The sequence below is a fragment of the Mauremys mutica genome, chromosome 5 (genome assembly GCF_020497125.1).
Source record: "Mauremys mutica isolate MM-2020 ecotype Southern chromosome 5, ASM2049712v1, whole genome shotgun sequence".
Lineage (NCBI taxonomy): Eukaryota > Metazoa > Chordata > Testudines > Geoemydidae > Mauremys > Mauremys mutica.
In genome coordinates, this window is record NC_059076.1 from 18,863,051 (window position 1) to 19,374,759 (window position 511,709).

At 43.5% G+C, this 511,709-nt stretch overlaps 3 protein-coding genes across 4 annotated transcripts; all 3 read left to right on the top strand.

Annotated features, from left to right (window-relative positions):
* The first annotated feature begins 16,854 nt into the window (after positions 1–16,854).
* On the top strand, positions 16,855–54,640 carry MRPL1 (mitochondrial ribosomal protein L1). Of its 2 annotated transcripts, XM_045018834.1 has the most exons (9): positions 16,855–16,964; positions 17,560–17,668; positions 21,484–21,739; positions 22,783–22,866; positions 25,674–25,745; positions 27,419–27,530; positions 29,543–29,643; positions 49,586–49,667; positions 54,367–54,640. In XM_045018834.1, the coding sequence occupies exons 1-9, from the start codon at positions 16,931–16,933 to the stop codon at positions 54,495–54,497; spliced, it is 981 nt and encodes a 326-aa protein (XP_044874769.1). In that variant the 5' UTR covers positions 16,855–16,930; the 3' UTR covers positions 54,498–54,640. The 2 variants fall into 2 exon arrangements, with proteins under 2 accessions (XP_044874769.1, XP_044874770.1); XM_045018835.1 differs by lacking the exon at positions 49,586–49,667.
* Positions 54,641–78,689: 24,049 nt separating this feature from the next.
* On the top strand, positions 78,690–391,077 carry FRAS1 (Fraser extracellular matrix complex subunit 1). The gene is made up of 73 exons (XM_045017440.1): positions 78,690–79,560; positions 93,413–93,444; positions 211,967–212,074; positions 216,271–216,363; positions 219,677–219,836; positions 223,229–223,362; positions 225,328–225,411; positions 226,061–226,162; positions 226,415–226,606; positions 231,938–232,027; positions 234,436–234,583; positions 238,658–238,801; positions 239,262–239,396; positions 251,508–251,651; positions 254,581–254,721; positions 255,108–255,248; positions 256,233–256,406; positions 260,017–260,157; positions 263,130–263,273; positions 272,582–272,734; positions 274,744–274,890; positions 278,629–278,775; positions 280,272–280,412; positions 280,704–280,844; positions 281,756–281,896; positions 282,591–282,861; positions 283,984–284,068; positions 287,898–288,224; positions 294,737–294,890; positions 301,151–301,329; positions 304,222–304,338; positions 313,203–313,317; positions 313,874–314,011; positions 317,110–317,142; positions 317,954–318,085; positions 319,306–319,431; positions 320,362–320,609; positions 325,331–325,482; positions 327,397–327,559; positions 328,787–328,919; positions 330,977–331,167; positions 332,058–332,211; positions 335,036–335,299; positions 336,645–336,833; positions 338,473–338,592; positions 339,319–339,498; positions 341,845–341,969; positions 342,539–342,679; positions 343,770–343,997; positions 346,223–346,336; positions 347,981–348,131; positions 351,014–351,173; positions 352,154–352,316; positions 354,450–354,696; positions 358,151–358,495; positions 358,853–359,013; positions 360,273–360,420; positions 361,470–361,675; positions 362,189–362,345; positions 362,900–363,100; positions 364,829–365,016; positions 366,182–366,457; positions 367,430–367,662; positions 368,131–368,291; positions 369,077–369,291; positions 372,820–372,970; positions 374,582–374,689; positions 375,584–375,743; positions 377,419–377,535; positions 381,449–381,615; positions 381,966–382,171; positions 385,057–385,203; positions 386,979–391,077. Exons 1-73 carry the CDS (start codon positions 79,482–79,484, stop codon positions 387,573–387,575), a joined length of 12,000 nt encoding a protein of 3,999 aa, XP_044873375.1. The 5' UTR covers positions 78,690–79,481; the 3' UTR covers positions 387,576–391,077.
* Positions 391,078–405,181: 14,104 nt separating this feature from the next.
* On the top strand, positions 405,182–441,572 carry ANXA3 (annexin A3). The gene is made up of 13 exons (XM_045019732.1): positions 405,182–405,338; positions 407,609–407,644; positions 424,125–424,212; positions 425,666–425,760; positions 426,507–426,620; positions 427,651–427,741; positions 431,843–431,922; positions 432,792–432,848; positions 434,261–434,354; positions 435,444–435,539; positions 437,260–437,318; positions 437,560–437,682; positions 441,367–441,572. The coding sequence occupies exons 2-13, from the start codon at positions 407,630–407,632 to the stop codon at positions 441,424–441,426; spliced, it is 972 nt and encodes a 323-aa protein (XP_044875667.1). The 5' UTR covers positions 405,182–405,338; positions 407,609–407,629; the 3' UTR covers positions 441,427–441,572.
* Positions 441,573–511,709: the final 70,137 nt, after the last annotated feature.

Genomic DNA, 511,709 nt, shown 5'->3' on the forward strand with positions numbered 1-511,709 from the left:
TGTTTATGCTGGGGACGGGGTACTGAACCCTGTGTTTGTGATGAGGAGAGGAGGTAGCAGCCTGTGTGTGCATGCTGGGGGGAAGGGGTATCCCACCCGTTTTGTGGGTATACACATGTGCTGGGGGGAGTGGGTGTCACACCCTGTGTGTGTGTGCATGCGGAGAGCCTGTATCCTACTATGTCTATGCATGTACTGGGGGGGAGCTCCTGGGTTCTGTTCCTATCCCTCCCACAGACTCTCCCTGGGAGCAGTGCATCCTTGCTCTTGCAATTAGTGTGGTCAGTTACCTCTGTGCATAGCCCTTACTGAGAAAAACAAAACACACTGCAAGTCAGCATGGCAGTATTTTACACTCAGCTTACACCAGTGACAATGGCAACACACGGCTCATAGCAGTGGTGAATCAGGCCTTGTGTGACAGCAATCTTAAACAAGTCACTGATGATTCTGGGCCTCCATTTTCCATCTGTAAAATGGGGATAATGAGAGACAACAGTGGACTTGAAATTACATATATATTTTATAAAATGTCGGAATCTGCCCCTGCCTTGGAGTTGCAGGGTCAGTTGTGGACTTTGCAATCATGTTTTCCTTTTTTCTGAAGTGCTTTTTTTTCTCCTCTGGCACTATCTGAAAGGCCTGCACAAACAACTGTGATAGTACAGGCCAAAGCATGAAACTGAGGGAAGTATTGTCCAAATGTACAAACTCAACAGAAATAGGGGAAATTGCTATCCTTTATAATGATCAAGGGTATGTCTACCCTATGAAATTGGTCGATTTAATAGAAGTCAATTTTTTTAGAAATCTATTTGATAGTCAATTGTGTGTGTCCCCACTAAGCACATTAAGTCGGCGGTGTGCATCCACAATACTGAGGCTAGCATCGACTTTTGGAACATTGCACTGTTCTGCCGCCCATTGGAATTCTGGGTTGAGCTCCCTGTGCCTGATGGGGCAAAAACATTGTCGTGGGTGGTTCTGGGTACATGTCGTCAGGCCTCCCTCCGTGAAAGCAACAGGTTACTCATGCAGACAACAAACCACGGCAAGCATGGAGCTCAGCTCACTGTTACCGTATATCTGCTAGCAGACGCGGTACTGCAGTGCTACACAGCAGCATCCCCTTGCCTTGCCTTGCAGATGGCAGACGGTACAATACGACTGCTAGCTGCTGTCATCATCCCGTGGGTGCTCCTGGCTGACCTCGGTTAGGTTGGTCAGGGGTGACTGGCCAGCCTCAGTGACGTTGGTTGCGGGTGCCTGGACAAAAATGGGAATGACTCTTTAAGTTTCGTTTAATGGAGTTTCAGTCCTGCCTGGAATATCATGCCAGCTGGAGGCTTCTGCCTCAGGCTGCTCTCCCAGTCGGTAGCACCACACGGTCGCACCTACCCCAGCCTACCCCTTGCTCCCATGGCTCATGAAGCCTGGACAGTAGTAAGGAGCAATTAAACTATAGGCTGAGCAAGTGCATAATGGTGGTAGAATGTGCCTTTGGAAGTTTAAAAGCTCGCTGGCGCTGTTTACTGACTTGGTTAGACCTCAGCAAAACCAATATTCCCATCATTATTACTGCTTGCTGTGTGCTCCACAGTATCTGTGAGAGTAAGGGGGAAACATTTATGGCAGGGTGGGAGGTTGAGGCAAATCGCCTGGCCGCTGCTTACACACAGCCAGACACTAGGGTGGTTAGAAGAGCACAGCAGGGCGCACTGTGCATCAGAGAATCCTTGAAAACCAGTTTCATGACTGGCCAGGCTACAGTGTGAAAGTTCTGTTTGTTTCTCCTTGATGAAAACCCGCCCCCTTGGTTCACTATACTTCCCTGTAAGCCAACCGCCCTCCCCTCCCCCCTTCGATCTCTGCTTGCGGAGGCAATAAAGTCATTGTTGTTTCAAATTCATGCATTCTTTATTAATTCATCACACAAATGGGTGGATGACTGCCAAAGTAGCCCAGGAGGGGTGGAGTAGTTGTTGGGGCACCCCCTAGAATGGCATGCAGCTCATCATAGAAGCAGCATGTCTGGGGCTCTGACCCGGAGCAGCCGTTTGCCTCTCTGGTTCTTTGGTAGGTTTCATGCGGCACTGCTGTGGGTCTCTGTTATAACCTTTGTCTTTCATGCCCTTTGAGATTTTTTCAAATATTCCAGCATTTTGTCTTTTGGAACAGAGTTCGAATAGGACAGATGTGTCTCCCCATACAGCAATCAGATGCAGCACCTCCTATTCAGTCCATGCTGGAGCTCTTTTGCGATTCTGGGACTCCATGGTCACCTGTGCTGATCAAAAGTTTGCATGGCTTTTCTTGTCTACCTGGCCAGTGCATCTGAGTTGAGAGTGCTGTCCAGAGCGGTTACAATGGAGCACTCTGGGATAGCTCCCGGAGGCCAATACTGTTGAAATGTGTCCGCACTACCCCAAATTCAACCCAGCAGGGTTATTTCAGCGCTAATCCCCTCATCAGGGAGGAGTACAGAAATCGATTTTAAGAGCCCTTTAAGTCGACAAAAATGGCTTCATCGTGTGGACGAGTGCAGGGTTAAATCAATCTAAGGCTTCTAAATTCAACCTAAACTCGTAGTGTAGACCAGGGCTTAGCTGTTTTTTGTAACTATAGCATGTCAACATTTTCAGACATATTTAAATTGTGCCCTTTTAATGCTGTAATGCGCTTTGAATAATCACAGCCCCTAGAAGTAGAACTGTTATTAAGAAGATTTAAGGCGAGTTATTGATGGTGAGGAGAGTGTTTGGTTTTTCCCCCCACTTGTGGTATATACAGTTCATTGTTATAATGGGACCAAGAGGAGACCAAATAATGTTATAAAAACACAATTTTGATATTCTCCGCCCCACCCCTTGTTAGGACAGACCACAAGTCTGTTGACCTTCAAAGCACAACTTTTTTTTTCCAGGCTTTTGACCTAAGGGAGGGCAAAAAGCATCTGGATGTAAAGAGACACCTATTTAATCCTGCTGTTTTGAAAATCTGTACACACAAGGCCAATTTGTTTAGTTGGAACATGGCCAACCTGTTCTTCATGTGCTGACAGGTTCCCAAGTTTCCAAAAACTGGTGAGGTGTAGACAGCAGCACAAGGAAAGCAGGAGAAAGTCTGTTGCAGAAAGGTTATTGGGGAATGGAGGTGATTGAGGGAGATTTTAAAAGTGTCTAGGAAGGAAGGGAGGAGGGAGGTAGTGTGTTGAAAGACAATGAAGGGGCAGAAGTGTTGGCAGAGAGCTCTGGTATATGGAATTATTACTCATCAGCATCCACTGAGATTATTTAGATTTGTTGGGGGACAAGACCGAATGAATAGAGTCAAATAGCAGATGGGTATTTAAGGGAGTGGGGAGGACAGTTTTAGGGGGGAATGGAAGGAGACAAACCACCTTATTTAAAGAGAATATTAACTAGAATGTATTTCGTTGCATGCTGGATAACACCCCTTTTCTCCCCCAGTACACATCTTCGAATGGTGGTGAAATCCCATCTACATTTTTACTTGCTGGCTTCGTTGTCAGGGATTCATTTAATATACACAGTTGTTGTTTTTCTCTCTATAAAAAAAGGCCAAAAGTTCTGTTAAGTGCTCAAATCTACAGACCCAAGTATTCATGTGCTAATTTGGGGATTTAGAAGTGTGACTATGCTAAGAAAATAAAGACTGCAAAAATAATGAGATTACATCAGAATTTTAAAAGTACTACATTTTATTAACTAGTATGTGAAAATTACAAATCCTAAGGTTATGAAGTATTCTGAAAAGTGTGATCTACTGACCTACATTAAACATTTTCAAGCAAATTGCTTATTCAAAGCAATTTTGAGGGTAATCATTAGAGTATGTCAAAATAAGGTTTGCCATGGAGCTCTCAGTGCATACTTAACTATGTAGTCACTAGCATGGTTTTGCTATTACAGGCAGGATGCAAAGGAATATTATACGTTAATGTTGCCCAACACTTTCTATTACAAGCAGCTGAAAATGGGTTATAGCTATGGCAAACTAACTGTTCCAGCTGAAATTTTCCTTGCTTGATCTCTTCCTCAAGTTAATTAAAAAAAACAAAATCTGAGCCAAAACAGTTCAGCCTCATCTCAGATTGAGGTTAGTGAAAAATACATAGTTTTGACAATATTAAAATTGTTTCCAGCCATTTGTTTTTGAAGAACTCTAGCCCATCAGGGATTTGGAGTAGGGGGATTGTCTTGGGGTAAGATAGGTGTCATTTACTGTCTCCATGAACAGCTGTGCAGATTTGGCAGTATTAATGTCCTTTAAAAAAAATCACAATTTGCATACATTCAATAGAACTTTTTTTACCCTTGTTCTTCAATTGTCTGAATATTCCATCTGCACTGAGCATGCTCCTAAATCCTACTGAGCTTCCTCATCACAGTACCCTTTAGCCTAAGGGAAGTGTGCTAAACTGGAAGCCAGGAGATTGTGCTGTAATCTCTTTCTTCCACTGATTTGTGTTCAAGGCTTAAATTTTCATTTAAGTATTTCCTAGAACCCGCCCTTACACCTCCCCCCAACATGCTATAAAAACTCCACAGGGGTTGAAAATATTTACTGGAGCTCTGCTCTGGACAGCTCTGGCTGAATTTAAGCCCTGCTTGTGTTAATAATTCTGTACATTTCTCAGGCCTTATTAGAGACCCTGGCCTCATGACAACCTCATAAGGTAGAGGGAAGTGATATTTAACCCACTTCTTAAAGAAAAGTTTAATGAGAATCAGAGTTCAGAGCAGTTGCACAAAGACACTTCTGGCAGAGTTGTCTCCAGGAGATCCCAAGTCTTTTATAAGGCAGTTTGTAGTCTTATTTGCTTAGCCACACTGCCTAGTAGAATACAGGTAGCAAATCTATGTTCTTGGCTATGCTGTGTACCAGAAGAGGTTACTCCTGCCTATCCTCCTTCAAAAAGCTGTTTGACATACAGATGAGTGAGCATGTAAATTAGCAAATGAGCCACTAGAAAATACTCCCTTCCCAGAGCCAGGAATAGAATCCAGGATTCCTGATTGCCAGCATTTCATTGTGGTCTGGAAAACAGTTACATAGGCATAGATCCAAAGGTATCTGGGTGCCTTTACTTCCATTGAAATCACTGGAAGTTAAGATCCTAAATACCATTGAGGATCTGGATTGTAACCCACTTACACAGTGTGGGTCGTGTTCCCTTCTAGTGACTGGTCCATAAAGGTTAACAGACTACTACTGTTACTACAAGTTACTACTTTAGCTCAAATAGTGAAGGTCTGTACTACAGATATGAAGATTTCAGGGTCAAACTCAGTTGATACCCCATGCAAGGAGGATATTACAGTTGCGTGTGCTGGCATTTTTTTTTTAAATGTTGCCACCCCCATACTGGAAATTCTATTTTAAAAATTTTTTTTAATAATTAAGATTACAAAGTTTAGTACTAGAAAGACAAAAAATGCCAGCATTAAAGTTACCATTGCAATCTAAATGGGATATGTCTTATGGTACAGTCTTTCATTACATAAGCAGATATCTGTAATTTAAATTAAAATAGGTTATCTATACCAAAAAAATTCATACTTTTAGGGTCCAGTATCTCAGGACTAGAAACAGATTGCTGTATCCTGGCTGAAAGCAGGGATTCTCACCCTTTTCAGTGATAAAAGTTTCTGTTTCTAGCCCTGTCAAGATCATTGTTATTACACCATGCACCAATCACTGGTCCGGGACTGAATGTTACCTGGCCTGAGCCTCAGACCAGTGTAATTCTTGGGGGAGGAAAGGGTTTGTTTGTGGCTTCTTTTTTTAAGGCGTTGTTTGAGACTGGTTTTAGATTTGGAAGGTTAGCAGTAGTTCCAGGGGAGATGGCTTAACGGGCACAGAGGGCAGGTCAAAATTTTATTACTTGGTTCTGCAGTTTATCACACTCTCTCTCACCACCACCTACTGTGATGTGTGTGACTGGAGTAGACACTAGTGTTTAAAAAAAAAATCATATGCTCTGTAGCTGTATTTTACATCTGTGAATTTTTTCCTTGTCATCAATTCCTGAGTTTTCTTCATGAGCAAGCTATTATTTTCCCACACATCTTATTCCTTGTTTAGGATAAGGAACAAATAATTGGATTGGATGGATACATTCCAATTTTCTTACTGCCTCTTTACATACATGAATCAATGTGTTAAATTAGTCTCATTTAAGATGAAGTTTAGTTCCAGTTCAGAGGTTTGTTATTATAGCTCCTCTTCTTTAATTCCAAAGTACAGGAGCAAGCAATAGACAAGAAAATAAACAAACCTTTAGGACAAACAAGCTCCACCATCTATCATATCATATCTTCACAGGTCACATAGTTCCTGTAATGGCAGGATTCCAACTTACCCTTTGGCTCTTGCGTCATATCACAGAACATAGATGGCACTCATCAGGACTTAAAATGTTTTGGTCTCTGCTGGAGGTCACAGAATGCAAAGCCACTGAAGAAACAAAGGGATTGCTGGCCCTGTGAGACCAGGAAGCATCAAGTGTGGTGGGAAAAAAAAATTTAAATTGGTGACAATATCATCAGCAAGAAATGCAGACGCCACCATTAATTTACCTTCATAATCTTGCTGCTCACATGAAAACCTGTGAGATGTTACTTGCTCTAATCCTGCAATTTATAGCAAATGCATGGACTGTTGCACCAGCATGGAGCCCTTGTTCTCAACAGAAATCCATTCAGGTGCAGAAGCCTGCCTGTGCTCTATCAGTTGCAGGGTTCGATTCCTAAAATGAGGAACCCAGTGGTAAACACACCCAGCTCCACTTGAAATAAATCTGGGTGCAGCTGCCACAGGATGCTTCCACCCAACCCCTAAAGAGTGCACAGTTAGGATTAGTAACTTGCTCTTGTAAGCAGGGAGGACCCCAGAGTGAAACCGGTTAATAATGAAGGGCCTGCGGCGAGCCATCGGAAGGCTACCTGTAATAGATATAAGCTCTTTGGGGGAGGGACTGTCATCATGTTCTGTGTTTGTACAGCACCTAGCACAATGGGGTCATAAATAATAAATAATATCACACTAATAGAAAGCCCCCCCCCACACACACATATACACCTCTACCTCGATATAACATGACCCAATATAACATAAATTCAGATATAACGCGGTAAAGCAGTGCTCTGAGGGGGTGGGGCTGCACACTCCGGTGGACCAAAGCAAGTTCGATATAACGTGGTTTCACCTATAATGCGGTCAGATTTTTTGGCTCCCAAGGACAGCATTATATCGAGGTAGAGGTGTATTAGTATTTGTGACAAGAACATGGCAAGGGCAAGTATCCAAGATGATCAAAGACATTTCAAAGAGACGGGACGGGATCCCTTTTCTTCAGTGTCAACTAGAGCCACTAAGAAGTGTTTAAAAATAGTTTGAAAAATCCTTTGCGGTGGAGGAAGATTATTTCCCCGCCACTCTATCCAGAAGTGTGGTGGGAAATCAGAGCATTTTAACAGAAGGCTACAGAGAGACTGGGTAACCCTCCGCTTCAGAAACAGAAAGGACCCAGAGTCTCCAACAGAATATTCTCAATCCAGAGAATATTCCGCACCCCACTTTCCCAGAATGAATCCTCAAAAGACAGCAATAACATCCTGCAGACAAAAGCAGATGATGATGGATGTTCATGGCACATCCTGTCAACAATAGTGGATTTATCAATAGACTCCTGAAGGCTTACTCAAGAGGACCGTCAGGCACTCCAATTAAATGATAGAGTGGGTCCTTAAATCCTGCAATGATTAATTTCTAGACACCACTGACCCTCTGTCAAATATGTTTGAAATGGAATGAGACTCACTTGAGCCAGGAGACACCGATCTTCTGTAGCTCCAGGAATGGTTTGAAAGGACTATTCGGTTGCTTAAATTGGTTAAACCAATAAGGTCTTGGTTTTAAAGAGAAAAAAATAGCATAACAAAAACTGTCTTAAAATCGGGGATATTGGTTGTAATAGATCGTACAATGAAGTACTGAGAGCTTCTAAATGAAGACACCAAGGGCCAGAGGTTGTTGATATAACAATACATGGAACTTTTGTCATCTTTTAGGATTAGGTTCTAGTAGTCTGACTAGGTGAAAGATACCATCTTGAGGTAATCAAGTTCCAGACTGAGGGAGTTTGCATTTAAATGCAGCTGAAGTATGAAGCAGTTAGACTGTATTTGATGCTTGCTGATTTGAGTTAATGAAACATAAGGACGGTCATACTGGGTCAGACCAATGGTCCATTTAGCCCAGTATCCTGTCTTCCAACAGTGGCCAATGCCAGATATTCCAGAGGGAATGAACAGAACAGGTAATCGAGTTATCCATCCCCTGTTGCTCATTCCCAGCTTTTGGCAATCAGAGGTTTAGGGATGCCCAGAGCATGGGGTTGTCTCCCTGACCGGGTTGGCTCATACCCATTGATGGACTTATTGTCCATGAACTTATCTAGTTCTTTTTTGAACCCAGCTATACTTTCACAGCATCCCTTGGCAATGAGTTCCACAGGCTGACTGAGCATTATGTGAAGAAGTATTTCCTTATGTTCATTTTGAACCTGCTGCTTATTAATTTAATTGGGTGACCCCGGGTTCTTGTGTTATGTAAAGGGGTAAATAACACATCTCTGTTCATTTTCTCTACAACATTCATGGTTGTATAGACCTCTATCCTATCCCTCCATAGTCATTTCTTTTCTAAGACGAACAGTCCCAGTCTTGTTAATCTCTCTTCATATGGAAGTTGTTCCATACCCCTGATCATTTTTGTTGCCCTTCTCCACCCCTTTCCCAATTCTAGTATACCTTTTTTGAGGTGAGGCTATTAGAGCTGCATTAAATGAAGTGTTCACAGAATCAGACCCCTGGGTATTAGAGACTGAAGTGTTAGTTACCTAAGGGAGTTACAGTTATGGGAGAGCTGACAAGCGATAGGACCTCTACTCCCCCTATTCTATGTTTTTGGTAGGGGGAAAATAAATCCCCACTCTTCTTATTGCCAAGATAACCTTTCAAATGCAAAAAGATCACCATGCTGGAGTTTTCCCTTTGAAAATAAAAACACCACAAGCTATAAATGATTATTTTGAGGGGGCAGGGAGAAGGAGTCAGGGCCTTACCACCACCATCGTAGTTGCTAGACACTAAGAACTCCTACACTGAGTTCTTCATAGTCAGAGCCAACATCAACAGCTGCTCAACCAGGGGATGGCTAGGCTAGGGAACAGCAAAATCGTCATTCCATTCTCATCATTTTTGCTGGGCTCTCTCCTTCAGCAACAAGGCCACCCAGAGGAGGGGGGGGCAAGTGAGGCAATATGCCCCAGGCCCCGGGCCCCGCGAGCCCTGGCACGGCGGCGGTGTGGGTCTTCAGCAGCATTTCGGCGGCTAGGGGCCCTTCAGTGCTGCCAAAGACGTGGAGCGACTGAAGCCCCCCCGCCCCCGCTGCTGAAAAGCTGCCGAAGACCTGGACTGCCACCGGGTGAGTACAAGCGCCACAGCTCCCCCGCTTTGCCCCAGGTCCCCTGAATCCTCTGGGCAGCCCTGTTCAGCAATTCTCTCAGCAGTATCACATAGAGAAATTGACAGTAGCTCTTAGTCCCCGAAGCACTGTTATTTCTCTCTATTGCTTCATGAGAAGATGAAATCCCTTTGTGTGTGAGGGATTAGGGAAAGGGAGAATGACTTCAGTAAATGCCCCTGGGTATTGAATGCTCCATGGAAACATACTCCCCTTGTGTAACTAGGAGTATACGGATGGGGAGCCCCAAACTATGAACAACTGAAATCAAAGGCAAATGTGGTTGCACCGATGTAACTAAAGGTATCATTTGGCCTGCAGATCTTTAACTACTGGTGCTGCTGCATGAGAAGGAAAGAACCTATTTTAGCTTTCAGAGCTAGCAGTGACTTATCTTTTTATTTATAACCTGAGCAAATTTGCTATGGGAATTAGTGAGACACGATAAATGTAAAACCTCACAATACCATTTTTACAGAGTCATTTCTCAGAGCAGAGTTGCTTTTTAAAGTTGCTGGAAAAGGAAAGTTACAAACTGTTCACAGTGATCAGAGCCAATCCTTGTCAGGGAAGGCTTATTAAAGTTTCCAGGCCATGTTAAATGAAAGGAGAATGGAGAGGGAATACTTGGATGGTTAGTTTACTTCAGTAGCAACATGTGGAGAAGTTCTGTGATTGTTTGGGTAGATGTCAATATTGTAAAGAGTATTTAGGTATTTAGATTCCTAACTTTCATTGAAGCCTTCCTCTTCTTAATCCCATTTCTCTCCTATTCTCTTCCGATTTCCTTCCTCTTTACCATTTTCATTATTTGTTCTGGGTTTTCAAGTGGGTCCTGCCTTAATCTTAACTTTTGAATGGTGCTTTGTTTGCACATCATTAATTTGAGTTTGGGGCCACAGCTCCATTCCCAAAATGTTCTGTAGAAGTGAGATTCCTCTTGTAGCAAGCAACTTCTGGAATGCAGCAATCAGCATTTTAAAAAGTGCCAACAATACCAGACTGTTTTGTACCTATTTCATTTTAAGCACAGAGAGCAGATGGTTTGCTGAGACCAAGGCTGCTGAAATTAAAGCTTTAGTTAATATATAGCATGTGAAACTTCTCCTGTTCCACAGCCATTGTATAGTCTGAGGTGCAATTATCCATAGTTCCTTAATTTTCACATGCTTTCTTACTCATTGTAGCGTAACATCATCACACAATCCTTTTTCGTGTTGTGTTTGCTCCCTGGGTTTCCTTTTGGTTGCAATGAAAACTAGATTACTTCTGTAATTATAATATCTCTTATGCTATTAAAAACTTACCTAAAATGTCTACTATATCTTTTTATCAATTCTTGCAATGGTTTCTGGAGTTTAATCCTCAGTGTGAGGTTTCTGGGGGGAGAGGTTGTATTTTAAACAGAATTTGATTTGTGAGGAACATCGTTTATTAAACCCCTGCTTCTACATGTGCTTAACTTTACTAATGTAATACCATTGAAATCAATGGGACTACTTGTGGTAGTAAAGCTAAGCATGTAAATGTCTGCCGTATTCAGGCCTAGTTCTAGTGGTTAAAACACAGGACTGTGAGTCAGGCAATCTGGTTTCCATTCTGAGCTCTGCCGCAGACTGAAGGGCCTTGGGTAAGTCGCATGCAGCCAACTGTCTGTGATGTTCACTAATTGTGTACCCCTCAAATGTCTCCAACTGGGCACCCAGAAACTAAGGCCTAACTTTTAGAAGTACAGTGCATTCATAACTCCAGCTGACATCAGTGGGGTCCTTGCCACCTCTGAAAAGTCAGGCACAAGATATCTCAAGTTGGTTAGCCCAAAACTGAAGAACACACAATTCGTGAACACATCCTGAAAGTTTAGCCTTGACTGTTCTCCCTCTCATAGTTCCCATATATAAAACGTGGCTAATTATACATCCTTTTGTCCCAGGGGACTTGTGAGGCTTAAAGTTTGTAATGTTCTTTGACTCCTTGGATAGGATATTTTTCAAGCTGTGAGCGTCCAATATGACATACAATGTGTGTGGCAAATATTCAGATTGAGGGACAAACGAAAGTTATTAGTGCTGGAATGTTAAAATCCCTTCCTGTGGTGTAGATAACCTTTTCTGTAATCTCAGTTTCCTGATTCTTTATTTTCAACAATTCAAGTCAGGGGATGCCATTTTGGTGTTGAACTTGTCAAAATGAGATACAGATGAGAGTTATGGCAAGAAGATACTATATAAGTGCAAAGACTTGTCACTGTTATTGAACTGTTTTAAATGGGGAATGTAGTCCTGCTCAACAACTGACATGATACTGAAAGAAATGAAAAGAGTATGTTTCAAAACAAGTTACACATCGTATGGAAAAATAGATAACATCTTTTGTGAGACTCAAAAATAACTTGTTCTTCATGGAATGTATCAACCTTAACAATAAAGAATTGAAGCAAACATCATGTTTTTTCAAAATATTTTTGTCAGTTTGACACAATGTATTAAAAAACCCCATAAATGTTTAACTCATTTTTAAAAACAAACATGGATGGTCCTATCTGTTGTTGTTGGGGGTCTTTTTTATTTAAAAAGAGCTATACACAACTGTAATATAACTTTCTTAAAACAGCCATTTATTTACTCGGTGATATGCAACTAAATTCTACATAAACCCAAATAAACACAAGGCACGGATACCAAACAAAGAAACCGTTTCTTCTTCATTTTCTGATCTTTTTTCTATCCCATAGGGCAGCTAACATTATTGTACTTAAATGAGGAGCTAACTGTGTTCCTACAAATGATAGACTACTAATCTCTACCTCAATACTGGGAAGATAATGAGGGAAATCATTAGAAACAGAGTTATTCATGCTGAGATGAGTAAAGCATAAGAGGAACCAACCAGGAAAGTGCTTATAAGAGTAAATCACACAGCTAACTTTTTAGAATTCAATGGAAGTACCATGATTTAGACATAGGATTTTTTTAAGCTTTTAAGAAGCTACTCTGGAACATCGATAACTACAGTGTGAGTGTAAGAACTGTCACGGAGTAAGAACTATAGTCAATCAAAGAATTGAAGAAATGTTATTGAAATAGCATCTTTCAATTTTTTGTCAAAATTTTGAAAAATTTCAACCAGCTCTAATAATATCTGAGGACTTGAGAGGAATGAGGTAAGCATTGCAGCGGCTCTGGTCAGCACCGCTGCCTGGGCCGTTAAAAGTGCCATCGGTGATGCTGCCCAGCTAAGGCAGGCTAGTCCCTACCTGTTATCACACCGCGCTGCGCCTTGGAAGCGGCCAGCAGCAGGTCCGGCTCCTAGGTGAGGGGGCCACAGGGCGCACCACGCGCTGCCCCTGCCCCTGGTTCCCTGCCAATGGGAGTTGGAGGAGGTGATGCCTGCGGGTTAGAGCCACTCAGAGCGGCTTGCGTGCCTCCACCTAGGAGCCGGACCTGCTGCTGGCCAATTCCAGGACACAGCGTGGTCTGCAGTGCCAGGACAGACAGGAAGCCTGCCTTAGCACCCCTGCTGTGCTGCTGACCGGGAGTCACCCAAGGTAACCCCATGCCCCAATCCCCTGCCCCAGCCCTGAGCCGCCCCCCAAAACCAAAGACCCTTCCTGCACCCCAAACCCCTTGTCCCTGGCCCCACCCCAGAGCCTGCACCCCCAGCACAGAGTCCTGATCCCCTCCTGCACTCCAACCCTCTGCCCCAGCCCTGAGCCCCCGCAAATCCAGAGCCTTCCCCTGCACCCTAAACCCCTCATCCCCAGTCCCACCCTGCAGTCCTCACCCCTGCACTGCAACCCTCTGCCCCAGCCCTGAGCCCCTCCCACACCCCAAATCCCCCATCCCCAGCTCTGTTGGGTCATGAACATCAACAATTTTCTTCAACTGGGTCACCAGAAAAAAAGTTTGAAAACCACTGGGGTAGGGGATGCACGGCTGATTCTCAGTATTGAAAGAATAGTGGGATACCTCAGTACTAGATGAGCAGCATAAGTATATTATACAACAAGTCCATTCAACGTGCTGTTGCTAAAACCATCTTCTCTGATTGTATCACTCTCCATCTGATTATTTAAATCTCAGTGTCTTGATAGTAAATTTCTCATAGTGTTTAAAAAAGAAACACTTATGCACATTAGTACCAGTGCTAATCAATCACATCTTATTTTTACGGACAACTCAGGAAGGATCATCTGCAAAACAGTAGGAAGTTAGCAAATTATAGCTTGAAGACTTCCGTTAGATAGCCTGTCACACAGCATGGAACATCAGTTACAAAAGCAAATTGGGGCTATAGACTTTATTTAAAAAAACCCTTTTTGGTGATGAAAAAAATCCTAAATTGTAATCAGTGGGGTTCTTCCTGAGTGACTTTGCAATGTTAATGTTGTCTTTTCCTCACATCTTTCTATTAGACATAAGTTTTGTGTGGCACCCATCACAGTCACTGGTGTTGTCTTTTGTTGTGTGTTTTGTTGGGTTTTCTTTGCTTTGTGTGTGGGTTGTTTTTTTTTTAATAAAACATCTCCAGAAGTTTAAAGTGTTCTAACAGAAAAAGTGATTATGTATACTAAGGTGGGATTCTACATTTTTCTTTCACTGTCTGCAATATCAAACATGCTGAGTTTATAAACAAAAAGATGACTTTCTAACCGCTGGTCCTGAAAACTCAACCTGGGCCAGTGGTGCTGGAACATTTTTAATAGTGGGGGTGCTGAAAGCCAGCCCTCTTACCCCGTCCCCTGTCCCAAGGCTGGGATCAGGGCTGTATCTCCAGGAGTGGGGACTGGGACAGAGGTAAGGGGGCCACAGCTGGGGGCGGGCGTGGGGCCAGGAGTGGAGCCCCAGGCAGGGGCCGGCATCCAGGGTCCCAGGAGTAGAGTCCCGGGTGCGGGGCTGGTGGGCCCTGGGAGAGAAGGCCTGGGAGTGGGGGTGGGACCAGCACGGGACCCGAACCCCAGCTGAGGTGAAGGGATGGGGAACAGAGTGTGAGCGGAGGGCTGGGAGCAGGGCATAGGTGCGGGAAGAATTCCCAGGTTTTATGCTTGGAGCCAGTGGCTCCGCATAAAACCCGGGGGTGCTGCAGCACCCCCCACATCCCTACTTCCCGCACCTATGACCTGGGCTCTAAAAGTCAGGCTGGGTTCTTTACTTTGCAAGCATTATCATTTGTCATAAAAGTTTTGCAGGCCAAAATATGCCATTAGTGACACCTGTTCAGTCCCACTTCCTTTAATGATTGGAACCCAGTAAAAAGTTCTATTGATGATGCCCAAGAAAAAACAGAAATCAACTCATTCTCTTTTAGCTGTGTTGGGTCTACAGAGCTAAGGAGCAAAAGGTAATAACCACTGAGGCCTTGTTTCTGCAAACGTGTCAGAACATGAGTAACTTTACACAGAGCAGCCGTCTTTGCAGCATCATAATCACTATTTTTATCACTAAAGTCAGCAGATGTGACTGAATGCACACAAGGAATAGATCAGTGAGTAAGAGGAAGCCACTTTTACTAGGTTTTTTTTCCAAGGCAGACCTGTACTTAAGTTGAGAAAGTGTTAACAGTTTAATAGACAACCAGTTATTTTAATGTAATGAAAATATCCCCTCTTAAAAGTAAATAGAAATGAGCCTGGCTCCATTTCAAACATCCTCATCTAATTTTGTCATATCCCTCATTTTGCATCCAGTCATTTATTTGTGATCTAACTGGTAAGGAGCCACACGAAGGGCTCATAGTTGAAGAGCACGCTAAAGAGCATGCCATCATAATATATTTAAAGAATAATGCAAATCACAGCAAAAATAAGGATAGATAAACACATATTCCTAAGGAATTTATTGAATCTTTACGGCCAGTGACTCTGCTTCACATACTGTAAATTGCTGGGTTGCACAATATAAATACAAATCTCACTGGAAAGTCTGAGAGGCACTCTTATCTTATGAGTGACTAATGATATTTGCGCATGAGTTTCCATTAGTATAAAAGAAATTATTTAAAATGTGCAAACGGAGACCCTAACTCTGAGCTCCACGCACACAGAACTAATTGAACGATTGGGGCCTAGTATGCTCATCGTTTGTGTAACTTTCATTTTAAAATCAAACTACTGCTATTAGCCAGAGCAGGGGACAAGGTATTCTACTCTACTGTGAAGAATTAGGCTGTATTTGTAATACAAAATAGTCCTCTAGAAAAGCAATTTTTAAATGTAACCTTTAAAATGGTTTCAGCCAACACAGCTATTCCAAGGGGGTGCATAGAATATAATTGCCTCATTTGTGTTATACCTTTTATTGTGTTTAAGCTGCAAGGTACAGCTCAGGACCAGAGCACATCTCCTTAATGTGGTTATTATTTATATTAAAATAGTATCTAGATGTCCAAAGCAGGGACATAGCACAGATCTATCCTTACAAGCAAGATCAGCTATGATGGAAAAGTGTGAAGCCTGAGATTCTCCTTGGGGTTGACTCATCCCCTCTGCTCATGGCTGGGTTTCTCTGTCTAGATAATTATCTGATCCTATGGGGGTGGTAGCTGACAAACATCAATATATTTGTCCTCACGCCAACCCAGGAAGTATTAGCTCCAGTTTACAGCTGAGAAAGCAAGGCACAGAGAGATTAAATAACTGGTGCAGGGTCTTGTCCACAGACAGGACTTCTGGGGCCTAACCCTTGATTTCCAGGGTCCCAATCCAGTGCTGTAATCACGGGACCAACCCTTCTCTCCAAAGCAGACACTTGTGCAATCCCAATGCTTTTATCAATCAGAAAAACAACACAATGCCAATGTGAAGTGAGGCCCGGAGGCCAAGGCTACTACTCTCTCCATGACCCTGCCGGTCTGGGGCAGGCCACCTCTCTGGCCCTGCTCTGGAGCCGGCAGACCTGGCACCCATAGTTGCATGCCCGGCCCTTGCACAAGCATGAGCAAGAAACTGGGGGGGAAGGTGGCACACAAGTCACCAGGCACAGGGGGTTACATTACAGGGGTGCAGGAACAATGTGTATAATGAGGGTGCTGAGCGCCACTGAACCAAACTATAAACCTTGTATGTGATGGAAACCACTTCAAAGCAGGGGGGTGCAGCAGCACCCCTAGTTCCAGCACCTGGGGGGGCTGGAGTTGGGGGCAGCTCCCTCCTCCCTCAGGCACTAGGGGCTCTTGGCTCCCATTGACCGTCCTGGAATCCTGGGGGGGGGGAGGGGGCAGACCCGGCTTCCACGTGCTCCACCCGCAGGGGGCGCTCTCCCCCCCCCAGCGGAGGGGGAAGGGTGTGACACCGGGAACCGCTTCGCCCCCGGAACCTTCCTGCTCGGCTCCGCGCGGCAGCTGGGATCGCTGTGAGTGTGACACGGCCCGGCTGGGCGACATGGCGGCGCCCGGCAGGTGCTGCCTGCGGAGACGTGAGTGCGGCGGCGGCGGGCGGCCTGGAACTGAGCCGGGGGCCGCCGAGCGGGGACCCCCCCGCCCCTCCCCTCGGGGTAACAGGGGTGGGGGCGCCGGGCCCGCTCCTGCGGGCGGAGCCGGCCCGGTCCGGGCTCGCTGGGAGCCGTGGGGCCGCCCCGCTCTGCTCGCCCGGGGCCTCCGCTCTGGCTGCCACCCCGCTGCGGAGGCTCTGCAAGGCGGGGCGGGCCACGGCCCTGGGACGAGCGTCTCACGTGGGGCCGGAGAACGACTGGCGAGTCCGCTCCCTACAGCGCGGGGCGGCCAGTGTCTGCTCTCCCCCCCGCGGGCCGGCTGCAGGGCAGAGCGGGGATCTCCACAGAACGGGCGGAGAGACTCAAACGGGCTTTTAATAGGAATCCTAAACTAGGGAGGCTCAGCTGACAGGCCTTGCTCCAAGGGTTTGTTATGTCTAGACAGGCGCCGGAAATCTGCAAAAATAGCTTCACAAATCACCTCAAAATAGATCTTAAAGAACCCCCCCCCCACCTTTCTGTGCGAACTGATTAGAGTAGCAATATTACAAACTTTTTTTGTTGTTGTATTTTTAAACAGTTCTGGCTCAGTTTCCCAGCCATATTTTTCCCAGGATTGACCAACGCACCTCAGTAGTTCCCTGCCTTGGAAGCATACCACTATCCATTAGACCCTATGCTGCTGCAAAGTGAGTGTTTACTATATTTCTAGCAGGCTGTGTCTGTACTCATGGGTTACACAAATGGCTTTTAAAATTCAGAAGAATTAATATCTTGAATATTGGTATAAGTGGCGCCGTTGCACATATCACTAGTGCAACTTATGTTGCTTCCCTTTCTAATGGAGTATTAGAGGCCCTTCTGGAAGTGACCACCTTTTGGTTAAACACTATTACTGAAGAAGGATAACTGCTTTGCCATAGTCACAGTATTTATTTTTTTAATTCACTTTTCTATATACTTGCTTATGAACAGTAAAATAAATACAAATGTTACAGAACAAAATAGACTAGTAAGAATTAGTCAGTCCTATCAGTGAGGCTGTTATCAAATGGACAACTAAAGGGAGGATATCAACATGAAAGCTAGTTGGTTTATAAAAATTAGTAATTTTAAGTGGTGCATATGCTCCTGCTTCTCCTGCCAGTTGGTGTGGTTTTACAATCACATTTTCCTCTTAAAAAAATCTGTTGTGTGAAAGATGTACATAGATGAGAGGAACAAAACTATGTAGACAGTACAATAAAACGTACTATGCACAAAATATTGTCAAATGCTCCTAATTTCTGTCTGTTATAGTAATGTGAAGTGTTGCTTGAAAAAGTAGGCGAAGTATAGTTTAATGGAAGTATGACTTTAAATTGACAACATACTTTTCATGCTCATTCTTCTATATCTATTTCTTTATGTCCTCTTCACCCTCCCATTCTCATTAGCCTTGAAAACTAGATAATGTTATGAAGGCACTTGGGGTCTTCCTGCAGAGAGCTGTTTGCAGGATTGGAACATAAAATGATGAGCAACATTCGAATAGACTCAGGAAGGGAAGACCATGAAATATATACAACACTTGTATGAATATATGTATAGCTTTGTAATTGCATATATATATATATATATATATATATAATCCTTTCAATTGCCTCTTAGCCAAGCTATTAAACTTTGGCTGACTTTTGTTGTTGCTGTAGATTTCAGTATTACTATTGTTTTTATGTGAAAGATGCTCATATACAATGGTGATGGGTCACAGGATAAAATCTTAAGATAAATATATGGTTGTGGTGGTAGTGGGTCTGAAGAGAGGGTATATAAATTAGTTTAGTGTATTATGTGTCAGACATCCACAGAGTAGTCCATGACTTTTATTTTTTTACAGTCTTAGGTACATATATGTACAGCATCTTCTACAAGAGCTTGGTATTATGTTGTGTTTGAATAGCAGTATGTGATCACCTGATTGGAGACTGTACCATAACACACCACATATGCATGAAGGAGTGGAGTTGCAAATATTACCTTAACTTTTGTATTTTGAAATAACTGTGCAACATTAATTTAGATCTTTAACACAGTCATATGAAATGCAGAGTATCAGGTGCAAAACACCTTGAGAGTATTTATTCCCAAACACTTAGCTCTGGAAAAATCAGGCACTATTCAGCAGCCAAAGCTCCCATTGACTTTGACAGGAATTGTACTTACTCAGCACCTTGAAAAATCAGGACCTTAACTTTTAAAGATAGCAAAGAATTGCTTAAGAGTAAACTGCTCTTTTTCCTGTTATGAGAGAATTCTGAGTTCTGTTATGATCATGTGACAATCCTTGAGAACCCTACTTTCTCTGTCCTTTGTGATAACCAAAGTCTCATGTAAAAATAGACCAATTCCCTTCCTTAATAAAAACAAAATTTAAAATTCAATAGATTATAGAGAAGCGGTTCCCAAACTAGGGAGCGCGGCTTGTTCAGGGTAAGCCCCTGGTGGGCCAGGCCAGTTTGTTTACCTGCCGCATCCACAGGTTTGGCCAATCGCAGGTCCCAGTGGCCGCAGTTCTCCCCTCCAGGCCAATGGGGGCGGCGGGAAGCGGCAGCCAGCACGTCCCTTGGCCCGCACCACTGAACTTGCGGACGTGTAAGGTAAACAAACGGGCCCGGCCCGCCAGGGGTTTACGCTGAACAAGCCACGCCCCTAGTTTGGGAACCACTGCTATAGAGCCTAAGAGGTGTTAGGACTCCCCAAAATGGGATTCTTAAAAATAGAGAAAACTTAAGGAAGTTGCAGAGAGCTGTAAGGAGGTGGGTGGAGAGGGCTGATCGTTTATGACCCACATTGGGTAAAACAGATTTATTTGATCTGCCTGGGTAGCCAGTCTTAAATGGCTTCTACTGTACTAGTTGTAATGGGTTACAATATCTTTCCCATATACACAGAATATGGGATTGTTCAGTATGGCACTGAATTAATTCCTTCTTACAGGAAATTAATGGAAACTGGCAAAGATGACAAAGCACATTCACATTGCTATCTTCTGGATGGTCTTAAAATATGGGGGGGAACTAACTCTTACAGGTCTGTGAGTAAATAGGATTGCCAGGATAATGTCCCACTTGCCTTTTTTGAGAAGAAAATCTTGCTGCTTTTGGAAGTGTTTATTTGAATTTCTAAAAGTGGAACTAGTCCTTTTAGTAATACACCTCTACCCTGATATAATACTGTCCTTGGGAGCCAAAAAATCTTACTGCATTATAGGTGAAACCGCGTTATATCGAACTTGCTTTGATCTGCCGGAGTGCGCAGCCCCGCTCCCCCGGAGCACTGCTTTACTGCGTTATATCTGAATTCATGTTATATCAGGCCATTTTATATCGGGGTAGAGAAACGACAACTTCAGAGTAGGAATTTCAATTTGTTTTTTCCATTAAATACAAATTAAGTGGTAACAATGGAATGCAACTTGTGCACTAATGTTGGCAGATCAGTGGTGAAGCCAACACAGTTATCTAAATTAACTTTTGAGCCAAAGCCAGGATATTTTGCTCTGATATTTATCTAGGGCAGGGGTAGGCAACCTATGGCACATGTGCCAAAGGCGGCACACGAGCTGATTTTCTATGACACTCAGACTGCCCGGGTCCTGGCCACCAGTCCGGGGGGCTCTGCATTTTAATTTAATTTTAAATGAAGCTTCTTAAACATTTAAAAAATCTTATTTACTTTACATACAACAATAGTTTAGTCATATATTATAGAGTTATGGAAATAGACCTTCTAAAAACATTAAAATGTATTACTGGCACGCGAAACCTTAAATTAGGGTGAATAAATGAAGACTTGGCACACCACTTCTGAAAGGTTGCCGACCCCGATCTAGGGAGTCAGTCATTATCAGAGCACAAATTCAGATTCCAAAGTCGTTGGTGCTCTTTCACTAAACTGATTGCACAAAAACAGATTTTAAAGCTTCTAATTTCTGAGAGGATATTCAGGATTGTTGCCATGATGAGGTGGGAGCTACATCCCACAGGAAACTTGAAGCCAGGAAGAAAATAACATTGTAATGTTTAATTCTTTAGGAATTTTTACTGGATTACTGAGGCAGATTGGTTTAGAGGGATTATGATGATTTATTTAATAGGCGCTATGTTCTGATTATTTAAATCTTCCTTAAGATGACTAGCAAAGTCCATCTGTGACCATACACACAGTCAGTCACTAGGCAATCTAATATCTCTTGCTTCGTAACCTTTGAGGTTCAGTTTCATTAATAGCCTTTTGGTTCTGATTTGTCTTTACTCTTCCTCCTATGTTTACAGTAGATGGGTGGGCGGAGCAGGTGGGAAGTCAAGCACAGTTTTGATGGATTGACATTTCATGAGTTGACTTGGCCACACAAGACATTGCTTTTTATTGAGATGCAGTTTCAACGAAACTCTTTTGTATTCAAGTACATACTAAGCGTTAAGATTAATGGTCTTATATTTATCATTTTGATTTGCAAAAGAACTGCAAAAAAAGGTTCAAAGGATGCCAAGCAGAAAACTTCAGATGCAGAGCCAGCAAAAAAAAAGAACACTTACAGACGAAAGTTAGCAAGCAAGCCAGTGGATGATGTGTATTTAACATGGTTGTATGAAAGGCCAGTCTATGAAGCAGAGGTGGCTGTGGACATGCTGAAGAAGTTTCAGCAATTGGACTTCACTTACCCAAAACAACATGTATATGCTAACATCACTCTGGATATGATGCTAGAGAAGAAGGTATGTTGACAGTACCTACGGATTTGCAGTTGTGATATTTTAAGAAACTACCTTTCTTAATTGTAAGGGAAAGAAATGCACTATGGTGAAGAGGCTTTCCTGTCATCTTGCTCTGGCTTAGTCTCCAAACTTCTTTCACATTTTGCGACATGTTTATGCCAGGTATTCAGTGGTCTTTCCTAGATGACACTGTGCTTTGGCAGAACTGTATATGGTATCCTTCAAATTCAGGACTTAAGATGTTTCCTCCAGTTATCAACAGTTTCTGTTCTTCTAATGTTTTAAAGACTGCTGTATAGTTAAAGTCCTATTCCAAGACCCAATCTATTTTGATAATGATTATCTGTGTTCATATAGTCCCTTTAGAAGATTTGTATAGTTTAAAAGTTGGCGTCCGGTCATGTTAAAATCCAGTATCTCTCTCTCTCTCTCTCTCTTACCCCCCTCCCCCACTCTTGCTAGTGCTGTTCACGTTGTACTATACTGAACAGAAATCCACATCTAATCCCCTACTGTTCCTGGGTGCACTTCTTACGGGAATGAGAGTAGAGACAATAATTTTCCTCCCTCTTTCCCCTCCTGTTTTTATTTAACTTCCTTCTGCCCTTGGTGAATGTTGTCACTTCTCTCTTGGCAGCATGATGGGAAAAGCAGCGTGTATGGGAATGGCATAGGCACCTTCCTTGTTTTGAGGGAGAAATAAATTGAACTAGAGGGACAAAAATACAGAAGTGTGTAAAGTGTCAATTTGTTCTATTCTCATATTTCAAGTAATGCATTTTAGGCTATCTAGTTGTCAAGTCAACAGCTTATCTAACGTACCAATAATAATCTATAGGTAGAACTGTTCTTTATTTGTAATTTCAGTAGTTCGTAGTCAACTTACAACACAAATGTTAGTACATAGTGAACCAGCTCCACACAAGTGGGAAAAATATACAAAAAAACCTTTTGTATAGACCAAGTTCCAGTTAGGCTTTAGATGTCCTACAGTAAGATAGTTTTAAATTTGCACCAACCACTGGTTTTTTTTATATCATTAGAAAAAAGTGGATCAGTTTGTCGGCACCATTCTTCTACCATTTCCTTTTGCAAGTGAAATCAATAAAGTTATGGTATTCACAGAGGTGAGTAAACATGTTATGTAAAAGTCCTGCATTTCAGATATTTTATGTATACAACAAAAGTTTAGTACATGGTTCATTTTGTATATGTGTAGGACATTTGTTCTTAAACGTTTTTTTTCGTGGACCACTTGAAAATTACTGAGGGTCTCGGCGGACCACTTAATGATCTTTCCAAATGTTGTTTGTACTGTTAGCTAAATATTGTAAAGCGCTTTGGATAGAAGTGCTATTTAAAAAAAACCTTGATAATTGCTTTTTTGTGCTACAAATAAAAGCCCACGGTTCATATTTTAATATCAGTAGTCTTTACCTTTCTGATGTGATGGATGTGCCCTCTCTCCCCTGTCACGGCAGCTACAGAGCTGAGGCTGGGAAGGAGGGGGGTCTCTCCGTCTCTCCCCCACTGCGGCAGCCCCCGAGCTGGGGCTGGAAAGGAGGCGAGTCTCTTCCCCCGCCACAGAGCTGAGGCTGGGAAGGAGGGCTGTCTCTCCCCGGGAGCTGCAGCCCTGGACCTGGGCTCTGGTTGCTTAGCAATTTAATACATTTATTCCTACTTTTTTGGGTTCGCTTGTCTTGTGTTAGCAGAATATTCTAGTACTGTAAATTTAAGAGGAATTGAGTACCAAGGCTGAAGCAACTCATAATGGAGCTCTTGTAACCCAATGCAGGCTAAAGGAAGTGTCCTTTCGCTTGTTAGAATCCATTGCTGTTTTTCTCATTTTCCCCATTTGTCCATAATTATCTTTCATCTTTATTTGTTTAAACTTCAATTTATATAATATAAAGTTTGTGCCTCTATATTTGGTTTGTCTTAATACCAAATGCTTAATCTTTTAGTTGCCCTCCCTAAACTTTTTCTCCTTTATTTCAAGACTGCCAAATGCCTGACTTATGTACATAATAGAAAACTAATATTTTGGAATAAGTCTTGTATAGAACTTTTGCTGATACATTTCATTTAAAGTATTTAAATGCTTATGAAAGGTCCTGCATTAACAGCACTATATACCACAAATCTTCACTTACCCACAGAATAGGTACAGCACAAGCATTGGCAGAACCTATACTGCAGTCTAATAGCAGCGATTTTTTCAGGCACAAGATGAACTATAACAAAAATAGACCAACATTTAAGCAAAATAAATATTTTATATCGGGCCCTGGAGCTTGTTAGTGAAATTGTAGAAAATCATCAAAGGGAGCAAATTTCATCAAATGTGAGAGCCCTGCTACCACTTCTGGAGACTTTAGCTGTAGAGGCTTCCAGCTGACTTTGATAGTTTTAACAGGGTATAAAGTGAAAAGCAATCTCCCAAACAACGATATCACAGACCATTTAAGGTTACAAGGATAATGATCACCCAGAAGATAGCAGGAAACCACTGCAGAAACATGAGTCCAAGTGTTCTGTATTCAAGCCACCATTCAGACAAGCAACAGCATTCTGCTCACAAGCTCCACCTAGTGTAGACTGCAAAGGTAGCCCTAAGCAGAATGCAGTAGAGTAGTCTAATATCAAGTGACAGAGACATGAATCATGGTTGTATTGCCTGTACTGGAAAAGAATACCTGCAACATCCTGGCTATCTATAGATAATGAAAGGCACTAGGGGCCAGCTTACCAACAGAATTCAGGGGCAGTAAGGATTCCAGTAGGACCTCTAATATGTGAGCCATTTTAGTAAAAGGTGGGCATAGTGTGCATCCTTCTTAGGAGGTTCTGGATATTCATGCCGCCATTTTCTGACTCTCTCTTCTAAAAAAAGCTTCCACTTGTCATCCAGTTTGCTTTCATCAAGGTCCCTGCCTAAGTCAAATAACTCGGAAAGAAGTGATTTTGTAGAATCAGAATTAAATGGAAGATGTAGAATGGAGTATCCCCTGCCGACTGATGATACTGCAGCTCTGAAACTTCTCTCTCTTATTGTATGATTTGCACAGTGGATAAGAGTGAGACAGAATGCAACTCATTGTGACCCTTCATATGTGAGCATCTGGGGGAGGATAAGTAGTTTCCCCAGAATCTACCCACCAGGACCCCTCTGAAAAGAAAGTGTGAAGCTGTGTAATTTCTTTTTTTATAAAAAACTAAACATGATTTTATAATAGCTCATGTAAGCAAGCCATTAATATCTCATCAATGGTATTAAAAGCTGTTGACAGATCACTAGATGATATTGATGGTTTCTGTTCAGTACTGAGATCTGAAAGGAAACTAATTGGATCACGTGTACAGAATGAATAATTTCCAAACATCTTTTTCAAGTAAAGGGCTCTTCAGTATTTGTTTAATGGTAGCTTGTTCACCTCAAGGAAGTGATTAACAATCATCTTCACTAGTGCACTAAAACTTCCTCCACTTTTTCTTTAAAGGATAAGACTCCATCTAGCAGATGTCTGGTTGCTTCATCCTGATCATGGGAGAAAGAAAGCAAGAAACTGAGTGAAAACTACTCAGCATAAATTAACATTTCCTGTCTCACTGTAACACTGTTCTCTAGATTTGGTGAGATCATGGCAAAGATTTTGTTGCCACTCCTTACTGGGACCGGATTAAAATTTGTGCATTAGAGAGAGAGCTTCTACTAAAGATCCCCAGTGTCACCTATCTCTAAACTTCACTAGTTTTAAAGAGTTGTTCTCATCTGATAGTTTCATATTTAACTCACAAGTGAGTTGGCTTTTCATTCAGTGCATATGGCTGTGCTGGCAAAATCATTCTACTGTTGGTGACATTGAAGTAATAACAGAATGATTGCTAGTACATATGTTATATCTGGGCTATCTTTTTTTTTTTTTTTTTACAGAAAGAAGAAGAAATTAAAATAGCAAAAGAAAATGGAGCTGCTTTTGCAGGAGGGACTGAATTAATCCAAATGGTATTTTCTTTTATATTAGTGTAAATTGCATTTTTCGCTTTACAAAAACTCTGTCAAGGCTGGGAAGCTTTACCCTTGTAAGTTTCAGTGGTCTAAACTGAGAGGTGAGACAAAGGATGGTGTTAAGCTCATTCTAGTTTACTGACATGTCAGTAGATGTAACACATGCTCTGATAAGGAGAATGGGGTTGTAAGAAGAAAAGTAAGCAATGTGAATATGTTATAAGATGTAAGATAAAACAGGTTTGCCCTGCTTTACCTTAGTCTTCTATTGGTCGCTTTAAAGGAGTTGTTTTCAACCTTTCATTTGCGGATCCCTAAATACCGTATTTTCCGCACTATAAGGCGCACCGGATTATAAGGCGCAGTCTCAATTACGGGATCTATTTCTGTACTTAACCCATACATAAGGCGCACCGTATTATAAGGCGCATGCTAAAACATACGGTCTACAAAAAAAGGTAACGGTGTTCATAGTGTAGTAAAAAGGTAACGGAAGCAAAACAGTGAGTTTAGTTGAACTTTATTCTACTATTTAACAATACACTCACATTATTTTTTAATCAATCTTCTCCCACAAATCCATCAAAGTCATTGATGTTGAATTCTTTCGCAGCTGCTCTATTCCCATTTACAACCGCGTAACTGATAGCCTGTAGTTTGAATTGTGCCTCGTAAGCATGTCTCTTCACTGGTGCAATTTTCGGGGGTCCTTAGACAAACAAATGTTGTTTTGCAGCATACCGGTAGTATACCTACCGGAGGAGTGGAGAAGGTAAACGTACGTACTGTACGTATTACGTAATGTTCTCTGATTGGTTTATCGCTGCCAGCGTACGTAGTTTACGTATTACGTCCCTGTGTCAGTGAAAAATGGTCCGACAGTCAATCAAGCAAAGCGCTTACCAAAGTCGCACAACAACATTTTTACAGATTTTGGAACTCAGTGCACACATAAGGCGCACCGGATTATAAGACGCATGGCCAATTTTTGAGAAAATTTAAGGCTCTTAGGTGCGCCTTATAGTGCGGAAAATACGGTAATTTAATTTCAAATGGAGATACATAGTCTGCCGATCCCCAGCCCCAGGGATCTGTGGACCACAGGTTGAAAACCACTGTTCTGTGGTAATAACAATCTTTTGCAGACCCCTTAGACATCATCTGCAGACTCCAGGTTGAAAACCACTGTTTTAAAGGAAGCTTGCTGTGTGTGTGTGTGTGTGTGTGTTTGTTTGTTTTTCTTTAGCCTTTTCTGGCAATGAAAATAAAGCCTATTTTATTTTTTACAATTTAAAAAAATTACTTATGGAATATAATTTTCCATTGCTCTCTAAAGCTTACAAACCAGTATATTTATATCTTAGTTTTACATTCTCTTGTGGTTGGCTTTAAGAATGTGATCTTTCTAAAAACTACAAAGTTGGTTCCAAGAACTCTTTAGACTTTGTCTTCCCTAGTACAGAACCTAGCACTCTTTGACACTGCATTGGTCATATTGCCAAATGTTTAAAGTCTGATGGCTGAGAAACACAAGAGACAGAAGGCTTTTTCTTTCCTGAGGGTATTTTTTTTTTAATTCTGAGCATTTTATCTCAAAAATAAATATTACGTATACTTATCTCTCTGTATTGCAAACTTTCACATAATTATTCTGGCTTTTTTAATTTCAGATTTTGGATGATGAAATCACTGCAGATTTTTACATAGCCGTTCCTGAAATAATAGCAAAGCTGCTACCTTTAAAAAACAAACTAAGAAAAAAATTTCCAAAGACTAACAGAAGTAAGGCACTTCCATTAAATATTATTTTATTAAATATTTAATTACATTAATGTATTAACATTAAATAATAAGCCCTTGAGCAGGAGTTTTCTCTTGAAACAATTTAATCAGCCTGTTAATTTAGGAAATGAAGCTGGGTAAAATGTATATCTGGAATGAAGTCTTTTACTGACTGGTGAGAGGATCTTTACCGAGTTTGATTGTGATTTGAGACCAGTATGATCTTTGAAAAATCTGGTCCTCTGAGCCAGTTCTTCAGTTTAAATGAACTTGAGTTTAGAGTCGAGCCCTATTTGTGTAAACTTATGGGAACTATTCATATGCAAGAAACCACTTGTAGTGAGAGATCTACATAGAGCAATACATGCAGAGTCACATACTTTGAAACTTACATGTTGCAAAGAACTGAAATATGCTTATAATAAACTTCTGCTTATAGCAAAGTTCTGTGGGGGAAAATGGTTTCACTAAAACAGTGCGTAAATTTTGTGTAGTCACTTGCAGCACAACTTACCAGTTATTTGTATGTTTTGCCCACTTTTTAACCACATTTGAATGGCATCTGTCTTTAACCTATTTCTCTTTCACAATTATTTTCTTCATATGTATGTCTTGTTTCTTCATGATGCTATAAATATTCCCTCTCTTGTTATCAGATCTCCCACAACAACAAATATCATTCTTTAAAATATCTTTCTCTGTTTTTTGACCTTCCTTTGTTTCCAAATGATCTTAATTTGTTACTTCTAACATGATCCAAACTAAAATCCTGCAGCTGTTCAAGCATTTGGTTTTTTTCTTGATAACATTGTTACGCACTGAGAATTTCAATCAAGAACTTTTCCTCATCTTTAGTGTTTTCTTCCCTCCACAACCTTGTTCACCTTAGCATCTAATGATAGAACAAGAAGCAGTGGGCTTAAACTGCAGCAAGGGAGGTTTAGGTTGGACATTAGGAAAAAGTTCCTAACTGTCAGGGTGGTTAAACACTGGAATAAATTGCCTAGGGAGGTTGTGGAATCTCCATCTCTGGAGATATTTAAGAGTAGGTTAGATAAATGTCTATCAGGGATGGTCTAGACAGTATTTGGTCCTGCCATGAGGGCAGGGGACTGGACTCAATGACCTCTCGAGGTCCCTTCCAGTCCTAGAATCTATGAAACTGTCTGCACAGTGTGTTTACAAGCAGGCAGACGACATTTGTGCTCTTTAAACATTTGGAACAAAGGACTACCCTGTCAAAAATGTAACAGACCTCTACAGATGTGCATTAGAACACATGAGAGAGCCTATATTGTGGCCTTAAGAGATTATTCAGTTTCTAGTTTAGCAACACCTGATTTCTGCTACAGCCAACAAAAAACATGGGTAAAATAGAGTTTACATTTCAAACAAGCACATGACATTATAAGCCAAATAGGCCCTTGAAGCTCAGCTGTTTTTTCTCTTGTTGTTACGGATGGGAATGGATGTATCTATCTTGGCTGGATTGAGTCAGCACATTGTATAAATTGTCTAATACTGTCGCTTACTAACTATATTTTGATCATCTTGTGGTATTTTAAAAATATACAGGTTTGTTTTGTTTTTTTCTGTTTAATTTCAGTTTAGAAATTTATTTTCCAAACCAGATCTCTAACTGGTGTAATAAGGCTGTGTTGCAAGAGACTTCATTTTTATAAAGCTCTACTACAGATTTTTCATCTTAAATTATCTTGATATATTTCTGGCAGATAAATTGCATCCTGTTATAGAAATATTCATGTGCAGTAATTACTGATTAAAAGTACATAGGCTCCTAAAACAACTCAGTCTAACCTAGGGATGTAAAGGTATAGAATGGAGGTCCACTGGGGGCCCTGACCCTGTCCTCAGCATCTTGCAGGTGTGTCAAGGAGGACGATGGTTTCTTGTCTTGATTATCTTTAGAGGGAACGCTTCTAACTCTCATTTTGGTTGTACTAGATGTATGGACACTAATACTTTCTTCCACTTTTTGTTTTTCTAATTAGATTCCCTGGGCCGTGACATTCCAAAAATGCTGGACCTCTTTAAAGCGGGCCATGAGTATACGGTAGAAAAGGAGAATCTTATTGTGACAAGAATAGCAACGGTATGCTCTACAAAGAATTTTTTAGCAAATAATTCATGTACTTCCCTTTATTATTTAGCGCAGTAGTTAATAATTTACTGAAAGATACACAGTATGCCCTTGGTAACCTGTATGTTTTGTAGCTTTTTAGGAACCAGTTAACTAAATACATTGTGCTGTTGAATGATTTAAGTTAGAGCAGTTCCTGTAAATCATTAAACCTCTGCTAATATAAGAGTTTTCCTATTTAAAAAATTAGGAAAGCAAGCTATGCCTAACACACTGAGACATGAAAGTTGTCAGAAATAGTCTTGTGATGCATGACAATTTGGCACCATCTTGTAATGGACAGTAATGCTAAATGAAAGCAAATATTACTGGGACCTCTATTCCAGACAGATTCTTGGGAGCAGTGTTTAATACTTCACTATCATGCCATTTAAGATTTTGCACTTGAACTTTTTCAGTTTCTCCACAGTAGAACAAGCTCACAATAATTCATATTTTGACTTTCTGGGTCACTGGTCATTTTGCTTTTTCTTAGTTTTAATCTCCAGGGTGTTTTCTGTTGGTATAAAAATGTTCTGCCTATTTGTATAGGCCAGAGGTAGGCAACCTATGGCACGCGTGCTGAAGGCGGCACACAAGCTGATTTTCAGTGGCACTCACACTGCCCGGGTCCTGGCCACTGGTCCGGGGGGCTCTGCATTTAATTTAATTTTAAATGAAGCTTCTTAAACATTTAATAAACCTTATTTACTTTATGTACAACAATAATTTAGTTGTCTATAATAGACGTATAGAAAGAGACCTTCTAAAAACGTTAAAATGTGTTACTGGCACGCAAAACCTTAAATTAGAGTGAATAAATGAAGACTCAGCACACCACTTCTGAAAGGTTGCCGACCCCTGATATAGGCAGATCCAGAAGTACTTGCTGCATATACCTTAATAAGTTGTGTAGGCTTTTTATTGCATTTAAAGTCCTATCTGTATGACCACATTTTTAAAAAGTTTGTTAGTTTTGGATATCTGCCACATCATATAGTACATTTGTATATTGAATACTGTGTGGTTTTTAAACCTGATTTCTCGTGCTATAATATCTTTATAATCTTTCGTTTCCCCCCTCCCTTCTCAGTGTTGCTTTCCTTATCTCTTTGTCTGCTACCTTTCCTGCTCTGGGTTCTGTACTTGTTTCTCTCCTCAAGACTCTCCCTCTTTCTCCCCCCTCCCCATTTTTTTTCTTTCTCCTTAGCTGTCTGCCCTGCCTGACTCTGCTTTGCTTTGTGTACTGATACCAGCAAAATGAAATTTACAAGATTCCTAATTCCTGAAGCTTTTTCTGGTAGTGTTTCAAGGATCAAGAATCTTGCAAAGTCTAATTAGAGGGTTCTGCATGTCAGTCAGGATTTGATCCTCCTCTTAATATTTGAAACTGAAGTTCCATGAACATTTTCCTCATGAGACGTATTGCACGCTTCATAGACATTGAAAATTCCCTGTATGTTCAACAGTTTTTCTAAAATCTTATGTCCGCGGTCAGAACAGTTTACCATGTCTTGTACAAAGTACGAGTCAGATTGTGAGTTCCTCTGGAGAAGGGGCACAAAGGGGTCAGTGACCTGGGAAATGTATTTGTATTGTAGTGGTGCCTAAGAACCGTGATCAGGGCCTCATTGTGCTAGGTACTGTACAAACACACAACACAAAGATGACCCAAGGAACTTCCAGTCTAAATACAAGATGTGAGACAACAGGTGGATACAGAAGGCAGACTGGGGAATTCCAAGGGAATAGTAAGATAATTGAAAAGTGTGCGGAATTTGGGACTCGAGGAGTTTGTGGGGAACAAAGCCCGTCCCAATCCCTGGGGATCCTTAGGAAAGGGTGAACTCAGATATAGGGAGATCTCCACACTCATCACTGCTTGTCCTCTCTTCTCCGATGCACATTTGCTGCAGAGCTCCTGTATGAGCCTTGCTGCTATTTCCCCTGAGGCTGCTGAACAGCTGCTGTTGTGGGGATCCAGAAGCAATTAATGAAACTCCAAACCTAAGTAACTCTCACTCAGGCTTTTGTGTGGTAGTCCAAATGATCAGCAGGAGACTGTGTGATTGGTGTCCAGCCCTCTGCTCTGCCCCTAGCCGTATCCTTAAACCCCACAGAACCTCTTCCATGTGGAGCGCCGGGAGAGGCCCATCAGTTGGATGCTGGGAAAGAGACAGTGCTATGGAAGTTGCGTACCTCTCTGTGACAGGGTGATAAGATCTAGGACATTGCATAGAAATTCAGAGCTCTTCTCTTCAATTCTCCTAGTCTCTGGTGCTAGAATCTTGCTTAGAGAAGAGTACATTCTGCTGTCTCTCACTATGTAACACCGGTCCTTAGTAGAGTAGCACTGAGGTTTTGTCTATGCTAGGCTTTCTTTTCCTGAAACATTTCCCAGTGTTGCTAACACTAATGCAGCTCCACAGGTAGGAAAGCTAGTTCAGACAAGACTGTGGAAGCTTGCTGGCATTTTTACTGCCGTGTCGTATGGACCTGCTCACTATTAAATAAAGAACTGTTCAATTTAAACCTTGAGAGTGATAACATAATTACAAATGGCAGTAAAGGGTAAGTACTCCCAAGTAACAACAGCACAATACTTCAGCCCACCTTTCAGCCCAGGTGGCCTTTCTCAAAGAGAAAGCATAAAAGACTCTCTGCAGTGTTACTATCTTAAATTGTCCATTAATCTGTTCTGACCTATTGTTCGATGTCACACCTCTCTTCCGCACAAGTCAGCAGTTGTGATGTTTTCCAGTCTAATAAATAATTGAGATGTTTGAGAGGAGCTAGAGAAGTGATGACAGCTGTGTTCAGCTCGCAAAATCTGGAGTGATGGAACCTGAGATGGAGAAATTGTGTGTTCTCATTTTCCTCCATCTCCCAAAAGGACCCATTTAGCAACCATAATCCTTCCAGCTGCAGAGGATAGAATGGGATTATATCTGGATGGTTTTAGAACTGTTCTTTAAGATGGATAGGTTGCTGTTGATAATACAAAACATTTCCCTTTCTCCAAAGCTGTGTTTGCTGCATTCACAAAATTCTCAGCCTTTCTGACCTAGTGAGTGAGACCAGGAATTTAACTCAGGTCTCCTTTCATCATTGCAAGAGAGTTGTCTTGAATAGAGGGGCAGTCTCTGCACAGTATATTTTGCAGAGTTAAATTTCCTTGAAATAGAAAGTTAGAAATGGCCTGTTCCAAAGAATATAGTTATAGCAGCATCATTTTCACTGATATGATTAAAGAGCTTGTAGCTATTTTCATTACAGATTTCTGGTTTCATTGGTTTATAACTAAACAGAAAAAATTTAAATAAAAATGAGTACAAATAAAAAAGAAGTGTAAATGACATTAGCTGTAAAAACCAACATATGAAAGGAAATAGAGTTAAGTCTGAAAACCTGAGATCCTTGCGTCCACTTTAAATGCATACTGTTTTTTTCCTCCCACAGTAACATAACTTAAAGCCAGAAGTTAGTGCTCTTTTTTTCAATCGTAGGTATATTGTTTTATGGACTTGTAAAAACCCAGCTGTTGCATTTTGTGTGTTGGCAAGACAAATCCAGGGTAATTTTGTTATGTTGTTTTGTCTTTGGTAAGACAGAAAATGAATAGACTTAACAATGAATTTTAGTACCTGGTTGAGCTGTTCTTTCTTTCAGGTCTCAAATGTAAGGGCTGTCTTCACATGGAGTTATTCAGGAATAGCTTTCCTGAATAACTCCATGTGTGGACAATCTCAGCCCAGTATAAGGGTGCCTTGTTCCTGTTTAACTTAGCCATTGCTAATCGGGAACATGGCACCCTTATTCTGGACTGAGTGTGTCCACACATGGAGTTATTCAGGAACAGCTATTCCTGAGTAACTTCATGTGTAGACAAGCCCCGAGTGGGAGAAGTGGTGAGCCCTTTAAAATTATCTAACTTCTATGGGAGTTGAAGGCATTAGCACCTTGTAGTATTTGGCCATTGTATTTCTTATCCTTAAAGGAGTTTTGAACTAGAACTCTTGACAGCATTAATCAGACTGCAGTTTAATTACTCCTTTAGAAAAAAGCAATGATGTCTCACACAGAAGATGCTAGTGATGCCAAAAGGCTCAAATGTGGGTTAAAATAAAGTAAACAAGTACAGATAGTTGCTCTGAAAGCAGAGTTAAGTTATGTGATGAAATTAAAATGCCTGCAGTCTTGGGAGCATGTTGGAGCAAGGAAGAACCAAAATGAAATTGAAATAAATGTGTTAGGCCTTGTCTACACTACAAGACTATTTCGAATCAACTTAGTTCGAATTTGTGGATTCGACCTTATGAAGTCGAATTTGTGTATCCATACTAAATACACTAATTCGAATTTCTGAGTCCACATTCACGGGGCCAGCGTCGACTTTGGAAGCGGTGCACTGTGGGAAGCTATCCCACAGTTCCCGCAGTCCCCGCTGCCCATTGGAATGCTGGGTAGAGCCCCCAATGCCTGCTGGGGGAAAAAATGTGTCGAGGGTGGTTTTGGGTAACTGTCGTCATTGAACCGTCAATCACGCCCTCCCTCCCTCCCTCCCTGAAAGCGCCTGCGGGCAATCTGTTCGTGCACTTTTCTGGTCAGTGACAGCGTGGACGCCACAGCACTGCAAGCATGGAGCCCGCTGCGATCCTCGCCGTTTTCTCCTCCTCGCACTTTATCGTCCACCTCTTCCACATTCAGCTGCTGAGAAATTGGGCTACTTTTCAATGGTTCTGCAAGCACTGGGGGACCATAGGGGACGTTTTACCAACATGAACGTCGGATGGCCGGGCAAGGTTCCTGATGCGTGTGTTCTCAGGAACTGTGGGCTGCTCAGACGCCTGCTGGAAGGTAGTTTCTTCCCGTACCACGAAATAACTGTTGTGGATGTGCATTTGCCTATAGTGATCCTCGGTGACCCAGCCTGCCCGCTAATGCACTTGCTCATGAAGCCCTATACAGGCGCCTGGGACAGCGACAAGGAACTCTTCAAATACCAGCGAGCAGCGTGACCTGTGACTGTTCAGTTTCTTTACAGAGAAGCTGAACCTGCCCCTGTTTCTTTACCCAGTTACTGTTGACTCTCCTCTTCGGTTAAATACCCCGTTCTCCCCGTTTCCCCCACTTCCAAGACACGTGTAAAAATAAAATACATGTCACACTGTTACTGAGGAGAGGTTTCTTTATTCATGACTTTTCGTTAAAGGGTTGAACTGGAACGCAGACTGTGGTGGGTAGGGTGTGCGCTGATGTAAAGACCGCCTCTAAACTCAAGGAATGACAGGCTCCTGCTCCTACAGCGGTCCGCATTGCCGGACTGCTTGTTTCAACGGAGCCTGCCATCCCTCCTTTTTGGGATTCTGTGTGCGGGGGGCTATGTGGCCTTGTGGCGGAGGAGGACGGATACAGATTCCTCTGCTGCGTGACTCAGCGGTCCAGGACAAGGACCGCTGTATAAGATCTGTAACCGCCCTCCCCCGCTAAAAAGTCACATCCCCACCGCCCACACAGAACCTGGAAACCACCTCCCATACCGACCACGGTGCCTACTGACTGCACTGTGTGTGTGACCCGCTGCTGATCCGGCCCCCGTGTCTGTACCCTGGGAAAGGTGCCTGTCCTATGCAATTAGCAACGCACTTCCCCACGCACCCCATTCAAACACAGTCTTCAGTGAAAAAACATGACGGAAACAGTACTTAACAGCAAAGTATTTTTATTACTTAAGTACACAGTTATGGGATGGGACTGGGATTGGGACTTGTTTGAGTCCAGAAGGGAAGGACTTATGCAAACGTAGGGTATGAGAGCTTTTGGTTACTTGAGCACTCTGCTGGGGTGCAGTGACAGTATTCACGGCCCAGGGTGGGCATCCTCCTGGTTATTTAGGGTGAGGGGGGTATGTGACTTTGTGGCGGGGGAGGGCGGTTGCAGAGATACTGCCGGGGGCTCTGTCCTGCAGCGGTCCTGCAGAACATACACAAGTCGCCGGAGCGTGTCCGTTTGCTCCCTCACTAGTACAAGCATTGCTTGAGTCGCCTGCTTGTGTTCCTCACGCCACCTCTCCTCCCATTCGCTGTGTGAGCGCTGGTACAGAGAGACTTTCTCCCTCCACTGCCTCTGCTGGTCCGCCTCGACTAGGTAGCAGCCCACACATTCATCGAAAATCGTGTCCCTTGTCTTTTTCTTTCGCTGCCTAATCTTCGCCAGCCTCTGCGAGGGGGATGCTGTGGAAGGTCTGGAGACAGTGGAAGCTGTGAGATGGGAAACAGTTAGTGAATTCCTTGCAAAGATACTTTTTTGCGAACAATTAACTGAGTCTAGGCTGTCTCTGTGAACTTTTTGTTGAGACCCCTGTGCCTGCTGTTGCTCAAATCATTTGCGCGGTGGATTCTGGGTAAATGTCGCCAGTCATTCCTTCCTCCGGGAAAGCAACGGCAGACAATCATTTCGAGCACGTTTTCCATGAAATGCCCTGGCACACGCCATAGCGTGGCAACAATGGACCCTATTTTGCCTTTTGTGTATGTCACCGTATGTGTACTAGATGCCGCTGACAGAGGCGGACCAGCAGCGCTACACAGCAGCATGCTTTTGCTTTTGCATGACAGCAGCGATGGTTACCAGGCATACTGTACCGTCTACCATACCATGAACTGGTAAGAAGACGGTAATAAGATGGTCATGGTTACCTGTCCTTTTGCACTGCGCCATTTGGTGCTGTCATAAGTGCCCCTGGCCGATCAGCCAGGGGCGCAAAAGCAAAATTTGGGAATGACTCCCCGAGTCAGTCCCTCCTTTTTGGGTATCTAAAAATAGAATCAGTCCTGCCTAGAATATGGGCAACTGTACTAGAGAACCACTGTATCATAGAACCAGAGAGCACAGCTGCTCTCTGGCCAATCATGCATAAATTTTGAGCTGAATGCTGTTCACAGGGTGTGCTCCTGAAACAACCCCAGCTGTTCATTCCCTTCTTCCCCCAGCCTTCCTGGGTTCCAATACCATTGTCCCCCCACTTGTGTGATGAAGTAATATAGAGTGCATGAATAAGACACAGGTAGTCGTTTGTGAGAAATGAGTGGAAGGAAGCCTCCAGCTGCAATGATAGTCCAGAGATGACATTAAGGGGTGTGGAGGAGGGAGCCAATCATCCCTCTGCTAGTCCAGGGGCAATTGAATCTTTTCTTTACAATGAAGGGTGGGGGCTGATGGAGCTCAGCCCCCTGTTGCAATGATGAGGACGGTTACCAGCCATACTGCACCATCTACCATGAAAAATTAGGACCAGGCGACCTTGATCGACCTGTCCCAAGCAAGTTGGTATGGTTACCAGTCCTTTTGCACTGCCCCATGTGCCAATAGGCTGATGATGAGGACGGGTAGCAGTCCTATTGTACCATCAGCCACCCATGGCGGGGTGGGAGGAAGGATGTTGTTGTTGAGTGCTGCAGCAGCGCGTCTATCTGCAGCATTCAGTACAGATACGGTGACATGTAAAAGAGTCAACAGAGGATTGTTTTCCCTTTAACTTCTGGGGGTCGGGGGGGGGTGCGTAAATTGCCGAGCTATGCCCCGACCCACCACGGACACTGTGTTTGACCCTAGAAGCATTTGGAGATCAGCCAAGAATGCAAATGCTTTTCGGAGACAGCAGGAACTGTGGGATACCTTGCGTCCTCGTTCCCCCCTCCCTCCATGAGCGTCCATTTGATTCTTTGGCTTTCCGTTACGCTCGTCACGCAGCTGCGTGCTGAGTCTGTGCTATCCCGTCTGTCCGGAGATTTTTTAAAAATACTTTGGACCAGGCGTAACATTACAGTAATTCCCCTACTTAGATGCAGGAGTCTCTGAGCGAGATAACCGTGAGGACGGGCACTGAAGGAGATAGAGAGCGCATGCTGCGTGAAATCTAGCACGAACCACGGACCTATGCAGCCGTGCTCTGGGAGGCAGTGCTCCCTGAATACCGCATGAAAGCATCGCGCGGAAAAGTGTGCTATCACGGAGCACCCAATAAGGCAGCTCTCCCCAGGAACCTCCTGCTGATGCTTATCGATTAACGGCAGGAGAGCTTCGTGGAGATCTCCCAGGAGGATTTCTGTTCTATCACCATATATACAGAGACCTCCTTTTCACACACTTCAGATTCCTGTTATATTAAGAATAAAAGTTAACATGGTTAAAGCACTTACCGACTGCTCCTACCCCTGATTCAGGATCCGGGTTCATGGCCGGGGAGGGTTGGTAGGGGATCTCCGTGACGGTGATGAAGAGATCCTGGCTGTCGGGGACACCAGCGTTGTAAGCGCTGTCGCCTGCCTCGTCCTCCACAAACCCTTCCTCATCTTCCCCGTCCGTGAACATCGTCGAGGAACTGGCTGTCGACACTGTCCCATCATCAGAGTCCATGGTCACTGGTGGGGCAGTGGTGGCAGGCTCCGTAGCATCCGTTGGCCGCTTTGATTTTTTGGTAGGCTTGTCTGGGGTCCTTGATTTTCACGCGGCACTGCGTTGCATGACGGCTGTATCCTCTGTCTGTATCATGGCTTTGGAGACCTTCTCGTAGGTCTTTGCATTCCATTCGTTGGAGCGCAGCTCCGATAGCACAGACTCCTCGCCCCCCACACCGATCAGATCGAAGAGTTCCCGGTCAGTCTATGCCGGGTCCCTCTTTCTATTCAGAGATTACATGAACTCCTCTGCTGGAGAGCTCTGCATTGCTGCCGGTGCTGCTGAGCTTGCCCCGATGTCCAACCACAAAATGAGATTCTAACTGTCCAGAAAGGAAAAGGAATTCAAATTTTCCCGGGTCGTTTCCTGTGTGGCTGGTCAGAGCATCGAAGCTCGGACTGCTGTCCAGAGCGTCAACAGAGTGGTGCACTGTGGGATAGCTCCCGGAGCTACTAAGTTCGATTTCCATCCACACCTAGCCTAATTCGAACTAGCCATGTCAAATTTAGCGTTACTCCACCTGTCGGGGTGGAGTACCAAATTCGAACTAAAGAGCCCTCTAGTTCGAATTAAATGGCTTCCTGGTGTGGACGGTTGAGCGGTTAGTTCGAATTAACGCTGCTAAATTCGATTTAAAGTCCTAGTGTAGACCAGGCCTTAGAGTATTGAAGCATCGGGATAAAGGCCTTGTGTATTCCAGCAAACGTTCTAGTCACAATTCTTAACTGGATGGGAGCGACAATAGAGACTATAATGTAGATAGGACTTAGACTAACCCTGTGCTGAGTGGTTAAAAACACTTGAGCCTTGTCCACATGATTGCTTCTGTCGTTGCTCTCATGGTGAATTACAGCTACAGAGTTGGCTAGCTTACTAGACAGAGTCTACTAGGATAATTGTTGTTCCATTGGTTGAGCAAGCAGCTGGCAGTGGGATGCATGGACTTTGTCGAAGGCTACAAAACTACAAATATCATTGTGGTACAAAGCGACCGGAGCATGGCTACCCAGTGCCTTACATTCATTGTAATGGGCCAGATTGTCCCCCATGTTGGTGCTCTGTAGATAGATAGGTACGAAACTCACAGTTTCCACCACGTTAGTGTCATTAGGTTTGTGGGGAGCATTATTTAGCCCCAGTGAAATAGGTAGTATATCTGTCCCTTTGTTTTGGGGTGACCTGCGAAGGAACAGAAGCTCAGAAATGATTCCCACCTGCCCCCTGACATTTGCATGACAGTATGGCTTCTTCAGAATCCATGCTCCTCTGTGTTCCTACAGGCTTCTGCTTTGACTCTCCTTTCCCTCCTGTCCTCCGGGGGGTTCAGATCCTTGAGGAAAAGAGAAAATAAGAGGGTGCTGATTAAATCAGTGTTCTCGCGCTTGCCGATTCTCCCCCAAACACAAGTTTTCAGCCAGTGGCATGACACTGTGAAGAGTGATGAACAGCACTAGAGGGGCTTTCGGCTCAGGGAAAAGAGGGACATGGTTCCCTTCTCTCCTCCCGCAAACCACCCCCCCATTGTTCCACTCCCATTCCCCCAGTGGCTCTGCAGGATCGGAGTCCCCTGCACTAGTGGAAGTGAAGGGATTGTTCCAGTTCCTGCTCTGCTTTATATAATGAGATCTTTGACTTCCGCAGATATGCTCATAAAGGAGTTTATTATGCCGTGCTCCTGAAATGAAAAACAAAATCACATACGAGTAGGTCTCTATAAAGCTTACTATAAAAAAGGTGCAATTAATGTTTCATACCAAGAGGGCATTCAAGGGCACTTTGTCTGTAGATTTCAGCATAGTGTATTGTTTCATGTGTTGAAATTAAAAGAATAAATCTGGTTTCATTTGAGTATTATATAGACCAGAGGTCAGCAACCTTTCAGAAGTGGTGTGCCAAGTCTTCATTTATTCACTGTAATTTAAGGTTTCGTGTGCCAGTTAATACATTTTAACGTTTTTAGAAGGTCTCTCTCTAGAAGTCTATAATATATAACTAAACTATTGTTGTATGTAAAGTAAATAAGGGTTTTAAAATGTTTCAGAAGCTTCATTTAAAATTAAAATACAGATCTTATCAGTTTAGTGTGAGCCTTGCCCTTGCTTTTCCTTGCTCAGTTTTCCGATGTCTGGTGGCATGTATTTGGATACTTTAAGCTGCACACAGGCTTCTGAGTGATCAGTTGTTAACCTCTCTGAACATTGGGGGAGCTGAGCCCCCAGGCCCTGAATATTCCTGGAGCCCGGGTACCAAGGGCCCATACAACGCACCACCCCTGCCTTCCTCTGCTACAGGCTTCCTGTGTGACCTTGGGCCAGTCACTCAGCCTGTTTGGGTATGTCTGCGCTGCAATAAACAGGCAGCAGCTGGCTCCGGCTCACGGGGCTGAAAAGAGTGATCTAGATGCTCAGGCTCTGAGATCCCAGAAAGGGTCTAGCAGCATCTACATGGCTAATTTTAGCCCTGCAAGCCTGAGTCAGCTGCCCCAGGCTGAGACTTGGTGCGGCGAGTTTTTTTATCATGGTGTGGATGTCTCCTTTGTGCCTTAGTTTTCCCTCTGTACAATGGGAACAACTGGCCTGCCCCGCGTGGCTGCCGGGAGGGTAAGTGTCTTAAAAATAGTGAATTCCTCAGCTACTGCAGTGATGGGGGCCAGATAAGCCAGAGAGTCCAGGGCTAGACGGGACCACTAGCTTATTTAGCCTGGTCTCCTGCATGTCATAAGTCATCAGCAACTGAAATTAGACCAGGTGTTACAGCCAAAGCTACAGTAGGAAGTTACAAGATTGCACAGTGCGCTGCAAAAAAACGGAAAGCCATTTGTAGATGGAACCCCAGGCCGGCAGCAGAGTGCCACCGAAAATCAGCTTGCGTGCCACCTTTGGCATGTGTGCCACAGGTTGCTGACCCCTGATACAGACACATCTAGAAGTTCTATATCATAGTGGGATCCTGGTCACTTTCCCACCCCCTAATTAGGGAGGAAATGTTTACAGGGCAAAAATTGCATGGCAGTTTGAACTCCATGAAGGAGTCTCAATATTCACTATGAGCTAGGGGGAAAAGACTGAATTTAAACTTTTCCAATAGAGGCAGTATGGATAGATGAGCATTGAACTCGTGGGATAAAGAACAATGTTTGTGGGAATTTCTCTTCTATTCCTTACAATGAAATTCTTAGTTGACAAATATTATGCAGACTCTTATGGACTCTCAGCTATGATATTGCATTAGAGGAAACCCATCCAGAGCCCCTTACTGCGCCTCTTCTCTTTAAACCAATTATGAGGAAAAATGATGGCTAAGAAAAAGAGAAATACAGCATGAGCGCTAAGGACCCAAACCTGAGAACCTTACTCAGGCAGAATTCTTGTTAAATTAAATTGGACTTCTGCCTGAGTGAGGGCCTCGAGTAGGGGCCTTAGTGTTTACACTGCATTTCTTTTTCTTATCCAGCTTTTTTACTCAGACTTTATTTAAAGAGAGCAGCCACTGTAAGGATCTCGGTATAGGTTCCTTCTGATACAACATGCCTGGCAGTCCAACTAATGTACAGTGATAAATTGGCCGGCTTTCTAGTTTGTCACTGTGAAATAAGCCATAAATAATCAGACTCTGTTTTGGGGGCGGACACTTTCTATTTTTAATGACTGATTTTTAGTAGCAGCTCTTAAATGTTAGGAAAGTTGGGCCTGCCTTTTATGAAGAAGATCACTAAAATTCTAATTATTTGAGAACTATCTTTATGTTTTTGAGGCTGAGTGCTTATTTTTCATAGGGGAAACTGTCATAGAAACACTGAAGGCTGGAAACTGTACTGGCAAAATTGGCACTAATGCATGTTTGTTCTAGACACCTCACTCTGAAAAAAGATAGCACGCAATAAAATGGAAGGGGAATGGATTTGCTTTGCTGTGTTTGGCTCCCTGGTAGGGATTATTGCGGGCATGTATCTTACATGCATTGCTTTCTTATATTCAGTTTGCTGCAAAAACAGAAATGGTGACGGAGACTGAGGGCCAGGTTTTACCTTCTTCGAAACTCTTGAACATTGTATGAAATTAATTTGACTGAATGCGAGTTGCAACTGCAAAGACAGAGAAGCTCTCATCAGTGAGATGGTGCTTTGTACTTGTATTTGCTTTGCATGGGAACTCGGCTGAGTATGGTGGGACTATTTAGACACTGGAGAGGAGTGGGTAATTGAACTGACTTTGTGAATTAATTATGAAAAGTAAGATGAGATAGCTACGTCTCAGACTTTTTGGGCAGGGGGAGCAGAAAGGGAAGTCAATCCCCTCTGGTTGGATTATATCATTTAATTTAGCGCCATAGAGGACTGGGCTCTACATATGCATATACCGTATATATTCGTTCATTAGCCCGCTGGTTTATAAGCCGACCTCCCAAAATGAATAGGTAAAAATAGCAAAAACTGTATGACCCTTTCATAAGCCGACCCTATATTTCAGGGGTTGGCCAACTTTGGCTCCCGGCCATCAGGGTAAGCCTCTGGTGGGTTGGGATGTTTTGTTTACTTGGCGCGTCTGCAGGCATGGAGCCGAGCCCCTCAGCTCCCTGTGGCCACGGTTCACACTTCCCACAGCTCCCATTGGCTGGGAATGGTGAACCGTGGCCACAGGGAGCTGAGGGGCTCCATGCCTGCAGACTTTCCAGGTAAACAAAACGACAGTGTATTAGATATTCAATTCAGTGATTCCATAGCATTTAAAATAATCAAATTTTGGTGTAGACCCATTTATAAGCCAACCTCTGCTCTTTGACGCGTCACTTTTTTACCAAAAATATTTGGCTTATGAACGAGTATATACAGTAGCTTTGTTTTTAGTGAAATGTTCCATTTATTCTTTTTCCTTAACAAGCAACATATTACTGTGTTTCTAAGACCACCCCATATTTACCAACCACATCCTCCACAAACTATATCACAACCTGTAAAATTGTGACATGGGTTAAATAATAGGATTAGAGGGTTTGGGGTGTTTTTTGTTTTTATTTTTCGCTTGTGGAGCATGAGCAAGACAGTTTTTATAGTAGGTCCTTTGGACAGGAAACCTGAACATGGATATTTACAGGAGGGATGTCAATTTTATTTAATATAACTAAAGACTTTATTAAGGGAGTGTTTCATAAATGAAACAAAATAGCAAATTTCACTCTAGCGCAAGAAATTTCATGGAAATACATATTTTTTGCAACAGGTTTTGTCAATCAAAATTCTTGCAAGCATTTAAGTTTGTAAAAGAAATATTAGGTCTTCACTTAGAATTTAATGTTAATGTTAAATTATATAGTATGCACAACCAAACTTTTCCTCTTCAAGAATAATTGGACAACCTATTTGCTAACAAAGGCACTAAAATTGGAATGCATTAATAAAGTGCTATAGACTTTGAAGCAGTTGTGAAACTGTTTGTTTTCCTCATGTCCCATAAAAATCAGAAGGTAGTTCCCTCAGCCTTAACGTAAAACAAATGCATTTTCGTGTACTGTAAACTGCAAACCCTTCTGTCTCTCTAAAAATCCTGCCTCCTTTATTAGGGTTTTTTTAATATATGAAATAGGAGAGGTATGCTATTTAATCAGTGTTGGCGAATTTAAAATCACTTGTTTGGGAGGGGAAAAATAGTGGAGGTATGTTGCTTATCCCCTTGGTGTTTAGGTTTTTACACATTAGGAGACTGTTTAAAAAAAAACAAACAGAAGTACAGGCTATTATTTTCAAAAGTGGCTAGTATTTTTTGTATTCCCAATTTGAGACTTCTTTAAGAGCCTGATATTCAGAAAGTGCTGTGCACCTATCCCCTGTAAATCAGGACCCTTTAAGTTGTCTCAAATTGAGCAACCAAAACTCATTAGTTAAGTCTGAAAAATTAGGTCTCAGTGCATAAAATGTAGTTCAGATGAGATCCAAGTGTCAAACACAACAGAATACCGTATTGGGAGCATGCAATATCAGTAGGAAAATAGCAGATGAATCTGCTGTTTATATGCCCTTAGGAGTTGGAGCAGCAGTTTAGTGATAAGAGAAATGTAGAAGAGTTGAGATTATGGCTAGACAGCCTACTTTAATTAGGTACCCCAACACCCATGAATGTTGTAGCATGAGGTGCATCGACCTTCTTAACCTAGTATGGATTTTAATTCCACACTTTTTTGCAGTTTGTTTTAATTAACTTGTTAAAAATCTGTAGTGTGTAAAATTGGACAGCCCGAACATTTGACTTTTCAAAGGTACCACTCTTGTGATACCTAAATGTGTGATTTCAATATATCAAAAAAAAAAATCTATTTTGTTGGCGGACTTCATGTGGAAAAGCTGGTATTACTAGCGTGCTTACTCCAGTATGACAGGGAGGTGTCTTGACTGCTGCTAGGTACTAAAAGTGGGGTAATGGAGGTGTTATTGGAGAGGGGATTGATAAATTCAGAGACTTCAGAGGTTAGAATGTATGTGTGTGACATAAGTGCCATCCTCCAACCTTTTACATTAGCACAGCTATTGTGACTGTAGAATAACGTTCAGTATCATTCAGCTGCAAAATAAAATAAGCACATTATTATGTGCAGGAACTGTGCTTAATTTACTTTAGCTTGCCCTTGAACATTGCACATATCTGTTATAAAAGCTGGCCACTTACCTTTTTTAAATCCAGTTTGTTACAGAATTATGCAAACAACCCAGGAAACAAGCAAGTGGGAAAATGGTACAGGTGACATGATTAAATGCATTTCACACTTTCTGCTTTGGGCTCACTTTATTTTCATAAATCAGATGATTTTCTGGGTATGTCGATTCTTGCTAATATTTGTATATTATTTGTAAAAACAAACATAACAGTTACTCTGTTTTTGTGATCTCATTGATATTTCATTGTCTGTTTTTTCTGGGAGCTTTCACGATGCAAGTCCCAGTTCATCAAACCTAAATCTTTTCTCCAGATTACAGTTATTCACCTCCCTTGCACGTAGAAATAGGCAAAATTTCAGGTTGTGCTCCTGTCTTCTTGCCCATTTCAGAATCAAGGACAAAGCCTTCCCTCATCATCTTCACAATATTAGTTTCTATAGACGTGGTTGGACCCCTCTCCCCTCTTTGGCACTCGTGTATCTCATTCTATATTTGTTCTTTCTTCCTCTCTGAGTCTTTCAAATATTGGACTCCTCTCTTTATTCATCCATGTTTCCTACAGCGTGTGGTGTATGCTCTCCCATGGTGCCTCCACCATCTAGAGCAGCTTCATTGTGTCTAATTGGCTTCTTGACTAGTTTCCAATTTTATCCTTCCTGGCCTATGACTCCTAACCCTCTTTCTGATTGAAAACAATCAAATCCATTTTCTAAGTGAATAACGTAGCTGAAGTCGAAGTACCTTATATTGAATTACTTACCATCCTCATGGCGCGGGATTGACGTCCGCGGCTCCCCATGTCGACTCCGCTACCGCCGTTCGCGTTGGTGGAGTTACGGAGTCGACATGAGTGCATTCGGGGATCGATATATCGCGTCTAGATGAGACGCGATATATCGATCCCCGAGAAATCGATTGCTACCCGCCGATACGGCAGGTAGTGAAGACGTACCCTTAGAGCCTTCTGTTTTCTCCATGCTTAATTCTGACACCTGGCTGTTGCATTCCACCATACTCCCAGCCCGTATATGTATTTGAATTGTCTGATGGTTAAGTCCATACAGTGGACTCAGGTGTGATGCATTTGTATGAATGATGTAAACTAAATGTTTTAACTAATATTTGAAGCTTGTGATATAATATGAGTCACCTTTTTATACATTTCCTATTTGCATATCCTGAAAGTGGAATAATTTTGAAAACAAATTTGAGATTAAAATAGTAAATTAGTTATGCTTTGATGTGCAGTGTTTTTAGATTGGTTGAATTTGCATTTTATGACTGACACATTTTGCAAATAATGCTGTCTGCCCTCATGATGTAAGTTATTAATGAATTTGGACACTTGTGAGGCTTATCTGCACAAGCGGGGGACATTGCATGAAGCACTTTTCCAGGGAATAATGCTAAAAAGTACTAAAGCGATCTCCCTGGCTGGTGCAGACTGTGTGTACATGTGCTCTGCTATACATCAATACTGAAGTATTCTTTTAGACTAATCTAAACACTAACCTATTGGATTGTAAAGCCCCTCTCTAGTCTGTACTACAGTTTTGTAAACTATAACACAATTAGGCTTTGTTTGCCGGTGGTCTACTGATATGGGAAACTGTGTTAGTGCCTTGAGCAAGAATAATAATGAAACACTGTTTCCCTAGGGGTATGTCTGAATGGGAATAAAAGGTGTTAAAACAATCCAAAAAACCCCATTAAGATTCAGGATGACTTATTTGAAGCGGTCTTAACTGGCAGTGTTGTAACCTACCGTACAGCAGTGCTTCAGATATGTTAGTTTGCACTTTAACGGAGCTTTGCGATCTTATTGAGCTAACACAATTGAAAAACGCTTTTTGCCTGACAAGGCAGGCCTAGAATTAACATTGGTTCATCAGCTATTGTAAAGAGGGTCTTAGAGTAACTATTATCGGAAATTCTGGATTTGTTACTCAAATAATGTGTATCACATGTGGTAGTAATGTCTTTAGCTACCGCAGTTCTCTAATGCTTTTATGGAGCAAAACATGAGGTTTTGCTTAGTTTCTCAGCACCAGTTGACTCTTGTTTTAAAATTAGACTATGGGTTTGTTTTAGGGTGACTGAACTTCAAATGGTGTATTTTTTCTTGCTAATTCTTATGGGTATTTGCATTTTTCGTAAATGTTTAATGAAGCTTTTAATTACAGTAGGATCTTTGTAATCCCATGTGTGGTGACATGATAAACTCCAGCCATCAAACAGTGTGACTGTTGTGCACTGTGCATCATGAAAGAATATTTGGCTTTATACTGTACTGGACAACTGTATGCCACTATACTAGATAACACTTATATGAGAGCAAAGAGGATCTAAATGATGTGATGTGCGTTTAAAATGAAATGTGTTCTTTGTCAAATGAAAACGACATTTTAAAAGCACATTCATGTTTGGGACAGTGTGACTCCGGGGACTGGAAGTCAAGAGACCTGGATCTGATTTTCAGATCTATCCTGGCTTGTTGTATAACTTTGGGCAGGTCACTTCATTCTGTGCCTGAGCTTTCCTGTCCATCAAATACAGAAGATCCTTCTCCACCTTTAAGTGCTTTGATAGCTATACAGACGCCCCCGACTTATGCAATCCTTCCGTTCTGGAAAGCCTTGCGTAACTTGAACTTTGCGTTAATCGGAAACGTATACGCGTACGTTACGCAAAAATCTCCGCAACTCGAAAATTCTATTTCTGGCTTATGGAACTTTTTCCCTAAGTGCGAATTTGCATAACCCGGGGAGCATCTGTAAATGAAAAGCTCTATATGAATGATAAATATTAATTATTAGTGTAAGTAACTGAGTTCCCTGGTAATCTACCCCTCCTACCTCCTGCTTTCTTTGTCTTCTCTTTTAGGGTGTACCGTACCCCTTTTTATTACTAATTCCATTGAAAAGACTTATAAAGGATGTTATATTTAGAGCAAACTGCTAATACCAATATATCTCTCTGATTGTTTTAAACTCACTTTTAAATGCAAAGCAACTCATTCAGAATGTAATTAAGAATCACTGCAATTCTGAACATCAATGTAAGAATAGGTACTTAAAATATCATTTAAGTTATGAGGTTCTTTATTGTTACCCTTACAATTTCTTGTCATTTATTTAATTTGCCCTTATGCTGAATTTCCTTCTTGTGTTGAATTGCTAGCTTTACCAATAGAGTAAGCTGCAGTAATGGCAGTTTTCGTAACTATTGCTTTACTGCTGCCTTAATGCATTATTTAGCTGGCTTTCAAAGTGTTACTTGAAAAAATGAATACAAATTGGATTGGATATCATAGGAACATTTGTTCTTCACACTGAATACCTGTTATGTTAACTTTTCTTTATGGTCTTTTATCAAATTGGGGGAATGTGTCCACTAGGGTACCAAATGAGCTTGTCTTAGTATTATCATTATTAATTGTATGGAGGAGGGAATAAATAGCACATTAGTGAAATCCACTATGTTGCAAACTCCATTGCGGACAGAGAAATAATATAAAGAAAACAAGAGAAAAACATGGACAGAAAATAACATAAGGAAATACAACTTCAAAACATACAACTCATAAGCCTACAGGAAAGTAATTGAAAACGTACTCGATGGCAGGGAGGTTTCTGGGAAACAGTAATGCTGAGTGAAACCTGTTGGTGATAGTGGACAGCAAATTAAACATGAGACTGCAAGGCATTATTGTAACAACAATGTGAATGCAATTTTAAATGGCATGTATTGAGGCATCCCAGAGCCAGAGGTAATAGTCTTCATGTCTCTCTCTCTCTCTCTCTCTCTGGCTTTGATGTAACTACATCTGTAATAATGTGTTCGGTGTGGGATGTCTCATTAATAACAAGATATAGACAAGTTAGAGGGAACTCAGACAAGAACACCGATAATTAGGGGTTTGGTTGGGATTGATTTGAGGAAAGATTAAAAGAGCTACATTTATATTTAGCTAAGGCCTTGAAACAACAAAGCGTTTAAGAATGTATGTAGTCCCTTTGACGTTGGGGCTACTCGGGTGCCTGAAATTTTACATACATGCTTAAGTGCTTTGCTGAATGAGGGCTTTCGCAATCGCAAATGGAGATATAAATCTACAACTGCTTGAAGGGTGGAAATGCCACCAGTGGACAAAAATCAGGGTGAACGGTTATGGCTAGAACCTACAAGTGTTGGCATAAAAATGAGGAAGGAACTATTTGGGCTTCACATCAGCTGAGTGAGAGAGACTAAATTGTGGAATAATCTCCAGAGTGAGGTGGTGGAAACCCTATCTCATAGGGCATGTAAAACTAGAAGGGGGGAAAACGCTAGAAAGTACGCTGTGAAGTCATCTACCTGCCAATGCAGGATTGTTCATTAGCAGACATCTCTAACGCCAATAAATTTATATTAAAAGTATTGCTTTAGAAAATAGATCTGAAGTCATCCACACATTGCTCAATGAAAGAGGTTTGAAAATGGTTTTACATTTTTCACCAAAGCGATTGTGCCTGTTTAATCTTGAGCATCCTGGTTTACCATCTGAGAACATGGATGTGTACATGTGACTGTGGTGATGTACATGCCGCTAAGTTAGTGGTTTACTTAAATGATTTTCTTCACAGCGGGGTATCTTCTTGCTAATGTCACTAGTGGAATTTGTAATTGTTGACATCTTAAACTGAAGGAACTTTTTTTAAATTCAGATACCCAAAACACCAATTAAATATTTACCCAACCACTTTTAATTTTATTAATCATCAGCACTTGCTTCTGTATAATTAATTTTGCATTAACCTCTTTCAGCTGGATATGCCTAATGAACAGATAATTGCCAATCTGGATGCAATTATTAAGGATGTCTGTACGTACAGGCCATTGAGCTATGGTAAGTAGCTTTTACTTTAGGCTCTTAATTGAAGTTAAAGCAAATTACATAAATGAAGTAATAAGAAAGCGCTGACTACTGCCAAACATGCCACAAACACACATCACGTCATCTGCCTTTAGGATGGAGGCAGCTTTTCTGCCTTGATCCTGCTTGTTACTTAAACTTTATGCCTAACTTTAAGCATATGAGTGGTCCCCTTGACTACAGAAGCACTATTAGGGTATGTCTACGCTATGGGATTATTCCGATTTTACAGAAACCGATTTTTGGGAACAGATTATATTAGTGTGCTTTGCCAAATCAGGAGTTTAGCATTGCTATGCAGTAAGGACAGCATAGGTCAGAAAATAAGCAAAATTACCGAAGCCAACTGAGCTTGCAGGGAAGACTGTTACATAGGACTTAATGGAATTTGGTCAGGACGAGGGGGTTGCCAAGCTAGAAGTTTAGAAAAGAATGAGCAAGCAGAAAATTCTTTCCAAGCCTCTGCATCAATTCTACACCACTGGTGGATGCCTCTCGCATTGTTGTGAGCCTTTATGGGGGTTGGATGTATGGATTCCAGTGCCAGTGTTTATCGGTGGTTCTACCCAGTGTGGCTGCACTTCACCAGAGGATCTGGGGTCACACGTCAGCCACTACTTAGTGCAGAGAACTGTCACCAGCCATATTTTTGCTGTTGATATTACAAATTTGTCAGTTTCTTTTCTGTTAACTTTCTACGCAATAGGATGAGGTCACTTGTGAATAAGAATCCAGTCCGCCTGTTTCCTACAGGCTTCAGAGGAGTATTGGCTCTGTTCAGTGTTTTTAATTTATAATCTGAACAATGTGGATCCTGCAGCATGCTCTTTTCATTGTTGACTTTATCATAAATTAAACTCACAGTAAACGTCTTCTGCATGATTGGAGGAACAGGAGTGGTTAATAAACATAATAGTTTTAGAAGAAACCGCCTGATGTTTTAAATAGAATATCCAGTACACTGCTTTATAATGTTAAATATTGCCTTGTCTTTATTTTTAACATTTATGTTGCTTCACACAATCACAGTGATTCTTCCCACACGACTTTTTGGAGCAGTTGCTCCCCGTACCACACAGCACTTGTGCTCTCCTCTCACTGTTGTTGGATGTGATCTGTGGTGCTTGAAATTCCTGGCAGGATTTTATTTCTTTCCTATAGAAAATAAACTTTTTTAAAGGGTTCAATGTTTTAGAAAATATGTGGCTGATTACTAATCCTTCGTGTGATCCAATCAGCAGAAACAATAGAAGTCGAGTATCCTGACTTTCCAAAGTGTTTTGATAACTACATCAATCTAATAAAGTGGACATAAGCTGCTGGAGTGGCTCAGTGTTGAGGAAGAGTCAGTTTTCCTCTTCAGTGACTAATTCTTGCGATTTTAGTGTGTGGTGGTTGCCACAAGAGGGTAAATTTATTTCAGCTTCCAAAAAGTCAAACTTTAACCTAGGTAACAACTGAAAGGTGATGTACAAAATCTACCATTCTAAGTAGTTGCTGCTAGTCTCCTATTTTCCATTCCTCTCAAACCCCGCTATGCACAATGTATAACAACCAAAAGTTATAGGATGTTTTCTTTACCATATGTGCACATAACCATGTCACTGAACATGCATGCTTAGCGTTTAGCTCTCCTTATGAAAAATTAAAAATATTCACTAAATTAAGCATGCAGATTCATATGTTGCAACATACAAATTATTTTATTCATACTTCCCCCAAAGACAACCTAATGGATTTGACTTTTCTTTGGTTCCTTTTGTGGAAAGGCTCATTCTCCATTCAATAGCAGGAGTCCAGCTGGAATGGGGAAGTTGTTGGTGTTTTTCCATTAATGAATGTTTAGAATATAAATGACTAATTTATGAGTTTCTGTAGATCTGCAGATAGGGAAAATTAATTCTGCTGTGTTTCATATCCCTGGAGACAAAAATATGAAATCTAGGATTATTTTTTCTATACAGTTTTTCTTGCCTGACATACCTAATAACAATTCAAATAAACGCCAGCTTCCCAGCAGTCAGTGATGTTGTATATTAACGTTGAGCTGCACTTAGCATTGGGGAAAAAGATTAAGTCGTCACAAACAGAGCTACAAAGGAATAATGATAACAAAGATGAATATTTAATCAAAGTTGTGATTACTTTGGGACTAGAGCAATATTGTGTTTGTAGCACACTTGAAGTTTGCATTTATTACATTTGCCTTATTTATATTTCAATGCAGTATTCCATTTAAACTCCGTATTTAGTTCATTTTCAATGCTTTATTCTATTGCTTGCATTTTTTAGCACCAGCCATACATTTGGTGCTATCAAATGTTGTCATTTCCCCTTTTGATATTTCCCTCCCTGATCCCTGACCTCCTGCATCAAATGGACCACTAAGCCCCCTTTCCTGAATCCATCTTGGCTTTTCCTTCTCATTCCCCTCTTACCCTAAATAGGAATTTAGAACCACCACCTTCTTCTTCAGGTGCAAGGCGCACTTGTTCGACCTTGCTGTAGCTAATATAAACACAGAGCACACTGTACTTATAACTTATTTAAAAACACAATGAAAAACACTCCATAGCATGCACTTCCCCGTGGGAGAGGATATGAGGGAGAGTGAACTGCACGTGACAAACGTTGGTCACATCACTTAATGTACCACTGGAGGATGCTCTCATTATGGTGATGAGGGAAGCCTAAGAACCTGTATAACCCAAACAGAAGCCTGATCTCTCTCCTTTTCACAGGGGTGGGGCTTCCCAGCCCCTCACCAAGCTCTCCATTACTGTTGAACCTCATTCCTTTTGTGCTTTTGAAGGGGCCTCCAGGTAGGGTCAGACTTCCCTCTCTACCCCTCTTCCCCTCTCAGGTGTGTGGCTGTGCTCACCAGATGCTCTACCATCCTCTCTTGCTGTCAGGTGAAGTCTGTGTGTGGTAGTGCTGACCTGGACCATATTTCTTCTGAGCGGAAATATGGACAATACACCATGGAGGTTGATTGCAGGAGTGCTGCTCTTTATTTCCTTCTGCTCGAATGTGAAGAAGAGCTCTGTGAGATGCATATCTCTTTGGAGGTGTAACACGTTTCCTCAGTCTGACTGAGCTTTTAGTCTAGAGCTCTGCCCTGTTCCTCCACTCTGCCCACTTGAGTTAGTTCTCATCATCCTGGAAAATAGATGGAGCCTCTCTGCCTGGTTAAAGGGAGTATTTTTAATGAATGGAGATAAATCCTCAGTTTGAAATGAGCTTTTATGATCAGGGAAAATTTTGTACGTTACTGTACAATTTTCAAAGCCCCCTAAGTGATGTATTTAGGAACATAAGTCACTTTTGAAAATTTTACCCTAGGATTACATGTTTGGTTGCAAGAACAAGATGTTTATAGGCTGCTAAAACATCTACGTTATATACCAGTGGTACTGCTCCAGTCAGAATAACTGAACCATAACCATATTGATTTTTAATGAATCTGTAAAATTTAAAAAACTGCAGTACTTTTCTCGTAAATACACACACATCTATAACATACTCAGAGAATTAGTATGTAAGGTCCCCTGGGAAGAAAATGTAAGGGGAAAAAGAAGTTCAGGAGAGTTGGTAGTTTCTCAGAGTAAATATTTAAGGCACAACAAACTATCTTAATGCAAAGAAATATAGGAAGAATAGTAAGATGGCTCCAGTAGGAGTGTTTTAAGTTACCTGAAAATCAAAAAGGATTACTACTAAAAAGTGGAATCATGGACACAGCTAAGGATCAGTATTAAAAATAGCCCAAGCATGTAGGGACAAAATCAGAAAAGCTAAGGCACAAAATGAGTTACTCTTAGTAAGCGACATAAATGGCAATAAGAAGAGATTCCATAAATGCATTAGGAGCAAGAGAAAGATGAAAGGAAATGTAAGTCCACTATTTACAAGGGAAGGAGAGTCACCAGTGGACAACATCAAAAAGGCTGAGGTGTTTGATGCCTGTCTTGCTTCAGTCTTCTCTTAAAACAAAAAACAAAAATTAATAGTGACTAGATGCTTAACACAGTATTAACAAGGAGGGAGGCAAGAATAGGGAATGGATAGGTTAAAGACTATTTCGAAAAATTATGTGTATCTAAACCAGGATCTGAGTAAATTCACCCTAGGATCCATAAACAACTAGCTAAAGAAATTTTGGAACCATTAGTGATTATCTTTGAGAACTCAGAGGAAGGATGAGGTCCCAGAGGACTGGAGAAAGGCAAATGTGGTACCTATCTTTAAAAAAGATAACATAGAGGACCTAGAGAATTATAGACCACTCAGCCTAACTTCAGTACTTGGAAAGATACTGGAATAAATTATTAAACTACAAATTTGTAAGCACCTATGGGATAATAGGATGATAAAATAGCCTACAGGGATTTGTCAAGAACAAATCATGCCAAACCAACCTAATTTTCTTCAGCACCGGTGTAAACTGGTGTAACTGACAACATTGTGGTTGAGAAATAAAGTGGAAATCAGGTTGTGTCCCAAGACATCCTTTAATCCCATATGGCTCGGTGGTGCTGCTTGTCTTTAAACAACTGGTGGGAGGTAGGGGTGGTTATGGCGTACATCATGATCAGGTAAGTCAGCCTGCAGGTATAAAAAATTCTGCTAGAATAATTCAGAAGCTATTTTCTGGTTTTTTTTGTTTTTTCAGGCCCATTTGTCCAGCGCTTGATTATTCGAAGTTCAACCAGTGAAGGTTTACAACTAAATCTTGAGCGTTTTCTCCCTCGAGCAGAGGAAGTGGACAAAGAAGATGTTAAAGAAACAGAAGCTCCAAGATAGCCTGCCAGTGTATTATATTGCAAATTCTCTTAGCATTTTATGTTCAAGAATCCCCAGGAGTATTTAAAAATGTTTTCCTATTAATTTGTTTGATTCCTCTCAGAAATTGATGGTGTAGCCCAGATCTTTTTCTTTTTTTTTTTTTTTTTTAAAGTTAATAAATGCCATGTTTGAGATTTCGTTTTTAATTTCTGCAGCACCAAAGGTATCTTTAGACTTTGAGACACTGGACATTTCTCCCATGTGCAGGTGAAAGCTTTCATCAAGTTATGTTTGTTACACATTGTATCGTGATTTAACCAAAACTTTATTATAAATTCCCATCATTATTGTATAACCTTCCAAGGCAATAGTCTCTTAATTATGCATGTTTAATTCTCCGTTACTACTAATGGGAATGATGGGCCCAATCCTTCGAGGTGCTGAGTGTGCTCCATTCCGGTTGAAACCAATGGGAATAGAGTACTTGGCACTTTGCAGGATTGGGTCCTGTGTATGCTTTAATGCACGCTAGTTGCACTAGTTCATTTTGTTGGAGATAGATGTAGGTTTACTAGACAGAAATGGGTCAAATTCCACTCTCCGTAACACCAGTATAAAAATGAATAACTCCACTGCAATCAGTTGGTGTTACTCCTGGAATTTGCTGGAAATGTCATTCTGCCCTGCACATGATGTTACCGGGGCAGGGGGGATTGCCAAGGAGGTGTAAGCTTTTCTTTGCAGTTCTGTGGTACATGGGCCTTTGAGTGAGGGATAGCCCCTGGGATAAGAAATCCTTATCTTTTGTTAAGATGAAGGCATTCTGTTAAAGGAGGAGAGAGAGATCACATGGATATACATAAATATCTTGTTTTTTCAGTTCTAAAACAGTTAACGACTGGAGCTTGGGTTCTAGGACCCTGCGAGGTGGCAGGGTACCAGAGCTGTAGCCTGAGCCTGAACATCTACACTGAGTTAACTCAGACCAAGGGGCTGTATAACTGGCATGGGCCAGCCGCAGGTGTCTAATTGCAGTGTAGACATACCCTGAGAAGCCTTATCCCCTGCCTTCCATCTGACACTATAGAAGTCCCCCCTTGCCCTGGGGGCTGGGCACAGTGCAGCATCTGGTGGAGCGTGAGGTCATCTGTTTGCTTGCAGGGATTTCCTTGCATAAGAATGACAATAGCATTCTTACATAGATTTCCCATACAGACTCTGTAACAGCCCTAGGGTTGTAGGACATGTATGAGTAAGGAATGAGTAGTATCTGGGAGCTGTATTGCTATGGGCATAGTGATGGGCCAGACCTGCATATGTGCACTTCGGTTTGTAGAATTTATCTGAGTACTTCAGGACAGTTGTGCATCTGACGACCCAGAGGCCCCTGACAGAACAGTGTAAAGGAAACTCAGTGACTTTCCTGTCTCTTCTGCATGCTTTACCTGCATGACCCTTCAGTTCTTGGCCATCAGAAATGATTATTAGAGTTGGCTGAAAGGTTTTTAAATTGAGAGATGGCTTTTTTTATATGAAAAATATGTAAAAAAAAAAATTGGTCTGCTATAAGTAAATGAAAAATAGATATTTTTTGATTGATTACAAAAACTCAAAAAGTGGGTCTGGTTTCAAACCCTTTAAACCGCCAACAACTTTTTTTGCTAAACTAGTGTTTAACTTTTTTGACCAGCTTTAGGTTTATGCAATTAGTTGAATCAATAACATTGAAAGCTTTTGGCACCAACTAGCATTTAGTATTAATCATTGTAATTCAAAATTGACCATTATATTTACCTCAGATTTGATGTGATTAATATGGTACATGTGGACTATAATTACATGTCCCTTTTTTCTCACCAACGTACTTTTTTGAGTAAAAGCTTTGAGACTGTACCATAAGAACTCATGAAATTTTAACTAGTTGTCCAAAAATAATTTTACTGCACTTTACTGTCTGTAGAAACAAACAAAAGCCTCTCTACCAAAGCATTATCAACTCACTGAATCATAACCAGTAGGTGGCATTCATCTTCTGTGCAGAACAGTACAATTTAATTTGTCATGATGTGTTTTCTCAAGTCATCAAGGCACAGATCAAGAAAATTGAGGCCAAGAACTTGACATGATTCAAACGGAAACTGGATATTTATTGGATATCCCAAAATCTAGAGTTATCAATGACAAAAATCTTGGAAGGTATATTAAACGTCGTGGTCCAGGGTCTAAGACAATCTCTCAATATTAGTGATCAGAATGAGGCCTAATGTGGGAGGCAGATAATCCCTCATCCTTCCTCTGAAGTATCTAACTACTGTCAGAGACAGGATGCTGGTCCAGATGGACCTTGCCACCTGATCCATTAACCCCTCAAATCCTCAAGTCCTTTCATTGACTCTGTAATCAGGCAGTAGGTGAACAGATACTGTCTTGGATTGAAGATAAAATCCAGTGAGACTTTACTGCACAATACTTTTTTCCTCAAGTAATCTTTTTTGCTACCAAAAATTTTACCAAGATATGAATATTAAAACCTAGGTTAATTTGATGTTCATGAAAGTGAGTGGCTGACATTGTTGTCAAAAATAGTGTGTCCAATTATGTGATGTGTTTGAAGATGGAGACTCTCATCTACTAGGATGAAACAACCAACTTACTTTAAACATTGACTACATTAGGAGTTGGACCAAATTCCAGAGAGTTGACAGGCTAATCCGCTGTATCACCTATGCTTATAGAAATGTCTGTATTCTAGTTTAAAGTAGTGGAAATGTAGATATTAATTAAAACAATCTGTAAATATCATAGATAAAAATGTTTGCCATTTTTTCCTCATTTTTAGCAGAAGTTAGAATAAGTTGTAAGGTATTTCTTATAGCAATTGGGAAGCTCTGGCATATTAACCTATGAGCCACTGCTTTTGGCAACAACCAATGCACGGAAGAGGGTGAAAATTCATACATAGAATTGTTCACCTTTTCCTGTGATTTGATTCAGTTATATCTCTGTTACCTACTGGATGCTCTCTGACCACTGGGATGTTGTGTCCACTGAATTCTTGTATAGACTGATGCCAGTATCCTAGCAACCTCAAGAGCGGGAGGCAACATTAAACGTTAAGTAGAATGTATTCGGAGTGCAATATGGTTAATCTCAAACTGAGGCCCAGGAAAGGAGTAAGTATTGATGAGAATTTTATAGTAACTTTTTAGTAATACCAAAATGAAACTTGTTCTAAGAATGCCCAGGATATTTTTATGTCTAGCTTCACTAAATAATCTGTACCACAGTAGCATCTAGATCCTCCCACTGAAATTGAAGCCCTAATGTACAAACACAGTATATGACAGTCCCTGCTCAGAAGTCTGAATGGACGAGACCGATGAAAGGTGGAAGGGGAAAGATAGGAATAGGGAAGTGAAGTGATGTGCCCAGGGTGTCACAAAAATCAGTGACAGAGCTTAAATTAAATGTTGGTCTCTTGATTCACAGCCCAGTGTCTTATCACGAGTCCATATGGACTCTAAAAGCAACAACAAAAAAGGCAATCTAACTAATTTCCAGAAATATTTTGTATACTGAGCAAAAATTACTACGTTCAACTCTCCTGTAATAGAGACTCCTGCCAGGAACACTGGATGCCTCTGGTGACAATGGACTATGGAGCTTTTGCCTCTAATCTACAAGTTCAAATGCAGGACAAAAGTGACCCAAAATAACTACCACTGGAAGGCTGCCTGGTGATCTGTGTTAAGGAGTTGGTGATCTTATGTGTGTGCATAACAAAACTCACCACTGCAATTTGTCTCAGTTGCTATCCTAAACTGAAGAAATGGGGTTTGCGTTTAATTCTGGAAGTGGTGATGTAGGTCAGTTCTTATCTTTAGCAGGATTGAGTCCCTAGTCTAGGATCTGTTCCGGTGATGAGAGAGTTCTGTCCCCTGTACTCACCGATGTCTCCCTATTGGTCAGCAGTTCCATTGTTCTACTCCCATGGAAGATCATGGTCACAGAAGGAGAGGTAATTCCTTGGGCAGTTAGGGTCAGTCCCTTGAAGTGATTTGACTATCTTGAACTATCCTCTGTATTCAATGGGAAGCCAGTGTGCAGATCAGAGCACTGAGTTAATGTGTTCACAGCAACCTGTGGTGTTAAGCAAATGGGCTGCTGTTCTGTATTTTTCAGGACATATGACTTCATTCCTAAGTTATATAAAACTGTATCACCACTAACAATAAGCATGTCTCAAAGATACAACTGTCTGCAGTTAGGAAAACAGAATTTGTAAGACTTTCTGTAGAAGCATCATCTGGTGAGTCCTGATTATTACAGCAAAGGAAGGTAGGCGGCACAATGTTTTGCCTGTGGCACCAGTACTGAGGCAAGCTCTGTTTATGCAGAGACGGAGTGGGGTGGCAAAAGAGAAATGGGCAGTGGATCAGAGTGGCCTTCGGGGACAAAGAGGAACAGGAAAATGGGCCTTTCCAAGTTGTGTAGTTCAGCTGCATTTTGAATTTGGGAGTTCATTGATGAAGGCAGAGACAACTGTATTCACACGACAGAGCAGCAGTTTCATAGATAACCCTGGGAACATGCAATCCTCTAGATGAGAATCGAATTTGTGCCTGCTATCTCTGTGTAGGGTGTGCGTACATCTTGAAGGAGCTGTCAGTGATTTTTCATTTTTTACCAGTGCTGTAGAGTATGAAATGGTTTCCTATTGAGAATAGTTCACTCAGACAAAGGGCATATTGTGTGCATTCAGTTTCCACAAAACTTGCTCTTTTTTTATGCTAAGTAATGTTATACAGAAGTAACTTTTATGAGATACTGTAATATGGAACACTCTAAGCTTGTGAATTGAAGGGAGCTAGCTGTTTAGTGAAATTAGAAGATATTTACAATCATGAAGAATGTCTTACAGCATCTATTGCATGTGATTTATTCCTTCCCCCTCCTTCAGTCTCTCATTCATTTAAAAGATGGTCTGATTAATGAAGCACAAATATCCAGATAATTTTATACCACTACTTCTGAAACTGTAAGGCTGACCTTCATAGAGAAGTCCTTTCCTGAAACAAAACCAACCCCGTAGAATTCAATAGTCCTGGTGCAAAACCCACGTAGTAGTACTATATCTGTTGTCAGTTGTAATGTTGGGATCAAGGCCTGATATAGTTGGGTCTGTGAATACTTAAATTGTTTGATGGTAAATGAAATTATTCTGATAAAATTGTAAAAATAACATGTCTTTGGGTTGGTCGTTATTAGGGCAAGGTATGATTTTACCTGTATCAGCCACCTAATTTAGAACACTGAGGGTAATTGTTATAAGAAGATGCGAGTTGATGAATGTGCTGATTAGGCCATTAGTTATGATCATAAAATACCAGTTTTTGCTAAGATTGGACCCGATTACTCAACACAGAAGGCAGACCCCATTCATTCTGTCTTGCTCTTTTAGAAGGCCATCTGTTTGTGGCAAACCCAGCCAAGTTTTGCAAGGCAACGGTCATTCATGCTGGTACTCTCCACACTGAGATAAGGCCTAAAAACTACCCCCTGTGAGAGAACTGGACCACATTGACTTGATCCAGAATACTTGGATCACCTGATTAGCCCTGAAGCTACAAAGGTGGTCCATGAGGTGGAGAAAGCAGAAGATGGCCTCTATGAAAGTGAAGATCATGTTGAAGGGGAGTATTCTCTCCAGAGTGGACACTGACAACATTGGAAAGTGACATGCCTCTCCCTTCCCTGGATAGGTCTCTGGAGGAAAAAGAAGTGAAAGACTTGAGTCATCAGCTATATGCCTGCCTGACCCAGTTTGTTACTGAGACTTCTCTGTGTTCTGAGCTCTGACCTTTTTCATCAGCTGGTACCAGTTAACAGCCACCACAAGAGTTAAAGATCCCAAGAAATGAAGTTTGAACTCTTTCCTTTTATTTTACAGGAGGGATACCTCTACGCTTCAATGTCTTTCTAAAAGATCTGCTCCAGGAATTATTTTGTGGAAGTTCTCTGGCCTGTGGTATACAGGAGGTCAGACTAGATGATCAGAATGGTCCTTTCTGGCCTTAGAGAGAAACGGTCTGTCTTTGTGTAAATGGCACCTTTCATGGTTTCCTAAAAGTAAAATCGACATTTCATCCAACTAGTCAGAACATTCTCTAAAGTTAAAAAGTCGTTTTTGAAAGCTGCTGCTGTGTATGATTGCCCCATCGCCGCTGTAACTAAGACTGTAGAAAGATTTCTGTGCTATTGTGTGTGAACATATCCTGAAACAGCGGAATTTATGGAGGAGGTGTAAAAGTGGAATTTTTGAGATGCATTCTAACAGTTATACTTTCTTAAGGTGGACCAAGATGGAATTACCACTTACTTTAGGTGGTCTCACTTGGCAAAAGTCTTAAGATCAGAAGGGACATTTATGTTCTATGGCCACTCATGTCCTTCACCAACTAGATCCAAGCACTATGCTGGTTGGGGTCATAGAAACTGGCTCTTCCTTAAATTCTCCCATTTGCAGGATAGCAAAAGTGTTTCTTCTCGTGTCAACCTCATAATTTGATTTAATTACCCAGTGTATTGATTTATTGGATAATTTGAACCTGTTGATTTATTGATTCAGTTTTGTCATTTGATTTTAATAATTTTGTTTTAGTCTTACATAGCTCAGTGATATGTATGTTTAGTTTTATATTTACTTGCTTATTCTTAATAAAATCCATAAAAGTACACTAAATCAGTTTATTCTACAAACATTTTAACATGGATCAAGTATCCTGAAGGGCAAAGATCAGTAAAGTGTTTGGGAGCACCCTCTCTCTGTCCCTAAATGACTACCTATGTCCCACACATTACAGATTCGTCTCTATATGAGGTTTAGGGAAGCCAAAGAAAGATGAAATAAAGATACTTTAATTTTTAACAGGGGTGTTGTTTTGTAAGCACATGCCAAGACCTAATTCCAGAATTTAATAAGTACCTTTTCCTATCATTACTTGAGTTGCAATAGACCCCAGCTGGTATTTGCATCCCGCTGTGCAAGGTGCTTTACGTGCACATAGAATATCTCTGCCTTGAAGGGCTTACAGTCTAAATAGAGAGGACACATAAAGGGTGGAAGAAGGAAGTAGTATTCTCCCCATTTAGACATGGTGTTGAGGCAAGATTAAGGGCTGATCTACAGACAGTTTTTGTACCACTGGAACTGTGTCCATTTAGAAACCAATAATAGCCAAAGCGATACAACCGCTAGTGTTGACACGGTTTTATTGGTATAAAGGTGCTTAGATCGGTCTAGTTTATCCCCAGGCATTTATGCCAGAATAACTGCATCCACACTGCTTTAACTATTATTGGTGGTATTATCGTGGTACAAAAACTGTGTGTAGACCCACTCTGAGTCACTGGCCCAAAGTCACATGGGACACGTGGTGAGCTGGGAATTGAATCCAGATCCCCTGAGTCCCAGGCCAATGGCTTAACCAAAAGACTTATCAAATGCTGATTTATGAACAGAGGGTATATCATTTGCTAAGACCAAAGTGGAAATGATTCAGCCAGAAGGAAGAGATGGAGGAACAAGAACAGGTTCCCCAAGAAAGCAAAGGAGGGGAGAGGGGAGAAGAGGTTCCCCTAGACGAAAAGTTGTAGGGCAGAGGAACCAGGCCCTCCTCTATTGTAAACCTAAAGAATACACTGCTCCAAATGCTGCATTTCCCCCAAAAAGGTCTTTAGCCCATTCCACATATAACACTTGCTTTCTCTCTCCCTGCCAAACTTTAACAGACTCCCATTTTTAACTGTGCCTATCCAGGCTAACCTAGATTTGGTAATTTTGATTTCATCAAAAAATATTTGTTTAAACAAACAAAAACAAACAAACAGAAAAGTTGAATCAGGTTACAACATCTAAAGTCACAGATCCTCTTTGAAGTTAAAAATGTGTGCACTTGTTACCCATAAGATAAGGTTTACGATTTTGACAAGGAATGACTGCTATTAATACTGGTGTCAAAAATAACGGCCCCCACTGTGCCTAATGGTAAGAATAGTGCACTTCAATAAATATACTACATTCAAAATGGTGCATGACTCCATCTTAAGTTATCCTGTGCGAAGCTAACTATAGCTTTAAGCAAGGAGGAACAGCCCATGAAACCACAGATTTGCAATTAATAGACACAGGAAAGTGTGCCCAAATAAGGAGGAAATATAAAAAGAAGAGCACACACAAATTTAGGAGGAGTGAGTGACTTGACCTTCATGTCCAATCCAGTAATATAAATTGGTATGTTTCTCTTTAGAAAACTAAACTGTGTGGCTCAGACTAAGCTGACAAAGCTTTTATAAAAAATACTGGCGTAGAAAGGAAAGCACTTAGAAAAGTGGAATACAGATGTCATGCATTCCATACCCAAAAGTAAAGCTAGCGAGATTAGCCATTCCATACCAGAGATAGGAGCTGAATTTTCCAGTTTGCGAACAGTTACCACTAGCGCTGTTCAACAGCTGCCTGTTAACTACACTCAGAGCAAAATATGCAGTTCAAAATATTCACAGTAAGTGATCTGATTCTAAAGATAACTCTTATCTTCAGCCGACCAGTAAAATTATTTTATCTCCCTGGTGAAATAAAATCAGTTTTCTCTGTGTTGCCAGAATTTAACCTGTTAGTTATGGGCTGTGCCCAGGACTAAGTTAATGAGCTACCGGGTTAATGAGTTCTGGAATGTAGCACATCAAGCTACAGTGAGCAGAGATGAACCAGATTTTTAAAAAGCCACAAAGAGTCCTGTGGCACCTTATAGACTAACAGATGTATTGGAGCATAAGCTTTCGTGGGTGAATACCCACTTCGTCAGACGCATGTAATGGAAATTTCCAGAGGCAGGTATAAATATGCAGGCCAGAATCAGTCTGGAGATAACGAGGTTAGTTCAATCAGGGAGGATGAGGCCCTCTTCTAGCAGTTGAGGTGTGAACACCAAAGGAAGAGAAACTGCTTTTGCAGTTGGCTAGCCATTTACAGTCTTTGTTTAATCCTGAGCTGATGGTGTCAAATTTGCAAATGAACTGAAGTTCAACAGTTTCTCTTTGAAGTCTGGTCCTGAAGTTTTATTGCTGCAGGATGGCTACCTTTACATCTGCCATTGTGTGTCCAGGGAGACTGAAGTGTTCTACAGGTTTTTGTATATTGCCTTTCCTAATATCTGACTTGTGTCCATTTATCCTTTTACGTAGGGGTTGTTCAGTTTGGCCGATGTACATGGCAGAGGGGCATGACTGGCACATGATGGCGTATATAACATTGGTGGATGTGTAGGTGAATGAACCGGTGATGTTGTAGCTGATCTGGTTAGGCTCAAAGCAGTTTCTCCTCCCTTGGTGTTCACACCTCAACTACTAGAAGAGGGCCTCATCTTCCCTGTTTGAACTCACCTCGTTATCTCCAGACTGATTCTGGCCTGCATATCTATACCTGCCTCTGAAAATTTCCATTACATGCGTCTGACAAAATGGGTATTCACCCACGAAAGCTCATGCTCCAATAAGTCTGTTAGTCTATAAGGTGCCACAGGACTCTTTGTGGCTTTTTACAGATCCAGACTAACACGGCTACCCCTCTGACAGATTTTGAAAAGTGACCAATGATCTTGGAATGCTGGATTTTGGCTGCCCAACTTGAGGCATCATAAAGGGTGTGAATTTCAGAAAGTTCTGCACACCTGATTGCTGAAATTGGGGACCCTTTAAGATAATGTGAGTTGAGCACAGAAAACAGGGGCATCCTAAATGACTAATCAGTCTTGAAAATCTTGGCCAAGACTAATAATATCTGAGTAATGGAGCAAATGCCTGTGTTCAACCTTTGAGCATGTCCAATTCTGCTCCCATTGAAGCTAATGGTGAATTCTTCTCCCATCAAAATGAATGGGAGCTTAAGCTAATGCTGAAGGAATTGAAAGTCCCACTCTGGAATATGAAAATACCATCCAAATGATCAATTGGCTACTGCCTAAGACCTCACTCCTACCATCACCTACGCATACAACTGATTTTGGGCCTGATTCCGCATTGGTAGCGAAGCTCCCACTGATTTCAGTGACACAAGGGCATGTGAAAAAACGAGGAGCCCTTGTGGCACCTTAGAGACTAACAAATTTATTTGGGCATAAGCTTTCGTGGGCTCGAACCCACTTCATCAGATGTATGAAGTAAAAAATACAGGAGCAGGTATAAATACATGAAAGGATGGGGGTTGCTTTACCAAGTATTAGGTCAGTCTAACGAGATAAATCAATTAACAGCAGGATACCAAGAGAGAAAAAATAACTTTTGAAGTGGTAATGAGAGGGGCCCATTTCAGACAGTTGACAAGAAGGTGTGGGTAACAGTAGGGAGAAATTAGTATTGGGGAAATCAAGTTTAGGTTTTGTAATCACCCAACCACGCCGAGTCTTTATTCAGCCCTAGTCTGATGGTATCTAGTTTGCAAATTAATTCCAGTTCTGCAGCTTCATGTTGGAGTCTGTTTTTGAAGTTTTTTTGGTTAAAGAATTGCCACTTTGAGGTCTGTTATTGGGTGACCAGAGAGATTGAAGTGTTCTCCTACTGGTTTTTGAATGTTATGATTCCTGATGTCAGATTTGTGTCCATTTATTCTTTTGCTTAGAGACTGTCCAGTTTGGCCAATGTACATGGCAAAGGGGCATTGCTGGCACATGATGGCATATATCACATTGGTAGATGTGCAGGTGAATGAGCCCCGGATGGTGTGGCTGATGTGGTTAGGTCCTATAATGGTGTCCCTTGAATAGATATATGGACAGAGTTGGCACCGGGGTTTGTTGCAGGGTTTGGTTCCTGGGTGAATGTTTTTATTGTGTGGTGTGTAGTTGCTGGTGAGTATTTGCTTCAGGTTGGGGAGCTGTCTGTAAGCAAGGACTGGCCTGTTTCCCAAGGTCTGTAAAAGTGAGAGATCGTCCTTCAGGATAGGTTGTAGATCCTTGTTGATGCGCTGGAGAGGTTTTAATTGGGGGCTGTAGGTGACTGTTAGTGGTGTTATGTTACTTTCTTCTGCCTCACCACCTCCACAACTTGATACAGTTCTGCAGTGACCTAGAATCCTACTTTCGACGTCTCCGACTCAAGGAATATTTCTAACGCACCACTGAACAGCACATTAACACACAGGAAGCCTCCTATTAACACTACAAAAAGAAGGATTCTGCATGGACTCCTCCTGAAGTCAAAACAACAGACTGGACTTCTACATAGAGTGCTTCCGTCGACGTGCATGAGCTGAAATTGTGGAAAAGCAGCATCACTTGCCCCATAACCTCAGCTGTGCAGAACACAATGCCATCCACAGCCTCAGAAACAACTCTGACATCATAATAAAAAAGGCTGACAAAGGAGGTGCTGTCGTCATCATGAATACATCTGAATATGAACGAGAGGCTGCTAGACAACTCTCTGACACCACATTCTACAGGCAATTACCCTCTGACCCCACTAAGGGGAACCAAAAGAAACTACACCATCTGCTCAAGAAGCTCCCTAAAGAAGCACAGGAACAAATCTACACTGACACACCCCTAGAGCCCCGACCAGGGGTATTCTACCTGCTACCCAAGATCCATAAACCCGGGAATCGTGGACACCCCATCACCTCAGACATTGGCACCCTGACAGCAGGATTGTCTGGCTATGTAGACTCTCTCCTCAGGCCCTACGCTACCAGCACTCCCAGCTATCTTCGAGACACAGCAAACTTTCTGAGGAAACTACAGTCCTTTGATGATCTTCCAGAAAACACCATACTAGCCACTATGGATGTAGAAGCTCTTTACACAAACATTCCACACAAAGATGGACTACAAGCCATCAGGAATAGCATCCCTGATACCATCATGGCAAACCTGGTGGCTGGACTTTGAGACTTTGTCCTCACCCACAGCTATTTCAGATTTGGGGACAATTTATACCTTCAAGTCAGCGGGACTACTATGAGTACCCGCATGGCCTCTCAATATGCCAACATTTTTATGGAAGACTTAGAACAACGCTTCCTCAGCTCTCGTCCCCTTACACCCCTACTCTATCTGCGCTACATTGATGACATCTTCATCATCTGGACCCATGGGAAGGAGGCCCTTGAGGAATTTCACCAAGATTTCAACTATTTCCACCCTACCATCAACCTCAGCCTGGACCAGTCCACACAAGAGAGACACTTCCTAGACACTACAGTGCTAATAAGTGATGGTCACATAAAAACCATCCTATACTGGAAACCTACTGACCACTATACTTACCTACATTACCACATCACAGGATCCATTGCCTACAGCCAAGCTCTAAGATACAACTGCATTTGCTCGGATCCCTCAGACAGAGACAAACACCTACAAAATCTCTATCAAGCGTTCTTAAAACTGCAATACCCACCTGGTGAAGTGAAGAAACAGATTGACCGAGCTAGAAGGGTACCGAGAAATCACCTATTACAAGGCAGGCCCAACAAAGAAAGTAACAGAACGCCACTAGCCATCACCTACAGCCCCCAACTAAAACCTCTCCAGCGCATCATCAAGGATCTACCTCTACCCTCTGTCCCCACCCCGCCTCAGACTATGGCTACTGCCAGTCTCGATCTAGCCCCCGTTCACTGGGGCAGACTGCAGTGTAAGTGCCACTCATCACCGGCAAGGGGGGTCTGCTGCCTACCCTTGGGCTGCCCCTCTGCAACCCCAGCAGCCTTTCTGGCCTTTAACAAGGCCTGCAGCCTGGGGGGTTTCCAGGCTGGAGCTCCCCAGCTCCTCTAGCCTTCCCCCAGCCCTGCTCCACTCTAGGTATCTTTCTCAGCTCCCAGGCAGCCAGGCCCTTCTCCCTCAAGAGCTATAGGGAGAGTCCTTGCTCCTGGCCCACAGCCCTTTTATAAGGGCCTGCTGGGCCCTAATTGGAGCGTGGCTCCAGCTGAGGCTGCTTCCCCAATCAGCCTTTCCCCAGCTACAACCCTCCCCAGGGCCATTTTTAACCCTTCCGGGCACGAGCGGGGTGACTGCCCTGCTACATCCTCCAAAAATGCTATACTGAGATTTTTGTGGTGAAAGAGTTTTCACAGCTTCTGGGTCATTTTAAAACTATAAATTACATGGCTGTTCTGGAAAGTTGATTTGTTGTTGGTGTTTTTTTTAAGTCCCTGCTTGCAATAGAGAATGAAGTGCTCTTGTCGGTGGCAGAGGAAAGCCAGGAGTGCTGGCTAGAGAGACAAGGTGAGTGAGGTCATATCTTTTATTGGACCAACTTCTGTGGGTGAAAGAGACAAGCTTTCCAGCTTACACAGAGCTCTTCTTCAGGTCTGCCTGGGTGTTGAATATTCGGTCAACGTACCCCTAAAAAAGTCAGCCAAAAATGTGACTGTTCATCCATTTACCATTATATGATTTTTTAGAATTTCGGATAGGGTTGCCAATTATGGTTGGATGTATTCCTGGAGGTTTCATCACATGACATAATATTTAATTGAATATTAATTTTTAATTCCTGGGACTCCAGGACAATCCTGGAGGCTTGGCAACCCCAATATCTGGTATAACCGTCGTAAGAGTCAATCCAGAAACTGTTTACAATTGAGCGTAGGGTGTGCTACCATGAGCCGTTCAATTGGCTTCAGAGCTATTGTTAGTTGGGCATTGATTTCAAGGGGAATACTCATGGAAGTTAGCTTGACCCCTAGCTGCCTGTGGCCTGCAGTAACCAGCTTTTATTTTGGGTCAGCTTTTGAAACCCTTCTGGCAGACTAAGGCAGCACACTGTGTGAGTTCAGGCACCAGCCCCTACCCCTCCTGTGAGAAAAATCGGAGTCAAATGCAAAAACTATAACAGGGAGTTAACAGATATAGCTGCAAAAAGGTGCCCAGTGCTCTGCATTCCCTTCTTGCCCGAGGGAGTTCAATTCTCCAATCTCACATGCTGGCAGGCTAGGAACTATGGAGTTGATGATAAATAAACCAACCACGACCAGGAGGACACTGGGAAAAGCAGAGCTAAGATCACACTTCCCACACAAGATGATCAGACCAGTCTAACTATGTCTAGGGTAACCAGATGTCCCGATTTTGGCTTTTTCTTATATAGGCTCCTATTACCCCCGATCCGCTCTCCTGATTTTTCACACTTGCTGTCTGGGCACCCTAACTATGTCCCAGGTGGTGGATAGAGCTGTGCGCTGCAGATGTTCTGCCTCTGTTAGGTGACAATTCATCTGAAGTGGCAGAATTCTTGACGCTCGAGTAGGCACATGGTTGACAACTCGGGTGGGCCACACTGTATCTCCAATTCATTTGTAACCGTCTTTGTGATAAATCTGCGGGGGAGTGATAATCTAGGTTAGAAATTTGTGGGGGCAGGAGGCTTGTACACCCTTAGCAAAACCTACACAACTATATTGAAAAAGGAATTGTGCTGCAAAGTGTAATCTGTAGCAATTCTTTCCTTGTCCTCTGAAGGGTAGATGTCTTTCCAGTAGGAGGAGTCCTTTGACTATCAGCATGTCTTCCATGAATCGCTCTGGCAGATCGCAAGGGAACCAGACTGGATTGAAAATGCTATGGAAGAGGCTGCATGTATGTTGTTTTAACTTCGTTAACACTAGCAACAAAGGTATGAAATACGGAGAAAAGATCCCTAAGATGTCCTTGTGCGAGGCTAGTTAAATCTTATTTCCCAGCTACCGTAATATCCATAAACACACTGTAGCATAATGAGTTTCAGAAATGACACACAGACAGGCTGGGTCCCAGTAGAAGCTTTAGAAATAAGCCAAGACCTGCAATATTGGCAGTCACCTTAAATGAAATGCTGCAATGTTAAAGAGAGGTACATTTTCTAGGGAAGTGGGGGGCTTTCAACCTAAACGAAGCTCAGGTGACTTTGTATTGGAAAAGCCAAGATCACAGGCTGGAAGAAACTGTGTTTAACTGAGGCCAAGATGATCTCCACTAGTTACATCAGCAAAGGAGACCTCTGCAGCTGCAGAAGGATTCAGCCAAAGGAGAGCCAGAACAACAGCACAGAGGGTCAAACACGTAGGCAGGACAGTTCTAGCCTCTGTGTATCTGGTTCCTTTCCCCCTAGATCCTAGGAATGTGCACGCTTAGGTGGTTTTGCCCAGTTCCCAGCTCCTTCCCCATTAACGGTCTTGAAGTCTTTAAACCACGATTTGAGGATTTCAGCAGCTCAGACACAGGTCAGGGGTTTGTTACAGGAGTGGGTGGGTGAGATTCTGTGGCCTGCATTGTGCAGGAGGTCAGACTAGATGATCATAATGGTCCCTTCTGACCTTAAAGTCTACGACTCAATAGACTCTAAAGTTGCACCTTTGTGAGTGTGCTGGACTGTAGTGAATATAGGGGAGTTAGAGAAATGGCCGCCTTCCCCCCACCCCCAACATTTTTTTTCTATAGGGTGGTGTGGGGTTGGGGAGAGGAGGACTGGTCTCAAGGATCTGTGCAGTTCCAATGCCTTGAAGTGTCCTTCATTGTTTGTCAAGCCAATTTTAAATTCAGCTTCTGCCTAACAACCACTTGAGAGAGAGAAATCTCTTACTTACCACCTTTTCCATGGGGTGAGCCGAAAGCATTTGACAGCCATTTATTAAACCTCTTGCTACCTTTGTGAGGTGCCAGTGGCTCATACGGGTATTCCTGTCTATGTACAGAAAAACTGAAATAGAGCGAGATTGTCTTATTTCAAAGGGACTTGTGATCCAGGATGTTTGCTCGAGCCACCTGAAAGGGAGCCCATCTTCAGAAAGTGCTGAGCACCCACCCCTGGAAATCAGACCCCTTAAGGAGTCTCAGTTTGCGCACCCAAAATCACTAGTCTCTTTTAAAAACCTAGGCCTGTGTGTCTTGCCCAAGGCAGCACAGCCAATCTAGTGGCAGAGATAGGACAAAAAGCCAGGGCAAACTATATTTTCTAAGCTACTGGGCTGCATTTTTAAATAATCAAATATTTGTAAGGAAATATATAAAGGTACATGGAAAAAAACAGCTTTTCAAATAAGACTAAATGAAATACAATCAGATTTAAATGATGTAATAGGCTTTGTGCTGTAGGGATGAATTTCATTACATAGCTTTATCGCAAATCAGAATACATGGGAGGCAGTTGTATTTTCTCTGGGAAAATAAAACCCATGAAATGCCTTAATGTGTACTGTTAATCCAGAAGGTTTCCTTCCTTTTTTGTAATTACAGACATCATAAATCCCTCATCCTTCCTGGTAAAACAATACTAGCTGTAAAGTTAAGTATGAATGCACTAATGTTAAGCCAATCATTATTTATTAAATCCCATTGTCTTGAGGATGAAGTTTAATCCATCCTCCAGAAAGAACGTGCCCTTGTATACCATTTTTCTATTTATTTTTCTTAGGAGAAAGGTGAATTTGTTGAGGTACAGCTGCAGCCTGTGGCAGAGAATAGCAGCTTGTCTTTAATTACTGTCCCATGCCAAGGAAAACACCCCAAGAAAAGGGGTTTTAACTTCATTTCAGGAGGAACTGCTGTTTGCTTTCCAGTTCAGTAAAACCTTGTTATTTAAAGCTGAATGTCTTTTCTACTGAATGTTTGTTAGGAAGTCTTAAGTGACATGTTTTTTTCTGGGGGGAAAGGGGGAAGCCCCTTCCCAAACATATTACACTATGCTTCCTCCATTGTTAGAACCAGGACTTTTGATGCTTGGTTATTTTACATATTTTTTTTCTTTTCGGGAAGACCAACTGGGAAGTTCAGAAGATGTACAGGACTGATCCCCTGTCATCACAGATCTGATCGTCTGTCACTCACTGAGGTTTTGTGGTCTTCTTTTGAACTCTGTTTCAGACACATTTTTATACCAGTCTCTGCACTAGTCCATCAAATTAGCTTATCCCCAACAGAGCCTAGCAAAAATAGAGGTGGGTTCAGAAACAGGTTTTTAATAATGAACAGTACAGAGAGGGTAGATGGGGGGTGTTTCTATCCACCCTTTCTCATAAATCAAGAACAAGGAGACATTGGGATGAAACTGGAAAATGGCAAATTCAGAAGTGATCAAACGAAACCCACAATTATCCTGTGGAACAAGGGATTTATGATGTCTGTAATTACAAAAAATGGTATTGTTGAGGCCAGGAGTGTAGCCGGATTCAGAAAAGGATTGGACAGTTCTGTGGATAACAAGGATATCTAGAGTGATAATAGTAAGCATCAAAAAGCTGAGTGTTTGGTAGATCCTTATCCTCCTAGGCATGAGCCAACCTCTAACTACTGCGGGTAAGGAGGATACTTTCCTTGGGGACAGGTTATCCTATAATTGCCGACTGCAGGGCTTCTTGTACCTTCCTGTGAAGCAGCTGGTGCTGGCCCCTATCTGAGTCAGGATGCTAGAATTGATGGATTTTAAGTCTGATCCAGTGTGTCAGTATTGGAGTATTTTTGAACCAGGCCGGAGGTATTTGTTCTAGATGCAAATCAAGACAACTAAAAGCTTGAGCTTGAAAGACGCTGTAAACTCCATGGGGTGTGAAGGTACTCAGCACTTCTCAGGATCAGGCCCCTTCTGCTGTACGTGTGTGTAATCTTGACCCCAATTTTCAAATGTGGACATCTAAATTAGGCCACCAAATTTCCAATCTGGCCACTCAAATCAATATTTAGCTGCCTAAAATGGGTGTTTTGAGTGCCTAATTGCAAAACTGGGTGCCCTAACTTAGGCACGTAAATTTGAAGATGGGGCCTCTAAATATGTATACATGTCAAAAACACAGATTCGCATGCATGAGATTTTATAGTGGGGTGTGACAAAGCTTTTGTTCCTACGGGATGACTCTGTTAGTCAGGAGTACTTAGACCTCTGAAACATGTGGATGTGAGGATTCAACCTTTAGGAGATGAAGTGGTTTCCAGGTGGAAGCAGATGGAGAATTAGTCAATGTTTGTTCGTGTTTTGGAGATGCGCAGCATTGGAGATTGTGAACTTTCTGGGGCAGGGCCTCTCTGTTCTTTGTACAATGGGGCCCTGACCTTTACTTGGGGTCTTTGGGTGCTACCCAGATAGAAATAATAAATAATAACTCTGTATAGGTTATATTACTTTGGTCCCTCACAAGCTCGTTATTAATAATGCAATCTCAAAGCTCATTTTAACCTTGGCAGCCTGAGATTTACTTTGAAATTGAGCTAGATGTTTTCCTTTGAACATTTATTCAAATTAAAAATGAAACAATATTAAATTCCACAACTTCCATTTCATATCATAATTAGGGATGGAAAAAATACATAGATAGGTGAGGTTTTACGAAGCCTATGGAAAATTCAGAAACAGTATAGAGGCGCTCGCCAAAGACTTCAGGTTTATTTTTAAATCCACATTTTTTTTTGCAAAGGAAAAATGTTCTTCATTTCAATCCCTGAACTGATAAATTTCGAAAAGCTTTTAAATGATGGAATTTGAGCTCTTCTATCACTGACCGAGCAGCTTCTTTTGAATAGACTCATTATTAACGCAAATTACTGTAACAGCAGCTTTAGACTTTATAAAAATTGTAACAGCCTTTGCATTGCCATTGCAAAATAACTCTCCTGTTGACATTATATTTGGTGTATGTTTTTTGGGGGGGTTGATGTGATGGGACCGGAATTGTTTTGACACTGAGAAGGGGCGGAGAGAAGAGTGAGTGTGTGTGTGTAATAACCAGCGTGAATCTATGCTCTATTGCTGAATTGAGTCTGAACCTTTAGTAAGATCTGGAATAGTTCAGTGAAGAAAGTTCCCTGTCCAAGGACTCAGACCCCCTGTATCACCCAACTGGACCTTCAGCTTTTCCTGCCTGCTGACCTTTAGATTCCCATTAAGGTGCTTCCATGGCCAACTCCCGACTTCCCTATTCCCCACCATAACCCTCCCCTCTTATCCCTTCTCACAAGCCCCACTTAAAGGTAATTTGTAGGACCTAATTGTGCAAGGCACCCATGCACAACATTTAAAGTCAAGGCACAAAGGCAGTGTACAGCTGGGCCCTGCAACCCTAAAAGTGTGATTCATAGCAGGAGCCTAGACGTTTACATGGGATGGGCATGAACTAGGGAGAGGCTTTGGAGGATTCCTTTAGCTGGAGAAAGGTTGCTTTGGCCTTGTTGAACAGGTAGGTGGGTGGGACTTCCATAGGTAGCCTAGATAAATGAGAGACACTCACAATGCACACGGAAGGGCCGGATGCACCAAAACATGCAGATTATTTGACCCTTCCCCCCAAGCTGCTGTATTTTGTTTTCACAACTTGAAAAAGAAGCCAATGGCCTTTCCAAAGGAGCTTGAATCCGGCAACAAATTGACCCTCTTCTCCCGGGTGGGCAACGGTTCAGAGTCTTGCCCCTTGACAGCTGCTTAACAGTCAGCGACTGCAAAATGTGTTGTGGACCCTGTTGGGAGAAAGAAGTGAAGATGAGAGAGAGTGGTGCAGGACCGGATACACAGGGCAACACGGCAGAAATGGAAAGGAGAAATGGGACAGAAAGCAGAGAGAAAACAAAATCTGAGAAGGAAAAGAGGGAGGAGGTGAGGGAACAGAAGAGAAAAAAGAGAGACTGATGCTAGCAGGTAAAACAAAGCAACAGAAATAGGAAAAACATATAAGAAAAGATAGGCAACAAAATAGAAGAGACAAAATACATACAGGTATTAAAAAACCCAGGAAAACAAAAAGCAGAAGGAAAGTGAGAAAAATATTAGAAATAAACAGTAGAGGTAAAAGCACAAAGGCAAACTAAAACATTTAGATCCTGGAATGCTGCTGCTGTTGTTATTCCTGTATTGTATTTTAATAGTCTTCCAACATTATTTTCATTCCCATTTAATACAGTAATTAAGGGCCTAATCTTGCTTGGGTTGAAGTCAGCAGAAGTCCATGGAATGCCACTGGGAGAAGTGAAGAATTCCACATGCAGCTGAAATCACGGTGGTGTGTGTAACATTTATGTAGGTGGCAGGTAACAAGCTGAGTAGGAACGTGTGCAGGAGAGTTAACGCCCACAAAGTGGCAAGCACTGAGCTAGTTTCCGTAACGAGTGATTACTTTTCATCCTGCACTTTTCTCCTTCCAGGGAGACGCAAAAGAGGCGAATGGCCCAGAAGGAGGCAACTTAAAGTTTCTGTTTGTTATTATTGGCATTACACTGATCTAGCTACCTCCCCTCCCCCAAAACTGGGGCCCCATTGTGCACAGCGCTGTACACGCTCATCGTGAGAGAGTCTCTGTCCCCAAAATTTACAATCCAGATAGCCAAGGGGTTGGATGGGAAACAGAGGCACAGAGAGTTGAAGCAACATGGCCAAGTCATACTGCCAGGCAGTGGCAGAGCAAGGAATAGAATTCAAGTTTCCTGACTCCCAGTCCAGTGTGCTCTTCGCCAGCTCATACTGCATCCTGAAGCTTTTCCTTTTCTTCCATAGCTGAAAGAGACTCAATGAGGTTTCAAGAGTACTGTTCCCTCCCTCTTCCCATCTTCTGAGGAGCCTAAACCGAGAACTAGAATTTTCTGCAGCAATAATTCAAAAGAAGCCATCCATCCATTGTAGCAGGATGGTTACATGGCAAGAAAATGCTCCTCCTTGGCCTCCTTTATACCCTGGAGATAAACCTTTGTTTATGGCCTTCGTTCCAACTAAGGCTAATGGACTATGAGGACAACAAGCAACCTGAAATTTGTCACATAGTCATTGACCCCTTGCATGTTCACTAGATGTAAAAATGAAACCGTGCAACAGAAAATTGTGGGTCTGGTGTTATGAGTTTATTAAAGCAATGAATAGTGGCTCCGATCCTCTTCAGACTCTCACCAGTTTTAACACCAGTGACTCACCGCTGATTTCAATGCAATCGTTCCTGATTTTCACTTGTGCAAGTGACAGGAGACTTGGGGCCAACCGTTCTTTCCCTTAATTATTTCAACTAGATTTTAAATGAATGCAAAACATTTGTTTTGTTGATGTTTAAATGTATGTACTGGTGGTATTCATTATTCCTCTCTCTGCATCTATCTTTATAATTAACACCTCCCACTGTTAACTAATGAGCAATAGCCTGATAAAGCAGCACAAAACTCATCATGCAAATTGATATTTGCAATTTGGATCCAGGCCATGCTTACATTTTTGTTTCTGCAGTTACTTTATGAATTGTAGTATGATGACTTATGGAATTCATATAGTATCAAAAAAGGTTTGCTCTGCATCTCCGGGCCAGTTTCTATTAGTGAATGATCTATTTTTTAGACCAGATTGGATTATGACAAAGGGTGATAAGAGTTGTTGGCATGATCACATATTATTAGTACAAAGATTTTATTTAAAGTGAGTAGGAGAAAAAGACTTCAGCAGCAGGGTAGGTAGAACTGAACAAATCACTGTTCTCAGTTCTGATACACTGTGGTGTACATGAAGTCATTCTATTGAACTGAATGCAATAGAATTACTGCACATTTACACCAATATACTTAAGATCGGATTCCCACTCTATTTATAACATATTGTTACACATAATATACGTGTATATGACCAAAACTGACTAGTGATTTTGGGTGCCCAGCTTGAAACACTGTAAAGAGGCCTGATTTGCAGAAAATGCTGAGCGCACACCCTCCGAAAAAATCTCTCTCCTGTGAGTTGTCTCAAATTGTTTGTTGAAGGTACCCAAAATTACTAGTACCTCTTGGGGGTGGGCGGCAGAGGCAGGGATCCCCTGGAAAAAAACGTATTGTATGATTGTATAATTAAAGACTGTAGCATGGTGCACACACACAAAGGGGCTAAATTAAGGTTGTATCAGCAACCTTAATTCTGGCATTTTCTAACTTTTGAGTGCTTGACTTTGCAACCTTAACATTCTTTTAACATTACTTTTTGGATGTAATATATATGTAATATATATATAATACCAACAGCACAATATATTCCTTACACTACTCTAGTAACTTAAGCAGAGCCTCCCTTCACAGACACAAACTGTGAATACTTTAAACAATAAGCAAATCAAGAATAAACCAAGATTATTAAGACATGTAGATTCCACTTCAGAGTGGTAAATATTTACCATTGATATTGGTTTATTAATTCCAGCCTATCATTCTTTGCTCGGCTGTCTGATCTGAATAAAACCACCAAGAAGTGAATGCCTAAATGCTCTTCATGAAGGTAGTTCTTAAACAAAAACGTGTTTACTGTAACCCTCTTAAAATAAATGATGCCAAATGGAAACTGTATTGAGTCAGGTGGCTGGTTTGCTGGCCATTACGTGCCAACACTTTAACCGATCAGAAGCCAGTGGAAGGTTATATATTGTGTGTGGCAAAACTCACATTGACTTCAATGGGAGCGGGATTGAGTCCCACTGCATTCTTTACTATGAGAAACTGCAAAATGCTGCAGTGTAATGGTCAGAACTGACATAACTGTACATTAAAAAATTACTTTTTTTCCCTTTCAGATAGATAGATAGATATGGTCTTCTAGCAAAACCAACAGCATGGCCACAAAAATACATTGTAATTAAACCAAATCCATTCACTTTTAAGAGGCAATTTTCAGGTAATTAGGTTGCAGGAGAAATTCATTCCACAAAAAAATGAATGGGAAAAGCAGATAACTTTCAGTGCTGTGTTTGGGTAAGGTTCAATATTTATTAAAAATAATTTTTTTGTTAATGTAGTTTTGTTTTAAGCAAACCTGTTTTTGTTTCCTGTGGGCTAGATTTGGCCATGAAAGGGAATAAGGGGGTGGGGGAACCAGAACATTCCTCATCTCAGTGGGCCCAGTTGTGGAGCACAGTACTACTCAACCTGAGTAAGGGGATCAGACTCTGGCCCCAAATGATTAAAATCTACATCAGTCATTTATTTGGGATAATTGAAATAAAGTCATTGGAATTGAACACTGGCACAGGATCAGCACCTCCTGCTTTGATAATACCGTAAATATCTAGAATTTGCCCTGACATTTATTTTCTGTAAGTACCAGCGGGAGACCATTATTCTCTGACAACATTCTGTTCCATTGACATTATTCCTTAAATATATTTAAAGATGACAGTGCTGTAGATTTCTCAGGAGAGGGTGCAAAACTAACGATTGTTCCCTTCATATCAGAAGTGAAACCTCAGTAAAAGGAAAAACCACTTTAGATGTAGGCTCTTGCGCCAGTGAACATGTAGTACGGTTTTATTATTTATTGAGCACCAGAGAGTGGCCTTGGTCTTGTACAAAGGAGACAGTCCCTGACCCCAGGAGTAAGTGAAAACTCCCATCTTGGAATCTGATCCATATAGGCAGACCTAGGTGTGTGTATGGAGCCCTTCTGAATCCATGTCCTGAATGTTAAAACAAGGGGTAGTGGGTAATTAATATTACAATTAAAAGTATATGAATATAAATATGAAGTGTTTGTGTTACAGTAGCACCTAGGGGCTCTAGACAAGACTGGGGTCGCATTGTGCCAAGCCCTGTACAAACATCCTAAGAGCCAGTGCCTGTCCCAAGTAACAAACTTACACTTGAAATGGACAAAGGAGAGGACGACAGAGTGAGGGAAAGTGATTGTTCAGGGTCACGCAGCTGGTCCGTCTCTTGTCTCCTAGTCCAGTGCCTTAGCTACTGGACTATGCTGCTGCACCAGAAGAGCTCGGATTTTGTTGGTTTAAATGCTGGAGTTTTCTGCAGGATGCCACAAAACACGGGGGGGCTGCTTGCTTTGGGCCAGATCCTGTTTTCTCGGCAGGCAGTAGCAAAACTCTCTTTGACTTCGGTGGGACCAGGCTCCAGCCCGTGTTCCTGGTTCTCAATGGGCGCTGCTAGAGCACAGGGGGAGCTTGCTCCCTTCCCGGCCCTGTGGCACTAGTTTGGACAGACAAAAGGCGAGCGTGTAAACTCCTGCGGAATGAATCAAGGGGATCAGGTTGCTCGCTCGCTCACGTGACTCGCTGCCAGTTCCTTGAGTCCCTGGGTCCATTTTCACGCGGAGAGGGGAGGAGCGTCTCGGGCTCCCAGCTCCAGGTTGATTTTGTCATTTTCTGCAGGCACGTTGCTTTGGGCTCCCGCGGTTGCCTCCTTGCAGGTTCTTTTTGTCTTTGCAAAGGCCCCTTGCTGATCCCCCCCCCCTTCCCGCTCACCCCTCTCTCCTCCGAGACAGCGTTGCAGAAAGAGCTTTGCACGGATCTGCTGAGCGGGGGGGATAATACACTGCAAGGCAATTGTGTGTGTGTGTGTGTGTTGGGGGGGACGGTGCCACCCCCCCTACCAGCAGCGCTGTTTAATTCTTCTGCTTTTTTTAGCCCTCGCCTGCACTGGGATCGGCCCCGAGAGGCAGGCTAAGGTGGTGTCTTTGCAGGAGCACGGGGCTGGGCACAGAACTGCAGCACCGGAGAAAGTTTCCCGGGAGGGAGCCTGGCCGAGTGGATCTTGTTTGCCCGCCGGGCTGCTGGTGGGGCAGGGGGCTGCACAGCAGAGCCCACCCCCCGGATTCCTGCCCCGCTGCGCGGAGCTGGGCGTAGTGCTGGTGTCCAGTGAACTTGAAAAGCAGCTTTGCCGGCAGACCTGCCGCGGTGGGTTTCTGCTGCGGCGCTCGGAGGTGGAGGGGTCTCGGGCCGGCCCCAGGGAAGTTTGCAGCGGGATGAACCGGTGACGGGACAACTTTGGGGACCACGCTGCTGATGGGCTCGTGTGAGCAGCTGCTAAGCTAAGGACACGCGTGTCTCCCTTTCCACGCGCGGGGGGCGCGTTTGTGCTGCTGGACTCTTGTTACTCACTGGGGGGGGGATTGTAAAACCACTTTGATCCCTTCCCCCTTCTAATCTAACTCAACCGCAGCGAAGGGCTGCAATTGTGCTGAGCTGTGGAGTCTGCTGCAGGAGGGCTGCTCGGGTGCCCGGCTCCAGAATCGGCTTCGCCTCTCGCAATGGATTACCTGGAAGCGTGGCTCCGGATTGCGCTCCTCTTCGCCGGATTTGCCGTATTGCCCCAGCAGCAGGCGGAGGGTGAGTAAGACGCGCACCCTCGGGGAATAGTTAGAGGGCGGGTTGCGCGCCTTAGGCATTTTCCCCGCTGAAGATGGCTCTGATCCGGGTTAATTTCCACCCGGTGTAACTGTCCCCGCCGTTGGCACAATGTCATGCCGTGTAGTTGCTTGCAGACTCCCAGCCGGCGCTCCCAGGGAGGGGCCCGGGGTTGGGAAAGCCATGACGGCAGAACGGGATTGCAGCAAGCAGCCCCCTCTGCAAGCAAACCGCCCACCCCCGAGCGTGGCTGGGGAGCGAATCCGAGTTGACCTGGGAGATTTGGGGAGCGGAAAGGCGGCAGGCGGGTGTGTGTGTCAGCAGCGCAATGCGAGCAGCACCCCGGGGTGTGGCTGTGCAGAAAGCCCCTTGCTCCCCGCCCGGTTCTCCCGCGGGCCGCCTGCCCTGCAGCCCGCAGTCCCCACGCCCGGGCCCTCGGGGGTGCAGGGCGGAGGGGCGGCTTTGCGCTCTGCGCCCAGCCCCTTGGAGCGCTCGCCCGGCTGCAGTCGGGGAGAACCAGAGCCCGGGACCCGCCTCCCTGCTCCTGTGCCCGGGGGCCTGCAGCAGCCGCCCCTGTGGCAGGCGGCAGGACGAGGCGTGGGGCTTGGCAGCGCGCGCGCTGGGGTCCGAAGCAGCTGGTGCCCCGGGTGAAACTTCTCCGCCTCGCGCCGCTTTCCCACTGGGGGTGGGTGGGCACATGCGTGTGTGGGGGCCTTGCTGCTGCTTGCTGGTCTGCGACCCCCCCCCACTTCCAGGCCTCTGCCTGTCTTACACACATGTGGGGTGTGATGCCCCCAACACATGCCTGTGCCCTGGCTCGCTCTCCCTCCAACAGCAGCCAGGCCAATAAAAGACATTGTTAGCCAAAAGGGCCCGTTTCCCCCTGGAGCTTACCTAATTACACCAAGGAGGCACGGAGACAGGAAGACGAGTACCACACCCTTTATTGATCGGTCAGCTGAGCGGGTGCTCCTCTCGGCTAGTGCCAGAGAAAGAGACACACCTTACATGGCCAGATGGGCCTACCTTTATACCCCGAAACAAACAACTTAGCCTACGTTTGTCTACGTCATTTGGTTGACCTGTAGAACCTGTACATGCATCTGTTAGGGAATAATTGGATATGCAGGATACATATATCATTTTGTGGGGGCTACAAGATACATACAGCTGTTGAGGATACATTTGTCATTCTGAAGGGGAAACAAGATACACCCGTCGACCCTTTGTGCTATATACTTTGGAAACATTCATGGGAACACAGCTGCATTTACTGGGGAGCCAAATAAAACTGATAAGCAAAATAGCTGACTTAGGTAGATACACGGCCTTCAGTCTAATGAGTTCTGTAAGCTTTCCAACACGGTTTGGGCAAGCATAGCATAACTTTGGTTCACTCAGGCCTAATACAAAAAGGCTTCATTAGCACTATGATTTTCCAACAACTCCCCCCTTTGAGAATACTCACCAAACCTTTTGGCTGAGTTTTCTCACACTTTGAGGCCAAAAAGCAATGAAGCTCTGCAGAAATATTTACAACTGCTCTGTTAAGCTTAGTCACCCCCAACCCAGGAATGAATGCATGGACAAAAGAGTGGAACCTTGTTCATTGAACAACTAAGGGATTGGGGCACTGACTATAACTCAGGTAGGTATACCTAATGGTTTAATTTCCCAGATGTCTGGTGAATAATTTAGTCCCATATGCATCCTCCCCATGAACCCGGCAGGATTCGGTATGTGGGAGCCCACATCCACCCTAACCGGTCCATATGCTTGGAAGGAGCACTGTAAATGTACACACTTTCATCCAGAAAGTGTCCAAATATGTTTCCATGACCACAGATCAGATGGTACTTCAGATGTGGCTGTAAGGGCAGTGGGCCAAGTCTGGTGCTCAAGATTACTCCAAATGGCCATCAGCTGGTCATTCAGGAAATCCTGGATTTCTAAACATACTAGATCCCACTGCAATGCCTTCCCAGTCTTAGTGATATTTAACACCATTTCTGTCAGTAACTTCTGGGTCATAGAACTAAGGGTGGAAATGACATGTAACCTACCAACTCCAGCCTATACTTAAGATAGCTGAGCTTCAAAAATAAGGCTAGTGGCCTTTTCTAGTTGGCCCAATTTCTTATTATGTTCTTGGCCTTTAAGAATATTCCAAATGGCTGTTACAGTGTTAGCCCCAGCCCACAGGGATCTGCCCAATTTCTTCTTTTTCCAGAGGAAATAACCCAGGCTCTTTGTTGTGCTAATCTAATGGCAGCCCCTTGTGAGCAATCTGGGTATGTAAAAGTGATCTGAAAACTGGATAAAGGCAATGTCATTTAAAATCCAATTAGGGAGGGCAATACATACTAAAGGATTTATCCAAAACACAGAGCGCAGCCTGTAGAATAAACCCCAAAATTCAATTAATACCACATTTCCAAACAGGATCCCACAAGTTTCTTCCTGCCAGTGTAGAATTTTTGTTTCTTTACCAGGGTCAGTTCTCAATGTCCTTTTTAGTCAGGAATTCCTGGACTTTGGCAATGTCAGTGGAGTGAGCGTTCCTTCTCCTTTCCCAAAACAATTGTAGTTTAGCATTCTACAGGGGAGAGATTATCAGCACATCACCCTGTAATGGTTTTTGATTCTTCTAGAAAAGTTCAAAGGCACAGTAGGTCTGTCAGCGGACAAGGGAGAGGTTAGCTAGCACGTCACCTTGTCCTTTTTCCCCGCTGTCCAGAAGGCACAGTGGAGCTAGAAGAAGGAATAGGCTAATCATATAGGAGAGTTCTCCTTATGTGGACGGGTCTTTTTGCAGTGAGAGTCTTTGGCACTTCACAGCGGTGTTGGTAATCAGCAGGACTCAATAAGGGCCTTTCCAGTGTGGAGCCAAAGCAGTCTTTTGTTGGTGGACCTGTACATTGATCCGGTCTCCAGGTTCCATGGAGTGGCAGGGCTGCTAGGGTCTTCGGGTAGTGCGTCTTTACCTGTGTAAAAAGGAAACCTAACACATTGCATTAGTGTCTTTGCAGATTGTACAGCCCCCCTTTTCTGGTTGTTAGCCAAGTGTCCTTGAACGAAGTCAGTGTATTTTTTTTTTTTTTTTTTTTGGACTGAGCTTGCTAGTTAAAGTTTTTCTCATTTAACTCGTTCTTTTTCCTTTTCCCCTTTTTGGCTTCCTTTTTTAACCTACAAAGGAAACTTTTACTTTTTACTTATACACCTTTTGTTAACAATGAACACATACACATTGCTGTTATACAGTACATTAGTCTTATTATTTAATGTATGCCACATGTACCCTTCTACTAAAATAACCTTATTACAGAGCTTTGGAACAACAAGCCAGGACAAGCACACCCACTTTGATGAGTTCATTTAATACAAGCTCTAGTTCAATAGCTTCCCACCATCCCCAGCCCTCTGGCTAGAAATCTGAGGTAGCCAGAAGGATCCCATGTACAATATGGGGAGTGGGTTAACTTTTTATGTCCTTGCTTCCAAAGACTGTTAGTATGCAATTTGGCCAATGCAGTTTTTTTCTTTTACTTAAGAAAATACATAAGACTTTAGTATATCATTTTTCTGATGTATCCAAACACTTTGTATTTTAAGTTGAACAAAACAAATATCTGCATTTCAATTCAAGCCTTCTGCTTTATTTCAAACCAGACCATCCCATAAAAATATTAAACACATAATTCTGGCCACTTGAGCACCACAAGACAGAACATAGAACACAAAACATAATTTTTACTCTGCCAGTAAATCATGGTATGTTGTATGCTGTTTAGCTGGCATTAGTTTTCTTTGATTATCTGAAAGACAAAAACAAAGGTCTACCCCTTCTGGGCGGTCAATTATTGCTTAAAATATACAAATACCCTTGTTGATTTTAGGCAAAACAGGGGAATTACCCCATATTTTCTTGTATATGTTTTATAGGCAGCCCAGGTTTCAGTGGCTTTTACCTTATCAGTTAGATAATTTGCATTAATACAGATGCTTTCTGGCTTGCTTTTTACTTTTAACTCCTGCTTTTAAACACTGAAAGAAAACATCACCACTGATAGTGCCTTAGAGCCTAATAAATTTTCATTTACACAGCACTGTATACATTCTTTAGCTAATTCAACAAAATTGTTCATAGCCAAATGATTGCCATCTAATAATTTCTTTGCCTGAATTTATTTACAAACATTTAAAAAAAACACCAAGAACTTTTCTCTTTAGCATTTTTACAAAGTTCAACTACTATTCCCTCCAGCAACTACAGAGTTAACTCTTCACTCTCCTTCAAATCACTTGCTCTTTCCTTATATCACTTGCTTTGTCTTTCAACAGCCACTTACCAATTCAAATCGCCATTCCAAATATCCTCCTGAGTATTTGAAATCCCCATGCTTATACTCACTTACTTCTTCCTTCCTCGAGACCCTCAAAAGTTTCCAACCTGTTCTCCAAGCTCTCTGTCTGTTGCCCGCCCGCCTGGGCCCGATCCTTTTTTTTTTTTTTTTTTTTTTTTTTTTTTTTGCGCTGAACCGTTTCTTTCATGGGCTTCTGCCCCCACCCTTCTGGTCTTTTCCCAAAACATTTTATTCACAAGACGACCCGAGTCCTCCCTCGTGAGGCTTGCCACCTGGGCAAAACGCATGGCCCACTGGCGTTAACTATTTAATTGCCTCTTGTAGCAAACACACTGCTGTTACGGCATATGCTGAGCACGAATGGTTACATTTTAACAAGTCCCTGAAGGACTGGTACTTGCTTAGCCAGGGCTTCCTTTTCTCCAACTACTCTATTGCCCAGTCCTGCTACGACTGGGGGTAGATCCTTTCACCTGCCACCCTTCCTGGTCAACCAGGGTGGAGAGAGGAATGCTAAACCCTTCTCCAGTTCTCAGACTTACTGCAGCTGAGAATGGGCACACCTTTAATTATGCAATCCTCAACATATAACACCAACAGAACCAAATAAAACAAACATAAAACAACAAGGGTAAAACAAATAGATGGTGTAAATTCTACAGGGTTCCCCCATTCTCTATTGCTCACCAAACTGTGACAAATTTCTGTTACCAATTTATGCCTCATGTCAGGTGATCAAACTGACACTGCAGGACGTTGCAGGAGGATAGAGAAAATACACCATATAACCAAATTTTAAAGCTTCATTAAAATGATAAAACAACAATGGAGAGTGTTGGGAATGCTCCCACATCACTCAAGAAAGATATAAATGCCCCATACTTACACATATCCAGACTGGCCACGTCTGTATATAACATTCAGAAAAGGGGAATAGGTGGACGGGAGATTATCCTGTATACAGCTTGTTCAGAATTTCCAACATGCTTCCGCTCTTGGGAAGGCTGTTCTTTTACACCCTGGAATCTCCTGCGGTGTCTCTTTCAGAGATTCTAGTCCAGGTCAGCTACCTGTGGCTTCTCCAGTGTCACCAAGCCACACCAACACCGGCATCCGTTACAAAGTCAGACTGTTGGATCTCACCAAACAGTTAAGCTTTGCAAATGTAATCTCAGTTCTGTAACTTGTACTGCCTTTGGTTTGCTTGACCTTGAGCATAAAACAACTTTCTCTTTTTATCTCTGGGCGAAGCTGAGTTTTAAATTAACCCGTTTCTAGACAAATTGCTCACACTGTGTCAGAGGCTTTTCTTTGGTGATTAAAAGCTCCTCTGAGATATATGATCCTATCTAGATTAAAGGTACCTTTTAATGGGCATTGTTTAGATGGATCTTCACGCGTATAAAGATTCCAATTCTCTAAATACCTGCAGGTTTTAGAACCATAATGTACGTACATATAATATGCTGGGGTACCCTTAGGGGGTGAGGTGGAATGTTTAGACTGTCCCTTACCCACACGGAAAAGAAGGGGGGGGGAGAGAAGATGGGTTCACACGCTCCTAGACCCGGTTACAGTTTTGGCTTCCAGCATACCAATAGAACAAGAAACAAAAGTACCCCTACCAAAAAGAAAAGCCAGCCCTGGGGCTGCTCTAAGTCCCAGTAATTGTTCAGCACGGCCCACGGACTCGTGGAGTTAATGGAATTATTCATTAGCCGTGTCTGAACCTAGGTACCTTAACCAGAAAGCTTTTACCCACACACACCTTCCTATCTGTGGGTTCCTTCACCATTAGGGGCCCAATGTCCCAACCCTCACTCTTCGGGGGCGTTAATCCTCAAACCCAAGAGGTAAACGCACTTACCACGCCCGGAGTGGCCACGTCTGGCAGGTGGACTCCCCTCTTCTGGTACTGTCTTGCCTCCGTGTCGTTTGGAGTTCTCTATGGAGGGGGCGTAGCCGTCCCGGCCGATTGCGGCGACCCGGAGCTTGAGCAAACCAATAGCTCAAGGTGGCCACTCTCCTGAGCCGTCCTCGGCCGCCGGTCAGCGCCCCCAACAGGGAGAGAAGTCCCGGCGGAGTCGCCATTTGTTAGCCAAAAGGGCCCGTTTCCCCCTGGAGCTTACCTAATTACACCAAGGAGGCACGGAGACAGGAAGACGAGTACCACACCCTTTATTGATCGGTCAGCTGAGCGGGTGCTCCTCTCGGCTAGTGCCAGAGAAAGAGACACACCTTACATGGCCAGATGGGCCTACCTTTATACCCCGAAACAAACAACTTAGCCTACGTTTGTCTACGTCATTTGGTTGACCTGTAGAACCTGTACATGCATCTGTTAGGGAATAATTGGATATGCAGGATACATATATCATTTTGTGGGGGCTACAAGATACATACAGCTGTTGAGGATACATGTCTAATGAGTTGCTTTCCAACACGGTTTGGGCAAGCATAGCATAACTTTGGTTCACTCAGGCCTAATACAAAAAGGCTTCATTAGCACTATGATTTTCCAACAACATCACCTCAGTGGGTCTCACCCAGGGGTCCCGTACCCCTGGGGGCACGCAGAGGTCTTCTGAGGGGTACATCAGCTCCGCTAGATATTTGCCCAGTTTTGCAACGGGCTCCATTAAAAGCACTAGTGAAGTCAGTACAAACTAAAATTTCATACAGACAATGACTTGTTTATACTGCTCTGTACACCAAACGCTGAAATGTAAGTACGAGATTGATATTCCAGTTGATTTATTTGATAATTACATGGTAAAAATGAGAACGTAGGCACATTTTCAGTGACAGTGTGCTGTGACACTTCTGTGTTTTCATGTCTGTTTTTGTAAACATGTACTTTTTACCTGAGGTAAAACTTGGGGGTACAAAGCAGACTCCTAAAAGGGGTACAGGAGTTTGGAAAAGTTGAGAGCCACTGCCTTACTGCACTCACCCTGTCTCCCTTGCATAATAGGGGCAGGCTTGCACTGGCAGGCGGGACTGCGGTGGTGGGGGAGGGATTTTTTCCAAAGCATCTCAATGCCTGGGGAGCACATCTCCCCGGAGCGGGGCGCCTACGTTGCTATGGTGCTTTTGCACGTCCCATCCTCCCTGACCAAACAGGGCCTTTACATCTCTGTGATTGAGCTGGCACTTTTGTTCTCAAACCCTCTTCAGCAACGCTTCAATTACCCTCTGAGCTGCAATGTCTTATCCTTGCTCTTGGCCCAGGAATCAATCATAATAATGAATAACAACAAGGTGAAGAAAATCCACTAGCTATTTCTCAGTTACTGAAAAATGGGTGGGGGAAATGTCAGGTCCAGGTGGGTTTCACACCGTGTGCAGTGTGTGTTATTACTGCTGACGGCAGCCGGAACTTACATGACTTCTTGCTGGTGGATTTTACGCTGGTTTCTAAAGGGAATGTGCTGTGTAGAAGGCTATGTTCCCTGTTTTCTGCCCCGTCTGCTGGTTAAGATTCTTCCCTTCCTCCCTGCTCTGCCTTCTTCAGTGTGGAAGTGGAATGGAGGGGTTGCCAGCAGCCAGTATCTGGCAGTGCAGTCATACTCCATAGCTGCTTTTCTCCATGCTACATGCCACTTTGCATAGTATTACTGCCATTTTGCATCTTTCCATGCCACACAATGGAGGGAAAACAGGTGACCCTACGCATGTGAAATTTAGAAGTTCCTTTAGGAACCACAACTCTGACTTTCATTAACATTTAAACCATAGTGATTCATTAACTTAAGCTTTATTGAACTTAATACGCTCAAGGTTCTTAGTCAATAACAATAAGTGATCTCAGTCAATCTCCCAAGTCACTTAGGAGCCTATGTTCCATTGAAAGTCCCTGAGACTCAGTTTCCTTAGGCACTTTGGAAAATGTGACCTGCCAGCAATAGTTATCTTTGTCAATAACAGCGACTTTTTACTAGTTAATAATAGGTGTGGGTGTGTTAGTTGAGGAGCAGCATTGTCAGGTGTGACATCAGATAACCCAAATTGTGTGTGTGTGAAATTACGAGTGAAGCACCCACCTTTTCTACAACAACAATCTTGATGGAGCGCAATATAAACATCCCTGAGTTTAGGGGACCCAACACAAAAGTGACGATGAGTTTAGGTCCCACCAACCAAGTTGGATCAATATGTGAATGAGAATGTATTGCTTCAGGTGCAGGGAGACACTTTTCTTTCATCTGTGTTGGGTTTAGCAGAAGATCATTCATCTGAAAGGCCATTGGGTAACTTGGAAATGCAGGCACAGCTCCTGTAAACCTGAATGAAAAATACATTATACACACACATTATATAGTATCAGTAGAGCCCTGCAAATTCGTGGATATCTGCTTTATATCCATGGATCATTTTTGCAGGTTGCGGATGGATGCGGATCCAAATTTTATATCTGGAGTGCTGCAAATTTGTGGATGTCCGCGGATTGACTGCAGATACAAATTTTGTATCTGCGTGGGGCTCTAAGTATCAGGGCGCACTCTCAGTGACTGTCTTGAGGACAGGCCAGTTCAGTAATAGGAAAGTTGGCAAAAATGTAGCTAGAATATCTTTGAAAATCTATGTATATCAAATCATATGCAGTATGGAATGAACACAAGTCTTTGAAGAGGACTGTCTCCCATTACAGTTTGTGAGCAGGTGAAATATACCTTTGCTTTAGTTAGAAGGGAATCAGATTTCATGTGTTTTCCTTTGCAGGCATTAAGAGGCATGTCTGCTGCTGCTGAGGAGCCAGTGTGGTCAGGTGAATAGAATATAGGACTGAACATCAGGAGAGGTAGATTCTAAGCCCTCTACTGCCCTGTTGTGTGATCTTGGGCAAATCAGAGTGGATTTTAAGGGTTGAAGTTGTCATCAGTGGGCTTCTCAATTTTTAAAACTAAATTAAAATAAGTAAGACACAAATGTAAAGTGCAAAATGGTAGAGCAAGGGAGTAATCACGTGCAGGAAAGTCTCTCTCTCTCTCTCTCTCTCTCTCTCTCTCTCGGTGGTGAGTGCTTATAACAAAACCATTATAAACGGACAAACTGGAAAAACTCCCTGGGCCTGGCTGCCTGTTACAATAATGCCCCTTTTCACCATAGTGGCTATGTAAAAGGGCTGTACAGAAGGTGCAGATGGAATCTTGTAACTTGAACATATTGCCAGAGTGATGTAAAGAGGTCTGAGTGAAACTGCAAATCAAATCTAGTGTCTTGACCTTTAATCCAGTCCTTTGTCCTCTGGGTGAGGGAATCTTCCCAAGCCTTTCTCTCCATTCTGAGTCCAGAGTCACAACCCTGACCCATTTCCCATTCACGTCCATGGGAACACAGCCAGTTGACTTTAGTGGACGATTGATTGGATCCTTATGGCCTTTCCCCTGACCAAAGGAAAATAATCCCTTACTTGCTAAGGACCAGATTGTGCCTTTGCAATCTGTTACACCTGGGCTAAAGACCAATTCAATAGGTAACTTTCAGTTTTAAGCAACCACTTTAATGTAGACCCAAGGTTTGTTGTACAGTTTAGTAGCCAGATGAGCACAGCTGTTTGAAAAATCAATAAAAGAAATGTCATTCAGTTCATTCATGATTTCATTCCCCGGCCCCATTTTTTGACTTATTCAGATAGTATGCGTGAAACTGTACCTCACCAATCATTTGCTTGGGAAACCTTTCTCTTTCATTATTGTCAGTGATAGGCACTAGGGTATTAACGGTGAGTGAATGACGTTATACATCAAAGTATTTGGGATGAGATTGCTATTCAGAATAACTGTGATATAGACACTTAGAAACACACCGCAATATCATTGAGAAAGTCTAGGTGTAGAGAAACCTTAATGAGAAATCACCAAAAGAAATGTATTAAATAACGCCATTTGTGTCAAATTCCATTCTCAGATAGGTGTGATTTCTGTGGCTGGAATGTAACCTTTTGTGTGTAGTATGATTTAAGAACTGGAATTCAAGGAAACTTTTAAAATGCTAATATTTTTGATGTATTTATACATATTTACACTTCTACCTCGATATAACGCTGTCCTCGGGAGCCAAAAAAATCGTACTGCGTTATAGGTGAAACCGCGTTATATCAAACTTGGTTTGATCTGCCAGAGTGCGCAGCACCGCCCCCCCCCTTTCTGGAGCGCTGCTTTACTGCGTTATATCTGAATTCGTGTTGTATCGGGTCACATTGTATCGGGGTAGAGGTGTATTTGTATATTTACTGTGCCTTCAGTTTTTCTATGGGAGCCAAGCACACCAATCCAAGGATGGATTCTGGCTTTAAGCATAAGACCTTACTTATGAAGAGAGAACTAGAATCTTGCCATCATGTAGCCTTCAGCAACACTGGAAGAAGAAAATAAACAATCCCCATAATGCATAATGGACCAAATCTTGGAAATCCTCATTCAAGCAAAACATCCCTTTCAGTTAATGGGAGGTTGGCCGAAGTATGGACCCCAGTGTCTGATCCTGCTAAGAACATGAGAGGTTAGCCGTTCTGACTCACTAAGCTGAAAGACTAGGATAAGGAAGGACAATTGCAGTAAAGGATATTTATCATTCAGTAGCTGATGCAGGAATCAGTTACTGGTGGTGGGGGGGACGGATGGGGGGACCCTTTCGGTATACAACAAGGTTTTTTTTTAATTGTTTAGAAGCACCTCTAAAGTTGTGTTTTTCTACCAGTGAAACATTTCAACTTTTCAATCCATATCTCAAAGTACCTGCAGTTCCCATTTCAAGGCAAGCAGGACAATGAATATTGGAGAGAGAGAGATTCATCTGTATCCAGAGCACTTGATTACATAAAAAAGCTACAAACCTAAACTTGCCTATTCTCGTTTTCCCCACAATCCTTTTGGTGCGCTGAAAATGCTTGGGAGGGCTGTCCGTTTTCCCTACCGCCGGCACAGGGGGCCTGCCTCCTAAGGCAGTGTCTTGATACGCTGGACTGGTTATTTGGGGGTATCTGCCTTCTCACAGAGATTCATTCTGTCCTTTATTTTATTGCATATGGTAGCAGACTCGTCTCCTGCCTTTCTCGATTGCTATCTCTGCACTTGACCTTTGGATGAGAAAGCAGGCAAGTAGTTTCCTGCAAAGCTAATGCTCATGACACTTTACCAATGGTCTGGAAGGTGTATAGCGGAAGCCAGAGCCCACCTCTTTTTGGAGACCAACTGCTAGGCTTTCTCAGATGCCTTCTTTGTTTCTGTGTTCTCCACTCTGCCGAACAAGACTCCTGTGTCTGCTTGCAGCCAGAATTCCCTGCTCTGCAGCCAGCCTGGCCATCCTGGGTGCCAGCAGGCTAGACTAAAGCCTTGGTTTGGTTTGGTTTTCCCCCTGCTGCTGAGCAGTTGTTTTACATCCCTTCAGACTTATTGGTGTCACGTTTTTATTTTGATTAAACCAGCCTTGTAAATAATGTGCTTAATAGCCTGCGCCTGCTCCCAGAGAAGCCCAGGGGCTGTTTCTAGTTGGTTCAGAACCGAGTCCTGAATGAGCAGTTTCATCGTGATGCATGTTAGGGACAAGATGGAAACCCGCACATTCTACACAAACTGCCTAAACGCCAGATGAGTTTTATTATAGGTAGATGCATATTAAGGTGTTCTGGCTTGATGGCAAGTTAATGAGACGGAATACAATTTTGTGGAGGTGGCCAACTCAAGGGATTAGAAGTGGGATATGAAGCGTTCACCTCTAGGTCACTAATTCAGACTCAGGCCAGGAAGCTGTCACTTTCTGATGTTTGGCCTGTGTGAAAGGTACACAATGCTGGGTGTGGTACAAGGATCCAGATAGATAAGTGAAAAGAGTTAATTGTGTCTGTCCTGTGCCTAGAGGACGAGTGTCCATTTTACAAAAACCACCACTAGGGGAGACACCAAACTGGTAGGTCAGTTTGCTGGCAGTGTCAATGGAGAAGCCAAGGAATGCCCTGGCATAGAAACTAAACTACCCTCCCCATAGGGGCAGGTCCCTCCTGGTCAGGTTTGAGGCCCATTGCCTCAGTGTGGGTGAAGCTTGTGGTGCTGTTGCGCGTCATGCCTGTGCTCTCTGGTGCTGGGCTGTTTTTGACCTCAGCTGGAAAGATGGACACAGCCATACAAGGAGGTCTTCCTGAAGGAACAACGTTGGCCCACTATTCAGTCAGAGGAAAGGCCATGAAAACAGATGTGCGAAGAGGGGGCGGGGTCAAACGTGTAAGAGGTGGGTGAGGAAATTAATATATTTTATTGGACTGCCTTCTGTTGGTGGAGGAGACGAGCTATACAGCATCAGAAGTTGGTCCAATAAAAGATATATCTTCACCTCTTCCTCCTCCCCTCGTATCTTGGGATCAACACGGCTGTAACAACCCTGCAAATGATAAAAGCTTGCCAGTGGGCAGTGCCAAGCAGAGTACCTCAGACAGCACCCTGTGAAACATCGGGGGAGTCAGTAGATGCCACCGGAGGCACTCTGCTGGAATGAGTGAGATAATTGCCTCTCTCAGGCAGTACATCAGACATGCCTATCCAAGGAACAGTGGCAATGGGTGGTATGGGACTATATTTTGGATTGATGGTGCATTTCTTGGCAGATAGACAACTTATTGCATCCCCCAGCCCAGTGGCTCTCCCTTGTGGTCCAAGCAGCATCCAGTTGCATCCATGTGACAGTCTCAGGACCATACAGGTAGTATATATATTGAATGGAAGCAGCCCACATAGCACATAGAGAGCTGCATATGCAGCCCACAGTGGTAAAGAGGTACCAAAAGAGCCTCCTTCATTATAAGGACATATTGTGGTCACGGGCAGTTTAACTGACATCCCTCCAGGTGTGGCTTCTTGATCTCCCCATCTTGCCTCTGTGGAGCTCAAGAACAAGCAGCATGCCCGCTGGTTATGGCCTGCCCTCTTTATCCTCTTGATGGTGGACGGATGCGCTTGATGTCTCTGGGTGCTGCTGCCATGATAAAGTGGCTGCATCACTTACCCCATTCTGATTTGTTGTTTGTGCTGCCAGAGGCCATATACTAGAAAAAGCACAAAGGATACAGCCCCACTCTGTGATCGAGCTTCTGCCTATTGGATTTGAAGGTGGCCAATGCCCGGAGGAGGTGAACAAGGAGGTGCTAGGACTGAATTGAGTTTTCAATGGAGTGATTGAGCAAGTGGTGGATTGATAGCGCTGCATTGTCTTAAAGCAAATAGAAAAAGGACAAAAAACATTTGGATAGTGCAAGTAGCTTATAATGTGAAACCACATGTTCATAACAACATTTCCTATTCTATATTTGGTTGCCTTTTGTATTGGCATCCCTAAAAAAAACAAACCCCTAGTGACATTCAGGGGAATTGTGGATGCTCAAAGAATGCCAGGCCAAGTTCTTTTGAAGCACTGGTTTATGGGTGAGTCTATTAATATCAGCTTCCTTCTAATCCATTTTTGTTTTGGTCCTACAGGTGCTTGTGTCTACCAAGGCTCGTCGTTTGAGGTAGGTGAACTGTAATATGTTTCATGGTTACCTTGAGGTTGATAGGCTGCACTTATGACTCAACAAGTTTTGTCAGTGCCACATGACTTCCGTGGCACAAATGGTAGTGATGCTTTCGTTAATATGCAATGGGGTGAAATCGTGGCCCCGCTGAAATCCATTGCAAAATTACTATTGACTTCACCGGGGTCAAGATTTCACCCATGGTCTTTGTCAACCCCAGCAGGCTCCTGTTGGGCAAGACTCCATGCATATTTACAAATTTGGCTCTTTGTTTGTCCTGTGCATTTTAAACATTGTGATTCAGGAACGTGCAAAACAAGACAGGCCAGCTTGTGTTGTCTAAAATCTTCCTGTATATTCTGCATGCATTTGATGTTTTGCTATGAGTGATGATTGTTTAACGCTTTTCTTCTGGAAAACTTCATATTCATTGTGTGCTGTGACTTCTCCTTTTTTAAACTAAAAGTATGACTTCTGCATTTTTTTTGCTGTGACAAAACCATGATTTCTCCATTTGATTGTCATTTTTCACAATTGCAAATAATCCACCTTAATCGTTGGGCAGATATGTGATGTAGGGAATCTCATGCAAATAGTACTTTTCCATACGATACTTGGCTGTCTCAATTTGATACTCAAACCGTAAAAAGAAATTGACAAGAACATTGCTCCTGAAGTGCTTACACACAGGCGTGCTATCACTACGGAACTACACAATGATTTGTTGTTGTAGAATCTAACGTAGTGTGCATCATGTTTATTTGTAAGCTAGATTGGGTTTATGTTTTCTTTCCCTGAATACCCTCCTCCAGCAAAGTTACTGCAGTGTCTTTAGAATCTATAACTATTGTATAACCTCTATTTCTATAGGAGTTGGGTTCTTTTCCCCTTCCAACCTTGACATTGACCCTTTTAAAGTTCTCCTGCATGAAGGGGGAAATGAAATGGACTTGATTTACACCACCGTGTCTTTGGTGGATGGCTTGGTGAAAAGCCGAAGCAGATTGCGTTCATTTGTTTCCGTTAATAATACACTGTGGAGCATCACAGTGTTTTAAAGGAGATTGAAAAGTCTGTCTACACTCCATCAACTCTAATACATTGTGTGACAGATCATTCTCTTCTAAACTCATTTTCTCTCAATAAGGACTGTAATATAATGAAACTAAGGGGATGGGAAATGTGATGCTCATCTATGTCACCGCATGATGATGACGTGTGTGACATTTACAATTCATTTTTTTTTTGGCTTTGTACGCTTGTCTAAATAATGGAGTTGATGTAGATGCAGACTAAATTGAAGGCTGTTTTTGTTTAAATGATAGAAATTAAGGGTCAGTTATGGAAACCCTTACTCACTGTACGTAATTTCTTAGTATGTTGATGTCAGTGTTGATTACTCATGGCGTAGGATACTACTTGGTGTGTGTAAAGGTATACAGATCTTAAAGCAGCTTTGATTAAAAAAAAATGCTTCCCTGGGGAGATAAGTCCTAGATTTTGTTTGGCTTGAGAATTGTACACGTGTGTAGTTATTCTGTAGTGTAACCTTCATGGAAATGTCCCTATGAAGAAGGAAAAAAAGTATATTAGCATTGTACTGATGTTGGTATTTTTCAACATGTTACTACTTGTAGAAAAATACCAGGTAAAGTTATAGGGTTAGTTATAACCAGGTCAAGATGTGTGCTAACAAGACATACGCTGCCTGGCACCACTGAAAGGGAGAAAGACGAGCTGCATGCTGTTTTTTGGATTCTTTCAGAATCCCAGTTTGTTGAAAAGCAATACGATATTGTTTGTAGTAGCTCCCACAGCATGCAAGGTGCTCTCTGAACACAGCTGGAGACAACAACTTTCACATTGTGAGTGCTGCTAAGGACAAAAACGATAAGACAATAATAGTAACAATTCCTGAAATCCTTGCCCTGAGGAACATATAACTTAAAAAGACAAAGATACACTAAGGGTGGGAGAGAAGGATGAAACATACAAGCGACATAATCAGGAGGATGGGCACCCGACTTATTTCTTTGCTTTGTTGTTGGAGCTGTATGAACAGAAATGTGTGCCCATCCAAGGCCTCACTGATACCCGTCGAGCTCCTTGCACATCAGTGAGGCTCGTTAACATCAGTGAGGCTCTGAATGGATGCACTGCTCCACCCATTGCAGGATGGGGGTCCAAATCCCTCCTCCCTGCCTTCTTCCACACATTGCTCTCGCTTGTTTTTCTCCCACCTTAGTTTCCAGATACCACTCCAGTGTCCTTAAGCACTTCCCTCCCAGCACTGGCCCGTCTCACTCCAAGCAGTTCACTCACGAAATAGGTAGATGACTTAGACAGCTAGTTTCTTGTAGGTATTGTGAAGTGCATGATAAAGAAATTGATTATTTTGCTGCTGCTGTACCTGCGTCCTAAGCATCTCTGGCTGTGTACAGGAGCCACTGCTGAAAAGATAAATTCTATGCAGAGAAAGCATTTGGATAGGTTTCCCCCTACCCCAGCGGGGAAATCAAGGAGAAGTCTAATTACATTATTTCCTTCAGAGAGGGATCGCTCCAAACCTGCAAAATCTCATAGAAAACAGGATTTTTCAGCCATTTCCAAACTTAAGGCTAATATTTGTAACGAACGGTAGCTCTTCAGTTTGAAAAAATAGCTCTGCATTAAAGATAGTGCCTAGGGAGAGGCTGTCGTCTTTCATTGATTTGTACATCGACCATTCTTATTTTAAGACTTCTATCTATAAGAGTCTCAAATGGTACAGTGTGCCTGAGACTAGCAAACACTGCTTTTTTTTTTTATCGGTTCTTGTACACATTAATAAACAGTGTCACTTGCAGCCTTCTAAAGCTATACAGCTCTTTTACAAGCATTAACCATCTCTATAACGTTTCTAGGTGGGTGGATGGGGGGAAAAAGGCATGAAGGTTAAATGGCTTTCTTGAGATGACAGTGGTAATTAGAACTTAGGAGTGCACAGTTTACAGTCCTGTGGTCAGAGGCCTAGACCATACCTCTGTGAAATACTCCAATTGATTTTAGTTACACCTATACAATATACTTGAACAAACGAATATTTTGCACAAGTTCTGCAGCAGTAGAAAAATAGCACAAATCCTGTTCTTTATTAGTTGTTGTGAATTACTCAGGAGGTTTCATTTTTTTTTAACTCGATGAAAACCATTTGTATGTCAGTGGATTTACAATATTTTATTAGGCTTTCTGCATATTCAAAGCAGTACAGTTTGACAAGCAATAACCAGAAGTAATATAGTAAAGCTACAAAGAGTGCCATTTTCTTGGCACCTTGCATGTAATTACAAGTAAAATAAAAATAGATCTGGCAGCAGCAGATTATATGGGAGACCTACAACAATATATGGAATAAAAAAGTATTTGCTATCTAAAAGCTGGCTCCTATTGAGAATTGTCCATCCAAGAACTTGTAGTGGGATGGGGAAATTCCCAGCAATGTGAGGTAATGAAACTAGTATTTATTAACCGCCTCTTGTAGCTGTAGAAAGCTCTGTATCTTAATTGCATACAGTCAATAGACCCAGTCAGTGCTACATAAATCAACTGTCTGTGGTGTCCCAGTCCTGAAGATAAAGATGCATATAACACATCTGAAACCCCAAGGTGAAGATAAACCACTGCAATTCAGTCTGTTAATCTTTTATTAACACTCCCAAAGAATGATTGTCAGCTCTGGACAGGAACGTTTTGTGAACCAAATTCTGAACTGTTATCCTGGTGTAAATCTGGAGCGGCTTAACTGACACCAATGGGGATGGTCTTTCAGCGGAGGCACTGGACTGGGCCTTCAAGAGATCTGGGTTCAGGTCTTGGCTCTGCCACAGTCGTCCTATGTGACCCAGGACCCTTTTTGCCTCAGTTTCTCTCCTTTCCCACAGATCTTCAGCCTTCACGGAAGGCCTAGCTCTGCTTGTTCTCTGTACTTTGACCGTTGCTTTCCTTGGTGCTGCTGACGGTCTCTATGACGACCACAGGCGGCATCAGTGGAACTGTGTTCACCAGTGACCCTCTCACATGCTCTGTTGTGTGCTGGTTCTGACCCATACCACTAGGAGGTGAGGTAGGGTGACCAGACAGCAAGTGTGAAAAATCGGGACAGGAGGTGGGGGGTAATAGGAGCCTATATAAGAAAAAGACCCAAAAATCGGGACTGTCCCTATAAAATCGGGACATCTGGTCACCCTAAGGTGGGGTGTGTGCAGAATCAGTAATTCATCGAACAGCAGTGCACATTTTGCTGCCTATACAAATAACCGGCTCGGTTTAGTTAGTGGGCAGTCCCCATCTGGACTGGAGCACCATTTAATAGGGATCCTGGAATCGCCTAATGGGTATGTGTCCTGGGTTTTTCATCCTTGTGAAACAAACATGCTTACCCTGGTACAGGTGGAATATTTTATGAATAGAGGAAAAAGTGCTGCTCCTAAGAAACCTTCCCACTCCCAGTAATTAAATTCCTCAAACTGTTTTGCAAGAGGGAGGAAGGATTATTTACAAAAGCAGGGAACACCATCAGTCTAAGTCTGTAATTTTTCCCACCCCCACCCTGTTGGTATTGGTTATCTTGGACTTCTGCTGTGTGGTGAAAGCATGTTTGATGTTGCCTGGAATTTTACTGACTCTTTTCTTCTAACTCTGTAATCAAGATGAAGGGGCAGGTGGAACTCAAAGGCTGTTTTAAGAAAAACAGGAACAGGCTGACAATTATTTCTCTTGAAGACAGTGAGGCCTCTTGCAGATACAACAGCTGGGAAAGTGACCTTAATTACTTGAAGATGGCACAGACAGGAGGGAGACTGAGGGCTGAGGCTGATAGTAGCATAGAACAATCTGAGTGTTTATGGAAGAATAGATTCAGGTTTAAAACAGGTCAGTAATTACTACGTGACAACAGGAATCTAAAATATACACTTTTTTTTTCTGATTCTGCTTTTGTTTAGGGGAGATTAGAATGTAAATGCTAACCAGTTCATTAGGATAGACTGAGAGTGTATAAGCAGTGCTTCTTGCATAAGCTATTGATTACTAATATTGCAATAGCACCTAGAGTACTCAGACGAGATGGGGGGCCCCCTTTGGACCAGCAGTTATACAAACACATGGCAAGAGACAGTCTCTTACCTGAAGAGCTTACAGTCTAAACAGACAAGACAGACGGAGGCTAGGGAAGAAGAAAGGATTGTTATCCCCCATTTTACAGATTGGAAATTGAAGCATGGAGAAATTAAGTGACATGCCCATGGTCAGAGAGGAAGACTGAGCTGGGGATTGAACCCTCATCTCTTGAGTCCTAGCACAGTTTTTTAACCACAAGCTTCCTCTCTGGGGTGTATATTTGTCCCTGCAATATGTACTCTCAACCCCTGTTAGCTTTATGGGAGTATTGTATGTGTGTTGAGGGGAGACTGTTCCGCAAGGAATGGACTTTTAATTCAAGTTTTATTTCTTTACTAGTCACTTGGATCATTTTCTGAACCAGAACTTTATAGTACTCTGAGATCAGCTGGTCATCAAATGCCAAAGTCTGCATTGCTCTTTGGTGTTAATGAAACCAGGGACAGATACGGGATACAGATCATATTGCAGCATTTATTGAGCATCATTACGGTAGAACTGGGTTATCTATTGAATACAGTTACTCCTCTGAAAGATCTGGTCATTGTCATATTTCACTGCATAGCAAGGCCGTCTTTTGTAAGGATTTATATGAGGCTGAGATATAGACGTTAGTGTAAGTGAAAATAGGGTAGAGCCTGGAGGGTTAGTTAAGAAGTGGGGAAGAAAAGTATAATGAGTCTACAGCCAACAGAAACCAACAGAAATACCCAAATTCATTACTGTACAGCAGCTCGGCAGTAACACAGTTTTGTACGTGATCCTTGCATAGTTGCATTCATCAAGGCAGTAAGATGTGTGACCTAGCTGTTGTGTTCCTATGTTTTGTATACGATTTATTTTTGCAGCGTATGAAAAATAAAGCTAAAGCAATGAAGTATAATGGCGAAGGGGGATTGTGAACTCAGTGGGAAGAATATTAAGTGGGAAGAGTAGGTGCTTCTCTGCATGCTATGAAGACAGCAGAACTTATACCAGGTACACTGTTGTGCTTGTTTCAGCAGGGGTTTGTTTGTGTGTGTGTGTTTGTTTTGACTGTCAGCAGGATTTTCGTATTTGTGTGTCATTCAAATATGGGCAGTGTTCAGCCTGTACCTATAAATCTATATCTCTCTGTCTTTTCTTTACCACGGGCCTCATTCTGTCTAGCAATTTCACGACTGGATGTAATCAGGCTAGATCCAAATAGTAAATTAGGTTGGCGTTACAGGTATTTGAGAACTAAATTCTCCACCTGGAACCGCAGAATCTGAACAGCCAGCAACTATAGGTAAAGGCAGGAAATAAAATAGCCGACTGCCTCAGTTCCTGGATTTGAACGGTAGGGATGGTTGTCATCCTCAGAGATCCGTTGTGAGCATTGGTCATTTAATATAATATTGAACTTATTATAGCGCAATAAGTGCACATTGTGCTTCAGAGAAATAAAGTCAACTTGGGTCCAGATTCTTGGCCACACGGTAGCTGCTTTGCAGCAATCTGTCAGTGCAAAGCAGCCATAGATGCTGACTCCAGGGGTGCTCCGGGGCTCAAGCACCCACCAAATAAATGAATGAATAAATAAATAAAAAATAGGGGGTGCTCAGCACCCACAAGGCCGGATTAATCTTTTGTGGGCCCCAGCGCCCTGATCATGGCCCCTCCACTTGCGCTCCACCCCGAGGTCCCACTCGCGCTCCACCCTGAGGTCCCGCCCCCACTCGACCTCTTCCCCTGAAGCCCCGCCCACTGCTTGCACGGGGGTGGGGGGCGGAGAGGAGCGCACACTGGCAAAACAAAAATCCGGGCCTGTGAAAGCAGCCATGGACCTGCTCCTCTGGCCCGTGGCGGATTCCTCCAGTGAAGAAGAATTCTCTGGTGTAGGGTAGCTATGGCAGGTACTGATCCCAGCTACTCCCCTCTCAGTTCCTGGTGTAATATGCATGCCCTATAGTTGTTCTTCTTTACCCAGGGGAATGGGCTGACAGCTGGCTAGCCCTAGGTTCTGGAGGAGGGGAGTAAAAATGACTTTGCTGCCTCTCCAGCCCCCCAAATAAACACCCGTTGGTGCCAGGGACAGCTCAGATGCATCCCAGGATCTGGCCCAGGCTATCTTGCTCAAAGAGCTTACAAGGAGGGAGGGAAGGGGGTTACATCAGATAAAGATGATGTGCAACAAAACCAAACAAATCATGTGTTGTCTGGGTGTCTTTTTGAAAAAAAGGGCAGGAATTGATGGTGTCGGAGTGAAAGTCAGCTGGGTGGAGATAGTGAGTTCGAGTGGCGGGTAGGGTGCATGGGGGATACCATGACTGCAGGCTGTGAGCGCTGAGGGGAGGAGTGACGGAGCAGTGTGGCTGCTTGGTGAAGGGGTGGGGTAGGAGTGTGCGTCTGTGTGTAAGATGGGATAGCAAGAATGCTGATGGGGGAAGAAGACCAGGAGCAGCAAGGCAGGAGAGGTGGGTCAGGGACACGTAGGGCCTTGATAGTGGGGATGAGCAGTTTGAACTTGATGCTGAAAGACAAGAAGGCAGGGACGGTAAGGAGAAGAGATTGTGGATATGGGGGAGGCTCAAGATTAGGACAGATGCTGCCAGCAGGTAGGAAGCAGCAGGGAAAGAGGTGAAGAGAACATGTGTTGGAGCATGAGGGTGACGGGGGATGAAGTGAGCAGATGGAACAAGGGGAAGAGGTGCAATTAGTGGGAGCGGATGAGATGAGTGCGGATGAGGGATGGGAAGTGATGGTGAGGAGGAAGAGAGCAGGGAGATGGAAAGAAGGGACAGGTAGAACAGCAAAGAAGAAACTAGCAATTACGGCCAATGAGCTGGCAGAACAATTAAGCGGTGATGGCAGTGAACCGGCAGTTGGTGTGCAGTTAAAAGCAATGAACTGGCAATTAACACTCAACAGAAGTAGTGACCGGACAATTGATAATCAAATCCTGGGCAGTACGTAAGCAAAGAACAGGCAGCTCATAAGCAATCCTATAAAGTGGCCAGTAGTGAAGTAAAGAGCAAAGCAACAAAAATACTTGGTAGGGGCCCGGAGCAAGTAGGTGGCTGTTGAGGTGTGTCTGGGCATCCCACAGGACAAAACTATCTCTGAGGTAAATGTTAATGGCCCTCGTTCTGCCTTTGCAGGATTGGGGCCATAGATTGTAAAGTACTTTGAAGACAGAATGTGCTATGTAAGTGTGAAGCGTAATTCAGTACTATTATGTCTCTATATTTGCAGCGCCAGTATTGTCCGTGACTAGTGCAATAACAAATTGCATCTGGCCCGGCCAATACTTGGTGCATCCATTTAGCAAGCGAGGGTTACGCTATTTCCTGGACAGACCTCGCACACATGGCTTTTAGGCTGCGGCATGCTATGTCAGCTAGGCTCTGGCGTACCTCTGTCCACGGACCGTTGCGTGACACGCCTTTTGCTACCTTGGGAGATGGATTAGGGAGTAGGGCAGTCTCTTTGTGTCTTCTCATAAATGATGTTCTGAAACAACTAAATAAAATGAGGACAAGTAATCCAGCCCAACTCTGTTTAATAGCCTAACGAGTTCACAGTATGGCTGCAGATTTTTCTAGCCTTCTTCCCTTTCCCATCATGCCACAGTGCATATATGATTCTCTCTCCTTACCTGGCTAGATGGGATGGGAGGGACCATATATGAATCCTGGACTTAGTTTTAGTTGGCACTGTCTTCAGCTAAGGTCCTGTCGACACTGGCCTCTTGAAGAGCGTGGTTCTGCTTTGAAAGGTGACTGTGTAAGAATGGTATCTGCTTCCTCACCAGACCTGCTCCCCATTTGTATTCAGAGTCAGATGTACATACATTTGTATCGCTTTTAACTCCTGTTAGCTCCGCTGCCTCTACAAGACTAAGGTTAAACAAAGCAGAATCCAGCTTATACATCAGCAGCAGAGTTGTGATCTAAGTTCCAACTGCAGGTCTGGTTTCTGCCCTCGGATGCACCTGTGCCACCCCATTGAAGATTAATGCGATAAAACAGGTATCATAGAAGTCACAGGTGTAACCAAGGACAGAATTTGGCTTGCAGACTCTCTATTACTGGTGCTGATACTTGACCAGGAAGGAGTACAGATTTCAGATTCAAAGGTGATTTTGCAAGGCTTCCATTTACAAACAATGCAAAAACCAAACAAGCGTCGTAAAATGAGCACAAATGATACAGAAATCCCTGTGGCATGATAAACATGGAGCTCTTGCTGCCATTTGTATGGGAGTCATTCATAGAGTGAATCTGGCTGACCTACAAATTCAGCTCGGCTGTTTACTACTGTAGATGGATCAGATGTTGCGGACAATGCCAAGCTAAAGGCAATAGGAGTATTGCCACTGACTTCAGTGCGTGCGTGCAGGAATACTAGTTCTAGAAGGCTGGGGCCAGGCCTTCGGCGGCTGTCTGAGGACATAGCTCCGTTGACATCAATGGAACTATACTGATATATATCAGTTGAGGATAAGGCCATCAGCTTCTTAAAACCTGGTTCTCCCCTGGCTTGGAAGTGATGAAACACATCCATAGAATTAAGGAAATCATTCAGATCAACCCAGGCAGATTGTTAGAAACATTTCTGTGTCTGAAATTGCTGTGAGCCACGGTTAGCTTTCTTATAGGGTTTTGTGTATATATAAGGCTATTGTGAGCCGAACAAAAGAATATTACTTATGGTTGTTCCCTGGCTTGTCCAGTGAAGCAAACCTGAGCTTTTAACTAATGTGTTTATGCTTTGACAACCTTTCAAAGCCTGAGCCTATGATAAATTCAGTAAGGGCAAAGTCACTTGAATGTTTTGCAGCTGAACACAACATTCCACATCTCACCTGATTTAGTTAGCAGCTCACTTAAATATCAAGGGTCGGCTTGTGTTTGCGCTTTTCTTCTGAGAAGAAAACTTCCATGGCTTTGACCTTGCAGTGTTTAAAAGAGGCTGGGAGTTCCCCTCTTTGTTCGCCTTGGAGAGAACTGGCAGTAGCAGAGCTAATGCAGCCACTTGTTTTGTTTTAAAAAGTAGCGGAATTCTTCAGCTTGTTGCATTTATTTAATAGGAGGGATGTGGGATGTGCCAGTTGGGCAGAGGGAGGACTCACGTTGCAATGAAAATAAATAGTTTTGTGGGGAGATTATGGCAAAATCTGTTTCTAGGTCTCTCTGTCTGTGTCCCTGCTTATAAATAATAGTTTTCAGTCTCCTGGGGTGGGGGGGAGGTAGGAAAAAGGGGTAGTGGTGGTGGAGAAAGACAAGAGTATGAGCCCTGGAGGCAGTCTGTTTAAGTGGACGGTAGAGTGTGATAAATGACATTAATCTCTGATAGGTGTTCCAGATAGGGAGAGGTGAGTATAGTTGAGCTGCATGAAGTAAACCATTTGTTTCCTTCGTTCATTCAACTCGGGGGTAAATTCTGCAGGAACAGCTCTTGGTAGTCTGCCATACTTCTGTGGGTGCCCTTATCAACATTCCTTTTACTTTTTTTTTCTAGCAATGTTTGAACAATAATGACAATGTCCCCTTCCCCCCCACCAAAAAAAAAAAGAAGAAAACATTTTTTGTGGAAAAAGCTTTAGTTAAAATTTCTGATCTTCAGAAACACTCAAACAGCTGTTGGATATGGTTAAAAAAATCAAAAAGAAATTATTTTTAAAAAATTGTTGAAAAATGTGTAGAATTTCAACCAGCTGTTTTTTTTTACCCTTAAGGATGTTGTAAGCAAGCCTCTTTCCCAGCCTGGTGTGCAAACAGTCCCCTTTACTATATGAAGTCCAAACTTAACTGTCCAAACTGTTTGTGGTTTTACCTATAGCAACAAACAAAACACTGAAATAATATAAAAATTAGCCCACATTTCCACAGGCATTTTTGCTCAAAGGGTTCCTCTCACAGGACTACTCAGCCCACACCCTCGATCTTCTCTTCCAAAGACCCACTCCGCTTATACTGAAGCAGGGTATGAAATCATCTGCTTCAGAATCAGCAAAATCCATGTAACTCTTTCCCAGCAGGATTAACACCTCCTAATAGGATGGGGGTATTGCAAGCAAATATTGCCAGATGATTATAGGCACTCATTGTATGTCTCAAAAATTCAAGCTTAAAGAATTAGTTATACCTCCCTAGAAACATGCTGTCATTTATTGCTGTGGATATTAGACCTCAGTGGTATCTGTATATAAATATTGTGTTAAACAAATACAACTGGATGCCTTGATTGTGCTTTGAGGATTTTAGTTTATTATAATCTTGGTTCAAAAACATCCCTCAAAGCGAAGGTGTAAAATATGTCAGGAAATCCTATACATAGAGGGCCTGATTCTCTATTGCCTTGTCCTTTGTGTATTCATTTGCACCTGTTCGAAGGGAGTATAAAAATCCAACCAAATCAGAATTTTCTTCTCGCTGTAAAGCACTTAGTGCTTTACACGCCTCTTTTGCAGTGGAAAATCAGGCCCATGGTATTTATGTGAACTGCGTGGCGGTAGGAGTTATTATTATAATAGTGATAACACTTTGCTCTTACAAAAGGCTTTCCATTTGAGGGTTTCAAAGTGCTGAGATATGCTGACTGAAGCACAAAAATTAAAAGGCACAGAAATAAAAAATTGGAAGAGAGAATTTTTTTTTAAATTATCCTGGTTTAAGAGGGCATATGATAGCAGTCTTCAAATATTTGAAAGGCTGCCATAAAAAAAAGATGGAGGAAAGTTGTTCCCTCTTGCCACAGAGGGCAGGAATGGATTCAAACTATAGCATAGCAGATTCAGATTAAATCTCAGGGAAAACTTCCTACCTGTAAGGACGGTAGGACAACGGAACAGACTGCCTGGGGAGGTTGTGGAAGCTTACAAAAGGAGGCTGGATCGCCATGTGTCTCTTTGATGGTTTAGACACAACAAATCCTGCATTTTGGCAGGGGTTTAGGGCTTGGCTACAATTGCAAGTTGCAGCGCTGGTAGAGGCTTTCCAGCGCTGCAATTAGTAACCATCCACACCTGCAAGGCACATCCAGTGTTGCAACTCCCTGGCTGCAGCGCTGGCTGTACACCTGGCCAGGTTGGGGTGTAGCGATTGCAGCGCTGGTGATCCAGCGCTGCTCATCAAGTGTGGACACACACCAGCGCTTTTATTGGCCTCCAGGGAATAAGGAGATATCCCAGAATGCTTTTAACTAAATTACTTTCTTTGTTTTGTTATGCAGCCTCTCTTTGTTTTGTTGTGAACTCCGATCGGAGCTCCGTTGAACTGCTTATCTAAAAAACAAACACTGATCACAGCAAACAGGAGCTATCTGTACCTGGCTGTGAACGATCAAATGAGAGGCAAGCAGTTTGCTTGACAGAGAAACAGCGTTGGATGCAGGCTGTTTGCAATTAAGACTAAGGGTTCGCGAACATTTTGTGATTTTTTCAATCCAGGGAAGCTAACACACAGTGTTGTCTCCAAAAATCCACTCTCTCTATCTTCCCCGCTCCCTGTCACAGTACACCACCCTCCACCCCCCTCTTTTGAAAAGCACGTTGTTGCCACTTGAATGCTGGGATAGCTGCCCATAATGCAGCACTCCCAACAGCGCTGTAAATGCTGCAAATGTGGCCACACACCAGCGCTGGTAGCTGTGAGTGTGGCCACACACCAGCGCTGGCCCTGCACAGCTGCACGACCAGCGCTGTAACTCCCAGCGCTGCAACTTTCAAGTGTAGCCAAGCCCTTAGACTAGAAACTAGATAACCCTTGTGGTCCCTTCTAACCCTGCGGTTCTGTGAAAATGAATGTAATTCAGAAGAGTGAGGTAGGATTTTTTTATGTTTTGATGGTACAAGGTAAAGGAAACATAGGAATAAAATGAAGGTTGTTCTCAAGAGGATTTAGTATAATCTCGTCTATTAATCAGAAAAGAATTACTTATTTCTTTATGGATCAAGGCACACGTTTTAATGTCTCCTAATAATTCTGTTTTCATCTTGCAAGATAGTCTTTTTTTTCTGGGATGCACCATTAAGTGTCACTTTTTTTTTCTTTATGGACTAAGAATGTGATTGATATACAGTATCTATATACATAAGCCCCTAAGACTTAGCAGGTTCAAGTGCCTTGCTGTTGCTTATCAGTGACAGCCCTAAAACCAATTCATTCATATACTATGAAGTAGAAGTTATTCCAAAAGCATCAGAACTTTCACATGTTGCAATAGAATTTACATCTTAGAAACCAATGCAATATACAAGACACACTTCCTATGACCATCACCATTCAATCTATTAGTCAATTTAACTTCCACAGCTGAAGTAAATTGTGACTCTAAGACTTTTACTCTATGATTTATTGAATTTTAAATAATTGCAGTGTAGAAACAGCCAGGTCGGCTAAGGTAGCATCCTTCATAAGTCAAGAAATCCCTGTGCAAAGCTTATGATCCTATAGCAAAATGGTGACAGGGAAGAATCTGACTTTATATGATTAACTACACCTCTACCCCGATATAACGCTGTCCTCGGGAGCCAAAAAATCTTACCGCATTATAGGTGAAACCGCGTTATATCGAACTTGCTTTGATCCTGCTCCCCCACCCCCGAGCACTGCTTTACCGCATTATATCCAAATTTGTGTTCTATCGGGTTGCGTTATATTGAGGTAGAGGTGTACTTGTGACCTGATGCAAGCCCCTGGAAGTTGATATGAGCCATTGATTTCTGTGAACTTTGAATCAGGACTGTTTTACTTGGTTGCTTGTGGGTTACTGTTTTAATAGGTTGCTTGTCAGAAATAAATGGGTGCCAGAATGAAAGGGAGAATACATGTTAACATATATAAACAACCCTGTGTTTTTATTCGCTCCCTGTAGGGTTTCAATGAAGAAACCAAAAGAAAACCCTTTGCTCGCATCTAAGGGGGGGGGTCCTGTATTTATTTGATTAGTGAGGTTTATGCCTGTAGCTCCTCAAACACTGACATGAGGATACACTTGTGCATGGAAAAGGACAGTTAGTAACTGTGGTTATGGTGCCAGTACTTTTCCTTTGCTCACTTTCTGATTATGATGTGAATGAATTGTTGCCATGTGGGCGCTTATTGAAATAAGCAACTTTTACAAAAAGCTGTTAATGTATGAAAGACCTTGAATTCTTTTTTGGCCGTCGGAATGAGATTGCGCCTTTTACACAGTATTCAAAGTGAGGCCTGATGTGGCTCATAGAACATCAATATAATTTGTCTCTTTGTACTTAATTTTCAATTTTGGGTCTCTCTTGCAAGCCCCAGACTAATTTCTCCCTCCTCCTTGCCTATGGACATACATCTCTCGGGTGGGTGCTACCACCGTCAAGGCTGTGGTGCTGGATATTAGTTAGTGACTTGTACTACACAGCAAGTTAGATTCACAAAGAAACGTGAGTGTGGTTTCCTGGCCTCCTCCTCCTGGACACCCAGTGGGTGGGCAGTAGAGGGGATTAAAGGTCACACTGAGTGTCCCCCTGCCCAGGCCTCCTGTCTGCCAAACTCTGCTGTATTGCACCCAGTGACAAGTGCCCCAAACTGACCCCAACCCGCCAGCTGCTGACTCTCCCCAGGCCCCGGAGTGACCAGCTTCCCTGGCCTGAACCCCCAGTTGCCAAAATCCTCCTATTCCCCATAATCAGCACTTCTGTCTTACTTTGGATGTGGCCTGTGGACTGGTCATTGACGGTCACTTGTCTCATCAACAGCAAAAAGATGTTTTGACGTCTGTGCCCCAGAGCAACGCACAAACTGGGGAAAGGCAGATCTTCCTCTGTCTTACTCACCAGCATGCTCAGATCTCACGTACCACATCGGGACCCTCCCTGGTAACACTTAGCCCAATGGCTAGAGTACTCACCTGGGATGTGGAAGACCCCCAGCTCATGTCTCCCCTCTGCCAGAGGGAGAAGGGATCTGCCACAGTGATCTACCACTTCTTGGATGAGTGCCTTAGCTACTGGCCTTTAGGATATTCTGCTGTGGCGGTCTCTTGGTCTCTCCTGCTGAAGCTGTTCCACTGTGGATAAATAATGTCCCCTTAACTTCCATTGCTTTCTATGTATGTCCAGCTGTCACTGCTTCCATATCAGAATGCAGCTGTGAGGTTTCAGTCATCAGAGGGACAGGATGCTGAACAGATGATGTAGTTGTTGGCTCATCCTGGGGATAGAAAAAGGATCAGCATATTTTTAAGCAGGAAAAGTGAACTAAGAGTTAATAGATCTGCCATTTCCTTTTCTTCTGTATCTAGGTCCCCACTGCCATTTTTATTGGACCAATTTTCTCTTTGCCCTTCCATCTACTCTGCCTGCTTTTTAACAACGCTTTATAGCTAGCAGAGTATTCATTGCAATTCAGCCTTCATCATGCCTTCTTTCATAGACCTGTTTAATAAGTTCACAGCGTGAAAGGTTTCTTTTTTCTCCTTTAGGTCAGTTGACTTTGACTTATGGTTTTATTTCCCTTCCGTCCTAATCTTCATCAAACACCCAAGAGGTTTCAGATCTGTCTCTTTATATCCGTGGTGGTATGTTATTAAATGGTGCAGCAGCAATAGCAGAAACTGGTCTTTCTGTTCAAGTGCATTCTACTAAAGCGATTGCCACTGCAAAAATCTGCCTTTGCAGAATGTACAAACCATATAAAGTAATGGAGGCAGATCCTTAGTTGGCGTAAATAGGCACAGCTCTAGAGAGCTGCCAGTTTACACCCATTGTGGATCTGGCCTAAACTGTACAACTCCTGCAGCTGAAATTGGTTACCAAGTCAGTGTCCTTGGAGTATAGAACAAGCCTCTGGCTTGGTCACATATTAAAAAATCTGTTCTTGATTCTACAGGTACAACTGCCATTGCCGTGCAGTTAGAAACCACCCATGGGGTCCTTGGTGAAAATTCTAAGTTTTACACCCATCCCACTTCCACCATCAATCACATAATAGTATTATTTACAATGGAAAACCATAGCAGACAAGTATTCTTTTGCACTGTGTAGCCAATTGCTTTTGAAAATATAAATCATGATTCTCATAATCATTTTGGTCTATACAATATATACTGAACATCCGTGAGTTCACCCAGAAACGTACATGAGAAGCAGTGTTGTTCAGTAGATTAAGTGTGGGGCTGTGAATCAGGAGACGTCAGTCCAAACGCAGAGGGGTTACATGGATATAACTGAGTGCAGAATTTGGCCCTGTATCTTTGAACTGCTGTCAAGAGTTCAGTCAGATAGTGTCAATGTATCGCAATGACATTAAGTGCTCTACTGATGGAGTGTTGTGTCGTTAAAGTTGTGAATCACTTATATACCTAGAGCACAGCCACATGTACAGAGAGGATTTTTACTGTATCCTTAAGTGAGCAAATGCTGTAGGACATGATTGTAGTTTTGAAAAACAAGCAATTAATTTTCTTTTTGTGGGTGTTTCAGACAAATGACATATCATTGCAAAATGGCTTCTTGTCGTCTGTGCAATAATTCTAAACTACAGAAATCTCCAAATGGAGTATAATTCTGCAAATGTCATTTCTAATGATCAGCTCCCCCATTTCTATTACCTGTCTCTTCCTAATAACTGGGATTCCCTCCCCTGCAGAGGTATCCTCCGTACGAGAGCATACCATGGCATCATCTGGAGAGAGGGTCACAATTATGGGATCGTGTCCCTCTGCTCCACTTGGGAATGGGAACAGGACTGGGGCTTTAGTGTATATGTGTGTAAGTTGTTTTTCTCTGCCTGTCAATGTATAAACCGTGTAATATCTCTCTTTGCATGTCTCGACAAATTCCATTGCCTATGTCCAAGCCAAGGGTGATCTTGGACTTCAAGCTGTTTCTTCTAATTTTTCCCCCAAAGGCAACTATGAAAAGAGGAATCTTAAAAAGATATAGTTGGCACTGTGAAGTGCTGTGAATTTGAAAATTGCAATGGTCTGCTGTCTCACAGGGGAAAAGAAAACTTTTTATTTTTGCCCGTTGCACGTTGATGGGCAACCAAAGTGATTTAAAGGGGAAAAAAGCTAGACACCTTCCCTTTGTGAGACATTGCAAAAAGCCCTGAGTTCTTCAATGAAAACGATAGCACAGTGTCTCTTCACAGCTGTGTTCTCTTTTGCCTCCTGCCTGGCTGAATACTAGTCAGTGCTGAGCAAGTGTGGGTTTTCTTTTCTTTTCTTTTCTTTTCTTTTATGCAATTGAAATTCCATTATAATTTCTGCCCTGCCCTGCAGCAAGTGAAGATGAAAAAGGATTTCTTTGCTTTTTAAAAATACTTTTTTCCTAGCAGTGGTATAATTAGGATTCTGACATTGTTTCTAACATCCATAGTAATCTCTAATTCTCAGAGGTTTATATCTCAGCCATAAAGTTTCTTTGGCGTGGCGTTGGCACAATAACAGCGTTTCTGGGCCAGGATTCTTCTTCTTTTTTTTAAATAGCTGAAAAAAGATTTGGCTCTTTATCTGACTGCCAAAAACTAATAGAAAGTTGATGCATATTTCTGAGCTCTGATGACCCGGGCCTAGTTTAAGATAGGGTTTTTTAAAAGGAGTCTGAGGAAGTTAAATGCCCGATTCCCATTGGATTTCAATGGAAACAAGGCAGCTAAGATCCTTAGAGCATTTGAAAATCCCGGCCCAAATTTTGAAATGGTTAGTATGTAACACTGAGAGTCATTCTGTGTAATGGGGAGAAGGGCAAAACCAAAATACGCCTCTTTGTTTAGAAATCAAAAGGAAAACTGACCATTAATACTGATCTAATTTATCCTCTCATCCCTCTTATATACACGACTTTTGTCTTTCAGGAACAGATTCTGATAAATTGACATGATAATGGAGTGAGAGATGAAACAATCTGAGTTTATATGTGATTTTTACCAGTTAATTCCTAATGAGTAAAGGTCAGTTGTGTTCTGTATGGTCAACAGACACTGTGAGCCCTATTTCAAAACACTGGACAATTCTGTTAATTTAATTGACACATCGGTGCCAAAAATGGGTGTTTGGCAGCTATGTATTGAACTGGGTACCCTATGTTGAGCACCAAAATATGGAATTCGGTCAGCTTTATTCGTAAAGTCCACACAAGTATCAGCTCTACCATGTTCCCTCTGTGTCCACTGTGAGATACAAGGCACCCCAAGGGGGGTGAGTGGGAGATGAGACAGTGAATCTTCTCCCCACTCCATCATGGGTAGGGCCCTACCAAATTCATGGTCTATTTTGGTCAATTTCAGGGTCATAGGATTTTAAAAATAGCTGAAATCATGAAATTTACTATTTAAATCTGAAATTTCACAGTACTATAATTGTAGGGGTCCTGACCCAAAAAGGAGGTGTGGGGCGGTCCCAAGGTTATTGTAGGGGGGTTGCAGTATTGTTACCCGTACTCCTGCGCTGCTGCTGGCAACGGCTCTGCCTTGTGAGTTGGGCAGCTGGAGAGCAGTGGCATCTGGCCAGGAACCCAGCTCTGAAGGCAAAGCCGCCGCCAGCAGCAGCTCAGAAGTAAGGTTGGTATGGTATGGTATTGCCACCCTTACTTCTGTGCTGCTGCCTGCAGAGCTGGGCCTCCAGTCAGCAGCTGCCGCTCTCCGGCTGCCCAGCTCTGAAGGCAGCAGCGCAGAAGTGATGGTGTCGCTAGAGTAGATACGGGGACAGAGTAGGCAACGAGGTTTGCTACAGGGATTGGTTCCTTGTTGCCTACTCTGTCCCGATATCTACTCTAGTGACACCATCAGAGGACCCAACCACATCAGCCACACCATCAAGGGCTCGTTCACCTGCACGTCTACCAATGTGATATATGCCATCATGTGCCAGCAATGCCTCTCTGCCATGTACATTGGCCAAACCGGACAGTCCCTACACAAAAGAATAAATGGACACAAATCGGACATCAGGAATGGTAACATACAAAAGCCAGCAGGTGAACACTTCAATCTCCCTGGACATTCTATAACAGATTTAAAAGTAGTTATTCTTGAACAAAAAAACTTCAGAAACAGACTTGAAAGAGAATCAGCAGAACTAAAATTCATTTGCAAATTTAACACCATTAATTTGGGCTTGAATGGGGACTGGGAGTGGCTGGCTCATTACAAAAGCAGCTTTGCCTTTCCTGGAATTGACACCTCCTCATCTATTATTGGGAGTGGACTACATCCACCCTGATCAAATTGGCCCTGTCAACACTGGTTCTCCACTTGTAAGGTAACTCCCTTCTCATGGGTCTGACGAAGTGGGTATTCACCCATGAAAGTTTATGCTCCAATATATCCGTTAGTCTTTAAGGTGCCACAGGACTCTTTGTTGCCTTTTACAGATCCAGACTAACACGGCTACCCCTCTGATACTCGCTTCTCTTCATGTGTCATTATATTAATGCCTGCATCTGTAATTTTCACTCCATGCATCTGAAGAAGTGAGGTTTTTTACCAACAAAAGCTTATGCCCAAATAAATCTTAGTCTTTAAGGTGCCACCAGACTTCTTGTTTTTGTGGATACAGACTAACACGGCTACCTCCTGATACTTTCCCCCTTGTTGTTAATATTGATTGTGTTGAGTATCTAGTCACTGTTTAATGCTTTAGTGAAGACTGAAAAAAATAGGCATTAAACACTTCCGCCTTGATATATCATCAGTTATTAGCTCTCCTTCCCTGTGACGTACAGGTCTTACACTTTCTTTCATCTTTCTCATGCTCCTAATGTATTTATAGAACTACTTCTTATTGCCTTTTGTGTCCCTGGCTAAGTGTAACTCATTTTGTGCCTTAGTCTGTTTGATTTTGTCCCTAGATATTTGTGCTGTTCTTTTGTACTGTACTCCTCCTTAGCAATTCATCCACATTTCCACTTTTGGTAGGATTCCTTTTTGGTTTTCAGGTAATTTAAAGAGGCCCTGATAGAGCCATGTTGACCTCTGACTATTTTCCTATCGTTCTTTCGCACTGGGATAGTTTGCTGTTGTGCCTTTAATATTGTCTTCTTGAGAAACTGCCGACTCTCCCGAACTCCATGGATCCCATAGGGCCTTATCTACCAGTTCAGTGAGTTTGTTAAAGTCTCTTTTTTTTTCTGAAGTCCATTGTTCTTATTCTGCTGCTCCCACTCCTTCCTTTTCCTAGAATCATGAAATCTGTCATTTCGTGATCACTTTCACCCAAATTGTCTTCCACCTTCAGATTCGCTAACAATTCCTCCCTGTTGGTTACAATCAAGTCTAAAATGTCTGTCCCCCTGGTTACTTCTTCAACTTTCTGAAACAAAAAGTTGTCCCTGATACAGACCAAGAACTTTCTGGAAATGTTCTGTTTTGCTGTATTACTTTTCCAACAGATGTCTGGGTAAAGACCCCCATTGCTACTAGGTCTTGTGTTATGGATATTTCTGCTGTTTCTTCTAGAAATGCCTCACCCACCACCTCCTTCCTGATGTCATCCACTACCACCCCTATTTCTCCTCCCCTCCCATGCCCTGTAATTTTTACCAAGAGACTTTCAATTGATCTGCCTTTCACCTCCTTCTGGACCAAGAACAAGTGTATAATGTAATACCTCCTCCTTTATTTTCCTGCCTGTCGTTTCTGAATAAGTAAGGTGGAGAGGATGAAAGATGAGGAAATACGGTTAGGATCTGATGCGAAATAGTCAAATGAAAAAGGGTCCCATTCAATTGCATCACGAAGTGGCAGACAGCTAAAAAGTGACAAGCACTTAAAAAATTATACACAAATGCTAGAAGTCTAAGTAATGAGATGGGTGAACTGGAGTGCCTCATATTAAATGAAGATATTGATATAATAGGCATCACAGAAACTTGGTGGAGTGAGGATAATCAATGGGACACAGTAATACCAGGGTACGGAATATATTGGAAGGACAGAACAGGTCGTGGTGGTAGGGGAATGGCAATATATGTGAAAGAAAATGTAGACTCAAACAAAGTAAAAATCTTAAACGAACCAAATTGTACCATAGAATCTCTATGGGTAGTAATTCCATGCCCTCTTAAGAATATAGCAGTAAGGATATACTACTGACCACCTGACCAGGATGGTGATAGTGACTGTGAAATGCTCAGGGAGATTAGAAAGGCTATAAAAATAAAAAAACTCAGTAGGAGATTACAACTATCCCTGTATTGACTGGGTACATGTCACCTCAAGACGGGATGCAGAGATAAAGTTTCTTGACACCTTAAATGACTGCTTCTTGGAGCAGCTAATCCTGGAACCCGCAAGAGGAGAGGCAATTCTTGATTTAGTCCTAAGTGGAACACAGGATCTGGTCCAAGTGGTGAATATAGCTGGACCACGTGGTAATAGTGACCATAATATAATTAAATTTAACATCCCTGTGGCAGGGAAAACACCACAGCAGCCCAACATGGTAGTATTGCTTTTATATAAATCCATGGTACAACCACATCTCGAATGCTGCGTGCAGATGTGGTCACCCCATCTCAAAAAAGATGTATTGTAAATGGAAAAGGTTCAGAAAAGGGCAACAAAAATGATTAAGGGTATGTAATGGCTTCTGTATGGGGAGAGATTAATAAGATTGGGACTTTTTAGGTTAGAAAAGAGATGACGGGGGGGGGAATATGATAGTGGTCTATAAAATCGTGACTGGTGTGGAGAAAGTTAATAAGGAAGTGTTATTTATTCCTTTTCATAACACAAGAACTAGGGGTCACCAAATTAAATTAATAGGCATCAGGTTTAAAACAAACAAAACCAAGTATTTCTTCACACAACGCACAGTCAACCTGTGGAACTCTTTGCCAGAGGATGGTGTCAAGGCCAAGACTATAACAGGGTTCAAAAAAGAACTAGATAAATTAATGGAGGATAGGTCCATCAATGGCTATTAGCCAGGATGGGCAGAGATGGTGTCCCAAGCCTCTGTTTGCCAGAAGCTGGGAGCGAGCGACAGGGGATGGATCATTTGATGAACACCTGTTTGGTTCATTCCCTCTGGGGCACTGGCCACTGTCAGAGGACAGGATACTGGGCTAGATGGACCTTTGGTCTGACCCAGTAGGGCCGTTCTTATGTTCTAACAAGCGATACCTCTCCAGGGGCGCTGGACCAGGGGCCATGGCCCCTCCCTCTTTTTACCAGCTGTAAGGGTGAGCGGGGGCAGGGCCTTGGGGGGAAGGGGCGATGTGGGAGCGGGGCCATGGTTTGGTGCCTGTGTTCCCCCTTTTAGGGCACTTCCACCGCTCCTGCACCCATCTATAGCAATATTCCTGTCATAAGGTTTGTCCCATGAAGTCTCTGTGATGGCAGTTGAGTCATAATTTAGCTTATGTACCGATACTTCCATTTCTTCCTGTTTGTTCTCCATACTCCTTGCATTTGCATGTAGACATCTAAGATGCTGAGCAGTTTCACCAACTGATCTCTTTCTTGTTGCCCCTATGACCCTATTGTAATTTTCCATGTCTTCCCTCACCCTCCAGCCCTCTGTTAGTTAGGGTTGTCTTTTTTATGCTTACCTGTGGGTTTTTGTCACAGGCCCCCTTTTGAACCTAGTTTAAAGCCCTTCTTGCTAGGTTGATGAGTTGGTGCACTAAGATTCTCTTCCCCCTTATGGTCAAGTGGAACCCAGCTTTTCCCAGCAGGCCTCCCTGGAACAATATCCCATGGTTGAAGATCTCTGCTTGCTTTTTGGACCTGGATTATTGATATTATCATCCAGGCCAAACCTTGGGCAAAATTGACATGCTGGGCCTCTCGTGGAGTAGGTTAAGTCAGTACATGTTTCATTTACATCTGAGATTTTCCAGAACAAAAGACTAAACATAGTGGAAGTGCCCTTAAAACTTAATTGTGGCAATCATTATGGAAAAACAAGAGGTCAAAATCTGCTCCCAATTACCTTAGTGTAAATCTGGAGTAATCCCATTACTAAATGAAATTACACTAGTGTCAATTGAGAGTAACAGAGCAGAATTTGTCCCTGAAACTGATAGTGAGGTTTGAGGCATGTAAGTAGATAACAAACAATGAAATGAAAGCTGCTCACACACTCATCACCAACTGAACTTGGTCATACTCCAGAGAAATATACTCTGTACAAACATACTCCAGGTGCAAGTTTTGCCGAACACAAGAGACTTAAATGTTCAGGTCCATAATGCTCTCTGTCTGCATGCATTAAGAGTTGAGTACGCAGATTTAGGGCATATGATCTGTCTCTCATCATAAATGAAGTGAAAAGTTGTGCTGGCAGTAGGAAAATCCAAAACTATCTAGTTTAGTAATGAATCTATATGTACATAAGCTTTCTCTTGATAATGCTTACATGCTCCAGTAAATCTCAACATTTTCTGTTTAAAATTAGGTGCAAATCATTAAGGGGTGTGTGAAGGTGCTTAATCCCCATCACCTGGAAGGCAAGGGAAAGAACCCCAATTAGTCATGCTCTGCACCTGGGGGTGGGTGATAAAGTAATTGGCACCTGGCCAGAGGAGGATGAGCTGGGCCTTATAAGTAGACTGAGGGAGCTCAGCTGGGGAGAGACTGCGGAGAAAACAGGCAGAGAGAAGCCCTGGGATAGGATTTAACAGACAGGAGACAACAGAGGAAGAAAATTGCAGGGGCGGATTAGGTTCCTGTAGGGGAAACCCTGAGGTAGAGCCATTACAAGGGAACCATAGGAAGCCTGAGAGAGGTGAATAGTTTGGGCTTTTATTTGTGTTAGCCTGGAAGGGGTTTAGAGTTTTAGGTGACTTGGCCAGAGGGCCAAGCCATAGCACCCAGAGGGGGGGTCGGGAGAAAACGCAAACTGAGAAAGGCCATTACAGATCTGAGGGAGAGCCTATGGGGCAGTGTACCAGAGACAAGGAGCCTGTGCAATGCTGTGACCAGAGATAAGGAGGTGCCCGTGAGGTGAAGACATACTACTATGTTGGAATATCGATCATACTTCAGGAAGCACAGCTACCTGGTTTAGTGAAACAGTGATGAGCCAAATTCTGTTGTGGCTTGGCAGGCTTAAATACAAAGGCAGCCCTGGCTACCTGTAATGGGGGAAAACGCAAGGATCATGTGTGGATGATGCAAGGATTGACTATTAAAGATTTAATGCAAGGAACCTACAAGGACCATGCCAAATTAAGGAACAATTCCACACATGAATATTGCATCCTAGCACCATCTTTGTATGATTCTTGTACATTTATGGGCTTAAGTGACATGTCCATGCTCCCTAGTTCTGTTTATCTCATGGCAATCTGATGCTAATGCCCAGGTGTATGACTTTATGGTCGCAGTGGACTAATAGCTATAGATATATTATACCTTCCGATTTGTTGGGTCCTATCTCAAGTCTCCCTGGCCCAAGAGACTGTTAGTACCATGGACGTGCTCTAACTGGCTGTCTCACTCTCAATCAAGCTCTCCTATTGAGTGGATCTGTCATGTGGTTGGCAGGGTTGCCGGGGGGAAGTAACTAACATCACTTGGAATACTTCGCTTGTCTGCCTGTCTGGTTCATTGATGCCCCAGCCTAGTCAAGATGATATGTGATCACATGCTCCAAGTTAAGCTTATGCCATTGTGTTGCCCTGAATAGGGATGGGATGAAGCACATATTTAAATACTTGTTGAATTGGGGGTCATAAGATGGGAATGCTTTGGGGGCAGGAACTGTTTGCACAGCACCTGGTATGGAGTTGCCCCTGCTGGAGTATAACCAGTGAATAATACTCTCTTATACAGGGACCTGATCAATAGTAAAATGCTGGAGTTTTGTGACTGTGAGAACTGGCAGACAGACCCAGCTCTGGAGACTCTCACTCTTCTTGACATAGCTGGAGGAAAATCACTGAGATCAGGGAAGGGTCCTTTCGCAGGCCTTTGCCCGGGACAAGGCATCATCTGTCACATTCTGCGTCCCAGGAGTGGGCTGTGCAGTCAAGCTGCATTTTCTGTTCTGATATAGCAGGAGTTGGCAACCTTTCAGAAGTGCTGTGCCGAGTCTTCATTTATTCACTCTAATTTCAGGTTTCGCGTGCCAGTCGTACATTTTAACGTTTGTAGAAGGTCTCTTTCCATAAGTCTATTATAGACAACTAAATGATTGTTGTACATAAAGTAAATGAGGTTTTTTAAATGTTTAAGAAGCTTCATTTAAAACTAAATTAAATGCAGAGCCCCCCTGGACCAGAGGCCAGGACCTGGGCAGTGTGAGTGCCACTGAAAATCAGCTTGTGTGCCGCCTTCAGCACTCATGCCATAGGTTGCCTACCCCTGTGATATAGCATCCAGATTCCTGTGGCTAGATGAGTCATCCCCTCTGATCAAGTAATGTCTAGTGCAGGGGTTCTCAAACTATTGTACTGGTGACCCCTTTCACACAGCAAGCCTCTGAGGGCGACCCCCTTATATATTAAAAACACCTCTTTATATATTTAACACCATTATAAATGCTGAACCCAAAGCGGGGTTTGGGGTGGAGGCTGGCAGCTCATGACCCCCCATGTAATAACCTTGTGACCCCCTGAGGGGTCCCGACCCCCAGTTTGAGAACCCCTGGTCTAGTGATACTTGAACATTAATGCCCTAGATAATGTGTCATATAGTAAGAGCTGTTCAGGCTGTTAGAAACACGAACATGTTCATGCTGCGTGACGCCCCAGACTCACATTTTTCAATGCAGATGTTGCCACTAAGAAGTGGAGAAAGAGAAATACATCAAGCAGAGTTCTGTCTTTGTAAATGGACTATTCCGCTAAATTCGCCTTCTCCCCGCCTCTTCCTCCCCGCTCCGACAGGCACTGGCAGGTAAAAAAGCAATTTTTGAGGCCCTTTCCATTGATTTTGAATTTATTGCCGTTATCTCTTACTACATATAACCTTGTTCTCATATTTCCTGCTCAACACAGACTGATATCAACAGGGGTTTCTCACTAATGTCGTCTGCTGTAGGAATGTGGGGCAGGGTCAGCCAGAAGCTTTCAGTTTTGAAACATAAGCTAGCCTATTAGTTATGGCGTTTATTTGTATTCAGAAAATATTCAGAAGGATCAAGAATGGATTAGTTTCCAAACTCTTGGATTGTATGAAAGCCTCAGACTATGGATCACAGCTGTTTATCATTAGACTCCTTTTCTTGTATATGGATCTTCACCTTCTTGTGAAAGCAACATCAAGAAAGGTGGAGCTCATTTCCATGGCCAAAATCTTTTAACCAGAGTCCTGTGTATACACAGATCTTCCTTTTGTCCTTGAAACTGACTTACATGCACACAATTAATAGTTCCATGGAAGGGTTGGTTACCAATGTGTCCTGATCTTATGTTCTTTACAAGGAATATCCCATTACAGTCCGTGAAAGTTTTGTCGAAGAGCAGCAGTAGCGATTGCTAATTTATATTTTTCAGTGTTGTCCATGGGGCATCAGTGGGTCTTCAGTTTTATCAAAGTAACTTCATGCTTCTGCAATTCGCTGGCGGTTCTTTGTATTTATAGATGTTACATTTGTTTCTCCCAGAACAGTAACAGGCACTTAACAGGTTCAAAAAGGAAACCTCATTAAGGAAAATGAAGTTATGAGAGCATCTGGTTAGATCCATTCAGGGTGCACTCTCTTAAACTCTGTTGTTCTTGCTTAGATTAAAAAAATTAATCTTGGTAATTGAATCTTTTGCTCTTCTATAGCTGCCGTAATACTTTATGGCTTTAGATATTAAATATAATCAGGGTTGTCATGATAGTGTCACCACTGTGTTTTATTTCAATGAAGGCGGCGTAGTTTAGTTACAACAGCTGTAAAAACAGATGCATTTCAGTTTATACTTAATACCTTCTATATTGGCTCATAGGAGCTCTCTTTAATAGCTTCTTGTTGTATTATAACTTCAGAGTCTGTGCACAGATGCCTTCGTTTTTTCTAAAAATACCCTTGCCAATAGCTACCAACTTAAAATCACTCTTCTGGAACAGTCATTCTTTAATGGTACTCTAGATATGTATTAATTTGCAGACTTTAAAGGGTGTTCCATTGCACTGAATTCTGCAACTCAACCTAGACTAGTGGCAAGAATATAACAAAGGGCTTATGGAGAAAACTGCATTTTCATTATTATTATTATTATGAGATAGATTAATCTAACCTAAATGCGAATGTAGCACCAAGGCGCACACACCAGGTAAGAATTACAGTGAGGAGAGCCATTCTATCTCCTCCTCATCCCATCATATCCCTTCTCTCTCCCTGATCCCCCCGGCTCACCCTCTGCACTGGGGTGGGAAGAGGTTGACGTAGATGCTGGCTCCTCCAGCTTTATGTCTGTTGAGAATTCTCCTGGTGGAAGAGAATTCTCAACTCGAGGGGCAGTGGTGGAATATTCCCCATCATCGCTGCGATCCATTATAAACTGTTCATCTTCTGACTCTTCCACAATAATCCACGGGCTCTGTGACTAGCAGTTCCCAGCTAAATCTCCACTGACCGTGGAAATTGGAGGTCGATAGTGACAGTGTCGTCCTAACTCGGAGTAGGAGGGGAGACCAGGGCAGGAGTGCATCTCAGAAGGCATGATCCTTCCCTGAGCTCCGTGACAATGAGGTAAGGGGCGTGCTTGGGATGGTGCAGCCTGCAATGCTCCTTTTCTGCGTGCCTGCTCAGCTCTTGGGATTGGTGTGAGTGGTGGGGCTATCCCCTTAACATCCTCTTTGAGGCTGTTTGCACCCCTGGGGAGTGGGGGCATCTGGAGGGGGCAGTTCCTGACATTCGCTTCCCTGAGTGCAAGGAATTTTATTCTCTTGCCCTTGTATAGTGTGAATGGTGTGAGGGGGGGAAGGGGGCAGGGAAGACTCCTTGTACAAGCTTCACTTCCTCCATCTTGTCCTTTAATATGGAAGTCTTCTGTTTTCTCCCTGATTCAGTCGCCCTGAGCCTTGATGGTAAAGATTGTATTACAGCTGGAAAGATCACTATAATTTGTTGACATTTCTGATGAGGAGGGCTCTGAGTCTCAAGTGACACAGCAGGGTTTTGGTTTTGAGATGTGTGTCCTGACCTCTTACATTTTCTGTGCAGCTCAGAAGCCGAGATGCGTCTGCACCCCTTTGGCATGGAAAGGTGACATCTCCTGTAAACTTTCGGCCTCTGTGTGTCAATGCTCATGTGATTTAGATGAGGAGTGTGGGCTTGTCTGTCTCCTGTATTGAAAAGAAATAGCAGTGGTGCCTTGAGCAGTTTATGGCAGTGTGATCAATATTTCCACTAGCAGTGTAACAATATGGGTCAGGGAAACTCCTCTAATTCTCCAGCCTTTAAGGGCAGGTCCTCAGCTGATGTACATGATATAGCTGCAAAGGAACTATGCTGACTTATACCTGTTTGAGGATCTGGCTCTGTAGCTGGCAGTCGCTCTACAAGTCATGGTGTCTGGATGGTGCTAAGAAGCCACCTAACCGAACTGATTCTTCTCCAGGCTTGTCTACACATGCGGTTTGTGTGTGGCAAGCTAGGGTGTGAATTTATTGCTCGCTAGCTATTCCACATTACCTCTCTGTGTAGCTGTGCTTATTGCATGCTAAAAGTGCCTTCGTGCGCTTCCGCCTAATACACTTTAAAGTATACTGAGTTAAATTGCCCGAGGATACTTTTAATGTGCAGTTAGTGTCCAGATGTAAATTCACAGCCTGTCTTCCGTGTAGATGAGCCTTACGTACATATAACTGTGGATGATGATCCGCCACCACAGGCACTGTTCTATAATAAATTTCCAATAAATACGCAGGATAACTTCCGAATCGCAGCCTCTTTGCTATTTGTTTTATGCTTCGGAATCCTCTCTCGTTCCTTTTTAGCAGTGTCAGTAGGAAGTCTTTTAATATTCTGGCCAATGCTTTTAGCTCCAGCCCCAAGCCATATTTGGAAGGTGTGGTAAAGGCATTCTTAATGAGGGCACTCTTGATGCAGAAATAGCTCAGTGCTTCCGATACTTTTTGCTCCTCGATCATGCCCTTCTACCTAGCGTTCGTGGGCTGTGGAGAAACGCAGTGAAAGCAGCAGGATGAGAATTCATTGCAAACCATCTCACTTCTTTATCTTCATTCAGAGACTGCTTCATGTGACACTTCCCCCTTTTCTGCTGCTGTGCAACTTCCTTTTAATATTGGTCCACATTTAAAAGAAAAATCCTGGGTGTTTAGGGAGATGTCTTAATATCTGCCCTCTTTATCAAGAGGGGCTCCCTCCCATCCTATCTTCTGGTTGCGTCTCTTTCCCTGGCTGAGGGCAGACGCGGTTGGTGAGATCAGCTTGGGAGAGCTGTGTGTACAATAAATGTCTGCTTGTTGACCTTGGTGAATGACCCAAAATTATTTGCTCGTGAATCTTGAAAACGTCCTTGTGGGCAAGATGACTGAAAAGAACTGTGAGTTTACATTGCAACTGAGGAGTGACAAACCCTCAGCTTTATAGGACGTGTGTTGTGGGTGGAAATAGGCCCTTTTTCGCACAGACTCACATGTTGCATCATCCTTATCCAGGACTTCGGGCCTCACCTGCCAGTCATCACACCATGTCCATTATCTTGAGATCTGATTCTGTTAATCTTTTGCTCTCAGTAGCAAGAACTCATGCGATTGACTTCAGTGAGATTACTCATGTGAGTGAGGATTGTAGAATTGGATCCATAGTGTTGTAGCCTGACCTTTTGTTCCAATTATAAAATTATTTATTGCCATGTACCATACACTAGTTACAAATAATAGGTTCTTCGTTTGGGGTGTGTGTGTTGGGGGCTATGTACAGTTAAATAATAATAACTGGAGACATACCAATCTCCTTGAAGTGAAAGGGACCTTGAAAGGTCATTGAGTCCAGCCCCCTGCCTTCACTAGCAGGACCAAGTACTGATTTTGCCCCAGATCCCTAAGTGGCCCCCTCAAGGATTGAACTCACAACCCTGGGTTTAGCAGGCCAATGCTCAAACCACTGAGCTATCTCCCCAAGTGAAGATAAAATTGGTGAAGCACACAGAACTCTGAGCTTTAGTTAATACTGACAAATATAATCAAAATAATAGAAAAAGTCAATATACATAAGGATAAGTACCGTGAAGTGGTTTCCTGCATTGTTCATTCTTAATCTTACACTGTGTGTACTTACAACTTTATGGAGACCAGGGAAGAAACAGTAAGTGGAGATCACATAAGAACATAAGAAAGGCCGTACTGGGTCAGAGCAAAGGTCCATCTAGCCCAGTATCTGTCTACCGATAGTGGCCAATGCCAGGTGCCCCAAAGGGAGTGAACCTAACAGGCAATGATCAAGTGATCTCTCTCCTGCCATCCATCTCCATCCTCTGACGAACAGAGGCTAGGGACACCATTCTTACCCATCCTGGCTAATAGCCATTTATGGACTTAGCCACCATGAATTTATCCAGTCCCCTTTTAAACATTGTTATAGTCCTAGCCTTCACAACTTCCTCAGGTAAGGAGTTCCACAAGTTGACTATGCGCTGCGTGAAGAAGAACTTCCTTTTATTTGTTTTAAACCTGCTGCCTATTAATTTCATTTGGTGACCCCCTAGTTCTTGTATTATGGGAATAAGTAAATAACTTTTCCTTATCCACTTTCTCAAAATCACTCATGATTTTATAGACCTCTATCATATCCCCCCTTAGTCTCCTCTTTTCCAAGCTGAAGAGTCCTAGCCTCTTTAATCTTTCCTCGTATGGGACCCTCTCTAAACCCCTAATCATTTTAGTTGCCCTTTTCTGAACCTTTTCTAGTGCTAGAAGGACAGTGCTGGGCCAGGCTTCCTACCCAGCAGTCCCATGTGGTTATCCAACCTTTTGTGGGGACTCTGGGGTGATATCTTTTATGCAGCTTTTCCTATTCCACCCGCATGTGTCCGGAACCATGTCTGATAAGGTTTTGGCCCTTACCCATGTATGGTGTTATGGCTAACCATAGTTAAATTTCTGACTGTTAACATGTCACTCTTGTGTCAATGTTCCAGTATCTTTGATACGTCCTTGCAGATATCTCCATGATTACCTTATTGCAAAAGTACCCTAAGATGCAACCATGTGTATGTTTGTGGTTTACCTGTTTATCACACAGTGCATGCTAAATCATTACAAGAGATGTCGTTACATTTTATAACCTTAGGTCAAGCACATAATACTTATGCTAGTTTATGCCAATTGCCTTCTACTGGGCCTAATTCTAAGCCCTTAATACTAAAAACCTGTAGCCAAGCCTATTTTTAATACATATATTTTGATTCTTCTACTTACTGTCACAGCTTCAGTAACTTCCATGATTTCTATTTGCATGCTTAGCAAATAGATTATATTTTATCCCAAACCACATACTCTCCAAGATCAGCTCGGAGGTCAACAGCCAGTAGTGTAAAGTAGGATTACAGGACACAGTTTGCTGTACCTTGTGAGGGAATGGTTGTGTGGACTCCAGGGAAAGGGGGAACAGTTTCCCTTTGTGTCAAGATCTCTGTAAAGTGAGGTTTCATGTGCTCTTGGGCAAATATATTAACTGAAAGACACCCGGTCCCATGAAATGATTGTGTGCCTGGTACTCCCTAATGACCTTAAAGAGATCTGTCAGACATCCCTGTTGCTTCTGCTTTGCAGTGGTGTGAAAGGAATGAGACCCAGGTATCTCTAAGGAGCATAACTGCTTGTAGTCCAGGAATTGATGCTGATGGGAGCTTCTGGTGTGAAGGAAGTGCAAAATGTTGCCCTGCAGATCAAAGAGCAGAACTTTTGCCCTGTGTTTGAGTATTGTCAGAATGAATGGCCTCATTCATTCCTTATTTTTAAATACTAAGGGCTTTGCTGTGAGTATGAGTATGTATTTTCAGAGCCTAGAAGCTCTAATCAGGGGCGAGGGCTCTGTTGGGTTAGGTGCTGTACTCACACATAACAAAAAGACATTTCCTGCCCTGAACAGCTAACACTGTCAGCCCCAAACCCTCTAGCATCTTAAATGCACATCCTGGAGTGTTCTCTGTTAATACAGGGTTATGTTAATGTATTTTGCTGCATGAGATCTCTGAACCATGCAGGTGTATGGCCGGCCAAGCATTCTCCTTCAAATCCTTGTCTGCCAAGCATTGAGACCCATCAGCGGAACTCTTTTTATATTTGTATCTGTGATTCTTACACTACGCAATGTACAACTTCTAGCATTGAGATTAAGGGCCAAGTTCTGCTCGCAGTTACAAATCCAGAATGATTTCATTGGTTGTAGTGAGGTTATTCTGGAGTTACAGTGGAGTAACTGAGATCAGAATCTGGGCAGAAATCTGTATCCTTACCTTCCTTGGCTCTTAATTTTGAGAACGTTTGGCCTGCTCTTGTTGAAATGCAGGATCTAGCCCCATATGTTTTATTCTTTTCTTTTTTTTTCCTGGCCAAGCAGTTGCTGTAACTGCTGAGAAGTCAATTTAGGTCTTTTTATCTTGGCACTGTGCCAAAGAGAACAGAAAAGAGGGTTTAAAAATTCAAAGACAATTGCTTCTCTTTTCCTTCCTTTTTTTGTGTGTGTGTCTTAATCATTATACAGTAAAGACTTCCAGAGCTTTTTCTGATGAGCTTTTGGTCTCCCTGTGTTTAAGTTGCTGGTTTATTGAATACACTGTCCATGGGATGACCTTGGAACACAGGCAGTCCAGGATAACCAGGGTACTAAAATCTCCTGCTTTCTTCAATGTCTTCAGATACAGGAAGCAGAAAGTGATCAGTGACAATGAGGTGCCTGCAAAGACACTCCAAAGATGATTTCCCCATCCCCCTCTTTTTTCCCCCAGTGCCTTTCTCTGGCGCTTATCACAGGCATATGCATGAATTATTTATATGTACTGCAGGCATCAAGTTTGCACAGTGCATTTGGAGAATATGCTCTCATGGGAGCCTGTTTGTAAGTGTAGGAAAGGAATTTTAAACCTCATGCTATTACTTGTGGATTTCAAGCCCCCTAACCCCCACCCAGTAGAGGCTAGAATTTAACTGGCTTGGGGAGAAAACCAGCAAGTGGGTTACTGATCGGTGAGCTGACATTTTGACCTGAATGCCTGTACGGAGGACATCTGAGTCACTGGTGGTTCCTACACAGTCATTTGTGCTCTGTGTATGATACTGAAGACTGATTCTGACAGTGGAGTTGGTGTTTGTGATGGAAAATCAAAAATTTCCCAGCTGAGGGCTACAGAAGTAACCTGAGAATGGCACACCTATCGTTCCATACATTGCTCTAGCCACTACTTGATTCTTTGCCAGTAGCAGCTCCCGGTGTTGGCTGCAGCCTATAAAGCCTTGCATGGTTTTGGGATTGCCTCCGTGGCGCGGCAGGGATGACGTTAGAAGTTTTTTCTCTTATCAGTTCCTGAAGTTAACTGTCCATGGCTGGCAGGGGGGCATCTCCAGTGGAGGGCCTGTTTCCTTGAAATGTGCTCTCTCCTGCAGTCTGCCAGACCTAAGGCAGCTTACGCCGACCTATTAACTCCACCTCCACAAGAGGCATAGTGCTTAGGTCGATGTAGTTAGGGTGGCACAGTGTCTGCGCAGACACTGTATTACTTACATTGCTTGTTGGGTGTCAGTCCCCCCGCGGCCTGGGGCTGACAGCCGGCATAAATAAACCACCTCTGCGAGAGGCGGTAGCTGTGTAGTGCTGCGCACACCGGCGTGTGGGTTGCTGCGACTTCGGTCACTTGAGGGGTGGCTTATTCAGACCCCTGGGTGACATAAGTTATACTGACATAAGTGGTAGGGTGTACAACCCCTTAGGTCGACTTAATTTTGTAGTGTAGACAAGGTATACGTTTAGTGAGCTGCAGGGCAGAATGTAAGGGCTAGTCTACACTTACCTGCCGGGTCGACGCGGTGAGTTCGACTTCTCGGAGTTTGAACTATCGCGTCTAATCTAGTTCGAACTCCCCGCGCGCTCCGGTCGACTCCGGTACTCCACCACTGCAAATGGCGGTGGCGGAGTCGACCTTGGAGCCGCGGACTTCGATTCCGCGGTGTCTGGACGGGTGAGTAGTTCGAACTAGGGTACTTCGAATTCAGCTACGCTATTCACGTAGCTGAATTTGCGTACCCTAGTTCGACCCCGCTTCTTAGTGTGGACCTACCCTTAGTCTTATCAGTCTGATCAAACCTGTAACAGAGCTTTGGTTTGAGTGCTTTCAATGGAGGGGTGGCTGCCTTTATGAACACCAAAATTGCTACACTGGATATAATTGGTTCATCTACTCTGGTGTCCTCCTTCGATGCTGGCTAGTCCCAAATGCTTTAAAGGAAGAGGAAAGAAACCATAAAATGGACTGTTACGGGATAATGTGCCTTCACAGAGAGTTTTTTCTCAACCCGTAAGTGTGTGGTTCCCTCTTGCCCTGAAGCAGGAGGCATTTATTTTCCTGACACTTTTAAAATGTATCTTTTGGATGTTCTCAGCCATATAAATGTCTAATTTTTTCTTGTTGTATGCAGTGTTGTTGTGTGTAGTGGTATTGGTCCCAGGATAGTGAAGAGAGAAGTCGGGTGAGGTAATAAATATCTTTGGGTGGCCGTGGCAGCGCTGGGATGTGGGCAGTGTAGACACTTTATCACTGGGCGAGAGCTCTCCTCGTGATTTAAAAAAACCCACTCTGAACAAGCGGTGATAGCTTTATCTCCGCGACAAAAGTTTTAGCGCTGAAAGTGGCAGTGTAGATACAGCCTTGAATTGGACCAAATTCTGTTGATGCAGAGTTCTTTCTTCAGGTAAGGGAAATGTACTCAGTCACAGCTACAAGGTGCAACAGATAGTTTAGCATAAGCAGTTAACACCTATTTAAGGACCATTCAAGGTGAAGTGGCCTGTTAAGAGGTCTCCATTCATGGGGAGCGGGGAATCTTTTTAAGGCTTGGTCTACACTAGAAGACATGGGGCTTGGCTACACTTGCAAGTTAGAGCGCATTAAAGCAGCCCCGGGCGCACTAGCTCACTACCCGTCCACACTGGCAAGGCACGTAGAGCTCTCTGAGTCCACGGCTAGAGCGCTCCTGGTACTCCACCTTGGACGAGAAGATTAACACTTGGTGCGCATTGGCTGAAACGCCCGGGTATCAGCGTGAACGAGGTGTTGCATTACTGCACTATGATCAGCCTCCGGAAACGTCCCATAATCCCCTTAAGTCAAGTGGCCACTCTTGTCATTATTTTGGAATCACTGCAGGCATTCTGATATGCCCTTTGAAAGCTCCATTTCTGCTTATCTGCTCCGAGACAAAGCAACCATTACTGTGGAATGCTGTATGTGTGAGAGAAAGAGGCGGAAGAGGGGAGGTGGGTCTGTTGCTGTCTGAACTTACAAGACAGCATGCTGACATGCTATCAGCTCCCCAAAAACCCACTCTCTCTCTCCCCCCACATACACACAACACACTCCCTGTCACACTCCACCCCACCCCCTATTTGAAAAGCACGTTGCAGCCACTTGCATGCTGGGATAGCTACCACAATGCACTGCTCTCTGTGGCCGATGCAAGAGCTGCTAATGTGGTCACGCCAGTGCGCTGGCAGCTGTCAGTGTGGACGGACTGCAGCGCTTTGCCTACTGCGAAGGCTGGTTTAACTCAAAGCGCTCTACATCTGCAAGTGTAGCCATGCCCTAAGTCATTTTCACTATGTTGGTCGGGGTGTGAAAAACTGACCTAGATTCCCATGTAGACAGTGCTAAGTCGACAGAGAATTTCTCCATTGACATAGCTACTGTCTCTCAGGGAGGTGGATTACCTATAGCTACAGGAGAACCCCTCCTGTCAGTGTAGGTAGTGTCTACATTGAAGTGGTACAATGGTGCATCTGTGACGGTGTAGCATTTTAAGTGTAGACAAACCCTTAGAGAGACAAGGAGGGTGAGGTAATATGTTTTCTTGAAACTTTCTAAACACTCAGCCTTCATAGTATTTTGTGTTGCATAAAAATAACCCTCCCTCAAGCAAACAAAGCAGGAGGTTTTGTTTAATCAGTTTTCAATGTTTTAGTTTTCAGTTTCATTCAACAACCCCTTGTCCTTGTATTACAAGGTCTAGTTTACACACATAAGTTGCAACAGTTTAGCTACAGTCGGTTTTAATACCACATCCCTATGTTGGGATGCTTATATCGGGTTTCAGCCGGCTCACCGATTTAGGAAAGCATCCTTATTTAGGAAGGACATCTAAGCACATGCCTGAAGAACCATCAAAGCCAGAGGTACTTAAGCATACGATTAAAGTTAAGCACATCCTTGATGATCTTCCTGAAGAGCATTTGTTTTAAACACATGCTTAATTGCTGAATCGGCGCCTCCTTGCATAGGTTTAATTCACAAGCCAGATTCAGTCAGTTTAGGAGTGTCCACAGGGGGACTTGCATCATTTTAACTAAGTTTTAAAAAACACCTTTAGTTAAACTGGTGCATGTTTGTGTGTAAACATGGCCTGGAAAAAGGAGTTCCTGATTTACCTTCTTTAGGCTGGCCATGATTTTATACTTCAAAGGTGTGAATCCTTTTCAGCTGTAGAGATTGGAGAGCCAAAGAAATTGATGCCAAGTGCAAAAACACTAATTTGTTTTCACAAGTTAAACTATCCGTGCCTGCCTAAAATGGTAAGGTCAGATCGAATCCCATTGTTCCATGTAGCAGAGGTGATTTGAAAGTAAACAAGGGGGCTGAAAGGTTAACGGTGGGCTCTATATTGCCTCTTAATTTTAAATCAATACTCCAATTCCTTACAATAACAGACCTCGGTATTATTTTCCTAACTCTTTGTCTGATTTTCAGAGATTCTATTATCCAATCCAGACATACAACTGAAGAGGAATGATACAAAAATAATCATATAGCTCTAGTCTGGATTTTGTGTTGAAGGTTAAAATGGCATCTTCCCAAGTAGTAGAAAACATACATATGTGAATGATAAAATCTGGATCCATTCAAAAAGCTACTTTAAGAGAATGCCAGGGTACGCTCTTTAGACCCTCAGAACTTGGCTAAATTACAACCAGTTTTCACTGGAATACTCAAAGGTGTCCGCTCTTTCCCTGCCATATTCATCTTTCAGCCCCCCCAGCTGTTACATCACTATTTGTTGTTGTTGTTTTTAATTGTAGAATCATTTTATAATAGGGGCAGTGGATGTGCTTCATAGAATCATAGAATCTCAGGGTTGGAAGGGACCTCAGGAGATCATCTAGTCCAACCCCCTGCTCAAAGCAGGACCAAACCCAACTAAATCATCCCAGCCAGGGCTTTGTCAAGCCTGACCTTAAAAACCTCTAAGGAAGGAGATTCCACCACCTCCCTAGGTAACCCATTCCAGTTCTTCACCACCCTACTAGTGAAAAAGTTTTTCCTAATGTCCAACCTAAACCTCCCCCTCTGCAACTTGAGACCATTACTCCTTGTTCTGTCATCTTCTACCACTGAGAACAGTCTAGATCCATCCTCTTTGGAACCCCCTTTCAGGTAGTTGAAAGCAGCTATCAAATCCCCCCTCATTCTTCTCTTCTGCAGGCTAAACAATCTCAGTTCCCTCAGCCTCTCCTCATAAGTCATGTGCTCCAGCCCCCTAATCATTTTTGTTGCCCTCCACTGGACTCTCTCCAATTTATCCACATCCTTCTTGTAGTGTGGGGCCCAAAACTGGACACAGTACTCCAAATGAGGCCTCACCAGTGCTGAGTAGAGGGAAATGATCACGTCCCTCGATCTGCTGGAAATGCCCCTACTTATACAACCCAAAATGCCATTAGCCTTCTTGGCAACAAGGGCACACTGTTGACTCATATTCAGCTTTTCGTCCACCGTAACCTCTAGGTCCTTTTCTGCAGAACTGCTGCCCAGCCATTCGGTCCCTAGTCTGTAGCAGTGCATGGGATTCTTCCGTCCTAAGTGCAGGACTCTGCACTTGTCGTTGTTGAACCTCATCAGGTTTCTTTTGGCCAATCCTCTAATTTGTCTAGGTCCCTCTGTATCCTATCCCTACCCTCCAGTGTATCAACCACTCCTCCCAGTTTAGTGTCATTTGCAAACTTGATAAGGGTGCAGTCCACACCATCCTCCAGATCGTTAATGAAGATATTGAACAAAACCGGCCCCAGCACCGACCCTTGGGGCACTCCACTTGATACCGGCTGCCAACTAGACGTGGAACCATTGATCACTACCCGTTGAGCCCGACCATCTAGCCAGTTTTCTATCCACCTTACCGTCCATTCATCCAGCCCATACTTCTTTAACTTGCTGGCAAGAATACTGTGGGAGACTGTATCAAAAGCTTTGCTAAAGTCAAGAAATAGCACATCCACTGCTTTCCCCTCATCCACAGAGCCGGTTATCTCATCATAGAAGGCAATTAGGTTAGTCAGGCATGACTTGCCCTTGGTGAATCCATGCTGACTGTTCCTGATCACTTTCCCCTCCTTTAAGTGGTTCAGAATTGATTCCTTGAGGACCTGTTCCATGATTTTTCCAGGGACTGAGGTGAGACTGACTGGCCTGTAGTTCCCTGGATCTTCCTTCTTCCCTTTTTAAAGATGGGCACTACATTAGCTTTTTTCCAGTCATCCAGGACCTCCCCCGATCGCCATGATTTTTCAAAGATAATGGCCAATGGCTCTGCAATCTCATCGGCCAACTCCTTTAGCACCCTCGGATGCAGCGCATCCGGCCCCGTGGACTTGTGCTCGTCCAGCTTTTCTAAATAGTCCCGAACTACTTCTTTCTCCACAGAGAGCTGGTCACCTCCTCCCCATACCGTGCTGCAGAGTGCAGCTGTCTGGGAGCTGACCTTGTCTGTGAAGACAGAGGCAAAAAAAGCATTGAGTACACTAGCTTTCTCCACATCCTCTGTCACTAGGTTCCCTCCCTCATTCAGCAAGGAGCCCACACTTTCCTTGACTTTCTTCTTGTTGCTAACATACCTGAAGAAACCCTTCTTGTTACTCCTAACATCTCCGGCTAGCTGCAACTCCAAGTGTGATTCGGCCTTCCTAATTTCACTCCTGCATGCCTGAGCAATACTTTTATATTCCTCCCTGGTTATTTGTCCAATCTTCCACTTCTTGTAAGCTTTTTTTTGTGTTTAAGACGAGCAAGGATTTCACTGTTAAGCCAAGCTGGTCGCCTGCCATATTTACTTTTCTTCCTACACATCGGGATGGTTTGTTCCTGCAACCTCAATAAGGATTCTTTAAAATACAGCCAGCTTTCCTCGACTTCTTTCCCCATCATGTTATTCTCCCAGGGGACCTTGCCCATCAGTTCCCTGAGGGAGTCGAAGTCTGCTTTTCTGAAGTCCAGGGTCTCTGTTCTACTGCTCTCCTTTCTTCCTTGTGTCAGGATCCTGAACTCGACCATCTCATGGTCACTGCCTCCCAGGTTCCCATCCACTATTGCTTCCTCTACTATTTCTTCCCTGTTTGTGAGCAGCAGGTCAAGAAGAGCTTTTCCCCTAGTTGGTTCCTCCAGCACTTGCACCAGGAAATTGTCCCCTACACTTTCCAGAAACTTCCTGGATTGTCTGTGCACTGCTGTATTGCTCTCCCAGCAGATATCGGGGTGATTAAAGTCACCCATGAGAACCAGGGCCTGTGATCTAGCAACTTCTGTTAGTTGCTGGAAGAAAGCCTTGTCCACCTCATCCCCCTGGTCTGGTGGTCTGTAGCAGACTCCCACCACGACATTACCCTTGTTGTTCATGCTTCTTCACATGCTCCTCATTCCCAGAATTACTCTGAATTATTTCTGCTTAAATTTTTCAAGAGTATTCGCTTTTGGGCAGAGACCAGCTCTTGAAAATCTCAGTCCAATGGGGAAAGTCTGAGGGAAGTTGTGTGTGACCAAAAACTGTAGCCCTGGCTGTGCTACAGCTTCGGTGGCAGTCTTTCCTTTGAATTCAATGGGCTTTAGATTGGGCCAGTAAAGGAGGACTGGGAAATAATCAGGGATAGCCTATTCTTCAGCCGAGCCGTAGATTAAATTCTCCTTTTGTGCAGAGGGACAACACAAGGCTGATGAATCACTTAAGTCCCACTTTAACCTATTTTGTGGCTTTAAATGGGATTTAAGGTTGAGGGCCCTTTGGTGCTGCCTGTGTAGAATTTCACCCAGTATATGAAACGTCACACCGTGTGAGTTGTGTGTACATTGCAGCTGCAGAACTAGGCAATGGGAGATAGTCTGACTGTGGTTGTCTACATTAGTTGCAGGTCCCTGGCCTTTTAAATGTTCAGGTAAAGAGTGTGTATCTGAGGTACATCACTGGCCATGTTTCTGAGAAATATTTCAACATCTCTGTTTTAAATTCTTCATTTGTATTAAAGCTGGTCATTTCAAAGTTGTTCCCATTTCTAAGGGTTTGAAATGGATCCAGTTCTTTTGGGGGTAGGGCAGTTTTCATGGATTATTGTTTTTAAATTATTTTAAAATTTATAATCAAAACATTATGGAAATAGGGTTTTGGTAACCATTTCATTTGGGTAAATTAGAAATAAGTCCTACAATTTTACACAAAATACTAAATTTTTTTTGAAAGAATGCCATTATTTTAATTTCTTTCTTTTTTTGTTTGAAAAATATTGACCGGCTCTAGTTAACATATCACAAACCCTTTACTTTTAATATGCCACTGAGTGGTAGCGTTGCCTGGTGGATAATGGTGCTGGATTGGCGTTTAAGAGACCTGGGTTCTATTCTTTGTTCTGTGACTTCACCTCTCTGTGCTTGTTTCTCCTCTTAGCCTTTGTTCACCTTGTCTTTTTATGGGCAGCACTGTCTCTGATTATGTGTAAGTAAAGCCCTACCACAATGAGGCCTGGATCTGTTTGGGCTTCTTCACATTACTGCTAATATCAACAATAATTAGCAATGAAGAATGATCATGAAGGTGCATCACTTCACAATGACACCTACCTATGTTTTTTTTTCTTATATTTTAATCAACTCAGAAGTCTTATTTTCTATTCTCGGGGGCGGGTAGCCGTGTTAGTCTGTATCCACAAAAACAACGAGGAGTCCGGTGGAATCTTAATGACTAACAGATTTATTTGGGCATAAGCTTTCATGGATAAAAAAACACTTCTTCCGATGCATGGAGTGAAAATTACAGATACAGCCATAGAGATACTGGCACATGAAGAGGTGGGAGTTACCTTACAAGTGGAGAACCAGTGATAACAAGGCCAATTCAGTCAGGGTGGATGTGGTTCACTCCCAATAATTGATGAGGCGGTGTCAGTACCAAGAGAGGGAAAATTGCTTTTGTAGTGAGCCAGCCACTCCCAGTCCCTATTCAAGCCCACATTAATGGTGTTAAGTTTGCAAATGAATTGTAGCTCTGCAGTTTCTCTTTGAAGTCTGTTTTTGAAGTTTTTTTGTTGAAGGATGGCTACTTTTAAATCGGTTATTGAATGTCCAGGGAGATTGAAGTGTTCACCTACTGGCTTTTGTATGCTACCATTCCTGATGTCCGATTTGTGTCCATTTATCCTTTTACGTAGAGACTGTCCAGTTTGGCCAATGTACATGGCAGAGGGGCATTGCTGGCGCATGCTAGCATATACCGTATTGTCCCGAGTATAGGCCGCACTTTTTTCCCCTAATTTAAGTCTTTAAACTAGGGGTGCGGCCTATAAGCGGGATCTTGCAAAAAAAAAAAAACCAATAAAAATACTTTAAATCCCAGCCGCGGCGGGGAATCAGAGCACTCTGGGCTGCCCGCCGCGGCGGGGAGCCCAGAGCGCTTTCAATCCCAGCTGCGGCCGGGACTCAGAGCTCTTTAAATCCCAGCCGCGGTGGGGAATCAGAGGGCTCCGGGCTGCCCGCCGCAGCGGGGAGCCCAGAGCCCTTTAAATCCCAGCCGCGGCCGGGACTCAGAGGGCTCTGGGCTGCCCACTGCGGCGGGGAGCCCAGAGCCCTTTAAATCTCAGCCGCGGCGGGGAATCAGAGTCCCAGGTTTTCTGTGGCTCCACCCAAGTCACCTACATTCAGACCCATTCCAGGGTAGCAGAAACAAGTCCAAACAAAAGTCCAAATTAATAATTCTTCTGCCCTCTTGGGCTACCGTTCTCTTCTCTACTTAAAAATCCTGTCTCAGGGCTCCCTCCCACAGGAGCCTACATTACTCCTGCTGTGAATTTCTCTCTGTAGAAAAGTCCTGCCTTCCCCCAGTCTCTCCCTAGATCTTGCCCCCATTTTTTCCAGGGCCCACCACGGGTACCAATCCTGTCCCTCTGGCCTTCCTTAGTCTGCCTACCCCAGGCCTTTCCCGGGGAGGGAACTCCTTACCTCCTCTCTCATGGGTCTTCCCTCCACAACTGAGCTCCCTCAGTTAACTTATTAGGCCTTGCTCTGCCTCTTCTGGCCAGGAGGCAGTTAATTAATCAGCCACCCTACAGATGCAGAGCATGACTAACTGGAGTGTTTGTCCCTTATCTTGCAGGTGATGGGGATTAAGCCCCATCGCACCAATCTAATCCAGGTTTTTAAACTATAATTTGAAAATATGAATTTTTTGGTGTGTTTGCACACAGCCTAAGATTTTAGTGAGAAAAATAGGCCTTTACAAATTGCATGTGTATATTTTCTTTAAGTTAAAAAAAGTTAAAAATTTAATTTTTTAAAAATAGCACCAAACTTTAAGGGTGCGGCTTATAATCAGGAGCGGCCTATACTCGGAACAATACGGTATCACATTAGTAGATGATTGAGCCCCTGATGGTGTGGCTGATGTGGTTGGGTCCTATGATGGTGTCGCTAGAGTAGATAGGGGGACAGAGTAGGCATCAGGGTTTGTTACAGGGATTGGTTCCTGGGTTGGTGTTTCTGTGGTGTGGTGTGTAGTTGCTGGTGAGTATTTGCTTCAGGTTGGGGGGCTGTCTGTAAGCAAGGGCTGGCCTGTCTCCCAAGGTCTGTGAGAGTGAGGGATTGTCCTTCAGGATAGGTTCATTGATGATGCGCTGGAGAGGTTTTAGCTGGGGGCTATCTGTGATGGCCAGTGGCGTTCTGTTATTTTCTTCGTTGGGCCTGTCCTGTAGTAGGTGACTTCAGGGTACCCATCTTGCTCTGTCATTTTCTATTGTTGTTTTCGTTGTTTCAGATCAGGAAATAGGTTTTTGCCCCCATTGCCTTACTTTAAGGCTTGGTTTACACTACCAATGTGTCTGTATAGTTACATCAGTCAGGGGGTGTGGAAAGTTCACACCCCTGAGCGACGCAGTTATACTGACCTCGCCCCTGGTTGTAGACAGCGGTATGTCGACAGGAAGGCTTCTCTCATCAACATAGCTACTACCTCTCAGGGAGGTGGATTAACTACGCCGACGGGAGAAATCCTCCCGTCTACACTAGGTAGCGTCTACACTAAGCGGCGCAGCTCTGCCGGTAGAGTTGTGCTGCTGCAGTGCTGTAAGGGGAGGCCGTCCCTTTAACTATATGCCCTTCAGTGAAAGAAAAGACAAAGGGACTGGTTTGCCAAAGCCATCTGCTCAGATATGTCAGGGTTTCTGCAGTTCCCGTTTGAAGTGGATAAAGGGAGAGGCCCGTCTGTATTTTTAGAAAGGGCAGTGCAAAGTGAAAGTAGGTTATCTTTGAGCACCTCGTGTCATTCATATTAAGCATTCTTCCAGTGTGGGATCTTATGACAAGCCGATGGAGGGGAAACCCAGTCCTTAAAGGCATACAAAATATATAAAGGTTCTTCTATGTTGTTTGCTTCAACCAAGATAGTGAACTAGGAATTCAGCGCTGGATTTCCTTTGGAAAAGTGATTTATTATGTGGAGTCAACAAGCGTGTTTGCACATTAATCCTTGGAGCACAGTTAATGTTGTTTATCTTGGGAACCTACCACTAAAGCGTTCATTTCTTCTTATCTTGCATCAGAGGCCAGGGCCAGAGTCACAGTTTAGTCTTTTTGTTGCCAAAGAACCTGCCCTGGGTGAGATATATTAGTGTGCAGTGGAGAAACAATCGGGATCTTCAAAAATTCAGCATGTGAAATCTTTCTAATCTGATCCTCCCTTCTTTGTTACAGAGAAGAAAATCCTCCAGCACGGCCAACTTCATTGGGCCTACTCCTGCAAAAAGTTACGCAACACATGTGCGTGAATGTTTGCAGCATTAAGCCCCAAAACAATATTTTATCCTCTACAAAAAAAATAACCTTTTAATTTCAGCTTCCTCAGTTTCTATTCTCTGTGGGCTGGGTTCTCCACTCATGCTGGTATAAATCCAGGAGCAACTTCATTTCCAGTGAAATCAGTGGTGCTACACTGGTATAATACTGTACTGATTTGAGATCAGAATCAGAGAGAACTGTAATGGATAGAAATTATCAGCTTGCACCATGTACGAAACGCACACTCCAGTAAGAAACGTACCCAACTTTCTAGCTTTAGGAAAGTTTAAATACAGGTGATATCTGGAAAGCTAAATCAAATACCTACAGTGTGATATAAACCTAATTAAGCAAACTCAGTAGCAGTACTGGAACCTATGGGGAATGGTGCTGGGAGGAGATGAAAATACATGTTGGAAAGGTTAAAATCCCCTCTGTGTCTAAACCCTTTGAAGCAATTTCTTCCACCACTTAAGTATAAGAATTTTTAAATTGCAAGCTTTTAAACTTCTTATCTGGTAAAGCTCTGATAGCCTGAATTGAGAATAACCTTTTACTAATATCTGCTGAGTTCTTACTCAGCAAGGCCAGCTATATTTGATAGGCTAAAAGTTATTCCTCCCTATCTTGTGAAACTGTAGTTGGGCTTTGATCCTCTAACGTTGGTGTAAACATGAGAGGGGGGAAAAGGGAGGACCAAATTCTTTATTGCTGTGATTCTACTGAAGGCACTGGAATAATACTGAAATTAATTTGACCCACAGTGTTTAAAGGGACACTGTCAATTTTAAAGTTGGCCTCAAGTGAAAATGCAATAATAAAATAAGCTTGAGAAATATTGCACAATGACAAATTTGAAACCTGTGAACATTCCTCTACACAGCATCTGAAACCCAAGTATTGCTGTAGTAAGAAATGGAGTGAAATTTACTTCAGTGATTTTAATTGCCCAGACTGAGGGAAATGAAAAAAAGTAAAAAGATCATAGGTAAATTCTTCTACTTTTAATATGCTATGTCAGCGTTACCCAACGTTGCGATATATGTTGTTTTCCTTAAAGCCTCAGTTCCTGGAATCATGTTATTAGGTGAGAATCTCAGCTTTCAGTTAAAAATAAAAAATTCAAGCTCTCATGGCTGTAGAGAAAAGCTTGAGAACGTGAACCTTGGTTCAAAAAACAGCTGGCAAATAAAAAGAACCTTAAATTTAGCATCTCTTACAATTTTTTTTTAAAAGATAAATCTCATGGTTTTTTAAATGCAGGAATTGGCAGTACTGTGAAGTGTCATTAGTTCTCTAGGTAAAGATAACTGTTTACAATTTATTATCTTTAAATTAAATGTGCTCCTTTAAACATACAAGTTCTTCTTGACGCTATAAAGTATCTGATATCGCTCCTTCCCCAATAATCAAATCATTACAAAACTAGCAAAAGCAGAAGATTGCCACATGCGTAACTGCTTAACTGTCTCCTTCTTAAACCATCGTCATCCCAGCCAACCCATAGTTTAGTCTCTGCATTCTAAATAGTGCAGAAGGTGTGAAGTTTTATGTTACCATTAAGATGCTGCAAAACAAATGCCGACATGAATCAGAGCTGAATACATGTATCCAGCAGGATAGTGGAGGCCTGCTGGATTATTGGGCAAATCTGAGTCCTTTTCAGGTCTCTGCATTTTATTACAAGTTTGGACCTGCGGCAAAAGCACTTCCCACTCCTGTCACAAGAGTACAAAGAGTTCGTCCCCTGCTCTCAGAGAGCATGCCAATTAGCAAGCCCCGCACACAGTTGTTCTATCAGAATATTTTTGGAATTCTTGTCCCTTTTGTGACATTACTATTGGTCCCTTTCCCTGTTCTTATACTTCACCCACTCCAGATAAAATAATGATCCATCCTTAAAGGGATACTGTCATATTTGTCTGGGCCCCTGGGAGGGGAAAAGAGATTTTTCTACCAAGTGTATGAAAAGAATTATCTTCATGAAATTGCTTTAAAAAGAAAGAAACGGGTAGGTACTTCGACCGCTTCTTTCAAAAGTAGATGTCTAAAGTCATGTGCCTATGTCTAGACTTAGGCGCCTGAATTTCAATAGTGCTGAGTAATCAGCAGCTCCCACGGTAGTCACTGGGAGCTGCTGAATACTCAGTGCTTTTGAAAAGCAGGAGACTTAGGAGCCTGCCTGTTTTGGAAGGCCTTGAGCTTTTTAAAATTTAAACATTCCCTTGCAACGCTGGAAACCTAAATGCACGAGAACCGGAAAGTGAAACCGGCCAGTCTGGTTTCTTGTTTCTAACTGAGTGAGGTACCAGAAGTAAGCAAACAGCATAAATGGTGAAAGCAAACTAGACTTACAGCTTTAATAAACTGAATTGTTTTGTTACAAGTAAGTGGTTTTTTATGACTTTTTATACTTAAAGTAATCTCTTTAAGGGTACTTACCAGGGAAACTTCATATGATTTTTGTAGTCTAGTTTAAAATATTGCATGTTTTCCTCTCTTTGCCCAGCTAAAAAAAACTGTACATAAGAAATTGTTCAATCATACATTTAAAATGCTTTGTTACTGACTGCTTAGTACTGTCAAGATGACGCGTGACCTTGCTTTTACAGTGTCTCATAGATCTAAACAACCAAACACTTGATACTGCTTCCTCCACGCCTCCCTTCCCGCCCCCCGCCACACCAAGTACAGGATAGGAAGTCAGTGTGTGTTTAATCATACACAAGGAATCAAAGTTGAGTACTTCGACAAAGCTGATGAGTGGAGTATCAATGGAATCGCTGTTAGCTCATTTTTCAACAGGGACAGACCCAGCTTGCCTGAGGCCGTGAACTAGGAAAGTTGCTAAACAGCTAAAATTTAAATAAAGGTACCCAATCCCCCAGCTGAATAGCACACACCTTTATGTGTTGTGCATTACCTTTCACCCATCATAAAAATGGGCAGGGCTGTGTGAACTGGCATCCATAATTTAAGAACTGTCCTGAATTGTGTCCAAAATTGAACCTAAATCTTACAAGTTCTTATCACCTGGATTAATCTTTTTTTTTCATCATCCTCATTTGTATTACAGGAATGTCTGCAGGCCACGTTTGAGATCAGGACCCCATTGTGCTAACTGTAACACATACGTATAGATGGTAAAAGAGTTTATAATCTAGAGAAGAAGGATAAAGGAAGCATGTTAGCTTTCCATTTATACAAATGGGATAAGGCACAGAGCAGCCTTTATTTTTTCTTTTTAATCGTATGGATTTTAAGTACTTTTTGTAAGCTTCATTACCATGGCATCTAAGCATCTTGCAGTCTTTAGTGTCCTTGTCCTGGCAGCACCCTGTGAGTTGCGGAAGTGCTATTATTCCCATTTTACAGACGGGGAACTGAAAGGCTCAGTGACTTCCCCAAAGACACATAGGAAGTCTGTGGGGAAGCAGGGAATTGAACCCAGATGTCCTAAGCTTGTGCCTTAATCACTGGACCTTCCTTACATCCATCCAAGTAAACTTTCTTGCATTACCTACCTAAGCTGTTTTCTTTGTGGCTATATTTTTGATATGCGGAATGGGTCGCGGTTTGTCTGTCCTGAAGGTATCGGATGGGAGTTCCTCCTGCTGGTATATTACGTTTTTGTTTTGCTTATTTAGATAACAAGTTCTTCAGGGCAGTGATCTTGCTATCTGTTTGTTTCTACAGCATGTGACACAATGGAGCCCTGGGATCCCAGTTGGGGCCAGTCTAGGCGCTTCTACAATACAGTTGTTCTAACTAGGGGAAGAGTTCTTGACGTGGGGAAAGGGTCTTCCTGTATTTCTCCCAAGGCTTGAAATCTAGATGAGAAAAATTTCTCAGATTGAAAAAAAAAATTACCCTAATTTTCACTGCAGGGAGCTAATGTTGTTTTGAAACTATTGTCTGGTCCCCATAAGTACTAGGCAATATTTTACTTTAGTCAATGGAGGATGAGAAACATTTTAAGAAAAAAATGATCCTAAGGACACAAACCAAATTTGATTATGGGCTTCCAGAGTAAAGACTGCTGCTGCTATCCATTTTATTGTGCCTTTTTATTTCTGGCTACATTTCCTGTTGTTCTCTCAGACTGTCTGATAATGTATGTGAGCCAGGTTGCTTCTGACTGGTAACTTCCGAATTCTGAGGCATGTCTCCTGAGGCTATAAAGGCAGGTAAGTTTTATGCTGCTTCTTTTATTCTGAAGCGTGACATTCTTTGTTCCTTGAGGGAAGGTGTGTTTCCACTTGTTGTATTAGTTGAATGCTATTACTGAGGAAACCATTCTCTGTACTGGAATAACATAAAACAGGATGAGCTGCACAGGGAACCATTTGCAACAAGGATATTAAAAAGAACGAGGAGTCCTTGTGACACTTTAGAGACTAACAGATTTATTTGGGCATAAGCTTTCATGGGCTAAAACCCACTTCATTGGATGCATGCAGTGGAAAATACAGTAGGAAGATATATATACACAGAGAACATGAAAAAATGGGTGTTGCCGTACCAACTCTAAGGAGACTAATCAATTAAGGTAGGCTATTATCAGCAGGAGAAAAAAAACGTTTGTAGTGATAATCAGGATGGCCCGTTTCAAACAGTTGACAAGAAGGTGTGAGTAACAGTAGGGGGAAAATTTGCTTGGGGAAATAATTTTTACTTTGTGTAATGACCCATCCACTCTCAGTCTTTATTCAAGTCTAATTTAATGGTGTCCAGTTTGCAAATTAATTCCAATTCTGCAGTTTCTCGTTGGAGATAATAGCCCACCTTAATTGATTAGTCTTGTTAGAGTTGCTATGGCAACACTCATTTTTTCATGTTCTCTGTGTATATATATCTTCCTACTGTATTTTCCACTGCATGCATCCAATAAAGTGGGTTTTAGCCCACGAAAGCTTATGCCCAAATAAATTTGTTAGTCTCTAAGGTGCCACAAGGACTCCTCGTTCTTTTTGCTGACACAGACTAACACAGCTACGACTCTGAAAAAAGGATATTAAAAGTTACTTTGATGGCTCTTGGTTTAGAATTCTAAGTATGCTGTTTGATCTTGTTGCTGCTCAGTACAGAAAACTCCTGAGAATTGCAGCTGTAGCTAGAACTGTCATAGAGGAGCCTGCACTGGAATTGAAACATACGGGAGTGTAAACAAAAGTTAAGAAGAAGCTCCATGCTTGTGTCTATAAAACTGGGAATGTACTTTGATTAAGTGTGGGGAAATTCTTGGGCAAACAGTGGACATGATACAACAGGCAAATGACAATTGCTTGTGATTGTTTTCTGACTGTATATAGGAGAGGGTATGTTTTCAGATCCTAGGATTAAATAAAATATATTTTCTTTTTTCTGCCTTATCTATAGTTGTTGTTACCTCAAATCGGTAAAAATAGCTCAAATGTTGTAAATTAAAGCACAGATTAACTAAATTAAATACTTTAATCCATTATTAGGGGGAAAAATCTAGAATTTTTTTATGGAAGTAGTGTACAAATATTCTATGGATATCTTCTAAACTTGTTCAAGTGATATGTGAAACTTGAATTTTGTTCACAGAAATTAGTCTTGGAAAGCAGAAGTATAAATATTACACAGTGTGTGCAAATAGTAGGAAAGGAACCTTGGCAGCAAATCAAGAAGGTGAACATAAAATGAAAATCTGTCTCAATTCAGAAGGCTGCAATCAGACGTGTGTGTGTGTGTGTGTGTGTGTGTGCGTGTGCAAAATAGCCGTATATTTCATAGAAACAAATGTAAGCCTTGATCACATTTTCTGGGTAAATACAAACCATCCACATCTGTAGGAGATTAGCAAATATTTCCTCCAAAGCGATAGAGTATACTTTGATATTTAATTCTAAGTTTTAATTTTTGTCCTTTTATTCGGTGTGTGTATACCTAATGAAGTATGAGGGTGGAAATGTGGTAAGCAATACTAAAAGCTCATGATTGTTCTGAAAAGGCCACTGATACCAGTTTACTGGTGGGTGGGACTAGGTTGAGTGAAAAGGGTCTTTCATTCCTGGAATTTTAAGAAAAAATATGGAAACCTTAATAAACTATATGTAATGTATGTAGTGTGATTGTAGCCATGTTGGGATAGTAGAGAGACAAGGTGGGTGAGAGAGACAACAGAAATTGGTCCAATAAAAGATATCACCTCACTTATAATATATATATGGATCAATATGTTTTCTTCTTCAGCTTACTGTTTAAGACCCAGGGCTGGTCTACAATAACGCTGTAAGTCAATCTAAGTTACGCTACTTCAGTTATATAAATTACGTAACTGACGTTGACATAACTTAGGTTGACTTAGCGCAGTGTAGACATCGCTGTATGTCGAGGGGAGATGCTCTCCTGTTGACATTGCTTCTGCCTCCTGGGGAGGTGGAGCACAGATGTTGACGGGAGAGCGCTTCACCAGACCCGCTACATTGACACCGCTGTATCGATTGCAGCAGTGCCAATTTAGCCGGGACTGTAGACATGGCCCTAGTAACTTCTCATGACTGGCTAGCATAGGGGATTGGTTATAGGCTTAGTGGCCTTGTATCTCTAGGTGACTGGTTCCAATTCAGCCCAAGTTGATAGTGTGCAACTGAAAGTTGTCGCCCTCTGCTGGGAGTTTGGTGTCCAATGTGCAAAGATTTGATGGTCTTCTGCTTGTTCCTAGTAGACAGGTATTCCTGCTGCTATATTTAGCAGCCATGCTGTTGCTCTCAGAAGAAAGGTCAGTTTTTGGCCATGAGGGCTACTCATTCATATAGCTAGTCCACCATGGTCAGTCAGATCACCTTGGTAGGACGTTGTAAGGAAGTCTGCACAGTGCCTGCTTGTATTGTGCTTTTCTGTAGGTAAAATGCTTTTATTCTCCAGAGTGCTCAGTCTGCATCTGCACTTTTTGTCCTGTGTACACTGAGTTGTCTGGGTTCTGTGGCTCCTCCCTCACCTGAGCGGGTGGGCTTTTCGTTCGGATGGGCTCCACCCACCAATTCAGTCATCAAGTACGCTGGCACCTTTATTGAGAACTGAATTCATAAAGAAAACAGGATATTCTTGCATACGTGATATGCAGTGGTTTTCAACCTGTGGTCTGTGGACCCTGGAGGTCTGCAGACTAGGTCTAAGATTTCCAAAGGGGTCTTCACTTCCATGTGAAATTTTTTAGAGGTCGACAAATGAAAAAAAGTTTGAAAACCACTGGTCTATAGCATATCCTGGTTCAGAACAAGACTCTTTACTGTGTCCTTTGAAAGCACTTTATACATTTAGTAGCTGTATGAAGAATCAGGGCCACAACATCTAAGGAACAAGAACATGACTCCCAGGTTGATGAGAAAGACACAGCTTCCTTGAGGATAAAATTGTTCCTGCCTGACAAACATGCCACTTTTTTTTTAAATGGATGATTGACCTTTATTTTCCCATAAGAAAGAAAGAAGTGGGCCCTGCAGCTCTTTAGCAGGGATTATTTCACAGAATTTCCAGAACATCTGTTAAGCTCAGAAGTGGCCATATCCAATGTTGTTATTATTATTATTAATTTGTCTCTATTCCTGCCAGTCCCATCAAGAGGGAGAATTTCATCGCATTTGGCAAACCAGTGTTGGGAATGGAAAGTAGCTCTGGAACAAAGATGTCAGTGAGTTTATTCTCTGCACTTCATGGCCCCCAAGAGGAGAGGAAGGGCAAATCTAGGTCTAATTCTAGAGCTGAAATGGCTCAACAAATCCATCAAACTTAAGTTAAGGGAAAGGAACCGTTTCAGGATGTCTTGGTCACCAGAATTCCAGAGAGAGTTCTGTATCCCTTGAGCTTGGGATTAGTGTATATGATTTTTACTATTTTATTGTTAAACAGTTACTCAATTTTCAACTAAAATTGTGCTCTTCATTGTACTGAGAATTAGAAATTACAGAGGCGTAGGCCAGAGGAGAGCTGTTTATGTATTAACCAAATCTTATTTAGGAGGGGCATGACATGGTGGCTTTAACCATACACAAAGGGGTCATTTACCATTACACGTTGGTTGTAATTTCTTTCTTTTAAGAATTAGGTTTGCTAATTTATTGCCTCGATTTATGGCAAAGACAGCTGTACTTAACTTTATGTCTGAGTATTCCCACTGAATTCAGTAGGACTATTCACATGCATTGAGCTGAGCGCCTGTGGGCCTCTTTATGGTTGATATTTTCCCCCGTGCCAATTTAGGGGATTTAAATGGATTTTCTTTTTATTCCTGTCTAAAAATGTAGAATAACAAAAAAGTGATTGGCGCTAGAGCTGGTTCAAAAAATGGGAGAAAATGAAGATTTTTGGCAAAGTTCCTTTCCATTTTTCATCAGGTTTTTTTTTTCAAAATTCAAAGGAGTCAGCTAGCTGTGATAGACACAACTTTCAGAAGAGTGTTTTTGTCCTTGGAGAGAATGTCCAAATTGCATTCCAGAGAAATGCATGTGGGCTCCCTGCTCTCAATGAAACATCCCCAGCCCCTTTTGCACATGAGATTGGTATCAAACGCAATGTCAAAATGTAGATTTTTCTACGGTATACCCAAAGAGAGGATTCCTTCTAGGATTATTTCTCATTTATTATCCAGCTAGTAGTCCCTCTCAGCCCTGCTCTTACCAGTAATCTGTATCAATAACGCTGCCTCCATACATGAGAAACACTGCAGCACTTGCAAAAGTAACCCTTTTAAGTAGCATATTCACTTCCACTGGAATTATATTTTGCCTACTATTCCTGCGCAATTTTGCTGATCTACCTTTTTTCTTCTGGTCTCACGTTCCTGATCCAAAGCTCACTAAAGCCAATGGAAAGACTTTTGGATCAGTCACTAAACTCACAATCCGTTTCCTTGAATGGCGAATGCTGATGGGCTGTGAGATATGAATGACCCATTTGTTAAGTGTTGAAAACTGGTTCTGTAAGAGTGCTCTTGATTGAGAGGCTGTGCCAGTACTAAAAGATGCTTGGGAGGTACTCCCCTGCCCAGAGCCATTGTGCTAAGTCTGCTCATTGTTCGCTCTCTGTGGAGTTACTTTGTGTGTAAAACGCCTGGTACAATTAACAGACAGAATGAAAAATGAATTGTGTAGTGTCAGCTTACAGGTATTGGCATCTTCTCAATGGAAAGCTGAGATCTAAATCTTGATCCAAGGCAGACTGCAGCATGCTCTTATTAAGGCTTGTGAATGAGATCACAGGCGAAGCCCTGCATCCTAGCAAACTTTTGTCACTGCTTACAATCAGCTCAAGGCATCTCGGAATAACTTGCCTTATTCTTTTAAATCATGAGTTCGCTTTAGTTGCCAAAGATAATGCTGTGAGGATGAGAAGAAAACCCTACTAAACATGCTGGGTCCTGATTAAAGTTCAGTGTGACACTCCTTTGTTATCAAGGATAAAATTACTTTGCGAACAGGGGCTGCTAACAGGGAGTTTCACAAGGGAGTTCTCCAGGTGAAGGAGGAGCAAATACAGCGCCCTTGGGGTAAGTGGCTGTCTGTAGTGCGTGTTTGTGTTTGTGAGTTACTTGCTGTGTGCTGAGCTTGTGTCTGTCTGTCTGGTTGTTTGGAGGACCGTGTGCTGTGGCTGGCAGTTGGAAGCTGTGAGCTTCAAAGTAAGGTTTGAAAGCTAGAAGCCTTTGTTAATTGGCTGAGCCTTAGTCAGTGGCAGGGGCTATCAAGAAGGCCAGGGCTTTATAAAGCAGTGCGCAAGCGACCATGGAGCTTTGCGAACAGGGGCTGCTAACAGGGAGTTTCGCAAGGGGAGTGGGAAGGGGGCAAGGTTCACTTGCCATCCTTTAAAACCTGTAAACTAAACTACATTCAAAACTTCTTGATTTAAACAAAACCCTTAACTCGGAAACAATGTAGGCAGAAGCCCAGCAGTAGAGTGGGGCTATCCTGTTTATTGCACTCAGTGCAGCATGTATGATTACATGCCCTGTGGGCAGGTGGTGTGTGTGTGCATTCGGTGCAAAGAGCTCCTGGTCCTCAGAGTCCGCGTACGGGCTTTGGAGGCCAGGGTGGCAGAACTGGAGGCGCTAAGGGAGGCAGAGAGGTATGTTGATGAGGCTTTCCGGAACACTGTAGAATTGTCCCACCTGCGGTCAGACAGCCCCTGCGCTGTTGAGGAGGATGAAAGGCTCAGGGAAGGAGAGCAGTCAATGGGAGCAGAGGGAAACCTTCCCATAGTTGGGACCCTCCTTCCAGATAGTGTTAGGGTATCTTCTCGCACTGAGGTTACCTCTCCGTGGGAGAGAACTCCAGTTACTAGGAAAAGGCAGGTGTTTGTAATGGGAGATTTGATCATTAGAAACGTAGATAGCTGGGTTTGTGATGACCCGGAGAACCGTATGGTGACTTGCCTGCCTGGTGCGAAGGTTGCGGATCTCTCGAGGCATCTAGATAGACTTATGTATGGGGAGGAGCCGGTGGTTGTGGTACATGTAGGTACCAGTGACATAAGGAAGGGTAGGAGAGACGTCCTGGAGGCCAAATTTAGGCTGCTAGGGAAGAGATTGAAATCCAGGACCTCTATGTTGGCATTCTCAGAAATGCTCCCAGTTCCATGCGCAGGGCCGGGTAGGCAGGCAGAGCTTCAGAGTCTCAATGCGTAGATGAGATGATGGTGTAGAGAGGAGGTGTTTAGATTCCTTAGGAACTGGGGAAACTTTTGGGATTGGGGGAGCCTATACAGGAGAGATGGGCTCCACCTAAACCAAAGTGGAACCAGACTGCTGGCACTTAAGATTTAAAAGGTTGCAGAGCAGTTTTTAAGCTAGGAGATGGGGGAAAGCCGACTGCTGCAGAGGAGCATGTGGCTCAGACAGAGACTTCTCTTAGAGGAGAGTCTATTGATAGAGATTCTCTAGGTTATAGTCAGGAGCAGAGGATGGAAGGGCCAGATCAGACAAGAAACATTCACATAAAAAATCATACACATCAGAAAAGGGCAGACAAATAAACAGTGACAAGTTTTTAAAGTGCTTGTACGCAAATGCTAGAAGTCTAGATAATAAGATGGGTGAACTAGAGTGTATCGTGATAAAGGACGATATTGATATAATAGGCATCACAGAAACCTGGTGGACTGAGGACAATAAATGGGACACAGTCATTCCGGGGTACAAAATATATCGGAAGGACAGAACAGGTTGTGCTGGGGGGGCAGTGGCATTATATGTGAAAGAAAATGAAGAATCAAATGAAGTAAAAATCTTAAGTGAATCCACATGTTCCATAGAATCTCTATGGATAGTAATTTCATGCTCTAATAAGAATATAATATTAGGGATCTATTATCGACCTGACCAGGATACTGATAGTGATGATGAAATGCTAAGGGAAATTAGAGAGGCTATCAAAATTAAGAACTCAATAATAGTGGGGGATTTCAGTTATCCCCATATGGGGATATGATTGCTCTTTATAAATATATCAGAGGGATAAATATTAGGGAGGGAGAGGAATTATTTAAGCTTAGTACCAATGTGGACACAAGAACAAATGGATATAAACTGGACACTAGGAAGTTTAGACTTGAAATTAGACAAAGGTTTCTAACTTGCCGAGGCAATTGTATTTAAGAAAATGCCATTTCTCTCTGTACATTTATTGTAGCAAAACTCTCAGTAATGCAAATAGGAAAAGTGTTTCTGTCAAGTGAAGGCATGTATTTCTTGTTCAAGAAGGTATCCATTTGCTTAAATGATGGATTCCAGTTGGCCTGTGACGCTTTACACAAAACACAGCCTCCTGAGAGACTGAGGGCTAAATTTTTCAAAATGCAGGTTGCCTACCCCTGTGCTAGTCCATAAATCAATTCAATTTGCTGCAAGCTTCAGTAATTGGATAGATGGAATTTCCTATTGTGGTCAAAACAAATAAAGGCTTGGATTCTGTAAACTTAATCTGTGAAGATGGCCAACTGAGACAAGCTGTATGTCTCATTTGCCACTACATGTGAAAACAGTATTATTATTGATTTTTAATAATTTCCAAGGGTTGTAGTCATTCCAGATAAATAGGTCCTGAGTTTTTATAACTGCAGAAGGCCAGCTCCTCAGCTCTTCTGAAATCCCTCTTGTGTCACTCCAGAAGAGTAAATGGGACTTAAAGCACTTTCTGTGAGTTCACTAGCTCATTCTTTTTCCCACACTGATCTGATCACCACGGGCTGAATTCAGTGCAAAGGCCTCTGTGAGGTCACTAGCTGACCAATTATAGCATGCTGGGTTGATGTAAATGCACAGGCCTTGGAGGGATACCAGCTCAGGACCTTTAGCTTGCTGGGATAAGGTCAAATCTCAACACATTCTAGAATGATGGCTGGCGCCAAGGCAACAGGCCTTTATGTGGTTAATGTGGTTAATGGCCTCTAGGTTTCTGGGCTTATGTCCAAGTGCCGGCCTCTATGAGGTCACTTGTTCCTCAAATGTAGCATAGCGGGTTGAAATCAAAGAATGGGCTGCTATGAGGTCACTGGCTCAGCACATACAACATGCTGGGTTGGTAATGGTGAAAGCACTGACACAGAGTTCCGGCTACAGCACTTCCAGGCTCCGGGCTGAAGCCAAGCGGGACTTTGTCACATCTAACTAGCTCGGTACCTCCATCTTCCTAGCATGATGTCTGGACACAGGCCTCAGGTGTCAGGCACAGCACCACTACCTTGCTGGGGTAAAGTCAAAGTCAGACCTCTGTGAGGCTACTGGCTCTTGTCAAAGCACAGGTCTTTGTAAGGTTTTCTGTCAGTGACTACGTGAATTTGTGCATACTTGCCCTCCAAAAGATATGTTGTCACCCCTCCCTCAGGAAGAGGGCCTCCAAGATGTTCCATCATGAGATAGATGATTTGCAAGCTTTCTCAGCTTTCATACATGTGTGAAAAAACATGAAAGGGCCTAGGATTTCCTGAAGAACTGAGTACATTCAATCTATATTTTGAAGGCCAGTGAACATCCAGCAAGTTCTAGAGTCTTTGACTGTGAATACTTTGGATAAGCACAAGGACAGCATTTATGGAAGACGGAGTACTACAGAGGTGAATGCCACATCAGTTCAAAGACGACCTTGTCCAAATGGAACAGACAGTACTGATTCTATTGAGAGGTTTCCTTATTCTGAGACTTGCCTGGTCAGATGTAATAAAGGCATGACAGGAGCGAGTGTGAGTGCATAACTAATGGTACGCATCACACAGGTGACTGAGAAGAGGGATAAAGCCAAGAAGATTTTGTAGAATATGAAGTGGAGAAGTCTATAACATATTTGATTTAGACATTTCCAGTGAAAAGGATTGGCTTGATCATCCTCTCAGTTATACCAGTGTCAATTAGGAGTTAGCTCCATAAGAGTTTATAGAGTTATAGTGATATAAAACTGGTGTGAATGGAGAATCAAGCCTATTATGTTCAAATTGTAACAGCTGCTATTGAAAGACTGTTAGTTCTAGTGGTAAAAATACCTTCCTTTTTACTGCAAATGTAATGGGTTACATTCCTGCTTGCTTGAAATGGAAAGGGGAATTTTGCCCACTGTATTCAAATCATGGGTTTGGTTTTAAGCTTTTGACCATTTTTTCACAAATCTTTAGTCCTCTCAATGACACACGGATCACAATGTTTCAACACTTAATTATTTTATCACCCCAAAATACTACACTGTGCATTTGACAACAATATTGAAGTTATTCATTTGCTGCAGGGAAAAAGATACACACAGTATAAATCAGCCATCTCTTTTAACTTGTAATTCACGTGCTGTTTCAATTGCCCTCAGGAAACAAAGGTGAAACCTTTTGGGGCCATATGATACCTTTTCTCACTTTGCCAAAAAAAAAAAAAAAAAAAGGGCACTAGATCCAAAACATTTCACATGATCTTAAAAGCAACCTTTTTAGGTACATAAATGTTCAAAGTCAAGAAAACACAATTAGGACTGAGATAGTGCCATCTCCTGGAGTTCATAAATGAACACATGGGTAGTAATCAAAGTAGATCAAATTAGGAAGGGCAACTTCTCATTTCTGATGGTTGGGTGTCATGATGGGTGTTGCCATTATGTAGTGAAGAGATATGATAGTATCAACTGGTCACTGCTTTCCCCTCTGATAAGTGTGACCTACATACATTAACTTTCAAAGTGTTTATAAAAAGGGAAAAATCTATTTGTTTTCTTACATACACACTTTGCTGTACAGTAAATTTGATGGCCATATATTGCTTAATTCTAGTTTATCACAGCGGAATAATAGGGCAAAGTGGGTCATACTTATCAGCCTCTCTACATAAAGGTCAGAGTACCAGCTCAACGAACAAGCTCAGGAAATTCCACCAAAGACAGGTAGGCCGAATAGATCCACAGTTTAAATCAAGTCACCCAAACATTGGCAAAATTAATCCAACAAGGCAAGGGTAATGTGGAGGCAAACAATTCCATAGCTTCATAGTTGGCTGCGTCCTCCTAACTTCAGGGTGTTTGTGATGTTGTTTTTGTGGTTACACTGTCATTTCAACAAAGAATCATTTTATGTCAATATAGAGTCAAAACTTGTGGCTTTGTCCTTATATAGTCATTTCAGTGGAAAGTGTTAATGACATGATCAGGACAGCTGGTATTTTCCTTATATGGACATTTTGCTATACAGTAAAATTGATGCCCATGTATGAACAAGCCCATTATAGTTCATCACAGGTGAGTGACCCGGGTAGGTTTTTGTCACAGTTATCAGCCCCTCTATATAAAGGCCAGAGCTGCCAGCTCAGCTCACAAGATGAGGACATCCCACCAGACAGGTTGGCTGCCTCCTACGGAGCTGGTGCTCCCGCTGCGGAGATCTTGAAAGCCATAATCTTCTCCGGAAATGGCAAGGTACAGACGCAGCAGGAGCAGAAGCAGGAGCCGTCGCAGAAGGCGACGAAGGGGAGGCCGCGGGGGTCGACATGGAAGGAGGAGAAGACGACATGGCAGAAGGAGAAGAGGTCGTAGAGGTAGAGAGCGAATTCGGAGAAGGAGGAGGAGGAGAAGGAGGAGTTTTTAATTTCCTGATTTCTCCCATTCTCCTGTGCAAATCATCGACCCTTCACTCTGCGATAGCTGCTATGGCAAAAAGAATCAACCCTTCAGTGACGATACCCCGCGATGACTTCCTAAGATGCAAGGAACCAGCTACCATTTGAACAATGCCACCTGTCAATAAACTTTGAAATTTTATTTTGCAGTCTCATTGTGTCTTTGCATAGGTTTGGAAATACTAGGTGGATTTATGACAATTAACAGTTTCTTCCTAGCCGTCTCAGCCAGATGTTGGTTATTTCCAGGAAGGATCAGGATTATTACATCCTTTTTACTATCTTCTACACAACCTATCTATCATATATTTATCATTCCTCTACCTCTTTTTCCCCTCAATAAACTGTCCCAAGTTTTTTCTTTTTTCATATGGAAGTTTCTCTGCCTTGGATCATTATTTTTTTCAGCCATCTCTGAAACCCAATGAGATAAGCTGCCCAGAATTTGAACACTGTTGTGAGAATGTCTTATGATTTGATGATGTCATATTTTCGGTATTATCCAGTCCTTCTTGAGAATTTTTGGAACAGTGATTTTATAATGGGCATTATATTTTCAGTAATATCCCATTCCTTGTCTCACCTATCAGTTTTGCTGCACATCCTGACAAACAGCCTATATACATATACATTCACCAATATATGCATATTTTCAGGTCAATCTATTGACCTATGGCCTTACTATGGACTATATGGCTTTGCCAAGATACGAAAAATTACCAGCATTTGTCTCTGAGTTGTGGTACACCTCTCATGCTACTCAAATTTTAGGACTTGTCTACGCAGGAACACTCAGGAAAGTTAATCTGAATTAACTACAAGTATTAATTTGAAGAGGATTAGTTAAATTGCATTAAACCTCTGTGTGGAGGCAAACAATTCCATAGCTTCATAGTTGGCTGCGTCCTCCTAACTTCAGGGTGTTTGTGATGTTGTTTTTGTGGTTACACTGTCATTTCAACAAAGAACCATTTTATGTCCATATAGGGTCAAAACTTGTGGCTTTGTCCTTATAAAGTCATTTCAGTGGAAAGTGTTAATGACATGATCAGGACAGCTGGTATTTTCCTTATATGGACATTTTGCTATACAGTAAAATTGATGCCCATGTCTGAACAAGCCCATTATAGTTCATCACAGGTGAGTGACCCGGTAGGTTTTTGTCACAGTTATCAGCCCCTCTATATAAAGGCCAGAGCTGCCAGCTCAGCTCACAAGATGAGGACATCCCACCAGACAGGTTGGCTGCCTCCTACGGAGCTGGTGCTCCCGCTGCGGAGATCTTGAAAGCCATAATCTTCTCCGGAAATGGCAAGGTACAGACGCAGCAGGAGCAGAAGCAGGAGCCGTCGCAGAGGGCGACGAAGGGGAGGCCGCGGGGGTCGTCATGGAAGGAGGAGAAGACGACATGGCAGAAGGAGAAGAGGTCGTAGAGGTAGAGAGCGAACTCGGAGGAGGAGGAGGAGGAGAAGAAGGAGTTTTTAATTTCCTGATTTCTCCCATTCTCCTGTGCAAATCATCGACCCTTCACTCTGCGATATCTGCTATGGCAAAAAGAATCAACCCTTCAGTGACGACACCCCGCGATGACTTCCTAAGATGCAAGGAACCAGCTACCATTTGAACAATGCCACCTGTCAATAAACTTTGAAATTTCATTTTGCAGTCTCATTGTGTCTTTGCATAGGTTTGGAAATACTAGGTGGATTTATGACAATTAACAGTTTCTTCCTAGCCGTCTCAGCCAGAGGTTGGTTATTTCCAGGAAGGATCAGGATTCTTACATCCTTTTTGCGATCTTCTACACAACCTATCTATCATATATCTATCATTCCTCTACCTCTTTTTTCCCCTCAATAAACTGTCCCAAGTTTTTTCTTTTTTCATATGGAAGTTTCTCTGCCTTGGATCATTATTTTTTTCAGCCATCTCTGAAACCCAATGAGATAAGCTGCCCAGAATTTGAACACTGTTGTTAGACTGTCTTATGATTTGATGATGTCATATTTTCGGTATTATCCAGTCCTTCTTGAAAATTTTTGGAACAGTGATTTTATAATGGGCATTATATTTTCAGTAATATCCCATTCCTTGTCTCACCTATCAGTTTTGCTGCACATCCTGACAAACAGCCTATATACATATACATTCACCAATATATGCATATTTTCAGGTCAATCTATTGACCTATGGCCTTACTATGGACTATATGGCCTTGCCAAGATACGAAAAATTACCAATTTTATTCTTAGCTGTTTGCTTGCAGAAAAGCATGAGCTGTATCAAGAATGTAGCGATTAGTTCTGAACCCTCTGTAATTATTTAAATGATACAGTAATGTAACTGTTTACTTCGCTGGCTAGGTAAGTCAGTATTTTTTGACACACGCACAAAAACATCCTCTAAAGGAATATGTTTCCCAAACAATGGGTTGTGGGAAGTTTCTACATGGCTCACGGCCCTGGTGTGGAGGGAAGGCCAGAGGAGGGAGGGTTGAAAAGCAAAGTAACCCCACATTAGCAGCCCCTCTTCTGCAGGTCTGGGCCCGACTCCCCATTCCAGGCATTGTGAATTGGTCCAGTAGGTCACAGCACACAGTTTTCCCCCAGCTGCCCCTCTGTGGTGATGGAAGAACAGTGAGACAAATTTGAGAGAGTGGCAGCGTGACCTGGAGCACAGGGTCGCCGCACTCACTCAAATTTTGCCTGGCCACCCATCCATCATCGGCCATGTATGTATATTTCTGGTTGAGACTGTGCCATGAAGACAAGATTCTAGGCAATTACCAATTTCCATTCCAGTGATCAGTTCCTCCTCCCCCCCCCCGCCCGCTCCCCGCCTCTCGCATCATACTGAGGTCTAAACTAGTTACCCCACATTGGGTGAAATACCTTTTGTGTTAGAAAATTCACATCTATAAATTACGGGTAACTACTCTCAGGTAAATGAATGACACCACTGTATGAACACAGTGTGAGATCAGAATCAGATCCATGGACTTGTGTTACTCCTAATTTAAACCAGTGTGAGATTAGATTTTGCCAAATCCCTGCTGAAAACAAACCAACAAACAGACAAAAAACCTCCATTTTGAAACCTTTCCTTATGGTGATTGATGCCACCTGGTATGGAAAAAAACTACCATTTCCATTATCCTTTTTCTCGTTCCTCTGGCCAGGTAGAAGGAAAGACCTTAAGGCAGGACCCTCGCTCCTGGGGCAGGGGGTTGTGGGTGAACAGCTGTGGCTTGGAAACCAGGAGCATCAGAGAAGCTGGATCCATGGAGAAATCCCCAGGGAACTGTGTCTAGGGCAGGCATCATCAGAAGCTGAGGGACTGCATATGGAATAGGGTGTGGCTGGAGGAGATTGCAAGTGGGAGTTGGCCTGTGCATGTGGAAACAGCAGCGACTGAGCAGGAAATCCTGGCAGACAGGCTCCAGTGAGAGAAACCGCTCATTGCAAACCTGTAAACTCCTGTTTGCTTGGAATATTCTCCTGTGCAAGTTATCGACCCTTCACACTGCAACATCTGCTATGGCAAAAAGAAACATTCCTTCAGTGACAACACGCCGCGATGACGTCCCAAGATGGAAGGAGCCTGCTACCAGTTGAACAATACCACCTGTTAATAAACTTTGAAATTTCATTTTGCAGTCTCATTGGGTCCTTGTGTTTTGCCTGCATTTAGAAAATAGTTTCTTCCTAATCCTCTGTGACAGCAGCTGAACCCGCCCTATGATCACTGAGGTTCCTCTTAGTAGCTCTGAGTGCATCTGACAATAGGAACTACACTCCCGTGATAGATTGGGATCGTCTTGAGAGAGTTAAAAGGCTAACTCACTCCTTAGCCCAGATGGTACAAAAGACACAAGTCAGGAAGTGAAGGGGAAGAAGAGCCTGTCCTGGCCTGTCTGGCTGGTAGCCTTGGAGAGTCAGAGCCTCTCCACTCCTTGCCTGAGAAGCTGAGGAGCCCGTGTTACTGTTGGGATGAGGCTGCACAAGGTGATTTACCGGAAGGCCTCCGAGCCATTTGTGGGATAGGAAGTAGGTAGGAGCAAGCACCCTCTCAGAGGCTGGTGTTTCCTGGAAGCATCAGGCTTCTCACATCCTTTTTACTACATTTATCCCTACTTTGTTCTCTAATTTGCGCTCTTGTGTATCTGTTTTTTTCTTTATAAAGAATTTTTTCATCTTTTCATATGGAAATTTCTCCGACTTTGATCATATTTTTTCACAAGACTCTGAGCCCCCACATGGGATAGGCTGCCCTGTTCCAGGAGAAAGCATCTGTGATTTCATTATGGCATCTTTTCACTATTGTCCATTCCATTCCTTCGGGGAGGGGAATTGGAACAGTGCTGCAACATACCTCTGGTTTGTTCTGATTTTATAACAGCATTATATTTTCACTAATATTCCATTCCTTACCTTACCTGTCATTTTGTTGCACATCCTGACAAATTCATCAGGTTCAGACTAACACCTTAAACATTTTCCCATCTCATATTGCTAGTTCAGTCTCTTAGCCTTTGGTCTAACTATGGAACCTTGCGTCACTTGTGGTTAAGACCTTTTGCTGAGATGAATATTGACCACTTATTCCTAGATATTTGGCTCCAGTAAAGAACACTGCAGTTAGTTCTGAAACCATTGTATTCATCTGAATGACATAGTAGTGTAACAGTTTACTGTGCTGACTGGGTGGGTGAGTGGGTCTTTCTTGGCACACCCACAGACATTCCCTAATGCTTTTGGCTCCTCTTAGACTTAACAACCTGAATCAAAGAGTCTCAATGAGAGAGCAGCTCATGGGTGTCACCTGCTTTTTCTTCTGTATCTGGGAGAAAAGAAAACGTACGTGTTGACTGATATTAATTATATTCCCAACCTTTAGCTCTTTACTGATTGAATCTCATATCAGTTTTTCTGTTCATTTGCCCAGTTCTGATTTCAGACTAAGCAGCCTATTGTTACCCAGTTTATAGAGCTTGTCTTTTGTGAATAATGGTACAGCATCAGAAGGCTTCTGGGATGTCCCTGTGTGTTCCAGGCTATATTAACATGTAATATCTGTGGACTAGAGATCTTTCTTCAACCACTTCATTTAGGACTTTTGAGTTCAAGTTATCTGTATTTCATGTTGTTTTATTCAGTATGTGTCACACTTGCCCAGGCAATTGTATTTGAGAAAATGCCATTTCTGTCTGTAGATTTGTTGTAGCAAAACTCTCACTAATGCAAATAGGAAAAGTGTTTCTGTCAAGTGACGGCATGTATTTCTTGTTCAAGAAAGTATCATTTGCTTAAATGATGGATTCCAGTTGGCCTGTGACGCTTTGCACAAAACACAGCCTCCTGAGAGACTGAGGGCTAAAGTTTTCAAAATTCAGATTATAATTAAAATTCTAACTACGAGTCCATAAATCTATTCAATTTGCTGCAAGATTCAGTAATTGGATAGATAGAATTTCCTATTGTGGTCAAAACAAATAAAGGCTTGGATTCTATAGACTTAATCTGTGAAGATGGCTAACTGAGACAAGCTGTATGTCTCATTCGCCACTACCTGTTAAAACAGTATTATAATTGATTTTTAATAAATTCCAAGGGTTGTAGTCATTCCAGATAAATAGGTCCTGAGTTTTTATAACTGCAGAAGGCCAGCTCCTCAGCTCTTCTTAAATCCCTCTTGTATCACTCCAGAAGAGTTCACTAGCTCATTCTTTTTCCCATGCTGATCTGATCACCACGGGCTGAATTCAGTGCAAAGGCCTCTGTGAGGTCACTAGCTGACCAATTATAGCGTGTTGGGTTGATGTAAATGCACAGGCCTTGGAGGGTTACCAGCTCAGGACCTTTGGCTTGCTGGGATAAAGTCAAATCTCAACACGTTCTAGAATGATGGCTGGCGCCAAGGCAACAGACCTTTATGTGGTTAATGTGGTTAATGGCCTCTAGGTTTCTGGGCTTATGTCCAAGTACAGGCCTCTATGAGGTCACTTGTTCCTCAAATGTAGCATAGTGGGTTGATATCAAAGAACGGGCTGCTATGAGGTCACTGGCTCAGCACATAAGACATGCTGGGTTGGTTATGGTCAAAGCACTGACACAGAGTTCTGGCTACAGCACTTCCAGGCTCCTGGCTGAAGCCAAGCGGGACTTTGTTGGGATACTAGCTTGTTATCTCCATCTTCCTAGCATGATGTCTGGACACAGGCCTCAGGTGTCGGGCACAGCACCACTACCTTGCTGGGGTAAAGTCAAAGTCAGGCCTCTGTGAGGCTACTGGCTCTTGTCAAAGCACAGGTCTTTATAAGGTTTGCTAGATCAGCACCTCTGGCTCTCTGGGCTGATGTTAAGCCTCAGGCTTTTGTGAGGTCTCTAGTGCAGGCCTTTGTGAGCTTACTGGCTCAGCAGCTTTGGCTTGCTGGTCTGAAGTCAAAGTGTAACCCACACGCTTCATACTGCACTGTTTTATTTTTTCTGTGAAAGCCAGAGAAAGAATGTGGAGAAAGAAGGCTTGTCCAGTAAAGTTGACTGATGATTCCCATCTTTTTCCTGAAGAAATTGAACCTGGGCTGCCCTCAGAGAATGTGATTGTAATGTGGCTCTCTCTGTTGTTTGGAAATTGGACAGGAAACTATGAGGGAGCAGGAAAACATGGGAATGGGGAAACAGACTCGGGGGAGTGTAGGGAATGTGGGGAAACAGAAGGAAGGCTCAGAGAGGTGTGAAAATTAATAAAACATAGGAACCAAACTGAGGCAGCCAATTAATGAAACACATACACAACGATATCTAGGATGGAGGTTGGGGGAGATGATCTGATCTTATGACAGAGAAAATATTTTGCCTCGTAATGATTTTCTACTCACATAGGCATTTACTGATCTCAAAACAATGCTTCTAGAGAGGCCTGTTTGGTTATTGAGGTGGATCTGTTTTGTAGGATCTGTATGGTTCTTGTGATTAAAACTGTCAGTGACTACGTGAATTTGTGCATATTAGCCCTCCAAAACATATGTTGTCAGCCCTCACTTAGGGACAGGGCCCTGATGTTTAATGAAGAGAGAAGGTTTTTTGCTTTGTGCCCCCAAGATGTTCCATCTAATGAATCATGAGATAGATGATTTGCAAGCTTTCTCGGCTTTCATACATGAGTGGAAAAACATGAAAGGGCCTAGGATTTCCTGAGGAACTGAGTACATTCAATCTATATTTTGAAGGCCAGTGAACATCCAGCAAGTTCTAGAGTCTCTTCTTTGACTGTGAATGCTTTGGAGAAGCATAAGGACAGCAAGACTACCTTGGGATTTATGAAAGATGGAGTACTTTGGGGCTGAATGCCACATCAGTTCAAAAGCCCACCTTGTCCAAATGGAACACACAGTACTTATTCTATTGAGAGGTTTCCTTATTCTGAGACTTGCCTGGTCAGATGTAATAAAGGTATGACAGGAAGAAGTGTGAGTGCATGACTAATGGTATGCATCACACAGGTGACTGAAAAGAGAGATGAAGCCAAGAAGATATTGTAGAATATGAAGTGGAGAAGTAGTCATATGTTTCACCCCCACTCTGAACTTTAGGGTACATATGTGGGGACCTGCATGAGAAACCCTAAGCTTAATTACCAGCTTAGATCAGTATGCTGCCACCATCCAAATATTTGAATCATTTGGAAAACTCTGTCTTCCCCCCCAAAACCTTTCCCTCCCTGGGTAGACTTGAGAGACTTCTCCACCAATTCCCTGGTGAACATCGATCCAAACCCCTTGGATCTTAAAACAAGGAAGAGTTACTCATTCCCCTCCCCCCCTTCATCCCTCACCAGTCCCTGGTGAATCCAGATCCAATCCCCTTGCATCTAAAAACAAGAAAAAATCAATCAGGTTCTTTAAAAAAAAAGGCTTTTAATTAAAGAAAAGAAAGGTAAAAGAAAAAAACCTCTGGGAGAGATTAGCGTACCAGCTACTCTCACAGACAACAGATTCAAAACACAGAGGATGTTCCCCCGGGCAAAAACTTAGTACACAAAAGAATCCCTAATTTGATCATTCCTGTAATTGCACAAAGTCACAAAAGAAAATAAACATAAACCTATGTATTTGTTTCTGATACTCACTACTCTGATAAGAGGCTGGTTCCTTGATCTTTTCCACTCCGGCCAAAACTGAAACTGACCAAGCCAAAGGGAACTTCCCTCCTTCCTTTTGAAACATCCTGTCCCCCCATTGGTTCCTCTGGTCACATGTCAGCTAGGCTAGGTGAACTTCTTCACCCTATACAAGTAAAAGAGGCAATAACCTTTAACTATCTGTTTATGACAGAAGTCTATAACATATTTAATTTATACATTTCCAGTGCAAAAGTATTGGCTTAATCATCCTCTCAGTTATACCAGTGTCAATTAGGAGTTAGCTCCATAAGAGTTTATAGAGTTATAATGATATAAAACTGGTGTGAATGGAGAATCAAGCCTATTATTTTCAAACTGTAACAGCTGCTATTGAAAGACTGTTCATTTTAGTGGCAAAAATACCTTCCTTTTTACTAGAAATGTAATGGGTTACATTCCTGCTTGTCTGAAATGGAAAGGGGAATTAGACAGACTATATTCAAATCATAGATTTGGTTTTAAGCTTTTGAGCATTTTTTCACAAATCTTTAGTTCTCTCAATGACACGTGGATCACGATGTATCAACACTTAATTATTTTATCATCCCAAAATACTACAGCGTGCATTTGACAACAATATTGAAGTTATTCATTTGCTGCAGGATACAAGTCACAAATAGTATAAATCAGCCATCTCTTTTAACTTGCATCCGACGAAGTGGGTATTCACCCACGAAAGCTCATGCTGCAAAACGTCTGTTAGTATATAAGGTGCCACAGGATTCTTTGCCTCTTTTGACTTGTAATTCACATACTGTTTCAATTGCCCTCAGGAAACAATGATGAAACCTTTTGGGGCCATAAGTTACTTTTTCTCACTTTGCACCAAAAAAATAAAAAAAAAGAGGCACTAGACCCAAATCATTTCACATGATATTAGAAGCAACCATTTTAGGCACCTAAATGTTCAAAGTCAAGAAAACACAATTAGGACTGAGTTAGTGCCTTCTCCGGGACTTCTTAAATGAACACATGGGTAGTAATCAAAGTAGATCAAATTAGGAAGGGCAGCTTCTCATTTCTGATGGTTGGGTGTCATGAAGGGTGTTGCTATTATGTAGTGAAGAGATATGATAATATCAACTGGTCACTGCTTTCCCCTCTGATAAGTGTGACTGACATAAATCAACTTCCAAAGTGTTTATAAAAGGGGAAAAAATCTATTTGTTTTCTTACATAGATACTTTGCTGTACAGTAAATTTAATGGCCATATATTGCTAAATTCTAGTTTATCACAGCTGAATAATAGGGCAATGTGGGTCATACTTATCAGCCTCTCTACATAAAGGTCGGAGTGCCAGCTCAACTAACAAGCTCAGGAAATTCCACCAAAGACAGGTAGGCTGAATAGATCTGTTTAGATCCACGTCGTACTATAGAGGTGAATGCCACATCAGCAGCGACTGAGCAGGAAATCCCGGCAGACAGGCTCCAGTGAGAGAAACCGCTAACTGCAAACCTATAAACTCCTGTTTGCTTGGAATAAGAGACTGGACTGGACTATCCAGCAGTGACTAGGCCTGAAGAACCTTAGTCCTCTATTAGGTTGCCACTTCTTCCACCCCACTCCCAGTCAGGGGCCCAAATAAGAACTGCTCTTGTTTCTCCAGAGTTGTAACTGTTTAAGACACAGTACTTGGGGTATTTGCAACCCTTCTCTTTTTTGTCAGCTCTAGAAAAATACCTCTTCACTTTCGCCATTCATTCAAGCTGTTAGGGGAAGTAACTAGGGCTGGTGCCTTACAAGACCTAGCAGCTGAAATGTCTTTGTCTCTGAGTTGTGGTACACCTCTCATGCCACTCAAATTTTAGGACTTGCCATTTCTTTCTGTACATTTATTGTAGCAAAACTCTCAGTAATGCAAATAGGAAAAGTGTTTCTGTCAAGTGAAGGCAGGTATTTCTTGTTCAAGAAGGTATCCATTTGCTTAAATGATGGATTCCAGTTGGCCTGTGACGCTTTACACAAAACACAGCCTCCTGAGAGACTGAGGGCTAAAGTTTTCAAAATGCAGGTTGCCTACCCCTGTGCTAGTGCATAAATCAATTCAATTTTCTGCAAGCTTCAGTAATTGGATAGATAGAATTTCCTATTGTGGTCAAAACAAATAAAGGCTTGGATTCTGTAAACTTAATCTGTGAAGATGGCCAACTGAGACAAGCTGTATGTCTCATTTGCCACTACATGTGAAAACAGTATTATTATTGATTTTTAATAATTTCCAAGGGTTGTAGTCATTCCAGATAAATAGGTCCTGAGTTTTTATAACTGCAGAAGGCCAGCTGCTCAGCTCTTCTTAAATCCCTCTTGTGTCAGTCCAGAAGAGTAAATGGGACTTAAAGCACTTTCTGTGAGTTCACTAGCTCATTCTTTTTCCCACACTGATCTGATCACCACAGGCTGAATTCAGTGCAAAGGCCTCTGTGAGGTCAGTAGCTGACCAATTATAGCATGCTGGGTTGATGTAAATGCACAGGCCTTGGAGGGTTACCAGCTCAGGACCTTTAGCTTGCTGGGATAAGGTCAAATCTCAACACATTCTAGAATGATGGCTGGCGCCATGGCAACAGGCCTTTATGTGGTTAATGTTTCAGCACCTCTAGGTTTCTGGGCTTATGTCCAAGTGCCGGCCTCTATGAGGTCACTTGTTCCTCAAATGTAGCATACTGGATTGATATCAAAGGACGGGCTGCTATGAGGTCACTGGTTCAGCACATACAACATGCTAGGTTGGTAATGGTCAAAGCACTGACACAGAGTTCCAGCTACAGCATTTCCATGCTCCGGGCTGAAGCCAAGCGGGACTTTGTCGGGATACTGTCTTGTGAACAGACAGTACTGATTCTATTGAGAGGTTTCCTTATTCTGAGACTTGCCTGGTCAGATGTAATAAAGGCATGACAGGAGCGAGTGTGAGTGCATAACTAATGGTACGCTTCACACAGGTGACTGAGAAGAGGGATAAAGCCAAGAAGATTTTGTAGAATATGAAGTGGAGATCTCTATAACATATTTGATTTAGACATTTCCAGTGAAAAGGATTGGCTTGATCATCCTCTCAGTTATACCAGTGTCAATTAGGAGTTAGCTCTATAAGAGTTTATAGAGTTATAGTGATATAAAACTGGTGTGAATGGAGAATCAAGCCTATTATTTTCAAATTGTAACAGCTGCTATTGAAAGACTGTTAGTTCTAGTGGCAAAAATACCTTCCTTTTTACTAGAAATGTAATGGGTTACATTCCTGCTTGCTTGAAATGGAAAGGGGAATTTGGCCCACTGTATTCAAATCATGGGTTTGGTTTTAAGCTTTTGACCATTTTTTCACAAATCTTTAGTCCTCTCAACGACACATGGATCACAATGTTTTAACACTTAATTATTTTATCACCCCAATATACTACACTGTGCATTTGACAACAATATTGAAGTTATTCATGTGCTGCAGGGAAAAAGATACACACAGTATAAATCAGCCATCTCTTTTAACTTGTAATTCACATGCTGTTTCAATTGCCCTCAGGAAACAAAGGTGAAACCTTTTGGGGCCATAAGATACTTTTTCTCACTTTGCACAAAAAAAAAAAAAAAAAAAAGGGCACTAGATCCAAAACATTTCACATGATCTTAAAAGCAACCTTTTTAGGTACATAAATGTTCAAAGTCAAGAAAACACAATTAGGACTGAGATAGTGCCATCTCCTGGAGTTCATAAATGAACACATGGGTAGTAATCAAAGTAGATCAAATTAGGAAGGGCAACTTCTCATTTCTGATGGTTGGGTGTCATGATGGGTGTTGCCATTATGTAGTGAAGAGATATGATAGTATCAACTGGTCACTGCTTTCCCCTCTGATAAGTGTGACCTACATACATTAACTTTCAAAGTGTTTATAAAAAGGGAAAAATCTATTTGTTTTCTTACATACACACTTTGCTGTACAGTAAATTTGATGGCCATATATTGCTTAATTCTAGTTTATCACAGCGGAATAATAGGGCAAAGTGGGTCATACTTATCAGCCTCTCTACATAAAGGTCAGAGTACCAGCTCAATGAACAAGCTCAGGAAATTCCACCAAAGACAGGTAGGCTGAATAGATCCACAGTTTAAATCAAGTCACCCAAACACTGGCAAAATTAATCCAACAAGGCAAGAGTAATGTGGAGGCAAACAATTCCATAGCTTCATAGTTGGCTGTGTCCTCCTAACTTCAGGGTGTTTGTGATGTTGTTTTTGTGGTTACACTGTCATTTCAACAAAGAACCATTTTATGTCCATATAGGGTCAAAACTTGTGGCTTTGTCTTTATATAGTCATTTAAGTGGAAAGTGTTAATGACATGATCAGGACAGCTGGTATTTTCCTTATATGGACATTTTGCTATACAGTAAAATTGATGCCCATGTCTGAACAAGCCCATTATAGTTCATCACAGGTGAGTGACCCGGTAGGTTTTTGTCACAGTTATCAGCCCCTCTATATAAAGGCCAGAGCTGCCAGCTCAGCTCACAAGATGAGGACATCCCACCAGACAGGTTGGCTGCCTCCTACGGAGCTGGTGCTCCCGCTGCGGAGATCTTGAAAGCCATAATCTTCTCCGGAAATGGCAAGGTACAGACGCAGCAGGAGCAGAAGCAGGAGCCGTCGCAGAAGGCGATGAAGGGGAGGCCGCGGGGGTCGACATGGAAGGAGGAGAAGACGACATGGCAGAAGGGGAAGAGGTCGTAGAGGTAGAGAGCGAACTCGGAGGAGGAGGAGGAGGAGGAGGAGAAGAAGGAGTTTTTAATTTCCTGATTTCTCCCATTCTCCTGTGCAAATCATCGACCCTTCACTCTGCGATATCTGCTATGGCAAAAAGAATCAACCCTTCAGTGACGACACCCCGCGATGACTTCCTAAGATGCAAGGAACCAGCTACCATTTGAACAATGCCACCTGTCAATAAACTTTGAAATTTCATTTTGCAGTCTCATTGTGTCTTTGCATAGGTTTGGAAATACTAGGTGGATTTATGACAATTAATAGTTTCTTCCTAGCCGTCTCAGCCAGAGGTTGGTTATTTCCAGGAAGGATCAGGATTCTTACATCCTTTTTACTATCTTCTACACAACCTATCTATCATATATTTGTTGTGTATTTGGTTGTCATGGGTTTTGTTACTATGGCAACTGAGTTAGACTATTAAGGGATAGCTCAGCCGGTTTCAATCGGCTGAGTGAGCTCTCTGTTTCTGTAAATAAAATGGAGCTTTTGGTTAGCTGTCTGCTCTCTGGCCTCAAGTGATTGTTTCCTACACCGGCTGCCCCAAGGACTTAACAATATCTATCATTCCTCTACCTCTTTTTCCCCTCAATAAACTGTCCCAAGTTTTTTCTTTTTTCATATGGAAGTTTCTCTGCCTTGGATCATTATTTTTTTCAGCCATCTCTGAAACCCAATGAGATAAGCTGCCCAGAATTCGAACACTGTTGTTAGACTGTCTTATGATTTGATGATGTCATATTTTCGGTATTATCCAGTCCTTCTTGAGAATTTTTAGAACAGTGATTTTATAATGGGCATTATATTTTCAGTAATATCCCATTCCTTGTCTCACCTATCAGTTTTGCTGCACATCCTGACAAACAGCCTATATACATATACATTCACCAATATATGCATATTTTCAGGTCAATCTATTGACCTATGGCCTTACTATGGACTATATGGCCTTGCCAAGATACGAAAAATTACCAGCATTTGTCTCTGAGTTGTGGTACACCTCTCATGCTACTCAAATTTTAGGACTTGTCTACGCAGGAACACTCAGGAAAGTTAATCTGAATTAACTACAAGTATTAATTTGAAGAGGATTAGTTAAATTGCATTAAACCTCTGTGTGGAGGCAAAGAATTCCATAGCTTCATAGTTGGCTGCGTCCTCCTAACTTCAGGGTGTTTGTGATGTTGTTTTTGTGGTTACACTGTCATTTCAACAAAGAACCATTTTATGTCCATATAGGGTCAAAACTTGTGGCTTTGTCCTTATATAGTCATTTCAGTGGAAAGTGTTAATGACATGATCAGGACAGCTGGTATTTTCCTTATATGGACATTTTGCTATACAGTAAAATTGATGCCCATGTCTGAACAAGCCCATTATAGTTCATCACAGGTGAGTGACCCGGTAGGTTTTTGTCACAGTTATCAGCCCCTCTATATAAAGGCCAGAGCTGCCAGCTCAGCTCACAAGATGAGGACATCCCACCAGACAGGTTGGCTGCCTCCTACGGAGCTGGTGCTCCCGCTGCGGAGATCTTGAAAGCCATAATCTTCTCCGGAAATGGCAAGGTACAGACGCAGCAGGAGCAGAAGCAGGAGCCGTCGCAGAAGGCGACGAAGGGGAGGCCGCGGGGGTCGACATGGAAGGAGGAGAAGACGACATGGCAGAAGGGGAAGAGGTCGTAGAGGTAGAGAGCGAACTCGGAGGAGGAGGAGGAGGAGAAGGAGTTTTTAATTTCCTGATTTCTCCCATTCTCCTGTGCAAATCATCGACCCTTCACTCTGCGATATCTGCTATGGCAAAAAGAATCAACCCTTCAGTGACGACACCCCGCGATGACTTCCTAAGATGCAAGGAACCAGCTACCATTTGAACAATGCCACCTGTCAATAAACTTTGAAATTTCATTTTGCAGTCTCATTGTGTCTTTGCATAGGTTTGGAAATACTAGGTGGATTTATGACAATTAACAGTTTCTTCCTAGCCGTCTCAGCCAGAGGTTGGTTATTTCCAGGAAGGATCAGGATTCTTACATCCTTTTTACTATCTTCTACACAACCTATCTATCATATATCTGTTGTGTATTTGGTTGTCATGGGTTTTGTTACTATGGCAACTGAGTTAGACTATTAAGGGATAGCTCAGCCGGTTTCAATCGGCTGAGTGAGCTCTCTGTTTCTGTAAATAAAATGGAGCTTTTGGTTAGCTGTCTGCTCTCTGGCCTCAAGTGATTGTTTCCTACACCGGCTGCCCCAAGGACTTAACAATATCTATCATTCCTCTACCTCTTTTTCCCCTCAATAAACTGTCCCAAGTTTTTTCTTTTTTCATATGGAAGTTTCTCTGCCTTGGATCATTATTTTTTTCAGCCATCTCTGAAACCCAATGAGATAAGCTGCCCAGAATTTGAACACTGTTGTTAGAATGTCTTATGATTTGATGATGTCATATTTTCGGTATTATCCAGTCCTTCTTGAGAATTTTTGGAACAGTGATTTTATAATGGGCATTATATTTTCAGTAATATCCCATTCCTTGTCTCACCTATCAGTTTTGCTGCACATCCTGACAAACAGCCTATATACATATACATTCACCAATATATGCATATTTTCAGGTCAATCTATTGACCTATGGCCTTACTATGGACTATATGGCCTTGCCAAGATACGAAAAATTACCAGCATTTGTCTCTGAGTTGTGGTGCACCTCTCATGCTACTCAAATTTTAGGACTTGTCTACGCAGGAACACTCAGGAAAGTTAATCTGAATTAACTACAAGTATTAATTTGAAGAGGATTAGTTAAATTGCATTAAACCTCTGTGTGGAGGCAAAGAATTCCATAGCTTCATAGTTTGCTGCGTCCTCCTAACTTCAGGGTGTTTGTGATGTTGTTTTTGTGGTTACACTGTCATTTCAACAAAGAACCATTTTATGTCCATATAGGGTCAAAACTTGTGGCTTTGTCCTTATATAGTCATTTCAGTGGAAAGTGTTAATGACATGATCAGGACAGCTGGTATTTTCCTTATATGGACATTTGGTATACAGTAAAATTGATGCCCATGTCTGAACAAGCCCATTATAGTTCATCACAGGTGAGTGACCCGGTAGGTTTTTGTCACAGTTATCAGCCCCTCTATATAAAGGCCAGAGCTGCCAGCTCAGCTCAGAAGATGAGGACATCCCACCAGACAGGTTGGCTGCCTCCTACGGAGCTGGTGCTCCCGCTGCGGAGATCTTGAAAGCCATAATCTTCTCCGGAAATGGCAAGGTACAGACGCAGCAGGAGCAGAAGCAGGAGCCGTCGCAGAAGGCGACGAAGGGGAGGCCGCGGGGGTCGACATGGAAGGAGGAGAAGACGACATGGCAGAAGGAGAAGAGGTCGTAGAGGTAGAGAGCGAACTCGGAGGAGGAGGAGGAGGAGGAGAAGAAGGAGTTCTTAATTTCCTGATTTCTCCCATTCTCCTGTGCAAATCATCGACCCTTCACTCTGCGATATCTGCTATGGCAAAAAGAATCAACCCTTCAGTGACGACACCCCGCGATGACTTCCTAAGATGCAAGGAACCAGCTACCATTTGAACAATGCCACCTGTCAATAAACTTTGAAATTTCATTTTGCAGTCTCATTGTGTCTTTGCATAGGTTTGGAAATACTAGGTGGATTTATGACAATTAACAGTTTCTTCCTAGCCGTCTCAGCCAGAGGTTGGTTATTTCCAGGAAGGATCAGGATTCTTACATCCTTTTTACTATCTTCTACACAACCTATCTATCATATATCTGTTGTGTATTTGGTTGTCATGGGTTTTGTTACTATGGCAACTGAGTTAGACTATTAAGGGATAGCTCAGCCGGTTTCAATCGGCTGAGTGAGCTCTCTGTTTCTGTAAATAAAATGGAGCTTTTGGTTAGCTGTCTGCTCTCTGGCCTCAAGTGATTGTTTCCTACACCGGCTGCCCCAAGGACTTAACAATATCTATCATTCCTCTACCTCTTTTTCCCCTCAATAAACTGTCCCAAGTTTTTTCTTTTTTCATATGGAAGTTTCTCTGCCTTGGATCATTATTTTTTTCAGCCATCTCTGAAACCCAATGAGATAAGCTGCCCAGAATTTGAACACTGTTGTTAGAATGTCTTATGATTTGATGATGTCATATTTTCGGTATTATCCAGTCCTTCTTGAGAATTTTTGGAACAGTGATTTTATAATGGGCATTATATTTTCAGTAATATCCCATTCCTTGTCTCACCTATCAGTTTTGCTGCACATCCTGACAAACAGCCTATATACATATACATTCACCAATATATGCATATTTTCAGGTCAATCTATTGACCTATGGCCTTACTATGGACTATATGGCCTTGCCAAGATACGAAAAATTACCAGCATTTGTCTCTGAGTTGTGGTGCACCTCTCATGCTATTCAAATTTTAGGACTTGTCTACGCAGGAACACTCAGGAAAGTTAATCTGAATTAACTACAAGTATTAATTTGAAGAGGATTAGTTAAATTGCATTAAACCTCTGTGTGGAGGCAAAGAATTCCATAGCTTCATAGTTTGCTGCGTCCTCCTAACTTCAGGGTGTTTGTGATGTTGTTTTTGTGGTTACACTGTCATTTCAACAAAGAACCATTTTATGTCCATATAGGGTCAAAACTTGTGGCTTTGTCCTTATATAGTCATTTCAGTGGAAAGTGTTAATGACATGATCAGGACAGCTGGTATTTTCCTTATATGGACATTTGGTATACAGTAAAATTGATGCCCATGTCTGAACAAGCCCATTATAGTTCATCACAGGTGAGTGACCCGGTAGGTTTTTGTCACAGTTATCAGCCCCTCTATATAAAGGCCAGAGCTGCCAGCTCAGCTCAGAAGATGAGGACATCCCACCAGACAGGTTGGCTGCCTCCTACGGAGCTGGTGCTCCCGCTGCGGAGATCTTGAAAGCCATAATCTTCTCCGGAAATGGCAAGGTACAGACGCAGCAGGAGCAGAAGCAGGAGCCGTCGCAGAAGGCGACGAAGGGGAGGCCGCGGGGGTCGACATGGAAGGAGGAGAAGACGACATGGCAGAAGGAGAAGAGGTCGTAGAGGTAGAGAGCGAACTCGGAGGAGGAGGAGGAGAAGAAGGAGTTCTTAATTTCCTGATTTCTCCCATTCTCCTGTGCAAATCATCGACCCTTCACTCTGCGATATCTGCTATGGCAAAAAGAATCAACCCTTCAGTGACGACACCCCGCGATGACTTCCTAAGATGCAAGGAACCAGCTACCATTTGAACAATGCCACCTGTCAATAAACTTTGAAATTTCATTTTGCAGTCTCATTGTGTCTTTGCATAGGTTTGGAAATACTAGGTGGATTTATGACAATTAACAGTTTCTTCCTAGCCGTCTCAGCCAGAGGTTGGTTATTTCCAGGAAGGATCAGGATTCTTACATCCTTTTTACTATCTTCTACACAACCTATCTATCATATATCTGTTGTGTATTTGGTTGTCATGGGTTTTGTTACTATGGCAACTGAGTTAGACTATTAAGGGATAGCTCAGCCGGTTTCAGCCGGCTGAGTGAGCTCTCTGTTTCTGTAAATAAAATGGAGGTTTTGGTTAGCTGTCTGCTCTCTTGCCTCAAGTGATTGTTTCCTACACCGGCTGCCCCAAGGACTTAACACATGTAAGTATCTAAGATGGGTATATTAGATTCCAATTTACTTAAAAGGCGTGTACTTTGCTGAACTGGAGCCTCCATCTTCAACTCCATATGTGACTTTTGGCAAGTCACATAGGGCCATATTTTAAAAGTCAGCTGTTTCCTGTGTGCTCCCACTTTGGTTGCCCAACTTTAGACATGCCAGATCTGGTGTTCAGCAGTGCTGAATGCCCACAACTGCATCTGAAGCAAATGTTGCTACTACATCCTTGTAGGCCAATATGGTGGTCTCGATGTAGTCCCAAAGTCAATTAAGTGACACTGTCCAATGTAAAGAGGTGCTCTGCCTTCAGTAAAGGCTCCGTCCAAGAGAGATTTCTCTCTGCCATAGTAGCTAAAAGAGGGAATGCTAGACATGAAGAATGCTAATGCATCCACCTAAGAGTTCCTACATTTCACAGCCAACCACAGCTGCGAGGGTATAGCCTCTGCAAAGCTGCCTTCGGTAGGGAGATCCTGTATGTGTTTAGTCCATTAACTTGCTGTGTCTTTTAGAAACAGAGTGGGTACCTGTGTGTACCACTGTGGAAGCTTTTCCTTGGCAAGGTCAGCACACAGGAGGGTGCTGGAGAACAGACTTCCTGTGTGACCATGGGCAGGTCACTTAGCCTCTCTGTAGTTCGGTTCCCCATCTGTACAATGGGGGTAGTGGCACTGCCCTACCTCGCAGAGGTGTTGTGTGGATAAATACATTCAAAATGGTGACACGCTGTAACATCTGCTGATGAAAAGCTCTAGATACTGTTAGTCCACAAATCCTTGACCACTAGCCCACGCATCCTGCCTTTTATTATTGTATTGGCAGATGTTTGGATTATGTTCCTTGAATTTTTGAATGCAGGGCTGGGGTGGTTTTACACTTTTTAAATTATTTTGAACAGCAGCATTTCTATTGCTCAGGAAGTCTCTAGGGCCTCAATCCTGCTGTGATCCTTCGTGTCTCCATCGAGTCCTCTTGAGGTTAATGGGATTCTGTGGGGAACATAAGTATCCACGTCCACTTAGATTCACATTCTAAGTGACCAGCTCAGCCTCCTTTTGTAGGGAGTGACGTGTAACTGTCTCCGTGTGTGATGTGCTACTTACTTATCTGGACTGGTGCAGAAGGGCACGGAGAAGCCAAATTGATGGGTTAAAAGTCATCTGTTAACTTTGCACTTAAGTGGCTGAGTTCATCCAGCCAATACTAACTAAAAGGGTCTCTTGATATAGTTGCAATTTCAAACCAAAGGTTGAGTGACGATGGAAATGGGGCCATGAAGGACACTCTGTCAAAAGGAAGTGTTGCTAGCGCTAAAGTTTAGAGGAACAAAAAGAGCTGTTAAAAATGGTTTATGTGAGCAAGGTCCTGGAGTGACAGCATGAGATGAGAAAAGGCTGATTGTGTCCGAGCCCTGGAAGGAGCAGGTGCAGATTGCAGAGAGGATGTTCTGTTCAGCAATGTTTCTCTCTCACACATGCTTATCTCCGGTTTAATGGGATTTCTCAGAGCAGCCAGGGGCCTGAGGAATCTGTTGTATTCAGCTAAACCAAAACTCAAAAATGGACAGCCGCTTTGCAGCAGCTGGGTGGCTTTTAGACTGCAGACTTGAATGTGGAATTTTAGAGTTCAGCAGAGAGAATGCCCTTCTTACATTCACACAGAACTAAAGGAAATGCATATGACAGTACCATCTCCAATGTATTTGACTGTCTAGAAATAGCACCTGCCAAGAGTTATGTACTGGAATGGCTTTATCGCCTATAGTGAGAGAACCACATTAATGGACTCATGGAATCTTGTATATCTGTGGCTGGTGTGGTCTGTTTTTAATTACAAATCCCTGTGAGGAAGCAGATAAATTGACTCTTACATGCCATACAAAGGAATTAAATTCACATGTAACCAACATTGCTACTTTCTGATGCTGTCATTTGGACACCTGTGTATCCAGTGCTCGTGGTGCCACTCCAGGCTTTTTTCTGATTATTCTTGTTTAGGGTCAGTTTTCTTCCACAAAAGAACTACTGGTGCTAAATGCTGCCAAATACCACATGTGGCCTGAAAGATCAAGGTGTAGTATTAATATATGTTGCTTTTCAAAGTGAAAGTTCCCAAAGAGTCTTAAAACTATATTCATTTCCACAAAGAAAAAAAATCATTAATAAACAACTAAGGTTGGTTAAAGACACTACTGACCCATGCAAATCCCTTTAAATTAAGGAACTAGTTAGTTAAGATACTGATTTAAAAAATATTTTAACCCTCTCATATCTGATTCACTACTTTTCTTGAAGGACTGCACTTCTCTAAGTCCCATGGACCTGCAGTGTGTGCAGTAATACTGTACACGCGCCGCATGACTTAAAACCCTGGCAACCTAACAGATGTATCAGTCAGACATCTGGGCACAGATGAAATGCGTGATGTGTTGTTATTTTCCCACCGGGAGGCATGAAGTTGGAGTTATGGTTTTGCCTTATGTTGTACTTGTGAGGAATATGGTTTGTCTATTGTTAATGTATGTTGTGGAGATGTAAGGGCCCAATGCTGCCTTTGGTTACCCCCCGAGAAACCTCATCAAGGGGGAGAAGAAAGTAGTAAATGAAGAAAATAGGTTTGCACAGGTATAACTGAGAACAGAATTTGGCCTGCAGAACCTTACAGTACTGGTAATGAGACAGGTGCCGGGAAGAGTCCAGCCTGACCTTCAGATCTCAGGCTGACTTTGTGGTTCTCCTAGCTAGAAATAAAACCTCTTTTACTTGTAAAGTGAGCGTGTTTGTTGAAAAGCCACCGGGAGACAGTAAACATAGAATCCCTTCATGCCATTTCTGCAAATAACTTTTCACAGTGGAGCTACGCCTGTCACTTCCACTGTTCCTCCTTTCGTGCGGCAGAGGAAACGACTTCTGTCTGACCCTGATCTGGGACATGCTGACTCTTCTGCAAGAGTAACATTTCCATCCTCTGCACTACTCTACAGTACCTTTGAAAATACTCTGAGGCACTAGTTAATTTACTGCAGTTATGTGAGAGGGGTTAAAAAAGATTTTATTTTTATGTGCGGATATGAGATTGAGAAAGGAGGTTAATGATACACATGTTATAAGGCTGAATAGTTGTAATGGCTAAATTTCTGGTTAGCCAGGAAAACACACATGAAAGCAGTGGTGAAATAGCTCTGAATTATTTCTTATTTTTTAGAGTGCCACTTGGTGGCACTTTGGAATTAGAGAGGGACTAATAAGTCTTACCTGCTCCACATGAATGGAGAGGAAACTGCTGCTGTGTACATTATCATGAAGCAATTTGGTCTGGGACAAAACACTGGTTGCATCTTGATTCTGATCTGGGATAGCTCCTCACCCATTGCCATGTGTTTTGGAGAGAGAAGAAGTGCTGCTTATGGTATGCAGCAATGGGACCTTACTTGAAATAAGAATCAAGCCATTTTTGTCTTACAACCGTTGCAACCAGTTGCCTTCTGGGAGAGAGGCATAGTAGAAAAGTCCATTAAACTCAGCTGTCAGAAGATGATGGTTGTTTCACAAGATTCCTTCTTGTTGGTCACATTTGGTCAATTTGAAGTCAAATTGGCTTGTGTCCTTCCCTATAAATGCCGAGCACTTAGTCAAATAAAATTGTGTTGCCTGTTTAAGCACTGACAAACCCACAGAATAACAGATTCTGCATCTTGTATATCTGTGGCTGGTGTGGTCCGTTTTTAATTACAAATCCCTGTGAGGAAGCAGATAAATTGACTCTTACATGCTATTCAAGGGAATTCAATCCTAATGGCCTGACCACATGATGCAAAGCCCCATGACAACTGGATGGATGGTTATGGTCCCCGCAGATGCTGGAGACACAAACATATGCTTCACATGCCATTCTCCCTTCAATTTTACTTTAACTCCACTTCTAATTGAAGGATTTAACCAGCCATGACGGAGGCGGTGGAGGGTTAGAAGAGGGAGCCTGTATTCACTCGTCTGTCTCCAAAATGCTGAGCACACAAAGATCCAGTGATTAAGATAAAACAAGTGTTTTGTGCAGGAGCATTTTCAGTGCCTGCATATTTAACAGGACTAAGGTGTCTAGTTTGTTTAAGCATGAGATGAGGTGACTATAAATCAGAGACGTTGTCAGTTTCTTTTTTAAACTTATGCTAGAAACCAGCCAGCCATGTGGCTCTGATGTGAGGTCAGAAGTGTATTATATTAAAACAAGCTTTTGCTTTTGATTCATTAGCCTGAGGATGCGGGGGACGGGACCTCACGGATGAACCTTTGCATGAATTGATTGTTTTACTGGAAAAACCAATGTAAGTGTAAACACGATGAGGAATCCTTGTGGCACCCTAGAGGCTAACCAATTTATTTGGGCATAAGCTTTCGTGGGCTAGAACCCACTTCATCAGATGCATGAAGTGAAAAATACAGGAGCAGGTATAAATACATGAAAGGGTGGAGGTTGCTTTACGAAGTATGAAGTCAATCTAACGAGATAAATCAATTAACAGCAGGATACCAAGGGAGCAAAAATAACTTTTGAAGTGATAATGAGAGTGGCCCATTTCAGACAGTTGACAAGAAGGTGTGAGTAACAGTAGGGAGAAATGAGCATTGGGAAAATTAAGTTTAGGTTTTGTAATGACCCAACCACTCCCAGGCTTTATTCAGGCCTAATCTGATGGTATCCAGTTTGCAAATTAATTCCAACTGCTACAGACTAGGGACTGAATGGCTGGGCAGCAGTTCTGCAGAAAAGGACCTAGGGGTTACGGTGGACGTAAAGCTGAATATGAGTCAACAGTGTGCCCTTGTTGCCAAGAAGGCTAATGGCATTTTGGGTTGTATAATTAGGGGCATTTCCAGCAGATCGAGGGATGTGATCATTCCCCTCTACTCAGCACTGGTGAGGCCTCATTTGGAGTACTGTGTCCAGTTTTGGGCCCCACACTACAAGAAGGATGTGGATAAATTGGAGAGAGTCCATCGGAGGGCAACAAAAATGATTAGGGGGCTGGAGCACATGACTTATGAGGAGAGGCTGAGGGAACTGGGATTGTTTAGCCTGCAAAAGAGAAGAATGAGGGGGGATTTGATAGCTGCTTTCAACTACCTGAAAGGGGGTTCCAAAGAGGATGGATCTAGACTGTTCTCAGTGGTAGAAGATGACAGAACAAGGAGTAATGGTCTCAAGTTGCAGAGGGGGAGGTTTAGGTTGGATATTAGGAAAAACTTTTTCACTAGTAGGGTGGTGAAGAACTGGAATGGGTTACCTAGGGAGGTGGTGGAATCTCCTTCCTTAGAGGTTTTTAAAGTCAGGCTTGACAAAGCCCTGGCTGGGATGATTTAGTTGGGTTTGGTCCTGCTTTGAGCAGGGGGTTGGACTAGATGACCTCCTGAGGTCCCTTCCAACCCTGAGATTCTATGATTCTATGATTCCAGTTCTGCAGCTTCCCGTTGGAGTCTGTTTTTGAAGGTTTTTTGTTGAAGAATTGCCACTTTTAGGTCTGTTATTGAGTGACCACAGAGATTGAAGTGCTCTCCTACTGGTTTTTGAATGTTATGGTTCCTGATGTCAGATTTGTGTCAGTTTATTCTTTCACGTAGAGACTGTCCGGTTTGGCCAGTGTACAAAGCAGAGGGGCATTGCTGGCACATGATGGCATATATCACGTTGGTAGATGTGCAGGTGAACAAGCCCCAGATGGTATGGCTGATGTGGTTAGGTTCTATGATGGTGTCCCTTGAATAGATATATGGACAGAGTTGGCACTGGGGTTTGTAGCAGGGTTTGGTTCCTGGGCTGATGTTTTTGTTGTGTGGTGTGTAATTGCTGGTGAGTATTTGCTTCAGGTTGGGGGGTTTCAGTTGACTTTTGGCAATAGCAAGAGGCCAAGATTTTGAATCTGAATGCCTCATATTTTGGTTGGCCAATGGGCAGGTACTCAGCATTTTTGGAGCATCAAGGTCCTTGACGGTGTTCCAAATGGAGCGCCCCAGATCACTAATACCTCCTGAAAATCTTGGCTCAAAGGGACACTTGCTGCTGTGCTAAAATGGTGAGATTATGTTGGATTAGGCCTCTATTAGAGTCCCAGATGAAGGGAGGCATCTACTGAATATCCTAATTTATTCCCTGTTAATAGGCATTTGAACATACATTACAATTTTATTTGCAAACTACTGGCATAGCGATGGATCCCATGGATTTAGAACCCTAACCTTAGGTGACTCTTTTGGTAAAACTTGCCTTTAGTGTCTCATCCTCCCTAGACTAACCTACTCTTTGTTCTCACGCTTTGTCTCAGCTTTTGTTTTGGAATAGAGTTACTTGTGACAGTTTATTTCCCCCTGTTTACACTGGAGTTTAGAAGCCCTTGCAGTGCAGATACCATAGTTAGGAAATCAGTTAGTCTTATTTTTTCAGAGAAGCCAAGAAGAAGAGTTAAATTTGCTGAAGATTTTAAACCTCCAGATAAATGTGGGGAATCGGGTGTAGTGATTCTGCTCTAGAAAGCCGTTCAACGATTTAACTCCTGTTTTTTTGTCGTATGCGCTTATTGTAAGTGCAGAGCTGAGTTTGGAAGGTGGAAAAGATGGAATGGGTTGACATGAACACTGTGGCTTTTGGGTAGCATTGCTAGATCTCAGAGCAGTTGTTGTTTTCACATACTCTCATCATATTGTCCTGTTTGGCTTGACTGTGTTCTCAATGGCCTTTTGAATTTCACTCTCTCGGGAGCAATTCCATGTATTGAAAAAGGCTCAAAGAATTTAAATCTTGTCATCTGTCACCTCTGGTATATAAGCTAAACTCATGAGGACTGGCATTGCCCCTTTTTGTAGCGTAACGTGCTGTACTCATCTGGCATGTCTCTAGTCTAGACCAAGTTGGTATGCTAGGAGTCTGAAACGGAAGGAACACAGGGTTGGTGCTGACCAGTCACTGTAATTGCAGCTCTCTTATTCTCCTAGGTGCTGCTCTGTATTTTTATGAGAAGTCGGGCGCTGAATGGTGCCCCATTCAGCTATTTCCCGATGAAGACACGATTATTCGTCACACTAGCCGTAGCTTATCGCAGGAGTGAATGGCAAAGCTGTAAGGCAAACAGCAAACCCTATTGCTTGTTGGAGATGCTAATTCAGTAACAATATACCCCTCATTAAGCTCTTCTGTACCAGTCCGGACACTTGAATGCAGATCCTCCCAGCCAGCAGACAGAGCAGCTAAACCTTGACGTCATTCTCCTCCTGTATATCAGTGGCTTCCTGGCTCATGGATTTCGGTTCTTCCTCTCTCCAGCAGATGCAGCAGCTCTCCTTGCTGGCTGACTGTTCCAGTTAGCTCAAAAAGAGCAAGGAGAGGCTAAGCCTCAGAGGCTTAGGAAGTCTCCTGGCTGCACAGCCCGGGTACAGCTGTTTCTGTGGCATTGTAGGAGGTCTCCTCCTTTTCCTCTCGTGGGTAGTGTACACTGTACACAATGCCTGCAGGAATAAATCGGGATGCGCTAGGCTGCCAGGCACCGACATAACCAAACGTTGTAAGACCTAATGGTTTGAATGTAAGGAAATCAGGACTCCCAGGGACGAGAGGCAGTGATGTGGGTGCTCACCCTAACCCTTCCCAAATCTCAAGTTATTCATCCAGGTCTTCTCCTGCCCATCAGATGCCTCCAGGGACGCTCTTATCCACAAGAAGTCAATGAACACCTTTCCCTTGACACAAGTGGTCTTTGAATCAGGCCCAATGTAAACCACTGAAGCCAAGAGAAATGGCACCAGCCCCTGTATATGATTTTTAATAGGAGTCAGGCATGTCAAAGGCCTGATTTTTGGAGGTGTTGCACAGTGCTTAATTTGTCATGAAAGAGGTGCCAGGGCTAAAGCAATTTTTTTAACATTCATAACGGCTACAGAAAGTCCAGTTGAATTATTTTCCTTATTTGGCTGCTTGAGCTTTTTGCGATCCAAGACCAATCAATTCACTTCTGTATCTCACTCTTTCCATTTTTAAAGTAGGACTAATAATGGGAGTCACCTATTTTTGATGACCTTTGGATGAAAGGCAACATATCGTTAGGGCTCTGTGTTTGTCAGGGCAGTCACGGATTCCGTGACGTTCTGTGACTTCTGCAGCAGCCAGTGTGGCTGACCCCAGGGCCACCTAAGCAGCTGGCTCCGGGGCCACCCACAGCATTCTCTGCTGGAGCGGCTCTGCAGCCAGCCACACCGGCCGCTGCTCAGTGGGTGCGGCTGGCCCTCGGCATCTGGTGCCGTAGTGGTCCCCTCGGCTCCCCCCGCAGGTTCCCTCAGCAGCAACCCGCCCCTCCCCCCCCAGCAGCAGCGCTTCCCCCCTAAGATTTAGGCAGGGATATTTATAGTATAAGTCATGGATAGGTCACGTGCATTAATTTTTGTTTATTGCCTATGACCTGTCCATGACTTTCACTAAAAATACCTGTGACTAAATCATAACCTTACATATAATTGACCAGTTACCCTATTGTCAACCATGTTCTCATTCGGTGTAATTTGTCATAGCTCCATTGACTCCATTCATCGGCTGAAGATCTGACACTTTCTCTCTAATCTAAAATGTTTTGATAATTATTTTGTAGTCACTTTGCTCTTACATTGATTGTAACTAGAACTGGGTGAAGGTTTTTTTTGGATGAAACTTTTATTTGCTGGAAAATGCAGTTTCAGGTTGATCAAAGCAGTTTCAGACTGAACACAAACATTTCAGATTTGTGTAGAATTTGCTGAACTGGTTTTGTCCGAACCCCCCACGCCCAAAAAGGTAAAAATGCTTCATTTAGTGTTTTACTTTAACTTTGTTACAACATTTAAAAAAGAATTTTTTTAGAAGACCCCCTCAAAAGAAACAAAGCATTTTGAATGAAACATTTTGTTTGTCCTGAAACAATTTTTTTTTAAAGTTCTTGGTTTGCTGAAAAACTCAAAAAAATTTCATTTCAGGTTGATCTGAATTGTGGAGGTGGTGCGTGTTTTGTTTTGTTTCGACCATATAACCAAAAGCAGTTATTTGCACAACTCTAATTGCAATGTTTAAAAACTACGTTAACAAAACAAGCATCGATTTTTAAAGTATGGATAAATAATTCTGTTACCACAACAGACAAAATATTAGTCAATATCTTTTTTTAAATCACGATTGTGAATGTTGGGGAAAAATTAGACCCAAAGACCCAACTCCAGTGTTGTTAGTTTTCAAAGCTGACCAATGTCCATTCTTACTAGAAGTAGTTTATAGCACTTGGCTACATGGGTGTTTATTAGATCGTGCTTTGTTAAACTTGATTTGTCACATGATTGACCGTGAGGTAATTTAAACGCTGTGTGTCTTGTTTGTGGCAGTGGAAATGGATGGGTGTTTCCCTGCCGGTCTTTTTAAAATGAACATGGTGAAAGAATCTTTAGATGCATGAAGTCCAGGGACATGCAGAGTAGGGTTGCCAACTTTCTGATTGCAGAAAACTGAACACCCTTGCCCCGCCCCTTCTCCGAGGCTCCACCCCTCCTCACTTGCTCATTTTCACTGGCCTGGGACAGGGGATGGGGTGCGGGAGGGGGTGAGGGTTCTGGCTGAAGGTGCAGGCTCTGGTGTGGGGCTGGGGGTGAGGAGTTTGGGGTGAAGGAGGGGGCTCCGTGCTGGGGCCGAGGGGTTTGGAGTGAAGGAGGAGGCTCAGGGCTGGGGCAGAGGGTTGGGGGTGCAGCAAGGGGTTTGGGGTGTGGGGTCTGGGAGAGGGTTTGGGTGCAGAAGGGGGCTTAGCATTGGGTCCAGGAGTTAGGGTGTGTGTGTGGGGGGGTGCATGGTCCGAGCTCTGAGAGAGAGTTTGGGTGCGGGAGGGAACTCGGGGTTGGGGTGTGTGAGGGGGTGCAGGTACCGGGTGCTGCTTATCTCAGGCGGCTCCCAGAAGCCATAGCATGTCCCCCCTCTGGCTCCTAGGCAGAGGCACAGCCAGGCAGCTCCCATTGGCTGCAATTCTCATTCTTAAAGAGCCACAACCAGAAAACGAAATGAATGGAACACAAACATTATGTTAATACAACCGTAAGGCTGCCGTTTAAATGCACGCAAGTCAGGAAATGAAAGAGAATTCTCACAATGAGTTTCTTATAGCCACATTGACCCGCCCAGATTGAACAGGGTCCGAGGGCCAGGTTGTGCCTGACTTAGGTGCAGACTTGTATTGGAGGTGACTGCCAGGCTGCACTCTGACCCCAAGAGAAGGGGGAAAGAAGGAAATATTGCCCAGCCCACTCTGCGGAGCAAGGGAAAGGAGAGTGCTGTGGCTGGGAAGGGGGGAAGATACTCTGGGAAGAGAGGGAAACAGGGCATGGGCAGTGCTTCCTTCGCCTAGGCCAGGGAAGCAAGAGAGAACCTCGGACGTGCCAGATTGGATCAGACCAGTTGTCCATGTAGTGCAGTATCCTGTCTCTGACAGCGGCCATTACCAGTTGCTTTAGAGAAAGGTGCAAGAAACTCCGCAGCAGGAGTGGCCTGTCCTCAGGGAAAGCTTCCTCCTATAATCCCCCAATAGTTAAGGGCTGGCGGGTGCCCTGCAGCATTATTTAATTTTCCATCTTTCAGTTGCACTGGCAACTGGTCTTGCTGTACGGGAGAGGGTGAATGGAAGTTCCTGATCCACCTTTTCTGTTGCAATCATTGTTTTATCACATCCTTCCAGTGGCAACAGAAGAGTCGGCTGACAAGAACGCAGGCCAAATACTCCACGTCGACTGGGGCTCTACATACAGCAGAATATCAGATACCAAAATCTGACCCCTGTCCACATTCCTATTAATAACATCTATAGCGATACTGCCGGTGTAGTGTGGGGCACTGTCACGGGGGTGGGCAGACTGTTTGGCGCGAGGGCCACATCTGGGAAGAGAAATTGTATGGCGGGCCATGAATGCTCACAAAATTGGGGTTGGGGTGCAGGATCTTGCTGGGGGTGCGGGCTCCGGGGTGGGGCCAGAAATGAGGAGTTCAGGGTGCGGGAGGGGGATCAGGGCTGGGACGGGGGTTGGGGTGCGGGAAGGGGTGCGGGCTCTGGCTGGGGGTGCAGGCTCTGGGGTGGGGCTGGGATGAGGGGTTTGGGGTGCAGGAGGGTGTTCCGGGCTGGGATCGAGGGGTTTGGAGGGCGGGAGGGGGATCAGGGCTGGGATGGGGGTTGGAGTGTGGGAAGGGGTGCCGGCTCTGGCTGGGGGTGCAGGCTCTGGGGTGGGGCTGGGATGAGGGGTTTGGGGTGCAGGAGGGTGTTCCGGGCTGGGATCGAGGGGTTTGGAGGGCGGGAGGGGGATCAGGGCTGGGACGGGGGTTGGGGTGTGGGAAGGAGTGCCGGCTCTGGCTGGGGGTGTGGGCTCGGGTGGGGCTGGGATGAGGGGTTTGGGGTGCAGGAGGGTGTTCCAGGCTGGGATCGAGGGGTTCGGAGGGCGGGAAGGGGATCAGGGCTGGGACGGGGGTTGGGGTGTGGGAAGGGGTGCCGGCTCTGGCTGGGGGTGAGGGCTCAGGTGGGGCTGGGGATGAGGAGTTTGGGGGGTGCAGGAGGTGCTCCGGGCTGGGATCGAGGGGTTCGGAGGGCGGGAGGGGGATCAGGGCTGGGACGGAGGTTGGGGTGTGGGAAGGGGTGCCGGCTCTGGCTGGGGGTGTGGGCTCTGCGGTGGGTCTGGGGATGAGGAGTTTGGGGGGGTGCAGGAAGTGCTCCGGGCTGGGATCGAGGGGTTCGGAGGGCGGGAGGGGGATCAGGGCTGGGGCAGGGGGTTGGGGCGTGGGGAGAGGCTCAGGGGTGCAGACTCCAAGAGGCGCTTACCTCAAGCGGCTCCCGGAAGCAGCGGCGTGTCCCTTCTCCCCCTCCTGTGCGGAGGCGTGGAGTGGCCCCTGGCCCTGCTCCCGGGCTGGAGCGCCGGAGGGGGGCCATGCAGCTGCTTCTGGGAGCTGCGTGGAGCAGCCCCCAACCCTGCTCCCCAGCTGCAGTAGGGCAAGGCCAGACCTCGCTTCCCAGCAGGAGCTTGTGGGCCGGCTTAAAACGGCTCGCAGGCCGTATTTTGCCCACCTCTGCAGTATCATAACTATAATAGTACAGGGCAATGTTATGTATTTGTAGAATCCTGAACAAGTGAGATTCCTCTTGTAACCGATCTAAACCGCCACTAGATTTAGGAGACTCCAGGCTACCCCCTCTCTATCTCCATCAGTGTGTTAAGCTTTTGCTTATACATATTTGCTAACATCCCGATTTCCTGAGCAGCATGGTTGACAGCTGCTGCCACTGTCTCTAGCTGCTGTATAAAAATTTGCATTTCAGTTGGCTTTGCCAACAAGCTGCAGTTTAACAGCCAACATGCATTAACCTCCTGCTATTTGGCTGTGGATCCTCCTTCCTTTTAGTTTAAAAAATAATTTCTCAGCCTGGCTCACTGAAATATTTTTCAGAGGGCTTTGAGTTTGCAAAATGCAAGGAGGCGAGTGTTCTGAATTTCCAACATCCCCTTTATTCACAGGTAAAAATACCAAGTGCCTAGATATGCACAATTAGAAGTACATAATATCTACAACTGATTGTAACGTTACAGGACACTATCAGTGCAGACCCAGTGTTGCTTTTGTTTTAAAAAAATCATAGGATAGGGTAGGCCAGTGACTACAAATGACTTGTCTACTGTTGCTCATCATTGGTTGGTGGAATTGCTAATCGCAGTGGTTTTCAACCTGTGGACTGCAGATCTCTGGGAGTCCGCAGACTGTCTAAGATTTCCAATGAGGTCCGCACCTCCCTTTGAAAATCTTTAGGGGTTTGCGGATCTAAAAGGTTGAAAACACTGGCCTGTAGGGATGAAAAGATAGTTCGTCCTCCATGCCCTTTCAATCTTCATCCATTTTTCTGAGACTGCCTGTAGGTGGACACTTAACACCAATTATGATTTAGACACATGTCCAAGTCGGAGTTGAATTGAGACCAACTACTCATTTTACAAAGGCCACCAAACAGGAGTGACTTTCAGTCATTACCAGCTTGGTGACATTAAGGTAAAAAACTCCGCTTTGCCAGTCTCAAGACACCTGGTTCCCATTCATCTCCTGCTTTGAAATTTTCCAACATTTGAACAACCAATGAAGTACTTGAATTGTGTATGACAGGCTGCTGTTCCTGGGACTTCCATCTCCCATAAATCACTTTCCTTATACCTCTTCATAAAACTGAAATGCCAACATAAGGGAAGGGACTAACCAAATCCATCCATTTGAAACATTAAAGTTTTTTGTTTCATATTGCATTGGTATTGCGCAAATCAAAATTTCTCCTCTTGGCATGGGGACTAGTTAAAAATTAGGTCATAGTGTCCAAGCGGGACATTTTTCAGTGGAAAGGTAATATATGTTGCTTTCTAGCTGTTAAGAGTTCTTACACTCTTGATGTAACTCTAGCTGGCAGCTAACGTCTTCATTCCTGGTGGTGGTGATTTACAGACCTAGATTCTGGAGATCAACGGAACTAGTGCACTTAGAATTTACTTTGTTCTGTAAGAAGAAATCACTGGCAGTGAACTTTTGCCAGATAAGTGGTGTTGGTGGTTGTCTTTCTACTGCCTGAGATGTTTTTTGTTTTTTTTTCCTGGCATCCTGACGGAATAATTTGCTGGATTGAATCTATAAAGTGGTTTTAGTCTATGGATTGAGCGGGAGAGAGGGGCCTTTTCACAGCCTTTGTTCAGCATCACTGAAGTCAGATGCAATACTGACATGCTTATTGTGGAGGTTTTTTGGACCAAAAGTGTGTTCTCATCAAAAAATGGGATTCTATTGAAAAGGAATGTTTTCACAGGAGAGCTTTTAAAAATTAAATATTTTTATTTTTCCATGAGAAATTTCAAAACAAAATGAAAAACTGTTGGTGCTTTGGGATTACTATCTGAAGCTCTTCAAAAGTTGAGGAAGTTTTGAAGAATTACTGAGTGGCAGGATTCAATTTTTTTCCTTGTGCCACTCTTAACTTTTCCACAGTTGGAGAAGTTTTGCAAAGTTACAGAAAGTAACAGAGTGCGGGGAGGGGAGGAAGGAGGAAAAACAAAGGAGTGTGTGTGTGTGTGTGTGTGTGTGACCAAACAACCCCCCATTATTTTATTGCATGTAGGGGTAAAAATGCAGGTGGGGAGAGAACATTTAAAAATTGATTAAAATATTGTGTCATTTTTAAATGTCCCAATTTCAATGCTGAGAAATGAAAAGATTTTTTTTTAATGAATTCAGTCAACCAGCTCTAGCTTATTGTCATGCAAGCGAACTGCAGTCAAGATCCTTGCTTGTGCGTAGTGCAGCTTGGAGTTGGGGGAGGTGTGCAGTGGTGGATTTAATCAGTCTTTACACTCCCTCGCTTGCCATCAGTGTCCTGGTCCAGTCTGCTATCAGCTAGAACAGCCTGAATCAGGCTCTGAATTTAACCAGCTGCTACTGACCCCAAGGAGGTGATGTGGCAGGAAGGCATTACTGGGGAACAGGGAAGCACTAGCCACAGCTTTATGCTGACAGCCAACAGAGAGGTAGTGTAGGCTGTGCTCTGTTGTCTCAGTGCCCCTGGGATGATCCTGTGGAAATGTCAGTTTTCGGGTCACTTTGCACAGGCTGTTGATGCAAAGTAGACACAGTACAGGCAAAATCTGGCCCTGAGCCTTTAATTCTCTAGTACTGGACTTGGTTGTCCGAGTATTAAAATGGTGTGGAGACCAGGCCTGTGACTTTTTTTGTTTGTAAACTGAGATAGTTGTACTGCTAGAACCCCAGCATAGATCCGGTTCTACCAGACTCAAAGTGACTTACACCTGTATAGCTTACACATCCTCCCACAGGGGATACCTATTTTGGCCTAAAGCACCTTTATGCTGATATAGTGACATCCTTGGTACGGGGAGGAGGCTGTGCCGTTTTAATTATACTGGGATAATTCAAGTGGTACAACTTTCATGTGTAGCCAGGCCCTATCGCACCTTTGTGTGGTATAACTGCACCCACACTGGGGGTTGTACTACTTTAATTGTGCCGGTACAGCAGTGCAATCAGAGCAGTACAAAAGCTGCATGCGAGCCAGCCTTTATACCGTGTTCCGTCTCAGCGGGGCATTTTAATTTTGTAATGTATTTTACTTCGCGGGGGACTGGATGGCTCTGGAGATGAGTAATGGGATAAGGAGCTCTCTTCAGCTGTGGGTTGCTGGCTCAAATTCAGTGCAGGTTGGCAGAGAAAGCTGCAGTCTGATGGATATTCAGCATCCTGTGTGAAATGCGTGTGTTGGTGGCAGTGTAGTTCCAAGGAGACTGGTGTTCCCAGTCACGTTTTGAGCCTTGTTGGGAGTATCAGCAGAGGGGACATGGGCCTGGGGACTGAACTCTGTCTGTCTGGTAAAGGGTTGAGCACGTGGCAGGGAGTGCGGGTAACTTACCTTTTCTGTTGCACGTGCTGCCCCTGCGCTCTCTGCAGGGCTTTCAAACTAGCTCCTTTCATTCGCTTTTGTTTCACAGAAATCAGTTACACACAAACACCCCTGGACCGGGGGGAGGCAGACGGACACTGCAGCTGGGAGATGTGATTCCCAGCACAGGTAGACAGACTCACGCTAGCTCAGCTTGAGCGAGCACGCTGAAAATAGCTGTGTGGATGTTGTGGCAATGGCAGTGGCTTGTGCTAGCCACCCGAATCCAAGCCCACCCATCTCCGGGGGTCCACGCTGCTATTTTTAGCATGCTAGCTAGGACAAGTCTGTCTACTCCATGCCGAGAATCAGACCTCAGAGCTGCAGCGAAGATGTACCCCCTCACTTTGCTTCGTATTGTGCACTTCGTATAGTTTCTAAGAAATGATGTTTTCTTTTAGCACACTGAAGAGTTTGCAGTGTATTGCTGATGAAGTGAATCATTAGCTAATGGTCAGGTTTGTCACCCTTTGTTTGAGGGGTCTGTTCTTGTTGTGAGGGAGCAAAGATACTATTTGTTGCACACATTTGAAATACCTAGATGGGTGCATTAAGGTTGATGTGCAAATCCCATTAGATCTAGTAAGTGTTTTATATGTCAGTCAATGTAGGTGATGACATAAACTCGTTCCCCATGTATATCCCTGCACTAGTAGTATCCAGCAGTTCATACTTGCCTACACACAGCTTTTGTCCTGTTTAAGTATATTGTTTTAGAAACCAGTATAGTTAAATTGGTAAACAGTTAAAATGGTATAAAAGTACTTATATTGGTATAGCTTATTCCTGCTGATGTGAGCTGTATATACCAGTGTAAATGCATCCACACTAGGGATTTTCACCAATTTAACATTGCCAGTTTCTAAACTGAGGTACAAAAACTGAGTGTAGACCAACCCTTAGAAAAACAACGGCTAAACTGTGCTTTTTAGTTTGCAGGAAGAGATGAAATGAACTCTTTGTCAAGAGAGCAGCGGCTGTGCTCACACAAACGTACTGTATATAGATGTCTTTTTAAGGAATGTTCTTGTTTAGGCTGTTACTGAGTAATTGGTGAGTGTTAGATTTACCATGGCTCCTCTCAGGCTTTCCGAACTCACAGGATGAAACCATAAACCTTTTACTCTAGATCCCAGAACTTGAAACTGAGATTAACGGCAGGACTTGAGCACCTTTTAGGAGGATCTGAAGTGTGATATTAACTACTGTTTAGAAGAAAGCATTAGAATACTTAATGTTTCCTACCCACTAGAGCAGGGGTTCTCAAACTTCATTGCGCCGCGACCTCCTTCTGATAACAAAATTACTACATGATCCTGGAAGGAGGGACCGAAGTCTGAGCCTGCCGGAGCCCCCAGCCAAAGCCGAAGCCCAAGGGCTTCAGCCCCAAGCAGGGTGCCTGTAACCTGAGCTCTACCACCCAGTGATGCAGCCCTCAGGTTTGGCTTTGGCTGCAGACGCCAGCAAGTCAAAGCCAGACCTGGTGATTCCATTAAAACGGGGTCACGACCCTGTCATAAACAGATAGTTAAGGGTTAATGTCTCTTTTATCTGTAAAGGGTTAAGAAGCTCAGTAAACCTGGCTGACACCTGACCAGAGGACCAATAGGGGGACAAGATACTTTCAAATCTTGGTGGAGGGAAGTCTTTTGTTTGTGCTCTTTGTTTTGGGGGTTGTTCGTTCTCGGGACTGAGAGGGACCAGACATCAATCCAGGCTCTCCAAATCTTTCTGAATCAGTCTTATGTTTCAAACTTGTAAGTAGCACAGGCAAGGCGTGTTAGTCTTATGTTTGTTTTCTCAACCTGTAAATGTTCCTTTTGCTGAGAGGATTTTACCTCTGTTTGCTGTAACTTTGAACCTAAGGCTAGAGGGGTTTTCTCTGGGCTATATAAATCTAAGTACCCTGTAAAGTATTTTCTATCCTGATTTTACAGAGATGATTTTTACCTTTCTTTTTCTTTAATTAAAAGCTTTCTTTTTTAAGAACCTGATTAATTTTTCTTTGTTTTAAGATCCAGGGAATTGGGTCTGGACTCACCAGGAGTTGGTAGGGGAAAGGAGTGGGGAATGGTTAATTTCTCCTTGTGTTAAGATCTAAGGGGTTTGGATCCGTGTTCCCCAGGGAAGGTTTTGGGGGGACAGGGAGTGCGCCAGACACTGATTTCTGGCAGGTGGCAGCATTACCAGATCTAAGCTAGAAATTAAGCTTAAAAGGGTCCATGCAGGTCCCCACATCTGTACCCTAAAGTTCAGAGTGGGAGAGGAAACCTTGACAGACCCACTTTGGGATCCTGACCCACAGTTTGAGAACTGCTGCACTAGAACATGGGTTCTTGATCTTTGCCATTCCATGATCACATGCTTGGTCAGCTTTCCTCCAGCATTTCGTTTGCTGCTTCTCATGGTGCTGAAAAAGAGGTGCCACCACATGCTATGGGTGTGCACTTCTATTAGATTTTTAAAACGATGTAACTTCTAGGAATTCAGATAAACACCTAGGCCCAGGTTCTCCACTATGATCCATTTGCATTGTGCAGCTTAGGCAGTTCAAAGAGACTCTGATTCTGGTATGAAGTGGCCAGCAGAGAATTCCACCTGTGGACAGGAACTCACCCCGGTGTGAAGCCTGCAGAGGCATTAGAGCCTTCCCCTGCATCAGCTGCCTTCTCCTACTCTGGAGTATGGCTGTTTTCGGATGTGGCAGGGCAGGCTGGTGGTGTGGTGGAGCAGACCTGCATTTTGCCGATCCTCTACTGGTGTAAATTTAGAGCAGCCCCTCAGCTGCTCTAACTAATGCTGGGTCCAGACTGCACTGGCTTATGGAACCATAACCATCTCCCTGATGGCCTCAGGGGCAGGGAAGGATCACGTCCTTAGTGTCGGCTTCGCACTGTGGATGCAGAGGCCCCACTTTTATTTGTACAGCTTTTTGGTAGCGTTACAACATAGACTCCAGAATGGTTTCTGGGTGCCCAGCAGGTCCTTTGGCGCATTAGTGAAAGGTGAAAGAGGAGAAATGCTCGTGTGAGTAGCCTCACTTGGCTTCTTTTCCATGATTTTTACATTAAAATAGTGTTTTCCCAGTTTTTTCTGTAGTTAGCACTCGATCTAAACTGGAGGTGCATAGGTTCTGTATACCCAGCATCAGGATTGTAACCTGAATTTGACCCCAGCAGTTCATCATCTGTTCCCTTCAGAATGCTCGGACTGAAAACCGTCACGTTTTGTTCCTTTTCGGTATCTCTTAATCTGTTTTAATTACAATCCACTGCAAATGCATCCAGGTGCCTGACAATAATAGGGATTGTTGATTATATATTGCACTCCTCCTAAGATTCCTTGCATTCTCAAGCTTAATTATCAGACAACACAAAGAAGGCGATGGCCCTTCTACAGTGCACCACAACTAAAGCAAGCATGAGTTTCATCCTCACACTCTTTGGTGTAACGGGCCCCCCTCAAATCAACACTCCTTTAAGGTTTGGTTGGGTTTATTGTTCTCTCTTTCAGATTCCTGGGTGGCTGTGAGGAATTGTCCTAAGCAGAGGAAAGCCGGCAGCACTCTGTCTCTAGGCTTTGTTCCACTTGTGCAAAATAACAACAATAATAATTAATAATAAATATCTGCCTTTTGGACGACATATTCCTCTTGACTGTGTGATGCAGAAAGGAGAAGGGGAACGGAGAGGCCCCTGGATTAGCAGAAGACTGGGGTGGACCTGTCTACTTCCCCCCTTCCTCCTCCCTGGGTCTTTTTGAATCCCTTCTCTACAGAAACCACAGGCTGGGACAGAGGCGCTGTCTGCAGGTTTGGGGTTGACACGTCAAGTTTCCTAGGGAAGAAGGATGGTCCAGTGGTTAGGATTGTCGTCTGGGACTTACGAGATCTGGGCTGAATTTGCTGTGCCCTCCTACAGACATCATGTGTGACCTTGGGCATATCATGCAGCTTCGCTGTGCCTTGGTTCCCCAACTGTAAAGTAAGGATAGTAGCACTGCCCTACCGCACAGAGGTGGTGTGAGGATAAATACATTAAATATGGTGAGGTCCTCACGTGCTACCGGAATGGAGTCCATGTAAATTTCTAGAATGAGGGACAGCCGCTTGGTTAGATTGTCTGGGTTAATTTCCATATGGAAATTCATGGAGGAGTTAATGCTGATTTTTGTCAGCATCAGCTCCTTTTCCAAACTCTTTCACTCTCTAGGGTTTCATGCCTCTCCTTTAGCTGTAAGACTGATAACCTCGCTCAGGAGTGGACAATTCAGCTGAAATTCAGTGAGTTTAAATTTACTGGGCTGGAGGATTTCAGTGGAGCTAAGCTGAGGATACACAAGCTGAGGATCTGGACCAAAGAGTTTGAGGAGGCCTGTTCCCCATCCCATGTTTGTTTTTTTCCTATGGGAGAAACAAGGCTCTAACTGATCACAAACATATTTTAAGGATCTGAGAAAGCCCAAGACGCCTCATTGTCAGAATGGCTTTAACTCAAAGCTTTTCCATCTGCAATGGGCTCATAATGATTCCCTCCACCGCACTACAATTATATACAGCATCCCTGGGCATTAACAATAGTTACATTATAAACAAAATTCAATGTTGCTGAAATCATTACAATTACATAATTGTTTGCAGTGCATCTGGATTTTCCTCGTATCATCTGTAGTGGGAGTTCGTTAAAGGATGGACGTTTGAATGACTATGGCTGCTTTTCTCGCCCATGGAGGAGCTGGTAAAAATCAAGCTTGACAACCCAAGTGATGAAACAGGAAGTGCTCCCTATTGTATGCCTGAATGGTATTTTTATTTTATTTGCATTACAGTAGTGCTGCTGCATGCATATATATCTATATCTATCTCCCTCCCTCGGATAGCGCAGTGGTTTGAGCATTGGCCTGCTAAACTCAGGGTTGTGACTTCAATCCTTGAGGGGGCCACTTAGGAATCTGGGGCAAAATCAGTACGTGGTCCTGCTAGTGAAGGCAGGGGCTGGACTTGGTGACCTTTCAGGGTCCCTTCCAGTTCTATGAGATAGGTACATTCCATATATGAATTTTTCACACCCCTGAGTGCCATAGCTAGGTTGACCCGGGGCTATTAGAAAGGGATGTACAATAATTTCTGTGCAGGTCAGGCACTGTTACTTATTATATACTTGTACAGCACCTAGGCACAATGGAGTCCGACCTTGTTGTGGTCTTTAGGTGCTACTTCTCTCTCCCTCTTCCTCCCTCTTCTTCCCTCTCGAATCGGAAATGGTTCAATTTATTTTTAATACAGCAGATAAGGAGGTTGTGAAAAGAGCGAGTACAGCTGAATGTTTTCTGACAAATCTTCCCGTTATGAATATCTGATTGGTTCCAAAGTATAAGTGTATTTTTGATTAAATAACAAAGGAAAATTATAAGTAACACTTGAAAATAACGAAAGCCCCCAGGGCCAGATTTGGATTCCTTTACTCACGCTGAATATACCTTTCTCGGTGGTGGATTGAATGGGGCCCCTTGTGGAGTAAAGTACTACTCGACATGAGTAGTGGTATCAGAATCTGGCCCTACAGGTTTATTTTTAATTGTTTCAGAGGAGGAGAAGGGGCAGCAGTTTTTGACAGTAACTCATGTCCCCTGAAACCGTCAGAAGGATAGCGGAGTGCAATGGGAGAAGGCTTGTAATGAGAATCCAGTAGTTGAAGCAACCTGTTTGGTCTTGCAGTGCAATGGATCTTTCCTTTGGCTTCACCAGCAATGCACTGAGAGTGACAGGTCCAAAAGAGCCGGGGATTAGCCATTAGAAATGCGTTGTCCTGAAACTATGTTCATCTCAGGTAGCCAGCTGTGCTGGATTTCAGGCTGCTTTGTGCCACTGAAGCAGCGTGACTCAGATGGCGAACCAAGGTTCTAGCCCATTCTGCCTTTCGGTGGTGGTGTACCCCAAGACATGGCTGTTTGGGGGGCACCGCCTCCCCTTTCTAGTGCAGCTCAGACTGGTAAGTCTACTAGGCCTAAGGACCTCCCCTTCAAAACAGGTAGGGCGCAATTACTTTACGCCTAATTGCTAGAAGAGAAGCACCTGCGGGTCTCATTAGACTTACCAGTCTTACTAGACTGGTAAGAGTAGTAATTGCGCCCTACCTGTTTTGAAGGGGGTTTCTCTATTCGCCAGTCTCCTGTTAGCCCAGCTCCAATTAAGAAGTGTTGATTGGGGCTGGCTGAGTATGCCACGCCTAATTGCTAGAAGAGAAGCACCTGCGGGTCTCATTAGCTGGGGGCTATATAAAGCTGGCAGGAAGGAAGTGAAGGGGGGGAAGAGAAAGGAAAGGGAGGAGCCCCAGGCTGTGTATCCCCGCTGGCTGGGGAAGCTAGCTGTCCCCCAGGTACCTGGTTTGGAGCAGACTGTAAATAGAAGGTGGTGGGAGCTGACACTGAAAATAAAAAGCCCTGGTGACTGCACTCAGACGGGGTCTCTGGCTGATTTGTTGCGCGGGCAGGCGAAGGCCTCGTTACACCATGTTATATTACATGCCTTAAAAACCACCGTTACTTAAACTATTTCAAACTATAGCGCTAGATCTCCAGCTGTTGTAAATCAGTGTTATTCCAACGAGGTCAATTTATCACCGTTTGGAATTTGTTGCCGGTTTGGAAGTCGTTAAGGCTCAGAACGTAACAAGGGTCTAAAAGGGGTGGGACACTTTTTCTATGAATAACAAGAATACCCGGAGTTATAATTAGCACAAAAGTTTAATTTTGGAAGAGAGATGAAATTTTGTGTCTCAGGTTTTATTCCAATCTTTAATGATTAGAGATGAGCCTGATTGCTATGTGGGAGAGGCAGATTGCCCTACCTCTGCCTGCTGTGGGGTTCTTACATCTACCTCTGAAGCATGTGGTATTGGCCATTCTGACAGACAGGATACTAGAGTAGATGCACCTTGGGTCTGATCCAGTCTCACGGTTCCTGTGTTCATATGTGTATCCGCTGAGGCTCTTGTGTGAGTAAGCACAATATGCTGGTGTGCAGATCCTCAATATAGCCCCTTCCCATGTTAGTGGAGGTCACCAGTTCAGACCGTAGGACTGCCCACCTCTGAGCGCGTGTCTAGGAGCACACAAACATACACCTTCTCACACAGTGTTAGCGCTTGCTTTCTGTGCATTGTCAGTGTAAAACTGATCAACTGTATAGCCCAGTTTTTGCCTACCCATCTCTCTTCCTCATTCATGTTTAAGAAAGGAAAAAAGAAACCGAGAGAAACTTTTAATGTGCATAGGGGTGAGGTTTCTAGACTCCCTCACTTGTGTTACTTTGGGCATGAGAAAACCTGTGCAGGGCTGACAGTGATCCATACGGCAAGGAGATAAATCCAGACTTGTTATGGCACCTGACATTACATTTGTCATTCAAGTGCCTGGCAGAGACGTCCATGAGGCATCCGCCTGCTGAAATCTTTTTCAACCCATTGTCATCTGCCGTTGCTCAGAGTGTTTACCTGCCCGATCGTATCTCTCACCACTCCAAGAGGTTGTGTTGTGATGGCTGTTTGTGATAAGACACTGCTAGTAAGTGAGCAACTCAAAATATGAAAATTAATATGTGTCAGTAGTGGCTCCTTCATGGCCTAGATTGTCCCAGCCCAGAGTTGGCTATCGAAGGAGTGAGGCAGAATTGTCCTTTCTTCCCCTACACGTCCCTCTCTGATTGTGACTCCAGGTTGGAGAGGGAGAGCAGGGACTGCTCCCCAATACTCCTCTCTCTGAGCAAGGGGATGGGAAGGGGGTGGAGGGGAAGAGGAAATGCATCCTTTAGCCCTATCCCTGTCCTGCCCAACCTGCTTCCTGTGCAGGAAGCTGCCACAGCGCTTCCTGTGTCCTTCCCATTGTTCAAGGGTGCTCTGGCTTCACTGCCAGGGAGCCCCCACCTTAGGGCTTTGGAGAGAGGAGAAGGATTTGCCTCTTGAAGCACTGGGTAGGGGCAGTGAATGCATTTGACTAAATAAATAATCCCACTAGAGAAGCGTTTTCCCCCCTCTGTTCCTGGGGCGGTGTTGATTGCTATATGACCCACTGGCATGGGTTTGGGAGAGCTGTCAAGTGTATGGTTATTCCCAGCTAGCTCCGCAGTAGATATGAGCCTGGGGAATTGAAGACCTCTTCAGAACACTGCACCGATCTTCCTCTAAAGCGTTATGAATTGGTTCCAAAACCCCATTAAAACCACTTGAGCCAAATGACCCTTCTTGCAAAATTCTCCCTCCTCCGAGAGGGAACAACTAATTAAAAATCCCCAGCTCTAGAGCAGTTAATCTGTTTCATGTTTCCTTCGAAATAAATGAAAGAAGACAATTACAAAGGAGAGCCGGACCATGTTACAGCATCGTTATTAAATTTGTAACGGGCAAGCAATTATTCCTAGCCGGGCGTGAAGTAGCGTGGCAGGTATTAACTGTCACCAGTCAGTGAGCGATATGAAAACAGGCAGATATCAACAGCAACACTGAAAGCGATGTGCCGAAAACTCTGTCAGTCTCTTGTCTCAGAATGTGTGTAGACATTGATGTCTGAAGCTTTATGTACCCAAAAGATACGTTTTGAAAAAGATGTTAGCTAAGATTCATTTAAACCTGTTGAGGAGACAAAATTAAAATGGCTCCAGCAGGAGTTTAATAAATGCAATTTTTCAGGTGTTACGTTAGATAATAGTCACCCCTTTCTTGTAATGTCTGGGGATGGAGGGAAAGATCAGTGTCCTCCTCCATCCATGCCTTGGCGGTGTCTGTGTGTGTGTCCCATGTTAAACATTTCATAGAAACAGTGCCTGATAACAATACACTAGAGAAATAAAGTAATTTGAAATTAAACTCTTTAAATGTAAGATTTAGTGACCATTTGGTCTGTTTTCAAAAGCTTGGGTAAATGCTGTCCTAGTCACTGTGATGCACTTGCTTTATAAATCCTTTACTAGCTTTTACCCCTGATTGATTGTGACCAAAGTACTAAAGAATCCCTGTTCATGGTCTAGCATCTAGCCATTGATGTGGACACACACTGATCTTTGGCTCTCGTCTTGCTTCTGTTTTTCAAAAGTCGAGTTGCATAAAATTGCCTTTTTTAGAGAAAAAAAATTCCAAGAAGGAAAGCAAATTGGGTAGATGAGTTAAGTGCAGGTTTTATTTTTTAGAACACGTCTGAATTATTCATCCCTCTGATGCTATAAAGTTTGGAAGGGTGGTTAATAGAACTACTGCAGCAAAGAATCTGCCAAGAATTACATTTTATGCATTTAAAAAATACCCTTTGGATAAAATTAGAGCATTTCTATTTTAAATAAATAGAATTCTCCCTTCAGTGACCTGTTACCTAGTGATTGTGACTGAATGAACTACATGGTTTCTTCCAGCACCAGTATGTATGAATCAATGATTCATACGCCATTGAATATTGTCATTTATTGATATAAAATGATTCTTTATGGCAGCTAGCCAGTCTGACTCAAACATTTAATTAGGCAGCCTTGCAACACGCTGCAAAACTCAGATTTGGTAAAGGAAATTCACCAAAAGATTTTGCTGAACTGTGTTTTGTTTTGCCAAGACACCTGAAGCCAAGTGAAAATTACACACAGCGATAGTTACAATTCACACTTCTTCTAAGTCATATTTGCCCTCCTTCTATCTCATTCTTCCATCACTCCTGAGCTCGTGACAGGGCACAAATTCTGCGTTGGCATTGTCAGCAGTATCGTCAGTGAAGAACATCTGTCACTTTTAGAAACTGATCCTGGTAAATGTGCTCAGTACCTCAAAGGCGTTACCCCATGTGTGTATTTGCTGTTGGCTAGAGATGAGCCTCAGTACCAGAATTTTGGATCGGGATCCATAATTGGACGTTCAGAGCCTTGGTCTCTAAAGATTTGTTTCTCCTTACATGGTTAGTGCCAGTGGATCTAGCAGGAGCCTTTCACTAATTCAGCTCCAGCATCAGGCAGTAGTGCCTGAAAGTTGAATGCCGCCTGATGGCTGTTTTGTAGCTTGTTTGGACTGAACTGGTGTTATTGGTCCAGTTCTTTTGTGGCCACATCATGAAACAGCTGCCACCCGTTTTGGTGTTCAACATCCCGGTTCAGGAATAGGAATGGAGCCTCTCTCTCACTCCTATAGGAAGGCGCTGAAGTTGAGGCAGACTGACGGCAGTGTTAAGAATTTGCATGACTCCTGTCCTTTGGAGCCATAGGATCTTCATCCTTCACAGACTAGCCATAGTTCAGGTCTCCTCCCGAGCATACTGCATGCAGCAGACTGTATAGACCTGCTTATATACCTGAAAAGGCCGAAGGCGGACTCATTCCTGTACGGTTTCAAACCTGTGATTCTAGTTAGTCTTGCTATTCAAATCTGCTGCCCTGCCCATTAAGCTGTTCCCTTTGGTTAGCTAAGCTGGCCCCAGTCATGGCCTCACATCATGACCACACTCTGGATTTTTAGCAGGTATTCAAATATTTGTACTTCGCAGATATGCCACTTTGATAGTTAAACATTGTAATTTACAGAGAAATAACAGAGTACCACTGGCATTTTATCAGTTCGCAATTTTCCTGGTGGTGGCAGTAGGTCAGCTTCCCTGTTGCAGAGACGTGGCAAGTGTTGTGTCGCAGGAGACGGCAGCAAAGATTGTGTTAGAGCTCATAGAGTTTCTGTTAAGGGAACAGTATGCAGTAAAATTGTAAGTGAAATCTTATTCATTCGCTTCCGCTGACAAAGGCAGACTCCGTCAGTTCCCCTATTATTGCATCTTACCCTTCAAATCCTTATGCACAGATCTTTAGTCCTGACGTTTGACAAAATATTTAAATGTGCTGATACGAAGCAAAAGCATGAGGGCACCAGAGAAGTTTAATCAAAACTGAATAATCAGCAAAGATTAAGGAAAGAGTTGCAGACTAGAGAGGATAAAACCTGCATTAAAAATCACCCACTGGAGCCTGTTCTGGATTGCATTACAGTTGGTGGCAAAACTGCCTTTAATTTCACAGGCAGCAGCAAGCACAGATTTACAGAAGGAGATTAAAACACCAAAACTGCCAAGGAAACATTTACATCATGGAAAGAATTCTTTCATTGGACTGGGAGATAACGCACAGCATTGCTTCCCCTCACTTATTTGACATCAGATGCATTTTCTTGTCACTATAAAAACTGAGCATCCTTTTTGGTGGCTGTGTATCCAAGTGAGCCGTAGGGAACATGTTGTTTCACTCAGCTTCTTCTCTACCTCTTCCATCTATGCTGCAAGAGCTGTTGTACAGCGCTCCGAATGGATCACTGTCCCAAGTGCAAAAGACACGTCTTTGGAATTGTTTCTCTCCTTGCTGTATGTACATTGGAGGAGATTATATACAACATATCTAGGGAAAAGACAGGGGAACCTTTCTTTTCTTTCATGCAAGCAGTTAAAAAAAAATCTCACTGATAGCCACAAATTGAAATTACAATGGGAGGGCTCATCTTTAAAATATGAGTCACTACCTTAGAAATTGCACATTTTTCAAAAGCAGACAGGGAGAGGGGAGAAAAAGGTTCTGGCATATTTCAAGGTGAAATGTTTGTGAGTGATGTTGCTCTGGAAGCTTTCAAGACAGCAGAATGTGCTGATAATACAGATAATGGCTGGACAAATGTAGTCCCTAAATCAAATATTAACAAGAAAAAATGCATTGCTGAAGGCAGTCAATGTGGTTCACATGTTCTCAGAGAGTGCGGATATTAACCTACTATAAGATGGTATCGCCCCATTATTTCCCTTGAGCACCAATTTCCTTTTTCGATGGACATTGAATAGATTAGCTGTTACATTATGCACTATTTAGTGTCTCTAGATTGACCATTTGGGGCAATCGTCTTTCTACACTTATCTGGGCCAACAGATTTGTTCTGTTGTTAGACATGGTATGTGATGGGTAATAATTCTGCTTCTGTAGTACTTTGCATGTAGCTCTCTTTATCCAGGGATTACCGACAGTTTCCTATTGCTTTTGTTCTTAGTGCTTACTGCTCTTTCGCTACGAGTAGGGCTGGTCTACACTGGGGGGAGGAGGAGTGGGGTCGATCTAAGATACGCAACTTCAGCTACGCTATTCGTGTAGCTGAAGTCGAAGTATCTTAGTTCGACTTACCTGGCCATCCTCACGACAGCAAGTCGACCGCCGTGGCTCCCCCGTTGACTCTGCTTACTCCTATTGCTGAGGTGGAGTATGGGCGTCGATTCGGGGATCTAGACGAGACACGATAAATCAATCCCCGATAGATCAATTACTACCCGCCAATCCGGCGAGTAGTGTAGACCTGGCCTTACTGAATTCATCCAGCATTTGTGGCAACACCTATTGGGAATGGGCAGTTCCTCCGCCCCCCCCCCCCCTTTACCCGTGTGTCCCACGTTTGAATGTTGACAGACATCAGCAGTTCACGTTCTTCCTGGTTGAGAACAGATCACAGTGAATTTCCCAACAGCAGCCTAAGTCCAAAACTAAGCTAGTTGTAAAACCGAGAGAAAAATCAAATTAAACTGAAGTTAAATGATACAAAATATACTTAGACTTAAGTTAGCATTTGGTCTTGGCAAAGTAGGTCTCAAGTCTTTTTAGTTGCAGTAGAGGTAATTCAGAAACCAAAATTTTCACCCTTTAGAGACCCTAGTTGGGATTTTCAAAGCTGTCTGTGGGATTTAGACATATGTTTCTTTTGCTTTTTACACAACGAGATCAGTATGAAGAAATCAAACTGGCACATTGGGTCCCAAATAAACGTTTGCTAATTTATACCCAAACATGGAAGGCCTAGCTTCATATAAACTGCTTCTCTGACTGGTTTCCAGCTGCTTCTAAAGCATAGACCACAGGGAGCACCTCTAGAAGGTTCACCGACTGTTCAAAGAGACACTTTCCTATTCCTTTGTACTACACAGCGGAAGATGCCTGTTTATGTCCATAGGCTGGTCTGAAAATATCAGCACCTCTTTTGGTTCAACTTTTCAGAGTCCTTCTGTCTTTGCATGCCAGTGTCTCAGAGCTCCAATTCCACATTATCAGAAAACCTTCCCCCCCACACATTTGCAGTGTCCTATCCATTATTTTCTTTGAAGTGCGAAGTTCTTCTCTCCAGGTGACTTCTGGACCAACCAATATTTAATTTTTTTTCCATTGAATCATTTTGATTCAATATGATATAGACATTTCTCTCATCGAGTCAACAATCAGTGTCGCTCACACAATTTTCCATCTTCCTCACACAACGTCTTCTTCCTTGCTGAAAATGGCCAGTTGGCATGTAAATATCCCTCTTCCCCAAGTGATGAACAAATCATATGGGGCTTCTCTGTTGACTATGTGTTTTTTTACTGTGGGCTAACTAAGAAGCATTAGCTGTCTCACTGTGAAAACATCATGGGGACAAGGCACCTTAGTTTTACTGCGCGGTAAGGTAGGTGAGGTTGACTCTGTGTGGGGGTAGAGTGCTGACCTCACCTAGTTACCTCTTGGTAAACACTACAGGTGTCCTGTCTCCATGTGGGATTTTATGGCCAGATAATTATGGAACATTTGTTCTCTCACTTAAAAAAAAACAAACAAACCCCAAAACCAGCTTTTTTGCAGAACACAAAACCACAGACTTTCCTGCCTTGCCCTCATGGTGTCTCCGCATCCCAAGCTTAATTGTCTGTGTTGAATCAGAGTACAGCACTGCCATGTGCCCTATGCCTATGCCCCTTCACTATTTAGTCATGTAAAATAAGATTTCTTGCTGGATGACTTGAGCTGACTTTCAACGGGACTTGAGCTTCTAACTCACTTAGATGCTTTTGAAAATCTCCCCCTCGGTGACTTGGGGCTAGTCACACAAGGGGCTGGTAGATAAGCAGCTCCCAGCCTGTGATATAAATATCAGCTTTCACTTCAGGGCGTTTAGAGTGCTCAGTGACCAGAAGAGGGAGACAGAGAGAGGGGCCTGTATTTTCTCACTTAGTAACGTTCCATTCACGTAGCCGGGACTGAGGGATGACACGTATATAGTTATACGATCAGGAAGGGGTGGGAATTACAGCAGCTGTGAAGGAGTTGGGGGCTGATAGACGCTCCCATCTCTTCTCAGGTAAGTGCAGAAACTCCTGACTGATCATTGTTTAGAGTTTGGGGGGGGGCATTCATCTCCTTCTGCCCAACTGCCTTTCTATGTACGTAGACAAAAAACCCTCCTTGAACCCATCCCTGCTTCCTCACTGGAGACAGACAAGGATTTCCTATAGCTGTCGGACTTAATTCCTGATCCTGCACAGCCGCAGTAGGGTGATGGGTAAAGAAGGGACACAGAATAGGCTGTGTTTTTCAGGGAGCAGCGCCTCTGAGACTTCAGGCCATGTAATGTGGGGGTTCAGGTAGCTTTAGGCCAGTGATACCTCTGGGAGTCTGGATCAGTGCACAACTGCTGGGGGGGATAGCTCAGTGGTTTGAGCATTAAACCCGGGGTTGTGAGTTCCATCCTTGAGGGGGGCCATTTAGGGATCAGGGGCAAAAATCTGTCTGGGGATTGGTCCTGCTTTGAGCAGGGGGTGGGACTAGATGACCTCCTGAGGTCCCTTCCAACCCTGATACTCTATGAACACAGCCACCTGAGGCACATGTCACACATCCCTATGACTCAGCAGGGGAAATAAGACCCTTAGTTAAAAGCTCAGAAAGGGTCTTTAAACCTGTAGTGTTGCTAAGTTATTCTTTAATACCATTTATCATTAATGTCTGGCACCATACAACTCGGTAGATTTGTGGCCTTCCAGTGTGCATGTCAGGGAGTAGATATCAGTTATACTGTGACCATCAGGGAAGTGCCAAGACACCTTTCTCCATCTGAAAAAGAGCAGGCCATCATTCAAAGTTACGGATTTTTTTTTTTAAGGATAATTTTGTTTTGGCGCCAATAGTCTGCTGGCGCCAAGACCAATTAATGTACTCATTTATAGTAGATGGCAACACTGACTGTATATTCAAGTAATATACCAAGCTGTTACATACCTTTTGCTGCCATTTATTTCAATTTGTTTGGCCATAAAATTATAACCTAGTTAAATCCTGACAGCTACTGATGATCAGAGGGCTATGGAAACAATACTGGAGTGCACTAAGGTGGCCCGTGAAAGCCCATTTTCTGCAGGCCTCCAAATCATTTTCATTCAGTAATGAAGTGTTTCTGCAAGATTCTTGCAGGGCATTTTTTTTTTTTACTTGTAAAAAACCAAGAGACCCAATTTATTCTGCTACATAGGGAGCTCAGGTTAAAGGTATGGATATAAAGTGCTGTATTTTCACAGACCTGTGTGCTTGGATTCCCATTAGTGATAATGGGATTTGGGACACATAACTCCTTGCTTAGCACTTTGAAAATATACCTCCATATAGGTTAAGGTTAAGGTGGTCTGCAGAAATAATCCTGCTGTTTGTCATCCCCTGCTTTCTTTGTCACTCTTCAAACAGTACGGTATGTTGGAGGTGCATCAACCAATGGCTCGTGCAGAAAGGTATTTTCCGTTTGAGCCGACTCAGCTGGCTGCAGCTGCGGTGATTTTAATGCCCTGATGTTTTTCGTTAGAGATGGAATAAAAGGCTTAGCCTATCTTGGTCATTTTGCCTCGGCTAAATTCAGGAGACATTCAGGCTTTTGTCCTGCCATTGCCTGCTTTTCTACAGTGTGACAGATTCATTTAAAGTTATCTGTCCTGTTGGGAATATTGTTTCATCCTTTGGTATATCCACGCTGGGACTTGAATGGTTTCTTCTGAAATACGAATTAATAGTCCAAAGAAGGCCAATGTGTTCTTGTAGAATGTGCAGACTGGCACTGCTCTGCAGGTTTTCCCCGGTCCTTCAAGTCTAATTTATGCACCGGGTTAAGTCAACTTTATAGCCAATTTCAAGTCTGCAAAGGTTTTTCAAGTGATGGTTCAGTGTACAGTAGCTGTCTGCAATTCCATAACCTTTGAAATCCAATTTTGCTTGCAAACGTTCTGGCAGATTTAGCTTTGCTCAATTTTTGGACAAAGGAATCGATCTCAGTGCACTTGGACATACAAGGATATATTTTACTAAGCTGTTCATGTGTGGCTGAGTCCTCTGTACATGTGCCATAGCCATTCATAGAGCTTATATATAACAACACTTGCCACATGAATTGGTAAATTTTTTATTAATGAGCTTGGCACAAATGTGGGAGTGTGCTAATAAAATTTGCAGATGACCCGAAGTTGGGAGGTATTGCCAGTACAGAAGAGGACCGGAATATTATACAATACTTGAAATATCATACTTGAAAACTGCTAAAATTTAATAGAACAAAATACAACATCATGCACGTAGGAATTAGCAACAAGAATTTCTGCTATAAGCTGAGGACTTATCAGCTGGAAGTGACAGAGGAGGAGACAGCCCTGGGTGGACTGACTTATCACAGGAAGACTGTGAGTAGTTAATATGATGTGGTCGTGAAAAGGCTATTGTGATCCTAGGATGCATCAGATGAGGAATTTTCAGTAGAGATAGGGAGGTGTTAGTACCATTGTACAAGGTACTGTTGAGACCTCATCTGGAATACTGTGTGCAATTTTGGTCTCTCATGTTTTAGAAGATTAATTCAAACTGGAACAGATGTAGAGAAGGGCTACTAGGATGGCCTGAGTAATGGAAAACCTACCTTTGGAAGGGAGATTCAAAGAGCTTGGTTTGTTTAGCCTAACCAAATGAAGGCTGAGGGAAGATATGATTGCTCTCTATAAATACATCAGAGGAGTTTTTTGTTGAGTACAATGTTGACACAAGAACAAATGGATATAAACTGGCCATCAACAAGTTTAGGCTTGAAATTAGGTGACGGTTTCTAACCATCAGAGGAGTGAAGTTCTGGTACAGCTTTCCAAGGGGAGCAGTGGAGGCAAAAAAACCTAACTGGCTTCAAGACGGAGCTTGATAAGTTTATGGAGGGGATGGTATGATGAGACTGCCTACAATGGCGGGTAGCCGATCCGCGACTGCTAGTAGCAAATATCCCCAAAAGCCGGTGATGGGGCAGTAGATGGGGAGGGCTCTGAGTTACTACAGAGAATTCTTTCCTGGTATCTGGGTGGTGGGTCTTGCCCACGTGCTCAGGGTCTTAACTGATTGCCATATTTGGGGTCAGGAAGGAATTTTCCCCAAGGACAGTGGGACACTGCACCCCATATTCTTCACAGTGATATTATGATGATATAACTATGGCATAATTAATATGTATTTTGTACGAGATGGGTCATGCAGGAGGTCAGACTCGATGATCTGAGGGGCCTTTCTGGTTTTAAAGTCTGAGTCTAAATTGTCTCTGTAGTGTCATTGTCCATTTATAGGTAATGGTTTCACGCTCGTTCTGTGCACCACGGCTTTCTCACGACAGTCAGGTCAAAGGAGCGGTTTGCCAGATTAATAAAACTGGATGTAAGAGGCTTCCCCCTTTTGCATCAGGATGAATATTTTGTACCTCGGGGCTCCAGTGGCCTTTCAGTAACCCGTCTGCCTGGGAAACAGTCTCAACTCTTAAGTGCTTCTCTCAGGCATTTACTCAGAGCTTGCTGCTCTTTTAGGGAATTAGCAATGCTCCTCTTCCTCCGCATCGCCTGCATGGCGGAGAGAGGAAATGCCACTGGTTTATGCAGCCGGACCCTGCCGCTTAAATGGGGGGAGGTGAACCTTAAATGCTGCCCCTTCTTTGCCTTCTTCCCTTGGTTGAGGTTGAATACCCACATTAAGTTCCTGATTTTACAATACAGTAATAAAGCAGCATAAAATGATTGCTCATCGTTAAGGCTAAGATCATGTCACAGAGGTTGCAGAAGTCATGGAATCCGTGACTTCCAGGGACCCCTGTGATATTGGGGGGCCCCGCAGTTGATTAGCCGCTGCTGGCAGCTGGGGACCCTGCAGCAGCCCAGCTTCCATGGGTGACGGGAGCCCCCGCAAATGCTGCTGTTGGCGGCAACCCCTGAGCTGCCCAGCTGCTGCTGCTGGCAGGGGTCCCCCCCTGGAGTGGCTCAGCTGCTGTGAGCAGCCATGGGACCCCGGAGCAGCTCAGTGGCTGTGGGCAGGGGTGGAGCCCCCCTGCAGCTCCCAGCCCCGTAGGGCGGTGGGGGGCCCCCTCCCAGCCACCGGGCAATGGGGTCCCTGCGGGAGACGGGGGGCAGGGTGCTGGACCCTCCTCCCTCCCCATTTCGTCAGGGATGTTTTTAGTAAAACTCAGGGACAGGTCAAGGCTACCGTGATTTTTTGTTTATTGCCCATGACCCGTGCCTGACTTTTACTGAAAATATCCATGACAAAATGGTAGCCTTACTCATCGTAGGAGAGATCAAATGCAAAATGTGGTAGACACTCCGAAAAGGAAAGGGAAGGCCTTGGATACCATTTCAGCAATCTAATTGTGCCACACACAAGCATGCACGCTCACACATGCCTGCGGTTTTCCCAGCTTGTGGTGTTTGCCCGTGCAGCCTCAGCTGGTGTTCAGACTGAAAACATAAATGTACTTTTTGGCTGAAATTTTCAAATCCTTCCAAGGGATTTGGACACCCAGTTAGTGGAAATTGCACATGTAAATCCCCTAGGGAGCTTTGCAGACCTCACTTTGTGTGCCTATATGAGATATAGGATAAAAAGTTACAAAAGTGCCTAGGTGACTTAGGTGCCTAAATCTTGGAGCAAGTCTGCGGGGTTACAGTAGTTTACAAAATTTTACTGATAGCCCATAGGGATTCAGGACTGGGATGTGGGAGACCTGGGTTCTGTTCTTGGTTCTGCCACTGACCTTGTTCCAAAATGCTGCATGAACGTACCCTGGGAGTTCTGCCACAGATTTCAATTAGACCAAGACATGCACAAATCGATCTGCTCACCAGTGTGCTGCAATAAAGCTCATTCAGGCCATTCTGATATCATATGTGTGACGCTTCAAAATAGTGGCAAACCTCGCTTAGCAGGTCCTGCTTTTTCATGCACACAGGCTGGTTTTGAAAATATGTTCAGCAGTGGTAACGTTTCTTTCATAGAATTGGTTTTTAAAAAAAACCCCAACCTGAATTGTACTAGGGGTCATTTATACTTCTTTGAATTCTTTTCATCTCTTTATTGTTCCATTAATGCATCTCTCCCCAAACCACATATAAGTTTCTCAACTTTCTTTAGGTTTTGATTTATTCTGCCTGTTGCCTTGTATTGTCAACTAATTGGAGTGGAAATGTAAAATGAAAGCAGCGCTATTAAGCTGCCAAGTTTCCTTGCTTGGCAGCGACTGGCTGATTGCTCTGAATTCTGACTCTGGTTTTGACAATGTGGCCCAGTAGTCTTCCTCTGAGACATCTGATACCAGTTTTTCTTCAGGACTCTGGTTGAGAGCCGCATGTGAAGTAAATCCATCCCCTCATGCATTCTTGTTTGGTTAGAGAATACGACGACTGCGTGTGCTGCTCAATGCTGTCATACATAACTTGGCCCAAGTACTTTGTCAATATGTCATTCTCAGCAGAACTGGAAGCTAATTTCCCCCTGCTTATGGTATCCAGGTTCCCTAGAGCGAAGATACCATTGTCACGTGCCAGTCATGGCCTGGACCCAGAGCAGGCTCCATTGTGAAAGCTGGTGAACCCTAGAAGTGTATTTTACCAACTTCTCCTGAAAGTAGAAAGTGGGGGGGGGGGGAGAGGGGGGCCAGAAGGATGGGTATCAGTGAATAAAAATCATGTAGATTTTCTACAAGATGAGAAGAATTGCAAGTTTGAATCCTGAGCTAATAATAATGGCCCCAGCCAGGCTTCATCCCTCCCACCCCCCAAGCCACTTATCTCCCCAACCTACTAATTCTAGAAATGCCACCAAACAGGTGTCCTGCTTTGAGTTCTGTATATCATAGCACAGGATCCAGCATCTACTGGCATTTTATGGATGGACTGAATATGTTCATACAGTCCTATGAAATAGAAGGGGGTGGGGGGGAGATGCACAGCTGTTGTGTGCTTCCCATCTCCACAGTCAGAGTGCATCAGAATTAAGCCCAGGTTGTGATCCAGTGGAATGCTGTCCTACATCACATGTATCAGATCATGGTACTGAGGTTTTATGTGCTTAATACCAGGCTCAACTTTTTCATGTTAAAGAACAGAGAAAAAGCCAAGCTAGAACAAGCACAGTTTGGCCACATAAAACTGCATCATCCATTCAAAACAGTCATGTTAAGAGAGGATTAGCTTTTTAAAGGGTTAAATTAACCTACTGGTGGCTGGCTGTGGTGACTGCAAAACAGGTTCAAGTATCTTCGTTTCCCATCTCTGGTCTTCATACATCCTTTGTCCTTCTTCCACTCTTGGCTTGAGTTTACAGGATGCTCCTAAATTTAGAACAGTCTCTCTGTATATGATTACGTAGTACTCTCTTTCTCCTCCTTTCAGTCCCTCCTTAAAGCCCAGTTCGTGGAGTTGTTTTTTTACCCTGTTCTTCTCACCCGTACTCTCCAAACCCTGCTGCATCTGAGCTGTGCTCCTAGGCCTTCGGTTTGTTTTGTCTTGTCTCTCTGCTTGTAGACACTGAAGGACTGAGAGTGGGTTGCACTCTGTGACGCTGATCCTTCAATCCAAACTGTTAGCATGGACCTCTCTGGCCATGCAGAGCCAATGGGATTATGGTTCTGACCCTGAAATTGGGTCCACATGGGCCGTTCCTCTCCCCCATGCAGAGCTCCATTGGCTTCGGTGGGACTCTGCACAGATCTGAGGACCAGCCTGTGAGGATCTAGTTTATAATCCCATAAGGGGCTGTTTGTAAAGGGATTTGTGCATTTATGGTACTCTATAAGTGACTTTTATTAATAAAAATCACCTTTATATGCTGTAATGTTCGTCTCCTAATATGGGCTTTAAACATTCAGTTCACTTACAGATCCTTTCTTTTTTTGCTCTAGAAAGGTGCTAAGAATTAATTCATAACAATAGTAATACTTGGCACTTATACAGTGCTTTGCACCTCTAAGGAGCTTTACAAACATTATCTCATTAATTTTGCTACTAATTATGGTAGCATTGGTGGAGAAAGAAATCCTTTGATGTTAATTTTAAATGAAAAATACACCCGTAACAGGATTGGAGTTCAACACTGATGCATTGTAGCAGATATTTTGTCCACTAGGCTACAAGGTCTTTGATTAACGTGCATGGAGGATTTACAGCTGTTACTTTGTCTCCTGGAAGGCCTGATTTTATTTAATAAATAATCATACCTAAAGCTTTAAGGTTTGTGTAAATACAGGGTATGAATGTTACACTCAAGTGATATAGGCAAATGAGTGGTGTTATCCCCTTTTTTACAGATGGGAAAACTGACACATAAGGGATACAATGATCAAAAATGCCTAAGTCCCATTTTCAAAAGGGACTTGGGTGCCTTTTTAAGGGAATCAGGTTCCAAAGTGACTTAAGTGCTTTTGAATTTTTTACCAGAGGTGTGTGAGTGCCAGACCTGGGAATAGAACCCACACATTTCTGGCTCCTGGTCCCGCATACTAATCCTCCAGATCATGTTACATTTCAATAACAATAGAATCCCCTTGGACATGAAAAAAGAACTGTAGCATAGTGTGTTCTCTAGTTGATCGAAGTACTACCTACATGCAAAATTATATACAAACAATACTTTTTTGGTGCTTACATTTTTTTCATTAAAGTAGCTGTACTTATACATTTCCCCGTAAACAGGACATACATCACATGACTGTGATAAGTGGTGTTAGTCATTAGGACTCAGCAAAGCTACCAGTAATAATTGTCAGAAAAACATCGCAGGTTCCCCATTGAGTTTGGTCTTGCCGAGATAGTAAAGATTCTGCTTTTCTTCTGCCTTGGCTTTAAGTTAATACCTTTCCCCTGGATATTATTTTGCCTGATCATTATACTTCACTCCAGGGGAGAAAGTGTGAATATAATATCAAGTACAAGCAGTATCATTATTTTTCTATAGCTGCAGCTAAAAACTGAAATTATTTTTAGACTGGGGTCAAAAGTTTCAAACGTGTCTGCTTAATGCTACGTCTCTAAATCCATAGTTGGGCACCTCAGCCAAAGGGATTTGCTTCTCAGAGATGCTGAGGCCAGTTTGATACAGGTGCCCAACTATTAATCTTTTAGGCACCCAGTTCTGGACATTTTGGCCCAAGTTTTTAGGGCTACATCTTCAAAACCAGCTTCTAACATCTCATCTGCATTTTTTGCCTGCCACTTTGCAAATACAAATCACTTATATGTGAAAATAGTTGCAGGAGCAAATTTAGGATCCAACTTGAGACCCATTGGGTAATTTGACCGTTAGTGCTTTTAGGAAAAGCAAATCCAGGCAAACAGGTAGGAGGAGCCAGCCGTCTGCCCTGTGATGAAGCTGTAATGGCATAGCTGAACACGGTATTAAAATAATAAAACCTATACACAGAATTGTGGCATGTCAGACATGCAGGAGAGCCCCAGGCACCTGGTGTCTCCCTGCAAAGAGCTCCTTGCAGGACTGGGGCTTATGTGAGTGGTCTGTCCCTCACCCGCTGGGCCGTCTAAGAGCATGTCCCATGCTCTAAAATGAGCAAGTGAATAGATACATCCAATTATTTTGGCAAAGAAGTGAAACATCACTCTTGCTAGTAAAGAGATATTGGAGACCCTGTGTATTGTCAGGACTCCAGGAGTCCTAGAAATGAGCTGTGTAGGACATAGCACAGCTGCAAGGGAGCAGGAATGAATGATCTACAGTACACTATGCATGTTAGGCAGAGCTTGACACCATTACAACTCACCCTGAATTGATTCTGTAACTATACATTAAATCACACAAAAAAGAGAGATTCTAGGCTGACACTCTACGCTCATAGCTGTGTGTGCAGAGGGGCAGTTATATCATCAGAGGAGAAATGACTATCTTTCTCTGGTATCATTTATATCTGGTATCATTTCTCTGGTATCTTGTGCATTGGAGCTGTACGTTTATGTGCATCCCTTGCTGTATTTAGGATTAATACTGTCATCGGCTTTATTAGAAGATCCACCTAGTTCCAAATGCTTTATACTCACGGAAGCCGCAGTGCTTGTTAGCTGTATGTTGGCATTACTGTGTACAAAGGATAACGTTTGTCCTCAATGAAATACTATTGCCAGTCAATGAACGAACACCAGGCTTTCTTCAATTACAGTTCTAGTGGCAGCTCCAGCTTTCCCCCCTTCCATAGTCCACCTTCTCTCCCACAAAAGAATTCATGCTCCATGGGATATGAGCATAGACAACAAGGTAAAAATGCTGTTCTGTGATGGGCCTGATTTAAAGTGACAGGAGAATAAATTCTTAGCTAAAGCTATGACTTCTTGCTGGATTTACTTCAGAAAAGTGGATTACAGACTCCTTTTCTGGTTTCTTTCTTCTTTTTTTTAGCGGGGAGGGATAGCTAAGTAGTTTGAGCATTGGCCTGCTAAACCCAGGGTTGTGAGTTTAATCCTTGAGGGGACCTGGGGCAAATATCTGCCTGTCTGGGGATTGGTCCTGCTTTGAGCAGGGGGTTGGACTGGATGACCTCCTGAGGTCCCGTCCAGCCCTGATATTCTATGATTCTATTCCCATCCCAAAACAGTTATAGCCTGATTCTCATTTGCACTTAGTCCACTTTCCACCATTCTGACAATGTAAGAGAGCCTTAGAGAGTGGAGGTGAATTACATTTACATTCACTTTAAGTCCCCTCTTTGCTGCCAGAACAAAGTAAAGGAAGATTAGTAGGACATTTTCACTTAGGGTTATAGAAGTGATCTCTAACATAGTAAGCACAATGCTGTGTGCCTATGTATTTGCACATAAACATTTCCTCGCCGTGTTTCTGCATATGCAAAACCTCTGGAATTGAAACCGCTTTTGCACACAGACAGCAGGTAGTGAGGTGATTAACCCACAGCAGTCAATTTTCTCATGACAATACAGAGTTCATATGCAAGACTGGATTGTTTTTTGGCATGGGCAAAATTGGTAATGGAAAAATTGCCTTCATCAAAATGTGATGATCAGTTTGGCCCAAAGTCTGCAAAATTATGCCTATAACTTTAGAACCTTCCATGCGCCTCCTCCATAGACCCCGTAAGTCCTTCCTCTTGAGGAGCACGAGCTGAATTTTCTGGACCCCTTCCATAGGTGTCAATTCAAGAAGGAATGATTTTCATCTCTTACTCTGTGCATGGATTTAGGGCCTAGTTTTCAGACATACTGAGCACCTACAGCTCCATTTGAAGTTAGTGAGAGTTACAGGCGCTCAGTGCCTCTGAAGACAGTCCCTTAATGATGTACTGTTTCAACACTACTGGCTTTACTCCTGGTGAGCTACGGAGGTGCAAGGGGTGTGGCTAATGGTGCCGCAGTTAACGTCAAACTGCTGCTTGTGTAAATATCTAGATATTTTGGGATGCTCAGCGATAGCTAAAGTTGTTTGTTTTCAAACCCACCTAGCAGGTTTGGATGTCCCTAAGCAGCTTTGAAACTCTCAGCCTAGATTTGTTTACAGAAGACAGGAGATTTCTAAGAGGTACAGCAATCAGCTTGAGGCGATTGCAGGTTATGTACAATCAATTGTCTTGCAGTTGGAATTGATTGATTGTTTTTCTGTGCATGGCCTTGTCTTTTCATTACGAGTTTGGAATTATGAAATGAATAGCCCTGGCCTTATTACTGCCTGGGGTTACTAATCAGCATCAAGTAGATGGAGTCCATTGTAGCGTTTGCCTTTCTATTCTGTGCCTGTTTAAATCATTTGAACCGTTAGCCATTAGATAACTGCACACGTGTTACACTTGATGTGAGTTTAATTCAGAGCTTATGTTTGTTTGCAGAACAACACAATTTGGAAGCCAGATTCTTGCCAGGAGTGCAGATGCCATAGTGACATTGTCATCTGTGAACCTGCCGTTTGCAGAAACCCTCGGTGTGACTTTCGGAAGGTAAATATGCCTGTTGGCTTGCTATGCAAGGGATGGGAAGTATTTGAATCATTAGGTTTTTCTCCCTATGTTCAACCTATGCCCTCTGGGTATCTACAGGTTTGTGAAAGTGTTATACTGGAACATACACAATATATGATCTATGCAGGCATGGACTGGACAACCAGAAGGGGCTTAGTCCTGTAGTCACAATGTAAGCAAAGCATCTCTTTTCTTCCGCGGGTCTCATAGTTAAACTTGCAGAGAACACCTGATAATTAGTGGCTCCTCTATAGCATAGCATCAGCCCTATCACGGGTCTGTTTTCATGAGTGGGAATTGTAAGGAGTGCAAAATGCTGCCACCCACTCTACGCTGATGTAAATGACTGCCCAGAATTGCACAGGCATAGATGAGAACGGATTTTGGCCCTCTGTGAACAGAAAAGGCAGTGTTCTGAAGTCCAGCCCGTCTGTTCCCGTCTCACATGGGAACTGGATGCTTGGCAATGGCACCGTTTGCATGCTACATATGGCAAGTGATCTGCCAAGAGTATTCTGATCTCAAACGATGCCAGTGTGCTGCAGTATTCGACCACAGCTTGGGCATAGCTGATAATCACCTTTAGACTGAGCCCAGGGGGCTGGGTCACTGTAGAACCAGCAGATGGTCGCGTTCCACTCTAATAAACAGTAACAGAGCTAGAATTGTGCTTTTGGTCTGTCTTTTCGTTTGTTGTGCCTTGATGGTTCTTGCCGGGCTTTCATTGTCTTTTCGTTTCTCTGTTTCCCTGTGAGCCTTCATTAATGGTTGTAGCTAATTGGGTGCAGGGTTTGTTTTCCTGTAGGGCCCAGATTATGAGAGCAGGAACAGATGAATATCAACAAAAGTCTGTATTTTAAAGAGACACTGCCAATATAAAAATCATGTGTCTTTAAAAAGGTCTTGCTAGTGTTCCTGGTAGCAAGGTTCCATAGGTTATTAACTGTGAAAGAATAGGTGGTGTCTAATTTTTGCTCCATCATTAATGCTATTTGTTTGTTAGAGGGAGACTGAAAATATTGGTGCTGTTTATGTTAGAGAGAAGATGAATAAAAGGAAACGTAATAGAGACATACAAATAATGAATGGGACAGAGCAGGTAGATTGGACACTTCTGTTGCTGCTTTCTCATAACAAAAGAAGAAGGGCAAAATGAAAGGCCGCAAATTTAAAACTGATAAAAGGAAATAATTTTTCGTGCAATGCATAATTAACCGGTGGAACTCATTGTCACATGACATCATCAAGGCCAAGAGTGGACTAGGGTTCCAAAAAGGAATGGACATTTATGTGGATAATGAGACCATCCAGTGTTACGTTAATTTAAGGGAACTTTTTTGGAAGGGGCCATGCCTCGTGCTTCAGGGCATCAGCCAACCACTAATTGAGGGGGTAAGGAAGGAACTATTCCTATCAGTGATTTATTCTTTAACTGCCTGCTGCAGGATTTCTTCAACCTTCCTGGAAGCGGCAGGTGCTGGTCTCTGCTGGAGGGCGCTCCAGCTTGAGTGCCTCTGCTGCTCTTACTTCCAACAGTATGGCATAGAGCAGGGGCTCTCAACCAGGGGTCGGGGCCCACTGGGAGGCCGCGAGCAGGTTTCAGGGGAGCCGCCAGGCAAGCCCAGCATTAGACTCGCTGGGGCCCAGGGCACAAAGCTGAAGTCCCAGCCCATGGGGCTGAAATCTGGGGCCCTGAGCCCTGCCACCCGGGGCTGAAGCTGAAGCCTAAGCAAGGGAGCTTTGAGGGGGCGTGGGGCCCCAGACAATTGCCCTGCTTGCTACCCCCTAACACCAGCCCTGGCTTGTATATGCAGAAAACTAGTTATTGTGGCACAGGTGGGCCGTGGAGTTTTTATAGCGCGTTGGAGGGTAGGGTGGGGCTCCGAAAGAAAAAGGTGGAGAACCCCTGGCAGAGAGAGAGGCAGTCTCTTAAATAGGCAGGTCCCCTTCTCTTTAGGACTGTATCCGTCAAAACCAACGTCTTAAACACTGACAGTGCCCTTCCAAAAGGGCAAGCAGCGCATAGGTCCCCGTCGGGACACCTGTACAGTATTTTCAAGAAGGTGACTTTGGGGCAAAACCCTAAGTCAGGGGTTGGCAACCTCTCTCTCTCTCACTCAGTCACTCTCTCTCTCTCTCTCTCTCTCTCTCTCACACACACACTCACACACACACACTCTCTCTCTCTCTCACACACACACACTCACACACTCACACACACACTCTCTCTCTCTCTCTCTCACACACACACACACTCACACACACACACACACTCTCTCTCTCTCTCTCTCACACACACACACACACACACACTCTCTCTCTCTCTCTCTCACACACACACACACTCACACACACACACTCTCTCTCTCTCTCACACACACACACACACACTCTCTCTCTCTCTCTCTCTCTCTCTCTCTCTCTCTGAAGTAGCTGAGAACATGAAAAGGCAACAAAGAGGGGCCATAACTTAGGGCAGGGATCGGCAACCTTTGGCATGCGGCTTGCCACGGTAAGCCCCCGGCAGGCCGGGCCGGTTTGTTTACCTGCTGTGTCCGCAGGTCCGACCGATTGCGTCTCCCACTGGCCGCAGTTCATTGTCCCAGGCCAATGGGGGCTGCGGGAAGGGGCGGCCAGCACATCCCTCGGCCCGCGCCGCTTCCCACAGCCCCCATTGGCCTGGGACAGTGAACCGCGGCCAGTGGGAGCCACGATCAGGCGAACCTGCGGACGCGGCAAGTAAACAAACCGGCCCGGCCTGCCAGGGTGCTTACCGTGGCAAGCCGCGTGCCAAAGGCTGCCGATCCCTGCCCTAAGTTATGGCCCCTCTTTGTTGCCTTTTCATGTTCTCAGCTACTTCAGTGTGTGTGTGAGAGAGAGGGTGGGGGATTTGCTTGTTTCTGGCTTGTACAAGTAAAACTGTCTGTCTCTGTTTTGTCACTGTGGGCCTAATCATGAGGGATGCCGAGCACCACCCAGAAGGTACCAAGTATCCTCAGATGCTGTTGACATCTGTGAAATCCTTGCCAGGATAAGGTCTCATATCGCATTCCTTTGTGGCATCTGTGCGGCATGCAGCCCGGGTCTGAGATATTTAAAACACACTTGGGAAGACTGGGATGAGAATGCAAAAGCTGCTGTGCACAACCCTTGGAGATGCTCCAGGAATGGAAGCAAAGCACCTCCAGAGCTTTTGCCAACTTTTTTACTAACGTCTTCTGCCCTTAGTGCGACACAATAGCATGAACACACATGCCTGTTGGTTTCGTCTGTTACCTTACTGCTGCACAGAGTGTGGCAGCCAAACTATGCACTATGCCTCTGGGAGCACTGAGAGGGGCAATATCAAATCTCACCAGGCAATATAATAAAGATGGTCAATATTTTTCAAATTTTGAAAATGTCACATTTTGGAACTTGAACAAAAATTGGAGATTTAAAAACACAACAAAAAAAGAAATCGATACTCAGTTAATTCCTTTTCCTTTTTTCCCAACTAGCTCTAATTAGAAAGGAAGACACTGTTTCCACGTATGATAATTTTTTAAAAGTAATAATTTAAACTTTAAAACAAAAGAACAAGTTTCCCCGAGATCACTTATGGGTTAATCTTTTTATTATTATTATTATTATTATTATTTATTATTTTGCCTTGTTGAGAGAGTCAGTTTTCCCCAATCATTTTCCTGTCTGTCACTGAAACAGCTGGTGTCAGGGAGTTAATGAAGAATGAGTCATACTCCAAAGGATTGTTTATGGCAGTGGTTCTCAAACTTTTGTACTGGTGACCCCTTTCACACAGCAAGTCTCTGAGTATGACCCCCACCAATAAATTAAAAATACTTTTAAATATATTTAACGCCATTATAAATGCTGGAGGCAAAGCGGGGTTTGGGGTGGAGGCTGACAGCTCACGACCCCCCCATGACCCCCTGAGGGGTCCCGACCCCCCAGTTTGAGAACCCCGGCTTTATGGTGGGTGTGTGTGTATTTTCCTGTGCATATCTTGGGCATAAGAATGAATTCAGCATCCCAAAGCAATGCAACAGCTCTTCACAGGGAAGTCCTTGATTAGTAGCATTGCTTTTAAAACTGAGAGGGCCAAGTGCAACAAGAACCCCCCTCGAGTCACCCCTCCCACCTGTACTGCTCACAGGGCTCTTGTATTTGTTCAGGGGGAAGTGCTGCGGATAGCCCCCAATACGTGCTGCCCTGAGTGCGCCTCAGGAACTGAAGGAGTTTGCCAGCATGAAGGCCAAACCCATGTGGTAAGTGCGGTTAAGTATCCATTGGCATTAACATTATTTTCCTTTTCTTAGCTCTCTGATTGTCCATCTAAATTCAGGGGTGGCAGCTTTTGCCCGTGGCTGGTCAGGTGCTTCAAAAAACATCTCCTACACTTGACGCAGTTGTCAAGCAAAGAACCTCCCCACCAAGGTCACACCGTGCTCAGTCCTGACCTTCACTCTGGTTTCTTTACCCCTTGAGGGACTGGAAAGCAGACAGCTTTTCCCAGCGGAGAGACCCCAGCGGATGTGTACTGGTCCTGCACCTCTAACCCCTGCAGCTCCTGGTGGATTGGTGGGTGTTTGGAGCAATCTTCATCTCTGGGGCTACTCTAAACTTCTCCAGGGGCCACCCCCAGGAGCAGAGTGAAGGAAATGCCTCCTTCTGTCCCAGCTGTGCCCACCGGGAATAACTGCGGATTGAGGCCACTGCAGAGTAGACATTGTACAAAACCACGTTGGAGGTGTGGCTTAGGAACGTGGCTGACAAGTATGTTTATGAAGAGCCCAGCACATTGGGACCACATATCGTTCTCTAGCTGCAGGGATGTGTAATGATGACCTCCACTTTTTATAGTGCATTTCAGGAGTGAGATTGCTCAGCAGTCTTTTTCTGAAAGTGTGTATCCAGGCCATTATAAACGTGATAAAGGAATCACCTCGTTAGTGACAAGAGACCTACCCCTTGAAGCCCTTACCCGCTTTACCAGTTCTTACTCGAGCAAAACCGTCAGTGGGATTTCCCTATATAAAGTATTGAGTAAGTAAGGAGGGGGTACGGAGTACAGGATTTGGCTCATTGGTAATGAGAAGCCCTTTTATGTAGCAGCAGATCCTCAGAATCTCTACACTGTACGCCAGTTCTGCACACCGCACTGAAACCCAACTGGTTAATTTTTTTCCCCAAGCAAACCACTCTTTGCAGATCCTGTCTAGGGAAGACGTTGCCTGGCTGGCACGTCGTTCTCTAGTTAAGTCAAGCTAAGCTCAGTTCTTTGAGCGTGGTCCTTGCGAATATCAGCAAAACATTTAATTCATCTACTTGGCCAATATTAGGGCTGATTCGGACTCCACAATGCATATGCTTATGACACGCGGGAACCGGGTCAGTGGAATTTTAGGCTCTTTCATACATGAAAGGTATCTCTTCAAATGAACTTTTGGGCAGATAACCAAGATGAAAAAATGGAGTGCTGCTGCCAACCAGGTCATGGAGAGAAGCCTTCATGTATTCACTAAAGAATGCTGGAATGTCCTCTCGCGGCTGCCTTTTCAATACAGCACTCTGTGGAAGGCAGCAAAAGGCACCATTAATCGCTGTTCCCCCCTCTCCCATTATAATTTCTCCCGCCATCAGATAATGGCCATAGGGGGAGTTTTGTTTGCTACAGTTCATGCAAAGGGAAAGCACCAGTTCACAATAGCCTGGCCTGTTTGGCTCAGAAGGGTGGAGAGTCTGGTGCATTCATTCATTCATTTAGCTGTGCTCTGCAGTTAAATGAGACAAGATAGTATTGTTGGGAGAAGAACTGAGTATTGAACTGTGCACGTTTGCCTTCTTCAAAGTGGAGGCTATAATTACCATCAGAAACTTGCATTGTTAGATACTGTCCTCTGCCATGAGACTGGTGTACACTTCTGTAACTCTGACCTATGCAAACACAGGCTCCAGGAGGGCCAATCCACCTCGGTAGTCATACAGGCCACAGCAGAAGGAACAAGTGTCCCATGTGATTAAAAAAACAACTGAGGTTCAGAGATGGTACTTATTGACAGATGTCCAATAACAGGCAGAAATGCTCTGAAAAGAGAATTCAGAAGAAGGATGGTTTAGTGGTTATGGCACTAGCCTGGGATTTGGACAATCTGGGTTCAATTCCTGGCTCAGCTGTAGATTTCCTGGGTGAGCTTGGGCAGGTCACTTAGCCTCTCTGTGCCTCAATTTCCCATCTGTACAATGGGGATAATAGCACATCCCTACCGCACAGGGTGTTGAGAGGATAAATACGTTGTGAAGTGTTCAGATACCATGGTAACAGGAGTCATATAAGTACCATAGATAAGTTGTTGGCTCTTCCCTCTGTCTTACTGAAGTGTTTTACTAATTGGCTGCAGTAATTTGCAGTTGTTTTTGGCTCCTATTATGTTTTATTTTCATGTGTTTTGTTTTTTTAATGGGAGAGATGTAACCATAGCTGCTGGAGTTGGTGCCTGCTGATTGCTGTCATATGACTGTGGTATAACCACTGGTATGCTTGACTCACCTCGCATAGACCGGGAAATAAAGATCAGCCTCATATCAGTATTCTCATGTGTCTCATCCTTACTATAGAGCCGGCTGCATATTTAGGAAGTGTTCATAGTCTAAGGGTACAGCCTAACGGCTGGAGCAGATTACATAAGGGAAGATGATTATCTTTCTGTCAACGAGCCAGGCAAATGCTTTATGTCTTCATCATTATTTTAGAAACATCTAGCCAGCAGAACTGTCCCCAGTAATCACCCCAGGAAAGAAAAGCTTACGCTGCAGCTGACAGCAGGTTTTTTCCATGCCCAACTTCCATGTTGCGTGTTGCACATAAATTAAAATTCTGCATTTCCCGTTTCAAACAATATCACAGCTTATATCCTTGCCTTCTGTGAGTGGTGATGCATGTGCTGTTGTACCTAATAGAGTCTTCTAAGATGGCTTTGTGCTCGATAATGATCCTGAGGAAAGATGATTCTGTATATTGTGTTGGAGCATACTGCAAAAAGCAGTGTGTTCCTTACTGGGCCAAACCCTTCTCCTGAGAGCAGATCCAGGGTAGTAAGGGAAGCAGGATTTGTCTTGTTGTGAGGTACACTGTAGTTTGTAGTTTAAGCTTATGAGGACAGATATTGTCCTTGGATGTGTGTAGGTCCTACTGAACATTTTAATGGGACCCAGGTACAGACTGAACAGCTGCAGGGTTGTGTCCGGTCTAGACATGGCAGCCCATCACACAGGCAGTCGTGGGTGGGGAGAATGTATCCATTAGATGTAGGTCCTTTGGCCGAGGTTATGCTGTGTCTACGCCACCAGGGGGACCCTCTCAATTGGAGTGATCCCAACATGACTGCTATGCCCCTGTTGGGACTACTTGTCCCCATGTTGCAGGGAACAGTGGGTGCACTGCAGCCTGGAGTCTGGTCCATGAGTTACAGAGCCTGGGGATGTTTGCAGAAGAGGGAAGTTAGGCACTGGTGCGGGAGCAAGGATTATTTCCAGGCTTATTGGCTATTAAACATTTCCCGTGTTGTTTTTCCATTGCAGCATGGCACGGAATGGACAAGCTCTGCATGCACGGCGTGCTCCTGTGCCAATGGGAAGGTTAGCTGCACCCCCAAGTCCTGCCCACCCCTTTCTTGTGGCAGAGGGGAGCTGGAGTACGTCGCTCAAGGAGAGTGCTGTCCCAAATGCGTGGGCACTGGTGGTGAGTATTTCGAAAGGGGCACCCCACGCAGCGAATTTGGCCTTAGTTAAGTGGCCCCAAGGAGTGGGGTCAACGTTGCTGCTCTGCACATTGGTTTAGTGGTCAGGTGAGACCATCTCTTCATTCCTCAAATCAATTAAGAGTATTTTTCCCCTTTGCTTTGAAACCATCTTCTTCAAGCTCTCCTGTGCAGTATCCTGCCCAGACACACATCGGGGTATGGAACTTCTCCGGATTCTCTTTTCACGCTGCTCATTTTGGCTCTTGTAGATAAAGGCTGACATTTCCAAAGCTGCCTAAGGGATTTGGAGGTGCAGATCCCGTTAAAATTAAATGGGAATTGGGCATCCGACTCACATAGGTGTCTTTGAAATCTCAGCCTTAATCTAAAGGCAAAATCTCTTAAAGGCTGGTGAAATTATTGATTTTTTTCCCCCTCTGATAAATCAGGCCTTTAACGTTTTGAGAAACACATAGTCTTATTTAAACCACATGCACAAAAATAATTCAAAAAACTTCATTTAAACCCACAGATGCTTCAGATTTTATACTTGCTTTTGAAACTGTGCACTTATCCATCCTTTAGGGCCTACAGACTATATTCAGCCCTCCTTAAGAGGGGGGAACCTCTTAGACGCTACTGGAATTCACTAGAGTTGCAGCTGCTTACACCAGGGCTGAAACTAGCACGAGTCATATTGTTTGCAGTATCTTAGCCACACGATATTAGTTGTGATATGCAGGCTGAACAGACTCAAGTGTTGGACTAGTAAAAAATGTAGAAATAGTGTGAGTGAAACGTCAGTGGCCCTAGGCCGTACGGCACATCTTCATAGCAGTGTCCACACTATTCAAATTTGTCTTGTCAAACAAACCTGACTTCAGTTTTTCATGAGATTACAAGTTGAGTTGGTTAAGGATGTTATGCTGTTACCTTTGAGTTTTGTAAGGCATTTGACTTCATGCTGCATGCGGGGCTGTCCCTAGCAGGGTGCGGAAGTGAGGGATTTGTCTCTTCCGGAACCGACCACGCTGGCCAATCACACTGGCTGGCGGGGTTCCCCCAAAGCTGGGGGGCCCGGAGTGGAAGTGATGGATTCACCTCTTCCAGGACTGACCGTGCTGGCCAATCGTTCCGGCCTGTGTGCCCCCCCAAAGCATGGGGCCCGGAGCAGTTGCCCCAATTTGCCCTACGCAAGGGATGGCTCTGGCTGCATATCTCTGTAAAAAAAAATAGTTCTGTACAATAGCAATAAAGAACACATTGAATAGATTGAGAACTGGCTAAGTGAGAGATCTCAAAACCTGGTTATTAATGGGAATCCTCATCAAATGGGGGTGTTTCTAGTGAGGTTTTTTCAGGATTGAACATTTTTATTAGTGATCTGGATGTAAATTTAGAATCACTGCTGATCAAATTTGCAGATCCTAAAAGATTGGTGGAGTGATAAGTAATGGTGAGGACAGGGCATTTGTACGGGGTGATCTGGATCACTTGGTAAACTGGGTCCTTTCAGAGAAAATGAGTTTTAATACATCTAAATGCTAGGTTATACATCTAGAAACAAAGAATGCAGGCCATTTGTATCAACTGGACTATATTCTAGAAAGTAGTGACCCTGAAAAAGGATTTAGGGGTCAGAGTGGACAAACAGCTCAACATGAGCTCTCAGCGTGATACTATGGTTAAAGGGCTAATGTGATCCTCAACCGTATGAACGAGAGTAGTGAGTAGGAACAGAGCAGTGATTTAACCTCGGAATATGGCATTGGTGAAACTGCTACTGGAATACTGCATCAAGTTCTGGTGTCAACATTTTAAAAAGGATGTTGAAAAATTGGGGAGGATGCAGAAAAGAGCCACAGAAATGATTCAAGGGTTGGAGGAAATGCCTTACAGCGAGAAATTTAAAGCTCTCAATCTGTTTATCTTATCATCAAGAAGATTGAGAAGTGACTTGAATACAGGTTGTAAGTACCTTCACGGGGAGAAAGTAACGGGTACTCATGGGCTCTGTAGTTTAGCAAATAAAGACATAACAAGAAGCAATGGCTGAAATATAAAGCCAGACAAATTCAAATTAGAAATAAGATACACATTTTTAACAGTGACGATGATTAATCAGTGGAACAAACTACCAGGGGAAGTGGTGGATTCTCCATCTCTTGATGTCTTAGAGTCAAGACTGTTTACCTTTCTGGAAGATAGGCTTTAGTCAGACACAAATTATTGAGTTTAATGTGGGGGTAACATGATGAATTTAATGGCCTTGGATATTCAGGAGGTAAGATTACATCATCTACTGGTTCCTTTCTGGCCTTAAACTCTATGATCTATCCTGAATTTACTTCACAGTGAATATAGGTACCGCCTGTAGTTTGTAACCTCATATACAGATGTCAGAACCCAGAAGTAGATCTCAAAGCATGTCAGGACAATTTCAGGAGGAAGTATCCTGGTTGATGCATTTCTTCAGTACTGAGATATCTCTTCTGCTTTTATTGGTTTAAATCTCAGACGTAACTTTGGACTCTTACTATAATCCTTGGCCTTTCTGCTGAGGCTGTCAGCATCAATTAGGTCATTTGTCCATGGGTAATTAGATTGAGACCATCAGTTTACTGAGGCAAAGATCATGCTTTCTTTTGTGTTTATAAAGCATCTCATACATCGTGGACACTTCCAGAAACAAATAGATAATTAATAATAATTTCACACAGGACAATGAATTAGTGCAGTGGTTTTTTTTAATATTGCAATTATTCTGGGTCATCTTCATGGAGATGGCTCTTATAAAGTTCTTCCTTGCAGATGCTAATCAGTAGATGAGTCATACATCTGCAGTCTTTTTTATATGATTGTGAATGTCCATAAAGTCATCACACATGTGGAATTGTGCTGGTAGAACGTGAGAAACCAGAAAAAAATGTGTACAGGTGAACGCTTTGCAGCCAAATGGAGTTAGTAAGTAAAGTCATAGTCTGATGCTACCTCTGGGCCTTCCAAGGGGCAGAAGTTCCTGGAGTGTAGGGGATGGATCTGAGATTAAAGGAGTTGGATGAGGAGAGGGAATTAAAGAAAACATGAAAATGGAAACACAGAATGGCTCACAGAGCATGTGGGCAAGACTCACCAGCCAGACACCTGGGAAAGAATTCTCTGTAGCAACTCAGAGCTCTCCCCATCGAGCGCCCCATCACCGGCCGTTGGAGATATTTGCTGCTAGCAGTCTCAGATCAGCTACATGCCATTGTAGGCAGTCTCATCATACCATCCCCTCCATAAACTTAGCAAGCTTCGGCTTGAAGCCAGTTTGGTTTTTTGCCCCCCTGCTCCCCTTGAAAGGCTGTTCCAGAACTTCACTCCTCTCATGGTCTTAATTGTCTCTTAGAGTCCTGCTCCTTTGACGGCCAAATGTTTCGGGATGGCGAGGAGTGGCACCTCAGCCAGTGCTCCAAATGTGTCTGCAGGAATGGGGCAACTCAATGCTTCACAGCCGAATGTCAGCCAGTGTTGTGCAGCGAGGTAAGAACTGTTCTATCAATGGTCTGTGCAATTTATTAGCTTTTCCTTTCCATGGGTAACTTGCATTTCTCAAAAGAACGTATTTGCTGGCAGGCTAAAGGAAAAATGATTCAGAGAAGAGGCTTTTGAAAATCATGTAAAAGTGTACACTCCACTTAAATAAAAGCCCCCCAAACCTCCAACCATGTCCATTAGAGACTATTACAGACTAATATATTATAACCTCCAACCATATTACAGACTAATATATTGTAAACACCAGCTGTGCCTTCTGTTTTGTAATTCAGATAATTCCGTAGAGCTGATCAGGAAATATTTTTTGATTCTGTGAACAATTTTGAAAAAAGCAAAGGAGTTTTATTTAAATGTTTCTTCAAAAGTTTTTATTGAAACCTACCAATTTTTGTGGTTGTTGACAAGAACATTCCCAAAATGTTGAAAATGGACATTTCCCACCATAATTTCCTTTTTGATGAAAAAGCAATTTTTTGTACAAAAATGTTTCAAACTAAAAGTTTCAGCCAGCTGTACAATATTACTCCCGAAAGGTGACTGTGTTGTCTACTGGTTATAGCAAATCCTGGGAGCCAGCAATGCTAGGGAGATAACTTGCTCAAGTTCACCCAGCGAGTCAGCACTTTAGCCCAAATTAAAGAATCAGAGCACTTGTGGCTCCCAGTTCTTTGCTTAAGATGACAGTCATTATTCTCTAGCACCTACACAATGATTTTTCACCTTCAAAGTACTGTACGTACGTTAACTAAAAAAATTCCAGTATACTGGGTAATCCAGAAAATCAAAAGCATACTTAGTACTTTATATATTGTAAAATAATTTGATACATTTTATCTTTGGTAGATGACAGGCAAAAATGCCAAAAAAGAGCAAGGTGTCTGGTTGGACTTCTTTTCACTTCCTGGGCTTCCCAACGGTGCTCATGTGCAACCACACTCATCTGCAAAATAAGAAACCAGCTTCCCGGGAGTTCGCATTGTTCTGCTTTACTGTAGTTCTCGAGATGCTGTAATTTTCCTGATTTTTGTTTCCCCGTCAAGCACATTCCAGTCGCAGATCCGGAATTGTGTCTCCCTTGGTGTGTGGTGAAGCAGGTTCCCACCTTAGAACTGCGAAAATAAAGCACCCATCATAAAGCTTTTTCTTTTAGTGCTTGCTCACCTATGTGTTGTGGGACCAGGTGTTCATGTAATTAACACCGGCTCCTGTTTGAAAAAAGCCCAGCTGTTCCTCTGAATACTAATCCCTTCATGCTTCATACTGAGATGTGTAATTAATATTACGAGATTAAGTGGTGTTGGTTAAAGCAAATGAAAGCAAAATTTCTAAATGTTTAGAATTTTTCCTCTTAAATGTACTTAAGTTATCCCTTGATTGATTGCACTAATGTTTAATCAGTGAGTCATTAAAACTTAATTAATAGAAACTGGAACCAGAACATTGTTGCCATGACGTATCTGAGACTAATCAGCTAGAAGCATCCAATTTAATGTACCAAAAATCCCCTTTAGCTAATTCTGATAATGTTCCGTAGATTTCCTAACAAGGTGCCCTAATGGAAAGCGCATTAGCCGTAATTGCAAGAATCCCAGACTGCTCACTATAACTATCATTTTTTCAGTGCTCTGTGCTTGTGTATTTATACCTATCTTGCCTGGTCCAGGCTTCCCACAGCACATAGGAACAGGTAGTTTCTCTCCTGCTATGTCAGGCAGAATGGCAAGATGTAGTATCTTTGTGCTTGGCTTTCTACTTTTACAGCAGAATGCAAAGCTGACCCCCAATTCTTACCCTATTCATGGCTATGGTGGCCGGTGGTTATCACATAGATATAAATGTCTTTTGCAGGAGTTGCAGGTGTAGGCTACTGGGCTGCATATTTAATTTTCAAACCATTATTCTGCTCGTCTCTCTTTTTTTAAGTAAAGTTTTCTGTTTTTTAATCTTTAGGATGAAGTTATGGCTGTGTCTCCTGGAAAATGTTGCCCAGAGTGCATTCCAAAACCCTGTTCCATATCTGGAAAAGTGTATGAGGTAACCTTTGATGAACCACACCAAAACCCAACATGACATGAATTCTGGCACATCTCTATTTTTCCCCTCCCTAACAACTGACTTTCTGCCAGCATTAATAACTTGGTACAATGGCTGTATTTTTTAATTTCCTGGGAAGCTAAAAGAGTTGAAAGGAATTAGAAATATAAAGGAATTTGCTGGCAAGCTGCAGCCAGGTTCACGGGATAAATTAGATAAGGTACTTACTGTTCACACATCATTTTTTTTTAAGTGGGAAAACAAATCATTGATGAAAGTCACTATATCCATAGCTTTCAATGTACCCCCCTGGAATATATTTAGTATTATTCAGTCATGTCTACAAAAGGGAAATGTAGTATTAGCACTAACTACGCTCTTAGCAAAGGTGACTGACCCTCTGGCCAACTTTCTTATGAGGAGTATACATTGCGGTATCAGTCTGGGCCTCTTTTCTTTCCTTTATATCTCCTGATCATGGAGCAATATGCAGTTTCTTTTTTTTAAAAATCCCTGTACTTGGATACATGTACATATAAGGAACCCATTGCACTCAAAGGGAAATACATATTCCAGGGGAGAATGTGGTGATGGTTACTGCTTTGTTTTTTAATTTATATATGTATCTATCTGTCTTCTTTCGGGACAGCATGGTGAGCAGTGGAAGAAAAATTCTTGCACTACCTGTGTATGTGACAGAGGGGCAGCAAAGTGTCTTAAACAGGACTGCGCCCCGCGTACCTGTGAGAAGGTAATGCAGCAGTGTACGGCCTCACGCCAAGGCTGCGTGTCTCACTCGCCCCTTTCATAAAGGGCTGAAGAAGGGCTTGAAATAGGGTGACCAGACAGCAAATGTGAAAAATCAGGATGGGGGTGGGGGTGGGGGTAATAGGAGCCTATATAAGAAAAAGCCCCCCAAAATTGGGACTGTCCCTATAAAATCAGGACATCTGGTCACCCTAGCTGGAAAGGTTAGCACTTACTGAGTATTGATGTTTGCTAGGATCAGAACAAAGTGCAGCGTCCTGGGAAATGTTGCGAGGAGTGCGTTTCTTCCAAAGGAAGCTGCTTGTACGAAGGCACCATCAGGTATCACAACGAGATGTGGCATGGCACTCGCTGTGAATTTTGTACGTGTGATGGAGGACAAGTCACTTGTCGGAATGGAGCGTGTGCCAAAGTGGAGTGCGCCGTGGTAAGAAAAGGTTTCTTCTTTAAGAATATAATAGTCAGTTCCTGATTTTCTTTCTTTACTTGCCTCCAAAGCACTTAACGTGGAAGTGATGATCAGTTTGTATGTGCAAGGCAGGCAGGTTTAGCTGTCTTGTGTTGTGCAAGCAGCATGCCTGGGTGAATCGGTGGCTACCTTACTTTTTGATTGTCTCCGGCACTGTCACTATCTACCTGGTAAGAAATGGCTTCAGTAGAGCTTGTGCTGAATTTGGTGCAGAAACCATGGACGAGAGGCAGCCAGTTCTGTTAAAAACTGTGAAGAATTTTGCCCTTGATCTTTGCTAGGCCTAGAAAGCAAGATCTTAGCTAAGGTATTAGCCACTAGACTGAGTGGCCCCCTACCTATTTTCAGACAGCGAGCAGTCAGGGTTTCTGAGAAGGAGATTTGTGATGGACTATACAAATATTTACCTCTTACTTCGAGCTCAGATGATAGTTCATATTATAATTGCCCTGTAAATGGATGCAGAAATGGCATTAGATAGGGTTGATTGGCCCTATTTGCTGTATATAAAAAATGGTTTTTGGATCAACTTTTCTCCACTAGATAAAATTTCTTTCTTTCACTTTTAGTGTCAGTGCTAACCAGTGGGCTCATATCTGCCTCATTCCAACTGGGCTTACAGAGCCAGGGTAATGAAGGGAAGGAATTGTGGCCTTCATGCATATCTCTAGCTCACAGTACTTGACAAGAACACTCCTAGGATGGTAAAATTTATTTAACACCCCTGGATCAAGGCTGTGCCCACAGTCTAGGCCAAAATCTGGGTATGTGCATGGATATAAGGTGAATTGGAGTAAGTCTAATTTAATGGATGTATCAAAAAGTTCGGTTCCGACACAGTGCAAACAAATTTTCATTCCATCAAGAACAGAGATCATGTATCTAGGAATAAAGTTATGTGCTAACTCATGTAACATTATCTCTTTAAATATTAAAAATACATTGTATTTCCCTCTCTTGATCCATTCTTATTGACGTTACAAAGATGAATATTGGACCCAAACTTTTATTGTCAAAGGGAATGCTGCCTTGTTACCTTAAAATGCTTAAATAAAACTACCTACACTACTTCTGAATGTAGTTGGATGGAAAGTCAAGCTTCTCATATAAACAAGACAAGATCAAGGGAATAAGTCTTCTGGATTTGTATCTCATTTACTTAGCTTTCCACACACACACAGCTGTAAAATGAAACGCTTACACTAACGATTATATACCATCATGGCTCAATGTAGAAAATGATTTAGCAGCTCTGTTTGGTGCAGTGCAGACATTCCCATATCTTGAACTCTTACTAGTACCCATGAGAGAAAATCTTGTATTCAGTACAACCTGGGATGTATTACAGTACAACTGAAGATGCTCACCCATACAGATTCATTCATTGGACCATCCAACATTTATGATCACTCTACAGACAAATAATAAGAATGTGGTTTCATAAACAAATATATAAAGTAGCAGATCTAATTTCTATTGACAAATTGGATCCTTTACCTTTCTTGTGGAGGGAATTACCTGTGTTAGAGACAGAATCTGGGTGGTGCTGAGTGCCATTAACACTCATTGAATTCAATGGGCATTAAAAGCACGCTAATCTTGGCAGAATTGGGTTCCATGGAAAACCTCTTCAAACCCGGGTGTCCCAAATCAGGCATCAGAATAAGTAATATTGAAATCAGTGACGCATGGGCATTGGAAAAGACAGGAAATGTGTTTTTTGCATATTGGACAACAATGTTGGTCCTAATGAATAGAAAATTTAAAAAAAAAAAAAGTTTGTTTGAGGACTTGCATCCTATATGACTTCCCAAAAAGGTGAAGCAGCTGTCTGGGATCATTTGTGATAAAATTCCAGCTCAGTAGTACAAGCCATGCATTAATTTACTCCAAGGACGATATGAAATGTCTCATAGAAGAATGTTAAAGCAGGTAGGGTGTCATTTTTTTCCTCTTCTTCTCCAAGTCTTGCAGCTTTGCTGGCAAAAACTGAGATTTTTTTTTTCCTGCCTCAGTAAATCAGAGCTTAATTGAAGCGAGGAGTCTGTGCGGTTTAGCCCTTCATTAAGGGAAAATTAATTTTCTGGTCACATATTCTTGTCTAAATTGTAATGAGGTCACAGATTTAAACATGAATCCTAGGTAGCTCGACCTAGCATGTCAGCATCTGATGGGACTAGAGCTAGGGCTTAATTTAAAAACCCTTTCAAACAAAACCTGCCCAGCAATTGCAGAGTGAATCTGTCTGTGGTAACTCTGAGCAGCCCTCAGGTGAGCTGTGAGTTGCAGCCTTCAAAGGGGCTGCTGGAAATTGTCTGGTAGATGTGGATAGGGTGGTTGCTGAAGTGGATTTGCTCAACCAAAACCACGTTAGCCGTCAGAAGCATCTCATAACCCATCAAGCTAGTTCCCACCGTCCCTTCCATGAAGTGCTGCAGAGACAGCTTTCAGGGACGTTTCTGAAGAGTACAGGTCATGGGTGACTGAAGATGAGACTGAGCCAGACCTGAGAATGAAGTTCCTGTTTCCGCATCATCCCATTTTGGAGACTCTCTCTAAACAGTCCCGTCATAAAGGGAACAATGGGCCAGATCTTGCAAGGTGTTGCGTGACTAACATGCTATCAGCGCGTCTTTGGATTGGTCCTAATGTTATGAAGATAAGGAAGAAATTTAGATCATTTGTATTGCACAGCTTTTTTCCTTTCCTTGCAGGTTGTTGTAGTTACTTTTGCACACCAGTGAAATCTTAAAAGATCTAAAGTACTCTGTGTGTGTGTGTGTGTGTGTGTGTGTGTGTGTGTGTAACCATTTTATTTTCCTCAGTCTGACACTCCCCTCCCCCTTACTCCCTTTCCACATTCTTAATGTTGAATGTAATGAGTAACGCCTCTTAAACAAGAGTGCAAGTGACACAGTTATCTCACGTAGTGCCTCCCACTTCTGAGTCTTGGCAGACCAGGGCTGCCTTTTTGGCAAGGAGAATCATGTCCCATACACATTTCCCCCCCTCATCCTTTGTATAAGTGTCTGTGTGCGTTGGAGGTGGGAAAGTTCACAGTACATACCAGTGACATGGGTCCTTACCATACACCACGGAGTTTTTCAAGAATGGTTTAAATATCTAGACACTTGTAGGAATGCCCAGCGATGGATTAAAGTAAAATGTCTCCCCGATTGCCTGACAACATAGTGCCTCAGCTCACTACAGTCGGTGTCCCTTTCAAAGCATTGGGCCCAGATTGGCCATTCTGGCATAATCTGCCATTGGTAACACTACTGCACTTGTGTATATGTAGCCAAACTGGCAAGCTAAGTGGAACACTGTTCATAGAATCACTACAGTATATTTTACAAATATACTGGGATGCATCCTAAGCTGCTGTAAATAATGGAGTGCATCAATTTACACCAGCTGAGGATCTGGCTCATCGGAACTGTTGACTTTTATGAGCCAGCCAAGGGAAGTAGCCACATGCTTCCGTTGAAGTTAATGGGCGTCGTGGGCAAAATCCCCTGGATGGCTTTGAAAATCTCAGCCACTGTCTAACTCTGTTCTTGCCTCTTGCCCCTTAACTGTGTTTTAATATTGTGAAAATACTAGTGATCGAGCAATGGCTATCCAGCAATCCTGGCAGATATATGGAAACCTTTGAATCCAACAACAGTTCATTTGATTGTGGGAATTCACCAGTTTTCTCTTCACTCTACTCCAGACTTAGGGAGCTGAGGTGTAACCTTCTCTCTGCAGGATAGGTGGCCAGGAGTGTTTCACTGTCACTTCACTCAAGAGCAGCAATCCCTGAGCACAGTGAACCTGGGGACGTAGCCAGCTTTTCCAGTCGTGGGGAGTTTTTGTTAGCTGGAGTTTCTCTCTCTCTCCCTCTCTGTGTGTGTATATGTATGTGTATATATATATATATATATGAACAGTTTAATAACAGAATTTGAAAAGAGGATTCTGCACATATAGAACAACTGCCCCATGACTGGAAGTTCATCAAGGGCCTGATACAAACCCCATTTAAGTCATTGGAAAGAATCCCACTCACTCCAGCAGAGACTGAATCACACTCCGTAGCTAGAATTCTGGTGCATAGAAACAGTATGAGAAAACTGTTCTACTTCACCATAAACAGGGTTTTACTATATCCAAAAGCACTATCCATCTACTAATATTCCCCACTCCACCACAGTATCTGGGCACTTCATACCTATTAATGAATAATCTGCAGAGCTCCCTTAGGAGGTAGGTAAGTACTATCCCAATTTTTACAGCTGCGGAACTGAGATACAGAGAGATTAAAAGGTGCGATTTTCAAAAGCAGCCAGCATTTACCATTGACTTCATGGGCAGCAGCGTTAGTCCAATGCTGTGAGCATTTGAAAATCTCATCCTTGGGCTGGTCCACAAACTAACTTGCACTGAAATAGCTAAATTGGTTGTTAGTTCACTTTTCATTATTTTGGTGCAAGTCTGTGTGGATACTTAGTTTGGAATTAAAATAGCCTATTTTGAGTTAATTTTTATATGTACACCCATTTTTAGGCCCCTTAGCAGTGTCAAGAGGTCTTAATGTAAATGAGAATCAGGCCGAGAGACTCAAAGGCAGAGACAGGAATTGAACCTAGCTCTCCTAAATCTAATCCAGGTTCTTTAAACATAAGACCATCCTTCTTCTCCCTTAAGTGTTTCACTTCCATTCAGACACAACAGACTTTGAGCAGATGGATGGCCCCATTTCCATTTCTTATGGCACAATCATGATCTCAGTTACACTGCTGTAATCACAATATCTCTGTTACATTTGTAACCAAGAATAGAATTTAGATAATATAATGTCTGTTTTAAAATTTACCATGAACATTTTAAAAATTTTTAGCCCTTTCTTTAAGGGAAAAATGGAGCATAGAAAATGAAGCTAGAGAGCTGTGAAAGTTTTCAAGTAAAATCCAAGGAATTTGGAGTGAAAAATGACATTCCACTTTTTATGTATTTTTAGTGGTTTAGTTTGGGGGCTTCTTTTACAGCAGCAAGGGTTAAGGATGATACAGTGGCCTTATCAGTGAATTGCCTGAACTTTTCTGGGGTTCGTTCTGCAGCCACAATGTTATTTAAACACACCTTTCAAAACGTACATACAGAGATGAAGTAGGATGTAGGGAAGATAAGATGCAATTGGATATTGAAGATTGCATTCCAGTGTGATAACCATTCTGCCTCTGCATTCCGCAGTATTGCTTGGAAATGCTAGTTTCATGTGTGTTGCTGCAACTTCTCTCTCTGCAGGCTGAAGAATTAATTCATTTGGAGGGGAAGTGCTGTCCTGAATGTATTTCAAGGGGTAGTTACTGTGTGTACAAGGAACGTACCAAAGATGTGAGTATCCTGCTAATTTGGAACACATAAGACAGTGTGTTATGCTTGTGAGGGTTTGGAGAAGTGAAAGTCTATCCCATCAACGTCTGGAAAGAACATTATTTGCTGAGTCTTACAAAAGAATAATCCGTTAATATTACTTACCCAGAGGGTTTTTGCATTTTATAAAATCTGCTTGTTTATAATTTTCTGCACCACATAAGTCTCCTAAGGCTCTTTTTATTACATAGAGGAAAGCAGAGCAAATTGAATCAGTCATTCCTGTTTAATGTTTTATATACATACCCTTAAGTTTTCAGTGCATCTCCTGGGGTTTAAGATGTTTGACTTTCATTACAGTCAGTGGGAGCTGCACAGCCAAAGCTCAGTGCAGCTTTCAGGAAATGTTCCCCATTGATTAGTGTTTTCACTGCAACAGGAGTCTGTTATTCAGGGATATTTGCAATCAGCTTTTCTTCTGAAATTGACTATGCAATTTCTTTTGATGAAGTACAATAGGAGACCTTTCATTAGTGTGACAAATGAGTAATGATGCTAACCACTTTTTACGTAGAAATAAACAGCTCATAACAGAATACTTTTATTTTAAAACACATCAAGGTGAGTATGTTGCATATTTCAGCTCACACATTATCCTTTTTAATAGAGAAATCTTCATGATATAAGGCCACCTAAGAACCAGACTGAGCCTCCCCCATGCTTTTACCACCTCTCTTATGGGGTCAAGCACAATTACAGTCACTGAGTGTAGGGACTGCTCCCTGTTAACAGCCCCAGGGACACAGAGGATATGTCTACACAGCCCACGCAGAGAGCCTCCCAGCCCGGGCTGACAGACTTGGCTAGCAAGGCTTGCACTAGCACTCTGAAAGTAGCTATGTAGACAGTGCTTTGAAGTTGCAGCTCAGGCCCTGAAGCCCACCCCCATCCCGAGACTTTAGATAGGCACAGCTATTTTTAGAGAACTACCCCACAAGCCCAACTCTGTCGACCCAGGCTGGGAGGCTTGCCTCGGCGAGCGGTGTAGACATACCCAAGTGGGACAGGGAGTAGCTGGGATAATGGGGTAATCCCCTGGTCTTGCCAACAAAACTAGCTGGGTGCAGAAAGGGCAGTATGCTGCACCATCCTTAAGACTGGCTTTTGTAAAGGAAAATCGCGCCCCTTCAGTCTGCTAGAATTCCCGGGTGTGTGTCAACAGAACAGTTGTTAAAGGAAAAAGAGGCGACATAAACTTATTTAGACTTTCAAAAAGCCTGTGGTAAAGTCCCACTCAAGAGGCTTTTCAGAAACTCAGTAAAGAAGGTGAGATGCAAAGTGCAGTCTTAGACTAGAGACAGGCTAAAGGACAGAAAACAAGCAGCTGCAATAAATGATCAGTTTTCACCCTGGCAGAAGATTAACAGTGGAGGACCTGAGGGTCTCTACTTGGCACAGTGTTGTTTAATATATTTATTAATGAACTGGGGAAAGGGATAGAATAACGAGGTGGCAAAATTTGCAAATGACACAAAATTATTTATGTTGGTCAAGACTTGGAGAAGATGGAGGGAACAGAGGTCGGTGAATGCACAGCATAACGGCAAACGGAATTCAGTGTTAATAAGTTAACTCTCTAACCACTTGGGAAAGACCAGGGCATCATTCTGAGAGGAGCGAAAGACGTAAGAGGTGTGTGATAGAGGTGTGTGAATGGTCTAGAGGATGAGAACAGGGAAACAGCCAATAAAACTGAAAGGCAATACATTAAAAACTGATAAAAGAAAGTACTGCTTCAGAATGCCAAGTTAACCTGTGGAGGTCATTGCTGCAGTGTATACTTGAGGGCAAGAACTTAACAGGATTATAAAAAGGCTTAGATGTTGATAGGAATAATGAAAACCTCTACAGTTACATCAGACCGGATAAAAATTACATGGGACACAAACCCTTAGTTTTCATGTCATAAGCCCAGAGGTAACTGATGGTGATTCAGAAAAAATAACTTCCCCTTTGGGCAGCTTATTTGTCCATTGTAGAGATTCTTGTACTTTCCTTTGAAGCATCTATCACCTTCTATTCTAGAAGACAGGAATGGACAGGGCTACTAGAGAAGATGGAGCACTGGTATGGCGATTGATGTGTTCCTGTGTTGTTGTTGTTAGAATATGGCTGATAATGGTGATCACTCTATTAGATTCTCTGGTTTATTTGGGGATTGCTGTAGGTCACAAAGCATCTAGTTGGTGCAGAGGCTCACCTTTGATTAATGTCATGGCTCATTATGCAAAATTCTAGCTGGCCGCTAGACCTGGCTGTAACTGTTCATCACACGCCACAGGATGTGGATTCAGCCCCGCTGCTGAACTCGGTATCACTGCAATGAGAATGGAGCCCCCATGTAAAGTGTTCAATATTGTCTTATGCAGAATGGAGAGAAATGGAAAGAAGACCTGTGCAAGGAATGTGAATGCCGGGACGCCGAGGTGATCTGCTATCGACGTTCCTGTCCGTCCTGCCCATTGGGCCACCTGGCAGTAAAGGTGGAGGGAGACTGCTGCTCGCAGTGCCAGTCAGGTATTTGTGCGAAGCAGCTTCTGCTGACTTTTGTAGTTCTGTACAGGGTGGATTCTGGCCCCTGTCATATGACGGGGGTATAAACCTTTGTAACCCTGCCCCTCATAACTGAGGCCAGGAAATGCAATTCTTTTACGAATGCTCCCCAGTGAGGCACTGGGTTTTCAGGGGCCTAAAGAGGGGGTGTAATGCATCTCTGGGTTACCCAGGGTTGTGAGGTATCTCAATACCACCTGCCCTTAGCACGAGGAAGTCTGTGCCTGCCATGAGTCAGCTCCCCAGCTCCACCGCTACAGCCAGTCCAAGCACTGTCCTCTAGGCCTTGCTGTTACTATCCACATTAGCGACACATTGGCACATACCAGCCTCTGAGCGTCAGCCTGTAGTGTCCAGCCGCTGGCCCTGTGGACACTCGCAGTATTCACAGATTGGTTGCTTCAAAAAATCAGCGCACCCCAGCTTACCAGTTCCACCTCACATCAACCCTCCACTAACCCACAGCACTTAGCGAGGTTCGTCGTGAAACCAAATATCACTTTATTGAACAAACACAGAGAATCGAGTAATAGCAAGTAGAAATATTAGAAACATGGTCACATATAAAATAAAATCATAGTACGCATTTCAGAGCCTGTATGTAATGAACAAGTTACTGTCACGTCTAGTAGAGTATTGCTCATCCGAAATCCTTGCAGCGCGTTATGGCCAGGCTGACTGACCCTTCTTTCATGAACCATGCGTGCTGTCAGTTTGCCTCCTCGGTGAAAGATTCCATGTCTCTCTTTGCGCTCCAAGATATACCAGACTGATCCTTTGTTTTTATTCAGAAACAGGGCACCCCCTGCTGTTTGTTTCTTCCTGTGGGTTTCCTCTCTTGACGATTTCTCAATCTCACAATGCGCCCCTGTCTCAGTGTGAAAATAGGTAGATAATACACCAACTGCAGTCACCTCCTGCTTGAAAGGAACATCTCCGAGGTATATCACCTCCCGGCGACCTGCCTTATCGCCAAGACCTTCAGAACATAATGTTCAGTATGGATACATAATTCCTTAATATTATCTGTACAGACATTTCTCAGAGATTATGACGACCAGTGGGCAGCTGGCTCTCAGTAGAGACCTCAGATGCCACCCTTTGGTGAACTATTATGCAGATAGCCAACCCAGGGGATCTCTGTAAAACCCCATGCACTGTTGGCTCTCTGAGTCACAGGGAGTACAAGCAGGCATTAGGGGTTTGACTGTGCAATCCTTACTCACACTGGTTAATCCCGTTAACTTCATTGGGGGGTACTTGTAGGTGCTTACCAATGTGAGTAAAGGTCATGCAACTTAACTCTCTATTCCCCAGGCTTCTCAGTATTATCAGTGTTCTCATGACAACTGTTTTGATTTCACCTTTACTGCCTCTGTTTGGTTTGGGGGGGTCAGTAATTATTCCCCCCCCCATATAATTTAAATACGATTTCAGGGTAGGTTTAGGACCCTCTGACTTCAGTGGAGTTGGATCAGGATCCTAAGAGCCATCCTTTGGCAAAGTAAAAAGAATCACTACTTGGAGACTGTTGTCCTGGAAATTTTTTTCATTCCTTTTTTTTGAACTCTGAAATCTTCTAACAAACAAAAAAGTCTCCTCTCTCTCTCTCTCTCTCTCTGAATTATAACATGGCTCTGTGAAGTTTATGGGCTTATGATTAATTTCCTTAAAAAAAAAATTACTCCCTTATACTGTAATGCCACTTCCCGTTCACCTGGGGTCAAATTAGAGTCAGTTAATAATTATCTGGAAACATTAGAATAGCTTTGGCTATATAGCAATTTTGCATATAAATTATTTTTTCCACAGGATGTTGTCATTTCCCTTCATTTGCATTTCATAGTTGGTAGGTTTTAGCTGCGGATTCCTAATTTTTCATATTGGCAGCCGCTCTTGTTGCACTCAACTTGCTTTGGTTAATCAGAGAGCTCCAGTTTGTCACAAGAAAAAGAAAACAACTTTGCAGTTTAATTATGCTGTAATTGCAGAAGTGGCTCAGAGCGCTTGTCAGATAAATATTTAAAGCATATTATTTGTTGAACAGTTAAAAAAAACAAACCTAAAACCTGCAAAAAGTGTTTGTAAATCCAAAAGGCAAGCTTTTTGGACAGGCCACATAAACGTAGAGACATCTCGTAGGCTACAGAAGGGAACTTTTCAGGCATAAGAAAAGAGGAAGTTGTAGGGTGTTAGCCTGGGAAACCCAAGCTCAATTTCCTACTTGATCACAGACTTCCCGTGTAAACTTTGGCAAGTTGCTTAGTGGCTTTTGAAAATGTTATCCCTGAAGTCCCATTTTCAAAAGTAACGGCTACTGGGTCCCATTGACTTCCAGTGAGATTTAGGGTTCTAAGTGACTAAGTCATTTAGGTGCTTTAAAAATGTTTAGCCTTAGTCTCTCTGTGACTCAGTTCCCCATCTGTACAATGGGTATAATAGCACAGCCCTCCATTGCTGAGGTGTTGTGGGGATAAATTAATTAAAGGAGTTCAGATGCTACGATAATAGGGACAGATTTGGGAGAAAGTATGACTGTGATTTGAAAACATTGCATTGTATTAACAGGTCTGTATTTTCTGGGCCGGATTTTCCAAAGAGCTCAGCTCCCGTTAAGGCACTTCAATGAGGCGAGCAGATTATAAAATATTCCCGGCACCCAGAAGCTCTCATTCGTATCAGTAGGAGCTGCTGAGTGCCGAGTGCTTTTGAAATTCTGCTGACTTCATTTAGGTGCCTGACTGTGTGCTGAGCTCTTTGGAAAATATGGTCTCCTGAGATCATTGCATGGAGCTATATAGAGCCAAGCCTGCGTTCTGCATACTCACTGCTCCCCTTGAAATCTTCTTTCCACGGACCCGCCAACTACTTCTCTCCATGCTGCAATAGAGGCAATGAGTGTTTTGCAATGCAGTGTCCAGGCTGATGATCCTGTAAAACCTTCCAAAATTTTAACTCTTTAGCCCAGAGTTCTCCAAAATCTCCCACAGCGTTGTCTCCACCTTCCCACAAACTAAGGGCTTCCCTCACCCAGATGTTTCTGTGAAGCCAGTGTAAATTACTGTTCTCTGTTCGATGTGTTTGGGGGGAAAACCCACACTCCCCTACCCAGTTCGTAGTGTTGCTCTCTAAGCTGAGGTTTGCGCGTGGGACAGCAGCTGGTCCTACTTTCAGGGAACACTTTGGATTAGTGCAGAGAGCTTTGCTCCTGAATGGAGCCTAAGCTGGGTGCTACCTCTCTCAGCAGTAAGGTGATTGCCAAGCAGTGGAGACGCTGCTACACGTGCGTAGGGACCGGGCCGCCCATTCTTTGTTTATTTTTCATTGGGGCTTTTCCTGCTCCTCCTCCACCTACTCACCTGTAGAACTTCATTAGGGGCTGAAACCATTACTCAGGCAAGGCCCACATCGATGTCAGTAGGGTTTGGGGCCTGAATGAAGACTGAGTAACAGCTCCAGGATCGGGCCCCTGTTGAAACTTGAACAGACAGTACTTCTGCTGGGCAAAAATGATTCAGCAATAAAGAAAAAATATTGGGTCCCTCGGCCACCACACAGAGGCCAGCCTTGTAGTTTGAGAAACACCTGCTGTAGGGAAATATCTTGTCATAACCCTGTCCCCTCCGCTGATCTTTCTGTGTCACTAAGCTAGCAACTCCTACTCCTGTCTGACTTGGCCAAACTCCCATTGACTTTGTTATGGGATTTGGCCTGCGGTAACGCAAGTTCCGATTGTTGTGGGCCATTAGTTCCCGATGGCCATTAAGAGTATCAATGAAAAGAGACAACATGGATTGTGAATGGACTGTTGTCCAACCTGGTGTTAAACTTGAATTAAATGCAACGCTTACTTACCCAGTGCGATAAAATGCAGCATTTAACTGATCGCATGCAATTTATGAGAAAATGCCTTGAGCCATTGGTAGAGAGGCCGCACATTGAGTTTTGGTTTGACTATAGCGTATGTGTTATTTTCAGCCTTCTTGATACAAGGCACGCAGTGCTGACAGCTTCTTTCTTTTTTGTTCTCCATGCTAGTGCAATGCCACTCAGACTGCTTGACGTGCTCTCGGTCCTTCGACCACTGTGACGTCTGCCGTGATGCAACCAAGTGGCTTCAGAATGGACGCTGTGTCGGGAGCTGCGATTCTGGATTCTATCGTGATGCTGGGGTTTGCTTAGGTATAGCCTGCGTTCCAATCTCAGATGACTGGATTTCCTTCAGGCTGGTGCTTTAGTCCTGGAGGGCTGCTTATTCACACTGCCTCCCAGTCATGGACTGTTATTGTATGAAAACTTTCCTCCTTGTACTCTCCTATTGATGTGGAAAACAACACCAAATCGGATATCAGTAAGGTTAGTCTTTCAGTCCTGGATTCAGGAAAGCACCAAAGCATCTCTTTACGTCCTGTTGATTTCAACTCATCTAAACTAGAGCTCAATGGAAAATTTAGAATTTCAAAAAATTTCAGCAAAAAAAGGAAAAAAAATTTTCCAACCATCTTTAGTCTAAAATGCTTTTCCTGCATAGGGATGCGTCCCTGAATTTAGCCCACAGACTGACCATGTACAGATCGGTATCAGTGCACAATGACGTTTTCAGGTAAAACGGTCTCTTTTTCCCTCTATTTTATGCGGGCAGCCTGCATGGAGACGTGCTTCACCTGCACCAATGGGTTTGAGTGCACCTCATGCCAGGGATCCCTGCTGATGAAGTACGGGCAGTGTGTGACATGGTGCGGGGACGGATTCTTCCAGGATCACCTCCACTGTGCAGGTAACTTGCAAATAGGGCTGCCTGGTAAAACAGCCACATGTCTAAGCTACAGTGCATAGTCTGTATTTAGAGATCCATTGCCAACATGAGGACAAACGTTTTCAGTGCTGTAACGCCACAAAATAACAGAATCACGTAGGGTTAGGATGATGGCAAATGGGAGAAGAACGCACTCTTTAACCATCTGTTTCTGAAACCCCTACTTCTCAACACTGTGACTGAATCAGTCCTATTTCGCTTCAGAAGTCTCTCCCAGGGAAATGTTATTGTCTCTTACTCCTGGAGGGTGAGAGAACTGCTATATTTTACCATTGACCTAAAATCCATAGCCATTTACTGGAATCTAATTCTTTGGTGTATACTTTGTTTTCAGCACAGGCTAAACTACAGCTAATGAAATGAGCTCTCCCCAGGAGGCTGCAGTGGAGGTGTTTATTAGAGCGAATTAGAGAGCGACATGGGATATGGCAGGTAGCCAGAGTCACACACACACACAAAAGTCCTTTCCTCTTTGGTGATATTTTCTTGCTCTTCACACTTCTCCTTCCCAGAACTTCTCTTGTGGTAGCTGTTCGCAGCAGGAATATTTAAGGAGTCTTACTCTGTTAATCACGAATTCCACAAAACAGGGGAAAGTGTCTCTAAAGGAATGTCTCTCTGTATGTTTCTAAAGGCTGGGATTCGGATAGGGAAGGTTGGGGCTTTCTGTTTGATTCCTTTGGCATTTTCTTTTTTTGTCCAAACTGTGATTCAGCCTCTTTCATCCCGACAGATCTCTAAAGTCAGCACTTTTCCTTATGAAATTGGCCTTTTTAGAGGGGTTGTAATTCTTTCTGAGACCAGTTCGGCCAAGCACCTGAACACGTGGACTTCAAGCACCTGAGCAGTCCTAATGACTTCTGTGGAAATACCCATTTGCTTTAAAGTAAAGCACATGCTTAAGTGCTTTTGCTGAATTGAGATCCAAAGCAGGAGTTGGATCCTTGACCATTGCTTTTCTATAACTGTCTGGCCCAAAGGGTTTACGATGGATTTCCGGTTTTGAATGCTCCTGTCTAAATGCCCTTATCTTTGAGTAATAGAATTGGATCAAATCTAGATACCTCAACTAAAGATCTGGGCCCCGTTGCTCTAGTTGCTGTACACACACACAATGAAAAGGCAGTCCCAGCCTAAAAGAATTTGCAATCCAAGTACTAAGTAATCTTTGAGTTTGTTTTATTTTACCATTCCCTTTCTGCCTGCTCCTGGTGTTTTAATTGGCAATGGCCACGCACTGTAAAGGCAGTTGGAAAAGGCTAATGTTTCAATTTATTAACGGTTTGTAGTGAACTGGCTCTGCATTCCATCCGTGTTCGTACCCATGCATGCCTGGAGTGGAAAGTTGCTGGGAAAAATTTGTTCATGTTTCCTCCGGGGAATTAAACCAATTTGCTTTAGTTCTGCCTGGCTGCATTTTCTGCATAAAATAAAACTGGCAGAGAAAGCCTCAAATTTCAGACCCAGTCCATAATTAATTTCCATCCAACCTTTCTTTGTATCCTCTTTGTTTTTATATGCATGCAGTCAGGTTGTCCAAACTCTGCTTAAGCTGTTCAGCAAGCGGTATGTTTTATTAACGCCTGCAGTAAGTTTGTCAATAGAATCATATATAGGATTGATCAGATCCTCAATTGATGTAACTTGGTGCAGAGGATCTGACCCGAAAAAGGGAAAAGACCTGTGAGAACAGATTACCTAGTCCATCCTCCTGCCTTTGCAGGACTACTCTCTGCAGTGTATGAACAAGCCACAAAGATTCAGTCTTGCTTCATCACTTTTTTTTTAAAAAAAGATCTAGTCTAAAAAAGAACATTTGACTCAATTGGTTTGATGGGGTGGGGTTTTCCCCCCCTGCTCTAATAATGAGGTTTGTTTTTCTGTAAAACAGAAAAGCCATTAAGGAACAAGGGAAATTGAAAATCAGTAAGGAGGCTTGTTCAGATAACTAACTGCATGATTAATATTCACGGGATCAGTGAGAGACAGAAGTAGAGCAGAATGACACATGGAATCTGCTGTGCTGAGATGAGACAGAAATGAATAAGAAAAAGGCTGAGAGAAGAAAAGTCAAGAGAGTGAAAGAAGAATGACCTCTGCCCTGAAAAGCAAGACAGATGAAGGACATGCAGCCTTCAATGCCCCCATTCTTTCTTTTCCCTGCAACTTAATTATGCACATTTTCAGGATTAATGCTCCCTGAAAAGTCTAGACAGAACTCAGGCATTGCTGCTTTGACCTATCCAAATGAGAATATTGAAATATGTAACCTGATTGTAACAGACAAAGCCCACACCATACCAAAGTGCTTGGATTTTTATTAATGACTCTCTAGACTCTTTATTAATGGTTCTTTAGACTATCTTACGTATAGAAGCTTATCTCTTGAGAACAGAGGTCTCAGTATTGCTAAATAGAATTACTACAGGTAGCTAGCACTACCTTGCAATGAACTGTTCAGGTTACAAGTCATTTAGATCTACAGTGCAGAATTGTTGAAAACATCTTGTATCTTTCAAAAGTCAGGCAACTATTTCTCAAATAATTCCATGTGTTCCTTTTATGACGCCGTTAGCGTTAATCTCTTGCAGTCGCAAAACGGTTTGTGATCTTCACACCTGCAATGATGCCGATGAGATTTCTGAGAAATTTTTTGAGAAAAGAAACTTTAAATGAATTTTTACTCTCAATTGTGACCAACTGAAAGGGAGTTAAATGGCTGAGTGCAGGAAGCACTATGCTTTAGTCTAGGAGCTTTAATGAAACTTGTCAGTTATGCCACATTTACTAGTGGTTCCGGGCAGACTCGTACTAATCTTGAATGCAGCAGAGCACAGATGCTTTTATAAAAGCATGCGTTTCTTTTCCTCAAGGAAGCCAGCACTTTGCAAGAGTTCTTTTCTCTTAAAAACATGGAGCATGGCTCAGCTCTGTTCTACACCAGTTTCACACTGCTGGAACTCCTAAACCTGGAGTAACAGAGAGGTGAATCAAACCCTTTAACTTGGCAGCATTGGAATGCTCCTAATTTAGCAGTGAAGTGAAACCAAAATTTGCAAAAGACCCACCCATCCATGAAGAATTAAGTGAACATGCGGGAGGGGCCCCCCTTTTCCCTCTTGAAATATAAAGAAACAAAACTGAGAATACTAGACTGTGGGAAGGCTCCTTGAAGCTTATAATATAGTCCTGAAAAATCAACAGGGAAAAGATTTTCACCACCCGTGTTGTCCTCTGTTACCCCAGTGAGCTCATTTATATATAATAAGCAAATTATTGACGCCTGTCATGTTATAAGCCAATCAGTGGTCAGTGATGGTGCCCTAGTTATGGCCATTGCTATGTTGTAGAAGGAAGTTTAGTTTAGTGGCATAAGCAAGGGCTTGGAAGTCAGGAGATCTGAGTTCCATGATCAGCCCTCGACACAGGTTTGCTGTATGACTGTGAGCGAGGCTCGTGAGCCTACAGCGGCTAGTGGGTTTGAGTGCCTTGATTTTTGGGTATCAAGCTGAAGATACCTGAAAGGGGCCTGATTATCTGAGTGTAGGTGCTTAGCGCTTCCTAAAAATCATCTCCAGTTGGACACCCAAAAATGGAGGTCCCTGAGCTCACTGGTGACTTTGAAAAGTTGGGTCATTTACATCTCAGTTTCCCCTCTGTAAAATGGAGAAAGCATATTTCCCTGCTGCACCTCACGGTGATGTTATCAGCAAATCTTCCTGTGATGGGGGTTGTGGGTTTCTTAGGACATCTCGTTGGGTTTGGGGGCTGCTTAAGGAACAGGGCTGATGTAGTATTGTCAGTTGGGATTTGGCCTTGGTTATGTCCAAACCAATGTCCATGTGTATAGTGTATGATAGCCAGGGCCAGCTCCAGGTACCAGCTAAAGAGACAGGTGCTTGGGGCAGCCAATACCAAGGGGCAGCCTTCCGGCCGCTATTGGGGTGGCACGTCCGGGTCTTCGGCGGTGATTCGGTGGCAGGTCACTCAGTCCCTCTCGGAGCGAAGGACCCGCCGCTGAATTGCCGCTGAAGAGTGGTGCGGTGCGATCGCACTGCCGCCCGTTGTTGGTTTTTTTTGCCGCTTGGGGTGGCAGAAAACCTGGAGCCGGCCCTGAGGATAGCTTCTGTTCCAAGGAACAGTAACATCTAGGGCCAAACTTTCAGCTGAGTTTTTAACCCACCCTACGTTTGTGCGCTTGCAAGTTAGCAGACACAGTTACCTGCATGCCGAGCTTATGGCTCGCTGTCACTTGGGCTGATGAAAATAGGTGCGTAGAAGCAGTAAGTACTATCCTGGGATGAGGCAAGCACTCCTAAAGTGGTTCAAAAGACCCTGGCGGTTTTACAGTGATGCTGAAAGCTCATTGGCTCAATGGGAGCATCAGGGGGAAGACGATGCCTTTGGGAGTGCCAGGTTGGGAGGATCCCAAAGCCAGGAGTCTACACAGCAATGAAACAGCCCCGCAGCTTGAGCCCTGCGAGCCCGAGTCAGCAGGTACGGGCCAGCCACAGGTTTCTCTTTGCTGTGTAGATATATCTGTGGGGTCCTTACACCCTCTCCCTGCAGGGCCAGGCACACTGTGCGCCTTCATAACGATACATTTGTGTCACCACTTGTGACGATAAAGGACAAAAAGCCAAATTAGCAGGTCTGTATCCTGACAGCTTGGAGTCACTGAAAATGGCTTGGTTTGCATAATCCCTGCTTTCAAAGTCAGCAATGTCTACAACCTTCCACTTCTTACCCGCAAACAAAATCTTCCCTTTCCCCACCCCCAGCCCTCTTTTCTCCCATAATTTTTTGCAGGGTGGGGTGAGAAGATGGGTGTTACAGTAGCTGGAGGGTGATTTGGTGGGCACTCAGAGAGAATCTGTGCACTCGACATTTGCTGGGTCTCTTTAGAGAACAAAGATATATGCTGTGGAAGACAAGTCAAATGATAAGGGATCCTATACTATCAATGAAAAAATGGAACAGAGTTTGTCTCCTAGGTGGAACCAGCTCTCTGGACAACAAAATGTTTAAACTAAGCAGAGGAATAGGCCATTTAGAGTACAGAAAGCCCCTTTGGCTTCTGGCCCAACCCTGTAGGGTCCTCATGTGACGGGTTGGACCCCCTGTTCAGGATGCCACCTGATATACTGGGGTCCTCGTGAGCCTGCCCGTTCCACCAGCCTGGGCTTCCTCATCCTGTCATTGCTGTGTCCAGCCCTCAAGCCTTCTCCAGCACACACGCAGGTAAGGCCACACCCTGCTGCAGACACAGACTGCAATCAGCTGTGTGTGGGAATTTACCCAGCTCGGGGATTTACCCAGCACTCCCGTAAACCCAGAATAATATTGTCTTGCACTGTATAGAGAGATCTGTACTGCGCAAGCTCATACAAATCGTCCCCTCCCTCAATCTGGAGGGAGATATGCACAGCCTTTCCCCCTCCTTCCCCAGATCTGAATTGTACAAACTGGTTTATAGAAAACAGAGACAAGTTTATTAACTACAAAAGACAGATTTTAAGTGATTATGAGGGATAGCAAACAGATCAAAGCAGATTACTGAGCAAATAAAACAAAACATGCAAGCTAGGCTTAATACATTACAGAAATTGGCTACAAATAGTAATTTCTGACCCTAATTGTTGTTTTATGCAGGTTGCAGAGTTTCTTGAAGGTAAACTGTGCTGCTTGCAGCTTCAGTCTCCAGCTATTCCTTTCACAGGTTGACCTTTCTCAGCATGGGTCCCAGTCCTTCTCCCCAGATCAGTCTTGGGTGTTTCCAGCAGTCATCCTGGGCAGGGATTCCGTGAAGAACCAGCAACCTTGATTAACTCACTCTCCAGCCTTTAATAGAATTTACATAGGGCGGGAATCTTTTGTTTCCCAGTCTGACCCCTCTTAATGGAAAAACACTGAAAGCCCAAGATGGGGGTCTAGTACCAGGTGACACAATCACCTGACCCTGTAGTGTCAAAGCAGCAACCCAGGAAGCGTCTCAGGAAGGCGGGAGATTAGTATCTTCAAAGTCTTATTGTTCTTCCTAATGGCCCATTCAGGCTGATTGCTTACTGTCTGGTAGGCGTTTCCCAGATGCAAATGCTTTTGCAATTGATACAGAGTTTATATTCCTAACTTCAGATACAGCAATGATACATGCATAAAAATAGGCTAATCACATTTGGTAAATCAAAACCTTTCGACTGATATCTCACAAGACCCATTTTGCACCCAATACATCTTAGTTATGCCCTATTCCTAGCATAAGCATATTTCTATGGCGAATATGGGCGTGATGTGACACCTCACTTCTTCCTATTTGGTTCCATGACACATGTCCTCTCTCCCTTGGCCTCATTCCAGCCTGCCTTGCAAGCAGCACCACCAATCAGTTACCTCTAGAAAGAGCTGAGCTGAGCAAAGCCAGGTGGTCTGAGATTGCTTTCCAGCAACCACATAGTTTCTATTGATGCACTTTCCTTTAGAGTTTACGTTAATGTAGACAAGCAGAACAAAGATATCATGGGGATATCAATAGCTGTTGCATTTTTAAAACAGCAACTGTCAGGGCATGTAGGCAAAGAGAAATTGCCCGATGCCTGTCACTGTGGGCATGAGAGCTGGAAGTTTATAGACGAGCACAAATTGGGCCATGTTTGATATTCATTGGGAGACCTGCAGCTGATACCCTATGCAGGTGCTGCTGCTTTGAATATGGAAGTGGGTGGGTTTTGCTGTCAGCCATGTTAGCGGAGCCTGAGTCCAGCACCAGCATGCATGGTAGACCTGACAGCTGTAGCAGTGCATTTAAAGGAGGCCAAGCTAATCACTGTCTTTCTTGGCAAATACTTTGTTCAGTGGAGCCACCTGAGAAAGTTACTCATTTACCCTATCTGAGCAATTAGCTTCGCTGCCAGTGCTAACCTGGCTGAAATGAATTGAGAGGCTCAGCGGTTTGATTCAGAGAAGCCCCGGAGTGTTCGCTAGCTTATTGGATCTGTAGCTTCGATTCTTTTTCTTTCCCTCCCTTCTTTCAGCCCCCACCAGGCTGCCCCTTGCCATCCTCATCCTCTTCAAGCTATTGGTCCCTGATCCTTCCTTTGTCCCTCCTCCGAGATCAGCTCTCTGGCTCGTATTGAGAGTCTGCAGAACTTCTCTTTCCTTCCCTGACTTCCAACGGCCTTGACCCCAAAAGGTTCCATGCTCGTGGCGCTATCCTGCCAAGTTCATTGCATCTTCTGAGTAGGTCTGGCAGCCTCTGCTGAGCTGTTTGTTATTGTCAGGTCTCTCTCTCAGGCTTCGCTAGATCAGAGATAACTCAGAAGTCATCGCACCCCTGAGAAAGATAAAATGTGGAGACAACATCTGCCTTAGTAGAGGCTTCCAGAGCTGCTGAGATCCTGCACTGGTTTTGCAGGATCATTGCCAAAGGCAGGGGAGGCAACTGGGAATCGGAGCAAGATGGAGAAGGGGGAATACTTAACCAAATGGATCTGACCTTCAAATAGTGCTGGTTTGCATCCACCTCTGGCCCCAGCAGAGATCTGCCTGGTTTCCAATGAAGTGTGCTGCATCCTGCCTGTCCTAACCTCACGCTGTCTAAAACATGCCCATCCTGTTCCAATACCTTCCTCTTTGTTGCCTGGGTTCAAAGTGAAACTTGCCAATGACTATAGTGAGTTTCACTTTGCGGATAGGGGTTGGTGCAGTTGTCAGGGTTCCCTTCCTACTCTGAACTCTGGGGTACAGATGTGGGGACCCACATGAAAGCTTATTTCTCCAGCTTAGGTTAAAAACTTCCCCAAGGCACAAATCCTTCCTTGTCCTTGGATGAATACTGCTGCCATCACCAAGTGATTTCAACAAACATTCAGGGAGGGCCACTTGGAGCCCTACCTCCCCCCAAATTTCCCTTTAAGCCCCTACATCCCCTTTCCTGGGGAGACTAGAAAATAATTTCCTAACCAATTGGTTACAAAGTGAGCACAGATCAACCTCCCTGGTTCTTTAGGACAGGGGTCCCCAACCCCCGGTCCGCGGCCCGGTACCGGTCCGCGGCCTCTTAGAAACCGGGCCGCGAACCGACCCAGTGGAGCTTCCGCAGGCGTGCCTGCGGGAGGTCCAGCTGAGCCGCGGGACGAGCGCTCCCTCCGCAGTCGTGCCTGCGGGAGGTCCGCTGCTCCCGGGGCTCAGCTGGAGCTTCCGCAGGCACGGAAGCTCCACTGGAGCCGGTGGACCTCCCGCAGGCGTGCCTGCGGAAGCTCCAGCTGAGCCCCGAGAGCAGCGGACCTCCCGCAGGCACGACTGCGGAGGGAGCGCTCGTCCCGCGGCTCAGCTGGACCTCCCGCAGGCACGCCTGCGGAGGGTCCGGCAAACGAAACCGGTCCCTGGACCTAAAAAGGTTGGAGACCCCTGCTTTAGGACACTGAAAATAATCAGGTTCTTAAAAGACGTTTATTTAAAAAAAGATAAAAGAATCACCTCTGTAAAATCAGGATAGAAGATAACTTTACAGGGTAACACAGATTCAAAACACAGAGGATTTCCTCTATAGGCAAAACTTTAAAGTTACAAAAACAGGGATAAACCTCCCTGTTAGCACAGGGAAAATTCACAAGCTAAAACAAAAGATAACCTAACACATTTCCTTCCTATTACTTACAATTTGTAATCTTAGAGGCCTTTAGTTCAGGTATGGCTTTGGGAGATGTATTTTCCCTGCCCTGATTCCTTGCTGACCCGGAGAGAACAACAAAAGAGCACAAAACAAAAACATTCCCCCACAGATTTGAAAGTATCTTCTCCCCTCATTGGTCCATTAGTTCAGGTGCCAACCAGGTTACTTGAGCTTCTTAACCCTTTACAGGTAAAGGAGGGATTTTATGCTACCCGTAGCTGTATGTTTATGACAGCTGTAAATGATGGTGAAAAATAGTCACTGATTCAGAGCAATCTTAATTGCCCTGACTGATCTGGGCTCAGAACAACAACATATGCTTTAAGGCAGGCAAATGCAGGGACATACATTAAGGAGCAGAGAACGGAGGCCATGCTTACAGGATGGGGAGCTTATTTTGGAAATTGGAGGGTGTTCAGAGAAGTATTACACGAAGGATTCAAGGTCTGGAAAACCTGCTTTAGGATCAGAGAATTAAGGACCTCCATCCATGTACCATATTGAAGAGAAGGTGGAGAGGGGATTCGATAACAATCTGTAAGAACCTACAAAGGAAGAACAGACCTGATTTTAGGGGGCTCTTGAATGTAGCATAACAAAATCCAATGGCTGGAGGTTGAAGCTAGAAAAATTGAAATTGGAAATCAGATACAACTTTCTGTCAGTGCGGGAAATTAACCACTGGTTAATGTTGCCAAGGGAAGTGGTAAATTTATCATCATTTGCAATGTTTAAATTGAGCCTGGATGTCTGCTCTGATTCGATCACAAGTTTATGGGCTTGATAGTGTTCACATGTGAAATGGAATAATTGCCCTCCCCAGGGGAATGACTGGTGAAATGTTATGGCCTGTGCTTTGATCTCTTCTGGCTTATAATGCTCTGGAGAAATCAGGGAGGAGGAGGGAGGCAAGAAGAAACCGGAGAAGAGAAGATGAGGAAGAGAGCAGCAAATTGCAAGGGAACAGAAGGGGAAGAGAGAAAAGGGTGGGAAGAAAAGCAACAGCTCGTAGGAAGGGATGATAGAGGAGGAAGGAGGGTCTAGTGAACGGAGCACTGGACTTGGACTCAGGAATGTTAGGTCCAATTCTTGTGTGACCGTGGGCAAGTCACTTAGTCTCTCTGGGCCTCAGTTCCCCATCTGCTCACTGGGAGTAATAGCACTGCCCTACCTCATGGGGGGGGTAAAATCCCTTAATGGTCGGGAGCTGTTCAGCTGCTATGGTGATATATATGCTCCAGCTCGTTAATAAAACAAAAACGACAGGGAAGAATGTGGTGTAGTCCAGCAGATAAAAGAGGAATTAAAAAACTTGGAACAGAGCGACGGGGTGTAGGGAGTTAAGTGACCTCTTATTTCTGTGGAAATGAACGTGTTTAGAGTCCGTGGCAGCCGTCTACCCTGCTCTCTAACTGCAGTATCCTCTCCTTCGTTCTGTCCTCGCTTGCCCTGCAGAAGTTAGGCGTGTTCTGCTTTTACTGGAAACGAGCCCATTCTCATCTATTCTGGGGCAGATCCCTGCGAAGGATGGGTCTGTGCTTTTTATTCTTCTCTTCTATCCCTACTTTAAATAAATGTGCATTAGACCAGGGGTTGGCAACCTTTCAGAAGTGCTGTGCCGAGTCTTCATTTATTCACTCTAATTTAAGGTTTCGCGTGCCAGTAACACATTTTAATGTTTTTAGAAGGTCTCTTCCTATAAGTCTATAATATAGTACCAACTATTGTTGTATGTAAAGTAAATAAGGTTTTAAAAATGTTTAAGAAGCTTTATTTAAAATTAAATTAAAATGCAGAGCTCCCTGGACCAGTGGCCAGGGCCTGGGCAGTGTGAGTGCCACTGAAAATCACCTCACGTGCTGCCTTTGGCACATGTGCCATAGGTTGCCTACCCCTGCATTAGATAATGAAATTTAAGCTCCCCGGCGTGGGTCATTTATTCCCTTGTGAGTTGTTATTGTTGCCGCCTGATTTTTGCGTGTCATACAGTCTGGGTACCATAATTGCAGCTCCTTCTGTGTTAGAAATGGCTTTCGTATACCATTTGAATTTCTGAATGCAAGTGCTGCTGAGATGATGTGAACATCACTGCAGAACCTCCTGTACAACCACACTGGAGGATTGCATCTTACTTTACAAATGGCAAATGCAGTTGTGTTTTTCTGAGAGGTGGGTTTCATGAATGTCTGCATGTTCAGCACATATGCCTTTAGGATTCTGTTTCACCCCACCTTCCATAGGGCGGGAATACAAGCATAGACATGGCTTGTGAAACTATAAAGTTGAGAAAATCTTTAGAACATATATGGGTGTAATCAGGAAAAAGAATCTAATTCTGAAAGTGCTATAATTTGCACAGGCTGTGTGAGTACTGGCAGCACGATTTAACATGATGTGACAGCCACACAAATACCATGAAAGGCCAACCAGAGTGGGCTCGATTTTCCTCTCGATTAAACTCATAGTCTCAAAGTGAGTTGAGTCTCACAGCTATGTAGGAGAGCAGAATTTAGCCCCATAAAGTCATTCATTTCTTTGCAAAAAAAAATTAGTACGTTGAAAGGTTGCTCTAGTGCTGTGCAGGTACTAGTTAGTATCTTCTTCTGCTCAAGAGAGAACATATCCATTGCCTGAATGGTGTATGTATGTAATAGACCGCAGGAATATCCAGACAATTACTGGATGCTGGCCTTGGTGCAGAGTTTGCCCGAAGATAAAGATATTAGCCTGCAAACTACGATTCCATGGCATAATTCCTTCCTTGTTCAGAGAGAATCAGTCGGGGGGTGGAGTTCAGCAGCTCATAGCCCCCAATGCAGAGTTTTTGGAGGGAGTAAAAGTCATTTTCAGAAGGGTGGCCTTTTTTTTTTTTTTTTGCAGGAGCAATTTGCTTAGGACCTCTCCCCACACACACACTCCCTTTGCAATCAGATCCTAATGGATGGACCTTTGCGCTCTCATGTCATTCCATTGATGTGTCAGTGGGTCCTTGCCGGAGTCTGCCTGCAAAGATCTGGTGATTTTGTTTACATATAATGCAGGGCAGATTGTTTCCACCTAGTACCATGAAGCCCAAATCCTGGTCCATGCTATACCAGTACATATATTTTACAATAATTCAAAGTTGCTCCTCTAAGTGTCTGATTGTAGCTGCAGGCACTGTTCTAATTTGCACTTAGCTATTTTGCAGATGCAAAATTGGGATGTAAATGGAGTTCCCCAAAAGCATGACTAGCCCAGATGAAAATACCAAACTCAAAACACCAGTGATTTTTAAAAACACAAAAAAGTGAAACACAAAGGAGTGAAAGTGCAAATATGCAAATTGCTACAAAACTCATTTTTAAAAACTCAGTGGCAATGTGGTTGTTCATTAACTTGTTACATCTTTTTGCTTTCAGCTTGTCACGAGTCCTGCTCTGCGTGCTGGGGGTCTGCTGAGAATAACTGCTTGGCCTGCAAGGACGGGTCTCACGTTTTAAATGCCGGGCTCTGTGTGGCCAGCTGTGGTCACGGGTTTTATAGGAAGAATGGAATCTGCAATGGTAAATCCCTGTTTCTCTTTTCTCCGACATGAACTTTGCCCATGCATGACAGAACGGAATCAATATGTTGTGTAGCCAGCCAGCAAACAGGATTCTAGATATATATCTGAGAGACCAGACACACCTATTCCATAAATATTTAGTGAGAAATGCTGCTACTTGTTTATAAGATTTCTGGCTCGTTTAAAATTATCAGATGCTGAAAGGTTTAAGGCTGTTCTGTTCACTGAGCAGCATGAAAGCAAAAATGAGACGATCCTTCGGGCTTGACAAATCCACTTGACGGTGGAAAGAGAGACGACTTTTGCTAGCAGATTGCTTGAAGTTGTCCATTAATCCACAGCTCAGTGGCTGAACAATGCCTGTGGCACAGGGGAATCTTTTGGAAGGACAGAGAGAAAGAGAAGGAAAGGGGGCAAAGAATATAAGTCTTTAGAGACTGGTAGAGCTGGTCATGAGATAATGAGAAAAAAGTACGAGTTTCCAGATTGGATCAGACCAAAGGTCCATCTAGTGCACTAACCTATCTCACTACGAGCTGCTTCAGAAGAGGTGAGACAAACCCTTTAGTAGGCAGATGGGGGATAATCTGTCCTTCCTAAGAGTTTCTGATGTCCCATCTACCTGAAGGAAATTGACACAGGTGTGATTACGTGGCCATTGTTGCACTGTATAAATCCCGAAAGTAGGCGTGTTGCCTCAGCTAACCCAGTAACTCGCCAAAGTGAGATGAACTGGGGCAAACTCATGTATGTTAGGGTCTTGCTCTGCATCGATGTAGTTCATCATCATTCGCGTAGTGCAAAGCACCGTAGAGTCACATCACAGTGAACAGTACGATCACAACATGCAGGAGTCGTTGTCCAGCAATCTTCCGCCACGTTTCACAGTCTTCACACAGCCTTAAGCAGTGTACCCTACTGCCTCCCAGCCAGCCAGCCACATCGTCAAACCACTCTCACTGCGGGTGTCCCCTTCCCCTGGCATTTGACACCAATCGCTGCAAACCTTGCTCTGGCAATCTTCCTCTGCTCATCCAACCCACATCCCCCAAATGCCAATTTTTCTCGTCTGATAGTCTGGACGATATCACTCCAGTTGTGCTGTAAATTCGGGTGATTACCTCCTTGTTAGTCATGTGTGAGGTCTAACTAATGCACAGCTGTTACCTGTAGCATTTCAATTCGAAGGCAGAAAGCTTCTTCGGTGTCTGTTTTCTTAGCGTCCATATCTCACACACACCTAGGCAAAAGACTGCGGCCATTTCATTTTATGCTTCATGGTAATAGCTTTGCTTCTCCAAATGTGGTTGAATGTTGCTAGAGCAGCAGTCATGAATCCAGTTCTACGTCTGGGGTGTCTAGGTGCTCAGCATCCCTTGTAGTCAAATTACTCAGCTCTTTGGAGTGCTCAGCACACTCCAATGCCTCCGCAGATTTGGGTAGGAATATCTTCGCCTTTTCAACAGACTTAGATGTCACCATTGTCTTTTGTCTTTTCATACGATCTCTTTATATCTAATTTCTCTGCCTCCCTCACTGCCCTTCCTAGGAATTTTTGCACCTCTTCTTGTGACCATCCAATCAGGACAATATCAATATGGTTGGCGAAACACGGATAACTAATTGTTTGTCCACATGTACACTCTCCTGTAGGTTTCCATCAGTGGCTCTTCTTGCAATTTCTTCAAGATAACCCTTGAAAAGGGTCAGGAATAGCATGCAGCCTTGCCTGACTCCTATCCTCAGGTCAAACCCCAACTGCTTTGCTCAGACCCTGCAAACACCGAAGCCGTTGCGCTGACGTAGTGCTTTTGTATCAGCTGTAGTACGTTGTCGCCGACTGGATTGCAGGATTGCCCAAAGAGGCTTGTGCCATCTGCTTCTGCAAAATCCATGAGGACATGGACTGCCTTCCCACCATTTCCTAGCCATAGCTTGCATAGCACATGCAGATTGAATATTTGCTCCACCGTACCTCTTTTGTGTCTAAACCCAGCGTGTTCTGCAGCTAGAAAATTCTCTCTTGGGCGTTCTCTTCAGGATGGTTCTCAGCATTATTTTGCTAGGGTGTATCGATAATGAGATTGTGCAATAATTTCCATAAACAGCCGGGTTCCTGTTTTTATGAACGGGAACCATCAGGGACTGTGTCCAAGTCGTGGTCCATATTCCAGACGCCCAAATCACAAGCTTATGGGATGCCTGTATGAGTGTCTCTCCATCACTTTTAATTGGTTCCGCTTATATGTTATCTCTGTAATTACACCTCTGCAGATGTCCTTAGTAATGCTTATGTGTTGTGAAGAAAACCTTCCGAATGCAAACTGATGTCTGCTGCATGCAGAGAATGTGAAACAGAGCTGTGCTCTTTCCACCTTACATTCATCTCGATGGGGTGTTAACTCTCAAGTCTTTTTCTGATGGAAAATGAAAATTGTAGACATTGCTAAGAATTTATCTGGGCAGGGAGCAGATGGGACATAGGCCTATTTTTTTTCAAATCTACAGTTCCTGAGAAGAGGAGACCTTTAGGATTTTCAGCATCTCCAGAGGCCATGTCTCACTGATTCTTTACTGACAGTTTTCCACTGTTGTTGTAATATGAGTGCATCCACTGGTGATAGCAGTAGTGAGAGCACTAGTGCGGAGCAGCTGCTGCTGTTTCTACTATGGTGTCACTCTGAATTCCACTAGTTCTTTAGGGCAATTAGAGATCTGTTCTGTCTTCTTTCATATATGCTACTAGGCATGCAGTGAAAGGCAAGAGGAAGGGTTTAATTTACTGTAACATTTGAAAGTGTCTCTGTAACAAGGAAGGAACTGGGCATGGCTATATTTTGCTGTATTGCATACATGCAACCAGACTGGGAACACCGCTGTTCCTTTCATAACAGTGCATTTCATTAATGGTCTGTCCTCTTTGACAGCTTGTGACCAGTCCTGTGAAACATGTTATTCAGACCAACCCAGATGTTTAACATGTGCTTCAGATAAGGTGTTACACATTGGGAAATGCATTTCAGAATGCCCTGGTGGGTATTACACAGACAGCACTCAGCGATGCAGAGGTAAGAGGCATTTCTGCTTGGCACTTGTTGCATGACCTTTCTGATGACCTTCAAGGCACATTCCGAAGTTCATCTTCTTTTGCGAGGGTACACAATTGTTTGAGGATACAGGGGATTTGAGTTTTTAAGTTGCTCAGTTAACTCGGGGTGGATTATTTTAAATTATCTCCTTTGCAAAGCATTTTGAGATCTACGAGTGAAAAGCACTGTGTAAGAGGGAATTATTTATTATCCTCCCTGTCATTACTTTAACACGTGACAGAATGCTGTGGATGTGTGTGGAGTGAGAGATGACTTGGTTGGCAGCATGGTACAGTAGCTGGCAGCATGGCCACAAGCAGATTAAGTATGCTATTCCAATTATATGCTCTCTGTTTCTCCACCAGCTTGTCACGATTCTTGTGCCAGTTGTATTGGGCCATTGGCCACTCAGTGCACTTCCTGTTCCCTTTCTCTGGGATTGCGCCAAGGCCAGTGTCTTCCTGCCTGCGGAGAGGGCTTTTATCACGATCACAATGTCTGCAAAGGTAAACTACGTATTTTGAACCAGATCCTCAGTAAAGTGTAAATCAGTGAAATTCCATTAGTTTCAGTGGAGCTGTGCCGATTTAGATAGAGATTCTGCCCCATTACTGTATACTGAAGGAAGGTGAGGTGTGTGAAATTCCCCCTTTTTGCTTCATTTCCCCCATACAACAAACACACACACACACTATTATTTTTTTATTTTTTTTCCAGAGTTTGCTCCCTCTGGAGATTCCCCCCTCCCCCCCATATTGTCACAACAGGCCAACATGACAATGTTTCCTATATTTTTCTGATGACAGTTACATGTGCATACGATTTCACATTAAAGTTCAGTGGATTTGCTAAGATATAAGGTAGTCTCCCCTGGGCTGCAAAGGAAAGTATGAACATTCAGGGGACACGGTTTACACGTCTCATAAACCCTTCAAAAGCACCATTTTCCCCATCTCTCCCCAGCTTCCTCGACAACACAATGTTGGTTTATGCAGCTCTACAGGTAAAAGGAAAATTGAGTTGCCTAAAACACTAAGCTGCAATGTTCTCCCCTTTAGGATTTTGGGGGGAAATTTTTTTTTTTAATTGGGAAAAGATGTCAGATCTGTTATCACCATTAGTGGATAATAGTCTCCCAAAGGAGGCTGCGCACACCCCATTAGTTAACTCGTGTAAAATTATCTGGTGGGATTTTCAGATGCATTGGCCTAATTCTGCTTCTCCAGAAATGGGTGATAAAACTCCCATTCACGTCAATGGGAGTTGAATTTGGCTGGTGCTTGAGAGAAACCCACCCAATGCTTGAAGAATCTACTGTAAGGAGCAAGCAACACTCCGAGGTGGCTGAAGAAGATGATGGCTCTATTTTCCCCACTAGCTCTCATTTTTGTGACAGGATTCTATTGTTTGCATTCAGGTTATCCGGCTTCTGTCAGTTTAAGGACGCTGTCCCTTGATCCATGACCTCATATTCCATTACTCTTGCATAGGTTGCCATCCATCTTGCCGTGCCTGTGTGGGGCCGGAGAACTCTCACTGCACCCAGTGCAGGAAGCCAGAGGAGGTATTGCAGCCTGGAGAGCTCCTCGAGGGAGCACCGTATGGCATTTGCCTTTCTCAGTGCAAAGCCCGATTTTACCCCGAGAACACCAGAGTGTGCAGAGGTGAGGAAATGATTCTTAAGTGTTTTCAGTGTACATGCCGGTATTCATTAGGTTTTAAATACAGTATTGGGAATGGCTGAGTGTGAGTGTGTGTGTGTGTGTGTGTGTGTGTGTGTGTGTGTGTGTGTGTGTGTGTGTGTGTGTGAAATATACAGTATTGGGAATGGCTGAGAGTGTGTGTGTGTGTGTGTGTGAGAGAGAGAGAGAGAGAGAGAGATACTGGATGTGCTTGTGACATGTTACAAGCTACTGTCTGGCTTGTGGCACCAATAAGTTATTGGCCTGAAACATGTAGCATTTCACAACCTAAATGTGCTCAGCTGATGTTTGTCCTGAATGCCGGTGTTTTTGAGAGAAAATATTTAAAAAATGTGTACGATTCTAGCAGGTCCAGTTCTGTTTTTATGGCTCCTAGGGTAGGTCTGCATTGGTGTTCCCGCTCCATTGAACTCAATGGTAGGAGTTTCACCAGTGACTTCAACTGAAGCAGGAGCAAGCCCCAAGTGCGGAAATTGTTGCAGGGGGGTTGCAGAAAACGTTTAGTTGTCTTGCTTGTCCCTGAAGCCGTTTAACAGGAGTGCTGCTTTTTTAAAGAACGGGTTTAGCAAGTCTGCACCCAGCACCCCTTTCAGCATGGCTAGCTTAATGCATTCTGGGCATCCCGAAGGTCCTATCCCATAATGCCCAGCACTGTGACTGGGAACAGAGACTCGAATCAGAATTAGCGCAGGCACGACATCTCCAACCAAAGTCTGAAGTGAAATGGTACTTTTACAAGTGACAGCTCTGCAGAAAGAGTGCCAGGAGCCCCTACACAGAATCAGCATTCTCATAGGCTAGATACCCTCCAACTGTGCCACCTATTCTGCTAATCTGAGTGCTTCCCCCACACACACTTTGTGTTTGCTGGCAATGACTGTAACATAAAACTCATCTAGTATATTAGTTTCCCAGAAATTTGCTGGAGGGTCATTTCTTGCCTTGGAGGTGCTTAACAGAGAAAAATGCATTGTTAACACAAGATCGTTCTGCAAAACAATCAGCTATACAGGCTGTAACAGGTACAGTGCTCTGGTTCGCCTCTCAAGGGCGTCAGCGTCAGGTTTGTATCCATCTCGCACCCCGCTGAACAGGCGCCAAACAAAAGGAATTTGCACGTATATAGATTTAAGCGATTGAGAGGCCAGCAAGAAAAGAGAACATCTCTTGATTGTCCTAAGTGTTTTCTGTGCCAGCCTCGAAGACATAATTCAGTCACTCTTGACATTTTCCTTCGAGTAAAATTCCAGTCATTGTTTTCAGTGCAACTGCAGTTCTGTGCGTGGGGACGGATAACAAGAACTTGTTGTTTTTCTTGATTCTTAAATTTCTAGATCTTCAGTGGGTGCAAATGTCATAGCGCCATGTAAATCGATAGAGCTATGGCAGTGCATCAGTTAAGGGTCTGCCGCAGAGCAGGTTGGAGTATTTCTAAGAAACAATTTCATTGGAAGATGCTGATTTGAGAACCTGGCACGTTACACCGAAGCATCTTGGGTCCAATGAACTTGCCATGACAAAGGCTTCCAGGGTCCACAGCGTGGGGAAAGCGCTGGTTGTACAGGGTTCCCAGACTCGCTGCCGTGAAGTCGGGAGCTACCCGACTCTAAAAGTGGCTCTAAAAGTAACTTGATGGATGTTACTTATTCATCCTTCTAGCAATGCAAACTCTGCAACTGACATGTACAAATGCCTATAAATAGGCAAAATTTGCATTTACGGTTTGAGAGGTTGGGCTTGAAAGTTTTCTCCATACAGGTTTGGATTTCTCAGGTATCCATGGAAACATTTTTGTACATAATCTGAAACTCTTAAAGTTTCCCTGACAACATTGGGTCAAATTGATCCCTGGTATAACTCTCTTGATTTCAGTGGAATTAGCTACCCCAGAGGCGGTGTGCTCCAGTGGAAAAGGGCACCGCATTAGTAGTGAGAATCCCATGGTGCTGCTCCTAGCTCTGCTACCGACCCACGGTGTGACCTTGGGCAAGTTCCTTCACCTCCTGGTGCCTGTTTCCTCCCATCCTTTGTCCGTCGTGTCTGTTTAGACTGTAAGCTCCAGTCCCTGCCTGCCCCAGACGTTGTGCTCTGCAGCAGGGGTTCTCAGCCTTTTTCCCTCTGAGGCCTCCCTCGACACGCTGTACCAACTCCAAGGCCCAGCGGGGGTAGAGGGGCCTGGGAGCAGGGGCCTTGGGCATAGGCGACGTTTGCTTTCTATTTGGGGGGGGGTAGGGGCCAGCAGGGCTCGAGCCACCTCCGCATGGCGGGGTCCAGGGAGCAAGCGCCACCTCCACCCCCGACTCGCCTCAGCAGGCGGCCCAGCCTGTCTGGGGTGGGGTAGCGGGGGGGGGGGGGGGGCGCAACCAAAAATTATAACTCAAAGGTGGGGCGGAGGGTTAGCTCAAAAAGTTTGAAAACACTCAGGGTGCAGGGAGACGGGGTAGCTCAGGGTGCAGGGAGGGGGTAGCTGGGGGCTGTGTGCGGGCAGTGGGGTAGCTCAGCGTGCAGGGAGGGGGTAGCTGGGGGCTGTGTGCGGGCAGTGGGGTAGCTCAGGGTGTAGGGAGAGGGATATTAGGGGCTGTGTGCGGTGGGGCGGGTAGCTCAGGGTGCAGGGAGGGGGTAGGGGCTGTGTGCGGGCAGTGGGGTAGCTCAGCGTGCAGGGAGAGGGATATTAGGGGCTGTGTGCAGTGGGGGGGGTAGCACAGGGTGCAGAGGGGGGTAGCTGGGGCTGTGTGCGGTGGGGGGGTAGCTCAGGGTGCAGGGAGGGGGTAGCTGGGGGCTGTGCGCGGACAGGGTGTAGCTCAGGGTGTAGGGAGAGGGATATTAGGGACTGTGTGCGGTGGGAGGGGTAGCTCAGGGTGTAGGGAGAGGGGTACTAAGTGCTGTATGCTGGGAGGGCTCCCCTGCAGTCCCTGGTCCCAGAGGGATCTGCCAGGGAGCCGGGTCTCCCCACCTGGGCGGCTCTTACCAGCTGCCTCTGCATGAGCAAAGGGGGCTGGGAGCTGAGGAGCAGCTTCAACCCCAGGCACCGGCAGGAGAGGCAGGAACGCTGCTGCTGCCCACTGCTCCGTGGCACCAGCCAGAGCCGCAGCTGCCCTGAGCAACCACTGAGCACACCCAGGAGCAACGTCACTTTTGCCGGCGTAAGCACTTGTGTGCAGAGCGCTGTGTCTCTGTTGAGCTGGTTTGATGATGCCGACGGGAGAGCTCTCGGTCACTGGCGTAATGTGGCTCTGTCAGCGCTCTGACAGTGGCACAGCCGTAGCGTTACAGCAGTGTAAGCGTAGACATGGCCTAAGACACCAGCAACCACCCAAATCTTCCGTTCTTAGAACGCAAGCGTGATCTTGGCCAGAGAGGCGGGTTAAATGCAGTTACTTGCGGTTGATCTTTATATAAATAATCTCAGCAGACAGTATTTGTACTTTTACCTATATTACGAGTATATGTCTTATTGCCTTAGGGGAAAAGGTCAGCCAGCGGGTGAATGAAATCATCTCAGTCCAGGACAGCGACAGCAAACACGGGCTGGAAACCAATTTGTCTTCCTCTTTCTTTTCTTTTCCTGTAGAGTGCCACTCCTCATGCTCAGCCTGCACAGGGAGATCTCCCCACAACTGCACGGCCTGCTCCTCCGCCCGTGGCCTACTTGAGGGCAAGTGCTTATCCGAGTGCCCGGAAGGATTGTACAGCCAGAATGCTCTTTGCCACCGTGAGTGCATTGCAGGCAGACCTACAGTATATACTGCTGCATCTTACTGCAGCATTGAACATTTCGATGCAATTAGACACGCTGTCAGGTTATTCAGTAATTTCAGGAGAGACTCATATGCTCCAGCTTCAGCAACTGGATTATTTTACCAGAGAGAGAGAGAGAGAGAGAGATGAATGTTAAATAAAAAATTATAATCCCCTCTGCTCTACTGAATTGGAGTGAAAATATACCGCATTTTATTGCAATAGGCTGCGGTGGTGTTCTCAGCCAACATACCCTGGGGGAAGAGTTCTTTAACATACTGTGTGGTGCTTAAGCAGGATTCTGCATTCAGAAGGGCTGGTTTTACTAAGGCAGTGTTGTCCAGTGGATAGAGCATTGCAGGATTGTGGCCTTGGTCCCTGCTCTGAAGAGCCTACAGTTTAAATGCATAACAGAAACAGTAGAGTGAAGGAGCAAAGCTAGGCTGTCCAGCGATGCTCTCATATACATGGGTACAACTCCCTTAGGGCCAAATTCGGTGCTGGTGTCACTGGGTGCCACTCCACTAACGTAAGTGGATTTGTGCCGGAGCTGTGTTTGGCTTAATGACTTCAGTGGGAGTTGTATATGTGAGTCTGAGAGCAGAATGGGACTCAGGCGGTCGTGCAGATGTTACCTCCAATAGACTTAAATAAGGAGATGAAAAAATTGGACTGTGCTGGGGAGGGAAGCAATGGACTTAACTGGGTTATCTTTCTTTCCAGCCATCAGGGTTCAGGGGAATGTATTTTCTAGTTACAAAGAATGCTCCAGAATGTCTTTAAGAAAACCATCAAATGCTCTGTGTCTAGGCATTATGTAGCTGGAAATAGTTTTCTGCCTTTCAAAACAAATAATTTTGTATTTGGGATGAGGGAGCAGACCTCTTGTTTTATGACATTTATTTGTTTGCGATCTTAGGGACATATGAAGTATGCTAACCTAAGTCTTCAGCAAAGCTCCCATTTAATTTCCATGGAAGTTGGTGTGTATGGATCAAGAGCAGTGTCTAGTTTGTGCATCAACAGACAGCAAAGAATTACCATTCTATTTTAATAATGGAAAGTGAGCGTGACAATATGCAGCTAGATTTTTTTTAAGAACCTTTGAATGGTTTATGCTCAATGGTCCAAAAGGCTAGAAAAACATATCATCCGTGTGAATTAGATTATTATTTTTAATCCGTAGTTTACTATAGCACTGGGTTTATGAGGAGGAAATTGTGCAATTGCGTGAGAAAACACATGTTCTACGTGGGTGTACTTACCGGCCTAGGCAAGGGCACTGTATTTCTGATGTGCGCATCAGCTGCGGTTTAATTATGAGTTATAAGCCTCCTCAGCCAATCAGTTTGCAGCTTTCATCCAAGTCATTTAATCTAATATAATCAGACTACCGGAATCAGTCACTCTGTGGCTGAAAGGCACAATGAATTCCTATGTTCCCATTGAGCTAGAGTTTGGGGATTTGGTGCAATCTTTCATTATTAGCTGCTGACCCCAGGAAGGTGTGGGGAAAAGGGTTGAAATGGGATATGTCCCTCAGCCATCGTATAAAGGTCATCAGCTGGTTTTATCAGATTGCAGCCATTGTCCATAAGTGTGTATTTTCAGAAATGAGATTACATTTCTTCGATGAACTGGTTACTGTTGGGTAGGAGGCCTCCAAACTGGAGAACTGCAGTTCCTCTGAGATCCCATGTTCTGCGTATTGGATTTTAGCCAAGAAATACTCTATACAGATGTGTATTGGGCAAGGGATTACAAACGTTACATTGATTTTGGTGTTCTGTACTGCCACCTAGGAGATCCTGGCTCGTGGCTAACTGTATGTTGCATTGCAACGTGTCTGATCCTGGGATGGTAGTAATGTATAAGTGGCAAATACAGGTATTAAGAACATTACCTCATCTCACACCTTGCCAGTATAGAACACCTGCAGCTTTTAAACAGGCACAAGCAATAATGTTCATATAATCTGTGTCTACCCGATTTTTACAGCGTTTAAAGTTTCATTCCATTTTTACCAAACTCTGAATAATAATGGGTGGGAGGCCCAGTCAGAAATGGGTGCTGATGACCTTTCAGGGCTAGAAGAAGGAGCTTTATATTATGTGAAATGGGAGATTCCTAGTTTCCCATAGAGATCCAGCAATTATTTCTAGGCTGGGGAGGTCCTGAGATGTTGTTACACCTCTGAAGTTGCACGTTTTTATTCATAGGAAAGCGTTTTCAAGGTAATTTTTAGAGGTTTTTACACATCATTAGTCTCAGTATTTTTTTTATTTCCTTCAGAGGTCTGCACAGTTGGAATCCTGGTAATAAGATTCTTGACTTTATTTTAGGTAGAAGGATGCAAAACATTATCTCAATAGAATATTTTAGAACACTTTTAATCTCTTTCTGGAGTACTTTTACTGTTAAGTATGCAGCATGGTAGTTAGGTTTTATTGACGTGAGTTTGGGGGACACCTTCATAAATCACTCCTGGCTTCCCCATTCATGAGTGACGTGGCCATCCCAAACTCATACTAATAAAACTATTATACCATGCCTTCATGTATCCTTTATCTCTCCCCTGTCTCTCGCTGTGCATGTGTTTGTGTGTATGTAGATATACACACAGGCAGGGAGATGATCTCTGTATTTTATATGGATTTAGATCTTGATTTATGCAGAGGACAAACACAAAGGTCTTAAATTTCCCCACTGCTTGCATCTTGTCAAGCCAAGAGAGGAGAGGGAGTAAAATCCTTCCAAATCAGGATTTGCTAGTCACTTACACCCGTGGTAGCAATTTACACCTTCATTGCACAGGTGTAAATGATGACACAAGGTGCTGGGGAATGGAGAATTGGGCCCTATGATTCATTCTGTGTGTGTGTGTGTGTGTGTGTGTATATATATATATATGATTATCTTAACAGCGAGTGTTGTTTTCTCATGCAGCCTGCCATCCATCCTGCAAAAAGTGCAATGGTCCTTCAGACTCTGACTGCATAACCTGCCATCCTCATGCAACCCTTGTGAATGGGAAGTGCAGGACTAGCTGCAAGGAGGAGCAGTACCTGAACCTTGTGGGGTATTGTGTTGGTAAGTGAGAGGAGGAAATGACACAGCCTGTACAGACTCCCGGCCATCCTTCGATAGTAACCAGATATTTCAGTGTACAGCTGTGACATAAAGGAGTCAAAATGATAGTTACTGATAAATGATGACTAAAAAGTACTGCTAAACCACTAGACATACCATATAGCACAACCACTTACCACAGCGATTTTATTTCTCTTCGAGCTGTGTGAGGCCAATTGCAAATTATAGAAATACAAAGGTTTTCAGCTTCACCACCCACCCAGCATAAGGGACCCTGAGTTGAAGCTGCACAGGTGGTGGAAGCCCGTGAGTGCTGACTCTGTCCTTCTTCCTGAAGAGGTTGGTGGGATGCGGTCTTCTGCAGATGGCCACAGGGCACTCTGAGGCAGGGAGTTAGAGGAGAACTCGGTCAAATGAGTCCCCCACCTGAGTTCCTCTTCTGTTCCCCTTGACTTCTCTAGCCCCAGCCCCAGTATATGCAGTCACTCCATGTGCAGCCCCAAAAGGGGAGATGGGCCAATTCTGGTCATCCAATAGATGGTCTTAAAAAAAAAACCCAAACACACAAACCAATCCCTATCCCCCTGCTGCTAGTGGGTGTGAGACAACAGGGACAAGAGATCTCTGATAACTTTGATCTCTGTGGAGAATGGAAGGGGGTTCTTATATCTGATCATGAGAGTGGGAGGTGCAGGGGGACTGGTCCTTCCCGACTTGTTGCCGCTTATTTTGGGGAGGATTGGGCTTTTGTCTGGAACGTGATACTTTGCAATATTATGAAAAGCAGTAGAGCGTTCACACAGTTAATGGTATCATAACAAATCAGCTCTTTTTTAGCAGCTGCTGCTAGAGTATAATACAGACCTCAGCTCTGCTGTGTTCAGTGATTGCTGATCCTCCTCAGAGGGTTATAAGCAGTTGGAATTTGTGCAATTTTATTGACAGTTCAGTTAGGCAGTCAGACCATTGGATCACCTCCTGTTCAAGGCGGAGCTCTGGAATGGGGCAGCCGGTCCTGGCAGTCAGCTGTCTTTGAGTCTGTGGCCCCTCACGGGGACCAGCCTGCCACTGAAGACACTGGACATGCTGTGTTCATCCCCTGAGGTTGTTACCCTGAACTCAGTTTCCATACCAGGAAGGGCACCGTCACAAGCTCCATCCCAGAGAAAGAAGAGGTCATAAATGGTCATAATGACCAGAGAGTGGTATCCCCGGGGAATCAGGAACAGTGGTGGGCCAGCAGCCAGGAAAGCTGCTTTACCGCTGCATAGAGCTTCAGAAAGATGAATTAAGAACCCATCCCATGATTCAGAGAAACAGCTTATCGGGCCTTACAGGAATATTGGCACAGCTGGGTTATGCTCTGTGGGTACTGTATACGTGCACTTCAGCCGCTAATTGCATTTACCTGTTTAAAAAAGAAAAATCTCATTTAATCCATCATGCAGACGAGGATAAACATATTCTGGGAACAGTTCCAGTCACTTCTGAGCTGTAATGCTTCTATGTATTTATTTAGTTTAGTTTATCAAAGAAAAGATATAGCTTGGGAGGCCTGTGGCAGCACTGAGAGGTTCCAACAAAGATAAATGATCTGAAGAAAGGAAGAGGAAAAAATGCAATGGACAATAAGTCAATCTAGTCAAGTACCATCATTCTCACGTTAGTCCTGATTCCCCACTCCCACCCACCCCCAACATAGACTTTTTTTCCCCAATGTAAGACTTGTTTCTTTGATCTCAACTTCCAGGACTTGATTTTTTTTTTAAGCAGGTTTATTATTTTGCCTGCCCGCAGCAGAAATGGGAAAGGAAGGAACAATATAGCTAAAGAGGGGAGAAATATCCAAAATGTATTCTGCAGTTCTCAAAGCTGGGTTACTTATCAAATTATAGAAAGAAGGAGACATGAGTCGTGATTCTGTTTAGCTAAAGCCTGCAGCCGAATGAGTACAGTGAATGACACCTATGAAAATAATCCAGCATTTCAAAGAGTTAAAAGCTACATTGGATAATGGGGTGGAGAGTATGCTGAAAAAATTTGTGGATGACACCAAGATGGGAGGAGTTGCAAGCACTTTGGAGGACAGGATTAGAATTTAAAATGACCTGGATAAATTGGAGAATTGGTCTGAAATCAACCATATGAAATTCAATAAAGACAACTGCAAAGTACTTCGCTTGGGAAGGAGAAATGAAATGCACAATTACAAAACAGGGAATAACTGGCTAGGTGGTAGAACTGTTGAAAAGGATCTGGGAATTACAATGGATTGCAAATTGAATATGGTCAACAATATGATGCAGTTGTGAAAAAGGCTAATATCGTTCTGGGGTGTATTAACGAGACTGTCGTATGGCAGACACAGGAGGTAATTGTAACTCTACCCGGCACTGGTGAGGCCTTAGCTGGAAGACTGTGTCCAATCCTGGGTACCACGCTTTAGCAACGATGCAGACAAACTGGAGAGAGTCCAAAGGAGAGCAACACAAATGAAAAAAAGCTTTAGAAAACCTGACCTGTGAGGAAAGGTTAGGAACACTGGGCCTGTTTAGTCTTGAGAAAAGAAAACTGAGTGAGGGGAGGGAGAGAACTTGATAAGTCTTCAAATATGATAAGGGCTGTTACGAGGAGGACGGTGATCAATTGTTCTCTTCATCCACTGAAGGTAGGACAAGAAGTAATGGGCTTAATCTGCAGCAAGGGAGATTTAGGTTAGATATTAGAAAAAACTTTCCAACTGTAAGGGTCGTCAGTACTGGAACAGGCTTCCAAGGGAGGTTGTGGAATCCCCATTGCGAGAGGTTTTTAAGAACAGGTTGGACAAACAGGTGGCCTAGGTCAGGATGGTCTAGGTTTATTTGGTCCTGCCTCTGCACAATGGGCTGGACTCGATGACCTCTCTAGGTCCTTTCCAGCCCTACCTTTCTATAACTTCTATGATTTCTCTGTAAAGTTTCAGAGGATGTAAAAAATGTGCTTGGTTGTAACAGACTATTACTCCAGCTCACTGGCCTGACTCACCACTGTGTTGATTTAATTGGAGTTACATCACTGTAGAACTGGTGTGACACAATGGTGAATCTGCTCCGTTGTGTTTGCGTGTGGCCTGGGTCTTCATTGTATGTAAAAGTGTATCTTTTGTGGTGCTGAATTCTTTTTCTTTTTAAACCAGTCTGAAGCATTAATTACTTATTTAGGTCCCCAATCCTGCGTATGGATCTCCTACCACAAACTCCAGCTGATTCTGATGTAGGATTAGCACCTTAGAAAGCTCGTTAGCATGTTATGCTTTGTAGCTCTATGCAGAGAAATCCTTTATTTCCTCCACTTTATTTTTCCATTACTTTTCATTGTGTTCTCTCTAGCAAATCCCCCTTGAATTGTCATTCCTAGCTGTAAGATTTACTGGAAAGAATTAGTAACATTTATCATGTAAGGATTAGTCTTGGGAATGGTTTTCTTTGCCTCTGGCTTGTGTGTATGTTTTAATTGCCCCCTGTCATCTCTATAAGTTTGGTCAAGTCTCGTAGGATGGTGAGCACGCTGTTATTTTCATGTCCTTGGGCTTTGCATGGCTTGGATTTGTCCTGCAGACTCTTTATTATTGGCAATGATGCACGAGCCAGAAAGAACCCTGCTTGGTTTTCAGAGCTTAGGCTGTATATGAAACACGGGCAGTTGGAAGGACCATCATTTCCCTTCTACACGAAGCCAAGTTTGAGCTGGAAATCGCTGAAGCAAGAAGCATTGGCCCCCACAGGGCTGTTTCTACAGAATCACTTCTCAGTAGAACCACACTTCAAAGGCCCTCAGACCCACGGAGATCAAAGAGTTTCAGTGGCCTTTGGCTCAAGCCCTAGAATAGGAGGGAAGGCTTAATAGTTACAGTGCAGCAAAGAGGGGCAGGAGATCTCAGTTCTGTTCCCAGCTCTGCCTCAGTCTTGCTGTGGGACCCTGGATAGCTCACTTAGGTCCTGACCCTGCACCACAGAAGTCAATGGTAGTTCTGCCAATGTGTTCAGTGGCACAAGATGAGGCCCTTCATCTCTCTGTGCAGCTATATAGTGGGGATAATACTTCCCTGCTTCACAGTGGCAGCGGCGGGGAGGGCGGGAATGTCGGTAAAGTGCTTTGAGATCCTCTGACGAAAGCTGCTGTAGGAAGAGTGTTGCTATTGACTGACTTTTTAAAACATCTGTGGGGTGGGTCTTTGAGGGAGATGTTTGTGGCTGGAGGGGGATGTTGCTTCTTGTTCCAAAGTTCTGTCTAATCGTAGAACAAATTGCGCATACTGATGGCCCTGTGCCCTGCGTTTATGCTGTTGTTGCATCTCAGTCAGCCTCCTCGCTCAGCACAGATTGAAATGTTACTCTCTACGTTTGCCTTTACGGGTTATTAATGATCAGTTCGAGAGCAGCTGTCCGATAAAAGTGAACATCAGAAACCATTACATTTACATCATGTACAATTTGCATTAATATTTGCAAGGTTTTTGACTTTGCTTCAGAAGCAATGTTTCCACAATTATCTTGCCATCTATCATGATAGCTTGTTATTCCAGTCCCTCCCTGACCCTGGAGGCAGAATTTTGTAGTGACTTAAAGGGTGCACTGTGCATTGTAGCCTCGTCTTATTCTTTTTATATCCATGGGTGGGAAAATATTTTATGAAAGATTGAGAAAGCCAACTGTCAAGTGAAACTATTAACTTCTAGTGAATTTTATTGTTGCGTTTGTTAATAATAATAATAATAATTAATAAAATAGTGTTATGCTTAACACTGTCCCAAAAATGCACTTCAGTTATCACAAGAGGAAAAAATGCTCAAATATTTTGAAGCAGAAGTGGGTGTTCAAACTGTGGTCTTAAGGTATCCAAAGCCTCTGCAAAGAAGCTTCTGAGGAATGTACAAGTCAGTTTCTCTGTCTGTAAAATGGGGATAATGATCCTGATTTCCTTTATAAGGAGCTTTGAGATCAATGGGTGGAAACCGCCATATAAGAGTTAGGAATATTTTCAGGTGTATGTTTGGATTTTTAGCTGTTTCCAATCCAGTTTTAGGTGTTTTTATTTTTCCAAAATTTGACAAAGATTACTTGGCATTTTCCAATGTCTAGTAAAAGTTTTTGTTTGGCTTCAGAAACCTTGGAAAGTTTCACCTTCACTAAAATTGCTGTCCTTCTGGTGAAATCCCACCTTCTTTACTTGTGGGAAGGAAACTCCTCAGGGTTTCTTCAGATTTCTTCAAGAGTATTCTCAAGTACTTAACTGAAGACCCATGAGAAAATCACAGGAAAACCTGAGGTCTCACGTGGTGGAAGAGCCTGAGAATTCAGAGACCAGGTTCACCTCTGCATTTTGCTAACCTATAAACCTCCAGCCATCAAAGGCTTCCGAGAAGAACTGATAGAGAAGATGACTGACTTGGTGATGGAATTCAAGACAGCTCTTGATCTTGATCGCCTCAGTTTCCACAGGGATGACACCTCTGGTTCAATAACCCCAAACCTCCTAGTTAAAGTTTCCATCTTGGCATTCTCACAGGTATTTTCCAGATCCACACATACAGTTGGTCAGCCCCCCGACCGGATCCTTAGGCTGGATGTGGACATAAGGGTCCAAGTTCTCGGCTGGTATAAATTGGGATGCCAGTTTATACCAGCTGAGGATCTAGGTGAAGAAAAGCAAGAACCACCTCCTTGCTTTGGTCTGGGCTATTTTGTCTCATGCACCATTCCTCTGGAATTCCTCTCCTCCGTGTGTTCAGAGACACTCCTGCTCTTTGTGGCAATATAAGCATTTATCTATGAGACTGCCAAGATCCCATTAACTTTATAAGGAGCTGAGTGTGTTTGTTTATGGGCGAATGCCCCCTTCAGCATATTCAAGAGTAAGGTAAAAAGTTTTTTTGTTTTTAGATGACCTTCTGACTAAACTCTATTGACTTTTCTCTTTGGATTCATTGTAAGTTGCTGTGGGAAGTTTGCATGATGACATGCCTGTGAATTACATGGTATTAGATTATTGATTTAATATCATGCTCTGTTCTTATCCCCATATTCTCTGTTATCCTAATGGGTAAAATATGGGTGAGCATATAATAGGGAAAATATATCCCGAGGAGCCCTTAAAAAGCTAGGTATAGCTAAACAACTCAACGCAAGCATTTGCTAGCTTAGTAATGGAGGAGTCAAGAGGGCATGGATGGCTCTGGGTTCTTTGAGTTTTGGCTTCATGATGAGTCCCTGTTCTGTGTGTTTCACAAGGTAAGCGGTCGCCCCTGTGATTTTAGGCAGGTCAGCAGCAGATCACTTTCCAAGTTTGGGGGTGTTTTCTTTACATTTCTAGTGTAAGACTTGTGCATGGTGGTGGCTTGATAGTGCTCTGGAGTGAAATCTTGCTGCAGCTGTTTTATCCTGCTCCCTCCCAGTAAGATTTTGGTGGGGGATCAGGTGGAGAAAGAGGAACCCTAGAGCTTGATAAGAAACAAGGTTAGTTAAGTCATTGGCTATTGTGAAAGCAGCTCTGTGAACGTGAGGAGGAGAATGAACGAGAAGACACTGGGACTATCATCAAGGTGACACCATCATACTCTGAAGACTGTCTGGGATGCTGAAAGATGCCTCACAGAGTAACGTACTGAACTCACATTGATTTTCAATGAGGGTTGAATGCCTGACTCCTTGAAAATGCCAGCCAGTATCACTCCTGGAGCTGAAGTCATATCCTAGATATGGTCTGGGGAGAAGTGGTGTGAAGGGGTCAAGCAGAAGTAAAAAGACAAATATCGGTGTGGGAGTGATAGCAGGGGCCGTTCAGAACTATAAGGAGAATACTCTGCTCCTCTTCCTTCTTAGCCCAACGGGAGCCTGGTGTGAAAAATCTATATAACCTTTTACAATATAAAGTACCTTTGTTCTTCCATTTCTCAGCCACATGTTCCCCACGGTCCTTCGAATTCACCACAAGCCATTGTCTTTCTGGGGGGAAGTCAACAGTGTGAGTGTTCTTTGAGCTCCACACGTTCAAAGTATCGGGGGTGGATATAGGACTGATTTCTCAGGAAGCAACAGCCAAATTAAAGGAACTGTTTTAACACGTAGGAACAAACACAGCCAGGCTATAAAGAGGAGAAAAACGTGCTAGCACCCAGCTGTATAGGCACTTACACCTTTTAAATGTCTTTGGACTTTTCCAGCATGAGAACAAAAAATTATTAGTATTTCAGTGCCTGGTGTACTGTATTTGTCTATTTATTGCACCTAGCCAACAATTATCACCATCCAATACAGATACTTGGAGACAATAGACACTAATATTGTTTTGGTGGTAGAGTGAGTAAATGAATTACTAGGTGAATAGGGGGAGCATGAGAAATTTGTGAAACCTACTGGTGCTAATTTTAGTGCTTAAGGAAGGTGCACATAGATGCTCATGATCTTCTTAAAAAAAACTATCCCACATAAATTACATACCACATACCAACATATATAATCATATGTACGGTACCTCAGTCCCTCATCCTGCCATAAACACTGCAGGATAAGACATCTGGGACCATGCCAACCACCTCTGACTTCAGGGGGGAATCTATGGAGATGCAGGGTCTGTCCACTCTCGAGTTCATTGCAGGATCAGATCATACTACAAATACATGGCATTACGCACAGTATAGTGTGAGGCTTTGGGGGATATTTTATTAGTTCTTTTCACACACAGGATTCTAAAGCACACAATACGCTAACCCTTGCATGCTGTGTATGCAAGATGGATGAGGTTTTCCATTGTGAATCATGGAACATTACAAGCATTACTTGGTCTTTACTATCAAGAAATGTATAGAAAAAGCAATTTCATGATCTTAACCATAACATTTGTTCTCTTTTCCCTTTGGCTGTTAGGTCCCTATCTGTAAGATTGCGTCCTTGGGGCCAGGACCATGTCTTCTATGTTCTGTAAAGTGCCTAGTACACTTAGGGTTTTTATTGCTTTTCCTAGGGTTTTACGCTGCCGGCCATCACCATAGGAGTGCTCAGCACTCTTTAGGCACTAATTAAATAAATAAACAATGATGACCCTAAGTGCATGCACCACACTGCTTAAAAAGTTAATGGCACAAAATACTAGTACCTTATGCCAGAGTCTCAGGGAATGAAATGTGTAGTAGGTTAGGGGATGAGGTATGCAGTTACTTGAATGATCAGAAATACTGTATACTCCCTGGGTCAAATTTTGCCCTAATCTGCACATCGACATTGCTCACAGGAAGGACTTGTGCATGTGTAACCAGGGGAAGGAATTCAGACTGAGGTTTTCAAAGGAGCCTAAGGGAGTTAGGCACCCCATCACAATGGAAATAGGTGCCTAACTCTCTTAGGCTCCTTTGAAAATCCCAGCCTCATTCTTTAGAATCAAAACACTGCAATTCTCAATGAAAGGTTCAGGAGAGACAAAGGACAGAAAGGTTAGTTCTCAGTAGAAATCTCATTATTACATTTCTTTCAAGGTGGCCATTATTTCTCTGCTCATTTTCTGAATTACTGTAATGAGGATTAATTTGGCTTCCAGGATACCTTGCGTTGACCTTATGTACGTACAAAAGGTTTGTTGTAAAACCTTTTGAAACTCTGAAGGTTCAGGGGAAGGTCAGGAGCCATTAATTGGAGTGCTGCTGAAAAAGAGGTTTGTAAGGCTGGCTAATCCTCCTGTGAATGGCACTCTTGGCTAGGCTGCTGGGAAGGCAGTGGTCTTTTGGGAGTGCCGGGTGGGAGAGCCTGGGCAACGTGAACCGCAGGAGAAAATTGATCCATTTGCTCCGATCATGCTCTTTTGGGAGCATAGAATCTGTACAGCCGGCAGCATCCTTTTTAGAAAGATTAATCTTAGGGGAAAAAAAAAGTGCCAGGGTCTTTTTAGGAGAGAGCTTTGAACCATCTTTGCCCATGAGGGAGGAAGTGGGGAGGACACTTGAATTCAGCAAAAGGCACGTTCAAGCAGTGTGCACGCTGCCTGATGCTACATAAAAAGCTGTAACACCACAGCACCTGAAAATAACACAGAGTAAAAATGGGAGGAGGAGGAGCAGTCCACTGGGCCTAATATTTGCTGATAATGCCTCTTGCAAACCTGATCCCGTACCCCTTTTGCTCCGAATGAGAGTTGTGCATGCAAAGTGCTCATAATGTTACTTTTCCGAATTATATTCCTTGTGCTCTCTCAGTGTCGTTCTCTCTGAGCAGGGCTGTTTTGCAGGATGATGGTTAGAAGCCTCCTTCATTGGTACCCGCTATTTCTTTTCTCTTTAGACTGTCATCCTTTGTGCCAGCAGTGCGTGGCTGATCTCCACGACACGGGCAGCATCTGCTTGAAGTGCCAGAACGCCCGTCACTTGCTGCTGGGGGATCGCTGTGTTCCTGACTGTCCCATGGGATCCTATGCAGAAAGCGGAGTCTGTAAAAGTGAGTAACACCTGGAGGTGGAGATTAGGGGTGAGATCTGCCCAGCTGCTCCCATGGAATTGCTTCTCTTGAGAGGCACCGGGGTCCAGTGGACAGGTGCTGAGCTAGGATTCAGGAAATCTCTGTTTGAAGCATGGTTCTGCAAGTCACTGCACTTCTCTGTCCCCGTTTCCTCTCCTGCCCTTTGTCTGTTGTTAAATTGGAAGCTCGCTTTGAGGTAGGGACCGTATGTCTTTGTACTGTGCCTAGCCCCATGGAGCCCTCAAGTCCCCGAGCACTGCTATTACACAGATAATACTAGTTAATATACTGCAGATAGCAGGAAGTTTATGGGAAAGAAGAGGGTGGGAGCATGGTTCTGGGTCAGTCTTGTGAAAGGTCCCCGCCTCATCCATTCAGTATTGGCTGATGCAGTGATGTCACTTCTAGGGGTTGTTTTCAGGTAGGTGGGGCTCAAAGATTTTCCATATTCAAGGAGCACGTTAAAGTGGGGTCACTTCAGGCGTCCATCACTAAGCTGCTATGATTCCTGTCTCTTCTGCCCTTGTGGTAGTAGCACAATTTTAGGAGCTTGATTGTCCAGGGGAACTTCTAGGCATGTGCCAAGAGGAGAAAAAACAAATTCTATTCACTAAGGTGGGAACTACTGGTACAGAGGGACACTAAACACTATGGTGAAATCCAGGCCCCATTGAAGTTAATGGCAAAACTCCCACTGACGTCACTGGACTTCACTCTGTGTATAGATGTCAAGTGGGCACAGGACCCTGCATTAATCTACGGTTGGATCTCAAACGAGGAAGGTTCTTACATCTTGAAGCGGCCTCTTTTATCCGTGCTCTTAGGAATCCAACAGAAAACCTGCCACCTGAAGCTGAGTATTATCCCAATGTTTAGAATCTCTTTGCAGTTGATTGAGGCTCTTGCCAAATCAGTATTGCCAGAGGCAGTAATTCCTGCCAGCCCCGGAGAGAAAAAGCCAGCTCCAGAAAAGCTAGTCTGACTTCTTGGGGGTAGTACGTTGTAGGTGGTCAGCCAGCAGTGTTGATAGTACCATTTTGATGGTGCCTTGTGCCTTTGGGTCCATTAGCCCTTTTGTGCCTACCCTGCTACCTGCTGGTGCTTGAGTGGCACTTTTTTGCAGTCTTCTTCACACCATTTTGCCTTTCTCAAGAGGACATAAATCCATTTCCTATGAGAACTCTAGGATGTCCACCCACAGCTTGTCAAACCCAGTTCATCTTACATGAGACAACATATATTATGGATTGATAGAAGAGAAAGACACCAAAAGAGGAAACATCATATATTTAAATGTCCGATCTGGCCTCTTTGCATGAGATGGGCAGTGCCTAATCCAGACTAAATATACAAGATGAGCACTGCAAAAACTTCTCTCTGCTGGCCCAAGATTTCGTTACAAGGTCGCTGTATCGTTATTTACCTAGCTCCACACTGACAGACATACTAACTGTGTTTCTTAGCTTTGTCTTAGCCTTCCAGGTAACATAATTCACTCCAGAGCGTTATAATATGTCGTCTAGTGGGATATGCCTCTTGGAGGGAGGGGGGGATTCCTTCCTCCTGGAAAGCCAAGTTTAGATAGAGCATTTCTTGGGTGTAAGGGTTTCATGAATTACCCAAATTATTCTGTTGTTCAAGCTGTGTCAAAGTGCATATTGAATTTAGTGTTAGCTTTTAAGATTCCTAACATTGCCTTGGGCCAAATTCAGCCTTGAATAAGGTGGGTAATTCCATGGATTTCTCTGTCCACTTACAGTCAGTGATGGATCTGGCTCTTTACATTTAATGAAAGCACAGTTCTTTACTTACAGGACAGTCAGGAAAGCAAGAAATCTGACAGCGAGAACATGTGTGCGAGCAGGAGTGGTGGGTGCTCTGTACTGTGAGGATCTGTCCGGTGATGTGCACTTGTAAAGAACCACTACAGACCTGCTTGAAGACTTGCTTTTGTGTGAATGGTATTTTCATTCTTTCTGCCCTCTCAGAGTGTCACCCCTCGTGCAAAACCTGCAGTGGGGGAGGCCCTTTCTCCTGCTCTTCCTGTGACTCCAGCCTCGTTTTGTCCCACACTGGCATGTGCACCTCAGTCTGTTTCCTGGGATACTACAGGGATGAGAACAGGACCTGCAAACGTAAGTGTCCCCCGCCAAACACTCCCTCCTCCTCAGAATACCCTTGCAAATGGTTTCTTGGCTTCTTGATCCCATCTGTCCTGTCATGAAAAGCTTGTAACTGTCAGGAAAATGCTGTTGGTGACATTATGAAGACCTTGACCTAGACTTAATAATTAAGTAACTTCACTGTACATGCAACAGTGAGTATGCAGAACAAGGGCCTAATTACCTACTGCCTTGTACAGGTCTGGTCATTTATGCCCGTGCAAAATGGGTTCAAAATGCTACTATTCTGTTTGGGCAGATTTCTGCAAGGTGCTTAGCACTCTAGCCACAATCCAGCAAAGCTCTTAAACATGCGCTTAACTTCAAGCATGTAAATAGTCCCATTCGCTTTAATGGGTCAGTCCAAGTATGTGTTTCAGTACTTTGCTGGCTTGGGACCAGACCGCTCAGCAGGATCAAAGCTTATGAGCACAAAGTGGATTCCACTCTTACTAACTTCTCCAGAAAACCCACTCTCCAAATAGAAAGGCTTGCCAAGCCTCAGTGTCGTGCCAAACTCATGGATAGTCTTCTGTGGATGTCCTAAAATATCTGTTTCTCCCCTTGGGCTGTCCATTCACTAGCCTTATGAAACCAAAGCCCTTGCTGAATACCGTTGTAGCTCCCAAACTTGAGTGAGACGTTTATTTGTGTAAACAGTCTCATTCCAACCACACGTGTCTCATCTCCCGGTTTGCAAATAACGTTTTTATTGGATGTACAATTTGTGGCTGGTGAAAACTAACGAGAGCCTTATGGCAGAGTGTGTTGATGTATAGAATTTGTGTAATTTCAGGGGGCACTCAGACCTGTTCAGTGCAGTGTTAGTGATAACTCATTTAGAAATGGATTGAGCTGCTGTGTTGGAGAACTTCCATTTAGAGATAACAAAAAATGTTTAATCAGAATCTTTGGTCTCTTTCCCTCCTCCCCCATTTGTTTTGATTTCACTACACTTTTGAAGAATCCATAGTTTTGAAAATACCTTAGATTAAATCAAAGGAATGTAAAGTAGATCTATGTACTCCTTTGGTCTCGATATGTCTACTGGAGTGTTTGTAGAGAAACGATGACACAAACTTAAGAAGCTTTCCACGAAAGTGGTATGCATCTGAAAACATTGTTGCAGAGCAGTGCTGATAAAAGAAATGGCATGTACTTGTTTTTAAATGCGGCGTTTGTTTTCCCCTTTGGGAGCAGTCTTTTTGGATAGTGTGACTACTGTGTATTTTGAACTCCACAAATGTTTTATCATTCGTGGGTCTTCTAATTCATGGCTCTTTTAATGTAAGGATACTTGACAAACACCACACCTTTGTAAGGACCGATGAAATGAGACAAGTGCTGGCGCATTTATAAATAGGTATTAGATGCTTTAAATAGACTTTTCTTTAGGGTACATCTACGTTACCACTAGAGGTGTAATTTCAGATAGATGTACACAGGGTAGCTTTGATTGAGCTAGTGTGCCAAAAATAGCCGTGTAGCCATGGCAGCATAGTTTAGCTGCCCAATTACAGTCCTATCCTTGACCCTAGGTAAGTAGTCAGGTGGCTAGCCTGAACTGTCGCCTGCACTGTTGGGGCTACACTGCTACTTTGAGTGCCCTTCATCAAAGCTAGTTCGTGTCCATCTACCCAAGCTGGAAATTACACTTCCAGCTGCCATGTACATGTATCCTTGGAGACCTGATGTTTTCTCCCAGTAGCTACAGAATTGTATGACATTTTTGGACCATATAGCAGCCAGTCATTAGCTCAGATGTCACGAGTGACAAAATAGGTGGTTTCTCCTAGTTTCAACAAGACACCAGGAAAAAAACAGGTATTTGCAGCTAATCTGTACTTTGAGTTTTTCGGATTTAGGACTCAAAGTGAACTTGAACCAAGAACAAGTGCACATGCACCCCCCTAAATAGGAACCATTGAGTTTCATAGATCTCTACTTTCCAGCCACACTGAGCTCATTCTCAAGCCTGTGAGAACTTTTGGCCATAAAAGCGACCAGTCGAACTTCATCCTTTGGATTTATGGGGCCATATTTCCAGAGATTTGCCTGTATGATTGTATGCAAAAAATTGTACTTGCATTTGCATGATCAGATGCCATGATTGTGTTTGAGATAATTGTGTGCTCAAATAACCAGTTACGTTTCTAGCTGACCGTTTGTATGCATAATTGTTGCATTTGCTAGCACAGCTTTGGTAACTGTGCATGCAAGTTAGGAGTGTAAATCAACACAATTTTTGTGTTTCTGAAAATATGGCCTTTGATGTGCATTGTACCCCTCCAAGTGATTGCTCACCATTAAAAGTATGGCAGGTCAATATCATAGTGGGCTTTCTGCACATCGGCTAGATGCTATTAGGGGTACGTCTATACAGCAGAGAAGACCTGCAGCAGCAAGTCTCAGAGCCTGGGTCAACTGACCTGGGCTTGCACTGCAGGGCTAAAAATAGCAGTGTAGACGTCTGGGCTTGGGCTGGAGCCTGGTCTCTGAAAGCTGATGTTGTGGGGAGGGTCTCCAGTCTGAGGCCAAATATCTGCACAGCTATTTTTAGCCACCCCCAGTGCGAACGCTGTGAGCTCGGATGAGTTGACCCAGGCTATGAGAATCACTGCTGGGTTTTTTTGTCTGTGTAGTTGTAGACGTACCCAAAGTCGCTTTCCACTCTTTTGTAGCACTTTGCTATTAAAGCTTTGCTGTGGGATCAGAGAATCATAGAATCTCAGGGTTGGAAGGGACCTCAGGAGGTCATCTAGTCCAACCCCCTGCTCCAAGCAGGACCAATCCCCAACTAAATCATCCCAGCCAAGGCTTTGTCAAGCCTGGCCTTAAAAACCTCTAAGGAAGGAGATTCCACCACCTCCCTAGGTAACCCATTCCAGTGCTTCACCACCCTCCTAGTGAAATAGCTTTTCCTAATATCCAGCCTAGACCTCCCCCACTGCAACTTGAGACCATTACTCCTTGTTCTGTCAAGGATAGCCAAGAGCTGTGCCATTCTTGTTGAATGCACCTGCATCATGCTGAGAAATTCAGACTCCCAACATCGTGGAGTTGGAATGAAATATTTTGAACCTCTGGGGGTTGCAACTTGTCCAGCTGAACCATCAGATTTTGCTTCCTGTGTCTATAAACCTGTAACATCCCACATTTCAAGTAAAATGTAAAACACTTGGTGAAACACTTTGGTGAAATTCTATGGCCTGTGTTATGCAGGAGGTCAGACTAGATGATCCTGATGGTCCCATCTGGCCTTCAGAACTCTGAGTCTATGAATACAAACTGGAAGGGTTAAATTTAAGTTACTCAAGGTCGAAGGAGAAAAATGCTTGAAGAACACTTGTATACAGGGATTTGAATTCAAGTCTCATGTTTGACCCTGGTGGTTCGCCAGATTATTAGTACATAAACTCTGTCCATCTTGGAGAAAGCAATATTTTAAATTGCTCTCAAGTGGCCTCTTTTGGTAGACACTCAGAGCAACATTAAGTCCTATGTGGAGACATGACCAGAACTCCCTTTTGGATAGATGAAGGGTAGTCATGAAGCAGGGTCTGGGGATGGTAAGCAGGGAAAGCTATGAAGAGTTACCCCAGCAGATTCTCCAAAGAGAACATTGAATAGTGAAGCTTCAGGTAAATCTAACATCATTTAGCTAGTGCTTCAGTAATTGCAGTGATTTTTTTTGTCTTAATTTCTCTACAGCTTGCAGTATCCACTGTCTGAGTTGTGAGTCAGCCATGGGATGTACGTCATGCAGAGACTCAGCCAAGGTTCTATTATTTGGTGAATGCCAGTATGAAAGCTGCACTCAGCAATATTATCTTGATTACTCCACCAAGACTTGCAGAGGTGAAAAATGCATATTTTCTATTTAAAAATAACAATTAGGATGGCTGCAGAATGGTCTATTACTGAGCAGATTTTTTTCTGTTATCTTTTTTTCAGCAGTCCTCTGTCACATACTTCAGTTTTCAGTCAAAAAAAAAAATCCCCAAGATTATTGCAAACCCTTCCTTTGTAAATGATTTAGTAAGTGAGCCATCAGACTTTCCAAGGGTCAAGATTTGCAATTCATTCAGTCATGACTCAATTGAATAATGAATGAGGTTAACATTTTAAATCTTTTTGTATTAAGCACATGTAGGGTCTTGTATATTGACTTGAGTATCTCTGGCTTATAATTACACCTCTACCTCGATATAACGCTGTCCTTGGGAGCCAAAAAATCTTACCACGTTATAGATGAAACCGAGTTATATTGAACTTGCTTTGATCCACCAGAGTGTGCAACCCCGCCCCCCCCAGAGCACTGCTTTACCGCGTTATGTCCAAATTTGTGTTATATCGGGTGGCGTTATATCGAGGTAGCAGTGTACTACATCCCTGAACAACAACAAATATTGAGAAAGATTTAGAAGATTTGAGATTTCCAAAACTCTCCTGGATAATATTCCATACTGGAAATGTAGTTTGAGGATGATGTAGCTTTATCATCTACCACCACCATCCAAAGCAATATTACAAATCAATGGTTATTAGATAGTTATTTCTAGCTGGCTCTCTCTATGCCTCATTTAACTAGGTAGTGGGAGTCTGATGATATTTCAGTACTGTAGAGAAGCAGTGTGTAGGGCACTGGACTGAGACTGTTCTACCCTGGCTCTGCCACAGATCTGCCATGTGACATTGGGCAAGTCACCTCACCTTTGTAGGCCTTTGTTTCCCCTCCCTTGCATTGTCTATCTTGGCTACTTAGACTATAAGCTTTTGAGAGTGGGGATTGTCTTGAATGATGTATTTGCACGGGGCCTAGCACCAGGCTGCCCCAGTTGAGGTGCTACGGTACTACAAATAATATTATAGGCCATATTATGCCCTGGTGGACATGGACACATGCACACAGCCTCCACTAAAGGCAGCAGGAGCCATGCCTGGGAATCTGAAGGTGGAATTGGGCCTAACTATATTTGCTATGTTTCTGGCCTGAGGACTCTCCTCTGAGTGACCTTCCTCTTTGGTTAGTGTGAATTGGGAAAGCTTTCAGCATCCTAGGAGTTCCAGTCTGTGCAAGATAAGAGATTGAGGATTTTATGTGGATAAATACTAATGTTTAGCATTAGCAGATAAGGACCCACTGGTGCCTAAGGGATAAGAGCAAATTTCTCTGTCTGCGAAGCTGCATCACTGATAAGAAGCTCCATACACTGAACAATACCTGTGTTGAACGTAATTAGGGAATGTTAAGCCAAAGAGAGGAATTCCGCAGCTGATAGCTGCCTAATGTGTGTACAGCGCTGGATGTGCATGCAGAAGGGTGCCCTACTTTGACGTTTTCTTTATTCTAGAGTGTGACTGGAGCTGTAATGCTTGTAAAGGCCCCACGAGGACTGACTGTCTGCAGTGCATGGATGGCTACATTCTGCAGGATGGGGCCTGTGTTGAACAGTGCCCGTTAGCTTTCTACAGGGAATCAGACACATGCCAACGTAAGTCCCTGTGAAACTGCTTTTAGCTACCGCTACGGTGCCATGCTTCCCTCGTTGGTTTTCGAGTCTGTCTCTAATTTTCATTTGTGTGTACAGCAAGTTTTTGATTCTGAAGGCATGCCCTAACTTCAGCCTCCCAACCCCCTACACGCAATCTGTCTCTGAAGACACATAGGTATTAATGTAATGGGCCCAGCCATATATCACTTTTGTGCAGGCAGCAGTAAAAGGCCTAGTTGCTAGGACGTAGATGGTAGTTAATTCTTTTTTGGTTTTGCAAATGTTTTTCAGGATGTGATGACCATTGCCTCCAGTGTCACCATCCAAACGAGTGCGCTCGCTGTGAAGCTCCTTTTCTCCTCTTGCAAACGCACTGTGTCCTGGACTGTGGGAAGCGATATTATGCAGACCGCACAGAACAGAAATGCACAGGTGAACCGAACTGGTGTGAGATGGTGGGAAGGGATTGAGGTTGCAACTCTTTAAACACCGTGAACTGTTAATTCTCACATGGTGGCTTAGGCAAACAGAGAGCACCGCTGACATGCAGAGATATGAAACTCATTGCTGACTAGGTGAAATCAGATTGAGAATTAAGGAATAGGCTTTGCCTACCCTGGGACCCACTTATGGTGAGTTTGAATAAAGTGAAATTCCACCAAACAGCAACTCTGGTTTTAGTGATCCTCTGCTTATGACATTTGCCCATAATAAAAATAACATTTACTGTTATGTAATAGATCCACTCTATTACAGCTTTCTGCAGTCTGTTCAGATTAGCTTGTTGTGCAGGATCTGAGGACACGGCCAGGTTTTTCAGATGTGCGAAGCTAACTGTGGTTCCACTTACAACATTCTTCTGTTTTGAAAGATTGTCAGTTTGAGAGAGCTTTCCTACGTTAAACGGGGGATGCTAGTAGAACCAGCAATGAATCTGACACTAGTAAAAGCTGCCTTCCAAGGACACCCACTCTCTGTGTATTTGTAAATGGGTGTGTTAGCACTTGTAGATACAGGGTGGGTCATTTTTTACCATTAGGAAAGGTAGTAATGGGAGTACACCTCTACCCCGATATAACGCTGTCCTCGGGAGCCAAAAAATCTTACCGTGTTATAGGTGAAACCGCGTTATATCGAACTTGCTTTGATCCATCAGAGTGCGCAGCCCCGCCCCCCCGGAGCGCTGCTTTACCACGTTATATCCGAATTCGTGTTGTATCGGGTTGTGTTATGTCAGGGTAGACGTGTAGTTGTTTCCTAATCTAAGAACTGGGACACCTGCACATATCAGTTCTTGCATTGTTGTGATGGCTAATGAGCTTGTGCCTTCCCATCCATCTCAGCTTGCCCCGGGGGATGCTTAGAGTGTGACAATGCCAGTGAATGCCACCTCTGTGATGCCACCATGTTTCTGAAGAACAAGCTTTGTGTTTCTTACTGTGGCCATGGTTTTTATGGCGACACCAGGACCAGAGAGTGTGAAGGTGAGTTCCTCCCATGGTGGATAAGGGAATTAAACTGTGGTTTTCTGACAGGTTTATGGGTCTAAAGGTAGCACGTGTTTAGTAGTATTTTTTAAACCCAAGTTTTGTACAGACCCTCCATGCTGTTCATGGACTGGCCATTAAAGAAGCAGAAAGCGAGTTCTCTGTAATGTTTCTTTTCAGGAAAATGCATGCAGCCGGAATTCCAAGTAAAGTTAGAGATAATTTTCTTCCCCCAGTCCTATCTCCCATCGTTAGTGGATGCAGAATAAAACCCAGGTGGGAAAAATACATTACTGAGGCAACAATAAGACATAGCATTTTATATGAACAAAGCACTGTGTAGACACGAACTAATTAATACCCCTGTGGGGGAAGGTCAGTAAGGGTTGCTATTCCCATTTTACAGATAGGGATACTGAGATAAGAAGTGTCTTGCCTGAGTCCACACAGTCCGCGGCTGAACTTGGATTAGAAATCAGTCCCTCCTGATACTCCACTCTGTGGTCCTTCCTCTAGACCACTGTGTCCTCCGGTAACGAGAATGACATTAGGTGATCCTGGTGTAGTATCTAGCCTCGGGCAGCGGCAAACATGCACATCTTAGGAGGACAGAGAGACAAATAAACATAGCCTCCGATTATGTAGTGAGAGCATGTCTTATGTATTAATGATGTTTTCCCCTTGTTTCTAGCCAGCACAGATATGTCTGTTTCCCAGGTGAATGGTTCACTCACAGTAGGGATTGGTGGGGTAAAGCCACTGGACTTGTCCTTCATGGGTGCACGTGACCCGGGTGACCGAGATGGAGAGCTGCTGTTCCATGTGGTCAGCTCTCCCACCAATGGCAGGCTAGTGATCATGGAGAATGGGAAAGATGTGCAACTGGACAAGGGTGACCACTTCAGCTGGAAGGATGTGGAGGAGAAGAGGATCCGCTTTGTGCACAGCAAAGAGAAACCCAGGTGACTGAGTGTGTCTTTGTTTTGATCTCTTGGCCTTGCAAAGATGGATGTGTCTCGAAGAGTCACTCACCTGTCAGTTGGCAGAGCGCTGTAACTGCTTTCTGTGAGGTGCATCGCAATGTTTTCCATCACTGCGCCAAAGCTGCTGTACCATGGTATCACAGACTGCACATTTCCCTCTGTTTTTAGAATAGCAGATAACTATGATCCAGCTCCCATTTCATTGAATGAGAGTTTGCTGTTAGATTCAGTGGGAGCAAGTGTACGTCCTATGCTTGGGATACGGTGATGGTGGTGGTAAATGTTGATGTTCTAATGGTGGTTGTGGTATTTAGTTATCTGATACCTACAGGAAAATATTCAGATAATTATGGAGATCCACATCCCAGCATGATCTGCGCTCAGCCACTGCTGATATCATGCACTCAGTTTTTAGGTCCTGACTGTATGTTCTGTTACTTCATGTATAGTACCTGGGAGTATTCAGATCTGAAATGTTTGAGGAAATTGCATCTACTGACTGCCACTTGTATGTGCCGTAATGAGATTGAGCACCAAATTCCACACTCGGTTACACCACCTTGAAACCAGAGTAAGCTCTAGTGTGAGGGCTGGAATCAATGGAGTTATTCCAGTTTTACACCTGTGTAACTAAGAGCAGAATTTGGCCCATTGTTTTCAATAATAATTTTGCACTTTCAGAGAACTCTTCATGTGAGACTCTCAAAGCACTGAAAAATGTTAGCTAATTGTGAATAGATAAGGGGCAGGTGCATGTGGTTTTCTATTGAGCTAGAGCTTTCTTTCTGCGTGGTCTTCAAAAAGTCACTTAAGTGCTTTTGAAAATCCCACCCAGTATTCTTTAATGGAGACTATTTTATTGAATTTTGGACATACTGGCTTACTGTGAGTATAATAGGCAAAGGGAAATTGGAGTATATTATGTACTGCGAATGCACTTCACTAAAGATACTATATAAACCTAATTGCAAAAGTATTAAGTTCATCTGGCACTAATCTATGCATTCCTCTTTGAATATATAGTATTTTATCTTTCTTCTGTTCCACGAGCACATTTCATCCATTAATATTATTCTATTTTTATGGGGGGGACTTGTTTAGGAAAGGTCAGTTTTCCTTGAAGGTCAGCGATCAGCGGTTCTTCTCCCAGTTAGAGATGATCACCGTGCAAGCACTGTCGACACAGGTAATATAACAAAGCTGAAGAAATCCCTGATATTTTTATATAGATTTTAAATTTACAAGAGAAACTTGGTATCTTGTAACAATAACAAATGAACCTGAGCAAAACTCAGTCGATTTGAATTTCTTCAAGCCAAAGGGGTTTTACCAGAGACGCACAGGACTGGATTTTCCTCTCATTTACACTGGTGTGAATTAGGATTAGCTCCATGTAAATTAATTGAATTACACCATGTAAAAACAGTTTAAGTGAGAACAGAATTTGGGCCACTGAGTACTGTAGTGCTGTGCACAATTACTATGGTAGAGCAGAACGGCAGCTCTTCTCAGGTTAAGGTTGAGAGTCACTTACTGTTTAAAATATTCTTCCGGTTAGTGGATGATCTAGTCCTTTATTGCACTGCAACTGAGTCATCATTGATCTCTACAGTCGAATCTTTTGCACTTGAGAGCCTGTAGTTAGAGTATCAGAGAGGTAGCCGTGTTAGTCTGGTTCTGTAGAAGCAGCAAAGAATCCTGTGGCTTTGCTGCTTCTGTAGTTAGAGTGTCTGTTTCAGGGCTGCTGATTAAGTACACTAATAGGAACAAACAGAGCAAAAGAGCTTTCTAAATGTCTCTGTCGTCATTTGTGTACCCCTTAAACTGCTCACCACTTCTACTCATGTTGAGTTTATAGTCCACGTGTTCCCATTATATAGGATTATTTTACTGTCATTAATCTATAGTCTGGTGTTGCCTAGAGGCCTCAATCGAGTTGGGGCCCCATGGTGCTAGGTGCTGTGCAAACATATAGCAAAAGAGGTTCATGCCCCAGAGACCTTACAGTCTGAAACACAAAATATACAAGGTGGATGAGAGAAACACATATGTGAATGGAGGACAGGGTTACACAATTAATTGGATGTTTTAGCACAGATTAGCAGGGTGCGCAATTCTTAGCAAATCAGTAGTGGTAATCACATTTCATACTCTTATGGGATCTGATTCTCATTTAAACAAAGGCTGTTTTACCCCACTCTAGCCATGTAAAGGGGAATATCAATCATGAACTTTAAGTCCTCTTTATACCATCAAAACAGTGTAAAACAGCATTAGCGTTCCTGAGAATCAGGGCCATAGTCTTTTAGTGTTGACTCTTGTCTGCCTGACTCTGCACCCTTAATCATAATGAGTCATTTCAGAAATATATAAAAGTTTCTTTAATCTCTCCAGTTCAGCTCAGATTTCAAGGCTGTAGTGCTATGCTGTGTTTTAGGCTAATTATGTAGGACTAATTGCAACACAGCTCCAAAGCAGAAACGTTGGCACACTGGACTACTGACATCCTCACTATGTATAGCATTGGTGACCATTTTCTTTATCTATTTAGTGTTCCTGGTATGGAATAAATCCTCCAATTTGAGTAGTTATTTTCTTTTTGGGGGACACACAGTCTCTTGATCCTGTGAAGTCAGTAGGAATTCAGCATCTCGCAGTGTTGGGCCCTTAAACTTGAGGATTTAAAAAAAAAAATCTTAATTGTGTTTTCTTGCTTTTAAGCATTATTTTCTGTGTGGGCTAAATTAATACCTTACGCAATAGGTTACACAACTCAACAGTGCTCCTTACAATAAAGAACTAGATAACTAATTTGAAACTGGCAAAATTTGGACTGTAACCGGACTTCTTCCCAGGTTGTGTAATGTCTTCAAAGTAGAGGTTAACTTGGCCCTGGAGTTAAGGCTGTTGTGTAGCCAGGTCGGTCCAATCTATAAATTGAATTTGTTTTCCATAAAACATATGTTTGAGCATTATTTGGTGGCCTGGTACTTAGTGCAGCAAGAAAATATTTCATTACAGGCCTGGTCTTACAGCTGTTGAAGTCAGTGGTAGAACTCCCATTGGGTTGAGTGGAAGCAGAGTAGAGACTTAGGTGAGCTAGGATTAGAGGTCTGATCCAAAGCCTATTGAAATCAGTTCCATCTCCATTGACTCCTAAGGGTCAGGCCCTAGGGTCTGTGTTTGTACAAGCACTTCATACAATAGCTGCGGTGAAGAGTTTACGAATGCTACTGACTGATTCTTTTGGAGACAATGGGCCAAATTCAGTCCTGGCATAAGGAGACATGATTCTGTTGACTTCAGTGGAAGTTGTACCTACTTATGCCTACACTGAATTTAGTCCAAAGTCTGTGATGCTTAATTCTCATTTTGTCTTCTAGACAAGAGATCAAAAGCCCAGCCAAGTGGAGGTGGGTTTTTGCTTTATTATTGTTAAGTCTCACTTCTTCACCAGCAGAATAACAAAACCCTGTGCATTCCCATGTTACTCCATTCAGTCACTTCCACTGAGAAGCTTTACCATAAGCTATAGGCCTCCCAGCCATTAGGGTCATGGAGGTCATTACATGGAGTCATTTGTGTGCGTGAAGCCATCACTTTAGATTTCTTTTTAATTTGCATGTCAGGGAATAGGTAAGTACCCATAGTCTGTATCATGTGCGTTTGCAGTGGTGTTCCTTATATGACAATGTCATCGGTTTAATAACGTTTGTTTTGGAGGAAAAGAGTGGGTCTGAGAAGAAGAGGAGCTGCTCAGAAAACAACCCTGATTTCAGCAGAGGGATTCTAAACTAAGATTATTATTTAGTTGTATTATGGTTGTGTCTGCAGGTTCCAACAGGGGTGAGGGCCCCATGATGAAAAGCACTGTACTAGTCTCTATCCCCAGGAGCGTACCGTTTAAAGTAGATGACAATAGACAACAGGTGGAGACAACCTGTATTCTTTGGCTTTGGGTTTTGATTAGGAAAAAAATCCCTTTTCTAAAGGTTCATGTTGCCTGCGTCCTAGATAAAGGGACGCTTGAAACCTGAGGAAAACACACTTACACAGATACGTAACTGGTTATCATGAAACAGTGATCTGTGTTATATGCCTTTCCCCTAACCTGTCTCTGTCTTGTCTAGTAGATTTTAAGTTCTTCAGAGCAGGGACAGTCTGCTGCTCTGGGCTCGTACAGTGCCTAACGCAAGGCGGCCCTGATCTCGGTTGCTGCCTGGGCACTACCGTAATCAATGTGATTAATAATGATGGTGCCATACCACTTGGGACTGTGATGTCATTTGATTACAAAAGCGAAGCATGGTTGGGCCTGGTCATTACCTGTATGGGAGGCCTCCACGGAACGCCTAGGAGCTGCAGAAATGGGTAGTGGTGAATGCAATAGGTGGCACTCTTCTCCTGGCTTACATCTAGAGCCATTACCCAGTATGTGCAAGAGGAGGCAGCGTTGTCTGTTCCGTGACGTTTCAGTTCATATTTTTATGTATGTTTTCCTCCTCATCCTAGCCTTACCTCGATAGGAATGATGCCTCCTCCTTCTTGGTCATTGGACCAGTGAGAGGGTTGTAACTAGACACTAGGACAGCTCTACCAAAATCAGGGGGGAAAGATCTTGAAGTCAGTTATTGCTCGGCGTTCCCATTGACTTTAGCAAAACCAGGCTTTGTCCCTGGAGGTTCTTGTCGAGCTATCCAAGCAGAGCAGCAAAGGGGATACAGACCGTGCGCAGGTAACTACATTGCTTTATGCATAAATGTCCTGAGGCTTTTTGTTCAGCTTGCTGCAGTGTGAGAATCCCACCTTCTTATGTAATTAAATCTGCCTAGATAGTCTAAATTCTACCCTTCTGGGGAAACGTGCAGTTAGTGAATCCCTGTTGTTTACAAATCGGGGCTTTCCAGCACATGAAGGGAATTAATCTCCCTACTCCACACCTTACTTCCCAGACTTCCATCACCATTAGAGCACTGCGGTTTAGCAAACAGCTAAGAGCTGGTTTTATGTTTCAGGCCCCATACGTGCTAAGGAATGACGTCCTCTTTATCAGCACAGGGGATATTGGATCAATAACAAACGTGTTGCTTGATATTCGAGACAATGACAATCCCCAGGATGTAGCAGTGGTAGTTTTAGATCCTCCACGTCATGGCCAGCTGGTCAAAGCTCCAGGGGACACAGCTTCTGCAGCCCAAGTATTCCATCTTGAGGACCTGGCGAATGGACTCCTACGTTATGCTCACGATGGTTCCGACAGTCGGGATGATACGGTGCTTCTGCAAGTGAACGATGGGCACCACTTCCAGAATATCCTGTTCCACATTAAGATTTCTCCAAAGGTATGTTCCTTTCTGCAGTGGCCAAGCTAGTACCGGTAGTTTATAAAAGCAGTATATCCGGGGCGGGGGAGGTTAGAGACCAGATATTGCTGACAGGGATGTGGCAAGGGAGGGGCAAAGCGGCAGGTTGGGTTTGCAAAATCTTGTCTGGTGGTGTTTTGGTTTGTAAACCCAGAATGGTTCCACTTTAGTGGTTCAGCTTAGCTAAATAGTTCCTGTTTCAGTTCATCTCTAGCTTCAGTTTGAGAGTTGAAAATGCACCATCCTATTTTGCTGTGGCAGCAATGGACATGTGAGAGGAGGAAAGCCTGACTCTACCCTCACTCCCTGGAAGGGAGGGGTGCTGAAAGACTGGTAGCAATCAGCAGGCAGTAGTGTGAGATTGAACATGGGCCTCCAGCTAAAAAGTTCACATCCGGATCCAAACTTCCCCCAAAGTCTGAGGGTGCACTGATCGGGGGATTTGGGCCAGCAAATTATAAAATGAGGGGCCAGAGGCAGAGTACTGATCCAGATAAAGATTCAAACTTCCCCAAAGTGTGAACGTGGTTGGGGTTGGGGTTGTGATTGTGACTGGCTTTAAAGCAAGTTATTCATTTGACCGGAGGTTAGGTTATGTAGCTAGGTAACATCAGTGGAGGAGTATGGAAGAGAAAACAGAACAGCTTGGTGTTTGGAAAGAGAGAGTTCTTCTGTTAGTTCCTGGCACAGTAAGTTAGTATTACATAGTCAATACTAAATTGAGAGAAGAGTGAATGCATCTGGAAAATGAATGGATCTCAGGAAACTATCAGGAAAAGAAACCTACATAAATTAATAGGCTTAGTTAATGAGGTGTTTGATTTGCTGACTACAACTTTAAAGGGATTGGGAGGTATTGAGTGTAATGGGTTCATGGCTGATCAACATCCCAAAGCTATCAAGATCACTGAAGTTTAATAAACTTTACTTAGTACTTGACCCTTCTTAATATTTGGTAATGTTCCTAGAGATATTTCAGAAGAAATCCCTACAATTTAACAATTATTATTGTTTATTTTAATTTAATTCTTCCATTTTTATTAAAAGCTGGATGTTCCCACCTGTAATAGTGTTATTCCCATTCTAAGTACAGGGAATACTGTGGCAAAGAAAATTATGGTGCAGTTTCTATTTTAAAATTACATCACTTTAAAAAAAAAAGTAGAATGCGCTGTGGAAGACAATTTGTATGTCAGACACTATACAAAATACGATTGTGTAACAATCATTTCAATAATGTGTGGTGTTGTCATAAGATAGTCTTCGAAAAGTCAAGGATTTGTCCACCTGAGAAGAGGTCAGATTTGTGCAGTCCTACTATTGTGTAACCCAATAACTACAATGGACTTCCCTATATAACTTTGGCCAAGTTGCTTAATCTTTCTGTGCCAACGGTACAGCTATTCTCCCATTCTTTTGTCTGTCTTGAAAATTGTAAGATCAGATTGTAAGGTCTATCACTATGTGTACGGGGTCCTCTTCTCTTCTGAGGCTTCCGGGTGGCACTATAACATAACATAAAGAATAAAACTTAGTTGTGTGACTCGAGCGCATCCATCTGATAATCAGAAAGGACTTCTTCAAAACTACTGGTGATAAGTCGTTTGGGCTCCACCAGAATTAGAGCAGCCACACCCATCGTGTCTGTGGATCAGTGCCCTTTTGCTACTTCCCCGTAGCACAGAAGTTAGCCCTCAAACTAACAGAAAAAGAATTGTTTGGGTGCCGCTCAGTTGTTGAAAGTGCCCGGTTTTGAAGCAAATGACAATGAAGGGTGAATTGCTGAGTATAGTTTGTTTTATTAGCCAGTTTCACTCTCCCTTGTCTCTGTTTTTTTTCCGGAGTCGTCCTTTGCAACATTTAGCTACAAAGAGCAATGAAGGCAGTGAGACAGAGATGAGAGCAGAGCAGGATTTTGCATGAGATAGGGCTGGCAGGTGCCCAGTTTCTGCCTTATCCTAATTATCACCTTTCTGCAATAGCCTTGGGAGATGAATTGGATGCAAGCTTTATTTCAGAAGAGGTGCTGTCTAGACACACACAAGACGTCTCTTTTCTTCCTAGTTTTCATGTTGTTACAGATTCTGCTGTAACTCTAGCTGTAGGGTACTCTTTACCCTTGCTTCTAATCTAAGTGCATGAGGCTTATCATAATACAATGCTGAATGATCATATGTGCTATGTCCTGATTTGAAAACATTTCTAGGATTTCTATTAAATTGGCTTAGAGAGTAACCTTTTAAGGTTACATCCATAGAAGCACCATATTATTAGAGTCAAAACATGAAGTAAGGACCACTGATTCTTTCGAGTATTATGTAATTGAGACATTGGCTTATCCACTCCAACTGAGTTGGTTTTTGCAAAGTATTTGCTTGAGTGCTTGTGTTTGCTGATAGCCTGATCTTCAATACACCGGATCCTCGCTAAAACGCCCGTCTATATAGCGCGAATTCGCATATAACGCAGTCGTGGCCATGGATCCCAAATTTAACTACTTTAATTGCAATTTATTTTAATGCCGTCATGCGCATGGATCCCAAATCCCACGTTCTAGCGAGGGTCTGGTGTATTTGTAAGACCCTCATGCCAGGACAGTTTGAACTACTGGAGCCTAAATGGTTGGCCTCATTTTCAAGAGCGCTTAGTAACTATTTGCATTTCTGTATTGTGCCCTCTGGCCATTTTAACTTTGATGTGGCTGTTGGTCCTGCCACTAATGATGCTCTGTTGGGAAACAGTGAGCCCACACCCTAGAAAATGTGCCATCTGGCAACATCAGATCAGCCAAAGCAGGGGTTAGACCTGGCTGCATGTTGTGTGTTTATTGTAGGTATCAGCCTGGGTAATGGGATATGGAACCCTTTCCCTTCCAGGTGGCCAAAAGATACTTAGAGCAGATGGTTGTGTGATGTTCAGTGATAGTCCCTGTTCTTTTCGTAGTGGATGAATATCTCCAGTGGGCAGTTTCAGCAGGAAGGCCCAGATTTGAACGGGCATAAAGACTGAACTACCTTCTCACCACTAGGGGCGATTCAGCCAGGTCGGGGTTGAGGCACATTGGTAAAGCAATGTGACAGAAGTCTGACCAGCACTAGCCTGAGCTATACTTGCTGAGTGGTTAAACAGAGAGGACTTTAGTCTTCAGGACTGCTTAGTACTCACAAAAGTGTGCATGTGTGCAGGTGCGCGCACACACACACACACGAACGAAATGTAACAATCAGCCTTACCACTGGTAAACAAAAACTGGACATGGTTTCAGTTCTGTCACTCACCTCTGCAGGAGAACTGACTCTGGCCTAGCTATAACTTGTCACTTACAAATAAAAGGATTAGCAAGCAAGGAACCTTTTGCTGAGTGCATTTTTATTAATTAGTTGGATCACAGCATCAAAGCCCAGCTGGGAATGTTATTGCAAAATGACTGACTGATTTATTGTGGGGAACGAAGAGCCCTTCATTCATTCATTCCTTGGAAACGGGGAGATGCCATTGTTGCTCTGGAACTATGACCTTGCTTTTAATTAACATTTTCTTGGAAAGTTTTTCTTCTCGTACGGTGCATTTTTGGCCCTCACCTCAAAGTACTCTGAAGCATGGCTGCTCTCTCGTTTCTCCCCTGCCACAATAAATCTGGTAATCTCTCTGACCCTTTCAAGCTGGTAATTTCCTGCTGCTGATTTATGCTTTGATGTTAAACTCCATAAGTGCCGTGACATCACTGACACTTGAAGACGGGTGGAAAGTTGCCATGGGTATTGTTAGGGTTCTCCTTAGCTGGCAATCAGTTCTGTCTTACTACTGCTCAATTCTTTTAAAGAATAAAGCGACCATTTGTCCTAGGGGAACTGCTGATCCTAAATGATGTAAAACTTAGGACTACATGACATTCTGATTTTAAAAAATAGCATTATGCAAAATCAATATTAAATGGATTAAAATTTGATTGGTAGATCTCAAAAAGTAATTTTAAATAGGGATCAGAGTAGCAGCCGTGTTAGTCTGTATCCGCAAAAAAAACAGGAGTACTTGTGGCACCTTAAAGACTAACAAATTTATTGTAGCATGAGCTTTCGTGAGCTGTGTGTTCCATTCTATGCATCCGAAGAAGTGAGCTTTAGCTCACGAAAGCTCATGCTACAATAAATTTGTTAGTCTTTAAGGTGCCACAAGTACTCCTGTTTTTTTTAAATAGGGAGTTATCATACAATGGGGGTGTTTTAATGGGGACCAGAGATCCTGCAGGGATCTGGTCTTGGTCCAGTGTTGTCCAATATTGTTATAAATGATTTGGAAGCAAATATAAAGTCATTGCTGATACAGTTTTTACATAACACAAAACTTGGTGAAGCGGTAAATAATGAGGACACTTAAGTTATATCTGGATTGCTTGGTAAACTGGGTTTATTTGAACAACATGCAGTTGAATGCAGCCAAAGGCGAGGTCATACATGTAGGAACCAAGAATGTGGGTCACACTTACAGGATGTGCGGGACAGTAGCCTAGGAAGTAGTGACGGAAAAGGATATAGGGGTCCTGGTGGATAGCCCAGCTGAAGAGGAGTTGTCAATGTTGTGCTGTGGCTAGGAGGGTTAGTATGATTCTTGGCTGTAATGCAGCGCAATGTCGAGTAGACGGAGGGGAGTGTTATTACCAGTGTATATGGTATTAATGAAACCATTACTGGAATACTGTGATGTGTTCTGCTGTCCACACTTCAAGAAGATTGTTGAAAAATTGAAAATGTTTAAAAAAAGAGCTATGAGATTTATTTGGGGTCTGGAAAACCTGTCTTACAGTGGAAGACTTAGGAAGCTCAATATATTTAGCTTATCAAAGGGAAGATTGAGGTGACTTGACCATGGTCTATAAGTACCTACATGGGGAGAAAATTTTTGATAGTAGAGCACTTTAGTAGACTTAGGCCTGGTCTACACTTGGGGGGGAGTGGGTGTCGATGTAAGATACGCAACTTCAGCTACGGGAATAGCGTAGCTGAAGTTGACGTATCTTATTTCGACTTACCTCCTGTCCTCACGGCGCGGGATCGACGGCCACGGCTCCCCCCGTCAACTCCGCTTCCGCCACTCGCCCTGGTGGAGTTCAGAGTCAACGGGAGCATGTTCAGGGATTGATCTATCGCGTCTAGACGAGACATGATATATCGATCTGTGATAGATCGATTACGCAGGTAGTCTGGACGTACCCAAAGGTATAATTAGGTGGCTGGAAGGTGAAGCTGGATGAGTTCAGACTATAAATAAGGCACAGATGTTTAACAGTGAGGGTAATTAACCATTGGAACATTTACCAAAGGATGTGGTAGATTCTTAATCACTTGAAATCTTTAAATTAAGACTGGATGTCTTTCTCAAAAATACGCTCTAGCTAAACCACAAAATATGGGCTTGTTACGGGAATTGCTGGGTGAAATTCTGTGGCCTGCGTTATGCAGGAGGTCAGACAAGATGATCATAAGGGCTTCCTCTGGCCTTAGACCCTATTAATCTAGGAGGAGGTATGTGAGAACATGTCACTGTTAAAGCTGACTTTGCCTTGGGATAAATTTGGCTGCCAAATATTCATTTTCCAGTTGGAAAACTTCCTCTGCCACAAATAAAGCGTGACAGAACAGCAGGTTTATGTGTCTCCTCCAGACGTGCTACCACATCCAAACTCCTCAGTCATTTCATATATTCGCAAACACTTGTGCAATTGCAGAACTATATCAGAAAAGTTCTCCCCAATGTGTTGTTGGTTCTAAAGGTGTTATACTTTGACATGCTTCTTAGGATGTGAAAGAGGTGAGAGATTGATGTGATTGCATGTCTTGAAGTGTCACTACTCCACTATGATGAAAATTATAGATACTTAAAAAGGTTGAGAGTGTTTTTATTATGGGTTGTTTTTAAATGAGGGTGTGATTTATAACCATCCTCGAAAAAGTGTGTTTGGGGAAGGGATTTAAAGGAGAGAGAGAATCATTTAGTCAGACAAGTATCGTAGTCCTGGACAAAGGTTTTAGCAGTGGAGATAGTGAGGATTTTTCCCAGTGTCATGGAGATTAACCTTACAGGAGAGAAGCTGCAAAGGGAAAGGGAAACAGATGCACCAGAACTTAAGGTCGAGGAAGACAATACTGTTTAAATGAAGAGGTGAAAAGGCCACTTAGAGAGACGGAGGATGATGGTACAGGAGAAGATTAGGGAGGGAATGACTTGAGATCAGGAGGAGCTGGACAAGATGAAAGTCACAAATGGGACTGATGGAGCAGAAAGTGGAAGGTGGGAGGGAAAAGGAGGTGGGAAATGGAGTTGGTAGGGCAGAGAGCGTCCCTCTTTGAAGCAGATGAGAATCAAAGAGAGTCAGCTGCATCATGTGTTCTGCAATATTCAACCTCATCCTTCTTGTTTAAAAGTTTGTTTATATTGGCCCATTATCATTGCTCTTCAACCAAGCCTCTGCTGCTTTTCATCCTCCCCTGCAGAGTGATGGAGGCCCCCGGCTGGTTACTAACCCCCTGGTGTGGGTCCCAGAAGGAGGGATGCTGCAGATCACCAGCAGAATTTTGCAAGCAGAGATGCCTGGTGCCAGTGAATCAGAGATAACCTACACGATCATCAAGGACCAGCCAAGATACGGTAACTTATTGTAGATCTTTTACTACCAGGGGACATTGCTGTTGTGCTGCTCCTTCTTCTCCTCCCCTGGTGTCTCCCACCCTTAACAGAAGTGCCGGGTTCTAATTCTCTGGGAGTCAGGCATGCTCAGCACTAAGGATATTATAATTTCATGGTATTTTGTACACATCAAATGTCTTTGGAGAACACAGTTAGTTATAGTGCTGTGTTTAAATACAATCAGCTGTGAATACTTGCATATGATGTCCAAAGCCCACATCTGGCCAGTTAAAATGGGTGTGTAGGCTTGTAAAACAGTCATGGCTAGATTCCAGTCTGAATGCCCAAATGATGGGGCTGCACATTTCGTTTCATTGTCCATGTTTGCAGATTCATTGAGCTCAGTGCAGTTAATATGGAGTTAGACACAAATGCTCAAAGGTATTTAGGCACCTAACTCTCATTGATTTCAGTGGAAGCTGGGCACCAAGTATCTTTGAGGACCTGGGACATACACCCTCATGGGAGCACGTCACCCACTGTTTTTCAAATGGTAACATTATGTGATACCGTGTCGTCGTAGCCGTGTTGGTTCCAGGATATTAGAAGGACAAGGTGGGTGAGATAATATCTTTTATTGGACCAATTTCTGTTGGTGAGAGAGACAAACTCTGTGTAAGCATGAAAGACATTATCTCATCCTCCTTGTGTGTCTAATATCATGGGACGAATTTTGGCTTAAGAGCAGCACAAAGTAACATATACCCTGGGCACATCCGAGCAAAAGCCCACTGAGGACAAAAAAAATTCATTTCTTGATTATTTTGTAATGAAGGGGTTCATTGGTACGAGCTAAAATGCTGGTATTGGAATCCTTATATAAGCCTCATGTCTCCTAATTCTCACTGTGGGCGCTGATCTCTGGGTGGCTGCATTCACATGCAGTCCACAGTCTGCAGAAAGGCAGGTGTTAAAAGCATTCTAACGGACTGAGGGGAAGGGAGGGTGGTAAGTAATGGGATTTGTGACTGAGGTACAAATTCGGAGAAGCTGGATGGGAAAGAGAACATAGCACATCAGGCGGGAAAATAAATATGAATAAGAAAGAAGAATGGTCATTTCCCCATCAAATCCACAGTTTCATTAACAAGGACAAATAATCTTTAAACATCCTTAAGACCCGAATGAAACTGTATTGTTGTTTTAATTTGCTGAACCAGATCAAATTAGAAAGGGTCGCTTTAACAATGCAGACTCTGCACTTCTGTGTGTTGTTTTTAGAGTAAGTTTAATTCTTAAACAGCTGCTGACACATCGCAGAAGATGTTGATAAAAACAGTGCTATTGTTCAGTTCATATTTAAATACACCCTATATTGTCTATGGGTAAGGTGTGTGTATCGCTTTCAGTCATTTGAAATATTTGTATGAAAACAGGAGTTTTGTCTTTATGAGTTTGTCTCCTGCTGCCTAACCCTAATTTGAAGTTATAATCCTCTGGTTGTATCATTGCAATGATCTCCGCAACAACTATTTATGATGATATAAACAAGGTTTATGGCTTCAGATTAGGAATAAACAGCAGGAGCCTTTGCTCTTCAAAGTTTTCTATGAAATATTATCCCTGGTAGTCGTAGTAATAATAATAAATAATTAATAATTTAAGAAAAAGCAAGGAAATACAGAAAACTGGTCCTGAGTAAAAAAGGAACAAAATAGGATTTCCGTACAAGCAGAATTCCAGATCCATGAAACTTGTGTGCATTTTCTGGTCCCAGCTTATTATTGTTCCAGACCAATTAGAAATGAACCATCTATGTATTTCTTTTTGCTGATGCTTCCTTATGATTTGTGGGGGAATAGCAACACCAGGGGCTAAATCCTGGCCCAATTGAAGTCAGTCTCAAAACTCCAATTGACTTCAGTAGGATCAGGATTTCACTCCAGGTCTGTAATGTTAGTAAAATGAATGGGAATTGGCATCCAAAGAGACTGACTCATGTGAGTAAAGGTATCGGAATCAGGCCTGTCATTAGATTGAAGGACCATGCTGCTAAGGGAATATTAATGTAGTTGTCAGCGTGTGACGGGGTTGCCGGATGCAACCTGGACTGTGGAACGGCTGAGCCCTCCGAACTCACCAACCTGGGCTGCCTCTCACGCTGTGATGCTGATGTCAAGCTATAACACTCTGACAGGCACTGCATTGACACCGACAGCCACAGGCAGGGACACACTGAACTGAGTTACATGAATGATGTCCCAGCCACTCATGAATCACCAGTAGGGAGGCTCCAGCCAATTCCCTCCATCTCCCTAGCCTTGCACTCCAGCACTGTCCCATCCAGCTCTGCTCAAGGCAGGGAGTTGGCCACTCCCTCAGTGTTGAATGGACATGCACCAGCCTTTGTAAATTGAGCTGAGATTTCCCAAGCACTTCAGCCAAATCGCACTGTTTTAGGTAAAATAGAAAACAGATTTATTAACTACAGAAAGATAGATTGTAAGTGACTATAAGTGGTAGGCCTGTAAGTCAGAGATAGTTACCTTAAGAAAATAAATTGAACATGCATTCTAAATCCTAAACTTTTAGTCTAAGCAAGAGTTGAACCAAACAATGTCTGACCCTGGTACAAGCAGGTTACAGTTCCTCAGTACACAGGCCGGGACTACCTTCCAGCCTGGGACCACCCTTCCCCAGTTCAAAGTCTTTGTCTTTAGACATTCTTTTCCAGGTGTTGAGTTGTGAGAGAGAGAGGCCAAGTGATGATGTCTCTGTCTCTCCTTTTGTATCTTCTTCCTGCTTGCTAGAAAGATCCTTGCTGTGACGTCATGGTTAGGCAACCTCCATTGGTCAGGCAGTCTCCATTGCACACATACTCTCTTGAGAAGTCTCTGGGATGGCCCTTGGGAGAGTGGATTCCCTTTAATGGGCCATCAGCACATGTCTGGCTGGTCTTCTGTTGCAGTTGAGAGGTTGGCTGTGGGTGTCTTCCAACCTCACAATATATTTCAGTAACACACATTGCTAAACTTCATAACTGCACGTATAATGTAGCACATACAATCCAAAAGGATATTAATGTTCAATAGATCAAGACTTTTCAAATGATACCCCCCAAGGCATGAATTGTACAAAACCTGTCATAATCATGTCATAATGATGAATATGGGGATTCCAGGGTGCTACTTTGAGGTACAGAGCGTCACATAGTGATAAAACGGAAACACGACATGCCAGCCTGCATTTTTTTATTGCTCAAACATCATTTGAATGCGATTTTGGGAAATGAACTAGGAGAGTTTAAAATGAATATTTTGCAAATCAGAATTATTATTTCTACAAAAAGAGCTACATAATTTATATGGGTTTTGATTGGTAGCTAAAGGGACATTTTCAAAGGTCAAGAGAGAGGTGGAATGCACAGTTAAATACAGATTATTCAGTGGGAGGTTGGAGTTTGCTATACGTGCAGACTACATTTGTATCCATGAATACTAAAACATAGGATGATATGTAATTATTAGCACAGATTATATATAACTCTAAAACAAATGAGTAAAATTAAATTTGGAGGACCAGATAGATCCTCAGCTGGTATAAATTACCATAGATCCATTGACTTAAGTAAAGTCAGGAATACTGTGTCCGGTTCCGGTGTCCCCAATTCAAGAAGCACGTTGAAAAATTGGAGACTCATCAGTAAAGAGCCCTGAGAATGACTAAAAGATTGATAAACGTGCCGTATAGCTAAAGACTCAAGGAGCTCGGTCTGTTTAGTTTATCAAAGAGAAGAGTCAAGGGTGGCTTGATCAGTCTGTAAGTACCTACCTGGAGAAAAGAAGCTTGATGATCGAGGGGTCTTCATTCTAGCAAACAAAGTTATCACAAGATCAAATAGCTGGAAGTTGAAGCCAGACACATTCAGACCCTAAATGAGGTGGAAAATGTTAACAATGAGGATAATTTTCCATTGGAATAATTACCAAAGGTTGTGGTGGACTCTCCGTCACCGGCCGTTTTAAAATTAAGATATTGGATGTTTTTCTAAAAGATCTGCTCTAGTTCAGCCACAGCTATTACATGTGATGCAGGAATTAATTCAGGGAAATCCTGTGATCTGCGTGGGTATGTTTACACTGCACGCTAACCCCAGGCTCTGACTCCAGTTTGAGCCAAGACCCCTTAACATCCACACACAAATCAGTCTGACTCAAGTTAGCAAGCACTCAGGACCCTGGTCTTAAGACCCCACTAAGAGGGTGGGTCAGAGCCTGAGTCACGCAGCAATTCAGGTCCAAGCCTGGTCATTTTGCAGTGTGGATGCAGGTCAGGCCATACACCGAAGGTCTGCATAGTGCAGTGTGGACGTGTTAGCATGGCTGTGAGACCCAGGTGTAGTGGTTGCAAAGCCAGGATTACAATGCAGTATGGACACTCGAGAATGGGGTTGGAAATGCCAAGTCTACAAGCACGGGTCCCACAGATCTGGGCTTAATGTGTAGTGTAGACGTACCGTGTTATACAGAAGGTCTGACCAGATGGTCACAATGGTCCTTTCTGTCCTTAAAATTGATTAAACTATATGTGCTGAGGATCCAGCCCTAGAACTGTATACAAAATGTGATATAGAACCCATTAATATTAGGAAAAATCTCTATAATGTTCCTATTGCAATTAACAGAAAAACTGTTATTGAAGTCAATGGTGCAGGGTTGGGCCATCATTCTGGACATGCGACCAAGTTTTGTTCTGAAGTTATTGAATATATACCTGATTTACCAAGTGTGTGGGGTTATTTAACCCAGGTGTTTGCATTTTGAAATAATTTAGAAGTTCTAGATTAAATAGACACAGCAGTCCTATGAGAGTAGCACTGTCAGTTGCAAAAACATTTATAAGAAGATACTGACCAAAGGAATCTATACCTTCAGCGTAATGGAATCATTTACTTTAGTCAGAATGGATGAGGGTTAGGAATGCATGAATCCCAAGAGAACCTCCTAATACCCATTCAGAGATGATGCAAAGATATTTAAGATCACATAGGTTTCTTATTTGATTACCAGTTAGATTATAATCTACTTTTTAAAGATGTTTTATTGTTTAATATAATTTATGGAGATATACCTATCTCACAGAACTGGAAGGGACCCCATTGAGTCCAACCCCCTGCCTTCACTAGCAAGACCAAGTACTGATTTTGCCCCAGATCCCTAGGTGGCCCCCTCAAGGATTGAACTCACAACCCTGGGTTTAGCAGGCCAATGCTCAAACCACTGAGCTATCTCTCTCCCCTGACAGTGTCTTTTTTCATAAGGTTTTTGTTTGATTTGTTTGTATTTAGATATGAGATTTTGAGCAAACTTTGAATTGTGTTGCTCAATAAAATAAATAAAATACTTAGGACCAAGATTTTGATGCCCTTTTAGTGAGTAGCACTTGACTCTGTGTAGTCTCATGGAAGTTAGTGGGGCTACTCATGGAGTAAAATGTTGTTCATCATGAGTAAGGGATAAGAATCTTCTTCCATATGTATTTGGAGGGTCAAAGTTGATCAATAACAGGATTGATCCTCCAGTGATAAACATTGTCATGGCTGCATTGAACCCAGCAGAGCTAGGAGAATTTACATCAGCTGAGGATCTGTCTGGCTGTGTGTAAAAGCTGATATAAGCAGAATGTTTTCTGTGTGATTTCAGGGGATCTTTAAACTGAATATTATTCTGACTAGACGCTATAGATTTGCAGATTTTTTACATCAGCTAATAATACTGGGTGTTGGAATGTATTAGTTCAGCATTTCTATATGTGCTGAATATTTCTGCTTAATGAAATTAGTAAAGAATAAAATTATGAGGTTAAAAGGTGCACAAAAGCATCAAACAAACTGGGCCAGAAATAATTCAAGTGCACTCCATATGTTGACACAAACACTTACAAAGAGTCAGCTCTCCCTACACATAGGAGTAAGTAGAGTGGTCTAGGAACAGTGTACTGGCAGTTGGGAAACGTGGGTTTGGTTGCTGGCTCAGCCTACGTGATCTCTGGAATCTTCCCTGTGCCTGTCACCCATCTCCAGAAATGGATTCCCCTACTTCCCAGGGGTGTTCGGAGGCTGGTGATTTTGGAGTGTTCTAATCTAGAGCCAGCCTAGTAAACAGAAGAGGCTGCCAGTGGGTGAAGACTTTTCCCTTTGAATGCACATTGGTTGTGGGGAAGGACACACACTCCTCCTTGTCTCATGCACGGCCTCTCCCCGTTCACCTCTGCTTTCTCAGGGGAGGTGGTTCTTCTGGTTCCAATGCCAGCAGATGGCCCAGCTGACACATGGCAGCGTCTGCCTGATGGAAGATCCGCCATGCCAACCACCTCTTTCACCCAGCGGGACATCAACGAAGGCATTGTTTGGTATAGGCACTCTGGATCCCAGGCGGAGAGCGACTCATTCTATTTCCAGGTACTGCCTGTCTTGCCATCTGTCCTAAAGCAGCTGTTATTTTCCTCTGAGACTTACTCTGTTTGCTGTGTCTGATCCATTATCAGGATCAATATTTGTGCCTGGTGACCGAAAGGTTTAATCATAAAAAGACTCTCTGTAGGTAGGACCAAATCTTAGTCTTAATGCGGGTAAAACTCACACTGATGCTAAAGAACGTTTTGTCCGACTGCAGGATTTGGCTCCTTGTAATGACCGCAGTAGTAGAGGTATCCATCTGCAGAGCTGATTTATTAGGCTGACTCTTGTACGGTGATGTTGACCTCGTTCAGAAAGTCACAGACCACATTGCAGATCTGGGGAAAATTGCCTTTCAAACGTCATACTAAGGGACTGCCAACTCCTAGAAGTTTGTCTGATTCTATGTCCATCTCAAAGAGGAGTAGATTGCACCACTCCAGTAGTAATATCCTGCTGGTAGCCTCTCTAGGCAGGAGATGGAGGAGTAAAGTCATTAAAAAGGTGTGAGAGAATGGCTGTCCCCAGAGTGAACAGGTGCACAATGGCCTCTACGTGCATGGCCTGGCTTAGGACTGCCATGAGAATGAAAACAGCAGACTCATTACAGACTGGAGCAGTGTGCCCAGAGACTGATGCTTGCTGGGATAGTGATAGTATCCCCCTCCCCTTGCACGCTTGGATCTACACAGAATATTTGTTGTTTAAAAATGCCGATGATCAGGGCACTTCACTTTTCAGGAGCCCTGAGGTGGAGGTTTTCATGGAGTCAGTGTTGGTGCGTGGGAGAGGTCTGGGACTGGCGCCCAGGCAGATGGGTTTGGAAGGGAATAGGGCGGTGGGGCCAGGAGGCATATTTTCCCCACCAGCCCCACAGACATCGCTAGAAAGACATAACACAGCTTATTGCACTCTTATCTTTCCGTAACCTCTTGTAATAGGAACCCTCTTCAAGATAAGGAGTTTCCAGGGGGCAGCTGCGCCTTAGGCGATGTCCTGGGAATGACTGAGGGGGGAGCAGAAGGAAGGGAAGGAAACAACACTCCATGAGGAGATGGTTGCAGAGTTTTCCTCTGCCCAGGCTCCCTCCCATATGTATATCTCTATATCTGGGTGATTCATCCCTGAGAAAAGCATCACCTCGAGACTTGCTGCTGCAGTTATGGAGGTGTGGCTCACGACTCCAGCATGAAGTTCTGTTTTGCACGTAAAGCAGGGATTTAACTTCTTTGTATTGTATGAAAAATGCAGCATGCCCTCCCCAAACGTACCATGCTTACTCTGAGCAGCGAGTGGATTTTTTTGAGAGTTGAGTTAGATTTGAAAACACCAAGGCCAAGTGCCCATCTCTCTCCTAGGGTTCCCTCATGTAATAATTTAATTTTCATAATAGACTGCTCCGCTCACTCCATCAATAAATGTATATATAGACAAAAAGGCACACAATACACCCCAACAGCCATTATACTAAAATAAACCCCACCATCCCAGTAGGCAGAAGGATCATAAAATCCCTCAGACAGTACCATGCATTTTGCTTGGGAAGTTTAACAGTCTCCCATAACGCTAAGTCAACATGAACATTTGTGTACAATATTTGTTACATTTGGTTTACAACCTAGAAGCTATTACTGCCAGGCAATTAAGGTAATTTCTGAAGTAATTAACATAAGTGATAATGAGGAAGTTGAGAGTGCCAGATGTTGAGCAAGCTAATCTTTAATTTAATTGCTATGTTGCTGTTAGGTATATGCCTTTTGCATGAGTCAGACGTTTGTTTTTAGTTTCTTGGTGCAGTGACAATAATTGTATGAGGAGCCCTATAGGGAAAAGAAGCTACAGTGTGCAGTGTCACATCAGAAGATCATAATACATCTGTCTGAGTGCAGAACAGTGGATTGTGACTTCCTAGAAAAGGCAGGCGTATGTGTTTTCAACCGCGCTCTGGGAATTGTAGTTCAAATGACATCAACATAAACAGACCCTGTGAGTGACTAAAATCGTTTCAGTTTTACTCTTTTAGGCCCCGGTTCCGCAAAGCATTTTCATGCACATTCTCAACTGGAAGCGGGTGTTAAGTCCATTCTTACTCAGCAAACTGTTTTAAGTTCTGTTGAAATCAAGGACATACTGGGGCCTAATTCTTCCCTGGTGTTGAGCGCCGGTGTGGGGTGCTGAGCAGGGAAGGCAATGAGAGCTAAGGGCGGTTGCCGAATTTCAGGATTATTATAAGCTTTTCTAGCATGGTTTTTACACTATGTTTTAGTGTTTTAAAATTTTTGTAAAAATAATTTTGCTGGATCCAGGTGTTTATTTAAAAAAAAAAAAAAGCAGCAACTGCAACTGATCTGTGATGAGTTAGATATTAATTTCATCTTGGTATTGGGATGGTGGTATGGATCATCTTCCAGTGTGGAGCACAAAGTCGTCTTGTGCAGCCTTAACCTTGGTAGTATATTGTATCAAAGCACAGTACAGTCTGGCACCTACTATGTGAGTGCATTTGGATTACAGAGAAGCAACCCTAAGAGACATCTGGTTGAAGGTACAGTATGATTTTTTTCAGCATTTATCATCTAGTTCTACTGCTGGCTCGTGTTCTCAGGATCATCCGCTAACTTATCCTCCCAAAGCCAGGAGGAGATAGGGTGACCAGATGTCCCGATTTTATAGGGACAGTCCCGATTTTTGGGTCTTTTTCTTATATAGGCTCCTATTACCCCCCACCCCCTGTCCTGATTTTTCACACTTGCTGTCTGGTCACTCTAGAAGGAGGAGTAGGGGAGGTTAAGAGGAGGGCCTCAAAAGGCAGTTGTGTTTTCAAACACTAGCAGTTCTTCATCGTTGCGAATGAATTGTGATCAGGATTCCATTTGTATGATCTTGCATTTGCAGGTATCGAGTGCTGCTATTCCACAAACCCACCTGGAGACCCACATGTTCAACATTGCCATTCTCCCGCAGATACCTGAAGCACCACAGCTCTCACTTGGGTCCTCTCTCCATATGACTGTAAGTCTATCCCAAAGCCACTGACTAATTGTCACTGCATTTTTCCTTCTCATTATGGGAGTGCACAGAGACCAGACTTTGCCACAGAACAATTATCACTCAATATTGCTTCCTCTTAATGTTGTTCAGCCTGTGCATTGTACCTGATTCAAGAATCGAGGGAAGTTTAAAGAAAGAATGCTATACAGCTGGATACATAGTAGAAAAAAGAAAAGTGAAATGAATCATAGTCCGCTCAGATGCTGAAATGTAAAAAAAAATAAAAAAAAATAAATTGGAAAATTAATATGAATAGAGGTGATGGAGATACAGTTGTACATTGTAGAGGCTCTTAATAAAGAAGAGAAAGGAAGAAACTACTTTTAACATCTTTTCAAAGAATTCCCCCAGTTCTTAAACCCCCATGTATTAGAGAGACCATTGCAGTGGAAAAAGGCAAAAAGCTTTGGGTTAGAGAGACAATAACAAATAGATTTGATGAGTAACTGCACTGCAATCCATATTTACAAAGATCAAAGTCTGCTTGCAATGACAAAGTTCCAATCCATCAATCTGACACCAGAAGCATTTATTTATAATATTTTCCTAAAGCATTCAGACATGTCTATTACATTTCACTGTAAATTACTCTTTTTGAAGCATTGGCACTGGAAGTAAATATTGCGTTTTTATACCGTTTCATGTAATCTAATGCAGTTGTTTCCCTAATCATTTTAATTTGAAGAGACGCCTGCAAGGCTGGTGGGAATTAAATTAGACACACAACAAGCCTTGGAAAGGTTGGCAGGTGTATGTAGTGTACATGGCATATATTTTTGCTTTATTCTGCTGTCTGCTCTGTTCCTGTGAACTAGCAGAATGCTGTTGTTTGCCTGAATCCTCCTTGGAGTTCTGGTGATAGGATAACCCACTGAGACCCATGCTTTCTGCCAACAAATAGACCTAAGTTCGACTGTTTCTTTCTCCATGCAGACTGATACAAAGCCCACTGATGTCAAGACGACTCTTTTCAGTTAAGTCAGTTGGCATCAAGATCCACAAGTGTAGCACAGTGTAGGAAGTTCATGGTGCAGTGATGAATACAGAGAAACTCAGACCTTCTACAAACTGGGCCAAATCCGGCCTTGGCATAAATTGATGCAATTCCCATTAGCTTCAATGGGACCTGTACCTGATTCACCAGGGCTGAATTTGGTCCATACAGCCTGTTTTTGAAGGGTAGGATTGCTACTCACTCTTGTTATTTTCAGCATGACCCTGATTTTAAGATCATTTCAAAGCATCTTCAGGGAGAATTCAGCATCATTGTCTTGATGTTGGGTTGTGCAACTCCTGACAGCACTGAGCAAAGATGTTGTGACACTGGCTTAATGACGTTGTTGTTGTTAATATGCTCAGAAGTGTGCTGGGTACCTGTCGTAGGGGTGTAGCTACCCCGCAGCACACACTGCTGGCCACACACGGTACAGCGGGCTCTCCTGCAATTTCCTTCTCTGAGGTGGGTCTCTTTGGCTCTCCACATGCTGGTCTGTGCTGGAGATGGGACTTAGCCCTCTGGCCAAATCACAAGCAAACCTGCAGCAACAGTTCAACAAACAAAAAGGTTTCTGCCTCTTCGCCCACCCTCTGGGCCTTGCTCCCAGCCCCATTTTTGGCTCCCTGTGTGAGTTATTCTGGCTCTGAGACAGAGCACTGGGTCCCCAGGCCGGTTCCCTTGGAGTACCGTTCTCAGCCGCTTTGGGGCTCTGTTCCTTGCGTCCTTCCCTGCTGTGGTACAGAGCACAGGGCTGCCACGCTCGTTTTCTGGGAGTACTTCGTCTCCTGCAGACCCTGGCTCAGGCCTTCCACAGAAGCCTGCCCACTCCCTGTGGTTCCACCTCAAGATTGATCTCATTCTCAGTCCTTTTATAAGGCCCATATGTCTGCTAAGATGTCACCGGACTCTCCTTAGTCCCTCCACCTCAGGCTGGAAGCAGCTAATTAATTATGGCCAGGTGTGGCTGGCCCATCTCCTTTTGTGACATTGCCTTATGAAAATAAGTAAAGACCTAGTCTGTGCCACAGAGTGTCAACATGACCCAGCAAGTGAGGGTCATAAACAGACAAGTTGGTAGTGGGTTGTAATAAGGTCATGTGGTGATTAAGGCATGTGGACATCTCAATGGCTCTGCCACCCTGCCCTTCCCCCCACCTTGCTCACAGACAAGATGGCCGAAGTGAGGCATTAGGAGGGATTTGAAGGTGGCCTGGTGAACAACTTTGGGGCCGGCGTTCCAAGCAAATGGGAGATGGCTTGGAATTGCCTGTGAGAAAAGCCATTGCTGAGTGGAGGGGCTAGGAGAGAAGGTCGGAGCTGTAGGCAGGGGTGCATGATGCCTGGCGTTGGGAACCAGGGCTAGCCGTCTGAATGAGATGCACAGGCATGTCTGACCTTATTAGCTACTAATTCTTTATTCATGATGCGTTAAGTGCCTACAGCATGCTTGGCTCTGTCATAAACCCAGATAAAGACAGAGTCCTGGCCCAAACGACCTTGCAGATAGACAAAAACACACAGGGAGGATAGAGGTAACTTTAGATCTGCCTATTGTAGGTCCTTATGCAACCCCCATTAGCACGTCTCTGCATGCCCCACCACACCTCTGTGAAGTAGGGCAGTGCTGTTATGCCCATTTTATAGAGGGGGAACTAAGGAGCAGAGAGACTAGGGCCAGCTTTTCCAAGCTATTTAGGTGCCTAAAGATGCAGATAGACGCCAAGTGGGATTTTCAGAAGCGTTTAGGTACCAAACTCCCACTGAAACTGAAAGTAAATGGGAGTTAGGCACCATGGTGCTTTTGAGAACTCCACTAGGCTTCTTTAGGCATCTGCATCTTTAGGCACCTGAATACCTTTGAAAATCTGGCCCTTAAAAGACTTGCCCAGAGTCACACAGGAAGTCTGTGATGAAGCCAGGAAATGAAGCCAGGTCTCACAAGCCCCACCCTGGAACCATCCTTTCAGGTGTAATAGGGGTGGGTGGGGAGTTCTTGCTGTTTCATATTGGGTAGGTAAAGGATCAGTGCTAACCTGGTGAGTGATATACTGTGGAAGAGAGTAGTTAGCATGTGATTTCTTAGAAGAAATAGGTTTCCAGGTGGCAATGAGGGAGGAAGGCCTTGGGTCTGGGAGGGGATTCATTCCACACACTGGGGTTGGTGAGGCAGGGAGACAGGAATGGGTGAAGGAACTGAAGGGAGTGGTGAAACTTGGATCAGTGAGATCATCATGGCACGGTGATCTTATCAAGGTTTAAAATAAGGGCAACCTTCTGCTGGCAATAATAAAATCTGTTCAAGCTGTTATTTGGAGCAATATTCGGTAATGTATCTTTTCCCTTTGCATTTTTTTTTTAAACAAGATTCCTGGGGGAGGTGTCCGATTGCTCCATGCAATGCTGGATATTATAGCTAATTACACACCACAAAATCCAACAGTGTCATAAAAAATTGTGCTTTACTTGAGGGGGCTCATCACAACCTGCAAATGCTGCCTCTTTGTGAGACAAATATGCTTTGGAGACAATTACAAAGGGACCATAACATTAACTTTTCTCATCATAAAAAGACTGCACTTCCCATGTCAGCGTGATTGAGTTCTGCTAATCCATTTTCAAATGTCTAAATTCCTTCAGAATTAGACTGGCGTCTTTGCTGAAGAATGAGCTCAATGCTAAGTCCTTCTACAACACAAGATTGGTTTGACTGATCTGTACTAGAAAGGTCAAAGAAAGTTAAGTGAAAGTTTGACGATTAAGCTGGGCATGTATCTATAGTGTTTCCTTTTTCAATTATGCATCAAGTTACACCTTCCCCAAAAGATATGATTGATGAGGTGAGAATGTAGCTTCTCTGATGGCAAACGCTAGCTGAGTGTAAGCTGAGATCAGATTTGTGGGGTGGAAGGAAATTCTGTGATTGTTAAAGTGCAGTTTTATTCCAAAAAGTGGCTCTGTAAAATTGACACCATCGTTATCATGAGACGTGTTCTCATTCAGAGCCATATCTGCTGGAGTCAGTGCCAAAAAGAACTTTCACTGCCATCAATTTCTGTTAGCTGTGCAGAGCCAATGTAGCTAAGAGGTAGCAAGCTGAATTCTATTCCGTCATGTGCATCAGCAGCAGAATTGTTTTCTAAGTTCCTTTCAGGTACACTTGTGCAAATGTGCTGAAAACAGTGGTGTTGAACAGTGTCCTGAAATACTGATTTATTTAATGAATGGTGTATATTAGAGTTAATTTGCTCTTGCTTTTTACTCCTAGCTGTTTTTTTAAAATGTATTCTGTCAGGAATGTTTCTTTAATGGTGCATAATGGCAGCATCAAAACTATAACTTTAATCCAAGTAGGCTGAGGACAAATATACTCCCACAGTGAGCACTGGACATAAGGTTGGGGTTGTCTCTTTTTTTATTCATTGTGCTGTGTACTTGGATACAAGAAAATACTGTAGGAATGACAGGCTTAACATACAAGATAATCAATACACTTTTTCATCTGAGGATCTCAAAGTATTTTACAAAGGTAGCTAAATCTCATTGTCCTCATTTTACAAATGGAGAAACTGAGGCACAGAGAGCACATACAATTAGCCTGAGGTCATGCAGTGGCAGAGCCAGCGATGGACTCCTGGTCTCATGACTCCTAGGCCATTAGTCCATGTTGTCCAGAATCCTGCCTTCGGCATTCGCCAGTATCTGACACTACAGAGACAGGTAAAATCATACCTCGTAATAGATCTAGCCAGTTGTATAATACTGAAACATTCCATACATAGTCATAGAGTTTATGAACAGAAGGGACCACCAGGTCATGGAGTCTGACGACCTGTATATCACAGGCCACTGGCAACACCCAGCACCCGCACACTAACCCAACAACCAAAATTAGACCAAAGTATTACAGCCCATAGGGGACTAGCTATTATGTGCCACAAGCAGAGAGTAGGAGTGACTGAGGTTCACCAGTGACCAAGCACCTCCCACTGGCAGGGAAATACTTGTGAGACAATGCCCAGGTGATCCTGGCAAGTGACCCGCACCCACACGCTGCAGAAGAAGGTGAAAAAATCCCAAGGTCACTGCCAATCTGAGCTGGGGGACGACTCCTTCCTGACACTACATGTGAGGATCAGCTAGACCCTGAGCATGTGAACATAAACCAGCCAGCCAAGCACCCGAGAGAGAGAATTCTCAATACCACCACAGAGTCCTGTCTTCCCCATCAAGTGTGCCATCTCCAGCCATGTCTGTCTGTCTGTCTGTCTATCTATCTAATCATAGCAAAATATTGTGTTAAAAGAACATCATTAAGGTCGCAAAGTTGAGCACTCAAATGCTAGGAAAGTACTGGGTCTTGTGAAGGGATGGAGCATACTCAGTCACTCTGTGGGGACGACTCATGCCCAGGCCAATCACAGCACTAGAAGCCGTGAGAAGCTCAGACATGCCCAGTGAGGATGGAATCTTCAGAGATTTTAGCAATAAAGCTCTACCAAGTCTCTAGTGAGCATGTGCAAACTTTCAAAGGCTTGTAACTTGGCTGGATGTGGGCAGATTTTTACAGAGACGGTAACAGGTATGCAAAGGATCCCTCCCAAATGTCATGTCCCTGATCCAAAGCATAGGGGCTCTAGAGCATGTCAGAGTAAGGGCCACAAGAAACTTCCCCTCTAGCATTGTTCTTAGAAATGGCAGAACCACATTGGCAGAATTTTTTTTTTTTTTTAAATCAGCCTTATGTAGACACCCAGCATGGAAAATTTCCGTCCAAACAACTGAAGTTTGGCAAAGTTATAAGCAGCTGAAAATAGGGTCTTATATGGGATGCGTTGTGCAACCTCAGTAATAGGTGGGTGGTACTAGTCCCACTTATAATATAGTTATTTATATCCCATTGAATAATATTGCATATGTTCTCCTATCCATATAAATGTCTAACATTTTTTTTTAATCCTACTGTTCTCTTGGCCACAATATTATCCGCTGTAAGTAATAGATTTATTTAGGGAAGTAGTTACCTTTTCCAGTTTTAAATATGTGGTCTTTCAATTTCACTGAATAGCCCCTTCTTGTATTAAAAGAAAGGATGAATATGAGTCCTCAGTTTACCTTCCAGGTAACAAGGCTTGGCAGAATTCATTTTTTATTTTTATATGGTTTGGACGGATAATATCGTTATTTATTTTTAAGCATTTGTTTTTATATGTTTATCAATTGAAATTTTTGCAGATGCTGGAAGTAACGTTCTAAAAATTAAAACTTTCTAAGAGTTAAAACACCAACTGTCAACATCACATGTCAAAATATACGAAGTAAAAATCCTCCACTAACACTGGCATTCCAACCCTTTTTATATACACATTAAGGTGGGACACTAATAAGTTCCCAAGCAGCAGTTTTCTTACTTTGCCTGTCTGTAAATTTGGATTGTTATCAATGGAAATATTTTTTCATTGGTTTGTGTGTGTACGGTGAAATCATTATTTATTGACAGATAAAAATCAAATCTTTCCAAACCTACCTGTAATATTCATTATCTTATATATATCTATCATGTTCCCTCTTCATTTTTTTCCTCTAAACTAAACATTTTCAAGGTGAAGTCCTGACTCTATTGAAGTCAATTTCTTGGGAACTTCAGTGGGGCCAGGATTTCACTCCCAGTCTTTTCAATCTCTCCTCGTAAGGAGGTTTTTCCATTCCTCTGTTCTTTGTAGTTTCTTTTTTCTGAATCTCTTCTATTTCTGCTATGCAGTAATCAGAACTGAACATAGTATTCTAGGGTAGGCTATACCACTGATTTATATAATGCCATTATAATATTTTTGGTATTATAAGGTAGTAAGTAGACTGTACATGATATGGTGAGTGGGAGGAAAAAATTCTTCTTGATCCTCAGCAGGTGATCATCTTATGCTCTAAAGCAGGGGGTTTAATTGCCCATGTAATTAACTTAGCTTGAATAGATACAGATGTTGGTGATCGTGAAATGATCTGGGCCCTTTTAGGATCCAGATGGAGTATTTAACTCAGTGACCTCTTGCAGCAGTTTTCTAATGCCAATATACTGGCATTAGGAAAGGTTCAGAGAAGGGCAACTAAAATGAGTGGGGGTTTGGAACGGGTGCCATATGAGGAGAGATTAAAGAGGCTAGGACTTTTCAGCTTGGAAAAGAAGAGACTAGGGGGATATGATAGAGGTATATAAAATCATGAGTGATGTGGAGAAAGTGAATAAGGAAAAGTTATTTACTTGATCCCATAATATAAGAATTAGGGGCCACCAAATGAAATTAATGGGCAGCAGGTTTAAAACAAATAAAAGGAGGTTCTTCTTCACACAGTGGACAGTCAGCCTGTGGAACTCCTTGCCTGAGGAGGTTGTGAAGGCTAGAACTATAAGAGGGTTTAAAATAGAATTGGAAACATTCATGGAGGTTAAGTCCGTTAATGGCTATTAGCCAGGATGGGTAAGAATGGTGTCCCTAGCCTCTGTTTGTCAGAGGGTGGAGATGGATGGCAGGAGAGAGATCACTTGATCATTACCTGTTAGGTTCACTCCCTCTGGGGCACCTGGCATTGGCCACTGTCAGCAGACAGGATACTGGGCCGAATGGACCTTTGGTCTGACCCAGAACGGCCGTTCTTATGTTAGTTAATTCCAGTGCATTAAGACTCTCATACATCCACAAGTTATATATATAAAATATGCAGTACAGTGTGCTCACACACCACAGTGGCTCTTTGGAAGTGTTGCATTGACAATGTTCTTGTAGTGCAGGAAACAGTATGCCGTTTTAAAAGGCTTGAATAGAAAAGGAAAAGCTGCTATTCCTTGACATTTCCATGGAAATTGCTGGAAATTTTTCAGGATTTTTTTAAAAAAGCAGATTCACTCAAAACATATCTGACTAGACCAATAAGCTGGCTAGGGAATGACTTGTACCTTCACCCAGTAGTTTTAAATCACGTTTATTATTTTTTCTTCCTCCATTCTGCTAAAAGTGTGTGTGGGGGGGTGTATAAGGAGTACTGCTCTGAGGCACATATCCCTTTCTGCTTCCCCCTCGCTCCAGCGTGGGGTAGTAATCTGCAGCGAGGCCATGCCAGGAACAAGCAGTGACGCCCTGCCCTGTCAGCTCTGCTGTACTGGCTGGTGTGTTTGGATGGAGGGCGGGGGGAGGAGACAGAGCCAAGACTCTGTTCACCCCTGGCCTACCAGTCCCCAGACAGAGCCAAGCTCTGTTCACACCTCCGTTCCCAGACCAAGCCCAGGTCAGGATAGCCTGCACAAGAGTGTAAGGGACGGCGGGGGGAGGGGAGGGTCTTAACTTTCTTGCATGGACGTAAAATCTCCGTGTAGCTAATCTCTGATTCCCGCTGGTTCTCTGGAGAAAGGGAGACTCCTCACTGATAGTGAAATAAAGTGCTCTCTCTCCTCAGTGATTAATACTGGCCACTCCTGTAGCCCCTTCCCTGTGAGACTCTCAATCTGGTTTACAACGTTAGGTCATAGGTGGTGAATAAGCATTCTGCACTTCTGTACTTTTAACCACTAGTGAACCCCACAGCACCTCCTAAAGGTAGCTGAGTATCGCCCCATCGGACAGATGGCACAGTGAGATCAAGTGACTTGGCCAAGGCTCTCCCAGCACGTCGCTGTCAGGGATCTAAATGTGTAACTTTAAAGATCAGGTATTCTGAGACTCTTGTGTTTAAGGACTGGTTCCTTTGGGGAACAACTCTCTCAATTGATTTGTTATGTTTCTGAGCAAATCTCCAGGTGCCACTGGCTTTTGTGTTCATTGTATAATGTGTTTTTTAGGCACTGGAGGATCGGGTGACAGTGATTGAGCCGCACCATCTCTCCTTTGTAGACTCAGAGAGTCCGAGTGGGAAAATCATGTTCAATGTGACTGTACCTCTGCAGCCAAATCAAGGCAAGATGTGATATTAATATGCTTTTTTTTTTTTAAACAAAAGTCTTAGTGCTGGAGGCTAAGGACTTCTGTGCTTTTATTGCCATTTCTTCTAAGTTCTCTAGCTTTATCCAAAGTATCTGTCTGTACAGGCAGCTATTAATCTCTCTATCCTCCTTCAATACTTTTCAAACCATCTATTTCTCAACCTGATTCCTTCAGTTAGCAGAGGAGTGAGCAGTGCCCAGCCAGCTTTCTGTAATGTCAGTGTCTAGAATACATTGCACACTGCACCCAATGATTTTGCTCTTTTCACCTCTCCATCCATAAGCATCTGCAGTGCTTACTCAGTTAGAAATCTGTGTTTAATTCCCAGTGTCCTCTGTTAGGTCCGAAGAGCTGTACTGTGTGCGACTGCAGCCAAATGGGCTGTGGCCAGCTGGCCCATTCTGGAGAACGTGAGCAGAGATAACATTGAAGACATAAATAGCACTACGGGGGGTGGCTGAGCCTTGATTGTTTAGTGTTAAAAATGAAATGGATGCCTCTTGTTAACATGAGCTCTCTGTCTCTCTAGGAATCGTGGAGCACAGAGACAGGCCTCTCTCCCCAGTCAAGTATTTCACGCAAGCAGATATAAACCATGGCAAGATTGCTTACCGTCCACCCGCTGCAGCTCCACACGTCAGAGAGATTATGGCATTCTCTTTTGCTGGTAAGAAACACCAGCACTTCACTAGCTCTGTGTCAAGAATGTGGAACTATCTCCACTAGTTCCCATTACAGACCTGGGTATGCCTCTTCCCCTCTAAAAACCTAGCGTGTTCTCTCTGTTATGGGCCAAACCCACTTCCATTAAACAATGAAGATGTAGTCAAGGTGAGTTTTGCCATTGACTTCAACACGAGCAGGATTAGGACTTGAATTACTGTGAACTCTTTACAGTGGAAATGCTGAATTGTGAAACTGAGATTGTTCAGAAAGCTACGGGTGTCATGGAAAATGATGCCACAACGTTCTGCACTTTGAACTAGATCCTGGCCCCATGGGTATCAATAGGAGCTTTTGGCAGGGATATCAATAGTTCCAGGATTCCACCTTTTATTTTTTGTCACCCATGACAGAAATCTCTAATTATGGGACAGTATTGCAAAATGCTCAGTGCATTAGGGGAATTTCGTGACTGCCTTTGAAGCATCTGGCATTGACCCACTCTCAGAGATTGAATATTGGAGTAGATGGATGGATGGTAACTGTTACTTTTCTGTATTTTGGATCTTTGCCCCATATTGTGTCCTCGTTTGGGTATGGCAAGTTGAGAAGTGTGGGATCATGTTACATGCGTAATTCTGTAGGCCTTATGCCAATACGGTATGCAGCCAAGTTCTTTCAGCTGAGACAAATCCTTATGTTAAATACCATTGTTCAAAGTGCATTACGTACATTTAAAAAGAACGTAGGGCCATGTTGTCCACTTGCCATCAAGAGGAGCTCTGCATGTGGAATGAGAGTAGGATGCACCATTTAAAATGTTCTTCAACCACTCAAGTTGTGTTATGGCCTGATCGTTTTCTAATCCTGTAACTCCACACAAAAGAGTCCCTCAGAATGTGGAGATAAACCAATGGAAAGAGGGGGCTTTCTTTGCATCCTGGCCTGGGGCTGTCTTCCAAACGTGTGTGAGTGTAGTGGAAACCAAAGACGACAATGCGCAGGCGTGCAGTACAGAGGCTGTGGGGCCAAAGCAAGTTCCTTCTTCCTCAAGAAATGGTTGCGTTCTTACTGACGTTCAGTGTCTGTTGGGCTGTTCTGATTGTGTAGTGGAATAAGAGGAGAAATAAAGCATGTGATATTTAGAAACTTGTTTAAATTTGACATGGATAGATTCGGGTTGGCCCTTGTATGGGTGTGGGGGAGAGGATGAGGGAGACCCTCATTCCCCTGCTTCAGCACCCAGTGCAAGAGCCATTCACAGTTGCTGTCTCCGTGCTCTCCCTTCGCACACTGCCCCAGACAGAGGCAGTCAAGCCGTGGCCCATCCCTTCCCTTCCCTTCATACCAAGATGTTGCCTCCCTAGTTGCACATGGGAAGTTCAGGGACAGAGTAAGCCTCCCTCATGCACAGTCTCTCCACGGGCACCAGGGAGGATGAGGCAACACTCTGTATTTCCCCTGCTTAGAGCAGTGCCCGTCTGGCACAATCTAGCCCTGAGTGTTTTAAATGATTTTTTTTTAATGTTCTATCATAGAGGTGTATGGTGCCTCACAGGTTACAGGCAGCAGAGAGTCCTGTGGCACTCAGTATTCACCCACGAAAGCTCATGCTCCAATACGTCTGTTAGTTTATAAGGTGCCACAGGACTCTTTGCTGCTTTTACAGATCCAGACTAACATGGCTACCCCTCTGATACTTCACAGGGTACAGTAGCTCTGTTTGTATTGGAGTGGTTAATTCACTGGTTGTTACATATAGTACCAATTACAGTAGAACTTCAGAATTATGAATACATCGGGAATGGAGGCTGTTCGGAACTCTGAAATGTTCAGAACTGAACAAAACATTGTGGTGGTTCTTTCAAAAGTTTACAACTGAACATTGACTTTATACAGCTTTGAAACTTTACTATACAGAAGAAAAATGCTGCTTTCCCTTTATTTTTTTAGTAGTTTACTTGTAACACAGTCCTGTACTATATTTGCTTTTTTTGTGTGTCTCTGCTGCTGCCTGATTTGTACTTCCGGTTCCAAATGAGGTGTCCAGTTGAGTTTGTAACTGTGGTGTTCATAACTCTGAGGTTCTGCTGTAGCTTTTCTTCATGGTCTGTATGTGCTGAGCTACTTTCTGTTGTAAATAAAGGTGTAGAAATTGACTCAGTAACAAGTGAGCAACTCTGTATTTACTGATGATGGGTGGCTGTGCTCTGTAGTGTTCTGAATACTGGAGCCTCATTCTGAAAAGACAGCAGAAGATGAGTAACTCACAGGAGGGCTGGTGCAAGTACAGGCAGGTAAACCCCACCCTGCCTTCTCACAATGTGCAAATCAAGCAATAGCATTACTCTGTCTGCAGCAAACTCGACTCAGTCAGTGAAATATGATGGTGAATATTAGCACTCCCTGATTTGCAGAGCTGTGTGCGCCAAGGAAATGAAACCTAGAAGCAATTATTAGTAAATCACCGGGCCTGCCAGGGTATACAGACACCAGTTTATGCAAATCCCATTTGTAATGTTGCCTGCCTTGCAGCATTGAATAGCAGAACATTTCTCTGTTAATTGTATTAAATTCCAAGTTCTTAACAATTACAAAGCATAGTCCAAACAGTTAATATTTACACTGGCCCTGGAAGTAGGGAAGTATTAGCATTCCCGTTTTACAGATAGGGAATCTGAGACTGAGGGGAGCTAACTGCTACACTCTCAAAAGTTACCACTGATTTCGAGTACCCATCTTGGGACGTCTTGTACCTACTGCTTCAGAAGAGCTGAGTTCAGTTCAGTTGGACTTGTCAGTGCTCAGCATTTCCAGAAACCAGGCCCAAGATGTCTCAAATTAAACAACCACTAAGGGAAGTGTTTAAACTCGGTGGCTTTTCCGAGGCCGCACAGCAAGCAAGTGGCAGTGCTGGAATTAAAACTCAGGAGTTCCTGACTGTAACACCCAGGATTGAAGCATATGTATAAAGCTGCCTTCATAAAATGTCAGGAAAGATGCTCAAGTTTTTGTTGAAAACAAAATGGATTTAAATCCATGTGACCCTGTTTTTTCCTATGCTAGTAATAAAAGTGCTCTACTTTGTTCCCCCCCCTGCAGGTCTCCCGGAGTCGGTGAACTTCAGTTTCACAGGTATATAAATCACTATTCTTTCACTGGCATAAGGGTCATGGTACTTTTTCCTTCCTGTTAATGTCCTTTGCCTTACCTCTCCCTGCCTGCCCCCTGCCCGCCCGGCTCCTCTTTCAAGGACTTATGAGTGTTGAGTAAAAGTCTGTGAAAGTAAAAGTGCACCTGAAATACTTGACGGTTGTTTTCACAAATTGTGGATTAATGTGCATGGAAGACAATGACTCCTTGGTGGGAGCCAGGAGTCGGTTTTCTTAATAGCAGATACACCTCTTTTCTAACCATTAATTCAAACCCTGCAGGTCATACTCGGTCAAAAATCCCATTGACATGAGTGAGGACAGCAAAGTTTGACTCAATGATTGTTAAATGTAGTATGGAAACATTTCAGATAACTGAAGTATGTAATAACTTGTTACCTTGTTTAAGCCTTTTCAATGTGCTGCCGAACACGGGCAAGCCAAGTATCCCTTATTCTGGATAACCCATGTGTGTTCTGGCTCCAGACTGCAGCCTGTGATAGAGAGAGGCGTACACCTGTGCGTACGCACACATGGAATCAGCACTGCTCTTCTAGTACGTTAGGACTGCCAGAGACGGATTAGGGATAAAGGAAGACACTGTTTTTTCAGAATTTCTGAATTATGTAGCCTTGTGTCTGGAAGGTAATTAGAGGGGGATGAGGCAAGAAATTACTGTGGCTCCGACAATCAGTGGTGAAAAGCAGACAGCCTGGAATGCGTTTTTAGTTGCGTTTCAACTTGTGTCGTTTAAACAAATCCGTTAATGCAGATGTGTTTACATTTGGGTGTAGTGTCTGATGGAGAACATACCACCCCTGAGCTGATGTTTACCATTCACTTGCTCTCGACTAATGAGCAGCCCCCGGTGTTCCAGATGACAGCTCCATTTCTGGAGGTCAGCCAGGGTGGCAAGGCTACAATTGGTAAGGAGCCAGGAGGGCGTGTAGCAAAGGCACTATTCTGAACTAGCACGACTGACGGGATTACTCTGAGAAAATGCTGAACAGGCTGGGTTCGTCGCCATGAGCCCAGCACATGCGGCGGGTTCGAATTCCGGTGGGGGCCCATCTCTTTTGCTAGGGGCTAGATCAGGGGTGGGCAAACTTTTTGGCCTGAGGGCCTCATCGGGTTTCATAAATTGTATGGAGGGCCGGTTAGGAGAGGGGGTCGTGGCCTGGCCCCCACCTCCTATCTGCCCCCTCCCGGACCCCAGAGCATTGCACCAGCGGCAGAGCGAGCTGAGGCCACGGGGGAGGGGGAACAGCAGGGGAGGGGCCAGGGGCTAGCCTCCTGGGGCCAGGAGCTTGGGGGCTGGGCAGGAGGGTCCCACGGGCTGTAGTTTGCCCACCTCTGGGCTAGATTGTGGTATTTAGCCCACAACCTGCTTTGGCGGCAGTGCTGAACCCAACACCTCCATTCCAAGAGCTCAACAAGCACAAACTGCTGCACCTCTTGGAAGGGTCCAGCATGTACCCCTTCCCCGTGGCTTCGTCTGTTCGCCACCCTCTCCCCCTTTTGGCAGAGCTGCTGCTAAGGGAGCATCGTGCTTGCGGTCCCTGTGTTCTGCCTAGTCCAGGGGCTGCATTCTGACCTGCTCTGGTGGGCTGTGCAAGGCAGGAGGGCTCCCCACTCTCCCCCTCACATTGTATTGCCACAGGGGCAGGGGGTGGACACTGGCCCGGTATTAGTGATGTAGCAGATAACACTGCCTGGTCTCCGAGAACTGCTAGGCTAGGGAAGTTTTGCATTGTTATAGATGGACTCACTGACCCACTCGCACTGCATCATGGGGCCGCCTGACGCATGAACAGCTGGATGCGGTCCCCTCCCACATGGTTCGGAGTTGAAGGTCATGCTAGCTGTCTCTTGTAAGGCTGATTGGCAATAACGTCTCCATCTGAACGCATGACCTCAGCATCACCAGGGACAAATTGTCTCCAGGCAGGCAGACGCACAGACATTTGTGTGGAGGAGAGCTCCAGAATTACATTAATTTTAAAATACAAACTCAATTAGAGCCCATTAATTTCTGTCATTTAATGCATGTAAAATTGCATATGCTAGACCTGCTCCTTTTAAGGGAAGGTTCGCTGTACAGCAGATCACAGCTCCGACACTAGTGCTGTGTATTCCCCCGATGCAGGGATACAGCTGGCAGTAAGTGACGCAGACTCAGCTCCTGAAGATCTCTTCTTTGAGCTGGTGGAACCTCCTCACCATGGTGTTCTGCTCAGGTATAACGCTGGGGTCCACGAGCACATGAAAGCAGGTGAGTTGAGCAGGAAGAGGAGGAATTCAAGTTGGGGGAAGTCACCAAGTGCAATATATTTTCCCTATCTATGTGTTTTTGTTAATTTTTAATACGCAGTTGAGCTAGGATCTGTTAATAACACATTGCTGGTAATTGCCTGTCACAAGCTCTTCAGAGAGCCAGCTGAGTGTTATTTATTATTTTCAGAGCACTGAATACGTTCACTAAAGCTGGGCAGGAAACAGTTTACCTGTCCCCCAGAAATGTTCCCATTCTATATCTGGATGAAACCGAGACCTTTCAAAATTTGCCATGGAGAGAGAGAGACCCACCCCTGAGTAGCCAGTAGCCCAGTGGTTTGGGCATTCAGCTGGAAAGGGGGAGACTCGGCTTCAAGTCCCAGCTCTGTTGATCCAGGAGGCAGCTTCACCTAGTGGGTAGGGCACTGAACTGGGACTCAGGAGATCTGGGTTCTATTGCTGGCTTAGCAGCATCTGGCCTGCTGGTTGACCTTGGGCAAGTTTTTTTTCCCATCTGTAAAATGGGGATAATGGGAAAGCCATGCAAAGAATAGCTAGGGAGGGAGTAGCCCTGGTGTTGGAAGCCTTAGCAAGAGATGTGGATTTTAGAAGGACGTGGAAGGAAAAGAAGACTGCTGCGCTGACGAGAAGTGGGAAAGTTTGTTAGTAAAATATTACTCATTTTGTCACGGGTTTTCCTGTGCTACCGTGAAGGTCATGGCTTCTCCCTGCATACATTCTAGTTCATTAATGAAACCTTCAGATAGAATCAGTGCTCACACAGCGGTAAGGGATGCATCAAATACCTCATAAGTATGTGCTCACGTGCTTTGCTTCTTCTGGGACTGAGACATTTGATCTGAACTTCAAGTATTAATTTCATGCAGCGGATAGAGTCATCACTGTTTTTATATTTCTTTTTGGGAAGGAGACACCTTCACGTATGAGGATGTCACCCAAAATGCTTTACAGTATGTCCACGATGGCTCATCAGTAGCAGAGGACAGCATGGAAATCTCCGTAACCGACGGCGTTACCACTGCAACAACGGTGCTGAAAGTCGAAGTGTCCTTGATGGATAGCGATGGTCCCCGGCTGGCCCCTGGCTGCTCGTTGACCGTCACAGTGGCTAGCAAAAGCTTTGTGACTCTCTCCCGATCACACCTTGCTTACACTGTAAGCGTGTATCCATTCCTTGCTAAACCCAATGCATTCAGCTAGCTTCCTTCCCCTCAGGAGACCGCTGCACCTTCAGGATGTTGATACTTGTCAAATACTTCAGCCTTTTACTATACCCTGCCTACAGCTGCCAAAAAGGGGATGATGAACTCTTTCATCCTACCAGGTTTTTGAGGCTATGCATATTTGACTGAAGTAAAGGTGAACTGCAAAGCAAAAAATGAAAATTGGGTTAATCCCATATTTATGCACTAAACACCCACACTAACCAGGCCTGTAGGTTTGCTCAGCAATAATCTTTTTTAAACTTCTTTACCCTCCCTGATATTTACTGGCTCTTCCTAGTTTGCTAAAGAATGACCTGGAATTCTGTGAGATCATGCTGTGATACGTTGCTCGCGTACGCCATGAGTTTTCCAGTATCGCTGGTGTCACAGAAGTGTGGTGCTTTGCTAGACGCAGTGGATTTAGTAGCAGTGGAATTAGCGGTAGATTTCATGGAAGGGACCTGTACACAAGCTTCACAATTTAAGGGACTACAAGCATTTTAATGGCCTATTTTCAGGGCTTATATAACTTAATTGTAAAAAAAAAAAAAAAAAGGCTTTGGGTAGAAATATGGGACATAGCCATATAAAGGTGTCAGATCCAGAAAGCAATATTATTGCACCATTTCTCCAAAAAATCTCCTTGGTCTCTTTCAAGTTTTACAGATTTAAATAACATACAACAGTTCATGTGTTGGTCCCAGGATATCAGAGACAAAGCGGCCGAGGTAATATCTTTGATTGGACCAGCCTCTCTTGGTGAGAAAGACAAGTGTTCGAGCATACACCGAGTGAGATATTACCTCATCCTCCTTGTGCTGAAGTTCACTCCTTTTATAAATAAATAAATAAAACAAAGCCAAGGAATGATTTCCCCCCTCATGTATTAATATCTGTTGAGACAATATTATGTCCTATAAAAATCACGAAATTATAGAAGTATATTGAATTAATAGACCATTGCAGCTTGAAAATTGTTCATCTGACAGATTAAAATGGCCCCGGGGGAGTCTTTCCTGCTTATTAACAGCATGTCTTGCTCTGCATTTTAAAGTACTAGCCCTTTGGATACTTTGTATAGGTTTGAATGAGCTCCTGGAATATATTCTTATTGTACCTAATAGTCCAGAAAGGCACCCAGGGTCAAATTCACGCCTGTCGAGGTGGCTACTACAAAGTCCACACACCGCTTAAGTCGAAGTGCCTCAGGAGCCTAAGTCCCATTTTCATAAGTGATTTAGGGCCAGAGATACTAAGGTATTTAAGCACCTAAAGAGGCAGATAGGTGCCTATGGCATTTACAAAAGCGCCTAAGCAGGGTAGCATCCCATGTGTAGTTGTTTCCACTGACTTAAATGGGAGCGAGGTACCTAAGTGGCAAAAATACCCCACCTCAGGGCAGCGAGGCTCGTAGCTCAGGTCAGCAAGCTCATGGAGCTCGTGCTGTGGGGCTAAGAAGAGCAGTGTAGACATTCCTGCTTGTGCTGCAGCCCCGCCTCTGAAAATAGGTGATCATGGAGGATCTCGGAGCCCAGGCTGCAGCTCAAGTTGGAACAGCTCCACTGCCATTTTCAGCCCCATAGCACAAGCCCCACATGACATGGGCTCTCAGATGCGCCGCTGTGGGGTTGTTTTTTTGTTTTTCAGTTAGACACACTCTTCGGCACTTCTGTAAATCCAGCCAGGTGCCAATCTGCATTTTTTTAAGTGCCTAAATTTCACTGAAAATCTGGCCTGTAGGCCCATAGGAGCCTATTTTTAATTGAACGTCAATGGAACTTAGGTTCCGAAGCGCCTGTGTCTCTTTTGAGAATAGGACCTAGGCACTTCTGAAAGTGTTACCTCATATCTGCAAAGCTCTTTGAACATGAAACGTGCTCGGTGTTATCGTGAGCGCTAGGAAGGGGACAAGGCTCCAACGAGCACAGTTGGGATGGGGGTTTTTTGGAGTGTGTGTTGAGGAAAAACAGCAATGGGAACTATCGCAAAGTTTTCATTGGGGAGGCAGAACAACTGTCCTGTGGTGGTTTCTGGATGAGGGAAAGCAACACCGGGAGCCGTCATACAAGTTTTTGCGGAGAAGACGCGGGGAGGGAGGGGTAGGAGTTTGAGCAAGACAGGAGGCTGCAGTGCAGTGATTGGAGTCACTGGGAGTTTGTAGAGGATGCGGTTGTAGGAGTCCCATCCATATCTTATATAATGGATTAAAGCTGACAACTTGTAAATTAGGTTGGGGGAGTTATAATTTCCTCTTCAGGTTCTGATGAAGACACAGAATACTTGATCCTATGCTCCCTTGGTTTAAAATGCCACTAGCTCACTTCTACAGCTGTGTAATTGACTTGCCTGTTCTTTGTTCTGCAAATAACGTACATATACCTTAGAGAGACAAGGTGGGCGAGCTAATATCTTTTATTGGACCAACTTCTGTGGATGAATGAGACAAGCTTTGAAACTACACAGAACTCTTCTTCAGGTCTGGGAAAGGTACTCAAGCTTCACAGCTAAATACAAGGTGCAATAGATTGTTTAGCATAAATAGTTGTGATCAGGGCATTTAGTGCCGTGGATGAGATACACCATGTGTTGTGATAGGCATGTATAGGACCCATGGATCTTGAAAGGTGTGTTGTGAGGGGTGTTGATCATTGTAGTAGTGGCTATATGTCTGCAGGTTTTGCATCTGTTGTTATGGCAGGGTCTGGTGCTTCTTTGAGTTGGTGGGGCCTGGTCTTTAGGGAGCTTGTTTCTGATAATGAGCTTGGCAAGGTTGGAGGATTGTCTGAAGGCCAGAAGACGGGGTTTGGGTTGTACTTGAGTGATGACTGTGCTGATTGTAATTGTTTGCTGATCTCTCATACGGGTGCCAGTGCGGAGTGATAGGTGATAACTAGAGGTGTGCAGTCGAAGGGGTTTTTTTTTGTTTTCCATATTGAAGCAAGTTCTCTCAGTGTGTCTGGTTGGTCTGTTCCATGATGCAATCTATTTCTCTGGTAGTCTGTCCCTGTTTGGTGAAGGCTGTTTTAAGTGTGTTAAGATGTATATCCCGAACTTTCTCCTCAGAGCATATTCTGTGGTATCTGAGCGTCTGGCTGTAGATAACAGATTTCTTGATGTGTTTGGGTGGTTACTGGATCTATGAAGATAGGTGTGGTGAGCCATGGGTTTCTTGTATATAGTTGTCTGTAGGGTTCCATTGTTGAAGCTGATCATGGTGTCCAGGAGGTTGATGTCCTAGAGGGTATCCTGTCATACTCTTAGAAATAACAGCCTTTTGTAGCTTTGTATGTCCAGTATGACAGTACTGACAACCCCAAACATTCAAAAATCATCACTTGGGCTGAAAAATCTCAAGCCTTTTTAAAAAATAATACATGGGCTTTTTTTCCTTTGCTTTCTGGTTTCTAGGGTCATGTTTTCAGGCTTTTCTCTGCCTCCATGAAGGCTAGAAACACCTTTTAAAAAAATGAAAGCAGATTCTCACATAATCATGTGAGTGCAGGAGCTGAGACTGTAAGAGAAGCACCAGTGTGGCAAGAGTTGGCATCACTGGTGTGATTTCACGAACATTGCGTAATTACAGAAACCAATGTCACTTAGGCTGATGTCACTCAATGAGGTTTCCACAGGGTAGTTAGGGGATTTCACTTGTAGTTATAGGGTTAAATCACCACTCAGTGCACTGAAAATTTTATGTTAAGATATTTTTTCAGATTTGCATTAACTACAGTGTTGGGAAATCCTTTTTAAAAAGGCCCAGGAAAAGAGATCCGAGTACTGACGCACTTTAATACATTAAAAGGGATTGCAGGTGCCATCAGTTTAATAGCACTGTTTGTGGTGGAGGAAGGTGAAATGATCAAAAGTCGACATTAGGCGTCTGATTTTTGTGGGCACTCAAATCTTATGTAAAAAAATAAATCTTGCTCTCTGAATGTATGTAATGAAAGTCTATGGGTCAAAACCTGCTTTTCTTACTTCCATTGAAGTCAGTGGAATTACACTTGTGGGTAAGGGAAAGAGGCTTATTCATTTGTATGTTGAGGTTACCGTGACTTAAAACTTTGACACTGTGGTACATGTTGTCACCTGAAACTTTTTAATAAAGATGCAGATGTAAATATAATATCATACAGTTGGATACACATAATATAGTTAAATTGGCCAAATGCAGCTCTTAAGTGTGCCAGGGTAAATCCAGAACTAATCCATTGATTTCAATAGAGTTTGCTCCAGATTTACATTGGTGTAACTAAGAGCTGAATTCAGCCCAGTCTCTGTATATTCTCTTTGCCAAATAGAAATTATATTTCAGTCCATCTTTTGTGGGGAGGAGGCAGCAACTGGGTATTATTGGGAAGGTAAATTCTACTTGGCGTTTAATGTGATTTGAAAATAAAATACGCTAGATTTATACCCGTGTGTGTGTGAGTGTGAGACAGAGATAGATAGAACACATCTCAGTTATGAGAAAATGAAGGTACATTTTGTGCCAAATTCTCAGCAGGTATAAATCAGTACGCTCCATTGAAATCAAAGGTGCTCCATCGATTTACATAAGTTGCAGATCTAGCCCAATATCTATATATTTCACCACTTGACTTTTTTCTTTCATGTTCACCATAAAGAAACAAAAGCAAATACTGCTGTCTGGCTTGCTTTTCTTATTAGGATAATAATTCTGCTGACTCGAAAATAAGAATTCAGTTAATTTCTCTGCCCATGTATGGCACCCTCATGCGGACAACACCTGGGCAGCATGCTGAGGAGCTTTCTGAGGTTTATAATTTCACCATGGAAGATATCAACAACCAGAGAATCAGGTAATAAACAGGTATTTTTCACCACACCGTATCTTCTTGGGCTCAATGAGAATTCCAGAGCACCATCTGCAGGGAACATATGTTATTAATGTTGGGATATAAAGTATTTATAAATGATAGCAGAGATGATGTCTCATAACTACACTGTTGTATCTTGTATTAAAAATGGCTATGATTGTGTATACAAAATAGAGTATTTTTGTACTCTGACAGTAGCTTGAACGTCTTCAAAATCTGTCTATTTGTTGTTTTGATTTTTTAGTTAGGCAATACCAAATATGATGATATAAAAGAAAAAAATCCTTTACTTGAAATAGTTCCAGTCATAAAACATTTGACACCTAATTCATGCCTCTCCTGTACTTCACTGATATTATGTGAACAGTGTTATCCTCTTGCTATAGCTCCAGCAGGAAGCAGTGTTTTCTGACTGTCTATGCTGAAAAAGTGATTCAACAAAAATGATTAGGGGGCATGGAACGGCTGCCATATGAGGAGAGATTAATAAGACTGGGACTTTTCAGCTTGGAAAAGGGACGACTAAGGGAGGATATGATACAGGACTATAAAATCATGACTGGTGCAGAGAAAGTAAATAAAGAAGTGTTATTTACTCCTCCTCATAACACAAGAACTAGGGGTCACCAAATGAAATTAATAGGCAGCAGATTAAAACAAAAGGAAGTATTTTTTCACACAATGCACAGTCAGCCTGGGGAACTCCTTGCCAGAGGATGTTGTGAAGGCCAAGACTATAACAGCGTTCAAAAATAACTAGATAAGTTCATGGAGGGATAGGTCCACTGATGGCTGTTAGCCAGGATGGGCAGGGATGGTGTCCCTCGCTTCTGTTTGCCAGAAGCTGGGGATGGATCGCTTGATGATTACCTGTTCTGTTCATTCGCTCTGGGCACCTGGCATTGGCCACTGTCCGCAGACAGGATACTGGGCTAGATGGACCTTTGGTCTGACCCAGTATGGCTGTTCTTATGTTAACAAACTGCACCACTGGTTTGTGGATTTTCCTTCCAGACAGGGTCAAAGCTGAGCCTGTCGTCGGCTCCTACACAGAAGGAGCCATTACTTGCTCTTGCTGCATGACACCAAACTAAGATCCATGCGTCGCTGTGTCCTTCCAACAATGTATATGTAGTTTCATACACAAGCACAGACTAGACTGAACAACTATTCACAGGGGAATTATACTGTCGGAACATTTGTGTATTAACATCAGCAAAGTGAAGGTTGAAGGTGGTAACGCTTAAGCACATAAATAAGTCAGTGAAGAAAAATCATGATAGAAACAGAGTAGGATTTTCAGAAGCGCTCAACATTGGCCTAACTCTGCTTCTACTGAAGATGATGGGAGTTTTGTTGACTTCAGTCAGAAGCAGAGGTAGGCCAATGCTGAGTGTTTTTTAAAATCACCCTCTATGTGTCTGCCAGGCAGGTGGACTGGAGACAAGTGTCCAGATTTAAAAGTTTAGAAGAAAAGAAAAATGAAACCATACTTCTTTCAGGAAGGGCAGGTTGGATCTGTTGGGACAATACTCTAGTTGTACAATAACCTTCACCTTCCGTGTTCTTCCCTAACCACCCCAGTTTTGGGTCCTGCTTTCCCTGAGAGTCTTTCAGTGCATGACTGCACATCAGGTTTGCAGTGCGCTATGTGAGGAACTGTCTGCATGTTCTTTCACTATGGCTGACTAGCCAGTACGCTCGGACCAGCCTTTTCCTGGTCAATACCACTCGCCCAATGACATGGGAAAATATTAGTTCTTTCTGGATGGACGAGATAAAGGGGGAAAGGACTGACTTGTTATCTCCTTGAAATGAGACATGTTCTTAAACATAGGAAGTGAAATCCTTTCAGCAGGTTGTCTGTGTGACTTACTGATCTGATTCTTGATACAGATACTCAGCTGAGTTTGAGACTGACAATCAGCCAGTCACAGATATTTTCCACTTCACCGTCTTTGATGCTGACAACAATCGGCTCGACAGCCAGACGTTTACCATCACTATTACATCTGTCCAGAACAAGCCTTCGATCATTGCTTTTGCTGACCTTATCACTGTGAGTAATTGCCCAGAATGCAGGAAGTTGTAGCAGGAGCATGTGTGATGTAAACAACGGCACAGTGGTTTTTCTGGCTGCCCTGCAACCAGAGTGAACTGGTGTCCAGTATAGATGCAAGAAAGCACTGTGTCACATATGCAATCTTGTATGTGTAAAGTGCTGTGAAACTATTTAACAGTGCCCCCATGTCCCAGAACCTCATCAAGTCATTTCCATTGTACACCGTGGGCCAGATCCTCCACTGGTGTAAATTGATATCAGTGGCAGGATGCTGCTTTCCACTTTTTGGGGATCTGGCTCATTGTATCAGCAGGTGACACACAAAAGGCCGGGATGGATGAACTGAAAAACATCTGGAAGTTTGGCTCAACATGGCGCATTTGAGAATGCTTCTCTGGACCCTTTGATGTGTTCTCCCTCCCTTCCCAGCTTTGCACTCCCTCTCCCTGGCCATCAAACGCTTCCCTTTCGGCCAACCACAACCCAGCCGGTCACTGTGACACTGCGGGGTACACTCTGCTGCTCCCATTGGACTGACACTAGCTCAGTGGCGTGCAGACCGCTGCGGGGGCAAGATAAGCTCTTACCCAACCTAACCCCAGCGTGACACTGGATGTTTATACCCATGGGTAGGGAGGAGCAGGAACTTGTATAAAACATACAGTGTCAGGGGAAGAATTGAGATTTACCCCCTGCAGACTCCAGCACTGACCTGTAGTAAGAATGAGCTAGAGCAGGGGTAGGCAACCTATGGCACAGGTGCCGAAGGTGGCACATGAGCCGATTTTCAGTGGCACTCACACTGCCTGGGTCCTGGCCACCGGTCCGGGGGGCTCTGCATTTTAATTTAATTTTAAATGAAGCTTCTTAAACATTTTAAAAACCTTATTTACTTTACATGCAATAATAGTTGAGTTATATATTATAGACTTCTAGAAAGAGACCTTCTAAAAAGGTTAAAATGCATTACTGGCCCGCGAAACCTTAAATTAGAGTGAATAAATGAAGACTCGGCACAGCACTTCTGAAAGGTTGCCGACCCCTGAGCTAGAGAATTCATGCAGAAACAGGTAAAGAGATAAGTTTAAGACACTCATGTGATGAAATCCTCCTTGAACTGATTATTAAGGCCATTTGGCAATGGTTATTGAACCTGGTTTTGTTTCTGAAGCATGTTTGTTCCTCTTCTTTTTACTTTGTGTGTGTGTTTTTTGTTTTTTTCAGGTTGATGAGGGAGGCAGGGTCCCACTGTCAGTTCACCATCTTCTAGGCACCGACTACGATACAGCCAAAGACACCCTAATGGTTACAATAATTACACTACCAATATATGGGTACATTGAAAACATAAGGACAGGTAAACTGTATCTATGCCTGTTTTCCCTTGTATTCGGTCAGGAAATGGGAACGCAGGAATTGCCAGAGTGGATGAGGCATGGGGTAGCTCCTGCGTCTGTCTCTGACAATGGCCAGCACCATCTGCTTCAGAGAAACCCCGCAGTCAGCAGTTGCGAGATAACCTGCCCCCAGGGAAAGTTTCCTTCTAACTCTCAAAAGTCAGAGGTTGTCTCAACAAAGGAGTTTACATCCTTTACAGAGACCTTGTGTAATTTTTAATATTTACTCTTCTAACTTGGGCGCTTCTTGTTATCCATAGAAATCCTTCCCTGACTCCAACTAAGAAATGTTGCACTGCAGTTTTAAAACTACCTAAGCTGCAAAGAAGCATGGCTGCTATTATTTCTCTTACTTAGCTGCAGGACCTAAGGTTTAGGTTCGCATATTATCCATGGACATTCCTCCTGGAACTTGTGCTCCTAAATCATGTAGATGCTCCTATCGGGAGTGGTTGGTTCCAGTGTCCTTTGCCTATAATTTCCTTTTCCCCCCTACGCTCTTTGTTCAGGGTGCTGATTGGTTGCTCCCCTGTATCCTGGAGTGGCTGCACCAAAGAACCCAGTGGCTTGACTCACAGACCCTGCGGGTCCCCCAAGTTCTGCACGTAGCTCGGGTATCTGATGCCTCTGCAGCAGCCCTTGCTTCCCTCTGGCTCTGATCCGGCTCGTTGGCAGTGCAGTTCCTTTGGAGCTGAGCTATCAGACTCCTCAGGCAGCACTTCCTGTTGGGATCCCCCTGTAAGGGGCAGTTCCCCAGCACAGAAGGAACTCTGCAGAGAAATGAATGAAATTTCTACCTGCATTAACCTTCCTTTGCTGCTTCCACCCTCTGCCCTGGCGGGAGGACGCTGGAAAGTGGGAGATCTACATACAGAGAGCTCCCACGGCTTGAGGACCCTAAAGGTACAATCCAGCCCTCAGCTTTTGCTCTTTCCATGTGCCGGCAGATCCATGAGAGCTTTGCCTTTGAGAGGACTGAGTAAAAAAAAAATCTGAGTAAGGAGCTTTTTTTGTTTGTTTTGTTGTGAAACCTCCTTCCCAGCCTTTCCTATTGTTCCGGGCTTGTCTTGTCAGCATCCCTTCTAGCCTGTGTTAATTTACAAGCCCATGTTACTGCTAGGGCACTGGTAAATCCCTGTCTTTTTTCATTGCTTCTGTCTCATCAGGGAGACTTTAATGGCAGAGATGTTTGTTTTCACCCTCTCCCCTATGGAAGCAGTCATTGGGGAAGGAAATTTGAAATCAATCAGTGCTCCCAGGATTAGAACCAGGGAATGGAGGGGACGAACTGTAAATCACTCAGCCGCTGTGATGTTTTTTTTCTCTTTCTAATAGATTAGGTTGTAGAGGACTCAGAGTATAGACGTGGGTGAAGCTCTCGGGATAACTGTAGCCACCAGATCAAACTAGGCACTCTGCAAACACAGCTACATGAAGTACAGTGGGGCATTGTTTGCCTGAAGATATCACACAGTTATCACAGTTATCTTGTGTTCTAAGTGCAGGGGGAAGAACTGTGGTTTCTAAGATACCTCTGTGTGGTACGTGATGGCAAATGTGTAGTGGTTTATAACAGCAATCGCAATTCTTCTTCCTCGGGGGCCTGCAGGCTGCTAAGCAGTACATATTCACTGCATCTTACGGAAGAGCAGGAGTAAGTTAGTGTATAAAAAAAGACTGAGCTCCTCTGATTAAACAGGCCTTTAACGGATGGCAGCCAAACTGGTTTTGCCAGGGTGAGCTGGGCTTTTGGTTCTGCTGCGGAAGGACGGTGCATTAGTAACTGCTTCATCATTTAAGGCAAGCCTAACAAAAGGGGACGGAAGCCGGCCACTGTATGTAAAACAACAAGATCTTTACATTTCATAGTGCCAAAGAAGCAGCTTTCTGGGTGGGTCACTAGGCACATTAACAATCAATTGCAGGAACAGGAAAGCAGAACTTGGGATCGTTTCCTTACTCCCGCTGTTTTCTTAATGAAACGAGCATCTTTTCACAGCTGGTGCTTTGTTTGCAGGAGGGACTTTGGGCCCTGGGGGATCTGCAGGCTCGGATGCATCGTTCTCCATTCACGACGTGCTGGAGAACAGCATTTACTACTTTCAGAGCGTCCATGAAAGCATCGAGCCGACTAATGACGTCTTCACATTTTACGTGAGCGATGGCTTCAGCCGGTCCGAGACTCACAGCGTCAACATCACCATCCAGGTACACGCTGTCTAAGGAATACTACGCATGGTTAACCAAGCCCCACCCAACGATGTGGATGGCTTTTAAAGTGTTATTGCCGCTGCTGACCTAGCACCAGATTGTGCCCCGCTCTGAACCCCCCTGCAGGGGAGGGAGTGAGGGTCAGGTGCCCCCTTATGCCTCTCTGCTCACTACCTCAATTACAGGGCCACCGCTCGCCTATGCAGCAGGCAGGCAGTGGATAGCTTCACCCGCCAAAACACCAGCCAGTGCAGCTAAGCTAGCGTGACCAGGGAAATAATATGAACCAGCTGTAGTGCTGGCAGAGATGACACTTGCACCGGGGGCTGGCGTAGATCATAAGAATTCCCAGCTTTTCCATATCACTTTTCAAATGTAGATCTTAAAGGAGTTTACAAAGGAGGATCAGTTTCATTATCCCCATTTTACATAGGGGGAAACTGAGGCACAGAGCGGGGAAGTGACTTGCTCATGGTCACCCAGCAGGCCCGTGGCAGAACTGGCAATAGAACCCAGCTCTCCTGAGTCGCATCCCAGTGCTCTGTCCACTAGGCTACACAAGCAAGGGGGAAATGGGGGATCAGAGTGTGACCGCATAACAATCCTGCTGGGGCAACACAACTATGCACCAATTCCCCTTTCTCAGGGTGTGTGGCAAAGGCATTTACTGGTCCCCCTCCATCTTGGGATAGGCAGGACGCTGACCAACATGCAGGAGACTCTTATAACACTAAAAAGCTCTTAAACCCGTGAATGGTAAAACAAGTCAAGGAGGTGTATTTTTATCTCAGGGGAATTTCCTCTTTACTACATCTTCATGGTGAGTTTGCTGTTCTTGGGAGTGAGTTTTCTTCGGGGCCAGCCTGCCTGTCTTTGTGTTTCTGTAGCGGCGGAATGACGAGCCCCCGAAGATGACGCTGGTGCCTGTCAGAGTGCACGGCAGTGCCGGGGTGGTGATCACCAACACCTCCCTAAGCCTGCAGGACTTGGACACTCCCGATGAGCAGTTGGTCTTTGTAGTTACCAAAAAGCCTGACCATGGTAAGACCGAGCACAGGTGGAATAGCTCTTGCTGCGAGACAGGCCTGATTTGTTCTTGTAAAATACCTATAGGCTGGCTAATCCGGGAGGGATTTAACTCTTCCTGACAGGCCAGTTCCTGAGGGTTTTTAGAGGCCTGAGGTGGATGTTGTGCTGGAGGAGACACAGGGTCTATGGCAAGGGGTAGGAGGGACTGGTTTGAGGGGGGAGGGCGGCAGTACCACCAAACCCATCTCTCTCAGGCTACTCTTCTCCATCAGCCTGCCCCCAGACATGGGTTTTACCCGCAGCAGGGGGCTGAGCTCAGTGGCAGAGGCCAGGGTGGAGTTCATCACCACAGCACCCAAGCCTCTCTCCCTGCTTACTTTGCATTCTGACTAGAAAATGAATAATCGGTTTATAAAGGGATCAGGTAACTCTGTTCCTCTCTGCCTGACCATGCAAGCGGGGAGGTGTCACCTGACAAGGAGTGGGAGACACACGGCAGTGCTGCCTCTGCACGGCGTGGGTCTGAAGGGAATCAATGGATCCTGCTGGCATCCTTTCTGGGGCATATGGGCCTCTTTTGTTTTATATGCCAAAGCAAACACTTGAGCTGTAAGCCATTCCTCCTCTTGTTCCTCTGATGCTGATTGAACTGATGTGTAGCTCTGGATCTGAAGCCATGACACCATAGCTTGTAGCAGCCCGAAACCTGCTGTTCATTATTTACAACAACTTATTCTTTCAGTTTTGGGTTTTTTTACTAGGAGTTGGATTGTAGTTGTAGTTGCAATTGGTCCCCTATTCTCCACAGAGTATCTCACAATTCAGTCCCCAGCACCTCAAAATGGGAAGGGGAGAGGTAGGATCAAGACCACACTTCCCCCCTGCCCTGGGCAGCTGAATCGGCTGGCCCTGGAGGGAAGCCTCTGCATTACCCCTCTAATGGAGGGTGTCGCAAGCGTGCTTCTCCTGTGCACAAGGTTACTCTGGCACCATCCCTCCTGGAGTTCCAGCTGGGCCAGTGCAGATCCACTCTGCCCCTAGTGCATACCAGTCCCTAATGGGCACAATCAGAGCTTTGTCACTTAAAACCTGAGAAAAATTGTCTAAGAATCTGTGAAACTTGCCCTGACCAGAAATGAATCCCAAGAGCCAGTCCTCAAAACTCTCTATTGACATGGTTCTGCCAGTCATTGCGTATAAGACAGGCTGCCAAGCACAGTTGGCAGTAACTGTTCTTACAGCATTTGTCCCATCCGCCCTGCTGGCATGCCCATGTTGTCTGAAGAACAATGTCTCTGGACACAGCGTGGCTCTGTGTGTAGACAGGGCTTTAATGGTGCTGATCGCCTGATCCAGAATAATCACCAGCCTTCTCTTGGAATTGGTTTTTAAGTACTGATGAGAGTTTTAAAGACTCCCAATTCATATATCTTTGTTTTTAAAAAGAGAGGAAGCTTTTGAAAGGTAGTGGCCGAGTTGAAAGCTAGTGCTATTGTCTCCATTGCAAACGCTGGCTTTGTCTGGGGTAGGTGGGTTATGTAAAAAGACTAGATGGAAGTGGCATTGTGTTAATGATCCTTTCCCCCAGAAGTGTCGCAGACTGATCTGACCAACGATGATCTGTCACGTCCCCTGTGCAGACAGAAAACTCCACGAGTTTCAGCTTGAAGTGTTTCCTGCAACTGTTCCATTGGGGTTTGCCACCTTCCAGGGAGCTTGGACCCTACAAATCCAGATGGCCAGAACTCAGTAGGGCAGCCTAGGGATCTCAGGCCATCTGCTGAGGACTGAAACACTTGTACGGGGACTTGGGACCACATTTTAAAATTCCCCTGGGAGTTAGGCACCTAGGCGCTTTCGAGAATCCCAGTAAGTGCTTATAAGTATCGAAATACCTGTTAAAATCTGGCCCTCGGTGCTGCTGCTCTCCACCCCACCTATCCATTGAGCTCACTTCAACCAGCGTAACTCAAGAAGAATACAAGGGCTTACAGCATATACGCACCAATGCAAAGTAGTCACCTGACGGATATAAGTGAACAGTGCACAGCAAACACTGCTTAACACTTTAGAATGGGAAATAAAGAAATGCCAAATTCAACTGAAACTACAGCAGACATTTTAACTCCCCATTACATCTAAGAGAGGAGAGGCAGAGGGTCTGAGCAGGCCAGCCGCTGGACAAAGTCAAATTCTAACCAGCTCTGGTAGTGATCAGAAAGCCACAAGCAATATCTTGAAGCTCTCTCAAGCAAGCTGTGGTTGTCAGGAAAGGACTCTGAGTGAATAATTGATCTTTCAGTGTGGCCAGCTAACTGAAACATAAAATGAAATAGATCAGTTAATTTCTCAAAAAACTGAATTTTTTCTATTTTTCTCGATGGAATGAAAAACCAAAACAATTTCATTCAGGTTGAACAAAACATTTCAAATGTCAATGTGGACATTTTTTGTCATAATTAATTTTGTCATTCTCAATGTTTTTGTTTTCATTTTTTCCAGCCAAAACAATTCACCAAATTCGATCCAGATTTCCTAAATAATGTCTAAAAAAAAATTTTATTTTTTGGGTGAATTTACTATTTGCCAAAAAATTTCTCCCTGCTCTAGTAAGGAATCAAAGGACCAGAGACTCCAGCATCCTGCGCCTTCAGTAGTGATTTACAAAGCCTATGCCAAGTGGGTGTGAAAAGACAGTGGTGTCAAGGAGTGCACAAGTGGTAGGGCAGTAGAGAATCCAGCCCATAGTGTTTTTGATGTTGGCGTGTTACACTAATGGTGAGAATCAGAGAGATTCCCATGTGACTTTATGTTTAATGTGCCTGTTCTTCCTCAGGTCACCTCCGCAGGAGACAATCTTACTCAGAGCCTCTGGAGAATGGACGTGTTCTGTCTCAGGGCTCCTCTTTCACTTATCAGGATGTCCTGGACGAACGGATCATTTACACGCGGGGCAGTTCCAGAACGCAGACAGATGAGTTCAGATTCTCTCTCACGGATGGGCTGTACACTGAGACGGGGAGAGTGGAGTTCTCTGTGGAGCTGCCAAAGAATGAGCCGCCCAGATTAGCTGTGAACAGGGGCCTGCAGCTTTCAGCTGGTACGGTGTGAGTGAAGAGACTTAACAAGTTTGATATAAACGAATGGTCAAGATTTTCAAAGCTGGCCAAGGCATTTAGACACACACAGCTCCTATTGATTGTAATCAGAAGTGTGCATGTTTAATTCCCCAAGCTAGCTTTGAACATCTCAACCAATGCTTCTGTCCCAGTAAGTCAAAAGGGTTTTAAAACCTATGGAATGGTGAAAGAAGGAAGGAAGGGAGAGGAGAAGGGTGTGAGAGGAGAATCCAGCCCATTAACATAGTTCAGTATTTTCCCCTCTGGCCCCTTAGTCAGTCTGTTGTCCTTCTCTGTACTGTCTCCAAACTTCCTGGTACTGAGTTGCCCAAAGTGGAACTCCAGCTGTCTCCACCCTGTTACATGGCGAAGATGGTGAAAGCTGCTCTAAAGCTATGAGCCGTTATGCTAGATTTCAGAATTACCCACTGCCATGTCCCCAGATCCAGAATAATTAAACTGCAGTGCAGCCTTTGAATATTCAGATATACCAGGGTACACCAGAAACCATCAGCTCATTGGGAGCTTCGACCACTGGGGAATTAGCCAGTGGGCTTTGCAGGCTGTATTCAGGGATGGAAAGGATTTGGCTCAGAATGAGGAGGGAAGTGCTGTGGGTGTTTTGGCGCCAGACATGGATAGGACATGAAGGTCCTTTGCTGTGATGCTTAGGAATGAGACTCCATGCTTCTAAGATCTGCAGCAGTGGAGCATCAGAAGTACCCTAACCCTCCAGCCCCCAGGTGATCTTCTTCCTTCGAGGCATGTCCCATCCCTCACCAGCTGATTATCTGAGCAACGCTTGTCTGAGCTCCTGTTTTCTGAAACAGGGTCAGGTGTCCTACTGAACTTTGGGGCATGAGCATGTTTTGGATAATAGGGATAAGTAAGGGTAAGATTATTAAAGCTAAATTGTACTGGTATTTTTACAAGGTTGTTAAGGACACACACATTCGCAAACACTCTAGATTTGATATCAGTCCCACAGGTCGGTGAAGTGCTAAGCTTTGAGGAGCCTGAATTTCAAGTGTGGGCTCCTTAACAGGACTAACATTTGGGTACTCAAATCAGTATCTAATAAGAAAATGTTAAACTGAGCATCCAGATGCAGGATTTAGGCAACCTAATAAGCTGTCTTTTTGTTTGAAAATTGGGCCTGCAATGCTTTCCTTGGAGGGAAATAAGTGGAGCTTTCTTGAAACAACACAATCTCTAAATATGTAACACGCTATTTATAAATAATGCAATCCAGTCTTTCAAAATGATTTGGCAAGCCATTTGGAAGGATTGTGTGGGGCTGTTTACGTATCTTCTGTTACTGTCTAGGCTCTGTAGCACGCATCACAGGTCAGCACTTAAAAGCTACAGCTATTGATTCGGATGACCTGAAGGTCAGATATGTCCTGAAGAAAGATCCCAGTACTGGACATCTGCAGATGACTAAAACTGATAACCTGGTCCAGATCTCTGTCAAGGGACCCATCAAAAGTTTCACCCAAGCGGATATAAATAAAGGTGCGCAAATTTCTTGACCTTTCAGTTCCAGTAAATAAAACTAACTTTTGCCAGCTCTTTTACAACCCTCCGCTAAGGAATACAACATACAACGAAAAGTCTCATTTTGTCTGTGTTAACGAGAGAGAGAGAGAGAGAGAGCACCTGTTATAATCTGCTTTAAATGAGAACTGTGAACTGAATCTTTCTCATCTAAAGTACACATACTCTCTTTTTTTTTGTTTTTGTTGGATTCTTGTAATTAAGGATCATGTCTTGTTACAGGATCATTAGGGATAGTGTCTCCATTGTCTGGGCTAATGTAAAACTCATAGAACAGTTCCTGAAAGCCTTTTTTTTTTAAATCAGCCTGCATATATCTAGGCCCACATTGAATGTGTGTTTGCGTGTAGGAGAGGGCATAGTAGTGTGACTTTAAGAGGTGGTGCTATTTGCAATCTGTTTTCACCTCCCAACAAAGGTGCAAATTAACTCGCTAAAGCAAACAAGGGCATAAATTAGACACACAGACAGGTGCCTGCCTCTTCTTCTTTATTTGTATTGTGGTAACATCTGGAGGGATGCCAATCAGGGCCCAGTTATGCTGCACACACAAAGGCAAGAGTTCATAATTTAAATGTAAGATGAGAGACCACAGATAAATACAACAGGTAGAAGGAGAACAGGGTAACAATGAGATTGTTACCAGCGTAACGAGCAAGAATTACATGGTATTTTGTTGTCCCAATAAATCCCAATGTAATGAGAAAAAGACATGGCATAAAACATAAATCTAAAATTATTATAAAAGTATAGATATATATGGACACAATCTATAAGGTCAACTAGTCCAGTCGCTCCTGGATAGTGTGTCGCAACCCAGGTGTTAGACACAAATTTTCAAAAGAGCCCATGTGACTTAGGAGCACCAGTGTCATTGACTCTTGGTGGGAATTGTGCTCCTAAATCACTTCGGCGCTTTTGAAAATCCCACCCACCATCTGTTTCTAGTTGAGTTGTGAGCAGGTTGGGCATGTCTTCAAATGTCGTAATACCAATCCCCCTCTTCCCCACCCACGCAACATTAAGCTAAGATATTTTAGCTAATCACTGATTCGAGCATCGAGTTGTATTTTTATAATAACCAAAATCTTTACGGTGAGGGATGATGATGTGGAGGAGAGAAAGAAAAGTAGCAGAAGACAGATCTGTGAAGGGAGAATTGATTTTCAATAACCAAGTGTTTAAAAACTGTCTCTCAAAAGGTGAGAAAGAAGGAGGGGAAAAAATGACACACAAATCTGGAAACACTAGCAACCCCCATGTTCTGCCGGCTAGACAGATTCCAAAATAGGTCACAGCAGCTATAACAGGGTTTAAAAGAGAACTAGATAAATTCATGGAGGTTAAGTCCATTAATGGCTATTAGCCAGGATGGGTAAGGAATGGTGTCCATAGCCTCTGTTTGTCAGAGGATGGAGATGGATGGCAAGAGAGAGATCACTTGATCATTATCTGTTAGGTTCACTCCCTCTAGGACACCTGGCATTGGCCACTGTCGGTAGACAGGATACTGGGCTGAATGGACCTTTGGTCTGACCCAGTATGGCCGTTCTTATGTTCTTATGATGATGCCACTTATTTTTCCCTCTCTCTCTAGGACAAGTGGAATATAGTCATGGGAAGGGAGAGCCTGGAGGAAGTTTTGCTTTCACCTTCGATGTGATCGATGCAGAAGGCAACAAACTGGTCGACCAGTCATTCTATATTAGTGTCTTAGGTAAAAGATGCTATGTAAGCAATATTTTCTTAGCTATGAAAGATCATAGATTAATATGGTGAGATTCTCACCCTTGCTCCAGCTCATGTATGCCAGATAAGGGGAGTGGCATAAAGGAGCCCTAAAAGGCCTAGCTCTGTCGGGAAGAATTTCTCTGGTGCAAGAACTGGGGAGGACAGTCACCGGCTGCTGGATTCTTGGAGGCACAGCACAGAAACTCACCCATAGACCTTATAATCTCATCTGACTGACAGGCCATAAAATTCCACTCATCAATTGTTTCGTCAAGCCTATAACTTCTGGTTGTGCTAGAATCATATCTTTTATAATTTAAATAAATCTCTAAGCAAAAAAAAAAAAATCTTTGAATTTAAGATTTAAATCTTGATGATTTGGCTTTTGTTTATTGGCAACTCAAAACCCTTTGAAACTGGGGCATGGGAAGGAATCGCTCATTAAAATAACAGCTCATTATTCATGTTGGGGGCCTTCTCCAAAGCTCATTGGCTGGAGTGCATTTTGAATCAGGCCCATTGTGGTGTAACCGCCACTGACCTGCTCTGATGACCTTTGAGTAAAGCATTGTGTAAATCATGCCCAAAATAGGTAAAAATTATTTGCCTTTGAAAATTTTTGCTACAAGGTGTGTGTGTGTATGTGTGTAAAGCCAAGGAAAGGAAGCTGATTGTATCATAATTCAAACTACTTTGCCCCTGCTGCTTTCAGAGGACAGACTCCCCCCCTCCATCATAGCTAACAAAGGGCTGGTCTTGGATGAAAATTCAGTGAAGAAGATCACAACGCTGCAGCTCTCCGCCACTGACCAGGACAGCGAGCCTGCAGCGCTCCTGTACCGAATCACCAAACAGCCGCAGCTGGGTCACCTGGAACATGCTGCGTCACCAGGTTTGCAAAGCCCTCTCTTGCTCTGTCACGTTCTCCATAGAACACAGGTTTGCAGCGCTTTAACATTTTTTAGACATTTATTTCTTGAAAAACGTCTGCCTGGAATTAGAGCCTCAATGAGCTCTCAAACGACCATTAACCCAGGGAGCTTAAAAACAAGGCCAGTGGAGACGAGGCATGGAACTCACAGAGAGGATTATTTATTCCACAGCTTGGGGAGTTTAGGACTCATGGTAACCGCACCTGCTGGGTTTTACTCAGCAATCCAGCTCTGATCCGTAGCTCATGCCACCGGCTTCTGTGAATCTCCCTTTCTTGTAATCCACTATTTCAGACAACCCTAGTGCACATAACTTGCAGCCCCTCTGTCACTAAACTGAAATTCATACTGTGTATAATTTGGGGACTCATTTTCTTATGCTTAAGAACTGATTCCAAAACTTCTCAAAAATTCACAACCAGCATACCCAGCAGTGAAATGACTTGTTTTTACCTCAGTATCTTGCCCTGTACGGGTTTTGGTACAAAAACTCCAACCCCTTTCTCGGCAATGCTTAAGATGTGGCAATTTAATCACACAGTTTGAAAGAAAGTCATATCCAGATACCCAAGGTATGATGTGCCATATACTAAGTCAGCAAAAGCTTTATGGAAGACTGCTTTGAGCACTGAAATTTGCTAACACACTTTTGCATGAATTACCTAATATTTAAGTACTGTCAAAGCAAACCTTTTCCGGAGACCTACCAGTAGCTTTTTTGTCCCCTCTGTCAGACTTACAAAACAATTTGCTGCAAATGTAATCTTTAAATCTTACGGTTGCCTTCCAGGGCCAGTTATCCCAGGATATTATGTGTCCTCCAATCCTATCTAATGAAGTACTCTAAACCTGTACCCTCAAACAATATGTTCCTTTGGCTTAGATTATGTTTATCTAGGATTTTTTTTTTTTAGTGTGACCTTTCATTAGATTAATGAACTGTAAATCTTTGCTGTGTTTTCAGAAAGCAGTCTGTGCCCTTACAGCTTAGCTTTAGAAAGAAATGAAAGTAGGAATAAGCAGTTAGTGTTCTTATTTTCTCCAGAGCTTTTGCCTAAAATGCAAACCAAACATTGAACATAATATTTTTGGACATTTTTCATGGTGTAACTGGCTCCAGCTCTTAAGCAAAAAATACTGGAGCTCTCATAAGAGAGTCCGTTCTCGCAAGCCTTCTAACATAATGAGCGTCAAATAAGCTCTGGATAATCATCCTCTTTTTATGTTGCTTATCTAAACCAAACCTCTGAACGTTTGAAGTTTGCCCACCACTAATTGATAGCCATTTGTTATGAAACACAGATCACCAATTTTGTCCAGGTGTTTTCAGTCAAGGGCAAAATTTTCAAAAGCACCATCAAAATCAGTAGGAGTTAGGCACCTGGATAGTGGGATTTTCAAAAATATCCAGGTGTCTAACTCCAAATTTCTCAATACCTATCCTCTTTTTGGCACTTCTCTTGTGTGTGTACTTGGTGTGAAAGTTTTTCAGTTACAAGGACAGTCCCTATTTTACTACACCACAATTCTATAGGAGGAGAAGTCACATTTTTTCTAATAATGTGCAATGCAAAGTCTTGCTGCTAACAACAAAAATAAATTGATTTGTTGTTCTATTTAAAATGTAGATCCTTTACTGGAGCATTTAGTAAGCAGGTCAGGGGATCTCTAGGAAGCTGATATTTTGTCGTAAGAGGAATCTCTTTAATAATATCCTCCCAAAATGGTATAATTCCTGGACACGACCACCACATGTGCAAGTCTGTTCCTCTTTTCCTGCAGCTCCTCCACTTTTGAAAATTTTATCCTGGATCTTTTCTTATGCCAAATAAAGCTGTGAGAACCTTTTGCCCATGTTCAACAAAACCTCTTTGGGCATATTACTGTGTGTTGTCTGAGAGATCGTGGAACTGTGGGATTTACTGTTCCTCCTAGACTGATTCTCCATGGATACTCTGCATGCCCATGCCCTGGTCAGTCTGCTGAGAATGTGACTCAACTTCATATAATCTCATCCTTTAGGATGAGAGAATGGTACAGGTGGAATTTGTAGGTGCACTCGCCATTGGCCTAACTCTGCTTCCATTGAAGTCAGCAGTAAAACTCACCTTCGCTTCAGTGCGAGCAGCGTTAGGCCAACTGTGAGTGCTTGTGAAAGCCCCACCCTATGTTCCTTCCACGTGTGCGTTGGAGCTATGCATGGGGTTGTGACACGTTTCTGTCCTTCCGAGAGGTGGTTTCAGGTTCTGTGCTCTTCTTACTTTTCATCGTTTTTGTTGTACATTTTTCCTATCATTTTGGCCCAGGCACAAGGATTAACTCATTCAGCCAGGCAGACCTGGCCTCGCGCAGCATCCAGTACCTCCACACCAGTGAGGCGGAGAAGCATGCTGATGCGTTCACCTTCTCCGTCTCGGATGGAGTGAATGAGGTAGGTCTGAGCACATGGTTCTCTGAGTTGATGCGGACAGTCGATTCTGGACTGATTGACGTGCTGGGAGTGAATTCCCCTGATGTCGTATGGGAGACATAGTTACACCAAAAAAATTAAATGAAACAAGCTTTGCCTCCCGAGCTTATAGTTTAGCATTGGCATGTACTCCTGCTATTCATACAGACGGAGGTCAGATGTGTCACCGAGGAAACACATTTAGTGTGTGAGGTGGAGGCAGGGTGACCAGACAGCAAGTGTGAAAAATCGGGACAGGGGGTGGAGGGTAATAGGTGCCTATGTAAGAAAAAGCTCCAAAAATCAGGACTGTCCCTATAAAATCGGGACATCTGGTCACCCTAGGTGGAGGAGGGTAGTGGCAGAGGGGTAGCAGGGTGACATAGAGTTCAGGACACCTGAAGAAAGCATCACAAACTCTTTTTTACACAATCTGCAGCATTACCTATGAAATGCCCCCATTGGCTCTTCATAACATTGTTGCTTCCATTCAGACATATCCCGAGTAGAACATATTTGTCAGAAAAGGTCTGTTTTTCTTTCTCTCCCAGGTCACTCAGACATTTGACATCACCATAACCCCAGTGGATGACTCCTTGCCTGTGGTGCAGAGCCCTGGGATGCGGGTGCAGGAAGGGGTGAGAAAAACCATCACGGAGTTTGAGCTGAAAGCCACAGATGCCGACACGGAGGTAAGGCGCGCATCGCTTCCACATCCTCTCTCCCCTGTGCTGTTGCGCAGCGGCGTTTGTACTCAGAGGGATTCAGACTAATGTCTTTCCTCCCGACACATACTCTGTGTGACCACACGGGCTAGACGGATTCAGACAAACAGCTGGGAGGAGGGTAGGTCTGTGTGCGGAATGACGTCTGAATAAAGCCAAGTCTTCGCTCGAGAAATGTCATACTTCATTTCTTGTGTCCCCCTTCTATAGGTAGCAAAGAAAAACCATCATTGGGCTGGGGCCTATCCCCCCCTCCCCATCTCCTCTATAAGCCTTGCGGGCTCTATCTCTTCTTAGCTCAGCTTAGCTTAGCACAGATGAAGGGGATAGACTTAAGTCACCTTTCTTCAGTCCCTTCTCCTGGGTCTCACTAGGAGCTAAGCAAGCCCAGGGCACAAGTTAAGCAGCCACAGGGCTGCAGTAACTGACACGGCCTAGACTTGTAATGCTGAAGCGTTTCTACGGGGGCGGCGTAGAGCTGGCTCTGATGACTTCACTTAAAACAGAGACGTCACAGCTGCCTCATCTGGGCACAATGGGAACTTATGCTGGGCCAAGCACCTGGCTTCTGAGTGTGTCGTTCCTTAACCTGAGCCGTGGGACCATGTCCCGTGGGCGTGACAACAGTCTTTCACTGACAGAATAAGCAACTTGCACTTTTCTGCAAAAGGAATGAGCGTGTTTGCATGCTATGACTGCATGAAGTATGGCCAGGGAGACAGAGTATCAGACTAGGTGGTCCCAGCTAGCCCGACTGACTCTCATGTGACCACTGCTGATGTCCTCATGGAGACAGTGACATTGGGGAAGGGTGGTTGGCTCAGTAGTGCCAGCATGCGAAGCTGGCTCAGTGCCCAGCGACTCTTCTCTACTTCTTTAAACTCTTGTACTTGGAAAGAAGATGGGTGAAAAGGTAAAAACCAGTCGTATGATGGGTGAAAAGGTAAAACCCAGTCGTATCCCTCTCCAGCTCTGTTGACCCAAATAACCCACCAGTCCCGCAAGGATATTTTACCAGCTTTGCAACCTTGCCCACCAACCGCTTTCCTTTGGACAGGCGGAATCGGTTACATTCACCGTCGTGCAGCCTCCTCGACACGGTCTGATTGAACGCACCAACGACGGGCAGCACTATCGCCAGACGGCCACCTTCACGATGGACGACATCTACCAGAACCGGGTCTGCTACAGCCACGGCGGCAGCGACTCCCTGAAGGATCGCTTCACCTTCACCGTGTCTGATGGGACCAATCCCTTTTTCATTGCAGAGGATGGAGGGAAGGAGGTAAGGGAGGGTGGGCGGGGGCGGGGAGAAAGAGAGATTTCCTAGAAGGGACGTAAACCTCCCTGAAAGTGTCCAGCGGCACTTGGCTGTTGCATTTGATACTTTTGGGGCCAGATCCTCAGCGCGTGTAAATTGGCAGAACTCCACGACGTTAATGGCGGTTTGACGGCTGGTGTTCCACCATGTCCTTGTGTGCTGGTGTAGTGCTCGGACCGTGTGTGTGTGTGTATTCTAGGTGTTGTGTGCTTTATGATTTTTAAGTGTATTTTGTGCGCGCATGTATGTATGCACATGGACATGCGCTGACATTATGCAGATTGTTGAGTTTGGTGGAGCGATGTGAATTTACAGTACCTGAGGATCTGACCCAAAAATTTTAAAAAAGCACCGAAATCCATGGAGCTACGTGGATTTGTGCTAGCTGAGGATGGATCATTTATCCCGATGCAGTTCTAGAATTCTTGCAATATCGTGCGGAGTATTAGCCTTGTGCTTTGCCCAGCAGTACGTTTCAGTGTAATCTTAAATCATCTAGTCCAGGGCTGGCCAACCTGTGGCTCCGGAGCCATATGTGGCTCTTCAGAAGTTAATATGCAGCTCCTTGTATAGGCACCGACTCCGGGGCTGGAGCTACAGGCGCCAACTTTCCAATGTGCCGGGGGGTGCTCACTGCTCAACCTCTGGCTCTGCCCCGTCTCCACCCCTTCCTGCCCCCTCCCAAACCTGCCGTGCCCTCGCTCCTCCCGCTCCCCCCCAGAGCCTCCCACACGCACGCAACAGCTGATCAGGAGGGGGGGAGAGGGAGGGGCTGATCAGCGGGACTGCCAGTGGGCGGGAGGTGCTGGGAGTGGGAGCTGCTGATGTATTACTGTGGCTCTTTGGCAACGTACATTGGTAAATTCTGGCTCCTTCTCAGGCTCAGGTTGGCCACCCCTGATGTAGTCCATTCAAATGGCTGAGACAAGAGAGGAAAGATTCTTTGCATCTTCACTAATGTAAAGAAACGGCACTACTGCAATATTGTCTGCCATTGCAGTATCGGCACTGGGTATTCTTCTGTTAATTATATCCTCGCCTTCCTGGCTCAGGGCGGTGAGGTTTTCTTGGCTTTTCAGCCTTTCAGACAGGTAGAAGCTCTCAGAAGACAAGAAATCTATTTGATCTATTGAAATCAATGGAGCTATTCTAAGTTCCACCAGCTGAGGACCCGGCCCATGATATTTTAGTTCTGAGACTGCACAGGGTTATTGCAGACTCTGAGGGAGAGGGGAGTTGTACTAGTGAAAAATGGAAAGTGTCTTTTTAAAGAATGGAAACAAAACATCCCTGAACACACAGTGCTGTGAAAACACAATGCAGAAAAATTTAGCTTTGCCACTGCAAGAGAAAGTCATTAAATCCCAGAGGCTGAAACCATGGAGTATTAATTTAATTAGCTTCCTCTTTTGTTGGTTATTCTTTTACCACTTCTTCCGCCTAGCAGATAAAAAGACCCAAATTGTCCCTGAAGCCACAAGTCTCTGAAACATACATTCCAAATGCATTTTCAATATAGATTTGTGAGCATTTCAGGAAACATTTCACAAGATTTTTTTTTATTAATTGGTTTCAACATGTGTTGATAATCATCAAAATAAGGGTAACAGCAGGGCCAATTATTTATATTACAGTAATAGTGACAGGCCCCAAATGAGAACAGAACCTCATTGTGCTAGGCAGTGCGTAGTAAGAGACAGACCCTGCTCCCGAAGAATTTACAATCTAAATAGATAAGACAGACAGAAGTAACAGATTTAGTTGGGGATTGGTCCTGCTTTGAGCAGCAGGTTGGACTAGATGACCTCTTGAGGTCCCTTCCAACCCTGAGAGTCTATGAACAGACAGGAGCTCTTTGGCATGAGATTTTCAGTAGCACTCAGCATGGGTCTACCTCTGTTTCCCTTGAAAACAAGGGGCGTTTTATCATTGACTTTAGTGGGTGAAAGAGTTAGGCTAAAGTTGATTGTTTTGGAAATCCCGCTCCCCCCCCCTCCGCCACCCCCCCGCATCTGTGTTTGGTCTGATTAATCATATAAGCGCTTCAGGGCATGGACCACGCCCCCTTCCGTGACACATCTGGAACATCCGTAGCGATAGATCAATAAATGACACCTCCGGCGTTTCATGCTAAGCAATGATGTGTATGGGGAGTAAATGGCCACCTCTGAGTCGGGACTCTTGCTTAGATTGTGACAGCGGCACCGCAGCGGTTCAAAGTGGACATTCTCCCTGTGGATGATGGGACCCCCAGAATTGTCACCAACTTGGGCCTGCAGTGGCTGGAGTACATGGATGGCAAGGTAACAGCTTGTGTTCAGTTTTTCTAAAACCAGCCTGTTTATGTTCCCGAAAGAAGGGAAAAGGGAGGGGAGCGACAGGCACAAGACAATCCAGAATGTCTCATCACTTCTCTTTCAGTGATGGGGGTAACGAAAACTCGAGTACCCGCCTTGGTCTAGGGAAATGCGTTATGATGACAGAGGCAGGTTGGAATCAGTGTACTATGGCGGATGGGCATGAGGTAAAGGTACCTCATAAAGATACTACCAGGGAGGGGCTAAACCCATCTCCTCAGAAGTCTCCCCAGACAGCCGGCCAGGGCCGCCAAGAGGATTCAGGGGGCCTGGGGTCTTCGGTGGCGGGGGGTCCTTCCGCTCTGGGACCCGCCACAAAGTTCCCCGAAGACTTGCGGCGGGGCCGCCCGCCGCTGAATTGCCACCGAAAACCCGGAGCGGAAGAAGCTCTGGGGGCCTGGGCCCCGCGAAAGTTTTCCGGGCCCCCGGAGTGAGTGAAGGACCCTGCTCCAGGGGCACTGAAAAATATTTGTGGGGCCCCCTGCGGGGCCCGGGGCCTGGGCCAAATTGCCCCACTTCCCCCCCCCCCCCGGGTGGCCCTGCAGACGGCACTCTGTAACATGGAAGGATAGCTATACGGGTGTTCCCCACTGGACTACGGACGAGCCTCGTTGGCACTAGGAGGCTGATTGTCTGCAGGCATGACATCGACAGAGCAAAATTGGATGGACTTAGTAGAAGTTCCAGGGAGATTCCTTTTGCTCTCGGACTGCATGATGACTGAAGTAAACCTTTTTTGTGTGGTGTTGTGCCAGCAATGGCTGAAACGGTCTTCCCCGATGGGCCTCAGAAGGAATGATTCCAATATATTTGTCAATGCAGAGATTTCTTCCCCCCATTAACTTTTGTTTGTTTTGCTGAATTCCAAATAGGATAGCAGGGACAGGCACACCTAACAGTGTTTTGAGGAGTCAGTGTAAATTGCAAAGAAATACTTCAAATTATTCACAGCAAAATAGGTTCACACGTTGTTAAGAGAAGGCTATTTCAACTCCAAGTGCCTGACTTATTAAAAAGCATTGGGAAGGCATCAAAGAGTTTTATTGTTACAGTTTTCCATTCACGTTGTTTTCTCTTAACAAAACATAGAAGAAGTAGAGCTGGACTGACACACACGTGACAGGGCAATGAAAGACGGTTAGCACCTGTTCACTAAAGCTGTGCAAAATGTTCTGAACAGAACCCAAAACTCAGGCCATTCTCAAAGCTTCAGGCATGCCTGAGCTGAGTTTCAACCAGCTGTGTTGAGAGGTTGTTTTCATGTAAAACTTGGAGGTTTGTCATCGATTCAAGACCAGACCAGATCAGACTTGGCAATTTTGCACAAGTTTCCCTTTGTTCAAACCACAAACTCATATCAAAGCTAATCAGATCTTAATCCAAATCTGAATCCTTTGCTTAAGGCACAAACAGGACTCCTCCATCCCTGTCAATCCTGGGCTACTCTTTGCACATCCTCTGTGTTGTTAAGTCCCGGAGGTTTTCCCTCTCTATGTTCAACAGATCAATTCTTTCAGTTGGCTCCATAATCAGACCAGCTACGCAGCATCTCAGGAGTTGTGTAACCTCTTTAGTATGACTTTAATCCAGGCAACAAATCTGATCACCAAGAAGGAACTGTTGACTATGGACCCCGACACAGAGGACAAACAGCTGATCTATGAGATAACGACTGGACCCAAACATGGTCACGTGGAGAGCAAGCTGAAACCGGGGACAGCTGTGACTACATTTACGCAAGGTAGGGTAGCAGGACTGCATTTTATTGACCTCGTTGTTACGTCCTTCCATTCCTCTTCACTATGGCAAGATAGCTCATGTATAAAAGAAACACAGACAGACTGATTCTGATGTGTAACATTCCTGACTTCAGTGGAGTTACTGATTTACGCCAATGCCAAGAGAGTAGAATAAAGTCCTTCTTTCCCAGGTCAGAAGGTTGGGGGGGTTTTTTAATTAAAAAACCCCCAAACTTTGATTTTTCTCTCAGTTAAAGAAATTAAACGTTTCCCATGGAGATGATCCTGAATCCAGATTCCAGTTATCTCAGCGTTCAGGGCTGTTTGGAGCTGACGGTTGGGTTAGGGCCAGCCATAGATTTTGTATCTGGATCTGAACATGACCAAAATCTGGGCGTGTTTGAATGTCAGGATTTGGGTTGTGCTCACGGATTTGAAATAGTATTTTATCCATCTCGAAGTATTTTGTTTTATGGCTGGATTTTTAAAAAAAGATTTCCAGGTTTTTTCAGCACTGATGGCAGAGGCTTGCTGTTTTAAAGAGCTGCACTGTGCAAATAATTTCCCCCAGCAGTTTTTTATAGATTAAGAGAAAGAAAATGTTTGGGATGCAGTTTGCGGTATTTGCTGAAGAGCTAAAATTGCCTGCTGAAGGTCTAGTTTCTGGTCTTGTCTTGTCTTGTCTTATGAAAAATGTTACCCTGGCTGGATAATGTGCTCCTGACTCTTCTGATTACCTTCTGCAAGACAGTCGTGTGGACACATATAATTATTATAATTGCTAATTAGGGTTTGATAGTACTACTGGGTAAAATTTCTCATTTACAAAATGGGCTTAGGCACTTGAGATCCTAAACCTCCTGGAAAATAAGGTTTGAAAATGGGACGTAGGCTCTTAACTAACTTGGGTGCTTTTGAAAATTTTATTTTGTCTTTGTCTTATTAGGCCGGGGGGAAGCTAGCCTTTTCAGGGCTGTGGTGACTTGCAAGGTGGAAGCAGGGAAGTAATTTGAATCTCGAAGTGTCTTCTCTGGGTGCTCCCTTTGGAGACATGGCCTTACACTGCCCCTTAGACAGGATGAGCATAAACCCCCCTGTGACATTACACCCCATAGTCCTCATAGAAATATGGTTATGATATGAATATGGCATAACTAAGATATACTTTATGCAAGATGGCTCATGTAAGATACCATTGGAAAGGTTATGATTTACTGAATGTGATTATCCAATTTGTTTGCATGTATCATTTCTGTATCTGAAGTTAGGAATATTGACTATGTAACAATTACAACTGTGTATATGTACCTGGGGAAACGTCCACCCAGACGGTAAGCAATCAGACCTAACGGGCCATTAGAAAAAGACAGTGAGTCTTTGAAGATGTGGATCTCCTGTTTGCCTGGCATTCCTTCCTGTGGACATGGCAAATAAACCTGCAAGGTCAGGTGTTAAGATCTCCTGATACAAAATACCACCTTGGACACTGCGGGTACTTTTCCTCTGTAGGGCGATGGGGATCAAGCAAAGGTTTCCCGCCTTAGGTAAAACTTTTTTTAAGGTTGGGGAGGGGGTTAATCTGGACTCTCCTCCATTGCCTACCCAAGAACAAGGACAGTTGAAAGTACTTGAAGAGACAAAGGACCTAACCCGAGGGGAAAGGCAGGGGTGAGTCCAGACTGAGACTAGGGTCCAGTCTGTAAGAAGAAATAACTGGAACTCTAAGCTACAGAAATTCTGCAAGTTGCCCAAAATAACATTTAAGGTGAGAAATTACAGTTACTTTGAGATGTTAAGCTTAGTAGGCGTGTTTTTTGTTTTATTTGCTCAGTAATCTGCTTTGTTCTGCTTGCTATCCCTTATAATCACTTAAAATCTGCCTTTTATAGTTAATAAGTTTGTTTTGTTTATTATTAAACCCAGTTTGTGCAATTTCTAACGGGGGGGGAAGAATTTGTGCATCTCTCTCTTCACATTGAGGGAGAGGGCGAATTTTTATGAGCTTGCACTGTGCAGATCTTCCTATACAGCGTAGGACAATATCCCTTTGGATCTGCACTCCAAGGGAGGTGGACAGCTGAGTGCTGGGGCAAGTCTCTTAAGCGGAGTCTTCCCAGAGCTGATCTGAGTGTCTGTGTCGTTCTGTTTTTGGGTGCGGCCCTGCCTGTGTGTGTGCCAGAGGCAGCTTAAGAGCCTGGCTCAGCAAGGCAGGGTAAAGGGGGCCCAGGCTGGTGGAACAGGCAGGGTCAGTGGATCCCAGTACGTCAGGTGGCACCTTAAAGGGAGGCAACCTGTCACACCTCCATTACAGGGAAACACAGAGGTGCCAGTCAAGAGCAAGGCCCCATTTTGCCAGGCGCTGGGCAAACACAGTCAAGGTTTCTGTCTGTCTCTTCTCATCAGATCTCCCCAGCCACGTCTGTCCCATCTTGCGCAAAGTAAATCCAGGCTAACGGAAAGGAAGAGACCCAATATTATTTTATGGGCAGAGGTCAAGGAGTCAATCTAATGCTATGGCAAAGCTCAGACACTACTGCAGCTATACAGTGGCCTTAAAGGGACACACCAAAATACAGACCAGGGGATTTAATTCAATTCTTCTTAAGCAAATTTGTATTAAAATAGTCCCAGTGAAATTTAGATTACAAAAATCCTTTTTTTTCTAAGTCATGGAAGAAAATATTAGATTGTTTTTTCGAGAGAGATGCAGCATGATTTCTGATAGCTCTTGGACTGACAAATAAAGCCATTAGAGTTGCACCAGTGTCAAACTTGTGATCAGAATCAGGCCCACAGAGATGTATGCCTACAGCTTCTACGTTGTTCATCTGTAAAACTGTCACTGAATGCCGGGATTGGCTCACTGAGAGTCTCTTCCTGACAGAGGATGTGAACCTGGGACTGATTCGGTACGTGTTGCTGGAAGAGAAGATTCAGGAAACCATGGATAGCTTTCGGTTTCTAGTGAAAGACAGCAAGCCCAATGTTGTCAGTGACAATGTCTTCCATATCCAGTGGTCCCTCATCAGTTTTAAATACCCCAGGTAAGCTATCCTATGGGTTAAGCACTCATCTGACAAACAGGGCCTTATTCAGAGGTGAGATGGGTGGGGTGGAAGTTAAGTTACACATCAGTAAGTAGTTGGTGTAACTAAGAAGCTGAGGTGGCTACAAGGAGGTAGAAGATAGATTCTTAGACTCACTTTGGATTTTGGTCCTTGGTTTTCATGCAGCAGTGCTGGGAAGTGCCCTGGGCCTGGTATATGAGAATAATCCCGTAGGGATAGATCATCATCATTTCTTAGTATATTTCAGTAGCACCCAACAGTCCCAGGCTCCAAGGCTCCATTCTGCTACACATGAGTAAAGGTCAGTCCCAAATGATGATTCAGTCCTACAGTGAAGCCAAATAGAACCCAGTAGTTTCAGCTGAGAAATTACTATGTGTGTGTATGGAGAGAGCATAATAATATCCAGCTCTTACACCACGCTTTTCATCAGTAGATCTCAAAGTGCTTTACAAAGGAGGGCAGTGTCATTAGTCCCAGTTTACAGGTGGGGAAACTGAGGCACGGAGATGCAGTGACTTGCCCAAGGTAATCCACAGGCCAGTGGCAGAGCCAGGAAGAGATCTCCCAAGTCCCAGTCCAGTAGTCTAATCCCTAGTACACACTGCCTATGCATGACAGTGCGGAGTATAGCGTTTATCTGCCTGAGTTTGGGATGGCTGCAGATCTGATGTGTTACCTTTGATGAGTGGGAGTAGCACCCGCATATCTAAGATTAAAGTTTGCCTCCTTATGTTTGTCAGTCCCTTACTGTGTCTCCAGATCTCAGCTCCTTGAAGGCATGAATTAGACTGGATTAGGGCTTGCTTAGTATCACTAAAACATATAAGGCTCATGGTCTGTTCAATTCCGGTTCTTATACCACGCTCATTCCCTTAGTACCTGAGCAGCTTCCAGTTGTGCATTAAGTGACGTGCCTAACGTATCTCCCGTGTTTGCGTTGTGTACGTTCCCAGCTACAATGTCAGTGAGAAGGCTGGCTCTGTCAGCGTAACGGTGAAGAGGATCGGTAACCTCAATCAATATGCCATTGTCCTGTGCCGCACGGAGCAAGGAACTGCCACCTCCAGCATCAGTTCAAAGCCAGGACAGCAGGACTATGTAGAGTATGCAGGCCAGGTGGGTTGAGAAATTCTATCTGGAAGGACTATATACCCCCCGAAATAGCCCTATGGAAACCTAACATAGTGAATCAGACGGCGTGTTATTTATTTGCTTGCACCTGATCTGTGTTCCCCTGAGGATGTCTGGACTCTGCTGTTTCATCTTTTTACCTTAGCTGTTATAGCCCTGCTTCACATGTCTGAGACATGTGCGGGAGAAGAAGAAGGAAGTGGCAGAGTTCAACATCTCACCATCGGATAAGCCCATGGATTACACTGTGTAACATTAGAAGGACACTGCCCACGTTGGCGGAGTGCTAAATACCGATGAGGACAGGCTGTATTACAACAAAATGCGTTTTAATGCAGCCATATGTAAGGTCCCGTATTCTTTCTTCCTAGACGTAGGTCACACATATAGAAAGGGGGACTGTACCCTGGAAAGCAGCGACTGAAAAGGACTTTGGGGTCTGTGAAGGAGTCGGCTCATTGCTGGCACCTCCTCATGGTCAGGCATGGCGTGAGAACTCATTCTTCATTGGGGTCTGCAGCCAGTGAATGCCCTGCCACTCCAGTGCCTTGCTTCTTCTTGTGAGATGGCCCTCCATCCAGGTCACTTCTGGGGTAGTCCATAAACAAAAACAAGGGGAATTAACACACACAAACGAAGTTAATGGGAGAGAGGGAGGAACACCATCTCAGGGTGCATCGGGATCAGGCCCTCCGTTCCCTTAGGCAGGGACCTTCAGGCAGTTGCTGTCAGGGAAGCTCCTGCCTTCTCTTATTTATCCTCAGGAGCTGAGGGTCGAAGGTCTGTTCTTGTCCCTGCATGGCCCACAAATGAGCTGTTCCGCTCCAGCCTGTACGTGCTGGCTGAGCCCGGAGCAGCTCCTTAACCGCTTTTTGTCCAGTGTGGGGTATGTCTACCCATCACGGGGTCATAGTGAATAAACAACTCAGACAGGAGCTCCCAGTGCAATGCTGTGGCAAAAAGGGCTAAAGCGATCCTTGGCTAGATTAACCGGGGAATAGTGAGTGGAGTTAGGGGAGCCGGTTTTGCCTCTGTATATCGCACTGGTGAGACCAGGACTGGTGTGCAGGAGGTCAGATTAGATGCACTAATAGCCCCTTCTCATCTTCAGATCTTTGACGCTAATGTTGAATGTCAAATTCCTTAATTTAAATTTGTTTTTAAAATGTCAGTTTTGAGTCCCCTCTGCCATCAGTTTGTCATCAGTGGACTTGCTCCTGATTTTCAGGCCTAAGTTGGCTTTAGCTATTACTTACTAATTTAATAGAAATACATTTATGACTTCAAAAAGAATTCTGTAAAACCAGTTTTTTGAAATTCAAGTAATTCTCTGCAGTGTTGTCATCCTAAACAACTTCACCTTTCCGTTAGCACAAGAGCCAAAAACTGAAAGTGATCAGTCAGTTTTCGTCATCTAAGCTTCATGGAATACAAAAAAAAATAAAATAAGTGGCAAAAACATGAAGTAGACTTTTAGATGACTTCAGTTTTAAGAATCTAAGGTGTTTTTGAGCCTCTAGGTGAGAGGACATTCTTTTAAAGTATGAGTTCTATGTTGACAGAGTCCCTGTAAGGGAATATTCTGCAAGACCGTGTCTAATATAGGCTTGCCTAGATTCTGATCTCATTCACGCTGGTGTAAATCAGGAGTAACTCCATTAAAGTAAATGGAATTACTCAAGCATAAAACTAGTGTGAGGTCAGAATCAAGGGACCTGATTCTCCAGTGCCTTTTGCCTTGTGTAGTTGTTTACTCCTGTGCAAAACACTAGGAAGAGAGAGTGGTAGAGATTTGCATTCACTTTGTACATTTGCATTCACTGTAGGTGACTGAACAAGGAGGAATTCAGTGAAGAACTGAGCTCAGGAGTTCCCAAGAGCTCTGATCCAAACCCCACTGAGGTCACTGGGAGTCTTTCCTTTGACTAGAGGGCTTTGGATCGGGTCCCAGGAGAACAAAAGTAAAGCATAGCTCTGAAACATACCAGGACAATTAAAGTTCTGTGATTATTAGCAAAGATTCAGGGCATCCGTCCTTTCCAGAGGGGAGCAGGGAGGGTGTCTGCATTTGCAGCTGCAAGCCCACACGTACACCCCTTGTTGTTCACTTCCTTGCAGGTGCAGTTTGATGAGTGGGAGGACACCAAGGCCTGCATCATTGCTATCAATGATGATGACGTCTTTGAGAGCACAGAGAGCTTCACCGTGGAGCTCAGCATGCCAGCCTATGCCCTGCTGGGGGAGATCACCCAGGCCAAAGTGATCATCAACGACACAGAGGATGAACCCACTCTGCAGTTTGACAGGAAGACTTACCATGTCAACGAGAGTGCTGGCTTTCTGTCTGCACCCATTGAAAGGAAAGGTTTGTGGTATTAGATATAATACTAATGATACTGCACTTATATAGCACCGCTCCGCACAGGAGCTAAAGCTGCTTTACCAACACTAACTAACCAAGATTTGAAATTCCATTGTATGGTGTTAAGCCCATTTTATAGATGGGTAAACTGAAACATACAGCGATTAAATGACAAGGTCCTACAATAAATCAGTGACGGAGCCAAGAAGGCAACTTGGAAGCCCTGATCCCCAAATTCCTGCTTTCACCATTGGCCAACACTAGAGCAAACACACCAGTTGTGAGCAAAAACAGGATTTCTCTCTCTAGTGCAGGGGTCTCAAACTCAAATGACCCCGAGGGCCGCATGAGGACGAGTGCATTGGCCCGAGGGCCGCATCACTGACACGCCCCCTTGCTGCCCCTGGCCCCACCCCTAATCCACCCCTTCCATGAGGCTCCGCCCCTGCCCTGTCTCTTCTCCACCTCCTCCCCTAAGTGCGCGGCTCCCCGCTCCTCCCCCCTCCCTCCTGGAAAGTGCTAAGCACCACCAACAGCTGTTTGGCGGCTTGGCGGCGGGAAGCGCCAGGAGCCCTCTGATTCCCAGCTGCTGCGGGCAGCTCGGAGCCTTCTGATTCCCAGCCGCGGCTGGGAGTTAAAGGGCTCTGGGCTCCCCGCCGCGGGGGGCAGCTCGGAGCCTTCTGATTCCCAGCCGCGGCTGGGAGTTAAAAGGCTCTGGGCTCCCCGCCACCGCGGGCAGCTCGGAGCCTGCCGCGGCTGGGAGTTAAAAGGCTCTGGGCTCCCCGCCGCGGCGGGCAGCTCGGAGCCTTCTGATTCCCAGCCGCGGCTGGGAGTTAAAAGGCTCTGGGCTCCCCGCCGCGGCGGGCAGCTCGGAGCCTTCTGATTCCCAGCCGCGGCTGGGAGTTAAAAGGCTCTGGGCTCCCCGCCGCGGCGGGCAGCTCGGAGCCTTCTGATTCCCAGCCGCGGCTGGGAGTTAAAAGGCTCTGGGCTCCCCGCCGCCGCGGGCAGCTCGGAGCCTGCCGGGGCTGGAAGTTAAAGGGCTCTGGGCTCCCCGCCGCGGCGGGCAGCTCGGAGCCTTCTGATTCCCAGCCGCGGCTGGGAGTTAAAAGGCTCTGGGCTCCCCGCCGCGGCGGGCAGCTCGGAGCCTTCAGATTCCCAGCCGCGGCTGGGAGTTAAAAGGCTCTGGGCTCCCCGCCGCCGCGGGCAGCTCGGAGCCTGCCGGGGCTGGAAGTTAAAGGGCTCTGGGCTCCCCGCCGCGGCGGGCAGCTCGGAGCCTTCTGATTCCCAGCCGCGGCTGGGAGTTAAAAGGCTCTGGGCTCCCCGCCGCGGCGGGCAGCTCGGAGCCTTCTGATTCCCAGCCGCGGCTGGGAGTTAAAAGGCTCTGGGCTCCCCGCCGCGGCGGGCAGCTCGGAGCCTTCTGATTCCCAGCCGAGGCGGGGAGTTAAAAGGCTCTGGGCTCCCCGCCGCGGCGGGCAGCTCGGAGCCTTCTGATTCCCAGCCGCGGCTGGGAGTTAAAAGGCTCTGGGCTCCCCGCCGCGGCGGGCAGCTCGGAGCCTTCTGATTCCCAGCCGCGGCTGGGAGTTAAAAGGCTCTGGGCTCCCCGCCGCGGCGGGCAGCTCGGAGCCTTCTGATTCCCAGCCGCGGCTGGGAGTTAAAAGGCTCTGGGCTCCCCACTCTAGAGCCGGCCCTGGTGGGGGAGCTCCGCGGGCCGCAGGGAAGAGCTCCGCGGGCCGCATGCGGCCCGCGGGCCGCGTGTTTGAGACCCCTGCTCTAGTGCAAAATCAGTGCCCTCTGTGGAGGAGATTAGAACTTGCTGCTACATTCAGAGTCTTTAGTCCCATCTCTGACGTTGCTTTTGATTATAGAATTTTAAAACAGAGAAGTGTTCAGGTGGCGTTTTTATTGATGGAGATGTTGGTCCCAATCCTCTTTTCACAGGAGTAGAAGTACAACTAGGACTGTTTACATGAGGAAGGGTGGCAGGAATGGGCCTCTTGTGCTTGTCTGGACTCAGTTTTATCTCATCTGGCTCCATTGCTCTTTGAGGTTAGCAGGCTTTCCCAGCTTTTAAGCGAGTTGATCTTCCCTTCTGGTGGGCAGATATCAAAGCTGAAAAAGAGAGGGAAAAACAGGGTTACTTCCTTTCTTTTTATAAATGTAGCATTATCCACAGGGAAAAGGATATCTGAAAATAAAGGAAAGAGAGCAATGAGGATGGCCTGGTTTTCCTTTAGAGTCAATAATTGAGTTTAGGCCTGCTGCCTTAGGGCCCAGTCCAGCTCCTGCTGAAGACAGCGGGAACAGAAGCAAACCAGGATATCTGCTGGCTTCTTCCCTATGTTTCGGGTGCTATACTTCCCATGGAATACACCTGCAGTGTTGCTGCATGTAGTAGGAGACATGCCCTCTTCGATCTCTGATTTCAGTCGAGTAGCAACAGAAGGCAACAGTACAGGGCTGGAGTTGAGTGTCCAGAGATTCAGCTGGTTAAAAATATCAAAATGTTCTTTTGAATTCATGCTAGGCCAATTTCTGTATATGGCTAAGAGCAGAAGGAGTGTCCCTTTGAGAACACCCTTGCATAAATATTTTCCCCTTATTCTAGAAATTACAACGGATTGTAATTTGGATTACGATGTTTGAATGTCTGAATTTATCCAGTTTGTCGGAAATTATTTTCCTAATAAGTTTAGGAAACTCAGTTTCCACACAAGCATTCCTGTATCAGTTCAAAGGCTTCTTGGTGGTGATTGTACACAATGTACAAACATAAGCATGTATATCTATATTCTATACCCAACAGCGATACAGTTCTAATTACTGGCCCAAATACTCTCATCAGGACTAGGCCTGGGAGGTACCTTCCCGTCATGCTGTTTTCCAGAGGGGTAAGGAAAGGCACTGACAGAGAACCCCTAGATACCTTGCTTTTTATATACTATGACAAACAAGTGATGTCATGGCTGTTTATTGGACCTTAACTAAAGCTAGATAAGGGAGTTTTAGAGCAGAACCCTGCCCCTGGCTTGGTCAAGACAAGATTCCTGGTTGAGCCTCTTTCTTTTCAAGGTTTCCTCCTTATCTCATGTTGCTGTATTTCTGTCTAACTACTAAACTATGCATTTCCTTGTAATAAACTAAACACACCAATTATTTCCTGCACCTGGTGCCCAATTCCCCATGTTTTCTTTATTTCTGTTACCTCAACCCACACCTTAAATGAGATAACACTGGCATGTGCAGGGAAACTACAAGTTTAACGCAAACAATCTCTCCTTCTTACTATTTTTTTTTTTGGTCACATGCTTCAGGCCTATCACTTACGTTGAGATCCAAACTCAATTTAAACCCAGAGTTCATTCGGGTCGAATGCGGGCCTATGTTCTTCCACAGCAAATGAAGCCTCGTGTAATTTTCTGACAATAACACTTCTGTCCCCGTGGATGTTACATTGTAGGGGATGCCAGCAGCATCGTATCTGCTCTTTGCTACACCATCTCCAAATCTGCTAAAGGCAGCAGCCTTTACGCACTGGAGTCTGGCTCCGACTTTAAGTCTAGGGGGATGTCGAGTGAGAACCGTGTTATTTTGGGGCCCAGTGTCACCATGTCAACCTGTGACATCAAACTGATCGATGACAGCGAGTACGAGGAGGAGGAGGAGTTTGAAATTGCCCTGGCGGATGCCTCTAGTAATGCGCGCATAGGGAGCGTGGCTTCAGCCAAGGTGATGATCAGTGGCCCCAATGACGCCTCCACTGTGTTCCTGGGAAACGCAACTTTTACTGTCAATGAGGATGCAGGTAAGGGAAAGCAGGAATTCTGTTGGGTCTGGGCTTGTTGTCACTGTGAGATACTTGCCATAGAAACACTGCTTTACCAGTGGGGGTTGTAAAGCACTGAACCCTCCAACCAGATGTGTGCTGTGGAGGAAACGGGCAGCGGCTAGGGCACTTGCTCATCCTGCCCACAAGTTAGAGCTGAGCTTTGGTTATTGCCGTCTGCCCGGCATTATCCTTTCTGTAGAGCCACGGACAGAGTCACTGTGAAGGAAAAGGGCAAACCAGCGTGAGGGCACCTATTGACATTTCAGATGTGTGTTTTTCTCATGTCCAGCTAAGTTCTAATCATGGCTTTAATATGTGTAACTTCACCTCCAGGCACCATTGACATTCCAGTGATCCGGCATGGTACTGACCTCTCAACCCCCACCTCGGTGTGGTGTGCCACTCGGACTTCAGACCCACCCTCGGCCAGTCCAGGAATTGACTATATCCCCAGCGCCAAGAAAGTAGAGTTCAGGCCAGGCAGAACTGAGGAGGTATTGGACTACACACCCAGTGACTAGATGCAGCGGATTTCAGTCTCTTTCTCTTATATAATCACTGTACTCACTGCTTTTGAAAGTTAAATTTACTGCAGTTGTTTAGTTTCAGAGGTTTGGGGACATTAAGAATAAAAGCGACACAAGTATTTTTTTTTATAGATACAATTGATCCCGCACCAATACAGCTGCATCAAGAGTCATTTTAGTCAAATAAAGAAACGCATAAATGGCAGAAGGAGTTGCCACAAACCTTCCAAACATCAGCCAAGAACAGCCTGATTTCCCATGTAAAATCCCCACTTCCAGACTGCCGGCTTTTAGTGATGTTTCAGAGCTACCTGCCCCATCTGCCCTAGCCTTTGATTGTCAGCTCGTTAGGGCAGGAGCCATCTTTTCATTCTGTGTGCGTGGCACCTACCCCAGTGGGGCCCCAATACAAACACGTAACATTAATTTTATAAAGCCCAGTGATACTCAGGGCCTATTGGCCAAGCCAAGTTGTTGATTTTGTCCCATTATGCCACCGAGTCTATGGAATCCCCAGTTGTTCAGCCCATTACTAATCCTCCTCCATTTGTGAGTGGTCACAATTTGTAATGCTTAGAGAAGCTGAACTTCTCTGTCTGTTTTATAGTGACCAAAAATGTGCCAGGCACTTCACAGGACATACAGAAAGACAATGGCCCTGCCCCCAAAAAGCTTACAAGGGGATATCTTAAAAGGCACAAATGGCAATTAAGCACCATACTCCCATTGACTTTCAGTGGGAATTAGGTGCCTAACATTCACTTGTACCTTTGAAAATCTCCTGTGCACCTTAAAATTCGAGACATGAGGGTGACAACTACAAGAGTAAGGTGGAGCTGGGATGAGGAAAGGAGAGGGTTACAGCACAGTTACTCTCCGCTCATATCGCTGAGGGCTGGTCTACACTGGGTTGGGGGGGAAGTCGATGTAAGATACGCAACTTCAGCTACGGGAATAGTGTAGCTGAAGTCGACGTATCTTATTCAACTTACCTCCCGTCCTCACGGCGTGGGATCGACGGCCGCAGCTCCCCCGTCGACTCCACTACCGCCGCTTGCTCTGGTGGAGTTCCAGAGTCAACAGGAGCGTGATAAATCAATCGCTACCCACCGATCCAGTGGGTAGTCTGGACATACCCTGAGTTACCTGCTAGGTTTGTATTGAAGCCCCAGTAGTTGAAGGAGGATAACAGGTTTTATCACCTGGTTCTTTTACTTTTCCTCTAGTACTGCACCTTGACAATCCTGGACGATGCCCAGTATCCAGTGATTGAAGGGCTGGAGACGTTTGTTGTATACCTGAGCTCACCCCATGGGGCTGAATTGACCAAACCTTTCCAAGCTATAGTGGCCATTAACGACACCTTCCAAGATGGTAAGCTATACAGTGAACCTATATCGAATCCATTCTAGCTCCTTCCTTTACATATTTCCCTTGTGTACTAAGAGAAATTGGAAAACACCCAGGATGCGTTTGATGACATCACATGACACATTCCATGTCACCTGTCCTTCATAGTTTCTCTCCCTAGTTTCTTTGTCCTCAAGAAATTGAGGTCTGTGGAAGTGCAAAATAAAATTCCTATTTTCTCCTCCCATTTGGGGCCAGACTTTGTCACCCTTGCTCACAGTGAGTAGTGTCTTCCTCGTATGGTCCCATTGAAACCAGTCCATGCTTCATGAGAAGTCAGGCACTATTCAGCATGGGTATGGGCATGAGAATATGGCCCTTTTTTTTTAGCAGATGGATTGACGCTTACGTGTATTCATTTCAACTCTCGGTATTTTTCCTCCCTCCTGTGTTTTAAACATGATCCTGACCTCTGTGATTTTCTCCCTGGGAGGTATCGGCTTGGTAAAGAAATGCATCAGTCACATAACCCCAGAAAAACTGCTCTGTAATAACCTGTAATTGTCTCTGCTCCTCAACCATCTGCTGAGACTTGCCCTCTTGGCTTCAGGCTTTTTCTACCCCTGGCCACAGAAGATGTCATGATTGCAATAATGCCCTAAGAACAATAACCTATCTAAGTATTACCCATTCTTCATATGTATCCCCAGCATACAGTACCCATACCACTCAGATGCATATACCTTAGGGCATGGCTAGTTCGCCAGTACGTGCAGAACAGGTGGTTACCTCAGGCTACAAAATATTAGGGAAAGCAAAATGTTCAGTAACTTTTTGTGTGGGTGACTCAGGGTTGGTAGGATGAGAATCTCCAGTTCCCAATGAGAGCCATGATCAGCTGCTTGGTTAAAGTCAAGAGTACTCTTTGTGAGCACAGTTGACTATCCAATCAGACATCTCACTGCAGGACTGTCAGCCCCACATGGTTGTACTTCAATACATGGCATGCCTGCTTTGGCTGCTATTTAGCTTTTATCACAGTACAGGTGTGGATGTTATTGTGCCCCTTGCAGTACCCAACATGCAGTTTGGCAAGGACTTGTACGCCGTGAAGGAGAAGGAGGGTGTCCTGCACATTCCCATCATCCGGACCGGAGACCTGAGCTATGAGTCCTCTGTCAGGTGCTACACCCGCAGCCAGACAGCAGAAGTCATGGAGGACTTCGAGGAGAGGAGAAATGCAGAGGAGTCTCGCATCACTTTTTTGAAAGGAGAGAAGGCGAGTTAAACCTAACTGGATTGGGGAAGGACCAAGAGCAATCAGCAGAGTAGGTTTTGAAAAGCTGGATGTTCTCCTGGGCACTCTGTTGTTCAGAGGCTTTACCAGATGCCCTTTCTCAGAAGTAATACTTCAACTGCTTTGGATTAGCTATTGTTACTCTTCTGGAATTAAAAGATGAGTCCATGGAGAATCTGCATTTAACAATAAATATTAGTTAACACATAAAAAGCAAGTGTTGGGTATCAATAATACTTAGCATTACAGGTAGTGCGATTTGATTAGATAGTCTCAGAGTACACACGAGGACCAGCTGTAGTGAGTAAAAAATGCCATTTTTCCACAGCCACTTTTCATCATATAGCTGCACTTTGATGTCCACGTAGAGTTTCTAAGGCTTCTTTCATCATTTAATACACTGTGGAATGTGAGGAAACACTAATCTTCCATTAAGTTCAGAGGAATTATTCGAGTTAGTTGCTAGTCTTTAACTGATTATGTACTTGGCTGTAGGTGAAGAACTGCACTGTCTATATCAATGATGACTCTGCATTTGAACCAGAGGAGCAATTCCGGATCTATCTTGGCAGTCCCCTTGGAAACCACTGGAGTGGAGCTAGAATCGGAAAGAATGACATGGCCACCATTGCTGTCTCCAATGATGAAGATGGTAAGAGAGAATGGGCTACATTAGGAACTAGACGGAGCAGGTACAATTCCGGGGCAGTCAGTGGAATTTACACCAGGTCTGAATGTTAGTCACTATATGTAAACTGGCTCAAATTGAACGATTGACTTGTTGATCAGTGCTCCATTACACTGTATTAACTCACATTTAAAGTTGATTCTGAATCTCATGTTAGCAGTACGCTGTGGCACATAAATAAAGGACCACTAATGCTAGACAAAACATGGAATTAGTGTATTTGGAAAGGTCAGGTAAGCCAGCCTACCTGGCTGCTGGAAGGGCAACCTGAAGGAATGAGTGCCAAGCTTATTGTGTGGCTCCTGGCTGCAGCAGAGTGTCAGAGAGCCATGTCTAGGCTGTATGTCAGGAGTGCCTCTCAAACTTCACTCTGATGTGTGGAGTAGTGCTGATGGGTTTTAAAAGGAGCTATATCAGTTCAGCCTGGGCTGCTAGAAAGCGTACTGTGATGCAGATTATTTTGAGGCTACTAGAGTTGCTGCAAATATGTGTTTCTGTTCTTCATACCATTTCTCTAGCACCCACCATTGAGTTTGAAGAGGCTGCATACCAAGTACGGGAACCTCCAGGCCCTGAGGGCATTGCTATCCTAAACATCAAGGTGCTCAGAAGAGGGGACCAGAACAGGACCTCGAAGATCCGTTGCAGCACCCGTGATGGCTCAGCCCAGTCCGGAGTCGATTACTATCCAAAGAGTCGAGTCCTCAAGTTTAGCCCTGGTAAAGGATACTTGGAATTGAATTATGGGGTGGAGGGATTACTCAGGGACATTTAACACAGGCCAGAACAAATTAAAATGAAAGGAAAATGTGTAAGTAATTTAAACAACAAAACTCTGTGTGGGGGATTTTCAAAACATTTGGCATTGGCCCAACTCTGCTCCCATTGAAGTCATTGTATGTGTCTTGTTTTTCATGGGTGTATGATTTCACATATAAGCAAAAACATGAGCCACACCAACCCCCTCTAATGTATTTACGCTTTGGGGTTTGTTCTAGACACACACACTGCAGTCATATTTGATGCAGCATTTATAATACGAAATACCTATGTAATCCTTTCAATAATCTTTCACAGGGTGGGTTATATTTACTTTTCCCAAGTCAGTCATAAGCCTCAGAGGAATTCTTTTAGTACGTTGGAGAGACCACAAAAAGCAGTCAAATGATGTTTCGACAGAGCACACACTGGGGATGTCAGGGTTCCCTCCACTTCCCACTGCAGAGAAAAATAAAAATTGAAAAACAGTGGAGGTGGGGAATTGAGAATGGAGCATAGCATCACTTTTCTGCGGGTGCCCAACCACATCCCCCCTCACGCCCTTCTGCATACAATGGACAGTGTTTTGCTGACAGCAATGTTCATGCAGCCAGCCAAAGTGTGAGTGAGCAGGGAGTGATGAGTGTAAGGAGACAGAAAGATGGCCTAGCCTGGTGCTCAGAGCGATGACCTGCCTTTGAACAGATTTGGAAGGCCATCCCCAACCACAGCACCTTTCACGTTTGGTACCATGGAGTCAGCGAATCCCATATTTCATCCAATATTTCACAGCACCCTTGCTGGATGATGAGGGTTTTTTGTAATACAGACGCCCCTTGGGTTATGCAAACGCGATTTACGCAAATCCGCACTGATGGAAAAAGTTCTGTCAGCTAGAAATAGATTGATTGATTGATTGATTTGGCGTAATGATTGGGTATACATTTCCGACTTCCGCAAAGTTCGAGTAACGCAAGGCATTCCGGAATGGAACGCTTGCGTAAGTTGGGGAGCGTCTGTAAACGGTAAATGTTCTGCGTAAGGTTTTAGCCAGGCAGTTGCCATTAACGTCAGTAGGAATCCCCTGGCTACAACCCTGCCTTCTGCTATGGCCGCAATCCTGCTATCTGAAAATGTAACCCTTCTTCCTGCTATGGCGATGAAGTCTGAGAGTGAGAGTGATTGTAAGAGAGAGAATATTGCCAGTTGACAGCTAACAATACAGACTGATCAAAGAGCCTGTGTATATAGGAGTTCTGCAGAAACCCCTCAAGATCCTACAAGATAACTCAAACCAGGCCCCAACCAGCAGTAGCTTTGCATGTTAGAGCCGAAGAGTTAAAACAGAGACACTAGTAACAGGGATGGGATATATTTTGGATCATAGATTTTTATTACAGTCAGCTAATATAAGACAAGCACTATTAATCCTCATATAGCATCTGCTTGTAAGTCTGCCAGGTGATCAATCGGACCAGTCGTTTTAGCTGGAGTTTTATTTATGAAATGGACTCCTGGCTGGAACGGTGCTAAATCATTAGAGTTCAGATAAAACCTGTCATGTGTATTTTATCATAATGTTTCAATGATCCTGACCTGAGGCAACTATGCAGTGTTTTATGGGAGCTGTTAGGGTAATGTCAGATGATATATCAGGTTCTCTGTCTCTCTCGTGTTCGTTCGTGTAGGGGTGGACCACATCATATTTAAGGTGGAGATCATGTCTAACGAAGACCGGGAGTGGCATGAGTCCTTTTCTGTGGTGCTGGGTCCAGACGATCCAGTGGAAGCTGTTCTTGGGGATATCACCACTGCAGTAGTTACTATTCTGGATCAGGAAGCAGCAGGGAGCCTCATTTTACCAGCACCTCCCATTGTAAGTAGCAAAACGTGAATTATGTAAGTTAGTGGCATGGGAGAATCTATAGAAAAGCAGAGCACGCAACAAAGCACACTGGGCTTGCCTGCACTAGAATGTGCAGGCCTGTTAAGCCAAGGCCTTTTAAAAAGCTAGTGTGGAGACTCCCAAATGCTTGATCCAGGCTACAGACATTTGTGGCTAGGCTGACCCCTGTTCATGTGACCAGTTAACTCAAGGTTAAAACTCTAGTGTAGACATAGCCTCTGTAGTCACAGCATTCCTCTTCGGATCAGCAGAGGCTCAGGGGACATCGATCCTGGTATTCCAGGTGGTGTGGGAAGCAGGCAAGGCAGTGAATAGGTGAACAGGCTGCATAATGGTTCTTCACCCACTTCACAGAGGCATGGGCCCATGCTTTTCTGCCATTTGAACTGTGGCATGACTGAAGAGACTCAGTTGCTTATATTAAGGTGAGAGGGGCTGTAGATTGCCAAATGGCAGATAATAAGGAAGTAGCATGGGAAAGACCCACTTAACTAAGCTATTATCATAAGGTAGGAACCTTTCTAGTGGGCAAATCGCATATAGATGTCTGAGTCTGCTACCACCTCCATGCTAACGGAGCTTGTCCTTTTGCCTAAGTTGTAGAGGCTTATGCTTTTACATCCAGAATTCCTGGGTTTATTTCCCTCAGACAGGGAAGTTGTTACATTGGCATTGCCCTTAGTTTGGGCAAAGGACGGTATATGCACTGACATGTTCCTTGTATGCTTCAGCATCCAAAGTAATATCAAATATAATTATGTTGGTAGCATCCCACTCACCTTTTCCTGCAGAGAGCCTGATACCTGAGCTGCAATGCGAACAGCTGGGCAGATGTAGGACTTGGGTTGTTTCTCTTCTGAGGGACACGGCTGCAGTTCAGGAATTGGATGAATGTGTTCCATAATGTAGGATTTAGTATTTTAAAAGCATAGGATGCTCCAACATGCTGGTAGCGTTGAGCATTCCTGCTGAGTCCACACACCTCTCTCCTTCCCTGTAATCCTCAGTGGGATTTGTGAAGTAAAATAAACACAGTAACAAGGTTTCAAAATTGAGGGAACAAGCAGCCCAGCCCCTTGCTTCCTGTCTCTTTCCCTCAGTCCCAGGTGAAAGCTGTTGTGTTGCATTGCTGCAGGTGGTCACTCTGACAGACTATGACCATGTGGAGGAAGTAACCAAAGAGGGCGTAAAGAAATCCCCTTCTCCAGGCTACCCACTGATCTGTGTAACGCCTTGTGATCCTCACTTCCCCAAGTACCTAGTCATGAAGGAGCGCTGCGATGAGGCCGGGATCAACCAGTCTTCAATACAGTTCAGCTGGGAGGTGGCAACCCCCACTGATGGGAATGGGGCCAGATCACCCTTTGAAACAATTACGGACAATACGCCGTTCACTAGCATCAACCACATGGTACGTGACTGTGTACAGTAGTGCAAGAGGGTGTGGATTGCGCATAACAGTACATGGTGAGTATTGTGGGGCTCACAGCGCATCCTTGAAGCATTTGCCGTTTTGAGATTCTAGGTCAGTGGAATATCAGTTCTTGAAGAACAATTAACTAAGTTAAGTAATGTGTGTATATTTTAAACCCACCCAGCCACCCACAAAGCCCCCAGCTTCATTAAGAGAACATTATTAAGGTTGCTAAGTCCAGCACACAAAAGTTAAGATGTGTCAGAAATAAGGTTGCCTGTGCAACCTTAATTCAGCCCCCTGGTGCATATGCATGATGATACATTCTTTAATGCCCTGATCGATAGGACACCTGCCTCAAGACGGATGGTGCTCACTGAATGAAAACCTATTTAATATTTTGTTTTATTCTGGTTGTTTAACGGGTGGCCCTAAGCATTATTTGCTGCACAGTATTCAAACCCTTCTCTCAAGACAATTATTAATTTCCTTCCGGGCATTTCCATGATGCTCCTCACAAGAGCATGAGAGTGCTTCACAAACATGAATGAATCTATTATCTGTGAAGCGAGGGGGGTGGCATTGTCCCCGTTTCACAGAAGGGGTACTGAGATAGAGGTCAGACGTTTCCACTAATTTTGCATGCCCAACTGAGAGCCCTAGGACCTGACTTTGAGAGTACTCAGCAGTACGTTGTAAGCCCTCGGGGACAGGGAACATCTCTTTGTTCTGTGTTTGTAGAACACCTAGGGCAGTGGGGTCCTGGTCTATGGCTGGGAGCCTCAGGCACGACAGTAATATAAATAAATCGATAATAACCAGAGAACACGTCGTCTGTTCAACACAGCTCCCACTGACTTCGTTGCAGCTGTGAGTGCTCAGCACTTCTGCAACTCAGCCCTTGTGTATTGGGGCGGGCCTGGCTTTGTCTTCTACACACATGCAAACCTCTTTCCTCATTCCTTCCAGGTGCTGGACAGCATTTACTTCAGCCGGCGGTTCCATGTGCGCTGTGTGGCAAAAGCCGTAGACAAGGCCGGGCATGTGGGGACCCCGCTGAGAAGCAACATAGTTACCATAGGGACCGACAGCGCCATTTGTCATACTCCTGTGGTAGCTGGAACGGCCCGAGGATTCCAGGCTCAGTCATTCATTGCCACTCTGAAGTATCTGGATGTCAAACACAAGGAACATCCGAACAGGTATAAGCCTGGAAAGGCGCAATCACCTGACCCTGATTCTGGTCTTCCAGGGCTTTAACAGTTTAATTCATTTTTTTACATACACAACAAACAGAACAGAAAAAGATGGATGTGTGTAAGAAATGAGGTCTCTTTTGTACATCATGAACTGGATCTCCCCCACACACACTCCTCATATTTAATACTGACAGGCTGCAGTGAGCATTCATATGATTTCCTCTGAAGTCACGCCTTACTCCTTGAGTTAGAAATATGGCAGTCAGGGGGTCTATTTCAAGGAATACTGTGCTACTCAACATCAGCGAGGAAATTCAGCCCTAAATAAATATAACACTAACGAACTCAAACTTGTGCTATGAGCTGTTGACAAGACCTTAGTTATGTGCTGTGTAAACTGCTATAATACGCACCCCTTTTGTGAACAGTTTTTGCATAAACAGCTGTTTCTGTTTATTTATTCTGTCCCAGAATCCATATTTCAGTGCAAATCCCCCACCAGGATGGAATGCTGCCTCTCATCTCCACTATGCCTCTGCACAACCTGCACTTCCTCTTATCCGAGTCCATCTACAGACACCAGCATGTCTGCTCAAACCTCGTCACCATCAGGGATCTGCAGGGCATCTCAGGTAATCTTTAAAGCAAGCTATTGCTTTGGAAAATAAAAAGGAAGCATGTACAGAGTGTAAGCTCTTTAAGGCAAGAACCTAGCATGCTATTGGCACTATATAATGAAGAATAATGTCTCTGTTAAAGTGGTATCAATATTCAGCAGAGTTGCTATATTTGAGGGAGATAAATGGGAAGGAATGCACTTAGCAGGTCATTTCCCCTTTCCCGTATATGTTATTTGGCAGGTCTTTATCAAGGTACATAGTGAGCCCCTGTGCCTCATTCTGCTGTGTGGCACAGAAAGCAGCATCAGCAAACGAATCATGTGGAAGGGCCTCCATGAGCCAAGGAAAAAATCCAAAACTTGTCTTTAAAAATTAGTTTAAGCTACCCTGGAACTGCAAACACTCTAATGCACACGTCATAATTGTATGTTTATTGCATGGTGTCACTACAGGGCAGAGTTAAGGTTGTTTGGATGCCCTAACTGTGAGTTTTCATACCTTAACATATTTGGATATTTTATAAGTTTAACCTTAGCCCTGATTTTCCTGGCTTTGTAATATTTTGTTTCTGGAATAAATGCAACATCCCTGTTACATTTTTACCTTTTTGTTATTTACATGGACAGCCTTAACTCCAGTTTGAAGTAGCGAAAAGTGCCTCTAAGCACTACTGTAATAAAAATCATCATCTCAGTATATATCCGATACCTCATCTGATAATTAAAATGTTATGTCAGTACCTAGGCCAGAGTTCCTTCATTCGCAGAGATACATCTCCTTTTGTTTCCTAATTCCAGAAGCGGGATTCCTGGATGAAGTGACCTATGACAGCATCGTTCTGGGTCCTGGATATGACCGTCCATACCAGTTTGATCCCACCGTGAGAGAACCAAAGACAATCCAGCTGTACAAACACCTCAATCTGAAGAGCTGCATTTGGACCTTTGATGCTTACTATGACATGACAGAATTAATCGATGTCTGTGGGGGATCTGTAACTGCTGACTTCCAGGTGAGGGTTCATTTCCATAAGACCTGAGCCCGATCCAGATCTCTTTACTCAGGCAGAAGTCCTGTAGCAGTAAATATTCATTGGGCGTGCCTTCCATCCTACGGAATCAGTACACATTTGATTTGTGCTATTGGCTATTGGCTATTATTTAAGGTAGAATAGTAGGGTGACCAGATAGCAAGTGTGAAAAATCGGGATGGAGGGTGGGGGGTAATAGGAGCCTATATAAGAAGAAGCTCCAAATATCGGGACTGTCCCTATAAAATCAGGACATCTGGTCACCCTATAGAATAGCAGCAAAGAGTCCTGTGGCACCTTATAGACTAACAGACGTATTGGAGCATCAGCTTTCGTGGGTGAATACCCACTTCTTCGGATGCATGAATAGTACATCATCAAATGTACTTGGCTCTTTTATTTTGATAAGCATGGAGTCGTTTTAATTATATTATTCCATGGTATGCTAGGGAATATACTGTAAATGTTGTAAGTGCAATAATGTATTGGTAATATGAAAATTCATGACTGTCTCTGCTATTAACTGTTTTGGACTAGATTCTCAGGTGGTGTAAATCAGCATTGCATTCAGTGGATATATGCTGATTTACACCTGCTGAGAATGTTGCCCTCTGTGAATAGTGGCGTGAGCTCACAGGAATTGTTTGAGGTTTCTCAGATGTGCAGATTAGCACAGTGAGGCTCAGCAATAATCTAGTATAAAATAATGGTTTATGTGTATGAGCACCACTGCCCTCTACTGGTTGCAGTATGTGCAACCAATATGTTCTAATAACCCAGACTGGCTCGTGTGTTTAACTGTTCCTTCTACTGACTGAGCAAGCAGTGCTGCTCTTTTAATGCACTGAATGGAGACGTGCGTTTTTAGAGCTGAAATCATGATTCACAGTACCTCGTGCGCAGTTAGCTAATGTGTGTGGTTAGCTCATGTGCGCAGTTAGTGTATGTGATAGAGCCCAGGTATTATAACAGACGCACATACCCATACGTTTATAACGCACACAGAGCTAGGGTACATGCATATAAAGATAAAGGCATGTTCGCAGACTCAGCTTTGACTAACACTAGTGTTTTCGGTGGGTGAGGAACAGCTTTGTATTTACACAATGTTCTTTCAGCAGAATAGGGGGAGGGAGGTATTTTTCATTTCTCAAATGCTAATCAGGAAAAAGACTGTCTTTATTCACATTGGCAAACTCATTCATCATTTTAGTGACAGTTATTTTTATTCCAATAGTTTTTGAAAACCAGCAACGTCGGTGATGATCCACTGAGTTATCTTTATACGTGCCCATTTCATATATTAAAATCCAGTTATTGGGAGGTCTTGAATGGTTTGTAGGCTTTCAGCTGACCCTCTGCACATCACCCGATTTGCCTGCTTTAGGCAATTACAGTGAGATTTTTAACAGCAATAAGAGCTGATCTAACTCTGTTCCCATTTAAGTCAATGGATCAATTACCTTTGACTTCAGGGAGAGCAGAGAGGCCAACACTGAGCATTTATCAAGTCCTGGCTTTAATAATTAGAAATGCTACTTATTTTTTTATCATGCAAATCAAGAAAACTATTTGTCTGTTAAACTCGAGTCAAACTTTTTTTAATCTGTAAGTATTTGCTTACTGCCTGAAAATCTTAAATAAAATCCTAGACAAATTACAATATTTGCTTTTTCAAAACATCTGCTGCAATCAATGCTTCAAGCACTTGAAAAAGAGCTTTCATCAACTCCACCTGTGTACATTTGCCTCTGTACTATGAATTGGTAAACAAAGAAAAATACCTATTTAACCCTACACCAGAATGGCAGAGTGTGCAAGAAGATGTACGGCGAGGAGAGAAAAACTGGCTTTGTGTAAAGATACAATATAGGAAATGGGCATGTGCAAAGCTAGGTATAATATGATAGCTTTATACCATGCCCATTTCATATACAAAAATCCAGTTACTGGGGTGTCTTGTATGGTTTGTAGGACACTATAATTATCTGTGCTCCAAGAGGGAGGACTAGACAAGCTTCCCTCCTCCCAACCAGACTTGTTCATTAATCAGCAATAATCATAGAAATGCAGGACTGGAAGGGACCTCAGAAGGTCATCTAGTCCAGTCCCCTGCACTGAGGCAAGATAAAGTGTTATCTAGACCAGCTTTTCTCAAACTAGGGTCCGTGGACCCCTGGGGGTCCACGGGCCCCACTGATCAACTCTCCTCCTCTCTCCCTCAACTCCTCCCCCTCCCTCCCAGTGCCTCCTGCACGCTAAAAGTCTGGTGGTACAGCGAGGCAAAGGCAGACTTCCTACCTGCCCCGGCTCCGTGCTGCTCCCAGAAGCAGCCAGCAGGTCCCTGAGGCCCGGGAGGGGGCAGGGGGCCTCCATGCACTGCCCCCACCCCGAGCACTGATGCCGCAGCTCCCATGGGAGGGGGGAGGGGCTTGGGGGGGGTCCCTGAAAAATTTTAAATCAAAATGAGGGTCCTCAGGTTGCTAACGTTTGAGAACCGCTGATCTTAGACCATCCCTGACAGAAGCAGCAAAGAATCCTGTGGCACCTTATAGACTAACAGACGTTTTGCAGCATGAGCTTTCGTGGGTGAATACCCACTTCTTCGGATGCAAGCAGTGGAAAGGACAGGTGTTTGTCCATCCCTGACAGGTGTTTGTCCAACCTGTTCTTAAAAGCCTCTAATGACAGAGATGCCATAGCACCCCTAGATAATTTGTTCCAGTGCTTAACCACCCTTACACATCCTCTTTATAACAACCTTTTATGTATTTGAAGACTGTTTTCATGTCCCCGATCAGTCCTCTTTTCCAGACTAAACACAATTTTTTCAGTCTTTCCTTATAAGGTTATATTTTTTAGCCCTTTAATCATTTTTGTTGCTCTTCTCTGGACTTTCTCCAACTTGTCCACATCTTTCCTGAAATGTGGTGCCCAGAACTGGACATAATACTCAGTTGAGGCCTTACCAGTGCTAAGTAGAGTAGAAGAATTACTTCTTGTGTCTCGCTTGCAAGATCCTGCTAATGCATCCCAGAACGATGTTTGCTTTTTTTGCAGCAGTATTACATTGTTGACTCATATTTAGTTTGCGATCCACTATAACCTCCAGATCCTTTTCTGCAGTACTCCTGCCTAGGCAGTCATTTTCCGTTTTGTATTTCTGCAGTTGATTATTCCTAATGTATGACCCTTGGGGTGGGGTGGGGGATCAATGCCTTAGAAATACTGCATCCTTCCCTTTGTACATCCTACATGTACATGTACATCCACGAATCTCCTTGTGGAAAGAGGTAGCTTGGCATCCACATGACACAAGATCCAGACCTATGGGAAAAGAATTCTATGAATGCTGCTCTGACTTTTTGCTATTTCTGTGGCAGAATCTGAACTGCTCTGAGTGTATAGGGTTTACTAGTTACAGTAAATCTACAAAGCATTGTTATGAACTGGTGCTAGTATCTTTCACCCCCCAAAAACCCAATAACCATCTTTTTGTTTGATTGACAGGTGCGAGATTCTGCCCAGTCCTTCCTAACAGTCCATGTCCCTCTTTATGTGTCCTACATTTATGTGACCGCACCAAGAGGCTGGGCTTCTCTTGAGCATCACACAGAGATGGAATTTTCCTTCTTCTACGACACTGTTCTCTGGAGAACAGGTAGACTGGCACATTTTTCCTCTTTTCTCAACTGTTACTGCAGTCTTCACTTTGGGCACAACTTGTTGAAGCACATGGGAGTTCTGTGTGAGTTAGGACAAATGGGATCAGACCCTTACATTGTAAATATTTAACAAAGAGAGTCGTCCTTCAACTTCTAAGCTCTGTCCGTTAACAAATGAAACTGCCTTCACTGAGTGGTAGAAATTGTAGCTGGAAAAGACCTATTGGGTCATCTAGCCCTTTCACTGTCCTGGCAAGATTGTTCACTGGGATATATTTTTTATTGCGTTCTCCAGCTCTCTTTGAAATTATTCAAATGTTGGTGCTTCCTACCACAGTCTTACAGAACTCACCATTTGGAATTTTTTCCCAATAGTTGGTCCAAACTGACTTTTGTTCAGTTACTGCCAGGTGTAAATTCTGCACAGTCTCTCTCCTTTTTTGATGATTACACCAAAGAACCAACACCTACACCTGTCTGTGGTCCGCTTGTGTGTGAGCCCATCCTTTCTATTTAGTCAAGCTGTCCATATTCCTTTTCATTTCCCTCCAGTTTGCCCCCTCCTTGAACCCTGGGCTTGTGGTGAGTAGGGCAAGAATTCTGTTTTTCTAAACATATTGAGGTTTCAGAATCTGTTTTCATTTTGTGCCAGAACAAAACCAAGAGCGTTCTAAAAAATTTTTTTAAAACCCATGAGCGTATGTGCCACTGCAGAATAGCCAGTGCTCTGAATTAGGCTGAGCAGGGCCTAGTATCTGCATCTCCCACATCCCAGGTGAGTGCTCTAACCACGGGACTACAGGCTATTCTGGGCTGTGTCTCTCTCATTTTGACCAGAAAGTCCATCCTGATGTGTTTAGACAAATAGGAATTTTCCAATGAGAAATGTTTCATCCAAAGTTCCCTCTAATTTTTTACATCCACGTGCAGAATGAATTTTGTTATGTGCACCAATATGGAGGTGATGTGTGGCGGGGGTGGGGCCGAGGGGGTTCGGAGTGTGGGAGCGGGCTCAGGGCCGGGGCAGAGGGTTCGGGTGCGGGGGGGGAGGGCTCTGGCTAGGGATGCGGGCTCTGGGGTGGGGTGGGGGATGAGGGGTTTGGGCTGCGGGAGGAGGTTCAGGGTTGGGGCGCAGGGTGTGCAGGCTCTGGGGTGGGGCCGGGGATGAGGAGTTTGGAGTGCAGGCTACCCCAGGACTGCAGCAGGGAGAGAGGACTCCCTCTCTCGCGGCGGCAGCCCAGGGCTGGAGGAGAGGCGCCCCTCCCCGGCTGTGGCAGTTCTGAGGCTGGGGCCGGGGCAGAGGTGCCTCTCCCAGTCTGCGTGACTCTTGATAGCCTGCTGCGTGGCTGCATAGCTTAGAGGTAACTTAGGTTTCATCGATAAATTCCCAACCAGCTGAAGCTGAGACCCCAACCCCGCAGCCCTCCCAGGAGTAGTCTCGCTACTCACATTGAGTAAGAGCTGCAAGGATTGGGCCCTGGGTGTGTATTGTCAGATTCTCTACCTCTGGAATTCATGCTGGTGATGTGAATTCATTCATTGCAAGCAGATGTTCTAGACAATCCCCTTGCTGTTACATTCACTTTCTCCTCAATATGCCCATGCAGGGATTCAGACAGACAGCGTTCTCTCCGCCAGGCTGCAGATAATACGGATCTACATCCGAGAGGATGGCCGGCTGGTTATTGAATTCAAGACCCATGCCAAATTCAGAGGTAAGAGTGTCAGCTTTGATTTAGAACATCATACAAATATTGATTGGTCCTGAGGACAGTGATGATAAAGTTCTAGGATCGTTGTATATGGCTGAGGGCAATGTTCATGTTCAAAGAATGTATTTATTTTTATCCAAAGGCCAATTTGCTTTTCTGCTGTTACCCTCTTAGCTGGTTGCTGTTTGTTTGATTCATTCCCTATGTTTATTGGCACCATAATTCACCTGTATTGGGAAGGACTTGTGGTATTCTGTCTGCCTTACTCCTTTTCCACTTGTTCCTGCCCAGGGCAGGCCAGCTGTGCTCTCTGCCTTCAGGAGCCAGTGCTCTAAGGAACAGGAAACCAGAGCAAGCACAGTTTAATGCCAGGTATCAGGGACTCCTCCTGACACCAGCAGTGAAAGTGTCGGCATTAATGGTAGGCAGCTGGATGGAGTGAGGTTCCTATACTCCAGAGTTTGCTGGATGCCGTTAGAGTCAGCTGGTCTTTGCAGGAGACTACCTTTGTCATGGCCGTATCTAGACGAATGACGTTCTGAAATCCTCTGCTTGGTGCTGTAGCACCAGTGCAGTCCCATCACGGCTAGCAACAGTGGGAATGCTACTGTACATCATCTGCCAGTATTTTACCATTGTGTTGTTTGTAAATCTTTCTTAGGGCAGGCTTGATCCTGGCTCACACAAGTTACCATTACTCACATGAGTTATCCCACTGAGTTCCAAGTTCTTGAGATCCAAGATTGGATCTTTTCATATTTTGTTTTATTTTAAACCTTTAATGGAACATTAGATATTCTACTGACCACCTCTCCAGCATGTGACTTCAAGACAAGAAGGCTAGATGCAGGTAAAAATATGTCTCTATAGGTGATGTATTTGTATTCCTCCATACAGGGCATTTTGTGATGGATCACCACACTCTGCCAGATGTGAAGTCTTTTATAATGACTCCAGACCACCTAGGAGGGATTGAGTTTGATCTGCAGCTTTTGTGGAGTGCACAGACTTTTGACTCCCCCTATCAGCTGTGGAGGGCAACCAGCTCCTATAACAGGTGAGGAAGGAGGACTGTGGGTACAGTTGGCTTTGTAGCTTCCATCAGCAGAATGGTGTTCGTGCATGCTGAGAATGCCAGTATTAACAGCATCCTGGAGCAAAGTGTCCAGTTCAGTCATACTAGCACTTAAATTCTCTCTCTGCTGTTATGGCATTAGCCACTAGCATGAAACGTTATTTCTGTTTATCTCCTGGGTGGCCTTGATAAATCCTCTAATCTGTTTGGATCTTACATAAGCAGAAAGGCTCTTTTGGGCATGGAGGTATAATAAGTGAATGGCAACAGTCTCACCTGTTAGATGTCCTGAACACATGATCAGGACTTTATATATATATATGCTTATAAATTTTTTATTCTCCAAGAACTTCTCACCATATTAACAGCCTGTTGTTTGTAGGGGCTTGGTAATGGGATATGGAGTCTTTGGGCCTGATTTTCAGTTGCCTTGCACCTGTGTAGCTCTGGGGTAAATGATTGCACAAGGTGCAAGGCAACTGAGAATAAGGTTTCCATTCACTTCTATGACAACAGCTGAATTAAACCCTGGTTGGTGGGTAGCCCCTAATTTTGTTATTAATCTGGTGGCTCCTTTGTCTTCCTCCTCCCGCTATGCTCTGTATCATCTTATATAAATGACACCTCTTCAAAACCCCTCCTTCTCTTTATCCAGTTGCCTCCTCTCCTCTTCTCGGTGTCCTGTCTTCTGTTTGTTTACCTGAAATTGTAGGCCTTTTACAGCAGGGAATGTGTCTTACCTATGGGTCTGATTCTGATACCCTCACTCAATGGGACTACTTGTAGAATGAAATACCTTTACTCAGCTAGGAAAGTAGTATTAGAATCTGGCCCTATGTTAGTAAGCACTATATACCTTTATGTCAGTACCTATATGATTCCTCATAACAAGGATTGTTGGTGGCCTATGTAAAATGGATTCAGTGGCCTGAAGTCTAGTCATCAGTATCTGCCTGGTGGGCAGACTCAGCAAAGGGAGCTAGAATTGAATGCCCTATGGAACCTGCATTACCTCAAGGTTTTGAGAGGAGGCACACAGGAAGGCAGCTTTCACTGCTACAAACAACGCTGTATCCGTCATGTGAGTAAAGGCAGAGCTTAATCTCCAGGGCTGTCAATCCAGTTCCTTTCAAGTGTACTGAGTTCATTTTTTGGGGGAGAGACAAAACTTCTGTGTAAGTAGCATGGAAGTATTGGTAGTGACTTCATTCCTAAGGGTGCATTGAGATTTGCACTTTAAAGCAGGATTTCAGTCCCTGTGTTTCATAGTTTAATTAAAATTAAGTACTTACGCTATGATCCAGAAATATCTTCATTCACTCTTCTTTTCTTGCTATCATTTCAGTAAATGATCCCTTGTCTCTCATCCAGCTGTGTTCATGCACACAGGCAAACAGAGCATCTTTAAAAATTGTGGACCAAATTCTCATCCCTGCTGTAACTCCACTGGAATTGATGGACTTACACCTGGTGGTAGTGGTTCAAAACTTTTATCTTCAGTATTAGAATAGTGCAACAGGCATGGATAATCATTTGTACTAATGAGAAAATGTTGGATGCAAAAAGCTATGCAACTGCCCATCTGATAAATGTTTCCAGGCAGGTAAACAACTCCCAGATTAATACGGTAACCATGGCATCTCCTGTCTGTTTCCAGGAAGGACTATTCTGGAGAGTACACAATCTACTTAATTCCTTGTACTGTGCAGCCCACGCAGCCGTGGATTGACCCAGGAGACAAGCCATTGGCGTGTACTGCTCATGCCCCGGAAAGGTGAGGAGAGGCGCTATTCTCCTATTTCACTGCTCACTCAGACCCCAAGACCTGCGGTCAGAGTTGGTACAAATGGGTTAGCCTCAAGGGAGTGGAGCGTATGAGTAACTGATAGTTTGTGGAGTCAGAAATGAAGAACCTTCCAATGAAAGAGATCGAATTGTGTGGATATAGGAATGAGGAATAGTTATATTGAGATGTGAATGTGGTTGGGGCACACGAATTTCATAGATATTCAAGAAAGCCACCTAGTTGTTCAAACAGAAGGTGTGCAGTGGAATATGCCCCCAGAGGAGGAGGAGCAGCGTACACAGCACCACAAGCTGAAATGGCTTAGATCACAGCATTGACTTTGTGCTAGCTTTACAAGGACACGGTCTGTCTGCTTGCATCATTTGCACGGACACAGCAGGTATCTAACATGAGCTATAACAACAGCAGAAACGAGAGGGGAGAAAACTCTCTATTGGCTTTGGATTCCAGCAGTGAATGAGAGTGTCCTCCATCAAAATAGTAGAACAGGGGTCCCTCAACATTAAATCTATACTTTGACTGGAGGCCCTCGGAACGGTTTGTAACACAGCTCGTTTCACTACGTCTGAGCACTTGGCTCGGATGTCAGCAAAAAATGGTCAGAAAGGCAGGGGAAAGCATGATATCTTTTTTTGTTTCCTTTTGCTTCTGTCAAAGACAATCTGTGGAGTTACATAGGCCTGATTGTCACAGGGGCTGAATATCAGTGGCTCCAGTGGGAGCTGCAGTACTCAGGACACCTGAAAATCAGAACCACGTTGTTCTTGTTCTCCTTTTGGGGTGAAGTTCACTACCCATGCCCACATACACTCAGACAGGGTAACTGGGCTGCGTGCAGGGTACTAAGCAGGAGTTGGGTTGTGGAAGATGAAATTTACTGTCTTAATCTCTGGCTCTTCTGTGATCGCTACTAAAGGTGGGTTAGTGGCCACTGTCTTTCTCCATCCTTTATGGGGCATTTGGGTACATGAAACTCATGCTTGTTCCCTTGGCCTGCCTGCAAACCCCAGATCAATGCTGGTTTAGTCAGTCCCAGTTCTGGGGCTTACAGGTGATGCAGAAGCCCACAACTAATCTGCCTGCTCCCCCCTCCCCCCGAACAGAAGTTGATCCAGTAAAACATATTACTTCACCCACCTTGTGTCTCTGCTCCCCCATGGACAGCCCTGCCCCTAGACTTAAATAGTGTGCAGTAGCCCTCTTCAATGGAGAAAATTTCACTCTTGATGCATAGCCTTTATACCAGGCAGCAGCTATTTGTTATTAATGAGTGTTGTGCCCCATATGCTCCAGTTTGAGCATATAAACAGTAGGAAATAAAGCTCCAAAGTGTCAAATAATAGTACCACAGCTTCTGCGTTGTTCTGTAGGCTCCCATGCTCTCAGCAGATGCTTCATCTCTGGAGGAAAACACTGACTTGTGACAGCTGCAGCTCAGGGGAAGATAGAGATCTAAGGTCTAGTCTACACACAGATTTTGTAGAACTGTGTTGGTTAGAGGGTGCGATTTTCACTCTAGTGTAGATGGCAATAAGCTAAACCAGCATAAATACCTTTATATCAATATAACTGTGTCCATTCTAGGATAGTGCGTACCAGTTTAACTATATGGATATGTTTAAAGTGGCATAACTTATGTGTGTGGACAAGTCCAAGCTGCATTTCCTTCTTTAAGTGTTTGCTCATGTCCGTTCCATATTAGTGTGTGTGCTTGCCACATGCACCGGTGCCAGAAGTTTTTCTCTCAGCAGTATCCTTAGGGGGCGCCAGAGCCAATCCCCTGGAATGGCGCCCGTATGGCGCGATATAAGGGGCGTGGCCAGCTCCCCCAACCCTCATTTCCTTCTTGCCACCAGTGACAGTGCTGGAACATCTGCTGCTTCGACTAGCGTTGTTTCATTTTCTGTTCTTGTGAACTTTGAAAACCTGTAGTGTAGTTGTATATAGTTAGTGGTTTCTTAGTTATCCTTAGTAGTAGTTCTCAACTTTTCGTGAGATCCAAATGGGGCTCAGCTGGGGGACGAGGCATGTCCTGGTCCCCAGGCTTTAAGCCCTGCAATCGCTGCAAATGGCTTATGCCCATCAGCATGTGGAGTCTTCTTGCCCCACCTGTCACACAAGGTAGTATGAGTCCTGATGGACAACACAGCCTCGATGTTCTACATCAACAGGCAAGGGAGAGCATGCTCGTCGGCTGTCTGTCAGGAGGCACTCCATCTGTGGGTCTTCTGCATCAGCCACGAAATCCACCTGGAAGCTTGTCACCTTCCCAGAATCAGGAATACGCTGGCAGACCAGCTCAGCAGGGACTTCTCCTGTCACTACAAGTGGTTGTGCCATACAGAGGTAGCCTACATGATCTTCCAAAAATGGGGAACTCACCAAGTGGACCTGTTCACTACCAGACAGAACAGGAAATGCCACCGGTTTTGTTCTCGACTGGGTCTTAGCAAGGAGTCCCTCTCCGATATCTTCCTCCTGTTGTGGTCAGGGAGCCTGGTGTATGCTGTGATAAATCGGAGGAAGGGGTTAGGGTGGACACCCAGACAGCCAGTTAACTGTAAAATCCCTCTTGGTAGCTGTTCTCTACTTGCTTTACCTGTAAAGGGTTAAAAAGTTCCCCACGTAAAGAAAAGAAAGTGGGCACCTGACCAAAAGAGCCAATGGGAAGGTGGAACCTTTTAAAATTGGGAAAGAAACATTCCCTTTGTCCTCTCTGGGCTGCAGGGACACAGAGCAGCAATGCTATAAGCAGGAATGCTGTGTAAGGTTTGAACTAGGTATGAACAAATTATTTTCCATACCTAGCAGGACTCATTGGGATAGGAAATGTTTAGGTAGACGCGATCAGGTTTATTTTTTATTTTGGCTTGTGGATCTCCTCTGTGCTAACTCCAGATGCTTTTGTTTGCTTGTAACCTTTAAGTTGAACCCCCCAAAAAGCTATTTAATTTTTGGAATTTATCTAGTAAAAGCCTAAGTTCCAAATATATTTTCTTTCTTTTTGTTTTTAATAAAATTTACAGGATTGGATTTTTGGTGTCCTAAGAGGTTTGTGCCTATGTTGTTTAATTAGCTGGTGGCAATTGCTAATTTCCTTTGTTACCTTTCTCGGCTCTTCCCCGGAGCAGGGGTGAAAGGGCTTGAGGGTACCCTACAAGGAGGCATTCCCAAGTGCTCCTTCCTGGACCCAAGGGGTTTTTTTGCATTTGGGTGGTAGCAACATTTACCAAGCCAAGGTCGGAGAAAAGCTGTAAACTTGGGAGTTTAATACAAGGCTGGAGTGGCAAGTATTAATCTTTAGAATCCTTGCGGGCCCCCACTTTCTGCACTCAAAGTGCCAGAGTGGGGATTCAGCCATGACATATGCCTTCCCTCCGATTCCACTCATCAGCAAGGCCCTGGCAAAGATCAAGAGAGACCAGGCACAGGGTATCATGATTGCCCATGATCTCTTACCTGTGGCCCGTGAACTCCTACCCATCTCCAGGGGTACTGCTTTGGAGTCACCTAATATGAAATGGACATGAGCAAGCACTCGAAGAAGAAAAGACAGTTACCTTTTCCGTAACTGGTGTTCTTCAAGATGTGTTGCTCATGTCCATTCCATGATCCGGCCTCCTTCCCCACTGTCGGAGTTTCCGGCAAGAAGGAACTGAGGATTGGGGGAGCTGGCGGCGCCTCTTATACCACGCCATGCGGGCGCCACTCCAGGGAGTGCCAGAGCTGGTCCCCTATGGATACTGCTGAGGGAAAAACTTCCGGCACCGGTGCATGTGACGAGCACACACACCTAATATGGAATGGACATGAGCAACACATCTCGAAGAACACCAGTTATGGAAAAGTTAACTGTCTTTTCTTCTCCTCCCAAATTTAGATTTTTGATCCCAATTGCCTTCCAGCAGACAAACCGCCCAGTTCCTGTCGTATACTCTCTGAACACAGAGTTTCAGCTCTGTAACAATGAGAAAGTATTTTTGATGGATCCCACTAAATCTGAAATGTCTTTGGCAGAAATGGATTACAAAGGAGCTTTTTCAAAGGGTAAGACCTTTTCCTTCACCTTGTTAATTTACTTTAGCTAAAGGGTCCATCTGTGCAGCCTCTATTATTGTGTAAGAGAAATGATGTGATATCAGAGATTCGTCTTGCCTATGTGAGCATGCTATGTTACAGAATCATGCTACAACCCTGTCAGACCATGACTATAACTGTTGTATAATATAGTCATACCACAATATGGCACTATCTACATAGGCAACTCTAAACCCTGTCATAATACTATTCCCCAGCCTGGTTGATTTGGCTGTGTAGGTGGTCTCTTTAATCTTTCTGAATTGCTCCTCTTCCTCCCATGAATACAAATATGACTATTATTCTCTCAACCTTCTCAGGTCAAATCCTATATGGCCGTGTGCTTTGGAATCCCGAACAAAACCTAAATGCTGCCTACAAACTGCAGCTGGAAAAAGTCTATCTCTGTACTGGCAAGGATGGTTACGTGCCTTTCTTTGACCCTACTGGAACAATCTATAATGAGGGGCCACAGTATGGCTGTATTCAACCCAACAAGCACCTAAAACACAGATTTCTGCTACTGGTAGGTTGTAGAATTGTAGAATATTGAGGTTGGAAGGGATCTCAGGAGGTCATCTAGTCCAACCCCCTGCTCAAAGCAGGACCAATTCCCAGACAGATTTTTTACCCCAGTTCCCTAAATGGCCCCCTCAAGGATTGAACTCTCAACCCTGGGTTTAGCAGGCCAATGCTCAAACCACTGAGCTATGCCTCCCCCCACTGGACAAAATTGTGACATGGAATTGTGGCAGCTGTGGAGTTGAGAGTAGTTATGTCAGGGCAGATTCTGAAACCATCTCTTTTGCTAAACTGTGTGAGAATCCATGACAGGAACACTTTGTATTTCTGATACTGCCTTTGGTCTGATAAAATTCCATGGAAAGCCAGTGAGGTTGAGCAAATCTCAAAGACACAGTTCACATCGCAAAATTACTGAATGGAGATGGAGATGAAACTACTTTCTAATCCAGGTCAGGGGTGAGGCACAATGAGGCCCATTCCAGATGAGGAAAATGAGCCATTTAGCAAGCACAATAGCTAACACCTTTTAAATAGCATGTTTTAAACAGCACCTTGTTTAGACAAAGGCAGTGACGTTGAAACACACTTGAGCTTGTCGTGGGTAACACTACGGTTCCTGTGTTTAGCTAACGTGTTTGCAAAACGGCACCACATTTTCCTAGTGTAGACAGGCCCTGACTGGACAGGAGGGGAAGCTTGCCCAGCAGTTGTCCACACTGTGCACGTTCTGTGTATAAAACAATCTCATGTTCTAGGGTTGTTGATCCAGCATCTTTCATGAGCATTAAATTCGCTTTCTCTTCTTCACAGACACCCTGTAACTTTTAAACCCAGGCTGTTTGTTTGATCCATGGCTCACATTTTTTAGTCTGCTCAATCACTCTCCTCAGGCCTTGTCTACACCAGGCTTTTTTGTCTCCAAGTTTGCAGCATGGTTCCCAGTGCAGGCAGACAGACAGACAATAGCAGTGTGATCGTGGCAGATCAGGCTAGCCACCCGAGTATGTACCCAGGGATCAGGCAGGTTTGTAGTAGGATTGCTAGCCTGAGCTGCACACTTCAGTTTTCAGCATGCTAGCTGGAGGCAGCCTTACACCTGTGTGCCTCAGTGCCAGCACTTGGGGAATCCTCCCTTGGCTGGATACAAGACCTTTCGGGCTCTTTTATGCCACTCTAGCCCCTTTATGCGGCCTAAGTGGGCTGGAGCAGGGGTGAGGTTCTCACCTGTAGTGTAGACACACCTTTATTTCTGTGTGCTTTCACTGAAATATTTGCCTGTGATGCTGTTTATATCCCACTTTTTCTTACATGTTCCTAAAGCAAGTAGCATCTTACTGCACAGCTGTGTGAAAGGCAGGAGCGTGAGGGTTTTATAGTATATTAAATATAAGTCCAAATTCTGTGGACCTTACCCATCATTTCCTCACTCCTTATTCAGACACCTTCCCATTGGTCTGAGGACTAGGAAAAATTGAAGAAAGTCCTTGTGATTTGTACCTCATTTTTAATGTAGGGTTGTATAAACATATTTGTAACAGCAGCCCCCTCAGCATATAGAAGGACATTTACTCATCAATTTAACAAAAATCCTCTTTCATTGTATGAAATGGTGACTAGTGCACATAAACATGTTTAACTCTAAGTGAAGACTTTGAAATTAACATTTACCAGGGTCCTGGATGGCAGCCATGCTACCATTCAGCAGCATAATAAAAGCACCCTTAGTATTCTGAGTAAAATTTCATGCATCTATGTGTTAGGCTGGTTACGCTCAGCACTGGGATGTTTAGTTTAATAAACCTAATCTAGGGATGATCTATTACAAACAAAATATCAAATGCTGTAAATCAAATTACAATTATAATTACACCTCTACCCCAATATAACGCGACCCAATATAACACAAATTCAGATATAACACGGTAAAGCAGTGCTCCAGGAGGGCGGGGCTGTGCCCTCCAGTGGATCAAAGCAAGTTCGATATAACGCGGTTTCATCTACAACGCGTTATATCAGGGTAGAGATGTATTTCCTATGCTGTGAAATGCACTATATTAAAAATGATTCTTTCCTAAGTCCTAGGAGTTGGCACTTTGCACAACCACTTGCATGGGCTTGGGTTTGACTTCTGACTGAGAGATGTGGGGCATTATTCTTGGACCTGGATTCTTGCTTCCCCTCTGAGAGATCTGCAGAGGTGACCTGCTTAGCCTCAGGTGGCTGTGGCTGATTTATTGAGCCCCAGACACATACCCGCATGGATCTCAACACTGTATTAGGGCCTCACTGTTCATTTCTATGTTTGATTGAGCACCGCTTGAGGATGTCCTTTTTAGTGAAGTCCTCCCGAGTCTAGTTCAGCAGGGAATTGTTGGCTGTGGCTTGGTCTTTGCAGGAAGAAGGGAAGCTGAAGTAAGAAACTGGGAGAGCAGCAGGACTCTAACGGGAGCACAGAAGTCGCTCTCTGGGGAAAATAATGGCAACTGGATAATTTATGAAAAAAATTGGTTTAAATTTCTCTTAGGGAAAAAATGAAAGGGAAAAAATTAGGAATAGGGACACTTATGTCTTTGGATTAGCACCAGGAGTTAAGGAAGAAGTGTGTTTTAAGGAAGTTTTTGACTCGAGAGGATGGCCGTTAGTTGCACAAGAAGAGTGTGGAAGAGGGCCGTGCTGGGTCAGCATGGAAGGAGGCACAAAGACATGAGTGAGAGATGCTCTTCTTGTGTCCTTTTGCTGCTTCCTATAACACATTAACCAAAAAGTCAACGTTGACAAATCTCAGTTGTCATGTAGCTGTTGGTTGCCAGTTTGTTACTAATGTATGTGTCACCCATAGTGTGTGGTCCCATTTCTTCAGTACATATTGCTTTCTGTAAATTCCAGGACCGAAACCAACCTGAAGTAACTGATAAGTATTTCCACGATGTACCTTTTGATGCCCACTTTGTCTCTGAATTGTCTGATTTCCACTTGGTGAGCAGCATGCCAGGAGTGGATGGATTTACTATGAAAGTGGATGCTCTCTACAAGGTGTGTTGCATGAGATGCACAGTACCACAAAACTTTGTTATACAGACAGTCCAAGATACTTTGTGCTTTACAGACACTAGGCCTGACCCTGCATGCATAGAAGTCCAACACACACTAGGGCAAGCCTTGCAGTCGTATCTAATTTTCTGTGGACAAAGGCAGCACATATTTCCTAGTACCAGAAACACTCTTCAACAATGTAGGGCCCTAATTCTTTACTGGGATCCACTAGCACAAGCCTCTGTATCCATGCAGAGTCTCACTGAGCCCAGCTCATATTCACTTCCTTTAATGCTAATCTTCAGGTAGGAAGTGGATTTCAGAATTCCAGCCCAGGGCCTTCATGTTCAGTCTGTGAATGTGCTGAGTCCCTTTAACTGATCCTGAAGTCAGTAGGAATTTAGAGTACTTAGCAGTTCTCCCTGGATCAAACCACTCAGTTATAAAGGTGGAGTTCCTAGAAGGTGGGTGCTGTCTCTGCACAGTTACCCAGCAAGATATGACTTAATGAGCAAGTCTAGAATATAGGTGAGACCTACATTGTCAACAGCTACGTGAAGGAAGCTATCTATCAGTGAGTTTTACAGGAGCTGCATGGTAATCAATTTGAAGGTTCCTATTGACTCTAGTGCACATTGATTCAGCTCCTTAGTCGGCACATGATCATCTTTGCCATGGTGGGCTCTCGGACAAGGAACTTGCTCTTCCCTGAGATCCATCTCAGCTCACCTTAAAATCATCATATGTTGGAACAAGAAGCATTAGATGGGAAAATGTATTATCTTCCCCTCCCCTACACTTTTCCCACATTTTCCCATTGAACTCAATTTGGATTTCGGGCTCCCCAGCACTCTTCAGGATCAGACCTTAAATTAGACAATGAATACTGTTCAGACCAACTCCAGCACATACATTGGAGATCAGAAATTCAGTTCAGCTCCCCACCAACTCCCAGAATGGATTTATTTGTTTGACCTTTCCTAAGAAAGCGCTGTATTTAGTTTTTTAAAAAAAATTGTAATTAAATATTTAATGACAGTTCTCCAGGCTATTCAGCAAAGAGTCTCTTTTAAAATAGTTATTATTTATGAATAATTTACGAGTATTATCATCATAGTTATCAGAGCTGGTCCAAAACAGTAAACAAATTTATAAAAACAATTTTATTGTTCTTTCCAAAAAAAGTGAAATGTTAATTAATTTTTTTCAAAAATCAAAAACTGTCAAACTTCCAGAAGTTAAAAATGGGAAAAAATATGAATTTTGGGGGGGTCAGACAAATAATGTTGACACAAAATGTCATTAAAAAAGGAAATTTAAAAAAATCCAACCAGCTATGTATTATTGTTAATATTTCTAGAACTGGACAGAACGTTTAAAAATGATTAACACTGAAACAAAATATTGACACAATATTCTGGGCAATATTTGCCCCCATTTTTTGGTCAGCTCAAATTGTTAATATATTGCTATTGGTCACCAAACTATGTGATAGTGTGATGGCTTCCATCGTGGTCAATGCATGGAGAACTGAATGGGGACCTCCAGAGCTAAAACTATGAGCTGCTACTGCTTGAGCTAAAGCTCCCCGAGGAGGACTGTAACAGACCCATATCATCTGTAAATCAGGCACAGACAGGCACCTATAACATGCACTTGTCCCTGGCTTATAGAGTAGCACTTCGCCCATTTCCATCTGCTTTGAACAGAATTCTAGCATCACTTTAGCTAAAGTCCCAGAGTAAAGTCTCTTGTGTGTATGTTCTGTCATAAAGGTGGAAGCTGGACACCAGTGGTACCTTCAGGTGATCTATATAATTGGCCCAGAAACCATTGCAGGGCCCCGTGTTCAACGGTCTCTCACTCACTACCTGAAACGCAGCCGCAGGGACCTGGTGGACAACAATGGCAGACTGATGCTGGATGACTCGTTGATCTATGACAATGAAGGCGACCAAGTCAAGAACGGCACCAACATGAAATCGCTGAGCCTGGAGGTTCAGGAAGCAGTAGCGTCTGCTTCCTTATCACAAACAGGGGCTTCCATAGGAAGTGCATTTGCTGCCATCATGCTGCTACTGCTTGTGCTCCTGTTAGTTTGCTTCATAACCCGGAAATGTCGAAAGCAGAAGAAGAAGAAAAAGCCTGCCAAAGATATCATGGAGGAATATCCTCTCAACACCAAGATAGAAGTACCCAAGAAAAACACAGAAAGGGCAGAGAAGAACGTAAACAGACAATACTGCACTGTGAGGAATATCAATATATTAAGTGACAATGAGGGTGCCTATAAGGTCAAAGGTGCTAAGGTCAAACAAGTGAACTTAGAGGTCAAAGTTCACAACAATTTACATGATGGAACGGAAGTTTGAGAGTGCACGTTCTTTTGTAAAAGCTTTTTATAAATTGTAAAAAATAAAATAAAAATTTACTGGTATTTTTATAGTCTGGTGGAAAAGGGAAGAATATAGCTTTGAGTGGTGGACAGCAATGCATCCTCCCATGCTTTAACTCACAACTGAGCTACCTCATTCAAAGCAGGATTGTGTGACACACCCAGGGCAGAAAACATTGAAACTTTCATGTGGTATCTCTACCAACATTCAGTTCTATTTTACGCTGGACCGTTTTCATAACAGCATTCCTGGCAGGCAAATATTTACCTAAGCTCTACAGTGATTCTAATAAGAACAGTTCATTCTAATGGGGTTTAATAATGCTGGAAGATCAATAGGCCAGTGCAGTGTCCTTAGCAAAGATCCTTAGAAGAGCTGGAATCTATTCAATTCTGCTCGATACTGCTTTCCTTTGCTCTTCCTTTTTGCTGTAAGACATCATGCAGAACATGACAGTTTTGGTCAAGCATACAGGCACACACAGCCAGTTCTGAAACTAATGCCAGTATCTTCTCAATGGATGATCTGCATGGGAGTGAAATGCTCTTTGAGAAAATCACCCCAGGCAGAGGGCCCACACATAGCAGCAGGTATCACTTAAGCCCCATATTAAAGGGGAGTTAAATTGTGCCCAGGACCTTCTGCACTAGAGTGATTTTCACTCACAAATGAGTGTGAATCTTCTATTGTTCTCTGTCCTGGAGTTTTAGGGTGAAATCCTGGTCCCATTGAAGTCAATGGCAAAACTCCCATTGACTTCACTCTGACTCTTTGAACCACCAATCCCACCACGTATCCTTCCAAGTCAGTGAAACTTGGAACAGAAAATCATCTGTTTGGTCTCTCAGTCAGTAGCAGCAGCAGATTTCTCTGCTATGTTATAAGATTGAAACACCTTTCATTGAGAACACTCCACGAAGTCAATGCAAAGAACTATTTGGAGCTGTCTAGATGAGGGGGTTGTCAACTTGAGGGTTGCAGACAGTTGGTTCTAGGTCACAATATTGTCAAATGGGACAGAGTCCTAGCTAAATCCAAGCTATATGGGAGGAGAGTCCTAGTATTGAAAAGAGTGAGAACCACTGATAAGGATAAGCAGTTGAAATGTTCTAACTTTTGCTTACAATGATCTGAGCACTTTTGTACTGTAGTGTGTTACATTTTCATGGTGCTGTACAGACAGTAATGAACCTCTTAGCATTATTCCAAACTGATATTTGATTTTGACGAGATACCAAACCTTTTCTCCTCTGACCCTCAATCACATACAGTACTAATGAAACAGTTGCTCTACTGCATGATGCACTAGAAAATAGTGCCTGTTATCTATTAAACACTATTGCCTTATCTGCGCTTACTTCCGAACTCATCACTAATCTTTACACTCATGGGTGCACTGTAAACTGCATGAAGTCTGCAACACACTCTCATCCCCCAGGCTTTGAATTCCAGCTTTGTGCAAACTGGAAATAAAGCAGCGCGTATTGTCTATTGCCTGCAAATTTTAGGATTTTAGGTTTCCCACATCATTACAAAAACCCACAGAACAACATGTGTCTTAGTTTTTAAGAAGGTTCTCTTCATTTTAAAATATATTCTTTTTTAAAATGGAGGGACAACAAAAATCCAAAACTTGTTCTGACCACAGTAGAGCAACTGCAACTCTGGTGCCTAATGACTCCATTCACACTTTATAGTAAGGTTCCATTTATAAATAGTTTACAAATCAATAGATGTTTTAGTAAATAATAATAATAATAATAATGGAGGTCAGTTTCATTATCCCTTTTTATAGATGGGGAAATTGAGGCACAGAGAAGAGCATTGACTTGCCCGACATGACCCAGCAGACCTCAATGGCAGAGCCAGGAATAGTGTCCTGAGTCTCAGGGGACAGTTCACTAGCCACTAGGCTACAATGGTTAATCAATTGTTATAGAGGCCAAGAGTTTGCTTATAATCATTTGACACATTCTACTGATGTGCTGATAAACAGCTGTATCTTATGGATGCAACAGGCTTATACCATCACTGCTCATGTATTAACCCTTTTCAAACTGTTTATAAATGGAACAGCACTATGAAGTGTGACTGTGATTCCTTTAGCTGTGTCCCCCATCTCTATTATTGTATTTCCTGATGTGGCACCATTCAGGTTTGTTTCTGGTAGCTCGGGCACGTGGTTCACCACTACATACTCATACCAAGGTCACACAGACATACCTAAACAATCAATATTTTGGGTTGGCAAAGATCTGATATTACTTTTCTGGGTCTATTAGGCATTTGGCCAGGGAGTGTTTGTTTGTTTGTTTTCCCACAGATTCAACAGCAACTGGATAATATTTGTAAATAGAATATGTAATGCGCACTTTCTGAGTGGAGGTGAGATCGGATTATTCAGCTTAAATATTTAAGGGGTGTATGTTCTCCCTGTGATGCATGCAGACTGCTCCCATTGGTGATTGTTTTAGACTGTAAGCTCTGCATGGCAAGGACTGTCTGCTTTGTGTCCTGAACAGCACGGAGTTGCTCAGTGCCTAGCACCAGATCTGTCCTAGTGTTAAATGGGAGTTTTATGCATCTGTTTATGGAAGCTGAGAGGTGGAAAGCAGCAGCAGAGCCATCTGATTTCACACAACACTGTGTAATAATAGAGCCTGGGATCCCTCCTGTGTAATGTTCACAAAATAAATACAGGAACTACCCCCGGCAGATTAATTATGACAACCTCACAATAGTGACTTGCCTATGGAAAATTAAAAGGCCTGCAAAATTTGGGGTGTTCCTTCATCTCACTTTGATTGTCAATATCCGATCTGTTAGACGTACACTTAAAATGAAAGTGTTGAAGCTTTGGATATGTGACTTAATCATTTTATTCACAATTGTCAGCCATGTTTTATATATGTTGATCAAAGAACATGGATGGTATTTCATTTCATTCAGATATGTAGCACCCACATAGTCTCAGCTTCTGCAGTTTGCTTGTTAATGCATTATAAATCCTACTGTACTTTTTAAAGTGTTGAAATTAGTACAAATAAAACCTTGGAAGTTCATTTTCTCTTGTGTATTATGGTGCTGTATAAATAAAAACAGAGCCAAGGTGCAATGTTACAGTTCTCCATATTTGAACAACTGTTTTAACCTGACGACACTGGGGACATGATATATTTCTGCTCCTGAGAAATAATAATGTTGAGACAGGCTTACGTATGACTGCATTTTTCTGACCTCGTGTGTGCATATGTTTTGATATCCTTCACTTATTTTACTGTGCATTGTACCCCCCTGTGAAGACCGTGTGATATCTGAATATATCACTTGTGGTGCTGTCAACCTGTTTTCTTGAATCTCATTATAATTTATGTATTTTGAATATCACTCTATTTGTTAAGGAGTTAATGGGGGTTTTTTTCATGCCGTACATGTCACAATACAAATTTTTTTTGCTAATAAACAACATTTTGATTACTTTTTGATACAAGCTTTCAATTTATTTAATTCTTCATGACACACATGAAGCACCCGAATCACTCTGGAGTCAATGCTTTGAAGAAAGATGTCTTAGAGTTGGACACACACAGTGTTATCCAAAAGTTCAGTTATACCCTAATTATTTCCCATTAAATTAGCAATAATGTTATGGTTGTTCAACATTAAATTAAAAATAATTACCTCATATCTAGCTAAACTCCAGAGGCTATCAGTGTCTCCTCAGTCATTTTACAAGAACTATTTAGAAACAGACCAGGAATTTAGGTGGGGTTACTCACCTCCACAAATTACTACTTCCTCGTCCCAATCTGTGAATCCCAGACAAGAGACTGATTCCTGGACAGTCCCACTATGTCTTACTTTCTTTTTCTTTTTTATATAAAATTCTTCTAAAAAATTTGTTTCTTTTTTAATATTGAAATCTGGGATTTTTTTCCTTCCATCATCCTTTCTTTCTTCTCTTATCTATATTTTTATAGACTTTAAAAGTCAAAAGGGATCATCATGATAATCTGACCACTCTCACATTGCAGACCACAGAACCTCACCCACCCACTCCTATAATAGACCCCTAACCTCTGGCTGAGTTACTGAAGTCCTCAAATCATAGTTTAAAGACTTCAAATTACTGAAAATCCATCAGTTACACTAGTTTAAACCTGCAAGTGACCCATGCCCCATGCTGCAGAGGAAGGCGAAAAACCCTCAGGGTCTCTGCCAATCTGACCCAGGGGAAAATTCCTTCCCGACCTCAAACTTGACGATCAGTTAGACCCTGAGCATGTGGACAAGTCCCACCAGCCAGACACCTGGGAAAAAATGCTCTGTAGTAAATCAGCCGTCCCTATCTAGTGTCCCATCACTTTTCTTTTCATTTTCTTCTTTCCACAGAAAAACTATGACTGCCACTTAAAATTCCAGCCATTCCATGTATCGCTTATCGCCATTTCCTGAAAAAAAACCTAAATGCCGCAAGTTGGGTGTAACAGGGAAATATCAATACTCATTGAAATGAATGACTCTCCTAAGGGCTTGTCTACACTACCGCGTGGGGTCGATCTAAGATATGCAACTTCAGCTACGTAAATAGCATAGCTGAAGTTGACGTACTTAGATCTACTTACCGCAGTGTCTTCGCTGCGGTAAGTTGACAGCTGACACTCTCCCATCGACTCCGCTAGACACGATAAATCAACCCCCGCTGGATCGATTGCTGCCTGCCAATCTGGCGGGTAGTGTAAACAAGCCCTTAATCTGTTTTTTTGCCCCCCAACCCCCACAGAAGAACTCAGTACCACAGGGAAAGACAAAGAAACTTCACAAGCATTACAATTCATAGTGCAAATTGCACTAGTGTCAATCAGACACCTTCAAATGGCCTGTACTGGTTTTGCAGTCCTCTTAACCCTTTCTCTGAATTATTTCAACTCTCAAAGTTACATAATCTATCAGTCTGCTTGTGCAGATGCAAAATCTTCCAGATCCCATGGAGCTCCTAATCTTCACAATAAGAAAAGAAAAGAAAATTTCATAGTCATTACAAATCCTGAGTACAAGCAGCAACAGACTCTACCAGATCCTTCAATTGGCTTCTGTCACTTTAATAATTTTTTGTATTTCAATTTAAATGTTCTGGAGCCACATTAGAAGAGCCCATCAAAACCTTTCCTCTTGTTGATATTAGATCAAAACCAGTAGAAGCCCTTTGGAAACCGAGGAAATAACCACGTGTGATCATGCATTGTCTGGTCTCCGCTTTAAGCCACACAAAGACTCACCTTCTGATAGACCAGTATTCTAAGAAGTGCACAAAGCAGTGGGGAGCTTCACTTCTCCCTCTGAGTTGCTTAGTTCCTTCCATGGAACAAAATAGACTCTTTCAGCCAGTGAAATCAGATCAGCTGTGGAATGCTGCAATCTGCTCCCAACTTGATAGTCTTCCTGTCTACAAATGGGGAGCAGAAACATTGCCTAATATCCAGCTCCTTATTCTTAGTTGGAAAAATGCCATTTGCCCCCAGTGTGGTAAATGTGCCCTCTTTCAAGTCTGTCTTGGTCTTGGAATTGTCTCAGCTCCCATTCACAGGACAGACCATTTCTCCTTCCAAATACAAACCTTACTTTGAAGTCATTATTTTCTTTCTCTGTAAGAATGGAAGCACAGAAAGTCGAGCTTCCTAAAACATCCACAGGACAAAAGGATGGTCAAATACCATCTGCCTAGGAATTCCCAACTGGGTTGATTTTCAACCCTGAAGTGACTCTATCCAAAGTGCATGAAGTGATGTGCAAGGCCAACCTGCACACCAAGGACCAGTCTCCAGAGCCCATCAGTGTCTCCTCAGTCATATTAGAAGAGACATTTAGACAAAGACTTGAGGAATGTACTACAGAACTTGCTAGGAAAGGGGCTCCTTGTCCCCAGCTGGGATTCCCAGACAAGACAGTTTCCTCCAATGCTCCAGTAAGTCTTACTTTCTTTTCTCCCTTCTAGTTCTTTTCAAATGCTTCCCCCCCACACATACTAATTCCCTGATTTTCAACCCCTCTCATTTCATTTCTTCACTTTTACATCTATGCTTTCTTCTCTTTTCTTTCATTTCCTTCCATCCACTGCAAAACATCGACCTACCATCGTGCTATCTACCCATTCCACTCCTCACCAGCTTTTGGCTTGAGCCCTTAATTCCTACTCATGTGCTGAAATCCACACCTGGAAGAGCAACCTCACTCCTCTCACACAAGAACTAGCTTTCCTGGAGCTGGTTGCCAGGCTTCCAGCTCCCACAGATCTGTTCAATGGCACAGAGAGAGAGAATAAACCTATAATCCTATAAATAACACTGCAAGTTGCAGCAGGCTCCACTAGATCCTTCAGCCTGCATCTGTCAGTTGAACATTCCTCCTTTCCTTCCTCTTGAGTTTTGATTGAAACAGTTGGAAGCTCTTTTTCAAAAGGTCAAAGGAAATTTCTACTTGCGATGGTGCGGCCTCCCATCTCCCCTTTTCACCGCCATTAGCCTCTCCCACTGATTGAAGGGGCCACATTCTTCATTCCGAGACGCTAACAAGTGCAGGAGGCACTTCTCCCTTTGAGTTGCTTAATTCCTTCCATAGAACAGCGTAAACTCTTTCCTACACTTTAATTAGAAGATCAGCTGTGGAATGCTGCATGTAGCTCCCAACATGACGGTCAGTCTCCAAGTGGGGATGAGGAACACTGCCTCATGCCCAGCTCCTTATTCCTAGTTGGAAAAATGCCATTTGACCCATGTGGTAAATGTGCCCTCTTTCAAGTCTTACCTGGTCTCAGAATTTTCTCAGCTCGCTTTTGTGGGATAGACCTTTTCTCCTTCAAAATACAAACCTTGCATTGAACTGAAGCCATGATTTTCTTCTCTAACACACCACCTCCTGCCCAGGATTGTCCAAGTGGGTTGATTTCAGCCTTAAGCAACTCCATCCTAAGTGCCTGGGCAAGTCCTAACCAGATGCGAAGGACCACTCTCCAGCGCCCATTAGTGTCTCCTCAATCACCTTTAAAGAGACACTTAGGCAAAGACTTGAGGAGTTTTTATATTGACTTACTATTTTATGGCTCTAATCTCCTGTGGTAGCTCTCCCAAACCGGTTTTGCTGATTGAAGGGGCCATGCTCCTCTTTCCAAGAAGCTGATAACTGCAGGAGGCAGCGGAGAGCTTCACTGCTCCCTTTGAGTTGCTTAGTTCCTTATTGGAGGTAGACATTCTGTTTCCTACACGTAAATAAAAACAGGAGCGATGTAATGGTGTAAGCTCTTTCAAAAATCATTGGTCTTCCAATGTATTTGAAGGGAAGGTGTTAACTACAGCAGTGGGCGAAAGAGCTGCACTTACTGTTTTCTGCAAATAAAATCACTGAACAATGCATTTTTCTTACAAATTGGCTGAATAATTTCCCCTTCACATTTTCTGGTGGGAATGAGATTTTGTTCACTAAATAGCTGAAGGAGAATAAATTAGTAGTGTTTTCTCTATTATAATGCTTAGCTCCGTTTTTAGCACAGGTTTGGTGGAATAAGTGAATCTTACTCCTCCCTTTGAACTGATTAGAACTGGAAGTTGTTTCCAATCTTTAAACTCCCACAGAGCTGTGAATTCCAGAGAGAGAGAATCCTCAAATCATTGAAATTCCAGTTGTGAATTGCAGTTGTCTCTATTAGCTCCCTTCTAGTGACCTTTATTTCTTTTGCTTTCCTCTTTTCCTTTCACTTGTATGGACACAAATGCTCTGCAACTTTCAAAACCAGAAGCCTTCTGCACTGGCACAGTTGGTGACCAACTAGAACACATATTAGCCATTTCTAGATTTCAAGTAATATATTCTCTGTAACAATGCAGCCTTCCATCTCTCCTAGCTGTCACAGTTCTCTCCTGGTGGTTGCAGGTACTGCACTGAACACAGAAAATGCCAGATTTTCAAACTAGCTCTAAATTAGATTTTCAGTTTCTCAAGATGCATAATTGGGGCCACGTTTTCAAAAGTGCTTAGCACAGATTAGTTCCTAGTGTGATACTTTTGGTGAGACATTTAAAAGAGTTCAGGAGTCATTTTCAGATATAGAGTATTTTGTAAATCTGGTCTCCTAGTTTTCATACAAATGTAAGCTAAACACTTTTGCAAATCTGGTCCGAAGATGTTAAAATCTGCAAGAGGAAGTGTCAAGCTTCAGCTCCCTTTGCGCTAATAAGTTCCTCATAATGAGGGAGACAGACTTTTTGTATTATGAAAAGAGGAGCTCAGCAGGGGGATTGTGGAAAAAGCTCTAACAATTATTAACTGCCGAGGTCTCTATAAGGAAGAAGTTCATTGTCTCTTTTCCATCTCCTCCAAACTGAGGGGTTAAAAATCCTCACCAGATTTTGGGTCAAACATCATAAATATTTTGTAAATTAGAAAACTTATGAATGTTTTCCTGAGCATCAGCAATCTTGTGACATGAATGAGAATCACTGCACCTTCATCAGGCGTGAAACTATTATCTGAGCAGGTCTCAGGACAATATCTACACTGAATTGATGGCCTCTTAGATGAATTGACTCACTCTGGAACTGTACACATACAACCCCTCACATTATCACAAAAGTGCTTGAAGTCACCAGTCCCAGGACCCATAAGAAAAATCTCATTAAACTGCTATTTTGATATCTCACAGCCAACACTGCCTTCTAAAGATCCAATAACCTCTTTTGAAGGAAATAAGCAAGGGCCCTTCTAGACTCCACAAGAGCCCCTAAAAATGGCAGAAGCTCAGTAGGATTCAGATGCAACTCTCCCACTTTCAGCCTCAACTACACAATGTTGAAGATGGAGTACGATAGCTGGAGAGTGAGAAGCACAGTTGAATTGTCTGCTGTTCTTTTAGGCCAATTATCTCAAAGTTATATCTGTGAAATCTGGCAATGATGGTGTGTAGACACCAATGTCAGACACTTGGTGAATCTTCTTGAGGATGCCACCAGCCCAGAAAGAATTACTTTATGTTGAAAATGGTCCCTGCTTCTCCAACCTTTTCATAACCAAGATGTGGATTATTTCATGCATAAAGCAAGGAGTAGGCAAAGAGCATTGGATTCTGGAGTGGTTTCAAATTCTCAAAACTCCAGAGAACGTAATGCAGTCTTGGGCACGATGCTGGAAAACAACTGCAAATGTTCGAAGCTATGTAAAGATTTCTTCTTTCTAAAGGACAGATGGTGCTGAAAGAGAGTGTCCCATAACTTTCTTACGGGTTCCAGAATCTCCACAAGAAACAGAAGGAGAAGATAATATCAGAACTGAATCACCTAGTGACATGTATGATAAAGTAAACTTCTTGAGAATATTTCTCAACTGAGTTCCAGAGCTCATTACACAGCAAAATGTATTGTACAGTATCTTCAGGAGGGGGAGAAGTTTCACTTCTACCCTTGAACACTTAGATGAAACAGGCCTAGACTCTCACAACCCATCCATTCATCCAGTATCTTAAGAATAAAAGTTCAAAGAAATCTATGTGCAAATTGGCCAAAACTACCACAGTATACAAAGAAAAAAAACTCTGTCCATCCATCACTCCTTTCCTCCCTTATTATACAACTATTACTTGTCCATCTCTCTGTCTCTCTTTTGACCTACATTGCACACTGTCCTCCTCACCATGGTGCCTGGGCACTTCTGGTACTGAAACTATTAAAATAACACTCTCAAAGCATTCTCATGTCTCCAATATGCTCCATGGGTCTAGCCAGCCCTGCTTCACTGGATAGAGGATTCAAAATACTATGCTGTGGTTGCTAGGCACCCCAACTTGACATAAGCAATGACAGGAGTAACATCAGTATATCATAGTATGAGTGATGAATATGCAATTGTAGTGTCAGAGCCAAACTGTCTCCTCTCTGCCCCCATCATACCTTGCTCTCTCACTCTCTCAAGTCCAATATCCATATGTATATTTCAGAATCAAAAACACAAACCTAAATAATAAATAGGATTAAATATAAGACAATCTGGTTGCGGTCCATAGCAGTTAGAGCTTTAGAGAACATCCTGGAAGTCCATGGGAGTCTGTCCATTGGTTTGAAATGGATGTGATTCAGATATTTTAATGCCAAGTTAATGAGAAAAAAAATTAAGAAAATGTAGGAAAGAAATTCTTTTTCCAAAGGGGTTGTCCTGTGATATCCCTTTGCAGGCTTGAATACTCGTTAGGGGTCTTAGGGATTTTATTTCTGATACTGAAACCAGAAACTCACAAATAACAATTCTCCTCCTAAACAAGAGAGGGTAGATCAAAAGTTGTGCTACTTTTTTCTCTTAAATTTCTTAGAATTTTTTAAATTTTTACTACTATTCCTTCTCTCAATAGGTTTTCCTTTTTTCATATTTGGCTTTCCTTTTATCTGTTCTTTTTCTTTCCTTCTTGCTTCCTCTTCAGTCCCTTTTTCTTTTGATTCCATTGACTTACAAAATATGGCTGCTGGTGTCATTCCCTGGCAAATACACTCCACACCAGATACTGAACCAAACCATCTCACTTCTGCAGGGATGCTGAACTCCGCAAGTTGGAGCAAACTGAGGAATTCACTCATCCTTTTGAACTGACTAGCTCTCCTAGGAAAGTAAAGAAGCTTGACAATCATTAAAATTCCCAGTGCAAACTGCAATAATCTCTATCAGATCCCTTCAACTGACCTCTAGCAGTTTCAACTCTTCTTTCATTTCATTTCATTTCATTGCTGTACTGCTTCAGAATTAGATCCATCAGACACTTTCCTCCACTGCCAAACTTAGTATTGAACTGAAACTTGTAATAGCCGTTTGGAAAGTGCTAAATGAAATTTTCACTTGGATGATGTGGCCTCCAATCTCACCTTCCAGCTGCCCCAATCCTCTCCTGGTGACTGATCCAACTGCATCCACCACACAAGAAATCACTTATTCAGAAGAGCCAGATTTTCATCACAACTTGTCATAAGTAACGACAGAAGCAAAGCAGTTACATCACTATATGTGTGATGAATATGCACGTGCAGTGTCCAAACTAAACGATCTCCTTCCTGCCCTCATATCTTGCTCGCTCTCTCATCCAATAGCCAAATATTTATTTCACTGTCAGAAACACAAGACCCTTCATAATAAATCTGATTAAACAAATGTCAAATCAGGTGAACTCCCTATGGAGGGAGGAACAGACACAGTAACCTGCTGAGCTTCGTGTTTTAATCTGGAAAGCCTCTCTTCGACTCCTGTGTGGGAAACATACCCTATTTCAATTCTTAACTGGCCTCTGAATTTTTCCAGGTGCCCTTCATAGGGCCAGCCACTGTCTCCTGACACAGACCTAATTGTTAAATCATGATTTCCCATCCAGGCACAACAGTGTAAACACAAATTATTATTTTACAAAATATGACCTGGACACTGTGCAGCCAAAAATGCATCTGCAGAAACTTTTAAAGAATCAGGTCTCTTTCAGGTGTTTCAAATTGGATGCCCAAACACTCATACACCCAGAATCACCAGTTTCTTTTGAAAATCTTGGTAAATATATTTTGAGAACTTTCTCTTTCATAACATTCCCTCTGCCAATCCCCAGTATAGGAGGTTAGTAAGCATTAACAATCTGTGGAGAGAAAAAGACCGCAGAAGGTATCACCTCAGAAGTGAATCTTTGATCTTCTGAGCAGGGACTATAGGAAGTCTGAATTTCTCAGGTGCAAAGTGAGTTAACTCTATTCTAAAGTGCATGCAAGCAAACCCTCACAACAGTGCTTGAAGCCACCAGTCCCAGTAACCCATAAGAAAAATATCATCAAATGGCTGTTTCGACACCTCACAGCTAGCATTGCCTCCTAAAGATTAAATCTCTCTTGAAGCAGACAAACAAGAGTCCATCTGGAATCCAAAAAAGCCTCTAAAAATGTCAGAAGCTGAGCAGGATTCAGAACTGACTTTTCTACTTTCACCCCCACTGAAGACCGCATGCAATATTTTCAAAGTGTCAAGCAGTTTGATCAGATCATATTCTTTCAAGCAAGCCTTTGTATAAAGGTACATCTGTCAAGTCTAACAATGAAAGTGTGCAGCCACCACTGTTAGACACTTAGTGAACCTCCTTGACAATCTCAGCAACCCAGAAGGGTGCACATTGTACTGAAAATATTCTTTTCTAGACCTGCCCCTGCAGTATTTCCTGTGCCTTTTCATTATTCAGATGTGGAATTACGCATAGCAAAGATTAAGAGATGAACAAAGGACATCAGGGTCTGGAGTGGTTTCAAACTCTACAAAGCTCCAGAATCTAAAAGGGAAGTTAAGATAGGGTGATGGAAAAAAAATGCAACCCCACCTTTAGGGACATATGGCAGTGAAACAGAGTGAGCCCATCTCTCTCTCGGGTTCTGGATACTCTACATTAATAGGGAGGGTGACTCATTTCTTTTCCCTTTGTTCAGGAATGTCAACTCTTGCAGGAGGCTTGGTTTGAACTGAGGAATAAAAAGGTATGTTCCCCTAAAATTGGGTCATTCATCTTACTCAGCTTATTTGTGAAAAGCTCTCCAATACTCTGAAAACTGAATCATCTGGTGATGTAGAAGATGAAGAAAAGACTTCTGGAGACTGTTCCTCCTCTGAATGCCATTGTTCCTCCCTCAGCAAATGAATTCCGTGGAATCCTTACGAAGGGCAGAAGTTTCATTCTCTATCCTTCAACAGGCTCACAATCACTGACCATCCATTCCTCCAACAATTTCCAAAAGGAAAACATCATCCATGGAAGAAGAGGCCAAAAAGCCCATTGCCCAAGAGGGTCAAAAATACAAAGATCTGTCAACCAGCTATAACTTATCTATCTCCCCATTTTTCTACTTTCCTGACTGCCTACATTGTGCTCATCACCATATTATCTGATCACTTCTGGTATTAACATTATTTAAATAGTGCTGTCGATGAGCTATAAGATCTCACATATACTCAGTTTCCAACTTTTCCTGGTTCACTGGCCTGCAGGGTTCAAAATGCTATGGTAATACCACTTGACACAAACAATGATATCAGAAAGATTGTTACACACCATGTGCATAGTGAATGGGCAGTTTCAGTGTCCAAGCCAAGTTATTTCCTCCCCTGCTCCAGTTATACCTCGCTTTCTCTCTTCCAAGTCTAATATCTCTTCAAAATATTATTTCAGAACCAGAAGTACAAGTACCTAAATGATTAAACAGAAGCCAAATGGGCAGCAGATATCAACAGTCGGGGGCTGATTGAAAGCCCACTGAAGTCTATGACACAAATTTCTTGGAAAGAAATTCAGTTCCCAAAGGTCAGTGCCACCACTTTCAAGGCATGAATAAAAGTGGCTATTTAAGAGGTTATTGGATTATACTTCTGTCACTTCAACTCTAGGTATCCAGACATCCGGAGTATGTCTAAATGTTGCAGATTTTTTTTTTTTTTTTTTTTTTTGCAGAACACCTCTAAGACATGGCCTTTTCTATCCATCCACACAGCTAAAACTTATCCAGGCTCTCATCCCCTTATGACTTGATTACTACAACATCCTTTTCTCTGGCATGGTGGGATGATCTCCTGGGGTACCCAAAATTGTGTGTTACCGCTCTCAGCCTCAGCAAGTGAGAGCTTTGCTACTGCTAAGCTACTAGTCAGCTCCCTGACACACCTACTTGTCCAAACCTTGCCTAGCAGGTAACAATTAGTAAATCCCAAATACTAAATTCCTCATAGAAATCTTTCTGCCATGCACAGCTCCTTCTTACTGTAACACTCACAAAACCTTATCAAATTTGTTGCGCCATTGAAGAGACAGTACACAGCAGCTTATTATCTTACCTGGGGTTAACAAACACTATCTCAATCAAAGCACTGAGTTGGTTATAGTAAAAGTAAATTTCATTAAAAAGGCATAGATTTAAGTGATATCAAGCATAAGGAAGCCAATAAAAATAAGAATGCTTCCAAGACTTCAATATAACTTTGTCCTTTGTTCAAAGATGTTTTTCTTACCATTTGTCCAACATGGCTGACCAGTTTTTAGCCAGGACCCTTCATAGAGCTCAAAGTCCTTGGTTTCTTTGTTTCCTCACATGAAGGATAACTTAGGAGTTGGCTCCTCCTTTTAGGATAGTCCAGTAAACCTTTGAACTGTATTCTTTTGAAGGGTATCCCCATACAAAGTTCCTTTCCCCTGCCGGTTGTAGACACCTTGCCAGTTCCTCTCCCGCTGATTATTTTTAGAATGATCTCTTCCTGCAATCTCTGATACAAATGAATAGCCCATTGAACTTATCCACACATGGTCTGAGGTGTTGGCCTCTTTGCTTTGTCTGGAGAAAAAACTTATTTATTAATTCCCTCTAATCTGTCTGGTTCAAATACATTTTAGTCACGTATTTACAGCACATCTGTAAAGTTCTTTGTGGTTAACTTTACATGCATCACACAAGAATATTAATGATCAGTGAGTTATTAGTTTTCCAGTGCGATGTTACATGCCACTTTTTGGGTATATATCATGACAACAGTGCACCATCTGACATTGAGGTACTCTTAAGGTCACACCTTGACAAAGACAAGCTTGCCTGCTCATATTTACTCAGTTTGCTGCAGCAAAGATCATTTTTATAGCCCATCACTTTGATCATGTCCTCTCTCTCTGTGTCCCTCTTCTGTCTGCCCCTTCTCTATTGCATCAACTATTGGCTGCCTATTTTCATTTTCAAGCTCCTTTGTGGCCTATCCCCACCTTTCCTATCATCTCTCATTCACTATCAAAATGCTGACTCCAGCCTCCATCACCCACCCGTCACATTTCCAAAAAAGCACCTTTATGCCATCACCCACCTGTCACATTTTCAAAAAAGCACCTTTATGCCTTCTCCCATGCAGCTCCTCACGCTTGGGAGGAGCTCCCCATAAACAACCACAAAGATACTTCATTATCTTCCTTCAAATCCCTCCTTAAACACTCCTTTGCTTTAATGCCTACAAAAAACTTGACAAGAGTTAAGTTGCTGGTGCCCTGATACCATTGCCTATTAGGTGGGAAAAGGGCATTTTTTTTTATTCCAGTAGAAAAATCCCGACCCGCTCTAATCAAAGGAACTTATATGGCCCCCATTATTGTAGTATCTGAACGCCTCCCAATCATTAGTGTATTTATCCTCATGACACACCTTTGAGGTAGGGAAGTGCTATAGGGAACCGAAGCACAAAGATGATAAGTGGGCCCACAGGAAGTCTGTGGCAGAACATGGTTAGAACCCAGGTTAGCACCATAATTAAAGGACCATCCTTCCTCCACTATACACACTTCAAGCCCTCAATGCTCTTTTCTTCCTTTCAGGTCTCCTAAGCTACAGCCACCACGTTCTCTCAGAGACTATCACTCCGATTGTGTTGCCTTAATCTACCCACACAGTCAACAGCCCCCTTGAGTTTAGGTTGCCACATACACCTTCCTGTCAAATACAGTGTTGCCCTCCCATTCCCCCACAAAGTCACTATTATCCATCCCGTGGCCTCTGTTCGGGTCCAGTCCAGTCTGACACTTCCGGGCCGAGTGCCGCTGGTCCAGCCAGGATGCTGTTCCGGCTGCCTCTAAAATGCGAGACGGTGGTTGGGTGGCAGCTGATGCTGGTGAGGCAGGAAAAGCCTCTTCTGTCCTGAAGGGATAACAGGTCCCGTGCCCTAGAGCAGGGAGTGTGAAACCTGGTGATGCTGGATATGTCAGTGCTATGAGGCTCCCGGTCAGCTTGGGAGAGGCAATGGGACTCTAGGTCTCAGAGGTCTCTCTGTCCCGTACTGCCCAACTGCCACTCCCAACGGCCATGGAATCTTAAGATACATTCCATCTGACAGGTACCTAAACAGCCAGGTTAAGGCCCTGTTGGTGGTCTCTCCTCTTAGTCACCCCATGGGTCACCTGGGGCCAGCGCCAAGCAGGGGGCAAAAGGGAAGGGAAGTACCATCACTGAGGCCCGAATCACTCTTCTACTGTAATGCTCATTAAGGGAGATGGGGCAGTAAATACCGTCAGAGAGAGGACAGACATTTTGCCTCTCCCCCAACCATGGGCCACCCAGAGTTCTATCCCAGAGCTCATGTATCCTGTGGGATCAGTGGGAGACTAGGAGTGTGGGTTCTTCATAGCGTGTCACCAGGCCAGCACCAGGAACTCCTGCCCTCCCATGGCTCCCTGACAATGTAGCTGTGTTGTCAGGTCTTTGCTTAGCCATTGTTGTCTAGAAGCCCACTGTGGGTAAAGTGGTTTTCCTAGCACAAAGGGAGCTATATAAGAGAACATGCTGTTCTAACATGCATATCTACAAGGCTGGGGCTAGTGGGAAGTGTGTCCCACTTGGGAAGTGTATGTCCCCTTTTCACATTAGCTCATCCTCACCATGGCCACAGTTTACTAATCCTGGGCCCTCTGTCAGGTCCAACACAAGGGGGCAAACTGCTGCAGAGGCAGCTGACCCCTTTCCCACAGCAAGGGGGACTCTCCATAGGGCTAACATTGGCTGCCTGATCTGGTTCCTGGAAGGGCCTGCATACCCCATGGATAAATAAAGTCTTACTGGCATTTGATTTCACACTAGGGACCTTGTCTCTCTCCCAGTCCAGCCCTCACTGGTGACTGTCCAGAATATTTTCCTCTGGGCTCCCCACTGGATGACGTTCAAGTTGGTTCCTTTTATTCACAGTCCCTTATTTCCATTTTGTAATTCAAAGGCACACACATTTTTGAAATATTCAGTGTAAGTTTACAATTTTAGAAATTTTCCCAAAACAAATTAAGTTTATAAGCTATACAGTCATGGCTTTAAAAATACACTTTTATGAACTGCGGGAGAGAACCCAACCCAACCGGTGGGATTGCCTCTGAATTTGATTAAGCAAAAGATTTGAGGACATATAAATGACAAAAACTTCTCAAGACACCCCAGGTGACGTGTTCCTGCCACCACTGCACCTTTCTGAAATAGCTGGGACATGCCACTCCCCAAACCAAAGCTTTATAGCTGCAGAATATTCTGCCACACCTCACTCACCCACCCACCCCGCCTTCTAATCTGCAAATGTTGCTTGCATCACGTAGTGGGCTGTGACTGGCCAGGGTGACAAAAGATTTCTTAGCCAGCCCAGTCGCTGCCAGTGTTGCACGCACCGTTCCACCCTGCACTTTCTTTGTGCGTGATCACACCATGAACCTCCACAGAGCAACCAAACCCCAACGTTTCAATCAAGTTGTTGCCAGTCCAGCTGTGGTGTTTTCACACTCATTCTATTCACAAATGCAGAAAAGAGAGAGAAAATCTGCCTTGGCTTTAGGACGTCTAAGGGGGGAGGGGGTGAAAATGACTCAATTCAACACATCTGTGTTCAATTTGGTTAGAAAGGTGAAAAATTATATTTAAGTTCAACTTCACACCCCCCCACACCCCTTGCCCAGGGACTGCACGAAGGAGCGAGCAGGCGCCCTAAGGCTGGAGGAGCCTGGGAGGAAGGGCAGGAGACAGGAAAGGGAGCTGCTGGGATGGGGTGGAGCAGTGGGGAGGGTTTTCCACTTACCCTTGCTGGGCAGGTGGAGCCTGCGCTGGGGGCGGGTCAGGGCGGCGCCCGCTCCTCTCTGCCTCCTGCTCCGGGCGCCGTTTGCAGCTGCTCTCGCCGCGGGTGGTTTGCGGGGACTTCCAGGTACGTGTCTCCGGGGGAGAGCCCGCCGGGTGCTGCCCCAGGGGCCGCTCGCCTCCCCCGCTGTGTCAGGCGCTGCCGAAGCCGGGGGTGGGGGGCGCCACTCCGCTTTCCCTGCAGAGCTGCCCCAGGCCCTGTAGCTGCCGCTCGGTTTCCGCTGCGTGTTGCATTCCCACGCAGCTGGGGGGGCTGGTTCTGGGTCTCTGCCCCTGTCCTGTCCCCGCCCGCTTGCACCAGCGAGTGAGAGTGAAATCTGTGTCGGGGGGCAGCTAGCAGCCGATGAGCCCCCCCCCTTGCACCCCTGAACTTCGGAAGTGTTTGGTGTCAAGCCAAGCCACGCCCCTGCCTTTACAGAGCCCGAGATTTGAACCCACTGCCGGCCTAAATTAAACCTTATTATTCACCAGGTGCCTGTGCACTGCGTGTCCTTAAACCCTCTCTTGAATAGCCTTCAGGGGTGCTCAGCTAGAGTCACATCTTCCCTTCTGGGCCACCTACCTTCTTATTGGCAAGTGACTGGCAGCTCAGCAGTTATGTACATGGAACAATATTAAGGGATTGTTTTAATATGTATTTTAGCTTCTTTTTTAATATGATCAGGGAGCTGGAAACAAGGAGGAACAGCCAGTGCTTTGTGATCAACCACTTGGCCATAGATTATCAACAAGTGTTCTGTAAATGTAGGCCCCAAACCCACAAGTAGCTTTGGAACCCCTGGACTATTCAGTTTCATTTTCAGGGGTAGCTCCTACAGCCTTGGTATGTGGGACTTACAAAGGCTGAAAGAGAGATACTTCCTGAACACATTTGTAGTAACAGTAGATTTTATTGTTTTTAAATCCTGTTTTTAAAATAAAACCTACATTGAGGAAACAAGCTTCCTGACAGCCCTCTCTTAAAGAAATTGCTTAAAAACAGGATTTCACATAGTGGCAGTGATCCTTCAGGTGGGATTTACTGAATTTAACTGATAGCATCTGTCATTTGGTTTTCTGATGCTTGATAGTAATTCAGCTAAATAGATCAATGTGTGAGAGGGGATGGATCACTTGATTACCTGTTCTGTTCATTCCCTCTGGATCACCTGGCATTGGCCACTGTCCGTGGACAGGATACTGGGCTAGATGGACCTTTGGTCTGACCCAGTACGTCTGTTCTTGTGACCAAAAGGGTCCAAGGATTCCAGCCAGTAGATGAACAAGGCTAAAATCCACTGGCTTTGATAAAAATACAAAATAAAAATATGCAGTCTTAAGTCTGGTCTATGCTTACTTATTTATAAGAAACTTCAACTTCATATCTTTAAATGACAAAATTGAGTCAAATCTCAAACTACTTCTTGGGGTGATGCAGAATCTTGGAGGAACCTAGAAATGCCCGATGAAAAGATGGTTATGCTCTCCTGTGTGTGAGTGGAATTTTACTGTAGGATGAAATAAGGGTGGTGAAAGAAACGGATATGTTTCAGCATTAGTCATGTGTATCTGAAGCAATATAAATAAACCAATGAACAAATTCAAAACTCCTATCAGAGTGAGGAACCAGTTAACTTAGGACTGAGTCCTGCAGGCTTTACTCATGAGTAATTCTCCTGTAAGAAGTGCCATTGAAATCAGTGGGGATGATCAGAAAGGTAAAGCTGTAAGGGGAAAGGGCCCAAGGTTTGTAACTCATTTCAAAAGAGTCCTCCTCCTGTCGTCATAAAATGTTCCTGCCAATGGAAGTTACAGACCGTTCTGATTCAGTTAAGCCACATCGAATCTAATTCAGCAAAGAGGAGGAGGTGAAATCAGAGTTAATAAACCAGGCTATCCTAGTCAGGGTAGGTGGTGGTGGACAAGTGCACAAACCAGATCTGATAAGGGGGAGGAGGGAGAGGAGTCTGCCAACCGTTAAGACATTTTTCCAGATTTTTGTTTTTATAATATCGGGAAAGGCGAGAGGATTTCTTTTAAACAAAACATTGAGCCGAGCAAGTATGTTTAAACTGTGTCTGCCAAATGGAAAAAATCCATGTAAGGTTCTGTCTTCAGACTCCAAAACTCTGTATTTGTGCTCTGATAGCGCATAAAGTATGACCCAAGACAACAGAGCTTTATAGTTTCCTGAGAGAATTTAGCTTATTTATTTTAATTCTTTCACCTTTGCTCTCAGTATAAGGTGTTTTTTGCCATGTTTTTAATTTTTTAACATTGGAAGGTTGATAACTTTGGTTTTTATTATCAGTAAATATAAATTAGCACTGTCTTATTCTATTAATATCTTTCTTTCAGATTCAGTGAAACAATCATATCATGGCATCAGTTTGGGTGAGTTTAAAAAAAAAATCTTAAAAGATGACTTCTGGAAAGTCCTGTCACTTTTATTTTCCCTTAAAAGTGAGGCAAACCTTCCACAAAAAGAGTATCGCTGTGGGAAAGAAACAAGATCAAACTTATTCAAACACAGATGTTTCTCACTTCTAATGAGCACTAGACAGTCAGAGCTTCTGAATATTTGTTGCTTTTGGAAAAACAGGCCAGTTTTTATAGGCACCTAAATATGGACTTTAGGAGGCCCATTTTTTTTAAAATCCTGGCCAAATGCACACTTCACCTTGATTTGTTTAGGTAATAATAATTGGAGATATACCAATCTCCTAGAACTGGAAGGGACCTTGAAAGGTCATCTAGTCCAGCCCCCTGCCTTCACTAGCAGGACCAATTTTTGCCCCAGATCCCTAAGTGGCCCCCTCAAGGATTGAACTCACAACCCTGGGTTTAGCAGGCCAATGCTCAAACCACTGAACTATCCCTCCCCCCTTTCCAGATCTGTAACTCCCAGGACCCTTGAGAAACAGCTGTGAGGTGAAAGAACTCCCTCTTTTTCTTACAGAAGTATCCCTCTGTGCTTTTATGGATGTGTAAAATAAATGCTGAGGAAGCTCGGGAAAGGAAGTCTGCCTGGGAATTGTTTGGCGCAGACTATTGGGAATTAGGATTTCTGAGGTTCTGTTTGAGTCTTCCATTGACCCTGTGTGAACTTAAGCAAGTCTTACCTTTCCATCGTTCTTATATTCAAAGCACACTAGAAAGTATTTCCATTTCTATAAACTTCATACACTATCCACTTTCGCCTCATACAATACTTAGCTCTATCTACCCCAGGCCAGGTACCTGAAACTTTCTGATTAGCCTTGACAGGAACCAACTGGGTTGCTATTCTGTCCTGGAACAGCCCTACTTCAGTTTTAAAAGACGCACATAACCTTCCTCATCTGCACACTTTCTGAAGGGCCCTGGGTCCTTGCCTGGACCACCTGGATTCAGTGACATGTGAAAGCTGTAGTATTCAGGCATTTTTACTGGCTTGAGCATGAGAGTAACTACTCCCTCCCACAAAGTGACTTCATCTGGGAGGGAGAAGTGCTATGCCATTGAATTAATGGCATATAGAATTGACAGGACATTTTACTTTGTCCCACTTAGAAACATTAAAGCAATGCCCCAGTGGGTAGGTTCATCTTACTGACCTAATGCAAGTGAACCCTGTTTGGAGACTACAGAGTTTTGTTTTATATAGATTCTTATACAGTCCTCTTCACTATAAAGACCCGAACTCTGATCCCTGCAGGTTTCCCCTACTCCAGATGCACATAAATGACACATCTGTGCTGAAAGATTGCTGTAGAATAAGCTTTCAAACATAAATAGATTTGCTGTTTCATGTGTCCCCGTGTTAGAAGAGCATATTTTATAATTGCAATACTAGTCCAATGGCTGGAACTTGAGGCAAGACCAATTCAGACTGGAAATAAGGCATAAATTAACAGTGAGGGTAATTAAATTGTTCAGTGGTTTCCATGGGATATGGTGAAATCACAACTTGATGTTTTTTCCTGAAAGATCGGCTCTCAAATAATTCCTAAGGCAATTCTGTGGCCTGTGTTATACAGCAGGTCAGACTAGATGATCACAATGGTCCCTTCTGGCCTTGGAATCTGACTCTAGCTAGAGGTGTTTCTGTTGACCAAGATGTCCTGGGAAGAGAACAATCAACTCCTACATCCTAGTCCTCCTTCAGTAAATATTGACAGAAGAAGGCTCCAAACAATGGCATGAAAAGCAAACTGAAAAGTATGTTAGATGTGGATTTCAAAGCTAGGAAAACTGTTTCAGCCAGAAAGCTGTGGGACAAACTTTGAGTCAAGTGAAAGTATTTCTAAATATGTCTGTAATGAGGATAAGTGCTTAACCACTTATTCAGAATGAAATAGAAATGGAAGTAAACCTGGTTGATGCCACTCTCTGCAATGACAATTTGAAAGAAGTAATTACACACTGCAGTGTAGAGGAAGTAAAATTCTCTAAACCAAAAACAAGGAGAGTGTTAAACTGTGGCTTTAAAGGGTTGTTATATGGTAAGAGTTGTTAAAACCAGAAAGATTCTTTAAGATGTTAATTAGGGATATCTAAGAGTCCTGTGGCACCTTATAGACTAACAGATGTATTGGAGCATGAGCTTTCGTGGGTGAATACCAGGGGTAGTTATACAAAATGCTTCCAGCACCAAAAGAGCAGGATCTTTTTCTGGAGCTCTTCAGACTCTGGGTGTGAATCAACTTTGAAAATTCCTCCTCTGAAATTATACCACTCTTGACTTTGTAAGCACTTCATAAAAATATGAATTTTTTGCTATTCCAAGCAAACTCTCTTCCTAAAGCTTTATGTAATTTGATGAACCTGCCTACAGGGGTCATGGGGTAGCATTGCCTGTCTTTGAGATACTTCAGCTCTGTAGAGGACTTAATATCTCATAACCATTCACCGCTAGCTCACTATTGCATAACTAGACTAGAGCATTAGAGAGATGGTCCAAACCAAAATCCAGATTCAAACAACTTGAGCTTTGGGAAAGTCCAGATCCAAACTTTGTCTGTCTTAAACTACATTTCATCACTAGCAATATTTGACAGCATTTTGGCCTGTGCAAAGGGGTGGCAGTCCAGTTCCAACCTAGGTATTCACATTGCACATGTAAGCCTCATTAGCACTCAACAGAGGCCAAAGATTGTTAAAATGGTATTTTGTTTGTAGAGTAAAAATTGACTTCAATTGTTTGACCCTTGTCGTCTGATGCAGCCTTCCCATCCCTCTGCACCTAACTGACTTCATGTCTGTCTTGAGATCCTCTTTCTTGTCTGACCCTCTTCCCCCCTCCCTCCCCCATAGTCCTTTCTCTCATGAAACTAAGCCAAATCCTCGGTCCTTCTGTTTTCAGGCTTATCATTTGTTCTTCCCATAACCCAGCATATGGATCAATTCTCCCTGTAGCATATGAAGTATTGCACCCTGCTGCATTTCTGATGACCATTTATCCTACAAATAGGTCAGGTTCTTTTTAAACTTTTGAATATGAGAAGTTTTATGACCATTGTATTTACCTCTGTAGTAAGGTACTGTCAGAGCATTGCATTGAATGATTTCTTGAGTATCTAGACAACTTCATGTGTCAAGGAATGAAAGGAGATGGAGTTGCCAGGAAAGGATTGGTGGGATAAGGGATGCTGAGGGGCTACAGCTGCCAAAAGTGGGCTTTAGGTTGAATGGGTGAGAGAATAGATTCATTTCCATGCCTATAGGTGGGAAGCTCATATTACTGTTGTGCATGCGGTACCTGTTCTGTGGATAAATAGAGGCCATCAGGCTCTAGGGAAATCAGTCTGGCACCATTAAATATTCAAATTAACTTTTGAGGAAGAAAGCTCCCAGAAGGGAGAGTGTCAGATCTAATAAACTAGTCACAGGTGTGCAGTGACTCAGAATGCAGCTTGGAATGCATGGAAGGGAATGAGATGGAGCCACTCAGTCTGTTGCAATTCAGCAGTGGAGTTTTCTGAGAGTGGTTTTGATCTTGGAGACAGCACCCGTTACTGGTGGTGCTTGCCCTGGACTTCACCTTTGACCATTTATCCCCAGGGGTTATGTGGTGTGGGGAAGGCATTTAAAAACAAAATCTTACAGAATGTTGGTTCTTCCAGGATCCCTGACTGCTTTCCCCACAGTTCAAAATGGGTTGAATGAAGCTCATTGGACTTGATCCTGTTAACTGGAAAGTGGAGTGGAAGCATATTATTTTGGAAGAGGGCTGCTCACTGTTGAGACTTCTTATCGCAGCTGGGGTAGTAAATGAGATCTCAAAGAGAGACTGCTAGATGCCTTAAATGTCCCTAGCCCTAGAAGTCTCCAGGCCAGGTTGGGTTCAGAGCTCCTCCTTGCTTAACTCCCTAAACCCAGTGACTTTCAGCTACTTTCCATTCCGTCTGTCTTGTCTCTCACCAGTTCTTAACACAGCTGCAGCCAGGTCTGTTCTCCTTTCTCAGCTCTGCTCAGCAGGCCTTCTCGGCTTGAATCAGGAACTGCCCTTCTCTGGGACTCGTTACTAGCAGGCCTCTGAGCCCCCACCTTGCACAGAGTGCAGAGTTGCTGTTGCTTTCTTTCAACAGCAGGTTCTTGCAACATGAATGTGTTTTGTCGCAGCTATAAATCACCATGTTGCTGATTTGCATTTCAAATGTCCTTGACTAGGATGGAGGCTTTCTAAATAACAAGTATAACCTTTGAATGAAGGAAATACAGAGGAGTTGCATCTTACGCGGGGGTTAGGTTCTGAAGTCAGCATGTAAGGTGAAAATAGCATTCTAGTCAAATGCTCATTCAGTGGAATGGCGGGCAGAATTGGCTGCACTATAAGTACAATATTTAAATTGTTTTCCTTATTTTGTTTTGCTGAGCGCAAATAGTTAAAACCGCATAAGTTAAATGCACCTATGATGCGACTCCACAATCTTTCCCCTTATTTCATATGCACTACAGTGGAGTGGAAGGTTTTAAGATGTAAAGGATTAATGTTTGATTTAGAGCGTGGTAGAGTATTTACTGTGCAAGGAAACCATGAGGCCTCAAGTGATTTCGTCTCAAGTATGAATATTTGAGATTTGGCCTATTTCATGCATTCATTAAAGCGTGTGTGTGGCGGGGGTTAGGGGGGCAGGGTTCTGGCTGGAGAAGGACAGGTTCTAGAATCATTCTCTAATGTTACTGTCCTACTTTGAGCCTAGTATTTTTCCTGATAAGAGCCAACACTGTCTAATGTGAAGTACTCTCAGATCTCTTCAGTTGACATCTGTTAGTTTTGAAACACTGAATTAGCACCACAGGCTATTTTGTTTTACCCTGACCGTTTTGCAATACCCCACAAATTCTCAGTTTTGCTGCATCAGAACTTTGTCAGTTCTTCAACTGTGAGGAAATGCTGCTCAAGGCAGAGTCAGTTACTTGTAAAATAGTCACTTTACAAGGTATGGCTTAATCTGTCCCATTCACACTCCTGCCTTGTAATCCCAGGTGGTTAGTGCATCTGGTTACCCTTCTGGTTTACCACATGCACCCCCCTCTCCCCCCACACACACTCTGTTGCTGGAAAAAACAGATTGGCTACAATTTTTCAACCTAGTATAGAATCTACAATCTTTCTCTATCAAATGAGATTTGTATAACATCAGATGTTTATGAAATTTGAACACCAGAATTGCCATACTGGGTCAGCCTGGAATCCAGTGTACTGTCTCTGAGGTAAGGCCTACACTAGGGGTAGGCAACCTGTGGCACAGGTGCCGAAGGCAGCACACAAGCTGATTTCCAGTGGCACTCACACTGCCCGGGTCCTGGCCACCAGTCCGGGGGGCTCTGCATTTTAATTTAATTTTAAATGCAGCTTCTTAAACATTCTGAAACCTTATTTACTTTACATACAACAATAGTTTTGTTATATATTATAGACTTGTAGAAAGAGACCTTCTAAAAAGGTTAAAATGTATTACTGGCACGCGAAACCTTAAATTAGAGTGAATAAATGAAGACACGGCACACCACTTGTGAAAGGTTGCTGACCCCGGTCTACACTTAAAATGCTGCATTGGCATAGCTGGAGCACTTAAATGAAGGCACGCCTATGCCAGCGGGGGAGAGTTCTCCCATTAGCATAGTTAATCTACCTCCCCGAGAGGCAGTACTGTAACTATGGCCTGGGCTACACTACACGTTTATACCGAATTTAGCAGCGTTAAACTGATTTAATCCTGCACCTGTCCACACAACGAAGCCCTTTATAGCTATATAAAGGGCTCTTAAAACCGATTTCTGTACTCCTCCCCGACAAGGGGAGTAGCGCTGAAATTGGTATTGCCATGTCGGATTAGGGTTAGTGTGGCCGCATTTCAATGGTATTGGCCTCCGGGCGGTATCTCACAGTGCACCATTGTGACCGCTCTGGAAAGCAATCTGAACTCGGATGCACTGGCCAGGTAGACAGGAAAAGCCCCACAAACTTTTGACTTTCATTTCCTGCTTGCCCAGCGTGGAGCGCTGATCAGCACGGGTGGCCATGCAGTCCCAAATCCAAAAAGCGCTCCAGCATGGACCGTACGGGAGATACTGGATCTGATCGCTCTATGGGGAGGCAAATCTGTTCTATCAGAGCTCCATTACAGAAGACGAAATGCCAAAGCATTTGAAAAAATCTCCAGGCTATGATAGACAGAGGCCACAGCAGGGACTCAACACAGTGCTGTGTGACAACTGTAACGGAAAGCCAAAGAATCAAATGGACGCTCGTGGAGGGAGGGAGGGGGACTGAGGACTCCAGCTATCCCACAGTTCCTGCAGTCTCCAAAAAGTATTTGCATTCTTGGCTGAGCTCCCAATGCCTGAAGAGTCAAAAACATTGTCGCCAGTGGTTCAGGGAATATGTCGTCAATTTACGCCCTCCTCCCCAAAGAAAAGGGGGGAAAAAACGTTTCTCACCTCTTTTCAATGTCATCGTATGTCTACTGGATGCTGCTGGTAGACGGGGTGCTGTAGCGCTAAACAGCAGCATCCCCTCCCCTCCCCAGTGGCAGACGGTACGGTACAAAATGACTGATAGCTGTCCTCGTCGTCATCCTGTGAGTGCTCCTGGCTGGCCTTGGTGAGGTCTGCCGAGGGCGCCTGGGCAAAAATGGGAATGACTCCTGGTCATTCCCTTCTTTAAGCTTTGTGTCCTGGAGATTCAGTCCTGGCAGATGGTGCAATAGGGCTGGTAACCATCCTCATCATAGCAGCTGGAGGCTGAGCTCCTCTCTTCCCCGCCCCCGTTTCATGTCTAATGGAGATTCTGGACTATCATAGCAGCGGGGGGCTGCCTCCCCCTCATTTTATCTCACTAAAAAGTCAGTGTTTCTTATTCCTGCATTCTTTATTACTTCATCACACAAATGGGGGGATAACTGCCACGGTAGCCCAGGAGGGGTGTGGGAGGAGGGAAGCAACGGGTGTGGTTGTTGCAGGGGCACCCCCTAGAATGGCATGCAGCTCATCATTTCTGCGGGACATCTGGAGCTCTGACCTGGCGCGGCTGTGCTCTCTGGGTCTCTAGTAGACTTGCCCCATATTCTAGGCAGAACTGACTCTATTTTTAGACAAAACATAAAGGGAATGACCTGGGAAGTCATTCCCATTTTTGTCCATGCCTCCCCAGCTGACCTCAGCGAGGCCAGCTAGGAGCACCCATGACAGCAGCAGATGGTACAATATGACTGGTAACCGTCATCGCCGATTTCCAAAGCAGCAGATGGTGCAATAGGGCTGGTAACAGTCTCTGCTACCTTGCAAAGGCAAATGAATGCTGCTGTGTAGCACTGCAGTACCGCGTCTGTCAGCAGCGTCCAGTACACATACGGTGACAGTGAAAAAAGGCTAAACGGGCTCCATGGTTACCATGCTATGGCATCTGCCAGGGCAATCCAGAGAAAAAGGGCGCGAAATGATTGTCTGCTGTTCCTTTCTCGGAGGAAGGATTGAGTGACGACATTTACCCAGAATCACCCGCAACACTGTTTGCTCCATCATGCATTGTGATCTCAACCCAGAATTCCAATGGGTGGGGGAGACTGCAGGAACTATGGGATAGCTACCCACAATGAAATGCTCTGGAAATCGACGCTAGCCTCGGTACATGGATGCACACCGCCGAATTAATGTGCTTAGTGTGGCTACGTGCACTCGACTTTATACAATCTGTTTTAAAAAACTGGTTTATGTAAAATCGGAATAATCCCGTAGTGTAGATGTACCCTATGTCAATGGGAGAAGCTCTCCTGTCAACATAGCGTGCTCTACTCAGGCAGTTAGGTCAGTACAACTTTCACACTCATGGGGTGTGAAAAATCCACACCCCATGAGTGACGATGTAAGTAGACCAGTAAAGGAAAATTATGGACAGTTTTCCAGCTCTGGATGTCTTAGCCAGCCATGCAAACTGACTAAATAACTACCAAGGCTGTAAAGATAGGAGCTGGTTGTAGAGCAACTTTCCCACCTGCTCTCAAAATGCTGAAAGTGAGATGACTTTGATTTGTTTTTAAGGTTTATTACTGTAGCAGGCTGGACTGACACATTTATAGTCTACAGCAGTAGCTAATGTGATCTAAACTTTAGACAAATATTCTTGTTTATTTCTAGAAATCTTTTTTTTGCTTGGATAAACTAGTGAAAGATGCAAAACTAAAGTAATTTTGGTACCAAAATTATTGGAACTCTTGAAATTCAATGACCGATTCAACCTGAACTTCTCACTGTTGGAGGCACAGAGTGCAGGGCTGCTTCTAGGGCTTGGCTACACTTACGGTTTGCAGCGCTGGTAGTTTGCAGCGCTGGTCATCCAGCTGTGTAGGAGCAGCGCTGGTGTGTGGCCACACTCACAGCTACCAGCGCTGGTGTGTGGCCACATTTGCAACATTTGTAGCACTGTTGGGAGTGCTGCATTATGGGCAGCTATCCCAGCATTCAAGTGGCAACAACATGCTTTTCAAAAGAGGGGGGTGGAGAGTGGTGTACTGTGACAGGGAGCGGGGAAGAGAGAGTGGATTTTTGGAGCCAACACTGTGTGTTAGTTTCCTGGATTGAAAAATCACAAAATGTTTGCGAGCCCTTAGTCTTAACTCTTAATTGCAAACAGTCTGCCTCCAACACGGACTCCCCGCTGTTTCACTCACTCCCTGTGATGTACTGTGACAGGGAGCGGGGAAGAGAGAGAGAGTGGATTTTTGGAGCCAACAGTTTAGCTTCCTGGATTGAAAAATCACAAAATGTTTGCCAACCCTTGGTCTTAATTGCAAACAGCCTGTCAAGCAAACATTCACTCCCTGCCTCTCATTTGATCGTTCACAGCCAGGTACAGATAGCTCCTGTTTGCTGTGATCAGTGTTTGTTTTTTAGATAAGCAGTTCAACGGAGCTCCAATCGGAGTTCACAACAAAACAAAGAGAAGCTGCATAACAAAACAAAGAGAGTAATTTAGTTAAAAGCTTTCTGGGATATCTCCTTATTCCCTGGAGGCCAATAAAAGCGCTGGTGTGTGTCCACACTTGATGAGCAGCGCTGGATCACCAGCGCTGCAATCGCTACACCCCAACCTGGCCAGGTGTACAGCCAGCGCTGCAGCCAGGGAGTTGCAGCGCTGGATGTGCCTTGCAGGTGTGGACGGTTACTAATTGCAGCGCTGGAAAGCCTCTACCAGCGCTGCAACTTGCAAGTGTAGCCAAGCCCCTAGTCTGGACATCTATTCTGGATGATTAGGCGCTCTCCCTGCAGTTGATAGCATGGGGGTACCATTGCACCCACCCAGAACCCCACAGAAGTCAGTGACTCCATGTGGGTGGAGCAATCAATCTATGCGCTGGCGCTCTGGAGAGTAGATTTCTGCTACCGTAATTCACACACACAACTGGGAGACACATTACCAGGTAAGTAAGCAAACAATTTTAAAAAATGGGGTATGGAATCACAAAATGGACTTCATTTATTTTATCACTGTTTTCTTTTACATCATAGTATACTGGTAAACATCAGTTATCGTTCTAAAAAAATTAGTGAAATCTTAGATCCTACACCTCTTACCTTTTTAATGTAATGTAGCAACTTCTTTGAATGGGTTTTAATTGGTGTTTTTTCCCGTGAGTATCATTGACTCTGTAGAGGAGATATTAAAAAAGCACTTAAAGGTACATCCATACTGCAGTAAGAGGCAACCAGTAGCAACATGAGCTAGTCACATCTCTGGCAGGCTTGTATTTGAGCAACAGCTGGCCTAGCTATGGCTTCACTTCTGTTGGAACCTGAACTAGTGAGAGATTTAAGCTAGCTCAGGTATGTCTACACAGGCTGAAATCACGCCTGATTGCACTGAAGACGTACCCTAAGTGAGTTAGGAGCAGAAGTCCCATTCACCTGCAGTGGGACTTCAGCTCCTAACTCACTTAAATGCTTTTTAAAATCCTGCCCCTTGGTCTTATCATATCATAAGTATTCCTAGCCAAAATATGATTTTTGGGGTGCTTAATCTGCTTGTAGGCAGATGGCTTTCTTGTTTGGTTTGTTTGAGGGAGAGGAAGGGATGAGGAAGAGAAACTTGGCTCAGCACTGCAGTCCACATGCAAGGGAAAAGTCCCACTGAAGCCAAAAGAAGTTTTGCCTGGCTATGGGATGCAAGATCACACCCTTTTGGTTACTTCCCTTGAGTTAGTTTCTGCTTGCATTCAACTACACTTCTTCAGGACAAGCAGAGGGTTATCTGAATAAAGTGGATGTGTGCTAAAAATATCCCAAAGACCAAATCTCTAACTGTTCATACAGTGCACCACTATACTGGCAATGCAATGTCAGTGGGAACAGTCTCAGGAATGTGCAAGCCGTGTATACTTACTGTTTCTGTCGCGCTTTGAGCCCAAACATGTCCAGAACAGTGGAACAGACAGGGGTTCAGAATCAGGACAATGCACATTTTTTAAATGATGTAACTAAATCAACATTCCTGAAAGACTGAGGTCATAGCCGGTTTGCTTTTTTTTCCCTCCACACCCACAAGGCTATATCCCTGTTTCTCCACTTAAATACAAGCAGGCCAAGAAAATTAAATAGGATTCTGGTTATGGATTTCCTGTCTTGTATAGCTGATCTGTGCATTTTTCAATTCTTGGCCAGTTTCGTCCCAAGATTGTTCACTAGCACTGCGTTACAGTAACCCTTCAGTGGGAGGAACTGAAATATCCTTAATCTAGTGATCTTTCAGCAGATGGCCATTAGCTTGTCTAGTTCTTCATTTTATTAGTTGCATTACAACAGTGCCTATGGACTGCAGCTGAGACCAGGGGCCCGTTCTGCTAGGCTCTGTACAAAGTCCCAGCCACAGAGAGCTTACAATCTAAATAGCCAGTTCAATTATGTTCTGTAATCAGATACAGCTGGACTTTTGCATATAAAGTGTGTGTGGAGCTGGAGCTGCACTGCAGGAAGGGACCGTCTCCTGCAATAGACCCTGGAGGAAAGAAACTCCAGGTAGGAAGCCTTGGGAGTTGTGGCTGGGTAGAGAGCCCCCTGCTGGAAGTTCTGTTTTTATTTTGTGAGTTTGATTGTTTGGACAACAAATGGAGCCTGGAGGTAAGGGCTGAAGACTAATCTGGGTGTGGCTTATAAATCGTCTGGCTGGTGAGGAAAGTTGCCAGCTTCCATGCCAATTGTGAGAGCATCAAAAAGTGGCGGAGAGACTGTTGGTATTGCCATTTTTATAGATGTAGGGAGTTGAAGCACAGAGGAGCTCAGCGACTTGGCCAAGTCATCACAGAAAGTTTTTGTGGCAGATGGAAATTAAAAACAGACCTTCTGAATCCCAGTCCAGTGTCATCTTCAGATACAAGGCCATGCTTGCTTTAAAGCATAAACATAGGCTGGCAGAAATGGAGATGACAGATAAATGTCTGTTTCCCTGCTTAGTGTATCAGTGTGTACATGTTGGGCCAAATTCATTAACTGTGGTGAGCGTACATGGGAGAGAATTTGGCCCTTTGTGCCTACTGTCTCCAATGGGTTTCAGATACTTACTTTTATCTCCCAGAATCTGTCACTTCTTAGCGATATTTTTCTATTTTTAAACTGACTGCTAGTTAATATTTGGATTTTAATTTTATTGAATCACCCTCTGCTGCACACCGCTCCCCTCCCCCCACCCCCATATAGCTAGAGTGGGGCAGGGGGAAGACTGAACAAAAAGGGAATCGGAGAGGAGAGCAACATCTTAGTTTCCTTCTGCTAGGAGTTAATCAATTTTTTTCCCCAAAGTTAGACCAAAGCTTTTCACTTTGTCTGAGGTTCCTCTGTTCCAAAACGTTACCCACTCTTTAGCGGTCAGGTCAGCCAAGTGACAGTACCAAGTCTCTATCCCTGAAGGCAGTCTGCTCTTCCATTGAAGGAGGACTAGTTGCTTGGGTACAAGCACTTGAGAAATCTTTAAGTTCTTTAAAACTTAAATCCAAAGAAGTGTTTCATGGACTACGTTACCAAAGTCCCCTATCAGACTGTATTTTGCTGCCCTTTTCCGCAAACATGGATCAGATAATGTTGTCATTTACCAGGTTTAGTTAGTTAAAAGATGTGCCTAATGTCAGGCTAGTTACCAGTGGAAATGCACAATGCTTGACAATCTCAGCGGAGACCCCCTAGGATAGAGTGGGCATGGAGGCTGAGCTCTGTCTCCAACCGAGTGCCCTTTTGGGTCAGGGACAGGGTTGAGGAACACTCCTGGCACTGCTCCTGCCAGGGTTTTGCATCGTCTGTGGCTAAAGAGAAGATTTGGGTTTCCAGAGCTGTAAGAGGAATACATTTCTCGTTGCATACCCTAAATATGTTTGGGTGCTAAGTACATAGTAAATTACCCTACTTGTCATGTTGCTTCTAAAAAAAAACAACATTAATTACTCAGATCACTTAAGTTCAATCTTGTTAATACTAATTAATAATCACTCTGGAACTCTACAATTAAATGTTAACCATTGGAGTTCTGTGTGCTGCCTTATTGGACATTATAGGAAGGAAGATCGTGTTCAGATTATCCCATATTGAGCTATAAAACAATGAGAGGAGTGTCGTATTAGGACCCAGAGGTTATTCTGTGTCAGTCTGAGACTGAATATTTAGAACTACAAAATCTTACCACTGCTGTTTCAAAGTACATCTTTCCTGTTTATGTATTTCATTAAGGTAGCCACAGTGGACAGTATTTTTGTCAGCAGGCAATAATTCACAAGATTGTACATTAGTAGTTGGGGAATAACTTGCTTGTTTGACACGTGTTCACCAAGGAGTGCTATCAGCTTTTGTGGGAACAAGGTGTGGAGAAGGCCGTCGTTGCACAATAATGTTGCGACATATCCTGGTATTAAACAATACTCCAGGACTTGCCAAACAGCCTACATGCGGAAGCTTACTGCTATAACATTTAAACCTGAGGAAGTTTCTCCTTCAGATCTGTATCTAAACTAATGTTAGACAAAAAAGTGTTTTGATTCTGTAATTCTATATAGCAATCCTTTAAGTGTAGCAGCACTTGGTTAATCATAACCCCCCCCCCCAAAATGTGTTACTACTTGGGGCAAAAAAAAGCAAACTTCAAAAGTGTTCAGCTTGCAAAGTTTCCTAATACAGGGTGATCGTTTTACTCCATTCAGTTAGTAAAGACAATCAAGTGTCTATGAAAACAATGTTAAACACTTCAGGAAATTAAAATCAAACTGTTCATACAACTCAATGGAACCTGTATTAGTATGAGAGGGGGGAAAAAATCAGGTCAGTGTCAATCTAGGGAGAGAAGAGATGATTTGAAGGTAATTAAAACTGTCTCCATATGTAACAACATACACCTGTAAAAACAGTGAAAACTTCACGGAGCGGCATCTTGTGGGATTTTTACTTGTCGTTTCCAATGCCCACCTGAAAGCTTGAAAATAAAATTTTTCATGGAGTTTGTAACATTCAGTTAGTAAATACATTTTGGTTTGCTACTAATGGTACTTAAAATCGACAGTGTAGCACTTTTACCTCCTTGTAATTGACATGAGACGTCTGACAGATCTTTGCGAAATCTTATGGATTTAAGTTTAAATTGCTTTTAAAATCCAGTGGATTCCAAAGCTAAGTTAATGTACACCTCTACCCCGATATAATGCTGTCCTCAGGAGCCAAAAAATCTTACTGCATTATAGGTGAAACCGCGTTATATTGAACTTGCTTTGATCTGCTGGAGCCCCCCTGGAGTGCTGCTTTACTGCGTTTTATCCAAATTCGTGTTATCAGGTTGCGTTATGTTGGGGTAGAGGTGTATTGTGAGAATGTGTAACCTCTCTAGGAGGGAGATGTGCCCAGTGTAAACTCTGGGCACATCTCCCTCCTAGAAAGTGTTATGAGCTTCAGAAGACTATTTCAAACGAGTGCCAGACAAGAAGGAACTCTTGGGACAAAGTTGTGAGTTTCTGAAGAAATGCGGGGGGTGGGTGAATGCAAAGTCCCACCTTCTGATCCTATCCCTAAGGAGAGAGTCAGCCTGACTGATACAGGGTAGCTGAAGATCAAAGACCCCAAGTGTATAAAGGAAAGGTTAACTTATGCATAAGTGTGCTTGTTCAGAGCTAAGGCAGTTACGAATTTCCTTCAGTTTGAAGGAGTGATCATCTACCAGAGCACTTGTTTTAATTTGTTCTCTGTAATGCTTTTGCCTTAGGATTAAATCTCTTTGAAGAGAAAGGGCTGTGTGGTAACTTGTAACTGTGGGCAGTTATGCTGTTTGCATTGTCAGTGGCTATAAAGCGCAGACGCAGGCCTATGTAGGCAGTCTGACGTGTTAGAGAACACAGGGCAGGCTGCACAATTCCTTGCCTCCAAAAACCCGGATCGGGAGGAAGAGACACAGGTGTCTCACCGAGAAAGGTGAGGGCTGATGAGCCAGGAGCCTCAAGCAGGTGTCCTTGCTGGACCATGATGGGGGCAGGAAACACAGGTGCAGTTTCCCAGAGCTGTGACACTGTCTGTGTAGCCTTGGAAATAACTATAACTGCTGCAGCAAAAGAAGCTGAGTGTCATTTCTCTCTGTGCGATATGTGGTTTTAATCTTTCTGTGGCCAGTGACTCTAACTGTAAGATCATTAACGTGCTTAGAGTCCTTTGTACCAGGTTTCAGTAACTTTAAAGCAGGTCAGAGTTGAGGCTTAAACCAAACTATTAACTCAATTATTTTAATATAAAGGTTTGTGCTAAGGCATTGAGTGAGAGTATGAGAAGGGGAGGGGGGGTGTAAAGCTTTTTCAACACCTGTGGATTCACTTGAGTCAACCCCTTCTGTTTCCATCCTGGACTTCTCTTGAGGAGTGACTGCTAACCATACTGTGGTGTGATGTGTACACGTGCAAAGAAATCTTTGAACATTGCCACTGATCACAGTGGTGCCATTTTTGGGGTGCCCAGTTTGATACACCCAGGGCCTGAATCTCATTGGATGAACTATATGCAGCTCCCATAGAGTTCAGCTGGAGGTGTGGTTGCTCATCACTTCTGAAGATCAAGCCTAGGGTGGTTCAGGTTGGTCCCCGTTTTTTTTTTTTTAAAATTTGACCTGAAATTGTCACATCCAAAATCAGGTTCCACTTAGCTGGGATAGCCAAAATTTTTCTAAGATGAAAGTATCAAACTTGCTTTCCCTCTTATCCCCCAGCAGTTGAATTTAGGTCATTTTTATGTGAACCACTAACCCGCTACCCTAATGCACCACCCACCAATGAGTCAATAACCCTTTTACTTCAGATACATTTTTGCTGCTAATATCCTGCACAGCTTGGGTGTAGTGGGGAAAGAGGATTATATTTATATAAAGCAGTGTTTGTACCTTTCTCTAACAATGTAGAAGCTCTTTGATCAAAAGCCTACATTTTTTTTTAAATGTAGGTGGTGTCCACTGTAAATTAGATCTGTTTAACCATAAATTGTATTCAGCAACACTATGCGTATCCAATTACTTTCCCTATTACCACCCAGACCTAATTTTGCTTGCTTTAAAAATCTTCCCTCTGGCACATTGGTGTTTACAGGAAAAGCAGTGTCATTATGATTGAGATTAAGGTAACTTGCATTGCTGTAATCTGATTATTTTTGTTTGGGTATGACTGGAATATAAATTTCAGAGGCCCCACTGAAAGCTATTTCAATATTTAGAATTTCAAGCCTGTGCATTTGCCATTCCCCTGTGTCCATGCCAGAGCTAGAATTTTCCTTCATCTTAATACAAAAAGGGTTATCCTGGCATGACATTTTCTCTCTAATTTAAAAAAAAAAAGTGTGTGGGGGGGGAAACACATCTCCCCATCACTAATTGAGACTGAATACTTCAAAGCCTGTGAACAGGGGATATATTGGCACCAACCTTCCTGGTGAATATCCCCAAAACGAATGTTTTGCTACAGAAATTCATTTGAAAAAACAAATGTCAACATGGCTTAATAAATCATTGTGCATCTGTAACCCACTGAGTATGTATTATCATGTCCCCAGAGGATATGAGATGTTACAGTCCCCAGCTACAGCATCTGGACTCTGAGCTGCTGCAGCTTGCGTTATGCTTTTTGAACTAGGGACCTATGGAGCTATCCTCATTTTATGGATGGGGGAAACTGAGGCAAGGTTGCATAAGGCCAGTGAGTTGATATCCGAGCTGTGATTAAAATGTGGGAAATCTACACTCCCAGCCCTGAGCTCAATTAAATTTTAAATACTAGTTTATTTTTGCCATGGTGAAAATATGAAGCAGATGGAAACAGTTTGTCAAACTTTGAACCTAAAACTCTCTGGGGATTTTTGTTGCGGTTAGTTCTCAAAATGTTGTTTTGATCTCTAGGTTGGAACCAGAGGAACCATTCGAGATTACACAGGATTTAATGCTTCCAAGGATGCTGAAACTGTTCGGAAGGCAATCAGAGGAATTGGTAAATGTGCATCTAAGTTTCACTCCTATATGGTTACAGAAACGCAGATATGGTATTCGGTGTGTCGGGCTTAGCACAAAAATGCTGGAATTCTGTGTGCCATTAAAAAAGGGCCATGCTGGGTCAGACCAATGGTTTGTCTAGCCCAGTATCCTGTCTTGTGACAGTGGCCAATGCCAGGTGCTTGAGAGGGAACAAACAGAACAGGTGATCATCAAGTGATACATCCTCTGTCATCCACTCCCAGCTTCTGGCATTCAGAGGCTGGGGACACCCAGATCATGGGATTGCATCCCTGACCATCTTGGCTAATAGTCATTGATGGACCTATCCTCCATGAATTTACCTAATTCTTTTTTGAACCCTGTTATACTGTTAGCCTTCACAGGATCCCCTGGCAACGAGTTCCACAGGCTGTCTGAAATATTTCATTCTGGTTGTTTTAAACATGCTGAATATTAATTTCATTGGGTGAATGCTTAAATATTTCCTTATTCACAAGAGTCATGGTTTTATAGACATCCAGGGCCGCCCGGGGGAGGGGGGCAAGTGGGGCAATTTGCCCCAGGCCCCACAGGGGCCCCCACATGAGTTTTTCGGGGCCTCTGGAGTGGGGTCCTTCACTCGCTCTGGGGGCCCCGGAAAACTCTTGCAGGGCCTGGGCTCCTGGAGCTTCTTCCACTCCGGGTCTTCGGTGGCAATTCGACAGTGGGGGGTGGGGGTGTCCTTCTGCTCCAGGACCCACCACCGAAGTGCCCCGAAGATCCACGGTGTGGGGTCCTTCTGCCCCGGGACCTGCTGCCGAAGTGCCGGGTCTTCAGTGGCAGGGGCCCCCCGTCGCTGAAGACCCCAGGCCCCCTGAATCCTCTGGGCGGCCCTGTAGACATCTCTCATCCCCTCTTAGTCGTCTTTTCCCACATGAGAAGCCCCAGTCTCTTTAATCTCTCTCCTCATACAGAAGCTGTTCATACCCTGAATCATTTTTGCTGCCCTTCTCTGTACCTTTTCCAATTCTAATCTCTTTTTTGAGATCGGGTGGCCAGAGCCGCACACAGTATTCGAGCTGTAATGCCTCCATGCAATCAGTAACTGTGATGATTGGGCAAGTTCACCTTTTTGACAAGGGGGTACTACTACAAACCCCTGACACTGAGATAATATCTGCCTAAGTCTCATCTCTATTTGAAGGTATCTTTGCCATTCTCATTTTCTGTTTGCTTTCAGCAAGTGTTCGTGATGGAGATAGCTTCAGAACAAATTGACAAATTAGCCAGGACAACTTGGTTACTAAAATGCCTCCTTGCTGAAGTACAAAAGTGAATAATATGCTTTTGTTTCCCAGTGAATTAAAAATAGTTTGAATAACTCATTTTAGTTTCAGTGCATTAGGAGTTTTGTTGGATTGTGTAAAACTGGGAGTTGAACAACCCTGAATAAAATGATTTTCTTTCAGGGACGGATGAGAAAACACTGATCAACATTCTCACTGAGAGATCAAATGCTCAGCGGCAGCTGATTGCTAAGGAGTACAGGGCAGCTTCAGGAAAGGTACAGCTTGGGGAGGATAGCTGACAGTAAAACTTATCCTGTAGCATCTTTATTATGCAAAACTAATCTGTATATGCACAAACCCTAACCGATCTTGATTGCGACAGGATATGAGACATTAATGCATCTAAGTAACTCCATTTGAATTTCTAGCCAGCTCTGAGAACAGAGAAGGAATGCTTTAAGGAAAAAACTAACTATACAAACTCTTTTCAGTGCACCGTGAAGCATGTGCTAAACAAAGAACCAAACCAATGCTACTGTTGCAGTGTGGACTAGGCACTGTAAATAAAGTAACTCTTGCCATTTATTTTTGGGAAGATGACAAATGAGAAGGCTGGGAGTTAAAAGGCCCCTTTTCCAGCATCTGCAGTTACCTTTTACTGAACCAACAAATGAATCTGATTCTCTGCCTTTTCCACTTTCTCTTGAGAATCAGTATCTACATTTCTGTGATTTTTTTTTTTTTGTTCTTTTTTTAAAGACATACAGTGGGCTGACCTTAATTTGGCCTTAATTTTGAATGGGGCCTACACAGAGTGGAATTAACTTTCTAAATAGTTTCTTGGGAAGGAAACATCAAAAAGCAACACAGCCATGAGCAAGATGCTTCTGAAAGTAGAAGTGAGTGAGGAGAAGCAGGGTGGAATTCTAGTAGCAACAACTAAACTCCCTAAACGCCATTTCATCTGGAAATAATGTGATACATGCAAGCTAATTACCCTGAGTCTTCTCTGTTTGTTTAGGACCTGAAAGATGACTTGAAGAGTGATCTCTCGGGCAATCTGGAGCGTGTTATGGTTGCACTTGTAACACCACCAGCTGTGTTCGATGCTAAACAGCTTAAGAAATCCATGAAAGTAAGTCTCCAAGCAAATTTTTCATTTGGATATCGAGCCAGTTTGAAAGAAGATAAATGTATTGTAAAAATGTTCAAAGGAAATGAAAATACTTTTCATTGAAAATTTCCTATTACATTTTTTTCCCAAATGAAAAGAGGATATTTAGTTTCAGTAGGGAAAAGGAAAAATACTAAAACTTTTTTCTCCTTTTTTTGGAGACGGGAGGTATATGGGGGGGGGGGGGTTCCACACATCTGAAATGACTTTTTTTTATATTTGAAAAAAAAAAACAATGACAGTGACCAGAATTGAATTTTCACTGAAATTTTTTGGTCAAAATGGAATTTTGTTAAAACAAAGGTGAAATTGTTCATCTAGCTCTACTCCTTAGTGTGTGATGCAAAATATCAGGGTGATGGAAAAATTAGTCCATTTTTCAGATAGCATATTGGTGGGCCATGACATTTTTGTGGTGCTTCAGTTATAAGGTGGCAGGGAAAACCATGCCACAATTTATTAGCTATTCATTGCTGGAAACTGTTTTCAAATCCTGACTTTGTTGTAAGTGGGGATCTGAGTTTGGTGTTATGCTGCCTAGTTCTATTTCAGGACACTAAAACATCACTTAATTTGTCATGTCTGCTCTGTGCTCAAGAGTCCTGAGATTAGAATGTCAAGTGTGTTGAAATGTTCTCAGAGCTGCGTGTGGATTCTGGCAAAACCTGGTCTCTCATCACTGGCGCATTCCCTTATCTGCAGATTTGAGAAACTGTAAAGCTAATGAGCCGTCTTTTGATAGGCTCAAATATCTTTTTTCATTTCAGTAATTGAATCTTTTCACAAACTTTATTTTCTTGCTAATGTGAATTGTCTGAATTTTGATATTTGAAATCACAGTATTTTGGTTATTACCTGGTTGGTTTTTTATTTGCAATGTGTGATGTTTATAATTTTTGCTTCAGGTCACTTGAAACTAATCCCCAAACAACCTCTATAAAAACTGCATTTTTTTCCTTGTAATAAACTGTGTGGGGTTTTTTTGTTTAAGGGTAGTGGAACTAATGAAAAGGCACTGATAGAAATCCTAGCCTCCAGGACCAGTAAGCAAATGAAAGAGGTATCCCAGGCATACTATACAGGTAATGCTTTCTCAAATATATGTATATTAATACCGTTACCTGATTGCATCCTATCCAGTGCTCAATAGTCCCTTTTCATCGATCATTTCCAGAAGGTTATTTGGCATATGGAAAGTTGAGCTTTAGATGCAAAAATTTTGCAATAATTGCAGTTTTTACAAAAGATTCAGTGTACTATGCTGTTAGCAGACACGTGCACTCCCATGAGGTGATTCAGCATGTAGTACCACTCCGGTACCTACAGGACAGAATTCCATATTTGGGAACAAATTCACTTTTTAAGTACACACTGTGCAGGCAGCTCCTATTGAAATTAGAGCCATGTGCAAGCATCTGAGGGTAAAATTTTACCCTTGCAGCCAAATTCCAATTTCAGATGCATGGCGTGGCCAGTAAGGAATTTTTTTCCCTTTATATCTTGCATATTAGGTTATTTCCCATTAGAGTTGTGCATGTAATTTCTTTAAAGTGCACAGTACAAACAGCAACTAATAAGAATGACTTTAAGATTCATGTCACTTTTTTTATTATAATAATAATAAGCTCTGCTTTCAGGGGCAAGTGACTCAGCCACGCAAACTCTTTGCAAACAAACTTGGCATATTAGTCTGGGAGAACTATTTTAACAAGTGATGCGCGCGATTCAGAAGTGTATTTACCTCACAGCACGTGTCTGTACGTACCTAATATAAAGTTTAAGATGCTGTGGGGGAGGGTGCTGGTTTCTGAAAACTTATTTGGGTCAGATGCTCCACTGCATTCTGGCCCCTTTGCACTGCTCTGATGGCACAAATGGGCCAGTAAAGCCCCTGGCTCTACTCAGGTGAAGATTACTCCAGTGTCCCAATAGCAAAGACTAGCATAGTTGCTCCTATGCCACCCCCTCCTGCAGCATAGGAATATTGAGGGCGTGTGGCCAGAGTACTCCTGTTACTCCAATTTACCCTACTTGCTCCTATGGGATAGAGCCATCCAAAGTAACTTGGAGTATATCTCAGGCTGGTATTTTCGACACCAAGATTGGCATAGAACCGGCTCCATGATATGGGAGCTTCAAACAGCACCTTTGGGGCTGCCACTCCACTTGTACCTAGTGGATACAGGGCCGGCTCCAGGTCCCAGCACGCCAAGCATGTGCTTGGGGCGGCATGCCGCAGGGGGTGCTCTGCCGGTCGCCGGGAGGGCAGCAGGCGGCTCCGGTGGACCTCCCGCAGGCGTGCCTGCGGAGGGTCCGCCGGTCCCACGGGACCGGCAGAGCGCCCCCTGCGGCGTGCCGCCGTGCTTGGGGCGGTGAAATTGCTAGAGCCGCCCCTGAGTGGATACCAGAGAATCGGGACCATTATTTTTAGTGATTTGGAAAGATGCACAGAACAGATTACGAAGCATTGCACTATGGCTACATCTACATTATGAGCTAGGGGTGTGATTACCATCTTGCATACAGGTAGCCAGGCTAACTCAGTGAGCGCTAGTGTGAGCAGAAATTGCCTTACTGCTGCCCATGCTACTGCAGCTATGCTGCTAAGTATAAACCTGCCTGAACCTCACAGGTGTGCACGCAGGGCAGATAAGCCAATGCCACTGCAGCAACACTACTACTTCTACTTCCACTAGTTCTCATTGAGCTAGTGTGTGTGTGCACCCAAATTGGGACTCGCCCCCCCAGCTCATAGCATAGCCAGTGTGATTCCACAGAAGAGATGTTTCTTTGGCATGCATAGCATCCAGTAACCTAATGGTCTCATAGGTGTTAATTCTAGGATAGACTGAAGTTTCTAAGAAAATATTTTTCAATGTGTATTTGCCATACACTTTCTCTGAGCAATTCATTGTCGTGCCATCTGAAAAATACTGTTTCAAGCCAAAACATTGTCCAAAGGCTCCTGACTGCACTGCAGTAACTTTCTTGTGCCTCTCATTTTAAATGGTCAGGTACCAGAACGTGTAGTTTTCGTTGCTGTGTGTATACATAGTTACAGGAAATCTTGAGATTTTTATTGCTTTTTTCCCCCACGGTAACTGGCAATTCTGCTCCTTTCCCAGGAGAGTAATTGTTTAGCAGTATAGCCGGTGAGGTTGATTTGAACATTAGAAGAGCAAACTGTGGACGCATGCTTGGAACAGATACACCTAATGGGGGGTGCAGCCTGGTTTGGATTCATACCTAGGAGATTTATAGTTTCTTGTGTGGTAGGCTAGTTAAGTACCATATAAGGAGCAGTTTGAGTTGCCTTCTGTAATGCATTATATAATCTTCCACAGGAAGCTTTGCAAACTGAAGGCAGGAGGTAAAACAAATGAAAAGAAAAAAAAGTTCCCTTTAATGAAAATGTCACTGTGGTCGTTTGTCTGTTGGCACAGAAAAGCCTGTGGAGACAGAAGTATGGCATACGTGAGAGCTGGGTTCATTTCCTACCTCAGACACACTTTCTTTGTGACCTTGACCTAAATTAAGCAACTTGTCCCTGTCCAAGATGGAGATAACTTCCCTCCTCCCTGAGGTGTTGCAAGGATTAAATCCACGAATGTCTGAGACTCTTGCGTACTACAGTGATGAGGGTATATCAATGGCACTCTTGCTCTTTACAGAGCATGTGCTGATGAGTTCTTGGACTGCTCAGTCCAATGTATGAGTAACAGTCCTGTCCACAGCGCACACCCATGCACTAGCAAGGCTCTGAATCCTGCAGCAGATTCTTTCCTCTTCTGACACCAGTCATCACAAATCTTGATCCAATCTGCCTCACAATCCCTCGCTCCATCTACAAGCTGAGTCCACCAACCAGAGTGGCATTCTCCACCGCCTTCCCAGATTCTAAAGCAGTGGTTCTCAAATTTCTGTACTGGTGACCCCTTTCATATAGCAATCCTAAGTGTGACCCCCTTAACTTAAACACCTTTTTATATTTTTAACACCATTATAAATGCAGGAGGCAAAGCGGGGTTTGGGGTGGAGGCTGACCGCTCGTGACCCCTCCCCTCCCTCTTCCACCCTCTGACTCCACCACATCAGCCAAACTTCACAATCATAGCTGTGTATAGTATTAAATTGTTTGAAAACTTACTGTGTGGTGAATAAAATTTCCATTGAACCTCCCCTCCCCCCACATTTACATTAATTCTTATGGGGAAATTAGATTTGCTTAACATCGTTTTTGCTTAAGTAGCATTTTTCAGAAATGTTATTACAACATTAAATGAGGAGTTACTGTACTGTCTTGATTTGAAGACATCAAGAGATGGGGGAAATCCACCACTTCTCTTAGTAGTTTGTTCTAATGGTTAAAAACCCTCCCTGTTAGAAACTGGTCTTTATATCTAATTTGAATTTGTCTGGCTGTAATTTCCAGCCATTGGTTCTTGTTATGCCTTTGTCCACTAGATTAAAGTGTGGTGTTTTCCTCCCATAAAGGTGCTTTTACACTCCGATCAAATCACCTGTCTTCATGTTGATAAACTAAACAGATGGCTCTCTAAGTCTCCCACTGTTTACAGCATTTGTATTCAGCCTTCAAGTCACTTTTTAAGGCTTTTCTCTGCACCGTCTCCAATGTTTCAATGTCCTTTTTTAAAATGTGGACACCAGAACTGGATGTGCTATTTCAGTATTGGCCTCACCAGTGCTGTAGATTATGGGAGGTGGGGGAGAGATCACTTTCCAACTCACTATTTCCTTGTTTATACATCTAAGAATTTGTACCCTTGTTGCCACAGTATCACACTGGAGGCTCAGGTTGAGTTGCTTGTCCATTATGACCCCTAAAGTCTTTTCAAAGTCACTGCTTTTCAGGATACAGTCACCTATTCTGTAGGTATGGCCTGCATTCTTCGATCCTAGATATGACCATGCATATGACTACTAAGGAGAAGAGGCTGGATTGTGGGGCTAAACTGTCAGTGGACTGATGGAACTTGCCTAGTATCATAACATTGATACGTCAGAGTTTGTTGCTGGGTAGGCTAGGATGAGAAGGCTACAACAGATCAGTTACTGGTCAGTGATCTTCCCTAGGCATCCAGATGCCTTTGCTAATCTTACCTTCTGATAATTTGTTTTTTAAATTACAGAATTCAATTAAATTTGATTATTTTTCTTTTTAGTATATAAGAAGAGTCTTGGAGATGACCTCAGTTCTGACACCTCTGGTGATTTCAGAAAAGCCCTATTAACTCTGGCAGATGTAAGTTCTGTCAACTTGCAGTCAACATCATTACTGTACAGAATTGATATTTCGATCTTGAAATTGTAAATATCAGCAGTCATAGTGAATCCTCCGACACTGATACAGTACTTCTGGGTGTGCCTAGCTTTGCTTATTTAAACTTTAAGATAAAGTAAGTGGCATGGTCTGTTGGAGTGCTGATATTTCCCCTCTAGAGATCCAAATCCCTATCTGGACTTGTCGGTTGAGATGGACTTGGTCTCATCTTATCCTTGTCTTTTATACCAGTTACAGCACCATAGTTTTATCACAAGTAACCATAACTGGCATCTTCTTCTCGGACTCTTAGTACTGTAGCAATTGGGGTGTTACAGATCAGGATTGAGGAGTTGCATGTTGAAGCCAATGCACAATTCATGCCGTGGCTTGGCTATGGCCTTTGCTGTTGCGTGCTCCATTCAGGAGTACTAAATCCAAAGTCTGACAGGTCAGGCTCTGTCCTATTCCCATAAGAAGCAGAAAGATGCCGCTTTCCTCATTCATCACTCTCCTATTGGACCCCAGCTTTGTTGATCATAATGAGGGGGAGTCACCGCTCCAGGCTTGTTCGGAGCAGGGGTGAGGTAAAGAGGAGAAACACCAGGAGTGGTGGCTCTAGCCTTAGGCCACACATGGAGGCCCCAAATGCTTGTACTCCGCCTTCCCCACACAGTGCTATTAATGACTCTGTCAGACAAATTTTGGGTTTAAAAGGATGCTGGCAAGAGCTACTTTTCACAATCTACAATAATGATTCTTGGGTGGGTGACTGGGGGAAGGTGACTGTATTTAAGACTTTCCAATTCTGCACCTTTCTGGGCTTTAAAGTTCATTCCTCCTTATTGCAGGGGAGAAGAGATGAAAATGTAAAAGTGGACGAACATCTTGCAAAGAAGGATGCAGAGGTACAGCAAAACAAACCAATGGCTGAACCAAGCTGTGCTTGGCATGGAGATGTAACGTGTTCCCTATTGCAGTACAGAATTAGCTGCTAATCAGCATCTTCCAGGGATGGACCATACCCAAGAAAGTCAGAGCTTTGAACACCCCAAAGTTGAAATGGAGTGGGCAGGGAGCCCATCAGATTAGGACATGTGGCTTTTTCCCCCTATCTCCTTCCTATAACTGGCATTAGTTTTCTATATATAATCTGGTCTAGAATACCCAGTTTCCCAATTTCCAACAATGTATTGTTAAACTGCTGGAGTAACCTTTGAAGTGTAAGTATTGCCATTTGATCTGTAGTGAGAGCTAACACAAACATGGGTTTCTTTGAATTCTTTTTGAAATGGCCTGTGGAGAAAGTTTCATTTCATTCAGACTTCCCATGAACGGTGTAAAACTTTGGATTGCCCTTCTCCTTGGTGCCCTCATGTGAGGTGCAGAATATGGGCCCAGCAATCTTGGGCCAACGCAAACTACAAGTGCAGCTCATGACTTGCTCAAAACCTGCCTGGGGCTGGTGTGAGTGATGCTGATGGTATCTATAAAACAGCATCCCCAGTTTGGCCACTATAGTGAAGCCTCTGTCTGAAGAAGACACCATAGCCACTGATGCCCTTGAGTGGAATGGATGGCCGGGGAAGCTCCAAGGAACCCCCATTCCTGAATAAGACATGTTTCCGAAGTCCTGACTTGTATTGGAATTAACTCTAACATTCACTTTGTGATAAATTGCATCTTTCATAAAGCAAATATTTCCATGCTGTCATTCATGGAAAAATCTCCTCATTTTGATAAATATGAATCCCTTAATGTCTGTCTGACACAGTATAAGATGTTCCAGTGTAGCTCAATAGACAAGGAAGCTCTGCTTTTTATGACTACTCTTGAGAGAGAACTAATTCACCTTTCCAGGCTTGAGTTTCAGCAGCTCATGACAGCAACACCACGGCACTGCAGTGAAGTCCATTGCATTGCCCAGGTTCAAAATCCTGTCCTCAGAAAACTTATTCCAAATGCAGAGACTAGTTTGCAGTGGCACGGCCAGGGCCGGCTCTAGACCCCAGCGCACCAAGCGCGCGCTTGGGGCAGCGTGCCTGCAGAGGGGCCGGTCGTCCGGCTCCAGTGGACCTCCTGCAGGCGTGCCTGCGGATGCTCCACCGGAGCTGTGGGACCAGCGGACCTTCCGCAGGCATGTCTGCAGGAGGTCCACCGGCGCCGCGGGACTGGCGACCGCCGGAGCGCCCCCCGCGGCGTGCCGCCCTGCTTGGGGCGGCGCAATTGCTAGAGCCGCCCCTGGGCACGGCTCAACATTCTTCCTTTTGAGAAGTCTAGTGTAGCGGCCATAGTGATGTCCTTTCTTTCCTTGTAATAGGTTCTCTATAATGCTGGGGAGAAGAAGTGGGGTACAGATGAAGATAAGTTCACTGAAATTCTGTGCCTCAGGAGCATACCTCAACTGAAATTAAGTATGAAATTGATTTTTTTGACCATTTTGTGCTATTTCTTAAATAGTTGTTTTCTATAGCCAAGCATCTGTATGTGTAATTTGGATTGAGGTGCCACTCACCATTACTGTCCCACCATCGCTTCCCTGGGTCCATCAGCTTTTTCTAAAGGTTTGCAGAATAAAAACCTGAGTCTCTAGCTCTCATGGTTGTGAAGATACAGTACTGTATCTGTTCACATATGGAAGGCTACAAACCGAAATAATAGGTCTAAGATGCTAGTATTGTCCATGTTGAGTGTGCCACATATCAACGTGTATGTAGATTTGAAGTGGGCTCTTCCTGTGCAGTTTTACTCTAAGATATTTTCATTCCCACTTTTGCAGGAGAAGAGATGGAAAGTTTGATCTTAAATCCAGGCAGCAGGTCGTCTTTTACTTATCCCTGTCTCCAAAGACTGTGTGGATTGCACAGCATGCTTTAAATGTAATTGTCTGCATGTACAAATGTCATGCAGACTTGGGGACTCTAAGGAAGTAATTGTTTGCTATTTTTGTGAATCACTCAATGCATCTTTGCCTTATGGCTGATGGAATGTGCTGCATGAGACACCCTCTTTATTCATTAAAAAACCTGGGATCATGAAAGCCTTCAGTGGATAAAATTTGTCTCCACCCACTCAATATATTTGAGTGTCTTTCTTGCTTTTATGATTATTAAAGCAAGACAATTAGGTAAATGGGCTACTGAAGCAGGGTCTGACATGCCGCATTAAAGAACGAAGGCCAACGGCCTTGAAAGAGAAAGTGGTGAATGTTAAAGTGATGGTACTTTAAGGTTGTTTGTTTAGTTAGTGAGTGTGTGTGTGTGTGTGTGTGTGTACGTACACACCTTGATTGGCTTAAAATGATGGATACTGTTGCTTTTATTGTACAGTATGTGTTCATCAAAGGCCTGTTTCAAACAATATTGAAGATAGCGGAAAGACTTCTGTTAATTTCACTAAGGTTTGGATCAGACCCCAAATAGAGCCTGACAGATGAGAACATTGAGTAATTTCCTTGTGGTAGTTTGATATACTTACTGCGTATGTTTTGGTTATCCTTTTAGCCTTTGCTGAATACAGGAACATCAGCAAGAAGACCATTGAGGAAAGTATACAGGGTGAAATGTCAGGGCATTTTGAGGATTTACTCATAGCCATTGGTAAGAGTCTTGGCGCGGGGGAGGGGCATGGCTGAAAACAAGCTGTGCCTTTTTTAAAAAAAAAATAGTAGGAAAGGTAAAACTATAGTCTGAATGCTTTGATTTATGGTGACTAATTCTTGCTTTTAGTGATGAGCAGTATCACTGCATTAAGCATTGTAACACTGACTTGGGTTTACGAAAAGAAAAGAGCTTGTTAGTTCTGTAGCATGTTGGACTATGTTGGTGTTTATAGTTAGTACAGTGGTAGCATCTATCAGCCCTGATCCTGCACCAGGACTGCTTTGTGCCAAGGCCTATACACCAGGCACACCCTCCATTTATACTGACTCTGCAAGTGCCAAAAAACCGTCAACCATACTTGGGGATCTTTTTAATAGTGACGCTAATCACTAATTTTATGGGTCACCAGACTTCAGCCACCCATGATGCTGAACCATTTCTATAGCACTACGGTATCTTATTTTTCAGGGCAGGCCTGAGGGTTCTATAAAGTCGTCTTGTTCTTAACAAGAGAAATGCTTTAAATAGCTCTCTAGCCAGATTCACACTTCATATAAGTGGGTGCGTCTCATAGGAGTGTGTGTAAAATGCATGTAGTTAACCAGCCTGGGCATCAGCAAGAAGAGAACTCTAAAGTGAATGCAGAATTGGCCAGGTGCATATGTGTATTATACCTGACTTGTGTATGCATGTCAGGCATTATCAGGTACAAGGCTGGCGCATACAATTGCATTTACAGTAACTCCTCACTTAACGTTGTAGTTATGTTCCTGAAAAATGCAACTTTAAGTGAAACGATGTTAAGCGACTCCAATTTCCCCATAAGAATTAATGTAAATTGGGGGATTGAGGGGGTGTTAGGTTCAAGGGATATTTTTTTCACCAGACGAGTCTCAGTCTCTTATATTTTCTTTCTCTCTCACTAAGTTTTAAACAATTTAATACTGTACACAGCAATGATTGTGAAGCTTGGTTGAGGTGGTGGAGTCAGAGGGTGGGATATTTCCCAGGGAATGTCTTACTGCTAAATGATGAACTAGCACTTGGCTGACTTCAAGGGTTAACACATTGTTATTAATGTAGCCTCACTCTACAAAGCAGCACAAATGGAGGGAGGGGAGACAGGATGTCAGACAGAGCTCTCTATCCTGAGCCCTGTTGTGTCCTACCCTGCTCTATGGAGAAGGGCTAAGCAGGAGGAGGGAGACACCCTGACATTAGCACCCTTCTTCCTCCTCCCTCCCCCCGACAGCAAGCAGGAGGCTCCTGGGAGCACCTCCAAGGCAGATGGCAGGAGCAGCACATGGCAGTGGCAGGAGGGACAGCTGAACTGCCCGGCAATAGATAGCCTGCTGGGCGGCTTGCACACAGGGAACATAGGGGAACAGGGAGCTGATGGGAAGCTTCCAGTCCACCCTCAAGTCCCCACCAGCTAGCTGCAATGGGCTGCTCTTTCTGCAAGCAGTGGACAAAGCAGGCGGCTGCCAAACACCATAAGGGAGCATTGCACAACTTTAAACAAGCATGTTCTCTAATTGATCAGCAACCTAACACCGTTAACCGGGAGGTTAAGTGAAGAGTTACTATACCTAGCTTTGAAAGTCTGGCCATGCATGTCCTGTCCATTCATAGTGAGGGCTTGTAAGCCAAAGAGTTGCATGGTGGTACTGTTGTAGTTTAAGTGGCCTGTTCTAACTCTTAACCATTCTTTTAATAGTTCAATGTGTGAATAACACTCCTGCATTCTTTGCTGAAAGGCTGCACCAATCTTTGAAGGTAGGTTTTCAGCTTCCATACCCTTTCTTGAACTTTTGTATATCTTTAAGAGAATGTCAAGTTGAAGAGTGATGAGTGTAAATATAAACACGGGACTGGTCCCTTACCAGAGATAATTCTTGGAGTCAGGCTAAGTGGGGAGGAGAATACTATTTCTAAATGTAGCTGCTGATTTTAGCCTAACTTGCATAATGCTTTTATATGGTGTATTGTACTAGATGGCTCTTTTCTATTTTATCAGGGTGCTGGAACTGATGAGTTCACTCTTAATAGAATCATGGTTTCCAGATCAGAAATTGACCTGTTGGATATTCGAGCTGAATATAAGAAGCATTATGGCTGCTCCTTGTACTCTGCTATAAAAGTAAGAATTATTGTAATTAACTATTTTTTGCATATTGGAACAAAGTTATATAACAAATGTGCCAGCTCATGTAATAGAACTTTTTCAATATTTTTTTTCTCTAGTCAAGGTATGTGTAAAAGCTTTATATTTGGAAGTGCCAAATGTGTTAGGTGGGAGTAAGCAAGGAGGTGTTAGTAGAGGAGTTTGAAGAGGAGAGTGGTGTAGCTTTTTAGCATCTGTTCTGGACAAAACGAAGTAAAATGGCCATTGAGTAGGTCAGAGCAGGTAGCTGGAGGCAGGAGATGATTAGGAAATAGACAGTGTTGGCTATTGTGCCAGATGTTTGGTACATTGTGTAGGAAGAGGCAAGACTTGATCCAGTTATATGGGGAGGTGGAGTCCAAAGTGATTAGGAGGAAGATGGTGTAATTCCCAAGGGAATGGGATGGAAAGTGGGGGATTTCGGGGGGGCGGGGGGAAGACTTCATTTTGGTCATATTGAGCCTGCAGTGGGCAAGCTAAGATCTGTCAGACACTGAGTGATGCATGAGCTTAGCTCGCTGATGCCACATGAGGATGAAGTGAACAGCTATAGATGGAGAAGATGAAGTAACCAGTGACTGCTCTGCAGGATGCCAGGGGAGGGGGACTGGGTGCTCCTAGGTGCTCAATAATATATTATAATGGCAGAACTGCATCACGCTGTCTGATACCCAGAACATTTGGAAAGGCCTAGCTTTAGTAAGAAGACATTAACATGAAGAGAATCATTTAATCTGTTTTAAAGCTGAATTGAAAATGTGCTAAAAGGCAGGTTCAGGACTCTGTTTCCTGATGTACTGCCTCTTGCAGTGACTCTCCCCACAGCTGAACTGCACCAAGGAAGCATTACACCCCAATACTAGTTTTGTGGTATGGTAGCTAACTTTCATAGTCTCAGAAGCAGATCAGGGACCATATTAGCTGTTTGAAACAGCTAACAGTTGTGACAGTCCGAGGTGATGCCAAGTGCTTAAAGTGACTTTGTTTAAATAAGGTTGAACACAATGGTTTAGTTCTTAAAGTTCTGTTCCTATAACACTGGCTGTAATTGCCTTCTCTTTCCAATGACTTATTAATTCAACTTTAATGGAAGCTGGAGTGGTCCCCCCCCCCAGAAATGTCACTCCGATATCCTCTCTCAGCTCAATGCTTTAAGTCCAGCAAGTAGCTGCCAACATTCTCTCATCTGCTCAAATATTTCTGAGGTTGGGAGATTAATCAGAAGTGTACTTTAAAAAAATAAATAAAACAGTCTTGAGTGATCTTCTCTGTCAGTCTCTTTCATAAATTGATGCACAATGTTGAGTTCCTAGAATCGGAACTGATGTGATGAACCCTGTTCCATAACGTAGCTCTGAACTGCACCATAATCATGTGGTAATCTAGAGTTTTATTTATTCTTCTTTAGGATAAAACCTAGAGTTCCATACAAACTCAGTGGGTGCCTGAGGCTCTTTCTTGATTAGGAAAAGAGCTAGCTAAGCCTGATCTTTCCTTTCCTAGTGTAGATGCAGGGTAAGGCCTTGTTGCTTAATTCATCTGGTGGAAATTGTAGTCTACATTATCCTACATCTGCACTGGGAAAAATGGTAGCATTTAAGCTGGTCTTAGCTCAAGTGTGTGCTAAACCTGTCTGCTTTTCTTAGTTCAGGCAAAGCATGAGTTCTGTAAACCTACATGGGATTCCATTTTTGACCAATCAGCTGGTACTGATCAGTGAAACTCACTGAATGGGCCAGAGTCCTTCAAACTATCAACTTGTTTATAACTTAATTCAGATATTGAGAAACAAATAGAAATGTATGGAATAACAACATTGCTAATGTATGTAGAACACACGTGCCAGGAGTAGCCAAGCTTGTAGGGGAACAACATATCTTTCATACCATTTAAATATTAATCCAGCCTTCAAAGAATCTTGTCATTGTAATATAATAATGCTACTGTACTCTAGCATGCAAACATTTTGAAAATTTGTATGTATTTATTACCTGCTCTCTACTGCAGAATACTCCTCCATATTCTTAGATTCTTCTCTTCATGAGAGAGTTGGACTGGCTTAACTAACGGTGTCATTCTAACATATTTAGTTGAATTCATGCAAACCCCTCTTCTAAACACTTTCTTTTTTTGGCTTGAGTGGCTTAAAATTATTAGGTATCTGTTTGAACTAAACCAAAATAAACCTGGCTTACACTGAAATTGATACACTCACAGCCTTTTACAGCAATTAGTTCAACTAATACAACTTCCTGTGGTCAACATTTTCCGACCTGCTGTCTACAGACAAGCTTCTAAATCTGCGTTTAGGTTCAAAAGTGAGAATTGCCTGACTTTAAGAATTACCAACCCATGCAGCTCCCGGTGATAGTGGAAAGTGAGATCACACATTTAAGAGACTAAATATAGATTTGTGGTACCTAACTTTAGGCGCTGGGGTTTAAAGGTGTTGGATTTTTGTTTGTAGTTGAGTGAAAATTGTTTAACCATTTTCCGCCTGTCTTTGAGTACTGGTTTAGTACTGGGTGGGCCAATTAAATCATTAATTTAAATGGGTTGATTTTTAGAACTAAAAACCTGCCCATTGATTTAAACCAGGTTGAGGCTTTGTAAAAGCAACTCTAAAAGTGTGTGCTATTGCAAATGTAGATTAAAATTTATAATGAACTAAATTTATAAATTGTAGTGGAGGAGGGTGGGTTTTGGTTTTTGTTAATACTGCTGGAAGGCTCTTATTTTATTTTTTTATAAAGCTGCTAGAGGCAGGCAACTAGTGAAAATTGAGGCCCTAATCCTGTGAACACTTCACTGTGTCTCTTCAGGCACAAATAGTCCCGTCGATGGCAGTGGGACTGCTCACACTCAGAGTTAAGCATGTGCAAGGGTGTTTGTTGTACAGGGGGCTAGTGAAGACTTTAGCATAAGGTCTGTCACTTCAAAACAAAATTTGTTTGTTAATGCACAGTTGACTTTCAAAACATAAAGTTACTGTCATCTTTTTATACACATGGGCCAAAATTTCCAAATAGTAGCCTGAAATCTGTATTTAAGCACTTAAGGGATTTAAAAGCACAAATCCAGTGCTTTCAAATTACAACCCCCTTGATGGAGGAGTACAGCCTGGTAAAGCATTTCAGAGTGAACCTCCATAGGTCCAGAAAGCTATCAGAAAGTGGTGTTGGTTGTAAATGTAGCACAGGTTATTACGGTAATTACTGAGGCCCTGGACTGGTCTTTTTTCACCATAGATGTGCATTAAGTGGGAGCCTTTTTTCTACTAGGAAGTTCAATGTAAATCTGAAATGCTAAGTAGGAAACTAAAACAGGTACTGAACATCCTCTTCAGCAATTTAAAGTTATAAATGGGGAAAGGTAAAACTAGCAGCAAGTTTGATGTATGTTTCTAATTTTGTAAAATCTTTATCAACACTGGTTCAGTATTTACTGCAATAATGAGGGATTAAATCTTCTCCCAGTCAAGAAAATGGGAGTTCAGTTATTAATTTTCAGTAGGAGGATCAAGTATCTTGTATCTTAACATGTTGTTGTGTTGGCCCAAAAAGAGGGGGGAAGTGTGGAAAAATCATTTTCGAAATGGCAAACTAAGCATAAGGTGGTCCTCACTAATGTCACTTTTTTAAATTTTTTTCCTCTGCACAGTCTGATACCTCTGGAGACTACGAGTCCACACTACTGAGGATCTGTGGAGGGGATGACTGAAAGTAAATTCATAAGGGCACAGTGCTATTGCTTTTCTGCTACCTACAGTAATGCTTCTTGTGAAGCTTTTTAAACATTTAATTGTAAAACTGCAACATGCTGACCGCTTTCTCATCAACTATCCTAATAAACAGATGTATGTTTTAGTTCGTCTCTTCGGGCTGTTATCTAACCATCTGCTAGCATCTGGATAAACTGCTTAGACTATCAGAAGCCAGATCTTCCAGCTATATACCATGCTCCCCTGTAAGCTAAAAGTCTGTCTGGAAACAGTTGCCATCTTTCTACAGCTGTACAGCATCAGGAAAAAGTGATATTATCGTGGGGTGTTGGCAGAATACAACCCAATGGAAGGTCAAGGTTCTAGTTACAAAGGCTGTTTGGTAGTTTGCATTGGTGGACTGATAATGTAAACACTGGATTCTTCTCTAATAGTTATTCCAAAGATAACCGTTTACTTCATATATTTTAGGGCTGTCGATTGCATTTAACTCATGCAGTTAACTCAAATTAATTGCTGTTTTAATCACACTTCTAACAATAATAGAACACCAATTGAAATGTATTAAATAGTTTTTTGGATGTTTTTCTAAATTTTCAAATATATTACTCCTAGGCGAATTCTGCACCACTACACAATGCAGAATTCCCTGTTTTCCCCCGCAGAATTGCTGGCTGCCACTAGGGGCCACTGGACTCTGCAGAGCCCAGCTCACAGTGAGGGAGCACCTAGCCTGGTGGGGCTGGAGGCTGCATGCTCTGCTTGATCCTCATTTTCCTGGGGATGGGAGAGGGACTGGGAGACCCAGCTCTGGCAAAGGGTGAGTAAGGGCAGGGCCATGCCCCCGGCAGGACAATAAAGAAGTTGGGGGAGGGGCAGAATAAAGGCTTTGGGGGTGTGGGTGTCTGGGCCAGGGGTACCCCATCGCTGGGCTTTGGGGGTGCTGGTATATGGGCCAGGGGGTGTCCTGCAGCTCAGTTCTGTGGGGAGCAGGTTATGGGTACCTGGACTCTGGGGGCCTCAACACAGCCCCCCTCCCTCAACACCTCCAACTGGAACCAGATTGTCATAGGGGTTTCTTTGTCTACTCCCTGGGGGAAACTTTTTTGATCTCATCTGTATTGTTGATATTCTTGTTGACAGGTATTTTGAAATAAATTACTAAAATAATTGAAACTGGAGTGATTATGTTGTGGTTTGCAAAATGTGCAGAATTTAATTTTTTGGCACAGAATTCTCCCACGAGTAAATATTTTGATTTCTATTACCACACAGAATAGAAAGTGTACAGTGCTCACTTTGTTTTTACAGTGCATATATTTGTAATAAAAATATGAGTATTTTTCAATTCAAGTACTGTAGTGCAATCTTTGTTGTGAAAGCACAACTTACAAATGTAGATTTTTTTTGTTACATAACTGCACTCAAACAAAACAATGCAAGACTTCAGAGCCTACAAGTCCACTCAGTCCTACTTCTTGTTCAGCCAATCACTAAGACAAACACGGTTGTTTACATTGATGGGAGATACTGCTGCCTGCTTCTTATTTACAGTGTCACCAAAAAGTGAGTGTGGCACTTTTGTAGCTGGCATTGCAAGGTATTTATGTGCCAGATATGCCAAACATTCGTATGCCCCTTCATGCTTCAGCCACCATTCCAGAAGACATGTTTCCTGCTGAAGATGCTAATTTAAAAAAAAGTTAGTTAAATGAGACAATTCTCCTGAGGAGTTCAGTGTCTCCTGCTCTGTTTTATCCACATTCTGCCATATTTCATGTTCTAAGAGTCTCCGATGACCCAGCACATCTTAATTTTAAGAACACTTTTACAGCTGATTGTACAAAACACAAAAGGTACCAATGTGAGATTTCTAAAGATAGCTACAGCACTTGACCCAATTCTTCAGAAGTTGAAGTGCCTTCCACATCTTGTCCCTCTCAGATTTTGGAATGTCCTCTCAAGACTTCTGAAAACAACATTCCAATGCAGAAACTACAGAACCCAAACCACCAAAAAAGAAAATCACCCTTCTGCTGATGGCATCTGAGTCAGATTATGAAAATGAACATGCATCGGACCACACTGCTTTGGATAGTTATCAAACAGAACCTGTCATCAGCATGGATGAATGTCCTCTGGAAAGATGGTTGAAGCGTAAAGGGTGTTTAGCATATCTGGTACATAAATACCTTAATATTGGCTACAACAGTGCCATGTGAATGCCTGTTCTCATTTTCAGGTGATGTAAACAAAAAGCAGGCATCATTGTTTACATTTATGGGAGATAAACTTGTTTGAGTGATTGGCTGAACAAGTAGTAGGACTGAGTGGACTCGTAGGCTCTAAAGTTTTACACTGTTTTGCTTTTGAGTGCAGTAACTTTTTTGTAAAGAATTCTAAATTTGTAAATTCAACTTCCATGATTGTACTAGAGTACTTGTATTATGTGAACTGAAATACTATTTTTACAGTGCAAATATTTGTCATCAAAATTAAATATAAAGTGAGCACTGTAAACTGTTGTAGCGGTGTATATTGATTTCAACTACCTTGATATAATGCCACCCGATATAACACGAATTTGGATATAACGCAGTAAAGCAGTGCTCCGGTGGGGCAGGGCTGCACACTCCGGTGGATCAAAGCAAGTTCAATTTAGCACGGTTTCACCTATAATGTGGTAAGATTTTTTTTTTGGCTCCCAAGGACAGCATTCTATTGAAGTAGAGATGTATTTGAAAATGTAGAAAACATCCAAAAATTAAAGAAATGGTACCCTATTTAACAGCATGATTGATCACAATTTTTTTTAATCACTTGACAGCCTTTTGTTTATTGTGACAGCACCTCTGAGCCCTGCTCAGGAGCCAACACCCTATTGTGCTAGGTACTTCATAAATGTGGCCAGGCTCTGCAGGCGCTGAAATGGTTGGAGACCTCAGACAGTTTATACACTTCAGCAGCTGTTGACCTAGCATAAATATGGTCAGTGACCTGGGAATTTAAGTACAGGACACACAATAAAGATAGTTGCAACAAACAAATCAGGTTGTACCAGGTAACAATGAGGCAATACTGGTCAACATATGTAGCCTGAGACTATGGAGACAAAATTTGATAAGCAATGCAATTTGCATTGGTGTGATCAGAGAGGGCTCAGGCAAATCAGAGGCAGGTAGCACTACCACACACAACTGACCTGTCATCTGCCTGCTGAAAGCTATCCCAATTGTGAGAGAGAGAGAGGTGGACTGGGAGAAATCCCTTTGCACTTTAGTCTGTAAAATCATGATAGATGAATTCAGGGAGGTCTATCTTCTGAATATCATATTAGTTGCACTACACAGAGCTCATGTACATTCTTGACCAAATAAATAGATCACAGCCTATATAACGGACATTTCAGATGAGAAAACTGAAGTTGTTCATTTCAAAACATTTTTAAAATATCAACTGGTAAACAGAAGTGAAACTGGAACCGCAGTTGGACTGACCCTGCTAGGACTGAGGGACTACAAGCAACTGGTTGTTTCTCTCAAAACCAGAAATAGAAGTGCAGCCACTGTGATTCACTTCCTTAATCCTTACTGTGATGGATAGACCTATTGGTGAGGGTGAACAGTTGTTGCTGTGTGTTTTTTGGAGTTTTTGCTAGTTCCCATTGGCTGTTTGACTTAGTGCAGTTTTATGCAGTTTCCACAAGGTGGCAGGGTCAGTTAATTGGGATTTATAAGCGGAATTGAGTTTGGTTTTTTAAGAAGTTTTTAATTTTTTTGAGTCATGGGGTCTGAGGCCTTTTTTGTCAGTGGTGACTTCAACACAAACTTATAGTTTACGAATGATTGTAGGAGTGGTTTTAGTGATGGACTGGTCTAATGACGTGTATACACTGAGAATTTTAGAATCCTCCTATCCCCAATTCTGTTCATGAATTTGGGTGTGTTTTCTTAGTTGAACTTTTTGGCCTGGCCACTTGACCCATCTTGTTCCAATTTTTTGTCCCACACTGGGATATGGTTCTACATGGGAATGTGCCACATTAAGGTAACAAACCATGGAGGATGGAGAGAGTGAGGATGACCTTAATTAATAATGTAAGTGCACACATTTATTTTAATATTTTAACATGCAAGTTAATGTATGCAGCAGAACTAGAACTACTAAAAAAAATGGCATTTGTATAAACACCCCCACTCCCTTCCCTCTGAAATGAGTTGGCTTGTTTAGAAGGGCAGTGCCACTTCCCTTTTCTTCCCCCCCACCCCCCCCAACTGCCCTCCTCTTGTGAGACATGGCAACACTGACTGGGAGCCAACTTTCCTACGTCAAAATGGTAGGATTACATGGCATGGTTCAAAAGTGTAAGTTACTACACTATAGCTGTCGTATCTATAAGATACTGACACTGGTTTTTAGCAAATTCCTGTTGTGGTCTAAAACCTTGTTCAGCTGTAAAGAGTTTTCTAATTCGTCGAACCCTGGACATTTCAGACAGTCCTAAACACCATTTCACATGAAAAGTTATCACCCTGTCCTTCCAGGTTCAAGCTTAGCATGGTCATGCTAATATACATTACAGCAGAAACTGGCGTACAAGACATAGTTTTGGAAGTATCCATTTTGGGATACTTAAGCTCCCTGGCATCACAAGACCAAGCTACAGGCTGATTTTATGGCCCAGTAACTGGGCCGGGAATCAGGAGATCACTTAATCTGTACCTCAGCTTCCCTGTGTGTGCAATGGGGAGTGATAGCTTCACAACATTCCTGTGAGATAAGGGGTTAGAGCATATGGAGATCCTGGGATGGAAGTGTGCTATTAACTTCCTACCAGGGTCAGCCCAATCCGTGTGCAATAAATTTAGGCACTGCACTACATCTTACCATGAATGGGCCTTTTGGATGAGTTAAACACCAGGCATAGTCTGTGGATGCTGTATATCGTGGCATTCTTTAAAATGATGCTTAGCTTTTGGTGCTCGCTTAGATTTGAACTTGCCTCACGTTCCCCATGTCTGAGTAACTTTGACCACTGATTGTCTATCTGATATCAGAAAAATTATTTCTAAGATCTGTCATTGAAGTCTATGTATTTTCTAGTACTTTGGCAACTTTACCTAGTTCTTGTTTTTCCAGCTGCAACCTTTTGGACACTACATTTATTTCTTCCAGAATTTTAGTCTGAAAAACAATCACGGGAACTACACTGAAGCTTTCTAAATGTTTCCATAAAGATGAAGCTTTGTCTCACTGTTTAGGCTTACTGGTCTTCAGAATACTTTGAGCCAAGACTTTAAATATAGCTCTGTGTGGCTATCTAAAGGCAACCCAAGGCCGGCATATAGCTCCGAAAACACTTTGTCCTATGTTGGGTTTGTTTACAAAAGAAGAAGAAAGCAGAGACTATCAGTTAATGGGGTGGCCAAAAAAATTATAGAATTTCTCAACTAAATCATAAAAGTTTTGAAGTTCTGTGATTGTTGGTACTGAATTGTTTACCTCTAGATGCAAATTGTATGCAGCACTATGCCCATATCTTGCATTAGATTTTCTCAGTCATTCTTGCTTGTACACCAGAAGAGATTCCACTTGTATTCACAGCACTGTTCAGCTCCCTGTCCCTGTCATTTCAATAGTCCTAAACCATTGTCTTCTATGCTCTCAATGACAGTCTCAGGATTAGGACCTGATTGTCCACTCACTTCATGAAATCCTGGAAAGCTCTTGTTAAAGAATCATGCCAAAAATAAATATTGTCTTTCTATGGCAACAGACCAAAAACTTTGTCTTATTTGTCTGACTTTGAATAAGTCCTGGGATGTAGTCACTATTGCTGATTAAAATGGAGCATTCTTGATGTCCTTAATTTCTGTAACCTGGTCTGATAGCAACTATATGATCTTGTTATGCATTTCTGGGCTGAGGTTCGTTGTCGGCTGTTTGGCTTCCTTATGAGTTCTTCAGGAATAGGAGCATATTTGGCCAATAGTTCAGCAGTAGACAAAAAGCTGCTACTGTTTGTTTGGTGAAGCAACCTCCCTTTCCTTATTTTTGATTCAAGATCTTCATCAATGTTACTATGCAAACACCACAGATCAGATACTCAGCAAACTTGAAAATGGCAATCCAGATGTGTATCACTATTTCAAGATAAATGCTATCAGTCTTTCATTCCACTTAGCCATGCCCAGCAATCAGAATTATTTTCCCAATCTCCAAAAAACCAACAGTGCTGGCAGTAATGTTTGACCGGCACAGGAGAATAGCATAACCAGGTTTGTTTGTGTTTTTTTTATTTCTGTCTTCGACACCGTTTCATAAGATGTTGAAAAGCATCAATTTGTCTTAGTCTTCTGGGAGTAGTCCCTTAAGTTGACAAGGGCCATGTTTTACAGCAAAAACATTTCTGTTCCAAACTTAGTTTCAGCACTACATTTTTACTTGCCAGTGGGATTTTTCTCTAAACAACTCAGTTTGAACTTCCATGGAATAAAGAGATCCTTGGTTGCTGCAGGGTATTAATATTTTGATTCTGAACTAAGTCTGCTGCTTGAACACTGTCAAGTTCAAATGTCTTGTGCTATTGGGAATAAAAACACTTTCAACCTTTGCTGTCAGAATTTTCCGTGATTTTGTTATTGGTAGTTGATGCTGTCGTGCTATATACATCTGCTATAGTGACACTTTGCCACAAATCGATGTTTTTTAAAAACTTGATATTTGCTCCCTAGTTTTTTGTTTCTTGAACTTAGCAGCTCCAGTCAGTTGTTTCAAGGTTTTTTAAACAGTGCATGCATTTCTGACAACACAAAGAAATACAGTGCTCACTGGCAGTGAAGTAGTGTTAAGTTGGTAATTTTGACACGAGTCTCCAAAATCTATCTTGTATGTGATGTCACCATAAGATAAAGCACCCATATTCAAAACCTAACCAACATTAGATAAAATTGACTGGTATAATTGAAAATCTGTGCAACAGCAGTTGAGACTTCACATCTTCATAATAAATATACATCATATCAACCTAAGATGAGTAATTTAGCTTTTTCTATACCAAACTTTAAGTAGCACGGCACCTCAAAAGTACACATGTTTAGTCAAAAAGCCCAAGGCTTGAGTCACCATTATGTTACTCCAGTTTCAAGTTAGTGTAACTCTACTGGAACTAAACAAATGGATTTACATAGCTGTAAAAGGGGAGTGATGCAATAGGGACTCTTCATAGCTGAACCCCCAATTTTATCCATGGAACTTGTAATGTGAGCACAAACAGCATTTGCTTTGCTTTCACCAATCATGTAGCTGGGCACCACATGCAAACAAGTGTCATAAATATACCGCTTGCTCTTGAAAACTTGGTCTGTATCACAGAAACCCAAGACCAGGATGCTGTGACCTAATGGATGGAGAGTCATCACCACTCACTCAAACTTGTCCTGGCAGCCCCCTCCCCCTGACAGATGGGCAGCTGGGCCAAACCTCAATGCCACTTCCTGCCTTGTAAGCCCAGATGCAATTCTACTGAGTTTGGCTCCACCAGCTTTCCGTTGGACTGAGGGGCGGTGGAGCCAATTTGAGTGAGTGGTGTTGTGACTCTCTGCTTCAGGTGAAGTCTTGGAGTGCTGCTCCATCTGGTTGGGACTCAGTACTTTGTGGGGCCAGGCATGACTGCATCACTTGCACCAATGTAGCGAACCCTTACTGTTATCTAGCTTGTGACATGCTTTCTTTGAAACAATATTGCTGAATGAAAGTTAATAATTATCTTCCTGGACATCCATGACTGAATATCACGTGACCATGGTGAGGGACATTATGGGCATTGGAGGGAATAATGAATAAATGAAACAGAGTAATTTTCAGAAGCCACTTTTCAAGAGGTGAGGATGCATTGAAGTTCACTGCCATCATTCTCCCTGCCTGTTTAAACGAGGGGTAAACTCTGAAATGAGACAGATAAAGGGCACCCTTTTCCTTTATTTACAGAGGTGCTATAGTGTGAATGGATCAAAGTACAGCTTACGTGTTTAGCAACAACCATTTTACTTGTACTGTGTAACTCCTTATGGTGATAATGGCTTTGGGTGCCCGCTATCCAGCCAGGCTTCAGCTTGGAGAAGGGTAGTTGGTTAACAGACTATGCACAGCCAGCTGTGGAGGAGGCTGCTTTGAGTAGAGGGTAGCAGAGAAGAGGAATTTCAGACTCTGGCAATGATGGAGTGATGATTTCATTAAAAAAGCCATACACCAACAACAAAAAGTGTTTTAAAATGTATTTAAAATTTCCCTCATTCACTGACCAATTTATAAAAACAAAAACAAAAAACCCAACCAACCCTCTAATGCCGGTCTTGTGGCTTCTCCAAGTACAGCGCTGTAGCGACATCGATAGATCTGTAGTATAGCCCTCGCCTTGATCTAGGAGGCTCATGTTCCTTCAACAGCAGAACCCTCCTTCATTGGGACACCCAGCTGGAAAGAGCTGTCATCTACCCAATTGCCTCCATTATCAGCGACCCAATACAGAACGGGGTGGTGGTGGTGGTGTTTTTTTAATTACTTTAACAGTAGAAAGCATGAAGCCATTCAGGAGCTCTATTAAAATTAGATCATATCATTTAGCAACCACAGTGGACCAGGGGAACTGCATAACAAGAACAATGGGCCGTACAAGTCAGAACCTACAGGTGTGATTAAGAGTATCTATCAAACATTTCTTCATACAGTAGGTATCTTAGGCCATGTCTACACTAACGAATTTACAGCAGTACAGCTGTAGTGATGCAGCTGTGCTGCTGTAAGCTCGCTCATGTAGCTGCTCTATGCCAATGGGAGAGAGCTCTTTCTGTTGACGTAATAAATGAACGGGGGTAACGGTGTCAGCAGGAGAAGCTCTCCCGCTGACTTAGTGCTGTGCACACAAGTGCTTATGCCGGCAAAACTCATGTCACTCAGAAGAGTGTGTTTTTCACACCTGAGTGACATAAGTTTTGCTGACATACATGGTAGTGTAGACCTGGCCAAGTGAATGGTATGAGAATACCAGGATTTAAATATTTATTTTTGAGAGGGTCGTATCAGCCCTCTTGATGTAGTACCGTGCAGCCGGGGGTGAAAGTACGTTAAAGGACTTACCGGTACACTGGAGTCCTGGGCAGGGGTGTGGCTTCAACTGGAAGAGGTGGGGCCTCAACCGGAAGAGGTGGGACCTTTAAAGCAAGATTTAAAGGCCCCACCTCTTCCGGTTGAGGCCCCACCTCAAGGCCTCAATAGGTGGGGCCTTTAAATCAAGATTTAAAGGCCCTGAGGCTCCAGCTGTGGCTAGGAGCCCCGGGGGGCCTTTAAATCACCCCCAGAGCTCCCAGCTGCAAAGGCGGCTGGGAGCCCAGGGCAATTTAAAGGGCCTGGGGCTCTGGCTGCCGCTACTGCAGCGGAGCCCCAGGCCCTTTAAATCACTGACGGAGCCCTGCCACCGCTACCCTGGGGCTCTGGTGGTGCTTTAAAGGGCCCGGGGCTTCCTGCAGCCACGGAGTAGCAGTGTCAGAGGTCTGGCACTGATTTAAAGGGCCAGGGCTCTCCACAGCAACTGGAGCCCCGGCCCCTTTAAATCACCACCGGAGCCTTACCGCTGCTACCCCAGGGCTCTGGCAGCAGGGCTCGGGAGGCGATTTTAAAGGGCCCTGGGCTCTGGCCGCTGCAGGCTTACTTTCACCTCTGCGTGCAGCTGACGCTGTGGTCTTTCAGCTAAAACCTAAAGAACATGCTTCCTATCTGGTAAGTCTAGTATACTAGTTGCATGGAAATTCTGGTGATTTTAGGGTATTCTTCCAAGCACTGAACTAATTAAACAATCAATGGATGAATTAATAATGATTCATCAGGGAATGATCCCTGCTTCCAACACAGTGACCAATATTTTCCAAAGCAACTGATGATTTTGGGGGGCCTGATGTTTAGTTTAATTTAATGTAGTGGGGCTCAATTTTCAGAAAGTCCTAAGCATCTGCTCTTTGAAAAAAATCAGACCCATTATAAAGTATCTCAAGCTGGGATCTAAAACAGAGGCATTTAAAATCTCTAGTCACTTAGAAAAGTCTTGGTCATTTTTTTTTTTGATCAGTTTGTGTAATTTTAAACATTAGAAATTTGGAAAGGGGAGAATTGACAAAATTATTTGATGTTCAGCATGCCAATAAGTGATCCATTTGATAAGTGTGTGTAATATGGTGAACATATATAACGTGTAGCTTCTTGTTAAAAGTGTAATTATCTCTATTAGAATTCCTTGTTTTAAGGTGCAGATATACCCAATGAACTTATGGTCCAGGAAACTGTTGGCTTTCTCTGCAGTGTGAATCATTGTGTTTATTCCTGGCTAACATTTGGATTAAATTATCCCTCCTAAATCAGGTTCACCAAGTGAGTATAGAACAAAGCCTAGCAGCCATCTTTCAGTGATACATTTTGAGCACCAGCTCATTGTTTAAATGTCATAAAACCAGAATTTGGAGTGGTTGTTTTTCAAACTGAGGGGGAATTTATACATAAATCTTTTTTTACCCAAGAAGAGGAGTAAGTTGTTCCACTAGAATTTTCTTAGTGTAAGAAAAATGACCCTGTTTATATCTCCTCCTAGAGAGAGAAATAGCCCTGGAAAAAGCTCATTAGCATGTATGTCAGCTCTTTAGTTCCCAGATTTCTCAATCAAATGGCTAAAAATGTAGCCATATCCCGTTTGGGACAGACGAGTCAAGGGCTTGGCTTTGAAAAATAAAAACTACTGTATCACAGTATCCCCAGGAAACGTAGGCGCTTGTCTACACTTAAAATGCTACAGCTGGTCCTCTGCAGTGCTTCAGTGTAGACTCTACCTATGCCAACAAGAGGGGCTCTCCCATCAGTGTAGGTCAACCCACCTGGGAGGTGGCAATTCTTCTATCATCGTAGCACTGTGTCTCGGTGTCCTAGAGCCCGGGCTGCACCCCGAGCCCGACTGTCTGCACCTCGGTGAAACAGCCCCATAACCCGAGCCTGAGTCGGCCTGCACAGGCCAGCCAGGAGTTTTTAGTTACAGTGTAGGCATCCTGTTAGGGTACATCTACCCAGCCGCTGGACGTTGTAATTCCCAGCTCACGCAGACGCAGGGCCGGCTCCAGGCACCAGCTCAGCAAGCAGGTGCTTGGGGCGGCCATGGGGTAGGGGCGGCACATCAGGCTCTTCAGCAGCAATTAGGCGGTGGGTCCCTCTCAGAAAACCCTGGTGCCGGCCCTGTGCAGACGTATATCATCTACTCGAGCTAGTGCACTAAAAATAACAGTGCATCCATGGCAGCACAAACAGCAGCTGGGGCTGGCTGCCTGAGTGCGTACCAGGATCTCAGCTGGGACTGCGCTCAGGCGGCTCACCCTTTCTGCCACCCGTGCCCCTGCCACCGCACTGCTATATTTAGTGCATTAGCGTGAGCTGAATTAGTGCTTGTAAGTCTGCCCAAGCTGGGAAATTACACCCCCCAGCTGCAGTGGACATCTAGCCTGAGACCACAACCAGACTGAATTCCTGACATTACTGGGGAAACAACTAGGTGTCCTTATGGCACTTTAGAGACTAACAAATGTATTTGGGCATAAGCTTTCATGGGCTAGAATCCACTTCATCAGATGCATGGAGTGAAAAATACAGTAAGCACTATAAATATTACAGCACATGAAAAGATGGGAGTTGCCTTACCAATAGGGGGTCAGTGCTAATGAGGCCAAGTCACTTAAGGTGGAAGTGGCCTATTCTCAACAGTTGACAAGAAGGGGTGAATGTCAAAGGAGGAAATTTACTTTTGTAGTGCTAACGAGGCCAATGCAATCAAGGTGAATGTCACCCATTTCCAACAGTTGACAAGAAAGTATGAGTATCAGCAGAGGGGAAAATTTACTTTTTGTAGTGACCCATCCACTCCCAGTCTTTATTCAGGCCTAATTTGATGGTGACACATTACTGAATGTGTCAGGTGTTCAGCAGTTTGTTAAAAGAGAGCAAGAACAACCCGTGATGATTAGAGTTTGTTTTGTTATACAGCTGTATAATAGTTACAGTAGTTTCCCTATTGGTAAGAGGCACCTTTATATGTGAAACGGACAAAATTCTCAGCACATAGGAATCAGAATAATCCTGTTCTTGTATTTTAGACCTGCATTTGGGCAGCTCCCCAGCTGGCGAAAGTGAGCCTCAAAGACCAGGTTGATTTACAGTAAGTAAGGATCTGGTCCATTCTTTATATACAGAAGCTTTTATTGATAAAGGGAGAAAATGGGAAATGGCTCTGCTTTGCTCTTTCTCTCTGGGTTCCATTACCCCAGGTGAATGACTTAAGGTGGTTGGAAGGTTAAAATGCCTTGGAGAAATCAATCTTTCACCACAACTGATTACTGTGAATTTATGCAAGTTTCTCTTTTAGTTTATATTGAAGCACGGAAATCTACAGATCTGATCTCAGAAAAGTGTTTGGACTGGGGCAGTAATGCATTGTGTATCTTTACTTTGGTCTTAAGTGCATTGCAGATTATATCTACAGGCAAATGCAGCCACTTGTGGTGGTGACAGCATGGCAGACACTCTGTGCTAGCAACATAACATAACATAACCAAGTGTTTTGGAAGGAAAGTAAAGGATAACTTGTTGAACTGAAATTGTAAGCACTATGAGTGGGCAGAATGTAAATTCTTCTCCTACCCAGCAATTCCTGTCAAGCCTCAGTTGTTTCTTTGTAATTATTAATCTTAAATAGAACTATGAAACATTTTTATTGTGCCTTGGGATCTTTACTAAGCGGTTACGTTTAGGGTTGGATTTTTCAAAGCTGCCAAAGTAATTTGGAAAGCTAGTTCCCATTAGAAATTAGCTGGGTGTCCAAATTTCCTAGGCCACTCTACAAATCCCATCCTTAAGCTTTATCTGGGTGTAGGTGACTTTCATCTAGATGAATGTCAAAACTTTAGCAATCATACACAGGGTTTATTTCTTCCACCATTGACATGCAACCATCTCTGGTCATGCCATGTGTTACTGTGAAAAGAAGAGCTGTAACTTTATCTTGTCAAAGCTCTAGGGTTGTCAGCACATAAGGAGACAGAATTTCTCTTTAACACATGTAATACATTTTCATAGGACTCTGTGATTTCATCCATATTCCCCTCTGGTGCAAGGATACTGTGATAGACCCAGGCCAGTTGTGAACAGCAGAGTAGTAGACGGGAGATACACTGGCCACTGGATAAGCAATTTTCTGTTCCCTGAGTGACCAGAGCAGGGGCTGCTCCAGGCTAATGAGAACACCTGACTCCAATTAACCTGCTAAGAGTCAGGTGAGGCTGTTAAGCACCTGACTCTAATTAAGGCTCCTCTGATGCTATAAAAGGGCTCACTCCAGTCAGGCCAAAAGGAGCCAGAGGAGAGGAAGTGCGTGTGAGGAACTGGGAGCAAGAGGCGCGCAAGAAGCTGAGAGTGAGTAGGCACACTGCTGGAGGACTGAGAAGTACAAGCGTTATCAGACATCAGGAGGAAGGTCTGGTGGTGAGGACAAAGGTGTTGGGAGGAGGCCATGGGGAAGTAGCCCAGGGAGTTGTAGCTGTCGCACAACTGTACCAGGAGGCACTCTAGACAGCTGCAGTCCACAGGGCCCTGGGCTGGAACCCAGAGTAGAGGACGGGCCCGGGTTCCCCCCAGACCTCCCAAGTCCTGATCAAACACAGGAGGAATTGACCTGGACTGTGGCTTCTACCAGAGGGGAAGGTCTCTGGGCTGTTTCCCTGACCCACGAGGTGAATCTGTGAGGTGAGCAAATCCACCAATAAGCTCAGGACCCACCAAGGTAGAGGAGGAACTTTGTCACAATACTTAAAAGGATCAGATAAAGGGAGTAAAACCAAAAAGGTGCATAATTGTGGGGGGGGGGGTATTTCTTTTTTTTGCTTGAGGTTTGCAGAAGAACATTTTTGCTCAACCATCAGAGAAGGTGACACTTACCTAATATCCCCAAACAAGAATGGAATTTAATGAAAAAAAATAAAGCACAGAGCTGAAATGGTTCACTGCAAAAGTTACTTCCGCCGCAAAAGTGCCTGCGTCACCTTTCTTCTCTTGGTTTAAAAGCAAAACTAAGGTTAATGTGGGTGGAAACTATGTTCTATATATACAATAAAAAGTGAGAGTTTAATTGATTAGTTCCAATTTTGGTTCATTTTCCATTCAGCTTTGTCACACTTTAGGTTCCCTCCTCCTTAAAGCAAATCTGAATTGGAGGTCGGTCCAGCAGGGTTTATTTTGTTTTGTTTTTTTGTTTTTGAAAAAAAATGTTGTGTTCATCCATCTCTTAACCCCCCCTTAATTTCTGGGGACTCTTTTGTGTGATGTGCAAAACCCCTGCCTCCCCCAATAAAAAACCCTCACTCCTTAGATCCTTTGGCAGCTGGGTTTAATTTTGGCTGGATTGAAACCACACTCTGGATTTCCCACTATAAACTTATAGGCACCACCAGTAGCAGTTCTGTGGCATAGATGCCAAATAACTAGGCTGTGGCAAACCTTTTACTCTGGTCCAACATCTTGCTGTATCTTACTAAATCAGCATCCATAGCTTTGTTTTCTCCGAGATTCAGCCCTGCTAAAACAGAACTACGTATTGGCAGGTAATTGTGTTCCTGCAACTAGAACTAAAATACAGATTCATAGACTCTTCTTGATAGGCATTTTCTCCATGAAAGCTCATGGACACAGAAAGGGGCAATTTACAGAATGGGGATAAAGCTGCTAAGGTCTCTCATATTAGCGTTTAATGCACTGATGTGCCAACTCTCTAATCATTGTGCTGAGTTGCCCAAAACCACCTCCCTTCTCCAATTCACATTATACAGAGGGGAATTTTTTTCTGACTCAGCTAGAGTGCTTTCACTTCTCTTACAAGGAAAATACCTACCATGGATAAACAGTTCAGCTGTCCCCTGCATGTGCTTAGCTAGAGCTGGTCTATGGGAAAATGCCATTTCATCTAAATCAAAACTTTCTATGGGACTGTTGATTTCAATGAAATTTTGTTTAGAAAGAAGTTGACGAAGACCATTTTGGCCTTTTGAAATGGAAACACTCCTTTCAAAAAAACAACTTTTTGAAATTTTGTTATTTTAAATTTAAAGTAATGTTGAAATCTGAGCAAAACGTTTCAGTTTTATCAGAATGGAATCTTTCAATTGACCCAAGACAATTTTTTTGCACTTTTAGTTTTGCAGGCAATTTTGAAAATTTGGTTTCATTCAGTTGAGAACTTTTGGAAATGTCGGAATTTCTACCGGATCAGAAATTCCAAGTTTCAATTCGCTTTACTCTTTGCACTCATCTGAATTCCTAGACTGCTCTTGTATCAGTGTCCTGGTTCCATACTACAGAGATAGGGAGTAACTAGCAATAATAGAGATCTAAACCCCACTTCTCTTCCCTTCAAAGAAGGGTGCCAATAGCAACTTTACTAAAATACCATTACCTGATAGACACGTGATTATCAACGTTCAGTAGTTTGGAGGGCATATAGCTGGCGGTAGTGTTGTTCATACTTTTAAGATTGATCCTAAAGTCAGCTTTGTAAAGGTCTACATGTACCCTATGCGCTCAATCCTAAATTGTGCACAGCTAAAGATAGACACACATACAGTTACCATGGGTGCATGTAGAATAGTGGGTCACCGGAAATCCAAAATGAGGTGGGTGCAGTTCTAGAGCCCTCGCCCTGTGTATGTAGTGAAGCATTTGCACTGATGAAATAGGTATTTTCATGCATAAATAAAGCAGGGGTGAGAGCAGGGGCGGCTCTAGGGATTTTGCCGCCCCAAGCACGGCAGGCAGGCTGCCTCCGGCAGTTTGCCTGTGGAGGGTCCGCTGGTCCTCTGAAGCCACGGGACCAGCGGACCCTCTGCAGGCACGCCTGCGGGAGGTCCACCGAAGCCACAGACAAGCTGACCTTCCGCCCTCCCGGCGCCGGCAGAGCAGCCCCCGCGGCTTTCCGCCCCAAGCACGCGCTTGGCGTGCTGGGGCCTGGCGCCGCCCCTGGGTGAAAGTAACTTAAAGGACTTGCCTGTACGGCCGGAGTCCTGAGCAGGGGCGTGGTCTCAACCGGAAGAGGTGGAGCCTTTAAATCACCCCACAGCTCCCAGCTGCAGAGGCAGCTGGGAGCCCCGGGGCTGAGGGGCGAATTAAAGGGCCCGGGGCTCAGGCCGCTGTGGAGCTCCGGGCCTTTTAAATCACCGCGGGAGCTCATCTGCTGGAGCTCTGGCAAGGATTTAAAGGACCTGAGGCTCCCTGCAGCGTCCGGAGCACTGAGGCCTTTAAATTACTGTCCGGTGTACTGCCTTTAAATTACTGTTCTTGCCAGTACACCGGACCGTACCGACTTACTTTCACCTCTGAAATAAAGGTTTAGTAAGTCTTGCAGTGTCAGAGTAGGCACCTGCCTTGGAAAATGTGGTGTTAACTGACGAAGTAATCTCTCTCACTTGTGTTCATATAGATTTCGTATTCCCCCACTGACTATTATGCACTTTGGCAGATAATTTAGTCAGGACAGTCTTTCAGCACTCCTGTACTCCAGGGCACATTCATTTTGTCTTGTGGCACAGATATCCTAGCTATGTCGGAGGACCAGAAGAAGCTAGCAATGCAACACAACATGTGGAAAGAACTGTGCTGTATTGCCAGCGAAGAGTCACTTGTCATGCACAATAGCTGTTGGCAGAGCATTTGTATGTCAGAACTGGGAGAGCTGCCAATGGAAGCAAACTAGTTTCAGTTGGCCATTGATGGCCATCTGAAAATTGCCTTTCACCAGCCGTAAACAAAAAAGGATGACTCAGCAAAATGTATAATGGCCTTCTATGCACCAGCACCACCACAACAAAAAAGGCTGGATGTGTGTCTTAAAGCCAACTTTCCTTCGCAAGAGAGAAGCCCTGCACTTCAGACAACAAAGGTTTCAACTAAGTCTGTAAAACTGAGGTTGAACTGAAGCCGTCTTTACACGTTGGAGATGAGGGTTAAAGTGCTGAACTCCTTGAAATTCAGAAGTCTTGACTGGAGGAGCCATCTATGGAGGATGCCATCCACTTGTTGTTACAAGAATGATGGGATTACATACCCTTTCTGCAATTTCACTTTTGCACAGAGATTCCCTGGCTTTTAACACAGTAAAGGGACAGTTGCAACTGATGCACATGAAACCTCCATTATTCCCCAGCACTTCTGGGGTAGGGAAAGCCACGCTTTTTGATTCACCTCTAGTCACTTGTTCCGGGGAACGTCGCCACCCAGGGACAGTTGGAGAACTGGCTACAGACATTCTCGTTAACTCTGCCAAAAGCTTGCTAAGGATTTTGCTTTTCCAGCAGGCAGAGCATGTTTCATTTGTATGTTGCTTAGGTGCTACTAGAAGGGGGCCAGAACATCAACCTGCATCTGAGCACCCTGAACCATTGAAAACCTGGTCAGAAATGTGTGGGTTAGCCAATCCCTTGTGTTTACAATGATACAGAACAACAGTAGTAGCCTAGTGGTTTCCGAGGGTAGCTGCCTCCCTTCCATTTCACACTGCGGGTTTTAAAAGCCCTTAGAGTTGAGCCTCAATCTGTTTGTTTTATTAAACCACCTTTACCAGTAGCTGTTGTTTAGATTGACCTCTTGAGTGTTAATGTGTCTCTGCTCTGACTTGGTGAGAGAGGGCGGGATCTGGGAGGACGTAAGTGATAGGAGGGAAAGCAGCTCTATACAGGTAGCTGCCACGCATAGGTTTCCAGCTGCCTCCCTGCTGCAAGAATCCAGCAAGGTGCGGGTCTGTGACTCCATCTTAAATCGCAGCAGGTGATATGGAGCAGGAGGGTCCCAAAGCACAAGTTTCAGGAGGAGGTGGAGCAGGAAACACTAGCCTCCAATTGCAGGCTGCCAGCACTGATGCTTGCACGGAGGAGGATTTGGTGGCATTTTATCCCTGCTTTGCTCAGGAGGAAACAAGGTGCCCAGCGGTGGTGAGCAGGTCTGTTATGTCCCTTTCCTACCATGCCAGCGGCGATTAGTAATACTAGGGGCTTGTCTATGCAAACATTTAGTGCCTGGCAAGCAGGAGGTGCATCTACCCTGCTGCCCACTACGTGTCCGTGTGGACCCTGCTGCCATGCATTAAAACTGGGGGTTGTGATACTGTTTTAATGGGGTCGCCAGGGCTGTCTTAGACTTGCAGGGGTCCAGGGCCAAAGCCTGAGCCCCACTGCCCGGGGCTGAAGCTGAAGGTTACAGGCCCCCTGCCTGCAGCTGAAGCCCTTGGGTCTGGGCTTTGGCCTCCTCACCCCAGGCGGTGGGGCTCCGGCCTCGGTTCCCCCCTCCTGGGGTCATGTAGTAACTTTTGTTGTCAGAAGGGGTTCGCGGTGCAATGACGTTTGAGACCCCCTGGTTTGAAACAGGACTAGCGCCAAGCTCACTAGGAAATGGTTAGTGCGCGGCAGCAGGGTCCACATGGACATAGTGCACAGCAGGCTAGTCCAAGGTCGATTTACACCCCAAGTGTTCATCTAGCCCAGGGGTAGGCAAACTATGGCCTGCAGGACCGTCCGGCCCGGCCCCCAAGCTGCTGGCCTGGGAGGCTAGCCCCTGGCCCCTCCCCCGCAGCCTCAGCTCACCCCGCTGCCAGCGCAATGCTCTGGGCGGTGGGGCTGCGAGCTCCTGGGGCTGCGCAGCTGCAGAGCCGCAGCCTGACTCACCCAGTCTCTGTGCTGCACGGTGGCGATGGCATGGCTGGCTGCCGCCGGGCAGTGCAGCCGCCTGACCCCGTGCTCTGTGCTGTGCGGTGGCGACGGCGTGGCTGGCTCCAGTCAGGCAGCACAGCTGTAACGCCGCCAGCGATCCAGGCAGCGCGGTAAGGGGGCAGGGAGCGGGGGAGGGGGGTTGGCTAGAGGGCAGGGGAGTTCGGGGGGTGGACAGGGATAGGGTGTGGATAGGGATCAGATCGGTCAGGGCAGGAACAGGGGTTGAATGGGGGCAGGGGTCCCGGGGGCGGTCAGGAATGAGAGGAGGCATTGGATGGGGCGGCAGGGGGCAGTCAGGGGCAGGGGCTCTGGAGGATGTAGGGTCAGGAAGTGGGGAGGGTGGATGGGGCAGAAGTTGGGGGGGGCGTCAGGGGCGAGAAGCAGGGGGGTCAGACAAGGGGTGGGGCTGGGCCATGCCTGGCTGTTTAGGGAGGCACAGCCTCCCCTAACCGGTCCTCCATATAATTTCTGAAACCCGATGTGGCTCTCAGGCCAAAAAGTTTGCCCACCCCTGATCTGTTTCTCTAGCTAGGTCTGTTTCTCTAGCAAAGCTTTGAACAAACAACCCCCTGTATTTACCAAAGTACAAACTAGTCAGATACTGGAGTAGAGGAAGCAGTGGGGAATGCTCTTCTTCATGGAGTTTTAATCTCAATTTTATTATTTGTTACTTGCGTAATGATACTGCTTAGGCATGATCTACCAACACATCATAAGAGACCGTCACTGCCCTCAGGAATCTGTAATCTAAATAGATCATAATAATAGTTAGTACATTTCATCAGTAGATCTCAAAGCACTTTTCAATGGTCAGCATTGTTAGCCCCATTTTGCAGATGGGGAAACTGAGGCACAGAGCAGTGATGTAACTTGCCTTAGGTCAACCAGCAGCAGGGCTAGAAATTGAATCTGGAGCTCCCGAGTCCTAGTCCAGCGCTACAGCCACTGGGCCACACTGCTCTGACCAATTTGAGACCACCGGTAAGAGAAAGGAAATAGCTCTATTTTACAGAGCGGGAGCAAAGGCACAGAGATTGTGACTTGGCTAGGGTCTAATGGGAAGACTATGACAATACTGGAAACTGAACATAGATATCTAAGTCCCTGTCCTGTGTCTTAGCTACAGGCCCATCCTTCTGGAGCTAGCTGTGTGTGTTTGTGTTTCTAGAAACGTTTGTTACTGGGCTTTGTTCCCATTAATAACTGGGGAGGAGCTTTTATTCGTGTGAGCTTGGGTAAATATGTATGAATGAGGGAATTAGTGCTGGAAGTGCTAGCTACGCTGTGTACACAGTTACTGGGTTTGAATGAGGACAAGAAAAGATTGAATATTGGCCACCAGACTTTATAAATATGCCTTCTCCCTCTCCTCAGTCAGGAAGGAAACCAGCTATTTTTAAGATCTGGCATTTACTTATTCCGCTAAATATAATGCAAGAGGTGGATGAAAGATTTAGACTGAGTTTCCGAGGCCTGTACATCTTCTGCTGTCTCTCTCCTTAAACACTCTTCTCCCTGACAGACTCGCAATCCCTGCAGGCACCATTCTAGTTTGTAACACTAGGTCAGCCAAACAGGGAACAGAAATACCACCATGTGACTTAGACCCCAATCACACAACGGGCACAGCAGATTCCAAGTATGTGAAAGAGCACACGCTATCGTGCTATGGACAGTTTGCAAACACCACCAATGTAAGGTGTTCATAAGAACTACACCTTGAATTGCAAACCACCAACACAAGGCACAGCAGAACAGGCCAACTCCAGACAGGCCGTTGTGTACATGAAACGGCTCTAGTCTGCAGCTCCCCAACCAGCACCACATGTATTTAGCATAGGGCTGAGCATGACATTTAAAATCCTATGGATCAGCATCAAGCTGGTTTTCTGACTGGATAAGTGTAACTGATCCTCAGCGGACTCAAGGGAACTACTGGGACTTTGCATGGTGTCAAGAATCAGAGGGGTAGCCGTGTTAGTCTGGATCTGTAAAAAGCAACAGAGTGTCCTGTGGCACCTTCACCCATGAAAGCTCATGCTCCAATACATCTGTTAGTCTTTAAGGTGCCACAGGACTCTTTGTTGCTTTTTACTGGGACTTTGAATCTCTCGGGCAGAGGCAGCCGTGTAGGGTGAGGCAAAATTTAAAGTGTGGAACCTTTCCCACCACCTTTCCCCCAGGCATCATTCTTAGACAATACTGTTAACTAACAGATTTATTGGCTGGGTGTAGAGTTTATTCTACACCTAAGCTCTGAACGGAAAATGAATGATTGCACATACAATTGCAAGTTTTCCACTAGGGCAGTGACAACATGTTAGCTAATGGGATTAAGAGATTTGGATTCTCTCAGCCTCCAGGCTTCCTAGATGATGGGCGAGTCACTTAACTGACACACCCCAGTTAACCCATCTTTGTCAAGCACTTTGAGATCCTAGGAGGGAAGTTGGATGCAAGTGCAAGGTACCCAGATTGTGGATGTATAGCCACATGGGGCTCTTTGTGTTCCCACCTACAGTTGTGATGGAGTTCCTCGCGCCCTGGCTGGTTTCAGGAAGAGCAATGCAAGTGTTGGTCACACTAGTGCCACCCATGCTATGTGATCCACTCAAGACATCACTTGGAGCATTAAGCAAGCTGGCATGAAGGGGAGAAAGAAAGGGACTTTAGGAGATGGAACCGGAGACTCAAGGGCTGCGTAAATAGCACTGCAGACCACGGAGAGAAAAGAGTAATATTGAATCCTATCAAAGCACAGAGTTTTGATCTACTTAGAAGTATTTCTAAAGAGAACTGTTCAGAAGAGTTGTCAAGTTCTCTACTCTTAAATCTAGTCGCAGGCTGTTATTTATGAATGCAGATTTCCTTGTGCTGTAGTTTTTTGTGGGATGGTGAAGATACATACCCTAAGTAGAATCTGAACATGAAAATAGAAAGGTTATTCCTGATCTCCTTGGGGAGGATGTTCCTGAGGCTTTGTGCTGCTGTTCAGAAGGGTCCAAGTGCCGTCTATATATACCAGGATTCTATTGGATGTGATGTGCTGAACAAATTGCAGCTATCAAGTTGGGTCCTGGGTAGCTGTGTTGGTGCCTCTTCAAACTTCCTTCCTGCAGCATAACAATGAACAGTCAGGACTGCGAGGTTTTCACAGCAACTGTGTGCCATATTGACCTACAACCACTGTAGACAAGCAAAGGAAGGAGTGTGGCTTCCGTCTGGTTGAAATGCAGCTTGGATTAATGCTAACAATATCTGGGTGGAGGGATTCTGTTCCAGCTAACCTGGTCAGGCGTTCTTCCTGCTCAGCACTTTCTGTAGCCCAATGTTAGAGTTAATTTAGTCATTTGTGAACTTGTGTCCTTCCTTGAGGGGGTTTATCTGCAACTTCAAACTGCTTCCCTGGAGTCTTGTCTCCATTAAGAAAACTTACACTGGAGTATCTGTGTAATTACAGTGAGGCAAGTCCATCATACAGACAGGTTGCATAGAGTGGGGCTTACACCCGTGTATCCTGACTCAGTATTTTAGCAAATTAAGCTAGACAGCTACAAGCCCGATTTTGTGCCAGTGTAGTGTAGCTACAGCAATACAGCTATTCCAGGAGAGATTTTCTTATAGTAGACAAGACTTAGGTCACTTTTATAGGTCTAAGCTCCCCCCAAATACAAGCATTAACTTTTTATTTCCCACAGGTAGCTAATGGCCTGGTTATCAACAACGTTTAGTACACTAGCAGCAAGCTGTAGCTATGAGTCAGACCACCACATGACTAGCAAAATAAAGAACAGCCAAAGAGATGGTGTGTAAATACAGCAAGAGTGAGGGAAGAGTGGTTACACCAGCAAATATACAGTTACGCAAGTCCCATACCCCCAAGTTTCTTAGCGATTAAAGTATGAATGGTTCCCCAAAGTCTCTCCCTTAAAATGCTCAAGAGCCATTTTTTTAAAATAGGAAGGCCCCTATCACAGGCTCTTTAGGCCAGCACCTGTTCCCTTAGCATTACTACTTATTGAGAGGTGGTAGAACCTGTATTATTTCAGGCCCCAGACTCCTCCCATTCCCAGCATGCCCTGCTAAAAGAAACTAGCAGCTCTCCTTCTCTTTCAGAGTGAAAAGCTTCCTTCGTGCTATGTTCGGAGGCACTCCCCCAGGCAGGGGGAAGCGTCCCAAGCGCTACTTCCTGTTCTCTCCTGAGAGAAAAGTCCAATAATGGTGAGGTAAACACTACAAGCTGAGCCACTCCCTTCCCCATTTTTTTTTTCGTTTCTTCGAATCGTGGCCCTCGCAGCAATTGGGGGCAAAGAGGCTTTGCTCATCTTGGGGTCTTGGCTGCACTGCAGTAGCTAACCCATAATGTAGCTGTGCTTTTCTGCAGCAAGGTGGGGTTTGTGCCAGCATGATGTACTGGCAGGGCTGGTCTGAAGTGTTTTGTTGCCCAGGGGAGAAAATGCTCTTGGTGCCCTGCCAAATGTCTGAGCATTGAAAAACCCCACCACACCGTTTGCATCCCTCACCCTTTCTGAATGTTGATTTAGGACCCTAGGTGCCAGCTTTCAAGGGCAACTGCCCTGATCACCCCCCCTAAGGCGTGTCCTACTTATTGGTCCCTTGTCCCTTTTACACGAGTTTGGTTTCACAGGTTTAAATTTCCCTACTCTTGGCAAATCCGTAGTCCAGTTTCTCGAAGAGTATGGCTGTTTCTTCCCAGGCGCTTTCCTTTTCTCTGTGACGGTTGACACCCATCGCTCCCGCCTCTGAAAAAGCGAGTTCATGAACTGTCTCTGCCCACACTGTCAGAACACCATTTAATTGCAGTTGCATGTGGGGAAGAACAGTGCCTGGTGGAAAGGAAGTCATAGGGCCAGGCCCTCAGCACTCATGTGCTGGAGATTTTTATCTCTACTTCCTGGTCAAAGCACTGCTCTGGGAATTGGGGCATCTGGGTTTTGTTCCCATCTTTACCACGCGACGTGAGGAATTGATTTAGGCCAGTGGCTCTCGCCCTGTTCAATACTGGAACAGCAGAAAAAGCTTTTTGTCTATTCCTAGCTAGCCCTAAAGAAATGAAGGATGGTTGTGATCCTCTGGCCCCGTTTGCTACCCCTGAAAACTCATGATTTAACCTCTTTCAATATCCAGGTCTAAATCTGGCCGCCAAAAACCATTTTTAACCAAACTTTCCATTTTTCTCTGTACCTTGGTGATGGTCGTGTAATTAACCAATCTCCTAACATGTAAGCTTTGTGATATTCTGCTTACACCTGGCAGTAGGTTATCATTCTCTACTGACAGTATAACCCAGCGGTGAGTGTGTATTACTCTGCGTCCAATTGGCAGAGGCTATGAGATTGTTACGGCCTCATCTATAGAGTCTTGGCTATTTCACTCAAGCTGTAGTAGCCTGTGCTTTCAGCCCTGGAGGTGTCTGGTGGTGTGTCCTCCAGGATGGGTAGCTAGCACAACAGCTCCATATTTCTCCAGGAATAAGGGTGAAATCTCTCCTCCTCTAAGTGATTTGATCAAGCAGATAGAATATATAGTCTGTCTTTAACTGAAACCTCATCTACGCTCAGATCAGATTCTCAAAAGGAAGATACTATGGAAGTGCTGTGGGTTTTTTTTTTTTTTTAATTCTCTCCCAAAGTGAAGGGCCTGCCAAAATGGGCCTCCTGTTCTAAGTTGTTTTCTTGACCAGAAGTGTGGGAAAAAAATCTGAAACTACCCTCAAACATATGATTTTGACTGGAGGAGTGGAGGAGGAGGAGCTGTGAGGCAACATTGCTTCTTTCTCTAGGATGGAAATGTGGCACTCTGCCAATGCATTAACCTGGTCGATTGCCCGTGAGGGGCTTGTTACGCAGCTGGAAAGTTAGTATGCGGGAAGACCCGGGCCAAGATCCTCAAAGCTATTTAGGTGTCTAACTCTCATGGGTGCTAAGTGCCTAACTAACTTTGAGGGTTTGGGCCTAACTTTCCCACTGGTGAGGCAAAAGGGTTCACTGGGCAAAACACTATGCAGAGGAAAACTTCCTTGTGTCCCTTGATCTTTTAGAAGTGCTTGATTTCCCTTACCATGCCCGTACCCTGTATATGGTTAGACATTTGTCCCCTCTTTGGGCATATACCCCAGTCCTGCTCCTGTTGCAACCGCTGAGAGATTTCCGATTGACTTGGAGTATAGGATTGGACCCATTTGTTATGTAGCCATAGAGAACTCCTGGGATAAAGCACCCTCTCTGTGCCCGATGACCTCTCCTCTGGTGTCCTCCAAAGCAATTGGTCATCGCTAGCTGTGTCCTGTGCTGTAAAGTACTCGGCTGTTTCGTTGTTTCAGGTTCCCTGTTAACGTTTCAAGGAGCTTTAACCCAATCGGTGCTTTAGGTGTGTTTGACAAAGGGACACTGCATGGTGCCCTCTGCAACATGTGGTATAGGCTCCTTGCCGGGGAAAAACGAAGGCCTAACTGAGTCAGGGAGGGCCTCCAGTGCTCCAAAGAGAGCTCCTGAAATATATGCCAGTATTAATACTCTCCTTGTTCACTGATTGTTCTGCAGCAGCACTCCTCTTCCCTGATCCTGGGTTTTGTTTCCTGCAGGAGAATTCCCTTTTCCCCTCAAGACCATGGTGGCAAGTGCAGGATGAAACTCCACTTTCAGCTTCACACTGCAGATCCATTGCTCATTTTACATATAAAACGCCGGGCTGAACTCCCATTGATGTCCATGAGTTTTAGGGTCCTACGTTTCTGTCAGCGCCATCCACCAGACGGCCTTCTTCGATCCCTGTTTGTTGCTTAAAAGGGATAGTAATGTAAGTGCCTTTCAGATGTGTGGCATTAGTCATTTACCACTCCAGCAACAGAGGCCAGTGCAGTATGAACTGAGTTATACTAGCATGGCACTCAAGCGGTTAATGGAGATTCTTGTTTTACCATCTGCACAGGAAAACGACTGTAATTCTGTAGCCTTTTTCTCCATGAAATTGGCCTCTATCCTTCCTGGCTATCTGCATCCTGCAGTAATTTCCTCCCCTCAGCTAAAATGAAGTTTATCTGTAAAATAGTTCTTAGAGTTGCTATATGAGCAACAAGCAAGAGAGATAATTAGAATCATTCTTTCTTGCAGTGCAGTGGTATGATTCCAGCTGACTCTGCATGCATCGGTGTACCCTGATGGTTCATGTAGTATTCTCAAGCCTGAAAAGTTGAATAGATTTTTCTTTTGGGTGGAGACTGGAGTGGATACTTAATTTTTTTAAAAAAGAACAAGTGCCTGACCTTGCAATTGTAAGCTCTCGTTGTCATCAGATGTGTTTTGCACAAGTGAAAGTTACTATATGAAATGTAAGGCAGTAGAGAAGCAGGCCTCACAAGTGCAAAGTATTTTTAGGAACAAATATTCAAGTCAGGCTGAAATAATGTACGTGTGTGTGATATCAATAACATACTCTGCCTAGGGATAGTATACTAAGTTTTATTATATCTTTGGATTCTAACAAGTTTTCCATTGTTTTCCAGTCTCTGAATATTTCAAAGTGAATTATACTCATAGGCCAGAGCCATAAAGTTCTTGATCCAAAGTTTGGAGGTGTTGAAATGCTGCATCGTAGCACAGGTTCAATTCTAATAAGAGGTTGGTTAAATTGTACATGAGGTAATTCAGACTGAGAGTTTTAAAAGTTCTTTGAAGACAGAACATTATGTAAGCGTTGATTATTGTATTAGTGTGACATGCAGCCTTAGTAATAGATGGGTTCTTTGGAGACGAGGCAGCCTAGATTAAGGATTGAAAAGGTTTCCTTTTTTGTCCATGGGAAATTATACAAATGAATTTAAGTACCAGGGAGGGATGAGTTTTAATTACAGAAGAGAGAAATAAAACCAAATGGAAAAGGTGTGGGAAAACAATCACAAGCAGCAGAGAATAGTCTACTGTGGGAATGGAATGCTTTATATGTTGTACTTTGTTTGTTTGTTTGTTAACCCACTTGTGTGTCAGAACTGCTATATTTTCTCTCCAATAAAAGCTAACTTGAAAAAAAGCCTATGCTTCCATGCAGTCTGAATGGATTTATCTTAGTATAAGCAGTTCCTAGGACCACAAGACACCGTGCGGTGCCAGTGTTCCTTTTCCTCATACAGCCAATCTAGCAATGGTCGAGGACTGAAATATTTGGTGCCTTGATGCCATAAAACACATGGTTGCATTTAAAATGATGAGGTGAAATGATTCTCGGGTTCCCTAGCCAGACAGTGTAGCATAGCCAGAGGATTGTTTTAAAATGATGATCCTTCCACACAATGGTGTAAACTGCAAAGCCAGAGACCATTTGAGAGAGAGAGGGCAGCAGGCCTTTGTGCAAAACACACAGATGGTCAAGTCATAATTGTTACATCAAGGAATGTACATACAATACTGTGCAATGGGCCTGAGAGAGGCTGGCCTTCTGCAGTGATAACAATACAAGGAGCCTCCCTTCTAATCTCTGTCTCCAGGCCAGCCATTAGTGTGGTCCATTCACTTGGACTGGAGGGTTGATGGATAATCTAGCATTTAGGGTGCTTTGGTTCAATGGCCTGCTCCTCCACGGACTTTCTGCGTGACCGTGGCCAGTCATTTGCTCTCTCTGCCTCATTCCCCATCTATAAAATGGGGATAATCGCACTGCTCTGCCTCGCAGCAGTGTTGTGGGGATAACTACATTAATGATAGCGAGGTAGTCAGACGATGGTAATGGAGGCCATGTAAGTACCAACCATAGGTAAGGCTTGCTAATGCCACTTTATTAATGCCTGTAATACTTGGCTAGCAAAGACTGGACGGCAAGGACTTCCAGTTAGCTCAGCCCCTGTCCGAATGATGAAAGAAGTGAAGAGCCGACCTGTATCTCCACCTTCCTTTGTCACCCGCACAAGCTGGCCTGAAATGTATTAAATAAATAAGGCATAGAAATCAAAAGCGCTCTAGCTAGCTCGAGCCAGACCACTCGCAGCCACATGGCTACAGTTTGTCTAAAAAACAGGCACAATGCCTGATTGTTTCCTTGCAAGTAAACACAACCAGAACAAAGCCTCAGCTGTATGTGTGTGTGTGCTTGTGAACCTCTTTGTACTTATGTTCCTGGCTGTCCACGGGCTGGCCAGAGTGATGCCGAAGGGGATGGGTGCAGGATACAAGCCTCGCAAAGGGAGACAAAGGGGAGACGTGCAAGCAGAGAGCGGACAAATTAACCCCGTGACCTTTCGCACGTGCACAGTGAGACCTGCCATTAACCTGTACCTCGCTTATGACTCTGCCGTGTCCAAAGATTTTATCCTGTCTGACAGCAGCAGTCCCCAGCTGCTGATCGCAAGTTTAGAAAACAGATCTAGATCTAAATGGAAATGGAGTTTGCAAACCGATTCAGATTAACCAGGCCTGCGTACAATTATTTTAATTGGCTCTAAAAACAAAACAGCCGTGCCAGTGAAGCTTACAAGCATGGCTAATTTGCTTCCTAACGTGGTCATTTAGTCTTCATGGCAAGAGTGGGTATAATTTGCAGCCTGGTGCTATCTGTTTGGGTTTTATTTGACATGCACCTGTTAATACAGCGTGGCTAATAGATCGCCCATTATGCTAACTGCTATGCTGATGAGATTTATCTGATTGAAGGCTATGAAATAGCTCTTCCATTTCCACATTGCTGAACAGCTCCACTTTCTGTCTGGCTACGTGGATTCAGAACCTGCGACTTCATTGCCCATATAAAAGGAGAGGCGTCTGTTTTAATTTTTAGTCTCAGCAGGTATGGCTTCACTGTTCCCACAGTGATAGGCTTAGGTTAACACTAGGGAAAGTTTCCCAGGCTTGACGTTCCCCCAAAGTTATTTTTAATGCCTGAATCCCACAAGGAATAACACTATGTTCCATGTCACTTTTGTTTGACACATTTGTCACTGGCTCCTAGTGATAGAAGGAAAGAATGGGGAAACATTCCAGGATGCAGTGCTGGGCTGGGGAAGAGAACGCAAGTTCTATGATAAAACTCTGTGTGCAGCAGCTGATCAGGTTACTGTTGCTGTTTTCTGTCTTCTGTTTCTTTTTTCCATTGTTTAAATGGGCCGGATGGGAATTCGATACGTCTACAAGCATCTGGAAGGTGAAAATGCCAACGTTCCAGTCCTGCACTTGCAAGTCAATAGGAGTTGGGGTTGTTTTTTTTTGCCATTTATTTCAATTGAAGAATATCAGGAGCCATGGAGGGAGAATTGTTTAGAGTGGTCTGAGGGTTATAACCAGGAGTAATAATATGGAACTGAGCAAAGGAGGCACCTAATTAAATGGGAGAATTCAGGCTAACTGTCAGGGGGAAATTACTCTTACTGAGCAATAAAGAATAGTCTCCCACTGGAAGTGATGGGAGACTGATATTTAAAACTGGACAAAACATTAGTGAACTATGTTATAAAGACAAAATGTACATTGGCCAGGGGATGGATTTAAGGAGCCAAGATTTTTCCAAATGACTATTGATTTTTCAATCCCTCAAGTTTTGGATGTTGTACTTAAGACTGCTAAAAGGGGGCTGGTTTTCAGTGCTCAACGCTTCCCTCAAATCAGACCCCTTTAAGGGGTCTGAAGTTAGGCATTGCTAGTTATTTGGGGAAATCTTGGCTGAGTTCAGAATTCTTTTTTTCCAGGTTTATTTTCTACAATATTTTCTACCTTTTTTTTTTTTTTTTTAAACAAAAATTCAAAGTTGAAAATTTAGTTGACACCTGCTGGCCGGAGGACTAAACCTATTAGCCAGAAGTAGATCTAAAAGACAAGAGGCCAGATTGTGCACTTTGTGGAGTCATTACATTAGCACCAAGTCTCTGCTACACTGTTTCTTCTACAGTGTTCAGGGTGCTATGAGGAGGCCTCTGCTCCTTTTTCCCCTCCTCAGCCTTCATTTTATAGGACCTCCTGTACCACCATGAATAATAGCATTCCCAAGCAGCAGCATGAAATGAACACGACCCTTGGCAATCTCTCTCCCCACAGTGTTCTGAAAAGCAACCGTGAAACTGACGTCTCAATAATTTCATGCTGTTTCTGCTTAGCAAAGCTGCTGTTCGATCTGCAAGAGTGGGCCTAGAACAGCGGTGTGCTGTGACAGTTTTAGTGAGGCAACTCGTTCGCATGACTTAGATAGTTCAAAATGGTGTCCTCATAGTATGGTGCACACAAAGTCCCATCGTGCAGGGGATACCATTTTGTTCTACAAAATGATGCCCTCCAGGGGGCCCAGGTGGAATCGTCCCACAGAGGACTGCCAGTTGGATAACATGCAGTACGGAGGGCATGCAGTGTGTACCTTGCCTACATAGGCGGCACTCCACTGCACCGGAGCAGTTTGCAGACTCAAGAAGGCAATACTGCATTGGTTTACATTCTGATCCCATTCAGTAGGTTTTCTTTCCAACCATAAGGGCAATTAACTTGCTTAATTAAAGATGAAAGCTTATATTTTGCAGTCTTTGATGGCTTCTGTCACCATATCACTAGAGAGAGCTTCCCACAGATTAAGTGGATTTTTTTTTCAAGCTCTGTTTTAAAATACAAGCCTTAAAGTAGCTAGAATAGCTCAAGGGGCAGGGGGACACTAAGGATTTGTATAATGTAACAAATGTAGGAGTGACTACATAAATAAGACTGTGTAATGTTAATGACTAGGATAATGTCTGCGGTAAGCTGCTGAGTATGCCCAGTATAGACTAGAGCCCAGATCCTCAAAGGTATTTAGGCACCTAACTCTCACTGATTTCAATGGGAATTAGACACTATGTACTTTTGAGGACCCAAACCTAGATGTTTTCCCAAAGGTGCCTTTCATCCATCTGACACAGCTCTCGAGTGCTTTACTGGCCTCATTTTAGGACAGCTCCCAACCGCTAAAGATATTAGTAATCCTTTTCCAGTCTACATATGCACGTCTGGATCTGTGCCGGTTTGGAATTTCCCTCAGCTACTCCTGACAGACCCAGTGACAGCTTTGTAAACGCCAAAGTAAAAATGGGGCATTTACGTCAGGAAGGAAGAACAGAGGATTGCCAGATTTTCTCACTGAAAAAAGCAAGAGCCAGATCCGGAAAAGGAAAAAAAAAAAAAAGAGAGAGAAAAAAGCAAAAGGCAGTTAATGGCTGGCCTGCATGTGGAACGATACTGTCTCCTGGCAACCTATGGCAATCGGGTGCGAGAGTGAAAGGAGATGGAATGAAGAAAAGTGCCAGCTTCTATTTCAAGTGGTTGAGAGAAGGTTTACTGTTCATTTACTGCAGACCTGCCCAGTTTATTAATATGCTGCATTCAAATTTAATCTCCACTGATGCAAAAGTACTGACAACAAGTATCTGTACAGTATACAGCTGCCCATAGAAGATTGGGTGGTTAGTTATATTTGACAGTTCCCATCTTTCTGCTCTGGCATTTGGTTGCCATACTGATTTTTCACTGTTAATTCATAATCAAAGCATAGCCCTAGCATTTTCAGCGCTAATGCCTGTTCATCCCTGATTGGTCATATCACTAGTCATTTTTGTGCAACCGGCTTGTTACTTCGAATGTTGACAAACATTTTTTTCATGGAACATTTCTCTGTATTATCAAAATACTATTTTTATGCAAAAAATTGTTGGGAAAAAATGTTGACCTGCTCTAAACTGAAGTTAGTAGAGACCATTAGATTGGATTAACTCTATTGACTTCAGTGCAGGATGAATCTGACCTGCTGTTCCCTAAATATGTGATTGCAGTGTCCAACTTTTCCTCTGCCTTAGGATATCACTGCTTTAGAGTGTAGGGGACTGAGTAGCTAAAAAGAGAGCTTTTTGCCTTCTGATTTCATTTAAAAAAATGGAATTTCATTAAAAGACAAACACAATTTACAGAATTTTTTGGGGGGAAAGGCCATTGATTAGAAAAAAAAATCTTTCAACCAAATCATTTTGACTACCTCTAGTATCACTATATATCAATACTTAAGGGTGTGTCAGCATTTTCATTTCAAACCCCACTTTCAAGGGGCTTTTCACTTGGCTCGTGAAATTCATACCATATTTAATATACACTCAGAATTCTGAAGTTGTTTTGAACCCATGTGCTTTAGGGGTTGAAGCAGGATGACTTTGGTTGCTAATCTCACAAGTCACTGAGGTCTTGTGCAACAACTGGCAAACCCGTTGACCTCAATATGACTAAGTCAACAAAACTGCTGACTGGATGGTATCACATCTACATCAACTACAGTCATGCTGGATAGTATCTTCACTGCTATACAGGCTTTGCAACTCTGCTTTCATTTCCTGGTGTTTGATACTGATTTCCTTAATTCAAAAACTCTTGAATGTGACTCTTAAAAACAGAGGACATGATTCCCCATTGCTCTGTATCTTGGGCCTAACTCATTTACACTAAGGTCTCTTTATACTGCTCCAGCGCAGTAAGAGAGCCTTAAAGTGGGTACAAAATCACCTTTGCTCCCACTTTACATTGGCAGAGCAACATAAAGAGATCATCATTTAAATGACAATCAGCCTCCTTGTGTAATACCTTATGCCAGGCCTAATGAGTGGGAAAACACCATCATGCTGATCTGGAAGAATTTTATATCCACTTTGTACTGGTGTAAATGACTACACAAGGTGCAAGGCAACTGAGAATTGGGGTATCTGTTGACCATTGGCACATAGTTGAAGTATAGAATGACAATAGGAATTTTGCAGCTGGTTCCAATAGAGCAGAATTAGGCCCCAAGACTTTAAGCCTCTTATATATTGGGCACTTTATAAGTCACATGGCATCATGTAAACACCTGGCACTAAATAAAAACAACATGAGAATTTAGGAGTCCATGGAAAGTTCATTTGCTCTGTGCTGTAGCATACCTTTTCATTCATAAAAGTTACCGTAACTCGGGAGGTGCTACAAACTCATTGGAGATATAATTCCCTTGATCTGATGTGACTCTTTTCTTTAAATTCATGGGCAAATCTGTGTAGCACTTCAGGTCTAAATACCATCTGAGCCATCATTATCATTATTATTATTATTTATTATTTTATTAATATGCCTAGAGATTCCCAGACAAAATCCACTCTCCACTATGCCAGGCACTATACAAACACATAGTACAAAATTGTCCTTGCCCCAAAAGCTTAAAATCGAGACAGACAAAGGGTGGGATGGGAAGTGATTTTTGCAGTGTCACAGACAGAGCTTGCAGTGGAATTCGGGTCTCCTAATCGCTAGGTCAGTGGCTTATCTACACTAGCCCATGCTGCTACTTGCATGGAATCAGACCTCTAAAGAGACCATCTGATTTCAAAGGAGTAAAATGTCATCCTAAAGAAAGAGAGGGTTTTTGCTGTATAAATAAAAATGTCAGCAAGCAAACCATTTTGCCACTGAAAAGAAGCAGTAACTGGGAGATGGAGAATGGCACTTGTGGTAGAAGTGTAGTGCTTTCTGTTTTGCAGAGAGGAAGGCAAGATTACAATATTGTAAAGAGGATCAGAGAAGCCAGTGTTGCAGATTTAGCCAAATCTAGCTCTTCTTAGTCCTAGCATTAGTAAAGGAGTGCAAAATACAGCTTTTCTAATTGAATACTGAATAATTTGTGCTGTTCATTAGGATGATTGCTTCCCTGGCCATGGGATGCCACACAAGCTTTAAAGACCGTTAAATACATACATGCCTACAGAGATTTTCTTTTTCAAAGGTTCCCTGAGAGCAAGGACTTCGGAAGGCTGGAAGATGGCAGCTCCCAGGGAAACAGGAATGTAAATCCTTAACAACAGGATGCAAGACCACCTTGCTGAAATCAAGAGGATCTGGCAGACTTCATGGTTAGTGGCCACCTGCAAACTATTAGCTAAATGAAGTTACAAGCTAAATCCTGAAATGATTACTTAGGGACTGAGTCAGGCAAAACTTCCATAGACTTCAGGGGGATGACTCTAAGACTTGATCCAAAGTGTGTGAAGATTTGTGTGCATATGTACATAGGTATATGTCTCTCTAGCAGGAACTACACCTGGCTTGGAAGTCAGCACACCTCAGAGGGGCAGATGAGAGAGAGAGCAGCTGGTTTGCCACCCATCCCAAAACTTGAAGGGTTATCTTGATCAAACAGGATGTGGAAGGTAATTTAAATGTACCCCAACTTACAAAGAGCTGGCATACCACCATTTTGTGGTGGTCCATGGCAATGCGATGACCTTTTGGTCACAAGGTTGTTTTGCCAACTGAAGACTCAGTGAGTTTGTCCTTCAAGACAAACACCTAAAGCAGAACAGTCAGAGCAGTCTCTCAGTGCCCTTCCTGCTGTGGATTTTTCAGGAGCAGAAGCTCATAAAGTCTGGAACAAGCTGTTTTTAAACATATATCTACGACTACCAGCTGGCTGTTGTTGGTCAGCTCCTGAGTGATCACCCTACCATTCTTATCAGCACAGGTTTCCCCCCCTGGCATGATGAAAATAAAACTCCGCCTGAGCACAGAGCACTGTGGAGGGCGACTTCCAAAGCAGAAACAAAAACATTCACAACCACCAACTGAACGAGCTTATAAAACTCTGTTGGGAAAGAGGAAGCTACCGCTTGACAAGCCTGTAAAAAGACTCTGGCCCTATGCCACAGCACAGGGCAGCACCCTGCAGCCTAAACCCTGCAGAGCTGCCTAGGACCTAATCTGATCGTGGCTCAGGTGTGGGTGGGGGACGAGCTCCAGATCTGATCATTCCTTCTATGAGGAAGTGGGTAGTGAAGGGTCAGGAAAAGGGGAGAGCCCTGGCTTTATGTGCTGGGTGCCAGCCATTGTAACCAGCCATGGGCTAGGAGAGGAAATAAGCTGTATCCTGAAAGAGGCATTGCAACTTGCTTCCCTTCTGGGGCAAGAGGGAAGCAGGGGAGGAATTGCTAAATCCCCAGGCCTTCTGCGGGCTCCTCCTGGCATAGCGCAGCGAGACACCCCACCAAACTCCAGGCAGAGCCTAATGGCCCAATCAAGTGCTTGTGGTTGCAACCTTAATAGCGATCTTCTAACGTACTTTTCTTGTATGTAATTTCCTAGGGGGTTTTTCTTCTGAGGGGGGGGGGAAACAAAAATGTTCAACTGTTAAAACTTCCTGTTATGCATTCACAGCAGGGTGTGAGCCCAGACCCTACAGCCCCGGCTGCTACCCCTTGAGCAACCTAACTACAGTCGCTTGTAGTGGGAGAAGGCTGTTATCTCTGATGGGCTGCTGCGGCCTGGTGCTGCGTTTCGGGGAATCATAGAATATCAGGGTTGGAAGGGACTTCAGGAGGTCATCTAGTCCTGCCCCCTGCTCAAAGAAGGACCAAACCCAACTAAATCATCCCAGCCAGGGCTTTGTCAAGCCTGACCTTAAAAACCTCTAAGGAAGGAGATTCCACCACCTCCCTAGGTAACCCATTCCAGTGCTTCACCACCCTCCTAGTGAAAAAGTTTTTCCTAATATCCAACCTAAACCTCCCCCACTGCAACTTGAGACCATTACTCCTTGTTCTGTCAAGGGGAGGGAGAACCCAGCCCATTCTGGCTCTCAGACCCTACCTTTCTAGGCATTGAGGAAGCTCCTGCTCTATGTGGTGCTCCCAGAAGGGGGTATGGGCCACTGGAGCCAGATGCTGGGTTAAGGGTGGCAAAGGGACACCCAGCTCAGCTCTCTTTCTCCTGCATAGATGCTTCACATAGATGCTTCATGGGTCTTCATGGCCCCCACATAGATGCTTCAGCAACTCCTAGCCTAGTGCACTGTTTGCTGCATCAGCTGCTTTGCTGCTGTCATCAGCCTGACCCTAGAATACATGTGGATTTCCGGTAGGAAAATATCCATTTTTAGCCATTTGTTTCTCAGCAAAGAATTTCATGGAACGAAGAAAAGGCACTTCTGTAGCCTGGGGGCACTCCTCCTGCCAAATAGCTAAGGCCTGCTGAAAACAATGGAGATGTAAGATTGTCTCAGAGAAAAAGTTGTGAGACTCTTTTTTAATGTAAAGTGTTAGGTGACTTAAATATAGGGGTTGCTACCAGCTCCCCCTATAATATTGTGTGTGTGTAAGTAACACACACGGTGACATTTGTTGCTGGGTTTTGGTGATTGCATTGCTATTTCTCCTTGCGTGTTCAAAGCAAAAAACATTCTGCGACCGTCCCAATCAGATGAAAAGATGTCACTTTGGTGATGGCATAATTTTTTGGCAGTAGGATCCTAGACTTGTTTCTTTCTTCATGGTCATTGGCTAATAGGCCCAGTATTTCACAGCATCCTCCTAGTTTTTAGCAGCGACTGTGAAAGAAACTCTTTGTCCAGTCAGTCGGTCACTGGGAAAGAGAGCACCTTGTGGGACTGGCAGATCGGCACCTCACGCCCACTCCATTAGTCACAATGGTGGCATGAGGTAACATAGCCAAGAGTGTTCTTGCAAGACAAGACTCATGACATTTACAGATCCAGTAATCTTGTGCCTCATGCACAATTTGAAACTTCCACCATGTAGGCCAGGATCCTGCCTTGCTGTGTTTGGGTACACAGGAAAGGAAAAAGGACCCTCTCCTTCTCCTCTAACCACATCACCATGGTCTGACTAGTGCCCTCTTGTACACTAGCAGTGATATTTCCTCCCCCCCTCCCCACACCCCCATGGTCTAGGCACCACTTGAGGACTACTTTGTACTGCTCAGGCTTTTTGTTGGTGTGAAGGTCCAGCTAACATGCCTCACACTGCTCCACATCCCCAGGATGATGTTGTGATCTGCCAGCCTAGGACTGAGGTCCCCTGCCTCCCTTTGTGTATGTTGCCACTAGCAGCCAGTGCTCAGACAAGCATGTTCTGCTCCTCCTTGGAAGGGCAGTAGCAGGTTCTGAGGCCGTCTGAGTCAGAGGTAGCCTTTGCATTTTTGGGTGGGCCTGTGCAACCATCCCTGCCACCCATTGCCCAGTAAGACTAACTCTGGTCCACCGTGATATTACCACTGTGCAGAGGGCAAGCCTGGGGACTGAGGAGAGAGTTAGTGAGATGATTTTTTTTTTTAAAGTGCAACCAGATGTAACTGTCTAATTTTATAAAAATCCTGTGTCATGAGGCTCTTTGGATCCCCCTAGACTCCTGCTGTGGGAAAGGTGGAGCCCATCTGTTTGTGCTGGAGTCCCTACACAGCTGCTATATTGAGAAGAATTTGGCAAGAGTCAATTGTTCAAATAAGCTATGAGCCAGGGGCCAGATACTGGAGGGTTTTGTATGCTTTCCAGCGACTCCTAGCACTTTGCAAACTAACTGATTGTCACAGCTGCCCTGTGAAGCAGGTGGGTGAGGCTATTATTCCACATGTTACAGATGGAGAGATTAAGGCAGAGAAGTTAAGTGACTTGATTAAGGATGCAGAAGGATTCAGGGTCAGGGATGGAATGAGAATATATGAATCGCTTGCTCTCAGGCCCATGTTTAGTCCACTAAACGGTGCTGCTTCTCCCCTCTGTCCCTCTCTGCAGTCAGAGATCACAGAGGAGAAGCCTGGTCAGCAGTAGGCAGGTACCCTAAGATGTCAAAATGCTGCAGGGAGATCTCGGGCTCCCTGGGTAAAATTCTGCCATGCAGCTGAAGGGAGACTCGGGATGAATTCCTTGCCTCTGATAGCAGTCACCCTTCTCTCTGGATACTACTGCCTGCGATTACTTGTCTTTGGGGCTCATAAACATACTTTGAGGTGGACCAGGTTGTACCAAACAAAAAAAAGAAAACCTTCCTGGGGGAGGAAGATAAGGTCCCACAGGGTCATTAACCCCACCTCCAATTTCAAACAACACAAGCTGAATGCCATGCGTTGTCATTAATTCACTCAGTATATTTTTCAGGGACAACGTGTAATCACTTCCAGCCAAGTGCTTGTAATACAGGCTCCTTTGCCAAGTCCTGAGGCCTCTCGCCTTCATGATGAGAAAGTGATTTTGTTTAAACGGGAAAAGAAATTAATTGTTTCCCCAGTCCCTCCCCCATCCTTTTCATAGAGCAGTAATTACAGACCCTTGGGGCCTTGTATCATAAGTTTGGTGGGGAAATGTGTGTGGAAAGACCCTTGTGACATCAGATCGCTGTATTGCTGGTCTGGGAGGAAGCTTATGGCAGCAGCAGCTCTCCCCCAGAGCTCTGGCTTGGCCTGGGTCTGCCCAAATATCAAGGAATCCAGGGTCAGGGATTCCTGGATCTCAAAGGGCAGCCCATGATCTTCAGGAAATGGTGGTGACAAACTTTCAACCCTACTGATCAGTTTACATTTTCAAGGGTGTATTTGCAAGTCAAATGGCCTAGAAGTGGGTGTGCGTGTGCACACGGGTTAATATCTCCTCCCCTCCTCATTTCCACGTATATGGGGAAGGATATTCTCTCCCCGTTACATTAAAAGGGGAATGTTTTCACCCCAATCCACGTTATGCTGACCTGGGAGTGTGTGGGTGGGGAATCTCTCCTTCCTAAGGGTACGTCTATACTACCCACCGGATCGGCGGGTAGTGTTCGATGTATTGGGGATCGATTTATTGCGTCTTATCTGGACGTGATAAATCGATCCGCTAATGGACGCCCGTACTCCACCTCGGCAGGAGGAGTAAGCGGAGTCAATGGGGGAGCTGCGCCAGTCGACTTGCCACCGTGAGGACGGCCAGGTAAGTCGAACTAAGATACTTCGACTTCAGCTATGTGAATAGCGTAGCTGAAGTTGCATATCTTAGTTTGACACCCACCCCCCATTAGTGTAGCCCAGGCCTTTAATCATGAGACTCTGAGGGGACTATACACTCTTCCCTGCCCATTCCCCTTTCAGAAATATACTTTTGACCAATCAAATGAAAGATGGGATTAGCCCTGGCACTCCTAGGACCCCTAGTTCAGAGCCATGGCCATGGGTTTCATGCTTCTCCAAGTCTGCTTTGCCTGACTTCATTGACTTCAAAGGGGCTACTCCCAGGAGTAAGGTTATGTATATATTTATGTGTGTGAAGGATCAGAGCCATCATTTGCAAATACTTTGGGATCTTTTAGGATGCCAGGTATTATATAAATATCAAATTATTTTATTATAATAATAAACAAGTCATTTCTGACCCAGTAGGAAATAGGGCAGTAGTAATATCTTGTACAAAACAAAACCGCCCTGCTAACACAAGATACTCTACTTCAAACACTTCTCCCTGGAGAGAGGATAAGAGAACAAACCCATGACAGATGCACGTTGCTTAATGCGCTACTGGAAGGTGCTCAGAAACTATGGTGATGAGTGTTGCATAAGAACCTAGATAGAATAAAATTGTAATGAATGCTGCACCCTATTTTCATTTTTTCTGCCAAGTACTATAAGCGTAGGAAATTCCAGCCTGTGACCCTGAAAGCATTTCCCCAGTGCTGTCTACATATTACATTCATTGCCATGTTCTTGATGATAATCTGCATCATTTTGCATTAATGTACATTCAGTGCTATTGACCAGGTTTCTGTACAAGGACTCAACAGATCTCAATGAATATTAATATTCATTGTAAGGCAATCTGCTTTGCTTCCTATTGTGCCTGATATTGTTTTCTCTTTTTGTTGTCTCACTGTTGCTAGCAGATTATCTCATAAAATTTTAATTTCACAGTTTCTGGAGGCTTTCTTTTTTCTTTCTTTTTTTTCCCCAAGAGAAAAAAATATCCTTTGTTATGACAGTCAAGGAATGTTGAGCTACCGAAAGCTGTGGAGTTGCAATATTAAACAATCACAATTTTATTGCAAGTCTTGTGCTATCTGGTGTCTTCTCAAAGCTACATCTCCTAGAGCCACATGATTAGGAAAGAATCTCAGGGTTTTTTTTTTCTTTTTTAAGTGCTTTCCCAGCCCTCCTGGCTGTGCAGAAACATTACAAATCCTAGGAGTCCAGTGGCACCTTAAAAACTAACAGATTTATTTGGGCATACGCTTTCATGGGTAAAAAATGTCACTTCTTCAGATGCATCTGAAGCTTATGCCCAAATAAATTTGTTAGTCTTTAAGGTGCCACCGGACTCCCTGTTGTTTTTGTGGATACAGACTAACATGGCTACCCCCTGATATATTACAAAATTGCCCCCACATTTTTATTTTTAAAAATCACGCGAGTTTAAACCTAGTCGCCTTATTTTGAGAGCCTGAATCGTGATTTTTGAATGCTTGGGGCTGGCAATACTGGAAGTGTGCTGATTGGCTATTATGAGAACATTGCATTTCCACTATGGGAAGAATAACTGACTCTGGTGTTTGCTTATGGGTTTCAGAACCTTTCATCTCTATTGCACGTATTCAGATTTAAGTTGGTATCACTTCAGAGCCAGTATCTGATGGTAAGTCCTTTGGACTGCAGCCAAGAAAACATGTTCTTCTGACTATACGAGTTTAATATAGTATAGTCAGAAAAATCATGCAAGCCCTTCTCCTAATATTAATCGCTGTCTCATAAGTGGTACTATGGTTGTGAAAGCCAAAATGTCAGGGGAAGGAGAGAGCTCCCACATGGGGTCCTGTATTTCAGTGACCTCAAAGCTGTTGGTGGAGCTGGGTGTGAATCAGAGATGATGCACTTGGTCTCTGACCACACTTCCAGTGGTAAGTGTCTTCCCTTCAAAAAATAAAAATAAAATTAAATAAAATGTATAGATCTGTTAGGAATATTGGAACATCCTGAAATACTTAGTTAAGGCTGGTCAAAAATGGAGTTACTGCACTTGACAGTGGTCCCCTCTTTCTGATAGTTTCTTCTACTTCTCTCTGTTATTCCAATGTTATTCTGTCCAATGTTATTTCCAGATGGTGGGCAGCTAGATTGGCCAATAATGTCTCTGTTAGAGCAACTCAAGGTCCATACCCCGTACACTTTCTCATTCACTGCAAGAATTTAGAATTTATTGAACAATCCATCAGGAGGCCTTATTTTTCATATGGAACATTTTGGATGCTGTGGTTGGAGGAGCTTTGGATTTTAAAATGCTGTTCTACTCTGAAAAGTGACTGTATAAAAAATATTGTGTGTTTCTGCATGGGTCTGGCCAGATCAAACCTGCTCAGTTGACAAGTAAACAGGTTTTATTTTTTCTTTCTAACTGCCAGCGCTGAAGTATGGAATCTGACAGTCAAGCTGGGTTCACTCTGTCTCACATCCCCGCAACTAAAGGCTCTGCTTTTGGAAATTAGTTAACAATCCTGCAGGGTGAGATTGCTGTGGAGTAAGATGCTACACAGTGACAATAAATCAGGCCCATGAGAATTCGTGAACTGGAATAGAATCCAGCTTACTGTCCCACAGTTGCATTTGCTCTGCAGTGCCAAGAGGAGTAAAAAGCAGGCAAAGCTTATTTTGATCAATAAAGATGGCCAGTGATGCTGGATATGCACAGAAAGATGAAAGAAGTAAAAAGGGGGCATTTTTACTGAGTCCCATTTCAGAGCCAACCATCCTTTAATCATTTTATAGCCAAATTATGAAACCATGTTGCAAGAAAGCTGGAATTAGGGTTTTTGTTTTTTTTTTTTTAATAATGTGTGGTCTAAATGTTCCAAAAATCAGTTGGCTTGTACATCTAAATGAGTGAGAATGCAGTGTGCCAAGCTAAGGCCCATTTGTGAATAGGACTGAGTACTCTCAGCTCTCACCTTGTAAAATAATGCGACTCAGTTCTGATCTACTGAGATATAACTTGGTAGTATTTCAAATCAGCTACCAAAATGGCATAGCCTAGGTACCCCCGTTTTGAGATCTAAGACCTACTTTTGGACTATACGCTGTCTTTGATCCATGATGGAACTCCCGTCCATCTAAATAGGAGTTGTGCAATAAGAATGATACCAGTACCATATACTACCCTTTTGTTTTCACGACTGTGGTTTTCATTAGCAAAAGGGTGGTCAGTTCTCAACGGGTGTCTGTGGACCTGATTCTCAGTAAATGGCCATTAATGTAAATGAGAATCGGGCCGGATTTCTTTTAGTTTCTTTATTTAAACTCTGCAAGGAGTAAAGAAACTTTTTTTTAACATGAAAAGTTATAAAAGAATCTCAATTCCTTGCAAAGGATCAAATGGTAAAACCAGACCATGCTTTACAAAAGAGATTTTAATTGTATGCAGTCAGACTGTCTTTCTAGTGTTGCAATACCCCTGCTGTCAGATATCTCCTATGCATATACAATGAGGAGTCCTTGTGGTACCTCAGAGACTAACAAATTTCTTTGGGCATAAGCTTTTCTGGGCAAGAACCCATTCAAGCCCACGAAAGCTTATGCCCAAATAAATTTGTTAATCTCTAAGGTGCCACAAGAACTCCTCATGGTTTTTGCTGATACAGACTAACACAGCTACCACTCTGAATCCTATGCATGTGTGTCTCATTGACGTCTCTTCCTTGGTTGTTCATTTACATTTGCCTGCATCCTATAGCAGCTGTTTGCTTCTCTCTCTCTCTTTTTTTGTTTTCTCTTTTGGTGGTTCAGCTTTTCTAGTCATCTGTTTCCTGTTGAAAACATGCAAAGCAAAATCTTGCAAAACACACTGTATTGTAACTGGAATAGGTATTAAAAAAAAACAACCAATGGCCTTTCACCCTCCTAGCAGTTATATCTTTGGGGAAAATAACTTCCAAATTAGCCAGCTAGATGTAGTGTTGCTATTTTTCAGTTGTTTTTGCTCTGTCAAGCCTTGACTCTGAGCCAGTTTGAATTGGCAGCCTGATCGCTGGAATAAGTCATGGGGAAAGCAGCAGAACACAGTCATTTATCCTTGAAACAAAAGCATTAACGATTGAGTGTCTGATTCTTCTCTCACTCATACCAGTATAAAGCAAGAGCAACTCCACTGGAAGCAAGAATACAAGTAGTGTGAGAAAAGACTCAGACTCTGACTCTTCATAGTGGGGTGGAAGTGTGATATTCATCTTGTATGATAAGAAAAGACATAACTCAAGGCAGATTCTGTTTCACCAGAAACAAAAAATGGTAAAAGTCTTTTGCAGTGATATTTTTGGAAACATATTATGCCAGATTCTGTTCTGTTATGCTGGTGTAAATATGTTGAAGTCAGTGCAGTCACTCCAGATTTATGTTGATGTAACTGACAGCAGAATTTGACCCTTAGTACTTACTCGGAGTAGGAACTTTAATTTTAGATGTAGTAAATAAGAATAAGTAATAGTATTCATAAGTATACCTTTAAACATCCAAGAACTTTACAATCTTTAATAATTTGCAGAATTCTGCAAAGTGCAAAAGAATTTGGATCAGACTCTGATCCCACTTACACTGGTTTAGATCCAGAATAACTCCATGACTTCAGTAGAGTTACTCTGAATTAACACTAGTGTGAGATCAGAATCAGCTCCAAAAACTTTATAATTCCACAAGAGAGCCTTGCTTTGTAATGAACTGATCAAGACTGCCAGAATGCACAATGAGGAAGTGAGAAAAGTGTGGAGGAAGAAAAATGAGCTATTTCAATGCATGAATCCCTCACCATACCTTATTGGGGAATTCCAAGCTTTCATAAAAAAGCTGTTTTGAAGAGCTGATGACTCAAAGTGATAAACAGAATACATGCAAATACAGAGTCAAATCCTGCAGTCCTTACTCAAGCAAAACTCCCACTGATGTCAAGTAAGTGGGACTTTGGCTAAACTAAGCTGCAAGACTCAAAGGTTTTCTACACTTCAAACATCAGCCGTAAACAATGTTGCCAACTATCTTAATTTTATTGTCAGTCATGTAACATTTTGTGGTTTTTCTTAAAGCCCCTGCTCCTGAAGTCATATGAGTATGTGAGAATCTCAGCTTTCATTTTTTTTAAGTAACTTTCTATCCCACATCTATGCAGAGAAAAGCTTGACAAAGTGAAGTGAGTCAACCCTAAAATCTCAAACCCCAAAAGCCAAATAAAGGAACCTGTACATTTATATATTTAAATATCATTATTTAAAGTCAATTTCATGATTTTGGGGAGGCCTAACTCTTGATGATAAGAGTGCTTAACATGGACAGTACTAATATCAGGACCTCTGGTTACAACACAGTCGTCCTCAACTTGGTTTAAAAATGATTCCACCTCGCAGTGTATATGGGACTGAACTGTGTTTTTAATTTTGTCCCTAACTGCTGAATTGTGCTAAAGCCTTGGGCATGGCAATTTGGTAACCACATCTGTGTTGTAATTGCATCCTGACATAATTGATTTTTGTAATATAGATGGAATCAAATATGGCATTAAAAAGCACCAATAATAGACACATCCTGCCTTAAAGTGTCCTCACAATTTCCAGTGCACTTAGGTTTGACTTTGTCTTGTCCATCACCTTGACTAGGGAACTGATTTCTGTTAGTTCATTTGACATTGCATCAGGCTTGCTTATTTACACGGAGATATGAAAGAAATATGAGACATTTTCACAAAGTTTTGCAGAAGTGTAGTTTTGTTTAAACTTGAAATTCCATCAATATTTTGAAACTTAATTTTTTTACCTATTTTTTTTCCTGAAGAAATGTCACTTACCTGCCAAATTCAGACTTTTCATAGATTCCAAGGCCAAAAGGGACCATTATGATCATCTAGTCTGACTTCTCATATGGCACAGGCCAGAGACCTTCCCTCGAATAATTCCTAGAGCAGATCTTTTAGAAAAACTTCCAATTTTGATTTTAAAATGGTCAGTGATGGAGAATCTACCACAAGCCTTGATAAATTGTTCCAATGGTTAATTACTCTCACTGTTAAAAATTTACTGCTTAAATTTGAATTGTCATCTGTTGGAGGGTAACTCGTTGAAATAAATGGGAGCTTTGACAGTGGCCTTGTCACATGAGAAAGTTGCATTGGTTTAACTTTATTCCATTTTAGAGATTTGCATCAGTTTAACTGTGGGCATTCTTATTTCAGTTTAAATGGCTTATTTCCGTTTAAACCAATTCCTAATAGACTGAAGGTATACCTAACCAAGCCTGGTTTAAAATGAAATAAGCGTGTCCATGCAGCTTTTAGCACTGGTCAGGGCCGGCTCCAGGGGTTTTGCCACCCCAAGCAGCCAAAAAAACCCCCAACAACCACGATTGCAATCCGCGGCATTTCAGCGGGAGGTCCTTTGCTCCGACCGGGAGTGAGGGACCCTCTGCCAAATTGCCGCCGAATAGCTGGACCTGCCACCTCTCTCCGGAGTGGTCGCCCCAAGCACCTGCTTGCTAAGCTGGTGCCTGGGGCCGGCCTTGGCACTGGTGTAACTAATTCAGTTTAAAGCAGGTTTCAGAGGGGTAGCCGTGTTAGTCTGTATCAGCAAAAACAACGAGGAGTCCTTGTGGCACCTTAGAGACAAACACATTTATTTGGGCATAAATTTTCATGGGCTAAAACTCACTTCAGTTTAAAGCAGTGCGACTTTCTGTTGTTGACGAGGTGGAAGGGAAATGTCCCCGTCAGTGCTGTCAGTGTCAGCGATGTGATCAGCTAGGGACGGGGAAACACAAAACGCTCAATTCAGACTTAACACCTGATCCTGTAAGGCACGGAGCATTTCTAGAATGTGCTGTGCAGCCTCAGCTCTTCCTGACTCTGATGGGAGTTGAGGAGAATCAGCACTTTACAACTCTGCTCAGCGCTTGGCGGGATCGAGAGCTGAGCCTGTAAGTGGGGGAGAAATATTCATTTACTTTAAATGGTGTATTTTAGATCTCTTTTTAAGATCAATATTACATATTTATTTAGGTGTCTAAAGTGTTAAGACTAATTATTGGCATTTTTCTTTACAAAAGCCTCTGTCCACGGGGAACTGTCTATATGTTTTGGATTTTCTGCTCTTAATCTATTTTCTCGGGGGTTGTTTTTATATTGTAAATAAATGCCACATTTCTCACTCCACCATGCATGCACACCCTAATAATTGCAGTTCACATTTTTGTGCCAAGGTGACATTATGCTTCTGTTGCTACAGCACATTTTTTTGTTCAGGTTTTAAAAAACGCTATCTTTTGTCATGGCTTTTCCGAAGCCTTGGTGGAGGCTTAACTTTGTTCCCACTGAAGTCACCGTTAAGGCCAACAATGGGCATGGTTAGGCTAAGATTTTAAGATGTGATGTTAACACGTGCCATTACACCCTGAAATCCTAGTCTGGACAAGGTAGTGAGTGCTTTTGAAAAATCCCATGTGTAATTATCTTCCGTGAGATTGGTAGCGAGGAGAACAGATATCGTGAAGAACAGCTGACATGCAGTGTGTTAAATGTGAAGGGTTAATTTATTTCGCCAGCCATTTATTTGCATTATTTAACACTGAAGGGGGAAAAAAGATTTGTGTAGTTCTTATCTCCTTAATATAACTCTAAACTCAACTTCCTTTCAAGCAGGTCAAGTGACTGCTACCAGAAAATCTGGCAAAAAGCAAAGTCTTTGGAGTACTTTTTCTTTAAGAAATATTTGGCATACAGAACAGACAATTTCTGTTTGAAAATCTGGCAGATCACATTAAGACATTGTAAAACATGCAAATAAGCACATTAGCACCTTCCTAGTGCTGCCAGTGCTGTCTAAGTATATTCTAACAGTATGGATGCCTAATGCAAAGTCCATCTGGAAATCAGGCACCAACTGCTTCAGAAAACACGTTGCCCTGGAACAAATCACATCCTATTGCTCTAAAAAAGCAGATGACTCTGTGACTAAATGGGCTTCAGAGATTTAGCTCTGTACCAAGGGGAGATAAAGATCACCACATCTTAATAATATGGCCTCGCTCTTTTCCTCCAGAGATATCAAAGTGCTTTACAAACTGCATCCCAAATTTACACATAGGGTAACTGAGTCACACAGAGGTAAAATCACTTGCCCAGTGTCACAACTAGCAGCAGATCCCCAGGTCTTCTGAGTCCCAGTCCAATGCTCTACTCACTTAGCCACATTGCTCCCCCGTTTTTTCAGCTCATGCCTATCAGAACTTCCATCATGGCTATGCAGCCACCATGCAGGTAGTAACAGGGGAAAAAAATCAGTTTTCTTAGATATGAAAAGAACTCACTGATATGAAACTTTGTTTTTCAATCCACCCTTGTCAGAGAATTTGTGATCAAGAGAAGAGCTGGAAACATCACACCCTGAATGGGTAAGATTGTTTTGACATGAGGGACATATAAAAGACAGTTTCAGGGATGGTTTTCAGATTGTAAAACTGCGTAGCTGAAATCTTTAGCTTTGATAGAGGCTTTGGATTCAGATGCTAACCAAAATATGTGTTGTTATTTTGCCTTGGTAAGAAAATGCTTTGTTTTAGTCTGGCCATAAATTATCCATGAAAGAGCCCTGTTTGTCCCCTCCCAGTAAAACCAAACTCCCAGCATGAATTTTGCTGCAGGTGAGTAAGACGTGACAAATTAGGTGATCGAGCGAGGAAGGTAGGCTTAAACCATCTTCCCATCTGTGGGTGTACGGTATGTTTATACACATTGGAAAGGAGTGCCTCACATGTGATTGGTGCATTGGACTTTTGTGAACATGAACTTTGTTGGGAGAATTTAAAGCTGTCTGTGGAATCCCAAATCTATGTCTTTCTAGTTAGCTAATAAGAATAGTATGCAGGCCTCGCCTGAAATGTCCTCTTTCCTACTTTAATTTCCTTTCGGCTTCATCCTAGCAGAGACTTAGGATCTGATTCTGCATTCCTTACGCGTATGTGTTATCCCAGGTGAGCAGTGTGGGTGGAGCAGCAAGTGAACAGTCTACAGGCAGCTCAGCTATACCACTCACCAGCTATGCCAAGGGGCAGAGAGAAGGGAGGGAGCTAGGAAAGGAAAATGAAAGATGGAAATAATTGCATGGCAGGATGGGAACAGGGAGGCAGGGGGGACAAGCAGAGGAGAAAGTGAGGAGGTGCAGGGAGAAGACAAAAGCATAGAAAGTCTGAGAACGAAAAGCTCGGGAGGAAGCGGAGGGAGCATAGAAACAGCAGGAGACAAGGAAGAAATAAAATAAATTTGGAGCAAGGGAGGCTTTTCAATAATGGGATTGAGCGAAAACAAGAGAGGGGACACAGAGGGACAAAGGCTGGTTTTCCCCAGAATCCCTTTATGGGAATATGCCTCAGTATGTTTTCTGAAAGGAGAGAGGAGGACAGTGAGGAAGACAAGATGGGGAATTGGTTGGCTCTGGAGGGTGGGATGTGCACTTTTCTCTCCCACAGCTCAGCTTCCCAAAGCCCCTATGCACACCTTCCTGGCCCCTATCTACAGCCCATCTTCCTCCCCCACACACCAGGATAAGCATCCTCGTTATTTGCTTTGATAAATCTGTTTGCCTTAACAACAACAGTGCTTTCCCTTGATGGTTATAAAAAAAAAGGCATTTTCCCCTGGAAGGCAAAACCGTCCTGTCTGCGCTTGGGATTGTCTGTGTTCCTAGGGACAAGAGTCTTTTCATTGCAAGATACTATGGGCTATTTTGGCAAAGCGCACTGAATGAATGCATTTATTGCCTCATTCTAGAAAGGCAGCTTTTGCAGGGCTCTGATTTCTATTGATCATGATTAAAATGGTCCAGGAAAGCTGGACCCGGAGGGATAGCTCAGTGGTTTGAGCATTGGCCTGCTAAACCCAGGGTTGTGAGTTCAATCTTTGAGGTGAGTCACTTAGGGATGTAAGGCAAAATCAGTACTTGGTCCTGCTACTGAAGGCAGGGGGCTGGACTCAATGACCTTTCAGGGTCCCTTCCAGCTCTCTGAGATAGGTGTATATCTCCATATATTAGAACAGATCAGGAGTCATAGCATATATGAAACATGCCATCCCACTGGGAGAAAACATCATTGCTGACTCAGTAAAACACTATGAGATCAGAAAGGCTTCCACATTAAAAACATCCCTGTCATAAAAGAACAAATGAGTTTACTTTGGAAGACCATATGGATGGGATCACATGGAGAGGGCATGAGAGTGCATAGAATGGTGTGGCTCATCTCTTTATTTAATGCTGAACACCTTTTTCTCTGTTTATTTTTCAAAGCATGTCAAATCAGGGTATTTTAGGAAGTAACTCTTTGCAGGCTAGCTCAATGCAAACAGCCCTGCTTGCTGTTTGCACCAATCTCGGTGTAGGCTCAATGAACTCTAGTATTGTTCCAGTGGCATCTACAGACCCCAGCCATGCTAGGCACACGTACACGTAATAACAGATAGGCCCCTGCTACAAAATTCTAACTAGACAAAGGCTGGGAGGGGAAAGAGAGGTGGAATAACTTGCCTAAGGTTCACACATCAGAGCTGGGAATAGAACAGAAGTCTACTGAGGCCTGGTCCAGTGCCCTACCGTAGAGTTTAAAGCCAAAAGGGGCAGGTAGAGTACCTAGTCTAACCTCCAGTCTAGCACAGGTCCTTATATTGCACCCCAGTTATCTCAGTATTGAGGCCAATCAGTGGGGTTTGGCTAAAGCGTATCTCCCAGGAAGGCATCCAGTCTTGACTTGCAGCCCTCCAGACATGGAGAATCCACCACCATTTCGCTTGGTAGTTTGTTCCAATGGCTAATCACCCTGACTGTTTAAAAAAAAAAAAAGTGTGCCTTATTTCCCATTTGAATTTCTGGCGTCAGTTTCCAGCCATCCGTTCATGTTATGATTTGCTCCACTAGATTAAAGAGCCCCCCAGTACCCAGTACTTTCTCCCCACGATGGTACTTATACACTGTAATCAAACCACTTCTCAATCTGCTTTTTGAGAAGCTCGACAGATGGAGCTCTCTAAAGTCTCTCATTGTTAGGCATTTTCTCCAGCCATCAAAACATTTTTGTGGCTCCTTGACGCACCCTTCCCAATTTTTCAGCTAAACCCTGCTGCTTCTCTGCAGTGAGGCCGCTGCTCCTGCTATGAGTCTGCCCTGCATCTACCTCCACTGCTCCTTTGCAAGTGCACACCCAAGCCTCAGCTCCTTCTCATGCCTGTTCAGAGTTTTGTAAGGGGGAGTGCCCTAATGAGCTCCCTGGCATTTCGTACCTGGCATGGGCTTGAACGTTGCTGGTTTGAAACCTGCTTGGGTAAGTCTGTTATTAAACAAAACAAAGGTATGCAAAAATCAACACTGCTTTTTGTGTTTGTTTTCAGAAGACAATTGCTCCCACCCCACCCAACCCAAGACCGAGAAGTCAGATTCAGACTTGTGCAGGCATGGGAGTGAGCATTTTGGGAGTGCAGATGCAGTGCTGCTCTCTTGGTTGGTATTCACTGAGCATGTGCTGATCTGTGTTAGCACAGGCCTACCCTGTAGATAGATGAGCCCTGGGGGATGGTCTTATGTTAATGAAGCTTTCAAAACAACAAGGCAGATTCTCAGCTGATGTAAATCAGTACATCTCCATTGAAGTCAATAGAGCTAAGCTGGTTTACCACGGCTGAGGATCTGGCTGTACATCCTGTTCCAGAAACTCAATTTCCATCATAAGAAATGCAGAGAAAAGCTTATAACACATGCTGGGGGGAGAGAATGTCCAAAATGACAGCACGTGCCATCAGTAGCAATGGCCACGTCAGCTGACAGGACCCAGGTTTGCCCTCAGATATCTCTGCATGCAGCTCTTGTGGCAGGGAGCCAATCAGAGCTGTGCATGCGCATGTGAGAGCAGAACTGGGTTAGCTGCTTAAGAAATTAGACAGATAGGGTTTGATCCTGCAAAGTGCTGGGCACTCTCCACTCCCACTGTCTTCCATGCAGGATCAAAGTCATAGGATGAGACTGTGGCTGGCCTTGCCTGGATGCAAAAACAAACACAGAGACCAATACCTCACTCCTCTAGTTTGAAATGATGAAAGTATTTAAAAAGCCCTGAACCTCACCATATCTTAGAAAGGGAGCAAACAAAGAGATACTTACAATCTTCGTCCATTTCAGGCAACCTTTACTGATTCCTAAGCAGTAACAAAGCTTTAGTTTTCTTTGTAAACTATAGAGAGATGGCTGAGGGAGAATGAATATAATGCTGCACTAAGCTCAGAGAGGAGAAACTAAGAGTGAGCTGTTTTAAATGTTTAACACAGTATTATGCTGTTCTTTGTACTTTCGTTTCTTGTTTTCTTCAATATGTTTTCTTTAGTTGCCTAACGTGGACTGGTGTGTGATGTTACAAAAGAAATAACTGGTATTGTTTTGTTCTAGCAGTTTAAAATTCTCCATTTGAGCAGCTAATATGGGGCAGGGAGAACATGGGGACTTTTTTTAGATTTACTGCCTGGTTTAATCATTGTAGGCTTAGTTGGGCAATGGGAGCTTCACCAGCTACTATAATTGCAATAATGAAAATACAAAAATGGTATCAACAAAGAACAGCAAGTGCAGTTACACTAGCGAAAACAAAATCATGAAAGCTATTAATCCTTCAAAGTATAACTGGATCATCCAAGGTCAGGAAAACATTTCCCCCAGGTTAGAGTACTGCATAATGAGCAGCATTCAGGAGATGTTAAGACTTCCTTTCCTTTAACACTTGTGTCAATTAATTAAAGCCAGATTCCACCACCTGCATTCAGTGGGACCATTGGTAAAATAAGGTTTGGTGCCATTCAGTGTGAGTAAGGGTGGTAGAATCTGGCTTAATGTTTTTATGGAATTTGGATATGCAGAATTGATATTGCAGCAAAGAATCCTGTGGCACCTTATAGACTAACAGACGTTTTGCAGCATGAGCTTTCGTGGGTGAATACCCACTTCTTCAGGATTTCTTGCTGCTTTTACAGATCCAGACTAACACGGCTACCCCTCTGAGAATTGATATTGCTATTTGAAATTTGAATGACAATGGCATTAGGCCCCTGGGGAGTGTACACTGATGTTACAGTTATGTAGTAAAGCACTAAAAAACCCAGGAAATGTTAATGTTAGGGTTAACTGTACAACCTAATCTCTGCCCCTTTGTGCATTACAATAATGTTTAAAGATGATCTACTATTTCATATTCAATATCTCATACAACTTATTCTACAGCTGTGTACACATACGGTGGGTTCTGCAGGTACTTCAAAAGCACACCAAGCCTGTTCTTATTATCGGTTTGATCAATGACAGGCAAGCTTAGTTTCTGCTTTAATGATGTCTTCACGTGTGTTGTCCTCAGGCTGGTTGTACATTCCGTGAATAACGGCAGAGTACAATTCAACAATAGATGAATGCACTCTTCTGTGGTTACTTTTTATGTGGTGATGTTCTTTCTACTCTGTAATCTTTGAAGTATGTGCTGATTGTTACCCACTTATTGGCTTTAGCTGCAGGATGCTTACTCAGGGCCAGCCATAAGCTGCTCATATCTTACGTGCACAGTTCTCTCCTGCCTCCCTCCAGGGTACACAATACCCGCCAAAAAAAGAGGGCAGGAGGAAGGGCCATGCCTCGACTCCTCTACATACTGGCCAATGGAGCTGACTGACTGCTCAGGGGAGCAACCTGCTCCCTATAAGTGGTGGTGGGCTGCCTCCAAGGGCTCCCTTTAGGATGGTATGGCTGCATATCAGCCCCAACGCAGGTTAATTACTAAATGGCACAAGGGACCCCAATGCCAATCTTAGTTCCTGTACTAAAGAACCATTATTAAACCCATCTTCCTGTGCCTTCTCAGAACATACCATAAATCATGCGATTATTTTATTCAATCATCTGTCACATTGCTCAACGGCATTAATTAATGTATATGAATAGAACAGGGAGCATTTATGGGCTCCCTTGTCTCCATTTATCTCAAAATTGTCTATATTTAAATTTCAGATGAGCAATGATTTTTATTTGCTATTAAAGAACAGTCTTGAATCCCAGAAATAGTCTCTCGGAGAAATAACAATGCTCATTGTAATTCGCAATGTTTTCATTGCTGTCCGTCATGCACAGAATGGCACTGTCTGGGGATACGCATCTGTCCTTCAGCCAAGTTTGGACTATGTTCTAACTTTTCTAATCACATATACACAATGTACAGACTGGTCCCTCATTCTATTATGTTCTCTGCTCTATCAGAAAGCAGAGTACATGGCATTCCATAAATGGAAACACCATCTCCTTGGAATGAATTTTCCAAGGATTGACAATTTGCAGTTAAAGGGTGAAACAGACGTCTCTCCCACAAGGCCTGATCCTGCAAATCCTTATCTTTACAAGTAGCTTTTATTAACATGGGTAGTCCCACTGACTTCACTGGGACTGTTTGTATGAGCATCTGCAGTGCTTTGGCCTTTTATTCCATTTCCTAAGGCTATTATAGAGCCATAGCGTATATCTGTGACTTCTGTCATACAGGTGTAACGAAGCCCTGTATCAGTTTGTATTTCTGCCCTCCCTCTATTACATAGGCTGTAGAATTGTTCATAGCTTTGCAATTTGAACAAGTAAAAATATAAAAAATGAAAATTTTTGCTAGCCAGCCTTGGTGAAAGTATGTTAATAATTGAAATGAAAGCTCTTTTCATCAACTGATAACATTTAAGATGGAATTTTGTGAAGTCCCTGTACTCTGCATTATCAGGGCCCCGAAGATGTCTTAGTAGAGTCCTGTATGTTACCTAATGAATATCATATCCCAATTACATATCATAAAATGAAAACCTTTGTAACACAATATTAAGTTTGAACATATATAGCATTGCTCTCAGCCCGAAAAGTTAAGATACTAAAAAGCAAAGATTCTCATAGCAATGTTAACTCACACACATGCATATATACACAGTAGGCATTCCTGGCAAAAAAATGTTTTTTGTGCAAAATCAAAGCTGGGCTTGTTAGCAGACAAAAGTCAAGAAACCCATAGTTTAGGGTGAGCTTTCAATCTTAACTTTGCCACCTTGCACTTGTGCATTTTAATACTGGGGGTGATTGTCAGAAGCTCAACTCCCCTTTGTGCCTTTGAAAATCTCCCCTAGCATCTAATGTGGATGGAATTGCTTTGAATTTACACCAGGTTAACAGAGCAAGATTTGGCTCCACGTGTCATGATCAGAAAGGAACATTAAAAGTACACAATAAAAAAGTACTCCAGTATTTGAAAAAAGCGTGTGGTTACTTAGGTTAGATTGTCACTTTGCGATCGGCCCTGAGCAAGGAGATGTCCAGGAAGCAGATGGTTATGCTCCAGCACACAAGGTGTCTCCCCTGCTGCTCTGGGCCGGAAGTAAACAATGCTGGGTCTATACCAGGGGTAGGCAACCTATGGCACGTGTGCCAAAGGTGGCACGCAAGCTGATTTTCAGTGGCACTCACACTGCCTGGGTCCTGGCCACCGGTCCGTGGGGGGGCTCTTCATTTTAATTTAATTTTAAATGAAGCTTCTTAAACATTTTAAAAACCTTATTTACTTTACATACGATAGTTTGGTTATATATTATAGACTTATAGAAAGAGACCTTCTAAATATGTTAAAATGTTTTACTGGCACGCGAAACCTTAAATCAGAGTGAATAAATGAAGACTCGGCACAGCACTGCTGAAAGGTTGCTGACCCCTGGTCTATACCAATGCAATGACCATTACCCCGCATGCAGGTGCAGTTATGCTGACCAGCGCATTGTGGGGTCAGAGCCAAAGCTTTGCTTAATCTTACCCTGTCCTTTCCCACCTTCCTGCACAGAGGATGAGGGGAGAGTAGTAGCTGTGTGGTGTATATTTCCCATCTCACGCTGCAACTCAACGTACAAATACCCTGTACAAGGCAGTGCCTTACTTACCCTGCCCCCCTCCCACACCCGTAGCTCCTTGTGCAGCTGGGTGGTGCCAGTGATAATAGCCCTTAATTAAACAGAATATTAATGTGTGCGAAAGGGCAAAGGTTGAATGTTTGCCCTTATTTGTGCATGTCTTGATTGTTCTCTGTCTGACTACACAACCTTTGTTTTTCTTCAGAAGTTTTCTAAAAGCATTTTTCAGTTTTTAATTCCATGGGGGTCAATGAGGTTACTCTGGATTTCAGCTGGGTAACAGCTGAGCGGGCTCCATGCTTGCCGTGGTATGGCATCTGCACGGGAAAAAGGCGCAAAATGATTGTCTGACATTGCTATCACGGAGGGAGGGGCGACTGACAACATGTACCCAAAACCACCCACGACAATGTTTTTGCCACATCAGGCATTGGGAGCTCAACCCAGAATTCCAATGGGCGGTGGACACTGCGGGAACTGTGGGATAGCTACCCACAGTGCACCGCTCTGTAAGTCGATGCTAGCCATGGTAGTGAGGACGCACTCTGCCGACTTAATGCGCTTAGTGTGGACATATACAATCGACTGTATAAAATCGATTTCTAAACATCAATTTCTATAATATCGACCTAATTTCATAGTGTAGACATACCCTTAGAATAGGATTTGGATCCTAATATAAGGAACAAGGTCGTTTTAAAATAAGGCTCTCACAGACTTCAATGTAAACTAATCAGGATCTTCTAATTAATAGGCTCACTGCTGCCTCCTCATGTGACACCATCATTACTTCTTGACCACTGATGGTTAACTTACATGTAGTTGCTGTAAGCATTCCTTTTCCTTCCCTTTCCATTTACAGAAAGAAGCAAATGGTATTTACTGGCTTCCTCTTTCCTGTGTCATGACTTTCATTTTTCTTATCAGCAAACTAGAATAGCCACTTAGCAGAAAATAATGACTTCATAATAATATAGTGGCTTGAAAACGCTTTTGTAAACAGTATTTGCTGGATTGCTGCGTATGAACCAAGTAATATATAACTGTGAAATTTAGTTTGATTGCACAGACTGTATGCAATATAATGAAAAGGTGTGAAAATGATAAAACATTTTTCTCCTAAGTGATAAAACAAAAATCTGATCTACGTAAATTTGCCATTCTCATGATTTTTTAAAAAAATATCCAGTTATTCCTTAATTATAAAGCATATATAGATTCTCAGCAAATAATTAGATGCTTATATGAGTATTTCAGTGGCTCTTTTGGAAAAATAACATAAAACTGTCATGTCCAATGCAATCAGTGATCCAGGTAGTCTCTAACAGTAAGCAATACCAGCTGCTTCAAAGGAAGGTACAAGAAAACATTTTGAGGACAATTATGGAAATACCTGCCTATACACAGGGAAGTTTCTTCCCAACAAAATGAGATGTGGTCCGAAGCATAGGGGATTTATAGCCTTTATTAATTTTTAAATATATCTAATGTAAGTGTGGTAATTCTGATTACCCAAATAAATATTTCTTTGAATCCAACTAAGCCCTTGGCCTCATTAATTCTGTAGCAATGAGTTCCACAGATTAGTCTTGTATTGTGTGCAAAAAATAACTATTAATTTAAAAGGTGTTGCCTTTCAGTTTCCTTGAATGGTGTTTTGTTCTTGATTATGATAAAGGAGTAAATAGGAGTACCCAAATTACCTTCTCTATGCTGCTCATAATTTTGTCTATCAGTATCGGGCCCTCATTCATTTTCTGTCTAAAGCAACCAGACCAGTCTTTTTAAACTTTCTTCATAGAAAAATCTTTCCATACCTCTTTGTACTGCACAGAGGTTTTTCACTGGGCAATCTACAGTAATACCCAGCAATGTTACCTAAGGCGATAGGAATGGATTTTGCTGCTGTAATTTTGGACGTGGGAACATTTTAATTTTTTTTAAACCTAGTCTTTTTAACTGGAACGGATTAAAACATTCACTGGGTTTGATTGTTAGAATACCAGTATATGAAAATGTGACTTTTTCATTGTAAGGTTGCATTCTCACATCTGGGGAGGAAACACAGGCCACTTCCTATTAAGATGACAGCTCTTGGGTCACATGTGAGTTGCTCATACAAGAGTCTCAACCAAAGCCTTATCTGCAAGATGAACTGACTTGACTGAATCAGTTTAGACATGGATTTAAGAATGTCCACACAAATGGACTGCACTGATTGAATTGGTTTCTAAATTGATTTAAATACATTGGTACAATACCTGTGTGTAGACAAGCCCTAAGAGTTCAGTACCAGGACTGGGAACCAAGGACACATGAATGCTATTTCTGACTGACACTCATTCCCCCAGCGGCAGTGGGATTGTCCCTTTCTATTGTATTTAGATTCCTATACCTCACCCCTCATCTTAGTATATGAATACCACTTAACTTCTCCAGTTACATTTCCCCCTCAGTAAAGTGGAGATCATAGTAGTTACTTACCAGTGGCAGATAGTTTATTTAGCTCTTTGATAGCCTCCGGGAAGTATTTCACTGTGAACAGCAAAGATTGTGTGAAGATTTTGAATGGGGATTTCAACTGCTGGGCCTTTCTTTCTTTCTTTCTTTCTTTTAATGGATTAATTTGGTTACTCTGAATGGCCAAAATGTTTTCTTTGGAACCATCCTTTTAAGAAATGATCACATCTGGTTCTGTGGGGCTGGGATCTATCCCTTTGTTCTGTGTTTGAACAGCACCCAAAACAGGGTCCTGGTGTGTGACTGCGATACAAATAAATAACAATCCTCCATATGGTGAGGCTACTACAGCTATATTTTGGCACCTAGATGAAAGTGGCCTGATTTGCAAAGGTGCTGAGGACCTATAGTTTCTGCGCTTCTGAAAATCTGGCCACTTTTATTTAGGAGCCAAAATATGGCCGCGTTAAGTCAATCTAATAATGTATGTGTCTACCCTACTGAGTCCCTTCCACCGACCGAAGTGGCCAGTAAAGTCAACTTCTGAACTCCACCTCAGCGAGAGGCATAGTGCTTGATTTGACATCCACAGGTTGACATGGGGATAGTGTAGAAACTGAGTTGTGTAATTCAAATGAATTGGCCTCCAGGAGGTGTCCCACAGTGCTCTGCTGTGACTGCTCTGGAGAGCACTTTCAACTCCACTGCACGTCAGCCAGACACACAGGAAACAGCCCCGGGAACTTTGAATTTTCACTTCCTGTTTGATCAACGTGGAGAGCTCGCCAGCACAGCTGATCATGGAGACTCCAGGCTGCAAACGCACTCCAGCATGGAGTACACAGGAGGTGCTGGATCTTATTGCTGTGTGGGAAGAAGAGTCTGTGCAGGCAGAGCTCGGATCCAGCAGAAGAAATGCTGACATCTATGCCACGATCACGCGGGACATGGGGGAGAAGGGTTACACAAAGAAAGCGCAGCAGCGCCACATAAAAATAAAGGAGCTTCGGCAAGCGTACCAGAAGACAAGGGAGGCGAACAGTCATTCTGGTTCTGCCCCACAGACATGCTGCTTTTACAAGGAGCTGCATGCGATTCTCGGCGGCAACCCCACCACTTCCCCAAAAGGCAGTGTGCATACTTCCCAGGCGTCCTGGGCCACCTCGGGCAACAATGAGAAGGATTTTGTTGATGATGATGATGAGAATGGGAGGCAGGCAAGTGGAGTATCCATTCTCCCCAACAGCCAAGAACTGTTTTTAACCCTGGAGCCCATCCCTTCACAGGGCCAGGTGACAGCTGAGCATGATGCTGGGGAAAGCGCCTTTCCAATCAGACTATAGGGGTTACATGCTATTATTTTTTATGTTTAATATGAACAAAAAAGGAGGTATAGTGAATATCTGCTTCCCAGTGGCCACTTCAGCTATTATGTGCATGGGGATGGCCCAGGAATCCTCCATGGAGATCTCTAGGAAGCTTTCATGGCAGTACTCTGCAATCCTTTGCAGAAGGTTTCTGGGAAGGGCTGGCTTATTTCTTCCACCACGGTAGGACACTTTCTCATGCCACTCCAGTATTAACTCTGCTGGCATCATTGCAGCACACAGCATTGCAGCGTAAGGACCAGGTCTGTATCCAGAGGCTTTCAGCATCTGCTCCCTAGTAACCTAGTAAGCAAACAATGCCAGCGACCTTTTAAACATCCAAAGGCACATTCCACCACCATTCTGCACTTGCTCAGCCTATGGTTGAACTGGTCGTTACTGCTGTCCAGGCTACCTCTGTATGGATTCATGAGCCATGGAAGCAAGGGGTAGGCTGGGTCTCGCAGGATTACGATTGGCATTTCAACATCACCAATGATTATTTTGCAGTCTAGAAAGAATGTCCCTGCTTGCAGCTTTCTGAACAGACCTGTGTGCCTAAAGATGCACACGTCATGCACCTTTCCCAACCATCCCACGGTGATGTCGGTGAAACGGCCCCTGTGATTCATCAGTGCTTGCAACACCATTGAGAAGTACTCCTTTCGGTTTATGTACTCTTTGGCAAGGTGGTCTGGTTCCAAGATAGGGATATGCGTTCCGTCTGTCGCCCGAAGGCCATTAGGGAACCCCATCGCAGCAAAACCAGCCACTATCCTTCTTAGCAGAAGTCTGTTAATGGCCCTGCAAACTTGGATCACAACAGATTCCCACAGTAGATTTACCCACTCCAAATTGATGCCCCACTGACCGGTAGCAATCTGGCATTACAAGCTTCCACAAAAGCTATCACCACTCGCTTCTACATTGTTGGAGCAGCTCTCATTTTAGTATTTCTGTGCTTCAGGGCTGGGGAAAGCTCTTCACGCCGTTCCTGGAAAGTGGTCTTATGCATTCGAAAGTTCTGCAGCCACTGCTGGTCATTCCATAGCTGCATAATGATCTGGTCCTACCAGTCAGTACTTGTTTCCCAGGCTCAGAAACAGCGCTCAACCATGTCAAGGTGATGCATGACTGACACCAGCAATTGCAAATTGCTCCGCTCTGTCTTCTAGAAGGGATGTTTGCACGGCATCACATTGTTCCATGCGGTGGCTCCTGTATCAGCTGTGTAAATACTGCAGGATAAAGCACGAGGTGTTTGTAATGGTCACAACAACAGTGTGCAGCTGAGCTGGGAGGGAAGGACGCGGGCTGCCCTGCCCAGTTTGCTGTAGGGCGCTCCCCTCCTCCATGCCACCGCCCCCTACAAGGCGGCCAGGGAACCAAAAAAAAAAAAGGGCGGACGGAATGCTGCCCCTTGGAATCTGCCGCCCCCAATCATGAGCTTGCTCAGCTGGTGCCTGGAGCCGGCCCTGATTCCTGCTAATAAATCCCAGAATGATGTTTGCTTTTCTTGCAACAGCGTTACACCGTTGACTCATATTTAACTTGTGGTCCACTGGAACTCCCAGATCCCTTTCACAGTACTCCTTCCTAGGCAGTCATTTCCCATTTTGTATGTGTGCAACTGATTGTTCTATCTTAAATGGAGTACTTTGCATTTGTCCTTGTTGAATTACATCCTATTTACTTCAGACCATTTCTCCAGTTTGTCCAGATCATTTTGAATTTTAATCCTCTCCTCCAAAGCACTTGCAACCCCTCCCTGATTGGTATCGTCCACAAACTTTATAAGGGCATTCTCTATGCCATTATCTAAATCATTGATGAAGATATTGAACAGAACCGGACTCAGAACCCATCCCTGCGGGACCCCACTCGTTATGTCCTTCCAGCATGACTGTGAACCACCGATAACTACTCTCTGGGAACCGTTTTCCAACCCGTTTTGCACCCACTTTATAGTAGCTCCATCTAGGTTGCATTTCCCTAGTTTGTTTATGAGAAGGTCATGCAAGACAGTACCAAAAGCTTTACTATAGTCAAGATATACCAGGTCTACTGCTTCCTCCACATCCACAAGGCTCGCTACCCTGTCAAAGAAAGCTATCAGGTTGGTTTGACACAATTTACTCTTGACAAATCCATGCTGACTGTTACTTATCACCAAGAAGCCATGTTGTATTACACAAGTAAGGCACAATGATTAGTACTTCTGAAGATCCCACCTTAAATGCTTATCTGGTGAAAATAAACCTAGACTGCAGACATTTGAACAGTAAACCCTGCCTCAGTTTCAGGTTCCTATAGATGCAGAGACAGCTGCTGGCTGGCTGGCCAGCCAAGCCCAGAAGTTACAACTACAAGTGCTGATCTTCTCTCTTAGCGGCTGTCTGCTGTTGTCAGCAAAAATCACATTTACCGGGGCTGTGCCCATGACTTGGCACACCTATGTTACTCATCACCTCGCAAGGGCATGGTGAGAACTAACTCACTAGTCTTTGTAAAGATGGAAAGCGCAGCAGCATGTTAGTACAGTATTATGCATCAGCACTCTAGTTAAACAATGATGACTTGGGTGCAGAGCATTTCTTAGGAACAAATAAAATGCTGGGAGGAGCTGATGGCCCAAGTTCCTGCAGAGAGGTGGTTATTGTTACTATAAACTGAAAACGAGAAAAAAATAGGCAGCGTGTTTTTTTAATGTATGATGCAATTTTTATTGGAATGTAAAAAGCCTTCCTGGTGAATGTATGCCCTGAATATTAGCCAGGTAGATTGTTTGAATCCTCTTTCTATCCAGTTTATATAGCGAACCTGAAGCATGCTTTATTTTTGCTGAGCTCAGCTGACAGAACTTTAACACGCACACTCACAGGTGTTCTCGTATATATCTAGTTTGTCACACTGCTCCTTTTTCCTAGTATCGTGAAAGCTGCTTTTCGTGTGTTTTGAAAACAAATTATTAAACTTACAAAATCCAGTTTTTAATAAATTAATTTCCACAGTTGATACAGTAAAGTCAAAATGAAAGTCATGATAATTTGAGGCCTCTTCCAACCAGGTGCTTGGGAATACAGTGGGAACTGAGGGCATTTGGTACTTCACAAGATTAAGCCAATGGTTCTTTAAGGTGTCATGCATCTGTATGACACAGATTTGTTTTGTGTTTTTGCCTATCTTGAAAGCATACAAAGTGGTGCTCTTGATTAGCTAAGAAGTAATTTTTGTGCTCAGGCTCTCAGCTTCCAAAATGTTTTCTGATGCTTATAGTACTATATTAAAAAAATGTATATATTGGTCATTAGGTCTGATTACTAACAATATTTTGTAGTTTCGCTATGTACTTTGCTCTATGCAGTGTTGTTGTAGCTGTCTTGGTGCCAGGATTTTTTTTCCTGACATTTAAAAAGTACCTAATAAAAAAAGTCATCAAACATTTCACAGAACAAATATAAAAGCAAAACCAACTGTCTTCTGATAAAAAGAATAGGATGGAAAAACAAAATGGTTTTTTTTGCATCTCAAGTGCTCTTCAAATGTGCTATGGCCATTCCATGTTTCTTACTGTTCCAAGTAGCTTCAGGGCATATCAGAGCCTCTGGCAGTTTTCAGTGGTACCATGGATTTCTTTTACTCATATTAAATAATGCATGTGTATTTCAAGTGTATATAAATGAAGGCCGCAATAGTCAGTAGTCTACTGAAATTAACAAAGTACTTAAGCTTTACTTTTGTGACTTATGAACTTGTATAGATTAATTAAGCATATTTGGTGATACTTTGATTCATTCTAGTAACCTCTCCCTCCTCTAATGGCAACACTCATTATCCTTCATTACAGGTCAACAGAAAAAAGTGACATAAAACATAACATCATCCTTCACTGAAGGACACTAATGTCCTTGGACCTGTACGTTACAGAGAAAAAGACAAGGAGCAGATCCTCAACAGCTGTAAACTGTCATAGTCACATGGACTTCATCTTGAAGACTTTAAGTCTTGAAACCAATGGAGCTATGACAATTTACACTAGCTGAGGCTCTTCCCCATAGCCCATGCACCTGTGGTGCTTATGTTTTAAATTAGACAGAGCAGGGATCTTAAACTTTTTCCGCATGTGGATGGGGCCACATGTTAACAGAGGTTGTCTTGTGATTGCCTCACTTCCGTTTGTGATCATGCATACCACCTTCATTCCCATTCCCAACTGCGCTGACCACCGCACTGCACCCCACCTCCTTCTATTCATTCCCTCAACTGTGGCAAACATAGCAGCTAATGACATAGAAGGATAATACAGGAACTCCTCACTTAAAGTCCTCCTGGTTAACTTGTTTCGATGTTAAGTTGCTGATCAATTAGGGAACATGCTTGTTTAAAGTTGTGAAATGCTCCCTTCAAACATTGTTTGGCAGCTGCCTGTTTTGGCCACTGCTTGCAGAGAGCAGCCCATTGCAGCTAGCTGGTGGGTGGTTGGAACCAGGGTGGACCAGCAGCCCCCCATCAGCTCCCCACTCCCCTAAGTTCCCTGTGCAGCAGCTGTCCCTCCCCTCACTGCCATGTGCTGCTCCTGCCCTCTGCCTTGGAGCTGCTCTCAGAGACTCCTGCTTGCTGTACGGGGGGAGGAAGGAAAAGGGGGGCTAATGTTAGGGTGTCTCCTCCTCCCTCCTGCTCCTGCACCCCACTTACCCCATCTTCCATAGAGCAGGGGGACACACGGAGGGAGGGAGCTTCTAGGCAGTAGCTTCCATCTCAGGTCTCAGCAAGCTGATTTAATTAACAAGGCAGTGTACTTAAGCCTGGGGTCAGCTACTTAAAGGGGAAATGCACATTTTTTCTCTCACACACAGGGTGTGTGTCTCTGTCTGCCCTCCCTCCTTTCCTGCTGCCTTGTAGAGTGTGAGAGTTAACCCTTGATGGCTCAGTCAATTGCTAGTTCATTTAGCAGTAAGGCATTCCCTGGGAAATATCCCACCCTCTGACTCCTCCACCTCAACCAAGCTTCACAGTCATCATCACTGCGTACCAGTATTAAATTGCAGCAAAGAGTCCTGTGGCACCGTATAGCCTAACGGACGTATTGGAGCATGAGCTTTCGTGGTGTGAAAACCCACTTCGTTGGATGTATATATATATATAATCATCTTGTGCACATGAGCCATTTATGAACATAGTATTCAACATTAGCTGAATACTTGCCTATCTCGTTCCATTTCAGTGGCAAAGGAAATAAAGTTGACTGCTGATTTTAGAAGCTTATTTATCATGCTTCCTCATAATCTCCAACTCTAGATGTGGGTTTGATCACTCTATCCTCAATCCAGCAAAACAATTAAGCAGATGTTTAACTGTAAACAAGGCCAGGTAAGAGAGAGACACAATACACTTGTGCTTATAGGGCCCCAATTCCTGGAGACATGTGATCAAAGATCACATTGCCACCCATGCCTCTCTAGGGGTGGGTGAAGAGAGGAACCTTACTGCCACTCTTGAGATTATAAGGGGGCCCCCATGCCACTGCCTCCATCTCATTGGAAGAAGAGGGACAGGGACTGGGGGTGGGGCCATGGCGGAAGAGCAACATGTGTTCTAGGGTCCCAGATTGCCTGGCCCTGCCTTTCAGCATGTCAGTAGTGCTACTGAGGTGAAGCTTAAAATGAAAACTTAAGTGCTTTGCTGGCTTGGGGTCAGAGTGCTCAGAGTCTTGTAGGATCCACCCATATAGCTTCAAAAAGAGAACTGATACTCAGTTCTAGCCTTGATCTTGATGATTTAATTTCCAAATTTCCAGCTTTTCCGATAGAACTATTAAAGGATTCCGGTTTGGCATCTAAGGCTCCAATTCTGCAAGTTGCTCCAGCTAGGCCATGGGATTCACCCCCGTGAAACAGCTTGCAGGACCAGCACCAAAGTAATTTTCCAGTCCATTATATCCTCTATCAAATTCCTGACTTCATTGCAAAGGGGGGCATGGAGCAGCGTTCATGTCACACTCTCAGTCAGTACTGGCCCGAGTAAGCTAATGATCCAACCATGGGACAAAATTCGGCGATGAATCCTGGTCACGTGCCACCTGAGGCACGTTGCACATACGCTAAGAAGATTCTTGCAAAAATTTCATCCATTGATATTTCCCCTGTGGCCCTACGAACAGATGCATATTGCCCTGCATTCCCTTGTCCTTACCTGGGCTGTAATCTCAACAAGAAATTTACCCATGTATGAATGGGCAAATCTTCCATTGAAGTCAGTGGCTCCTGACTTCAATATCAATGAGACTTGAACCCACTTACATTAAGGCTGAATACAGCCATTTATGCCTTTTAGATCCATTTTTCAGATTTTCTATATCCTAGTATAGTCAAACCTCGCAATAACGTGCCTCGCGATAATGTGAATTCAGATATAATGTGATCATAAGTTGGCTCCCCTTTAAGGCCGTAATACTATTTGCGTTTTGCCGGAATACTTTTTATACGACATTTATAAATAAACTGCGTTCTTCTAGGATAAAGTGACTCATGGCCATTGCAGGCCCATTGCACTTAGTTCTTGGGTTGTACACGTGTTTGGTGTTAGTCTATGAACTTGTTATTCATTTCCTATATTTTTAAAAATATTTTACCATTATGGATATGCCAGTTTGCAAACGCAAGTTGTTTTCTGCCCAAGAGAAATTGTACGCCCTGGATCAACTAAAGAAGGGCAAACAGCAAACTCAGCTTGCTAGAGATCTAGGAATTAGCGAGTCCACTCTGTGAGGGTGGAAAAAAGAAGAAGAAAAGCTCTGTAGCCTACCCTGCATTCTTGAAGAGGAAACTGGTTTACAGCCTACAAAGGTCAAGTTTGCTAATGATGAAAGCCTAGATTCAGCCTTGTACCAGTGGTTTGTCCAGGCTCGCTCAGAAGGAGTTCCCATTTCTGGCCCTATTCTGAAAGCTCAAGCAGCGAAATTTGATCGCCTTATCAATGGAAATGAATCCAAATTTAAGGTGAGTAACCACTGGCTGAACAGATTCAAGAAAAGGCACACTATAAGCCAAGTTCTTGTGTCTGGGGAAATCCACTCAGCTGATAAAGAGGCTGCCAATTCCTACCCAATTACGCTTAAAAAGTTGCTGGAGGAAGGTTGCTACACAGCCAATCAAGTTTACAACTGCAACGAGACTGGTTTATGCTTTAAAATGTTACCTGATCGCACCCTCACAACCAGGACTGATTGTCACAAACAAGAAGGCTTTAAGCAGAAGAAGGACCGAGTCACTCTCTTGTTTTGCGTCAACAAAGTCTGGAAGCCACAAAGTCAGACCTCTGATGATCGGAAAAGTGAGGTCTCCTAGACGTTTTCATCATGTTAATATGAAGGCCCTTCTCTTTGAATACACCAACAGAAAGAATGCATGGATGAATAGCTGCATATTTGAAGACTGGGTCCAGAAAACTTTTGTGCCAGCCATTCAGGCTCATTTGCGAAAACTCAAGCAGGAGGAAAAAGCTCTCCTCCTGATGGATAATTGCCCTGCCCACCCCCCAGCAGAAAATCTTGTCAGTCGTGATGGCAAGATTAAAGTCTCTTATCTCCCGAAGAACACTACGTCAGAAATCTAGTCACAGGACCAAGGCATCATATCGGTATTTAAGCAAAACTATCATCGCGAAATGATCAAGCGGATGGTAGCAGATAACAACTCCTCCGTCGACACATCACTGGCATCACTCAACTTGAAAGAAGTCTGTCACCTCGGCGGGAAAGCCTGGGATGCTATCTCTACACATTGCATTGAACAATGCTGGATAAAGGGTCTTGGTCCAGTTTTTCCATCATCTACACATAATGATGGTAATGACAACGAGCCTGAATTTACAAGATTCATTGAAGATGACGTACATTTAGCTGAAGAAGCACTCAGAGAATATGAGCACAGTCATCATGATACTGCCCTATATATGAATACATCTCAGATGAAGAAGTTGTTGCAAATGTCAGCAGGAAGAATGAAGCTGCATCACCAGAGCCCGAAACCAGTGGCGCTAATGACAATGATGACGATGATGGCACCTCAACTCCCCCACCAAAAGTGTCCGAGGCAGTAAAGCACCTTGAAGCCAGTTTGAGGTGGCTGGAAACTCAAGACGTGGACAGCGTCAAAATCCTCCAACTCAGAAGCATTCTTGACTTTGCTAGAAGCCAACAGTCCGTGGCAAATAAGCAGACCATACTAGAGAGGTTTTTTAAGAAGTGATGAAATTTAAAATTATGGAGTCATGCAACCAGATTGACTCTGCACTCTGCGCAATGATTAGTATAGTCGATTCCACATGTTTCTTTCATGTACATGTAATTAAATTACTACTTTTGTTAATTACACACTGGGATAACCGTTGTGTTTTTTTTTTACAAGACTTAAACTGACTGGCTTGAAATGGTAAATTTTCATAACCCCGCTATAAAGCAACCCTGCATTTATCACGATCGAATTTTTTGGACCCCAATTAGCGCGTTATAGTGGGGTTTCACTGTATTAGGAATCAGTAATTTAGTAATTTCACTTTGGCTCACTTTACTTCATGTTTAGAACAGATGGGGTTGACACCGACAGGGTTTGAAATTTCCCTGTTTGTAAGGCCAGCATGAGGCCTATATACTATGTAAGCCCTCAAAATAAGTATTAAGTAGGCTTGGAAGGTTTTGATTTTTATCGGTAAATGTCAGTAAATGTTGATTTCTCTATACACAAACCAATGAAAAAATATTTCCATTGATGATAACTGAAATTTACAAATAGGCAAACTAATAAAAATGCTGCTTGAGAACTTATTCAAGTTTGATCTTAGGATCCTCACTTTGTATATTTTGACCTGTGATGTTCACAATTTGTGTTTTAATGATTCTAAAGCTTTAACATTTGGATTTCAATGTCTACTGTCATTAAATAATGAGTCTGACCCCCCCACACACACACAGTTTTCACAACTGTGAAAACTTAAATTGATAAAATAAAAATGTTTATTTTTAAACATTGATATTATCTGTCCAAATTATATATAAAAAATCAAACTCTGCCAAGTCTAGTCTAAAGTAAGACTTTATGCAGTCCAGTGGGTCTTGCACTGGCCCTTTGCAAAGAAGTGAATTTGATCCATACTGTTTTTTTTCACAGTAGCCTCACAATGTACCAAGTAGTTGATATTTTGTATACATTTAAAAACAAACCAAAAAACCCCAAAACAAAACAAAAAACCAGCAACTTTCCTTCTTTCTGCTGAGAGTTGGCAGTAAGGTCTTTGCTTTATGTTAGAACCGTTCACTTGTCTCTTGGGTTTTTCCTCCCTTCCTTCATCAGTAAACATTTGGATTGGTGTTAGTAACTGTATCTAATACAGGCTAAACCAGGGTCATCAGCAAGGAACTGAGAAACAGTATTTACTGGGGTGAGGAGATTGTATAGCTGCTTCTTTGTGTAAATGATGGTTCTCAGGGTTCCCACAGGACTAGAAAAAAAACAAACATAAACCAGTGAGATAAGAGTAGAAAAGTGAAAATAATACTTATGATGAGACTTTTCTCTTGAAATTCTCTTGTTCAGACTAACCAAACTATCAAAAGATAGAATAACCGTCATGTATTATAAATGAACTGGCATAATAGCATGCAGATATTGCTGCTATGGCTTCTGCACACCAGTTAGTCTATAGTACGAAGGCAAAATCCTACATTTTGAGTATGAGATGAAGTATAATTTAAGGAGCTTTAACAAAGAGAGAGAGAGAGAAGACAGTTTTAGTAAAGTAAAAACAGATTTCTGAATAGTTAAACATTTTCTTTTCATTTGTTTCCAGTAAGCAGGCTGGGAATTTAGTATGAGGAAAAGATTGTCCAGGAAGAAAACAGCAGGCAGACATTCGTAAGAACTAATATCTACACAAAGAACACTGCAGAGAAGGACTGTCTCTGCGGATTTTTGTTTTATTTTCCTTTAAGAGTATTACAAACATTTGTGGGGGAAGGTTTATTTGATTTTGCTGGGACTGAGTTTAAACCATTTTATGAACCATATGAGGGAAAGAATTTACATTTGGGAGAGAGCTGCTTAGAAAACAGAAAGAAACAAAACTGAGGAGGTTTGGAGTATTAATCAGTATAGAGAAGAGAGGATGATGTTAGCATGTTCCTAACTCCACACTTGATATCTGCATACGGAAAACATCTAACACAGCAACTTTCAAATGTTCTTGCTTGATGATAAAACAATAATAATACCTATCTCCTATATAGTGCTGTTTATCAGTAGATCTCAAAGCACTTTACAAAAAATGTCAATGGCATAATCCATATTCACTATTAAGAAATCTTGAATCTAAAAACACAGCCTCTGCTGTGTACACTTAAAAAAAATGGGGATTTGTATTTGTGGATCCAGCTATAGCACAGGTTTCCAGATCTACAACTAAATAAGAGCATTAAGTGCAGTAATTTACATTCCAGTTGTCTGCAATCATACATTCTTGTTAAAAAAAGTTTCATTTTCTGAAATCCTTGGTATTCTGAACCCAGCCTTTAAAGAACCAGGAATCAAAATCTCATAATTTTTGGAGCATCTTATATATCATGAGATTTAAAAAATAGTCAAATTTGGCCTTTTGTTTGCTTTAAAGTTTTTACGCCTCCAGGGTACAAATTTTCAATGATTGCTCCATAACTTTGAAGGCTAGAAACTTTTTTTTTTAAATGAAAGCTTGTATTTTCCCATCATCACATGATTCCAGGAGCTGGAGCTTTAAGAAAAGACAACTATTGCAAGACTCAAGATAAAATTGTGAGCATTGGCAATGCTGCTTTGGTCCACTCCTCTGCTCCATTTCCCTCACCCTATAGTCCAGCCTCCCTATTATCTTGTCTCTTCCAGTTGCTGGGTAATTCTTCAGCCCACCCACTCTTCTACGTCACTCATCATCCCCACCTGTGTGTTGTGCCTCATTTTGCTCCATCCCCTGCTCTTCCTTCCCCTCCCCTTCCTTGCACTGGCTCCATCCAATCCTCCTCTTTAGTCACCTGCCAGTGGGAAATTGAGAAATCTAAATAGCCTCTCTGCTATTCATCGGAAAATTAAGAGGGAAGAAAGACTATCTGAAAGATGTCAAGTTTCTGGTATATCAAAAAATTCTTTAGTGAACTGGCAACTAACATTGCTGTCCTAGGTATCTCAGCATCAGGTGTTGTATGCCACTGTCAGAATCGGACTATAGAGCTCAAAAATGTGGATGTATTTGTGCATTAAAGTAATTGACAGTGGTTCCCATGCCAAATATTTTACTAGTATGATACCATCCTCTGAAAAAGACAATTTGCATGTCATCTACATTTGCATTATGGGAATCTCCAGAGAAAGATATGCCTGCAGCCATATCACTTTGTATAAGGATCCTGTCATCTCCCTCAGCATAAGCAGTCAGGCTGGGTCAGTACTTGGATCAAAGAGCTCCATGGAACACCTAGATGCTGCAGGAAGTGATGTTGGGGATCCAGCGTACATAAGAGAATGACTATATGGGGTCAGATCAATGGTCCATCTAGCCATATCCTGTCCCCCGCACTGGCCAGTACCAGAATTTCAGGGAGAGTGCACAGAACAGGGCAATTTTGGAGTGATCCATCTGTCTTCTACATCTGCCTTCTGGCAGTTTAGGATTGCCCTGAGCATGGGGTTGCACGCCTGACCATCTTAGCTAATAGCCATTTATGGGCCTATGAACATATCTAGTTCTTTTATGAACCCAGTTATAATTTTGGCCTTTACAACATCACTTGGCAGGGAGTTCCACAGCTTAAATTGTGTATTGTGTGAAAAAGTACTTCCTCGTGTTAATTTTAAACCAATTGCCTAT

Coding starts and splice junctions, on each gene's coding strand:
- ANXA3 (XM_045019732.1), top strand. Junction 426,621..427,650: donor AGCTTAAGAAATCCATGAAA/GTAAGTCTCCAA, acceptor TTTTTGTTTAAG/GGTAGTGGAACTAATGAAAA. Junction 432,849..434,260: donor TTGCAAAGAAGGATGCAGAG/GTACAGCAAAAC, acceptor TCCTTGTAATAG/GTTCTCTATAATGCTGGGGA.
- MRPL1 (XM_045018834.1), top strand. CDS start 16,931: ATGGCGGCGCCCGGCAGGTGCTGCCTGCGGAGAC. Junction 22,867..25,673: donor AAGTTATGGTATTCACAGAG/GTGAGTAAACAT, acceptor TTTTTTTTACAG/AAAGAAGAAGAAATTAAAAT. Junction 29,644..49,585: donor TTGTGACAAGAATAGCAACG/GTATGCTCTACA, acceptor AACCTCTTTCAG/CTGGATATGCCTAATGAACA.
- FRAS1 (XM_045017440.1), top strand. CDS start 79,482: ATGGATTACCTGGAAGCGTGGCTCCGGATTGCGCTCCTCTTCGCCGGA. Junction 351,174..352,153: donor ATCAGTTTTAAATACCCCAG/GTAAGCTATCCT, acceptor GTACGTTCCCAG/CTACAATGTCAGTGAGAAGG. Junction 372,971..374,581: donor CACTGTTCTCTGGAGAACAG/GTAGACTGGCAC, acceptor ATGCCCATGCAG/GGATTCAGACAGACAGCGTT.